Source organism: Cervus canadensis, chromosome 4 (genome assembly GCF_019320065.1).
Source record: "Cervus canadensis isolate Bull #8, Minnesota chromosome 4, ASM1932006v1, whole genome shotgun sequence".
NCBI lineage: Eukaryota > Metazoa > Chordata > Mammalia > Artiodactyla > Cervidae > Cervus > Cervus canadensis.
Window position 1 is genome coordinate 68,352,440 of NC_057389.1, and position 576,716 is coordinate 68,929,155.

The 576,716-nt window shown below is 45.6% G+C and overlaps 8 protein-coding genes, 1 long non-coding RNA gene, 1 other non-coding gene and 1 pseudogene across 33 annotated transcripts; 4 read left to right on the plus strand and 7 right to left on the minus strand.

Moving 5' to 3' along the window:
• The first annotated feature begins 615 nt into the window (after window positions 1-615).
• COL23A1 (collagen type XXIII alpha 1 chain) lies at window positions 616-376,803 on the plus strand. 2 transcript variants are annotated; one of them, XM_043465726.1, is made up of 27 exons: window positions 616-1,108; window positions 28,937-29,003; window positions 307,952-307,996; window positions 329,026-329,033; window positions 330,656-330,682; window positions 350,698-350,724; window positions 352,144-352,170; window positions 353,521-353,547; window positions 357,640-357,756; window positions 358,764-358,799; window positions 359,208-359,234; window positions 360,906-360,950; window positions 361,910-361,954; window positions 363,373-363,450; window positions 365,509-365,562; window positions 366,175-366,219; window positions 367,050-367,139; window positions 367,907-367,969; window positions 368,266-368,322; window positions 368,588-368,614; window positions 369,553-369,615; window positions 369,700-369,753; window positions 369,936-369,962; window positions 372,813-372,866; window positions 373,136-373,222; window positions 375,157-375,195; window positions 375,636-376,803. In XM_043465726.1, exons 1-27 carry the CDS (start codon window positions 812-814, stop codon window positions 375,636-375,638), a joined length of 1,536 nt encoding a protein of 511 aa, XP_043321661.1. In that variant the 5' UTR covers window positions 616-811; the 3' UTR covers window positions 375,639-376,803. The 2 variants fall into 2 exon arrangements, with proteins under 2 accessions (XP_043321661.1, XP_043321662.1); XM_043465727.1 differs by lacking the exon at window positions 360,906-360,950.
• Window positions 376,804-377,093: 290 nt separating this feature from the next.
• Window positions 377,094-377,165, plus strand: TRNAE-UUC. Its single transcript has one exon. It is a non-coding gene; the product is annotated as a tRNA-Glu (tRNA).
• A 4,393-nt stretch (window positions 377,166-381,558) lies between these two features.
• On the plus strand, window positions 381,559-406,980 carry PHYKPL (5-phosphohydroxy-L-lysine phospho-lyase). 8 transcript variants are annotated; one of them, XM_043465722.1, is made up of 14 exons: window positions 381,559-381,788; window positions 381,977-382,081; window positions 382,583-382,701; window positions 384,003-384,162; window positions 386,829-386,903; window positions 387,548-387,635; window positions 387,713-387,829; window positions 389,320-389,402; window positions 389,654-389,879; window positions 402,862-403,016; window positions 403,421-403,510; window positions 405,322-405,371; window positions 405,966-406,044; window positions 406,476-406,712. In XM_043465722.1, exons 1-13 carry the CDS (start codon window positions 381,646-381,648, stop codon window positions 406,013-406,015), a joined length of 1,461 nt encoding a protein of 486 aa, XP_043321657.1. In that variant the 5' UTR covers window positions 381,559-381,645; the 3' UTR covers window positions 406,016-406,044; window positions 406,476-406,712. The 8 variants fall into 8 exon arrangements, with proteins under 8 accessions (XP_043321657.1, XP_043321653.1, XP_043321656.1 ...); XM_043465720.1 differs by having other exon boundaries at window positions 381,576-381,788; window positions 382,586-382,701; window positions 405,241-405,371; window positions 406,476-406,980; XM_043465717.1 differs by having other exon boundaries at window positions 381,577-381,788; window positions 405,241-405,371; window positions 406,476-406,980.
• HNRNPAB (heterogeneous nuclear ribonucleoprotein A/B) lies at window positions 406,823-412,934 on the minus strand. 2 transcript variants are annotated; one of them, XM_043465728.1, is made up of 8 exons: window positions 412,793-412,934; window positions 412,487-412,717; window positions 411,588-411,756; window positions 410,743-410,901; window positions 410,446-410,577; window positions 408,491-408,608; window positions 407,698-407,838; window positions 406,823-407,433 (listed from the first exon to the last, which is right to left on the minus strand). In XM_043465728.1, the coding sequence occupies exons 2-8, from the start codon at window positions 412,693-412,695 to the stop codon at window positions 407,363-407,365; spliced, it is 999 nt and encodes a 332-aa protein (XP_043321663.1). In that variant the 5' UTR covers window positions 412,696-412,717; window positions 412,793-412,934; the 3' UTR covers window positions 406,823-407,362. The 2 variants fall into 2 exon arrangements, with proteins under 2 accessions (XP_043321663.1, XP_043321665.1); XM_043465730.1 differs by lacking the exon at window positions 407,698-407,838.
• Window positions 412,935-429,182: 16,248 nt separating this feature from the next.
• LOC122440021 lies at window positions 429,183-443,516 on the minus strand. Of its 2 annotated transcripts, none has more exons than XR_006269030.1 (3): window positions 443,060-443,516; window positions 435,005-435,155; window positions 429,183-429,613 (listed from the first exon to the last, which is right to left on the minus strand). It is a non-coding gene; the product is annotated as an uncharacterized LOC122440021 (long non-coding RNA). The 2 variants fall into 2 exon arrangements; XR_006269029.1 differs by lacking the exon at window positions 429,183-429,613 and adding an exon at window positions 432,925-433,551.
• Window positions 443,517-443,781: 265 nt separating this feature from the next.
• Window positions 443,782-447,887, plus strand: NHP2 (NHP2 ribonucleoprotein). Of its 2 annotated transcripts, XM_043465740.1 has the most exons (6): window positions 443,852-444,017; window positions 444,101-444,170; window positions 444,436-444,494; window positions 446,653-446,758; window positions 447,380-447,514; window positions 447,645-447,887. In XM_043465740.1, the coding sequence occupies exons 1-5, from the start codon at window positions 444,004-444,006 to the stop codon at window positions 447,503-447,505; spliced, it is 375 nt and encodes a 124-aa protein (XP_043321675.1). In that variant the 5' UTR covers window positions 443,852-444,003; the 3' UTR covers window positions 447,506-447,514; window positions 447,645-447,887. The 2 variants fall into 2 exon arrangements, with proteins under 2 accessions (XP_043321673.1, XP_043321675.1); XM_043465738.1 differs by lacking the exon at window positions 444,436-444,494 and having other exon boundaries at window positions 443,782-444,017.
• An 879-nt stretch (window positions 447,888-448,766) lies between these two features.
• On the minus strand, window positions 448,767-466,064 carry RMND5B (required for meiotic nuclear division 5 homolog B). 7 transcript variants are annotated; one of them, XM_043465732.1, is made up of 11 exons: window positions 465,933-466,064; window positions 465,657-465,777; window positions 461,416-461,563; window positions 454,737-454,882; window positions 454,464-454,604; window positions 452,161-452,261; window positions 451,812-451,978; window positions 451,151-451,316; window positions 449,643-449,745; window positions 449,397-449,551; window positions 448,767-449,309 (listed from the first exon to the last, which is right to left on the minus strand). In XM_043465732.1, exons 3-11 carry the CDS (start codon window positions 461,552-461,554, stop codon window positions 449,246-449,248), a joined length of 1,182 nt encoding a protein of 393 aa, XP_043321667.1. In that variant the 5' UTR covers window positions 461,555-461,563; window positions 465,657-465,777; window positions 465,933-466,064; the 3' UTR covers window positions 448,767-449,245. The 7 variants fall into 7 exon arrangements, with proteins under 7 accessions (XP_043321667.1, XP_043321668.1, XP_043321669.1 ...); XM_043465733.1 differs by lacking the exon at window positions 465,657-465,777 and having other exon boundaries at window positions 465,933-466,050; XM_043465734.1 differs by lacking the exon at window positions 465,657-465,777 and having other exon boundaries at window positions 465,903-465,967.
• On the minus strand, window positions 458,900-461,405 carry LOC122440020 (annotated as a pseudogene).
• A 3,100-nt stretch (window positions 466,065-469,164) lies between the features above and the next one.
• N4BP3 (NEDD4 binding protein 3) lies at window positions 469,165-481,198 on the minus strand. Of its 2 annotated transcripts, none has more exons than XM_043465742.1 (5): window positions 481,060-481,198; window positions 475,284-475,631; window positions 474,542-475,069; window positions 473,841-474,095; window positions 469,165-473,715 (listed from the first exon to the last, which is right to left on the minus strand). In XM_043465742.1, exons 2-5 carry the CDS (start codon window positions 475,602-475,604, stop codon window positions 473,188-473,190), a joined length of 1,632 nt encoding a protein of 543 aa, XP_043321677.1. In that variant the 5' UTR covers window positions 475,605-475,631; window positions 481,060-481,198; the 3' UTR covers window positions 469,165-473,187. The 2 variants fall into 2 exon arrangements, with proteins under 2 accessions (XP_043321677.1, XP_043321676.1); XM_043465741.1 differs by having other exon boundaries at window positions 475,284-475,634.
• A 73,001-nt stretch (window positions 481,199-554,199) lies between these two features.
• B4GALT7 (beta-1,4-galactosyltransferase 7) lies at window positions 554,200-563,005 on the minus strand. Of its 6 annotated transcripts, none has more exons than XM_043465743.1 (7): window positions 562,835-563,001; window positions 560,936-561,091; window positions 558,893-559,255; window positions 557,001-557,244; window positions 555,842-555,925; window positions 555,484-555,588; window positions 554,200-554,893 (listed from the first exon to the last, which is right to left on the minus strand). In XM_043465743.1, the coding sequence occupies exons 1-7, from the start codon at window positions 562,882-562,884 to the stop codon at window positions 554,738-554,740; spliced, it is 1,158 nt and encodes a 385-aa protein (XP_043321678.1). In that variant the 5' UTR covers window positions 562,885-563,001; the 3' UTR covers window positions 554,200-554,737. The 6 variants fall into 6 exon arrangements, with proteins under 6 accessions (XP_043321678.1, XP_043321679.1, XP_043321682.1 ...); XM_043465744.1 differs by having other exon boundaries at window positions 557,001-557,226; window positions 562,835-562,999; XM_043465747.1 differs by lacking the exon at window positions 560,936-561,091 and having other exon boundaries at window positions 557,001-557,226; window positions 562,835-563,004.
• Window positions 563,006-568,132: 5,127 nt separating this feature from the next.
• On the minus strand, window positions 568,133-571,820 carry LOC122440025 (transmembrane emp24 domain-containing protein 9). The gene is made up of 5 exons (XM_043465749.1): window positions 571,606-571,820; window positions 571,332-571,432; window positions 570,431-570,556; window positions 569,928-570,074; window positions 568,133-568,959 (listed from the first exon to the last, which is right to left on the minus strand). The coding sequence occupies exons 1-5, from the start codon at window positions 571,787-571,789 to the stop codon at window positions 568,810-568,812; spliced, it is 708 nt and encodes a 235-aa protein (XP_043321684.1). The 5' UTR covers window positions 571,790-571,820; the 3' UTR covers window positions 568,133-568,809.
• Window positions 571,821-576,716: the final 4,896 nt, after the last annotated feature.

Below are 576,716 nucleotides of genomic sequence, written 5' to 3' on the forward strand. Positions count from 1 at the left end.
GAAAGCCTTTACCTAGGTCAGTAATTGTAAGCCTTATTACAATGGTCTGGCACATAATAAATGGTGAGGGTATTAAAGATTCTTAGACTCACTCCTCCGCCAGACGCAACCCCGATTAACTGCGTCTGTGTGAATGCACAAGAGGTCCCTTTCCGCCACCAAACGGCGCTAGGACACCATCCAGAAACGATTCACCAAGTTAGCCCTAGGGTTTAAAGTTTTGAACTCTTTAAAAAAGTGTCAGATAGGTTAATTCACAAGTTGAGGGGAATCTTCCCAAGAAATTAGTGATGACGCAGCCAGCGGTGGGCTGCTGAAGGCGCTCTCAGCCTCCGGGTGCATCTCAGACCTCTTGGAATTTTGCAGCTGGAACTCGGGCTGGGGAGTCGCAGACGTGCGGGAGCGGCAGTGGGTGCAGCCCGACGGCGAGAGCAGGTAAGGGCAGAGGTGCGTGCTGAGCGCCCTGGGCTCGCCGGGCGCGCTCGGGGGGTGCTCGGAGTAGCGGGCTTCCTTCCCGCCCCCGCCCCCTCGCCGCGCCGGGCCGCCGGGGCCGCTCCTCCCCTGGGTGGGTCCCGGCTCCTTTTCTGGCAGGGTCTATTTGCATAGAGGAAACTGCCCAAAGTGGCCGCTGTGGAGGAGCTGGCAGCGGGGAAGGGGGTGTGCGCCGCGGTCCAGCAGCTGCCCAGAGGCCGCGTCCCGCGCCCGGCCGACCTCGTGCCTCGGGCTCTCCCGACAGTTCCCACACGCTCAGCCCGCGTCCCCGGGCTCTGTGCACCGCCGGTTCCGAGAGCTCACGCCTGACGAACGCGCCATGAGTCCAGGCCGGCGCGCCTGCGAGGACGAGCGGAACGGAGAGCCGGCTGGCGGCGGCGGCGGCGGCGGACCGGTGAGCCCGGCGACTGGAGCGCGGGCCTGGGCGGTGAGCGCGCTGTGCCTGCTGCTCTCCGCGAGTTCGGCGGTCGCCTGCCTGCTGCTGGGCGTCCAGGCGGCCGCGCTGCAGGGCCGGGTGGCGGCCCTCGAGGAAGAGCGGGAGCTGCTGTGGCGCGCGGGGACCCCCGACGCCTTGGCCGCCTGGGCCGAGCCGCGGCTGGAGCGCCTGTTGCGTGAGGTAGGGCGCGGCGTGCCGGCCGGGAGCCGTGGCGCTGGGGAGGGGTCGCCCGCCAGCGGTGAGCGCCCGAGTGCGTCCCGGCAGGCTGCACGGGGAAGGGTCGGAGGCGACCGAGGCTGGGGTGCAGGCGGCCGAGCGATCGGTCCTACAGTTCCCGCCCCAGCCTCAGGGTCGGCTTGCGGGAAAAACAAGCTTAGAAGGACTGTTTCGGGGACAAGCAGGGGGAGGAAGAGGAAAGACTGCGGACTCTGAAGTAACAGATCTAGGGGCGAGTTTCCACGGGTGTGCGCGCTTGGACCGATGGCTTCCCGTCTGCGTTAAGCGCCTGCCCTCTTACCTGTGCCGGGATAATGAAGGTGTCTGGTGACTCTTGTCACTGGTAGCAGCTGCTGTCCCCAGCGCTGATATATTTGCAGAGGTGTGGGGCCTCCAGCAGACCAGAGGTTTCCTGGTGGCGGGAAACCTGTGTCAGACCCGGGCCAGGGTCCTTGGAGGGACATGGTCAATTCAGCCTGCCCTGTCCACCCTCTGACCCGTCAGCAAAGTGTTTCGGAGCAGCTCCATCTTGGGGGTGCTGTGCTGTGCCTGGGGCTCCTTGAGCTCTGTGCGCACTCAGCGCAATGGAGACTTGTGGGGACGCCAGCCTCAGCTTGGCAGGGTGGGAGGAAGGAAAAACAGGGCCAGAAAACCCAGATTCTAGTTTGGGTTGACTCCATCTGGGCGATGCCACCTGGGCATTGTGGACACAGCAGATCTTGAGTTTCCTTGCTAGAAGTATGATATGAGATTCTGTGACACTTCTGTTAGGGTTGCTGCTATACTCTTCAAAGCAGAAGTCACATTTGGGACTTCAAACTTGCACCCATCATGTTGATCAAAACCACCTTCTGTGCAGCGGGGCACCTCCCAACAGAATGGTGGTGATAGACTGGCTGGCGCACCCCTGGCTGTGCTGTCTTCCGTTGCCCGAGCCAGCCTCTACTTCCTAGGAAAGGCAGCTAACCGGATATCCCCAGCATACTCCCCAAAGTGTTAGTTGCTCAGCCCTGTCCCACTCTTTGTGACCCCATGGACTGTAGCCTGCTAGGTTCCTCTGTCCTTGAGATTTCCCAGTCAAGAATACTGAAGTGGGTTGCCATGTCTTTCTCCAGGGCATCTTACCCACCCAGGGATCAAACCCTGGTCTCCCACATTGCAGGCAGATTCTTTACCATCTGAGCCACCGAGGAAGCCCTCAAAGGACATCCTTAACTATAGTGTGAAAAGCACTACAAAGTTTCAAGGTAGAGGAGAGGAAGGGTAGGCTTGTTACTGTGGAGTCCCCTGAATTGTGCTCAGCTGTGATCTTTATTAATGAGCTGTGTATCCATTGTTGAGTTGATTCGAGTTCTTTAAAGAGAGCGGGAGAAGACTGCAGCATGCCTTCTTGATCACCATACCTATTTCTTAGTCATTTTAAGCCAGTATTACATCTCTTCTAGCTTGGTTTTGGACAAAATTGCTCCTTCATGAAATGATTTTCTACGTTTCTCCTGAAAGTGCCTGTAGACTTCAGAAATCTTTCTGGAGCACTGCTGGCAACTCCTGGCGTTGGTTTCATAGTTGCAGCCCATTATCTTTTAGCAAATCCTTAGAGACCAGGGTTTTGAACTGATTTATGGAAGGCTAGTAAAATTTCTACCTGTTAGTGCAATAATCATGGCTGTTCTTTCGAATAGGGGGCCCCTCTCACTTAGTGAAAAATAAACTATTAAGTTTGATTGAGTACATCAGAAATCCCGGTAAAACTTTTTATGAGGAACTTGCAAATTCTGTCCATTCCAACAGGGAGGAGGGTCCTAGGAAAGCAGCCACCGCTGAGAAGTGTGGATTCTTAAGTCCTGAACTACACAGATCATAGGAAAGACTGTAGTTGTTCCATCCTGCTTCCAAGGAGTTATGGGCAGAGTATTCCATCTCTGCCTCTCTCCACCACCACCCCCTTTTCTCTTCTTCAATAGTAAGGTGAAGGAAAAATTTCAAATCCTGGGATTTTCCGTTGAAATTTGCTATTCCATTCTGCAGGCTATGCCTTTAGTATAGGACACATCTCAACTAACCAGACTTGATGTGGAGGAGTCTCTACTTGGAGCATCTGAGATGCCATACTACGAGTGTAGTCGGGGTTGAGCTTCTGGCTGTTTGTGTGTCCCTGTGAAACGGGATCTCTTTCCCAGGGCACCAGGCTGTTCCTTCTAGCCATTCTTCTCACAGATGTCGCTGGATGGGAAATGTACACAGCCTGGACAGTGACCCTGAGAGCCCCTGGCTGAGATGAGGGGACTGTGGGAAGTGCATAGTGGGAGTTGGTAATTGGCTTTAAATAGATCTGAATATAACTTTAAAAAAAAAACTGTTCAATATGAAGGACAAATAAATGATGAACTGAAAAATCTCTTAAAGAAAGCACATTTGTACTTGAATATGTTTTTCAGTTCTAATTGTTCTCAGGAAGCATCCTTTCAGCTTGTGCTGAAGTGGTTGTGTATGTGAGGTGCCTGCAGCTTGTCCTTTTACCAACAAGCTTGTTTCCAGAGAAGAGAAATCCTTGCCAACTATACACAACTTTCATGTCAGAAAAATAGAAATAAGCCGACAAAAGCCACTGTTAACATGGAACCCACTGTCTTTGTTCCCTTGGGAACGGAACCCTGAAATAACTTCTTTGGGACTGATTGATGTGCCTGATAACATAAATACAGAAGCTACAAAAAAGAATATTCATGATAATTCATGATTATTAAAGACCCTTCCCATGGTATGAAATAAATGGTTTTCAGAAAATAAGCAAGACTTTGGAGCAAGAGTGCTTAACAGTGTATCTTCAGTATGACCCCAAAATATAAATGCAAAACAAGCATCTGATATGATGCTTTTTAAGTGCTTTAAATAGCTTGCCTCAGTAATCAAACCGTCCCATTAGTTATACCTAAAGTATTACAAAAGCTTAAATTTTAGAGTAAATAAAACAGCTGCTGCTATACCACAGTAAAAATCTTAATGCAAGGATTAAAGAAACATTTAGTATTACAAGAAACTATTCCCAGCTTACAATGGATTTGTTGTTGGCTCTTGGTCTTCCCTTGTCCAGACCAATCAGTTTGAGAATAAGAAAAACCCAAAGACTCAGGGTAAAATTCAAGCCCTTTCCTTCACTACCCTCAACTATATATATATATATTAGTAAAGTTAGCATAAAACCCAGAATCAAATGGAGCTTTTTGGCCTCTGTGGCAGCTTATCACTTGTCAGGATTGCTCTGTGGTACACACTTAAAAATGCCAGTTTTTAAATCCCATGGGTCAACTGGAAATGGTATATAAATCATAGCTACATTTATTTCCTTGACATTTCCTGGTTTCCAAACCAAAAAAAGTTTCTTTCCACTTACTTCCTGGCATGTTCATTTTATCTCTCCACTTTTTTTTTTCCCCTTTTTGCAACAGTTTAGGAGAGCTTTATAATAACAGCAGCTTGTTTAGAACAAGCCAACTGTCAGGGTATTCCTTTCACAAAAATATTTTGAAATTGTTGAACTGGACTTTTATACATTGGCTTTAAAGATTTACAGCATCACTCCTGAAGTTGGGGATCTATAAGCTGAATGAATTTATACCAGCAGGCCGAGAAGGGTAGATGATAAATGGGATTTCAGTCCCACAATTTACTAGTCCTGGCATCTAACCTCTTCAACTTCCTGAGCTCCAGCTTCCTCTTTCCTAATATGATGGCCACAACTACCTATGCAGTGATGCGCAAATAAGGTAATGTAAAGTGTTGGTCAGTAAGCCTTTTGATGGCAAGTACCAGAATACCCTTGTGGCTCAGCTGGTAAAGAATCCGCCTGCGATGAGGGAGACCTGGGTTTGATCCCTGGGTTGGGAAGATCCCCTGGAGAAGGGAAAGGCTATCCACTACGGTATTCTGGCCTGGAGAATTCCATGGACTGTATAGTCCATGGGGGTCGAAAGGAGCTGGACATGACTGAGCGACTTTCACTTTCACCTTCACCAAAATACCGAAGTGTGATCCCTTAAATAATACAGTTGTTGAATTCGCTTGCATAACCAGAGGAGCCTGAAAGTCAGGCTTCAGACCTTGGGTCAGTTCCATGACCTGGCCATGCCTGGGTCCTAGGTTATTATCTGCCATTCTCTTGGCCTTTCTTCATGGTCACAAGATGGCTGCTGCAGCCCCAAGCATGTGTCTTCACAAAAGAACAGCCAAGGTAGAAGGGAAGAGAGCAAGAAAAAGCCATCTTCTCAAGAGACTTTCTCCTTTATTTGAGTCAGGGAAATTTCCTTATAGCCACCAGCCAGAATCGGGACCAGTGACCACCATCATCCTGTCAAGGGTAATGGGGTTGCCACAGGAGACTTTGGCCAAGTTTGATACATCCTCTGAGTCTGGGCATGTTGCCAGTGGAAGAAAATTGTAGCTTTGTGTGGAAGGGAGCCTAGGACTGGCGATTAGGGAGCAACTAACAGTGGCAGGTGGGTGCTCTAGACTGTTGCCCTAGAGGAGGACAAGAGTGGGGGTAGGGGAGGGGAAAGTCATCAAACTGCGTTCCGCAGTTTTCGTAACCATGTCCTCTTCACTGCTGCACACTTTGGGAACACTCTCCAGCCGCAAAATTTCTGTTTCCTTCAAGGTCCTGCTTTCCAGCTCTGCCTCTAGCCATAGTCAAAGGCAAGGTTGATAGTTTGGGATTCTCTCTGGCACAGTCCTATGCTTTGTAGTTTGTGATCTTGAATCCTCAAGCGCCTGCTGTTCTGATCCCAAAATGACTGGCTGGAGTGGCTGGGGATGGCACTCTAGGGTCCTGCTTTCCAACTCTTTCCACATCATGGCACACACAAAAAATGATGACACCTGCACATTACCGGGCAGTTAGTGGAAGAGGTTCCTCGGGCTGGAGGGAACTGTCCTAGCAGCTCTGAGGACCGAGGAGATCAGTAAACCTGAATCCATATGTGGTGCCTTGTACCCATCAGGTATGCCCAGACAGCTCTGCTTCCCCTCCTCACCCCAACCCCAACTATAGGCCCCCTTAGTTTTTTTCAACATCCATATCTCACCATGACCTCCAGATCCCCTTCTAAAGTGTGTACAGTTACAATCATGGTCCCCAGAGCAGGATGTTTCTTTACCTTCACTGAGCATCATCTCATTAGGTTCCACCTTTCTAGTTGTCTTGGATCCTTATTCTATCAAATGGCAGTGTGACAGGACCCTGACTCTCAATTAAAAAGGGAATTCATTGGCTGGAGTAACTGAAATGTCCAGGAAATGTCTGCTCAGGCACAGTAAGAGGTGCCTTGATTTTGTGTTTCTCTGTGTTGGCTCTGTATTTGTCAGAGATGCCCTTACTCTTCCCATGAAATGGCAGAGCAGCTGTCAGCAGCTCCAAGTCCATGTCCTCAGTGTTAGAGTTTCTCTTTCCCAATAGTTCCCCTGAATCACTCCAGTGGTCAATATGGTTTGCCTGAACTGGTCACTGAGATGAGCCAGGCAGCCTCTCTGATCACAGGGTCTGGGGGTGGGGGGATGGGTTGTGCACCCGTGCACATCTGTGTATACTCCACTGGAGCTGAAAGGACTGGGGGTGGAGGATGGTCCCTAAAGGACAATTTGGAGTGTTGTTATTAGAAGAAGAGGAAGAAGGCATGGGGCCAGTCAGATCAAGTAGATGATCATCCAAGGAATAACAAGAGAGGGGCTTGGGCAACAAGCTGGAGCCACATACTGGAGAAATTCTTCCTCAATTACTTGACATCCAGCTAAAGGATTTTCGATCAAATGGGATAGGCTGTAGGTTGGTAGTTATTTGTTCTGTAGGTGTTTATGTATATTGATAAATTGGGGTTTATCTGTGGTTGTATCAAAATCTGTGTATCTCTGAATATAGTATGCTTACAAAATGTGAGCTTAACAAGTTATAGGATAACTTTAAATCTTAAAACTTCCCCCACAACAGCATCATGAGTTTTGGAAGGCAGAGGTTATTGTCCTTGTTTTACAAGGGAGGAATGTCACTGAGAGGAAGGCCAGGACCTGTTCTGGGCACACCGGCCAGGCCTAGGCTCTCTTAGGGCAGCAGAAGTCTTTGGCAGGAGGAGTGATGAGGGAGGGTGCATCTTCTCCGCCCTTGGTATGAGGTTCATGTCCAGCTGAGGGCAGTCAGGACCACCTGCTCCCAGGGCCCACCTTCCTCAGCCCACTTCCATCCGCTTCCCAGGGAGTGTTCTTCCCATAGGAGTGTACGTGTGAGGAAGGAGGCTGCTCTCTGTCCTGGTTGAGGAGTGTTGGGGTGCCCTGAGTCTCGGTGACCTGGAGCAGTGAGGCCAGGAGGTTGCTCAGCTTTGCCTGGTGCTGTGGGTGATGGTGGCCTTGAGGGGCCTGAGTCTGAAGAGGAGGTACTCTGGACAAGAAATCAGAAGTCCACTGTCTTTCATATGTTCAAGCTGCTGTCACAAAACTGGATGGCTTAAACAACAGATACTTATTTCTCACAGTTGCGGAGGCTAGGAAGTCCAGAATCAAGGTATCAGCAGGTTTGGTGTCTGGTGAGGACCTGCTTCCTGGTTCATAGATAGCTGTCTTCTCACTTTGTCCTCTTAGGGCAGACAGAAGGGCTGAGGGAGCTCTCTAGGGTCTCTTTTTTTGTTGTTTTTCGGTCGATAAGTTGTGTCTGACTCTTTGCAACCCTGTAGACTGTAGCCCTTGCTTGCAAGGTCCGATGCTGTAAAGAGCAATATTGCTTAGGAACCTGAAATGTTAGGTCCATGAATCAAGGCAAATTGGAAGTGATCAAACAGGAGATGGCAAGAGTGAATGTCGACATTCTAGGAATCAGCGAACTAAAATGGACTGGAATGGGTGAATTTAACTCAGATGACCATTATACCTACTACTGTGGGCAGGAATCCCTTAGAAGAAATGGAATAGCCATCATAGTCAACAAAAGAGTCCAAAATGCAGTACTTGGATGCAATCTCAAAAACGACAGAATGATCTCTGTTCGTTTCTAAGGCAAACCATTCAATATCACAGTAATCCAAGCCTATGCCCCAACCAGTAATGCTGAAGAAGCCGAAGTTGAACGGTTCTATGAAGACCTACAAAACCTTTTAGAACTAACACCCAAAAAAGATGTCCTTTTCATTATGGGGGACTGGAATGCAAAAGTAGTATGTCAAGAAACACCTAGAGTAACAGGCAAATTTGGCCTTGGAGTACAGAATGAAGCGGGGCAAAGGCTAATAGAGTTTTGCCAAGAGAACACACTGGTCATAGCAAACACCCTCTTCCAACAACACAAGAGAAGACTCTACACATGGACATCACCAGATGGGCAACACCGAAATCAGATTGATTATATTGTTTGCAGCCAAAGATAGAGAAGCTCTATACAGTCAGCAAAAACAAGGCCAGGAGTTGACTGTGGCTCAGATCATGAACTCCTTATTGCCAAATTCAGACCTAAACTGAAGAGAGTAGGGATAACCACTAGACCATTCAGGTATGACCTAAATCAAATCCCTTATGAATATACAGTGGAAGTGAGAAATAGATTTAAGGGACTAGATCTGATAGACAGAGAGCCTGATGAACTATGGATGGAGGTTTGTGACATTGTACAGGAGACAGGGATCAAGACAATCCCCATGGAAAAGAAATGCAAAAAGGCAAAATGGTTGTCTTAGGAGGCCTTACAAATAGCTGTGAAAAGAAGAGAAGCAAAAAGCAAAGGAGAAAAGGAAAGATATTCCCATTTGAATGCAGAGTTCCAAAGAATAGCCAGGAGAGATAAGAAAGCCTTCCTCAGCGATCAATGCAAAGAAATAGAGGAAAACAACAGAATGGGAAAGACTAGAGATCTCTTTAAGAAAATTAGAGATACCAAGGGAACATTTCATTCAAAAATGGGTTCGATAAAGGACAGAAATGGTATGGACCTAACAGAAGCAGAAGATATTAAGAAGAAGAGGTGGCAAGAATATACAGAAGAACTGTACAAAAAAGATCTTCATGACCCAGATAATCACAATGGTATGATCGCTCACCTAGAGCCAGACATCCTGGAATGTGAAGTCAAGTGGGTCTTAGAAAGCATCACTACGAACAAAGCTAGTGGATGTGATGGAATTCCAGTTGAGCTATTTCAAATCCTGAAAGATGATGCTGTGAAAGTGCTGCACTCAATATGCCAGCAAATTTGAAAAACTTAGCAGTGGCCACAGGACTGAAAAAGGTCCGTTTTCATTCCAATCCCTAAGAAAGGCAATCCCAAAGAATGCTCAGACTACTGCACAATTGCACTTATCTCACACGCTAGTAAAGTAATGCTCAAAATTCTCCAAGCCAGGCTTCAGCAATACATGAACCGAGAACTTCCAGATGTTCAAGCTGGTTTTAGAAAAGGCAGAGGAACCAGAGAGCAAATTGCCAATATCTGCTGGATCATCGAAAAAGCAAAAGAGTTCCAGAAAAATATCTATTTCTGCTTTATTGACTACGCCAAAGCCTTTGACTGTGTGGATCACAATAAACTGTGGAAAATTCTGTAGGAGATGGGAATACCAGATCACCTGACCTGCCTCTTGAGAAACCTGTATGCAGGTCAGGAAGCAACAGTTAGAACAGAACATGGAACAACAGACTGGTTCCAAATAGGAAAAAGAGTACATCAAGGCTGTATATTGTCACCCTGCTTATTTAACTTCTATGCAGAGTACATCATGAGAAACGCTGGGCTGGAAGAAGCACAAGCTGGAATTGAGATTGCTGGGAGAAATATCAATAACCTCAGATATGCAGATGACACCACCCTTATGGCAGAAAGTGAAGAGGAATTAAAAAGCCTCTTGATGAAAGTGAAAGAGGAGAGTTAAAAAGTTGGCTTAAAGCTCAACATTCAGAAAACCAAGATCATGGCATCTGGTCCCATCGCCTCATGGGAAATAGATGGGGAGACAGTGGAAACAGTGTCAGACTTTATTTTTGGGGGCTCCAAAATCACTGCAAATGGTGAGTGCAGCCATGAAATTAAAAGACGCTTACTCCTTGGAAGGAAAGTTATGACCAACCTAGATAGCATTTTAAAAAGCAGAGACATTACTTTGCCAACAAAGGTCCGTCTAGTCAAGGCTATGGTTTTTCCAGTGGTCATGTATGGATGTGAGAGTTGGACTGTGAAGAAAGCTGAGCACCGAAAAATTGATGCTTTTGAACTGTGGTGTTTGGAGAAGACTCTTGAGAGTCCCTTGGACTGCAAGGAGATCCAACCAGTCCGTCCTAAAGGAGATAAGTCCTGGGTGTTCATTGGAAGGACTGATGCTGAAGCTGAAACTCCAATACTTTGGCCACCTGATACGAAGAGTTGACTCATTGGAAAAGACCCTGATGCTGGGAGGGATTGGGGGCAGGAGGAGAAGGGGACGACAGAGGATGAGATGGCTGGATGGCATCACTGACTCGATGGGCATGAGTTTGAGTAAACTCCGGGAGTTTGTGATGGACAGGGAGGCCTGGCATGCTGTGATTCATGGGGTTGCAAAGAGTCGGACATGACTGAGCGACTGAACTGAACTGAACTGAGACTGTAGCCCACCAGGCTCCTCTGTCCATGGGATTCTCCAGGCAAGAATACTGCAGTGGGTGGCCATTTCCTACTCCAGGGGATCCTCCTGACTCAGGAATGGAAGCTGCATCTTCTGTATTGGCAGACTGATTCTTTACCACTGAGACACCTGGGATGCTGGTGTCTCTTTTATAAGCTTACTAATTCCATTTGTAAGGGCTCCACTCCCATGTCCTAACCCCCTCTCAAAGCCCCCATCTCCTAATACCATCATATTGGGGATTAGGTTTCAACACATGAATTGCAGGGAGTGAGGGGCACAAACATTCAGTTTATAGCAGCCTCTACCACCTGCTGGCTGTGTGGCCCAGGCTGCTCCAGAACCTCAGTTCTCTACGCATGAGGTGGGGCTGAGAGCACTGCTCAAACTGTGGGGAGGGGCCATGGTGATTCAGGGAGAGAAGGGAGGGCTGGACAGAATATTTTGTGCAGCCCAGGGTGAGCTCTGAGCCTTGAATCTCACTGTTCTTACATGTCAAGGCCCCACAGAGCTTTGGTGTAATCCTGTACCTTCAGGGGGCCTTCTTTTTCACCACAGATTTCTACACATTTCCCCCTTTTCCCCTATAATTCTGACTCCTGACCCCCACTAGGCATTGTTAGGTATTGGTGGGAGATATGGTTCTTTCATACCCTTTTCTCTTTGCTCAGGAACTTCTCAACTCATCCTCCCTTAGGATGTTAGACCCAGTGTTGGGAATTAGCATGCTTGCTTGGCAACCCTTCCCCTTTCTCCTTTTTAAAAAAATTTAAATAACCAAGGTGTATGCTAGTCTAACATGGTTAATATTATTGATGATCCCACCACCCTAAAACAAGGACTATGTAACCTTTTGCGTGATTTTCTCCAGCCTTGTTTGGATGTACAGATTCATAGATCTCTAAGTGTGCACACCATTTACACCTTGCCTCTGTGTATTTCAACCTTTTTATCAAAAACATTTTTCCAAGTGCTATGCAGTCCTTGTGGTCATGTTTCATGACCACATAGGATTTCATAGGTGGAATCTGCATCCCTCTATTAACACGACATCTAGGGCAGTTCACACCTTTGTTGGTACAGTACGGCTGATGGTTTTGTGGGGAAGACTTCTTACTTCTATTGTTTTTCATGATACAGAGCAACTGCCTAAAAAGGATCATTTTTAGGGCTTTGTATTTTGTCTTGATTTTGGAACATCCAAGTTTGTCCACGACATACATGTTTATCCTCCTATGGAATTCCCAAACTGTTAAATGATTTTGTTATATCAAATTTAAATCAAATTGTTAAATCAGGCTTCGAGTTTTAGGATGGGAAAAGTGGATTCAATCTCTCTTTCGGTTGAGCTTTTATGTCAGTTAGGTCTGTTGTTGAAAGCAAAAGCAAAAAGCAAATGATAAAGAAGTCTGAAAATAAGATTTGGAAGAACTCTGAAGATTTCATTTCAGAATTAGGCTCATTTGTTGATTTGGTGCAGAATCCTCCTTAAGCAGTTTTGTGGAGCCGAGCACTGCACTCCGTCTGCAATGCAATTTCTAGTTCTGTGAACAAATGTAACAGTGTCAACTTCTCCATAGGCCACACAGGACCTCCAGCTCTTCTCCAATAGATTTTCTTTATGTGTAGGATCAGGATTAATCTTTAACTGTTGACACAGGCATTTAGAAAGCAGCCCCTTCATCATTTCTGGAAACATATTTCAGTACTAAGCACCAACCATTGGGAGAAAAAAATAAGTTTGCAGATATAATTTTTAAAAAATACTATGTCTGCCCTACCAGATTTTATTTTATCTTATTATTTATTTTGGTTCCGATGATAAAGAATCCACCTGCAATGTGGAAGACCTAGGTTTGATCCCTGGGTCGGGAAGATCCCCGGAGGAGGGCATGGCAACCCACTCCAGTATTCTTGCCTGGAGAATCCCATGAACAGAGAAGCCTGGTGAGCTACAGTCTATGGGATTGCAAAGAGCTGGACACAACTGAGTGACTAAGCACACATTATTTATTTTTGGCCATACTGCGTGACTTGTGGGATCTTAGTTCCCTGACCAGGATTGAACCCAGACCCTCAGTGATGAAAGCTCAGAGTCCTAACCACTGGACTGCCAGAGAATTCCTTGCAGATATAGTTTTAAAGAAAGGCATGTCTGTGTACTCCTGAGGCTACAGGGGAAATGGTTAAGGGCCTTCCGGTATACACCTTGGACAGAAGTTCACATATCTGTTCTTGTGGTATTTCTTTTTATTTTATTTATTTATTTATTTATTTTTCTTGTGGTATTTCTTAACAACCCCATCCCAACCCCTGCTAGACAGGCTTCACTCTCCCAGAAGGGGCAGTGACCAGCCCGAGGTGGGGCTGGCAGTGTACACCCAAGCCTGGATGACCTGACTGAGTCCCAGCTCTGCAGCCTCACGGCAGCCCCCCATGGAAACAGTACCTTAGCTTTTCCTGTCAGTGTGGACATCCTCTGCAGGTGTTTGATGTGTAGAGCGGCAGGGAATACTTCAGCTTTAAGCAGAACTGGGTTCACATCTGAGTTCTGCCATTTCCCAGCTGTGTTGTTGTTGTTTAGTCTCTGAGTTGTATCCAACTCTTTTGCAACCCCATGGACTGTAGCCCATCTGGCTCCTCTGTCCATGGGATTTCCCAGGCAAGAATATTGGAATGGGTTGCCATTTCCTTCTCCCGGGACTCTTCCTGACCCAAGGATCAAACCAGCATCTCCTGCTTTGGCAGGCAGATACCTTACCACTGAGCCACCAGGGAAGCCCTCCCAGATGTGCAGACTTGGGTAAATGGTTGTTTTTCCAAACCTCAGCTTGCTCATCTACTAAATGGGGATTATTGTATTTGCCTCATAAGGTTTCTGTGGGGATTAAACCAGTTGATATGTCTGAAGAGCTCAACACATCATATACATCCTGAAAATGGTTCTTTTTGTTGGAATACTTTCTTTGACTGAATCCAGAAGGAATGTCTTTGTCTGCTAATTGAACAGGAGGTCCTGTGGTTACAAGCATGATCTTAAGATCTTTTTACCACTGGGGTTCTGCCATCCTGTTAAGGACACACAGAAGAGAAAAAGGTATCAACATGTCCAGTCTCTGAGTCAGTGATGTGAAATGTGACTTGGTTGTTGAAGAAAAGCAGACTGCATTAGTTTCATAGCCCCATTTTTTTTGTCTCTCATTTGAGCAAAATGAGATTTTTCCATTTAAATTAAAAATTTCAGTTTTTATCACAATAAAAATATAATTATTGATGAAAATTATTAGATGGATTTTCATTGTGAAAGGACTCTCAAATAGCCAATAAGTTTGCTTTAATTAATTAGTTAGTTGCTTTAGTTAATAAGTCTGCTTTCATGAATATGCAGTATGGCACAAGTACTCCAAATGCTCATGATTAAACCAATGAGTTAAGAGGCCTCACACATATCTGTTTCAATTCATATTGGTAAATGAGAAAACCTTTATTTTTCTGATGTAGCCACAAAATTGGAGACGCAGGAGTACCATCCAATAGGTAATGTGAACTTTTAAAACAGAATTTGCTTCCAACTTTATGTTGTGAAATAAATCATAAAGTAGTTGGAAAGAATTCTGGTGTTTTCAGAAGACAGTTTAAATACATTGTATCAATACTTAACTAGGGCCTCCAAGGAGGATCATCATGCAAAAACCAGGGTCTGTCCATTTACTTAACTGTGCTTTTTTGTGTGATGTATGGGGTGTTAGCATCTTGTGTTCACACCCATCTTTTGGTTCAGATGAATGAAGGACAAGTTTACGCAGCACTGGGATTAGTGTGTGTGTGTGAGGGTGAGTGTGTGTGTGTGTGTGTGTGTGTGTGAGGGTGAGTGTGTGTGTGTGTGTGAGGGCGAGCCAGTGCAGACTGGGAGAGCCTGAGAGTGTGCATGCGTATGGGTGTGTATGTGTGTATGAGCAAGTATGCACACATGTGAGCATGAGGCCTGTGTGTGTATACATGTGAGTACACATATGTACCTAAGTATGTACATGAATGTGAGTGTGTGCATGTGTGGGGGTATGTATGAGCGTGTGTATACACATATGCAGATGTTATGTTGTCTCACTGATCATGCCTACTACGCCAGTTTTCTTGCGATATCTCACTGTGCACACTGTTCGCTGAACCCAGGGTAGGCAAGGTGAGAACAGGGAAGCTGGAAGAAAACTCGAAGAGCCGTAGGAACTGCAGGCATGTTTATTTTCTCTGGGTTGGCAAAGCAGTCGTAGCAGCAGATATAACATGACCTCTCATAACATAACCTCTTCTAAAACAACATCCCCAGGGCTTTCCAGGTGGAACTTATATATGCTTACAGAACAAAAGTGGCCAAGCAAGTATCTCATATCACACGTGTAGTGCTATAAATCATCTCATCTGTTACATAATCATTATTCACAAAACACGGGGCAAGAGCAAGAGGATGTGGGGCGAGAGAGCCTGACCACGCCATCTTGGCTCATTTGCTTTTTTCCTACATATGTGTGCACGGGAGCTGGGAAGGAAGTGGGAAGGACGAGACCAACTTAACCTCTTGCCTCCCCACAGAAGTCGTCCCACCTGGAAGCCTGGCACAACTCAAGCCATTGCTTCAGAGCTGGGAGACCTGGGTTTGAGCCTGGAGCTACCTCTAAACTGACCACAGTGTCCTGGGACAAATTAGTCAACCTTTCCAAGCCTCAGCTTCCTCCTCTGGAAAAAGGGTGATGGTGTCTGCTTCACTACATTTCTAGGAGAATGCAGTAAGGCCCCTTCCCCGGACTTCCCTGGGTGGCGAGGGGCCAGCCCTGCCCTCCTTACCTACTCCCCGCATGGCTGATCCTGGCCACAGGGCTGCCAGGACTGCTAACATCAGTGTCACATCCTTCTTGGGGACAGTTCCTCCTCCTCCTTCCAGCTCCTGTGATGAAGCTCACACCTTAGTAGTGGCCAGGAATGAGTTGAGCCGGAAGGAGCACCATAGTATCCCTCACTCAGCCCAGCCAATCCAGGTTCTGCTGCGGATGTCTTCGTGGGCTTTTGTTTAATTAGTGCTCCTTGAGTCCATGCTCCAGACGGGTCTGGCTACTGATCATTCTGCCCATTCCTCTTCTTGAATATGCTCAAAGGTGTCTCCCTTCCCTCACCCCCATCAGCCCTCAGTGCCTCTCACGCCTGTGGGCTCATAAGGTGAAAACGTCTCAATCTGCCTGGCAGTCAGTCCCTTTCAGCCTACTCACCGCCTCCTCTCACTGCAGTGCCCTTGGGGACAGTGAGGAAGTGGGGTGGGGTAGGGGCAGGGGTAAGTGAGGGGACCCCATCTGTTTTAGTGTACTGGGCGCTGCCCTAACAAATTACCACAGCCAGGGTGGCTGAAACAACAGATGTTTTTTTCATCATTCTGAAGGCTAGAAGTCTGAGATCCACGTGTCAGCAGGCTGGTTCGTCCTGAGGCCTCTCTCCTTGGATGGCCATCTTCTCCCTGGTCCTCACACGGTCCTCCTTCTGTGTGTATATGTGTCTGAATCTCCTCTTCTTAAGAGGACACCGGTCATATTGGATCAGGGCCCACTATAATAACCTCATTTTAACTTATCTCTTTAAAAACCCCATCACAAATGCAGACACACTCTGAAGGACTGGGGGTTAGGACTGCAGCACATGAATTTTGGCAGGGGACATGATTCAACCCACCATCTAATTAGACTTAACACATCAAGAAATGCCAGATGTTCACTGTGGACAGGATCAAGAGGGCAGGGGTCAGCAAAACAGGTGGAACCCAGTGTGGGGATTAAAGCAGGCCTGACATGGCAGCTGGCCTGTGGTGTGGAGAAGGCTTGGAGGCCCCACATGGGAGCAGCCTGAGTGCTCTCTTCAACATGTCAGAAGCCATGATGGAGGGAATTCCCTGGTTCAGTGGCTAGGACTCCACATTCTCACTGCCAAGGGCCCAGGTTCGTTCCCTGGTTGGGGAACTAAAGACTCCACAAGTCACACAGTGTGGCTAGAAAGAAAAAGAAAAATAAAGCCATGATGGAAATTGTTCATCCCCTTCACATAGCTCACATAGTTGGTGGGATTTCTTTCTGTCACGCTGGTGTAATGAACCTTAGAAGAGGGGTTCTGATGGGAAGTGATGTGTGTGTCTTTGAAAAATATTGAATGGGAACATGAATTAACGACTACTGGAGACTTGCATTTTGTTTGCAGACCACACCTTTCAAAACACACTTACGCATTTTGGGACTGAACAAGGACCCTTAAGGAAATGTTTGCCGATGTGGTTTATAAGAGTCATTCAGCATGCCAATGGAAGTCACCCATTAAACTCACATTCTTTAGAGAAAAGTTTCTGAGCTCCTGCCAAATGCCTGGGTTGGGCTAGATGTTCTCATTTTCTTTACCTGGCTCTGCTGGGATGTTTACCTGGCACTGTGGTGGAAGCTGAGGCTCGGGGTGGTGAATGGATGCCTCCTGAGCCCAGGATTCCTGCCCCGCCAGCCAGCCAAGCCCACGGGAGCCAAGGGCCTGGGCATCCTTGTCCTCTGGCCTTTGTTAGGTTATATGTGACATATAATGAACTTCATATATTTGAAATGTGTAATTTGCTACATTTTGACACATGTGTACACCTGTACATCTCCACAGTCAAGATAGTGAACATGCCCAAGCCCATGACCCTCAAAACTTTTTCCTCTTTCTTCCTTGAATTCTGTCCCTTCCATTCTTTCCCACCTGCCACCCAGGTATTGCTGATTTCTTTTCACAATTGATTAGTTTTCCTTTTTGTAAGATTTTTATATGAATGGAATCATACAGTATGCATTCTTTGGGGGTGGGGAGGGAAATCTGGTTTCTTTCACTCAGTATGATTATTGACTCTTGGATACTTTTGCATACATTGTTTGTTCATTCTTTTCCGTTAACTATTATTATATGGATTTACCACAACTTTTTAATCCTTTCACCTGTGAGTGCATATTTGGATTATTTCAGTTGGAGGCTGTTACAAATAAAGCAGCTATGAACATTCATGTACAGGTCTTTGTATGGAGTATACGTTAATTTCTCTTGGGTATAAATACCTTGGAGTAGAATGGTTCATTGTCTGATAGATGTGTGATTAACTTTTTAAGAAACTACCAAACTCTTGTTCAAAACCATCTTGTCATTTTACATTCCTACCAGCAGTATATGTAAGTTTCATTTGTTCATATAGTATGTCTTTTCTGGGGGGTGCTTTTAAGACTCTTTTTATCCCTGGTTTTAAGGAATCCAATTATGTGATGCCTTAGTGTCGTTTCCTTCATGTCTGTTTTGCCTAAGTTTCATTAAGATTCTTGAATCTGTGAGTTTATAGTTTTCATCAAAATTTGAAAAATTTCTTCGCCATTTCTTCTTCAGATGCTTTTTTCTCCTCTACTTTATGGAACTCCAATTACACACATATAAGGCCACTTGAATCCAAAAGCTCACTGACATACTTTCTTTTTAAAATAATTCTTTCTCTCTGTGTTCACTTTGGATAGTTTCTATTACTGTTTACTAATATTTTCCTCTGCAATGTTTAATCTTCCATTAATCCTTTCTGTCTTCTTTTCCATCTCAGACTTCATAGTGTTCATCTCTAGAATTTCAGTTTAGGTTGTTTATTATCTTTGATGTCTCCACTTAACTTTTTGAACATAGACCACACAGTTCCAATCCTTGTTTTAAGATCTTTGTGTGCTATGGCAGTTGTGGGTCATTCTCAATTAACTGATTTTTTTCTCCTTACTATGGGGCCTGTTTTTCCTGCTGAAAATTTATTATATGCCAGACATTATGAGTTTTACCTCTTTAGGTGCTGGATATTTTTATTTTTCTATCAATATTCATGAGCTTTGTTAGGTCATAATTGTTACTTGAAAATAGTTGAATCTTTGGGGGTTTTGTTTTTAAGATCCATTAGGTGGAGTCAGAGCTATATTTAGTGTAGAGTTGATTATCCCTTACCCCTGAGGCAGGACCCTTCTTGGTACCCTGCTCAATGGCATAACTGGTGCTCTTCCCAGCCCCGTGTGAGAGCTGGGCACTGTTCCCGCTAATCCTTTCCTTGCCTCAGGTTGTTTCTTCACACACATGTGCCCTCTGCTGAATACCCAGTGAAGATGCTTGATGGCTTCCATGGTTTTCTGTATGCAGCTCTCACCTACCAGGCCCTTTGTTCTGCAAACTCTAGCTACCTTGGTATCCCTGGACTCCTAGCTGCCAGCTTCCACCTGTATCTCTTCTTCTTGTGCCACAGCCTAGAAAACTCTTTCCAGGCAGGAAGCCAGAGTAGTTTTTTTTTCCTGTGTCTTTGAGGATCATTCGCCTTCCTTGCTTTATCTTAATACCTTCAAAACCATTGCTTCATTTTTTTGTTTGTGGGATTTTTTTCTATTGTTGTTGTTTGGATTTTTGACATTGGTTTAGGCAGGAAGGTAAATCTAATCATTCCTACTCCATCTTGCCTAGAAGAAGAAAACCGTGATATAGCCTTAAAGATTTTTTAGAATAATTTTAGATTGTGTGTAGAAACATTGTGGGCTTCCCTGATAGCTCAGTTGGTCATCTGCCTGCAATGCAGGAGACCTGGGTTCAACTCCTGGGTCAGGAGGATCCCCTGGAGAAGGAAATAGCAACCCACTCCAGTATTCTTGCCTGGAGAATCCCATGGACAGAGGAACATGGCAGGCTATAGTCCACAGGATTACAAGAGTTGGACACGACTTAGTGACTAAACCACCACCAGAAACATTGTACGTGCATACATAACCACAGTGCATGCATGCTAAGTCACTTTAGTTGTGTCCGACTCTGCAACCCTATGGATTGTAGCCCACCAAGCTCCTCTCTCCATGAGATTCTCCAGGCAAGAATACTGGAGTGGGTTGCCATGCCCTCCTCCAGGGGATCTTCTCAACCCAGAGACTGAACACACATCTTTTATGTCTCCTCCATTGGCAGGTGGTTTCTTTATCACTAGCACTACTTGGAAATCCCACATAACCATAGTACATTTGTCAAAAGTAAAAAATTAAATGTGATGCAATACTCTGGAAGGCAGAATTCTAAGATTGCTCCTAAGATTACCATTCCTTGTTGTACGCACTTTGTATAATTCCCTCCCCAGGAGTGTAGGCAGAACCTGTGATTATGATGATAAAATTGAGTTACTCAACCTATGATTGAGTTACTAATCAGTTAACTGGGTTAATTTAAAAGTTTATCCTTGGTGGGTCTGAGTTAATTTAATTAGGTGAGTCCTTAAAAAAGATTGGACCCTTCCCTAAAGCATGAGAGGGTTTGTGGACAGGACCACATGGCAAGAACTAGCAGCAAGGACTGGAGGCCTCAGATCACAAGGAACCACATGAACTTGAAAGAGGACCCAGAGGTGCAGAAACACTGAGATGGCACATTGATTTTAGCCTTTTGAGACCCTGAGCGGAGAACCAAGTTCATCTGTGTCTAGACTTCTGATCTCATAAACTATTAAGATAGTAAATTTTTGTTGTTTCAAAAACTTCTGATTTGGTGGAAATTTGTTATGCAACCATGGAAAATGAATATGATTGCTATTAACTAAAAAGAACCAGGTCAAATTCATGAGTAACAATAACCTACTATTCATCTAGAAAGATCTCAATAAAAACGAATGTGAAAAATGAAAGACTCATGTGAGGGCCAGCATGAAGCCATGGACCTCTCCCATCACCTCCAGTTGTCAGGGTGCTTGTCACACTCTCATACTGTGGTTCAGTTGGAGATAGAATTCTGATCAAGAATGGATTGATTTTATGAGAATATATTTGCAAATCATATATATGATGAGGATATAGTATCCAAATATGTAAAGAACTCTTATAGCTAAACAATAGACAAACAACCCAATTTAAAAATGGACAAGCAGCTTGAACAGACATTTCTTCAAACAAGATATGCAGATAGTCATCAAGCACATGGAAAGGTGCTCAGCATCATTAGTCATTAGGGAAATGAAAAGTCAAACCCATAATGAGATACCATTTCACATCCATTAGGATCTGTTAGTGAGGATGGATCTTCATACACCGCTGGTGGGAATGTCAATTGGTTCAACCACTGTGGAAAATTTTGGTGGGTCTTCAAATTGTTAAATATGGAGTTACTATATGACCCAGCAATTCCACTCTTAGATATACACCCAAAAGAATTTTAAAGGATTCAAACAGTATATGCACATAAATTTATGTTCAGAGCAGCACTTCTGACAATAGCCAGAAGGTAGAAACAGCCTACATGATCATCACAGAATATGTGGATAAACAAACTGTGGTATGTATATACAAATGTAGTACTATAGTACTATTAAGCTGTAAAAGGAATGAAGTACTGACACATGATACAAAGTGAATGAATCTGAAAAACGTTTTGGTAAGTGAAAGAAGCCAGACACAAGAGGTTATGTGTTGTGTGATTCTGTTTATGTGAAATATCAAAATTAGGTCAGTCCATAGACATGGAAAGCAGATTGGTGACTAACAGGAGGGAGGAAAGGGAAGCTACTGCTTGATGGGTACAGGATTTCCTTTTGGAGTAATGGTAATATGTTGGAACTAGATGGAACTCCATAAAAGGGGTGGTGGCCCAACGTCATGAATTCCCTAAAGGCTACTTAATTTTTCACTTTAAAATGGTTAACTTTATGCTATGTGAGTTTTGTCTTAATTTTTAAAAAAGAATAATCTGTTATAGAAAATAGCAAAGTTATATTCTAATCAGTGGTGAGTGAAAGTCGCTCAGTTGTGTCCAACTCTTTGTGACCCCATGGACTATACAGCCCATGGAGTTCTCCAGGCCAGAATACTGGAGTCGGTAGCCATTCCCTTCTCCAGGGGATCTTCCCAACCCAAGGATTGAACCCAAGTCTCCCACACTGCAGGTGGATTCTTTACCAGCTGAGCCGTAATCAGTGGCAAGTGACTGTAATTCTGCTACCCATTTTTTTAAAAGTCTTTATTGAATTTGTTACAATATTGCTTCTATTGTTAACATTCTGTTTTTTGGCCCTGAGGCATGTGGGATCTTAGAATCTTAGCTCCCCAACCAGGGAGTCAACCTGCACCTCCTGTATTGCAAGATGAAGTCTTAACCACTGGACCACCAAGGATCAGTACCCATTTTTTAAGTGAACCACAGATTGCATTTAGATCTTCTCACCAGTTGTTCTTCTAATGTTCTTTTCCTATTCCAGGATCCCATCCAGGAGACCACGTTGCATTTAGTTGTCTTATCTTTTCTGATCTATGACACCTGCTCAGTCTTTTCTTGCTTTTTATGACTTTGACAATTTGAAGGCATATCGGTCAGGTATTGTGTAGAATGTTGCTCAGTTTGGGCTAGTGTGATGCTTCTCATGATTGGACTGAGTTCTCAGTGTTTGGGGAAATACCAATCGGGTGGATTGCCACTGTCATGACATCATGTCAGTGGCCTGTGATGTCAACATGACCCATCACTGTTGACATTAACCTTGATCACTTGATTAAAGTGGTATATGCTAGATTTCTCCATTATAAAGTTACTGTTTTCCTTTTCCTACTCTACGTTTTGGACGTAAGTTCCTAAGTCCAGGCCATACTCAAGGAGAGGAGAATTTAGCTCTACCTCCTGGGGACAGAAGTATCTACATATATTACTTAGAATTCTTCTGTAAGAAAGATTTGTCTCTTTCCCCTATTTGTTTATTTATCCAGTCATTTATATCAGTATGGACTCATGGGTATTTAATTTTTTATTTAGATTTTAATTCAATACTACGTCATTTATTTTGTGGCTTAACTTGTTCCAGCTTTGGCCATTCTGAATTCTTTCACTTTCTCTTGTTTCTTTGATGTACCTGCCCTACCCACCCTTAAAGCATTTCCTTATTTTTTGATACTACAAGATACTCCAGGCTTATCTTATATTTTTCCTGCCCTGGCTCTAGAAACAGTCTCCAAGGAGACTCCAAGGAGTCATGGTTCTTTTCATTGGAGAATGGTGTTTAGAAACCAAGATCTGGGTGCTGAATGTGCTTATTGCTACTAGGGTGTCATTGGTTGTAGGTCTTCTCTGCAGACAGCAAAGGCACAAAGAATACACGTATACTCTTTTATATTCACATAACTGTAATTATTTCTCTCTGCATCTGTGTGCATAACATAAGCATGACCTCATAGTGATGTCTCTGACTAATCCAGCACCACACTGTTCATTTCAGCTTTCCCCCTTTGCTTATTTATAACTTCTTTCTCGGACAGTGAGAAACCTGACTCTCATTACCCATAGTTTACTTATTTGCTCAACTCCAATATATATGCATAGTGATTTCAAAATTGCCACCCTATACCCCTGTGTGAAACAATTATACCTACCAGAGTATTGCCTTTATGGGCAGTTCCTTTGGTCTTCAGCCCATAGTTCTCAATTGAAACACTGTTTTGCAAAGTGACTTAGGTCAGCTGCACGTTTTTCCCAATGACTTTCAGTGAGGTTATATCATGTAATTTTAATATAGTTACATTAATTTGTCTCAGCCTGCATTCCATCCTGGACTTTTTCAACATCCTAGTCAACTTTTTAAAAATTTGTATCCATTAAAGTTTCCTCTTTGTGATGTATGGTCCAATAGTTTTTGACAAATGCATGGAGTATATCCGTCATCCCAGCACCATACAGAACAGTTCTCTCACCTCACAGCTCCACCATGAGTCTCTTTGTGCTTCATTCCTCCTGCTCCCTCAACCTTTGGCAACTATTGACCTAGTTTCTGTCTCTGTCATTTTGTTTTTGTTTTTGTTTTTTTTTGTCTCTGTCATTTTGTATGGCTTGGATTTTTTATAGAAACTCTTTTTTACTAGACATGAAAAGTGCTTGTAAACAGAGGTTGTCTTACTTTGTGATTGAAGTTAGTTGATACCAGGATTCAAGTCCAGTCCTGACGCCTACATTCCTCTGAGTCTTAATTTTCTCATCTGTAAATGAGTCTAAAACTTGTCCTATCTTCATGGGGTTCTTGGGAGGACTCAGTAAGATAACAGTTGTAGGGCACAGTACCTGGCACATAATAAGTAATCAATAAACTTGATGGTAATAATACTTTATATTTGTTACCTTATCATCACCAAAATCATCATGACCATGGTGGAATGTTAAAAAAGACTGTTAAAGAGGCCAGGATATGCTGCTCTCTTGAGTTGCTGGTGGTTATAAGAATGTACCCATGGGCCCTTCCCTACAGGGGTTGGAAGGAAGGCAGAGAGGATGTGACTATAGCAGGACATTGATCTTCTGCAAGCCTTCCTCTGGTGTTTGTGGTGCCTGTGTGTTTTATCAGGGTTGATCCTGAAATTAGGGCTTCCTGAGAAGACGGAATCATGTCTGTCACTCAAAAATTGCCCTAGGCAAGCAAATTTTAGGGCTTCGTTTTGGCTTTTCTCCTCCCCAGGATTTTTTTTTTTTCCACTTAGAAGATATTACAACGTGGAAAAAACTTTTTAAAAAGTAAATCACCGTGATCCTTACACCCAAGTGGGTAGATGTTTTGGTAGTTGCTGCCGTCCCATGGCTGCATTTTTACACAGATGTAAACATTATTTATTGTATCATGAACATTTTTCTGTGTTGCTACACAGTCTTCCTAATGATTTTTCATGAAGATATGACAGTTTCATGAAGGGGATTCATCATCCTTCACTAAAATATACCCACTGTTTTGCAGTGCAGCAAATCATGAATATAATTTTTTTGCTCCTAATGATTAATTTCCTTGGGATATACTTCCTAGAGTAGGAATTTTCTGTCAAAGGATAGGAATGCCTTTGTGGCTTTATTTGTAGCATTTTGCAGAAATAAATCATGTAATCCCTTTTGTATATTAATCTTTATTTCATCAAAAGGCAGCTGTTCAGGGGTGTGATCAAATAACTGATGAAGTGTTTGAGACTAATGCTTCAATAGATCACCGATAAATTTTACCATCTGAAAATTTGGAAACCATGATTTTCCCTGATTAGTTTTCTCCCAACTCTCACCACCCCTTCCCCCAACGCCAAGTTGTCCTCAGTTCTTTTGGAGGGAACTCCCAAAGTCTTGAGTCTTTTCTCAGAAATTCATTCTTTATTTACTTTTGGAGTTAGGACTTGTTTGCATATGTAAAACCAAGACCATATTGTTGGCAGATGCTGGGGTACATGTAAAAAGTTGAGGCTTTTGAGTCATTTTTACAAAACAGGACACAAAAGATTTTCTCAGGAATTAAAGAAAAGGCATTGAAATAAAGATTATGGGATTGGGTTTCTAATACAGACATTTCACTTTTGTGTTCCTAGTCAGGTTGTTTCAACTCCAGAATTAGGGACTCTAAAATGAGGAAAGAGTAGAGGACTAAGAGATAAAATTTTGCAGATTCATCATCTAATCCAGAAAAACAAATACACAGAAGGAGTTAGAAAAAATAACGAAACAAAAACTCAATCAGTTATTTATGATCCCATCTACTAGCCTTAACAATACATTTTTCCCCCCTCTCTTCAATAGGCTTCTGTTTAGTTTTTGTCTGAAGATAAGAGTAGCTTAAAAGAAATTGTGTTTCCTATCAGCATTTGATAAAGTCTCCTTCCCGTTGGGGAGCTGCCCAGATGTGATGGCACTTGTTGAAAGCAAATTGTGTTTTAGCATTAAATGCTTTTGTTACTGGAAAAAAAAAAGAAACTGGTGTAGTTTCTAGTCTTTCTAGAAATGATAAAAACAGATGAGAGCTTCTGGTTCAAATTGACTAGCTTAAACTAAAAGGCTGGATTATTTATCCAAGTGAATTTTGAAATCTGTAATAGTACCTGCAAGTACAGTGAGGGGAAAGTGAGTTCTGAGGTCCTGATCTTGTGCCTGCATCAGGGCAGCTTCTGTAGCATTCCAGTTCAGTGAGGATGGGCGTGGCCGGGATGCTTCGGAGTCCAGGGCACGTGGTGAGCTGGGGGTGGGAGTGGCATCTGCTCCTGCTGGTGGTGTCGCTTACCTGGTCGGAGACTGTGACAGCCTTGGGGAGACCTCTTTGGGTTCTCCGCCACCCCGGGCTGCTCTTAGGGTGGCTCTGAGCCAGGTGGGCGGTTCTAGGCAGAGGGCCTCAGGTTTGAGCAGGAGTGAGTGACAGGCGGGAGTCTGGAGCTGAGGACCTGGGGCTAAGAGGCCTAGCCAAGTTCCGATTTCTGGGACAAGCCAAGGCCTTTGGTTGGTGGAAGGGAGGGGATGGCACTTAAAAAGGTGTGGGGAGGATAGAGAAGTTTTGTCGTGGTACTGCTTTCACAAACACCTTTATCACGGGGTTCATAATCGTACATCCTCCAGTTCTCTAAAACCTTGACCTTAACTCCAGCTCTTGCCAGTCAGTCTTTGTGGCCCATCTGGAAAGTGAGGGCGAGGCTAGTATGTTAGAGTGGAGGTGGAACTTGAAAAGTGCTTTGTAGCGACCAGAGCCTACCCTGATTATGTTTTTTATCTCAGGCTCCTGGTGCTGGCCTGTTCAGCCCCATTTATTGATTGACTGATGGCTGTGCCACATGGCTTGCAGCATCTTAGTTCCCTAACCAGGGATTGAACCCAAGCCCTCAGCAGTGAAAGTGAGGAGTCCTAACCGCTGGACTTTCAGGGAGTTCCCTGTCTAGCCCCTTCTTATGTGAAATTTCCAGGCCTGGTGGTCAAGGGCTCAAGACTGAGAGTGCCTTTCTTACTTCCTCTAAAACAGTGGTTTAAAAATTACATTTTAGTTTGTGTGCTGTGCTATTTTCCAGGTCTTTGTACTTGCATTTTTTAATTTTTATTGTTGAGAAAAATTACATTTTAAGGTCTGAACCTTCAGTAACCCTTTTAGTGGTGGTATGCATTTTTAACTCAAGTTAACAATTTGGAATTTGCTTTGCTTTATGTTTAGGAAGTTATTTTGTTTTGTTTTGTTTTCTCCCCAAGAAAAAGGTTAATACTTTGTATATTCTTGTCAAGACTCAAGTCTTGGCTAGTTTTGGGATTATGGGTCAATTGCTTAACTCCCCTAAATCCAGATATGGGATTGGGGATTAATTTCTTAATTTTTTCAAGCTTGTGTCACCTGTCTGTGAAGCAGGGACAATAATTCAGTCCTCACACCAGGTGATGATTAAGCCAGGGCTGTACTGTGAGTTGTCATGGTAGCAGAGCTGTGACTTTTGACTACATGTCTATGGTAATTCTTTTCCCTTCAGCCAAATATAGCACAGGGCTGGGCGTGTGTAGAGATTCTTATTAAATTGTACTAAACCAGATTTCCTAGGCCAAGGTAAGAAAGAAGGAAAATATCATCAGGTTGCATTGAGCCTAAGCCAGTGGGTCTGAAGCCTATGGGCTAGAGGGGCTGCAGCCAAGGGGGCTCTGGGGCTCCTTGAGGTTCAATAGGGGTGGTCTCTGGATCAGAGATAGCTATTAGGAGTAAGCTTTTTTAAAATTTATTTATTTTTAGCTGAAGGATAATTGCTTTACAATATTGTATTGGTTTCTGCCATAAAGCAACATGAATCAGTCATGGGTACATATGTCCCCTCACTCATGAAACTCCCTCCCAACCCCTTTCCACCCCCCTAGGGTGTTACAGAGCCTGGTTTGAGTTCCTTGCGTCATACAGCGAATTCCCATTGGCTGTCTCTTTTCCATAGGGTAGTGTATATGTTTCCATACTCTCTCCATTCATCCCACCCTCTCCTTCCTCTCCACGTCCCGCATCCATAAGTCTGTTCTCTATGTTGCGTTTCCACTGCTACCCTGCGAATAGGTTCATCAGTACTATCTTTCTAGATTCCATATATATGCATTAATATACAATATTTGTTTTTCTCTTTCTGACTTACTTCACCCTGTATAATAGGCTATAGGCTCATCCATCTCATTAGAACTGACTCAGATGTGTTCCCTTTAATGGCTGGGTAATATTCCATCATATATATGTATCATAGCTTCTTTATCCATTCATCTGTCGATGGACATCTAGGTTGCTTCCATATCCTAGCTATTGTAAATAGTGCTGCAATGAACATTGGGGTACATGTGTCTTTTTCAATTTTAGTTTCCTCAGCGTATATGCCTAGTAGTGGGATTGCTGGGTCATATGGTAGTTTTATTCGTACTTTTTAAAGGAGTCTTCATATGGTCTTCCATAGTGGCTGTATCAATTTACATTTCCACCAAGAATCAATATTGAAAATGACTCTAATACTAAATGCAATCTACAGATTCAGTGCAATCCCTATCAAATTACCAATGGCATTTTTCACAGAACTAGAACAACAAATTTCACAGTTAGTATGGAAACACAAGAGACCCTGAATTGCCAAAGCAATCTTGAGAAAGAAGAATGGAGCTGGAGGAATCAACCTTCCTGACTTCAGACTATACTACAAAGCTACAGTCATCAAGATAGTATGGTATTAGCACAAAAGCAAAAATATAGGCCAATGGAACAAGATAGAAAGTCCAGAGATAAATCTGTACACCTGTGGGTACCTTATCTTTGATAAAGGAGACAAGAATATACAATGCAGAAAAGATAGTCTCTTCAGTAAGTGGTGCTGGGAGAACTAGACAGCTTTGGTGTAAAAGAATGAAATTAGAACACTTCCTAATACCATACACAAAGATACACTAAAAGTGGATTAATTAAGGTGAATGAATTTAGATTAAGACTTAATGTAAGACCAGAAACTATAAAACTCTTACAGAAGTAAGCTTTGATTGGCCCTACCTGGCCTCCCTCTGCTCTGCCCTCCTGTCTTCATACCAGGGACGGCAGGTCCCTTTGTCATTCCCGGATTTATATTTGAAAATGTTACAAAGCAGAAACCTGCCACTTTCTATTCAAGGACTCCCAAGTAATTGCTCAGTGTTTATTTCTGTTTCTCCTCCCATTCTAAACCTGCCTATAGAATTTAATGATCCTTTAAAAACCGTTCTTGAGAGCACCAGCACCAACATTATAGATCTTTCACATATTGGCTTTTGCTGATTTTTCCACTTCTACCCCATGTCGTCCGAAACTCATCCTTATTTTTCCCCCCTTTTCTTCCTGATTCAGAAGTTGGAGGGACCAGTCAAGCTCCGGACAGTTCGAGAAGCACCAACAGACTGTGTCTGCCCCCCAGGTAAGTGGATGTTCAATCCTTGCTGGCTCCTGACTTCTAGAGACATGGCCTTCTCTCTCCTGTCTGCTCAAAACTGCCAAAGCCATGGTCAAGAGAATCATCTCAGGTTTCAAGCTATCTATGGTACCTTGTGGATCATCCTTTCTTCCTATATCTTCAGTGGCAGGTGTGTCATAAATATTCAGGCAAAATTAACTGACTTGGGTAGATAAGGACAGTGGTATTGGTGGAGGAGCTAAAACTCTTTGAGATGACTAATATTAAAGGCTCAAATGCTGGGAAAGTAGCAGCTATCCCTCTTTAAAGATGGAGGAAAAAAAGATGGAGAAACAAGCATGAACCATCCACACAGTGTTAACGTTGTGTTTTTGGCTCTGTTTCAAACATAAGGGGGAAGACAGATGGAATAATGGTACAGGAAGAGGAAAGGAGCTGTGAACATGATCTGATTTGTTCAAATAATCATGTCTCTTGGATTTTGGTGGTATAGACCAGGGTGGCTGTGACTAGAATTGAGATTTGTTGGTTCTTAGTCCATGTGACTCAAATCCCGATCCATATTGGGTCTTCTGGTTGTCCTCAGTAGAGCTCTGTACATATTATGATTGAGAATTTAGGGTGTAGTCTCAGCCCCGCTGTTTTTAGGGCTTAAACTTACCCTCTCATAGAACAGTGTATAATGCCAGTGAGTGAGTGAAAAATCATAACATTTCCCAGACATCTCACCATGCCGGACAAGGTGAGAGAACACAGGAGCTGAACCCAGGCGCCCTGTTCCTTGCTATCATGCCTTCCATTAGACAAATTGCCAGGCATTTCTGAAGCCATTTCACCTGGTCCAGAAACTAAGCTTACTGATGGTTGTTATCTCCAGGTTGGGAGATGCCCTGAGATTTGTACAAAGGTGGACCTGTGCTGTGGAAATTCAGTCTCTGGGGACCCAGTGGGAGTTGAGCTTGAGCTAGCCTTTGATAGGAACTCTGAGAAGGAAATGGCAATCCACTCCAGTATTCTTGCCTGGAAAATCCCATGGACAGAGGAGCCTTTCAGGCTACAGTCCATGGGGTCTCAAAGAGTCAGACACCACTGAGCGACTTCACTTTCACTTTCTTTCTGTGGTTTTAATAGGATGGAAAAGGACATGATAAGTAATGACATCATGAGCAGATCAGGAAGTCAGAAGTTGCAATTCAGTGGGGGAAAAGACTTCAGTTCCATCAATGAATTTCTGGCTGATCTGCAAAATGTATAAAATAATCCCTTTTGTTCCTTCCCTGTTCTGAGTATTGTATGGATGTGAAATCATGTGAATTATGTAGATGAGATTTTTAAAAACTAGGAGTCACCGGGAATTCCCTGGTGATCCAGTGGTTAAGACTCAGCACTCTTACTGCTAAGGGCCTAGGTTCAATCCCTGTTTGGGGAACTAAAAGCTCACAAGCTGAGCAGTGTGGCCGAAAACAAACAAACAAACCTGGGAGTCACAATGCATTTATGAAACATGAAATCAGTTATGTGGGTTGTAGCCAGTGTTCTGAAATTTTGAACTAGCAGAGATTGGAATAAAAATATTGAAGTTTTTGTTTCAGCTATTTATATTTGCAGTTGCCAATGTTAAATGGGTTCCTTGCTGTGGGTTGCTGACTCAAAGTTTGAAAATCATCGATACAGATGCTAGATGGAGAGGGAGAAGGGAGGCAGTGAGGGGACTTGGAGCGCCCAAATATATCCAAACCAGGTCCAAATCTTGGTCAGCCATTCACTGTTTGTATCAGCAAATGATTCCAATACTGGAGTGGGCTCTGCAGGCTTTTTTGATGTTGTGGAGGAAATACAGGTCAAAGGCCAGGACCTTGAGACAGTCTTGTGTCCTGTCTTGCCTCAGGACTCCTGACCCATCAGGAAGGTCTCTTGTATGAGCATGGAGGCTGAAAGCCTGGTCAGAACCGTGGTGACCTGCCCTCTCCGGTCATCACTGTTCTGTCATTCACTGTCCGAGGGGCTTGTGTCTATAACCAGGCCATCCTGGCCGGTGAGGTCAGCACAGCCCAGGGGGTGTGGCATCACAGCCTGTGTCAGGCCCCAGTGCACACCCATGTCCACATCTGCTTTTTCTCTCCTGTCATCTTGAGCTGGAGGATTGATCTGAGCCCTTCAGAGTAGAACCTTTTATCAGTGTGAAACCCCATAGGCTAGCACATTCTCCTCTGCCATAAGAAGCACAAAGACTGTTTCCTCCAGTACCAGAAGCTTAACTCATTCCCTTTCTCTCTGGCTCTGATCTGCCCTCCAGAATTTTGGCATCTGGACGCGGAGACCACCCTCTGTAACTTGGATCCCCATCTCATTTGAGATGCCCACGGATCCCCCGGGCCCAGTTCCTTCCCACGGCCCAGGGGACAGTGTAGTCTTTTGTCAGATCCTAGGATGCAGCAGGCAGATAAGCCAGACCAGAGAAGGGGGCGGCTCTTCTGTGTGTATTGCCCATTGTGAAGTGGGTGCTCGGGGAGCTCTGAGGCTGAAAGGAGGGGTAGGCTTTGGGCTGGAAGGTCAAGATTCTTCTCTTACTGGAGTCAGTGGTGGGATGAGAGGCTGAACTGTGCTCTGAACTAGCCCTGTGACCTCAGGCAAGTAAGAGGCCCTTGAACTCTTTGTCTATAAAACAATATAGCTAAGGTTGAATTGTGTCCCCCCAGAAGATATGTCCCAATCCTAACCCCTGATCCTTGTAAATGCGACCTTACATGGAAATAGGGTCATTGCAGACCTAATTAAGGATCTTGGGATGAGGTCATCCAGGATTTAGAGTAGGCCCCCAAACCAATGACGCGTGTTCTTATAAGACACAGAGATTTAAGCGATTTGAGACACAGAAACACCCAGAGGAGAAGTCCATGGGAAGATGGAGGCAGAGGCCAGAGTGATGCTTCTGCAAGCCCAGGAAAACCCAGGATTGTCAGCAGCCACAGAAACTGGAGAGAAGCATGGATGCAGTTCTCCCTCAGAGCTTTCAGAAGGAAATAGCCCTGCCAACACCCTGGTTTTAGACTTCTGACCTCCAGACTGTGAGAGAATAGGTTTCTGTCATATTAAGTCACCTCGTTTGTGGTCATTAGTTGCGGCAGCCTCAGGAAACTAAAATAAATGGGACTATTAATCACTCTAATTATGAAGTTGCTGAGATGATCAAAATGTAAGGGACACAGGAGCTTCCTGCACCACCAGGTGTGAATCAGGTGTGTGGGGCTGCATCAGGAGCCCCCTGATGCTGCTGTTTCTCATACACCTGCCCCAGAAGAGACTTCTCTTCCTTCAGCAGAGAGTGCCAAGCTGTAGATTCATGTGGCTTACCCGTGTCCCTGGGGATTCCAGTATCTTCTTTTCTTATATTACTTATGTACTTAAATGTTTTCAAATGTGTTTAAAGTTTTAAAATATTCATTTTTGAATAGGAAAATAATATGTGTACTACAAGTACTACAAAAGATTACATGTGAAAAATAATTCTCCTCCCCCTTTCTGCCCTGTTTCTCCTGCTCCCCTTTCCAGGGACCCATTACCCATTTGCTGAGGTCCTTTTGAGCAGTCCTTTCCAATAGAACTTTCTGTGATGATGGAAATGTTCTTTCTCTCTGCTAATATAGCAGCTACTGCTAGCCACGTGGGGCTATCAAACACCTGAAATGTGGCTACTATAAACGAACTGAATTTAAAATTTTTGTTTTAGAATGGATAAACAAGGTCCTAATGTATAGCATTATAAATAAGCCATGATGGAAAAGAATATAAAAAAAGAATGTATGTGTGTGTGTGACTGAGTCACTTTACTATACAATAGAGATGAGCACAACATTGTAACTCGATTGTACTTAAATTTTACAAAAGCTTGTTTAATCTTAAGTTGCCATGTGTGACTGGTTGCTATAGAGTTGGACAGCTCAGTTTTTGAGGTCATTTAGATCCATTGCCATGAGTAGCTCCCCTCTTGGCTTCACGCAAACATATTGTGTGTTGCCTTCTCGGTTTGCAGCTTCCCTCTGAGATGGTCTGAATCAGTCAGTCCATGGATCAGAGAGCAGTGCTGCCCATGCTGGGTTGAATGAGGAATCCTGTCAGGCTGTTGGGCAGTCCTGTGAGGTACCTGGCCTGTCCTCCACCCCAAGGACATTTGAGTTGTTTCCCATCCTGTGTTCTTACAGACCGCCCTTCAAGGAAGTGTTGGTGGGAAGGAGGCCTGTTGTCTTGCCCTGTCCCCTACCTTCCTCTCGCTCTGTACTGAAAAGCCATCACAAGAGAGGAACTGCTCCAGGGCTTTAGGTCGCGGGGCTGAAAGGACAGGAGCCCTCAGTCTGTTCTGGGAGCTCCCTTCCCAGAGCAGCAATTCTGGAACGTTGCAGGAAGGGCAGTGGCAAGGGGTGGCCCCAGAGTCGGCTCTGTGGGAGACTTGGGCACCACCTGGCCCCCACTGTGCTGTGAACACGTGAGCATCCCAACGGATGGGTCGGGACTGGCACCCTAGAGCCTGAGAGGCCCGGATTTGACCCTAGACTCTGCCACTTGAACGGCTGCCCTGTGGGTATGGCCTGCACCTCCTGGACATATGGGCCATACTGGTGTAAAAGCTCCTTGCATTAACTAACTCTTTTAATTATGTTTAAAATGAAGAAACAAAGAGGAAACATATTAGCTCATACGACTGGAATGGAGAGGTTAGAGATAGAGTAGAGTCAGGTATATCTGGGTTCAGGGGTTTCTCTCCATCTCTCAGCTCTTCCCTGTGTCATTTTCAGACACCATCTCCTTGGGGTGAGAAGGTGGCCACTAGTGGCCCTGGCGGTAGATCAGACCTTCTGAGCAACCCCAGCAGGTAGAGCACTCCCCATTCTCAAAGATGGCAGTGTTGAGGAATGGGAAGTGTTATGGGCTGAATTGTATCCTCCTCAAATTCATATGTTCAAGTGCTTACCCCCCCAACCACCCCCCAACAGTACCTCTTAAAATATGACTGGATTTGAGATGGCGGTCTTTAAAGAAGCAGATAAGATAAAGTGCGGCCATTAGGGTGGGCCCTCATCCACTAGGACTGGTGTCCCTGTAAGAAGAGGTTGGGGCACAGACATTTGCAGAAGGAAGATGACAGGAAGTCAGGGAGAAGATAGCCATCTACAAGCCAAGGAGAGAAGCCTCAGCAGAAACCAACCGTGCTGACTCCTTAATGTCTGACTTAAAACTTTCAGAATTGTGAGAAAATAGATTTCTGTGGTTTAAGTCACCCAAACTGTGGTACTTAGTTTTGATAGCCCAAGCAGACTAATACAGGGAGTTATTGTTGCTGACTGGGCTTCCCAGGTGGAGATAGTGGTAAAGAACCCACGCCTGCCAATGCAGGAGATGGAAGAGTGGCGGGTTCAGTCCCTGGGTCAGGAAGACCCCTGCTGGAGGAGGGCAAAGCAACCCACTCCAGTGTTCTTGCCTGGAGAATCCTATGGACAGAGGAGCTGGTGGGCTATGGTTCATGGGGTCGCAAAGAGTCGGACACGACTGAAGTGACTTAGCATGCATTGTTGCTGGGTATGGAGTTTACATTTGGAAAGATGGAAAAGTTCTGGAAAATGGATAGTGGTGATGGTTATACAACACTGTGAATGCATTAAATGCCATGAAATTGTGCACTTTTAAGTGGTTAAAATAGTTATTTAAACTTTGTCTATACTTTACCATGATTAAAGAAAGAAGTCCCAGAGTTGATCCTGATTTGCTGGCCTGGGGCAGAGGCCTCTCCCTGAACTAATGCTGTGCCTGGAGAATGGGACACATTGATTGGCCAGGTGTGGGTCATGTGACCTTTCTTTGACCTGGGGGCAGACTGGTGTGGGGGAGGGTTGACACTACCACAGTCATGTGGGCGAAACTGGGAAAGGGTGGTTACCTCAAGGAGAATTAGGGTGCTGTTCTCAGAAAAAGAGAAAAGGGGTGTAGCTGGGTAGACACAAGTAATAGATAACCGCATTAGTCCTGCTTCTGGGGGCAGCTGGCCAGACATGTCCAGGAGCTCCTCAGCAGGGACCCTAGGTCTGACAAGGGATTTGCCTCTCCTTCAAGCACGTGAGTCTTGTCCCTCTGTTGAACTGGTCCAACAAACAGTGCGGCTCAGTGATCAAACACTTGAATTTTGGACCCAGACTGCCTGATGTAAATTCTTTGTCCCTTACCAACTCCATGACTTCCTGTTGCTTCAGTTTTTCATTCTGTGAAGTGGGGTTTCTAATAGTACCTACCTCATGGAATCATGCAGGACTGAATGAGCTTGTAGAGAGTTTGTAACAGGGCCTGGCACTGCTTCCTGAAAGTGAGTTGGTGGTTAGGAGCCCAGATCCCTTACCCCCAGGCCAGGCCAGATCCACTGTGTGCAGCCTCTTACCTTCCTGATTTTCACTGAGTCAGGGCTGAAAGATAGGGAGAAGGCGATTCAGAGTTGGCTGTTGGCTGGGAATATTCTAGAGGGAAACAACAAAGGCCTGGCAGACTTTCTTGGCATGTCCTTCTGAGACACAGTGAGAAAATGCTAGTGACAGAGCCCAGAAGTAGGGAACTGGAAAGGAAAAGAAAACCTGTGGCCCATGAACTCTTGTCAGCCACTAATGGCGTATGAAAGACCTCATCGTGCCAAACATGGAGCTCCATACAGTTTGCACTGGTTTTTAACTGGGCTCAACCTGCCCTGGAGAGTGTTAGGAACTTTTCAGAAAAACAGTTAATAGTTTTCATTTCCTTTTTGTGCCTTTTTGTGTCCTTGCATAATATCCCAAAGATATAGCATGTGGTTTCCAAATGACAGGCACTGCGCTTGCAGTGTATGGTGACTTTCCAGAAATTAATAAGCAGATTAATCAGAGTTAGAAATTGGCTGGTCTATGAAAATGTTTGGAAGTTTGAGCAGAGGAATGAAACTACTTAGGAGAGCATGAAGTTCAATGGGGAAGTGATACAAAACCTGATACATTTTATGGCAAATGTCACATAGCGGAACATAAATGGTCAGAGTTACTCTGTTCAGCCTGTTTACTATATTAGTTGCTTTAGGAATTTGCTTATTGTACTTTGAAGCAAAAAGTTGCTATCCCCTTTGAGTTATTTATTATTTGTAGAATTTTAAAAATGATACTTTTTTTAACTTCTTAAATCCTCATTGACTTGTGTTTATGGTAAAACTAAGTAGCTTAATGGCAGTTTATCCCACTATTCACACTGTACAAAGTTGAAGAAGATAATTTGTGTGTCTGATTTTTTTTTTTTCGCCAGAATTCCCTGGAGAATTCATTCATTTGTTCATTCATTCATCTCTCTCTACCCCCAATTTTGTGTTTGTCCTATGGATGATATTGACTGAGATTGTTAGAGGGCTTGCAGACCCAGTTGTTAGAGGAAAAAAGTCCCAGAAAAATTAAAAGAAGGGAGAGATCACCTCAGATCAAGGAGACCTGGGGGAGAGACGACAGTTGGGCAGGGTTTTGAAGACTTGTTGGCATCTTAGCCATCTCGGATTGGGGACACATTCCACAAGGTCTGGCACCTGAGCAGAGGCAGAGGGGAGCTCTGGGAGTGTCAGGGAACTCTGGTTGGAAGGTAGTGAGGGTGGGTCTTGATTATGGAGGGATATGGGCTTCGTTCCATGGGAGACAGTTGAAGGTGTGTCAGTAGAGTCCAACTTTAAGAGGAGGACTATAGAAACAGCATGGTGGATGAACTGGATTGCATCACCCACTGAGAGGGTGCTCAGGATGAGGCTGGTCTTGTCTTGCTGCCTAACGCATCCCCTGAGCCTAGAACAGTGCTGGAGTATGAAAGAGGGATGATAAATATCTGCTGAATGACTCCCCTGGAGGAGAGGTCATGAGAACTTGAATGAGGGCCATGAGAGTTGATGACAGGGAACAGCTGTGAGAGGCACTGGGCCATGTGGTGGACAGAGCTCACAAGCAGGATGGATGGGCACTGGAGGGAACAAAGATACCCAAAGCCTCAAGCCCGGGGGAGGGAGATATCCTGAACAGAAACAGGAAATCCCCAAAGAGGGATTTAGAAGGGAAGATGATAACTGTAGTTTTAGACAGTGATCTTATGAAACCAATTTGTCAACCCACTGATGGATGGAAGAAAATAATTAGAAGTCTTCTCTTAAGGCATTGTCTAGCCACTTTGAACCTATTAATTATAAAATATACTGTGTCCTATAAATAAAGGTCTTGAGGTTTAGCTATGTATTGACCATTGGGATTTGAAGATTTTTCTGTGACCACTAGAGGGAGCCCACTATATTCATTAAATTCTATAGAAATCTAATAGGATTTTTTAGAAGGATAATTAATGTTTTAAAAAATATATTAGAAAGTACACAAAACTCAAACCAAGGACAGTGAAATGCAAAGTTAACCTTTCATTCTGGTGTCTTTTTCCTACTAAAATGGAAGATCGTTGAGAATTTTCCAGATTCCAGAATTGAGTGGTGTGTTGTTGATTTCAGGTGATGTTGATTATGTAAGTGGTAAAATAGCCACTAGCAGACATATTCCTGAAATAGTTGTCCCATTCACCCAACATTTATTGAACACGTCTTGTTTAAACCCAGTAGAGACTTGCTGAAGCTGTGGGAAGATGAGCCTGCACGTGTCTTGGCCATCTTGGTCAACTCCATGCCAACTGTTGGGTGACAGGTGCAACTCTTCACTCTGTGAGGTGTCATATAACTTTGTACATTTGGGATTATTAAATGTCTCACATATCAAGAGCTACACACATGGTGGGACTGCCTTTTCCCAGGGGTAAGTTGAATGCAGTCATAATATTTCATTTCTTAGCTGTCTTCTTATGCCAAAGTATATTCCACATGGATTGAAGACTTAACTGTGAAAAATAAAACCATGGAGGGCAAGACAAAAATACAGTGGGTCACTTTTAAAAATTGTGAAGTGGAACTAGACTTTATAAGCACGGTCCTGAAGTCAGAAACCACAAAGCAGCAGTTTTCAACCAGGGACGACTTAGCCTTTGGAGGATTTTGACAGTGTTTAGAGACATTTTTTTATTTGTCTCAACTTGAAGGGTGTTTCTGGCATCTAGTGGGTAGAGGACAGGGAGGCTGCTGAACATTCTACAATGTACTGGAGAGCCCCCAACACAAAGAATTATCCCACCCAAATGTCAGTGCTTCCAATGTGGAAAAACTCTGCTATAGAATAAATGTTTTCTTAAATGTTTTAAGCTTAAAAGCTTAAATTTTCTGTCTAGAAAGAAGATTCCACCTTAAAGTTTAAAGATAAATGGTAAGTTGAAAAAAAATCAGCGTATATAACAGACACATTGTTACTATTCATGAGCTATAAAGTGCTTTTGCAAAAGAATAAGGAAAAGCCAAATATCTTAGTGGAAAAATGGACAAAGGATATGAGTAGGGAGTTCCTAGTAGGAAAAATACAAATGCTGGCACTTTCCTTCAGTGACTGCTTCTGGAGAACGTGTTCTGCCCTGGGCCCTGGAAAAGATGGTCCACATCATGAATAATTGAGGAAATATATAGTAAAATGAGACGTTAGTTTTCACTGATCAGATTGATAATGTTTATTTGTTTCAATCTTTCTGGAGGACAGTTTGGCATATAAACGACATTTTTAAAAGCACAAACTTTTCCCAAGCATTTCCACTTCTAGTTTCAGTATATAAACTGACCCCTGTGCACAGGTGATGTTTATCAGAGCATCACTTATGGTAGCAAAAATGTAGAGAATAACATACATAGCCCTTTATAGGGGAAAGATACCCACAATATTTCAAGAATGGGGAGAAAACTGATAATATCTCAGTGTGAGCAGTGATGATCATTGAGTGATTAGATTTGAGCATCCATTATAATCATAATCATCCAGCATAATCAGGAACAAAAAGCAAAACAGCTGAAAGGTATTCATTCAAAAAGCAAAAACAGAGTTTGTTTCTGGCCCTGGGCTAGTCACAGGCCTGTCCAAATGTGTTACTGGGTCACACCCATCCTGCCTACCTCATCGTGTGCTGCGGTTGTCTCCTCGACCCAGGGACTGAACTCAGGTCTCCTGCATTGCTGGCGGATTCTTACCAGCTGAGCCACCAGGGAAGCCTAAGAATACTGGAGTGGGTAGCCTATCCCTTCTCCAGGGGATCTTCCCGACCCAGGACTTGAATTGAGGTCTCCTGCATTGCAGGCAGATTCTTTACTGGTTGAGCTACCAGGGAAGCACCCTGGGAGAGCAGCCCCTGTCTTAATTAATGTCTATGGTCCACACAGCAAGATACCTGGAATATCACAGGTGCACCAGTGGTGTTTGTGTTTAATAAATATTATATTACTAAAGGATCTATTAAAGCTGAAAAGTGTGCGTAGACACTGGTTAATATAGACACCCATGGGGAGTGATGCACAGTTCCTCTTCTGGTGTGAGACAGACTTGGAGCTGAGTCCTGGATCTGCCATTTAGTTCTGAATGACCTTGGGCATGTTATTTAAACTCTCTGTGCTTCAGTTAGCCACTTTTTCATATTGATACCATAATCCTAAACTTAGAAGGTCGTTATTTGTTATTTTATTTATTCTTCATTCAAATGTACTTACCATGTTAGATTTTGAGGACACAGCGGTGAGCAAGACAAAGTCTGTGCCACATAAAATTTACATCCCAAGTGTCATGGATGGGGTGGAGGAGACAGACAAATGGAAACAGATAAACTTACAGATGAATGAGATAATTCTGAATTGTGATGAGAGCTATGGAGGCATGGACCAGGTGCTTTAGTAGAGGGTGCAGGTGGGTGCTGGTGTTGAGATTTTCTACTTTAGAAAGGGAGGTCAGGGAGGCCTCTCTGAGGAGGGAACATTGATGCCAAGATCTGCATAAGGAGAAGAAGCCAGGCATCCTAAGATATCCCAAGGCCCTAAGAACAGTGATTTGGTTCTTAAGTATCCAAAAGTTTGGGGTGTCTTCTGGGGATAGGGAGGGGGTCAGTGTTTGAAGCAGGCAGGGATGGGCATGGTGAGATAATGCAGTAGATGTGTCTGACCCTCTTGGCCACAGAGAGTGTATATTTCATCCAAAAAGAGTGGGAAATCATTGCTGGGTTGAAATAGAGAAGGGACATTGTGCAGTTTATGTTTTGAAAAGCTCAGGCTGATACAGAAGGGAGAATGGTCTTGGAGGCGTGCCTGTGAGGAAAGTAGGAGCAGAGGAAGTAGGGAACCTACAGGGAAGTTATTGCAATTGTCCAGACCAGATGAGGGCACAGTGGTGGTGATGGAAAGACACAGATGGAGTTGATGTGGATTTTGGAGACTACACTGACAGGACTCAGTAAGGGGGAGTGATTGGATGACTCCCAGCTTTTGGATGACACCCGAAATTTTTGGTCAACTCAGTGGTGCCATTTGCTTTAAAAGGGGTGATCAGAATGAGGATTCTGTTCAGATCTGTTCACTTTGATGTGACTAGTGGACACCTTAGAGGAGATGCACAGTCAGCTCCTGGATTAAATGACACAACAACGGTGGAGGCAGCAGCAGAGGGCCTCACTTTGAGTGGGCATGTGTCACGGTGTTTTGACTCTGAGCACACATGTATACATGTGAAGATGGCCTGGGCTGCAGTGTTGTCTTGGCCTGAAGTCTGGAAGATGTCTTTATTCCTTACTGTATTAGTCAGGGTTCTCCTAGGAAACAGAACCAATAGGAGATGTATATCTATCTATCTGTTTACTGGCCTGCCTACCTACCTACCTATGTAAAGAGACTTGTGTGTTTTTTTTTTTTTTTTTAATTTATTTTTAATGGAAGGATAATTGCTTTACAATATTGTGTTGGGTTCTGCCATACATCAACATGAGTCAGCCATAAGTATACATGTGTCCCCTCCCTCTTGACCCTCCCTCCCCGCTCCCACCCCTTCTCACCCCTCTAGGTTGTTACAGAGCCCTGGTTTGAGTTCCCTGAGTCATATAGCAAATTCCCATTGACTATCTGTTTTATATAGTGTAGTGTATATGTTACTATGCTCCTCTCTCCATTCGTCCCACCCTCTGCTTCCTCCCCACAGCCCGTGTTCACAAGTCTATTCTCTATGTCTGCAGAGAGACTTAAGTAACTGGTTTATATGATTATAGAGGTTGCCAAGTCCAAAATCTCTAGGGTAAGTTAGCAAGCTGGAGGCTCAGGAGAGCTGATGTTCCAGTTAGAATCCTAAGGATTCTCTCTTCTTTGAGAATTCTCTCTTTTAGTTCCATTCAGACCTTCACCTGGTCAAATGAGACCCACTCACATTATGGAGGGCAATCTGCTTTACTCTAAGTCCTCTTGTTTGAATGTTTATATCATCCAAAACTATCCTCATGGAGAAACACCCAGAATAATGTTTGGTCACATATCTAGGCACTGTGCATTCTTCCTCTTCTCTCTCTCTAGCCAATTAGTTCACTTATCCTGCTTCCCATGCATTTAGGATCAAGTATGCAATCCATAACTTGGCATTTGTGAATCTGATTCTTGCTTCCCTCTCTAGACCCATCTCTCAAATTGTATCACCTTCCTAAGCCTGTCTCTAAATCATGTCATTCACTTGGAACCTGCTTATCATTCCTTTGCTTGAAATGTCTCCCCTCCTAGCTTTTTACTGGAAGAATCCATATTCATTCCTCATGGACCAGCTTTGATCTTCCCTCTTCTGGGAACCTTCTTCATCTTCTAAGCAGAATTAATTGCCCCCTCCTCATGCGAAGTGTTGACTCTTTGGAAAAGACCCTGATGCTGGGAGGGATTGGGGGCAGGAGGAGAAGGGGACAACAGAGGATGAGATGGCTGGATGGCATCACCGACTCGATGGGCTTCAGTTTGAGCAAACTCCGGGAGTTTGTGATGGACAGGGAGGCCTAGCGTGCTGCAATTCATGGGGTCGCAAAGAGTCGGACACGACTGAACGACTGAACTAACTAACTAACTAACTGTGATGTGACCATACTCTGGGGACCCCCTCAAACAATTCCATATTGTAGTTGGGGTCGCTTCACTTACCTGTCACCACTGCTGCCCCAGCCTGTGAAACTCTAAAAGGTGCTATATTCCATCTTCCCCTCACTCCTGCTACCCCCAAGATCATAATAGATCTTCCACTGAGTGTTAGATGGGGGTGGGGGAGGGGAGGAAGGCCAGACGCTGCTTTTACTATGGGAACATACAGAATTCAGCTCATATTATAAATACATTTAGGTGATTTATGGAGTGACAGCAACAAGTCTGTTAGAGAACTGTTACAGAGAAGGGGTAATAAAAATCTATAAATAAAGCTGCCGCAGCCAACAATATCCTTCTTGAATTCCTCACTGTCCAGGAACCAGGCCATCCTGTCTCAATGCCTGTGGGGAAGCCCATTGATGGGATGTCCACCCTCTTCTTATTTGTAGACTTTATCCTGACTCTCTTTCAGTTTTTCTCATGCTTTCACCACGTGACTTTTTATCTTGCTTATCTTAGGCTTAACTCTAGCCAGGGTGCTCTGCTGAGTTCTGAGTTGGCCCCAGGGGCCAATGATTGGATGACTAAAGTTATCTGCATTTTGGTTGGGTGCTGGCCAGTGTCCCTTACCCCTGAGTCAGATCCGGTCCTGCCGGCTTGCCTTGGGTACTTGCCATTCTGTGTCAGAAATCTATTCCCTACAGGGAAAGAGTTCGAGAATCTCCCTGAGAAGCTAACGTTCCTTGTACATTCTGTCCCAATCCCCAGATTGCCTAAATAGAGCAAGCTTTGGAAACTGTGTAGACTCAGGCATTCCCAGCCTCCTCCCAAGGTTGGAAGGCCTAACCTCTGAACACATATGTCTCCATGAATTTCTTCTCTGTCCTTTGGCCACTGAGCCTCTCCCCTTTCCCTCTTGTGGCTTCACCCTAGCTTGGAACCCCACTCCCCCATGTACCATCCTAAAGCTCGGACATACACAGCCTTCTGGAGGTAACACAGGCATGCTCTGCCATGAACCTGGCACCGGTTGGCCTCAGCTTGCCTTCCGTCCTGGTGGGGCTGATTGAAGTGGGTGGCATGGACAGAAAGAACCACCCTTGCTGAATTGTACAAATAGGATTAGCTGTGGCTGAAACCCATGGAAATGTTCCTCTTTCCCTTGGTCTCTTAGTTTGGCTCGCTCTGTCCCACTCTGCTGCTTGCATCCTTATTTCTGTCCCTTTATAAACTTGTCTCAGGAGCTGGGCCCTGGGGTGAGCCCCCAGACCTGACCGACCATGGGAGAGACAGCTTCAGAGGGTAAATAACCAGCCTTGCAGGGTCTGTGCCGTTCTGGGGAATAGAGATGGGGGACGGAGGCTGGATGGGTGGTGAAAGAGATCGTGTTCTCTGATCAGTAGCAACAGAAATCAACACAAACAGATCCAAAAAGAAAGTATCGGAAGAAGGGCAGGAGCTCACAGAAATGAAATGTGTGCTGAGGAAGGAGGCTGGGAAAGGACAGGATTCAGGGCAGCTCTGGGAATCCAGCCAGCGGGAACAGAGGGGCAGGACCCTGGGGAGTAAGAGGTGTCTTGGATGTGTCTGTATCGACTGTCTTTTTGGTTTATCACAATGCCTGAGGTTCAGGGTCTCAGGATAGAGAGCCCTCCTGGGCAGCCCTGACTCCTGTGTCCAGCCCTCTACCTGGGGCTTCCAGATCAGGGTTGAGAGGTGAGGGCACCTCCCCAAAGGTGCCAGCGTGCTGCACAGAGTAGGGGCGGGGAGTCTGGGTTTGATGCAGGTAGACTTGGCTGTGAATGCCAGCTGTGGCCGCCCACTGCCTCTGTGAACTCAGGTAAGTGATCTGATTCTTCAAACTCTCCATCTCCTTGTGTGTAAGATGGGGGAAATCTCAGGTACCTCGGGGGTTTGTGCTGAGGCTATACCGAGACAAGTGTATGTGGGCGTGCTTGGCATACCCTAGGCATCTCGTCATGTCTGTTCATCTATCCCTAGGGAAAGGAGTCTGTGGTCCCCAGGGGGTGAGAGGCAGACACAGACCGTTATTATAGGGCAGGGGGCACTTAGTAAGTAAAGCCAGCTCTTTCCTTTTGTTGTTTCCTCCACAGAAAAGAAAGACATTTTTGCTTAGATTCCTGGTTCATTTAGTGTCAGAATCCTCCAGCAAACCATCTGCTCAAAGATGGAGGAAGAACAACTCCTGGCTCCTCCAGGAGCCCTTGCACTTGGGGTTCCTTCTGTTGCCTTGTAGATGGTCAGCAGGCGTCTTGGTAAAGTCTTTTTCTCTTGGCTGGCCCTAAGTTTCCTTCCCGATCCACCAAAGGCTCTTCTTCCCTGCTCCACTGTTCCTTTTTCTTTTCTTTTTATTCACTGTTCTTTTTCATTTTTGTTTTGTCCTGCTTTTAGAAATAGGATGAAGGCTTCTCACAAGGTGGTGATTTTCTTGACACGATCACACTTGAGGTGCCTGTTGTCTGGTCATTTCTTTAGAAGTAGGCTGTATGGTCCACTAGCAGGGGAGCACAGGAAGGAGTTCAGAGCACTGGAGGCTGAGGCTCTGAAGGCAATGGGGACTCTAAGGAGCAGCCCAGAAAACAAAGGACGGTGTTGAGGAAGGGCTGACTCCCCCATCGGAAGTACACACTCCTCCCTTCGCGGGGCATTGTGAAAAATGTACTTTTAAAATGCAGAGATGAGACCATATGTGTCCTTGGGTGGGTGGGGGCAGTGGATGACCTGTAGGCAGAGCAGAGAACGGGCTGTGCCACCCTCAGAAGGACTGGACGGTGACTTTACCCCTGGGTGTCACCCCCATCCTTGTCACTGCCTGCCCCACAGGTGGGGGTAAAGACGGACTGTGTCTTTACCCAAGTGCTTGCAGAAGGGTCAGCTGTGCCTGGGAGCAGAGGATTTATTAGCTATGACCGTGGGCTCACAGTGCCCTGTGGGAAGGGGGCATGATCTAGCCATGGATCTTGATACTTTCTCTCTGTGTGTGGAAGGGTGGGAGGCTCTAAGAGGACAGGGGACTGCCTCTGAGAAAGGCCAGGAGCAGCTGCCCAAGAGCGACCTCCCCCTCCCCTACATGACCCCCAAGGCAGAACTTGGGCTTAATTTCTAGGAGGTCAAGGTAGTACCTTCAGATCACCCCATGGCTGTTTGCTCCCTAAAGTGCACACCCTCTCCTCTTGCCCCCACCGCCACCCCCTTGGGATCCAGGAGCTCCATCAGGAGCTGGAGGTGGAGGGTCTGTGAGGGTCTAGTTCTGCTACCTTGGGCACTCACCCTTCACTGCTGGGGGTGGTGTGTAAAGAGCAGGGAGGTCTGTGTGTGAAGAGGGTGGGGCTTGGGGGTGAGGTGATAGACTCAGGAGGATTATTGAGAAAAGCTCATTTCCTACCTAGAACATACCATTTTCTTCTTCCTGAAGGTCCTCACCTCCCCAAAGAGGCTGCCTTCTAGGCTTCTTTCATTTTTTAAAAATTATTATTATACAAGCAAGCTACCTTTTTAAAATTTACAAGCAAGCTACCTTTTTAAAATTATCCTATTCTCTCCCTCCCCCAGAAAAGTCTCTCTTGTATCCCCATCTCACTACCCTATCCAATCCCAAGCCCTATATGTATATGTTTGACCAGTTTAGTTTGCATTCTGGAGACCTTTTTCTGTGCTTCAACAAATAACATACATTTAAATTCTTACAGAAATAAAATAATGTGAGGTATTCTGTACATTTTTTAACTTCACGTTATGAGGGTACCATTCCCTATTGGTCCAACCTGAATGGGCTCCAGGGGTCCACAGACCATTCTTCATGGAGACCCATTCAACCAAACACCAGGATGAGACTCAAGGTGCCTGCTGTGGTTCTCAGCCCACTCCTCCCACTCTTCACCTGAGCTCTGATCTTTTTTTTTTTCCCCTCCCTCTGCCTTTCTGGCCTTTTTACACATTTCCTTTCATACCAATTGTTTTCACTCTTTCCTGTGTAAAAGTCTCTCTGTATGTTTCCCGCTGCTCCTGGCCTTTCTGTCGTTTCTCCCGGTCAGTTCACCTGAAGCTATGGTCACAAGCGGGCAAGCGCAGGGGCTTCTGCGGGAGGTGCTAGAAAGGTAGTGAATCCCCTCACATTTAATACTGTGTCCCTGCAACCATTAAGAGCTTTTGTTACTATAACATCAACATGTCTGTACATCTGATGTCTGCCTCATTATTTGTTTTAACTTTTTGTCAAATAGAAGTTACTACAGGCTCGAGCGCATAGCCTGGAGCTTGATGAATTTCCACAGCCAAAACTTATCTGTGTCCAGGTCCACAAATATGATCTGTTCTCCAGAGATCCCCAGCTACCTGTTTCTCACATAATAGACTAGCTTTGCCTACTTTTGAATTTTATGTGGATAGAATCACACGTTGTAGATTCTTTTGTGTCTTTAGTTGAGCGTTATAAGGTTTATCTATGTTGCTGCATGTAGTGGTGGATTGCTCATTTATTTATTCATTGTATTATTGTTGGGCATTTGGGTTTGTTTCCAGTTTGGGGCTATTATGGGCAGTGCTGTTTTGAGCAATAGTGTGTGTGTTTTGGGGGAACATATGTATGCATTTCTGTTGCCTGGCATCTTATAGTGGCATTGCTGGGCATAAAGTATACAGATGTTAAATTTTAGTAACTAGTTCCACGTCATTTTCCAAAGAAGGTGATCGTTCTGCCAAGGGTGTTTGAGAATTCCTGAATTCCAGGTGAGCGACTGAATAGCAATAACCGCTACATCCTTGCCAACACTTAGCATTTTCTGTTTTGTTTCAGCTATCCTGGTGGCTGTGCATGTCTGGATCTGAACTGCCTTTTCTGTTCCATTATCCTGTTTGTCTATCCATGAGTAGTTAACACCTTATTTTAACTACCAGCGTTTTGCTGTTGGTATCAGGTGGTATTTTGTGCAGAACTGCCTTTGCTGTTCTTGTTGCTCAGTCGCTAAATCATGTCCTACTCTTTGTGTCCCCATGGGCTGCAGCACACCAGGCTCCTCTATCCTTCACCATCTCCCAGAGTTTGCTCAAATTCATGTCCATTGAGTCAGTGATGCTATCTAACCATCTCATCCTCTGCCGCCTTCTCCTTTCGCCTTCAATCTTTCCCAGCATCAGGGTTTTTTCAAATGAGCTGGCTCTTCATATCAGGTGCCCAAAGTATTGGAGCTTCAGCATCAGCATTTGTTATTTTTAGGCCTTTGCATTTTCATATAAGTTTTACAACCCGTTTGTGACTTTGTGTTAAAACAATGACAATAAAAACCCCAACCCTGCGGTAGCTTTGAATGAGATTCATTGAATCTTGATAATAATTTAGAAAGAAATGACATCTTCACAATAACAAGGCCTTCAATTTATGAGCATAGTGTATTGTTCTGTGTATTTGGTCTTTAATTTTATTTGACAGTATTTTCAAGTTTTTAGTGTAGAGGTCTTGTACATATTTTATTAGCTTTATTCCTAGGAATTTAATGGTTTTTCTAGATGCTATTTTAAAAAATAATATTTTAAGATTTGCTTTTCATGTTCTCTTATTTTCAGTGTTCTTGCCACTTCAGTTTTTAACTCTGATAGTTTAATAGTCTTTGAGATTTTCTGTGTATTTTCTGTTATTTCATCAATAAGTAGAATTTTATTTTTATTCCTATTCTTATATCTTTATTTACTTTACTCATTGCTTTGGCTAGGACCTTCAGTGTGCTGAAGAGAATTATTATCAATTCCATTGCAGTCATCCTGGTTTTATAACTGAAGTCAGAAGAAGCATTAAGTATGACCATTGCTTTAGGTTTTTGTAGATATTGATCAAATCAAAGAAATTCTCTTAGTTTGCTGAGAGGTTATTTTTTAAACGTTATGATTTGATATTAAGACTTGTCAGGTGGTATTTCTATATTCAGGAGACAATCTTATGATATTTTCTCTCTATTTTCTATCAAAACACTGAATTACAATGATTGATTTTAGAATGTTAACTGCCTTTGCATTCCCAGAATAAACCCCACATAGATGGTCTCTATTATTTTCATATGTTGCTGGATTCAACATTTTGTTTAGAGATTTTTGCATCTGTCTTCATAGAGAGATGGTCTGTGATTTTCCTTTCAGGTTGTCAGGTTTGGCTATCAAGGTTATGCTGGTCTCATAAAATGAGTTAGAAAATGTTACCATATTACCTGAAAGAATTTGTGTAAGATTTAGTGTTGCTTCTCTTTTCAATGTTTAGAAGAAATTACTAGTGAAAAATCCAGACCTAGGATTTTTGTTAGGTTTTAAATAATTTAATTAAATTGTTTTAATAGCTATAGGACTCTGCTTTATTTTTTTTAAAGAACATTCTTTATAAACAATATTTATTTCTTTCTTTGGCTGCATTGGACCTTAGTTGTGGCACGCAGGGTCTTTGTTGTGTCAGGCAAGCTCAGTAGTCATGGTGCACGGGCTTAGGTGCTCCTGTGGCATGTGGAATCTTAGTTCCCTGACCAGGGATCGAACGTGCATCCCTGGCATAGCAAGGGGGATTCTTAACCACTGGACCACCAGGGAAATCCTCTGCTTCATTTTTAATAACAAGTTTACTAAGATATAATTTATATACTGTATGATTTGTGTATTTAAAGTGTACAATTCAGTGATCTTTTTAGTATATGCACAGAATTGTGCAAATATCACCACAATCATTTTTAGAATCATTTTTGGAGCATTACTCCACTTGTAAATCCAGTTTCCTTTAGCCATCATGTTCTAATCCCTCTGTCAGTCCTAGCCCCTGGCAACCTCTCATCTACTTTCTCTCTCTTTCTATTTGCCTACTTTAGGCATTTCGTATAAATGTGGCCTTTTATGTCTGGCTTCTTTCACTTTGCATATTGATTTCCAGGTTTACCCAGTGGCGTGTGTCAGTACTTCGTTACTTTTTATGGCTGAGTAATACTCTGTTGTATGGATATACTGCATTTTGTTTATCCATTCATCTACTGATGGACTTTGGATTACCACTGTTTGGCTATTGCGAATAAAACTGGTATGAACATTTGTGAACAAGATTTTGTGGGTACACATGTTTTCGTTTCTCTTGGTTATATACTTAGGAGTGGAACTGGTGACTCATGTGCTTCATTATATTTTATTGCTAAACCATAATATGGAGATACCAAAGTATATTTAGCAACTACTTTATTGATGGTCATTTAGATGTTTTCATTTTGCTATTAATCAGTGCTTCAGGCAATGTTACTCAAAATGTGGTTTGTGGATGGGTGCCAGCCTTTGAAATGTTAGTTACAGATCTGTAACAAGATTTGGCTAGAAACTGAGAATGTTTGGAAACTTTTATTGTCTTTTAACCAGTAATTTTATGTCAGTTGAATCTAAAAATTTAAAAAATGGCCAATACTTTTATGGGTTTGGTTTTTAAATTTTTATTTTGTACATCATTTTTATCGTATTTCACAAAAGTACTCAGTCAGTTCAGTCACTCAGTTGTGTTCGACTCCTTACAACCCCATGGATTGCAGCACACCAGGCCTCCATGTTCATCACCAACTCCCAGAGTTTACTCAAACTCATGTCCATTGAGTCGGTGATACCATCCAACCATCTCATCCTCTGTCATCCCCTTCTCCTCTCACCTTCAATCTTTCCCAGCATCAGGGTCTTTTCAAATGAGTCAGTTCTTCCCATCAGGTGGCCAAAGTATTGGAATTTCAGCTTCAGCATCAGTCCTTCCAATGAATATTCAGGACTGATTTCCTTTAGGATAGACTGGTTGGATCTCCTTGCTGTCCAAGGGACTCTCAAGTCTTCTCCAACACTACAGTTCCAAAGCATCAATTCTTCAGTGCTCAGCTTTCTTTATAGTCCAACTCTCACATCCATACATGACTACTGGAAAGGTAATAGCTTTCACTAGACAGACCTTTGTTGGCAAAGTAATGTCTCTTCTTTTTAATATACTGTCTAGGTTGGTCATAACTTTTCTTCCAAGAAGCAAGTGTCTTTTAATTTCACGGCTGCGTCACCATCTGCAGTGATTTTGGAGCCGCAAAAAAAAAAAAAAATAGTCTGTCACTGCTTCCACTGGTGTTCCATCTATTTGCCATGAAGTGATGGTAACAGATGCCGTGATCTTAGCTTTCTGAATGTTGAGTTTTAAGCCAACTTTTTCACTTTCCTCTTTCACTTTCATCAAGAGGCTCTTTAGTTCTTCGCTCTCTGCCGTAAGGGTGGTGTCATCTGCATATCTGAGTTTATTGATACTTCTCCCAGCAATCTTGATTCCAGCTTGTGCTTCATCCACCCCAGCGTTTCTCATGATGTACTCTGCATATAAGTTAAATAAGCAGGGTGACAATATACAGCCTTGATGTACTCCTTTCCCTATTTGGAACCAGTCTGTTGTTCCATGTCCAGTTCCAACTGTTTCTTCCTGACCTACATACAGATTTCTCAAGAAGCAGATCAGGTGATCTGGTATTCCTGTCTCTTGAAGAATTTTCGACAGTTTGTTGTGATCCACACAGTCAAAGGCTTTGGCATAGTCAATAAAGCAGAAGTAGATGTTTTTCTGGAACTCTCTTGCTTTTTTCAATGATCCAGTGGATATTGGTAATTTGATATCTGGTTCCTCTGCCTTTTCTAAATCCAGCTTGAACATCTGGAATTTTATGGTTCATGTACTGTTGAAGCCTGGCTTGGAGAATTTTGAGCATTACTTTGCTAGCTTGTGAGATGAGTGCAATTGTGTGGTAGTTTGAGCATTCTTTGGCATTGCCTTTTTTGGGGGGTTGGAATGAAAACTGACCTTTTCCCATCCTGTGACCACTGCTGAGTTTTCCAAATTTGCTGGCATAATGAGTGTAACACTTTCACAGCATCATCTTTTAAAGATTTGAAATAGCTCAGCTGGAATTCCATCACCTCCACTATCTTTGTTCATGGTGATGCTTCCTAAGGCCCACTTGACTTCACATACCAGGATGTTTGGCTCTAAGTGAGTTATACCATCGTGATTATCTGGGTCATGAAGATCTTTTTTGTATAGTTCTTCTGTGTATTCTTGCCACCTCTTCTTAATATCTTCTGCTTCTGTTAGGTCCATACCATTTCTGTCCTTTATTGAGCCCATCTTTGAATGAAATGTTCCCTTGGTATTTCTAATTTTCTTGAAGAGATCTCTAGTCTTTCCTATTCTATTGTTTTTCTTTGTTTCTTTGCATTGGTCACTGAGGAAGTCTTTTATCTCTCCTTGCTATTCTTTGGAACTCTGCATTCAAATGGGCACATCTTTCCTTTTCTCCTTTGCCTTTCACTTCTCTTCTTTTCACAGCTATTTGTAAGGCCCCTTCGGACAACCATTTTGTCTTTTTGCATTTCTTTTTGTCTTGGTGATGGTCTTGATCCCTGCCTCCTGTACAGTGTCACGAACCTCCGTCCGTAGTTCTTCAGGGACTCTATCAGATCTAATCCCTTGAATGTATTTCTCACTTCCACTGTATATTCATAAGGGATTTGATTTAGGTCATACCTGAATGATATGGTTTTCCCTAGTGGTTTCCCTAGTGGTTTTCCCTACTTTCTTCCATTTAAGTCTGAATTTGGCAATAAGGAGTTCATGATCTCAGTATTGGTCCCTGACAAACTGGAAGTTAGAATAAAAAACACAGCTGGCCCTCTACCACAGGTGGAAGGTACACCTGCTTATCCATGTATGTTTCTGTTGGAATGATGGGCTGAGGCTACAATCAGAAGAACAAGCTCTCTGGGATTCATTTGTGAGGAGGAAGGGGAGCTCCTCACCTCAGTTCCTCTGCGTGAGTGAGGATGATAAATTGTAAAAACAGATAAATAGATAAACAAAATGTAGCATATACATGTGATGCAATAGTATTCGAGTTAAAGAGAAAGGAAATTCTGATGTGTGCTACCACGTGGATGAACCTGGAGGACATTACACTAATAAGGTAAGCCAGCCACAATAGGACAAATACTATGACTCCACCTAAATGAGGTCCCTATAGCAGGCAAAGTTATAGAGGCAGAGAGTAGAATGTTGGGTTCCAGGGGTTGGCACAGGGGAGGAGGAGGGAAAATGACAAGTTGTTTAATGCAGCGGTCCCCAACCTTTTTGGCACCAAGGACCAGTTTCATGGAGGAGAGTTTGTCCATAGACCGAGGTGGAGGGTATGGTTTCAGGATGATTCAAGCACATTGCATTTATTGTGCACTTTATTTCTATTATTATTATATCACAACTGTACCTCAGATCATCAGGCGTTAGATCCCAGAGGTTGGGGAACCCCAGTTTAATGGATACAGAGTTTCAGTTTGGGATGATGAAAGAGTTCTGAAGAGGGATGGTGGTGATGGTTACATAACAGTGTAAATGTATGCAATGCCCCTGAAGTATACACTTAAAAATAGTAAGTTTCCCATTACATATATTTTCATACTATGACAAAAAAATGTTTTATTTTTATGGGCTCTGAGCCTCTTAGTTCTTCAATCACCATGATAGTCACTGTAGGATAAGGGAGTTAGAGAAGGTGAGGTTCAGAAAAAGAATGAGACCAGCCTTTACAGGAACAGATCACCTTTAATGTGGCAAGAAGGGGCAGCAGTCAGATTAGTGAGCTGCTGCACTAACCCAAGAAGAGAGTAAGTGTATATAGGCATGTATGTGGAAATCTACTGTCTTAAGGGGGCCTGTTCTTCTCCAAGGTTGTTTGGATTAGTTATCTCTTAAATGGCTGGGGCAAGGAATTCTGGAGATCGGCCAGAGGCTGGCACCAGCTGGGAGCTGGGCGTAATCAACCTTAATGCCCATTTTTTCCTTCCGGTGAGAGCTCTTTGTTTTGCATAGAATGGTGGGGAGGACCCAGAGGGGAGTTTTAACTCCAGGTTATTTTGAACCGTGTAACTTTCCTTCAGTCACAATCTCATTTACCCTTACAACTCCTAATGAGGTGGGAATTTCCCCATTTACAGACAGGAAAAATTAGTTTCAGAGTGGGTAAGTGATTTGCTCCAGTGATGCAGGGGTAAGTGAGAGAGTACCAGAAAGGCTTCTAACCTGTTACCTCATTGTCTTGGTCTGCTCAGGCTGCAGTGACAAAGTACCATAGACTGGGTGGCTTAAAAAACATAAATCTACTTCTCACAGTTCTGAAAGTCCAAAATCAGAGTACCAGTATGGTCGAGTTCTGGTGAAGACCCTCATCCTGGCTTGCAGACAGCTGCCTTGCTATGTGCTCACATGGTGGAGAGAGAGAGAGAGAGAGTTCAGTCCCTTCCTCTTCTTTTAAGGGCACTAATCCCATAATGAGGGTCCCACTCTCTTGAACTCATCTAAAGGTAATCACCTCCCAAAGGCTCCACTTCTGTATACCATCCCACATTGAAGGTTAGGGCTTCAACATATAAATTTGGGAGAGATACAAACATTCAGTCCACAATACCTACTCACTTGTGTGTGGCCCTGGGCAAGTCCCTGCAATGCCTTGAGCCTCAGTTTTCCCATCTGTAAAATGGGGACGGTAGTAGCCAGACCACTCTTATGGGGGTCACCACATGACTCAAGTGAAGTGACAGGTGCAGCTTTGTAAAGTGCAGCCTGAGGAGCTTAGACTTGTCTGAGATCAGCTTGAGTTTGTGTTTCCAGAGCTTTTTTCTCAGAACACCTTGGAGGCCCTGTTAGCTGAATGCATGTGGCACAAGGTGCTCTTGCTTCTCCATCTCTATAAGGCCACTCCTAAAATGGGCCCTTTCCATTCCCATGTTTTTTAGATTAAGGCAGTCACAAAGTAAGCCATCTCCCAGGGCTCCAGACATTGGAGTTTCCTGTTAATGACTGATTATTTTTGAAGAGATAATATTAAATCACAGCCAGGTAAATAGCTTCAGCCAAAAATGTGCCTGCTGTAAAACCCCCAGTCAAAACTCTCAGCTTTTTAATTCCACATGGAGTGATCTCCGGCCTTGACTGGGGCAGGACCTGCAATGGGGGTCTCTCTCTGAGTGAGCCCACCCATGTCAGCAGCCGACTATGTGCATGGTCATGGGTGTGTGGGGTGTGGCAACACTTATTGGGAGCCTCCCTATTCTGTTTGTTAGTTCAGGTCTGTGTAATCTGTCCAGTCACATCTCTGAGGGCTTTGGCAGCCCAGGTCAGTCTGGTGTTGTAGCACAATGACTGCATGACTAAGAAGCAGCAGGCACCTTTTTTTTTTTTAATTCTTCTCTGGCCAGAGGGAGTGTGTAGAATGCCAGGAAAGGCTTGGCTCAGCTTAGAAGGCTGAGGGTGAGTGAGGGCCAGCTTGCTGTGAATAGAGGAGCATTTCTGGCAGCAAGTAGGGTAGTAGGGAGCTCTCTCAACTTAACCCCTTGACTTACAGCTCAGCTACAGAGTTTTTGGCAACAGTAGCAAAATAAGTTGGAAGCACCACAGTAGCAATTTTCAATCCAGTGGAGTTCGAAAGCCAGTGTTATCAGTTAGGCATGCATTTGGCTGCAGATAACAGAAATCCTCACTTAAATGCCTGAGGATTTATTTTCCTTGTGTGATAATTCCGGAGGCAGGCAGTCCAGGGCTAGTGTGGCTCCTCAGGGATGTTTCCGGAACCCAGGCTCGTTTTATCCCTCCATCCCTCCATCCTTCGTGGCAGGCCTTCATCTTCACAGAGAGGTCAGGGAGAGGAGTCGGAATGGGTATTGTGTCAGCCCTGGGCTGACAGTGCAAAGAGCACTCTACTTGCAATCCAGAGAGCTGGGCCCATGTCCTAACCTGGTCACCTTGGGTCTTCTGGGCACTTTCATCTTCTGGACTTTTTCCCCCTTTTAAGATGGACAAGTTGAACTATATTACCTCTAAAGTCTCGTCCATCTTGTTCCAGTTATCTATCTGTGGCTTTTATAAGCCACCTCAAAACCTTACAGCTTACGATGTCTATTTTGCTCATGAATCTTCAGTTTAGGTAGGGCTCAGCAAGGACAGATGACCTCTGCTCCACTCAGTGCTGGCCAGGGGTGTCTGTCAGAAGTACTGAGTATTGTCTGGGACCGCAGCTGGAGCTTGGCCAAATCATCTGCTCCTGGCCTTCCAAGTGGCTGCTTGGCTTCATTACCACATGGTTACTGGATTCTAAGGATGAGTGTCCTGAGAAAGAAGCCAGGAGAGGCTGAGTGGCTTTTTCTAACTGGCCCGGAAAGTCATGGAAAATCACTTCTGCATTCTCTTCTTCAGAGGTAAATCACTAAGGGCAACCCCTGTTCAAGAGATGTAGAAGTAGACAGAAGTCTACAGATTTAAAACCATCATGCACCTGTAGGTTTCAGATTCAGTGTTCCTCTTTTTTTGTGTGTGCTTACTCTCACTATTCTAGAATACAAGAGAGGATGCTTCTCAGTGCAAGGATGGCAGGTAAACTCTCAAAAGGTTTTGCTAGTCTTGGACCACTTTGAAAAGCCCTGGCCTGACCCCACTGGGACCAAGACTTGGACTTCCATCAATCTTAAAAGTAAATGATACCTGGTTCATTTGGAGAGTTCCAAAAAGACCATCCCAGTTGACTCCTGGAAACAGAAGTCTTGAGAATACTTATCCAGCAGCATTTGAAAGTGAATAGTATGATAACAGTTCATCAACTCACTTTCACTGACCATTTCTCAAGTGCCCAGCACTCAGGCCTGAGAGCTAGCCCCATCCCTTGCAAATTTGTAGTTTTGTTGGGGTGACAGACCTCTAGGGACTCCTCCATGTAGCTAAGTCAGCTATATCTGCTTTCAGTTTGTGTCCCCAGTGTCTACCCTGGGCTTACCATAGAGGTGGCATGGGTTACAGTATTGGTCAGTGGCAGAAACCTGACTCAGAATTGTAGTTAAACAACAAAAACAAGAGTTTTGTTTGTTTTTTGGGGGTTTGTATAACTGGAGAGACTAGAGTAGATCTCTGACTTCAGGCATATATGGCTCCCAGGACTACAGTGATGGCGTTAAAAACCTTTCCTCTTAAAACAAAAAACAAAAAACACCTTTCTAACCTGTGTATTAGACAGTTACTCTGGTGGCTCCCAGTGAACCAAGTTTCCTAATATTCATGCTATGTGTAGCTCCCTCCAACACTCAGTCTGAGCTTGGATATGCAGTTTGTTTTGGCCAATTGGACGTTAGCAGGTGTAGTACAAGTAGAAGCTTAATGAACTGCTTGCACACTGGGGCTGAGCTTCTTGGAACCTAGCCACCTAGCTGTGAAGAAGCTCAAGGCTAGACTATTGAAGGATGAAGGGCCACGTGGAAAGAGACCTTGAAGGATGAGGCCATCACAGACATTCTAGCCATCTCAGACAGGCTCTCAACTGAATGCAGCCTCATCAGTGACCTCAGCTGTCACTGTGGTAACAAAACTGCTCATCTCAACCCAGTTAATCCAGAGAATCATGAGAAATAATAAACAATGTATTAGGATACTAAGTTTGGGATCATGTTGTTATGTGGCCATAGGTAAAACTATTACATCCTAAGTGTTGGCAAGACAGCTGCCAACAGCCCCAGGCTCATAAGTCCCAGTGGACCTAGAGTACCTCTTTTCCGTGGGATTGACTTATTTAACTAATAGAAGTTGCTGCTTATCTTGGAACCAGTCACTTTGGCCAGGAGGTGAAGACCAGGCCACAGATATGTACCCATCCTTGTACCAAGTGGAGGGTTGGGTCAGTCCTACCCAACCCATGAGCTGGGATAAGGTAGGGAAGGGAGAAAAGTGAGGCTGTTGTAACTAGAAAGTGGGAGAGTTGAGACTTAATAGTCAGAAACCTCCACAGGGAGTGCATTAAATTGGTGAAGAGGTGAATAAATAATCATGAGTGTGGCTTTAGTTGATGAAGAATTTTAAAAAATTTTTTATTTGGAGGAAGATTGCTTTACATTATTGTGTTGATTTCTGTTGTACAACAACATGAATCAGCCACACATGCATGCATATTAAGTTGCTTCAGTCATGTCCAACTCTTTGCGACCCTGTGGATTGTAGCCCAACAGGCTCCTCTGTCCTTGGGACTTCCCAGGCAAGAACACTGAAGTGGGTTGCCATTTCCTCCTCCATGGGATCTTCCCAACCCAGGGATCAAACCCACATCTCTTTTGTCTCCTGCTTTGGCAAGCAGGTTCTTGGACCACTAGTGCCACCTGGGAAGCCTGAATCAGCCATAAGGATACATATATCCCCTCCCTCTTGAACCTCCCTCCCACCCACCTCCCCCATCCCACCCCTCTAGGTTGTCACAGAGCACTGGGCCGAGCTCTCTGTGTTATACAACAACTTCCCACTAGCTATCTGTTTTACATGCGGTAATATATATTTTCAATGCTACTCTCTCAGTTCATCCTACCCTCTCCTTCCCCTGCTGTGTCCATAAGCCTATTCTCTATGTCTGCATCTCTATTCCTACCCTGCAAACAGGTTCATCAGTACCATTTTTCTAGACTCTGTTTATATGTGTTGTGTTTCTCTTTCTGACTTCACTCTGTATAGCAGGTTCTAGGTTCATCCACCTCAGTTCAACTGACTCGAATTCATTCATTTTTATGGCTGAGTAATATTCCATTATATACATGTACCACATCTTTATCCATTCATCTGTCAATGGACATCTAGCTTGTTTCCATGTCCTGTTGTAAGGACATGGAAATAGTGCTGCAATGAACATTGGGGTACATGTGTCTTTTTGAACTATGGTTTCCTCAGGGTATGTGCCTGTTAGTGGGATTGATGGGTCATATGTTAATTTTATTCCTAGTTTTTTAAGGAATCTCCATACTGTTCTCCATAGTGGCTGTGTCACTTTACATTCCCACCAACAACGCAAAAGGGTTCCCTTTTCTCCACATTCTCTCCAGCATTTATTGTTTGTAGATTTTTTGATGATGGCCATTCTGACTCGTATGAGGCGATACCTCACTGTGGTTTTGATTTATATTTCTCTATTAATGAGCATTATTGAGCAACTTTTCATGTGTTTATTGGCAACCTGTATGTCCTTTTTGGTGAAATATCTATTTAGGTCTTCTGCCCATTTTTTGATTGGGCTGTTTGTTTTTCTGATAATAAGCTGCATGAGCTGCTTGTGTATTTTGGAGATTAATCCTTTGTCAGTTATTTCATTTGCAGTTATTTTCTCCCATTCTGAGAGTTGTCTTTTCATCTTGTTACAGTTTCCTTTGCTTTGAAATTGCTTTTAAGTTTAATTAGGTCTCATTTGTTTATTTTTGTTTTTATTTCCATTACTCTAGGAGGTGGGTCAAAGAATGTTCTGCCTATGTTTTCCTCTAAAAGTTTTATATTTCTGGCCTTACATTTAGGTCTTTAATCCATTTTGAGTTTATCTTTGTGCGTGGTGTTAAGAAGTATTTTAAGTTCACTCTTTTTCATATAAATGTCCAGTTTTCCCAGAACCACTTTTTGAAGAGGCTATCTTTTCTCTATTGTATATTCTTGTCTCTGATAAGGTACCCATAGGTACATGGGTTTACCTCTGGGCTTTCTGTCTTGTTACATTGATCTATATTTCTGTTTTTGTGCCAGTACCATACTGTCTTGGTGACTGTAGCTTTGTAGTATAGTATAAAGTCGAGAAAATTTATTCTTCCAGCTTCATTTTTCTTTCTCAAGATTGCTTTGGCTATTCAGGGTCTTTTGTGTTTCCTTACAAATTTTGCAATCTGTTGTTCTTATTCTGTGAAAAATGCCATTGGTCATTTGATTGGGATTGCATTGAATCTGTAGATTGCTTTGGGTAGTATAGTCATTTTCACAGTATTCATTCTTTCAATCCAAGAACATGGTGTATCTCTCTATCTGCTTGTGTCATCTTTGATTTCTTTCATCAGTGGCCTATAGTTTTCTGCATACAGGTCTTTTTTCTCTTTAGGTAGGTTTATTTCTAGGCATTTTATTCTTTTTGTTGCACTGGTGAAAGGGATTGTTTCCTTAATTTCTCTTTCTGATTTTTTCCTTGTTCATGTATAGATTTGCAAGGGATTTCTCTTTATTCATTATGTAGGGGAGGAATTTTTTTTTTCATTTATTTTTATTAGTTGGAGGCTAATTACTTTACAATATTGTAGTGGTTTTTGCCCTACACTGACATGAATCAGCCATGGATTTACATGTGTTCCCCATCCTGAACCCCCCTCCCACCTCCCTCCCCATCCCATCCCTCTGGGTCATCCCAGTGCACCAGCCCTGAGCACTTGTTTCATGCATCCAGCCTGGACTGGCGATCTGTTTCACACTTGATAATATATATGTTTCGATGCTGTTCTCTCAGATCATCCCACCCTTGCCTTCTCCCATAGAGTCCAAATGTCTGTTCTATACATCTGTGTCTCTTTTTCTGTCTTGCATATAGGGTTATCGTTACCAACTTTCTAAATTCCATATATATGCGTTAGTATACTGTATTGGTGTTTATCTTTCTGGCTTACTTCACTCTGTATAATGGGCTCCAGTTTCATCCATCTCATTAGAACTGATTCAAATGAATTCTTTTTAATGGCTGAGTAATAGTCCATTGGGTATATGTACCACAACTTTCTTATCCATTCGTCTGCCAATGGACATCTAGGTTGCTTCCATGTCCTGGCTATTATAAACAGTGCTGTGATGAACATTGGGGTGCACGTGTCTCTTACAGATCTAGTTTCCTCGGTGTGTATGCCCAGGAGTGGTATTGCTGGGTCATATGGCAGTTCTAATTCCAGTTTTTTAAGAAATCTCCACACTGTTCTCCATAGCGGCTGTACTAGTTTGCATTCCCACCAACAGTGTAAGAGGGTTCCCTTTTCTCCACACCCTCTCCAGCATTTATTGCTTGTAGACTTTTGCATGGCAGCCATTCTGACTGGCGTGTAATGGTACCTCATTGTGGTTTTGATTTGCATTTCTCTGATAATGAGTGATGTTGAGCATCTTTTCATGTGCAAGGGTTTCTAAGTGGTAGGCAAGCTGAGAGGTAGAACAGGAGGTAAAAAAAGGCCCAGAGTAGGAATTAAAGCTCTGGGTAAGTGACAGCTGGATGGATGCCGGACAAATCATGCACTGCCCACTGAGCTGACCGGATGTCTTAGCTGAAAGCTGTTGTGTTTGCTGAGACTTCAAATATGTCATAGACTTTTCCTCCTGAATGGAAACTTCACTTGTATTTTAAGAAAAAAAGTGTCCAGGTGTTTCTGATTTATTTACACTTAAATCATTTGTGTGTGTGTGTGTATGTGTGTGTGTGTGGTGTGAATGTGGGGAGCTATTTAATGTCCAAGAACTCCTAAAAATGTTTAGTTTTGGCACTTGCCATTTCAGACTGTTTATCTGAGGAGTGAGAGGCTACATTTGACTGGGATCAAGCTTCCTTCAGCTGTCCCAGGCTTGTGGCAGGAACCTGCTTGAGTTCTCAGTGTCCAGGCTGCCCAAGAGGCCGAGCAGGGGCTCTGAGCAACAGCTTGCATCTAGCAGGCAGCTGGCCCCAGGAGAGACCTCCGAGAGTGCCCTAAAGCAGGTTGCAGCCTACTGAGGGGACACAGCTGTCTCAGCTCTTCAGAGACTGGGCAACCCCGCCCCCCACCTCAGCCCAGCTGGTCACCAGAGAATGAGGACAGTTTGTACCCAGTGATGTGCCCAGCGTTAAGTTTGTTACATACCATCCGGCCAGGCCAGCCGCCTCCCGGAAATAGAAACGAGCAGGATCTGTTCTTATAGAAGGTAGAGGTGCACCCCAGGGGCCTGTTAGAGCTGGCAGGCACCCAGGAACAGGAGAGGAGGGGTCGGGTACTTATCTCAGGAGAGTTGGACCCATGGAGAGGGCCACGGCTGCTCCTCATAACGGGAGCCAGGAGGATGGGAGAGACCGATGCCAAGAGACACATCTCAGGGCGAGTGACATTCAGATCAGTGCTGGGGCTTCCTCCTGGCTGCTGTTGCTCATCTTGCCCACACACCCCACCACTGTACTTGCCCCCTGTTCCCTGACCCTGCTGTCCATACCCCTCTGGCTGCACCTCTGATGACCAACACCCCCACCTTTTCCAATTTGGCTTTGACCCTGCAACTCTAGAGGCCCTTGGCATGGCTCAGCTTCTGGACCCAGTCCCTCCCTCTCTGCCTGGCCCTCAATGTCCCTAGCAGTCTCTGCATGCTGGGGAACTCAGATGAACAAGGCCAGTTTTCTGGATGACAGCAATGTGAGGATGATTGATGATTTTAATTATTTAATACAATAAATTAAATACATTATTTAATACAATAAACAGAGTCCAGGAAGCAGCAGAACGGAATCTTTCTTGAACTCTCACAGCACCCATTTATCCACCAGGCATCTAGGCAGCAGAGGCATGTGGCTGAGGGAGCACTGGACAGCCGCTCTGAGTCTGAGCCCACATTTTGGGGTTCAAGCCCTTTGTGGCCAGCCTGACACCCCTGTATCAAAGTCCCCCAAGCTCAGCAATGGAAGCACCCCATCGAAGACTCATCAGCTGGTCCCTCACTGTCCCCCAAACCTCCATGCTTGCATCAGGACTCCTTTTGTTGCAGCTGATGGGAGCATAGCTCAAAGTGGCTTAAGCCTCAAAGGAACGGTTGGGAGCTCTAGGGGATTCTGGATTCAGGAGCAGTTGATATCCTTGTGGTGGGTTTGCCTGTCTTTCTGCTCTGTGTTCCCATGTTCGGTTCATTCTCAGGTGGTCTCTTCTCCTGTGAGGGTGGAAACAGCCCCTGCCAGCTCCCGCATCGTACCAGCTCTTCTGCTCCAGTGATGCAAAGGACTTCCCCTGGTCTAGCCACAGCTGTGTGTCCCCCAGATCTGTTACTGTAGTTGAGAGAATGTGGAGATTTTCTTAGTCAGGTCTGGATCATATGCCCACCCTCGAGTCAGGGATAGGATCAGTATCACCTACACCCATGTGGGCTGAGTGCGGCAAAGGGTTGGCTTTCCAGAGGAACTTGGGATGCTAGTAAAAGAATGAGAGGGACACTGGGAAGGCAAAAGCCACAGATGTTGACTCCAATGCCCAAACCCATCTGGGTACCTTTCTTTCCCATCCCCCAGCCCTGAATCTGCCCTCTACCCCTTCTCCTCTAGGTTCTCCCAAGCTCACCCCCTCTAGGAAGTCATCTCTGATTTATAGATTGAATAGGCAGTGTATATGAAAATGATGCCTAGCAGAGTGCTGGACTCACAAACATCAACCAAATATGAGTCAGTGAATGAATGCATGAATGGTCAGTTAGTTCCTGAGCCACACAACTTGTAGGTCTCTAGACAAGGAAATCCTGTGAGAAAAGAAAACCCTATTTCACGGTATGGAGGAAGCCTCAGCATAGACAGCTGGACCAGAGCCAGCCCATGGCTACATGCCCTAGGCTAGGAAGTCTAGAAGGTGGGAAGTTCTGCAAAAGGATCAGCAAGTATGGTCAGCAATCCGCTGATGGTCAGGTAGCCCCATCTTGTGGAGAGGAGAAGTCTGGTAGGGTCTGTGAGCTGATCAGGTCAAGGCCAACCATCATGTTGATGTTTGCCTGTGCTGGGCAGCACCGCATCTGTCCCCTCTTCTTATGGTGAGAGAATCCTGGTTTTCCTGGGGCAAACGCCCTTCTCTAGTCCCAGGCTATGGCTTGAGGGTAGGCTGACCCCACCATCTGGTAATTAGCACATGACCCACTCACCCCCGAAGAGGCAGATTTCAGACTTTTTCTGCACACTTTGACATAGAGAGTGTCTTTTCCTGCTGAGGTTGCATAGGTGGTAGAATGCAGTCCTGGAGCCACAGGGGGCCACAGTATGGATAGCACACACACATGCCTGCCATAAATAAAGCCAACATAAAGAAACTAGAGCTGAGAGATGGGGAAGGAAAGTCCTGTTGAAGTCACTGGAGCACCTGGATCCTGCTGTACCTATATCTTTGTCGATTTTTTCAGTTAAAAAGAAGCAATGTGTTCTTTGTTTTTAAAGTTAATTTGATCCTATTCTGACCTTTGACAATAAAAGTCCTGACCGCTATACTACCCTACTGAAAGAAATTGTTCTGCAGAGATCCCAGCCATATGACACAGAATCAGTTTCCATATTGATACTCACTTCCATGAGTAGTTGTGTTTTGAGGTCCTTGTTGGAGGTCATGCAAAGAAATGGTCATAGAGGGGAAAGTAGGCGAGGTTCTCAGGAAATCGATAATACAGTGAATGAAAGCTGTGTTCAGAGCCCACGTACCAGAAACTGTCTCATTCTCAGTAACAGCACAGTGTCCTGTTGTGGCTCGGTCCCAGCGGCATCGGAATCTGGAACGTGTGTTGACCACATTGAGAAAAGTTTCCTTCCCATTATTCATCATTCAGGGTCTCATTTTGTTTTTTTCTGGGTATGCTCGTGCATATTTCACATGAGCTGTTGGTTCAGTAATGGAAATAATTACATGCACTGATAAAGCATGGCAGCAAATGAAAGAGAATGATATAAAAGCACCGCCCTCGTGCTTCCATGGACCCAGAAGATGAGACTTTCCATCCGTGGTTAAACAGGAACAGAGCTTTGGAGCTGCTCTTCTCAGGCCACTTCCAGGGACACATCTTCAGCTCTGGGTCACATAGATTGCTGGGGACTTGCCCACACCATGCAGTTTTTTTCTAATTCATGTCTGGACCTAGATAGGAAGCTGTCCTAAGGATATTCAATATAGGGCAGGGGTTCACAGCTCATTAAGGAAACTGTGCCAGGATTGTAATGTACTTGTGTCCAAGGGTTCAAGATGGACCTTCTTATTCTCAGAAGAGAGTAGGGGTCGGGGTGGAGGCTGCAGAATAAGAGGAAGGAGGCCGTTTGGCAGAAGTAATCAGTGGTCCCTGTGAACCGACTCTGGTCACCGGACAGTGAGCATGTCTCAGTGTTTAGTGCCTGCCTGGATGCTGCCTTGTGGTGTCCGCGATGTCATCAAAAGCCCCATCCTGCTCTCCAGCACTGCCCCCTTGTCCTCAAATATTAACTCATCACCTCCCTTTGGGTACATTCTTTCTCCAAAGACTCCTGGACACAGCTCATGGCCTGAGATGGCTCAGAGTCATCCATCCCTGCTGGATGACTGAGGTTCGGATTTGTTCAGCCTTCAAACCATCTCTCAGACACCTGGTGAAGGTGGCGAGGGCTTTCTTGGTCCTGGTGTAGACTACTGAGACCAAACTGCTATCCCTGTTACAATACGTCCAACTGGAATTCATGTGGGCTAGATAAATACATCTTAATTTATGATGAGGAAAAACCTATTCCATGTTTGATTGTTTTCCAAAGGCAGTAACTTGCCTGGTTACTTTTTCTCTTTCTCTTCTCTCTTGATCCCAAATTACAGAAAGAAAATATCCAGGTCATGTTTCCAAATTTCATTTCATAACTGGAAACACATTTTAGGTCTCAAAAGGCAAAAGACACCTTCATCTAGTTAACTCTGAGACTTTTAAATGTTTATACAACAGGAAGCCATGTAACTGTTTTCTTTTTTATAAGCAAAGTAGGAGAATTGTTACTTGCCAAGATTTCCTATTCTTTTTTAAAAAAAATTCTTTTACTGAAGTAAAACACATTTTTCACTTTAACAATTTCAAGGTCTACAATTCAGCAGCATTAATTATAATGGTGTGAAACCATCACCACGTTTTATTCCCAAAACTTTCTCATTACGCCAAGCAGAATCTTTGTAACTGTTTAGCAATAACTCTCCATTTCCTTCCATCCCAGGTCCTGGTATAACTACTTTCTTTCTCTGTGAATTTGCCTAGTCTCTCTATTTCATATAAATGGCCTTTTGCATCTGGCTTTTTTCACTTAGTGTTTCCAAGGTTCAGCCATGTTTGAGAATGAGTCAGTACTTCATTCCTTTTTATGACAGAGTAATATTCCATTGTACGTATATACCACATTTTGTATATGCATTCATCAATCAATGGACATTTGAACCTCATCATTCTTAAGTTTTGGTCTTAAACAGTTATGAGGAGTAAATTTAATATCAACATTTTATTACTATAAAGTCTTCATTCATAATACCACTTGGACTGTTGTATAGAATTAAATGGAACTAACATTTGTTGATTGCCTTCTCTAAACCAGTCTCTGTGCAGGGCCATGCACATAGTGTCATCTCATTTAATCCTCACAAACAAGGTATGAAGGAGATGTTATCACCCCATTTTGAAGATGAAAACACTGAAGCCCAGAGATGATAAGGGACTTCTTAAGGTCATGTAGCTAGTGGGTGGCTGAGCTGAACTTTGAGTTGGTTCCCCTCACTCCCTGCTGTTAAAGTGATGCTTTCAATATGCCTGCAAATTTGGAAAACTCAGCAGTGGCCACAGGACTGGAAAAGATCAGTTTTCATTCCAACTCCAAAGAAGGGTAATGCCAAAGAATGTTCAAACTACTGCACAATTGCACTCATCTCACAGACTAGCAAAGTAATGCTCAAAATTCTTCAAGGTAGGCTTCAACAGTACGTGGACTGAGAACTTCCAGATGTTCAAGTTGGATTTAGAAAAGGCAGAGGAACCAGAGATTAAATTGCCAACATCTGCTGGATCATAGAAAAAGCAAGAGAATTCCAGAAAAACATCTACATCTGCTTCATTGAATATGCTAAAGCCTTTGACTATGTGGATCACAACAAACTGTGGAACATTCTTAGAGATATGGGAATACCAGACCATCTTAGTTGCCTCCTGAGAAATCTGTAGGCAGGTCAAGAAGCAATAGTTAGAACCGGACATGGAACAATAGACTGGTTCCAAACCGGGAAAGGAGTATATCAAGGCTGTATATTGTCACCTTGCTTATTTAACTTCTGTGCAGAGTACATCATGCAAAATGCTGGACTAAATGAAGCACAAGCTGGAATCAAGATTGCCGGGAGAAATATCAGTAACCTCAGATATGGAGATGACACCACCCTTATGGCAGAAAGTTAAGAGGAACTAAAGAGACTGTTGATGAAAGTGAAAGAGGAGAGGGAAAAAGTTGGCTTAAAACTCAACATTCAAAAAACTAAGATCATGGCATCCAGTCCTATCACTTCATGGCAAATAGATGGGGAAAAAGTAGAAACAGTGACAGACTTTATTTCCTTGGGCTTCAAAATCACTACAGATGGTGATTGCAGCCATGAAATTAAAAGACACTTGTTCCTTGGATGAAATGCTATGACAAACCTAGACAGCATATTAAAAAACAGAGACATTACTTTACTGACAAAGGTCTGTCTAGTCAAGGCTATGGTTTTTCCAGTAGTCATGTATGGATGTGAGAGCTGGACCACAAAGAAAGCTGAGCACCAAAGAATTGGTGCTTTTGAATTGTGGTGTTGCACAGATGGCTAACAAACACATGAAAAGGTGCTCAACATCACTCATTATTAGAGAAATGCAAATCAAAACCACAATGAGGTACCATTACACACCAGTCAGGATGGCTGCTATCCAAAAGTCTACAAGCAATAAATGCTGGAGAGGGTGTGGAGAAAAGGGAACCCTCTTACACTGTTGGTGGGAATGCAAACTAGTACAGCCACTATGGAGAACAGTGTGGAGATTTCTTAAAAAAAACTGGAAATAGAACTGCCATATGACCCAGCAATCCCACTTCTGGGCATACACACTGAGGAAACCAGATCTGAAAGAGACACGTGCACCCCAATGTTCATCGCAGCACTGTTTATAATAGCCAGGACATGGAAGCAACCTAGATGCCCATCAGCAGACGAATGGATAAGGAAGCTGTGGTACATATACACCATGGAATTTTACTCAGCCCGTAAAAAGAATTCATTTGAACCAGTCTAATGAGATGGATGAACTGGAAGCCCCTTATACAGAGTGAAGTAAGGCAGAAAATTAAAGAACATTAACAGGATAACTAACACATATATATGGATTTAGAAGATGGTAAACTGTAACGCCTAATATGCCAACAGAAAAAAGAGACACGAACAGAAGCAGACTTTTTGAACTCTGTGGAAGAAGGTGAGGGTGGGATGTTTCAAAAGAACAACATGTATACTATCTATGGTGAAACAGATCACCAGCCCAGGTGGGATGCATGAGACAAGTGCTCCGGCCTGGTGCACTGGGAAGACCCAGAGGAATCGGGTGGGAGAGGGAGATGGGAGGGGGGATCGGGATGGGGAATAAGTGTAAATCTATGGCTGATTCATGTCAATGTATGACAAAAACCCACTGAAATGTTGTGAAGTAATTAGCCTCACAACTAATAAAAAAAGTAAAAAAAAAAAAAAAAAAAAAAAAAAAAAAAGAATTGTGGTGTTGGAGAACTCTTGAGAGTCCCTGGGACAACAAGGAGATCCAACCGGTCCATCCTAAAGGAAATCAGTCCTGAATATTCATTGGAAGGACAGATGCTGAAGCTGAAACTCCAATACTTTGGCCACCTGATGTGAAAAGCCTACTTATTGGAAAAGACCCTGATGCTGGGATAGATTGAAGGCAGGAGGAGAAGGGGACGATAGAGGATGAGATGGTTGGATGGCATCACTGATTCAATGGACACGACTTTGAGCAAGCTCTGGGAGTTGGTGATGGACAGGGAAGCCTGGCATGCTGCAGTCCATGAAGTCACAAAGAGTCAGACATGACTGAGCGACTGAACTGAACTGAATTCTTCTCACTCCTAAATCCACATATTCCCATCCTGTCTGTCCTTTTTTATTAACCATGGGTACAAATTGGTTCATGCCATTTTTTCACACTTAGAGATGTGACAAAGGTGCCTTCTTCCCAAATGCATCAACAGAACCTCAAGCCCTGGTCGAAAATGACCCAGATTTTTCCTTTGGCCTTAGAGTTTCCCTTATCAGCTCTTAGTGATGAAGGAGAATATGTAGGAATCACATAAATACTGTTGTTAGGGAGGTGTTGGGGGAGTTTGGAGGGGACCTTTGAGTAACTAATATATCTATTTGCATTGCAATTGGGGAACCAAAGACCAGCTACCTCACTGAGCTCTCTGATCTGGTAGAAAAATCAAGGACTATCCAAGTCAACAAATCAAGGACTTGTTGGTCACACATCAATTCTCTCCCTTTCCTTTTCTCCCTCTCTTCCCATTACCCATCTATCCACCCATCCACCCATCTGTGAATCCATGCATTTATCCATCTACCCATCCACCCACCCCTCCATCCATACATACATCCAGTCATCTATCCATTCATCTCTTCACTTATCCATCCATCTATCCACTTATCCATCCATTCATCTAGATAATATTTGTTGTAGGCCTGATAGATGCTAGCTGCTATTCTAGGTTCTTGGATATAGCAGTGGATAGTACCAATAACCAATGAGATAAACATACTTCAATAGAGGATGGATCCAACTAGTGTATGACAGAAACCAACACAACATTGTAAAGCAATTGTCCTCCAATTAAAAATAAATTTTAAAAAGGTCAGGAAACTTTATTTTAAAATCCCGATTCCTGACTACGCTTGGAAAAAATGCAAGACCAGGCTGCCCTAGGGCCCAATTTGCTATATTGCAAGTGCCGACCAGAGCTATGTAGCCCTGTGTAGAGCATTGACCTCTCGTTCATCACAGCCCTGGCTACTGCCTGTTGCCTTGTACCTGGATAATAGTGCGTGCCTGACCTGAGAGGGCTTTGGGTCTGTGCCCCCAACTAGAACTGGATTTGCAGCAGCCGCTGCCTTGCTTCACAGTCTGCCCTAGCCTGAGACCTGGGCTTTGTTCCAACACATTCTGCCCCTGAACTTGCCATCCCCTCATCTGAAAACTAAGGGTTGAGGGGGGTTGGTGAAGATGATAAAGGATCTGTAGACTGTAACATGCTGTTTAAAAGAATGGGCTGCTGTTGCTGAGAGCCTGAGCCTCTGGAAGAGAGGGAGAGAAAGGAACCTGGTTAACAGGCTGGGTGTTGGACTTAACAGGCTCTCTTGTTAGTTGAGGTAAACCACTGGTTGGCATCCTTCCTGCACATTGCTTATTGCTGTCAGCGGTGGGCACGTGGTCCTGTTGCTCCTTCCAGACCCACGTATGGACAGGCCTCAGGGAGCTTCTCACCCTTCCCACTGAGTCTTTGATTCTGAGATGTTGGCATTTGTCACTCCTTTCCCACTGGCAAAGGGTGCAGGTTTGCTTTTATCCACTCACTCATTCATACTGCAAATCTCTATTAAGCACTTATTCTAGACATAAGAATAAGATGGGCAGTAGTGGAATAAGATTGACAACTATTAAAGGGCTTACCTTTCCCCAGGAAGAAATGACTGTACATCCTGCCATGCCCCGCTGCACTTCTCTAGCTGTTCTTTGGCTGGGGGGTTAGATGGATAGATGGGACAGTGGGGGTGTTGCTGAAGCTCTCCATCAACTGGAATCTCTGCCCCAGGTGGGTCCTGGCCCCAGGCTCAACTGCTTGCCATCACGGCCTCCTTAAGTTATGAGCATTGATGAGGGGACACGCCCACTAGAGCCGTGCCTGGAGGCTCCTCTGTGCACAGTACTAGATTGTTTGCAGATGCACAGCCGGGATGTTTCAGCTTTGTGTACAGGAAGACCCCCCTCATCAATTACACAGCACGTCATAATCCCTCATTCTTCTACTTAATGCTAATATTTAGCACTGGCTTAAGTTTGAAGTGTAGGGACACCTGGAGGGCATGATAGGCATGTCCCTGACCTCATGGAACATTTAGGGAAGACTGGAGGAACATTCAATCCAGGCCTGAGGTGCCAGGGCGCTTTTGAAGGGAAGTGACGCCTAAGTTAAGAAGCATAAGTAGGAATTGGGAAAGTAGACCATAAAAGTATTCTCTAACCTGGAGTGTTCAAGGATATGAGTTCAGTCAGTATGGTTAGAAAGTGGAGTTTGTATATATGAAGGTTGGGGGAGGTGGGGGCAAGAAGACAGGCAGAGCAGTGATGCTTGAAAGGAATGAGACTAGAAAGAGGGTTAATCGGCATTTAGATTATTTAGTGTTTGTACCATGTTCAGGAGGTTTGAACTTATCCTAGAAGCTAGGGAGACCCATGGGAGTTGTCAGTCGGAATGCGTTGAGCTCTTTGGCATTCTAATTGGGTGAGGATGGATTTGAGGGCCCAGACCTTGGGCAGCAGCTGGTGGGTGAGCTGGGAAGCTGCTCAGGAGTATGGGGTGAGAAGAGTAGATAGTAGCTGATTCTTCTCCTGGTGCTTAGGAGTAGAATTGCTTGGGGCTTGAGCTTCATTAGCTGTGAGAGGGGAGGGAGGGAGGAGCATGGGCAGGCTCTTGAGTTGCTGGTCTGGGTGGCTGTAAGGAACAGGAAGTTGGAACAGGTTGGGTGGAGAGAGGCTTGTCCAGGTGGAACATCACAGTGGAGGTGCCCAGGATCTGTTTCTCAGGCTCTGGATTGACAAAAAAAAAAATCAGGGAGGAGGTGGGATCTCTCAAGAGGGCTCTACAGAGAGAGAAGAGGAGAGGGCTTGTCATGCAGCCTGTGGAGTGCACCCAGATGAAGGGAAAGATATAGGAAGAGAGGAGGCAGCAGACAGAAGCAGGGTGGCACCACGCTCCAAAGTGTGGCCACTGGGTTCAGCAACAGAGAGATCATTTTAGAACTTGGTGGGTTATTTTGGGGGGCAGTGGACTGAGGAATGAGTGGGAGGTACAGAGGAGAGGAGGAGGTGAGACCAAATGGGCAGCACCTGGGAGGGGCATGGGGCACTGGGAGGTGCTCCCCGAGGGAAGGGGTGTTAGCGTGGTGGACAGCAGAGCAGCCAGGAGAGCATGGGAGACCAGAGGGTTGAAGCGAGTACAGTATTGAGGACCCTGAAGAGGTAGGAGGAGGTGGGGATCAAGACCAGGAGGAAGGACAGGTGAGGGTTGGAAGACTGAGAATGTTGCCCCTGTGGCTTCTGTTTCCTTGATGAAGGGGGAGGTGTGCTGAATGCCTCAGAATGAGAAAGAGTCACAAAGTTGAGGAGACTGGAGCTGAATGTATGAGGAGAGTGGATTCTAGGCGTTCAAGGGCTGTGGATGATTTGTGGGTCTGGTGTGCCTTCCCTCACCACCGCCTCCTAGTCTGGCTGCTTAGGGCTCCCCACCCCTGAAAAGAAAAGCACTGATTCTGGACCAGAGCTGCTCCTGGGCTGACCCTGCCTAGCAGGGTCACAGCAGGTATTGACTTGAGCGTGGTCCCATCCCCACCCAGGTAGGCAAGCTGCAGAAGGAGCCTGTGTGGGCCTGAAGGCTAGAAACTGGGGGCTGTTGCCGGGCACATAGAGAAGCGGAAGAGGCCATGAGCAATGTGGCTTCCAGAGGAAAGTCCCCTGTAGCAGATGTGCCCAGGAGGGCTGGCTGGGAGCTGAGCCTGGCCGTTCCTCCTCCACATCTGCAGCTCAGCTGCTCCAAGAAGCTTGAGCAGCACATAGCTCTCGGGTATCCATTAGAATAGGCAGCAACTTTCTTCTGCATGGAGAAGTTTTGCTCAAAGAGAATGATTTTATTTTCATTGGACTCTGGGGGGGAATAAATCTAAAAATTAGAACCTTGGCAGAAAACACAAATGGAAATTGGTCCTTTTACTCAGCTTTGTGCCTAATTATTAAGCCATGCTCTGAAAATCCTAAGCAATAATTGAATTTATAGCCAGTGTTATGCATTTGTAGGTGAGAGTAACCTGTGCCCTGTGAGGAACTGGGATTCTGAGGCTGGGAAAATGTGACCAGTCCCTAGAATGTGATGTTTTTCCTCCCATACGTGTCAATGACAAATGTGGATTTTCTGTGTTGGCCCACACCTTGAATTCCCAAAGTGTCCCCTTTGTATGTTGCTGGGAGTAGCAGGCTGCTGTGTCAGCCTCCCCACTGGGCTGAGTCCCAGGTCGTTTCATGTCGTGGCTTCAGGCCTTATGGGCCCAGGATGTGGCACTGAGTGTGGTGGTGGATTTGGGATCAGTGGATCATTGGATGAACTAATGAACATATTAAAAAAAAAATCTCTGGGCCCCTCAAAGAGAACCACAGACTACAGGGTTTGTTTCATGCCGGCTTCCAACCCCTCAGTCTAAGCCGTGTGCTGTCACCAGAATAGTCTTCCCAATGAAACCCTGCCTTCAGAGCTTCTTCCTTTCCTCAGAACCTTCAGTGCCTCCTTGTTTCTTCAGCATCAAGTCGATGGGTCTCAGCCTGGCACACCTCTGGAGCCTCTGGGCCAGCCAGGATGGGTTCCACCCTGCCCTCCAAACACACCTGCTTCCTCTACCTCTGTGTCTTTATCCCCAGGTCCTTGTACCCAGACCACCCTTACTCAGACAGCATGGAATTAAAGGCATAGGCTGTGCGTGAAGAATATCTGCATTCAGAATGTAAAATGGTGCAGCTGCTCTGGAAAACAGTATGGAGGTTCTTCAAAGAATGAAAAACACAACAACCTTATGATCCAGTAATTCCACTTCTGGCAGTTCCATATACCCACAAAAGATTGAAAGCAGAGACATGAAGAGATATTTGTACCCTGGTGTTCAGAGCAGTGTTTTTCACAATAGCCTAAGGGTGAAAGCAACCCAAGTGTCCATGTATGGATGAATGGATATGCAATGGAATACTATTCAGCTTTCAAGAAAGTTCTGAAGATGCCACAATGTGATGAACCTTGAGTACACTATGTTGAGTGAAATAAGCCAGTCACAGAAGGACAAATACTGTGTGATTCCTTTTATATGAGGTTCCTAGAGTAGTCACATTCTTTGAGAAAAAAATGTAGAAAGCTGATTGCCAGGAAGTGGGGAAGAAAAAAATAGAGAGTTATTGTTTGAGTATAGAGTTTCACTTTTGCAAGATGAAAAGAATTCTGGAAACGGGTAGTGGTGCTGGTTTCACAATAGTATGAATGCTACTGAACTGTATACTTTAAACTCGCTAAAATTTTTTGTTATATATATTGTTACCTCGATTTACAAGAATAACTTTTGCAAAAAAAATGGAAGACGATTGAGAAAGGTAAGTCAGAGATGCGCACTATGAAAAGGACTCCACCGCTGGTGCTGGCTTTGAAAATGGAGGAAGGAGACTCTGAGCCCAGGAATGCAGCAGCCTCTGGAGGCTGGGATCCACCCTCGTTTCACATCCAGAGAGAAAGAAATGGAGGACCTCAGTCCTATACCCACTGGAACTCAATTTTGCCAACAACCCGAATGATCAGAAAGGAGATTCTCCTCTAGAGCCTCCAGGAGGGAACCTAGCTTTCTGACATCTTGGGTTTAGTCTGATGAGACCTGTACTTGACTTCTGACCTACAGAACTCTTAGGGTAATTAGTTTGTGTTGTTTTAAGCCAGATAGGGGCAGGGGGAGACTATTTGGGTTGGAATCATGGCTCTATCACTTTCCAGCTGTGTGGTCTTGGTCGTTTCTTAAGCGCTGTGCTTCAGATTCTTTATGGGATAGGGATACCTAAGAGTACTGGGAAATTTAAATGAGTTAATAGAGGTAGTGCTTAGTGCAGTGCCTGGCATCACAGTAAACCAACACATGTTGCTGTTGTTATTGTTGCCACCACAGTCATCAACTCCCTTGGGTTCTGTCAATTGCTTCCATTCTTCATGGTTAACCTATGCCCATCTTGCCCTCTGAAATGAGGGAGTTTACTACATACTGGCATCTTGTCTTCTTTCTTTCTCTCTGTCCCTCTTGGGTATGCAGTTCCTCTCCAGCTTGAACTCCTGAAGCACAGTGTACTCTTTTTCCATCCTCTTTACACTGGATGTGGTGCAGGGCAGTGAGCACTGAGCTCCAAGTACTAACCCAGATCTGCCTTCGACCGGCTATATGGAGGGAAACATGAATCAAGAATGGGGGGAATGGATGAGAAAATTCATGTGATCATGACATGAACAGAGCAGGCACAGGTCAATCAATGTTAGTCCCATCAGATCTGGGTGCAGGTACTCAATGAGTGCTCAGCTATCCCAGCGGAAGCCCCACAGCCTGCTGGAGCTGTGGTGAAGGGGAGAAGGAGGCATCTCCGTGGGGGTTTGCAGCTGCAGCAGAGCTAAGAGTAACCCCTTTGCTCCTCTCCAGTCACAAGACTTCTCATCCTCTCTGAGCTGAGACACTGTGTGAGGGATTGCCACCTCCCCCACCCCCCTGCCCCTAGCAGTTCATTTTAGAGCCTGGGCCAGGCTGCTACACCTTTGGTGCATACTGGCATGTTCCAGGAGTCTTTCTGTTGATCCCTTTCCCCTGCCAGTCTTTGTGCATAGGTCTCTCCCCTCAGGGATAGGAGACGTGTTAATTCGCCATTTATACCCAGGAAGTACTGGGTTAAGAAAAGTCCACAAATAATATTCTCTTTCTCCAACTGGATATCCTATACATGGTACATGCATATCTTTATCTAGCTATATAGTCTTTCCTCACAAAGCAGAATCATACAGTAAATATTATTGCTTAAATATTGATAGCTCAGTATTCCATGACCATATCTTTATGTGATTGAGTATACTTCTACAGCTTTATTATTGCTGAGTAAGATTCCATTGCAAGCCTGTGTGAAAACTTATGTACCAGTCTTCTACCATTGAACACTTAGGCTTTTTCCAGTTTCCCTCTTATAACTCATACCTGAACATCCCTGTACATTCACATTTGCTCTTCTATCTAAATTCCTTTTGACAGATTCCCCCAAATGGATTTGCTGGGTCAAATGATATGCCAATTTTTATAGCTTCTGTTACACAAAATTGAGCTATCACTGGCCATGTCAGTATAGACTCCCACTAGGATATATGAGTGTCCATCTTCATCGATCAATGAATGGCATCAATTTAAATTTGTTCTCGTTTTAAAAATTGGTAGGATAGGGCAGAGTGGAAGGATGTGTGCTCATCTTCTCTTGCAAGAGCACCAAAATTAACTAGCTGTTAAACAATCATTGACAGGAAGACACTGGAACCCACATAAAAAAGATACCCCACATCCAGAGACAAAGAGGAAGCCACAATGAGATGAGAAAGGGCACAAAGATGATAAAATCAAATCCCATACCTTCTGGGTGGGTGATCCACAATCTGGAGAACAATAATACTAAAGAAGTTCTCCCACTGTTGTGAAGGTTCTGAGCCTCATGTCAGGCTTCCCAGGCTGGGGATCTGGCAAAGGGACTGGGAATCCCCAGGGAACTTGACTTTGGAGTCCAGTGGGATTTGATTGCAAGACTTTCACAGGACTAGGGGAAACAGAGACTCCACTCTTGGAGGGCACAAACAAAATCTTCTATGTGCCAAGACCCAGGGGAAAGGATCAGTGGCCCCACAAGAGACTGAGCCAGCCCTACCTGCTAGTGTTGGAGGGTCTCCTGTGGAGGTGAGGGTTGGCAGTGGCTTGCCATGGGTACAAGGTTACTGGGAGCAGTTGTGCTGGTGGGGCCCCTTGGTGTAAGTCCTCTTGGAGGTTACCAGTAACCCTACCATAGAGCCTGTAGACCCCAGGGCTGGGTCACCTCAGGCCAAACAACTAACAGGGAGGGAACACAGCCCCACCTACTGGCAGATAACTGGATTAAAGTGTTGCTGAGCATGGCCTTGCCCACCAGAGGAAGACCCAGTTTTTCTGACCACCAGTCCTTCCAGCAGAAAGCTTATATAGGCCTCTTAGATAGCCTCTTCCACCAGAGGGCAGACAGAAGAAGCAAGAAGAACTACAATCCAACAGTCACCAGTACAAAACCCACAATCACAGAAAGTTAAACACAATGAAAAGGCAAAGGATTACATCCCCGATGAAGGAACAAAATAAAACCCCAGAAAAACAACTAAATGAAGTGGAGATAGGCAACCTTCCAGAAAAAGAATTTAGAATAGTGATAGTGAAGATGATCCAGGATCTTGGAAAAAGAATGGAGGAGATGCAAGAAATGTTTTCCAAGGACCTAGAAGAACTAAAAAACAAAAAGAGATGAACAACACACTAGAAGGTCTCAACAGCAAAATAACTGAGGCAGAAGAACGGATAAGTGATCTGGAGGACAGAATGGTGGAAACCACTGCTGCAGAAGAGAATATAGAAAAAATAATGATTAAAAATGAAGATAACCTAAAAAAAAAAAAAAAATGAAGATAACCTAAGAGACCTCTGGGACAACATTAAATACACCAACATTCACATTATAAGGGTCCCAGAGGAGAAGAGAAGGAGAAATGACCCGAGAAAATATTTGAATAAATAATAGTTGAAAACTTTCCTAACATGGGAAAGGAAATAGTCAACCAAGTTCAGGAAGCACAGAGTCCCAGGCAGGATAAACCCAAGGAGAAACATACTGAGACACATACTAATCAAAATGATGAAAACTAAAGACAAAGATAAAATATTAAAAGCAACAAGGGAAGAATGACAGATGACATACAAGGGAATTCCCGTAAGGTTATCAGCTGATTTCTCAACAGAAACTCTACAAGCCAGAGGAAATGGCACCATATATTTAGAGTGATGAAAGGAAAGAACCTACAACCAAGAATACTCTACCCAGCAAGATTTCCATTCAGACTTCAGAAATCAAAAGTTTTCCAGATAAGCAAAAGTTAAAAGAATTCAGCACCACCAAACCAGCTTTACAATAAATATTAAAGGAATGTCTCTGCAGTAGGTAGGAAACACAATGGAAGGAAAAGACCTACAAAAATAACCCCAAACAGTTAAGAACCGGTAATAGGATCATACATATCAATAATTACCTTAAATGTAAATGGATTAAATGCACCAACCAAAAGACATAGACTGGCTGGGTGGATGAGAACCTGTGCATATATGTACTTCCACTTACCACATCACTCTACTTACTTAACCTCCCAAATTGTATGTAATTATATTGTTAGATTAATCATGTTTCCATTATGGCTTACAATTGTAATTACCTTTTATTTTTTATCTGGTTATTGACTGTGAAAACTGATAAACATCTTTTATGATTGTGATTGTTGTTGTTCAGTCATTCAGTTGTGTCTGACCCTTTGTGACCCCATGGACTGCAGCACACCAGGCTTCCCTATCCTTCACCATCTCCCGGAATTTGCTCAAACTCATGTCCATCAAGTCAGTGTTGCCATCCAACCATCTCATCCTCTGTCGTCCCCTTCTCCTTTTGCCTTCAATCTTTCCCAGCATCAGGGTCTTTTCCAGTGAGTTGGCTCTTCGCATCAGGTGGCCAAAGTATTGGAGCTTCAGCTTTAGCATCAGTTCTTCCAGTGAATATTCAGGACTGATTTCCTTTAGGATGGACTGGTTTGATTTCCTTTCAGGCCAAAGGACTCTCAAGAGTCTTCTCCAACACCACAGTTCAAAAGCACCAATTCTTCAGTGCTCAGACTTCTTTATGGTTCAACTATTGTGATTTTGAAACTATTGTTCACTTAATAACATTGTATCATAATTAGTCAACAGAAAATAACAGAATTCTATATTACTAAAACTATCATTTAATAGAAAAACTTGCAGTCACTTTTTAAAATCCAGATGCGTAACAATTATCTTGGAATTTTTTGAAAAATACAAATGCCCAGGTATTGCTGTTCTTATCCAAAGCTCCAGATATGTTTCTAATGAACAACCATGTTTTAATTTAAAATCAACTGGACTAAATGATGATCTTTTACTTTTATCTAGTTTGTTTCCCTTTTTTATTTCATATTCAGTCCTCCATTTCATTTAGTTTATGTTTTCCAATTTCTCTGTCTCTTATTATTGTTGTTTCTCAGGCCTTTATCAACCATAGTAGAAACTCTTTTCTATACATATGTGTGTGTATGTGTGTATGTGTGTGTGGTGGGGGGGCGGATAGGACTTCTCTGGTGTCTCAGATGGTGAAGAATCTGCCTGCAATGCAGGAGATCCAGGTTCCATCCCTGGGTTGAAAAGATCCCCTGGAGAAGGAGAAAGTGGGGCTACCCACCCCAGTATTCTTGCCTAGAGAATTCCAGACAGAGGAGCCTGGCAGGCTACATTCCAGGGGGTCGCAAAGAGTCAAACATAACTGAGTGACTAACAGTTTCACTTTTATATATATACATATACATACATATATATATATAGAGAGAGAGAATGTATAATAAAATATATATATTTAAGAAAATTTATGAATTCTTGCCTACCCAAAAAAATTATGATATTTTGATCCCACTTGTTGATTTAATATGAATAGAATGTTAGATTTCTAATTTATATTCACTCTAAACTTGATGTAGTTTCATGTATTTTGGCATCTAGTATTACTGCTAAAAGTCTAGAAAATTTATTATCTTAGTGATTTAAAAAAAATTTGAATGAGGTTTGAAACTTCTAATCTAAGTCTGAGGATATAATGAAATACTATGTTATAAAAAAATCAGGCAATTAACAAGTGACTGCAAGGAGATCCAACTAGTCAATCCTGAAGGAAATCAGTCCTGAATATTCATTGGAAGGACTGATGCTGAAGCTGAAACTCCAATACTTCGGCCACCTGAGGCGAAGAACTGAGTCACTGGAAAAGACCCTGATGCTGGGAAAGATTGAAGGTGGGAGGAGAAGGGGACAACAAAGGATAGGATGGTTGGATGGCATCACCGACTCAGTGGACATGAGTTTGAGTAAGCTCCGGAAGTTGGTGATGGACAGGGAAGCCTGGCATGCTGCAGTCCACAGGGTCACAAAGAGTTGGACACGACTGAGTGACTGAACTGACCTGACAGTATTAATTAAAGTACAGATTTTGTTCGAATTGCACAAAATTTTATGCTAGTGTCCATTACTTGTTTTTATATCTTATTCAAGACTCCATATTGTATTTAATTGCATTGAGCAGCTTCAGCTGCATGCAACAAATTCTGGGAAATTGTCTTTTCATTTTTTTCTATTACAAATATTTTCTAATTTTCTTCTTAAATAGACCCAGCATTTAAAACTGGACATTTAACTTCCATAAACATGGGATTTTGTTTAAGTATCTCTAATATTAATTTCTAATTTTGATACTAAACTCTCACTTAAATGCTTTCTTCTCTGCAGTCACCCTCTGTGTTTTTCTCAGTCTAACTTTATTGAGACTTTCAGTGGCTAAGTTGAAGATCTCTCTTGTTAAATGTCACATTGCATTTGAAAATATGTGGGTTATTTTCAAATATCTTTTGATATTGCTTTCTAACACAATTCTGCAGTATAGAACAGACTCTGCATATTTTCAATACTTTTTGACCATGAAATTTTTGCATCTTGTTTTATATCCCTGGGTGTATTCCAGTGTCTCCTGGTTTATGGGAACTTGAATAGAACTTGTATCCTACTGTTGTGTGAAAATTGTATAAGTCTTAATTATGTTGAATTGGTTCACAGTGCTTTTCAGGTCTGTTGTATCCTTCTGCTTCTCTATATATTCATTCTATTAATTTTTGAGTTTGCTATTGAAACTCCTAAAAATCTTAATTTATCTACTTAAAAAATAATTGTAATATATAGTGGAATTATGTGTAACCTTGTTCTGTATTTTCCAAGTCTCCTGTAAATATGTTATCATACTTAAATAATTTTAAAAAATAAAAATTAAAAAATTGATAGGATATAGTCAATGTCTGAGATAACATATTTTTTTAAAACATTTTATTTTGTATTGGAATATAGCCAGTTAGCGATGTTGTGCTAGTTTGAGGTGAACGGCAAAGGGACTCAGCCATACATATACATGTATCCATTCTCCCCCAAACTCATCTCCCATCCAGGCTGCCACATAGCATTGAGCAGAGTTCCAGGTGCAATACAATAGGTCTTAGTTAGTTATCCATTAAAATATAGTAGTGTGTACATGTCCATCCCAAACTCCCTAACCCTCCCTTCCCCACATCCTTCCCCTGGCAACCATAAGTTCATTCTACATAAGTCTGTGAGTCTGTTTCTGCTTTTAGTGGTCTGTTTTAGATCTTTCTTGTCTACTGCTGTGTCCCCGGTGCTTAGGAGAGTGTCCAGCACATAGAAGGTCCCAGTGTTTGTTGTTGTTCAGTCACTGAGTCATGTCTGACTCTTTGTGACCCCATGGACTATACAGTCCATGGAATTCTCCAGGCCAGAATACTGGAGTGGGTAGCCTTTCCCTTCTCCAGGGATCTTTCCAACTCAGGGGTCGAACCCAGGTCTCCCACATTGCAGGCAGACTCTTTACCCACTGAGCCACAGGGGAAGCCCAAGAATACTGGAGTGGGTAGCCTATCCCTTCTCCAGCGGATCTTCCCAACCCTGCATTGCAGATGGACTCTTTACCAACTGAGCTATCAGGGAAGCCCTGTGGACATTTAGGTTGCTTCTAAATCTTGGCTATAAACACTGCTTCAGTGAATGTTGGGGTGCACATATCTTTCAGACCATAGTTTTCTCTGGATATATGCCCAAGAGTGGGATTGCAGGGTCATATGGTAGCACTATATTTAGTTTTTTGAGGAACCTCCATATTATTCTCCGTAGTGGCTGCACCAATTTACATTCCCACCATCAGTGCAGGAGGGTTCCCTTCTCTCCACACCCTCTCTAGTATTTATTGTTTGTGGATTTTTTGATGATGGCCATTCTGACTGTTGTGAGGTGATCTCATTGTAGTTTTGATTTTCATTTCTCTAATTGTTAGTGAGATTTCTCCTAGCGGTCTTGATTCCATCTTGTGCTTCATCCAGCCTGGCATTTCGCCTGATGTACTCTGCATATAAGTTAAATAAGCAGAGTGACAATATACAGCCTTGACTTACTCTTTTCCACATTTTGAACCAGTCCATTAGTCCATGTCTGGTTCTGTTGCTTCCTGACCTGCAAATGATCCTATTAGGTTAGGGTTAGGGTAATGATCCTATTACCATTTTCTTATTTGTTTTGGGTTTATTTTTGTAGGTCTTTTCTTTCTCTTATGTTTCCTGCCCAAAGAAGTTCCTTTAGCATTTGTTATAAAGCTGGTTTGGTGGTGCTGAATCTCTTTTAACTTTTGCTTACCTATAAAGCTTTTGATTTCTCATCAAATCTGAACAAGAGTCTTGCTGGGTAGAGTATTCTTGGTTGTAGGTTCTTCCCTTTCATCACTTTAAATATATCATGGCATTCCCTTCTGACATGTAGCTTCTGTTAAGAAATCAGCTGATAACCTTATGGGAGTTTGCTTGTATGTTATTTGTCATTTTTCCCTTGATGCTTTTGATAGTTTGTCTTTGTCTTTAATTTTTGTCCGTTTGATTACTATGCCTCTCAGTGTGTTCCTCCTTAGGTTTATACTGCCTGGAACTCTCTGTGCTTCCTGGACTTGGTTGACTGTTTCCTTTCCCATGCTGAGAAGGTTTCAATTATTATCTCTTCAAATATTTTCTTGAGTACTTTCTCTCTTCTTTTTCTGGGGCCCCATATTGGGAATGTTGATGTGTTTAATGTTATCCCAGAGGTCTCTTAGGTGATTTTCATTTCTTTTCATTCTTTTTCTATATTCTGTTTTGTGGCAGTGATCTCCATCTGTCTCCCAGGTCACTTACCTGTTCTTCTGTCTCAGTTATTCTGTTAGTTATTCCTCCTAGTGTATTGTTCATCTCTGTTTGTTTGTCATTTAGTTCTTCTAGGTCTTTGGGAAACATTTCTTGCATCTTTTCCTTTCTTTTTCCAAGATCATGGATAGTCTTCACTACCATTATTCTGAATTCTTTTTCTGGAAGGTTACCTGTCCCCATTTCATTTAGTTGTTTTTCTGGGGTTTTATCTTGTTCCTTCATCAGGGATATAATCCTTTGCCTTTTCATTGTGGTTAACTTTCTGTGATTGTGGTTTTTGTACTGGTGGCTGCTGGATTGTAGTTCTTGCTTTTTCTGTCTGCCCTCTGGTGGACGAGGCTAAGAGGTTTGTATAAGCTTGCTGCTGGAAGGGACTGGTGGTCAGAAAAACTGGGTCTTTCTCTGGTGGGCAAGGCTGTGCTTAGTAAAATTTTAATCTGATTGTCTTCTAATAGTGGGACTGCGCTCCCTCCCTGTTAGCTGTTTGGCCTGAGGTGACCCAGCCCTGGAGTTTACAGGCTCTATGATAGGGCTAATGACATCCTTCAGTAGGGCTCATGCCAATGGGCACATCCCAGAACTCCCGGGTGTGCCCTAGACCCTACAATGGACCACTGCCTCTCCAGCCCTCTGCAGGGACCTGCCAACACGAGGAGGTAGGTTTGGTTCAGTCTCTTATGAGGTCACTTCTCCTTTCCCCTACGCCCTGATACACACAAGATTTTTTGTCCGCCTTCTAAAAGTGGAGTCTCTGTTTCCTCCTATCCTGTGGCACTCCTGCAGTCAAATCCTGCTGGCCTTCAAAGTCAGATTCCTTGGGAATCCCTAGTCCCCTTTTGCTGGATCCCCAGCCGGCAAGCCTGATGTGGGACTCAGAACCTTTACAAAACTGGGAGAAGTTCTCTGGTATTATTGTTCTCCTATCTGTGGGTCACCCACCCAGGGAGTATGGGATTTGATTTTATCGTGACTGTACCCCCTCCTACCATCCCATTGTGGTTTCTCCTTTGTATTTGGGTGTGGCACATCTTTGGTGAGTTCCAGCATCCTCCCGTTGGTGGTGGTTCAACAGCAAATTGCAGTTTCTGGTCTGTCACAGGAGATGCGCACATGTCTTTCTACTCTGCCATCTTGAACCAATTCACCAGTGATAACATATATTCATCATTGCCCTATCACAGGAACCTTCAAAAATTTTCTCCCCTCATTTAATTTCTCCCTATGAGGAAAGCATGAATATCCCCATTATAGGCTCAGGGAGGAGGCTCAGGAACCTCTCAGGGAGCATGTAGATTGGGGTCACTGTAGATCAGGGGACAATGGGTCACCAGCCTGGATAACTGGGCCCCAGGACTTACTACTACTATCAGCATATGAGGGAAGTGAACTGGGGCTCCCTATGAGTGAAGTGCCAAAGAAAGGGTTGGTACATGGGCTAAAAAAATTTTTTAATCTTTTCATCCTTTAATGAGTACACATTTCACTGGCAGTGTACAAATAGAGTTTTATTTTAGTGGGGATTGAGGGAAGAATGAATGATAACCTCGTTCAAGATGGTAATTTTCAGCCTTGAGATCTTTTGCTCTGTAGCTACTGAGAATTTCTTGATGCTGAGGCTTTGGTTATTAATTCTGATACACATCACTGTCAGATTCCACATAATGGCATTGTGGATGAACCTGCAAAGAAAAGTTGAGCTTTGATCTATTCCTGAGTGAATCCTTCCAAAGTGATCTTGATGTCACTATAAGAAGCTCATTTTTTTATTTAATGAAAAGTTGCCAGAATGAAAAATTTTGGAAAAAAATGAGTACAGGAAATTAAACCCATTCTCACCATCTTAAAATACCATTTCTAATTTTTTGTTCCTTCCTTTTTCATTCTTATTTGCATATATTAGTTATAATCAATAGCATATGTTATTTTCTATTCCAGTTTTCTTACCTAATATTGAATAAACATTTCCCTATGTTTGAAAACAGCCTTCCTAATTATTTTAAATGGCTCAATGGTAGTTCATCAAATGGAGATATACCAGTTATCTAATGTTTGACTTTTATATATCATGTCCCAGTTTTGCTCTCATTTTTTGCTTTCTTACAAATAAACTCTTGCTTTTGCTTTATTAAAATAAAGGAGTGGGTTTTCTGAAAACATCATTTTGCTCCATAATATATATTGCCAATATGTTTTCTGTAAAGACTGTGTCATTGTAAACTACAAAGTTTACATTGTAGTGTGTGAGTACCAGTTGTAGCACTATCTCTTCACCATTGAGTATTGTTATTTAAAATAAAAAAAAAGTTTCCTTTTTAATATCTCAGAAAAAATATAGGCTTATTTATGCTCATTTTAAAGATTGATAACTATAGTATATTCTCATTACTAATTGTAGGGACTTGAAAGCTATACTTAGAGCACATTCTTGGTGAAAATGATTATGTATTTAAGTCTCTCCTATGTGTAGGGAACCAAATGATGAACAATAAAGCATGTGGAAGTCATGGTCTTTGCTCTCTAGGAACTTTCCAGGAGCTGTCTACATCCTCAGTTTCTGAAAAGATATTCAGTTCAATAAAAAAGTTCAATAAGAATACATGATACATGGTTTAAACAGTGGCCCAAGAAGAAAACAGGCAAGCTGTCACTAAGCCGATGATAAATCATCTTGCTAATGCTCTAGAGATGGGTCATTTAAGGCATTCAGAGGGTGGTTCAGGTTGTAGTGGTCAAAGAAAACAGTATGCTTGGGATGGAGTGGGACATGGTGGGATTGTGCTGCTCCTTAAATAATGGTTAGTATCCTGTGGCCAGAGTAGAAAGGTCAGAGCATTTCAGCAGTGGTCTGAAGGTGGGAAAGTGCAAGATAAGTAAAGTCAGGGCTGACAGTGGGCTTAAAGGTCACCCAGAGCACCACTTCTCAAGCTTCCTTCAGCCATACTCAGCTGAGGGTCTTGTTAAAATGCAGGTTCTGATTCAGTATGTTACAGGGAAGGGCCAATATTGACTGCATGTTGGGTCTGTTTCTTTGACTTTAACCTTTGGTTTTCTTTGTTTTTCTTATTATAATCATTCATAATGGACCTTCCTCAAAGAACCCTGCCCCTCTGCCTGAATGTTAGATGAAAGTGCCTTTGTTCAGCTCTCAGAGAGACAATCTGACCCTACCTACCTGTGAATGGTTGCTGAAAAGAAGAAATTAGCATATCCCCTCCCCAAGGCTAGCCATTCCAGGAGATATTTGCAAAATTTATGACCTTTTTACTTGACTTCTTCACCTTCTCCTCCTCTCTGTTCTATAAAAGAACCTGGTATCCAAAACTGGAAAGATAGTTATTTTTCAGACACTAGTCTGCCATTTTCTCAGTCAACCAGCTTTCCAAATAAAGTTGTATTCCTTGTCTCAACACCTTGTCTCTCAGATTTATTGGCATGTCATGCAACGAGCAGAGTGACCTTGGACTCAGTAACAAGTAAGTTGAGCATGGTGTCGGATTCTGCATTATTCACAAGCTCCCAGGGACTGCTACAGCCCATCCATTGAGCACCAGTGATCTACACCAATCCTTTTCTTTTAAAGATGGAGAAACTGAGTCCAACTGCAACAAGATTATAAACAATTTGAGCTAGAACTCAGGATTTATTTAGGAAATATTAGGATGTAATGTTGGAACTGATTAAGAAAAATAAAGGTTATTTATAGCATATGTTCTCAATGCCATGTACTTGACAGACTTTTATCTCACTTTCTCCTCATGACACTTTTACATAATAAATAGTTTGGTTTTTATTTTCAAGAAAGAAAACTGAGCTTTTAACAGCCAAAACAGTTTGCCCAAAGTCAAATTAGTATCCTTTCAGATCATTCCAGCACTACATCCATGACCTTTTATTAGCACCTTCACTGCCATCAAAGGTATTAAAGTATTTGCATCAGGCACTGTGACTATTTTACTTTGGCTCCACTTTACCATTTGAAACATTATTTATTTATTTATTTATTTATTTTTATTGCTGTATAGTTGATTTACAATGTTGTATTATTTTCTGGTATAAGCAAAGTGACTCATATATTTTTTTCATATCCTTTTCCATTATGGTTTATTACAGGATATTGAATATAGTTTCCTGTGCTATACAGTAAGGTCTTGTTGTTTATCCATTTTGTATGTAATAGTTTGTATCTGCCAACCCCAAACTCCCAATCTATCCCTCCCCTACCTACTTCCCCCTTGGCAACCACAAGTCTGTTCTCTGTGTCTGTGAGACTGTTCTGTGAAACATTTTAAAGTAACTTTCATTTATGGAAAGATGAAGGAGAGATACTTTTTCCTATTCTTCCTGCTAAGAACAACTAAAAGCCATGGACATTAAATAAGAAGCCAACATAAGATGACTGGTATGGTGGCAAGAAGATGGGACCTCAGGACACAATAAATGATAGTGGAGAACTCCCAATAAAAGCCTACTTCTACTAGCCAGAGGAACAGGAAAGTCGCAGCCTTGCAAGAGAGAAAAGTTTAGATGATAACTGCTGGATTCCAGCCAATTGATGTCAGTGGAGGCTCCCTGAGGAGAAGCCCCACCCAGCCAGAATGGGATCAGTAGAAGCTGAATGGGGAGATGAAACTCCCACTCCCAACCCACAAGTACCAAGGAGACTATCCCCGCTTCAGGTCTCAACAGAGGGCAGGTGAGGAACCTGGAGTCTACTCCCTCCTGGCAGTAATGAAAAGGTATCTCTTCTCCTGCTAGAGTGCTATCAGAGGAGTCAGCTGAAACAGAAGATTTACATATCTAACTCATGTAGAATGTTTTGTAAAGAATCTCATTTACATAGGATCTCATAATTCTATGTAAGATTTACATAGAATCTCATAATATAATACTCAAAATATATGGTTTTCAGTGGGCAATGACTCATCATAACAGTGGAGCAGGAAATGGCTACCTACTCCAGTGTTTTTGCCTGTAGAGTCCTGTGGACGGAGGAGCCTGCTGGGCTGCTGTCCATGGGGTCGCATAGAGTCAGACACGACTGAAGCAACTTAGCATGCATGTATGAATTGGAGAAGGAAATGGCAACCCAGTCCAGTATTCTTGCCTGAAGATTCCCAGGGACAGAGAAGCCTGGTGGGCTGCCATCTATGGGGTTGCACAGAGTCAGACATGACTGAAGCGACTTAGAAAGCAGCAGCAGCATAACAAAAGAAGGAAAATTATAACCTAAATAGAAAAAGCCAATCAATGCTCACAAGTATAAAGATGGCAGAGATGTTAGAATTATCTGCAATGACTACTAAAGCAGCCATCATAAAAATGCTTCAGTGAGCAGTTATGCTTGAAACAAAGGGAAAAAAATAGAGTTTCAAAAAAAAAAAAAAATAGAAGAGATAAAGAAAAACAAAATGGAGATTTTAGAACTGAAGATTCAGAAACCAAAATAAAAAACTCAGTAGATGGTATCAACAGCAGGATGGGGCTAACAGAAGAAAGAATCAGTGAACAGGGAGATAGAGTAATAGAAAGTGCACAACCTAAACATCAGAGAAAACAGAGCAAAACAAAAGTGAACAGAGCTTTAGGGACTTGTGAAATTACCACAAAAGATCTATCATTTGTGTTTTTGGAGTCCCTGAAGGAGAAGGGAAAGAGGGCAAGTTGAAAATTACTCAACAAAATAATGCCTGAAAACTTCCAAATTTGGCAAAAGACATAAATCCACAGTTTCAAGAAACTAAGCAAATCCCAAATAGGATAAACCCATAGAAATCCACACCAAGACACAATTTTCTGAAATCTCATGAAAGAAACAATCTTGAAAGCAATCAGGGAGAAGCAATACCTTACCTAAAGGAAGAATACAATTTGAATGATAGTATATTTCTCATCAGAAACCATGGAGGCTAGAAGCAGGTGGCATAATAATTTCCAAGTGCTGAAATAAAAGCATTGTTTTAACCCAGAACCTGTGAAGGGGAATCAAGATGTTCTCAGATGAAATGAAAACTAAGAGAATTTGTCACCAGCAGACCTACCCTAAATGTATAGCTAAAGGAAATTTTCTTAAAGGAAAGAAAGGAAATATTAAAAGAGGAATCTTGGAACATCAGGAAAGAAGACCAACAGAATGAGTAAAAATATTTTTCTTCTCCTCTTGTATTTTCTAAGTGTGATAGTTGAAACAAAAATACTACACTGTTTGATGTGGTTTTAAATGTATGTAGGGGAAATAATTAAGGTAATTATAAGTGGAGGAGGGTAAAGGAACTTAACAGGATGTAAGGTTTCTAACTATATGTCATCAAACTGCTTAATGATAACTGTAATAAGTTATGTTTGTATGATGTCATACCTAGAACAACCACTAAAAAAAAACTATACAAATTGACATATCAAAACCAGTAGAGATATATCAAAATGGAATTCCAAAAAGGTGTTCACAAGAAGACAGGAAAGTAAAACAGAGTGATTAAAATTAAAAAACTATACAAATTGACATATCAAAACCAGTAGAGATATATCAAAATGGAATTCGAGAATCTGTCCTTCTCCACCTCTTAGCTCTGATTTCTTCACATTCTCCCTTGCCATGTATTGGCCCCTGGCAGTTCCAGGCTTACATTCAATGAGATTGACATTCTGGTGGAAACGGAGAGAGCCTCTTTTCTAATAGTTCCTGGTGAGCTCTAGGGCTGACCCTCATTGGTTGTGCTGGGTCTTGTGCCTATTCTTGAGTCAATCATTGAGACCCTGGAAGGTCAGGCCTGGATCATGTGCTAACCTAGGAGACAGGGGTTGTTGCAACTCCATGTGTTGAGAAAGGAAGCCTGGGTTGTGGTTTCCATAGGAAAGGGGTGGGTGGGATGGGCAAACCAGCTATCATGGACAGCCTTTCTGATCTCCACTATTGTCCAGTAACACTTGTTCTTATACCTCTGGTAGCACTCAATGCATTAGGCAGCTAAAAATTTACATTTCTCTATCTTCTTCCAGACAGTGAACTTTTAAAGCCCTAGACTACAAACAATTAAAACAGAATAGAACAAAAGGAACAGCAAACATTTATTGACTGTTCACTATGTGCGAGGCTCTGTGCTGGGTATTTTAAATCATGTTGACTCATTTTGAACTGTGAGCTAGATACTATTATTATTCCCATTTTACAGATGAGGAGCCTGAGGTTTGGAATATTAAGTGACCCTCTCACTGATGAGAGACAGAGGGTTCAAAATTGAGCCTTTTAAAAAGAATGAAGTCATACATGAACAAGGCTATAATTTGCAACACTGTTTGCAAAGCTGAAGGTGGGGAATCTCCCAAGAAGTCACCCAAAGGGAACTGATTGGACCAACTGTGGTACATCTGCACAGAGGTGTAGTGTAGAGCTGTGAGAGGTAATGAGGAGGGTCTGTGTCACTGTGAAGTTATTGTCAGGATACGTTGCTAGCTGACCAGGAAAAGACAGGATATAGAAGTGTGTATATAGTATGCTGCCTTTCATATAAGCAAAAGGGAGATAAATATGTATATGGGCTTCCCTGGTAGCTCACCTGTTAAAGAATCCTTCTGCAATGCAGGAGACCTTGGTTCGATTCCTGGGTCGGGAAGAGAAGGGATAGGCTATTCATCCCAGTATTCTTGGGTTCCCCTGGTGGCTCAGACGGTAAAGAATCCGCCTGCATTACGGGAGACCTGGGTTCAATCCCTGGTTTGGGAAAATCACCTGGAGGAGGGCATGACAACCCACTGCAGTATTCTTGCCTGATCCCCATGGACAGAGGAGCCTGAGGGGATTACAGTCCATGGGGTCGCAACGAGTTGGACATGACTGAGTGACTAAGCACAGTCCGGCACACACACACACACACACACACACACACACATACACACATACATACACATGTATACACACACACATATATACATGTTTGCTTGTATTTTGAAATAGAAGCAATAGAAGAACAACCCACAGTTTTACAAACCAAGCAAGGTACGATGCTTCATAAGTTGGCTTTGGAGCCATGTAAACATTTTACATAACTGAAAACTAAATGAAACCAAAAGAGAATGAAAACCATCCCTTAACATCAAAAACACATTGAGACAAATGATCCTGATAGCATAACTTCACAGAGAATTGTTTCAAGTGACTTTGAAACACAGTAGTTTGTGTATTACAAGTGGGACAAAGAGACAAAAAGAACCACAAACACACACACAAAACCTGCATTCTATGTCTTGCTGTTGGTAATAAAAATGGTATTGTTTTTTGAAGCTATTATATATACAAATATACGTATTTTAACCTTAAGTAATTATATTAATGTCTTGGGGAACCAAGGCTTTTATTGTAAGAGAAGGGATACAAAAATCTTGGAAATTAAGTAAAGCCTTGTCGTCATAATAAGATTTAGAAACAGCAGTGTGAAGTACTTTCTGTATTCCATAAGTAATTGTGTTAATGTCTTCAGGAGCAACTGCAGCCCCACACAAGGCCTCCTGCCTGAATCAGACCTTCCTTGCAGCTGAGCCTCATTTCTCCCACAGGCCTAGGCATTTATCGTCATTCATGATTGTTTGGGCCAATGTTCACTGGATGGACAGGAGTGAGAATTTCCATGGCTTCTGTGGCTCTAAAGTCTGTTTGGAGGACGTGCCGTGGGGCCCTTGGATTTCCTGATGAAGTCCCCTGAGTATAGGCACCAGCTGCCCCTCTTGTGTGGAGGCTGCAGTGGTGTGGGGCACCCAGGAACCTGTGGCCTCAAAGAGCTGTCAGGAAACCACAGGCTGGAAATCACCCTCACCAAGGACTGGAAACACACCCAGGCTTGAGCCTTGACTGCCAGGACAGGTTTCAGTCCTGAGGAGTGGCAGCGTAATTCAGACCTGGTCAAGCAGTTGTTGCTGTTTTCTTTATCTTTCTTTGTTTATTTACTTGTTCAATCTGATTTCTCAAATCCTTCAGCAGATCTGGCTTCCCAGGTGCTTCACCGGCTCTGGGTGCAGTGCTGGTGGGTATGTCCCATCAGAAGCCTCACTCAGGGTCTGAAGGCCCTGGCAGCCATGGATTTGACAGGCTGGCTTACCTGTGGTTACTCAGCACTGTGGAGACTTAGGATAGGGTCACAGCCTGCCAGGCTTCCTGGCCTCTTGTATTCTTCTCTCAGCAGGTGCCCATGCCCTTGTTGGCAAACTCAGTCTGGCACAGATCCTTCTATGGCTCTCGTTCCAATGATTGGACACCCCATCCCTGAGTCCTGGCCCCACCCTGAGCCCCACTCTGGTTGTAGCATGACGCTCCTGGGCCTCAGTCACTGTTTAGATCATCTGCTGATTACCCTAGTGTTATATGTTGACCTGTGTCCTCCTTTGGGATTAACGTGTTGAAATCTTAATCCTCAGACCCATAAATGGGACCTTATTTAGAAATAGGGCCTTTGTAGGTGATCAAGATGAGGTCAATAGGGTGGGCCCTAATGTATGTATGCCTGTGTCCTTATAGAAGGGGAGAAATTTGGACTCACACACACACAGGGAGAACATCATGTGAAGGTGAAGGCAGAGATCAGGGTGACTCATCTACAAGCCGGGAAGCACCAAAGCTCACTGCAGCTGACCACCAGAAGCTGGGAGGGAAGCCCAGGACAGAGTCAACTCACAGAAGGACCCACCCCTGCTAACAGGGTGATCTTGGATTCCAGCCTCCAGGACTCTGAGAGAAGACACTTTTTGTTGTTTAAGCCACCCAGTCAGTGGTACTTTGTTATGACAGCCCAAGAAAGTGAATAAACTTAGTAAGGAGATCACCAAATGGTGGCCATCACATATTCATGAGGCCTGCTTCTTGTTTTAGAAAGCTTTGAGCCAACACTTATAAATCTGTCAATCTCACATAATATTCAGTTTCCCTTGAAAAATCAGAGCAACTCTGGCCATTCTGATTCCAAAAATCAGAAAAAAATCTGTCAAGTCTAGGCCATTCCTGCTTAGTCACAGCTCACTGGACAGAGTCCCCCTTGGTCGGCCACAGATCCTACAGCCAACTCAATGCGTGTTGGCGCACATGTGTAATATAGACAAGGCGTTTCAGCCCCACCCCCTGGATGCGTTTGCTTCACTCAGCAGGTGACTGGCCTGGCCGCATGAAATATCTTGAGTTTCTGATCTTTGCTCCAGTACCTCCAGGACAGGGACTGCACCTCCTCCTTTTCCCACCCCCGCCCCCAGTCCACTTCTCTGTAGGAGAAATGGCAGCTATCACTGCCACCCACTGAGATTCCAGCCTATCGCCTATGCCCGCACCCCCTAACCCTGTACTTTTTGCTCCATCTGTGAGGCAACCCTTCTCCCTGCATGGACCCCACCCAGTGCTGTCCCCATCCCCCCAGCTCCTGTGTCCCTGCTGCTCCTGGGAGCTGCCCCACCACGGGTAGCCTGTTGGCTTACAGGTCAGCGCTCATGGCCCCACACCACTGTGGGTGGTCATGTGGGCCTACTGTGTCCCAGACCCAACAGTTGGTCCTTTCACCAAAGGGAGATTTGTAAACATTCTTTTAAAACTCAAGAGTAGTAAACTGACCTGTCTGTCCAACTTAGCAATTTCTCTTACACTTTTACTCTTCCTGCTCCAACCCAAAACTATCTGAAGGGAGGGATAGGATGGGAAGTTGTAGAATACATAAATCAAAGAAAGATATGAATCGTTTTATCCTTCCAATGAAAAGATTCTAGGTATCAAGTATATATTCAGCACTCCAGTCAGTATCATCCTGAAATGTCTTTGCTGAGATGAGATGTTTTATTTTTTTATCTTTTCAATTGTGATGTTTGATTGCATGCAAATGACAATGCCTGCATTATAAAGCATAGTTATAAAGCGTAATAATATAATTAACACCTGAGAACCTGTTTCCTACATCAAGAGTCAGAGCACAAAGGAACCCCCTTTGTGCTAGCCCATTCCTGCCCAGCCTACCTCAGGCAGTTGTTATCCTGAATTTTACCATTCCCTGTTCCCTTCTTTTTCTGAACTCCTTATTTTGGAAATAATTTCACATTTCCAGAAAATTTAAGAAAGTAAAAAGAGTACAAAGAACACCATTAGCCTATACCCTTGATTCACCTATCATTAACATTTTACCCTGTTTTCTTTATCATTTGATCTCATTCTCTTTCTCCTTACCTGTCCCCCCTCCCAACACACACACACACACACACACACACACACACACACACACACAGTTTTTGCGGGGAACCATTTGAGACTATCACATTATGTCACTCTGAAATACTTCAGTGTGTATTTGTTTTCCAACAGTAAGAATATTCTATTACTTAAACATTGCAGTTTTATTAACCTCATAGCATTTTTCGCCTCCAGTACTAGATGTACAATAGCTGTGTCTCCTCAGCATTGTTTAAACAGGAAACATTTCCTCAGACTTTCTTTTGTTACTGTGGACCATGTTGCTGGGAACATCCCTGGACATCTGTTGGCACATGTGTGAGAATTTCTTTAGAGTTTACCTGGAAGTGGAGTTGCTAGATCATCAACTGTGGAATGTTCAGCTTTTCAAGAAAATTTCAAGCTGTTTTCCAAAGTGGATGTGGTCACTGATGCTGTACTGTCAATGAGTAAGAGTTCCTGTAGACTTTTAATTTTTTGGTCATGTAGTGTATACAGTGTGTGTGAATTTGTTTTAATTAGCACTTTTCTGATTACTAATGGTGTTGAGCATTTTTTCATATTTTTCGAGCATGTGTGTGCCATTTCCTGTGAAATAGCAACAATACCACCACTTGTTTACAACTTTCAAGGAACAACAAAAAGCCCTGGGCCTTGTATATAAAACAATTCTAAAGAAAATTTAAGAGAGACTATTTTAAGCAAACACATAATTTAATCATAAAGCAGCCTAGTGAAATAGGTGCTATTTTCTATAAAAATAGGTATTTAAAATAGGTATTCTCTTTTCTGGGCTTTCCTGGTGGCTCAGTGGTATAGAATCTGCAATGTGGGAGATACAGGAGACACTGGTTCAATTCCTGGGTCAGGAAGATCCCCTGGAGGAGGGAATGGCAACCCACTCCAGTATTCTTGCCTGAAGCAACCCATGGACAGAGGAGCCTGTCGAGCTACAGTCCATGAGGTCGCAAAGAGTCAGACACGACGGAAGCAACTGAACACGCAAGCATTTTCTTTTCTCTTCATGTATTTTTTTCATTTTCCCGTCAGGTTGTTTGTGTTATAATCCTTGATTCCTTTTTCACTTCTGTTTTAGCTGACTTTCTCTGACACCGCCCGGGCCGGGGAAGGGGAGTAAAGTTGGAAGACAGACACCCCTCTCCTCTGCCTCTCTTGACACTCCAGGGGTCTCCCTCTGACTGCTGGGCTCAGTGGGAGTTCCAGTGCCCAATGTGGGCTCCAGCAATACCGCTGGTGGGGCTCGTCACTGATCTGCTCGGGTGAATGTCCTGGTTCCCCTCTTGGCCTTCTCTGCCTCCACGCCTGCAGCGGTGTCAGTGCGTCCTTACACGGAGCCTTTTGAGGCTTGAATCTAGGCTCCGCACTCAGCCCTCAACGGCAGCGGTAAGCGTAGTCAGTTTTTCCTGTGTGGTTTGGCTGAAGTAGAGAGGAGTTATCTAAAAGTCTTGACAGAATGCCCTTTTCCTAGTCCTTTGGCTGCAGAGAGCAGGTTTCTATTTGAGGCTCTTTTGACCTGTGCCCCTTGCTGGCATCTCCAGTTCCAAGTCTGGGATCTATGAGACAAAAAGAAAACTCACCAGCATGTCGTTCCTTGGGTCTTCCTTCTTCTTTTCACTGTTAGAGACGTCTTGTGTTTTCTCTAGAACTGTTTTATACATAAGGCCCAGGGCTTTTTGTTGTTCTTTCTGGAAGAAATAGTAAAAACCATATCCACTCCATCTTCCTAGAAGTGGAATCCTTATTAACTTGCAAGGGTTCTTTATGTATTCTGAATACTGATTCTTAGTTGAGGAGTTTGACACTCCTTCTTTATTGAAAATATTTTCTCAGATTGTGGGCTTTTTAAAACATTTCTTTATGATGCTATTGGCATCTGTTTTGTCAGATGTCCTTGATTTCAGTGTAATTTCACTTATCAATCTTTTCTTTGTTGTTTTTAGGTTAGTATTTTGTTTCTTGTTTAAGAAATAATACTTATCCCAAATTTAGAAAGATAATCTTTCATAGTGCCTTATAAACTTCTTAATGTTTTTATTTCTCATTTAAACTCTTAATCCACCTGGAATTGGTTTTGGTATATGTATGTTTTGGGGTAAGGACCCAATTTCACGTTTTTAAACAGCCTCATTGAAGTATAAACTGATGTACAATAAAGAACGTATATTTAAAGTGTACATTTGAATACGTTTTGATATATATACATGAACACTGTGAAACCATCTCCACAATGGAGAAAATGAACATATCCATCACTCCAGAAGTTTTTTCCTGCCCCTTTATAATCCTTTCTCTCTCTACCTTCCCATCTTTCCTCTAGCCCTAGGCAATTTCTGACTGGCTTTCTTTTACTCTAAATTAGAATGAATTTGTGAGGTTTTTATATAAATGTAGCCATACAGTCCATACTATTTTTGTTTGGTTCGGTTTCTTTCATTCAGTATAATTATCTTCTTATAAGGTATCAATAGTTCTTTTTTTATTGATGAGTACTATTCTATTGTATGTCTGTAACACACTTTGTTTATCCATCCACTTGTTGATGGACATTCTGAGACTGTTTCAAATCTGCTGTGTACATTTGTATACAAGTCTTTATATGGAATATGCTTTCCTTTCTGTAAGGTGTAAGTATCTTGGAGTAGAACAGCTAGTCATATGAAAGACGTATGATTAACTTTTTAAGAAACTACAAAACTGTTTTCCAAAGTTTTGCATTTCTACCAGCAGTGTGTGAAAGTTCCATTTGCTCCACTCTTTTCTCATTTTAGCCATTCTAACAGTGGTGCAGTGATATCCCACTGTTAGTTTAGTTTGCATTTCCCTAATGACTAATGATACTGAACATCTTTCTATGTACTTTTATATAATTTTCACTTAAATCAATATTTAATGTTATTAAATCTGTTCCAGTGTTGTTTATAGTTCAGAATGTGTTCTGGTTTCTTTTTGTTTTGCTTGAAGTTAATATTTGCTTGGGGTTTGTATTTGCTTCATTTGTGTGTGTGTTTATTCCTAATTCTTCCCACATTGTTACCCGATGGCATTCCCTTTTTGTCTTATTCTTTGAGTCTCATGTCTTTTTATTTTTGCTCTTATTTCCTTGCTTTGGTGGAGCATATCCTCCAGGAGTTTCATCAGGTTAAATAGTGGTATGGTGGTGAGAAGCATAACAATGAACACATCTCGTAACACTGTTCCAATCTGGACTGATTGCCCTTTATGTTTGGTAACTCTCATTATCCCAGATGCTTTGTCTTTAATTTGGAGAGTTACTTATTTTTTTCTATGTTACATTTTCTATTTTCTGTATTTCATGTCTATATCCTTCTTAATTTACCCTCTTATTTTGGTGGAGATTAACCTTCATACAGCAGGATCCTCTATGACCCACCTCCCAGAATATTGGAAATAAAAGCAAAAGTAAACAAATGGGACCTAATTAAACTTAAAAGCTTTTGCACAACAAAGGAAACTATAAGCAAGGTGAAAAGACAGCCCTCAGATTGGGAGAAAATAATAGCAAATGAAGCAACAGACAAAGGATTAATCTCAAAAATATACAAGCAACTCCTGAAGCTCAATTCCAGAAAAATAAATGACCTAATCAAAAAATGGGCCAAAGAACTAAACAGACATTTCTCCAAAGAAGACATACAGATGGCTAACAACACATGAAAAGATGCTCAACATCACTCATTATCAGAGAAATGCAAATCAAAACCACAATGAGGTACCATTACACGCCAGTCAGGATGGCTGCTATCCAAAAGTCTACAAGCAATAAATGCTGGAGAGGGTGTGGAGAAAAGGGAACCCTCTTACACTGTTGGTGGGAATGCAAACTAGTACAGCCACTATGGAGAAACAGTGTGGAGATTTTTCTTAAAAAACTGGAAATAGAACTGCCATATGACCCCCAGCAATCCCACTTCTGGGCATACACACTGAGGAAACCAGATCTGAAAGAGACACGTGCACCCCAATGTTCATCGCAGCACTGTTTATAATAGCCAGGACATGGAAGCAACCTAGATGCCCATCAGCAGATGAATGGATAAGGAGCTGTGGTACATATACACCATGGAATATTACTCAGCCATTAAAAAGAATTCATTTGAATCAGTTCTAATGAGATGGATGAAACTGGAGCCCCTTATACAGAGTGAAGTAAGCCAGAAAGATAAAGAACATTACAGCATACTAACACATATATATGGAATTTAGAAAGATGGTAACGATAACCCTATATGCAAAACAGAAAAAGAGACACAGAAATACAGAACAGACTTTTGAACTCTGTGGGAGAAGGCGGAGGGTGGATGTTTTGAGACAACAGCATCGAAACATGTATATTATCTAGGGTGAAACAGATTGCCAGCCCCAGGTTGGATGCATGAGACAAGTGCTCAGGCCTGGTGCACTGGGAAGACCCAGAGGAATCGGGTGGAGAGGGAGGTGGGAGGGGGGATCGGGATGGGGAATACATGTAAATCCATGGCTGATTCATGTCAATGTATGACAGAAACCACTACAATATTGTAATTAGCCTCCAACTAATAAAAATAAATGGGAAAAAAAAGTAAAAATGTTTGACATCTCTTATGTCTGCAAATATTATTTTATTTTGACATTTCATGGGTAATTTGACTGGATATAGAATTCTAGACTAGAAAGCATATGCCTTCAGAATTTTGAATGAATCACTTCATACCTTCTTGCTTTCAGTGTTGTTGAGAAATTTAAACTTGCGTGGTTTTCTCTCTTTCCTCAGTGTTCTAAAAGGGCTTATTATGCTGGGTACTTAGTGGATTGGAAATTTGTGTTTTTTGGTTCTGGGATTTTATTTTATTTTATTTTAGAGGATGACTTCCTCTTCCCCTTGTTTCTCTCTCTCTCTTTTTTCTTGAACTCTTATTATTTGGATGTTAGACTGCCTTCTAAGTTGCTTATCTTTACTATTCTACTTTCAATATCTTTTTATTTTTGCTTTATTTTCAAGGATGTTAACTCTATCTTTCAACACTTTTAATGAGTTTTTTTTTACTGTCAATTTAGATGTCTTAAAATTTTTTTTACTGGAATATAATTGCTTTCCAATATTGTTAGTTTCTGCTGTAGTGTTGTAAATCAGCCATGTGTATACATGCATGCCCCTTTTGAGCCTCCCTCCTTCCCCCCATTCCTCCCATCCAGGTCTCAGGGAGCACTCAGCCGATCTCCCTGTGCTGTGATATGCAGCAGCTTTTCATCATCTGTCTGACACGTGGGAGTGTGTATATGTGTCAGTGCTGCTCTCAGTTTGTCCCCCCGCCCTCTCCTGCTGTGTCCACGGGTCCCTTCTCTACATCCACACCTCTATTCCCGCCCTGCAAATAGGCTTATCAGTACCACTTTTCTAGATTCCACATATATGCAATAACATAGGGTATTTGTTTTTCTTTTTCTGACTTATTTCACTCTGTATGACAGGCTCTAGGTTCATCCACATCAACTGACTCAATTTCATCCCTTTTTATGGCTGAATAATATTCCATGGTACCGTATCTTCTTTATCCACTCATCTGTTGATGACATCTAGGCATCTTCTATGTCCCAGCTATTGTAAACAGTGCTGCTATGAACATTGGGATACATGTGCCTTTTTGAGGTGTGATTTTCTCAGGGTATATGCACAGTAGTGGGATTGCTGGGTCATATGGTAGTTTTATTCCTAGTTTTTAAAGGAATCTCCATACTCTTCTCCATAGTGACTCTACCAATTGACATTCCCACCAACAGTGTAAGAAGGTTCCCTTTTCTCCACACCTTCTCCAGCATTTACTGTAGATTTTTTTTATAATGGCCATTCTGGCCAGTGTGAAGTGATACCTCACTGTAGTTTTGATTTGCATGTCTCTGATAATTAGTGATGTTGAGCATCTTTTCATGTGCCTCTTAGCCCTGTGTATATCTTTTTTGGAGAGATGTCTATCTAGATCTTCTGCCCATTTTTTGATTGGATTATTTGGTTTTTTGAGATTGAGCTCCATAAGCTGCTTGTATATTTTGGAGATTAATCAAAGAGTGTTTTCCTCTAAGAGTTTTACATCCTCTTACATTTAGGTCTTTAATCCATTTTGAGTTTATTTTTGTGTATGGTGTTAGGTAGTGCCCTAATTCATTTGTTTTAATTCTACTTATGCTTTTAATTTTAAAAAGCTCTTTTTATTATAAACATTTTAATTTTCAAATAGATTTTAGCTTACAGAAAAATTGCAAAGATAGTATAGAGAGTTCCCATATACCCCACACATAGTTTACCCTATTTTAACATCTTACATTACAAGGGTACATTTGTTCACTTAATGAACCAATACTGATACATTATTAATTAAATTCCAAACTTTATTTACATTTCCTTAGTTTTTACCTAATGGCCTTTTTCTGTTACAGGATCCCATGCAGGATACCATATTACAGGGGTCTACAACCCCTGAACCAAGGACCGGTACCTATTAGGAACCGGCCACACAGCAGGAGGTGAGCGGGAGGTTACTGAGCAAAGTTTCATCTGTATTTACAGCCACTCCCCATCACTCACATTACATCTGAGCTCTACCTCCTGTCAGGTCAGCGGCAGGATTAGATTCTCTTAGGACTGGGAACTCTGCTATGAACTGCACATGTGAGGGATCTAGGTTGCATGCTCCTAATGAGAATTTAATGCCTGGTCACCTAAGGTAGAGCTAAGGAGATGATGCTTGCACTAGGGAGTGACTACAAATACAGATTATCATTAACAGAGAGGTTTGATTGCACAGAGACCATTATAAATCAGTCACTTGCAGACTCATATCAAAACCTGGTCAGTGAGTGGCAACCTGGTCAGTGAGTGGCAAGTGGAAATTAAGCTGCATCCAGTGGCAGGCTTTGTAGTGGCAAGTGAGTCGATGTACTTCAATTGTACAGGCATCTGGTATAGGTGCATCAGGTGTCAGAATCTGACACTTATTTTGGTCCATGCAAGTTCCACCCATTATTTTATTGACCTCTTCTATCTGTGCCTCTGTCCCGCACCACACACTTGTCTCAGTCACAGTAAGTTAACCTGTGGTAAGCCCACAGGTTAACCCTAGACAAAATGAGTAAGAAATAAATGTCCCTGGGGAGCTTCTTTGGAAAGGGGGTAAGACCCAGTGAGACAGCAGAAGACTCCCCAAGACTGCCAACAAAAAGAAAGCTGCAATGAAAAGAAAATACTGACTCCTGCTTAAACTATGGCTTCACTGCAACAGGTGATTCACATTCTTCTTCATGCCAGTTTTGTATATTATGTGGCAACCAGCTATCCAATGAAGCAATGAAACCTTCAAATTGCTTCGCCACATGGAGACTAAGCACCCTGCATTAAAAGACAAGCCTTTAGAGTTTTTTTTTTTAAAAAAAAAAAAAACCATGAAGAACAGAGCAGTTATTGAAGACCACTACTTCATCAAATATGTATGCACTGAGAGCATTGTTCTTAATGGCTAACCACATTGCTAATGCTAAAAAGCCCTTTCCTATTGGTGAAGAGTTGATCCTGTCTGCTACTTAGAATTTGTCGTGAACTTTTAGGAGAGACTGCAGTTTAAAAGGTGGCACGTATTCCTCTTTGGGCTAGCACCATAACTAGATAAATTGTTGAAATAGCAGAGGATATTGAGGCACGGTTAGGATTAATGAGCCACCACGGTACACAATCCAGGTTGACAAGTCTACCAGTGTTGACAGCAAAGCAACAGTGCTTGTTTTTGTGTGATCTATTTTTCAAGAAGATGTGCATGAGGATGCGTTATGTGCACTTTTATTGCCAACCAGCACTACAGTTGCAGAACTGTTCAAGTCATTGAATGATTACATATCAGGAAAACTGGGCTGGTCATTTTGTGTTGTATTTACATGGACAAAGCAGCTACCATGACTGGACTAATGAGGTCAAAGACATTGCTTCTCTGTTAATATATGATATTTGTTTTTCTCTTCCTGACAAATTGAGAAAGTAGCATTGACATATATATACTATCATATGTAAAATAGATAACTAATGGGAAGCAGGTATATAACACAGGGGGCCCAGCCTGGCACTCTATGATAACCTGGATGCATGGAATGGGGCGGGGGTGGGGGGTGGGGAGGGAGGCTCAGGAAGGAGGGCATATATATGTATAATTGTGACTGATTGAGGTATGAGAGAGACCACCACAACATTGTAAAGCAATTATCCTCCAATTAAAAAATAGAGATCACTTCTGTATGTTAGTCTACACATTATGTCATCCATAAATGTTGGCTAATAAAAAAAAAAATGCCACCTGAACTTAACAACGTTTTGCAGGATGTAATTAAAATTAGCAACTACATTAGTGTACATGCCCTTAACTCACATCTGTTCTCTCAGCTCTGTGAGAAGATGGATGCAGAGCACACATGTCTCCTCTTATACACAGAAGTAAGATGGCCTTCTAAAGTAGATCACTAACCAGAGTTTGAGTTATGAGAGCCACTCCAGAGATTTCTTCTAGAAAAAGTCACCACTAGCAGCACATTTCAGTGACACAGAGTGCATCACAGAACTTGCTTACTTGTGTGACATATTCAACCCCCTCAGTAAACTCAGGGTGTCATTTCAGAGAATGACAGCTATGTACAAGTCAGCAAATAAACTGGCTGCATTCAAAGGCAAACTGGAGTAATGGGGGCTATGAACGAACTTTGGGATTTTTGACATGTTTCAAGCATTAGCAGAGATTTTGAAAGACACTGAGTCATGGCATTCTTTTCCTAGCTGGTGCATGATCACCTATCTAAGCTTTCAAAAGAGTTTGAGCATTACTTGCCAACCACAAAAGACACCCCAACTGGAAAGGAATAGATCGGCAACCCATCTGTGAAGAAGCCAGGTGAATTGACTTTGTCCATGCTGGAAGAGGTCCAACTGCTTGAGATTGCAAATGACAGTGGCCTTAAAAGTGTGTCTGACACGACTTCAAATCTCCATACGTTCTGGAGTACAGTCAAGGTGGAATATCCTGAGATTGCCACAAAAGCACTGAAAAGCCGGCTTCCATTTCCAAAATACTGTCTTTGTGAAGCAGTGACAGTGACCAAAATGAGATTATGAGATTACGGAATAGACTGGACATAAACAGCACACTTTGGCTGTCACTGTCTTCCCATCACCCCCAAATGGGACAGTCTAGTTGGAGGAAAACAAGCTCAGGGCTCCCACTGATTCTGCATTATGGTTAGTTGTATAATTACTTCATTATATATCACAATGTAATGATAATAGAAATAAGGTGCACAGTAAACGTAATGTGCTTGAATCATCCTGAAACCATCCTCCCCAACCGGTCCATGGGAAAACTGTCTTCCATGAAACTGGTCTCTGGTGCCAAAAAGGTTGGGGACAGCTGCTGTGTTATATTCAGCTGTCATGTCACCTCAGGCTCCTCTTGTCTGTGACAGTTTCTTAGACCTTCCTCATTTTTGATGACTTTGAAAGTTTTGAAGAGTAATGGTCATGTATTTTATAGAATGTCCCTCAACTTGGATTTGTTTGTTTTCCTAATGGTTGGACTTGGGTTATGGATTTTTAGAAGGGAGACCACAGAGGTAAAGTTCCATTCTCATCACATTATATCAAGGGTACATGCTATTGATATAACTTCTTTTTGTTAATCTTGATTATTTGTTTGAGGCAATGTGTCTGGCTTACCCACTGCAACGTTATTCTTTTTTCCCCTTTCCATAGAAAGAGCTCTCTTTATTCCCTAATTTTAAAAATAGCATCTTGTCCCTGTTTTGTGGACATTTTTCTTATCTCTCTGAGAGTGTTGATGTTTGTTTTGAAGTGTTTTGTTGTTGTTTTGTTAGTATTTGTCAAATATATCTTTTCCCAGTTTTTTGCTTTTAATGTTTCCATGTCCTTATGTTTTAGGCAATATATGTTTTCTCAGTTTTTTGCTTTTAATATTTCCATGTCCTTATGTTTTCAGCATGTCTCTTATAAACAGAGCATATTAATTAGTTGGATTTTTTTATTATTCAACTATCCATCTGTTTCTTTTAACTAATGAGTTTTGTCTACTTATTTACATGGTGATTTTTTATATAATTGGACTTGTTTCTTTGATCTTCTTAAAAGTTTTCTAATTGTTTCCCTTTTTCTAGACTTTTTTTTTCCTTTTTCTAGATTTTTTTATTTCTCACGTTTTGTTTCATTATTTGTTTTGTTGTCTATATTCTCTTTTTTTATATGTTTCCTTTCTATCAGTCTATAACATGCACACTCTACTACTGTGCTTCTCATTTTTTTTTATCAAAGTAAACTTAATAAGTAGTAAGATTCACAAATTTTAAGTATATGGCTTGATATTTTTACTGAATACACAATTTTAGACCATCATTTTTTTTTTTAACACTTTGAAGATATTTCATTGGCTGGCTTCCAATGTTTGTGTTGAAAAATTTTTCTACTGTCACTCTATTAGTCATTCTTTTAAAGGTGAATTGCCTTTGCTATGCGGATACTTTTGAGATCTTCTCTTTGTCTTTGGTCTTGTGTAGTTTCAACGTACCTAGGTGTGGTTTTCTTTTTATTTGTCTTTACTTGGAATGTGTTTTATATCGTAGTGTTGTGGATTTTTTTTTTTCTATTTGACCCTAGGAAATTCATAGACATTATCTTTTAAAAATATTTTCTCTTCTCCATTTTTTCTGTTCTTTCTTTTGAGGATTCATTCTGTTCTCCACATCTCTTAATTTCTCATTTGTACTCAAAGCCTGTCTTACTCTGTTGCATTCTTGGTGGTGTATTTTGTATGTATTCCAGTTTATTAATTGTCTCTTCAAAAGTATCTTTAACATATCTATTGAATTTTTTTATTACAACCATTATATTTTCATGTATAGAAGCTACACTCCCCCTACAATTTCTGTTAATTCCTCATAGTCTTGATGCCAAAAGCTCAGCTTCTCTGTACACTGATGCTGAACTAAATCTCGGAAACAGAGTTTTGAGGAAAGTAGAAAAGGGTAGCTTTATTACTTTGCCAGGCAGAGGGGGACACAGAGGGCTCCTGCCTTGAAAAACTATATGTCCCCCAACCCAGGAGGATTTGATAAGGAGTTTTATAACAATACTTCCCAAAGGTGAGATTACTGGCAAGATTAGGGTGTGTACAGAGTCTCAGGATCTCCTAATCCTTTTTTTTTTTCTTTTTAATATTTATTATTATTTTTATTTATTTTTTTGCCTATGCCAGGTCTCAGTTGCGGGACACAGGATCTTCAGTCTTTGTTGCAGCATGCTGGATCTTTAGTTGCAGCATGTGGATCCTAGTTCCCTGACTAGGGATTAAACCCAGGCCCCCTGCTTTGGGAGCATGGTGCCTTAGCCAGTGGACTACCAGGGAAGACCCAGGGTCCCCTGATCTTGATGAGCTTCTCTAGTCTTTTTAATCTTGCTTCAAGTGGTTTCTTAACTGCTTCTCTCTTAATTAGCAACTGTTTGAATCTACCCTTTGAACTCAGGGAAGGTCGCGGAGGCTGGAGTATTGCCTACAAGAAAATGGGGGATATAAAAATAGGCCTCCATACCCAGGAACCTCACAGGGCCCCACTTGGTTTCACTGTTTTCCCCCTTTGCCTGGCAAAGTAATGAAGCTATCCTTTTCTACTTCACTCAAAACTCTGTCTCTGAGATTCTGAAACTGTGCAACTCAGATTGGGACTTAAGCCAATGTTTAAATTGATATGACACACATGGTCTCAGGACTTAATGAAGCTCAGGTTCTTGATGGTCTCATTGCAGAAAGAATTCAGTGAGAGACAAAGTGATAGGTAAGAAGTGGATTTATTTAGAGAAGACCACACTCCACAGGCAGAGTGTGGGCCATCCCAGAAGGTGAGAGGAACTGAAATATGGTGTGGTTAGTTTTTATGGTCTGGGTAATTTCATAGGCTCCCTTCGTGGATCATAGCAATGTTGTGGTGAAGGTGCTTGAGTAATTCAATCAAGCTGTTAAAATAAGCCATGCCATGCCGGGCCACCCAAGACAGACAGGATCACGGTGAAGAGTGGTGATGAAACGTGGTCCACTGAAAGAGGAAATGGCGAACCACTGGAGAACCCCATGAACAGTAAGAAAAGACAAAAAATACAACACTGGAAAATGAGCATCCCAGGTCAGAAGGCATCCAATATGCTACTGGGAAAGAGCTGAGGGCAATTACTTATAGCTCCAAGCAGCTGGGCCAAAGCGAAAATGATGCTCAGTTGCGGATGTGTCAGATGGTGAAAGTTAAGTTTGATGCTATAGAACAGTATTGCATAGGAACCTGGAATGTTGGGTCCATGAATCAAGGTAAATTGGACGTAATCAAGCAGGAGATGGCAAAATTGAACAATGATATTTTAGGAATCAGTGAGCTAAAATGGACAGAAATGGGTGAATTTAATTCAGATGACCACTATATCTACTACTGTGGGCAAGAATTCCTTAGAAAAAATGGAGCAGCCCTCATAGTTAACAGAAGAGTCTAAAATGCAATATTAGATGCAACCTCAAAAATGACAGAATGATCTCAATTTGTTTCCAAGGCAAACCACCATTCAACATCACAGTAATCCAAGTCTATGCCCTAACCACTGATGCCACAGAAGCCAAAGTTGACTGGTTCTATGAAGACCTACAAGACCTGCTAGAATTAACACCAAAAAAGATGTCCTTTTCATCATAGGAGATTGAAATGCAGAAGTAGGAAGTCAGGTGATACCTGGGGATAAAAGGCAAGTTTGGCCTTGGAGTACAAAATGAAGCAGGGCAAAGGCTAAACAAGTTGTGTCAAAGGAAAATGCTGGTCAAATCAAACACCCTTTTCTAACAACACAAGCATGGACATCACCAGATGGTCAATACCGAAATCAGATTGATAATATTCTTTGCAGTCAAAGATGGAGAAGCTCTATTCAGTCAGCAAAAAACAAGACCTAGAGCTGACTGTGGCTCAGATCATGAGCTCCTTATTGAAAAATTAAAGTTTAAATTGAAGAAAGTAGGGAAAACCACTAGACCATTCAGGTATGACCTAAATCAAATCCTATATGATTATACAGTGGAGGTGATAAATAGATTCAAGGGATTAGATCAGATAGACAGAGTGCCTGAAGAACTATGGATGGAGGTTTGTAACATTGTACAGAAGGCAGTGAGCAAAACCATCCCAAAGAAAAAGAAATGCAAAAAGACAAAGTGATTGTCTAAGGAGGCTTTACAAATAGCTGAGAAAAGAGGAGATGCAAAAGGCAAAGGAGAAAGGGAAATATATACCCAACTGAGTGCAGAGTTTCAGAGAATAGCAAGGAGAGATAAGATAACTTTCTTAAATTAACAATGTAAAGAAATAGAGGAAATCAATAGAATGGGAAAGACTAGAGTTCTCTTCAAGAAAACTGAAGATATCAAGGGAACATTTCATTTAAATTTGGGCATAATAAAGGACAGAAACGGTATGGACCTAACAGAAGCAGAAGATGTTAAGAAGCGGTGGCAAGAATACACAGAAGAGCTATACAAAAAGTGTTTGAATAACTAAGATAACCACAATAGTGTGGTCACTCACCTAGAGCCAGAATCCTGGAGTGTGAAGTCAAGTGGACCTTAGGAAGCATTACTATGATCAAAGCTGGTGGAAGTGATGAAATTCCAGCCAAGCCATTTAAAATCCTAAAAGATGATGCTGTGAAAGTGCTGCACTCAATATGTCAGCAAATTTGGAAAACTTGGCAGTGGCCATAGGACTGGAAAAAGTCATTTTTCATTCTAATCCCAAACAAGGGCAAAGACAAAGAATGTCCAAACTACTGTACAGTTGCACCCATCTCATATGCTAGCAAGGTAATGCTCAAAATCCTCAAGCTAGGCTTCAGCAATATGTGAATCAAGAACTTCCAGATGTACAAGCTGGAACCAGAGGTCAAATTACCAACATCTGTTGGATCATAGAAAAAGTCAAGAGAATTCCAGAAAAACATCTACTTCTGCTTCATTGACTATGCTAAAGCCTTTGACTGTGTGGATCCCAACAAACTATGGAAAATTCTTAAAAAGATAGGAATACCAGACCATCTTACCTGCCTCCTGAGAAACCTGTATGCAGGTCAAGAAGCAACAGTTAGAACCGGACATGGAACAATGGACTGGTTCAAAATTGGGAAACAAGTACGACAAGGCTGTATATTGTCACCCTGCTGATTTAACTTATATGCAGAGTACATCATGTGAAATGCCCGGCTGGATGAATCATAGCTGAAATCAAGCTGCCCAGAGATATAGCAACAACCTCACATATGCAGATGATACCACTCTAATGACAGAAAGTGGAGAGTAGCTAAGGAGCCTCATGGTGAGGATGAAAGAAGAGAGTGAAAAAACTGGCTTAAAGCTCAACATTCAAAAAACAAAGATCATGGCATCTGGTCCCATCACTTCATGGCTCATAGATGGGGAAAGAATGGGAACAGTGACAGACTTTGTTTTCTTAAAGGGTTCCAAAATCACTGCAGACAGTGACTGCAGCCATGAAATTAAAAGATGCTTGCTCCTTGGAAGGAAAGCTATGACAAACCTAGACAGCATATTAAAAAATAGAGACATCACTTTGCCATATAATCAAAGCCATGATTTTTCCAGTAGTCATGTACAGATTAAGAGTTGGACCATAAAGAAGACTGAGCACTGAAGAATTGATGCTTTTGAGCTGTGGTGCTAAGGAGACTCTTGAGAGTCCCTTGGACTGCAAGGAAATCAAACCAATCGATCCTGAAGGAAATCAATGCTGAATATTCATTGGAAAGACTGTCGCTGAAGCTGAAGCCCAATACTTTGGCCACCTGATATGAAGAGCCAACTCAATGGGCATTAGCTGGAGCAAACTCCAGGAGATAGTGAAGTACAGGGAAGCCTGGCATGCTGCAGTCCATGGGGTTGTAAAGAGTCGGACATGACTTAGCAACTGAACAATGAACAGTAGCAACCAATATGATATTGTTGGAATTTTAGGAATCCATTTTTATATAGTTCAAAACTTTTTTGAAGGTCCAATTACCAGAGGCCTATGGTAAATTCTGTATCACCTGCCAAAGTCCTCTTCACCCATTTCATTTATTTACACATGTCTGTTGGATGTTCATTTGAGCCAACTCATTGGAAAAGACCCTGATGCTGGGAAAGATTGAGGGCAGGAGGAGAAGAGGGCGATGGAGGATGAGATAATTGGATGACATCATCAAAACAATGGACATGAGTTTGAGCAAAGGCAATAGCAAAGGACAGGGAAGGCTGGCTTGCTGCAGTCCATTGGGTCACAGAATGTCAGACACCACTGAGTGACTGAACAACAATTGGTTGCTCACTGTTCTTACTTTGCTAAGGGCTGTGGATCCATGGGGTCAATGTTTGACATCTTAAAGATACCCCATTTATTACAGACTCTTTACAAATACATTCTGTCACCCATTGAAAAGAAATAAAGCATCACTTCTGGCCCCCTGATGCTTGGACTTTGAGAAGCTAGACATATAAGCAGCCATAATGTCACATGGTCATTATTAGTAGTCTCCTGCAAAAGGTCCATGGGATGGGAGGCAAGAAGCTTTGCCTACGTTAGGAAGGACTTCACAGAGAGGAATCCGGAGCTGACCTGGAGTGAGAACTGGTCCTTGTTCCTTTGATAAAGTCCTCTTCTTTTGTTTGGTGTTTTTGCTTTGCTTTAACATAGTTTTCATTATATTAAACAGAATGAAAACAAGCTCCCTTTGAAAATCTCTTACCTAGCACAGGATTGTGCCAGGATATAAAGTGTTCTGTAATACAAGGAAGCAAGTGGGCATTGCTGAGTCTGTAATCTTTTTCCTTTTGTGTGCATACTGACTGCAGTATAAAAGTTTCCTTTTAAAGGCAAGCCCCATTGCTCAGTGCTGCTTACCACTTTGTGGAGTAGATGGTCAAGTTGGAATTGAAACCCACAAACAAATCAAACTGAACCTAATATTGGAAAGAGAGACCCAAACCAAAACAAAATCAGAGGAAAATAAAACAAGCAAGGGAGGGATCTGTATGCATAGAGATAAAAGCTAAACTTTTCTGAATATGCCTTGTGGTTTTTAGATTTGACTTTGGAAACATTTAAATATTTAAACATATAAAAAGCTAAATGATTTTTGAAAACCAGACCTCATACTTCTTATTTTTTCACATGTGTCTTCCCACTTTAAGTGGTAGTCAATCAAGCTACCAGAGGGGGAGATATGAACAGAGAGAATCTACAAGTTCCTTGTCTTGAGATAGTTTATTCCTGTGCAGCCCCTTGTTCCTTGGAGCTGAATTTCAGTTGCATCTCACTGGGGATGCTGTCCAAGCACATGGTCCCACCCTTTGGAGAGTCTTTTTATTAAAAAAAAACAATTTTTGTTTCATGGGACAGTTAATACCTTTGCTAATAAATTCCTATAAAATTATCTCCCTAATAATACATTTTGAAGGAGAATTATGTTAAATAACATGTAAATGAGTAACTCTAAGTGTCTTGATAGCTCAGAATTGATACTTTACAAGCCTTACCAATGTGCCAAAATGGTTATTAGTGACCTGTTTATTGGCCCTATTCACTTTTTTGTGTGTATGGTAGAATGTACATAACACACAAGAGACCTAAGAGATGTGGATTCAACCCCTAGGTCAGGAACATCCTCTGGAGGAGGACATGGCAACTCACTCCAATGTTCTTGCCTGGAGAATCTCATGGATACAGGAGCTTGGTGGGCTACAGTCCATAGGGTTGTGCAGAGTCGGTCACAACTGATGCGACTCAGCATGCATGCACACATGTACATAACATAAAATTTACCTTTTTAACCATTTTTAAGTGTACAGTTCAGTGGCATCAAGTACATGTACATTGTGCAACTATCCCCACTATCCATGTCTAGAACTTTCTCATGTTCCCCAACTGAAACTCTGAATCCACTAAATAATAGCTTCCTCATTCTCTCCCAGGCCCTGACAACCACTATCCTACTTTCTGTGTCTTTGAATTTGACTACTCTATGTACTTCATGTAAGTGGAATCATACAGTATCTGGGTTATTTTGTAAGCACATTAGCATAGTGTCTTCAAGGTTCAATCATATTGTAGATGTATCAGAATTTCGTTCCTTTTTATGGCGATATAATATCCCATTCTATGTACTATAAATTGAATGTTTGTGTCCTCCTAAAATTCTTATGTTGAAATTCTAATCCCCAAGGTGATGGTATTGGAAGTGGAGCTTTTGGGAGGTGATTGGGTCATGAGGGCAGAGCCCTCATGAATGGGATTAGTGCTCTCTCTTGCCTCTTCTACCATATGAGGATATAAGAAGTCAGCAGTCTACAACACAAGGAGGACTCTCACCAGAACCTGATCGTGTAAGCACCTTGATCTGGAACTCTGAGCAGTAAATTTCTGCTAATTATAAGCCACTCAGAATGAACTAAGTGATGTTCATATAGCATCCTAAATGGACTAAAACAACATGTATATACAACATTTTATTTATCCATTCATATTTTGAGATTGTTTCCACCTTTTGACTATTGTGAATAATGCTGCCACGAACATTGGTGTAAATGTGTCTGTCTTGAGTCCCTGTTTCCTTTGCTATATAGCTAAGAATGGAATTTCTGGGTCATGTGGTAATTCTACATTTAACTTTTTGAGTAACTGCCAAACTATTTTCCACAGTAGCTGCATTGCTTTTTACATTCCGAGCAGTTCTGATTTCCCCATATCTACACCAATACTTGTTATTTTCCTTTTTTAAACAAAAAATCATAGCCACACTAACAAGTGTGACATGGTATCTCATTGTGATTTTGATTTGCGTTTCACTAGTGACTAATGATTTTGAGCATCATTTCATGTGCCTAACAGAACATTTGTATATCTTCTTTGGAGAAATACCTATTCAGGTCTTGTGCATTTTACCTTGTGTTTCTTGTTAAGTTTTAGGATTTCTTTATACATTGTGGATATTAATCACTTATCAAATATATTATTTGCAAATATTTTCTCATATTAATAAGGTTGTCTTTTCACTGTATTGACTGTATCCTCTGATGCACAGAAATTTTTCATTTTGATGAAATCTGGTTAATTTTTTCGTTTCTTGCCTCTGCTGTTGGTGTCATATCCAAGAAATCATTACCAAACCCAATGTCATGAAAAATTTCCTGTGCATTCTTCTAAGAGTTTTATACTTTTAACTCTTATTCTTAGGTCTTTGATCCGTATTGAGTTAATTTTTGTATAGCGGTCACATGCACTTTTGATATTAAGAATGTTTATGAATATCCCTGGCATCTTATACAAGATGAAATTACACATTCACATCATTGTTGCTAGACACCAGGATGTTATCTGTGATAAATAGAAACTTTGACTTTTACCTTGGGAATTTCCACTGTGAAATTACCTTTTGCATTTGAATGCATTTGTTGAATGCAAAATAACTGAGACCCTGCTGCTGATTGCATTGCAGAACTGATTGCATTGCAGTACAAAGACGTACCATTCAAAGCAGGAGACTGAAAATCCCTGAAGAGTGTTCACAGTGTTTTTATTTATTTATTTTTTTTTACAGAACAGACTTTTGGACCGGGTGTTTTTAAATGAGTTGCAGTGGTGTGGCAGGGGTCTTGGAATGGAGTGGTGTACATCCAGTTCAGGAGCTCCGGAAACGGGGCTGTGGGCCAGGGTCCAGCTGGTTGAGCATTCCCTCAGCCTCCTGGGGAAACTACAGTGAGGGGCCTGGGGTGGCCAGTGGACCCAGGACAACAGGACTCATTCTGGAACCTGCCCCATCTGAGATAGTGAAAGTCACTCAGTCGTGTCTGACTCTGCGACCCCACGGACTATATAGTTCCTGTAATTCTCCAGGCAAGAATACTGGAGTGGGTAGCCTTTCCTTTTTCCAGGGGATCTTCCCGACCCAGGGATCGAACCCAGGTCTCCCACATTGCAGGCAGATTCTTTACCAGCTGAGCTACAAGGGAAGCCCAAGAATACTGGAGTGGGTAGCCTATCCCTTCTCTAGCAGATCTTCCTGACCCAGGAATCGAACCAGTAAATACAGTTTAATTTGGTTTAGAGAATAATCTTAGAATCCCCTGATCAAGCCACCCCTCTAGCTTCAACAATTATCATCAATTTGATCTGGCTTCATCTATCATCTCTACCTGTTTCTTTCTGGAGTATTTTAAGCAAATCCCAGACACCTTATATTTCACTTGCAGGTACTTCATTGTGCATTTCTCAAGATTGGAATTTTTCCCCCTTATAACCACAATACCATTATCACACCTAAAATTAACATGAATCTTGAATATCATATAATTTCAATCCAAGTTCAGATTTCTCTACTTTTCCTAAGTGATATATCATCAGACTCCCTCTGGATACTTCCTAGGAACTGGTTCCACATCCTCTGGCCTGAAGGAGCCAGAATTCTTCCTGTAGTGTAATAGAGTTGAAAGTGAAAGTGAAAGTCACTTAGTCGTGTCCAACTCTTTGCAGCTCCATGGACTATACAGTCCATGGAATTCTCCAGGCCAGAATACTGGAGTGGGTAGGCTTTCCCATCTCCAGGGGGTCTTCCCAACCCAGGAATTGAACCCAGGTCTCCCACATTGCGGCAGATTCTTTACCAGCTGAGCCACAGGGGAAGACCTATGAGTTGAAGACACCTGTTTTATGTTGTATGAAACATACATATTGTATGTTGTATGAAAACACCTATTATTTGTTGTTGTGTGTTGGGGGGAGATGGCCATGGGGTAAACTGGTGTCCCCAGTGATAGGACAAGTGAGGCTACCTGTAGGGGAACCAAGAAGAAAGGGGAGCCGGCAGCCAGCTGCTGTTGCTGCTAAGTCGCTTCAGTCGTGTCCAACTCTGTGCGACCCCATAGACGGCAGCCCACCAGGCTCCGCCGTCCCTGGGATTCTCCAGGCAAGAACACTGGAGTGGGTTGCCATTGCCTTCTCCAGTGCATGAAAGTGAAAAGTGAAAGTGAAGCCGCTCAGTGGTGTCTGACTCTTCGTGACCCCATGGACTGCAGCCTACCAGGCTCCTCCGTCCATGGTATTCTCCAGGCAAGAACACTGGAGTGGGTTGCCATTGCCTTCTCTGAGCAGCTAGCTAGACGTGTGTATGTCTGTGGTTAGGAGCAAGGGCTTGGGATAAAACAACCTGTGTTCAGGTCCTGGCACCCATCCCCAACACCTGTTTGACCTTGGGCAGGTGGTTTTATCTCTATGAACCTCCATTTCTTCAGTTATAAAATAGGGATAATGAGTACTTGCTTCATCCTAAATAAAGCGCATAAAGGACCTGGACAGTGCTGTTAAAGAATTCAGTGCAGGTTGATTGTTGTCATCAACAGTGCCATCACTGTCATCCTTATTGGGGTGATCATTATTATCCTGGTGAAGATCATGGGCCACTAAAGTTCCCCTACCATGGCCCAGGAAAACCAGGGTTACAAGGAAGCCCAGGGTTTTGAAGAGTGGTCCCTCTTGGAAGACCAGTGGCATTTTGATGCCCAGAATGGTGTCCACATCCAGAAATTCTGGCAGAGTCTCTGTGCCAGCTTGCATTTTGGGACCCTGGCATCTCTATGCTCTTGTTCTCTGGGGGAGGCTCTTAAAGTCTTCTCCACATCAAGGGGACAAAATGGAAGGCACTGATATCTTCAAAGGGTCATGTTACCTTCTTTTGTAGCTATTTCTCTTTCAACCCAAGTATATCTAGCTTCAAAGATAAAACAACTGGCCTTGGCTCTCCTTCCCAAATATTAATTAAAAATATTTATTTGGTTCTTCCAGACAGTCTCTCCATGGACATAGGAAGGGAGGGAATTGGCACAGGAAATATTTGCCACCCAGACAGGACCCATGCTGGGACATCCCACCCAGATACTCCCCTTGCAGTGGGACTTGATGCTGGTATGGAGGATACTAGAAAGAAAGAGCAACTTCCAAGTAAAACGGACCAGAGCTAGGAAAAAACAGATAATAAATAAATAGCATGTAGATTATATAAGAAACAACAGCTATTGTTCTGAATCTGGAAGCCATTCCTCCTGCAGTAGTCAGACACATAGCCCAGGGGAACAATTGTTCCAGTTAGCCTAGAATAATCCTGGTTTGTTTCCCTCATGTCCCAAACCTTCACTGAATTCTCCTGACCCCCTCAGGCACTTGGCAACCACTGGTTCTTCTGGCTAAACCCTGGGATCTTCCCATCTCACATGTACACTTCCTGAACAGGGCTCAGAAATAGCTTTCATCTTTAACGCCCCAGTGTGGTTCAGTGGGGCCTGCCAGGGTGCCCAAGGCACCATCTGGCCCTACTGGGTTGAACCCTACCAGACTCCCAGCCCTGGCTGCTTTCCCGAACCTGCTCCCCCCAAGGCTAGAGCCTCTTCTCTTCAGCTCCATGCCCTGTGTGCCCAGTTATGTCCTTACTCTGAGGCCTCCCAACCAAAATGAGGTGGCTCCCCTCGTAATTGTCACCTACCTTCTTGTGTTTAGTTCTCTCTGGGCCTCAGTTTCCTCATCTGTGAAATGGGGATGGTCATTCCTGTCTCAGAGTACTGCCATGAGCTTCAGCGTGGCAAGCTTCACCCTATAGAATCAATATCCATAACAGTCCTACTGTGTAAAGCAAATTTCTTGTCTTGTTGTACTTCAAAACATTTTTCTCCACCGTATTTTATGTTCTTTTGGGAAGAGATGGAAGAAAGGAGGGATATGTTGACAGTTGTAAACATACATGTTTTCACTTGAAGAGGGTTCAAGCTGTTTTGCATTTCTCAGAGGAGCCTTCAGATGATGCATGTCCTTCAAGGTCTTTGCTTCCCAATTAGGCAACACACACAGTGATTTACCACCCCTCCTTTTGAGGCCAAATTGTCTAAAAGACCCAGTGGCGCCTAATGAGGAGCATAAGAGATACTCCTTTGAGAACAGTTCTGCTTACACTGTCTGCTTTTCATTTAAACAAGTCATTTGTTTGCAGGCAAGATGGATTGCTGGGTTACAGGGGTGACTCAGTACCCTGCGTGAGTATTGGTAACACTGGAAGATTCTACTCATTTGTGTTTGCTTTGAGCTTGCCCAGCCATTCTGCTTCTGCCAAAGAATTGATGCCTTTCCTCAAGCCCCAGTCACTGTTTCTCCTGCTCAGAGCTTTATTATCAAAGATGACTTCATGGTTTGGCTGTTTTCTGAAACTTTGGGTTGCCTAGAAAACAATTTCTTCCAGTAAATGAAAGTAAAAGTGCTTAAAAGTAATGTCAACAGCCACGGTCACTCAGCCTTTTTTGGCCTTTGCTGTTTAGAAGGTGCAGTTGCTTAGAGAATTATTGCTTAGAAAATCCAAACACTAGTCCTGATAGGAAAGAGGCACAGATATTTTGTTAACTTCACTATAGCAAATGAAAGTCACTCAGTTGTGCCCAACTCTTTGTAACCCCATGGACTGTAGCCTGCCAGGTTCCTCTGTCCGTGGAATTCTCCAGGTCAAAATACTGGAGTGGGTTGCCATTCCCTTCTCCAGGGGATCTTCCCAACCCAGGGATCGAACCCAGGTCTCCCACATTGCAGGTGGATTCTTTATTGTCTGAGCCACCAGGGAAGCCTGCTATATGGAAGGGCAGACTGAGACTCAGAGGAGTTGGGTGACACAGATAGAAAGTAATAAAGCTAGAACTAGAATCCTGACTTTTTGATTGGTGGTTTAGTCACTAAGTTGTGTCTATCTAACTCTTGCAATCCCATGTACTGTAGCCCACCAGGCTCCTCTGTCCATGGGATTTTCCAGGCAAGAATACTGGAGTGGTTTGCCATTTCTGGGCTTCCCTGGTGGCTCAGATGGTAAAGAATCCACCTGGAATGTAGGAGACCTGTGTTCAATCCCTGGGTTGGGAAGATCCCCTGAAGAAGGGATAGGCTACCGATTCCAGTATTCTGGCCTGGGGAAAAATGATACAGAAGACTTTTTAATACCTTGAGTTCAAATCCTGGTCCTATCTTGGTATTTAGGACCTTAGAGAAATAGTCATTTGAACTCTAGTTTCCTAATCTGTTTAACAGAGAAATTAATAATGCCAGCATTGAAAGGAGGTTTAGATGTTGTACATACAAAGTTCCTAGAATGGCTGGCACAACCACATGGGCCCTGCCCCTCTGCCTTTTTTCTTGCTAAGTCGGTGGCAAAGAGGCAACCCTGCTCAGCTTGTTGACAGGTGCACACTAGGCACAAACGAAGCATTCTTGCAATTTACTGGTAGTTACAGTACTGGGAGTAGAATATGGGTGGGGCAGGAAGAATCCTAAAATAGCCCCAAGAGTCCCACCTCTGGTGTAAAGCTCTTTATCCTCTGCTGTTGAGTGTGGGCAGAAACTGTAAGTATGATGGGATATTACTCCTGGGATTATGCCACATTAAGATCAGTTCAGTTCAGTTCAGTCCTCAGTCGTGTCCAACTCCTTGCGACCCCATGAATCGCAGCACTCTAGGCCTCCCTGTCCATCACCAGCTCCCGAAGTTTACTCAAACTCATGCCCATCGAGTCGGTGATGCCATCCAGCCATCTCATCCTCTGTTGTCCCCTTCTCCTCCTGCCCCCAATCCCTCCCAGCATCAGGGTCTTTTCCAATGAGTGAACTCTTTGCATGAGGTGGCCAAAGTACTGGAGTTTCAGCTTCAGCATCAGGACTATTGCAGATGTGATTAAGGTTACTAATAAACTGAGTTTGAATTAATCAAAAGGGAGATTATCCAAGTGCATCTGACCTAATCACAGACTTCTTCAATTTGGATCTAGAAGTCAGAGACAGAAGTCAGGGGATTTGAAGTAGGAGAGACTTTCGTAGAGGCCACATGGCTAGGAACTGTGTGTGGCCTCTAGCAACAGCAGTGGATCCTGGCCAACAACAAATGACAAATGAGGACCTCTACCCTACAACTTCAAGGAACTGATATCTGCCAACATCAGCATGAGCTTGAAAGAGGCCCTCAAGCTCCAAAAAGGAACATAACCCTACCAGCACTGTGATGTCAACCCTCCCAGAGCTTGCAGATCCTGAACATAGTGCCCTGAACATATTAATGACCTGCAGAGAGCAGCAATGGAGACAGACATTGAGAACAGACTTTATGGACACAGCTGTGATGGGGAGAAGGAGAGGGTGGGAGGTATGGAGAAAGTACATGGAAACGTGTATTTCCATATGTAAAGTAGATAGCCAAGGGGAATTTGCTATATGCCTCAGAGAACTCAAGCCAGTGCTCTGTGACAACCTAGAAGGGTGGGATGGGGAGGCAGGTGGGAGGGGTGTTCAAGTGGGAGGGGACGTGGGTAAACCTATGGTTAATTCATGTTGATGTTTGGTAGAAACCAGTGCGATACTGTAAAGCAATTATCTTTCAATTAAAAATAAATAAATCAAAAAAGAAAAAAAATGATCTGCAGAAACTGTGAATTAAAGTTTTAAGTTGTCAAGTATGTGGTAATTTGTTTTCAGTAATGGAAAAGTAATACTACAGGCAAGGCTGCTGCAGGGTGACCATATTAGTTATCTGTGGATGCAAACAAATTACCACAAAACTTTAGTGGCTTAAACCACAAACATTTATTATCTCACAGTTTCTGAGAGTTAGGAATGCAGGTTAATTGGGTGTCTCTGCCTCAAGGCCCCAGATGTCTTCTGGCTCCTTCTTTCACTTCATTTATGTCTCTGCTCCAATGACACTTCCTTCAAGAGACCTTCCCCAACTTGCCAGCGCCCGTCACTCTCTGTCTCCCGTATAGTCACGTAACTTTTTTCATGATACTTGTTGTAGGATAAATTGTATTCCCCATATATATGTGTTAGTATATGATAGTTTTTCTCTTTCTTACTTCACTTTGTATAACAGACTCTAGGTTTGTCCACCTCAGTTCCACTGACTCAAATTCAGTCCCTTTTATGGCTGAGTAATAGTCCATTATAAATACGTACCACAACTTCTTTATCCATTCATCTGTCGATGGACATCTAAGTTGCTTCCATGTCCTGGCTGTTGTAAACAGTGCTGCAGTGAACATCAGGGTACATGGCCACCGCAAGGGAAGGAAAGGGTGGGATGAATTGAGAGAGCAGCATTGAAATATATACACTACCATATGTAAAATAGATAGATAGTGGGAAGTTGCTACGTAACACAGGGAGCTCAGCCTGGTGCTCTGTGACAACCTAGAGGAGTGGGACAGAGGATCAAGAGGGAGGGGATATATGTATATTTATATCTGATTCACATTGTTGTGGGCTTTCCTGGTGGCTCAGTGATAAAGAATCGTCTGCACTGTGGGAGCTGCAGGAGATGCAGATTCGATCCCTGGGTTAGGAAGATCCCCTGGAGGAGGGCATGGCAACCCACTGCAGTATTCTTGCCCGGAGAATCCCGTGGACAGACAAGCTTGGCAGGTCAGACCATGGGATCGCAAAGTCAGACACAACTGAAGTGAATTAGCACACACACTCGCATGTTGTTCTATGATAGAAACCGATACAACATTGTAAAGCAACTATCCTCCAATTAAAAGAATTTATGTCCCCCCCTACAAAGATATGTTGGAGCCCTAGCTGAGAATGTGTCCTTATTTGGAAACAGCATCTTTGTGGATGTAAGCAAGTTACGAGGTCATGTTGGATTGCGTTAGGATAGGCCCTAACCTCATGACTGGTGTCCATACAAAAGGAGGGAATTTTAAACACACAAGCACATGAGGAAAACATCATGTGACAAGTGAGGCAGAGATTGAAATGGTACATCAATGCCATTCGCCATCCGTGGTCAAGGAATGCCAAGGATTGTTGGCAACCACCAGATGCAAGGAGGGAGGCGAGGAATGATTCTCCTCTAGGGTTTTCAGAAGGCTCTACTGACCCCTTGATTTTAGGCTTCTGGCCTCCAGAGCCCTGAGACAATAAATCTCTGTTATTTTAGCCATCAAACTGCGGGTATCTGTTACAGCAGCCACAGGATACTAATATAGTGCTCATCATTATTTTCTATCTATCTATCTATCTAGTTTATGGTTTATAGTTTATAGCCTGTATTCCCCACTGGCATGTAGTTTCTTGGGAGCAGTTGACTTTCTTTTGTCCCAGTGGAATCCCTCTGGACCTAAATCAGAACTTAATAAAAATGTGCTGAGTGAACTGATGAATACTTATTTAGTTAAAAAAAAAAATAGTGTCTATGATATAAATCCTCTCTATGCCACATTCTTCTACAGTTAGAAAGATTAAGAAAGATCAGTGGCAAGTTCCATTGATCTGTTTCAATATGAATATTTTATTTTTTACTTCTCACAGGGGAAGAGAAGATACTGAATCTTTAAGAAAAAGAATATTTTCAATAAAAACATCAGACATGAAATCCAATAAAACAATCATTTATTATGAATAAGATAAAGGAATAGAACCATTTAGAATTTATTTTTTGTGTAGTCTACTGTAATATTACCATAAACATTTTATAAACTAAATTTCACTGCCTGCTTTTAGAGCAGGTCATAGTTTCATTGAAAATAAGAAAAAGGAAGAGTAACTCTTAAAGTTAATTAGGAAAGAAATTAAAACAAAATTCTGACTTTTGAGGGGGCTCCTTTGAAAATCTGATGAAAGCTAAGGCCTTAGACAAAAGTGCCCATTCATGTAAAATCTCACATGTAATTTCAGGGTTTGAGGATTTGCTGAAGCCAAGTTCTGAAGAATTTATCAAAGCAAGGTCATGTTCTTGACTGGAACTGACTCCAATCCTTTTGCTGAGGTCCAGTTTCCTTTGGCCGGGGGTGAGATGGGGCTGGGCCTACCCATCAAAGCTGAGCATCATTTCTTTAAGTGCTAGTGAAATAAAAGTGATTAGATCTCATTAAAGGAAATGAAGTTATTTAAATGCAAAATGAATGAGTAACCTTGTGTGGCTGTTCAGCATCTTTCTTTCAAAGCTCTCAAGGCACTTATTTTTTTAAACAATTATAAAACAAAACCCCGTAAGGGATGCTGAATAACACTGTAAGGGTCATGAGAGGGCCACTCCAGTGAGGTTTTGGGACGGGCAAGGGTATTTTTAATCAGTTGCAGGCTTGATCGTTCAGAGGTGAGTGTCAGAAAGCACAGGAAAAACAATACCAGTTTTTGGGTCAGAACTCCAAATCGCAGCTCTCCCATTGACTAGCTGTGTGCCCTCAAATGAGTTATTTAAGCACCCTGAGGCTCCTTTTTTCCATCTATATAAGGTGAGAATAACACTTACTGTAAGGGCTGTGGTGGAAATTAGGAGTTATACATTACAAGCACCTGCTCTGTGAATGGTAGCTATTACTGCTGCTACTGTTATTAATATTGACAAATACCTTACATTTTGTAATGTATATCCCATATCTGGCTGTGTATCAGAAATATCTATGAAGCATTTAGGAAAAATTCCCAGGCCCCGCCCAAGAACTATTGATTGAATGAGACTTTCTTAGGTTAGTGCTCAGGGTAGGCAAGATGAGTAAGTTTAAGATTGCCTGGTTTGAATAATTTTGGCAGGCTCTGCATTTAGGAAAAATTCCCAGGCCCCACCCAAGAACTATTGATTGAATGAGACTTTCTTAGTTTAGTGCTCAGGGTAGGCAAGCTGAGTAAGTTTAAGATTGCCTGGTTTGAATAATTTTGGCAGGCTCTGGGCTAAAGGGATGATCCTGGCCCTCTAGTACCTGGCCCTGAGGTGATTTAGGGCAGGGGAAATATTGGCTTGGTGTGTGAGCCAATAAAAGAGGTGGTAACAGGTATGGCCTTTAGATTGGTTGGTTTGCATATGAGAAGTATGCTGGAGGCAAGCTGTTTGCTATCTTTGGGAATTAGCAAACACTGAGAGGGGTAGTCTCTCCCTATTCAGCAAAGCATCAGATGTCACAGCATCATAAAATATCAAAAAAAAATAAGTAAGTCTATGTGGAAGGAAGATGTGGGGACAGCTGCAGCATGGTGCAGCTGGGAATGAATGGAACTACAGGCTTTGGGGGTGTGAGGAGGGGCTCCTGGGCTTTCCCAGGCATTGACTGCAGACCTCAGACTGGCTTCTCCTAGATGGGTTTTTGGATTGGGCAGCTGCTCCAGGAGGTCCCAGAGCAGAGGCTCAGCTCCTTAGAATGGGGGTGTCTAGGTCCAGTGTTCTGAGGGAAGAACCACTTTCTTTCAGTGAGAATTCTGTGAGAATCCAGATGATTCCAGGCAGTAGGTACCCAGGAACACTGGGGACATTTCTGGATTTTCTGCCAAGTGGGGTGGTTCTGTAGCATGAGCCAGACCTTGTCTTTGATCCACATTGCGGTGTCTATCCTCCTCCCTGTCTTCTTCTCCATGTTCTTTTTTCCCCTCTGGTCTATCAATGAGCTTAGATTTAGACCTTCCCCATCCTTCCCCCAGCGTCCCCTGCTGTTCCATACTCTGGGCTTGCTCTGACTTCCGGATTCTGGCTCTGGGTGGGAAGCTGGAGCCTTGATGGCCTGGGCACAGGGGTGGGGATGGGGGTGGGGCTGCCCAGATCTGTGGTTTTGCATGACTCTTCTAGGCAGGCTCTAGAGTCAGGAAGACAGTACTAATTAATGGGCTGGCTTTGCAGGGATCCATAATCACAGGAGCCCAAGCCCTCTTGGCTGGCCCGTGAACACTGGCTCCTGGCTAAAGAAGAGAGGTGAGGATAGGTAAGAGCTAAGAGGTCCAAAATAGCTGCGCTAGAGGAGGAAGGATTGTGAAAGCCTGGATTGTCAGCTCAAAGCAAGCTATGGTACTGAAGAGAGGACTGAGGAAGGGCTGAGCCAGCAGTTGATCAACCAAGTATGCATGCGTGCTAAGTCACTTCAGTCGTGTCCGACTTATTGCAACCTCATGGACTGTAGCCCACCAGGATCCTCTGTCCATGGGATTCTCCAGGCAAGAATACTGCAGTGGGTACCATGCCCTCTTCTGAGGGATCTTCCCTACCCAGGGATCAAACCTGCACCTTTTACATCTGCATTGGCGGGCAGGTTCTTTACCACTAGGACCACCTGGGAAGCCCTGATCAACCAAGACTTCCTGTTAATTTATGAGTGTGGCCTGACAACTGCTGTGTGTTTGTCAGGCAGATGTCCCATGCCAAACCTCCAGTCTCTTGAAGTGGAGGGGTTGAAGTCTTTGGCATGTGAAGGGTAAGTTTCAGAGTGGTTCAGCTGCTTGGAGTAACCACTTGCCCTATTACACAAACTGGGCGAGGTGGGGGGGCACATTTTTAAATGAATGGCCCTTATTGTGGTGATTGCTATCAGAAAGGCCAGTGAGAGGAGATACCTAAGAAAAATAAAACCATGTTAGTGTGATGAAAGCCCCATTTGGACCTCTGCATAAGGGGCTGGGAGGACGAAATGCTGGTGGCCCATCCTTGCTTTTAGGACTAGAAGGCCCTGTCCATCCTAGGACTTTCAGGAGGGGACATGCCCTCTCTTCCGTGACCCAGTCTGCTTATCACCAGTTTCCACCAGTGTGGCTAGGAGACTCCTTGACTGGGCATCTTGACTGCTATGTTGACAAGCAGGGGCTCTCTGAAGAGGGCAGCAGATGACAGGATACTCCAGGTCTATTAGAGATGCTGACAGACACAATCGTGAGTCCCAGCTACCTGCCTCACACTCTCCTCCCTCAGGGGCATGGAGCTAACTGGAGCCTTTCTCCAGGATCTGGAGTACCGAGTGTCCCATTTCCTATTCCTGGAACTGATGCTCCTTCAGAATGTATGTATAGAATGTATTCAATGTGTAGAATGTGATAGGGCTTGTGAAACAAGATCTCAGAGAAAGGCATGAATACTGCCCAGGCAGACTAGGCTGGGATCAAAGAGGGATGGGCAGAATGGAGGGAGCCTGCTCCTGAGCAGTGTCCCAAAGATAAGGGCCTTTCTGATCATGTTTAAGCTGAGAATGTATCCGCTTCTGGGCATACGCTCAAAGGACTTAAAAGCAGGAACTCAAACAGATGCTTGTACACCCATACTCACAGCAGCGTTATTCACAACAGCCAAAAGGTGGAAACAACCCGTGTCCATCGAGGGATGAGTGGATAAACAAAAGGTGATCTATTCATACAATGTAAAATATTTAACCTTAAAACAGGAAGGAAACTTCAGCATATGCCACAACATGGATAAACCTTGAAGACATTACCTTAAGTTAAATAAGCTGGTCACAAAAGGACAAGCATTGTATGAGTCCACTTATATGAGGTCCCTGGAGTAGTCAAATTAATAGAGACAGAAAGTAGAATGAGGTTGCCAGGAGTGGGAGTGGAGAGGGAAAGGGGAGTTACTGTTTAATGGGGACAGAGTTTCAGTTTTGCAAGATGAAAAGATTCAAGATGCTGGTGATAGTTGCCCAACAATGTAAATATACTTAACATCATCAAACTGCGCTTAATAATGGTTAGAATGGTAACTTTTATGTTCTGTATATTTTTACCATGATAACAATGTTTTTTAAGTGGGAATTTATAAATTAAACATCAGGTCCTGTCCCCAGGCACACCTTGAATGGGTACTGTAGGCTCCACTACCCCTGCCCTTCCCTCTGAGCTGCCTCCCAGGCAGAGGGGTCAGGTCTGTCTGGGCTGCAGAGGAGCCTGGAGACCTGAGGAAGGTTGAGCATGGGCGCTGATAAGCTCTTACCTCTGCGCCCAGCCCCACAGTCAGCATCTCCGCCTCATCTGGTCCTGCTGGCCACCCCAGCTGCCCAACTCAGGGGGTCAGCGGTGGTAGGGGTATGGTGCATGAGGTGAATCAAGTTCAAGGACAGTTTTGGAGGCTTTCACAGAGGAGGGGGGCAGCGTGGGAAACAGTCTTTGAAGCTTGAGGCCAAGAACTACAAGGTCTCTCACAGTCAGGTAATACTATTCCTCTCCCACCTTGTCTCTTGCTGTTGAGGCCAGGAAAGGATTCAAGTGAGATGATGCTCTCAAGTCCTGAGGGCAGTGCCTGACCCCCAGGAAGCCTTCGGTAAAGGGGAGTTGCGGTTGTCTTTGGTATCCTTGCACTCACCATCCTCTGCACCGGTTTCCCCCTCACCCCTTGAGCTCTGTCCATTTCCTCCACAAACACACAGTCACTCCTGCAGGCCCCCACCTTTGCCAGCTATAGCAACTTCTCCCAAAACAAGGGTTGTGCACTCCCGGGAGAGGATGTGATGGGATGCACACACAGGGCATTAGGTAACATCATCTCACTTTGGAGAATGTTGCCCTGCTCTGCTTCTTTCTAGAGGATGTTGAGGAGAAAGGCTCATGCTGGTGCTGGTGCACCCTCGACACCTCACGAGCTCTCACTGGTTCCCTTTTGTCCCAAATGAAGAGCGTGGGCCTCAGACTCTGAGACTCCAGCAAGCTGCAGTGTCTGGTTATAATTTAATAACTTCCTTTCCTTGTATTTACTTTTAGGGTTTCTCTCTTATTTTGGCAAATGGAACTGGTTTTCTATTTACTGTAGTATATAACATTTACTTTTAAAATATTTTTGAGTGGGGAAAAAAAAGCATGTATCAGATTAAAGAGAAATATTAAATCAGTAATAGAAGAAGCTTGTAACTCTGGCAGGAATGGGGGGTTGCAGAGCGGGGGGCACCCTAGGGAGTTTCTATATCTCCTCCCAGTGCTTGCTCAAAGGTAACCGCTTTCCTCTGTAGTTTTCCCTGATGTTCTACCCTCCCTACAAGTAAGACAGTGCAAATAGCAGCCGATGTTCATGGCACATGCCACACTATATGGAACTTGAGTCTTTGCAGGTGTAAAGAATACACTTCCTAAGACAGGGAACATGGCAGGGCCATCACTGGGTCCTCAGCCTCCAGCTCAGAGCCGGCCCAGAGCAGACGTAAGAGAGTGTTTGTCACTTCAAGACTCCCGGCTGACAGGGGTGGAAGGGTCTCCTTGTAGGAACAGGGACCTGTCAGACCCCTGTGTTTCTGTAAGGTGAGATCAGCATTCCCAGACCTCTCTCTTTTTCCCAAAGACTCTCTTGGTCCAGGCAACAGAAATCCCTGTTCATGACTCTAAAGACATCAGTTTAAGAAGGGAACAAGGAGTTCCCTGTGAGAGTGAGGTAACTGAAACTCAAGGAAAGGACTCCAACTCAGTCTCCAAATCAGGATTACTTTAGTCCTTTAGTCCTTGTGTCTCAACTCACCTTTTTGTGCACTTCTTCTACTTGATCTTATAGTAACAACAGTAGTATGATCCTATGCCATTTTCTGTTTTATAGATATATTTTGCATGTATTTTTAAATTTTTCTTCCAAATAAGCCCCTGATGGAGGGAATGTTATCCCCATTTTACAGCTGGGAAAGCTGAGGCTAGCTTGCCACACTGTCGTGCAGCTAGAAAAGGGACCCACTCTGCCTTCCTCCAATTCCCACCCTTGTTCATCCTGCTCCCCGGCCTCCAGGAGCTATGTTATCAGCTAACCTTCCAACAACGCTGCACCATACCTGGCCTCGGCTAGTGGGGTTACAGTTGTTCTGGCGGCCCCTCTCAGGTAGCAGAAATTGTTATGGACTCCATACAGACACACACTCAGTTCCAAATGAATGATGGTGGTGGCTCTGACTTTTTCCAGTGTGGCCAAGAGGCAGCAGGTGCAGGGTCACCACTCCCAGCTGCAAGGACCCAGGAAACAGCAAAGTGCCCTTGGACTGTGGCAGGATCCAGAACGAGGGGCCCCTGACATCTGGGCCAGGGACAAGGGTGTGGCTTCATCATGCCAGAGGCCCCTGGAAAGCACGAAGCCTGGCACACCCCGGCCAGTCTTGGTTTTCCGCAGCTGTGTTTGAAAGTACTGGGATGCTCAGAGTGATCATACAAAGAAAGGTCAGCTCTTTCTTTTGTGGAAGCTATAGAAAAAGAAAAAAACTCAGCTTTAAAAAGCAAGCTACTGCAACAGCTGCTCCTCCTCCCACTAACAGCCAGCATACTGACATGTCCGCTCATCTCACCTCCACAGCAGCCCACGTGTCCTATTCATATTCTATTTAGTTGCTCAATCATGTCTGACTCTTTGCAAGCCCATGGACTATAGCCCTCCAGGCTCCTCTGTCCATGGAATTCTCTAGGCAAGAATACTGAAGTGGGCTTCCATTCTCTTCTTCAGGGCATCTTCCCAATCTGGGATTGAACCCAGGTCTTCTGCATTACAGGCAAGCTCTTTACCATTTGAACCACCAGGGAAGCCATTCATGTTGTATTTTAGAAATGTGGACACAGGCAAAGCAAGAGAAGAGATGGAGAGGAGTTTAGAAGGAGGGCCAGGCAGCCCTTGGGGACAGTTGATGATGGTAGTGACTTCATGGCTTGAAACTCGTCGCTTGGAAGGCAGATGAGTTTCATCTTTGAGATAGGGGCCACAGTGGAGCAACTGGGAGGCCTGAGAAGTGGGTTGGTGTGGACTTGTAAGAGCCTTTCTCCAAGATTTTCTGGTGTTTTGTTTTTTGAAGTGTGCATCGCACATGAAGGTCTGTCTGGAGTTGATCAGGAAGCTGGACTGTTTCCAAGGTCACCACGGTACCCATGTTAGTCACTGGTTAATATTTAATATCACACAGGGGGACAAATCCTACGTGATCCCATTTGTATTAGGAATCTAAAATAGTCAAACTCATCAAAGCACAGAGTGGTTGGCAGGAGCTAGAAGGAGGGGGAAATGAGGAGGTGATGGCTGAAAAGTGTGAAGTTACAGTTATGCAAGGTAACTTACAGTTATGCAAGCTAAGTAAGTTCTGGAGATCTACTACCCCACACAGTGCCTGTAGCTCAGTACCATGTGGTATACTGTAATTGTGCTAGGTAGGTAGATCATGTGTTCAGTGTTCTTATCTCTCACACACTAATAATAAAGAGAGCAAGAGGAGACTTTTGGAGGTGTCGCATCTTCTTTTGGCATAGTTGTCGTGGTTTCACAGATGTTAAGTGATAGTCACTCAGTCGTGTCTGACTCTTTGCGACCCCATGGACTGTAGCCCACCAGGCTCCTCTGTCCATGGAGATTCTCCAGGCAAGAATACTGAAGTGGGTTGTCATTCCCTTCTCCAGAGGATCTTCCCGACCCAGGGATCGAACCTGAGTCTCCTGCCCTGAAGGCAGATTCTTTACTGTCTGAGCTACCAGGAAAGCCCTACGTATGCTCACCTCCAAAATCAATTTACACGTTAAATATACACAGCTTTTTGTATATCATTTATATCTACAAAATGTGGCTTTAAAAATATATTTACTATCACAGGTCTCCCTACTTTCAACACTCCAAATCCCCCATAACACTCCCTAGATAAATGTTCGATGTTATCACATTGCCCTCTTCCACCCATTTCCTGTGAGAATGTGGACTCCAGGAGGGCAAGACTCCCTGCGGTTTTGTTCACTGCTGTGTCCCCAGCACGAAGGGGCTCAGAACCTGTGAGAATATGCTACAGGGTCCAGAAGGCGCACCCAGGCCAAAGCAGGCCTCTTCTCCAGCCCCAGGTGGACTGTGTGGAGCCGTACCCACAGGCCGGGCTCGGCCCTGGAGCACAGCAGGCTTGCTAGGAGCCCGGTGTCGGGGGTTATCTGCAGCTGTGTGAAGAATGCTTTTAAACCTGTGCCTGGGTTCCTGACCTTTTAAGAGAGAAAACAGATGCATTGTTTAACCCCTTCTTGCACGTGAAGGGCCCTATCATCTGGGGTTTTAGGAAGTGGGGTCAAGCTAGAGAATTTCTGGCCTCTGGGCCCCAAGGATTAATGAGAGCCTGGTGTTCCCAGGACCTGAATCGGGTGAGTCTCAGCGCTCTCAGCAGGGTTTCTGAGGCCAGTCTCCTCAGAAGCCTGCGGCCTATCAGGGTCCTGATTAACAGAAGGCAATGCTTGTTTCCTGATGGATTCAAGGTACACATTGTGCAAGGTCGTAAAGGTGGGAGTAGTGTTTTCTTTTCATTTTTATTGGAGTGTAGTTGATTTACAATGTTGTGTTAGTTTCAGGTGGAAAGCTAAGTGAATCAGTTATGTGTTTATATATATTCACTTTTTTTTAAAGATACTTTCCCCATATAGGCCATTACAGAATATTGAGTAGAGTTCCCTGTGCTATACAGTAGGTTCTTATTAGTTATCTGTTTTATACAGAGTAATATATATATATATGGGCTTTCCAGGTGGCATTAATTGGTAAAGAATCCACCTGCCAATGCAGGCAGAGACCCAAGAGACGTGGGTTCAATCCCTGGGTCAGGAAGATCCTCTGAAGGAGGAAATGGCAATCTACTCCAGTATTCTTGCCTGGAGAATTCCATGGACAGAGGAGCCTGGCAGGCGACAGTCCATGGAGTCACAAAGAGTCGGACACAGCTGAGTGACTGAGCACATTGTACTTAAGTCAATCCCAGTCTCACAGTTTATTCTGTCCCTCTTTCTTATACCTGGTGACCTTAGGTTTGTTTTCTACATCCATGACTGTACTTCTGTTTTGTAAATAAGTTCATTTGTACCCTATTTTTAGATTCAAAATATAAGCTATATCACATGATATTTGTGTTTCTGTGTCTGACGTTTCACTCAGTATGAAGGTCTCTAGGCCCATCCCTGTTGCTGCAAATGGTGTTATTTTGTTCTTTCTTATGGCTAAGTAATATTCCATTGTATATATGCACCACATCGTCTTTGTCCATTCCTCATGTTGATGGGCATTTCCATGTCCTGGCTATTGGAAAGAAGCGATGTTTTCTTTTGCCACCAGGAGGTCAGATGCACTCCATACCACCTGTGTCCGGGCTTTGGATATGCTTTCCAAATCTCATTAACATTTAGGACTCTATTCAGAGTCACTTCTTCACTCATGTTAACAATAATGCATTAAATATGTGGCCCACACTGTCATTTATGAAGCATTTTCACAGGGGAAATGCAACACATGGTGTTTTGGAAGGAGATTGAGGTTAGAGCTGAAGACTTTTCCTCAAATACTGGTGCTGCTGTGTGACCTTGGTCTGTTCTCTTAACCTCTCTGAGCTATGCTTCCTCGTCTATAAAACTTGCTGCACAGAGTTGCTATAATGTCTTGGTCACATGGGGGATCTCCAGGACATGGTGTTTTAAAGCATTGGAAGTAACAGTTTAAAAATATGGGAGATTTCCCTTAAAAATCCCATTTGCCATGTCCTTCAATAAGTGGGAGGCTCTAGCAGCACAGCCGATACTCCCACTTTTCCACAGTTAAGGCTGAGTGACAACCAAAGCCCTCACATATAACCCAGGAGGAACAGTGCCTTGTAACTGGTGATGTGGTGTAATCACACATTACACTGAGAAGATACTAGTTCTGAAAAGGATACATGAACATGGAAGCAACCCAGTGTTCCTCGGTGGATGAATGGATAAACAAAATACGGTCTGTGCAGACAACGGAGGGTTGTGTGTGTGTGCTCACTCGTGTCTGACTCTTTGTGACCCCGTGGACTGTAGCCTGCTAGGCTCCTCTGTCCATGGAATTTCCCAGGCAAGAATACAGGAGTGGGTTGCCATTGCCTCCTCTATGGATTTTCCCCACCCAGGGATCAAACTCATGTCTCCTGCGTTTCCTGCATTGCAGGCAGATTCTTTACTGCTGAGCCATCGGGGAAGCCCACAATGGAATATTGTTCAGCCTTAAAAAGAAGGAAATTCTAACACATTCTACAACACAGATGAACCTACAGGACAGCGTGTTAAGTGAAATAAACCAGTCACAAAAAAACTGGTATCATGTAATCCCACTTATATGAGGTACCTGGTTGTCAAACTCATGGAGACAAAAAATAGAATGGTGGTTCCCAGGGGCTAGGGGAGGGGCAAAAGGGAGTTATTGCTTAATGGGTAAGGAGTTTCACTTTGAGATGATGAAAAAGTTCTGGAGATGGATGGTGGTGAGGGTTGCAGAACAGTGTAAATGTACCCAGTGCCGCTGAGCTGTGCACTTAAAATGGTTAAGATGGTCAATTTTATGTTATGTGTATGTTCCCACAATAGAAGATGGGGGGATACTTGAACATGATTTGTTAGTTGATGCCCTTAGACTGGGATGTCACTTTCAGCTCCTCAGCCTGCAGCCTTGCCCAGGCCAGTTGTTGGAAACCCTGTGCAACTACAGACATGCTTCTCTCCCTGACCTCTCCATAACCAGGCTGGTTTCCCAACGAGCGAGGCCTCCTGCTATTTATGCCACGTGGCCCAGGCAGGCCAAAGGGCCCGTACCTGCACAGTGTCCAAGGCCGCATGGGAAGGACCAGATGTTTGAGCTCTTCCTTGTTTATAAACGAAATGTCTGTTCTCATCCAGACCCTCTGTGTTTACACGACAGTAGGGGTTGGGGGTAGCTGTGTGCGTTTGGGAAGCATCTCTGGGCAAGTGCTCCAAGGCACTCACCGCTCACTGTTTAGCCGTGGAACCTTATAGGAATTCATCCCGTAGAGAAGGGAATGGCTACCCACTCCAGTATTCTTTTTTTTTTTTTCTTTCATTTATTTTAATTAGTTGGAGGCTAATTACTTTACAATATTGTAGTGGTTTTTGTCATACACTGACATGAATCAGCCATGGATTTACATGTATTCCCCATCCCAATCCCCCCTCCCACCTCCCTCTCCATCCCATCCCCAGTGCATCAGACCCAAGCACTTGTCTCATGCATCCAACCTGGGCTGGTGATCTGTTTCACCCTAGATAATATACATGTTTCGATGCTGTTCTCTCGAAACATCCCACCCTCGCCTTCTCCCACAGAGTCCAAAAGTCTGTTCTGTACATCTGTGTCTCTTTTTCTGTTTTGCATATAGGGTTATCGTTACCATCTTTCTAAATTCCATATATATGCGTTAGTATGCTGTATTGGTCTTTATCTTTCTGGCTTACTATTCTTGCATAGAGAATCCCCATGGACAGAGAAGCCTGGCGGGCTGCAGCCCATGGGGTCACAAAGAGTCAGACATGACTGAGCGACTAACGCACAGAGGAGTTCATGTCTTCTCTTACCTGCTTCTTCATCTGTGAAACAGAGAAACTGACCTCAGAGGGCACTGTCTCAGGGAACGTTTGCAAAGCACTGATAACAGCAGGCAGCAGCAAGCTCTCAGGACATGTTCATTAGTGTTTTTCCTCCCCCTCTTTTCCTGACTTTTTTCCCTTCTTGTTTCTGCTGCCTCTTTCCAAACACAATAGCAGTTTTACTCAGCCTCCGGCAACAGTTCAGGAAAAGAAAGCCAAATCCATGGACATCTTGGGCTCTGTGAGAAAATAAACTCATCTGTACACATTTAATGAATAGCAGAGTTTTTAAAAACACTTAGAATTCAGAATGTTTGTTTATTCTTCGGTGGTACAGAAAGAAATCTGTCTTTCCCTCACATATTACCTAGCCTGCTGTAAAAAAAATCCTTGTCGTGACTAAAAGGTGTGTGGCTCTCAAAATCACTGGAATCCCCACAGCAAAACAGCCCATCAGAGCGGCTAAAGTTCAATTACACTTAAAAAAATATTTCCCTTTATTTAGCTGTGCAGTGAGGCATGAAATTGCACCTAACCATTCACTTGCTAGGCCTTTTGAACATTTCATTCTTCCTAGCATTTGGGCAAGGTATTTGGGACTAGCCTTCAGCTGGTTCTGCTTTGCTAGTTATTCCAAATAAATAGCAAATGCTCCTTCCTTTTTCTCTCCTTTTTCTGCAGTTGTCTACTGTTCATAAATGTTCACTAATTTTCACACCAATTTCCATTTTGGCTCTAGTTATGAAGAGGGATCCATGGGGATGTTTGTTAATGAAAAATCTGGGAAATTTGATTTGGGAACCATTCTTTTTATATAAGCATTTAATTGTTGAAAGGATCTGACGTGTAATTTGTAGTTAAATTTGTTAAATCCTGCAAGGTTTTGATTTTTGTTTTTGCTGTTCCAGTAAGGCAGAGTCAAAATTAAGTTAAAAAATTTTCCAACTTTGTGTTTGGCTTGGTTTTATGTTTTCATCAGCTGTTATGGATGGGGGATATTGAATAGCACAACAATAGTAATTTAGGGATTTCAGAGCTCGATGGGGATGATTTATAGAAACCTAAAGTTCTTAACATAATATTTTGTTAAAAATGTTTCCTCTTATTGTGCCTGATTTAATACAGATTCTTCTCTTTTGTTCTCTATGTCTTTAAATGGCTGAAATAAGTTAAATGCATACAGGTTTATCTTACCCTCAAATGCAAAGATAAAAGGAATCAATATGAAAAACTCCCTGTAAGTTATATCAATGACAGAAGAATGTTGAATTTTCATTACTGACCCGGGTAAATGCCTCAGCTGCTTTTGTTTAAAAGCTTTGCTGGGGATTGGACCTGATTGCTGCGGGGGAAACCTCTGACTTAACCTCCTGGAGACCCAATGCCATCTGTGAAATGGTAGTAATAAAAGGAGAGTTGAATTATGTGGAAATGTTTACCGTGCCTGGCAGAGAGCAAGTGTTGGATAGATGACTGCTTTTATCATAATTCCTTCCATAATGTTGAATAAGCTCCTACTATGTTCCTGGAGCTACGCTAGGTGCCAGGAATATAGTGCTGAGCAAACTCACCCATTCAAAACTCAATTTGTAGGACTGTGTCTGATTGCTTAGGCAGGAACTTTTGGAGCAACTTCTTCTTTCTTTTTAACTGGAGGATAATTGCATTACAATATTGTGTTAGTTTCCGCTGTTCAACAACCTGAATCATGTAAATGTATCCCCTCTCTGTTGAGCCTCCCGCAGCGCTAGGTCATCACAAAGCACCGAAAGTTTCTTTCAAATATAACTTGTCCATATCTCCCCCTGAGGTTTCTCCTGAAGTCCTGCCTTGACTGGTTTAGAATTCTCTCTGTGTGTTTTCTAGTTTGCATTCCTGCTATCCTGAATAGGAAAAAAAAGGACAACAAATATCCTAGTGCTTATTGAGACCACGCAGTGTGGTGGTTGCGGAGACTGCTTCACACTCATACCCTTATTGCTTCCTCTCACAAACTGCCTATGAGGAAAATACCATTGTCTTCCTCAAGTTACCAAAGTGGTGAAGCGATTGCCCGAGCTTGAAGGAATTTCTGGATGGGGCACCTCTGTATAAACTTTTGCAGGTGGCTACTCAGGTGTCTCCAAAGTAGAGAAATGGTTTAAAATATCCCAAAGCATTCCCACAGTTGTCCGAGCTAGTAAAAGTTGGTTCATGTTTTTCCGGAGAACAGTACTCATTCACCTTGCCACCAAACAGCCCCTTCCCTGGGTGGAATCCAGGCCCAGTGCCTGCTAGAGCCCGGCTGGGGAAAGCAAGAGGCACAGAGTTGTGGCTTGCCCTTTGGCCCCTTCCACCCAGACCCTCTTCTCTGCTCTGGGAGCTTTGCCACTGCTGCCCCTTGTGGTGTAAAGTCATTACAGTCAGGAGAGGTGACCAGGAGATGGCCTGCCCATTTCTCAACAGTGACCAGCCTGAAAACACACGCTGCACCTACCTCTCTGGAGGGTCCTTTTGGCTGTCGTGTCAGGGAAAGTGACCGGCCCCCTAGGGGCAAGGCAGCACCAGGAATTCATCTCTGGGCAGCAGCCAGTTCCCACCCTGCACAGTCACACAGAAGGTACCCGGCCCTGCTGCCAAGACGGTGAAGTGGCTTGTTTCTGCTTGCCAGCCTTCATTAAAGAAGGGCTCTCTTAAAGGTGATACCATTCGGACTTTCCCATGAGAATTTCTCCTGTTTATTTCCTGAAGTTTAAAAAAAAAGTGCTGGTATGAACGGAGATGTCCCACCCACAGGCCCCCAAAAACTCAAATATCCCAAAATAGAGGGAAGGATTCCAGGAGCTCTTGTGTATCTGTCTCCAGTGCCAGTGGACTGCAAACATACCCACAAGGTCTGGGATTTACTTTTCATCCCCCATAGGTCCTAAACACATATGGCTGGTAAAGCTGATAAGACCTTTTTTAAAATATGAAGGACAAAAAAATTTTTCCCAGGCGAGCAAAAGTATAAGGCCAGAAAAAGAAAATGGGTTTTATGGATATGTCTATTTCCATTGGAACACAAGGCAGCTAGGTAGGGGGTAGATATTTGTTAGACTAGATGGCAGAGCATTTTGGAAACTAGGCTTTTGCAACATTTTGAATCTTCAAGTGGGGAGATCAGCCACACACAATGAACATCCTTTACTGTGTCACCCTCTCACAGAGCCTCTTCTGATGCCTCAAATTATGTTTTCTCCTTGGAATTAGCAGGTTATTAGAGTTGGTTTTTTTCATTGAACAGAACTTTCCTTACAGGTTTTGTGCGTGTTAGCATGGACCTACTGCCTGGTGCTGTTCTGTCCCCGTGGGTGGCAGGCCCCTGCTGGGCCCCGGGCTGGGGCCAGCTCTCCCCTGCTGGGAGGGGCACTGCTATGCTCATCTTTGTAAAGGATTTTTTTCTGCTTGGCTAGTTTTCCCTTGATGTAAAAAATTGTGGGCTCTGTAAAACCTTCTCAGCCTGAGAAAGGTGCTTCTGTATTAGGTCTGCTGTACAATGTTTATGTTATTAAGTCTGGGATTCTGTCTCTGCACAGAAAAAAATCTCTGGGTTCATGGCAGTTCCAGAGACTGTTGGAATTGGTTAGGCCAAAGCAGAAATAAACACCCTATGAACATAATAAATTTGCTTTCCCAGATAAATTCCAAGTTAAATGCTTTTAAAAATATATTTCTATAATTATAAAGGAAGGCCTCCTGACTGCAGAAAACTGAAAATATAAGGAAGTAAAAACCACCCATTACATCACTATAAAGAGAGAAGACTTGTTATTAACTTTATGTTGAATTTTTTTCTTCTTGCTTCCGAATTCTTTATGTGTGACAACACTGTTAGTTCTGTGGGTTTGTCCATCATATCATGAGCATTTCTCCATGTCACTAAATCATTCTGAGAAAAATCTCATTTAAAATGTTTCTTAAATCTTTTATTTTAGAAAATTTCAAACATTTTACATATGTAGAGAAACTAGTATGAACCCCCAGGTGCCAATCAGCTGGTTTCGGCAATTATAAAATCATAATCAGTCTTGTTTCATCTAGACCTATGAACCACTTGGGATGTTTGGAAGCAAATTGCAGGCATCATATCATTTTCTGGGTATCTTGGTATAAATATTTAAAAGTCAAGGGCATTTTTAAAAAACAGAACCAAAATACTATTCATTATACCTAAAAATTTCTTAAGTTAAAAGTGCTTAAAACCAATTAAATATCCAATTGGTGTTGAAGTTTCCACAATTGTTTCATAGTTTTTTAATAGTTTGACTCGGGATCCAAATAAGTTTCATCTATTGTGAGTGGTTAATGACTCTAAGTCTCTTTTAGTCTATAGGATCTGCCTTCTCTTTCATTTATTCCTTTCAATTTATTATTGAAGGAATTGGTCATTTGTCCTGTAGTTTCCCACTGTCAGGATTTTGATGGTTGCATTCCTGCAGTATCATTTAAAATGTTCCTTTGCCCCTGTATTTCCTGTAAATTGATGAGTAGATCTAGAGGCTCGATAGGATTCCGGTTTGTTTTGGGGTAAGAATACTAAGTGGTGCTGTGTGCTCCCACCAAGAAGCATTGGGTGAATGTGTTTCTTTTGTGATGTGAATAGTCATTGGTGATTATTGCCTAGATCTATTATTTTATTAGGGACGTATAAAATGGTAATATTCTAATTCTGCTATTTTTCTTTATTATCCAGAATACTTCTATGAAGACAAACTGCTTGATTACACTGTGGTACAGTTCACTTAACAACAGGATGTTTTATTTTTTCCCAGTTGCTTACCAGTTTTCATAATATTGAGTTGGTTCCCTAGCGCCCTCCAAAGGTGACCACTGAATTTTATTTTCAGTCCAATATGACCACATGCACTTAAGCATAATTGGTGTATTTTAATCCATTGCACTTTTTTTTCTTGCACTAAAAAACTCAGCCTATTATTCTATTCTTTTTTTTTTTTATATTGTAGCAGTTTTTGCCATATATTGACATGAATCAGCCATGGATTTACATGTATTCCCCATCCCGATCCCCCCCTCCCACCTCCCTCTCCACCCAATTCCTCTGGGTCTTCCCAGTGCACCAGGCCCGAGCACTTGTCTCATGCATCCAGCCTGGGCTGGTGATCTGTTTCACCCTAGATAATATACATGTTTCGATGCTGTTCTCTCAAAACATCCCACCCTCTCCTTCCCCACAGAGTCCAAAAGTCTGTTCTGTACATCTGTGTCTCTTTTTCTGTTTTGCATTATAGGGTTATCGTTACCATCTTTCTAATTCCATATATATGTGTTAGTATACTGTATATGTCTTTATTTTCTGGCTTACTTCATTCTGTATAAGTGGGCTCCAGTTTCATCCATCTCATTAGAACTGATTCAAATGAATTCTTTTTAATGGCTGAGTAATATTCCATGGTGTATATGTACCACAGCTTCCTTATCCATTCATCTGCTGATGGGCATCTAGGTTGCTTCCATGTCCTGGCTATTATAAACAGTGCTGCGATGAACATTGGGGTGCATGTGTCTCTTTCAGATCTGGTTTCCTCAGTGTGTATGCCCAGAAGTGGGATTGCTGGGTCATATGGCAGTTCTATTTCCAGTTTTTTAAGGAATCTCCACACTGTTTTCCATAGTGGCTGTACTAGTTTGCATTCCCACCAACAGTGTAAGAGGGTTCCCTTTTCTCCACACCCTCTCCAGCATTTATTGCTTGTAGACTTTTGGATAGCAGCCATCCTGACTGGCGTGTAATGGTACCTCATTGTGGTTTTGATTTGCATTTCTCTGATAATGAGTGATGTTGAGCATCTTTTCATGTGTTTGTTAGCCATCTGTATGTCTTCTTTGGAGAAATGTCTGTTTAGTTCTTTGGCCCATTTTTTGATTGGGTCATTTAATTTTTCTGGAATTGAGCTGCAGGAGTTGCTTGTATATTTTTGAGATTAATCCTTTGTCTGTTGCTTCATTTGCTATTATTTTCTCCCATTCTGAAGGCTGTCTTTTCACCTTGCTTATAGTTTCCTTTGTTGTGCAAAAGCTTTTAAGTTTCATTAGGTCCCATTTGTTTATTTTTGCTTTTATTTCCAATATTCTGGGAGGTGAGTCATAGAGGATCCTGCTGTGATTTATGTCGGAGAGTATTTTGCCTATGTTCTCCTCTAGGAGTTTTATAGTCTCTGGTCTTACATTTAGATCTTTAATCCATTTTGAGTTTATTTTTGTGTATGGTGTTAGAAAGTGTTTTAGTTTCATTCTTTTACAAGTGGTTGACCAGTTTTCCCAGCACCACTTGTTAAAGAGGTTGTCTTTTCTCCATTGTATATCCTTGCCTCCTTTGTCAAAGATAAGGTGTCCATAGGTTCGTGGATTTATCTCTGGGTTTTCTATTCTGTTCCATTGATCTGTATTTCTGTCTTTGTGCCAATACCATACTGTCTTGATGACTACATTGGACTTATTTTTATTGATGCCTGATGGGACCCTATCTTTAGTCAAAGGGAAGCTCTTCAAGTTGAGTCATGAATCCTTTTGTTATGACCCTTATAGTTTCTGATAGTTTATTTGCTCTTACTGTGACCGTGCCCAGACTCATCTTATATATTCCTTTAATTAGGAAATATATAGAGATCATAATCTGGGTGTTGTGAGTAGCTATTGATTAGTCGTTTCTTTTTAGGCCTTGTCAGTGGAAAGAGCTAGAAAATGTTTATCTGTTTCTAAGATAAAATGTACCCTGAGCACATGTTGCTAATTCCAGTTTAAATTCAGGGCTAAAAGTTTGTATTTATTTAAATTTATTTTTTATTGAGGTAACATTGATTTACAACATTACATAAATTTTCTTGTGCATTATATTTCTACTTCTGTATACACTACAGTGTGCTCACCACCAAAAATTCAGTCACCATTGTCACCATACAATTGATCTCTTTTCCCATTTTGCCCTCCTCCTTCCCTTACCCTGTGGTAGCCACTGCTCTCTTCTCTGTATCTACATGGTTTGTTTTTGTTTGGTTTGGTTTGTTCATTCATTTGGGTTTTGTTTGTTTATTTATTAAATATGATCTTCTTCTTATGCTGAAAAATCTGCCTCTCAACAACACACACCAAATTCACTTGTTTATCCTATGATACACATACCAATATACATACAATACATACACATAGAACAGTCTCAGAATTACAATGTCACACTGCCTCCAACAATAGGATTACTAAACACATTTTTTAGCATCTCTTTTGGACCTTAAGGAAAATCTTTCTGATGGGGGCATGGTAGTTCGTATTTGATGTAGAAATTTCTCTCCTTGTGGACATTAGGCTTGCCTTCAAATTTTTGCTACTATAAAGAATGCTGTGATAAACATCCTTGCCTTTGTCTTTTATTTCTAATCAGTTCTTTAGGCCAGACTTTAAGGAGTGACATGAGACAGTCAAGGGTAGTGGACATGTCTAAGCGCCCCCTGCCCTGCCCTCCACCTCCCTGGCCACATAGTTCCCAGAGCCTTTTTCAAAACCATCTGTGCTTGGAAGAACCTGCATCCCTGCACCCTGATCAACATTTTTCATTACTATTAATAACTAATGTTATTATTATTTACCAAACAGATCAAAAACAGGGTACCTTGTGGTTAATGGTTTTTTTACTATTATCAGTCATATATTTATTTCACAGCTATAGTTCTATTTTGATTTGTCTTTGGGGTGAGAAGTCCAGTTTAAGTGTTTTTTTCCCTATTGATTTGCAACATTTTGGGGGGGCCCACACCACATGGCATGTGGTATCTTAGTTCCCCGGCCAGGAACTGAACCCTCACCCCTGCATCGGAAGCACAGGGTCAACCACTGGACCTCCAGGGAAGTCCCAATTTGCAAGGTATTTTTAATATCTTAAGGACAACTATCCTTTGCTGTTTGTGACAAATATTCTTCTCACTTGACATTTGACTTTCAATTTTACGGGGAGGGTTGATGTTATAAAATTTGAAAATCTTAAAAAAAAAAAAATTTGAAAATCTTAAGTAACCAAATTTGTTGATCTGTTTCTTCCACTGCTTTTATACTTAGAGAGTCCCACCTGATATTAGTTAACTATTTACCTCTTTTTCCTTCAAGTTTATGTAATACTTCATGTATTTTTCCACCTTTATTGTTTCTTTCCCCTTATTTTAAAAGGAATACTTGTTTACTATAAAGGACGGGGTGGGATGGGAGGGAGGCCCCTCAAAGAGGGAGGGGATAATATATATATCCCTGTGGGTGAGTCACTTCATTATACAGCAGAAACTAACACACTATTGTAAAGCAGTTATATCCCAGTAAATTTTTTTTTTAATTTTTAAAAAAGGAAATAAAGAAGGTGTGGTCTCTGCACCTGAAAAAAAAGCTTATGGGAAATATGGAAGTCTTATTTATTTTTATTCTTAACTACTTTTTAAATCTGTAATTTATTATGGTACACAATGTGAGGAGAAGATCTACCTTGAGGATCTTCCCAATAACTAGTTATCTCAAAGCCATTTGCTGAGCAGCCTGTTTTTCTCTTGAATTGTACAAGAAATTATTTGGTACATGAACACCTTTTTTTCCAAAATATGTACCCCTTCCAATTTGTTTTAATTCCTATGGTTAGGTAATATTCCTTAACAGTTCATATCACTTTATTGTTATTTTTCTTTTTCAAAAACACTTTAGCCAATTCTTGTCTGTTTATTCTTTTAAATACACATGAAATTATTTTTGTCAAGTTATACCAATGACAAACTGATTGGAATGGCTTTAAATGGGGTTTGGGCTTTCTTCTGATGGGTGTGCTGAACTGGGGTGAGTTTCAGACAAGGGAGTGATGTTGGGGTCTGTTTCCCATGGCTCCTCTGATCTGACACTCTGTGGGGCATGGGCAGGAGGTGCCACAGCTTTCCAGGAGAAAGATGCTAGTCTGGAATGACACAGAGGAAGTACCTTAAAGAGATAATAAGGAGCGGGATGACATTGTGCTTGGGTGTGAAGACTGGAGCAGAAGGAAACCTAGGATTATCCCTTAATCTCCCATTTGGTCAACTGGGTAAATCATGGTGCTTTTTACCAAGACAGAATTAATGGCTCTAAGTTTCTGCACTTTTGCTACTTGAGAAAAAATGGACTACGTGCTCTGGGCATGTGTATGTGTCGGTGTTTATCCAGATAGTGAAGTGATATTATTCTTTTCACTTAGGAGGAACTGAGGCTCACGTTGGTAAATGACGTACTCTTGGTCAGACAGGGTGTACGTGGTGGTCCTGAGATTCACACCCTATTGGATCTGCCAAAGTTGAGGCTGATCCTCATACACAGAGTAAACATTGTCTGGCCCCTCCCAGCATCTCTCTGTGCCAGACTCTCTTTTACCCAAAGAGACACTAAGCAGAAAAGGTCTAGAGCAAGCGCTTGGTCTTCTTTGTCACCCTTACATCGATGGACTCAATAAAGGATTGCTCAGTCTGGATTGTGCATCCCCAACAGATTTCTTAAAGTCCTAACCCTCCCTACTTCAGAATGTGACCTTATTTGGAAATAGAGCCATTGTTGATGTACTGTAATTGGTTAAGATGAGGTCATAATGAAGTAGGTGGACCTTTAGTCCACTATGACTGATGTCCTTCTAATAAGAGAGATGACAGCCAGGGAGAATGCCTTGTGATGACAGAGGCAGATACCGGAGTGATTCCTGCCTTCATAGGAGGGAGGATGTGTTGTCTGTAGTTATCCTGTGAGTTGGGAAGAAGGGAATTCTGATGCTGAGTCCCTGCTGGGAGCCAGCTTCTTAGTCCTTAGCAAGTTTGCTCATCTGAGCCTCACCATTCTGTAAAAAGGGTATTATTATCTCCATTTTACAGATGAGGAAACTGAGGCCTACAGACATTAAATGTCTCACCCAAAGGCCAGCCTTCTACTTCTTCCTGGCTACACTCAGCTGAGTACCTCTGCCCATCTGTCATTGCTGGGGGGCTGTGGGGATCCAGCTGTCACACAGGTGTGTTTCAGCTGACAACGTGCAGGCCTATGGGCTAGATTATTAGTACATTTGATAATCATAAAGAAAGTGGTCATTTTGTTCACTTTTTGATCTGAGCTGCTTTTTATAGGCTTTTAAATTTAGAAATTGGTTTGAATGAAGTACTATCATGAGCTTTTTAATTTCATGTCAGTAATTCTCAAACATTGCCTGAGTTTGTTAACCCAGTATTTGAGGTGGGATGGGTGTGGGGGGAGAGGAGAGGAAGGGGGGAGGGCTGTGTGTAGAAAAAAAAAAAAGCCCTTTCAACTTCATCTGTGATCACTTTTCAGGGCTGCTACTTAACTACCCAAATGTTGAGTCTGAATGTAATAATTACTGTGCTCCATTTTGTGAAGAGAGAAAGAAAGCTTGCAAAAGCAAAAATAAATGTCTCCTTATTCTGAGAGTGTGATACTTGAACTCTATGAAATGACTTTATTCTGTATTTACCTGGGCACAAATAGTTACTATACCCCCATTCCTAAACAGAAGCTCCTGAAATATTGGGGGTGATTTTTTCTTTTATTTTAATATCTTTCATTCAACACACGCATGACAGGGAGTGGCCTCCGAGCGTCAGTATGGAATCATGGTGAGAGACAAGACAGACTCCTTGGATCTAAATCCCTACTCTGGCACTACCAGAGGAAAAGAAAGTGGCTGTGGGCAAATCATTTCCCTTCACTGTGCCTCAGTTTCATCATCTGTGAAATGGGAATAAAATCAGTCAGCAGCAGCATCTTGAGGCTGAACTTTCATCTTCATCATGGCCAACTGGTTGAAAAAATGAACTGGTCTCTAATAAATATATTGTGGACCACTCTTAAGAATCCTCTTAGCTCTGTGCTCTGGGATTCTATCAAAGTTGAAATTTTTTAATTAAGGAGCGGATTTTACATCCAACTAGAACTTGGGTGCCTGAGGATGAATATTGCAATTAACAAACAATTGGAAAAAGATTCCAGATCCACATTGCAGTTACCCCATAGCACTTATAACAGTACCATGTACATAAAAAGTACCCAGAAAGTGAGTGGTTCAGTGAGATAAGAAAAGAAGTGCTACAGTATGTTTGTTTTTTAATGGCTGAAAAAATTTAGTAGGTCAAAAAATGTTGAGGTATGTAGGATGTACTGTGTATGGTGTTGTCCAGGTGTGTGGTTATCTTCCCCACAGAACACTGGTGCTTTAGTTTTATTGTATATGCCTCCAGAGATATTTTACACATATAAAAGCATATATTAGTATGTATCTCTTTTCCCACTTTTCTGCAACATGGGAACACATAGCTCATGCTGCTCTGCACCTGTTTCCTTCATTTAACAATATTGGAGATATTTCTCTACTAGTATGTAAAGAGCTTCCTCATTCAGTTTTCTAACTGTATAGTATTTCTTTGCATGGATGTGCCCTACTAGCTTTAGCCAGTCCCCTATTTATAGATGTTTAAGTGTGTCTGCTTGCTTGCTTTTACAAAAAATACCTTGAAATAAATTCATGTATCCATCGTTTCCCATTCATAATATATGCATCTGAGTAATTTTAGTGGATATCAGGGGTCAAGGACACACACATATTACTGATCTTGCTGGATGTTAATAAGTTGCCTATTATCAAGGATGCACCATTTTACACTCCTTGTTTTACCCTTGCTTCAGTGTATTATCAGTGTGCTATGAATCTGGGCCATTCTCAAGAGTTAAAACTAGTATCTCAGGGAAGTTTTAATTTGCAGCACTCTTATTTTGGGTGAAGTTGAACATCATTTCCTTTCTGTAAATTGTGTCATTGTAGCTTTTGTTTCTATTAGATTATTGGGCTTTTTCCTAACAATTTGTGGGAGGTCTTTGTGGATGAGGGAAATAAGCTCTTTGTTAAATGAGTTGAATATATTTCTTCTCTGTGTGTCATTACTATTTTGATTTTGCTTATGTTAGTATTTTGGTCTCTAAACATTCTTATTTTTATAAACAGTCATCCTACTTTATCCCCAGGTTCTCTTTACATGGTTTCAGTTACCTGAGGACTTCCAAAGTCTGAAATATTAAATGGAAACTTCCACAAATAAACAATTTATAAGTTTTATGTTGTGTGCTGTTGTGAACAGCATGATGAAATCACACTGTCCCATTCCATCCCATCCAGGACGTGAATCATCCTTCTGTCCAGCATATCCCACCTATTAGTCACTCAGTAGCCACTTATCAGATCAGATCTCACTATCACAGTGCATGAGTTCAACTAACCCTTATTTTACTTATTAATAGCCCCAAAGTACAAGAGTTGTGATGCTGATAATTTAGATATACCAAAGAATAGTTGTAAAGTACTTCCTTTGAGTGAAAGGTGAAAACTTCTCAATTTAAGAAGGAAAGCAAAAAATGTATGATTGTATCCTGAGATTGCTGAGATCTACAGTAAGAATGAATCTTTTATCCATGAAATTGTGAAGAAGAAAAAAGAAATTTGTGCTAGTTTTGCTTTCGCACCTCATACTACAAAAGTTATGACCACTGTGTCTGCTAAATGCCTCGTTTAAGATGGAAAAGGCATTAAATTTGTACATGAAGATATTTGGGGAGAGAAAGAGACCATATTCACATAACTTTCATTCCAGTAATTATTGTAATTGTTCTATTTTATTATAAGTTATTGTTGTTAGCTTCTTATTATGCCTAATTCATCAAGTAGACTTTATTGTAGATATGCATATATAGGGAAAAATATGGATACACAGTTTGGTACCATCCTAGGTTTCAGGCACCCACTGTGGGTCTTGAAATTTATCCTGCACGGAAATAACAAGGGGAAAACTATAGTCCATTTTATAAATTCTATTTTTTATATTTTTTATTGTATTCCATTGATCTTTCGTGTGTCAATGCTAGATTTAATTATCATGATTTTATTATACATTTTAATATATGATGGGATGGTGCTCATGTGCTTAGTTGCTCAGTATTCTCTGACTCTTTGCAACCCCATGAGCTACAGCCCACCAGGCTCCTCTGTCCGTGGGGCTTCTGCAGTGGTTCAAGTCTTCTTTTGTATCTCTTAGAAGATTTAAGATTCTTCATGTACATATTGTAAATTTCTTATTAAATCTATTCCTAGGTATCTTGTATTTTCAAATAGGATGGGATAGAATAGAATAGAATTAAGATCTTTTCTGTCATTATCTCTTCTAACTTGGTTATTTTAACATAGGAAAGCTATTTCAGTTCAGTTCAGTTCAGTCGCTCAGTCGTGTCCGACTCTTTGCGACCCCATGAATCTCAGCACACCAGGCCTCCCTGTCCATCACAAACTCCTGGAGTTTACTCAAACTCATGCCCATCGAGTCAGTGATGCCTTCCAGCCATCTCATCCTCTGTCGTCCCCTTCTCCTCCTGCCCCCAATCCCTCCCAGCATCAGGGTCTTTTCCAATGAGTCAACTCTTAGCATGAGGTGGCCAAAGTATTGGAGTTTCAGCTTCAGCATCAGTCCCTCCAATGAACACCAGGACTGATCTCCTTAAGGATGGACTGGTTGGATCTCCTCGCAGTTTTATATTAAATTTCTATGTCACCATATTATTGGATTCTTTCATTGTTTCTGATTCTCTTGGGATTTCTAAATAAGCAATTATATTGAGAATCAGAGTTTTGAACTAAAACTTGGATAGTGAAGGAAAATAGATACGAATTATACTGATTTAACAAGAAAATTGGAATTTGGGAATTACGTGAACTGATGTTTCTCCTTTGGGAGAGTGTATTTTGAAAACACCAATTCTTAAAACATAAATAGCCATTCAATAGATTTAAAGGTTTCCCTTTTTTCTTCTTTTTAGTAGAAAACCTTGGTTTGAAAATGAAGTCAATGTAGAAGTTGAAATTTCAGTTCTGATAGGATTTAGTTTTAATCAAATAGAGATCTATAATTCCTTATACTATTTGTGGCTCAGAAATTCTGACCTTGAAGTGGTATGCTCTTAAAAATAACCAGGTAGAGAGAAAAAATAACTCACTTAGAGCAAGTGAGTACCCAGCACAGGGTAATAGGAAGAGCCCAAAATTGAAAGTTTAAACACTTGAGTTCACGCCATGGCTCTGTCAACAGTTCATTGCAGTGTTGTCCACCTCGTTGGGCGTCAGTTTCCTAATCTATTAAATAGGACTGATGATAACTGTCTAATAGAGTTATTGTGAAAGATCAGATGAAATCATGTATATTGAGAGCATCTAGCACACTGCATGGCATATGTCTTATATACAACAAATGGTGGCTATTATTAATAATACATATATTAAAGTCATCCTTGGTGTGTTAAAGATACAGATCAGGCTGCTACAACATAGACTACTAAATACTATAGTTATGAAAATGTGTTTTCTGCTTGTGTAACAACACGAGCAGTGGTACATTGGCACCAAGGTACTGTGCACCCAGGTTCTCATTGTACTGAGCCTCTACCACTCTCCACACATGGTGTCATCCCACGGTCCCAGAAGACTGCTGCAGCTCTCATCATGCCTGATCACTCAGCCTGCAGGAAGTGAGAACGAGAAGGCCGGGTGCACACACTTCCTCTTTAAGATCATGCCCAGGGAACTGCTCACGTGACTTCTGCTCACATGCCATTGGCCATACACTAGTCACATGGCCACTCCTAACTGCAAGGGAAACTGGGAAATGTAGGGTTTATGCCCTTCTAAAATAAACACTGGGGACAACTAGCAATTGGAGCCATACTTGGTATATGAAAATGACACTTCCCACATATCACCAGATATCCCTGTGTCTGAGCCCATTTGTGACCTACTTTGGTGTTGGGGTGGGGGCTGGTAACAGGTGCGAAAAGGCTCAGGATCTGGTGTCATGCCTTATTTAACTGTAGGGTCATGAAGGTATATAACTACCATATCCAAATCAGCCTTGCCTATTCTCTGGGACTTGCTTTGGGACGTTGCCTTTTCATGGTAAGTGGATCTTATAGTGATGAGGCAAAACCTAGACTCAGCATCTTTTTTTTAAATAAACTTTATTTTGTTTGGTTTCTTTGGTTGTGCTGGGTCTTCATCACTGTGCAGGGCTTTCTCTTGTTGCAGAGAGCAGGGGCTACTCTCTAGTTGCGGTGCGCAGGCTTCTCATTGCAGTGGCTCCCCTTGTTGCAGAGCACAGGCTCTAGGGCCCGAGGGCTTCAGTAGTTGCAGCTCCTGGGCTGTTGAGCACAGGCTCAATAGTTGTGGCTCACCAGCTTAGTTGCTTCACAGCATGTGGGATCTTCCTGGACCAGAGATCGAACCCATGTCTCCTGCATTGGCAGGTGGATTCTTTACCACTGAGCCACCAGGAAAGTGCTCAGTCATCTTCATATTTGCTAAGATGTGGTAGACACTATTGGTAGAGGTTGAACCTTGATTGTTTTTGCTACCATCTCAGTGCATGGACAGTGCCAGACACACAGTAGAGGCCTGTACATGTTGATTGATGACAACTAGGCTGATTCTAATGAAAGGATCATTTGGACACAAACAATGCACCTCGGTTCACATCATTTGCTTAATAGCTCTGGATGTGATCATGTGCCAATGCTTTTATCTCAGGAGTTGTAGAAGAGAGTGCTTTATGTATCAATTTTCTTATTAAGACCAGACAACAAAACCTTCCCTGTCTCTCAGACCACTTCTCTAATTAGGAAAAGTAGTAACTAAAAAGATGAGGAGGAGTGGGGGAGGTACGGCATCTTTCCACTTTGAAAGCTGTATTTAGACTGGGACCGTTGTGCCTGTAATTATCCTGTCTGAGCTGACTTTAATAAGCATTATTTTTAATGCTTTCCTCTCAAAGGGAAAAAAGTGATTTTTGCATCCAAGTATATAAAACAGCTTTATTCACTAAGCTTGAAAGACATAGTCATCACTGTTCGATCTGTAGAGACTCTGAGCCAGAAACCTCGTATCAGAGCCTTGGCCAGAAGGTAAGAGTTGATTGCTTTCAAGGAATCACAGGATTCAGGCTGGCTCAGGTCCTCCTCCTCTTCCCATGACCATCTCCCAGTGGTAGACATGTGGGAAAACAGTGCTGGGTTCAAGGCAGGCAGGATCAGCCTCTTGAGAACCTGACATATAAACCATGTCCTCTTTCTGGGTTTAAGGCATCACCATCTGCTCACTGCCCCAGCTAGAAACCTGGGTCAATCCCTTTAACCCTGCATTCCAAGGGTCCCTACCAGGCTAATCAACACCCTCCCTACCTTACTTCAGACCCTTCACATTCTCCTGCTTCCATCACATTTTCTATCTTGCCACCTAACTTACCTCTTCTTTTTCTTCTCTTCAATAAACAGTTTTGTAAAAAGAATAAAAGTAATATGACTACATTTGAAAAACAGAGAAAAGTAAGAAACAATCTTGTATAATACTACATCATAAAAGCTATCATCAACTTTTATAACATTTCCTTGTAGTATTTTATTTATTTATTTAAACCACACTGTGACATGTAGGATCTTAGTTCCCCACCCAGGGATCAAACCCACACCGTCCTGCATTGGAAGCAGAGTCTTAACCACTGGACCACCATGGAAGTCCCTATTTCTAGTATTTTTTAATCATAAGCATAATTATTCTTATAATTTTAATTATAGTTTATAAACAGCCTTTTATCTCAATGGGTTCCAAAGCCTTTTCCACAAACTTCTAGCCAATTCTCTAGACATATCATTTTTTATTTTATGACTCTCCTATTATGAGATACTTTGGTGGGCTTCTAATTTTTCATATTTACAAATAGCTCTGCAGTGAACATTTTTATTTGCATATGCATAACCTTTTCAGTGTTTGAATTATTTATTTGTGATAGATTCACCAGTTCAAAGGAAATGAAGTTTTTAACATTGCAGAATTGATGTTCAGAAGTTGTACACCAATTTGTAATGCCATAAACAGTGTTTAAAAACTTTTAATACCTATGAGTATCATGATTTTCTGAATTTTTGTTGTTGTAAAAAAAGGTAAAATTATCCATGGAAAAAATTTGTTTTATTCTTATTGGAAAAAGTAATACATAGTTGTATAAAATGAGAGAAGCCAAAAGAAAACTAAACTCAGCTATAATTTTTCCCTCAGTGAACCATAAACACTGGTAATATTATGGTCTGTATTCTATCTGAAGTTTTAAGCAAATGTGTATATGATTTCTTTTGCTTTCATTCTTTCTTTTCATTTCCCTTTTTTTACATTAACTAGAAATATTTTCCACATAACAGTTTTATGCTCTGTTAACTTTTTAGGACATTAAATATTGTTTTCACACAATTCCCCATTTTTGGAAATGTATATTATTTTCAATTTTCTGCCATCTTAAATAATATTGTATGACCATATTTATAACTAAATCTTTACACATTTTAAACAAATGAATAGATAAAGAAGTTGTGGGCATTTATACAATGGAATATTACTCGGCCATAAAAAGGAACAAATTTGAGTCAGGTTGCAGTGAGGTGGATGAACCTAGAGCCTCTTATACAGAGTGAAGTAAGTCAGAAAGAGAAAAGCAAGTATCATATATTCATGCATATATGTGGAATCTAGAAAAGTAGTATCGATGAACATAGTAGAGAATGGACTTGTGGACACAGTTGTGGAAGCTGAGGGTGGGACGAATTAAAGTACCATTGACATATACACACTATCATATGTAAAACAGATAGTGGGGAGTTGCTAAATAACACAGGAAGCCCAGCCTGTGATGACCTAGAGGGGTGGGATGCGGGGGGAAGGGAGGGAGGTTCAGGAGGAAAGGACTATATACATATATACATACATATATATATATGTAATATATTTATAAATATATAATTATGACTGATTTCTGTTGTTGTACAGCAGAAACAAACATAAAATTGTAAAGCGCTTTTCCACCAATTAAAAAATAAATAATTTTTTTTTTAATGGAAAAAAAGACTCTTGTTTGTAAGTACTCTGTCTGACTTGTGTCTTCTGCACTGGATATTTATTACAATGTTAACAAAGATATACACTGGAAAACTTTTAGGTAAAAACCTGTCTTGTTTGACTTGTAATTCATGTAATTAAAGAGGCAAAGTCTTTTTCATATGTTTATTAGACAGTTGTACTTCCTTTGGAATTGTTTATTTGTTACTTTCTTAAATTTTCCACTGGATATTTTAACTCTTTCCTATTTTGCAAAATAATTTTCAATTTTTAAACCGCCTTCCATTTTTATTTATTCTGGTTTAACTTTTTTGTTTATTTGTGGGGTTTTTTTAATTTTAAATCTTGTTCTTCATGACACCTAAGTTTATTGTCATATCCTGGAAAGGTCTTTTGCCTCTCAACATCACAAATATTTTCTTCTAGTACTTCAAAATTTTAATTTTTTACACTTAAATCTTTAAACTCTCTATACTTCATCTAGCCAGATGCTGAATGTGGATTATAATCTTTTCTTCTCCAAATAGGTAGTGAGGCGTTCCAAATGGTAATGTCATAGAGGTCAATAGCTGGTTACTTTAAATGTCATCTCTTTTCAAATTAATATGTACATTTTGTATAATTTCCATCAATCTTAATGAGATATTTTGGGAATTTGACAAAATGAGTCTAAATTTTATCTAGGAGAATAAATATTTTAAGAACAACCAAGAAAATTTTAAAAGGAAAAAGTTTCAAAAGGAGGGATTTTAGGTTATCAGATAGTAATTTATATTATAAAGATATAATAATGAAAATGAAAGTGTGTAATCAGTATAAGAACAGTCAAATCAATGAAACAATAGAAATTTCAGAAACTCAAGAACATAGAATTTAGTATAATTTAGTATAGCGTATCATTAAGAGTGGGACATCCCTGATGGATCAGATGGTAAAGAATCTATCTGCAATGTAGGAGACCTGGATTCGATACCTGGGTTGGAAAAATCCCCTGTAGAAGGGAATGGCTACCTACTCCAGTATTCTTGCCCAGAGAATTCCACGGACTGGCAGGACTACAGCCCATGGAGTTGCAAAGAGTCAGACATGACTTAGCAAGTAACATTTTCACTTTTCACTTTAATCATTAGAGTAAAATAGTTCAGATCAGCGAGAAAAGAAAGGATTGCTTTCATATTGAAACTTCATCCTTACAATTCTAGAATGAATAAGATTTGGACACCATGTATTATTCTTTTAGTCTGTGTTTAAATTGGATAGTCGATGTTTTATTTAGGACATTAGGTGCCACTAATAAGTGACACTGATCCATATAGCTATAAAGTTTGGGTGTCAGAACTGAACCTGATATTGCTAATCATCCTCCTCCCTCCCCCACTTGCCAGGAATCCAGAATCATTATATCTCCTGCATTTCACAAAGCTATCTGTGCCCTCATTTTCCACTGCACTTCCCTGGGCTCCCCACTTCCACTTAGACTTCTGCCCCACCTATTGTCCTAATAGCCACATGGACTTTTTTTTACATAAAATGTCTATTGAGTTTTAGAATCAGAAGTGTAAGTTGCTTAATTAGCTTTTAAAATATTAATATTGAGGTGAAATACACACAAAAGCTACCGCTGTAACTGTTTTAAAGTGTACGATTCAGTGGCATTAAGTATATTCACAATATTGTGCAACCATCACCATTATCTAGTTCCAGAACTTTTTTAATACCCCAAATGGAGATTGCATGCTTATGAAGCAGTCACTTCCCATTCTCCCCTACCTCCAGCCTCTGTAACCACTCATCTGCTCTTTGTCCCTATGGATCTGATCCACTCTGGATAGTTCATATAAATGGAATCATACAGTACACAGTCTTGTGTGACTAGCTGATTATTTAGCATAATGTTTGCAAGATTCATCCATGTTATAGCATATATCTGTACTTCATTCTTTTATGACTGAATAATATCCCATTGTATGCATATATCACATTTTCTTTATCCATTCATCCATCAGTGAATGTTTGGGTTAATTCTACTTTTTGGCTATTGTGATAAAGCTGCTATGGACATTTGTGTACAAGTATTTGCTTGAGTATCTGTTTTCAAACAGTGGATCTGTTTTTGATGGAAGAATGGAGTTGCTGAGTCATTGGTAATTTTATATTTAGCTTAGTGAGGAACTGCCAAACTATTTTTCAAAGCAGCGGATTCATTTTACATTCCTACCATCAATGTGTGTATGAATGTTCCAGTTGACTCTACATCTTTTTCAACACTTACTATTTTCCTTTTAAAAAAATTATGGTCACCCCAGTGGTTTTGAAGTGATATCTCATTCTTTGGATTTGTATTTCACTGATGACTAATAATGTTGAGCAGTTTTTCATGTTTTTTTTGACAATTTGTATATCTTCTTTGGAGATAATCAAATTCTTTGCCTATCTTTTAATTGGGTTATTTTTCTTTTTTTGTTGAGTTGTGAAAGTTTTTTATACATTCTGAATACTACACTCTTACAAGACAAATGATTTACAAATATTCTCTCTGATTCTGTGGGTTGTGTTTTCACTCTCTTGACAGTATCCTTTGATGCACAAAAGTCTTAATTTTGATGAAGTCTAATTCATCTATTTTTTTCTTTGGTTACTCATTCTTTAGATGTCATATTTAAGAAGCCACTGCCAGATTCAAATAGTTACTGTTTAGAGGAGTGACGGAATGCAGAAACAATGAAAAGGTAGTCAAGAAACAATGGTGCAATGATGGGAAGGGTCCTGGTTCCTCCTCAAGGGATATACATAACAATCTGATACAAATTTCTGAGTTCTTCTACAGGACCTAAGGCCCCCACTTAGGTGGAGGATGGTAACTTCAGGCTGAGCACAAGCACTTGGACGCCAGACTATTTGGTACCACAGGCTGATGATTGAGATTCCTGTTATTTCCCTACCAACCAATCAGAGGAAGGTCACACACCCTGCAGACCTCACCTCAGATTTTGCCTATAAAACTCATTCCCTGAAAATGATCAGAGAGTTTGGGTTTTTTGAACATTAGCTGCCCTGGCCTCCTTGTCTGGTGCCTTACAATAAACACTGCACATTCCTTCAAAAAAAAAAGAAACCTTTGCCAAATCCAAGGTTTAAAAAATCTCCCCTGTTTTCTGCTAAATTTAGCTCTTAAATTTAAATCTTTGATCCTTTTTGAGTTAATTTTTGCATATGATGTGAGGTAAGGGTGCAGAAGGAAATGACAACCCACTTCAGTATTCTTGCCTGGGAAATCCCATGGACAGAGGAGCCTGGCGGTCTGCAGTCCATGGGTCCACAAAGAGTCAGACATGATTGAAGTGACTAAGCATGCATATGTGAGGTAAGAGTCCAGCTTCATTCTTTTGCTTGTGTATATCCAGTTCATCTGCTCCATAGGCAGAATGTGGTCCATCTCAAAAAGTGAGAGCAGCCCTAAAATATGGGGTGGTTAGTTTTTATGAGCTCAGTAATTTTATAGGCTAATACATGGAAGGATTATTCTAGCTATTTTGGAGAAGGGGCAAGGATTTCCATGATTTGGGCTACCACACACTTTTTGACCTTTTATAGTTAGCCTCAGAACTGTCATGGTACCTATGGGATGTCATTTAGCTTATTAATGTATTAAAATGAGCTTATAATAAGGCTCGAAGTCTGCTGAAAGTCTAATCTTCTACCATCTTGGGTGTAATCAGTTGTGTTTTATCCACAGTGGTTCTACCATTCTTCTAAAGGTTGTGCCCTACCCATTTCCTTCCTGTTTCAACTTGAGGTCTCCTCAAGCCCATAGAACTCTTTATTGCCCCAGGGCCTTTGCACATGCTCTTCCCTCCACCTTCCATATCTCTTCTTGTTGCATGTCAGCTAGTTAAGTGTGACTCATCTGTTGGGGAGCCTTACCTAAATCATCAACCTACATATAGTAGTTAGGTTTCCTCTGGTTATTCTCTTTCATAGTTCTTTGAAGTTTCTTGATAGAAGTGACCTCTGTTGTAACTAATTATTGATGTGGAGCCCAGCTGGCTCCTACCGGGGCCTTGGGGAGGAGTAGCCTGGTGTGCTGCAGTCCATGGGGTTGCAAAGAGTCAGACACGACGGAGAGACTGAACAACAACAAGGGTGTTGTAACTAATTATTGATATGACTTTTGGTTTATTCTTGCTTTTCCCATGGACTTTTGGTATCATGATGGTAGGTGCCATGTCTGTCTTTAGTTCACCACTAAAACCTCTGCCTGGCCAGGTGTCTTTCACATGATAGACATTTGGTCAATATTTACCAAAAGTATGAAGGATGATAGTAGCTAGTACATAGAACTGGGAAGATTTCTATATTTCTTAAGATGTAAAAAAGGTTAGAGTAATTTAAAATTGTCTATTCCTTAAATGGCTTAAGCAACATGCTTAAAACCTTAATTGAACCCCAGACTGGCCAATTTTCATAATACTTATTTTTCTTTTAAAAATGTTTTTTAAATGCTGGAGAGGGTATGGAGAAAAGGGAATGTTTATGGGAATGTAAGTTGGTGCAGTCACTGTGGAAAACAGTATGGAGGTTCCTCAGGAAACGAAAAATAGAATTACCATATGATCTAGCAATCCCGTATCCAGACAAAACTGTAAGTCAAAGATACATGCACCCCTGTATTCATAGCAGCACTATTCATGATAGCCAAGATAGGAAACAACCTAAATGCCCATTGACGGATGAAATGGATAAAGAAGACGTGGTACATATATACAGTGAAGCTTTACTCAGCCATAAAAAGTAACGGAATAATGCCATTTGCAGCAACATGAATAAAACTAGAGATGATCATACTAAGTGAAGTAAATCAGAAAGAGAAAGACAAATATCACATGGTATCACTTATATGTGGAATGTAAAATATGACACAAATGAACCTATCTATGGAACAGAAACAGAATCAGGGACATAGAAAATAGACTGGTGGTTACCGAGAAGGAGGGAGTTGGATTGGGAGAGGGTTGGACTGGGAGTTTGGAATTCGCAGATGCAAGGTGTTGTATAAAGGATGGATAAACAACAACGTCCTACTGTATAGCACAGGGAGCTATATTTAGTATCCTGTGATAAACCATAATGGAAAGGAATATGAAAAAGAATGTGTGTGTATATATATATAACTGAGTCACTTTGCTGTACAGTTGTAATTAACACAACATTGTAATTCAGTTATACTTTAATAAAAAATAAATTTTAAAAAATGGTTTTTGAGTTGTATGTGGTATTCTACATTGTCCTGTCTCTCATACCTCTAACTTTCACTGTTAAGTATAGTGATTTTACTCTGTTTATTCTTAAATAGGCTTTCCAAATATATATATGGTTTATTTATGTGCAATTGAAGCTTTGATTTTTCTTTTGGACCTAAGCATTTTAACAGGTTTTCTTTAAATTATAAACTCTTTTTACATTTAAACTTTTACTATTTACTCTTAGTTATAGAGCCTAATGGTCAGCCTATATCCTTTCTGATATTGGAGCTATATTGTAACTTAATATATGGCCACCTATAAAAAATATATTATGTTCAGATAAGAAGAAATATCAATTCAATGATTTTCTGAAAATATGAAGATAGATCTCGTCTTATTAATTTTACCTGGTTCTCAGTGAGACTTTTTGAGCTTAAGACTCAATTTCTTTCATAGTTATTTTCCTATGTTCTTTCCTGAAATTTCTATTTTGAATCTGTGTAGGTAATACATTTTCTCTCCATGTCTCTTTTTTTTTTAAATAAGAGGCAAATAAGATGAGGCAGTAAGACATTACAGTTTACTGAACGTAAGGCAAATTATTTAAGCTCTCTGCCCAATTCTCCATCTGTAACATCGGGATAGAAGAGTACCTACATCATGTGAGGATTAAAGGAGATAAAGTATCATTTGTGGTTTGTCTCCGAGAAGCAGCCATACTTGGCTGGTGCTTGTATCTCCAATTCAAAGCAAGAGTCATATGGGCCTGGGACCCAGAGTGGAGACCAACATTTCATGAAACTGAAATATCTTCATGTCCTCTCTGACTAAACTGAGTTCAGCTGGTGAAGAAGGTGGGATGGAGATATGGTTGTTGGGTAGATGTTTGAACTTGGTTGGCAGTCTTTTTCAGAAGGCACCTTATATATCTAGTATATATGGGTATCATGAGAGACTTTTTCACCTGACTATTAATTCATCATCAGTCCAGATGTGATAAATAAGGGACATTCTGCTTATACTACGCCCATGACATTCACCTCACTGTTGAGAAACAAGACATGGGTAGTTTGTAATGATTTGTCCTTAAGGATGCACAGCACTTCCAGGACTCACCACTGTCTGGCTTCAGGAGTTTTGTGTCTGCTGGGTTTGTTCACTTTGCAACCCACCCAGCCATCTCTAGCTGTATATCCTCCTTCCTCAGCATCACCTATGAGTCAAGAGTAGAGATAAATGATGAAGCCTGTGAGTGGAGTTGCTCTTTTCTTAGAGACCCAATAGGTAAAAAACTTGCTACTCTCATGTTCTTGTTCTGGGGCTAGGTCACTGGAAGTTAGTTTTAGTGGTAAGTTTCCTGGATGATGTATAAGAAAGCCCATGACTACGCTGAAACCTGGCAAGAGGAATTTTTTACAACTGGTGCACATGCAGAGAAGCACGATCATTTGTTTGACTGATTCATTGTTGGCTTTTTGCTGTGTGCCATCACCATGCTGAACTTGGTGTGGGTTAAAAGATAAATTAGAGACTGCTACTGAAGCAGGGGGAATACTGGATATGAAGTTAGGAGACCTAGGTGGGAGGAAGATAAGCCTCTTAATTTTTCTACCCTCTAGTTTTCTTTACTGTAAAATGAGAATAATAATATCTACTTTCTCATGCTGTTGTGAAAATTAGATAAGATGATGTATATGAACTTGAATGGTGCCTGGAATTTAGTGGGCATTCAGAACACCTGAGTTGATTGAATAAAAAGAAACCCAAACCCTCATGGGGAGATAGCACACATTTGGACAACTTTATTACATGGTAGAAAGTAGATGCTGTGCTTAAAAATTTCTGACCATGTAAGATTGGTTCAGTGTGCTAAAATCAATCAATGAAATCCACTATGTTAACAACTAAATAAGAAAAATCACAATTTTATCAATGGATGCAGAAACAGAATTTTATAAAATTCAACATTCATTCACAATAAAAACTCTTAACAAACTAGAAGAGAAGTAGAAAGAGACTCTCAGAAATAGAAATGCCTTTAACCTGAAACCAGAGGTAGATCTCAAAAGCTGTTATTCCATTTGCATGTCATTCTGGAAAAGGCAAAACTTGTAATGATAGATCAGTGGTCTTCAGGGTTAGGGATCAGGGGCTAGAATAACTGATAAAGAGCATCTGCCAAAATCTGCAACTAACATCATACCACATGGTGAAAAGTTGAATGCTTTCTCCTATAATCAGACAGAGAGCATTCCTATTCATTATTGTACTGAAAGTCCTAGCAAGTGCAATAAAGTAAGAAAGAGTAATTGGAAGCATTCAAGCTGGAAAGGAGGAAATAAATTTATCTATACTCATATAAGACATGATTGGCTACGTAGAAAATCTAAAAGAACTATCAATAAAAAGCTCTTGGAACTAATAAATGAGCTGTACTATGGGATATAAGGTAAACACTAAAAAAAAATTGGAAACTGAAATTTAACATGCGGCCCACTTATAATACTGTCTCCTATTTTAGACATAAATATAACAAAATATCTGCTGAAAACTATAAAATGTTAATGAAATAAGTCAAAGAAAGACTAAATAAGTGGGGAGACTTACCTGATTCATAAACTGAAAGATTCAGTATTCGCTATCAATTCTCCCCCAATTGATCTATAGATATAATGTAATCCCGATCAAAATCCAATTAAGATTCCTTATAGATATCAAAAACTGTATTCTAAAATTCATATGGGAAGGCAAAGGAACTAGAATAGTGAAAACAGTTTTGAAAAAGAAGGACAAATTTGGAGGAAACCAATCACGACAAGGTAATATTGGCAAAAGGATAGTCACATTGATCAATGGAAGAGCATAGAGAACCCAGAGACAGACTCAGGCAAATAGAGGTAACAAATTTTTGGCAAAAGGACAAAGGCAATTCTTTGAAGCAAGGACAGTGGTTTCAATAGTGGTTCTGGAATAGTTGAACTTACATATGCAAAAAAAGTGCCTCCCATACTAAACCTCAGACCATATCCAAATATTAAAATGGATCAGAGGTATAAATACCAAGCGTAAAACTTAAAACTCTGAGAAGAAACCATCAGAGAAAATCTTCACGATCTTGGATTAGGCAGAGAGCTCTTAGAGATGACAAAAGTGCAATCCGTTTTTTAAAAAACAGTAAATTGAACATAAGCCAAATGTAAAACTTCTGTTCTGCGAAAATGAAAGTCGCTCCGTCGTGTCTGACTCTTTGTGACCCCCTGGACTATACAGTCCATGGAATTCTCCAGGCCAGAATACTGGAGTGGATAGCCTTTCCCTTCTCCAGGGGATCTTCCCAACCCAGGGATCAAACCCAGTCTCCTGCACTGCAGGCAGATTCCTTTCCAGCTGAGCCACCAGGGAAGCCCTCTGTTCTGTGAAGAACTTCCTAAATAGAATGAGAGGACAGCCCAAACACTGGGAGAAAATACCTGCAAATCATATAATGAACAAAGGCGTTGTATCCAGACTATTCAAAGTACTCTCAAAATTCAACAATAAGAGAACAAAGAACCTGATTAAAAATAGGCAAAAGTTGTTAATCCCTGGAAGTCCAGTAGTTGAGACTCTGAGCTCTCACTGCTGAGGGCCTGGGTTCAATCTCTGGTTGGGGAACTAAAATCCCACAAGCCTCATGGAGCAGTCAATAAATAAATAAGCAAAAGTTATATGGAAGACAAATAAACCCATGGAAAGATGCTTGACATCATAAGTCATAAGGAAAATTCAAATTAAGACCACATTAGATACCACTATACACCTATTAGAGTAGCTAGAAAAATACCAACAACGCCAAGTGGACAAGGATGTACAGCACCTAGAATTCTCCTGCTTTGCTAATGAGAATGATAATGGTTGAAAGTTTCTTAGGGAGGTAAACTTATTCTTGGCAAATGATTTAGCAATACTACTCCCGGGCATTTATCCCAAAGAAATGAAAACATATGCTTACACAAAATCCTACATATGAATATGTACAATAGCATTATCTATAATCACCAAAAATTGGGAAAAAACTCAAATGTCCTTCAGTGGGTGAATGGATTAAAAAAAAACAAAAAACTTGTACATTCAAATAATGGTATATTACTCAGCAATGAAAAAGGAACAAACTATTAATGCATGTAATAACTTGGATGAATCTTAAATATACTAAGTGAAGGAAACTAGTTTCAAAAGGTTATATACTGTATGATTTCATTTATTAATATGTCACATCCGGCAAAAGGAAAATGGTAGTAATGGGGAACAGACCAGTGGTCACCAGGAGTTAGGGGTAAGGGATGGTCTGACTGCAAAAGAATTGCGTGAGGGAATTTTGGGGTTTTGATGGAAATGATCGTCCTTTGTCCTATGTGTTAGTCGCTCAGTCATGTCCAACTCTGCAACCCCATGGACTGTAGCCCACCACGCTCCTCTGTCCATGGAATTCTCCAGGCAAGAATACTAGAGTGAGTAGCCATTCCCTTCTCCAGGGGATCTTTCTGACCCAGGAGTCGAACTCGGGTCTCCTGCATTGCAGGCAGATTCTTTACCACTGAGCCACCTGGGAAGCCCTCCTTTATCCTAGAGTGAAGTCACTCAGTCATGTCCGATTCTTTGCAACCCTATTGCCTGTAGCCTGCCAGGCTCCTCCACCCATGAGATTTTCCAGGCAAGAATACTGGAGTGGGTTGCCATTTCCTTCTGCAGGGGATCTTCCCAACCCAGGGATCGAACCCACACTGCAGGCAGCCTCTTTACCGTCTGAGCCACCAGGGAAGCCCCCCTTTATCCTATAAGCAGTAGCAATTACTTACAAGAATTACAAGAATCAATGCATGTCTTAAAATTCATAGAACTGTACAGTCAAAAGTTTTTATTGTGTTTTAACTTTTTAAAACTCTGGCCAGAATCTGAACAAAGAGAAGGCAGGTGGCCATAGAGCATTGGCCCCTACGTGTCTGGTGTTGAATCACCTTCCTTAGGAAGGGGGTTCAAGTTTGGTAGCATGCTCAAGACTCTCAAATTTCAGCTCCCTTTAAATGCAGGGTTCGTTTGCTACCTCGAACCAAAATGGCTCATGGTAAGTGTTTTCACATGGGTACCATTTCTGTGCCTCTAATGGGTTTCAGGGAAACGCTGTAGGTGGGTTGGGGTGCAGACATGCAGATGAGCTTTCTCTGACTGAGGACTGCAGGCCACACAGGCCTGAGTGAATGCAGTGGCACAGATGGGACTGCACTGGGACCACACAGATGCACAACCTGCTTCAAATCTTTCAGAGCCAGAAATTCCCGGCAACTAAGAGGAAACAGAGAGGCAGCCTGGGGTGCTGGAAATATCACTGGCCTAGAGACAAGGGAAGGTTTGGTGAGACAGTGGGCTGGGTAACGAAAGGGATGCAGGAAGTCAGGCCTAGGTTCCCTGTGCCCAGTAACAGCCAGAGCTGTTGCACTCTGATTCTTTTATAGACTAGACCTCTGCAAGATGTCTTCTATTTAAAGAGCAGCTCTCTACTGCTTTAAACAAGGTTTAATCACTACAGAAGGCTTCCGTGGTAGCTCAGCTGGTAAAGAATCTGCCTGCAGTGCAGGAGACCCTGGTTTGATTCCTGGGTCAGGAAGTTCCCCTGGAGAAGGGATAGTCTACCCACTCCAGTATTCTTGGGCTTCCCTGGTGGCTCAGATGGTAAAGAATCCACCTGCAATGCAGGAGACCTGGGTTCGATCCCCAGGTTGGGAAGATCTCCTGGAGGAGGACATGGCAACCCACTCCAGTATTCTTGCCTGGAGAATCCCCATGGGCAGAGGAGCCTGGTGGCTACAGTAGGACATGACTGAGTGACTAAGCACAATCACTACAGGACCAAATGATCTCTAAGATTCCTTAGTCGACTGAGTGACTAAGCACAATCACTACAGGACCAGATGATCTCTAAGATTCCTTAGTCGACTGAGTGACTAAGCACAATCACTAAGGACCAGATGATCTCTAAGATTCCTTAGTCGACTGAGTGACTAAGCACAATCACTAAGGACCAGATGATCTCTAAGATTCCTTAGGTGCCTTATGATTCCCTGTGCCAGCAAGAAGTGAGCTGTGGCTCCCCCCACTGTGGGCGGTGGCCCCAGCTCCTAATGAGGGAGAGATACAGGCCTAGGAATTCCAGATTCATGAGAGCTTCACTCTGGAAAATTGCTTTTGATGTGCCTGGGGGTAGGAAGTATCTCGAATGAAGCTCCAAATAATTTAAATGTGATGACATTTTAAGTTGTGTGGAGGGGAGGGTAATCTTAAAGAATGTTCCCATCCAAGTTTGCAAACCTGTTGTACAAACAAGTCAAATGCAATTTTCTTCATGGAATTACCAGCACATAGTACCTTATACTTTTGTGCTTGAGATAAGCTTCTTCCTCTTTTCTGACCACACACAGCCCCCAGGCTTTCATAAGACAAAGACAGACTGAGTTCAGACTCTTTTCCCATTAATTTTGGGGGTTTGGGCCAAGGAGAAGAGAGAAAGCAAGGGCCAACCTGGGTGGATGGATGAGGCTGCAGGACTTGCCATCAGTTGGATGACCCTGAAGACAGGCCAATAGGTGGGGTGGTGGGGGCGAGGGAGTCAGGTTGAAAGTCAAAGACCTGGCCAAACAGGTGGGGATTCAGGACAGAGAAACTGAGGCATGAGCTTATTGATGGACCCTCTGCCTAGTCATGCTCTGGCTACAAAGTCCACTTTCTTTTGTGAAGCCCAAATCCTTCCATTATGGATGATTTGGGGCCCCTGTCAAACATTTGATGGGTTTCCTTTGTCACTGCCATGCACTGGGGCAGGTTGACGCCCAAAATCTGGGCAAAGAGTGTCACATGTTAAACCTAAGGACAGGGAAGAAGACTTTGTGACAATGCTGAATCTGCCAGCCCTGTATTATCAGTTAGAGGTTCCTTGGCAATTTTTTGGTTTGTTTCTAAAGCATTTTTGAACCCTCTATACATCAGGAGTTAAATGAGATCTTCTGTGCCCCACACCATTAAGACCAAGAGGAAGCACTTATAAACTCCCCCTCACCCCAGGTCTCATGAGGTCTTTGTGAGCTAGGGTCAGAGCTAACTTTCATGGGTGAGACCTTGTGACCCTGCTCTCAGAGGGCCCCCTCTTTGGTGTAATGCTCTGTTATCATTAAATTCATAAGAGTTTTTGAATGAGGGGACCCAAATTTTCATTTTGCACCAGACTCTGCAAATTAGGTAGCCAGTGTTGCCAGGCGTTTTAGGTCTGAATTATTGCTATTACATTTTAATTTTTATGTTGTATGTCTTAACTGTCAAAAGTGTACTTGAAAATTATAGTCAGTCTTACAACTCAGATGTACAGTGATTATTTGAACTTCTTACCTAACTTGCTGCCTAACTATAGGAGAAGGTGTACTGTGAGCTAACAAATAACTTTTTAAAATCCATGTGTGGGTTGTGGTCATGGAAAAAAATATAAGACACAAATGGATATATAATTGAGTTTGGGGGAGATTTTTACATTCACACGAAACCACTCTTTCGTTGAGCAGACACTAGATTGGGTGACTTTTGGGTTCCAACCCCGTGCTGAAGAAGGGACTACAGAGAGACATAGCGCAACGCCTGCCCTCAAGGAACTCCCTGTCTAATTAAGCATTTTTCAGACTTTTTAAACATCAACAGAGAGTATGGAAAAGCCAGGTAGTCCACATTCAGAAAAGGTGAAACAATAGTTTCATAGGGCTTACTACTCACAGTGCATTCTATTTTTTATTCTGTTTCATTTTTTTTTTAAATGCTGGTTGTACCACATGAAGTTGATTTCACAACCCATTAGCCTAAGTTTTAAAAGCATTGCTGTGGGACTTCGCTGGTGGTCCAGTAGTTAAGACTCCATGCTTCAGATGCAGGGGGTGTGGAGAACTAAGATCCGCATGCCATGTGGTGCGGCAAAAAAGTTCTTTAATTTTTAATAAAAATAAAAAATAAAAGCACTGCCATAATGGGAAAGATTAATGTGTAAGCAAATATTTTGATAATAGGTAAGGGTGATGTGGACTTCTCAAATGAGTGTTATTTGCTCTGAGTCCTGAAGGATAAGGAGTTTTCCAGGGTGAGAAGGTGGCTGTGGAAATGAGAAATTCCAGACCCAGGGGCCATGTCTGTGACTGAAGAAAGGTAAGCATTCCACGGGGCGTGAGTACCTGGGAGTTGTCCTGGAAAGGAGCGTATAGGGAGGCTCAGCATGCCAGGCAAGGAGCTCCTCCACTATCCTGTGTAAGCTATCGGAAGACTTTTAAAAACAGTTTTATTTGAAGTATCATTTATACATCATAAAATTCACCCATTCTAAGTGTACAGTTTCTTGATTTTTAGTAAATTTATACAGCTGTGCAGCCACCTCCATGATCCAGTTTTAAGACCTTTCCATCAGTCCAGAGATTTCCCTTGCTCCCATTTCCAGTCAATCCCCAATCCTACCTCCAACCCCAGGCACCACTGATCTGCTTTTTGTCTCTATAGATCTATCTTTTCTAGAAATTTCATACAAATTCATACATTACATGATGTTTTGTGTCTAGTTTCTTTCCCATGACATCATGTTTCTGAGATTTATCTGTGTTGTTGTATGTATTAGCATTCCACTGATGGGATATACCGCAGTTTATCCATCGGCCAACTGATGGACATTCGGATTGCTTCCAGTTTGGGGCACTGTGAGCCTTTGCATCCAAGTCTTTGTGTGGACATTTATTTTCATTTCTCTGGGGCAATCCTAGGAGTTGAATTATTGCCACAATGGCTTCTGCAGTGGCTGCACCATTTCACATTCCCATCAGCAACCTCCAAGGGTTCCAAGAGTCTCCATGTCTGCTGGGGGTTGTGAGCAGAGAAGAGAAAGGATGGGGATTGCATTTAAAGAGATTGCTCCAGCTGCAGGGTGGTGGTTAACTGGGAGGGAGAGGGAGGGGGCTGAGGCAGAGGCAAAGGGAGAAATCAAGGACTTGGGCTCAAACTAAGGCTGTGGGTGCTTAGAGAGGAGAGATGCACCTGATGGGGCCAGGAGTCAAAAGGACAGGAGCCACAGAGCACTTCTCCTACTGGCTCCATGTCACACAGTTAATAAGAGGGAGAGAGAAGGTAGTGACCTGAAAGCGAAATTTGCAACTAGACTGAAACGATGGTGCTGAAGCCCATCTCAGGTTCCATCAAGAAAGTTGGGCTCAGCAGTCACATCCCTCAGGACTGTTCACAAATCCTTTGAAGGAAGTGGTTTCCAGCCCTGGATTCCATCTGAATCACCTGGGAAACTCTAAAATCTGCTGACTGGTCCTGGTGATCGTCATGGGTGCAGCCAGGACATAGAAAAGTTTAAAGATCCCAGGTGAGCGCAGTGTGGACCTGAGTGAGCACCACCCTCCAAGGCAAGTTCACCGACTCTGGTACACATGCTGTTAACCCCGGGGAGTTTCACAAGCTGCAGATGCCTGGGTCTTATCCAGAACTTTTGGTATAATTGGCAAAAGGTGACCACCAGAACTTAAAAATCTCCACAGGTGATCATATTGTGAGGCCACGTTTGAGAACCGCTGCTCAAGGCAGTTTGTTTGAGAACCTCTGCTCAAGGCAGTTTGTTTGGAACCAAGAGTCAATTCCGAGCAGATGCTTCAATGCCAGCATTTCCTATGTGTGTTCTTGATTCTCTTGGATTTCAGAAGTAGATCAAGAAATCTTTTTTTTTTTCTTTTGAAATGCACAGATCATTTTTCCAAAGCAATTTTATAGTACATGTTGTTAAAAAAATAAAATCAGATTCCAGTGTACATGTTCTATAAATCCATCTGGTTTACATATTATAGTTACAAATACAGTTACCAAAAGAATTTAAAGATGTCTGTGGGTAAGGAACCATCATGTTAGCTATGTATTGCCTGCTCTGTGCTCTATACAGCACATGTATACATAAACACACATCAGACGCTTATGATGAACTGAGTAACTATAGGTAAAACAGTTTATTTTGCCAGGATCCCAGATCATAATGGAAAGCTCATTTTTGCATACTTTTCTGGCCTAAGTATTTTCAGACAGTAAATTAAATAAACAAAAATGATGGCTTGTACCTTTTAGTTCCTCCAGGTGTTTGGCACTTGTGCATTTCTACCCATGAAACTCAAGTATCTTTTAACTCTTAACAGCAGTAACTTAATAAAGAGGCTGGTTTTATTTTTTTAAGCTGGGGTGTTTTACCAAATGCCCTGCATATCAAGTTCTCTGGGTACTGTTTGCAGTCTTCAAACTTAATGCCTTAATCCCTTGGTGTGGTCCAGAGCAGAGTCTCAGGGGAGGCAAGTGCCACAGAGGAGCCTTGCCTCTGCTTCTTTTCGGCCCTGGGATTATGACACACAGGCTAAGGTTTTTTGAGTCCTGACAAGAAGCCTTGGGTCAATTTTAGGTCAGCTTCAGTGTTTATTCCCTGTGGCCATCAGGGACCTCTAAGCCTATAGTGGGCACATAGACCTGTTCCCCCAGGCATAAGCGGAGGCCTACCCCACCATTCTCCCTCTCCCTGGGTCCACTTTCTCTGTGACCTCAGGTCTAGGTCAGTTTCTTGACTTCTGCATCTTGAACAATGGAAATGATCCTGAGCCTGGCCTCAGAGGGGGCTGATGAGTAATGGAGAGCACAGGGTCTCTGCTAGGGGGACCCAAATGGGACAGTGGCATCCTCAGGGCCTGTTTCCTTGGAACTCAGAGCAGCACCAGGGCTATAGGCTCAGAGGATGGATTCCCTAATCAGGGGCTGGCCCCCACCGCCACCCTACCACACCTTTACTCCTCCACTAGGCAGTCTCACGGGTGGGGCCTGTACCGGATCCAGGCTGACATGGATGAGGACCAGCTGATGGTGCCCTCCAGCTCCTGTGCTCCTTTCCTCTCACCGCTCCCCTCTGCCCAGGCCTGTTTCACCCAAAGTAGAGCATAAAAAGTCAGAAGGTGATTCTGATCACACCACCACCCCACCTCCTACCAGGAATGAGATGAAAGACCAAGAGTGTGGTCCACTGACGTGGAGGCGATTGTACTGTCTCAACATTGTACCTGGAGACAAACATCCCAGGTTCAAGTACCCTTTCTATCACTTCAGAGCTCTGTGATTCTTGGGGGGCAGACAGCTGGGAAAAATTGGAGTTTTCATGGCGATGAGGCTCCAAGAGTACTGTCAACTGCATAGGCTAGACTGACCCTGATTCTACTACCTTCTGCTATGCAGCTTTGACTGACAAAGTGTATACTTCCTTTGCAAAATGGGGGTATCTCCCCTCAAATAGTAAATGAGTGGAACCCATCAGGAGTTTAGCACACTTTCCAGATAGTTAAGCACCTAATCAATGTGAGCTGTTGGTTCTGTGCCCTATACAGTGCCCTGTGAGGTGAGCAGGGCTCATCTCTGGGTTCCCACCCTCTTAGCTCAGTATGGACGGCTTAACTGTGTCACCAGAGGCCACACAATGACACCATGAGAAAAGCAGCAGCTCATCCACCATCCTGATGCTTTTGTTCTGAGGCATTCCTGGTGAAACCTTGATTGTGGTACAATTTGGGGAAAGCACATGGGGCGTTTCCAGGTGGTTTTCAGCAGAGATGGTGTTCTGTGCATCCTGTGAAACAGCATCACCACCCCGCCTGCCCCTCTGCCCCTGCTCTTCCTGTCCTTCCAGCCACCCTGATCCCCTCGGTCTTCTGTCCTCAGTCTCCCTGCCTCAGCCTTGGCCTCGGGCGTCTCTGGCAGACTCCCAGTTTACCACCCTGCCTCTGTCTCCGTCTCTCCACACTGTCGACACGGCTAAACACCGGGCACGTGAGTTTGGGACTCAGAATCCCCCTCCTGAGATGGCATTCAAGGCCATTGGCTTCCTTACCTGGTTTCTTTGCTGGATGCTCTTCGTGCCCTCTCTTTCCACTCTTGCCAACCTCTGAATGCCCTGCCCTGAGCCCTGGTGTGTCCACTGAGGCTCAGTTAAAATGTTACCAGTTACCAGCTCTGTGAAGTCAACCCTGGATGCCCAGGAAGAATTAAACTGGCCCTCTCTGCCCTCTCATAATGCTTGGCACATTGTGATGCTGTGATAATGGCCAGTATGGCTGCCTCTCCCGCTGTTTTGTGAACCTACCCAGTATCCTGTTATTAACAAATACAACAATAAAAAGAATGACAGTCAGCATATTCCATGCTAACTAGGTGGCAGACATTGTGCTAAGCGATTCTCATACAAGATCTGATGCATTCCCCTGAAGCAAGGCCAGGAAGTTGCGGGAGGCTAAGGGGAGCCTTTTCTATGGCCACCCCCAAAACATACCATCTAAGTAAAAACAGTGCCCTTCCATGCAACTGAGACTTCAAAAACAGCTCCCACCTCACCACCCTGAAACCAGATTGCCTCCCTTCCCTATACTTTTCCTAATGAGAAATTCTGGAATGCCAGGGCCTAGGCGATAGGTCCTATTATTGTCCAGTCTTAGAGATGAGGAAACTGAGTCTTAGAGAGCTGAAATCCCCGCCCTCAGGTCACAAGGCAGAGCCAGAACTGGAATCCCACGTGTCAGCCACCATAAACCTGTAGTTAAAATCAGGGGCCTCAACTGCCTTTCTGTGTGCCCAGCTCTGGGCTCGGCTCCAGGCATAGCTTTGCTAAGTTGAGGTTTGAACTTGGGACTCCTGAACCATCTCACATACAGTTGAAGGTCACTTCTGGTCCCAGTGGAGACCCTCTGTTCCCTGGGCTCCATGTATGCAAATGACCGATTCAGAGTGAACTTTGGCCAAGGAGGTAATTCAGCTCCAATCTCTTGCCCTTACCCCTTTCCACTTCATCTGCTGATTAAAAGGGAAGAGGAAAAAAATATAATACATGCCTCCCCTAGGGGTCCAGAGCTGCAGGATCTGGTTCCAGAAAGAGAAAGTTTATTAGCTGTCAAAGAAATTTCTCTGTGACCCCAAAGTAATTTCCCCAGAGAGACACAAATCTCCAGAAGCCAAGAAGAGATGAAAAGATTATCGCTCATCCTGCTGGGCTAGCGGCCCCTGATTCCGGCGCCATTCAGAGTCTGGATTGGTGCCTACCCCTTCCCTCAACCTCAGAGGCTCCTGGGAAACTTGGGTTCTACAGAGCCAGCTGCAGGGTCAGTTGTGGGGTGCCCTGTGTGAGCCTTACTTTGAGCGCAGAGACAGACATGACAGGTCGGGCAGGGCACTCTGCACTTCAGAAGGGAATCATGGCCTCTCAGGAAGGGCTTGGAGCTTCAAATTCAGACTGGGTTTGATTCCACCTCTATTAAATTCTAACTCCGTGGTCCTGAGAAAATTATATCCACTCTCCACCATCAGCCCAGGCCTCAGTTTCCTGGGCTGTGAAATGGACATGTGGGAGAGGTGCCCGGTCTCTCTGGGAGCACAATTCTCCTTCTCAACAGCACCGTCACCGAAGTCCCCTGCCCAGAACTGCCCACATGATGGACAAGGTGAGGTCACCAGACTGAGGTCCTGGGACATGTCCCCAGAGGGAGCAGTTACTCCAGGCTGAGGCTCAGCCCAGGCTGGTCTCTGGGCTTGGCAGCCTCCGCTACCCTTGGCCAGCCTCACCATTTTACAGATGAGGAGTGAAGTTCCATTCCCACCAGACACACAGCCACGACATGTTCCAAGTCAGGTCCAATCATTTCTCCCAACCCCACTGCGGGGTCTATCTTGGTGGGACCACGTGTGGCCACAGCATCTGTCTAGAGAGGAGCCACTTGGGGCCACTGAGAGTGTGTTGAGGAGATGCCAGAAAAGCAGCAGAGTAGGCAGATCATGTTCCACCACTTTTCTGTGGTGTAGCTTAGAGCATGAGTGCTTGACCTTGGGCACAGTGCTTAGCCTCTGTCAACCTTGATTTCCCCATCTGTAAAGTTTCCCTGGTGGCTCAGATGGTAAAGAATCCGCCTGCAATGTGGGACACCTGGGTTTAATCACTGGGTTGGGAAGATACCCTGGAGAAAGGAATAGCAACCCACTCCAGTATTCTTGCCAGAAGAATCCCATGGACAGAGGAGCCTGGCAGGCTACATACAGTCCAGGGGGTCGCAAAGAGTCGGACACAACTGAGCAACTAACACTTTCTTTTCACTTTCAAAGCAGAGATAATAATATTACCTGCCTCCTGGGGGTGTTGGGAGGGTGTATTTGTATACTCGGGCTGCCGTAACAAAATAGCACAGACTGGGTGGCTCAAACAACATAAATTTATTATATCGCAGCTCTAGAGGCTGGGCAGCCAAGATCAAGGTGTTAGCAGGTTCAGTTCCTTCTGAGGCCTCTCTCTTTGCCTGAAGATGGCCACCTTCTCCCTGTGATTTCACATGGTGTTCCCTCTGTGATTGTCTGTGTCCTGATCTCCACTTCTTATAAGAACAACAGTCATTGGATGAAGGACCACCTTAATAACCTCATTTTAACGATTGCCTCTTGATTGGCCCTATCTCCGAATACAGTCAAATTCTGAAGTTCTAAGGGGTGGGATTATCACTGTATGAATTTGGGGCAACACAGTTCAGCCCATAACAAAGGGTTAAAAGAGGGACAGTATGGTATGTGAAAAATAAATAGGTGGTCTTTGTCCCTGGTTCCTGGTACACAGCTCTTAAAACCCTTGGAATATCCAGTGTTAAAAGTCTTTTGTGGGACTTCCCTGAAGTTCAAAGGGTGAAGAATCTGCCTGCAATGCAGGAGACCAGGGTTCAATCCCTGAGTTGAAAGATCCCCTGGAGAAGGGAATGGCAATCCACTCCAGTATTCTTGCCTGGAGAATCCCATGGACAGAGAAGCCTGGCAGGCTACAGTATGTGAGGTCACAAAGAGACACGACTGAGTGATTAACGTGTGCACACACACTCGTGCACACACACACACATACACGTCTTCTATATGCTAATAAGATGATTGGTGGATGAGGGGGCCCTTCCCTAGCTTTGGGATGGAGACCGGTAGCTCCAAAGCCCAAACCAGGATTACAGGTTTGGAATTTCAACTTAGCACTTCCTTCACCTCTGGGGAGGGGAGAGGGGGCCGGAAGTTGTGTGCAGTCAACTTGATCAATCTGGCCTGTGTAATGAAACCTAAACTACAAACCAAGGCTGTTTCAGGTTCAGAGAGCCTCTGGATTGGTGAACGTATCTACGTGCCAGGAGAGTGGTACACCCCAACTGCATGGGACAGAAGCTCCTGCACTCAGGCCTTCCCAGACCCTTCCACATGTATAACCTCTTCATCTGGCTATTCATGCAGACCCTTATGGTAAACCAGTGAGCATAAGTAAAGTGGCTTCCTGAATTCTGTAAGCCACTCTAGCAAATCATCAAAGCTTGAGGGTGGGTCATGGGGACCCCCAGTTTATAGCCAGTCAGTCAGAAGTACGGGTGGCCCAGTACTTATGACTGGTGTCTGAAGAGGGGGCAGTCTTGTGGATCAGAGCCTTTGAACCTGTGGGGTCTGTGTGCTAACTGCAGTTCAAGTTCATGTCTGAATTTGATTGAGTTGAATTGTGGTACACCCAGTTGATGTTGGAAAGTTAGAGAAGAATTAGAAAAGACACCATAGTTTTGGTGTCAGAAGGGCAAAAACCTCTCAGTAAAAGAAAAACCAGTAAGCTTGAGTTTTGATGGTCTCAGCAGTTCAGAGCTCTAGTGGGGGTTGGAGGGTGATGGTCCTTAAGGTTTGAGTTGGCTGGTGAAGGTGAGGGGAGCTCTGAGGGGCACTCGCAACCAGTGCAAAGAGGGTAAGGGCCCTAAACAGAGCAACTGAGTAGCTGCAATGGGAGTCTGTGCCTGGGACAGAGCTGGCAGAGCAGGAGAGAAGCTAGGTGCACACAGCCAGGAGAGTTGCTCAGGCCTCAGATCTGCCAGTGGGATGGAGGCACTTGCTGTCCCCTGTCCACAAGACTTGCCTGCTCTCTTCTTGCTGCTTCTGCCCAGCATCCCTCCTTCCCGGCATGAATCTCTTTAGTGGGAGGGTGACACGGGCATCACTGGGTCCAAATCTATGGACCCAGCTCTGGGTGTTGGAGACTCAGTACATGACTGTGCCTGTTTACAGTCAGCCTGTTCCTTCTCTGCTCTGATCGTAGAATGACTGGGCCCTGAAGACTGTGTTCCCCTGCCTCTGGGGTCTTCTGAATTCCTGCTAGGCTTGGCCAAAGAGAGTGCAGGAAGAAGGTTAGAGGATGGGAGAAGAGAAACCGCCTGCCTCCCTCCCCGCCATGGGCTGCACTGCCTGCTGCAGCTCCAGCTTTTGTTGGCGACCTCAGTCCCTGGGCTCCAGTAACACACACCCCTCTCATTTGTCATGCTCATTTAGGGGTGCTAGTAGCTTCCCGCTGTAAACTTTGGGTTATTTTAAATGTCGTCTCTTTGGCTTCTCCACTTCTCTAACACCTGTGTAACTGGCTCCGTGCATTGTATTCCCTCTGTTGTAAATACTTGTACTGGGTTTCACTTTTCTTCATTAGATCCTGTCTACATAAGTATCAGAACTTTGTTCTGAAGCCTTCAGAATAAAAGGAAAGTGTTCTAGAAGTTGCTTTGAACGTATTAACAGTGATTAATGGCAACCGGAGTCCTAAACACTCAAGGAAATGCCAGTTTTTTATTCCGTGACCTTAAAAGCACATTGTAAAAACCCCTTTCTTTTTCAGCAGGACTTTTAACTTCTTATGTTTCTAATCAGAATTTGTAAATCATTTCTTATTTCTTATGGATTCCTGATTGATTTCTGTTCTCTCCCTAGAGAAAGTTTAGGTAAAAGATTTTTCTCCCCATCCCATGTTTATTTTACTTAGCTGAGGTTATCACAGACAACTTTGATATAATCCTTCTCAAAGTGAGATGTTTTCATGGCTGGCAACTTGCAGCAATTCAAGAAGGGTCTGTATAAGTTTTCTGTGGTTGCTGTCATGAATTACCACAAACTTGGTGGCTTCAAACATCATACATTTATTCTCTTAAAGTTGTGGAGGCCAGAAGTTCAAAATGAGTCTTACCCTAAAATCAAGGGTCAGAAGAACTGGTTCCTTCTACAAGGGACAATCTGTTCCTTGTTTATCCTAGCTTCTGGGGGCCACCAGCATTCCCTGGCTTGTGACCACATTAGTTCGGTCTCTGCTCTGTGGTCATATCGCCTTCTCCTCTTCCAAGTCTAATTTCTCTTTGCTCCCTTCTTATAAGCACACTTGTAGCTCATGTGTGTGTGACCCACAACCTGGATCTCACAGCCTGGCACAGAGCAGACAGTCGGGGAACATGAATTGTTTTGACTCAACCAAGCAGATAACCTTGTTCTCATTTCATCAGAATACCCTAGTTCCCAAGTTGCCATTCAAAAGAATCATGTAAATTATGTTGGTTTTCTTTCTCAACATCATACCTGGTGGTTGAGAATGAGCCCCAGTATTCCCTGCACACTCACATGTGTGTGTGTTTATTACATGTGTACACACATGGACCTTTCCTACCAGGTGGACTAGTCAGGGGGTTGACAGCTCCCAGGAATAAAGTTTACCTTTTTAAACTTCTAATATTTATTTATCTATTGGCCACACAATGAAGCTTTCAGGGTCTGAGTTCCTGAACCAGGGGTTGAACCGGGACCCAGCACTGGAAGCTTGGAGTCCTAACCACTGGACCACCAGGGAACTCCCAAGTTCACCTTTTGAGAAAACAAAACTACTCTTCTTTCCCTCATCTTCCCAGGGCCATTTTGTCCTTTCCAGGGAACAACCATTCACATCCTTGGGAAATCAGAACCCACTTCTGGAATTCTTGGCAACCGGTGGCAGAATTCCAGTGGGTGGAGGTCATGAAACTTTGGCCCGTGGGGATATCACCTGTGTGATATCACCTGTGTCTTTGTTAACAGCTTGCAAGGAAGAAATTCCTCATGGGGTGTGATTACTTATTCCCAGCAGGAGGAGAATTAAGACACAAGCTCTCAGGAGATAGGAAATGAATGTACAGTTGAGATAATGCAGTACACTTTGGATTAAGCAACCTACATTCAGACTTCAGGATTCAAAGTGACCGTTCTACCAATGAATATTTAACTCTTTTAAAATTCAGCATGGTGGCAAACCATTGCACACATGTCTTTCTGGGTAGAGGTCTAACCTTTCTGTGGAGAGGCCTGACCTCTGGCTGACCTCCCTGACTGAACAACACCTAGGAGAGGACACAAGGTATGAAAGCTGACTCTCTAGCCTACCTGGACAAGGAATGTGGAAGGGCAATACCAGCAGAAGGAAGGGCATGGCCAGTGGGGACAGACTGAACCTGAGCTCTTGCTGTGCCTTGGAAGGGCCAAGCGGGTAGTAGTGTTAGAGCCAGGCCACAGGCCACAAGGAAGAAGTAGAACCACCCCTCCCAGTGAAACCCTCTCACAAGAGGCTGAGACACTTAGCTCCCAGAAGGAGCCATGGGGAGCCATGGCAGATAGAGTAGGGAGGAAGGGACAAGGTCAGGGTCCCAAGCTCAAAAAGTCCCTCTGTCATCAGTTTAGAAACATGCTGGGGGAGACAGTTAGGGGTCTTTGCAGGGTCCAGTCAAGAGACCATATGGCCTCACCAAGAAGATGGAGCCTTAGATAGGAACTCTGGGTCACCCCTCACATAAGTGCCCCATGGGCCTGGATTACCATGAAACTCAGATCAAGGGGGGCTTCACTGGTGGCTCAGTGATAAAGAATCCGCCTGTCAATTCTAGAGACACAGGTTCAGTTCCTGGGTCAGGAAGATCCCCTGGAGAAGGAAACAGCAACTAACTCCAGTATTCTTACCTGGGAAATCCCCTGGACAGAGGAGCCTGACAGGCTACAGTTCATGGAACTGCAAAGAGTCCAATATGAATGAACGACAACAACAGATCAAGGGAGCAGAGGAAAAGAGAGAAAAAGAGAGGAAAGGCACTGTACTCTTGGGGTGTTGAAGTGGGGAGCTGTGGTGTGGTGGCAGGAGTGTGGGCCTAAGACAAGCAGACCTAGTCACCCAGCTGCCCTTTGTTTTCTGAGATGCATCACTATGCCTTCCTTATCTTCCCTGGTGGCTCAGATGCTAAAGAATCTGCCTGCAATGTGGGAGACCCAGGTTCGATCTCTAGGTTGGGAAGATCCCCTGGAGAAGGAAATGGCAACCCACTCCAGTATTCTTGCCTGGAAAATCCCATTGACAAAGGAGCCTGGTGAGCTACAATCCGTGGGGTCACAAAGAGTCAGACACAACTGAGCAACTAACACACACACGTGCGCGTGCACACATACACACACTCTGCCTTCTGGCGGGGCTTAGACCCACCCACCTACCCACCCCCCACCGTCTCTAGAGTGGGGATGACACCCACCTCCCAAGGCTGTAATTGGCAGGTGTCCGGTCCAGGCCAATGCTCCTGCATATTTGCTTGTTCCTCTCAGTCTCCCTCCCACACCAGGGTCAGGAAGCAAGGTTGTGCACCTCGACAAATACCAGTGAGAAGGATGCTGGCCTGTGTGGGAGTAGGGTGCAGCAGGGTCTCAGGAAGCCAACCAAGGGGCTGCTGCACATACATGCTGGCCCTCGAGAGCCCTGGATGAGGGAAAGGAGTTGGTTGGGCAGCGACGCAGATGCAGCAGCAACCCCCTCCCTCACCAGAACACCTGAGGCCTGGAGCTGATGGGCTTATGGCTTCTGCTTCCACAGCCCCCATCTTGGCAGCAGAAGGGTTAAAATCCAGATGCTGGGCCTTGTTTAGGAACAAAAATGTGGCACTGAAGTGAACTGCTGCAGGCACAGAGAGTGACAGTGTCCTGGAGGAACAAGAGACAGCCTGTCCTCAGCCCAGCTCAGCCCTCACACACAATCCGGGTGCTGACATAAGGAGATCAGGAGAAATAGCTGCTGTCCTGGTTCAAGGCCTGCTGCCAGCCTCGAGAAACCATCCAGTAGGCCAGGCTGTGGTGTTCAGCTGTAGGTCCAGTTTTGTGTTCAGCTTTTATATTATTGCTCCATGTAATTAGGTTTGATTGCTTTATGTTTTGGAAAAATAATGAGAAACATGCAGTCTTACGAGACTCATCTCGTCCTGGTCCCACAGTGTCCGACTGGTTAAAGTGGTTTTTGTTTTATAATTTTATTTATTTATTTCTGGCTATGCCGGATTTTCTCTAGTTGTGGCAAGTGAGAGCTACTCTCTAGTTGTGGTACACGGGCTTCTTTTTGCCATGGCTTCTCTTGTTGCAGAGTACAGACTCTAGGGTGCATGGGCCTCAGTAGTTGGGGCTCCCAGGCTCTAGAGCACAGACTCAATAGTTGCGGCACACGGGTTTCATTGCTCTGTGGTTTGTGGGATCTTCCTGGATCAGGGATCAAACCTGTGTCTACTGCATTGGCAGACGGATTCTTTACCACTGAGCAACCAGGAAAGCCATGGTTGAGATTTTTAAGAAAAGTATTTTAAATGTTTTTGGTTGAGGATGGCTTCTTAACATTCTTCTTCTTTCAATTTAAAAAGCAGAAGAGTTGGCGCAGGTTCCCTCAGCTTTTGGCAGAGGTAGCCAGCCTTGGCAGCTGCCCAGGCACCTTCTTGCTTGGATGGAAGTTGGGTTGGGCAGTCAGAGGCCTCCCTCCCAGCAATGCCTCAAGGAGCCAGGAGTGGAAGACTTGGTCACTTTGCCAGCTCAGCGTTGTTCACTTGAAGATCTGGTTGTGCCTTCCTGAAAGGTTTGCAGTGACACTTCCCCTCCTCACCAAAATCATTCCTCTGAGCCTTGAGGCTGCAGGGCCTTCTTCAGCCTTGCTTGCTCTGATGTCTGGTTCTGATGAGGACAGTACTTCCCTCTCTCCTGTGATGGGGTCAAGAGGAAAGGGCCCTGGATTGGAGTCACAATGTCTGAGTTCAGTTCTCTTATTAATCAGTTGTGTTATTAATCAGTTGTGATGCAGATCACTACCTGGAGTGATCCAGGTAGTGATCCAACTACCCCTGCCCTTAGTCTCTTTTTTGGGCTTCCCTGGTGGCTCGGATGGTAAAGAATCTACCTGCAATGCGGGAGACCCAGGTTCAATCTGTGAGTTGGGAAGAGCCCCTGGAGTAGGAAATGACAACCCACTCCAGTATTCTTGCCTGGAGAATTCCCTGGGGCAGAGTAGCCTGGCAGGCTACAGTCTGTAGGGTCACAAAAAGTCGAACACGACCAAGCGTCTAACACTTTTACTTTTTAGTCTGTTTACCAGAAAAATGAACTCAATGGCACAACTCCATGGGGCACCTAGAGGATGCAAATAATTTAGTGAAAACATAGGTAGGGACCTCCCTCCATGCTGGCCCCTCTGCCGGTGGTCCCTCATCCCCCTAGCACGATGGGACTCGATTGCACTGTGCAGGGGTACCACATCCTGTCTTTGGTCCCGGTGGTTCTGGGGCAAACTCCAGAGGAAAGGGGGCTTGAGGAGGCCGCAGGAAGGTCTTGGAGCAGACTCACCTGTGTGGTTACTGATACAGTGGGACTTTGGGATGTTCAGCTCCCAGCATACAGCAAGGGTGGCCGTGTAAATGTTAGCACAGTGTTGGTGGTGGTCTGGATTTCAGCCATTCTAATAGGTGTGCAATCATTTCTCATTTTAATTTGCATTCCCCTGCTGATATATGATGTGGAACATCATTTTGTGTGCTTATTTGTCATTTAGTGCATCTTCCTTGAAGTGTCTATTAAGGTCTTTACCTGCTTGCTTAGTCAGTCGTGTTCGACTCGGCGACCCTTCAGAACGTAGCCCACCAGGCTCCTCTGCCCGTGAGATTTTACAGGCAAGAATACTGGAATGGGTTGCCATATCCTTCTCCAGTTAAGATCTTTACCCATCTTTTAATTGGATTGTTTGTTTTCTTACTGTTGAGTTTTAAAAGGGGTTTGTAGATTTGGGGTAACAGTGTTGTTTTTTTTTTTAATTTTTTTTGTCTTCACTCTGTCATCATTGCTTTTGCTTGGGCTTCCCCTAGTTTCAGTAAGTGGGGACTGCTCTTCCTTGCAATGCATGGGCTTCTCATTGTAGTGGCTTCTGTTGCAGATCGCAGGCTCTAGGTACATGGGCTTTAAGAGTTGCAGCATGCGAGCTTAGTAGCTTTGGCACTCAAGCTTAGTTGCTCGGCAGCATGTGGTATCTTCCTGGACCAGGGATCAAGCCAATGTCCCCTGCATTGGCAGGTGGATTCTTATCCGCTGTGCCACCGGGGAAGTCTGGTAACAGTGTTTTATCCGATGTGTCTTGCAAATATTTTCTCCCAGTTTGTGGCTTGTCTGACAGTCTAAATGGTTGTTTTTTAGATCCTGCCCAGTAGAGAAACTGACAGAGTCACATGCTGACCGCTTTTGACAGTGGGCAAAAGTAAGGGATGTGTCCGAGCAAGACCAGGATCTGTGCCCTGATTTCAGCACTGAGTGTGACAGGAAATGCAAGCCAGGTCAGTGCTCAACAGAGTGTTCTTAGGGTGGGCACATGAGAACACCACGGCCCCAGGCATTTCTCACAGGGAAGCTATTAAAACTGGTATTTATGAAGATGAGGACACAATGTGGGAAAATGTGAGTCACCAGATAATGTAGCAGAGAACACAGGCCCCAGAAAGGCATGAGCTGCAATGAAAACTCCAGGAGTTATGTGCGTGAGATCATAGACTAGAAGGGAAAGCACCAAGAGTTCTGTTGGGTCCATGGACTTGAAGGTGAATTTTTCTCTTTTCCATTTTCCAAAGGAAGGATAATGGTCTAATATCATTGTTTATAACAATAACTTTTAATGAATATCTATTTATTTTTAATTGGAAGATAATTGCTTTACAATGTTGTGTTACTTCTGCCATATAATAAATAACATGAATCAGCCATAAGTATACATATTTTTCCTCCCTCTTGAGCCTCCCTCACAGCCACCCCAACCCCCATCCCACACCTCTAGGTCATCACAGAGCACAAGGCTGAGCTCCCTGTGTTATACAGAAACTTCTCACTAGCTATCTGATTTACACATGGTAGTGTATATATGTCAATGCTACACTCTTGATTTGTTCCCCCCTCTTCCCCAGCTATGTCCACAAGTCCATTCTCTAAGCTGCATCTCTATTCTTGCCCTGCAAATAGGTTCATCAGTACCATTTTTCTAGATTCCATATATATATATGTATATGTATATATATACACACACATATATATCTGTGTGTTAATATATGATATTTATTTTTCCCTTTTTGACTTACTTCACTCTGTATAACAGGTTCTGGGTTCATCCACCTCAGGTCCTCTTTGGAGAAATGTCTCTTTAGGTCTTTCAACCATTTTTTGATTGGCTTGTTTGTTTTTCTGATATTGAGCTGTATGAGCTGCTTATACAGTTTGGAGATTAATCCTTTGTCAATTGTTTCATTTGCAATTATTTTATCACATTCTGAAGGTTATATTTTCATCTTGTTTATTGTTTCCTTTGCTATGCAAAATCTTTTAAGTTTAATTAGGTTGCATTTGTTTATTTTTATTTCCATTATTCTAGAGATGGTCAAAGAGGATCTTGCTGTGATTTATGTCAAGAGTGTTCTGCCTGTGTTTTCCTCTAAGAGGTTTATAGTTTCTGGCCTTATATTTAGGTCTTTAATCCATTTTGAGTTTATTTTTGTGTATGGTGTTAGGAAGTATTCTAATTTCATTCTTTTATACATAACTGTCTACTTTTCCCAGCACCACTTACTAAAGAGGCTGTCTTTTCTCTCCATTGTATATTCTTGCCTCCTTTGTCAAAGAAAAGCTGCCCATAGGTGTGTGGGTTTATTTCTGGGCTTTCTTTCTTGTTCCATTGATTTATATTTCTGTTTTTGTGCAAGTGCTATACTGACTTGATTACCGTAGTTTTATAGTATAGTCTGAAGTCAGGAAGGTTGATTTCTCCAGCTCTGTTTTTCTTTCTCAAGATTGCTTTGGCTAGTCAGAGTCTTTTGTGTTTCCATACAAATTATAAAATTTTTTGTTCTAGTTCTGTGAAAAATGCCATTAGTTATTTGACAGGGATTGCACTGAATCTGTAGATTGCTTTGGGTAGAATAGTCATTTTCCCAATATTGACTCTTCAAATCCAAGAACATGGTATATTTCTCCATCTATATGTGTTGTCTTTGATTTCTTTCATCAGTGTCTTATTGTTTTCTGCATACAGGTCTTTTGTCTCCTTAGATAGGTTTATTCTAGATATTTTATTCTTTTTGTTGCAATGGTGAATAGATTTGTTTTCTTAATTTCACTTTCTGATTTTTCATTGTTACTGTATAGGAATGCAAGGGATTTCTGTTTATTAATTTTCTATCCTGCAACTTTACTAAATTCATTAATTAGCTCTAGAAATTTTCTGGTGATATCTTTAGGGTTTTCTATGTATAAGATTATCTGCAAACAGTGAGGTTTTACTTCTTTTCCAAACTGGATTACTTTTATTTCTTTTTCTTCTCAGATTGCCATGGCTAGGACTTCCAAAAGTATGTTGAATAATAGTGGTGAGTATGGGCACTTTGTCTTGTTCCTGATCTCAGAGGAGATGCTTTCAGTCTTTACCATTGAGAATAACGTTTGCTGTGAATTTGCTGTATATGGCCTTTATTATGTTGAGGTAGGTTCCTTCTGTGCCCATTTTCTGGAGAGGTTTTGGGTTTTTTTTTAATATCATAAATGAGTGTTGAATTTTGTCAAAAGATTTTCTGCATCTATTGAGTATATCATATAGTTTCTAACTTTCAATTTGTTAATATGGTGCATCACATTAATTCGAATGTTGGTACATTTACTATGGTCCCAGAGGTCTCTTGAGACTGGCCTCAACTCTTTTCATCCTTTTTTCTTTATTGTGCTCTTCAGCAGTTATCTTCCAGCTCAATTATCCATTTTCTGCCTCAGTTATTCTGCTATTGATTTCTTCTGGATTATTTTTAATTTCAGTAATTGTGTTGTTTGTCACTGCTTGTTTATTCTGTATTTCTTCTAGGTCCTTGTTAAATGTTTTAAATGATGTTTGCATTTTCCCCTTACTATTTTCAAGATTTGGGATCATTTTTAACATAATTACTCTGAATTCTCTTTCAGGTAGCTTGCCTATTTTCTCTTTGTTTATTCGGTCTTGTGGTTTTTACCTTGTTCCTTTGTCTGCATGATATTTCTCTGACATTTCATTTTTGTCTAACTTACTGTGTTTGAGGTTTCCTTTCACCAGGCTGTAGGGTTGCAGTTCTTGCTTCTGGTCTCTGCCCCTAGTGGGTGAGGCTGGTCTTGTGACTTGTGTAGGCTTCATGTTGGGAGGGGCTAGTGCCTGCATTCTGGTGGGAGAAAGTGAGTTTTTTTCCTTCTGGTGGCCAAGGCCGTGTAAGGTGGTGTATTTTGTGGTGTCTGTGGGCAGCCTGACTGCAGATGGTTGGGTCTGTGTTCCTGTCTGGCTTGTTGGGTGGTGTATCCAGCACTGGGTGCTGTAGACAGTTGGGTGATGCTGGGTCCTGGATTTGGGTGGACGCCTTTGTGGGAGTTCACATTGATTAATACTCTCCCAGGGTCAGGAGTTCTCTGGCGGTCTAGCATCTGGACTCTGTGCTCCCATTCCAGAGGCTCAGGCCCAACTTCTGGTTGGGGAACCAAGACCCGCCCTCTGAAGCCATTTGTCATGGCAATAAAGAGGGATTAAAACAAACACACACATGCACACACAAAAAAATGAAACCCAGACAAATGGTAAAAGCAAAATCAGGCAAGCAGAAACAAAACAAAGGAACATACATACACATTCATACAAACACACTAAAGAAACCAGAACAGACTAAAGAAAACAAAGTACAAGAGTGACCCAGTGAACAAAAGAAACCAAAAAAATGATATCAACCAGTTAAAGCAAACTAACTAAAAGAGAAAACAAAACCAAAGGAGAGTGCTGAGGAATAAAGCAATGAAAACAAAACAAACAAAAATGGTGGAAAAGTTAGAAAAGTAAAGTTAAAATAGAAGTACATTAAAAAGATCTATATATATTGAAAAACAACAAAAAAGAACCAAAAATTTTTAAAAAAACAAAACAAAGGATAAAAAACACAAACCAGCAGAAAGTCAAATAAAAGTATTAATAGAAATATATAAAAAATTAAAAAGTGTGATTTTAAAAATCCCCAATGCCTAAATAGAAATTTATGATAATAAATACAATAACTACAACTGAGAAAAAAAGAGAAAAGGAAAAGAAAAAAACAGAACAAAACAAACATAAAAAAATAATAACAAATATTTTCCTGCAGTATCAACTGTCAGTGTCCTTGCCCCCACTGTGAGCTACAGTCCACCTCCACCTGCCTCGGAGGCCCTCCAGTGCTGGGGAGGGCTGGTGTCGGGACCTGCTGTAGGGACAGCTCAGACTCTAATCTGGCCCTACTCCTGCATGTGCTTACCTCCCATGTCCACAACTTCCAGAGCTAAAGTGTTTTCATTTGTGGGTACATTGATAGTCCTTTTATACATTCCATAGACCCAGAGCCTACCTAGTTGATCATGTGGACTTAATCTGCAGCTTGTGCAGCTGATGGAAGATTTTCGATCCTCTTCCTTAGTTGCTGTGACCCTGGAGCTTAACTGTGGTTTTATTCCCACCTCTGTGTAGGGGCCTTCCACAGGAGTCTCCTCTGGAGGCTGCCCTGGAGGACGTGGGTCTGCCTCAGTAAGGACAGGACATGGAGGTGGCAGGGCTGCTTGGATCATGGGGACGCTGGTGGCACGTGGTGCACAGGGAAGCCGGTGGCCACGAGCCGGGAAATATGGCTCTATTAGAGTCTTTTCTAGCCTCTGGCGGTTGGCACTCAAAGGGCCACCCTGGCTGGTCCTTCTCTATTATGTATCTGCCAGTCCCAGCACGTGAGGAGAGAAAGGCTACGATGGTGAGTCCATCCCCTGTATGTGACTCAGCAGTAGCACCCCGCTTCCTTGGCTGCTGAGTTTTCCTCCAAAGGCATTCCCTGCTGTGAATTTCCTCACTCCTGTTCCCTCGAGCCGTCTCCTGCAGTCAACAGCAGTCTTTCCCCAGAATTGCTCTCCAGTCTCCACGCTCCATGGAGAAGGAAATGGTAACCCACTCCAGTATTCTTGGCTGGAGAATGCCATGGATGGAGGAGCCTGGTGGGCTGCCATCTATGGGGTCACACAGAGTCGTACATGACTGAAGCGACTTAGCAGCAGCAACAGCAGCTCCACGCTCCTGCTCCCAGCTACCCTGCACATCAGTGGACACGTATCACTGTCCAGGGTATGTAGGGCCTTGGCACGGATTGTCTGTGTGGTTCTCACTCTATTCAGACTATCACAGATCAGCTGCCTCACCCTCCGACAGCCTCAGATGCTTCCCTTCCATCCCAACCAATTTCACCAGATGCAGGAATCTCTCCCCTCCTCCAGCCCCCCAACACCTGGGCACAGGTCTGGTCCTGCTGGCTCTCCTCCTCCTTCTCCCTTCCTTCTTTCGTCCTACCCAATTACGCGTGGATTCATATAATCCTTTCCAGTGGTCAGGGACTTCTGCCAGTATTTAGCCGGTGTTCTGTGAGAGCTGTTGTATCTGTACATGTATTCTTGATGCATTTGTGGGGAGAGATATGCTCCACATCCGCCTACTTTTCCACCACCTTGTCTGAAGTCACATCAGTCCTGTCCGACTCTCTGCAACCTTCTGAACCATAGCTCTCCAAGCTCTTCTGTCCATGGGATTTTCCAGGCAAAAATACTGGAGTGGGTTGCCATTTCCTTCTCCAGGGGATCTTCCCAACCCAGGGATCAAACCTGCATCTCTTAAGTCTTGGGCATTGGTGGGCAGATTCTTTACCACTAGCACCACCTGGAAAGCCCCCGGGACAACTATTTATTTAAAACAACTGATTCCTGAAGCTTCTGCTGCCATTCTTGACCACGCTAACCATGAGTTCTACAGTGGCATTGAGGGAAGAGCCAGGAATGGGAGCTCCCCCTAGCTGTAACCCCATGCTCTGGAAAGAATAGAGAAAGGAATTCCTGCCCTTGAACTGTGGGGCCTCCCTGGGGGTGTATTCAGGGAAACAGGAAGTAGGTGGGGGGAGCTGGTTTCTTGCCCTCTGTCACCTGTGACCACTGTGACACTGTGCTTTCAGGGCAGAAATGTCTCATGCTTTCTCAGTTGGCTGATATCAAAGCATCTTTCCAAATAAAAGCTGAGGCCAGATAACAAACCAGTAATTGGAGGCATGCACTGATGGTGGCTCCTGTGTTTTTTAAAATTGAAGATGACCCCCCCCCCCACGCCATAATTCAGTGTGTTTCATCTCAGCTCCTCCAAGGCTGCCTACAGACCCACACTCTACATTAATTGAGCACCCATTGCATGCCAGACACATGCTAACTGTTTCCACGGCTGTCATATCATTTGATTTCCACCCATCTCAAAACAGCCTGTGGTGTCAATGTGAATATCGCTATTTTACAAATGAGGAAATTGAAACAAGCAGTAAGACTGGAAAAGACTACCCCTTTGCACAGCTTTAAACTTTACAGAGAGCTTCATTTTTTTCTCTCCTGGTTTTCTCAATGATCCTGCCAGAAATTCATTGGAATCCCTACTCTACAAAGGAGGAAACTGAGGATTAGAAAGAAGGGGCCCCAAGGCAAATAAGTAGTAAGTAAAGATAGACTCCAGAGAAGGGCATGGCAACTCACCCCAGTATTCTTGCCGGGAGAATCGCATGGACAGAGGAGCCTGGCAGGCTGCAGTCCATGGGGTCACAAAGAGTCAGACACGACTGAAGTGACTTAGCACACACACACGAAGACAGACTCACACCGCCCCAGTTGGTTTCCATTTCTGCTTCTTTCTACCCTGACACTACTTCCTGAGAAGGAAGTAAAGGCAGGACCCCTCTTTGGTTTCCTCAAATGAGAAGGGTACCTTAGGTTGTTTGCTGAAGCCTTCGCACTGTACATTTTTACACCTCAGTTCTCATTGAATCCTCGAGATGACCTGTGAGAGTGGACCAGGGAAGAGACTACAATCTGTGTTTTACAGATGTTGTGTCTGAAACTCAGAGGATACATAACTTGCATCTAGCTGGCAGTATTAGAACCAGACCCATAACTATAACCACTCAGATTTAACTGAGGAATTATTATTTTAAGGAAGAAACTCAAGGACCCTTAATCCTGACCTGTAGAACACCAAGTGACTACAACCACCTAGATAGTTCAGTTCCGAGAGTTATTAGAATGTCTTGTCCTTGCCCTAACACTGACTCCAGAGAAGAACATTAAATGTTCTCTCTCCAATTGATGTGTACTGCCTCTTCCAAGGCAGTGACAAAGCAGAGAACACAACTGGGACCTGGATCAAAGGGTTTTCCCTGAAGCCTCGCTGTTCTGTCTGTGTCCAGTGGAACAAGCACTCACCATGGGCGAGCGGGCCAGATTTTAGATTCACAGGACATTTCCTGCCCAGTGCAGTGAAGCTGCTTTAACAAGCAGTTTCATAGCCTTTGTCTTGGAGAGGATTGTAGAATTGCTTTGGCATGTAACACAGGGGAAGCCACTGTGAGTGAATCAATGAATGCACGATGCTGAAACTAACATTTGTTTGCCTGCAGTGAGGCTGCGTGATTTAGTTCCAGGCCACCACCTTGCAGCAGAGAGTGAGCAGGACATTCCTCCAACTATGATGTCATCACTGCTGCAGACAGGAGAAGGCTGTGGTTTCTGATATTTAGCTGTGTGATGGGTTAAGGAAGCCACTGAGCTCTGCCAAGCCTCAGTGCTGCTGCTGCTGCTAAGTCGCTTCAGTCGTGTCCAATTCTGTGCGACCCCATAGATGGCAGCCCACCAGGCTCCCCTGTCCCTGGGATTCTCCAGGCAAGAACACTGGAGTGGGTTGCCATTGCCCTCTCCGGCCAAGCCTCAGTGTCCTCATGTAAAATGGGCTTTTCCCACCTCTTGGTCCTCAGCCCTCCTAATTATCTGCTCGATCAGGAGGGTGGGAGCGCCAGCTACACCCTTCCCTGAATCTCAGTCTCTGCCGTTCACAGACATCTCTGCTCGGAAGGAACGAGCATCCTGACCTTAATATCCTGAGCGTGATCGTGATACATAGAGCCAGGTGCCCACCCTGCTGGCAGCCTTCACTGCCCCAGTCTCTTTGTGGTACAATAAGGACAGTAAATGTCCCTAAAGGATCACTGTACTAGGTGAGCACCAAATGAAGGGAGGGAACATGCTAGGGCTTTCATGTGTTTATGGTTGCATTTTTATGTAGAATCATCATTTAATTATAAATACTACAAGTGCTGTTTCATGTCATGATGACATACTCAGGCAAGGGCTGAAGGACAAAGAGCAAACACACCTAGAAATGCAGAAAGTCCATATTCCCAGCATCTTGGTAACCATTAGGGTGATGACAAGACACACAAGCTTGTCAGGGATGAGTTAGCGGGATTTGCGGGGGGTGTTAACACGTCCTGCTCAACCACCTCCCAGGAGCTGTGACTTGGTATGCCTACCAGGTGGGCCACACTTGGGCACAGCCAGCCTCTGAATGGTCCATGTGGCCACTGCCTGCTGGCTATTCTGTCCCTAGGTTCCCAGAGCTGAATGTCTCCTCCAACTTGATTTTTGCCTCTAGTTGCTTAGGAGACTGTTGCTCTCAAGCCTGTTTTTTTGTTTGTTTGTTTGTTTGCTTGTTTTTGTTTTTGTTCTTTCGGCCTTTTTTTAGCAAAAGTTGATACCGCTTTGGAGCAAGTGCAGCTGGGAAGTAATGTTTCCATGGGGGAGGGGAGACCTTTGTACCTGGAAGATGTCTAGTGTTTGACAGTCCCTTCAGACAGCGCTGTTCTTCACAGAGCTGGGAACTGTCCCCCCCTTGGAGCACCAGCAGCTCACATGTTACACAAATGCTGTATGCTTCTAAATCTTGGTGGAGACGTGGGGATGGGGTTAGCTAGCTTTTTATACAAACTTAGGACTGGGGAGCGTGGAGAGCCCTGAGATCAAGCCCAGGTCCTTATTGTACAAGAGAGACAGACCTGGAGGGAAGGGGTGAGTCCACAGTCACCTACAAGGAGCTGTCTGCTCAAGACAAGCCCCTGGCAGCCCCTGCACCATCTTTGTGCTGTCTCTCCACTGTCCTCAGCTTCAGACTTGCCCCCAGTCTGTCCCACTAATGCAGTGAGCCTCACATCCTACTAACCAAGGGCAGCTGGGGGGGGCCTCTGCAGAAGCCTGTGACACCAGGGGAGGGGTCATCTCATGCTGAGACTTTAATTCATCATCAAATTCAGCTCCCAGAGCAGATGTAACTATCTGCATTTTATAGAGGAGGAAGCAAAGCTCAGAAAGACTGAGTGATCTAAGCTAGACCACACAGCTAGTAAAGGCTTGGGAATCCAGACCCTTCCAATGTCCATTCAGCCGACTCTCCAACATGTTTATTCTTCTATAGAAAAACATTTTCCTCATGGAACATACTCATTAGTCAGGCAGTATCTGTAAGATCATGACTGTTGTTACTGAACACTGTGGAAATTTTTAACACTTACAGAACCTTTTTCTCAGCCTAAACTACTTATTCAGCAGATAGTGTTTTCAGCTTCCCAGTAAACAAAGAACACTAGTTATCGTCTCCTGGGTTGAGAGTCTGTGACTGCCCTCTGGGGGAGGGGAATTCTGTTTTTATTTCTGCTTCCATGGGGCTTTTTCCTTGAGACTGGAATTCTGTCTCATGTCCTAAAAATAAAGTGAAAACAGCGAGGGCCCTCTGAGTTCAGCCCTCCCCACAGGGGGCATGACAACCCCCAGAAGAGCCCAGTGTTTCCCATTTTGGGGGACGTTCTTTGCCCTTTTGAGGCCCAGAGCCCACGTTCCCCTTGTGCTGTAGCCAAACAGGAAGTAACATCTCACAGCAGGAAAGAAGGAATTAGGACCTGTTCTGTACGAAGCTGTATGCTTCTTGTTTAATCTGCACCACAGCCCCATATACATACATACATACATACATTCTGTCACTTCAGTCATGTCCGACTCTTGCAACCCCATGGACTGTAGCCCACCAGGCTCCTCTGTCCATGGGATTCTCCAGACAAGAACACTGGAGTGGGTAGCCATGCCCTTCTCCAGGGGATCCTCCCAACCCAGGGATCTAACTCACATCTCTTATGCCTCTGAATTGGCAGGCAGGTACTTTACCAGTAGCGCCACCTGGGACAGCCCCACAGAAGTGCTTTATTATCCCTGTTTCACAGAGAAGGAAACTGAGAAATATGACATTATTCCCCTCCAGTAGAGCGGCTGTAAGTGATGGACTGGGACATACACTCAACCTTGCTGACAGTTGGACTCTTTGTTGAGCCCTTCCCTGAGTCTGCAAGCAAGGCAGGGAGAAAGGGCTGAGACCCTCCAACCCCGGGGATCCGGCCGGTGCATTGAGGGAGGCAGCAGAGCACCAGAGGCAGTGCTGAGTCTGGGTCCTGCTGCCTGGGTTCAAATCTAGCTCTGCAATTTACAGCCCTGTTCTTGGCCTGTTGCTTATCTCCTGATACTTTCCTTCTCAACCTACAAAATAATAGTAATAATAATACTTACCTCATAGATTAAAAGAGATAACTCAGGTTAATGGTGCCTAGCACAGTGCCTGGCACAGAACAGATTTTCAGTAATTATTTATGTGTTAGGATCAATGACTTAAAGAGATGAGAATACCAGACCACCTTACCTGCCTCCTTCAAAACCTGTATGCAGGTCAAGAAGCAACAGTTAGAACTGGACATGGAACAATGGACTGGTTCCAAATTGGGAAAGGAGTACAGCAAGGCTGTATATTGTCACCTTGCTTATATAACTTATATGCAGAGTACATCATGCGAAATGCCAGACTGGATGAAGCACAAGCTGGAATCAAGATTGCCGGGAGAAATATCAATAACCTCAGATATACAGATGACACCACCCTTATGGCAGAAAGTGAACAGGAACTAAAGAGCCTCTTAATGAAGGTGAGAAAGGAAAGTGAAAAAACTAGCTTAAAACTCAGCATTCAAAAAACGAAGATCATGGCATCAGGTCCCATCACTTCATGGCAAATAGATGGGGAATCAATGAAACGGTGAGAGACTTTATTTTCTTGGGCTCCAAAATCACTGCAGATAGTGACTGCAGCCATGAAATTAAAAGACGCTTGCTCGTTGGAAGAAAAGATATGACAAACCTAGGCAGCATATTAAAGAGCAGAGACTTTAACTTTGCCAAGAAAGGTCCATCTAGTCAAAGCTATGGTTTTTTCACTAGTCATGTACAGATGTGAGAGTTGGACCATAAAGAAAGCTGAGTGCTGAAGAATTGATGCTTTTGAACTGTGGTGTTGGAGAAGACTCTTGAGAGTCCCTTGGCCTGCAAGGAGATCAAACCAGTCAATTCTAAAGGAAATCAGTCCTGAATATTCATTGGAGGGTCTGCTGCTGAGACTGAAGCATACTTCGGCCACCTGATGTGAAGAGCCGACTCACTGGAAAAGACCCTGATGCTGGGAAAGATTGTAGGCAGGAGGAGAAGGAGACGACAGTGGATGAGACGGTTGGATGGCATCACCGACTCAATGGACATGAGTTTGAGCAAGCTCTGGGAGATGGTGAAGGACAGGGAAGCCTGGCATGCTACAAAAAGTCGGACATGACTGAGTGAGTGAACAGCAACAACGAATCAGTGACTTCAGCCTTGGCATTGAATGGTTGGAAACTTGCCTCACTCAGCTCTGCTGGTCTCCCCTTGTCCTGGGGCAGTGGCCCATGGTGTGGCCTTGGCCAAGTTGAACACCACAGGCATTGCCACTCACTTTAAAAACTAATGCTGAGACCTGGATGGAAGGAGTCAAAGATCACGCAGTGTGGGGGCAACTGTGTTCTCTTCTGTCCTTTTACATTTTCTTGAGCATCTACTATGGGTCAGACATCATTCTGACCACTAAGTAGTAAATGAGGCAACAGGGTCTTTGCTCTCCTGGGCTTACATCCTAGAGAGAAGAGGCAGGGTATAAATCTACAGTTTCATGATCTAGTCTTTGCAGAATACCTGGGTCTCTACAGTCCTGCTAAAACTGAAGCCGTGTGGTTTCCTATCTCTGACCAAAGATTCAGGGCCTGGCTGCCTCCAGACCCAGATAAGAAAAGACTGATAAATGTGTCTGAGGCTTGTTTTCCGATTCTTTCTCTGATTTTCTCATCTCCATCCTACTGCCCCCAGAAGGCCTGAGTGGGACATGAGGTTAGAATCAGCATTAAAAGTGAGTCTTTGTGGGGCTGGGGGACTGGCTGAAGAGTTAGCCAGCTGACCAGTATCCCAGCCGCAGTGGGTTTAAGTAGAGTTAAGGGTTGAAGTAGGAGGCCTTGCCTAGGGGCAGCAGGTTGGACCAGGCAACCAGGGGCAAGACCACTCAGACTGGAGGCGTATGGCTGAAATGTGCACAGGGGCTAATTCCAGTTTCTCGTTAAAGGGGCCACAAGGTCAGTCTGACCAGGAGGGCAAAATTTAGGTAAGGGCTCTAGTCCATGGAGGAACTTTAACAGGGCAAGAAAGTTAAGACTGGAGCTCAGACAAGAAAATTGAGCTAACTTAATAATTATCATGATCATGATGTTAGTAATAATAATAGCCAACCCTTACTAAATGCATAAGACCCTCGTACTTTATGTGTTCTAGCTCATCTAGTCGTCACAACCCTCTGAGTACATGCTATCATTGTTCACAGTTTTCAAAGTATGACATAAAGACACAGAGAAGTTAAGTAACTTAACCGAGTCACACAGCTTCCTGACTGACAGAGCTAAGACTCTAACCCAGTGAGGACATGGGGGCCAGGCCCTCCAGACACTGGGTCCTCCACACAGGACTGACTTCCTGCAGTCCTACTTGCTGGCAGCCTAAGGCTGTTTCCCTGGGGCTGATTCTAGTATTAGAGAGCAGCCTTGACAGAGAAACCCAAGACTGAAACATGAAGCCAAATAAATAACAGGACCTGAATAAATGTTTGTTAATTGAACTGGAAGGGGAAAATGCCATTTTCTTTGGGCCCCAGTCAGATGTTGTTGCTGCAGCCCAGGTTCAGAATGTCCTTGTTTCTGCGGGTAGTTTGTTATCTTTATCCTTAGGGTAGAGAAAAGCCACATCTGTTCCGCTAATGAACCCAGTCTCCTTGGCCTGGATGAGGGGGGCAGCAAAGGGGCAGGGGCCTAACTCCCTATAAAAACCATCTAATCAAAAAAAAAAAGAAACCATCTAATCAGATGCTGGTGTTTCTGGGCATCCTTTCAAATGTCCCTTTATCATCGAGGCTTCGATTTCCCTCTGATACAGACCCCATGGTTTTCTGCTGTATAAGGATATCTCACTGGGGGAATGTAGGGTAGAGTGAGGGAGCAGTGCTATGGTTTTCTCCCAGATGAAGAATCCAGAAAGTTGCGTGCCTGGTTTGAAAGTGCTAGTCACTCAGCCATGTCTTGATTCTTTGCAACCCTATGAACTGTAACCTACCAGACTCCTCTGTTCATGGCATTCTCCAGGCAAGAATACTGGAGTGGGTAGCCATTTCCTTCTCCAACAGATCTTCCTGACCCAGGGATCGAAGCTGGGTCTCCTGCATTGCAGGCAGATTCTTTATCGACTGAGCCACCAGGGAAACCCATAAAAATATTGGCAGTAACTAAAAGGTTTTCATAGCAAGGAGACAGAATTTCTCAGCATTGATCCAAAGGCAACAGTTAGTAGGATCAAGCCCTCATAGTTAGATTGTGCATGTGTATGTGTGTGTCTTTGTGTTGTGTGCATCTGTGTATATGTGTCTGTCTGCACTCTCTTATGGGCTTCCCAGGTGGTGCTAGTGGTAAAGAACCCACCTGCCAATGCAGGAGAAATGAGAGATGCAAGTTCGCTCGCTGGGTCAGGAAGATCCCCTGGAGGAGGGCATGGCAACTCATTCCCGTGTTCTTGCCTGGAGAATCCCATGGACAGAGGAGCCTGGTGGGCTACAGTCCATAGGGTCACAAAGAGTCAGACGTGACTGAGCACGCACACACATACTCTGTTATGGTGTACAGGTGCCATGGGTATGATTGTATTTAGGCTGTTTGTGTGCATCCATGTCTTATGAACCACTGAGCAACTGAACAACAACAATTTATATTCAGTGAGCGAATGAATGCATGAATGAGTAAATGGGGGGGGGGGTCTAGACTGAGTCGGGAGAATGGCATCAAGGCACCTGATGCTTAATTCCATGACCTGGCAAATTGCCTCTGAACCTCTATTCACAGTCCACAGCTGAGGGACCTTGGTATACCCTGTTTCCTTGCCACCCTTCCACCCACCTGTTGGCTGTGACATCCCCCACTCCCTGAAATTTCACTCTGGCCCTGTCTAGCACCCTTGTCTCTGCAGCAGGGCCCTCCTCTTGCAGTCCTGCCTTTGAGGAGCTCACAGTCTAATTGTCCCTCAGAAGTTTTGGCACAGATGTGGCATCATGGCGTCTGCTGACTGGCCACCTCACTGACCACCCACAAGGCCCCTCTCTCTTTGTGGAGACAGAGATGGGTTCAGAATGGAACTATCTTTAAATTTTCACCCCAAGACCTTCCCAGCAGCAGTGAACACACCTCATGCAAGCAGTGGATTTGTTTACAGTGTGTCTGAGAGGAATATGCATCCTCCTGGCTGTAGAGACTTTAGCTGAGAGTAGAGATGTTTTTGGAGGTAAGATCTAAACAGAGCAGGTGCCTCATGGAAGGAGGGGGAAGGCAGGACAGGTGGTGATCCAGAAGAGATTGGCCCTGAGCGGGGCAGAGCTGAGTAAGCCTGCAGCCTGAACGCTGAGTCTGTGGGACACATGACTGCTTGTAGACATGCACCTCATTTGGAACCCTGAATATTCATTGGAAGGACTGATGTTGAAGCTCCAATACTCTGGTCACCTGATGCCAAGTGCCTACTCACTGGAAAAGACTCTGATGCTGGGAAAGATTGAAAGGCAGGAGGAGAAGGGGATGACAGAGGTTGAGATGGTTGGATGGCACCACTGACTCAATGGACATGAATGTGAGCAAACTCCAGGAGATGGTGAAGGACAGGGAAGCCTGGCATGCTGCAGTCCATGGGGTCGCAAAGAGTTGGACATCACTGAGCAACTAAACAATAGCAACTGGTTCAGCACCATGGACTTGGGGTCTTCAGCCCCCCACTGCCGACACAAACCACGTCACTCACCCTGCAAGGAAAGCTCATACTCCCCGCCCCGACCTACATACCACATAACCAACTAAATGAGGACCTCAATCAGGGAAAAGTGTGTATAACTGTTCCAAGCAGATGTCAGCATCACTGACCGGATTTTAACTTCTTCCGAGAGGGTCAGAGGCTGAATCCAAGTAGCTCTGCTCCCTGCGGGGGAGCAGAGAAAGTGGGCAGATTCTTCAACCACCAGCCCTCATCTTTTCTTGGGAGCCAAGAAACAAATCAGCCACATCTGAATTTTGGATTCCAGAAGGCTGACCCTCCCCTCACACACCACGCCACGTGGGTGGGCTCAGTAATGTTGTTTGTCTTCAGGCAGGGTCGTGGGCTATGGATTGCAGCTGCCTTAGCTGTGTTGGGGGTGTCTGAGAAGTGGACCCAAAACAGGGGGTTCTGTGTTTCTGATTCCCTGTTTCCACGTAGACATTTACCTGCCATTTGAGGAAGCAGGAAGTTGGAAGGGAAATTGTCTAGTTCTGCTTCTTCTTTTTTTTAAGAGTGTGTGTGTGTGTGTGTGTGTGTGTGTCTGTGTGTGTGTTATTCGTTCAGTCATGTCTGACTCTCTGCAGTCCCTTGGGCTGTAACCCACCAGGCTCCTCTGTCCACGGGATTCTCCAGGCAAGAATACTGGAGTGAGTTGCCATTCATTCCCTTCTCCAAGGGATCTTCCCGACCCAGGGATAGTTAGTAGTTAATGTCAGAGTCTGAGCACTCTCCCAGGCCCCCTCCTGGGTGGTGGTGTTGCAGAGCATAGTTCCTGCCCTCGGAGAGCTCACGCTCCCGTAGATAAATCACATGGTCGATGCTCATCTGATAGCAGTGCTGTGGCTGTGGGGGTAGCCAAAGCCACGTGATGCTGGCCCAGCACAGGAAGGTTGTCTCCACACATGAAATCCACAGAGACATCCGTGTGGCAGCCGGAGGCCCAGGACCCCTACCTCAGTACAAGTGGTGTCTTCCCATTATCTGGCCCAGGCCCGCATGTTCAGTGCCCTCCTAGTTACCCCAGTTTGAACTCCAGGCTCAGAGCAGACATAGAAAAGCTGTCACAAATACAAGTGGAATAGGATGGGATCTAAGGAGTTCCTACACATATTGTCTGTTGGTGGAAACAACCTAGATCAACTAAAGAGGAAATCCCCACCCCAACCCCCATAATAAAGCAATAGTATAGAGTTTATACAACAACAGGGCTTCCCAGGTGGCACTAGTGATAAAGAACTCACCTGCCAAATGCAGGAGACATAAGGGACATGAGTTCGATCCCTGGGTCGGGAAGATCCCCCGGAAGAGGGCTTGGTAACCCACTCCAATATTCTTGCCTGGAAAATCCCCTGGACAGAGGAGCCTGGCGAGCTACAGTCCATGGGGTCACAAAGAGTCGGACACAACTGAAGCCACTTAGCTTGCTCGCACACTTAACATGCTTTAAATTTCTTGTTGGGCTACGGTTGACTCATTACTCATCTTTTTCAGAATTATCAAAGCTATTTTATGTGTTTTCTCCACACAAACCCTAATATTATTTTAAGTTACAAAGTAAGATTATAGATATGGTTGCTGATACCTTATCAATTTTATAGATTAATTTAAGGAGCATAAGCATCTTTCCATATTGAGTATCTGTTTAGCTCTCTAAGTCCAAGAATGCTTTCCATCATGCTTGCATTGTCAATATCCCTCAGTAGAGTCATTTTAGGTTTTCTTCCTATAGATCCTTTGAGTTCTTGTTGAGTTTAGTCTCCAGTGTTTTATCCTTTTCTTGTAGCTGTTATATAAATGGAACACTTTTCCATTATGCCTTCTAACTGGCTATTATTTGTATATGGGAATGCCATTCATTTTTTCAATATATTCTATTTATTTTTATGAAGTATAGTTGATTTACAGTGTCATGTTAGTTTCTGAGGTATAGCACAGTGATTCAATTTTACATATATATTATATATCTATTTATATATATATAATTTTTTAGATTATTTTCTCATGAGTTATTTTAAGATACTGGATATAGTTCCCTGTGCTATACAGTAGGTCCTCATTGGTTATCTGTTTTATATACAGCAGTGTGTAATAGTTAATCCCAACCTCCTAATTTATCCCTAGCCCTGCCTTCCCCTTTGGTAACCATAAGCTTATTTTCTATGTCTATGAGTCTATTTCTGTTTTGTAGATAAGTTCATTTGTATCTTTTCTTTTTAGATTTCACATATAAGTGATATCGTAAGATTTGTCTTTCTCTGCCATTCATTTTTATGTATTAAACATATATCCATCTACTTTAGTATACTCTATCAGTATTTCTAGCGGTTTTTAGTTTGTTGTCATGCACCTGAGGTATCAAAGCATACCATGTGTAAATAATTGTATTTTTCGTGCTCTACTCCAACATAGCATCCCTTCCTTTCTTGTGGCCTTCCAGAAAGCTGTTCAGTACAAGTGGAGGTGGCGTGTCCTCGCCTCGTTCCTCACTTTAATGGGGGTGCCTTGAGTGTTTCAGCATTAGGTGTGGTAGCATGGTGGACTGTAGTTTGTGACACTATTTTTTTTTAATATCACAGGGGAAAGGACTCATCTGTTTCTATCTTTATCACAATGTAATAAGCCAGGCATGAATAACAAAAGTGTTTAGACATATAAAAACTTTGCCATCTGGAGATGTTAAAACACTCTCTTAAATAACTATTGGGTCAGAAAGAAAATACAAAAATTGAATCACAGTGTGTTTAGAGAGTAATCTAAACAAGAATGGAGCTGTATTAATCAGAAGTCTTAGAACATGTAACAACTTAAACTAGCTTGAGTAAAAGGGGGAATTTACTGACTCACAAAACCAAGTAGCAGGAACATCAGGGTGCAGGTGGCTTCAGAGTATGGCTGTGATTCATCCGTCATGATTTTCCAGAACAAACACAGAACCGAATATGCCGCAGACCATACAAGCCCTTCTGGCCCCAGGGCTGCTGGTGGCCTGCGGTGCCTGTGAGGGAGGTCGAGACAGGCTCTCAGGGATGCTCGAGTGTTGAGCTGTGAGCGGGACCGCTGAGACAGAGGTATCTGGTGCAGGAGCAGCGTGGGGGATGTGGTATCAGTCAATAGTGGAAGGACCAGGCTTTGTGAATGATTTCCTTTTCTTTTCTAAACGAAAGCAAAATCAAGGGTAGCAGCATAGTGGCCTCATTCTCACACCCGCCTCGTCCTTCTATGTTTTCCTGAGTAGGAGAGGGAGGAGAGAGTTATAGCCGGTGCCCGCAGGGGAATGCAGAGGGTGTGGGCCCAGGTCGGCATGTGAACCCCGAGAGCCTCCCCGCCCTCAATGTCATGTGAGCATCTGCCTCTCTGTGGGACAGAGGAAGCCAAGGGTCTTGTTCCCAGTGATCTCCGTGTCCCTTGTAGCATCAATTTATTAAGTGCTTACTGTGTGCAGTAGGGATCAGGGATCACGGGAGTCAATGGAGGGGCCAGTCTGGGCTCACTTCATGGCCCTTCCTTTACCCCATACTCCCACCATAAATAATGACTTGTATTTCCCCAAACAATTCTTGTTATTTCATACCTCAGTGCCTTTGTATATGTTGTTCTTTCTACCTGAAATGACCTTTTCTTCCTGGCAAACCCCTCCTCCTCACAGACTAAGCTGAAGAGTCTCTTCTTCCATGAAGTGTACCATATCTCCCAAAGCTGATTTCTCTCTCCTGCGGCCACCACGGACCTGGTGCCCATCTCTACTCACTGCCCACACTGCAGCCACCTCCATGTCCCTTACTGGACCATGGCCCTTCCTTGTTAAGTGGAATAAATGAATGAATGATGATGGTGATCATTATGACCTAGCTCATTACGAAGGTGCCAACACCCAGCAGTGTGGCCACTCCTTCTGATGGGCATGGTATCCCAGGGGGTGTCTGGGAGAGAACCCCAGAACTGGAGGTGGACCTTGCTTGGCACACAGTAGGCTCTCAGTGAATGACTGCTATATCTTTCAGTTCTGACTGCTTAGCAAGCGAATGGTGGCAAGGTGAGTAGAGGGCCTTGAGAAGACACAGTACAGACACCCCAATCTGAGCCTCTGTCTTCTTTGCCTTTCTGTCTCCTGGAATCTCACCAAAGGCAAGAAAAGACCCTTTGAATTTCCCTTTAGGAAATTCTCTTGTTCTTTGAGACTTTCATTGTGAGAAGTAGCACAAGCCTGTGGTTTCAAGGCCTCAGTGGCAGCCTCCCACATCTGTCACTTTCTGAGTTGCCCCAAAAGGCTGGAAGGCACCTTCAGATCTGTGCATTTTTCCACAGAAGTGTTTGTTCTTTTCTTTCCCTCGCCCTCACATTGTCTTTCCTGGAAAATGTTGCAGATGTTGGGCAAAGTTGGCACAAGGAAGGATCTTCAAACAATGACTGCACATTTCAGAGGCATCCCAGCCAGGAATCAGAGGGACCACTAGGGCCCTAAGGCTTCTCTGTCTTGGCTTTTGTTTCCAGTGGGCATACCTGATGCTCAGGCCTTGTGTCTGAAAGTAGCATTTTGCTCACTGTGAATATGGCGTACTGTGAAAAGCTGTTGGGCCTCTGGAAGCAGATGACCCAGACTCCAGGGCCTGTGCCTCTCACTGGTGAGTGAACCTCACCTATAAAATGGGAAGGATAATCCTACTCTCAAAGGGATGTTGCAAATGGGGACAGTGCATTTAAACTCTCCAAGGGGAGGAGGGAGAAGCTATATTTGTTAGCACCCATCTGTATATAAGGGAGGCACATGACGTGGTAGGTCAGAGCCTGGGTTCAGTGTGGCTCAGCCATTACTAGCTGAGAGACCTTGGGCAAGTGATTTCTCCACTCTGGGTATAAGTGTCCTCCTCACTATGTTGGGGGTAACATAAGGATTAAGTGAGATAATACTTAAAAAGCTGTGAAGACCATGTCTGGCACACAGTAATAGTTTGATGTGTCTCTGATTTATAGAAGATCTAAGTTATAGTTTTCATTCATTCACTCACTTCCTACTATTGTAATTATTCTATTACTTAGGACTGGCAATTAGTGGATACTTAATGGATTTAAAAAACAAAGGCAACTGACAATTGCAAGTTTAGCAAGGATGTGGACCACCTAGAACTCTCATAGACTGCCAGTGGGGATGCACAATATTTGGGGGATGCAAAATAGTTCAGCTACTTTGGAAAAGAGTTTTGGAAGGCAGTGTCTCACAAAGATAAACTTCCACTTCTCATATGACTCCACAATCCTACACTTAAGTATTTACCCAAGAAGAATAAAAGTTTATGTTCACACAGAAATCTGTATGAAAACATTTGTAGCATATTACTCATAATCATCCAAAATTAGAAATGACCCAAATGCCCCTCAAATGAAAACTGGAAAAACAAACTGTGGTATATCCATATAATGGAATCTCATCCAGCAATAAAAAAGGAACACACTATTGGTACATGCAATATTATCAGTTTAGTTCAGTCACTCAGTTGTGTCCGACTCTTTGTGACCCCATGGACTGCATCACACCAGGCCTCCCTGTCCATCACCAATTCCCGGAGTTTACTCAAACTCATGTCCATCGAGTCGGTGATGCCATCCAACCATTTCATCCTCTATCGTCCCCTTCTCTTCCTACCTTCAATCTTTCCCATTAGGGTCTTTTCTAATGAGTCAGTTCTTCCCATCACATGACCAAAGTATTGGAGTTTCAGCTTCTGCATCAGTCCTTCCAATATTCAGGACTGATTTCCTTTAGGAAGGACTGGTTGGATCTCCTTGCAGTCCAAGGGACTCTCCAAGAGTCTTCTCCAACACCACAGTTCAAAAGCATCAATTCTTCAGCACTCAGCTTTCTTTATAGTCCAACTCTCACATCCATACATGACTACTGAGAAAACCATAGCCTTGACTAGATGGACATTTGTTGGCAAAGTAATGTCTCTGTTTTTTAATATGCTGTCTAGGTTGGTCATAAGTTTTCTTCCAAGAAGAAAGTGTCTTTTAATTTCATGGCTGTAGTCACCATCTGCAGTGATTTTGGAGCCCAGAAAAATAAAGTCTGCCACTGTTTCCACTGTTCCTCCATCTATTTGCCATGAAGTGATGGAACCAGATGCCATGATCTTTGTTTTCTGAATGTTGAGCTTTAAGCCAACTTCTTCACTCTCCTCTTTCACTTTCATCAAGAGGCTCTTTAGTTCTTCTTCACTTCTGCCATAAAGGTTGTGTCATCTGCATATCTGAGGTTACTGATATTTCTCCCAGCCATCTTGATTCCAGCTTGTGCTTCCTCCAGCCCAGCATTTCTCATGATGTACTCTGCATATAAGTTAAATCAGCACGGTGACAATATACAGCCTTGATGTACTCCTTTCCTATTTGGAACCAGTCTGTTGTTCCATGTCCAGTTCTAACTGTTCTAATGCAACATTATGGCTAATCTCAAATACACTATGCTAAAATAAGGAAGCTGGACTCAGGAAGGAGAGGATGGAATGTATGGAGAGAGTAACATGGAAACTTACATTACCATATGAATAATAGATAGCCAATGGGAATTTGTTCTATGACTCAGGGAATGCAAACCAGGGCTATGTAACAATGTAGAGGGGTGGGATGGGGAGGGACGTGGGAGGGAGGTTCAAGAGGAAGAGGACATGTGTATACCTATGGCTGATTCATGTTGATATTAAGCAGAAACCAACACACACAATTCTGTAAAGCAATTATCATGCAATTTAAAAATAAGTAAATGTTTAAAAAATAAAATAAAATCCTACAGACTATGTCCTGTATGCTTCCATTTATATGACATTCTATAAAAGGCAGATGGTAGGGACATAATTGAAAGTAGGGACTCAAACAGATACTTGTTCACCCATGTTCATAGCAGCATGACTTATAATATTGAAAAGGTGGAAACAATCCAGATGTCCACCAATAAATGAATGGATTGACAAAATGTGGTCTATCATTACAACAGAATATTAGTCAGCCTTTAAAAGGAAGGAAATTCTGACACATGCTACAACATGGATGAACCTTAATGATATTCTATGAAACAAGCCAGACACAAAAAGACAATCACTGTATGACTCCACTTGATGAAGGTGAAAGAGGAGAGTGAAAAAGCTGGCTTAAAACTCAACATTCAAAAAATGAAGATCACGGCATCCAGTCCCATCACTTCATGGCAAATAGATAGGGAAGCAATGGAAACAGTGACAGGCTTTCTTTTCTTGGGCTCCAAAATCACTACAGATGGTGACTGAAACCACAAAATTAAAAGACGCTTGCTCCTTGGAAGAAAAGATATGCCCAAGCTACACAGCATATTAAAAACAGAGACATTACTTTGCCGACAAAGTTGTGTCTAGTCAAAACTATGGTTTTTCCAGTAGTCATGTATGAACATGAGAGTTGGACCACGAAGAAGGCTGAATGTGGAAGAATTGATGCTTTTGAACTGTGGTGTTGGAAAAGACTTTTGAGAGTCCCTTGGACTGCAAGGAGATCAAACCAGTCCATCCTAAAGGAAATCAGTCCTGAATATTCACTGGAAGGACTGATGCTGAAGCTGAAACTCCAATACTTCGGCTACTTGATGCAAAGAACTAATTCATTGGAAAAGACCTTACTGCTGGGAAAGATTGAAGACGGGAGGAGAAGGGGATGACATAGGATGAGATGGTTGGATGGCATCACCAACTCAATGGACATGAGTTTAAGCAAGCTCCAGGAGTTGGTGATGGACAGGGAAGCCTGGTGTGCTGCAGTCCATGGGATCACAAAGTGTCAGACACGACTGAGCAGCTGAACTGAACTGTATGATTCTACTTATATAAAGTTCCTAGAAGAGTCAAATTCATAGAGACAATTCCTGGCGGTTGCCAGAAGCTGAAGAGTAGGAATGAGGAGTTATTGTTTAATAGGAACAGAATTTCTGTGTGGGTTGATGAAAATGTTCTGGAAATAGGCTATAGTAATGGTTACACAGCATTATGAATATACTTAATGCCATTGAATTATACACTTAAAAACAGTTAAAATGGTAAGTTCTATGTTATGCATATTTTACCAGTTTAAAAAAAAAAAAAGGGATGGAGAGGGAGGTGGGAGGGGGGATCGGGATGGGGAACACATGTAAATCCATGGCTGATTCATGTCAATGTATGGCAAAAACCACTACAATATTGTAAAGTAATTAGCCTCCAACTGATAAAAATAAATGGAAAAAAAGAAAAATTTTTAAAAAGAAAAAAAAAAAACTAGGGACAGAGAACACTGGTGATTGCCAGGGATTAAGGGCGAGAGGTAGGGTAGGATAAGGGAATTTGGGGGATGATGGAGGTATTTTGTGCCTTTACTGTCATTGTGGTCATGTGACTGTTCATTAGTCAAGAGAACTGTACACCAAAAGAATGAATTTTACTCCATGTAAATTTAAAATTAAATTTTAAAGAAGACCAGAGTCCTGCCAACTGAGCTCTGGCTCTTCATGCTGGTTCATTCAGCAAGCAAACATTTAGTAACTCCACCTGTGCCTTGGCAGAGCGCTAGGAACATGTGTCCCCTGAACCCCAGGGATGGGCGTGGAGCCCTACCCCTAGGGGTAGATCCTGAGACAGCTGAGCAGGAAGAGATGAGAACAATGCATCTTAGTATCATTTTGATAAAAATCACACCACTAAGTTTTCCCCTGGAGGCCAGTTCTGAAATCTGGTGGCCCTGCATGTTTTACTATCATTTTTTAGATAAGTATGTTTATACAGCCGCCCTTCACATCTGCCTCCTTTTGACGCTCTAGTTTTAAAAACCATCTCTGGCTTTTGTTTGGATTTGTTTTTTTAAAACTAGGAAAACAGCCCATGTTTTGGGGGCTTTCCATGAGCCTCCTGGACCTTTCCCAAGGCAAAGGCTGAGGTTTTGTCCCCCAGGCCACTGTGTTCAGCCTGCTGTCAGCTGCTCCCTCCCATGTTCCCAGAGATCAGATAAAAGAGAGAGTTCAATTACAAGTGAGGGAGGCTGGCTTCAACAAAACAGAGAAAGTGCTGACTCATGAAACTTAAAGGCCCAGGCTGGGCTAGCTTCAGTCATGGCTGGATCCAGTAGATAATTAGTGTCTTTAGGATTCTCTGTCTCTGTCTTTTCCTCCTTCTCTCTCCCAGAGTCCTGGCCCTTCCTTTAACTCCCAGCCTCTTTCCTCTGTACCGACCACTCACAGCCACAGCTCCTCAGTTAGGCTCTAGGGAAACTGACCGCACTCCCTGTGGTCATTTTCCTTTCATGATTTTCCTCATAAGAAGCGATTTGTCAGGGTCTGTTTGGATGTCGGCATCCATGCACATAACAAGGGAACATGTCCGCCTGCTTATGCCTAGTGTGTGTCCATCACTTGCACAAGGACCTCCCTTCCTCTTCAAAGTCTCAGCCCAGCATAGCACTAAATTAAATCCACAAGCACCAGAGCCCCCATGCCACCCTGTGGAGACCGTCCAAGCCCACTTCTTCAGATCCTGAACAACATTCCAGAGAGTGACACAGAAATTGTGTCTCCATTTCTTTTTCATCCATCTATTTAACAGACCTTGCAGGAATGTCCACTATATTCCAGGCTGCGTGGGACCCAGGAGTGAAGGTGAAAAGGTTACTCCCTGCCCTGAGACCATGGTCTAAAGAGAGACAGATCTGCAGAAAAAAGCATGTTCAGGAGATCCTATTATGTAAGGACACTGGGGCCCAGAAAAAGGCCTTTTATTTCCATAGAAAAAAGTGAAATAGAAAGCCGAAATAAATTCATTTTTATAATATCTCATATTTAACTATGTTGAAGTTATAATTTCAACTGTTTGAGAATTTTTTAATGAGAAAAGAATTTTTTCTTTTTGGTTGAGTTTTACCAAAAAAGTTACATGAAAGCACAGTAAGTTTTTTTTGCAATTGAATGTCACAGCATGTCAATAAAGAGAATCACTCCCAAATCAGTCTTCAAGGGCTGCTATAATCAGTTTTCCCATAAGTCTTTCTCAATTTTCTTTTTACCTGAATCTCCCTCTTTTGAAGCGGCCATCATGTCCTTTTCCTTGGCTTGTTTCTCTGCTTCGGTCATTACCAGGCTGACTTGTCCAGAGCCAGCCCCGTCTGTGGACGTGTGATCCCAGCAGTCCTCCAACATCATGGCCATCAACTCCATGAAAGTCTGCACCTTTTAACAAGGTTTGCATTTCCTCTTGCAATGTACTTACATCGTATGATTTACAGTCACAGATAACCACTTCAAACAGCAGGTACATTTACAACAAATAGACATCGCCCAGACACAGCCTAACAAAGACAGAGACAGAATGAGTGGGCCCAGGAGCTGGTGCTACCAGGCAGGTGTGCCTGACAGGGGATGAGCTTATAAGTGATCTGCACGGTTCTCACTGTTCCTGTGTTGTGGTATTTCGGCTTCTGTCTGTGAAGCCGCAGATATTGGATGGTCATGTGAGGACCTGCACAGTGCCTGAGAATGTTTTTTCTCCTGCAACATAAATCTGATCCACTGCAGCCTTTAGCTACTTACACCCCTGCCCAATCTCAATTCTCTAAGACCCGTTCAGTGAGGCCCCAAGGCAAGTGTGAGCCCCTAGCACAGCCCACAAGCCTTCCATAAGCTGCCCAACTTGGCCAGTCCTGTTTCTTACTGTTTCCCCATTTGGTTTATGCTGGTTCACATCTCAGTGATTTCAGTCACACGTTCCCCTCTCCTTGAACACCGCCCCCCTTGACTCCTTTGACAGTCTTCTCCTCCTTCCAGATCCCCCCACCAAGGATCTCTTCCTCTATGAATCCTCCCTGCCCACCCTGGCAGGGCTGATTCTTCCTTCCTGTGGTTCCCACAGGCCTGGTTGTCACCACTGCCCTTGAAGGACATCTTCCTCCTTCACCAGACTCCTTGTGCCCAGGGCAAAATGCAGAATATTTATTCAATTAAAATGAAAACAGGGAGAAGTAAAAATATTCATATTTTGTACCCATGAATAGGTTTAGCATTTGAGCCTTAAAGTCTTTCCCAGGGGCCAGAGCAATAAGGGTCAGTGGGTCCCCTCTTCCCCCATGGGGTGTTGTGGTCTCCAGCCTAGGGTGCCCATACCTATGTGAACATCAGCGTCACCAGGAGCCAGTAAAACGCAGGTCCCTGGACACCTCTCCTAAAGGTTGTCCTTCAACCTGTCTGGGGTGGGGCTTAGGAGTCTGCATTTCTTGTTTTCTTTTTCTTAAATTAAGGTATAGTTGATAATGTACATGTTTCATTGCTATTCTCTCAAATCATCCCACCCTCGCCTTCTCCCACTGAGTCCAAAAATCTGTGTCTCCTATGCTGCCCTGAATGTGGGATCATCAATATCATCTTTCTAAATTCTATATGTATTTTTCTTTCTTTCTGATTTATTTCACTCTGTATAATAGACTCCAGGTTCAGCCACCTCATTAGAACTGACTCAAACATGTTCCTGTTTCTAACAGAGTAATATCCCATTGAAATATGTACATTACCATATGTAAAGTAGATGACCAGTGCAAGTTCAGTGTGTGAAGCAGGGCGCCCAAGCCAGTGCTCGGGGACAACCCAGAGAGGGAGGTGGGAGTGGGGTTCATGATGTGGGGGACACATGTATACCTATGGCCAATTCATGTTGATGTGTTGCAAAAACCATCAGAATACTGTAAAGTAATTATTCTCCAATTAAAATAAATTAATTAAAAATACTTTTTAAAAGATATAGTAGATTTTTCAGTATTATGTAAGTTTCAAGTGTACAACATAATTGATTCACAATTTTTAAAGGTTATACTCCATTTATAGTTATTATAAAATATATTGGCTGTATCCCCTGTGCTATTCAGTATATCCTTGTAGCTTATTTATTTTACACATAGTAGTTTATACCTTTTAATCCTCCATCCCTGTCTTGCCTCTCCCCGCTTCCCTTTCCCTACTGGTTAACACTAGTTTGCTTTCTATATCTGTGAGTCTGTTTCTTTTTTTTTATATTCACTAGTTGTTTTATTTTTTAGATTCCACGTGTAAGTGATAACATACAGTATTTATCTTTCTCTGTGTGACTTATTTCACTAGGATAATATCGTCCAGGCCCATCCATGTTGTTGCAAATGGCAAAATTTCATTCTTTTTATAGCTGAGTAATATTCAAAATATTCCAAAACAAATTAGAAATTAGCATTTCATATACCACATCTTCTTTATCCATTTGTCTATTGGATACTTAGTTTGCTTCCATATCTTTACTATTGTAAATAATTCTGCTATGAACATTGGGATGCATGTATCTTTTTGAACTAGGGTTTCTATTTTTTTCTGCTGTATACTCAGGAGTGAAATTGCTGGATCATATGGTAGTTCTATTTTTAGTTTTTAAGAAACCTCCACACTTTTCCACATTGGCTGTGTCAAATTACATTCCTACAAGCACCATGGAAGGGTTCCCTTTTCTTCCACATCCTCCCCAAATTTGTTATTTGTGGTCTCTTTGATGATAGCCATTCTAACAGGTGTGAGGTGATATCTCATTGTGGTTTTTATTTGCGTTTCTTTGATGATTAGCAATGTGGAGCATTTTTCATGTGCCTGTTGGCCATCTTCTATGGAAAAATATCTGTTCAGATCTTCTACCCATTTTTAATCAGTTTTTTTAAAATATTGAGTTGTATGAGCTATTTATGTAATTTGGATATTAATCCCTTAATCAGTCATGTCATTTGCAATATTTTCTCCCATTCAGTGGGTTGTCTCTTCATTTGGTTGATGGTTTCCTTTGCCTTGCAAAGCTTTTAAGTTTGATTAGATCCAATTTGTTCATTTTTGCTTTTGTTTCCTATGCCATAGAAGACAGATGCAAAAAAATACTGTTCAATTTATATCAAAGAATGTTCCACCTATGTTCTCTTCTAGGGGGTTTTATGGTTTCCATTCTTACATTTAGGTCTTTAATCCATTTTGAGTTTATTTTTGTATATGTTATAAGGAAATATTCTAATTTCATTCTTTTATATGAAACCCCTCACAAGGGTTTCCCTTGTGGTTTCCCTTGTTGGTAAAGAATCTGCCTGCAATGCGGGAGACCGGAGTTCGATCCCTGGGTTGGGAAGATCCCCTGGAGAAGGGAAAGGCTACCCACTCCATTATTCTGGCCTGGAGTTCTTACATTTAGGTCTTTAATCCATTTTGAGTTTATTTTTGTATATGTCATAAGGAAATGTTCTAATTTCATCCTTTTATATTTAGCTATTCAGTTTACCCAACACGTATTAAAGAGACTATCATTCCTCATGGTATATTCTTGCCTCTTTTGTCATGATTAATTAACCATAAATGTGTAGGTTTATCTCTGGGTTCACTGTGCTGTTCCATTGGTCTATGGGTCTGTTTTTGTGCCAGTACCATGCTGTTTTGATGACTGTAGCTTTGTAATACAGTCTAGGAGTCTGCACTTCTTAATAAACCATGCCAAGAGGTGAAGCAACTTAATCTGGTTTAGACCTATCAGGGTGAGTCAGTGGCCTCCAGTGTACGCTAGTACTGTCGAGTGACTTAACTGTGCTCATTTCCTGGAGCTGCTGAAACAAATTGCCATAAACTTGATGGCTTAAAACAAGGCAAATTTATTCTCTTGCAGTTCTAAAGGGTTAGACAGGCCTTGAGGGGTTAAAATCAAGGTGTCAGCAGGACTGGTTCCTTCTGGGGGCTCTAGAGGAGAATTTTAGAAGCTGCCTGCATTCCTTGGCCTATGGCTTCATCACCTCAGTCTTGACTCTGTCCTCATATCACCTTCTCCTTTCTGACCTCCTGCTTCCTTCTCATAAGGACCCTTGTGATTACATTGGGTCCACTTGGATAATCCAGCATATATTGGTGGATCATGGTGTCATGATATTTAATTTAATCACACCTGCAAAGTCCCTGTAGGTATTTTTGTAGGTATTCCTTTCTCAGTACTGCCACAACAAAGTACCACAAACTTGGTGGCTCAAAACAGCAAAAAGGTGTTTTCTCCACTCTTGAGACCAGAAGTCTGAAATCAAGCTATAGGCAGGGCCATGTTCCCTCCAAAGGCTCCTGGGAAGAATCCTCCCTGGCCTCTTCCTAGCTTCTAGTAGTTGCTAGCAATCTTTAGCTTTCCTGGTTTGTCACTCTTCACGTGAAAAACTGAGATTCAGAGATAGTCCTTGATCTGCCCAGGGTCATGTTCTATGAATGGCCAAACCCTGTCTTGAACTGGGTCTTGAGTCCCTAGGTGGTCCTGCCAGCGGGACCATGTGCTGCAGAAGCTCTGCCCACTCCTTCCTGGTGCCTGCGTGTGCAGCTGGCTGGGGCAGGGCGGGCTGGTCTCACAAATTCTCCACTCATGTGACAGGTGGCCCCAAGGGCTGTTCGCTGAGTGAACACCAGAGAAACCCCAGATGCTCAGCTGTCCTGGTTCTTTGAAATCCACGCCAAACCACATTGAGGGGAGAGAGCCTCGCAGGGGAGCCTGGGAGGTGGAGCTGAGAGCTCAGCGCAGCCTGGTGGGCTTCAGTCCTGCTGACTCGCTCAGCCCTTGCCCAGCACCCAGGGGCTTGAAATTCAAGCCCTACTGCTGTGCAGCTTGCAATGCAGGGAATCCCTTCTTCTCTCCAGGTTGTAGCCTGAGAGAGTAATGCTGCCAACACTCCCCTCTTCTTGTCAAGATGGGCACAGGAAACTGGAGCTGACCTTTGAGCAAGAAACTCTAGTTCAGGTTCATTTCTGGTTTCCCTAAAGATGTGACCCTTCAGGCCACATGGACACCTGTGGCCTTGAACAACCTGGACACCACATTCAGGACAGCACACCAAGGCTTTGGAAATGAATTAATTTATTGGGGTATAATATCAACCAGTCTTTTAAATAGTTTTATTAGCTGGAGATCTTTGGGAACTGGAGCTAGGAGAGGGTGAGTAGAAGCCAGCCTTGGCCTTCCCAGGGGCAGAGAAGCATGCAACAGAATACAGATTTGCTATAGGCAGTTGACTCAGCAGCATGTGCCAGGTGCCTGTTCTGTGCCAGCCCTGAGCTAAGCACAGGGCACAGGGTGAACCCTGCACAGGGCCTGTCTCTGGGCATCTCCGAGCCTCGCAGTTCAGAAGACATGGCCAGGTAGTGGTTGTAGACTCTTGCGGGCGTCAGAAGGCTTGGGCCACCTCCCTGTCTGTCTCAGCCCTGGGGATATCCTTGTCCTCAAGCAGATCCTACCCCTTCTCTGTTCCAACCTTGGAGTCCCCACTCCTACCTTCCAAGACTTGGATGTCTTTCACTCCAAGTGTTAATGAGCTGTGGCCATACCATGCACCTGCTGCCTTGGAATAAAGGGGTTATGTTCTGTCCCTCCTTCCTCACTGACCATAGTGGGCAGGATGATGATGGGTCCTCCCCACTCCTCAGTGCCCGGGAGACAGTGGTTAAAAAAAGGAAGAAAGTCTTAATTGATAATTGTTATCAATTCACTTCCCCACACATTGCACTTCATCATTGGTTGGTGCCAGGACTTCTTTTGAGCCAAATGTTTTATGCACATCCAGCAAGTCATTGAACAATATCGTTTGAATTAGAGGACCATGAATTTGAGCTGTTTTCCATCATATGCCTACTGTGGGTGGGTGCTCAGGCTCCTCTCCTCTCTGAGCCTTGATTTCCTCTGTAAAACACAGATGCCTCAGCAGATGATTTCAAGCATCTCATGCCACGAGAGGATGGAGGACAAGGCACTGGAAAACCTTCTGGATGGCCTACCAGGAGGAGGTGGGGGTGGGGTGGGGGACTGTTACACTTGTAGCATGGTGCCCAGACTCTCTGGAAGTGGTTTTCTTGTGTTCAGACACTGCTGGCACTCACTTAACCCACATCTGCATTTCCTTTCTTGCATGAACACATGGTTGTTCTCCCGGGGCCTCTTCATCAGAGATGGCATCTTCTACTGAACCATCCATGCAGCTGTGTGTGAGAGGTCGCTCACTAACATGCAGATGCAAATATAAAAAGCTGCAGGTGGGTGACCTGGCCTGGGAGCTGCTGTTGGGCTGAGATGGCTGCAGGTGAGAATGCCCTGGCATGCTGCTATCCTGGGTGTGCACACTCTTTACCCCTCTGTGGTCCAGTTCACTTTGCACCAGCTCACCCTGGGCTCCTGTGCTTATCGACAGCTTCTCCATGCAGCTTCTTATCAGCCGTATTATTCCGTTAGAAGCTATCTTGACTTCTGATCTGGAGTGTGCTGAGGCCACACTGCTTTGAGCCAGGCCATGCTTCCATTAGAACTTCCCTCATAGCTCAGTTGGTAAAGAGTCTGCCTGCAATGCAGGAGACCTGGGTTCAATTCCTGGGTGAGGAAGATCCTCTGGAGAAGAAAATGGCAATCCACTCCAGTATTCTTGCCTGGAAAATCCCATGGACAGAGGAGCCTAGCAGGCTGCAGTCCATGGGATCACAAGAGTCAGACATGACTTCGCAACTAAACCACCACCATTGAAGCTGAAACTCCAATACTTTGGCCACCTGATGCGAAGAACTGACTCCTTGGAAAAGTCCCTGATGCTGGGAAAGATTGAAGGCAGGAGGAGAAGGGGACAACAGAGGATGAGATGGTTGGATGGCATCACTGACTCTATGGACATGAGTTTGAGTAAGCTCCAGGAGTTGGTGATGGACAGGGAGGCCTGGCGTGCTGCAGTCCATGGGGTCGCAAAGAGTCAGACACGACTAAGTGACTGAACTGAACTGATGCTTCCTTTGCCAAATTGGTATCACTTTAGTTCTCTGAGACTAAAGCTCTCCAAATACAACTTTTTCTCCAAACCTTACTCATTTGCAGCAGGAAACCTTTTTCAAAAAAGTATCTAGGTCCAGGATGGCCTTCCTGAAATAAATGAAAAGCCAAATAATCAGGCACAGGACCTCAGTCCTCTGTCCCAGTACAGACAGGCAGATCCCCATGGATCACCCTGTCTCATGAGGACAGTGGTTCCTTAGTCCTGCCCGGGGCCATATCTTGGCAGTCATCCTCTTATGGGCTAAGTGATCTGGTTCCAGGGACAGGTGGGAGAAGCAGGTGATCTGCTTCTTAAATGCATGGGGATCAGGGATGGAGGTCCTGAATGGGGTGATTTGGCTTCTCCCCACTTTTTTCAGGAAGGCCAGCCAGAACTGCTCTGACTGTGCTAGTATCAGCTGTGCTGTCTGACCCGTGCTCCATCATCCTATGCTCATGTATCACAGTAAGAAGGCAGAGAACATGTAGTTTCCATTCCTTTGTGCTTCTGCCTGTATTTGTTTATGTTCTGACAATCATCGATGGCCTCTGCCTGTGAGCAATCCCGTCTGGGGTTTGTTTGTTTGCTGTAAGATGTGTCCCATAGATGTAGTTTCTTCCATATTTTACAATAAGGATGGAAATGCAGGAGGTTTGCTCTTGGAAATATAGAAGATGAATGTGCCTTGAGACTCCTGAGGGGCAGAGCATGATGCCATCTCCATGCTGGCCTAGCGTTTCGGGCAGGTTTTGTCGTGTGACAACCTTATAGAGATTTATTTTACTTACTATAAAATTCACCACTGAAAGTATACACTTTAGTGGTTTTTAGTATATTCAGAGAGTTGTGTATCCATCACCACAATAAATTTTAGAACAGCTCATCAATTTGAGGGAAAATCCCCTGGAAGAGGGCATGGCAATTCACTCCAGTATTCTTGCCTAGAGAATCCCATGGACAGAGGAGCCTGGCGGGCTACAGTCCATGGGGTCGCAAAGAGTCAGACGTGATTGAAGCAACTTAGCATCAACTTGAAAAGAAAGCCCATACCCATTAGTTGTCACCCACCATTTTCCCAGAAACCCCTTAGCCGTAGGCAATCACTGTTCTTTATAGATCTCTCTGCTCTGAACTTTCATGTGAATGGAATCATATCATCAAAGGTCTTTGTGACTGGCTCCTTTCCCTTAGTGTGTTTTCAGAGATAATCCATGTTATAGTGTGTATCAGTACTTATTCCTTTTTATTTCCAAATAATAATCCATTGTATGGGTAGACCACCTTTTATTTATCCATTCATCATTTGATGGACATTTGGCTTGATCCTACATTTTGACTATTATGAGTAATGTTGCTTTTTGTGTACAGGTTTTTGTAAGTACATATGTTTCATTTCTCTTGGGTAATTACCTAGGAGTGGAATTGCTGGATCATGTAGCAGTCTATTTTTAACCATTTGAGAAATTACCATACTGTTCTGAGAAGTTGCTGCACCATTTTACATTCTCACAAGCAGTATCTGAGGGCTCCAATTTCTCGCCAACATTTGTTATTATCTTTCTTTTTGATTCTAGCCATCCTGGTGGTTTTGAAGTGGTGTCCTTTGATTTGCATTTTCCTGATGACTGATAATTTGAACATCTTTAATATGCTTATTGGCCATTTGTTTATCTTCTTTAGAGAAATGTCTGTTCAGGTCTTTTGCCCATTTTTTAATTGAGCTATTTGTGTTTTTACTGAGTTGTATGGGTTCTTTATATATAATCAATATAGGTTAGTGTGTTGCTTTTTCACTTTCTTGATGCTATTTTTTTTTAATAACACCAAAAACATTTTGTCTTGGGGCATAGCCAATTAACAATATTGTGATAGTTTCAGATGAACAGTGAAGGGACTCAGCCGTACATATACATGCATGCATTCTCCCCCACACCCCACCTCCCATCCAGGCTGGCACATAACATTGAACAGGGTTCCATGTGCTATACAATAGATATTCATTGGTTATCCATTTTAAATATAGCAGTGGGTACATGACCTTTCCAAAGTCCATAACTATTCTTTCCCTACTGGCAACTATGAGTTCGTTTTCTAATTGCCTAATCCAAGGTCATAAAAAATTATGCCTGTTTTATAATAGGATTTGTATACTTTTAGCTCTCATATTTAGGTCTCTGATCCATTATGAGTTACTATTCTGCATGTTTTGTGAGGTGGGTGTCTTTTGCATTTGGATATCTGGTTGTACCAGGCTCGTTTGTTGAAAAAATGGCTTTTCCCCATTTGATTTTCTTGGCACACTTCTCAGAACAAACAGGTTTTAAGAGCCTTATTGAGTGTAGAATGGCAGCCACCACGACATGGCCCGTGGGCAGCCTGGTGTCCGCGTAGCACTGGGAGACCTTACAGGGCCCTCTGATGAGCTGTCTCTGCCTCATTAAGACCTTTACACTTCGGGGTGGGAGCAGAGTGGGGTCTGGGCTGGAGGAAGACCCTTGGGAGGGGAGTTAGTTAGAATGGATGGTGTCATGTTGTCTCTGACATGGCTACACCTTTGTGCCTGGAAAGGACACACTTGGTGACCAGGGAATGCCGCACCATGCCTAAAGAGCACCAACAGGTGGCCTGCTGCAGAGCTGGTGCCTCATTGCTCCTCACCACCCTCCTTAAGCTGGTCATAGCTAAAATGACCATGTGCTATATATATATATACACACTATACTGGGACAGTCCCAATTTATGCCTATTCTTCCCAAATAATGATTAATCACTCTTTTTCTCTTAAAATACCTTGGTTTGAATGATAAACTATACAGTCACCCTAGTCATAGAGCAAGGGCTTCTAGTGCAAATGCCTTTGTGATTAACCCAGATAGACAGCTTACCGGTGTCCTGGCCCAGGCTGTTGGCTCTGCTTCAGAAAGTATGTACCTGGAACCCAAGATTGGCCTTTGTATCCTCTAGTAGCACCAACAGGGAGAACTGTGAGCTTGCACCTCAAAGTCTGCAAAGTCTCAGCAGATGTGGTCTGGATCCCACATATCTACCCATGAGTACAAAGGCTAGCAGGACTGACAGCCTCTGCAGGCTCCTGCAGCTGAGAAGCCTTCTCTGGGAGCGTTCAAGATTAACCCAGATGCAGAGCTTACCGATGTCCTGATCCAGGCTGCTGGCTTGGCATCAGAAAGCATCAGAAGGGCCAAATATGGCTGTCCCTGCCCACGCCACCTGTGTGTGCCCGACCCATCCTTGCAGGTGTGGTTTGCTTTGTTTATTCACACCTTCCTTGGGTTCCCCATGGCTTCAAGGAGAAGACACATGTCTTGAAGCTCTGTGTCACTCACCTGTCCCTAAATGATGAATAAGACACCTTGGGAGGAACCCTCAGACTAAGATGGGAAGGACACTTGCACATAGGAGGGAATGTGGTTTTTGTTTGTTTGCTTTTTCACTAGGTCGACTCTTTTATTTTACTTTATTTTCATTTTCTTAATGAATTTTTTAATTGATATATAGTTGACATATAGCATTGTACTAGTTTTAGTGTATAGCATGATTTGATATGTGTATATATTGTGAAGTGATTTCTACAGTAAGTTTAGTTAATATCACCACACACAGTTACAAAAAAATTTTCGTGTGTGTGATGAGAACTTTTAAGATCTACTCTCTTAAAACTTTCAAATAGCCAATACAGTATGGTTAACTATAGTCACCATGCACATTACTTGTACATTACATCCCTAGGATTTATTTATTTTATAACTGGAAGTTTGTACCTTTTGAAACCTTTTACCCATTTTGCCCACTCCCCACCCCCCAGAATACTGTTGTATACACACACTTAACTGATGCAAACTCAGATATAACTAAGCAAAAAGGAAAAAAGTGCAGATGGAGTAGGGAAAAAATAGAGGCAAGTAATTTAAGCACTGCTAGCAGGTCCCTTTTGTGGGGAAGGATGAGAATCTACAGTCCACACAAGGGACATCAGCTCCTTGGACCCCATGTGAACATCTGACCATCTGAATGAACGCTAAAGTTGTCATACAGCTTGTCCTTTAAATGCAGATTAAAGAGTCACTGTGACTGCAAGCAAATGTCACTGCGAGCCCTGACTCTGTGTAACTGTCACACTGGGAGAAAGTGTAGCAAAATCCCAATACAGAAAGGGAGTGGGGAAGGGCTTCCTGAAGGACATGACCAGGGAGCTCTGTTGGGAGGAGGAGTGGAAAGGAGGAGGGAGGGAGCCTGGTGGAGCTTTCAGGCAGCAGAAATATCCTAAAGCAAGTACTGCAGTTGTGCAGGAGTGGGGGGGGGGGGGTTGGGAAAGGTGAGACCAGGCTATGCAGACTTCAATTGCCTTTATAAGAAATGTGAGTTTTAGCCTTTATTAGTTAGTGATTCCCAAATCAGTGTCCTTGGAACACATATGCTGCTGGGACAAAGGATTCCACTGTCACACACGTTTGGGAAATCTCACATACAACCCCCCCCACCTACCCAAATCCCCACCTTGGAGAGTTGCAAGGAATGTTAGCGTACTAAAGAACCTGAGAAGTCTTGCAGTAAACACTCTTTTTGACTGATTACTCAGGACTTCCTTTAAACCATCCTGTAGCCTTTGTGCTCCAAAGGAAGTACAGCTCAGGCAGTAGGGAGCCAGTGCAGATTTCAGCGCAAGGGCGTGACAAGATCAGATGCCAGTGACGGGGGTGGATGGCTGGTTTGTGCTGTAGGCAGAGAGAACCCTGGGCGCTAGTCGCTGGTTAAGTCAGAGGTTCATCTCAGTAGCTACCTCAGTGTCTGGGAAAGACCCAGAAAGAGTCAACCACAGAGAGCGGCAGAGACAAACAAGAAGGCAGAAGCCACCTTCCAGGCACTGCTGATGCCTCCCTCCTCATGCAGCTTCAGCGGCCACAGCCCCCTGCAATCTTCGGAGGACGTGGAAAGAACAGTTGAAGACTTTCTACAGCCGATGTGTGTTTATGTTCCACAAGTGCAGGTCATGTATCCTGAGCTCTTCTCCTGAAGTTTCCAGGGAACACCTGTTCCCAACAGGGCGCATCTGCCTTTCTTCACTTTTCAAGAATAGGGAAAACATAGGATCAAAAGTGATACATACCCGTGCCACCCCAAGTCCTAAAAATTCTTTTTTTTTAATGTATTTTTTAATTGGAGGAAAATTGCCTTACAGTGTTGTGTTAGTGTTTGCCATCCAACAATGCAAATCAGCCATAATTATACATCTATCACCTCCTTCTTGGGCCTCCATCCCCTCCCCACATCCCACCCCTCTGGATCATCAGAGTGCCAGGTTAGACTCCCTGTGTTATATAGCAACTTCTAACCAGCTGTCTATCTAACACATAGAAGTGGATATATGTCGATATTACTTTCTCCATTCGTCCCAATCTTTCCTTCCCCTACAAGTCGATTCTGTATGTCTGCATCTCCATTCCTCTCCTGCAAATAAATTCATCAATACCATTTTTCTACATTCCATATATAAGGTTAACGTACTATATTTGTTTTTCTGTTTCTGAATTACTTCACTCTGTATAACAGGCTTTAGGTTCATCCATTTCACTACAACTGGCTCAGACTCGTTCTTTTTTATGGCTGAGTAATATTCCATTGTATATATGTACCACATCTTCTTTATCCATTCATCTGTTAATGGACATCTAGGTTGCTTTCATGTCCTAGCAATTGTAAATAGTACTGCTATGAATGTTGGGGTGCATTGTGCTAAGTCACTTCAGTCATGTCTGACTCTCTGCAACCCTGTGGATTGTAGCCTGCCAGGCTCCTCTGTCCATGGGATTCTCCAGGCACGAATACTGAAGTGGATTGCCATGCCATCCTCAGTGATCAAACCCATGATGCTTCAGTCTCCTGCATTGGCAAGGGGTTTCTTTTCAACTAACACCACCTGGAAAGCCAAATATTGGGGTACACATGTCTTTTTCAATTATGGTTTTCTCAGGGTATATGCCCAGTAGTGGGATTGTTGGGTCATATGATAGTTTTAGAAGCTTCCCAGGTGGTGCTAGTGGTAAAGAACCCACCTGCCAGTGCAGAAGATGGGGAGATGTGGGTTCGATCCCTGGGTTGGGAAGATCCCTGGAGAAGGGTATGGCAACCCACTCTAGTATTCTTGCCTGGAGAATCCCATGGACAGAGGAGCCTTGTGGGCTACAGTTCATAGCATCACAAAAAATTGAACATGACTGGAGTGACTTAGCACACACGCATGTACACATGATAGTTTTATTCCTAGTTTGGTTTTTTTTTTTGATTCCTAGTTTTTTAAGGAATCTCCATACTGTTCTCCATAGTAGCTGTATAAATTTACATTCCCACCCACAATGCAACCTTTCTCCACAGACTCTCCAGCATTTATTGTTTGTAGATTTTTTTGATGATGACCATTCTGACTGGTGTAAGGCGTTACCTCATTGTAGTTTTAATTTGCATTTCTCTAATAATGAGCAATGTTGAGCATCTTTTCATGTGTTTATTAGCCATCTCTATGTCTTCTTTGGAGAAATATTGTTTAGGTCTTCTGCCTATTTTTTGATTGGGTTGTTTGTTTTTCTGATATTGAGCTATATGAGCTGCTTATACACTTTGGAGATTAATTCTTTGTCAGTTGTTTCATTTGCAATTATTTTCTCCTATTCTGAAGGTTGTCTTTTCATCTTTATTGCTTCCTTTGCTGTGCAAAATTATTTAAGTTTAATTAGGTCCCATTTGTTTGTTTTTATTTCCATTACTCTAGGAGATGAGTCAAAGAGGATCCTGCTGTCATTTATGTCAAAGAGTATACTGTTTATATTTTCCTCTAAAAGTTTTATAGTTTCTGGCTTTACATTTAGGTCTTTAATCTGTTTTGAGTTTATTTTTGTGTATGGTGTTAGGAAGTGTTCTAGTTTCATTCTTTTACATGTTGCTGTCCAGTTTTCCCAGCACCACTTATTGAAGAGGCTGTCTTTTCTCCATTGTATATTCTTGCCTCATTTGTCAAAGATAAGGTACCTATAAGTGCGTGGGTTTATCTCTGGGCTTTCTATCTTGTTCCATTGGTCTGTATTTCTGTTTTTGTGCCAGTACCATACTATCTCAATGACTGTAGCTTTGTAGTATATATAGTCTGAAGTCAGAAGGGTTGATTCCTCCAACTCCATTTTTCTTTCTCAAGATTGCTTTGGCTATTTGGGGTCTTTTGTGTTTTGATATAAATTTTGAAATTTGTTGTTCTAGTTCTGTGAAAAATACCATTGGTAGTTTAATAGGGATTGCATTAAATCTGTAGATTGCTTTGAGTAGTATAGTCGTTTTCACAATATTGATTCTTCCAACCCAAGAACATGATATATCTCTCCATCTGTTTGTGTTGTCTTTGATCTCTTTCATCAGTGTCTTATAGTTTTCTGCATATAGGTCTTTTGTCTCCTTAGATAGGTTTATTCCCAGACATTTTAAATGTCTTTTTTTGCAATGGTGAATGGGATTGTTTTCTTAACCTCTCTTTCTGATTTTTCATTGTTAGTGTATAGGGATGCAAGGAATTTCTATTAATTTTATATCCTGTGACTTTACTATGCTCATTGATTAACTCTAGTAATTTTCTGCTGGCATTTTTAAGGTTTTCTATATATAGTATCATGTCATCTGCAAACAATGAGAGTTTTACTTCTTCTTTTCCAATCTGGATTCTCTTTTATGTCTTTTTCTTCTCTGATTGCTGTGGCTAGGACTTCCAAAACTATGTTGAATAACACTAGTGATTACCATGTTAACAAACTGAAAGATTAAAAAAAAAAAATGATCATCTCGATAGATACATCAAAAGCTTTTGACAAAATTCAACACCCATTTATGATTTTTTAAAAAACTCTCCAGAAAGTAGACCTAGAAGGAACATACCTCAAAATAATAAACCCATATATGATAAACCCACAGCAAACATTATTCTCAACAATGAAAAACTGAAAACATTTCCTCTAAGATCAGGAACGAGACAAGGGTGCCCACTCTAGCCCTTAAATTCTTATGTGGAGTGGAGAACTGAACTTCCCATGGGATTATCAGAACACTAAAAATACTTCTTGCATTTTAACTAGACATGCCTGTTGGCAGGCGACTCACATTTCAGAAATAATTGCCCATAAGACATGTTTCAAGCCAGGGAACATGTGAGCCTTTGAGACAGGGAATGGAATATTCAGTTGTAACTTACAGATCCTCACAAGCTGCCTCATAGAGGTTGGTACCATGCAGAGAAGTGGGTTTGGTAGGAGGGTGGGAGTGCGCAGAATAAAGGTGTGGGTGGGGGTGGGTGAGACCACGAAGAGGCTTTATACATTATTCTGCTTCCATTTAATGTTTTCTGTTCACAATCATGGCAATTTTTGTCAATGCTGCTCTGGCTCTGAAATCCCAGGAGAAATCCTTAAAGGCAGTTTGCTTACAGCTCATTGTTTTCTATTTTTCTGTTTCTACAAGGCCTCCAAGGGTCTCCACAGATCTGCTTTCTTCCCTGGGTGTGAAAACAGGGAGAGAGAGGGGCAGGACACTCAGCTGGAATGCCACAGGGCTGGGATGGTTCCACATGGCCGGCAGGGAGAACTCAGACTCACTCCCCCATTCAGTCATTCACCACGTGTGTATCGAATGTGACATTTGGCCTGAATTTTGTATTTATGTTTGTGATAAAAGAACAGTGATGGGCCTCTGGGAGTCCTTGGTCCAGGAGGGGAGTCTGATGAGTAAGCCTCAAGATACAGTCCATGCGAGGAGCTGCACGACAGGACTGTGTGCCCAGGGCACTGAGCATAGCAGGCGATTCCTGATCCCACCTGGGGAGGTCGTGGGCAATAGGCAGAGCAGGGCTGATTCTGGAACTGAGATTTGAGGAGAGAGGTAGGAGTGTGCGTGGGCAGGCTTTGATGGGAGTGTTCGAGGTAGAGGAATCTGGGTGTGCAAATGCATGCAAATTTAGATGAGCACAGTGTCTAGGGGTGCTGTGAGTGGTTTGGTTTGACCAGAGCTTGAAATGTGAAGGTTATGTGAAAGATGATTTGGGGAGTCTGGGCCCAGGGAGTTGGGGGCTTGATGACCAGACTAAGGAGTGTGGCTTTTGTCCAGGAGGCTGTCTATGGAGAGCCATTAAAGGTTTTTGAGTGGGGTGGTCATGACTATCAGTGTCAAGCTGGATAAAACGAAAGAGAAAAGAGGAACTAGGGTGATGCCGGCTCCAAAAAGGGAAAGGGGAAGCCTCCACTATAAGCGGAGGAATCAGGATAATGTGGAAGCCTTGGCAGCAGGAGGTTCAGAGCAGAGATGGGCACCAGAGCTAAAGTTTAAGGGCAAAACCAAGGTCACATGGGAACATTTTGATGGTGTAATAATGAAAGCTACTTCGATGTCTGAAGGGGGAATGGCCAAGTAAATTATAAGGGGAAGTATGGAGCTGTTAAATGTTATGCAAAAGAAGGCTGTCTCAAAAAAATTTTTTTTAATAAACTTAAATTTTTGGTGGTGTGCACACTGTAGTGCATACAGTACAAATTAAAATTAAAGAGAAAAAAAAAACCACAATCCTACATGCAGGACAGCAAAGAAGACACAGATGTAAAGAAAGACTTTTGGACTCAGTGGGGGAAGGCAAAGGTGGGACAATTTGACAGAATAGCATTGAAACATGTGCATTACCATATGTAAAACAGACGACCAGTACAAGTTCCATTCATGAAGCAGGGGACCCAAAGCCAGTGCTCTGGAACAACCCAGAGGGATAGGACGGAGAGGGAGATGGAAAGGGGTTCAGGATGGGGGGGACACATATACCTATGGCCGATTCATGTTAATGTATGGCTAAAACCATCACAATATTGTAAAGTAATTATTCTCCAATTAAAATAATTAATTTTAAAACATTAAAATAAAACAAACAAGAACAAGGCTGTCTCATTCACAGCCGTATGGACTGTGGGTCTCACTGTCTCCTGGGCTGTCCCCACCCAGGAACTGAGCCACAGCCCCTCCTTCTCCTGGAGCCCATGGTTTCCTCCCAGAGTCTTCTGATGGCTCAGGAGTTGGGGGAGATGGCACAGTCTTCTGCCCCACTGATGCTTTCCTTCCCTGGGGCATGGGTGCCCCAGGCCTCAGTGAACTGTGAAGGCAGGAATTTCAGGACAGGAATCAGATCCCCACTTTATCAAACATCATTCCTCCATGCATGCCCATAGGTCTTCATGTCAACAGGCTGGAAACAGATATCCAAAAATGGAAATATTTATGCTAGGTTGATGGGATTGTGGGTAGGTCTTATTTTTAAAATTTCCTGGAATTGATGAGATTGTGGGTAGGTCTTATTCTTAAAATTTCCTGGAATAGTATATTGCCTTTTCAATAATAGTATTGAAAAAAAATTCACATATACAAAAAGTCCTGGATGGGTACAAATGCAGATTTGTACAAATTACATACCCACCCACACAAGCTTTCATTTTTCCAGCTGTCATTAATGTAGCTATGAAGTTGTAAATAATGCATGTCTTGCTTTGATACTAGATGGTCAGGACACATGGATTTTCATTTCCCAAGAAAAGTCAGGTTTATTATGAATGTAGGAGAAATTGATAAGATATTATATGCAATCCAGGCTGAAATGGACTGAGTACATCTCTTAAAAATCTTGGCAGCTGACGCAGACATTCTGAGCCTGCATTCCCAGTTTTATCATCCATACCATTGAAGGCGGGTGTGGTGAGCCAGGCTCTGGCCTCTGGGAAGTGGTCACATTGGGTTTGCTGTTCCCTCCATCAGTTTACTCTGGGAACACAGGTGTGAACCAAGAAGTTACAGCAGATTCTTTGTGTAGAGTCCACAGATAGCAGACCACCCATCTGTGGAAAGCTTCAAAGGAAGGGCCAAAGAGTAACTTCCCAGTTGGAATGCTGTGGAGTGGGCCCATACTGCTCTCAAAAGGGCAGGAAGAACGTGGCCATCCAGGCTTTGTGACCACCGTTAGGGTGGAGGCAGGCAAGCCTCCTGGAGGCCCAAGAGCCTGGGACTCATGCCCCTCAGAGGAGTAACTGAGGCAGAACTAGCACAAATATTTCCATTTTTGATCATCTGCTTCCAGCCTGTTGACATGAAGATGTATGGGCATGGGCAGAGGGATGATGGTTGATGATGTGGGGGTCTGCTTCTCACCCTGATCTTGCTGCGCTCTCTAGGTCACCAAGACCTGAAGCACCTATGCCCCAGGGAAGGGAGGCTTCAGCAGCGCAGATGGGTCCCCCATCACCTCCCACCCAGTTCTTGGGTAGGGAAACCCTTGGGAGAGTGGGACCCACACTCCGTAAGGTCGTGGGTGAAACAGGAGCTGCTGCTGTGAAGGTCTTCAGGGAAGACCCCCGCCCCATCTCGACCAGTTGTTGCCAAGCTATGGGCACATGTCCAGCCACCAGCAGACTGTCCCAGAGGTCCCACCCCTGTCAGAACCTGCTTTAGTCTCTAGGGGTGGAACCTCTGTCAGAGGATGAGGTGGACACGTCAGTCATCCTGGTTTCATTTGGGGCTCAGAGCCATCCATGTGGCCTCCATTAGGCTGAGGGCTTAGGGGACCAAGAGAGGTTGAAATTGGTCTTTGAAAAGCTGTGGCCTTGTTTATGACCTGGACAAACATCTCTAGGATTTCCTGAGGCTTCATCTCATGTCAAGATGGAGGAGCCACAAGCTCATGAAAGTTGTTTTATGAGAGAACAGCCAGGTCAGGCGGAGGTAGTAAGGGGGCTGAGTTTGAAGACACATGAAATGGTTAACATGGTAGGTCTGCAATCATGAGCTTGGTGTCTTTGATGTGTCCAAGTTGACACCCCTCTCGTCACTAATAATGACTGTTATTTCTAAAAAAATAAACACCTTCCTCTCAACCCTGGCCTCTGGGTCTTCTCACTGGTCAGCCTCATTTTATGAATCACTCCCTTTTGGAAATGAAGAGCATCTGCAGAGAGGTGAGATCTTCCCCTGGGGACATCTTAAAGTGGCATTTAATACATTCACAGAGTTGTACAACCATCACCACTACATTGTTCCAGACCTTTTTCATCTCCCTGAAGGGAAATTCAGCTCTTACTTCCCATGCCCACCCCCACCCCCCAGCCCCCGGGAGCCACTACTGTGCCTTTGTCTCTGTGGATTTATCTATTCTGGACATTTAATATAAATGGATTCATACAATACATGACCCTTCGTGTCTGTCTCCTTTCACCTAGCATAATGTTTTGGAGGTTCATCCATGGTATAGCCTGAATGAACACCTCATTCCTTTTTATAGCTGAACAATATTCTACTGGATGAACAGACCACATTTTGTTTGTCCACTCATCAATTGAGAGACATTGGGTTATTTCTACTTCTTGGCTCTTGTGAGTAATGCTGCAGTGATCATTCATCTACAATGTTTTTTGTTCTCGGTTTGTTTTTCAAAGATAACAGTTTATGAAGCAGTAAATGGATTTACAAGGTTTCCTTGGTGGCTCAGTGGTAGACTCTGCCTGCCAATATAGGAGACGTGGGTTCGATCCCTGGGTCGGGAAGAATCCCCTGGAGAAGGAAATGGCAAGCCACTCCAGTGTTCTTGCCTGAGAAATCCAGCCTGGTGGGCTACAGTCCATGGGGTCACAAAAGAGTCAGACACAACTTAGCAACTACACAACAACAACAAAAATGGATTTACACAGATGATTTCATTTAACCTCAGGGAACCCTACCAGGTAGGTCCCATAATGATCTCCATTGTACAATGAGAAAACTAAAGTACAAAGAAATTAAATTAAGTTGTCCAAGATCACATGGCTGACGGGCAAGACATCAGTACTGAAGTGAGGTTGGTCCCAGCGCCTCCTACCACTGAGGCCTTTAATTCATGGCTCCAATGCGCCAACAGTTTGGGGGTTGCCCCCACGTCACATGTACAGCATGCCTCAGCCTGAGAGTGGTCCAAACTGACCTCTCCTCTGACCCAGAAGAGCAACCAGGAGATGTGAAAGACTCTACCAAATCCTTCCTCGAGAAGTCAGGGGTGGATTCATGTGGCCACTCACCCTCACCCAAGCTGTGAGGAGAAAGCCTTGTTCTACCTCCAGGCTGAAGGCCCAGGTTTCCACAGAAAGTCCTGGGGCCCAAGGTCACAGCTGAGTGAGAACTTCTGAAATCCCCAGCCCACCTCCCAAGAAAGAACAGGAGCTGACAGAGTCCCTGGAGGACAAGGTAGCCACCAGCCCATGCAGAGTCTTGGGCCTGCAGAGACAGGGCAGGGAGCAGCTGAAGCTAGGGAACAAACCAGGCTTGAGCCCTCTATGTGACTTTGTCCTGGGTTTACTGACACAGACAAAAATGAGGTTAGGACTGGGCCCTTGTTTGGGAAATTCTAATCGGATGGGACAGGGGTGAGGCATGACCGGTCCCTATGGGACAAGCTGGTTCCAGCTGGAGCAGAGCATCAGGCCTAGAGCATGCGTGTGTGCTAAGTCGCTTCAGTCACGTCCGACTCTGTGCGACCCTATGGACTGTAGCCTGCCAGGCTTCTCTGTCCATGGAGTTCTAGAGCAGTAGTTCTCAGTGTGGTCCTCAGGCCAATGGCAGCAGCAACATTGCCTGGGAAGGTTCCAAAAATTAGAAATGGAAATTATCAGGCTCCATCCAGACGTAGCTTGGAGGTGGGGGTTGGGTTGAGGGAGCAGCAATGTGTCTGTGAACAAGCTGCCACGTGACGCTGCTGACACGTCTCAAGTCTGAGAACCCTGCACCAGAGGCCAATGGTCCTGATGACAGAGACCCTCCCTGCCCCTGCCAGTTTTTCAGGGGCCAGGCCAGAGACTGAGGCCAGCTGTCTGCTCTCAGCTCACCACTTCCCACGTCTGCACTTAGGGGTGCCTCTATCTCCTCCCCTTCAGCTTCCCTCCCCCACTCCTTGCAGACCCTAATTGCTGACTGGATTCACTTTACTTCCCAACCAGCAGAAGAGTAAGGCTGTCCTAAATCATAGCTGGACTGGAGTAGCTACGGGTTAGGGGGGCTTTTAGAAGGGGTCAGTGGGAAGAGTGTGGTCACAACAGCAGAAGCCAGGCTGGACTTCTCCATCTGCAGTCCCACCTGAGTCCTTGGGTCTGGGCTCTGGTTTCCACATCCCTGTGGCTTAAGAACACGCTGGTACCTTGGATGGGGGTAGTTCCCTTGAACTCAGTGAAGCCCAGAGAATACTGGCAAAGCCCCTCCCCACAGTCTCCCTTCCTATAGTCACCAGTGGAGCATCTGTGCCCCTGCCTCCCCCAGAGGTCAGGTCCTCCTCAGGGTCAGGTCTTCCCCAACCCTCTGCTCCTGTTAGGCCCTATCATGTGAGAGGAGGCAGAAGATGGGTTCCCAACTCTACCCTTGTTCTACTGGTATGACATAAACTTGAGGCCTGTACAGGATTCCCAAAAGAACCAATTTGAAAACAAACCTGGAAGTTGACCTTTTTTTTTTCCTGAGCTTTTCATCCCCACCCTAATAACCTGACTTTCCCTCTAGACAATGTAGATGCCTTTGATCAGGAGGCAGGGTGCTCTCTGGCCCCAAACGGCTGATGCTGTGGCTCTGTCCCTGCCAGCTCTGTGACTTTGAGCAGACAGCCCAGTCTCTCTGGGCTTCAGCCTCTCACTTTAGAAATCACAGTCCCACAGGGACTGTGCCAGAACCATCTTCTCCAGAAAGACTCCAGGGTAGTGTGAAGCCCCAAAATAGGCATTTCTATGTTGGTCAGACCATGTCACGAGGAGAGTCAGGGTCAAGACTGCTGCTCTTAGGAAGTCCCTGGTTTCTTTATAGGAGAGAATATGCCAATTTAATCAAAGCAATCCAGGCCAGGGCACCCTTCTTTTGGTTAGTGCTGGACAGATGTAATACCATGGTCATTGCACTTTCTGGGCAGTATAAGGAACTTTCCAGGTAATTATTAACCCAGCCACTCCCTTCATATACCCCTTTAGGTGCTAATTTCCCAGTAGGAGGGCCTTCACCATGTCTTTCTGGGGGCAGCCAGGGGAGCCTGCTGGGTGCCCTTCCTGCCTACCTAGAGGAGGTGGGGACAGAGTGAGCTGGCAGCTCCCACTTCATGCAGCCTCCATACTTCCCTAAGTCCTGGCGAGAGCTGAGTGTTGACTTTACTGTCTTCTCCCTGGAGATGAAAGGAGCCTGTGAAAGCCACTTGCTATTTCTTCTGCTTCATGGATCACAGCTTTGTCGTGGTGAAGGGGCTTGTGTAACTCAATGAAGCTATGAGCCATGCCATGCAGGGTAATCCAAGATGGACAGGTCATAGTGAAGAGTTCTGACAAAAAGTGGTCCACTGGAGTAGCAGATAGAAACCCACTCCAGTATTGTTGCCTGGAGAATCCCATGGACAGAGGAGCCTGGTGGGCTACAGTTCATGGGGTTGCAAAGAGTCAGTCATGACTGAGCATGCATGCACACATATACATATTATTTTATATTTTATACACATAGACACATAAATATACACATATATACATTTTATTCAATACACTTTGGCAATGAATGTCAAAGTCCACCTTTATGCTTCCGTGATCTCTGTCCCCTCAGGTTCCACTATTACCAGATTTGTGTGGGTGCAATGCAGGCCTTTTCCTATACATTTATATACACATGTGTGCACAGTGCGTGTAGAGAGCTTTATTTAGTATTTTTCCACTTTTTTCACTTTTCTAATGTCAGTGCCTAGAAAAGTGCCTAACTTACTAGATACTTTGCAATTTTTTGTTACACAATTAAATTATTTTTTTTTAACTTACCTCTATGTCTTTGAGATCTTTCTGTGTTTTGTTTTTGACTGCCAGACAGATGTACAGTAATTTAATCAAACTTACCCTAGTACAGTTCACAATCTGTTATCGCACCCCTTGGGACTTGATGTGTCAGAATTCAAAACCGTTCTACAATAGAAGGTGGTGTCAGACATGTTCGAGGCAGTCCCCGTAACCAGATACATTAACATTTCTGCAATGAAATGAATAAATATGCCCCCAAAGTGGAATAAATTAAGTCTCTAAACAGCCTCACATAAAGTCAGACTTAGCTCTAGATCAGTCTGCAACTGACGATAGTCCCTCTGCTTAAAGCTTCTGGGACTCAAAGTAGGACAAGGAGTGTGGGCTTTGGCACGGAGGCCCTTGTTGGGCAAACACAGCTGAGACAGGATGCCACTCACCTCCCACTCCTTGGTCTCACGGTCTCTGTTCTCCCGGCCTCTGGGAGCTGGCAGTGAGGGGAGGGCAGGGAGGGGAGTGCAGTGTGGGGGCTGGAGAGGACAGCTACTGCAGGCCTCTCCCAGCCCCACCCCGCCCCAAGACAGATTTGCTTACTCTCATCTTCTACACAGGGACTTCTCCATCTCCATGACTGCCTTTTCCCTCCTGGATTGCCATTAACTTCAGCTTTAACCCTTTCTTTGGCACTGTTCTTACCACTTGGATCTGGCAGGAATTTACCAAAAACCTTTGCGTTATCACAGGGTGTTTCCCAGACCCCCACTTCTTGTGCTCTGCCTCTGCTCAGCCATCTTCCACATGCTTCTCAGACACAGGTACAAAGGTGGTCTTTTCCTACTCGATGAGACTCACTTACCATGGGGCAGCAACAGCGCCATTCAGGGGCAGATGAATACCCTGAAACTGGAGCAGATAGGCTGTTTGGATACAGGTACGCATTCTGGGAGAGGGGATGCTCCATGGAATTAGTTAACCCCTTGGAGGGTTAACATCGAGGATACTGGGTAAAGCCCTTCTCACTTGATCCTAGCCTGCCTCTCCAGTGTCTTCTCTGGCCCCGTGTGATGGGCCCCGTGTGATGGGCCCGGGACTCCTGCTACGTGCACAGCATCGCTCACCATCCCCTAGAACCATCCTCTCCTCTCTGCAGTGTGCTCAGTCGCTCAGTCATGTCCGACTCTTTGAAACCCCGTGGACTGTAGCCCACCAGGCTCCTTTGTCCATGGAATTTTCCAGACAAGACACTGGAGTGGGTTGCCACACCCTCCTCCAGAGCTCTTCCTGTCCCAGGGATTGAACCAGCGTCTCCTGTGTCTCCTACATTGGCAAGCAAATTCTTTACCACTGTGCCACCTGGGAAGCCCCCTCTCCCCTCCACCTTTGCATAGATGATTTCCTCAGCTCTGGCTGCCCTTCCTCCTGTTCTGCCCGCCTGCCCTCCGTCCATCCCTACCATAGCTGCATCAGAGTCTCTCTCCCATCACAGGATGGGATCTGCTGCCAGTGGGAGATGAACAGCATGGGGACTGCTGTCTCCAGGAGACTGGTGGCCTGGCCTTGGAGAATGTAAGGCCGCTGTGGAGGTGGGGTGTGTTGGGGAAATGTACTCCGGGAAGTAAAGGTGGTAGAATCCTAGGCCCAGATGGTGGGTTTCAGGTGAAGGAGAGGAGGGTATCTAAGAACCGGGATTTCTGGCTTCACTGTGACTTGCCTTGAGCAAGTGTGGTTAAACCGACTTCAAGACTGCCCAGTGGGTGCTTTGGGGTTCCTTCTCAGCAACTATGGGGTAAGTCATTTGGAGATAGGGCAGGACAGAATTTGGCTTCTTAAACACCATGAGGTCCATCCCCTCCACGCTAGAAGCTAACCGGGCCAAGTGTTGAGTCTGGCAGATATAAAACAGTAGCCCGTTACAGGACACTGTTTATTCACATTACAGTGATAGCAACTCTACTGTAGGACCGATACACCATCGTCCTGCCCTGCCCAATGCTGACGCAGACGTCACCCTGGGAAGGCGCCCGCGTCTTACCATCAGTCCTGTTCAGCTTCCTTCCAGATCCCATAAAATAGGCTTTGGGACAGTTGAGTGTGTCCTTGAGCCATCCCCCCTCGAGTGACCCCCATCCGAGGACTGATTAGATAGTCAGGTTACTGCAACTCTTGGCCTGCCAGATGGAGCAAGGGCCCTTTCCACAGCGTGATGGCTTCTACAGGGAAGATAAAAGTGGCGGGTTTGCTTTGAGGATGTCCTGAGAGAGTGCCCGTTGATGTTTCCCTACCACTCCCCATCCTGGGAAGTCCTAATTTAGCTTCCTGCGCACTCTTTTCATCCATGGGTGCTTATCTCGTAGAAGTAAACAGGACGTGACTTATACATTGGGAGGAGGGGAGGGGCTCAGTTGCATCTATAAGGCTGGAAACCCCTTTCTATAAATAAACATTCACTAGCCACAGGCCCTTGAGCAAGTCCCACAACCTTTCTGAGCCTCCATCTCCTTTCTATTAAGTGGAAATAAAAGGCCAAACATGCAGAATCACTTCAAAGTAGTGAAGGGGTAATGAAAGTATGTAATGAAAGCATCTAACTCAATGCCTGTTTCATAAAGAGCAGCTGTCATCTCGTCTCTGCTTTTAGGAGTCCAGTGGCACCTCTGCAACATAGAGGGGGGTCAGTCCTTGCACAGGCAGCCCTGGACTCCTCCCCAATGCCCTTTGCCAGCTGGGAGGGTGGGGTGGGACTGGGGGGGGGGGGCCTAGGGAGGTTATTTCACCTCTTCCAGCCTTTGTTTCCTCATCTGAGAAGTGGGAATAATAAAACCTACTTCTTGGAGATGTCGTGAAAACAAAACTCTCTGCTTTTCACCAAATGTTTATCAAGTGCCTGCCAATTCAGCAAGAGGATACATAAATTAACAAAACAAATAAAAATCCCTGACCTGGTGGAGCTCCCATTTAGCAGGAAAGTGAAAATGTAGTCACTCAGTCGTGTCCAACTCTTTGTGACCCTCATGGACTATGGCCCTCCAGGCTCCTCTGTTCATGGAATTCTCCAGGCAAGAATACTGGAGTGGGTAGCCATTCCCTTCTCCAGAGGATCTTCCCGACCCAGAGATCGAACCCAGGTCACCCACATGGCAGGCAGCTTCTTTACAATCTGAGCCACCAGGGAAGCCCATGCAGACAATAAATAAGCACTAGAATGAGTTCATTGCATAGTATTTTAGAAGATGACATGTGCTATGGAAAAGAGCAGATAGAGGAAGGCAAGCGGGACGTGGAACATACATTTCCCACCAACAGGGTGTGTCGTCCATTTCTCCGCAAGCCACCAATGCTTGTTATTATCTGACGTCTTGGTTCTAGCCACCCTAGGGCTGGGGGTGGTACCCACTGTGGGTTCACCTAACAGGTTTTCAGTGCTTGCTAAGGCCAGAGGCTGTCAACACCTTCAGTGCCTTCACCCACCCAGCCCTGCAAGGAGATGCTTCTCCCAGCCCCACCTTCCAGATGAGGAAACTGAGGCATAGATCAGTCACAGGGGGAAGAGCTGGGATGCAAACCCAGGAGGTCTGGTTCTGGCCATGCCCAGAAACCTCACAGTGCAGTGGGAGGCATGTCACGAACTGCTGGCCACAGGGTAACTCCATAGGTGCCCTGGCACAGGAATGCAGGAAAACCTGAGCGGACAATGAGACATCAAGGGAGAAAAGGGGTGATAGTGGAAGTGGGCCTGGAAGGGCGAGTAAGAGTGTGTCCAGTGGAGAGAGGTGACTGGAAGAAGACTGCAGGAGCAGAGGGGTGTGCAGAGACTGGGAAGAGCAGAGGTCTGGTTCAGGTGATCAGGTGGCGAGACCCTGGCCACCTCCTCCTTACAGCCCTTACTAGTCTGTCCTCCACTTCAGCAGAATATCTTTAGATCAAATATTTCAGTTCTGGTAGAAGCCAGTGTGTGCTGGAAAATTACAGCCTCCAGGGCCCACTTGATTAAAGTTAAGTGAACAAATTATTTGAAGACCTCCTGGCATGTGGCATAACAGCTACCATGGTGGCTCAGGTGGTAAAGAGTCTGCCTGCCGTGTGGGAGACCTGGGTTCGATCCCTGGATCGGGAAGATCCCCTGGAGAGGGGAATGGCAACCCACTCCAGTATTCTTGCCTGGAGAATCCCCATGGACAGAGGAAGCTGGCAGGCTACAGTCCGTGGGATCACAGAGAGTCTGGCATGACTTAGCGACTGCACTTGAATTGACTTGGCATATGGAGGGCTCAAACATGCAAATCCAACCTAAGCTAACCCCTCCGTATTGCAACCAACAGAAAATCAAGACAGATGGTATCTAGCGCTGGCATTCTAACCACCCTCCTGCCCCAAAGTGCTTCCGTAGTCCCTGGAGTGAGTGAGGGCGAGAAGGAGGGGATTCACCCCTACGTGAGCAACAGATCAGCCCCGAGCAGGCCATGCCTCTTCCCAGCTGAGCGTGCTGCTCGGGCATGTTTGAAGGTAACTCTGACTGCTCTGCTTTTACCCCAAGTGGTGACTTTAGTACTCGCCCATCCTGTGGGAGGGCCCCCAGCAGAACAAGGTAAGAAATATTTGTGGGGATTGTGCCTTGAAATGGATTTTGTCCCAATTGATCTCATATGACCAAACTATGGAGCTTAATACCTACAGGGCTACCTCCAGTGGGTGGCAGTTGTGTTGGGACTCGCAGACTCAGGTCTACCACACCCAGGTGCAGAGTGAGGGTCCCGCCCCTGAGAAGTGGCCTGAGTCCTACTGCTCAGGTGCAGGCAGGCTTTCATCTCATCCCCACAGCAACCCCATGCATTCATCTCATGCCAACAGCATCCCCTGTCTAGTTGTTGTTGCTGTGCTCATTTTATAACTGAGAAAACCAAGACTAGGAGAGATGCCCAACCCACCCCATCTCCACCCCTGGGGGTGGTGGTGCCTGAGAGTACAAAGCCAGCTGATGAGTGGTAGCCCTGATGTTCCAATTGAGACAGAAGTTTAGAGGATCTTTAAAGCCTTCATTTCTTTCCAAGGAGGTTGATTTCTTGCTGCTACGGTAGTCTTCAGTTCTCCTAAGAAATCCGAAGTTCCTTGCAGTCCTCGTAGCTCCTGTTTCCCATCCCATCCTCTCCACCAGCCCACCCCCCACCAAACTCACCACTGATCTTTTACTCCTGTAGATGCTGCTCTGCTTTCTTAGTCACATTTTCCCCCTTTGGCATCATTTGTCCTTCCTCCTTCATTTCCTCTTGGCTGTATATTTCTGTTTAATAAGGCCAGGGCTAACTCTGGCACCAGAATCAGCAACTAAACCCTTTGCCTAAAAGCTTTAATTAGAAACAGAAAACTGGAGGAAATCGCTCTCCTGCCAAGTCTGTAAATTACACCAGGGCTCACAGCCAAATCAGGTTTGTGCTGGGAACTTGGAATGTTCAGCGCTACTTCTCTCGGGAGCCACACTCACCCTCAATGCTTCCTGGGCCTGGTGGAGCCACCCCTCCTCCCCAGTACCCACCTTCACCCTCCTGAATCAGTCCCCATCCTCAGAGGGTTAGCCTCTGCTGCCTCATCAACTTATTTCTTAAAGAGGAACCAGAAATCCTGAGCTGTATGCAAAATTGCCTTTTAACTCTGGTCAATGAATTCACATGTTTTTAAAACTCTCTGCAGGCCAGACAAAAATATGTCTGTGTGCTATCACTGCACAACTTCTAATCAAAAAATTTTACTGGATTTCCTAGTGTAAAGTTGGTCAGATTTATGTTTGTTTTTTTCCCCAAAATCCTTCCTAACCAACATATTAGATCTTCAAAACTATAGTTATAGAGTTTAAGCTAAATCAGAAGGATTTAACCCTGGTTAATAATAGCTATAAAATTAACACTTAGAAGTATTTTCGGGCTCAGACTCACAGTTGGATATAATGGTGTGAGACTCCATGGTGTGCTGGGGTGGAGTGGGAGCTGGCTTTGTGTGGAGAGGACATTAGAGGTTCAGCTGGGGGCCAGGAGATGGGCTCAGAGATGAGAGGCAGGGAAGATGTTTCCACTTTGGTAGAAAATCGACCACCCAAAAGGGACCCCGGAATTCGGGCTCTCCCTTGAGAGGCAAGTGGGTAACAGAGCACTGAGTCCGGCCAAGGTGGGGATGCCAGGGTCAGCCCATCCTGAAAGCCAGGGATGGTGCCTCAGTAGGAGGCTTGAGCTACTCGTGTAGCCCAGGGTCAGCCTGGTCAGGCTGATGTCACCGAACTCAGCCAAGGAGCTGGGCAGCTGAATCCCTGGAGACCCACCTGCAGGTAGAAAAATAAGGCCCACAACTCATGTCTCTTTCACCTGTCCTCCCTGCTCGGCATCCCTTAATATAAAGGTCTTAGAGTACATGGACCGGTGATGCAGACTTGGGCACATAATTTTGCCCATCTCAGCCTATAAACAGGAGATGTGGCACCTGTCTTGGTTTGGGGGCTGCTGGCTGGTGATGCTGCTTCAACCCACTTAGGATAAGGAAGTACAGACACTGGGATATGTGTTTCAGGTTCTGACTCCTCCTCATTAAGTCTGCACAGAGCATTGCCTTTGAGACTTTAAACATGAAGAGAAAAAAATCATGCTCAGGGTCTAAAGCCTGCTTCTACACACTCCTGTGGGGCGGGTGGGGTGGGGGTGGTGGTGATGGGGTTGTCTTTTTAGCATTTTCCTGTGCACCCTTCATGATTCCTTTAGCTCAGCGCTGCCCAACAGATGAGAACTGTGCCCAAGGGTCACTGTGTTCATCACAGGGATGTCGATACAGGATCCTACTGTGGGGACAGTTGGCTTCAATTTGGTCCCGGCCTCAGGGCTAGGACTAGCTGTGCTAGGTTGCTGGCTGGTTTTTCTGCTATGTATGTTGTAAATGGTTTCAACAGCTGGGTCTCCATATCGACTTCACTCTGTAAATTGGGACCCGTGTCTCAAAAGGGTAATCCTTACAGAACCACAGCACATGAGCAGTCCTTCGTTTCCCTTTCTTCTCCCCACTCCCACCCATCTGTGTTACCACTCCCAACGCCAGGTTGTACCAGTCTGGGTTTGCTGCAGTGAAGAGAAGTCCCTGTGTGCCGGGGGGAACGTGTGTCTGCCAGCACGAATCTGTTAGCAGGCAAGGCCACGTCAGAGGAGAAGCATGTTCATGACCTTACAGCCCAGGAACAATAAAAAAGAATCTAGTATCCAAATAAACAGGTCCAATGCACCAGGTCTCCCTGGAGGAACTTCATCACCTCCGTGATGCTTGCTGGTTGCACTCCTTCAGAGGAGTATGGCTTCTGACGGCCCAGCCTGGTCCTGCTGCTCCCCTGCGCAAAACACTAGACCCTCTCTGCCCAGCCTGTGGGATTACCCCTCCTTAGCCTGCTATCCTGGCAAGGTACATTTGATTTCCCATCCTGCCTTTTTCACACCACAAGTTATAGACAAAAATGAGTTGATCCAGCCTTACCTGCTTCTGTGTGTGTGTGTGTGCTCAGTCATGTCCAGCTCATTGCAATCCCACCAGCTGAAGCCCACCACGCTCCTGTGTCCATGGGATTTTCCAGGCAAGAATACTGAAGTGGCTTGCCGTCTCCTCCTCCAGGGGATCTTCCCAACCCAGGGATCAAACTGGTATCTCCTGTGTCTCCTGCACTGCAGGCAGATTCTTTACCACCAAGCCACCAGGGAAGCCCCACCTGCTTCCATATCTTGTCTCCAACTGTCTCTATGGCTGCTCTTTGCCTACCCTCTCAGCAAATCTAAGACTTTCTCACCCTCAAAGCCCTGCTCCAGTATTGTCTTCTTGATAAAGCCTTCCCTGAGCCCCTCTGTGCAAAAACAAAGCCCGCTGACCCCATGAATTTCCTTGGCACATTGTGGCATCTCCCTCAGAGCAGTTCTCCTACATGCACAGCCCGCCGCCTGGCCTGGCCCTGAGCTCCTCGGGGCTGGGAGTGCCTGGCTCTCGTCCATCTCACTCCCTGCAGTGCCCAGGTCAGCTGAGGCCCCAGGAGGGTGGTGAGTGTACCCCTGAGAAGCCCTGAAGCCCTGAAGACTAGCATTCAGGTGTACCTCTACCTGCAGGTGCCCCAGAATGGCTTCTAAATTGGGGAACAAGAAGTCCCCCAAAGTGGGAAAAGGAGGCATTTGGATAAGGCGAAAGAAAGGAAAGACATGGTTGTGTGATGACAGCCTGCATTTGTTCAGAGCCAGGATAGGATGAGTCCTCTGGAGCCTGCTGGGCCCCCAACCCCCCAACACTTGGGGGCTTCCAGCTTGTGTTATACAGAAAGATCTCATATCCAGCTCTGAGTCTCCTCCCTTCCACGTGGTGGTGAGACCAGGTGCACTAGCCCACAAAGGAGCACACCTCATCTACAGTGGGCTCAGAGCTCAATGTGCGTGTGCAGAAAACTTGATTTCAAAGTATAGACTGCTTCAGGAAAATGGGGGTCAGCTCATGTTTTCTGTGATCTGGCTGATAAGCCCGCCATGCCCCCTCCCTGCTACAGAGGAGAAGCAAGGCACACAGAGGGGTGACCTGCTCAAGGCCAAGCGCCCCTGTGAGACTCGGAGCTCCTGTCAGCTCAGTTACAGAAAATGCACTGCAGTGCCGCAGCCCACATCTGGACATCATCAAGCAACTTGGAGCCAATGCCATCGGTCGTTTCCAAGCAGATGGAGATAGTGCTGATTTATATTCCAGCGGTACCCTCGGATAATGATTTGGCCATAGGAAAAAATTTGACCTGACCACAACTGAATTTTGTCTAATAGCAAATGGCCAGTTCAACAGTCAGACTGGGCTTCCCTGGTGGCTCAGCGGTAAAACAATCTGCCTAAAAAAAAAATAAAATAAAACAATAATTAAAACAATCTGCCTACAATGCAGGAGATGCAGGTTTGATCCCTGGGTTGAGAAGATCCCCTAGTGCAGGGCATAGCAACCCACTCCAATATTCTTGCCTGGCGAATCCCATGGACAGAGGAGCCTGGCGGGCTGCAATCCCTCGGGTCACAAAGAGTCAGACTTGACTGAAGTGACTTAACACGCACATATGCACAGCAGTCAGACTAAAACTATTCTGAGAAGGGTCTTAAACACACACTGTGTAAAATTCAGTTTCAGCAAACAGTCGCCAAGTGCCCATTCCATTCCAGACCTGGATGAGATGCTTTCTGGTCTGGAAAGCATGGCTCAGCTTTGGCCAGGAAAGCTGACACACAAAGTATGGATGCAAATTGGATCTCCTAGGCTGTGGAGGAGGGTGAGATCTGCTCCCTAGTTGGAGGAGAGAGCCAGAAAAGTCTTTATGGAAGGCATGATTTCTGCTCTGAGCCTAAACAATAGATATGATGTTGACAAGTACAGAGATGGGCAAGGAGGAGGGAAGTGCTTCCAGGAAGGTGGGAGCAGCTCTGAGTGGCCACACTGTGGATCAGGGCAGGATGCTGTTCAGTTCTAGGTGAAGCTGAAGTGGTTGGGGGTCAGCTAGAGAGATATGGGCACTTGTTCTAGTTGCAGTGTTGGGTTTTTGAGGAGGGGTGCTCTGAAAGCACTCTCCTGAGGGCAGGGTGGAAAGTGGCTGAAGGGTTCAGATGGGTTGCGAGTACAGAGGAGGCTGTGGACAAAAGTATATGTGACAAAAGATGGGGCCAAGTGGGGCCAACTCAGTAGGTGAGGAGGAGGGCCAGCAGAGGGGTGGAAGCTGGATGGAGCTGAATGAGCTCAGAGTAGAGGTGACCTCGTGCCTTAGAGGATGGAGGAGGTGATATCAGTCTGTCACAAGGTGCAGAGGAAACCCTGGGCACAGGCAGGAACTTCCCTCTTCTCCAGACAGTTGGGCTGGGTTGGGAGCAGCCCCTGCAGCCAGCAGAGCCCCTGAGTGACCATCTGGGCCCAGATGGGAAGGAAGAGATAAATCAGGCCCAGCTCTGTTGTGGGGACTCACAGGGAAGATGAGTCTTCAACAGATGGGCTACCCACTCTGGGGCTTCCCAAGTGGCCCAGTGATAAAGAATCCACCTGCCAAGGCAGGAGACAAAAGAGACATGGGTTCTACCCCTGCTTCAGGAAGACCCCCTGGAGAAGGGGTAGGCTACCCATTCCGGTATTCTTGGCCTTCCGTGGTGGTTCAGATGGTAAAGAATCTGCCTGCAATGTGGAAGACCTGTGTTCGATCCCTGAGTTGGAAAGATCCCCTGGAGGAGAACATAGCAACTCTCCAGTATTCTTGCCTGGAGAATCCCCGTGGACTGGTAGGTTACAGTCCATGGGATCACAAAGAGTCAGACACAACTGAGTGACTAAGCATGCACACACGTACCCGGTATTTTCCAGTATTCTTGCCTGGAAAATTCCACAGAGGAGCCTGGTGGTCTGTGATCTCAAAGAGTCAGTCACAACTGAGTGACTGAGCATGGGTGCACACACAAACACACACACCACACACACACACTGATGGAAGGAGGGAAAACAGTGCCAGATGATGCCTGTCACTGAAAGGATCATCTTGCAGGCTTTAAGGAATGACCCAGCTGGTGAGAGTGTGGGCAGGGTTTGAACCCAGTGCGTCTGCCTCCAAAGCTCTTGCTGCCCTGACCACTGCCCTTCTTGCCTCGGTCCTTGACCCAGCCTGAGAGGACCCAGGCTCTGCCCTCAGTGAGCTCCCAGTGTGGCAGGAAGACCATTACCAGGCAGAGTGGGGAGAAGGTGATGTCAGAGCTGGGCTCAGAGAATAAGGAAGAGAAAGGGTCAGGAAACAGAAGGGTCTATTGCTGTCAGGCAGGGAAAAGATCACCAAATACTCCGGTGGGCCGAACTCAGGTCATGTGGTAGAGTCTGGGAAGCAGTTAGGTGGGCCCAAGACAGTCCTTAATACCTCCCAAGAGACATGTATGGGCTTTCCTGGTAGCTCAACTGGTAAAGAATCTGCCTGCAATGCAGGAGACCTTGGTTCAGTTCCTGGGCTGGGAAGATCCCCCGGAGAAGGGGTAGGTTCCCACCCCAGTATTCTGGGGCTTCCCTGGCGGTTCAGACAGGAAAGAGGCTGAAATGCCGGAGACCTGGGTACCATTCAGATGGTAAAGAGCCTGCAGTGAGGGAGACCTGGGTTCAATCCCTTGGTCAGGAAGATCCCCTGGAGAAGGGCATGGCAACCCACTCCGGTATTCTTACCTGGAGAATCCCCATGGACAGAGGAGCCTGGCGGGCTGCCATCCATACAAGTCACAAAAAGAGTCAGACGTGACTCTTAGACACGACTAAGAGCCTAAGACACGTGCTTAGACATGACTGAGCGACTAAGCACAGCACAGCACAAGAGGCATGTATGTGGTCAAGAGGACACAGGAGGGCTTGGGTGAAGAGGAAGGCACCATGTGAGTATGAGGGGAAGAAGGGGGCCAGTGGGAAGCTAAGCCAGAGATGGTGAAGCCTGGGCCTCTCAGGAAGGCCCCCAGGATGCCCCCACACTACACATCAAAGTATAGCCTCCTTCGCCCACACTCTCTGCTTGCACAGGGTTTCCTGTGAGCAGCTGGGGCTGGATCTTGGATGAAGTCCCAAGAAAACAATTTTGCTTATTGAAACAACAACACAGTAACATTGCAAAGCCCACCCCCAAAGAGAAATTGTAAAAAGATCATTATGGCCCCTACTGTTTATTGCTTCATTGATTTATCTGTTTATACATATGTTTATTGGCCTGACTGGATGGTCCCTGTTGCTTAATAAGCCCAGGCTGTATTTACGAGGGTTGTGGAAGTAAAGCAGCCCCTAGCTCAGGCTCCCAAGCCCTTAGTCAGCACAAGGTAATGGAAATACTAGGCTGGGCCCCTGGGCACGCTCTATGAGCTTACCCTGGAACCCTAGCGGTTGGTGCCTTGTGCCAGGTGCCAACTACCCTGTGGGGGTGGGGGGCTCCCAATGAGGCTCATCATCAGAATCTTAGCACCTGGGGGTTCTTTTTATAGATACAAGTGCCTGAGATCCACCCCAAACCTCATGGCTCAGTCTCTGGGATGGAGACAGGAAAAGCCCTCCAAGTGATGCTGCCAGTTAAGGTGCAACCGCTGGACTGGGTGATTTCCAAGGCTCCCCTTTCTAGAACCAGAATCTAGCATTTCTCAGTGTTGGAGATGGAAGGGCTGGATGAAGGAGACATAGACTGTGAGGAACCACCCTGACCCTTAGCACTGCCAGGTGAAGGGGCCCTTGCATTTCAGGGGCAAGGCTGTGGTCTCTCCACACAGGGAGCGCCCTTGTGAGCTTCCTTCACCGTTAGCTCACCATCCTGGGGACCTGGAGCTGCTGTCCCACAAACCAAAAGATTCATATCCTGCAAATTAGGAAAGTCGATGTCAAGATGTTTGAAGGAGAAAAAAAAAGAGCTTCTCCCACGGGATGGAGGATGCACGAACTTACTTCTCAGACTTAGAAAGGGTGTGTGTGTATAGACAGGAGGAAGAGGAGCAGGGCCAGGGCCCAGGAAAAAACAGGCTCAGGGATGGCAAAAATGTGCAGAAGAGCACGCTTGGCTTTTTAAAATCTGTTCGGCATAAGGAGAAGAAAGGGGAGCCAGACATGTGGCCAGAACGCCACGATGTGGCTTTAACAGGCAGCAGTGAGAGCAAATGATGGCTCGGGTCCTGTGTTCCTGCTTCTACTCCAGGTAGAGTGAGGGCGGCAGTTGTACGAAGCTCTGTCACATATCACATGCCAAAAGCATTTGCTGGGTCTCATTGCATGAATTTGAGTCTCTAGATCCAGGCGAATTGTGCCTGGAGCACAGGCAGAACTTGCCAGTGTGATTGTAGAAATATGGCCTTGGCTTTAAGGGAGAATAGAGGACAGGATGTAACATCAGAACTGTCCTGTTTTCAGAAGGGGGATTTCTAGAAAGCCCAGGTGGCTGAGCCAGACAGGGACCTGGGGCTGCTGTCTCAAGCAGATGAGGAAGCAAAGGGCCCATGAGCCCTGTGGCCAGTGGACAGTGAGCCTCAGTGCCCACCAGGTACAAGCCATTCACCGAGCTAGTCTTCTGCACGACCTCAGGTCAGGGGAGTGTTTAATTTCGGTGCCTTTGGACTTCAGATGGGTTGACAAAATGCCCAGTCTTTTTATCTGAGAACTAGTCATTCGGATTAGAGTCAAGCTAGGAGTGTAGCTGGTTGGTTAATAGTCACAGTAGTCTAATCAGAACATGAGTTGTCCATAAGAGGACTCAATAAATGCTGAATGAATGAGTGGGCCACTGTCAACCAGGAGGCAGTTTTCTTCTTTTGGACTATAGCTTCATACTTAGGCCTAAACTGTTCACGGTTTTTGATAACTTGGAAACATAAAATGTGTCCAGTGACCACATTTGCAGATGACAGGAGAATGATAGTAACTATAGCAGAGGACAGAATTAAAATTTACTAAAGCCTTGATAAACTATAAATGGTAGTTCAGTTCAGTCATGTACAACTCTTTGCGATCCCATGGACTACAGCATGCCAGGCTTCACTGACCATCACCAACTCCCAGAGTTTGCTCAAACTCATGTCCATCAAGTCGATGATGCCATCCAACCATCTCATCCTCTTGACACCCCCTTCTCCTCCTGCCTTCAATCTTTCCCAGCATCACGATCTTTTCTAAAGAGTCAGTTCGTCTCATCAGGTGGCCAAAGTATTAGAGCTTCAGCTTCAGCATCAGTCCTTCCAGTGAATATTCAGGACTGATTTACTTTAGGATTGACTGGTTTGATCTCCTTGCAGGCCAAAGGACTCTCAAAGAGTTTTCTCCAACACCACAGCTCAAAACATCAATTCTTCGACACTCAACTTTCTTTATGGCCCAACTCTCACATCCAAACATGACTACTGGGAAAACCATAGCTTTGACTAGACACACCTTTGTCGGCAAAGTAATGTCTCTGCTTTTTAATATGCTGTCTAGGTTGGTCATAGCTTTTCTTCCAAGGAGCAAGTGTCTATTAATTTCATGGCTGCAGTCACCATCTGCAGTGATTTTGGAGCCCAAGAAAATAAAGTCTGTCACTGTTTCCATTGTTTCCCCATCTATTTGCCATGAAGTGATGGGACTGGATCTTAGTTTTCTGAATGTTGAGTTTTAAGCCAACTTTTCCGCTATTCTCTTTCACTTTCATCAAGAGGCTCTTTAGTTCCTCTTCACTTTCTGCCATAAGGGTGGTCATCTGCATATCTGAAGTTATTGATATTTCTCTAGCTTGTGCTTCATCCAGCCCAGCATTTCTCATGAAGTACTCTGCATAGAAGTTAAATAAGCTGAGTGACAATATACAGCCTTGACATACTCCTTTCCCAATTTGGAACCAGTCTGTTGTTCCATGTCCAGTTCTAACTGTTGCTTCTTGACCTGCATACAGGTTTCTCAGAAGGCAGGTATGATGGTCTGGTATTCTCATCTCTTTAAGAATTTTCCACAGTTTGTTGTGATCCACACAGTCAAAGGCTTTAGCACAGTCAGTGAAGCAGAAGATGTTTTTCCGGAATTCTCTACCTTTTTATATGATCCAGTGAATGTTGGCAATTTGATCTCTGGTTCCTCTGCCTTTACTAAAACCAGCTTGAACATCTGGAAGTTCTCAGTTCATGTACTGTTGAAGCATAGCTTGGAAAATTTTGAGCATTACTTTGCTAGCATGAGCATTACTTTGCTAGAGATGAGTGCAATCATGCAATGGTTTGAACATAATGGTTTGTATCATAATGGTAGGTAATGGACTAATTTTGTTTATGAATGTGAGACAGTTGTGCCATGTGGGCCCCCCTAAAACTCCACCTACCTATTAGGATATGTTTTGTGGCCTGTCACAATAAATCTGACTCAAACTGGTTTAAGCCAAGAGAGAAAAAGAAGATGCATCACTGGTTTGACTTCAGTAGGATGGATCTGGGTGCTCCCCTCGTGACATCAGAATGCCTTTGTCTCCAGTGCTTGGGTCGGTTTTGCTCTGTGCTGGCTTCTTCTTCAGAAAGTGGGGCCCTCAAAGCTCACTCCTCACTCCTTTCTTGTAGCTCAACCAAAGAGAGTCTCTTTCCCAACAGCAGAAGTCCCATGACTAAGTCTCCTTGGTGGCAAGTCCATCTCTGAGTCAATCACTGCGGCCAGAAAGACAAGAATGTGCTGATAGACCAAGCCACAGTTACATACCAGAAGCCAGGGTACCTGTTGGGGGTCAAGACTTACCAAACCCACTGAACTGAGAGGAGGGAAGAGGGATGGTTCTCCAAGGAAAATTGAGATGCTAAAGGCAAAAGAAGAGAGAAAAGCAGACCAGGCAGCCCCTTGTGAGGTTATCCAGGGCTTAACCTGGATTCTGTGGGCTCAGGTTTCAGTGGGTACTCCCACCTCAGGTTTACCTTCAGGTTGGGACCCCATCACTGAGGCTTCCTATCCTCTTTCTGGCCCTGGGTCGATGGTTAAGCTGGGATTCAAGCCCTTATCCATCTGTCTCCAAATTCAGGTTCCCTCCATTCCCTTAGTCTCTGGATAGGAAAGGGACAGGTGTGTTCCCACCTGCTGGCCCCCAGTCGGGGACAGGGGGATCAGCTCTGAGGCTCGCCCAGAGACTCCTGGCTGGCAGGTGTAGAAGGGGCACTCAGGCATGCTTCCTGCCACATGTCCCTGCAAACCTGCCATGTGTCAACCGGAAGAAGCTGGACCTAGGAGCTTCCTCACTGTCAGTAATAATGGCCTCACATCCTAAGGGAGGAAGAGAGAAACCTTTGTGTAAATATCAAAACTCCTTTATCTCCCACTCAGTATTTTCTAGGCAGTGCCTGTGGCCCTCTGTCTTATTTCAGCCTGTGGTTTGCAGAGAGAGGTCCAGAGTGATGCAGGGGGAAGACTTCAGAGGGAGGGCAGGAGTCAGGATATGGCACCTGCCTGGCTGTCAGCCAGCTGTGGGACCCATACCGGTCAGCTAGTCTCTCTGGACCTCACTGTCCTCATCTGTAGAAGGGGACAGTAAGAGCTTGTGCATAAGCGTGAACATACATACATATGTGAAAGCATCTGTCTTTGAGGTGACTGTGTGCCTGAAGAGGATGAAGGTCCCGCACAGAATGGGTGACCCTAGGAACGGAGAGAGGAGCAGCTTGGAGAGATAGCAGAAACAGGCATGCTCAGCGTGGAGTTTCCAGAGGAGGCTGCAGGAAGAAATAGGCCTTGCAGGCAGGTGTGTGAGGGAGACGAGGATGAGGGGCCAAGGTTTGGGTTGAGGGCGGAGATGGGGAGAAGAGCCTCAGAGGAGGGAGACAGAACCTGTAGAGGAGTGGCAAGGAGATGTAAGATGAATGAGAAACCAAGGATATTTGTTTATACATCCCTCAGGCCATGTGCTGTGCTGTGCTTAGTCACTCAGTCACGTCCAACTCTTACAACCCCATGGACTGGAGCCCGCTAGTGCCATCTGGGCTTCCCAGGTGGCGCTAGTGGTAAAGAAACCACCTGCCGATACAGGAGACGTAACAGATACAGGTTCTATCCCTGTGTTGGGAAGATCTCCTGCCCACTCCAGTATTCTTGCCTGGAGAGTTCCCGTGGACAGAGGAGCCTGGTGGGCTACAGTCCATGAGGTCACAAAGAGTTGGACACGACTGAAACGACTGATCACATGGGCCATGTGTGCCCAGGTTTACACCAGGGCATTTTCAGGGCAAGTTTTGCTGAGCAGGGGCACAAGAGCATTATTAATTCAGTATCAAAGGCACCAACTCTGTATCAGAAAGCCCTTCTTCAAATCTTGCAGTCCTTCCAGTTGGCCCAAGAGTTTGGTCAGTTTGGTCCTACTGTATCTTTAACATCCCTTTAACACTTGTTAATCTCCCTTTTTGCAGAGAACAGACTTCAGGCTAAGTGCTTTCAGGCAAGGGTTTTGGCTAAAATGTGTTGCACTGTGTAGCTTTCATTGTAATTTTTTTTTAACTGTAACCATTCTATGGCATGGGAGACTGGTTTTCCTTTTGTGGAAGAGATAGAATTTCATTTCCAAATCTACTTGCTTAAATAAGAATAATTAGTGTAAAAAATAAGGTAAAAAAGATGGCGCAAGAATGATGAAAGATCTAGAAACAGTCTCTCACAGAAGCTCGCAGCAGTCTTTGCTTGGATATGGCAAAAATGGGACCAAATTATGTCCTGGAGAGGTGCAGTGCCAGTCTTGTTTACGGACTCTGAAGCTGAATGTCAGAAACTCATTCCATTGTCCTTGACTAGCTTGTTGACCTAATAAAGACCATAGAACTTGTTCTTGCTCAAGCCCCCAAGTGCATGTTTTTTCTCTCATCATATTTGTTCTGGTGGCCAATTTCCAGCCCACGGACCTAGAACATCTGTAGCGCTTTGAGGTTACTGGTTCCCCCAAAGGATTTCACTGCAGAAACCCAGCAGTCAATGGAAACACCTACCCTCAGTATGACGAGGACACCATTTCCTGAACAGCTCCATGGATCGGGCACTGAGTGCCAATTTCTAATATGTTTCTCATTTGATCCTCTCGACAACCCAGCTAGGTAGGTATTATCATTATGCCCATTTTTAGGGTCGGAAAACTGAAGCTCAGAGAGGTGCTTATCTGGAGTTACAGAGCTAGCACACTGTGTGAGGGATTCCGGTTTTGCAGGCATCCTCACGCTCTTTGCCTGGCGGTGTGTAGCCTTTGCCCAAGGCTCACTCCACGCAGGACCTCAGCCCTGCTAAGTGAGGCCCAGCCAGGCTCCGTAGGAGGGCATGTTTTCACAGGTGGAAGAATCTGTGTGTTGTCATCCCTTCGTAACTGCCAGCACTTTAAACTGACCTGTCCCCACTGAGGAAGATTTTGCAACCTGATAAAGAAATGTATAGTAGTAATGTTAGTTGCTCAGTTGTCTTGGACTCTTTGGGACCCCAAGAACTGTAACCTGCCAGGCTCCTCTGTCCATGGGATTCTCCTGGCAAGAGTACTGGAGTGGGTTGCCATTTCCCCCTCCAGAGGATCTTCCCCACCCAGGGATCAAACCCAGGTCTCCTGCACTGCAGGCAGATGCTTCCCTGAGCCACCAGGGGAAGTGGCAACCCGCTCCAGTGCTCTTGCCTGGAGAATCCCAGGGACGGGGGAGCCTGGTGGGCTGCCGTCTATGGGGTCGCACAGAGTCGGACACGACTGAAGCGACTTAGCAGCAGCAGCAGCATCCTTGTTCCACCGTCCATGAAGTCCACAATGATTGACACTTCCTAACCAGAAATACCTACTCTTGGTCTAACAAAGAATTTGAGGCCATTTTTGGCAGAATGGGGGCTTCTCTGGTGGCTCAGACAGTAAAGCGTCTGCCTGCAATGCAGGAGACCTGGGTTCGATCCCTGGGTTGGAGAAGGAAATGGCAACCCACTCCAGTACTCTTGCCTGGAAAATTCTGTGGATGGAGGAGCCTGACAGTCACAAAGACTCATGACTGAGCGACTTCACTTTCTTTCTTTCTGGCAGGATGGGCTCTCAGGGAGTCGTGATTTGCATGTCAGAGGGCTGGCATCCCAGGGCATTTGGGCAGTTTATGAGGACCACCAAAGAGAACTGTGGAACTGGAGCTGTCGCCGTAGCCCTGTGATCTTGAAGGCATGCCTGCATGTCTCACAGGAGGCCCCAGTCTCACAAAAAGCTCTTCTGCTTCCATAACTTCACCCTTAACCCCACCCCTGCTCCCTGAGATCCTTCTCTTCAGCCCACCTCTTCCTCCAGCTCCCCTGCTCCCGCTCCCTCCACCCCTTGAGGAAAAAGCTTCATTTCTGCAAAGCATTCTAGCCCTGTTCCGTGTTCTCTCCAGAAATCAGCTGAGCCACTGGTGGAAGCTGAGGCTTACAGAGGTTAAGTGGTTACCCAAGGTCACACTAATAATTACTGCAGTGTCAGCATCAAAGCCAGGTCTGACCTAGAAAACCCACACTTCTCTACCTGCCCACAGCTACACCCTCTGCACCATCTGTCCCTTCAGTCTTCCAGACCAGATCAGAAGTCTTTATTAGAACGATATGACATCTCTCCTGGAACAAAACACAGTGAATTTTAAACATAGTTATATAAAGATAATGAAATCATAAATTATTTTCTCCCTTTATTTAAAATTTTTTTTTACTGGAATTTTATAAAGAAGCATTTTAAAATATATCATACATGTAGCTCTTTTATGTGTGTGTGGGTTTTTACACATATATTAAGTTTGACATGGGTGTGTCATGTTTCAACATACACACATTCACATATTTTAAACTTGACGTGGTATTTAGCAAAATAAAAACTAAGAATTTCAGCGGATGGGTAGATTATTTTATGTTGGGGGCTAACATTTTGAAACTGAGGGGAATATTTACCATTAGCAGAACTCTAGCCTAAAGTCAAGGGCGGCCTCTGAAAGGTGCCTGCCCTTGTGGTATCATTCAGAGAAAATTCCAAAATATATCTTCCTTTAAAGAACTCGCTAAAGAGTTTCCTCAGCAGACAGTTAAAACCTCAAAGGCACACAGTTCCTCAGAGTGTGGGATTCCCAGCAAGACCACCATCTCTCCCTGGCCTGAGCCTGCCTGACCTCGTTTCATTGTAAATGCTCTCAGAGACAGTCTGCAGCCACACTGCCCAGCGCCTGGGGGCACGGGCCTGCTTCTGCCCCCTCCAAGCTCAGAAGTGGTCAATCTTTTATAAAAAGCATAGACAAGGCATTCTTCCAAGGGCCAGGCCGGGCCAGATGAGGAAGCCTGTGAGAAGGGAAGGTCACATCAGAGGGGACATGTCACCTGGGACTTCAGAGAGTGGATTTCTCCGCAGGCAGACCTCCCAACCAGGGAGGGAACTCGAGCTTAATGCAATCAGGGACTGGAATAGCAAAAGGGAACGGGCAGTGTCTTGAAAAGGGAATTAAATCATTTCCTTCATTCAGACAATAATTTGATTCAAAGCATTAAAAAAAAATTAACAAACCCAACCTGTTTTATCAAGCACTTACTAGCGTCAAGTTCAATGCTAGTTTTTTAAATTATTTTATTTATTTTTGGTTATGCTGGGTTTCTGTTGCTATGCAGGCTTTTCTGTAGTTACAGCAACCAGGGGCTACTCTCCATTTGTGGTGCGCAGGCTTCTCATTGCAGTGGCTTCTCTTGTTGCGAAGCACAGGCTCTAGGACATGCGGGCTTCAGTTGCAGCATGTGGGCTGAGTAGTTGTGGCTCATGGGCTTAGCTTCTCCATGGCAAGTGGCATTTTCCTGGATCAGGGATCAAACCCGAGTCCCCTGCATTGGCAGGCTGATTATTCACCACTGAGCCACCAGGGAAGCCCTAGATTGTTTTCTATACACAGTATCTCGGATTAGCTGAAGAAGCAAGCACAAGTATCCTGGTTTGGCCAGAACTGAAAGAGATACACATACCCCAATGTTCATCGCAGCACTGTTTACAACAGCTAGGACGTGGAAGCAACCTAGATGTCCATCGGCAGATGAATGGATAAGGAAGTTGTGTACATATACACAGTGGAATATTACTTAGCCACAAAAAGGAACGTTTTGAGTCAGTTCTAATGAGGTGGATACAGAGTGAAGTAAGTCAGAAAAAGAAAGACAAATACTGTATATTAACACATATATATGAAATTTAGAAAGACAGTACCAATGATCCTACAGGCAGGGCAGCAAAGGAGATACAGATGTAAAGAACAGACTTTTGGAGAAGGCAAGGGTGGAGTGATTTGAGAGAATAGCACTGAAAAATGTGCATCACCATGTGTAAAATAGATGACCAGTGCAAGTTCCATGCATGTAACAGGGCACCCAAAGCCAGTGCTCTAGGACAACCCAGAGGGATAGGGTGGGGAGGAAGGTGAGGGGGGAGTTCAGGATGGTGGGCCACATGTATACCTGTGGCCGATTCATGTTGATGTGTGGCAAAAAGATTCACAATATTGTAAAGTAATTATCCTCCAATTAAAATAAATTAATTTTTTAAAATAAAATTTTTTTAAAGTATCCTGGTTTGAAAACGGAGGCTCAGAGAGGCTAGGTGGACAGAGGACTGGGCCTTAGCCAGCACCAGAACCTGAGGCTGGAAGCCCAAGCTCTTTCTCCTGCTCTGTAGCCAGTCCACAGGCCAGGCACAGTTCTGGAGGCTGAGATCACAAGGTGAGGGAGGTGAGTTCCTGATTTACTACAGACCTTTCTCCATAAGAAGACAAAAAGAAACATTTTTTAAAAAATTGTTTTTAACAAAAAGAGAAATTGGTTTTGTCTGACTTTGGACTTAAACAGTCAGCTGTCAGTACCCTGTGTGAAAGGCTAAATAGAAGTTTGGGTCAGCAAAGTAAACTTCTTGAGTGTCTCAAACAGACCCTGAAGGCAGTATACCACTCTCTCAGCTCTAAGCTGAAGGAAACAGCCTTAAGGCAAGTGTCCAACTCTGACTGGATGTGCAGTGTGAGCTCAGCCATGTCATTTCTCTTTCTAGACCTCTGTTTCCCCAACTAGAAAATGAAGGGAGCAAATAGTCCAAATGTTCCATTAGGTGGAATGTGATTTCTAGCCAGGTGGTGAGTTCCCCAGCATAAGAAGTAAGCAAAAATAGGCTGAAGAGCCATGATGGAAAGGAAGTTGTATTAGACTCCATTAAACTGGCCTCATGAATGGGGCCAATTCTGAAGTGTATCTCTGCCACAAAGTCTGCTGTTTGACAACATGTGTGTATGTGTTAGTCGCTCAGTCGTGTCCGACTCTTTGCAACCCCATGGACACAAAGTCTCCTCTGTCCATGGAATTCTCCAGGCAGGAACTCGGAAGTGGGTTGCCATTCCTTTCTCCAGGGGATCTTCCTGACCAAGAGATCGAACACAGATCTCGAACTGCAGACAGTTTCTTTACCATCTGAGCTACAAGGGAAGCCTGACAACATAATAGATGCTAAGTAAATGTTGGATGAATAGACACACTTCCTGCTTAGTGGGAGGTTGACACTAGATGGCCATGAAGGTCCTTCCCGCCTGAGATCGCTGACTTCCTTGCCATTCTCCCAGAAGTCCTGACTCACACAGCTTCTCCCTAATATCTTAAAGTGGAGGCTTGGACTGGAAACACTGGGCTCCATGTGAGATGTTCCCAAGACTTGTCATGAAGGCTTGGAGGTGAACTTCCTGAAGATTAAACAAGGCAGTGGGTACCAAGTGTCAGGCATGTAGTAATCACTGGGGAGTTTTAGCTGCCACTGCTTATGTTGCAGGAGGTAGAGGGAAGTGGGGGAGGTGAAGGTGATGATGGGGAGGGAGGAAGAAGATGATGGTGGGGACCATGGCTCACGCACGCTCTGATGGGAGGCAGGTAGCCCAGTTCTCTTTCTGGTGGTCTCCATGTCAGGGCCTGTACCTGAAGGAGCAGGGCATGTACTTGTTACTGAATTGCTCCTCTGCACCCTGTGAATGCCTGCAAACTTGAAGGGCAGCTTCAGTGGAATGGACACTTGAGCTCTGAGTCTGTAGATTTGTGTTGCATGCTGGGTCAGCACTGACTTTTTGGTGTGACTCGAGCAAAGTCATCTAACCTCCCTGACCTTCTATTGTCTGCACCCAGTTATTATCAGCTTTATTGCAGGAGCCTAGAGGGGAGGCCTGCAACTCTAGACTATACACTATACCATGCCTGAGACAGCAAATAAAGCCCCATCTTTAACACTGCTGGAAAAGGCCCTCATCATTTGGAACCTTAACTGGGCACACCTTTCCTCCATGGTTCGTATCACTGCAGTCCGTCTCTAGACTCAGTGGGGCTCACAGAGCCTGTGGAAAGTGGCCGCCTTCTCTGCTACAGGATCACCCACTCATGTATTTCCTACATGCACACCAAACCACACAGAAAAATGCCCCTCTTTCAGAAAAGCTATGTGTGCTTTACATACTGTTCTGCACCTGGACTTTTAAAAAAATGGCTTTATTAAGACATAATTCACATACCATACAATCCACTCAAAATGTACCATCAACTCAAAGTGCATGGTTTTTAGTCTATTCACACAATTGTGCAACACATAACCACAGTCAATTTTAGAACTTTTCATCACCCCAAAAAGAAGGCCTGGACCCATTAGTCACTGCCCACCCCCACCTTTAGGAAACCCCTAATCCACTTTCTATCTCTATAGATTTGCTAGTTCTGGATACTTCATATAATCATAATCACACAATATGTAGAGTTTTGTGCTGCTCCTTTCATCCAGCATGTTTTCAAAGTTAATCCATGTTGTAGTATGTTCAGGTACCTTGCTGTTAATACTTCAGGGTAAGTTGGAAACATCCCTTATCAGAACATATAAATCTGCCTCATTCTTTTGATTTTATTGTAGTAATTTTAGTAGGCAAGATATTTATAATTCAAGATTCCAATGGTATAAAAAGGTATTCAGGGAGGAAAGTCCTTATACCTCTGTCCTATAGCAACCCTTCCCTACTCATTTCTCATGTATTCTGTTAAAGGTGTTTTTGACCCATCTAAACAAACACATGTATAAATACAGTCTTTTCCAGGTCTTTTTTAACTCAGTGGTAATAACAAAACACACATTGTTTTGTCCTTTGTTTCTACTTAATAGAATATCTGAGATGTTTTTGTCTCTTAGAGCTTCCTCATTCTTGGTTGATTATTTCCTTTCCCATGTTAGGGATGGCTCAGTGACCTTCCCAGGTGGTTCAATGCATAAAGAATCAGTCTGCAAATGCAAGAGACTCAAGAGATGTGGGTTCAGTCCCTGGAACAGGAAGATCCTCTGGAGGAGGAAATCGCAACCCATTCCAGTATTCTTGCCTGGAGACTCCCATGGACTGAGGAGCCTGGCAGGCTGTGGCCCATAGGGTCTCAAAGAGGCAGACAACTGAGCATGCATGCCTGTTAGGGAAGTTTTCAGCTATTATCTCTTCCAATATTTCCTCAGGTCCTTTCTCTCTCTATTCTCTTTCTGGGACCCCAATAATGTGACTATTCATGCATTTAATGTCCCAGAGGTCTCTTAGGCTGTCTTCAGTTCTTTTCATTCTTTTTTCTATATTCTATTCTGTGACCGTGATTTCCACTATTCTGTCTCCAGGTCGTTTATCCATGCTTCTGCATCAGTTATTCTGCTGTGGATTCCTTCTAGTGTACTATTCATCTCTGTTTGTTTGTTCCTTAGTTCTTGTAGGTCTTTGGTAAACATTTCTTGCAATCTACTCAGTCTTTGCCTCCATTCTGTTTCCGAGATCCTTAATTATATTTACTATCATTATTCTGAATTCGTTTTCTGGAAAGTTGCCTATCTCCACATCATTTAGTTGTTTTTCTGGGATTTTTATCTTGTTCCTTCATCTGGGACTTAACTTTGTGCTTTTTCACGCTGATTAACTTTCTGTAACATGGTTTTGTTTTATTCACTGTGGGACTGTGGTTCTTTTTGCTTCTTCTGTCTGCCCTCTAATGGAGGAGGCTAAGAGGCTTGTGTAAGCTTTCTGATGAGAGGGACTGGTGGTGGGAAAAACTGGGTCTTCCTCTGGTGGGTAGAGCCTTGCTCACTAAAACTTTAATTCAATTATCTGCTGATGGTTGAACTCCCTCCCTGGTAGTTTTTTGGCTTGAGGCGACCCAGCCCTACAAGATCTCTATGGTCTACAAGGGCTCTATGGTCTGGTTAATGGCGACCTCCAAGAGGGTTTATGCCAAAGGGAATGTTCTCAGACAACTGCTGCCAAACCCCCATCCCTGTGGTGAGACTCTGCTGACCCACACCTCCAAGGAGACCCTCCAACACTAGCAGGTAGTTTTGGTTCAGTTTCCTGTGCAGTCAACTTCTCCTATCATCTGAGTCAAGGTTTTGTTTGTGCTCTCCAAGACTGGAGTCTGTTCCCCTAGTCCTGTGGAAATCTTGTAATCAAATTCTGGCCTTGAAGGTCAGATTCCCCGGGGATTTCTTGTCCCTTTGTCCGGCTCCCAGTCCCTTTTCCCAGGCTGGGAAGCCTGATATGGGGTCCCAAACCTTCACAACAATGGGAGGACTGCTTTGGTTTTATTGTTTCCAGTTCATGGGTCACCCATCCAGCAGTTAAGGGATTTGATTTTATTGTGATTGTGTCCCTCCTGCTGAAACCATTTACCACAACAGATTGGGACTTGAACCCATGTGCTGGGACTCAAAACTAGCCAAAACCCAGTTTGGGACTTGAACCCATGTAGCTGAGACTCGAACCCAGCCAAAACCCTGCTTGTTACTTGAACCCACGTGGCTGGGACTCAAACCCAGCCAAAACCCATGGTGCCTGGTTTCATGAACTAGTGAAGCTCAGGTTCTTGATGTCTCATCACAGAAAAACTACAGTGAGACAAAGTGATAGGTAAAAAGTGGATTTATTCAGATTCAGAGAGAAGCGCACTCCACAGAGTGTGGGCCATTGCAGAGGGCAAGTGCGGCTGCAGAATGTGGCGTGGTGAGTTGTTATAGGCTGGGTAATTTCATATGCTAATGAGTGGGAGGATTACTCCAACTATTTGGGGGAGTGAAAGTGACGGTGAAAATCACTCAGTTATGTCCAACTCTTTGCGAACCCATAGACTATATGGTCCATGGAATTCTCCATTTTCTCCATAGTGGAGTGGGTAGCCTTTCCCTTCTCCAGGGAGTATTCCCAACCCAGGAATCGAACCCAGGTCTCCCACATTGCAGGCGGATTCTTTACCAGCTGAGCCACAAGGGAAGCCCAAGAATACTGGAGTGGGTAGCCTATCCCTTCTCCAGGGGATCTTCCTGACCCAGGAATTGAACCACAGTCTCCTGCATTGCAGATAGATTCTTTACCAACTGAGCTATCAGGAAAGCCCTGATTTTGGGGAAGGGGTGGAGATTTCCAGGATTTGGGCCACCACCCACCCCTTGGTCTTTTGACAGTGCTTTGGAACTGTCATGGCACCTCTGGGTGTGTCATTTCACTTGCTGATTGAAGATCAAGGTCTAGTCTTGTCTGCCATCTTGGTCCCATTTGATTCTAATCAGCTTATGTTGTGTCCTCGGGCTATGTCATTCTTTCAGAAGTTGTGCCTTGCCTCTTTCCCTTCTGTTACACTACCATCTCACTGTGGCTTCTTCTTTGTCTTTGGATGTAGGGTATCTTTTTTTGATAGGTTGATGGTTATTTGACAGCTAGTTAGGATTTTGGTGCTCTCACAGGAGGAGATGAGTGACCATCCTTCTACTCCGCCATCTTGAACCCACAGAGCTTCCTCATTCTTTTGAATGCCTGCATTCAACAGTGTGCATGCTGGTGACTATATTTGAGCAATTAATTCCTAGAAGTGGGATTGCTGGATTAAAATGTTTTGAAGAGAGTGCTGATCCACTTCAACATCCACCCCCTTCTTTCTCATTGCTTCTCCAGGCCCTACCAGCCTGCTACTGTTTCACTGTATGTCATTCTAAGAGATGAGAAACAACATCCCAATAGAGTTTTAATATGCAATTCTCTTTGAGGGTTGAGCATTTTTTTCATATGTTTCAAAGAAACTTCTGTTTCATTCTCAATGAATGGCCTGATCCTATCCTGGATCCATTTTTCTGTTGAGTTGGTTCATCTTATTGATTAGCTTTAAGGAAATTTTCATATGAGTTGGAAATATTTTCTCAGTTTTATACTATTTCTTTGTGTTTGTTTTTTCATTTTCCTTTTGTGTCATGAAAAAAAATTTTAATGTAGTCAAATTTATCAGCTTTCTATTGTATGGCTTCTAAAGATTGTGTCGTATGCAAGAGTCTTCTCAAATCAGAGAAGATAAAAGAAATTTATGGCTCCTTTTAGTACTTCTATGGCTTCATTTCACTTCATTCTTTTTAAAGGCTACATGGAGTTTCAGTGTATGAGTATGTCATAATTTACTTCACCATTCTTCTGTTATTGGGCATGTGGCTTGTTTCCAATCTTTTCCTATTAAACGTGATGCTGCTGTGAATCCCCTCCTACATCATACTCTGGTGCACATGTGGAATATCTGAGGAGGCATTCCTAAAAGTAGAATTGCTAGATCAAAGAGTATATGCATTTTAGATTTTGAAACATATTGCCAAATTACTTTCCAAAGAGACTGTCCTGTATTCCTTCTTTCAGTTGTTTAGGAGAGGGACTTGCCGCTCTTTTTCTTAATGGGAAACATCTTCGTTTATTTTCTTCTCAAAATATTCAGTGCAGGGATGATGGACAAGGAGACATGCTGGAATGTTCAGAGACCTTCCTCAGCAGGCTGCACTAGTGAGTGTGTTTGTCTTATCCTGATGCCTGCTGGGCAGCCTGTGGCTCAAAAAAAAAAAAAAGCCAAATATATACATGTCTTAAAACAATTATCCTTCGATTAAAAATACGTAAATTTAAAAGAAGAAGAAAAAATAGTCTTTAAAAGATTTTAGCATAAATTGTCTATTTTTGGGGGGGGGGTGGTTCAGGATGGGGAACACATGTAAATCCATGGCTGATTCATGTCAATGTATGGCAAAAACCACTACAATATTGTAAAGTAATTAGCCTCCAACTAATAAAAATAAATGGAAAAAAATAAAAAATTGTCTATTGGGCCACAAGAAACTCCATGCTCCTTCTCTCTTAGCTGGATGCTGCCTTCCTGTCTTTCTGGAAGAGAAAGTTAAGAGGTTTATCTTCATACTGTATTGAAGACAGAAGTTTGAAAGAGTTGCGCATCCATGTTTTAACTTTAATTAAAAGCCTTCTTGGTATCGAATTAGTATTCATTATTTACATTTTAAGAACAATCATTCTAAATACTTGAGGCCATTAGGGTTTTGTCTCATCCCCTCCTCCTTCATCTTCAGTCTCTTTAGCATAACCTGTTGTGTCATTTCAGTTCAGTTCAGTTCAGTTCAGTTGCTCAGTCATGTCCGACTCTTTGCGACCCCGTGAATCGCAGCATGCCAGGCCTCTCTGTCCATCACCAACTCCCAGAGTTTACCCAAACTCATGTCCATCGAGTCAGTGATGCCATCCAGCCATCTCATCCTCTGTCATCCCCTTCTCCTCCTGCCCCCAATCCCTCCCAGCATCAGGGTCTTTTCCAATGAGTCAACTCTTCGCATGAGGTGGCCAAAGTGTTGGAGTTTCAGCTTCAGCATCAGTCCTTCCAATGAACACCCAGGACTGATCTCCTTTAGGATGGACTGGTTGGATCTCCTTGCAGTCCAAGGGACTCTCAAGAGTCTTCTCCAACACCACAGTTCAAAAGCATCAATTCTTCAGTGCTCAGCTTTCTTCATTGTCCAACTCTCACATCCATACATGACCACTGGAAAAACCATAGCCTTGACTAGATGGACCTTTGTTGGCAAAGTAATGTCTCTGCTTTTTAATATGCTATCTAGGTTGGTCATAACTTTCCTTCCAAGGAGTGAGCATCTTTTAATTTCATTAAAAGAAATGTTGGGTTATTAGCTGATGTCTATTTTTATTTGTTAAATTTGAATAATAGCATTTCCATCTTGCTAATTGAAAAGGTAGCCACTGTCTCTCTTTTCATTTAAGAGAGAAACAACCCAAAGCAAGAAGATGTTTTTACAGCTGTGCTCCTAGCTCTGCAAACTTGATCAAGTCATCAAAGTCCTTTGGCTTCTTTGCTCAGAGTGAGGATGGTGAAGATGATGGGCTGCCTGGAAAGTGAGAGGGAAAGCGTGGGTGAAAGTATCTAACTTAGGGCCCACGTTATCAGTCTGCTCAGGCTGCCATTCCAAAATACCACAGACTGAGGGCTTAAATGCAGAAATTTATTTTTTCACATTCTAGAGGCTAGAAATCCAAGAACAAGATGTCATCAGAGTTGGGGCCTGCTGAGAGCACCTTCTTGCTGGGTCCTCATGTGATGGAGAAAGAGAGAGAGATCTGTTATCTCTGTCTCTTTTTATATGCACACCAGTTTTATCAGATTAGGGTCCCACCTTTATGACCTCCAGTAACCTTAATTTGGGCTTCCCTGGTGGCTCAGTAGGTAAAGAATCTGCCTGTAATGCAGGAGACCAGGGTTCAGTCCCTGGGTCGGAAAAATCCCCTGGGGGAAGAAATGGGAACCCACTCCAGTATTCTTGCCTGGAGAATCCCATGGACAGAGGAGCCTGTCCATAGGGTCGCAAAGAGTCAGACACGACTCAGTGACTAACACTTTGAACCTTAATTACCTCCCTGAAGGCCCACTGGGGTAAGGCTTCAATATATGAATTGGGGGATGGAGTAGGGGACACAATTTTTTCCCTAACATCCTGGGACACAAAACGCAGCCCACAGGCTGAGCATCATGAAATCAGCATCTCCCCCACTGAGATAAAATCCACAGTCCCCATAGTGAGCCCAAGTCTGGCTCCTGACTGTGCTGCCAGCCTCATGCCTCCCCTACGCTGTGAATACACCACTTTCTCTCAGATGCACCCTCAGACCACGTGCTCCCCTGCTTTGGGCTCCTACATGTATCCCTCACCTCCATATCCTCTCATCATCCAAACCCTACACAGTCTTCCTGACCCCCGAGACCTGGTCAGGCCCCAGGCTACCCACCTTGAGAGCCCCATGCACGTCCTCCTGAGCCCCACTTGAATCATCTGGAATGGCTTTCCACTGAGCTAAGTTCCCTGAGCAGAAGCCTGCTAAGATGTCTCCAGCAATCCACAGAGGCTGGCGCAAAGTAGACACTCAGGCTGTGCTTGCTGTCAGACCACCTGCTCTGTATACAGACGTTATTGCTCATTTAAAGACTCACTTCGCTGATGGCAGAAATCGTAGTTCTTCCCCCCTCGTCTTAAACTGCTGGTTAACTGTTGGCACCAGAGCTGAGAGCTGTCCTTCCTCAGTCCTTATCACACTTTGTTTCTCCTCCCCTCCTTCTTTGCCTGGAGTCAGACGCCTCCTTGTCCCACCTCTGCAGCCGACTGTGTGGCTCTCTCTTGGTTTGTTACTAAGCAATACAACGCCACACAGGCAGCTGGTTCCCGAGACTCCAGCCTGGTGAGACAAGAGGTCACTTCTACACCAAACCGTCAGACAGGTGATGGAGTGTCAAAGCACCTTGGTCCTCTTGGCACCCCAGAGGACATCCCCAGCTGGCTTTGTCACAGTCTGGAGAGGAGGCTCCTGCCCCTGTGGTGTGATTGTGAAAGGGGCTACTGTGGCCACTCACATGTTTTTAAAAAATGCAGGATGGACACAACTGAGCCCATGGCCAAGGAGTACAGCTTGAGTGCCGGAGGAAAGGCCTGAGCCCTGGGCAGGTGCCCTCGGACAAGAAATGAGCCACCCTCGGTCAAAGTCACAGAGCCAGAGCGGGCAGGCTATGCACAGGCCAAGGGAGAAAGGGATGGCAGGTGGCCCACCCAGCTCTCCCTCTCTACATCCAGTCATGTTTTCTGCCTGTTCCATCCCACCCCATGCTGGGTGCTAGGACACTGTGCTGGCCACGATCCTCTTTCACACATCAGCCCAGCAAATCTGTGAGTACTTGCTGTGTGCCAGATACTGTGATGGTTCTGAGCTCCCAGGAGCTCTCCCTGGGGGAGCCAGTGATATCCAAACATCAAGGACTGTGATGGAGAAATAGCCTTCAGAGCAAGGTCGGTCCAGGAACAAGGAGGAACAGAGGGGCAGGACCAGGAAGGCTTCCTGGAGGAGGTGACATGAGCACTCTGCCCTGAGGCATGGGTCAAAGCCAGCTAAGTGAGGAAGTTCTCATGGTCACTGTAGGCAGGGGAATAATGGGGCCCAGACCTAGTCTCTGGGGGTTCAGCCAGCTCTGCTTATGGAGAGCTTAAGTTAGCTCTGCTAACCTGATCGTGGAGGTGCCTGGGGAGGAGGATCAGAGAGCCTGAGGACCAAGAAGGCCAAGAGACGAGCTTAGAACCATGTCCCTGTGTACGCATACTTCACTGGGCTGTGGAAGCCTTTCCCAACTTACACTCTCTCCAGCTCTGAAAGAGAGAAAAACCCAGGGGGAAGTGGAGGCTTACCCCCATCAGGGCCCCTGCAAGGGGCTTGTCTCCACCACGCCACACCCACTAGTGAGACACCCCAACCAAAGAGGAGGAACCAGGTGTCCAGGTTGGGGCTGGAAAGGCAGGAGAAGGACTCAGTCACTCATTCATTCATGCATGCAGTCAACAATCCCGCATCCCTGTGAGGCTTGCCTGCTACAGCAGAGAGATTGAAATAAAAAAAAACAGCCTCTAGTGACATCTGATGCCCATGGTGCTGGGGAGAAAAATAAGGGCAAGAGAGAGAGAGGAAATGGCAGACCAGGCGTGGAGTGAGAGGTTGGGGTGATAAGGGCTGCTAGGTACCACTTTTTTTTTTGCTGCCAGTTCCATCATGACCTTAATAAAGTGAGAAAGGAAGCCAGTCCCAGCATCTCCATCATCACTGGTTAGTCGCCTACTGGGCCTTTGTCTCCCACTAGCTCAGCTGGTAAAGAATCTGCTTGCAATGCGGGAGACCTGGGTTCGATTTCTGGGTTGGGAAGATCTCCTGGAGGAAGGGCATGACAACCTACTCCAGTATTCCTGCCTGGAGAATCCCACGGACAGAGAAGCCTGGTGGGCTATGGTCCATGGGGTCGCAAAGAGTCGGACACGACTGCATGACTAAGCACAGCACAGTCCCAAAGAGTGAGAGACTTCCCTCCACCCCAGCCCGTCTTTTGGTCTGGTTGCCCCCAGCTCCCCCCAGCCCCACCACCACCCAACTGCCTGTCCCCTCTGCTGTTTCTCTGCTCCCAACTCATCATGGATTTTTACCTTGGGAAAAAAAAAAAAAAAACCCAAGCATGGAAATCTCTTAATACAAACCAGATGAAGGGAGCTGGTAAAAATGTTTTTCTCCGCATCAATCACTCTGGCCCTTGCTGTGCTGAGAATTTGGTAAACCCTCATCAGAGCTCCTACCAAGAATCCCTTCCAGACTTTGCCTGACGAGACACCAGAAACAATGCCGCCTTCTGTGAGTTCAGGGCAGCACCTTTGCACGCGTGCTCACCCCCACTCCCACTTGGATCCAGGTAGGATTTGGGGGTCAGCCTGTCCTACTGGTGATGTCACGAGGGGGAGCTGACCCTCTGCAGAGGAGAGCTGCAGCGTGGAGTTGGGCCTCCCTCCCACCCGCAGTTGGTGACCCCATGGTCGCTCCCCTCACCCTCAAGCCCTATGCAGTGCCTGATAAGGGGTCAGAGATATGAAAGGCTGGGTTTAGGGCAGGTGGCCAGCAGGTCCTGGGATCTCTAGGAAGCCCTTCCTCAGTTAAGCCTAGGAGTGCAGGAGCCGTCAAGCATCCACAAGGGCTGGTCCTGGAAGGGGAGCCTGCAGACCTTCTCCCACTGTTCTCTCCTAGGGCAGAGAGCTCAGCCCAGAAGCCAAGAAGCCATATTTTTTAAAATGAGATATAATTCACACAACATAAAATTCACCATTTTAAAGTGTTACGATTCAGTGGGTTTCAGTGTACTTACAGTGCTTGCTACCATCTCCAGCCTGATTCTAGAACATGTCCATCACCACAAATAGAAACCCTAGCAGTCACTTCCAACCCCTCTTCCTATGACTCCCAGCAACCACTGTTTCTGTCTTTGTAAATCCAGAGTCCTATTCTGGACATTTCATATAGATGGAATCATGCAATGTGTGGCCTTTTATGCCTGGTTTCTTTCACTTAGCTTAATGTTTCCAAGTCTCATCCATGGCTACTTTAATTAAAGTTCAATGAAATTTAAAGTGTAGTTCTTTAGCTGAGTTGGCCACAGTTCAAGTGCTAAATAGCCAACATGTGGCTTTTGGCTTCCACATGGGGCAAACATGTTTGGCAAACGTGTCCGTCATCACAGAAAGTTCTCTGGGGCCGCGCTGCTCCATGGTGCCCTCAGCAGACAGTGAAGACAGTGAGGAGCAACCGGGGATGTGAACAAGATCCACCTCTCAGGTCCCTAAAGGTCACAGTGGGATCCACCAATGAATTTTGCTTTATTTCAAAAACTGATGAAAATCATGCCTTACAGGGAAGCAGCTCTCAAGCCAATCCAACACTATTTTTCTTGGCTTTCTGCCAGAGTTCTATCAGCCCAATGTGGGAGTCTGCCTATCTGAAGCCATCAGAGGCTCTGACTGGCCGCTGCAAATGACTCTGATTAATAATGATGGGAAAACAAGTTAACTGTTACTATGTAAACGCAACTTGGGACACATGATCTTTTGGAGGGGAAGGAGAATAATAAAAAGGACCCTTGTGTGATTTTACCATCTAGAGGCAAACATTATTAGCATTCTAGTTAATGGTCTCAAGATTCAGATTTAGGGGAGCATGTGAGGGTATACACATAGACATATGCATAAATGTATGATATTAAAATGTGTATATATTTGTGTTTCATTTTAAAAGGTCAATTTGTATACACAATTTAAACACACAAAACACTCCTGCCAACTTACAATGATCTTTCTAAGTAGAAATTTAGGGCATTTCCAGATGCAATACTATATCATTACCCAATAAAACCAATTCCTCCAAGTTCATTTCTATTTAACCATTTCTGAAAGCTCAAGTGATGACACAGGGCAAATAAAAGCAATTCATAGCTGTTTTGAACTTTTGGAGAAGAGAGAAATCTTGGTCAAAAACATGCTTTTTAAAAAAAAAAAAAAAAAGCATTTTGTAATGGAAAAACTCAAATGTTTGCAAAAGTAGACAGGAATAGCATAATGAACTCCCACGGACCAAATCCAGCTCCAATGAATTTCAGATCTACCCCATCCATCCCCTTCTCTTCATTACTTCAATTTATGGCTTAACTGTCTGTCTTGTAAAAAGCCTTAGCTGGATTTTGTATTTTATCCAATCAGCTGTCTGCCATTTTTACTGAGAAGTTTATGGTTTCAGCTTGCCTCTGCTTTTTCTATGCTTCTTTGTTAATCCTTTCTTTTTCCTAAATAAAAATTGTAATCCATATGTGCCTCTGTCAAGACAAAAACTTTCCTGCACCCTCATGTCCCCGATGTCCCCTCCACCTAATTCCCATCATGTTGTGATTCCTCTGTTTTTGTTCTTGGTCTTAGCTAATTAGGTAGCAGGGTGGGGGGACCAGCAGACTTTAGGGGATCTGACCACCCCTTAGTCACCTTCCTTGGGTTTGTCTCTTGTCTGAGTTCTTCCTCCAGTATGTTTTCCCATGAGGGCCTTTGTGTGACAGACCATCTAGGGCCTTCTGTGTTTGAGACTGCCCTGGTCATCTTCTCAAACTTGGATGCTAGTTTGACTGGATGTAAAATTTCCAGGTTCAAAGTTCAGTACTTAGAGCTTCGATACTCATGGTGATTCCCAAAACCATTGATCCTTTATCATCTTACCGGCAATGCCGCTCTCGGAAAACAGGGTGCCAGTCTCTGTTTTGTCCCTTTATCACTCGCTCCGCTCTCTCTGGAGAATTTTAGGCCTCTCTCTGTCTCTAATAGTCTCCAGTTTCTGGAGACTGCCACAAGTTGAAGCATGAATTTTCTCTTAACTCTATTTAGTGTTCTGTGGACTTTTGCAATTCGAGCGCTTTCATCTTTAATTCTGGAAATCTATCTCTATTACTTCCCCTCTGTTTTAATCATTTCCTCCTACAGCTACTATTGGTGGTCTATATATTATATATTAATAAAAATTGATTTCTTATTTAATAAGAGTACATATAAATGGAAAGGGGCTTGCAAAGAAAGGGTCGAGAAATGTTGGTATATCACAGCCATCTTCTCTTTTTAAAATAAATAAATGTTCCCAAGAGCTTGGTCTATCCTCACCTTGTGCTGGCTCTGTGTGGGGCTTTTCTCATTATCACTCTCATGAGCCTCTCACAGTAGGTCCTGCTTTGCAGACAAAGAGAATGCAACACTAGGAGGTGAAGGGCCTGTCTAAGGTCACACAGTTGGACATGGGCAGTGTTGGGGAAATACCTCTATCTCTGACTCCATCAGCAGAGCTCTTTGATCGGCAGGGGACTGTCAGAGTTGCTGAACTGCTTCTGCTGAAGGCTGCTGGGTATCATTCTGGTTCCCCCATGACCCAAAATGAAGGGACATTTGCAAGAGAGCAGTGACTCTCACCTGGAGCTCTGTGGCAGGTCTGGGATGAGGCATACTCTCTCTCTAACCAGGTTACAGCTCACTTTGTGAAATCTCTAACAGCAAGGACCCTTCTCCTTGGGCCACACGACCTCTCCAATATTTGTCCCCCTGAGCCTGTTTCTCCTGGTCTCACCATCCTTGTCCCAACTGGTGAGCAGGTGGCCTCCCAGGATGACATGCATCTCTGCCGCATTTCTGATCATGCCAGCCCAGGCCCATTCAGCCTGGCAGGGCATGCAGGCCTCCTTGTATGTCTGCAAGTGCCCTGGGCAGAGGCACAGATTGCTGCTCTAGGTTGAGTGATGCTGCCTTGCCCGTGTGCCACTGGCTGGAGAATCTGAGGCTACCTGCTGGGCTTGTCCACTTACTCTACCCAAGCTTTTGCAAGTAAAGACACAATGCAATGAAACTGAACATTAAACTTTTAATGTGGGAACTACCACCCCCTCCCCAGACCTCTTCTGTCCCAGATCAGCTGCTCCTGTTGGACATACTTGGCACCACACCACACGTGTTGCATGGGGCACATTACGTGCTCACACCCTCTGGCTCATATATCTGGTTCATAAACCTCAGCTCCCAGAGGCAACCATGTGGGCATCATAGGCCAGTGTTGGTTTTTGGGTCTTTTTTTTTTTCAATTTATTTATTTTTAATTGGAGGATAATCACTTTACAATATTGTATTGGTCTCCGCCATACATCAGCAAGAATCAGCCATAGGTATACATGTGTCCCCTCCCTCCTGAACCTTCTTGCCACCTCACACCCCATCCCACCCCTCTAGGTTGTCACAGAGCCCCTGATTGTAACTCCCTGCATCACACAGGAGATTTCCACTGCCTATCTATTTTACATATGGTAATGTATATGTTTCCATGCTACTCCCTCAATTCATCCATCTGTTTTCTGTGTCTATGTCTTCTTTCCTTTCCTGCAAATAGGTTTATCAGTACCATCTTTCTAGATTCCCTATATATGCATTAATATATTTGTTTTCTCTTTCTAACTTACTTCACTCTGTACAACAGGCTCTAGGTTCCTCCCCCTCATTAGGACTGACTCAAATGTGTTCTTTTTTATAGCTGAGCGATATTCTTTTGTGTATATGTACCACAATTTCTTTATCCATTCATCTGTCAACGGACATCTATTAATAGGTTGCTTCCATGTCCCAGCTGTTGTAAATAGTGCTGCAACGAACATGGGTTACATGTGTCTCTTTCAATTATGGTTTTCCTCAGGGTATATGCCAACAAATGGGATTGTTGAATCATATGGAGATTAATCCTTTGTCAGTTGTTTCATTTGCAATTATTTTCTTCCATTCTGAGGATTGTCTTTTCATCTTGTTTATTGTTTCCTTTGCTGTGCAAAAACTTTTATGTTAAATTAAGTCCCATTTATTTTTGTTTTTATTTCCATTACTTTAGGAGGGAGGTAAGTCAAAGAAGACCTTGCTGTGATGTACGTCAAATAGTGTACAGCCTATGTTTTCTTCTAAGAGCTTTATAGTTTCTGGTCTTACATTTAAGTATTTTATCCATTTTGAGTTTATTTTGTGTATGGTGTTAAGAAGTGTTCTAGTTTCATTTTTTATATATAACTGTCCAGTTTTCCCAGCACCACTTAGTGAAGAGGCTGTCTTTTCTCCACTGTCTATACTTGCCTCATTTGTCACAGATAAGATGCCCATGGGTGTGTGGGTTTATCTCTGAACTTTCTATCTTGTTCCATTGGTCTATATTTCTGTTTTAGTGCCAGAACTGTACTGTCTTGAGGACTGTAGCTTTGCAGTATAATCTGAAGTCAGGAAGGTTGATTCCTCCAGCTCAATTTTTCCTTCTCAAGACTGCTTTGGCTATTCCAGGTCTTTTGTGTTTCCATGCAAATTATGAAATTTTTTGTTCTAGTTCTGTGAAAAATACCATTAGTAGTGTAATAGGGATTGCATTGAATCTGTAGATTCCTTTGGTTATATAGTCATTTTCACAGTATTGATTCTTCCAACCCAAGAACTTGGTCTATCTCTCCATCTGTTTGTGTCATCTTTGATTTCCTTCATCAGTGTCTTACAGTTTTCTGCATACAGGTCTTTTGTCTCTTTAGGTAGGTTTATTCCTAGGTATTTTATTCTTTTTGTTGCAGTGGTGAATGGGATTGTTTCATTAACTTCTCTCTGATTTTTCATTGTTAGTATATAGGAATGCCAGGGATTTCTGTGTATTAATTTTATATCCTGCAACTTTACTGTATTCACTGATTAGCTCTAGTAATTTTCTGGTGGCATCTTTAAGGTTTTCTGTGTTTATTATCATGTCATCTGCAAACAGTGAGAGTTTTACTTCCTCTTTTCTAATCTAGATTCTTTTTATTTCTTTTTCTTCTCTGCTTGCCGTGACTAGGACTTTGAAAACTATGTTGAATAATAATGGTGAGCACCCTTGGCTGCTTCTTGATCTTAGAGGAAATGCTTTCAGTTTTTCACTGTTGAGGATAATGTTTGCTGTGGGTTATCATGAAGTGAAGTGAAGTCACTCAGTTGTGTCCGACTCTTTGTGACCCCGTGGACTGTAGCCCACCAGGCTCCTCCATCCATGGGATTCTCCAGGTGAGAATACTGGAGTGGATTGCCATTTCCTTCTCCGGATCTTCCCGACCCAGGGATTGAACCCAGGTCTCCCGCATTGCAAGCAGATGCTTTAACCTCTGAGCCACCAGGGAAGCCCGTGGATTGTCATATATGGCCTTTATTATGCTGAAGTAGGTCCTTCTGTGTCAGGCCTGTATTGTTAACCAATACTGATTAGGCGCCTACTGTGTGCTGGGCACAGGTCTGAGCCCTGGGGAAATAATAACAAAACAGATAGCAATCCTTGCAGTATTCTGTTGGGGAAGATAGGCAGTCAAGAAGATTTCAATATGCCAGAAAGTTGGTGCGTTATAAAAAAAAAAAAGAAAGAAAGAAAGAGCAGCCTGGAGTGTTGGGGTGGCAGAGTAAGGAAGATGTGACAGTTTTCAATGAGAAGAGTGACATTTGAGAAAAGAAGTGAAGGAAGTGATGGAGTTTTCCAGGTGGCCGTCTAGAAGAAAAATATTCCAGGCAGCAGGAGCACTGAGTGCAGAGATCATGAGGTAGAAGATGATGCCTTGTTTGGAAGAGCCGCACAGAAACTAATGTGCTAGAGGTGAGTGAGACAGGAAGCAAATGGTGGCAGATGACGTCAGGGGATAACAGAGGCCCAGACCACTCAGGAGTTCAAATGGAGAGGGATTGGCCTGTGGTCACTCAGGCAAGCCACACGTGGGGACCCAGCATCAATACTCCTGATCTCCCCCAGCCTCCACTACCAAGAGCCTGGAGCAAAGCCCAAGGCACAGCTTTGCATGAAAAAACTTGTCTTTGTCAGCTGTCTTGTGTTTACGTGCAGATTTTGAAAACCAAATGCGGGCTCTGTGGCACAGGAAGGCAGAGGCTTGTAAGTGCTCTATAGCACTGATTCAAACAGGAGCCTGGGAGAGGGGTCAATGGTCCTTGAGCAACTGCAAGAGCCCGCAGGAGGTCTCGACTCAGGGCAGATAAGGGCTGTTTTCAGGGGGAAGCAGGAATTGTCTTCTGTCCTTTCTGGAAAGATCAGCATGGAACAAGGAGTAGAGAGATGGGATCGGCCCTGCGCACCATCCATGTGGCCTGAGGGAGCACAGCCCAAGTGTCTCAGCACAAGGGACTTAGCTTCCTTGTCATCAGAATGAAGGAAAAGAGCTGTTTGGTGTTTGGTGAGAGGTCTAGTGTGACCTGAATCCAGACTTTCATCTCAGCTCCCCTGACCAGTGCACATTAACTCTGGGTGCTTTATTTCACAGTCCTTTTCCAAAAAAAGAACAATGATGGTGTGACTTTTTAAACAGAAGATGGGAGCATCATGTAGGAAAAGCTGGGCCTGTCCACCTCTGTCCTGGAGACCAGACTCACTCCACTCACCTGGGTGAGACTCACAATTATACCATGTTGTTTGTCAGGCCAGGAACCTTGTAGGTAGTCCCTGTGCTCTTGGCCACGCACATCAGCTCCTCCTAGGAGAATCTGCAGCCTTGCCCCAGATCTCTGCCCCTAGACCTGTATTATAACAAGATCCCCAGGTGAGTTTGAGAAGCCATGACCTAAAGGATGGGGAAGGGGAGGGGGAGCAACCCTGACTACAGCCAAAAGCTGACCTATTGCTAGAGTTGGATGTATTGAGTGGGCTTCTTCCTGCCTCCAAGCCAAAAGTGGGAGTGAAAGTTAACTGCCCAGATGACCAGCTTTCATTACCTTTTGTATTACTTCCGCTCTAGAGACACCAATAAGGCTGTTCTGACACACACACACCTTTTGGAAAGCTGTCTGTTATTCTCATGTGGGTGTATTTTGGTGATGCTGGTCAGAGAGGTGTCCTAATTCTCAACCAGGCCCATCCTCGCCTCAAGCTCCAATCCCATCTTCTCCCACCCATCCATTCATCTTGCATCCATGCAGCCAGGCCTTCTCCTGAGACATCCCAGTGACTAGACTGTGCCCTAGGGATATGAGTAACCAAAATATATGACCTCTGCCTTCCCAGGGGGCAGGTACAAAGTAAGTCATTGTTACAAAGTCATGTTTTAGGTGGGATCTTTATTCTAAAGTCATTACAGAAGGCAAAAATTATGCATAGTCCAAATTCTTCTGAAAATCCCTCAGGCTACCCATAAGAAGCTAGAATGCACCTCTCTCCGAAACTCTACAGAGCCAAGTGTTCGCTCCAGTGCTAGGGGAAAAAAATGATAAAAACTTTTTAAAAAAAGAACAGCTTGAACTTGCATTCAGGAGCCCTTGAGTACTAGAAAGTCCTTAGCCACCAAACTCAGGACCTCAGGGCTGGAGCACATACCTCACCCCACACAAGGCCCACAAAGGAGCAGGCAGACTCACATCCCCAGCTTGTGTTGACTCCAGGGCATAAGTGAAGCTTTGGTATTTAAATCATTACATCTCTTGTCTATCCCCAAACATGCCTAGTTGGCTGTGAATCAGTGAGAATGCTGTCCGTGGCACAACCAGGGACACCGAGCCAGGGACATCATTCACATAGCCTGCACCTTCCATTCTTACCTCCGTACCAGATCAGCTGGACAGACTAGGTAGACCTGTGCACACTTTACATATGTGGGAGCTGAGGCCCAGAGAGGGCAACATCAAGGCTTGGCTGAGAAACTCGTCATGGCATTGACCGCCTATGTGTCAGGGCAGGATCTGAGACTGTATTAACAGGAGCATAATACCTTCAACAAGGAAGGGGGTTATTCTGCTCCCCTGTGAAGCTTGCCCTGAGGACTCAATTCTGGGAGCCATGGTGTAGAGGGAAGGATGCTATTCGATGGGGCAGGGCTAGAAGAAGGCTTCCAGGATGGCAGAGGGTTAAGGAACGCACATCTCCTAGAGTTGCAGAACTAGGGTTGTGGCTTTGCATGTCAATTCGCAGCCTTTGCGAGGGGTGGTTGAGTTCGTTCTGGATGATCCCTAGGGATCATCTAGGATTTAAATGCATGGTTTCCACTAGACACAAGCGACTGTTTCATCTGGTGTTGGTGCACACTCCGGAGCAACCGGCTCTGGGAGGAGCAAGCCTATTGCTCTGTCTCCTTAAGGGGTTGAATGCTGCTTCAAGCAGTACATCTTCCTCAGGCTTTCCAAGAGGATTTCAGCCCTGGCTGGTTTGGCCTGACTCGCTACCTCTGGACCTAGGCCACTGCACTGCGCCGTTCAGGGAAGCCCACCCTTGGTGTGAGTTACAGGCTGGAGGTGGGAGGACAGTGCCTCTGTGTCTGAGGCACATCTGGATGCTGGATTCACCTTTCTTATCTCCCTGCACCTCCCAGTGTCATAGAAATTCAGCTCAAAGTGACCAGCTGAGGTCTCACTGACCCCTGGGGTGAGTCTGACTTTCTCCCTGTGTTCTCTGTACTATCCAGCTGCCTCCAGGGTGGGGTGCAAAGAAGCTTTGGGAGTACTGAGGGTTCAGGGTGTAGAAAGTCATAGTTAAGAGCATGGCCCCTGGAGAGAGACTGCCTGGGTGGAACCCCATCCCTCCCCTGTTCACCTCTACCTGGAATAGCCAGACATACACCTGGACCACACACCTGCAGACTTTGAGCCCAAGGTACAGGACCCCGAGTACTTCATTCAATCTCCCCAACCCTCAGTTTCCTCGATGATAACAGGGGGATAATGGTTCCTACTTGGAATTGTCTCGAAGCCTGCATGCAGTGATCCACACAAAGCACCTAGCATGATGCCCGCCATGTGGTATCTGCTCAATGAATACCAGGTACCCTAATTATCATTGTTATTATTTTGACCCCTCCACGACCCCATGAACCTCTTTTCATCACGGAAAACTAATGGTCAACAGTGAATGATGCTTTTGTCCCCAGAGGAAGCAGGTTGGTGAAGCAGCCCCCCCCTGCTCAGAGAAGGCACCTCCAATTCTCGGGTGCTGCAGATAGCCCTGCAGTGCCCCCTACCCCAGAACACCCCCACACCCCAGTGCCATTCCCACCCTACAGAGCCCACGTATCTCAGAGTGGAGACTCGTGGTTCTGGAAGGAGGCAACTCCACTCCCTCTCATTCTGGAGCTTGGAGAGCCTGGCAGCCAGCCCAGCTTGTGGAAGGGTCTCACATGTTTGAATTCACTTCGTTTTATGGAACTAATTTTAAAAATGGGGAGAGCTGATGTCTGGACTTTGCCATTAGAGCCTGCCTCCAGTTTGAAAAAGTGGGAGAAACCTGTTCACATACAAAACACGCCTCCTGGGGGCTGGCAGGGAGTCAGGTGGTCAGGGAGCCCTTTTCCCCACACACCCATCTCTCCACACTCAGACCCCTCTGAGAAGGGCAGCCCCCCACAGGCTGCACCCAGCAAGCTGCTGATTTCCCGATGTTCTCTGAGCCTCCCTCCCTGGAAAATCAAGCTCCTCTCTGTCTGAACCAGGACAGAGGGAAGAGATCTGAGTTCTTCCTGTATCTGCTGTTCTGAGCCACTGGCTTTCCTAGAGAAGCATTTTTATTCTTTACAAGTGAAAACCATCCCTCAGGAAAACAGAGGGATTGGAAAACCAGCTGCACCAAAGCTGCACTTGTTTTGACTTTGCTTTTTTTCCCCTTCTACCCTCTTAGCCTAACCAGTTCCCCACTTCTCCCTGTTTAATTCTGGTTTATTTTTAAAAGCATCATTAGAGATGAAACAGAGGCTGTACTGCCAGAAGCAAGATGATCTATTAGCTGGATTCTCTCTTTTTAACATTAAAGTGAAATTCACCTAACCCAGAATCAGCCAATTTAAGTGAATAATTCAGTAGGATTTAGTAAAATCAATGTCATGTAACTATCATTCCTATTCAGTTCAAAAACATTTCAGCACTCCAAAAGGAAATCCTGTACCTGTTAACAATCGCTCCTCACCCCCCATTCCCACTCTCTGGCCAATACTAATCTACTTTCCATCTTTAGATTTGCCTATTCTGGGTATTTCATGTAAGGGAAATCATACAATATGTGGCCATTTGTGTCTGGCTTCAGCAAGCTCTTTTCAAGGTTCATCCACATTGTACTATGTATTGGTACTTCATTCCTATAGCTGAATAATATCCCATTGTGGATTTGTAACATTTTATCCATTCATCCATTGATAGACATTTGGATTTTTTTCACCTTTTGGCTATTGTGAATAATACTGCTATGAACATTCGTGTAGAAACAGTTATTTGAATGCTAGTTTTAAGTTATTTCAGCTTCCCTGGTGGCTCAGAGGTTAAAGTATCTGCCTGCAATGTGGGAGACCTGGGTTCGATCCCTGGGTCGGGAAGATCCCCTGGAGAAGGAAATGGCAACCCACTCCAGTACTCTTGCCTGGAGAATCCCATGGATGGAGGAGCCTGGAGAGCTACATTAGTCCATGGGTTTGCAAAGAGTCGGACATGACTGAGCAACTTCACTTCGCTTTCACTTTCACTTTCAGTTATTTGGTCTATATACCTAGGAATGAAATTGCTGGGTTTTATGGTTACTCTATGTTTAACTTTTTAAGGAACAGCTGGATTATTTTAGATGTTACTGAACACCTAGTGTGCATTCTAGCCTGCTGTTGGCTGAATGTATTATGTCCCCTCAAAATTCATATGTTGAAATCCTAACCTCCAAAGTAATGGTATTAGAATGTGGGGCCTTTGGGAAGCAATTAGGTGGTGGGGGTGACGCCCTCATAAGTGGGATTAGTGCCCTTATAGGAGAGCCTAGAGAGCTTCCTCACCCCTTCTGTCTGCCCTGTGAAGACACAGCAGAAGACAGCTGTCTGTGAACCAGGAAGGAAGCTCTCACCAACACTCAATCTGCTAGCACTTTGGTCCTGAACTTCCCAGCCTTCAGACCATGAGAAACAAATTTCTGTTGTTTATGAGCCACCTAATCTATGATATCTTTCTTATAACAGTTCAAACAGACTAAAACACAGCCTGTATCAAGCCCTGACTTCCCCTTCCCCTCCTCAGAGCACCAAGACTCTGTGCCTCTCTGTTTATCCTACTCATGTCACAGAGCGCTTTTTTCCTCATTAACCTACCAGCTCATATAGGGCAACACAAAACCCGAAACCAGGCGCCAGGCACAGCCACCTAAGAAGCTAGCAATAGATCAAAGTTAGTTGCACACCCTGAATCATTTGGAATTCTTTGCAAAGACATGGTGGATTAATTATAACTCACATATGATGTGCAAACTAGCATTTTGCAATAACTTTGCAAATTACCACAGTGTCCAAACATTGATTCTAAGCCCTCTTTGCTTCTTGCAGACCCTCCCTCCTGATTTGTCAGTCTGTACTGACAACAGGCTGAGCAGAAACTCCTTTTTGAGCTTACTTCTTCCCTCTAGGGAGATACTGAAGCTGCCATTTCATATATGGCTGGAAGCTTTGGCAAATTCTGGCATGAGGGCCTCTATACGTTAAATGTAGACCTTACCATTTGTCCTGGCTCAGAGGTTCAGGAGGGCATAACCAGTGTGTGCTCAAGTATATCCAGTTCATGCAATAAGCACAAGTCATGATCAGCAGCTGCTGCTGCCTTTATTTTTGTCTTCCTTGGTCCTTACATCTGCTCAAGGGGAACGTTCTCCCCCAGGCACTGGATGAAACCTCCATTATGCCCCCACAAAATTCCTAGTCACCAAGGGGTAGCAGAAAGTTCTTCCGTCGCTTTAAGTCTAACAGCACAGTTTTGATTTGGAAATTATGCTATCTCTTTAAAATAATTATGAATTTTATTCAAAGGTCTGAGTGGGTAAGAGGTTCAAAATGGGGCATTCCTATGAAATCCGACCTTGTGTTTAATTAGAAAACTTTTTGCTTCTGGAAGCCCCTTTTGGTTGGTGCACAGTGGCTGGCCTTCAACAATCAGAAACCTTGCCTTTTCATCTCACTCCATCTGTCTTTAGTCGTGACCATCTCTAGGTTTGGCACAGGGCCTTCCCACCAGCCAAGTCCCCTTGCCTTAGGGGCCACCATCTCCATCTATTGAGGGAACAATTTTTGCCTTGAAGAAAATTGGGACTGTGCCCAGGCTGATCCAGGCCCAGGGTGTGGGGAAGGAAGTCCACTGCCCTGGGAGTCCCAGCACCATCTCTTACTACATGTGTGACCTCAAGACAGCCTCGTCTTTGGGCTCCATCTCCTTATCTGAAAATGAATAATAAATTAGTGATAGTATCTGCACCTCCTAAGAGTTTGAAAGACCACAGGAGACAGCATATGAAATACCAGCACTGCCATAGATGCTCGGTTCCTGTCATCCATGAGGTTCATTGTTGTCCAAGTATAGAGGAGGGTTAAGGTCGAGGGCCAGTAGTGCTTTTCTAGGGCAGTTCCCCCCCGCCCCTACCTTCAGATTTCCCACTTTCAAGAGAAAGCTCAACATAGGAAAAGCACTCCCAGGGCGCCATGTATGTAGTGCTCCCCAGCTATAGGCTCTCGTGTGCGGGTGGCGATCACGAAGCCACATCCCATGAAATGCTGAGCTGGACGTGCTCCCAGGAGCTTGACTCTATTCAGGGCAGGATATGTGGAAAGTGGGCCAGTCCTCCTGATGGCTACCCTCTGGCCCCACAGCCAAGAGTCATTTCTCTTGGAAAGAGGGCAGGACAGGCATCAGGGCCATGGCCAAGCACACACCTTAGGGAGGTCACTTCACCACTCTGAGCCTGGGTTTCTGTAAAATGGGCATGAGACCAACATCAGGCATCATTGTGAGGCTTCCCTGAGATATGGGCACACCCTGCACTCTTCCAGGCAAAAAGCTGGAGCTTCGTAACTGTGAGGTGAACCTAGTTAGAGTTGGATGAACTGAAATGCATCGCCCCACTCAGGAGGACAGGAGGAAGGCAAATCTGCAGTTAGAGAGGGAGGCGAGGGATGGAACAAGGCCACCCATACTGCAGCCTGAAGGCGTGCAGTGGAGGACAGGCACAGGCCATGTGCTTGCCCAGCTCCTCCCCAGAGGAGAAAGGGAAACTCTCTCCTCAAAGTGTGCATATGTTTCCAAGCTCTGGAAGGAGGGCTGGCCAGGGGCTCACTCATTGGACAGTGAAGCCAGTTGAACCCCACACACCCCATTTCACTAGGATGGAGACGCCCTGAGACCTGAGAATCAGCCCATCTCCTTAGGGGACCACACAGGCTTCCTCTAAAGGTGGACAAGCTCCTGGCACTGGTCTAGGGACACAGAGGCCCTGGTGACTCTCTTGGAGTGAGAAACTTCAGTATGAAAGGACATAGAAGCCTTTCATCATCTGAAAGCTCCCACTTTCAGAAGTGGGAGCCCCAAGACTGAATATCTGGGATTCAAGAGATGGGAATACATTTCACAAAGGATTGACCATTCGGATGATCTTAGAGGATATGTAGGTGTTTTGTCAGGTGGGAGAATAAGGAAAGAAATGAGGCATAGGGTAAGGGGTCTGTGCATGCAGCTGTGGGGGAGGGCAGGAAAGGAGTGGGTGGGAGGAAATGAGGTTGGATTTATGTAAAATGCCATAATAAAGAGCTGAAGCTTGATCCCATGGTCACAAAGGGGCAACCACAGGCCAAACTCACATTGAAAGGTGTTGTTTCTGTGGCTTTTTTGTTTTTGACTCTCATTGTGTTTGCAAAATGATTAAAGATATGGGACGTCCTAATTGCAGCCTTCTCTTAGAAAATGGAAGGATCTAGAAACAGTCTGTTGTGACTACATAGTAGTCACCCCCTTAGAGAATACTTTCTCCCGTGTGCCCCAGTCCCCACTACCTCTTCTTGAGCTCAGGCCCTGCAGTTGACTGTCAGTCCCCACTTATTCTGTAGCTTGCACTTTCTTTTCTCGTAGTAAAGAAAGCCTTCTTTGAATCAAACATAAACCAAAATGGCAGCCTTGTGATATTTGCTACATGAGTTCTATTTAATCTGTATAACCTGCTTATTCTGTAGGCAGAAGATTTTGAAACTCTGCCAGGGAGTCCTTGGAGGAGTTTGTCAGGATTCGTGGTTGCAGACAACAGAATCCACTCCCAGCTAATTTAAGAAGAAAGGAAAAAGATTTATTAAGGGATACAAAGCCCTAGGTGCAGGAGCTTCTGAGAATGGGTCCCTGCATCACTTCTCTGAACCAGCCTACCAGGAGCACTCCCAGCAGATCAGGAAGCTTCCTCAAGGCTGCTGGCTTAGAATCACACTACTTCTACCTGAAGATTGGAAGCCCTGATCCCTGCTTCCATCTTCACCTAACTCAGCTCTGAGTCAAGTGGATCTGAGTGTAGAATGTAGATGTCACCTACCCTTAGCCCTAAGAAAGCAGAGAAGTTTCCGATCAATGTTGGAAAGTTGGGTTTATGTTCTGGAAAAGCATCTAAATATGAGGAGGTAACCAGAAGGTTTAGAGCAGCCACAAATGACCATTGACCACTCCAGGCTCTGGGGAAGGGGGTAGCTTTGGTGTCTGGGAGGTCACCCAACTGGGACCTAGCCAACCCACCCCTCTTGCATCATGGGGTGGTCTTGGAACTTCACACCACTTTGGCTCCTGGGTTCCCAAACACAAAGGCACTCTTCAAAGAGATGACTCCTTCCAGCCTTCTGACGTTCCAGAGCCCAGGGTGGTCCCTGGCAGGCCAACTGGTTAGCCTCCTGGCAGCTGTACCCACCCTCCTGGCCAAGTGCCTTTGCCTGGCTTTCACATGCCTTCTTCTAGCCTAGTCCTGCCCCTGCCCGTCAGGCAACTGTGTCACCCTCTCAGAACTCTTTGTTCTCTTCATGGATTCAGAGAAGGATTCTGACAGCTTGGAGCCTGGCTCTGCTCTTCCTAGCAGCTGATAACAGATGAGATTAAAAGATGAAAAACCATGCAAATGTCTGAAATTGCAAAACCAAGTGTATTTGTCCACACTTCTGAGCCTGTGGCATTTGTGCCCACATGCCCTCCTGCTGGCAGCTGTCTCTGTCCTCAGAGCCCTGCCTTGATGATCCTGCCCAATGTGGTGGCACCATAACCTGCTCCAGAAGACGCTGATTCCTGCAGGCTGCTTGTAGAGCCCGGGGGGCACATTGAGCTCCACATCTCAGCCCCTGGCAGGCAGAGCAACATTTTCACTTTCATCACCAAGTGCCAGGCCTGTGCTCAGTGTACAGTACTCCAGGTCTTGCACAAGCTTCACAAGTTAAGAAGGTAGGTGCCATGTAATCCCGGGTTTACAGACGGGAAACTGAGCCTCAGGGAGAATAGGTGACCTACCCAGGGCCACTCAGCTTGTGAGTGGCAGAACTAGGATTCAGTCCAGGTTTGCTTGGCTTCAAAGTCTCCACCCACAACTACTGCACTTTGTTCTACAACCACTATCTCTGCAAGATAAGCCCAGAAGCAGCATTTCTGCCTTTCACAAGGTTCTTTTGACCAGGAAACATTCATCAGAGTTCTTAGCCACACAGAGTTACCCCAAGCTGGCCAAGCCAGTACCAGACCTGTATCCAGGCCTGATAGGCCTCTGTCAGCTTGTGATGTGGGGCGAGTTACTTCTCTGCAGGCTTCCATTTTCTTATTTCATTCACACAACTAATGTTTCTGAATTCTACTCTATGCCAAGCACTAGGAAATAAGAGAGACAAGATCTGTCCTGTGGAGGAACTTACATTCTGGCAGGAAGAAGGTCTGTGTGGTTAATTGGGGGTAGGGGGATTTGAAATGAGGTCAAAGATGTGGTGACCACCAGCAGATCTGACAGTGTGCTTAGGCCAGGGCAGGGTGGCGGGTTTTGACCCCAGTGCAGAGGAGGACTTGGGGCACTTGAGCAGGAGAAGAACATGCCCTAAGTGACGCAAAAGGCGTGAATAACACTGCACAAGGTGGCTCTGAGGATTGAAGAAATAGAAGATCAAAGCTCTCAGAAATACACAGGGGGTGGGTGGGGGAGGTCAATGCTTCATAAATGAGAGGTGGGCCTTTAAAAATGGGCAGGAAGTCAGGAGTCCCTAGGCCCTTCTCCCACAGGCCCTGCTGAAAGAGGACAGCTGTACTTGGGTCCCAGAGTCTCTGCAATGCTTGCAGGAACCATATCTCCCATCAAACACTTGCCTTCCTGGAACTAACCAGCAGGAGGAATTGCACAGGCCTCAAGTTCCTGGAACTCACCATGTCACATGTGGGCAGCCTTTCATTTGAGCCTCAAAAGTGTTAATTGTTCAGTCATATCCGACTCTTTGCAACCCTAGGGACTGTAGCCCACCAGGCTCCTCCGTCCATGGGATTCTCCAGGTAAAAATACTAAAGTGGGTTGCCATGCCCTCCTCCATGGGATCTTCTGACCCAGGGATCAAACCCGGGGTCTCCTACATTGCAAGCAGATTCTTTACCATTCGAGTTACCAGGGAAGCCAAGCCCCATTTGAGCCTCATCCTGTGTCCAAATGTGAGTGGACTAAGATTGAAAGGGACAGGGAAGGTCTCCGGGGGCAGGCATGACTCAGGGTCAATGAAGGCCTCATGTGGTGCCTTTTTGGACTTTTGTTGGCTCTTATCATGGCCACAAAATAGCAGCCTCTCCCAGTAGGGAACTGGGGAGGCTTGGCTGCTTTGCAGGGTACGCTGTTGACTCCCTCCTTGCTGTCAGGAGGAGCCTAAAGCCTGGAGGGGCCAAGGCTGGCTCGCTCCATCTGTTGAGATTCAGCTGGAATTGAGGCTTCGTTCAGTTGTCTTAGAAATGGAAGCTGACTCTGATGGATTCTAAAGTCAGACACAGCAGATTTCCATCTTGGCTGAGTCATCCACAGAAGAAATCAAATAGAGTAGTTTTCACCTGGGAATAAATTTATTTCACAAAATTCAGAAATCATCTTGGCAGTGAACCTTCAGGCAGGTTTGAGGAGACTAGGAACAGAAAATCCAACTGACACTTAAAACCTGAAATTGGCCACCTGGAGGAGGGCTTTCCAACTGACGAAAAAGCTGACAGTGCTTGTTGGCTGGGAAGCCTGAAATCTGATCCGGGACCCCCAAGACCAGAGTCTCCAGGCTCCTACATACTCTTTGGCTCTTGTTGTCCTCAAGCCATATTCAGGCCCACCTGTCTGCCTTGCAAAACCATCCTGCTCTTTCCAACTGAGTCTCTTACCAGGGTTAGTGAGGCCCCATCCTCTACCCACTGCTTTGCTGCAGGAGGTGCCTGCCTATCCCCCTGCTCCCAGCCCTCTAGTGGCCTCTGAACATGAGCATCCAAGTCAATACTCATTGTCAGGCCCTGCACAGCCCAAGGTGGGTGAGCACCTGGAAGTTTGTAAGCTCAGCCAGTGCCCAGATGATTCTCCCATTTGAGAACCACTAGCCTGAAGAATCGTAGAAGGCAATGGCACCCCGCTCCAGTACTCTTGCCTGGAAAATCCCCTGGATGGAGGAGCCTGGTGGGCTGTAGTCCATGAGGTCGCCAAGAGTCGGACACGACTGAGCGACTTCACTTTCACTTTTCACTTTCATGCACTGGAGAAGGAAATGGCAACCCACTCCAGTGTTCTTGCCTGGAAAATCCCAGGGACGGGGGAGCCTGCTGGGCTGCCATCTATGGGGTCGCATAGAGTCGGACACGACTGAAGCGACTTAGCAGCAGCAGCAGCAGAAGCAGCCTGAAAAATAAAATACAGATTCCTTCTGATTGGGCTCTGCAGATATTTACATCAGTGCTTCTCAGACTGTGGTTTTAGAACAACAGCATCAGCATCACCTGGGAATTTTTAGAATTTCAAATTCTCAAACTTACTAAATCAGAGATTCTGAGGGTAAGACCCAGCCATCTGTTATAAGATCTCTTAAGGTGATTCCAATGGGGGTGCAGAGTTGAGGCCCTGTTACCTCCCCTCACTGCAGACCCTTTGTACCTGCTGTTCCTCCAGCCTGAAATGTTCTCCACTCTGCCCAGTCAACTCTGAGCATCCCTCTGACCTTATCTCAAGGAGAGGTTTCTCAAAGAAGCCCAGACCTTCCAGACCAGATCGTGTTCTCTTATCATGTACTGTAAGAGGTCCCTGTACTTTTCCTGCATAGCAATTGTTGTTCAATAGCTAACTCGTATCCGACTCTTTGTGACCCCATGGACTGCAGCATGCCAGGCTTCCCTGTCCTTCACTATCTCCCTGAGTTTGCTCAAACTCACGTCCATTGAGTCAGTGATACCATCCAACAATCTCATCTTCTGTTGTCCCCTTCTCCTGCCCTCAATCTTTTCCAGGATCAGGGTCTTTTCCAATCAGTCTGCTCTTCACATCAGGTGGCCAAAGTATTGGAGCTTCAGCTTCAGCATCAGTCCTTCCAGTGAATATTCAGGGTTTATTTCCTTTAGGATTGACTGGTTTGATCTCCTTCCAGTCCAAGGGACTGTCAAGAGTCTTCTCATAGCACTTACCAGTTTGTAATTTTGTATATTATTTGACCAGTGCCTGTCTCTCTTACTAGTCTAATGATGGTAGAGACTGTGCTATCTTATTTCCATTTTATGCCCAGTTCCTGGCATAGCACCTGGCCAATAGTGGGGTTCTGTTGGTAATTATCACCTTCCTCTAAATAACTTGAGTATCCTGCAACTTCTTGATATTTCAGTTTTAGGCATTATCTATTAGAAATCCAAAGTTTTCCTCTTTTTTCAGTCCTTTCTGTGAAACCTGCTATTTCTCTCCCAGTATTTTCAGAATCATCTGTTGAACCTCAGAGTTTTGAAATTTCCTTTGTATGAAACCTGCTATTTCTCTGTGGGCGTTTTCAGAATCATCTGTTGAATCTCAGAGTTTTGACATTTCAAGATGAAGTACCTTAGCAAGGTCTATTTTCTTTTTTATTATTAATAATTTTATTGGACTATAATTGTTTTACAATGTTGTGTTGGAGTCAGTGATGCTGTTTAATCATCTCACTGTGCCCCCTTCTCCTCCTGCCTTCAATCTTTCCCAGCATCAGGGTCTTTTCCAGTGAACTGGCTCTTCACATCAGGTGGCCAAAATATTGGAGCTTCAGCTTCAGCATCAGTCCTTCCAATGAATATTCAGGGTTGATTTCCTTTAAGACTAACAGGTTTGATCTCCTTGCAGTCCAAGGGACTCTCAAAAGCACAATTCAAAATTATCAATTCTTCAGCTCTCAGCCTTCTTTATGATCCAACTCTCACATCTGTACATGACTATAGCTTTGACTATATGGACCTTTGTTGGCAAAGTGATGTCTCTGCTTTTTAATACACTGTCTAGGTTTGTCATAGCTTTCCTTCCAAAGAGCAAGCATCCTTTCATTTCATGGCTGCAATCACTGTCCACAGTGATTTTGGAGCCCAAGAAAATAAAATCTGTCACTGCCTCCACTTTTTCCCCTTCTATTTGCCATGAAGTGATGGGCCCAGATGCCATGATCTTAATTTTTTGAATGCTGAGTTTTAAGCCAGCTTTTTCACTCTCTCCTTTCACCCTCAACAGGAGGCTCTTGGTTCCTCTTCCCTTTTTGCCATTAGAGTTTCCACTGTACAGCAGAGTGAATCAGCTGTATGTTTACATATATCCCCTTTTTTGGATTTCCTTCCCGTTTAGCTCACCGCGGAGCATTGAGTTCCCTATGCTATACAGTAGGTTCTCATTAGTTATCTATTTTATGTATCATATCAACAGTGTATATATGTCAGTCCCAATCTCCCAATTCATCCCACCCTCCCCTTCCCCTGCCCCTGGATCCATTTATTTGTTCTCTATGTCTGTCTTTCTATTTCTGCTTTGCAAATAAGATCATCTATATCATTTTTCTAGATTCTCCATATATGATTTAATATGCAATATTCGTTTTTCTCTTTCTGTTTTACTTCACTCTGTGTGACAGTATCTCTAGGTCCATGCACGTCTCTACAAATGGCATGATTTTGTTCCTTTTTTGGCTGAGTATCAGTCCATTGTATATAGGTACCACATCTTCTTATCCATTTCTCTGTTGATGAACATTTAGGTTGCTTCCATGTCCTGGCTGGGCTTCCCAGGTGGCTCAGTGATAAAGAATCCACCTGTCAATGCAGCAGCTACAGGAGACTCACGTTTGATCCCTGGGTTGAGAAGATCCCCTGGAGTAGGCAATAGCAACACTCCAGCATTTTTGTCTGGAGAATCCCGTGGACAGAGGAGCCTGGCGGGCTACAGTCCTTGGGTCGCAAAGAGTCAGACAGACACCACTGAGCATGCATGCCATGTCCTGTCTATTGTAAATAGTGCTGCAGTAAACACAGGAGCACAGGTATCTTTCAGAATTATGATTTTTTTCAGGGTATATGCCCAAGAGTGGGATTGCTGGGTCATATGATAGTTCTATTTTTAGTTTTTTAAGGAACCTCCAAACTCTTCTCCATAGTGGCTATAACAATTTACACCAAGAGTGTAAAAGTGTTCTCTTTTTCCACACCCTCTCCAGCATTTATTGTTTGTAGATTTTTTGATATTGGCCATTCTGACTGGTTTAAGGTGATACCTCATTGCAGTTTGGATTCACATTTCTCTAATAATTAGTGATGTTGATCATCTTTTCATGTGTTTCTTGGTCATCTGTAGATCTTCTTTGGAAAAATGACTATTAGGTCTTCCGCCCATTTTTTGATTGGGTTGTTGTATATATATATATAGTATATATATATATGTATATATATGTTCTGCATATATATATGTTGTGTATATATATTGTTCTGCATATATATATGTTGTGTATATATATGTTCTGCATATATATATGTTGTGTATATATATTGTATATATATATAGAGAGAGAGAGAGTACACACATAGAGAGAGCTGCATGAGCTATTTATATATGTTGGAGATTATTCCCTTATCAGTTGCTTTGTTTGCAATTATTTTCTCACATTCTGAGGTTTGTCTTTTTAAGGTTTCCTTTGCTATGCAAAATGTTTTAAGTTTACAGGTCCCATTTGTTTATTTTTGTTTTTGTTTTCATTTGTATAGGAAGTCAGTCAAAAAAGATCCTGCTATGATTTATGTAAAAGAATGTTTTCCTCTAAAAGTCTGGCCTTACATTTAAGTCATTAATCAATTTTGAGTTTATTTTTGTGTATAGTATTAGGAAGTGTTCTAGTTTCATTATTTTACATGTATCTGTCCAGTTTCCCCAGCACCACTTATTGAAGAGACTGTCTTTTCTCCATTATATATTCTTGCTTCATTTGTCATAGATTAGGTGAGCATAGGTGGGTTTATTTCTGGGCTTTCTATTCTATTCCAATGATCTACATTTATGTTTTTGTGCCAGTACTATACTGTCTTGATTACTGTTGCTTTGTAGTAGAGTCTGAAGTCAGGGAGCCTAATCCCTCCAGCTCTGTTATTTTTTAAGATTGCTTTGGCTATTCAGAGTTTTTAGTGTTTCCATACAACTTGTAAAAATTCTTAATCCTAATTCTTTGGAAAATGCCATTGGTAATTCAATAGGGATTGCATTGAATTTGTAGATTGCTTTGGGTGGTATATTTTCACAGTATTGATTCTTCCAATCCAAGAACATGGTATATCTCTCCATTTGTTTATGTCATCTTTGATTTCTTTCATCATTATCTTATAGTTTTCTGTATACAAATCTTTTGTCTCCTTGGAAAAAAAAAAGTGTTAATCAGTCAGTTGTGTCCATCTCTTTGTGACACCATGGACTGTAGCCCCCCAGGCTCCTCTGTCCATGGAATTCTCCAGGCAAGAATACTGGAGTGAGTAGCCATCCCTTTCTCCAGGGGATCTTCCCAACCCAGGGATCCAACCCAGGCCTCCTGCTTTGCAGGCAAATTCTTTACCATCTGAACCACCAGGGAAGCCCTTTGTCTTCTTAGATAGGTTTATTCCTCAGTATTTTATTCTTTTTGATGCAATGGTAAATGAGACTGTTTCCTTAATTTCTCTTTCTGATCTTTTGTTGTTAGTATATAGGAATGCAAGAGATTTCTGTGTTAATTTTACAACCTGCAGCTTTAATAAATTCATTGATTAGCTCTAGTAGTGTCCTGGTGGAATCTTTAGTATTTTCTATGTATAATATCATGCCATGTGCAAACAGGGACAGTTTTACTTCTGCTTTTCTAATTAAGATTTCTTTTTCTTCTCTGATTGCTATGGCTAGAACTTCCAAAACTATGTTGAATAATAGTGGCAAGAGTGGACACCCTTGTTTTGTTCCCTATCTTAGAGGAAATGCTTTCAGTTTTCCACTATCCAGAATGATGTTTACTGTGGGTTTTTTATGTATAGCTTTTTTGTATGGTTCTAATTTATTTATTTTTTAATTGAAGGATAATTACTTTACAGAATTTTGTTGTTTTCTGCCAACCATCAACAAGAATCAGTCATAGGTATACATATGTCCCCTCCCTCCTGAACCTCCCTCCCATCTCCCTCCCCATCCATCCCAACCCTCTAGGTTGTTACAGAGCCCGTGTTCCAGTTCCCTGAGCCATACAGCAAATTCCCATTGGCTATCTATTTTACATATGGTATTGTAAGTTTCCATGTTACTCTCTCCATACACCTCGCCCTCTCCTCCCCTCTCCCCATGTGTCTGTTTTTCCATTGCTACCCTTCAAATAAATTCATCAGTACCATCTTTCTAGATCCATATATGTGTTAGTATACGATATTTACATTTCTCTTTCTGTCTTACTTCACTCCATGTAATAGGCTCTAGGTTCGTCCACCTCATTAGAACTGACTCAAATGCATTCCTTTTTAGGTAATGTTTCTTTGTATACATGTACCACAGCTTCTTTATCCATTCATCTGTCGATGGATGTCTAGGTTGCTTCCAAGTTCTATCTATTGTAAATAGTGCTGTAATGAACAATGGGGTACATGTGCCTTTTTCCATTTTGGTTTCCTCAGGGTATATGCCTAGTAGTGGGATTGCTGGGCCATATTGTGGCTTTATTCCTAGTTTTTTAAGGAATCTTCATACCATCTTCCATGGTGGCTGTATCAATTTACCTTCCCATCAGCAATGCAAGAGAGTTCCCTTTTCTCCACACCCTCTTCAGCATTTATTGTTTGTAGACTTTTTGATGATGGCCATTCTGACTGGTGTGAGGTGGTATCTCATTATAGTTTTGATTTGCATTTCTCTAATTATGAGCGATGTTGAGCATCTTTTCATGTGTTTGTTAACCATCTATTGTCTTCTTTGGAGAAATGTCTGTTTAGGTCTTTTTCCCACTTTTTGATTGGGCTGTTTGCTTTTCTGGTATAGAATTGTATGAGCTGCTTATATGTTTTAGAAATTAATTCTTTGTCAGTGTTTCCTTTGCTATTATTTTCTCCCATTCTGGAGGTAGTCTTTTTACCTTGTTTATTGTTTCCTTTGCTGGGCAAAGGCTTTTAAGTTTAATTAGGTCCCATTTGTTTATTTTTGTTTTTATTTCCATTATCTAGGAGGTGGGTCATAGAGGATCTTGCTTTGATTTATGTCATCGAGTGTTCTGCCTATGTTTTCCTCTAAGAGTTTTATTGTTTCTAGTCTTACATTTAGGTCTTTAATCCATTTTGAGTTTATCTTTGTGTATGCTGTTAAGAAGTGTTCTAATTTCATTCTTTAACATGTATCTGTCCAGTTTTTCACAGCACCACTTATTGAAAAGGCTATCTTTGCCTCATTGTATGATTCTTGCCTTGTTTATCAAAAATAAGGTACCCATAAGTGTGTGGGTTTATCTCTGGGCTCTCTATCTTGTTCCATTGATATACATAGTTTTATTATGTTGAGGTAGGTTTCTTGTGTCCCCATTTTCTGGAGCATTATCATCATAAATTGATGTTGAATTTTGCCAGAAGCTTTTTCCTGCATCTATTGAGATTTTCTATTGAGATTTTCCTGCATCTATTGAGATACAGTTTTTATTCTTCAGTTTGTTAATATGGTATATCACATTGATTGATTTCTGTTTATTAAAGAATCCTTGCATCCCTAGGACAAACCCACTTGATCATGGTGTATGATCCTTTTAATATGTTGTTGAATTCTGTTTGCTAGTATTTTGTTGATGATTTTTGCATCTTTGTGCATCAACGATATTGGCCTGTAATTTTCCTTTTCTGTGATATCTTTGTCTGGTTTTGGTATCAGGGTGATGATGGCCTCTTAGAATGCATTTGGGAGTGTTCCTCCCTCTGCGATTTTTTGAAGAGTTTGAGAAGGATAAGTGTTAGCTCTTCTCTAAATATTTGATAAAATTCACCTGTGAAGCCATCAATCTGGTCCTGGACATTTATTTATTGGAAGATTTCTAATCACAGTTTTAATTTCATTGCTTGTGATTGGTCAGTTCGTATTTTCTATTTCTTCCTGGTTCAGTCTTGGAAGTTTGTACTTTTCTAAGAATTTTCCCATTTCTTCCAGGTTTTCCATTTTATTGGCATATAGTTGCTTATAGTAGTCTCTTATGATTCTTTGTTGAGATGGTTGGATGGCATCACCGACTCTATGGACATGAGTTTGAGTAGACTCCGGGAGTTGGTGATGGACAGGGAGGCCTGGTGTGGGGTCTCAAACAGTCGGACTTCACTGAGCAACTGAACTGACTGATGATCCTTTGTATTCTGCGATGTCTGTTGTAACTTCCTATTTTTCATTTACAATTTTATTGATTTGAGTCCTCACCCTTTCCTTCTTGATGAGTCTGGCTAATCATTTAACTATTTTGTCTATCTTCTCAAAGAACCAGCTTTTAGTTTCATTGACCTTTGCTATTGTTTTCTTTGTTTCTATTTCATTTATTTCTGCTCTGACATTTATGATTTCTTTCCTTCTACTGACTTCTTTCTCTAGTTTGCTTGTTCTTTTTTCTCTAGTTGCTTTAGGTGTAAGATTAGGTTATTTGATGTTTTTCCCATTCTTGAGGTAGGATTGTATTGCAATAAATTGCTCTTAGAACTAATTTTGCTGCATCCCATAGGTTTTTGAGTTGTCACATTTTTGCTGTAATTTGTTTCTAGGTATTTTTTTATTTCCTCTTTGATTTCTTCACTGATCTCTTGCTTATTTAGTAGCATGTTGTTTAGCCTATATGTGTTTGTATTTTTTACAGGTTCTTTTTCCCCTGTTATTGATTTCTAATCTCATAGCATTGTGGTTGGAAAAGATGCTCGATATGGTTTTAGTTTTCTTAAATTTATCAAGGCTTGATTTGTGACCCAAGATGTGATCTGTTCTGGAGAATGTTCCATGTGCACTTAAGAAGAAAGTATCTTCTGCTGCTTTTGGATGGAATGTCCTATAAATATCAATTAAGTCTATCTGGTCTAACGTGTAATTTAAGGTTTGTGTTTTCTTATTAATTTTCTGTCTGGATGATCTATCTATTGGTATAAGTGAAGTGTTAAAGTCCCCACTATTATTGTGTTACTTTCAATTTCCCCATTTATGGCTGTTAACATTTTTTTTTCATTTATCTTTATTAGTTGGAGGCTAATTACTTTACAATATTGTAGTGGTTTTTGCCATACATTGACATGAATCAGCCATGGATTTACATGTGTTCCCCATCCTGAACCCCCCTCCCACCTCCCTCCCCATCCCATCCCTCTGGGTCATCCCAGTGCACCAGCCCTGAGTGCTTGTCTCATGCATCCAACCTGGACTGGCGATCTGTTTCACACTTGATAATATACATGTTTCAATGCTGTTCTCTCAGATCATCCCACCCTCGCCTTCTCCCACAGAGTCCAAAAGTCTGTTCTATACATCTGTGTCTCTTTTTCTGTCTTGCATATAGGGTTATCATTACCATCTTTCTTAATTCCATATATATGCATTAGTATACTGTATTGGTCTTTATCTTTCTGGCTTACTTCACTCTGTATAATGGGCTCCAGTTTCATCCATCCCATTAGAACTGATTCAAATGTATTCTTTTTAATGGCTGAGTAATATTCCATTGTGTACATGTACCACAGCTTCCTTATCCATTCGTCTGCTGGTGGGCATCTAGGTTGCTTCCATGTCCTGGCTATTAGAAACAGTGCTGTGATGAACATTGGGGTACACGTGTCTCTTTCAGTTCTGGTTTCCTCGGTGTGTATGCCCAGGAGTGTGGCTGTTAACGTTTGCCTTTTGTAGTGATGTGCTCCTGTGTTTGGTGCATGAATACCTACAGTTGTTACATCTTCTTCTTGGATTGATCCCTTGGTCATTATTACTGAGCCTTGTCTCCAGTAATTATCTTTATCTTAAAGTCCTTTTTGTCCCATATGAGTATTACTACTCTGGCTTTCTTTTGATTTCCAGTCTCATGAAGTATGTTTTTTTCCATATCCTCTCTTTCAATGTATACGTGTCCCTAGGTGTGAAATGGGTCTCGTATAGACAACATATATAGGGCCTTATTTTGGTATCAGCCAGTCTGTGTCTTTTGGATGGAACACTTAACCCGTTTATATTTAAGGTAATTATTCATATGTATGTTCCTATTAACCATTTTTTTAATTGTTTTGGGTTTGTTTTTGTACATCCTTTTCTTCTCTTGTGTTTCCCATCTAGAGAAGTACCTTTTTTGTTGTTCTGTTGTTCCGTTGCTAAGTCATGTCTGATGCTTTGTGACCCCATAGACTACAGCACACCAGGCTCTTCTGTCCTTCACTGTCTCCCAGAATTTGCTCAAATTCATGGCCACTGAGTCAGTGATGCTATCTAACCATCTCATCCTCTGCCACCCCCTTCTCCTTTTGCCTTCAGTCTTTCCCAGCATCAGGGTGTTTTCCAAAGAATCAGCTCTTTGCATCAGGGATCCAAGTATTGTAGCTCAGCTTCAGCCATCAGTCCTTCCAGTGAATATTCAGAATTGATTTCCTTTAGAACTGACTGGTTCTATCTCCTTGCAGTCCAAGGGACTCTCAAGAGTCTTCTCCAGCACCACAATTCAAAAGCATCAATTCTTCAGCACTCAGCCTTCTTTATGGTCGAATGCTCACATCCATAAATGACTACCATAGCTTTGACTATACAGACTTTTGTCAGCAACATGATGTCTCTGCTTTTTAATACACTGCCTAGGTTTGTCATAGCTTTCCTTCCAAAGATTGTGTCTTTAATTTTGTAGCTACAGTCACTGTCCACAGTGATTTTTGGAGGCCAAGAAAATAAAATCTGTCCCTGCTTCTACTTTTTCCCCTTTTATTTGCCATGAAGTTGTGGGACTGGATGCCATGATCTTAGTTTTTTGAATGTTGAGTTTCAAGCCAGCTTTTTCACTCTTCTCTTTTACTCTCATCAAGAGGCTCTTTAGTTCCTCTTCAGTTTCTGGCATTAGCGTGTTATCAACTGCATATCTGAGGTTGTTGATATTTCTCCTGGCAATCTTGATTCCAGCTTATGATTCATCCAGCATTTCACATGATGTACTCTGCGTGGAAGCTAAACAAGCAGGGTGACAACATACAGCCTTCTACTCCTTTCCCGAGTGAACTTTCCCAGGCCTGTGGCCATTGCTGAGTTTTCCAAATACAGGAAAAACCTAAGGAGAAACATGCCAAGACACATATTAATCAAACTAACAAAAATTAAACACAAAGATGTAGAAGAACTAAAGAACCAACAAACGGTGATTAACAACACAATAACTGAAATTAAAAATACACTCGAAGGAATCAGGGAGTTTTTTACTTTGCTCCTTCATCTGTAACATATTTCTCTGTTGTCTCATCCTGTCTAACTTAGTTTTGTTTGCTTGTTTTGGATTCTCTTGTCTAATTTCTTGTTTATGGTCTCCTTTCTGCCAGCTACACTGTAGTAGTTTTTCTTGCTTCTGTTGTCTGCCCCCTGGTGGTTGAGGTTGGTCCCAGGGCTTGTGTAGGCTTTCTGGTGGGAGACTGGTGCCTGCCCTCTTCTGGGTGGGGCTCAGCCTTTTCCCTCTGATGAGCAGGGTTGCATCAGGCGGTGTGTTTTATGGTGGTATCTCTGAGCTTAGTATGACTTTAGGCAACCTGTCTGCTGATGGGTAAGGCTGTCTGTGTTCCTACCTTGTTGGTTGTTTGGCTTGAGATGTCCAGCACTGGAGCCTGCAGGCAGCTGGGCAGAGCCAAGTCTTGATGTCAAGATAGATACTTTGTGGTACCTTCCACAGACCATCTGCTGTGTTCTCCTTTGATCCCCCAAAGTTCCCTTTCTGCCTCAGCTAGTTTACCCACTCTAGATGTTAAAAAAAAAAAAAAAAGGCAGGGGGTGGTTTCTGAGTGCAGGAAACTCTCCTCATGTCCAGCTTCCTGCCAGGGTTCAGTCAGTCAGTCAGTTCAGTCATTCAGTCATGTCTGACTCTTTGCGACCCTGTGGACTGCAGCACACCAGGCTTCCCTGTCCATCACCAACTCCCGGAACTTACTCAAACTCATGTCTATCGAGTCAGTGATGCCATCCAACCATCTCATCCTCTGTTGTCCCCTTCTCCTCCTGCCTTCAATCTTTCCCAGCATCAGGGTCTTTTCAAACGAGTCATTTCTTCGCATCAGGTGGCCAAAGTATTGGAGTTTGAGCTTCAGCATCAATCCTTCCAATGAGTATTCAGGACTGAGTTCCTTTAGGATTGACTGCAGTTTAAGATTGGATCTCCTTGCAGTCCAAGGGACTCTCAAGAGTCTTCTCCAACACCACAATTCAAAAGCATCAATTCTTTGGCACTCAGCTTTCTTTATAGTCCAATTCTCACATCCATACATGACTACTGGATAAACTATAGCTTTGACAAGATGGACCTTTGATGGCAAGGTAATGTCTCTGCTTTTTAATATGCTATCTAGGTTGGTCATAACTTTTCTTCCAAGGAGTAAGCATCTTTTAATTCCATGGCTGCAGTCACCATCTGCAGTGATTTTGGAGCCCCCAAAACTAAAATCTGTCACTGTTTCCATTATTTCCCCATCTATTTGCAATGAAGTGATGGGACCGGATGCCATGATCTTAGTTTTCTGAATGTTGAGTTTTAAGCCAACTTTTTCACTCTCCTCTTTCACTTTCATCAAGAGGCTCTTTAGTTCTTCTTCACTTTCTGCCATAAGTGTGGTGTCATCTGCATATCTGAGGTTATTGATATTTCTCCCAGCAATCTTCATTCCAGTTTGTGCTTCATCCAGCCCAGCATTTCTCATGATGTACTCTGCATGTAAGTTAGATAAGCAGGGTGACAATATACAGCCTTGACATACTCCTTTCTCAATTTGGAACCAGTGTATTGTTCCTTGTCCAGTTCTAACTCTTGCTTCTTGACGTGCATACAGATTTCTTAGGAGGCAGGTCAGGTGGTCTGGTATTCACATCTCTTGGAGAATTTTCCACAGTTTGTTGTGATCCAAACAGTCAAAGGCTTTGGCGTAGTCAATAAGACAGAAGTAGATGCTTTTCTGGAACTCTTTTGCTTTTTCGATGATCCTATGGATGTTGGCAATTTGATCTCTGGTTCCTTCTCCTCATGTCCAGCTTCCTCCCAGGGTTGCTGGACCCTCTTTTGATTCCTCTTTTCTCTTTTTCTTTCTTCTTTATACCTTGTTGTGAGGGAATTTTTCTTGCCCTTTCAGGTGTCTGAAGTCTTCTGTTAAGGTACAGCAGTTTTTCTCTGAGAATTGTTCCATTTGTAGATGTATTCTTGATGTACTCATGAGGAGAGAAAAATTCTTCATCCTACATTTCCACTATCTTGACTCGCTCCCCCACCCTCCCCCCGCCACGGCCAACAAGGTCTGCTGTCTTTTACTGAGCTGGGCTCTCAGAAAACCAAATTTCTTGAATTTTTTTAACAATTTCTTCTCCATATTTCTCAGTTCCCTCTTTCTGAAGTTTTTTGTTTGTTTGACTCAGTGGTTGGATGGGAGTCTGTTTTTGTATTTTTGCTTTGTAAGATTGTTTTTTATTGAGGGGCAAAGAAACAGGGGGCAGTCCGTTGTCAAATCATGATTTCCTGGACTGATTTTCTTATCTCCTCTTTCCAATTATCTGCATCTGTTTGTCTTGTTCTCCTTTCTTGATGACTTCCCCCAACCTTTCTCTCACAACTCTTTCTCATGGAATTTCAATCTTTGCTGTCATGTTTTTAATTTGAAAGAATTTGTGTGCAAATGTTCTCTGAGTATTCCTTTTTAATAGCATCCTGATCTTGTTTCATGTAAATTATATCCACTATTATCTCTGAGCTTATTATTTATGGATTTTTTAAGTTTTATGTTTTTGAAAGCCAGTTTCCTCTGAGTTACTTTCTCCATTTGTTTTGCCCTCTGTAAGAGGTGTCCAGTACCTTAGACTTGTTTTTCAGCCTAAACAGCTGGCTGGCAGCTCCACTGACCCAGATGGAACTGCTTATTATGGCTCCACAGGAGCATGAGGTGGTTGAGTCTTTCTCCTGGGTTGATCACATTCCCAAGGAAGAGCCTTCCCACCTCCCACCTGGCAGCAAAGGAAGGGATCTGTGTCGAGAAGGAGAGATATGTGGGTCTCCATATTCCGTGTGTAAATATTCACTTAATGGTAACCCTCCCTTGTTTGTGCCTGGTTTCCTGAATGTGCTATAGCCTTTCCTCTTTCCTCTGTCTGGAAAATAAACCCCCAAGCTTCTGCACAGTTTGAAGAATGGCATCTGCCAGATCAGAGACTAATACAATCTCCATCGCAACTACTTAACTCTACCTTTGTAGCATAAAAACAGCCATGCTACTGCTGCTGCTAAGTCGCTTCACTTGTGTCCAGGCTCCCCCATCCCTGGGATTCTCCAGGCAAGAACACTGAAGTGGGTTGCCACTTCCTTCTCCAGTGCATGAAAATGAAAAGTGAGAGTGAAGTTGCTCAGTCTTGTCCTACTCTTAGAGACCCCATGGACTGCAGCCTACCAAGCTCCTCCATCCGTGGGATTTTCCAGGCAAGAGTAATAGAGTGGGGTGCCATTGCTTCTCCAAAAAACAGCCATTGGTAGTTCATTAAAAAAAAAAAAAATGAACATGGCTATGTCCTAATAAAGTTTTATTTACAAATATAGAGGGTGAGCAAAATTTGGCCTGTGAGCCATGGCTTGAGACTCCTGGTCTAGATTCTAGCTCATCAGCTGTACGGTGCTTCCAGTTTCTGGGCTTTGGGTATTTGTTTTGGTTGCTTTTGAGGTGTCCTGAATCCTGGCTTAAAATACTGGTTGTCCCATTTCTGCATTTCTCTCATTTGTCTACTCCCCAGCTTCCTAAATATTGTTGCTTGTGTTTCCTCTCCTGACCTATTTTGTCCTTGGAACTCAGGTTTCTGGAAGTAGTAGAAATAAATTCCATCTCCCATCCTTAAATTCCTGGATTCTTTTATTTTTTTTAAATAGATACCTAGGGTTACCTCTTTAAGCATCTAGAAAGAAAGTGAAAGTGGTAGTTGCTCAGTCGTGTCCAACTCTTTGAGACCCCATGGACTGTAGCCCGCCAGAATCTTCTTTCCGTGGGATACTGGAATGAATACTCCAAACAAGAATACTGGAGTGGGTTGCCATTCCCTTCTCCAGGATCTTCCCCATCCGGAGATCGAACCCAGGTCTCCTTCATTGCAGGCAGATTCCTTACATTCTGAGCCACCAGGGAAGCCTCTAGAACTAATGTTAATTAGGAATGGTTTAGGTTGTGTGTTTTTACCAAATGGTATTTTGTTGCTATTTTTTAAATAAACTAATTGGGCATATACCACATGAAACAAAAGGCTTCTCTAAAGACTTGAATATAAAATGACTCCTTCCTTTCTGAGGCATTGTTTTGGGAAAAAGCTTTCCTCTATATTGCAGCCATAATTCTAACAAAAACTGCTTTGTGGGAAAGGTATTAATATGCCCACTTTATAGATGGGGAAAATGAGGCCCAGACTTACCTGAGCTTGCTGGACAGAGCAGAATTTGAACACATAACTCTTTTAATGATCCTACTTCTATGTTAAGGAAGTGGCCATGGGCTTTGATGTTCTCCTAAGGAGGAGTGACATGGCTAGATTTAGAAAGGTGCCTTGGATGGGGAAATCAGGGAAGACACTGGATAGGAGAAACAAGCCTGGGGAAAGGGAGGTCCATGAGGAGGCTGCTATAGATGGTTGAAAGCAGTGAGGCTGAGAGGGCCCATTTGACAGGGATTACAGAGACCATGGGCAGGGCTTATAACTGAACCAGGGTATGTGGACAAGGGAGGCATGGAAGATGACCCTGTGATGAAGGGGATACACTCAACCAGAGAAGGCAGGGGGACTGCCTTACGCAGTGGAGGGAACACCCTGCCATCCTCACACAGGCAAGGCAATGTTGGTCAGTCCAGCACCCACAATGCTTGTTGAACCATAGCCATTCTCTGCAGGTTCCAGAGCCTAAGGCTTGGCCAGAGCCTAGAGTTTGAGAGGCATGGTCCCTGCTCTGCAAGCAAGATCCTTGTTGTCAGCCCTTGGCATGGGGCCAGGAGAAGGGAGGCGCTGAAATGTCAGGATTTGAGGGGTCCTTTGAGCACTCTGCTTCCCAGAGAGGGACCACAACTTACCTGCCAGGAATTTCTAGTTAGCTCTGGGACAAATGGGGTACAGAGAGAGCCCGGATCCCAAGCAACAGGGCCCGAGTCCCAAGCACTCTGGAAGTTTTCAAATTGGGAGTATATAAGCCAGAGGTTGGTGTTGTCCTGAGGGCTAACCACTGGCCGATGGCTGCAGCAGTCTGCAGGGGCTCACCACCTGTCCTCAGACTCTGATATGAAGGTTCTGCTGATTGTTTCTGCCTATCCCTCCTCCTGAGCCCTGGTTTGTCCTCTGCAGAATGGGAATGCAGGATCACTAGAGAGGACATCTGAGTGGGCCCCATCAAGAAGTGTGTTTCTGACAGTAAATGTCTGCAAGGCAGAAGTGGAATGGCTTTGGAGAGACTGTTGACTCCATTCACCCCAAGTTGCCACCCCATTAGTTCTAGGAGATAGGGAAGGCGGGCTCTATATCCCCTTCTGTACTGGAACTGCTCCCAGGCATCCACGCCCCTTCCCCAGGCCTCCCCCCAGCACCTGCACATCTAAGATCACTTCCCACGCTGTGCTGTAATTGACTGTTTGCATATCATACCCCAGAAACTTGTGAGCTGCTTAAGAACAGAACCAGATGTATTTCTTTGAGTATCCCCAGAGCCTGGCACAGAGTGGGTTAATGTTGGATGGATGGAAAGACAGACGAATGATTGAATGGATGGATGGGTGGATGGGTGATCAACAGGAAGAATAAGCAGGGATTAATAACTTAACAGCTGGATGAATAGATGAACAAATATTTAGGTGGATATTTGATTGTCTAGATGAACAGAGTCTTTCATTCATTCAGAACTATGTAGTGAGTAGTTTTTCTACAGCGGGATATATGGATGAGCACATGACTAGAAGGAAGGAAAGGGAAATTAGGATGGAGGGAGAAATAGCATAGCAGGTGAATAAACTGAGGAGGAACTAGAGAAATGCCTGGGCAAAGAGATGGCCCATGTTCACCCGTTCCCATTCTCCTCTGAGGGTGTCAGTGTCTGTGAGCCGAAGGAGTTGTTCCCAAGGTCTCAAAGGGGAGGGGTTAGGAGAAAGAATTCACAAACACTCTCTTTCTGTCTACTAAAAATTTTTTTTTTCTAAATAAACTTTGAGTCCACTTCCAAGTATGTTTAGAAAGACCAGTGGTGGCTTTCATGAAGGATGAATTATAAGTGCTTCATTCGGAGCTATGTTTAGGGACCCTCAGAAATACATATAGTCACCAAAGCGAGTGCTAAAATGCGTATGAGACAAGAAACATATGCCGGGTGTGATGATGTCAGGCAGGCTTACTGCAAGCATATGTGCTGTACTGTTGATGGAATACTCAGCAAGTGTTCCAGAAAGAGGCCTTTCCTGAAAGGGAGGTCAATGAGAATACTCCTTCTTCTCATAAATCTTTGGGGGAAAAACAGGCCTGTCTCCCACACACATGCAGCTAATTATCTGGGGGCTCAAGGATTTCCCCAGAGAGTGGTTTACCAGGGCTAAATCTGCCCCAAGTGATTTCCAACAGCCCCGGCTAAAAGACCATGGCAGCTGGCCGTTGGTTCATCACTGGGCATCTTCCTACCCCAGTGGACAGAATGGGTCAAGCCCAGGTGCTCAATAATTAAAGAGAAAAACTTACATCTTTTCCTTTTCCAACCCCCAGCAAAGATCAGACCCTGAGACAAGCTGCTGATGGACACCCTAAAGTCCAGAGCATTTTTGCATGGCTGCTGGTGACCATCCACCTTAGTCCAGTTTAACTGGATTTGACCTGAGCCAGGGCCAGGCTCTTGGAGGACCAAGGCAAATTGAATGTGGCCTCCACTTTGTGAGGCTCACAGTCTAGCAGACAGACAGAGAGCGAGCTGGGCAGACAGCCTCATCCCAGTGCAATAAGTGTTGAATATCCCTGGCCCAAGAGTGGCAGCCAGGAAGGCTTCCCAGGGAAGGGTCCATGTCTTAGCTGGGTCTTGAAGGATGAATAGGAATTATTCTGGCTGGTATTTGAGAAAGGACATGCAGCTCAGGGGCCTTGGTGTGTTCTGGGCCAGGAGTAATATATGGAGGACAAGTAGGAGATGGGCCGCGCAGGCCAAAGTCTGGCTCAACATGGAAGGACCTTGGCCAAAGCTCAGGCTATGGCCCAAGGTCAGAGGGGAGCCTGTGAAAGGCTTTAAAGGAAGCGGCATGATCAGGTTTGTGGTTTAGAAGGACTGTACTGACTGTGGGACAGAGAATGAAAGCAAACATGGGAGCCAGGGACGAGGCTGTGACCATTGACCCAGGGAGAGATGCTGGTACCAGACTCAGTAGGAACAGAGAGGGGCAGACTCTGGTTCTTTCTCTTCTGACTCTGTCATCTGGTGCATGTTCTTTAACCTCTTGGTGCTATAAAATTGGCATAATAGCCCCCACCACATGGAGTTGTTGTGTGGTTCACAGTAATACACATAAAATTCCAGGACAAGGCCAAGACCTGGTCAGCTGCTCAGGAAGTGTGAGTGGGATGGATCCACCCACATTCCTGAGGGCTCCTGGGTAAATGGTAATACTGTTCACAGAGACTGGGAATTCAGATAGAGAATTGGGGTGGGGTTGGGGTAAGAACTTTGATTTAGGCCATTCCACCAGCTTCCACGAGGATTCATAAGGGGCTTCTGCCCCACCTCACCTAATCCTGAAACAGAATAGCCTGTGGCTCAGAGCATGATCTCTGGCACCAGACCACCTGGTCAAGTCCTGACCTTGCCACTGATAGTGACCTCAAGCCAGTGACTTGTTCTCTCTGGGTCCAGTTTTCTCCTCAGTAGAATGAGGTTTAGGGTTCAGTTCCATTCAGTTGCTCAGTCATGTCTGACTCTTTGCAACCCCATGGACTGTAGCACGCCAGGCTTCCCTGTCCATCACCAACTCCCAGAGTTTACTCAAACTCATTTCCATTGAGTCGGTGATACCATCCAACCATCTTATCCTCTATCTTCCCCTTCTCCTCCCACCTTCAATCTTTCCCAGCATCAGGGTCTTTTCAAATGAGTCGGTTTTAGCATCAGGTGGCCAGAGTATTGGAGTTTCAGCTTCAGCATCAGTCCTTCCAATGAATATTCAGGACTGATTTCCTTTAGGATTGACTGGTTGGATCTCCTTGCAGTCCAAGGGACTCTCAAAAGAGTCTTCTCCAACTCCACAGTTCAAAAGCATCAATTCTTTGATGCTCAGCTTTCTTTATAGTCCAACTCTTACATCCATAGAGTGGCTATGAAAATTACAGGAAGACTGATATGACAGAGCTCAGAACAGTACCCAGGACACAGTAAATTCTGAGTGTACACTGCAGTAATCCTGGTGGTGGTGGTTGTAGAAATAATGGCTGGTGGTTTATGAACCCAGAACTGGTGTCCCTTGGGTATTATAAACTCAAAACTTGGTTCCAACCTCCCCATCCCCTGAGCACTAAAAAAGAAATGAATAAGCCAGGTAGAGGTAAGTGACTGTAAGAAAATAAAACAAGAAAACATGCCAGAGATGGTGACCAGTGAAGGTGTCCAGGAAGCTCAACAAAGAGTCAACCATGCAGAGATACCCCAGCCATGTGAGGAGAGCCCCAGACAGACGGAACACAGGCCCTGAGAAAGGACAAGGCCTGGCTGGCTTGAGAAGCAGAAGCAAGACCACATAGCAGGAGGTGTAGGTGTGGAGTGAAGGGAGACAGTGGGAGATGGGACTGTGTGGAGAGCCTAATTCCTCACAGGCTGCCCGCTGAAGTGACCAACCATCTGGTTTGCCTGGGCCTGTCCCACTTTTAAAACTGAAAGGCCCAGAAAACTTCTTAGTCCTGAGCACACTGGGGTGGCTGGTCGCTTGATTGCTCACTTGCTGCCCTCACTTCCTGGATGTGGACGTTAAAGCACCCCAGGCCTTTCTGGGGGCTGGCATGCCCTTCCCTCAGGAGAACTCTGTTCTCCTGTCCCCAGGAGTGGGAGGCCTAGGTCCAAGGCCATTTAGAGTCAAATTACCTCAGAGCAGGGTGGGGCAAGCTGAGTGGCCAGCTTTTTCCTGTGGGTCGCTTCCTAAGTCCATGACCACCAGCATGTTGGCCATGCTCTGAAGGCCTCACTTGCTCTTTTCTAGGACTTTCTGACTGGACTTTTAACATGTAGGTTAGGAGGAATTCTCTTGGAAATCAAAGCTCACATGGGTGGCTTTTAAGTTTAAAAAAAACAATAAAAGCTTTTCATTCTCTGAAAGCAATAAATCCTGGCCTTCATTAAGTTTGAGGGGATACACTGGCCCATGTGTCAGTGATTAAGGCTTTGGGGTGAATGGAGAACTGAGGAATTTGGTGTCTTTGGGGTGTGCTTGTTTCTGTGTTGCTTCTCTGGAGTCTGTTTTCCAACTGGAAACAGAATCCCAGGAGATGATAGGCTCTGGGAAGAAGCCAATTCTCACTAGCACAGATCTGGGTCTGACTGAGCCTCAGAGACCTGCCCTCGGCTCTCCCACTCACTGCTGACCTCCCAACACCGACCCCTCACAGCCAATGGCCCGGACACCCTCGCCGCCTGCACAAGAACCAGCAGTCAGGAGCCACAGTTTCTTTACATGCCTTTCTTAGCCTGGGCACCAGCTCTTTCCACATTCAGGTTAACCTGACTCTACCTTCACCCTTGAGGAGCTCAAGAAAGTCCTTCTCCCTTTCCTGGAACTTCCCACTTAGCCCTTCCAGTCCAAGTCAACTGGCCAATCAGGGCCTCTCTAGTCCTGGAGATGTACTCATGGCCTTGAGCCCAAGAGAAAAGATGGGCCATTATCTCTCTCTTTCCCTCTGAGGGGCTTCTCACTCTTCATGCAAGTTTACTTAGCCCTCCCTTCAGCTGCCTGAGCCAAGGGTTGTGACTTACCCATCTGTCACTTAAAAGAACCCCTTCAAATAGTCCCTTGAAATCTCCACTCTAAGGCACAGAGGCCCTTTCCTGAAAGCCCTTCCATGATCCCTGTTGCTCTGACCCAGAAACCAGGTACTAATACCTCATCCCCTCCACTTGTATTCTGCTTCTCTCCGGATCCTCTGGGTGAGGCAGTCCATTTCTTTAGCTCTGGTGCCTATACCATGGTCCATTTTCCCAAAAAGGAGACACTTAGGAGTGTCGTGCTAGTGGCAACAAGAGCTCTGGTCCAGCTCCTGGCTCCTGACCAGCCCTGACTTGAACAGGTCACCTCACCTTGGGCCTCGGTTTCTTTGCTGTGAGCAAACCCATTACATCCACATCTCAGAGTTGCCAGCAGAATTAAAGAGACAGTAAAATCACCCAGGATATAGCCTGCATTGGCTCAGCATGTGTCAGCCGCCCCACTGCCCCGCCCAGGCCTGCTGCACCCCGTCTTCTGAGTCCCCTCCCACCGGGACCCTGGGGACCCTCAGGAGTTGGCTCTTGGGTCTGGGGTGCTGCCAGCGTAAGTAATGGGCCTGGACTCCTTGATCCCATTTTAAATGCCTTTTTATGATGTATGGCAGGAACCAACACCACATGGGAAAGCAATTCTCCTCCAATTTAATTTTTTTTTAAAAGAGAGGAAAAAAATAAAAAACAAAATGCCTTATTAAAGTTGCTCCTGACTTGGGAGAGAAACCAGCCTGGAAACAATAGATATTTCTGATGGGCATGCCAAAAGCAGGCCAGAGTCTGCTTCAGTGTTGGCAGCATGTGGTCTTTTATTTCAGTATTTAATTCACAGACTTCTAAGAACCACCTCTGGGCCCCTTCCATTTTGTGTGGTTCACAGTATATTTTTTAAAAAATAATAACAACAAATGCCAAGAACTGGGTATAAAAACTGTGACCCCACTCTACCTGCCCACCTTCCACAAGCATCTTCTGCAAGAGGCCAGTGGCAGGGTTGGGATGCCAGGGCTCAGGATCTCAATGCTCAGCAGCCCCGTCCACACCAGCTGTCTAACCTCAGAGCTCAGTTAATCTCTCTGTGCCTCAGTTTCTCCAACTATGAGATACAGATCATAATAGTAGCTTTCCTCCAAGGTTAGATGTGAAGAATATGAGTTAGTACCATGGAATGGAGGTTAGTGCCACGTGTAAACAATGGTACCACCTGTCTCTAGTTTTTCTTTTTTTTTTTTTAAATTTTAGATATAATTTTATTTTAACTATGTTGATATTTATTCTATATGAATTTATTTTGGAGATATTTTCCCAAATATTTTCTTTTTTTTTTTTTTTATTAGTTGGAGGCTAATTACTTCACAACATTTCAGTGGGTTTTGTCATACATTGATATGAATCAGCCATAGATTTACACGTATTCCCCATCCCGATCCCCCCTCCCACCTCCCTCTCCACCCGATTCCTCTGGGTCTTCCAGTGCACCAGGCCCGAGCACTTGTCTCATGCATTCCCACCTGGCTGGTGATCTGTTTCACCATAGATAGTATACATGCTGTTCTTTTGAAATATCCCACCCTCACATTCTCCCACAGAGTTCAAAAGTCTGTTCTGTATTTCTGTGTCTCTTTTCTGTTTTGCATATAGGGTTGTCGTTACCATCTTTCTAAATTCCATATATATGTGTTAGTATGCTGTAATGTTCTTTATCTTTCTGGCTTACTTCACTCTGTATAAGGGGCTCCAGTTTTCATCCATCTCATTAGGACTGATTCAAATGAATTCTTTTTTTTTAACAGCTGAGTAATATTCCATGGTGTATATGTACCACAGCTTCCTTATCCATTTCGTCTGCTGATGGGCATCTAGGTTGCTTCCATGTCCTGGCTATTATAAAACAGTGCTGGTGATGAAACATTGGGGTGCAGTGTCTCTTTCAGATCTGATTTCCTCGGGTGTATGCCCAGAAGTGGGATTGCTGGGTCATATGGCAGTTCTATTTCCAGTTTTTTAAGAAATCTCCACACTGTTTTCCATAGCGGCTGTACTAGTTTGCATTCCCACCAACAGTGTAAGAGGGTTCCCTTTTCTCCACACCCTCTCCAGCATTTATTGCTTGTAGACTTTTGGATAGCAGCCATCCTGACTGGCGTGTAATGGTACCTCATTGTGGTTTTGATTTGCATTTCTCTGATAATGAGTGATGTTGAGCATCTTTTCATGTGTTTGTTAGCCATCTGTATGTCTTCTTTGGAGAAATGTCTGTTTAGTTCTTTGGCCCATTTTTTGATTGGGTCATTTATTTTTCTGGAATTGAGCTGCAGGAGTTGCTTGTATATTTTTGAGATTAATCCTTTGTCTGTTTCTTCATTTGCTATTATTTTCTCCCAATCTGAGGGCTGTCTTTTCACCTTGCTTATAGTTTCCTTTGTAGTGCAAAAGCTTTTAAGTTTCATTAGGTCCCATTTGTTTAGTTTTGCTTTTATTTCCAATATTCTGGGAGGTGGGTCATAGAGGATCTTGCTGTGATTTATGTCGGAGAGTGTTTTGCCTATGTTCTCCTCTAGGAGTTTTATAGTTTCTGGTCTTACATTTAGATCTTTAATCCATTTTGAGTTTATTTTTGTGTATGGTGTTAGAAAGTGTTCTAGTTTCATTCTTTCACAAGTGGTTGACCAGTTTTCCCAGCACCACTTGTTAAAGAGGTTGTCTTTTTTCCATTGTATATCCTTGCCTCCTTTGTCAAAGATAAGGTGTCCATAGGTTCGTGGATTTATCTCTGGGCTTTCTATTCTGCTCCATTGATCTATATTTCTGTCTTTGTGCCAGTACCATACTGTCTTGATGACTGTGGCTTTGTAGTAGAGTCTGAAGTCAGGCAGGTTGATTCCTCCAGTTCCATTCTTCTTTCTCAAGATTACTTTGGCTATTCGAGGTTTTTTGTATTTTTTTCTTGAACAGAGTGTCTGTCCAAAACTGTCCACTCCTTTGGAGGAAGCATCAGCATTCATATCTGAGGCCCTTGGTGAATGTGAGTTTGGGGCCATCCACCAGCCCTAGCCCAGCCCCCCACCCAAGGTGGCCTCTGCTACTTTGACATGATGTTCAAGCAGGCTAACCAGGTCTGATCACTGGGGCAGTAGGGGTCTTCATTCACCTGGACAACCATCATAGTTCCAAACAAACCTTTGCCTTACAGCCCCAGCAGCCTGAGGCATTGCTTCTCCAAACTGCTTTGGGACCTTACAACAAGCCGTTGGGCTTACAAGTGTGATGGATGGTGAAGGATGAGCCTGCAGGACCTAAATGCCTTGAAGTGAGCTGTACTTGCTGAGCAAGAGACTGTGATTTTAATTCCTGGAGGACAGCGTGACCTCTGGAACCCAAACAGCCTGCCAGCTAGCCAGCCTCTCCCAGGGTCAGTGTCCCCTCCCAGAGTGCAGTGTCCCCCAGGCCATCCCAGAGGCATTCACAGGGTACACTGCCTCCCTCCTCCGAGGGACAGAGGGCCCTGTGAGGCCAAGCTGGAGACGAGCATGGTGGAAGTTTCCAGCTCCGAGGTTGGTCTGAAACTTGTAAAACAAATGATCTAGGGAGATGTTTTAATGATGTGGTCATAGAAGCTCAAATCCAGGAATTCCCCCTGCCTTCTACCCCCACAATGGCCCTGGGGCCCTGGGCAATCTTAGGGAACTCCAGGCTGAATGTCTAGGGGATTCAGAACCACTCTCTTCCTGGAGTCCTGGGAAGAAGGTCAGATAAAGGGGCCTCCAATGCCAGAGGACCGGGTCTGAAGACCTCGGAGGAGGTGGACACATTTGGGGACAGCCTTAATCACAGTAGCCAAGGAGTTTGGAGGACGGGCCCTGGAGTCACACAGACCTGCCACCTCCTTGCTATGTACCCTGGGGGACAACACCACTGTCCCGCATGACCACACAGTTCCAGGCTCTCAGCAGATGCTCAGTGGTATCGTGATAACTGTGCTGCCAGCAGCATTACCATGGTCTCCACTAGGCTGACCTGAGTTCACATTTCACTCTGGCCCTTGGTGCCTGAGAACCCAGGGAGCATTTCTTTTCTTTTGTTTTTAATTGTGGTAAAATACACATAATTTAAAATTTACAATTTTTAAGTATATAATTTAAGGGTATAAGGTACATTCGCATCATTGGGCAACCATCCATCTACAGAACTTGTTTCATCTTCCAAACCAAAACTCTGTCCCCATTAAACACTAATTCCCCATTCTCCTCACCCCACCCCTCCAGCCCCTGGCAATCACCGTTCTTTCTGTCTCTATGAATCTGACTACTCCAGATAACTCACATAAGTGGAATCATACAGTATTTTTCCTTTCGTGATTGGTTTATTTCACTCAGTATAATGTCATCAAAGTCCATCCATGTTGCAGTATGTGCAGGAATTTCGTTCCTTTTTAAGACTGAATAAAATTCCATCACACATATATATTGTAATAAATTTTGTTTATTCATTCACCCATGGATGGGCATTTAAGCTGCTTCCACCTTTTGCTGTTGCATCTGGGAAACTTTCTTGATTTCTCTGAGCCTCGGTTTTCCCAATATTTAGAGAAGAAAGAGTGGAGAGGATTTAAAACATTTTCAAAACTGAGTATAGATTCAATTAGATAAGTTACACAACAGCTCCTACCCTTAGGGACTTGCAGGTGGGAAGAGTGGGGGCTGGGTGGGGGAGGGTGGCTTAGTAACCGTTGGATCCAGGGGAAGCAAGAGAGGGAGAGGCCTGGGCAGGCTGGCCCTGGGTTGGCCCCAGGGTTGTGAGAGGACAGCAATAAGGCAGGCATTGCTGGAGGAGGCGTGCTCAGCGGAGGGAGGTGCCCAGAAGGATTGAGGGAGACCAGCAGGTCCTCAGTGCTCAGGCCTCCCTGGAGCCTGTCAGGGTTCAGGCCCCCTTTGAAGTGGGTCAGTGACACGAGTTCTCAAGTCCAACCAGAGGTCAGATTTTTATCAGTTAGAAACGATTCCACTTTGGCCTCAAAGGGTGCTTGAGAAAAGCATCATCCTCCCTGGAGTTACTTAACATGCAGACGGTTGTCACAAGCAGAGCCCTCACTAACCCATGCTATGCCTGAAACCTCAGGATTTGTTTCAGAAATCTCGTTTCCAGACCATTCTACCCATGCATCCTGATCCCCGGGTCCGCAGACCCACTGTAATCAGGTACATGGAAAGGCTCCAGACTGGCCCTGCTCTTGTGGGCTCAAGATCAGGGTGTAATTGAGGGTTCAGCCAGCCTCTGGACTCAAACCCTGCCCACTACCCCATACTTGAGCTAAACTGAAATATAGCTACCCTGTCTCAGGCTTTACGCACCTTGGGAAGCATGTAATCCAGTTACATCAAATACCCAGATGCTAATGCACCAGAGGCCCCTGTGTTATTTCTTTCAATCCCAAATAAGTCCCTCTTTTGTGCCCCCATGCTGGTGTGTCTGCTATCAACTCATCTGTTGAATAGTTCTGCAAGGCAGGCGTGGTTGCCATCACCCCTAAACTTTTATCCTTGTGGATTGGGAACCCAAAGCGCAGAGAGGTTAAACAGCTTCTTGTCAGTCATGTTTTTTCCCTTTCTGCACCAGCATCACCTGTGGGTGTCTGTTGCGCAAAGCCTCTGGAAAGAAGCTTTGCAGATGCCACCACAGCAGCACCCACTGTGAAACACCAGGGTCCCCACGACCACCAGCCCCTGATCCAGAGCTGTGTGGGTCACACAGAGGTGAGGACAGACTGAGTTGGTCTTCATCACCTGGAGACTCTCCAGCCAGGACTATTCTTACAAAAGCATCCTTGGGCAAGACCTTATATTCTCCATCTGTACATCAACAAGTTGATCAAGACAGATTCCCAGGTGCCTTCCAGGGCAGCCTGAGTGTCTGAGTCTGTGCCAGCAGAGGGAAACATTGTCCTACTGTGGAAATGAAGGAACAGAGGAAAACCAACAAGTGGAAACTCTGGGGCACACTGCTGGGCCGGAAGCCTGGTTTTGCTTGTTTGGAGAACATCTGAGCTGCAACCAGCTGGCCCAGCTTTCCCTGGGAGCCCAGGACAACATGCTGTAGGCCTGCCCAGATGCCGGGGGGTGGCCTATCTGCCCTGTTGCTCACCCCAGGGTGGCCACCCCTTCTGTTGCCAAGGCTGCCTGCCTGGGGGGTTGACATATCTGGCACAACTGCCCTTATACCTTAGGAATCACAGACTGATGATGAAGGGCTCCCCAAAGCACCAGCTGCGTGGCCTTGTATGCAGGCATATGTGCCAAGTCGCTTCAGTTGTGTCCAACTCTTTGTGACCCCATGGCCTATAGCCCACCAGGCTTTTCCATCCATGAGATTCTCCAGGCAAGAATACTGGAATGGGTTGCCATGCCATACTCCTCCAGAGTATCTTCCCGACCCAGGGATCGAACTCACGTCTCTTACATCCCCTGCATTGGCAGGTCATTCTTTACCACTAGCGCCACTTGGGAAGCCCATGTGGCCTTAGGTAGGCAAGTCCTTTAGCCTCACTTAGCCTCAGAGTTCCCCTCTGTACAAGGCATACGAGAGGGATGAGCAGGGAATAGTTGAGCTCCTTGGATGAGCCACAGGAGACCCCGAGCACAAAGGGTTCCAAGTTTATGTTTGCTAGATAAGTAACTGGAGTGGTGCCTAGTAGATGCTGAACCAGGACTTCTGCCCCTGACCAGCCCTCAGCACCTGACAATCCAGAAATTCATGAAGGGCCGTGCTTCCTGCCGTTCCACCCCACCACTGCCCCCACAACTGCAGGTTTCACCATGCAAGCTTCTTGTGTGCAAGGCCTGTCTGTTTGCAAAAGAAGCAGATCGGGAGACTAGTAGTCAGCATGAGGCTCAGCTCTGGCACTCCCCGCTCCCAGGGCCTCTATTTATCAAGCATGGCAGGCCTTAGCACCTGCATCTCCTGCCATGGGAAGAAAGGAGGAGGAAAAAGTATCCCTCATCTCAACAACCCTGGACATCAAATTAGGTCATCTTGCATCTCTTCTAAGCCATGGATCTCATTGGATTTGACAGTCTTTTAAAGAGAATGCCAAGAAATTGTGAGGAGGCAACTTAGGCTACACACAATGCAGACTGCAGGCTGCAGTGGACTATCTTCTGTTAGGGGGAGAACAAGCAAGGTATGGCAGGAAGGGTAGGTGGGAGAGGCTAGGTGTGGGGGCAGCCTTTGCCTGATGCCAATGAGGAAGAGGTCTCAGGTGTGGGGAAAGGAGGATGCTACAGACGGCTTCCATGTGATTTTTGGCTTGGCTTCATGGATACTGGTGATCCCCACACTTAGGTGAGAAGAGAACCCTGTCAGGGAGCACATGGAGAATTGGGAGGTGATTTTGGCTTTGGACATGTTGCCTTTCAATAGAATTATCCCGGAGGCAGTTGAAGGTTTGAGTGTGAATTTCAGAAGAGAGGGTCAACCAGCTGTCTATTTGTGAGCTGTTCACACAGAGGCTGCCGGGATCTGATTCGGACTGGCTGCAGAGGGTTCACAAGCAGCAGCCTCAGTCTCCTTCTTCACTTAGGCCATTTCAGTTGGGAGTCCTTTCCAGCCTGTCAGGCCTACAGCCCCACAGGCCACGTGCACTCATCAGTACCCACGTTCCTCACCCACTCCAGGCCTGCTGGGAGCTTCCCCCAAAGGCCCTGGGAAGCGGAGGCACCCCACCATGCCTGGACAGCTGCCTACCCACTTAACATCCTCCTTATTGGGCCTTCTGCCTAACTATGCCACCCAGAAGAACCACCCAGAAAAATCCGTTAGTTCAGCTCCCTCAGCAACAACAAATGTCTTCTTCATCTGGCTTGAGTTACCAGACAGAGAATATTGCAGTCATACCCCATAATGACCATCAGAAAACCATGGTGCTGCTTTAGCTTTCAGATCCAGGAAGAGCATGGCTTACTCTCCTACTCTTGGGCCCCTTTCCTGCTATGCCCCACACCTCAGTCTGAGGCCCAGGAGAGCCAAGCAGCCTTGTGGAGCCAATCACAGGCCAGCTATATTCTGGTGAGAGCAGAGAATCCGGGGGTCAGTTTGCTGGGCCTCTTCCCTCATACAGCCAGGGGAGCATGACCCCAGGTGTGCTGGTGGAGTTCCTGTTCCCACACCCTCACTCACCCTCCAGCACAGAGGATGCCCGGAAAGAACAGGCTAAACACCGACCAGCCTCACAGAGTTCCCAGGCACTGTCAGCCCCACAAAGGAGCTGGGAGGAGAGCAGGATGTATGTTCAGCCATGAGAGGTCTGAGGTGTTGGTGAGACACCCGCGTATAGGTGTTGGAGGCGGTTGGACGTGCAGTGTGATGTTCCAGGCCTTGGCTGAGATCATGGACCTGGAGGCTGCTTACACTGTTTACACTGCTGTGAGGGGCTGTTGTCAGTTATGGGGTGCCAGAATCTTAGCCTTGACGGTCAATACAGTCCTGGGCCATTCCAGCAAGAAACTCAAGGTCTCTGTCTGGTATCAGGAAAGCTCAAGGGCCTCAAGGGCTGTGTAACTGGTATGAATCTCTACTCTCCAAACTCAGGGGTGGGACTTCCCTGATGGTCCAGTGGTTAAAGAATCTGCCTGCCAGTGCAGAGGACACAGGTTCAGTCCCTGGTCTGGGAAGATTCCATATGCCTTGAGGCAGCTAAGCCCATATACCACAGCTACTTAGAGTCCCATGCTCCAGAGTCCAAGAGCTGCAACTACTAAAGCCTGTATACCCTAGAGCCTGTGCTCTGCCACAAGACAGTAGTAGCCCCCACTCACTGCAACTAGAGAAAGTCCATGCACATCAATTAAGACCCAGCGCAGCCAAAAATAAATAAATAAATCTTTATTTAAAAAAAAAAAACTCAGGGTTGCATCATTTTTATGGTCAGATGGTTTTAGACAAAGGTGCCAAGGCTACACAATGGGGAAAAGATAATCTCTTCAACAAATGCTATCAAGAAAAACTGGATATCCACATGCAAAAGAATGAAGTTGGGCCCTTACCGTATATTATACATAAAAATTAGCACAAAAGGTTAAAAGTTAAAATTAACTTAATGGTCAAATAGGTAAAAATGGACAAATTGGGCTACATCAAACTTTGAAACTTCTGGGACTTCCCTGGTGGTCCAGTGATTAAGAATTCACCTGACAATGCAAGGGACATGGGTTCAATCCCTGGTCTAGGAAGATTCCACATGCCGAGAGACAACTAAACCCATGCACCACAGCTGCTGAACCCACACTCTAGAGCCCATGGTCTGCAAGAAAAGAAGCCACCACAATGAGAAGCCCATGTGCCACAACTGGAGAAAGCCCAAGCACAGCAACAAAAACCCAGTTCAGCCAAAAATAAAATGAAATACATAAGTAAAATTTTAAGGAAACTTAAAACAGCAAAGGAAATTATCAACAGAGACAAAAGGCAACCTACAGAATGGGTGAAAATATTTGCAAACTCTATACCTAAAAATGGGTTAAAATCCAGAATATATATAAAGAACCCCAAAACAGCAATAGAGACTGAGACATAGAGAACAGACTTATGGACACAGTGGGCGAAGGAGAGGGTGGAGAAAATTGAGAGAGTAGCATTGAAATATACGTATTACCATATGTAAAATAAATAGCCTGTGGAAATTTGCTGTATGATGCAGGGAGCTCAATCCAGCGCTCCGTGACAATCTACTGGAGTGGGATGGGGTGGGAGGTGGGAGGAAGGTTGAAGAGGGAGGGAACATAGGTATACCTATGGCCGATTCATATTGATGTGTGGCAGAACCCAACACAACATTTTAAAGCAATTATCCTTCAACTGAAAATAAATAAATAGAAAACCCCTACAACTCAGCAACAAAAGAACAATTCAATTTAAAACTGGGCAAAAGATCTGAATAGACATTTCTTCAAAGAAGATATACAAATGGCTAACAGGTACACAACATCACTAATTATTAGAGAAATGCAAGTCAAAACTACAAGATATCACCTCATACCCATTAGGATGGCCACTATCAAAAAAAAAAAACAAGACAGAAAGTAACAAGTGTTGGCAAGGATGTAGAGAAATAACAAAACACATGTGCACTGTTGGTGGGGGATATAAAATAGTGTAGCCACTATAGAAAACAGAATAGCATTTCCTCAAAAAATTAAAAATAGAATTACCATATGATCCAGCAATTCTACTTGTGGGTGTGTATCCCAACCAGTTGAAAAAGGATCTTGAAGAGATACTTGCACACCCATGTTATTGCAGCGTTGTTCACAAGAGGTAGAAGAAACCCAAGTTCCATCAACTGATAAGATGAATGGTTGAAGACAGGACTTCCCTGGTGGTCCAGTGTTTAAAAATCTACCTTCTAATGCGGGGGATGAGGGTTCAATCTCTGGTCAGGGATCTAAGATCCCATATGCCCATGGGGCAACTGAGCCTACACACCACAGTTAGAGAGCCCATGTACCACAGTGAAGACCCAGAAAAGCAAAAAAAAAGATGAATGGATGAAGAAAATATGGCAGACACATACAACGGGCTATTGTTCAGTCGCTCTGTCCTGTCTGACTCTTGGCGATCCCATGGACTGCAGCATGCCAGGCTTCCCCGTCCTTCACTATTTCCCAGAGTTTGCTCAAATTCATCTCCATTGAGTTGAAGATGTCATCCAACCATCTCATCCTCTGTGGCCCCTTCACCTCCTGCCCTCAGTATTTCCCAGCCTCAGGGTCTTTTCCATCGAGTCAGCTCTTCACATCAGGTGACCAAAGTATTGGGGCTTCAGCTTCAGCATTAGTTCTTCCAAAGAATACCCAGGGTTGATTTCCTTTAGGACTGACTGGTTTGATCTCCTTGCTGTCCAAGGGACATTCAAGAGTCTTCTCCAACACCACAGTTCAAAAGCATCAATTCTTCAGCGCTTAGCCTTCTTTATAGTCCAACTCTCACATCCATACATGACTACTAGAAAAACCATAGCTTTGACTATACCAACCATTATTCAGCCTTAAAAAGGAAGAAGGACTTCCCTGGTGGTACAGTGGAGAAGAATCTGTCTGCCAATACAGGGGACACGTATTCGATCCTGTTCCAGGAAGATCCCACGTGCCACAGAGTAACGAAGCCTGTGCCGCACACCTCCTGATCCCACACTCTGGATCCCCATGCTCTGCAGCAACAGAAGCCACCGCAATGAGAAGCCCACACACCACAGCTGGAGAGTAGCCTCCCCTCACTGCAGCTAGAGAAAGCCCACGCGCCACAATGAAGACTCAGCGCAGGCAAAGATAAATAAAGTGTTGGTTGCTCAGTAGTGGCTGCCTCTTTGTGATCCTATGGACTGTAGCCCACCAGGCTCCTCTGTCCACGGGATTCTCCAGGCAAGAATACTGGAGTGGATTGCCATTCTCTTCTCCAGGGGATCTTCCTGACCCAGGGATCAAACCCGGGTCTCCTGCATTGCAGACAGATGCTTTACCATTTGAGCTATCCAGGAAGCCCACAAATGGGAGCGACTACCTGCTTAAAAATGAAGAGAACAGTAAAGGGAAACACACACAGGCACGCTAATTTCTCAGGGAGCCCTCCTACCGCAGACCTGCTTCATGGCTAGTCTCTGCCTCTGCTCTGGTTGTTCCAGGAATTTTTGAGGGGGTTTAAAGTTGGCTTTTTTTTTTTAAGTATTTTTTTGATGGGGACCATTTCTAAAGTTTATTGAATTTGTTATAATATTGCGTCTGTTCTATGTTTTAGTTTTTTGGCCCTGAGGCATGTGGGATCTTAGCTCCCCTACGAGGGATCAAACCTAAAACCCCTGCATTGGAAAGCAAAGTCCTGACCACTGGAACATCAGGGAAATCCCCTTAAAGTTTTACAGGAACGTGAAGTTGCGCAGTCGTGTCCGACTCTTTGTGACCTCATGGACTGTAGCCCGACCAGGCGCCTCTGTCCATGGGGATTTCCCAGCAAGAATACTGGAGTGGGTTGCCATGCCCTCCTCCAGGTTTACAGGAAAGGACAGTGCTTATGACACAGGCTGTTCCTCAGTTGCCTCCGGGCCCAGCCCAGAGCTGGGGGCGCAGTGGGGGGCAGGAGGAAGAGAGGTATAAATTACAATCTAGTGCCTGCGTCTTCATTTCTGCACACCTTCTCCAGCACCTGAGAAAACAGGAGAAAGAACCAGGGGGAGTTAGACTAACGAGGAGTGAAAACAGACAGGGAGGGGAAGGCAAGGAGGCATGAGTCCCGCCCTCCACTCCAAGGCCAGCTGAGCTATTCTCTGAGCCCTGCCGCCTGTTCCGGTACCCAGAGCCCTCTTCCTCTTCAGCATCTCGGTCACTCTGGTCTTGGGGGCTGATGTAGGCCCAGGGACAGAAGGCGAAGGCAGGATGGTCTACATCAGATTCGGAAAGTGCAAAAACATGTGGATGAGACTGGATACCAAAAAGCACATGCATCAGTGTGCACATTATGTGCAATAAATCACAAGAACTTTATGTGTCTCCTTAGAGCTGTGAGGAAGGGCAGGGAGGTGCCAAAGCATTTAGCGAACAGAGGAAGGAGGTAGGTGGATAGGATAGAGCCTGTTATCACTGAGTTTAAGCATCTGAGATGCCATGATAGTGTCTTTTGGAGAAGAGCATCAGATGGTAAAGAATCACCTGCAATGCGGAAGACCTGGGTTTGATCCCTGGGTTGGGAAGATCCCCTGGAGGAAGGCAAGGCAACCCACTCCAGTATTCTTGCCTGGAGAATGTCATGGACAGAGAAGCCTGGTGGGCTACAGTCCATGAGGTTGCAAAGAGTCAGACATGACAGAAGCAACTGAGCATGTACACTTGATAGTGTTTTTATGTGGTGTGCTGTCTCTGTTGTTTTATTTTAGTGAATATTAAAAAGCATTTGTCCAGGCTTTCGTAAGATAACTGCCATCCTCAGCCTTATTTTTCTTGTAAGTCTGAAGTTTCTCAGTGGCAGTCTCCTGCCTCAAGGGTTTCTAGGCAGTGTACATTTTTTAATGGGAAAGAACTTGTGAATGAAATAATAAACAGATAATTGAATAACTAAATGAATGAGTGGGGGATGAGAATGCAACCAGTAAGGACAATCCAGGGAGCAGAGTAAGGGAGGGGCAGGAGACAGAGCTTTCTTCACACTCCTCTCCACTCTCCCAGCCAGCAAGGTGGTGGGCAGGCTGTCCCCATGGCTGCTGCAATGCGTGTGAGTTGGGGGCAGCTGGCAGCAGGCAGGCTGTACCCAAGCCCACTGGCTTCCCATCTTAAAGAGTCCATCCTTGTTTTCCTGTCTAGGCCCCCCTGGACGGCGTGGCAAGCCCGGAAGAAGAGGTGATCCCGGTGAGTCCCAGGTTTTCTAGTTCCCAAACCTTGACCTGGAAGTCTGCCCTTGACCTGGAACCTGGCTGGAGGTGCCAGTCCCTGCACCAGCCCATAACTAAGGACCAGGTCTCTGTCTCCCCCTCCAATTCCAGCCACTGTCCCCAGAGCCTCAGTGGCCAGTGCTGCCTTCTTGGCTTCTTGACATCATTCCAGTGTTCCAATTCCAGTGACAGTCCCCTCTATGCTCTTGGCCACTCCCTGAAGCTCATTATCAGCCTCAGAAATTGTAATCCCCCATCTCCCACTCTGAAACGACCTCCTGTCTTTGTGGGAATAGATGGTGATCCCACACCCAGGGTGGCTACCCTGGGTTCTTTGACATAAGATGATTCTCCTCTGTGTCCCCATCCCTCCCCAGACCTGGCCGGTCCTTCCCTTGGCAGAGCCACCAGGAGAAGACCCCTTCACTTTCCTGCCATACAACCTGCAGACTCTCCTGCACTTGCTGCCAGCCTCCCTCCTGCCATCTTCCTTCCACCCAAAATGCACTCTCTGCTCATACCCTTTTCCCGACTCACCATGAAGCTTCCCTCGGAGGCTGCGCACCCCTGTCGGGCTCCCATCTCCTCCACCTTGCCTCTTCTCACTGCCACTCCACTCACATCATTTTGGCCAAAGGTTACCACTGACCTCCAGGTGGCCACACGGGCAGACGCAAGTGCACTGCTGTCTCTCTTTCTGAGCCTCATGTTGGCTGTTCCCCCGGGCCCCCCGCTGACTCTTGCCTGTGTTTTCTCCCACATCTCTGACCCCTTCTCATATACCTTTCCTATGGGACCCCACTTGCCTCTTAAATGGATTTAGCCTTCTTTCTCTCCCACCCCTTGGCTCTGGCACCCCCATAATGCTGATAATGCCCCTCTTCCTTCCTCTTGCCAAGTCATCCTCTCTGGACCCAGAGGTTGAACCTGGCCCCACTGAACGCAGCACCTCCCCTAGCCTGCTCTCATCCAGCTCCCCATTGCAGGGAGGGGATCTCCAGCCACCTGCTTCCCTATGCAGACATCCCTATGCAGACAAGGGGCATCCTCTGTGATCCCTCCCTCCCCACTCCCACACCAGACCTCCCATCTGTCCTCCTCAGTCTGTCTCAGCACAGTTCTCACCACTACTCCTCCCATGCCCCCTGCCTCCGGCTATGTCCAGGGTCCTCCCCTTCTGAACCTACACGCATATCCTCCTCCATCCAGATCTCTCCTCCTGTACGTGGACTGTTACCCCAAGTTCACTATTCTTTGTCCTTTTGGCCTAGCTCAAGCATCTCCTCCAAAAAGTCTTATCTAATCCCTCTGGCTGGGGATAACACCCCAAGTCTACAGCATGCAGTTAACAGCCTGGTGCAGAGGAGGCTCCAGGGAATGGAAATGCACAGAACAGTGAATGAATGAATGCACACGTGCTCAGCCCCTAGGCACCTTCATAAGGAGAGCATGGTGGTAACCATGCTCCACCATCAGGAGGACCCCAGGCAGACTGAATCTGGGAGAAACAAGGCAGGCTCTCTGTGAAGCTCAGATTCTTCTTCCTGGCCCTGGGCGTGGGCCTCTTGTCCCCTCCATTTGCTGCATGCTTACACCCGATCTAGTTCCTTACTAGATAAACTCCCCAGAGTTCACTGGCAGGAAATGCCTTTCATGGTACTCTGTTTGCTTTGACTTCCAGAAGCTGGAGACTATTTTGCATTTGATTACAATGGATTTTCTGTGTAATCACCCCCCCTGCACCACTGCCTGCCAAATACACACTTCATCACTCAGTTCTCATTGCTGCCCTCATAAAAGATTTTATTGCCTTTTATTGTAAGCTCCTGATGTCCCTTTTGGAAGAAAAAGAGGAATAGATAGTGACTTTTTTTAGGACAAAGCATATTACTCAACTTAAAAACTCATTAGAATTATGACTCCAGTTCATAACTGATCTAAAAGTCAAGGGAAAATCAAGGACTCAATGGACCCCTGACCCCGTGCTGTGTCCTCTCAAGTCCTTCATCTCATGTGATCCACACAGAGCTCTGCAAAAGATAAGAATTTGTTATTATCCCCATTTTGTTGATAAGGAAACTGATGCTTCAAGGGAAGAAAAGTCTTGTCTAAGGTCAGCTGCTGGGCAAGGGGTGGGCAGCAGCTCCTCCCCTTCACTGCCCTTTCCCACGCGATGCCCTGATGGTCTGCCTGTCATAGAATGGTGTGAGTAGCACAGAGCAGATGTCCCTCTCTGATTAACTTTGGCTGGGCCTCGTGTTTATTTCTAGATAGTTTCACATACATGCAGCTCTTGGCTTTGGGTCCTTCCCCTGTACAAACCAGGCTTTTCTTGAGCCCCAGGGAGATAGGTTTTTGTTTGTTTGTTTGTTTGCCTGGTGGGACAATATCTGGTTGAGAGGGTTTTTCGCTGCTGCTGCAGACAGAACTGACCCAACCCACCTGTGGAGATGGGGCCTCTCCATCTCCCAGTGGGAGCCTTTGCCTGGAATATACTTCACAGGTCCTTCAGTGTTTTTGTATGTTTATCATAATAGAACGGATTTTTCGTCTCCCCAGTAGCCTATTTCTCAGCTGGGAAAGCCCAGCAGTATCCTTGGGATCCTCTTTCTAGGGAACTTAAGCAGGATTTTTTTCTCCTTCCGGATTCCCCTTTCTCCATGAGCATCGATCAGTCTTTTCCTGGCTCCCCCAGCCCTAGATCCCTCCCTCGGTCCCAGAACTCCCTGAAGTGCTGGTGGTCTGCTCTGCAAACATGTCCTTCTCCACCAAAGTATGGGCTCCTCAGAGCAGGAGTTTGACCCCAGGCACTAAAGAGATGGCCAATAAATGCTTATTGACAGGAAATAGGGAGGAAAGGGAGGAGAGAGAGAGACAAAGAGGGACTGATGGGCAAATGAAGGAAAAAGGGTTAGGAGGCAGGAAGGGACAAGGATGAAATTTTGCTTGGCTGTGCTAAACCTACAGAGACAGATGGAGCCACTCACCAGATCTCTGCAGGTGCCAGCCTTAGATCAGCAGTTTTAGTGTTAGGGTTTTCTATCCACCCTGGTCCTAAGAAACCCTTTCTAAAAATACAGCAGAAGCACTGCCGGAATGGTAGAGTAAGGACCTCTGAAAATCAAGTCCTCCATAAAAGCCGCAAGAACTCTAGGAAGAAAGTGACCTTTTCCGAATTCTGAAAATCAATGTCTGGTAACAACCTAAGAAATGTTAATTTTATAAAAAAAGGTCTGAACCTTGCTGAGAGCAGTGAGGTTTGTAGCTTTTTAATTTACCCATCTCCCCAGCCCCATGGTAACCCTAAAACCATCACCGCCTCACAGTCACAGTACCTGTGAAAACGAGCAGCCACTGGAGGTGGCAGAACAAGTTTGAAGCTCCTCAAATGCTCATTCTCCAAAAATTGTCACTGTCAGCTCCCTGGAAAAGCCCATACACATGACTTATCTTTTTTTTGAACTGATGCAGAGCTCACTCACTGGGAAAAGCCATAGCCTAAGAGTGTTTGCCAGAAACACTCAGCAACAATCGTTTAACATTGCAGCTGCCTAAGGTGGCAATACCAGTTGGAGCAAACAAGAAGCTGACACAGCAACTTAAATGAAAATCAAAGGGATGAACTGTCCAAAGAAGCTTTAAAATGCTCCAACATATACCTGGGGATCTAGAATACACATGCCTGTGTAGGGAAAGACCTAAAAGAACCCCAGTCTCTCATCTCTCGCTGACCTTGAGGCTCCATTCAAGCAAAAAGTGAAGGCAAAGGCAGAATTGTAACCTGATAGAGTGTTGAAATTATGCTCAACACACACAAAGAGTCCCTTGGCACAAAATGGGAGATCTACCAGTTCAAGGCATTAAAGAAAACCTCTGTCTTAAGCTGACAATTAAGCAAACCAAGCAGAGAATTCAGTAACTGCCATGACAAAGAGTACACATTTCAGAGAATTAGCTCAGAAAAGCCCCTGAACAAACAACAACAACAAACTCTGGAAAGCAGAAGGAGTATCTAGTTTCTAGAGTGGCCATATCAGACTATTTGAAGTGCTGTTTTTAACAAAAATTATGAGACACACAAAGATATAAGAAAGTGTGGCAAGGAGGGGGAAAAGGGGAAAAAAGCAGTTAAACTGTCAGTGAGTAAGCCCAGATGAACTTACTAGACAAAGATTTTATAATGGCTATTACAAATATTTTCAAAGAACTAAATGAAATCATGTCTAAATAATTAAAAGAAACTATAAAAAGTATGTACTGCCAAATTTATCAATATAAAGAAAGTATTTTTAAAGGAACAAAATAGAAATTCTGAAGCTGTAAAGTACAATACTAAAATGATTAATTCACTAATGGGGCTCAAAAGTAGATTTGGGCTGGCAGAAGAACCAGCAAACTTGAAGATACATCAATTGAGATGATCCTGTCTAAGGAAGAGTGCTTTCTCCATACACACATGAAAGAAAGAATCTTAAAAGCAGTGAAAGAACAATGACTCATCACAGAAACGGAATCCTTGATAAGATTAATAGCTGATTTCTTATCAGAAACCACAAAAGTCAAAAGGTAGTTGGTATGACATAATCGAAGTGATGGGAAAAAAGAAAAAATTGTCAACAAAGAGCTCTATAACAAGAAAAGCTATTCTTGTAAAGTGAAAGAGAAAATAAGACATGCCCAGGAAAGCAAAAATGAAGAGAATTCATCACTAGCAGTCTGCTGTACAAGAAATATTAAAGGGATTCCTTAAGTCTAAAATTAAGGGACATTAGACAGTAATTTAAATCCACACACAGAATTAAAGAGTTTCAATGTGATAACAGATAAATATGAAAGACAATATAATTTTTTTTTTCATTTTTCACTGCACTGTGTGGCATATGGGATCTTAGTTCCTCAACCAGGGATCAAACCCACACCCCCTGCAGCGGACCCAGGTTCAATCCCTTGCGAAAAATTAAGACCCCACATGCTGCATCATGCAGGCAAAAAAAAAGATATAAGACATATAGAAATTAAGTAGTAAATTGATACACATAAGTCCTACCTTCTAAGAAATTATACTAAACATAAATAGATTTTTCTGTAGATCTAAGAAACAGACCCAGACATATTACAGCAAAATACTGAAGGTCAAAGAGGGAGTCTTGAAAGCAGCAAGAGAGAAATGACTCATCCATACAAGAGAACTTCAATAACATTAAAACCCTGACTTCCCACCAGAAATAGTAGAGGCTAGAAGGCAATGGGATGACCTGACCTATTCAAATGACTAAAAAAAAACCCATCAACCTAGAAGCTTATGTCCAGCAAAACTGTCTTTCAAAAATGAAAGGTAGGGCTTCCCCAGTGGCTCAGCAGGAAGAATCATTCTGCCAATGCAGGAGACTTGGGTGTGATCCCTGATCCAGGAAGATCCCACATGCCACAGAGCAACTAAGCCTGTGCACCACAACTATTGGGCCTGTGTCTAAAGCCTGGGAGCCACAACTGCTGAACCCCATTCGCGCTAGAGCCTGTGCTCCACCTCAATGAGAAGCCCACACACCACAACTAGAGAGTAGCCCCTGCTTGCTGCATCTAGAGAAAACTCCTCAGAGCAATGAAGACCCAGCACAACCAAAAATAAAAATAAATACATACATACATAAAATTATTTTTAAAAGACACATTCTGCCAGTCAGAATGGTTGCTATCCAAAAGTCTACAAGCAATAAATGCTGGGGAGAGTGTGGCGGAAAGGGAACCCTCTTACACTGTTGGTGGGAATGAAAACTAGTACAGCCACTATGGAGAACAGTTTGGAGATTCCTTAAAAAACTGGAAATAGAACTGCCATATGGCCCAGCAATCCCACTCCTGCACATACACGCCAAGGAAACCAGAACTGAAAGAGACACATGTAGCCCAGTGTTCATCACAGCACTGTTTATAATAGCCAGGACATGGAAGCAACCTAGATGCCCATCAGCAGACGAATGGATAAGAAAGCTGTGGTACATATACACAATGGAATATTACTCAGCCATTAAAAGGAATACATTTGAATCAGTTCTAATGAGATGGATGAAACTGGAGCTCATTATACAGAGTGAAGTAAGCCAGAAAGATAAAGACCAATACAGAATACTAATGCATATATACGGGATTTAGAAAGATGATAATGATAACCCTATATGCAAGACAGAAAAAGAGACACAGATGTATAGAACAGACTTTTGGACACTATGGGAGAAGGCGAGGGTGGGATGACCTGAGAGAACAGCATTGAAACATGTATATTATCAAGTGTGAAACAGATCGCCAGTCCAGGTTGGATGCATGAGACAAGTGCTCGGGGCTGGTGCACTGGGATGACCCAGAGGGATGGGATGGGGAGGGTGGTGGGAGGGGGGTTCAGGATGGGGAACACATGTAAATCCATGGCTGATTCATGTCAATGTATGGCAAAAACCACTACAATATTGTAAATTAATTAGCCTCCAACTAATAAAAATAAATGAAAAAAAAAAAGACACATTCTGTTTTTTTAAAATATGAAGGATAAGGAAAATTTTGCTTTATTGACTACACCAAAGCCTTTGACTGTGTAGATCACAACAAACTGTGGAAAATTCTTAAAGAGATGGGAATACCAGACCACCTGATCTGCTTCCTGAGAAATCTATATGCAGGTCAAGAAGCAACAGTTAGAACTGGACATGGAACAATGGACTGGTTCCAAATTGGGAAAGGAGTACATCAAGGCTGTATATTGTCACCCTGCTTATTTAACTTATATGCAGAGTACATCATGTGAAATGCTGGGCTGGATGAAGCACAAGCTGGAATCAAGACTGCTGGCAGATATATCAATAACCTCAGATATGCAGATGGCACCACCCTTATGGCAGAAAGCGAAGAACTAAAGAGCCTCTTGATGAAAGTGAAAGAGGAGAGTGAAAAAGTTGGCTTAAAACTCAACATTCAGAAAACAAAGATCATGGCATCCAGTCCCATCACTTCATGGCAAATAGATGGGGAAACAATATGACAAACTTTATGTTTTGTCACATTTTATGTTTTATATAAATATAAACTTTATATTTTATATAAATGGGGAAATAAAGTGACAAACTTTATATTTTGAAGCTCCAAAATCACTGCAGATGGTGACTGCAGCCATGAAATTCAGACGCTTGCTCCTTGGAAGAAAAGTTATGACCAACCTAGACAGCATATTAAAAAGCAGTATCATTACTTTACCAGCAAAGGTCCATCTAGTCATAGCTATGGTTTTCTAGTAGTCATGTATGGATGTGAGAGTTGGACTATAAAAAAAGCTGAGTGCCAAAGAATTGATGCTTTTGAACTGTGGTGTTGGAGAAGACTCTTGAGAGTCCCTTGGACTGCAAGGAGATCCAACCAGTCATTCCTAAAGGAACTGAGTCCTGAATATTCATTGGAAGGACTGATGCTAAAGCTGAAACTCCAATACTTTGGCCACCTGATGTGAAGAACCAACTCATTGGAAAATACCCTGATGCTGGGAAAGATTGAAGGCGGGAGGAGAAGGGGACGACAGAGGATGAGATGGTTGGATGGCATCACTGACTCGATGGACCTGAGTTTGATTAAGCTCTAGGAGTTGGTGATGGACAGGGAAGCCTGGTGTGCTGCAGTCCATGGGGTTGCAAAGAGTCAGACATGACTGAGCGACTGAACTGAACTGAAGACTAGTTTCTTTTTTTCTTTAATCCGATGAGTTTACTTTTCACTTAGACTTCTAATTCGCATGACTGCCTTTCCTGCACAGAGTCTGAATAGGGTGATTGCCAGAGCAAACCTCCATGCCAAAATGCTGGAGACCCATCTCAGGTGCCGTTTCAAAACGAGACTCTTCAAACCTGTTGTGCAGTCAGTGTTTGTTCGGCAACATGAGCCAAACAATGGAAAACCACCATCTGTGTTTCTCTTCTTTCTGTGTGTCTGCGTGTGTGTCTTCATAGAATGCCTATGTGTGTTAGAAAGAGAAAGAATGCGGTAATGTAATTGCAGCCAGCATTGGGTTTTGGTGCCTCCTCTGTGCCACTGTTGTCCTGGGTACTTTATGTACACACAGTATCTTACTCAGTCCTCCTAGCAGTCCAGAGAAGCAGGAATTGTTACTCCCCATGTTTCTCCCAAGCAGACTTGGTTCAAGGTCTAGAGCTCATGAGCTGGAGAGCCAAGTTCTAAGGCCTCCACACTCCCTGGCAGTAGTGGCCTGATTAAATCCAGGGCCTGAGGCCTGACCTAAGTGCTTGGCTTGCTGACTCAGTACTGGCTCTGGATTTGCCAGTGTCCAAGCCTCATTTCATCTACCTGCAAACTCGGTTCAAAAGCCTTGGACCACTCTGCTCCCCTGGGGAAAGCCCCAGAGAAGCATGGCTGAAGGTCATTTCCTCATGGGTCAGTGGGCTTCCAAGAGTAAAGAGCCAGGCCCTGTAACCCGAGCTTCTGAGTGGGAAGAGGCAGAGGGCTGGATAGGAGCCAGAGCCTGTTGGGCAGAGTGGGAGTCAGTAGTCCAGGCACAGGCCAGAGGGGCAGGTGTGGGTTGTGAGCAGGGACAGTGACCCCAGCAGCCTTATGCACTAAGGCCAGCCCCACCTCCAAGTGTGCAGGCCACGTACGTGCCAGACTGTGGGAATTCTTCCCAGTTTGCTTTTCTGGAAATACAGCCTTTGGGTAACACTCAGGAAATAATCATCCCCAGAAGGGCTAAGAGCTCTAGGTAGGTAGGCATTGTAGGCCCCAAGCCCTCTGCCCACCTCTGCTTGGCTGTTAAAGAGCAGTTCCTGAACCCTTCTAACCCCAAGGTATGAGAAGACTTGGCTCCCCCTCTGGGAAACCTTGTCCCTGTCCGGCTGTATTGGTTCAGTTAAAGAGGCTCCAAAACCATTGAACCCTCTGCTCCCTCAGACCCATTTTATTCCCCACATTATCTGGCTCCCGTTAATTGCTCCCACATTCCCAGTAGCAAATAAAGCGTTCAGCCAATGCCTGAAACACATACTTGAAAACTGTGTGCAGAGTGGGGCCAGGCCCTGGCCGGACCACCTCATGGCCTCCTGGAGACCCTGCAGCCAGCCTCACTTTCTAAGCAGGGAAGCCCCTGGACAGCCCGAGCCAAGCCTTCCACCCCACATGTGACTCTTGACTGGCCAGCAAGTCCATCTCCAGAGGCTGCTGGCAGCCACTGCACAAATCCTGTACAGTTTGCCCTCCATGGAGTTAACCAACCACGTATCAGAATTTTAATTTCCAGAAGGTTTCAAAAGGCAAAACTTGAATTTCCTGTGCGTCAGCAACTATTTACATAGTATTTACACTGTGTTTACATTGTGTGAGGTTTGACAAGTAATCTAGAAATGCTGTCAAATATACAAGAGGATTGCGTAGGTTATATGCAACTATAACTATTTTATACAAGGGATTTGAGCATCCTTGGATTTGGGTATCTTGGGGAGTCATGGAACCATTCCCAACCTTAGATATCACGATTGACTATACAATGAAGTCAGGAGTCGAGGGCTCAGCTCTCCTGACCTTCTCCCCTCTCATCCATTCAGCATGTATTTACAAAGTGCTTGTGTCTGCCAGGCCCTGTTCTAGGCCTCAGGGAAATGGTGGGAAGCCAGATACACAGAGTCCCAGCTCTCAGGGAGCTGCCTTGCTGGTGGGGCTGACAGACAATAAACAAAACAAACATAAGTGGATTTCAGGAGTAAAGACTGTGATAAGGGCTTGGAAGAAAATAGCAGGCAGCTGTGATGGAAACACGAGCCAAAGGTGAGGAGATGTCTTCAGTTTCACGGTTGTGAAGGCAGGCGTGAATGTCCTGGGGCTGAAGAGAGCTGGGTCCTCGGTGAACTGAGAGACAAGTGAGACCCAGTGCGTAGCTAAGCGTGATAGAGCAAGTGCCAGGGCCGCACCGGCGTGCTGAGTCTCCTGAGAGTCTAACTGTTGTTATTCCATGTGAATGGGAAGCCCTGGGAAGGGGTGAGCATTTTTAAAAGCCCCTCTGGGTTTCCCTGGTGGCTCAGATGGTAAAGAATCTGCCTGCAATGCAGGAGGCCTGGGTTCAGTCCCTGGATGGGGACGATTCCCTGGAGGAGGACATGGCAACCCACTCCAGTATTCTTGCCTGGAGAATTCCATGGACAGAGGAGTCTGGTGGGCTACAGTCCATGGGGTCAAAGAGAGTCAGACACAACTGAGCGACTACGCGCTGGTTGGTGGGATTGAGGTGCCCAGAAGAATGAGGTTGTAATGCTAGTGCCAGTGCTGAGTGATGGTGACTGGTGATGTGGTGCCAGAAGGGCTCATGAGAGGTGATGGTGTGTTTAAAGTCTCTCAGCTGGCTAGAGGGTTTCCCTGATAATTCAGATGGTAAAGAATCCTTCTGCAATGCAGGAGACCCAGTTAGATTCCTGGGTCAAGAAGATCCCTTGGAGACGGGATGGGCTGCCCACTCCAGTATTTCTGGGCTTCCCTTGTGGCTCAGCTGGTAAAGAATCCGCCTGCAGTGCAGGAGACCTGGGTTCGATCCCTGGGTTGGGAAGATCCCCTGGAGAAGGGAAAAGCTACCCACTCCAGTATTCTGGCCTGGAGAATTCCATGGACTGTATAGTCCATGGGGTCACAAAGAGCGGGACACCACTGAGTGGCTTTCACTTCACTTCACTTCAGCTGGGCTAGATGTGTCCTGTCCCACCAGTGATGGGACCGGTCTCTGGAATGCTGCCATTTCCACCCTGGCCACTCTTCTGGGGATGGTGGGAGGTGCTGTGGGTTTGGGGTCCCACAGCTCTGCTTCCAGCCTGAACTGCTCCGCACTAGCTAAGTGACTTCAGACATGCCACACACCCTCTCAGGGACCTCAGGGGACATTCGGTGAATGTAAGAGCTCTTTCTGCTGAAATAGTTTGCCCTTTGTTAGACTTGAAGTCAGGCTGCCTGGATCATGCTGGGTTCCAGCAGGCCATGACCAAGGTATAATAACCTTTCTGAGCCTCAGTTTTTTCACCTGTAAAATGTGCAAGTGTAGTGGCAGCAGGGGTTAAATGAGATGTTTGAGGAAAGGAGATAGTGGAGTTCTCAGAGCATGATAAGCCCTAAGTGACTGATGGATACTTTTTCTTTTTTTTTCTTATTTTTGAGAGAATTCATTTTTAAGCTTTTGTTTTATATCAAAGTATAGCCAATTAACAATGTGGTGATAGTTTCGGGTGGGCAGCATAGAGACTCAGCCATGCATATACATGTATCCATTCTCTCCCAAACTCCCCTCCCATCCAGCCTGCCACATAACATTGCACAGAGCGCCCTGTGCTACCCAGCAGGACCCTGCTGGTCATCCATCCTAAATATAGCAGTGTGTGCATGTTATCCCAAACTCCCTGACCATCCCTTCCCCCATTCTTCCCACTTAGCAAGTTTGTTCTCTAAGTCTGTGAGTATTTCTGTTTTAAGGATAAGTTCATCTGTATCATTTCTTTATAGATTCCACATATAAAGGATAGCATACGATATTTCTCCGTCCCTGTCTGACTTACTTCACTCAATATGACAGTCTCTAGGTTCATCCATGTTGCTACAAATGGCATTGTCTCATTCTTTATAATGGCTGAGTAATATTCAGTTGTATATATCTTCTTTATCCATTCCTCTGTTGATGGACATTTAGGTTCCCTCCATGTCTTGTGCTGTGCTTAGTCGCTCAGTCATGTCCGATTCTTTGTGACCCCATGGACTGTAGCCTTCCAGGCTCCTCTGTCCATGGGGATTCGCCAGACAAGAGTACTGGAGTGGGTTGCCATGCCCTCCTCCAGAGGATCTTCCCAACCCAGGGATCGAACCCAGGTCTCCCGCACTATAGGCAGATTCTTTACCATCTAAGCCACCAGGGAAGCCCATTGTAAACTGTGCTGCAATAAACATTAGGGTGCATGTATCCTTTTGGACCGTGGCCTTTTCTGTATGTATGCCCAGAAGTGGGATTGCTGGATCTTATGGTAGCTCTAGCTTTTAGGAGCCTCCACACTGTTCTCCATAGTGACTATACCAAATTACATCTCCACCAAGCAGTGTGGGAGGGTTCCCTTCTCTCCACACCCTCTCCAGCATTTATTGTTTGTGGATTTTTTTTTTATTTTATCATAGCTATTCTGACCAGTGTGAGGTGATATCTCATTGTAGTTTTGATTTGCATTTCTCTAATAACTAGAGAAATGTTGAACTTCTTTTATATGCATATTGGCCATCTGTATGTCTTCTTTGGAGAAATGTCTATTTAGGTCTTCTGCCTATTTTTGATTGGGTTGTTTGTTTTGATGATGAGCTGTTTGTAAATTCTGGAGACTAATCCCTTGTCAGCTGCATCATTTGCAAATATTTTCTCCCAGCCTGTGTGTTGTCTTTTCATTTTGTTTATTATTTCCTTTGCTGAGCAAAAGCTTTTGAGTTTAAGTAGGTCCTATTTGTTTATTTTTTTCTCTTATTTCCATTTTTCTGGGAGATGAATTGAAAAAGATCTTGCTGCGATTAATGTCAGAGAGTGTTCTGCCTATGTTTTCCTCTGAGAGTTTTATAGTCTCCAGCCTGTGTAGTTGGATACAAAAGTATTCTTACAAATCAACTCTGAAAACATCAATAATCTAATAGAAAAATGGTCAAAAGACATGAAGAGAGAATACACAGAAAATACAGCCCTTAAGTATGCAAAGAGCTGTTGAGGTCTTTAATAGTGATGGTCACTCTTGCAGCTCCTCCTTCATCTCCTGAGCTGCACCTTACGCCAGGCCACAGGCTCCGATCTCAGGCGCCCAGGCCCTCAGAATGATCATCACAGTCTGAGCTTCATTGAAGGTTGCTTAGGAGTGAGTGTGAGGAAAGGCAGCAAAAGCTGGAGAACCAGACAAAAACACAAGAGCTGAATCCAGCCATTTTTAAGTTAAAGTTATTGCTTTGTGTGACTTGGGAGCTACACATGTATATCCAATGGCATCAGAGAGTCCGTGGTGAAAAGATGTCTCTCGCCGCCTCTCCTTTTCTCCCAACTATTCCCCTACCCGGAAGCAACTTGATGACCAAATTCTCCTGACCACATGGAGATGTTCCACATTTACACAAACAAAAGTCTACCAATTTTTTTAGTATAAATGGCTACCTATTAATATAATGTTACATGCCGTTTTAAAAAAATGTAACAATATACCATGTCAGAACATACAGAATTACTTTAGTCTTTTTCAAAGCTGCTTAGTATCCCACTTTCATAATCATCCTATCATTTCTTTTTTTTTATTTATTTTTATTAGTTGGAGGCTAATTACTTTCCATCATTTCTTTAAGCCATTCCACTTGTGCTGTTTCTCATGTCTTTACTATCTCAACCACTTCTGCAGTGAGTATTCTTATACACCTATCATCTTATACATATGTTTATATATTTATGGAATTCATTTCTAGGAGGATCATTGTAGCAACTGGTACAAAAATTTTACATCTTAATTAGTACTGCCAACTCATTCTCTGCAGTTCAGTTCAGTTCAGTCGCTCAGTCGTGTCTGAGTCTTTGAGACTCCATGAACCACAGCACATCAGGCCGCCCTGTCCATCACCAACTCCCAGAGTCCACCCAAACCCATGTCCATTGAGTCGATGATGCCATCCAACCATCTCATCCTCTGTCGTCCCCTCCTCCTGCCCTCAATCTTTCCCAGCATCAGGGTATTTTCCAATGAGTCAGCTCTTCGCATCAGGTAGCCAAAGTATTGGAGTTTCAGCTTCAGCATCAGTCCTTCCAATGAACACCCAGGACCTATCTCCTTTAGGATGGACTGGTTGGATCTCCTTGCAGTCCAAGGGACTCTCAAGAGTCTTCTCCAACACTGCAGTTCAAAAGCATCAATTCTTCAGCACTCACCTTTCTTTATAGTCCAACTCTCACATCCATACATGACTACTGGAAAAACCATAGCTTTGACTAGATGGACCTTTGTTGGTGAAGTAATGTCTCTGCTTTTTAATATGCTGTCTATGTTGGTCATAACTTTTCTTCCAAGGAGTAGGTGTCTTTTAATTTCAAGGCTGCAGTCACCATCTGCAGAGAATGTACCAATTTATCCTCTCAACCAATGTGTGAGGTGGCTGTCCTCATTTCCCTTGACATAATAAGCCATCAGATTTTTTCACTTTTTCTCATCTGATATGATATAGTTTTAACTTTCATTTCTTTTATTGAGAATAAAGATTTCTTGTTTCATATACTTAAGGGCTGTATTTTCTGTGTACTCTCTGTTCATATCTTTTGACCATTTTTCTGTTAGGTTATTGATATTTTTAGAGTTGATTTTTAGGAATACTTTTATACCCAACTATCCAGCCTTTGTGACATGAGTTGGAAATGTTTCCACTCTGGCTTTTGACTTTCTGCCTTGTAGACATTTTTGCTTTTATATGGTTGGATCTGACTTTATGGCATAGCTTCTAAATTATGAACTGTACTTGGGAAAGCTTGCTCCTCTCCGTGGTTAGAAAGAAATTTCCCCACATTTTTCTTTAGGATTTTTATGATTTTTTTTTTGAAGCTTGTAAATCTTTGATCCTTTTGGAATTTATCCTGATTCATGCAGCAGTATGAATCCAACTTGACTTAGTCCCAATAACCACTAGCCTGCCCACCACCTTCTATTAATAACAGCTCTCATGCCAGTAGTTCGACGGGCTCAGGTGAAGAGGCATGGGCAGCCCCCAGCGAGGACAGGGCTTTGGATTTGAGCCTCTGTCTTAAGGACAATGGGAAAGTGAGGAGTGGAGGGACGGGCCCTGATCAGATTTGCATCTAGCCTCTGAATGGAGACTGGAGAACATGAGGTCTACATATTTGAGGCTGCCTCTGATCCCAGGCACATCACTTTCACAGCTACTGGATTTCAGGTCCTGGGTCTCCAGTCCTCTTTCCAACACCACTTCTAGGTGAACTCCTGGGCATCTTGATAACCTCATAGAAGCCCCTCACACCCTCAGCCACTTAATCCTCACTCGTGACTCACGGCCTCAGTTCCTCCTTCACTGGCACAGTTGGGGCAGTTGGGAGAGAACTTCCACAAATCCCACCTGCACGGCCACACACATGCACGCTCTCCCCCCCTGCCCATCTCCACAGGTGGACTGTCCAGGCTGCCACCACAGCTGTGCCAGTCCCAGTCCCTCTTGCCTCCTCAAGGGCATCGTTCCAGGAATCCCCCTTTCTCCAACACGTCAGGTCTTCCCTTCCTGCTGAGGACTTCCATTGTGCAAACGTGCTGCTGTACTTCTCTTCCTGGAGAAATACCCTGTCCCACTGCTTTTCTCTTTCCATGACACTGTCCTCTTCCAGGTGATGTACCATTGATTATTGTATCTCAGCTGTCCCCTCACTAGCAGGGATGCTCCTTAGGACAGGGATGCTTGTCACTTTCACTGCTGTATCCCACTTTACCAGAGGAGTGTCTGAAACGGTGGGCACTCAGTGAATGTCTGTGGGATGAGTGAAGTGGGAGGTGGGAGAAGAAGCTATTGCAACAGTCAGGAGATGCTGGTAACATGGATGAGGTTGTGGTACTGGGGAGAGACCCAAGTGGATGAGCTCCAGAGCAACAAACAGGCAATGTACCAAATAGATCATGTCAAGGAGGACTCCTCATTTTCCTGTTCACCAGCTGGGAAGGAAGGGATGACATCCGCTGAGTTCAGGAGCTGGAGAGGACCATGTTTGAGGGCAGAAAATCATGAGCATGACTGCGCATTCTGGTTTAAGGAATCATGGGATTATCCAAGGGGAAATCAAGCAAGCAGCTCAAAAAGGGAGCCTGGACTTTGAGGTATGGTCAGCACTGGAGATATACACTTGGTAGACTTCCATCTAGTGTAGCCATGAGTGTGAAAGAGCTGTTTGGGGAAGATGGAGAGAGGAGACTGATGAGCAGAGAACTGAAGAAAAGAAAGCTTAGCCTTGAACCTTGAGGAGCCTCAGCATGTTGGCTGGGAGAGGAGACTGAGTCAGCTGAACAGTCAAGGAGGTGGAAGGACATGTCATCTTGGAAGCCAAAGAAGGAGAGCGCTTCTAGAAGGAGGTAGAAGATAAGTTCAAGGAGAAGAAATCCTTGTCAGGATTATTGATTGGAGGAGGTTCTTGGAAATTTGGTGAATGCCATTTTGATGGAGAAATAGGAATGAAATCCAAATCGGAGGGTTACAAGGTGAATGGAAGGTGAGTGAGAGGAGACCCCTCTTTCTAGCAGTGCATCTGTGAGGGAGAGAGGAGCTGGGGCAGGAACAAAGGCGGACATGCAGTGAAGGGTGGTTTCTCATGTTCAGATCTGTGGGGAAGGATGTGCTTGAAAGTCAGGCTTGACAGTGACTGGGGGAGCGTGGGGGCAGCAGGGTCCCAGGAAAGAGGAGATGGGTCAGCTCCTCTGAGTTGTCCACAAAAATAATCAGTAAACAAGTCTATAAAAGGAATAGAAAAGAGTTTATTTGAGCCAAAGTGAGGACGGTAGCCTGGAAGCCAGCCTCCCAGATAATTCTGAGAGACTACCTCAGAGAAGCATGGTTTTCAGCACACTTTTCTGTCATGTCTGAACAAAGAACCTCCATTAAAAGAACAATTGTAATGAGAGCTTATTTGTAGCCACTGAGCTACCAGGGAAGTCCCAAGATGATTTTTTCAATTGTCATTTTTGTACAAATGTCAACTAAATGTATGCATTGAGGTGTGTCCATATGCCTCGGGTTTTTTAGTTTGCAATATTAGTGGTTACTATTCCTGAAGAATGTGTTTATTCTAACCTGATAATAGAGTTAAGTAATGCTAACTCATTAGTGTTAACTATAATGGTGATTATTTTAGTATTCTTTTAAAAATTTTTGCACATGCATAAGTAAAATACTAATGCATTGTTTATATATTTGTCTATTGCTACATGACAATCTAAAAATGCAAATGTGAATTATTGAATAGAAAGTTGTCTGGAAAAACATAGCAAAATTTTACTGTTTATTAATAGATCAGAAAAGAAGGGACTGCTGCTATTTTCTGCCTTTAGAATTTTTAAAGCAACATATAAACAACAGTGGGTGTTTTAAAGATACAATCATTTTGTGTGCCTGTCTTCTTCATTACCTATTGACATCTTGGAAGTGTTGGGCTATTGTATCCAACTCTGTACTCCCAGTGACTGTTATGAATAGTTTTTGAGTGATCCTGAAGAGCCTGTGACTTAGATACTAGTGCAGCAGAGAATTGTACACGGTGAAACAAGAGTACTTGATTATCCACAGAAAGAAGGGAGAAGATGGGATTTGAGGTGAACATGGTGAAAGAAAGACCTAAATAACTTGAGGATATCTGTCATCATCAGGAACATTCTTCTCCCTTTGGAGTTCCTTAATGTATAAAGCTCAACTGTAAACCACAGGGAGATGACAGTTCCAAGAAAATATGCTTTTGTCTTCTTTGTTTCTAATCTCAGCAATTGGTACCACCAGACCTGATGCAGTATTCCTCATTCCAAGTGTTCTTCACTCCCACCTCTGGGCCCAGGAGAACCCACTTGGTGATAATGATTGTTTTGACTAAATAGGAAAGCTGATGCCATTGCTTCTACCACCATATTCAGTAAAGCCAAAGACAGTCTTCATAAAGTATGGAGATTCCTCATCAATGTGTTGCAATAGACACTCCCTGTAGATCAGAAAAACAGGCTGAGAAGGCTCAAGTTTGAAAGTGACCTAAAGGGTGATACTGGAGAGAATAGTAACCAGGCAAGCTGACTGTTTTATTGCTGCCATTGGACTATATCTCAGGAGCTTGAATGATGGAGATATTGTTATACTGCTCAGGATGGTGTAATTTCTAGGCTTCATTTCAATGCTCCTGTAACTGCATATATTTAAATTTTTAACTCATCACAGGGAAATTAAAAATTAATTCATAAAAAATCATCTTTTTCAAGCTTTCAAAGGATATGGCAATTTGTGAAGTGTAATATTTTACTTATTAAATGGCTTTTTTCCTCCTCTAATTCTGCCACCTCTATCTGTGTTATCTACTATTAATGAAATCTTGTGCACATCCTTTTGGATTTATTGATAAATTAATATGCATGTCATTTTGGGGGTATGTATATTAGCTACAAATTTTCTATGTGGTAAACATGGTTTATATAGATTAAATTTATCTGACTAATTTGTAGAAATAATTTCAATAAATTGAAACTGCTAGGACTAAGGATACCCAAATTTTATAATTTTGAGTGCACACTCAGAATTTGGACTGAGTTTGAACTTAGAATTATAAATTATATAATTAAATTATAATATATTTTTCCCTACTATATATATATAGTTGGGACTTCATCAGTCTTATCCCCCAGTGTTTATATAGGTATGTTTCCTGAAACTGCACAAATGTCATATTTTTAATCTTTGGCAATGTGATATTACAAAGAAATTGCTTTTCTTCTGTTTTCATTCAGCTCAGTAATCTTCATATGTGCTTAATCCTTACTAGTCACTTGTGTTATTTCATTTTCTTCTTTTATTTTTTTTTTTTCATTTTCCTTGGTATATCAGTGTCTTTGTTACTGGTTTCTAAGAACTCATAACTAGGGATGTTAGCTATTTTCATGCAATGCATTTCCATCGGTTTACTATAGTGTTTTGTATTTTGGTTGTATATTCAAATATAATCATGTTGTGTTTTTAAAAAAAGAACAAAGAACTTCAAACAAATCAGGGATACATTCTTTCAATGTTTAAAAATAAAACAATTCATCAGGTACCTGATGAGTCAGTATGGCCTTGGCACCTGGGAAGCTGTCTTATCAAAAGAGTACCAGCATTGGCATTCCAGGAAGGGATGCATTTGCTCTTTATTTTTAACATGAACAGTCTTTACTTCTGGTCAATGCATCCTTTTCTTTAATAATTAAAGCAGAGGTACAGTGTACTTTGATTGGCCATAAATAGGATGTTTTAGTTAGCAGAAAATCCAGGTTAACTCACATATAAGCCAGAATGATGTCCCCATACCTCACCATGTGAACATGTCTTCTATCAGAGTTAACCGAACATGGAGTGGGCCAGGTGCAGGTGAAGGTGCGGGCAGGTGTGTGCGTGTGGCATCAGAAGGTGATAGTGAGTCCATCTGGTGGCTTTTCTCTTTGTGGTAAAACGGGGTGGGGCAGTTGTCTGAAAGTGAGATACCAGCAGTACAGATGTCCACATGGCCAACAACCACCCTGCCCCTAGTCTAGACTTAGGGTATGCACAGAACGCACCCCCATCAGGTTACATTCTCAGACATTAGCACCTCATGCATCAATTTTTGAAGCAAAAAATCTTCATCTCATCTCTCTCCTTCCTCTATCCCATCACCTCTTCACTCACCCTCCACCATTAAATCCATGACCAAGTTCTGTCTGTCCTCACTGGCAAGTCCATCGACTCACTTTTCTTCATCTCCTCTGCCAGTCCCCAAGTCCAGGCCACTGTCACCTACAGGGGGACAACTGCAACACATCCTCAAGCCCACTTTCACCCCTGGAATCACTCCTCTGTGCAGAAGCCTTCAGTGGCCCCACTGTCCTCAGATCACGCCCCCCACCCCCAGATGATGACATGGGAACAAGACACTGTGGTCTGGCTGACTTGCCTCTCCCCAGGTCTCCGCCTCCCGCAGCCTGCTCGGCTTCGCCTGAACCCTCGATGCCCAATGACTTGGTGTGTTTGGAGCTTTTTGCTCCCTCTTCCTCTGCCAGATAACCATGCCTCACCCTCTGGACTCAGCCTCGCCTCCCGTCCCAAGTCAGCCCAATCTGGCTCTGGTCTCTCATGATGTGCTGGGAACTTCTTGTGCTTCCTTCCTGTATCGTTGTTTTCTCAAGTATCAATCCATCCGAGGAAAATTCTGTGAGTCAGAGATCTTGGCCTCTTTCACCCCTGGTCCCACTACCTGCACCCAACGCTGATCCATCAAAATGTGGGGGTGGCTGACTGCCGAGGGCCGCCTCTGTGTTCTGGCCTCACCCTCCAGGCTGAGGTCTGGGCTTGGAGAGGAGCAAGCAGACGAGTGACTGGTTTGGCAGCACTGTGGTTTTTAGTGGAATATGTGTAGGATCTCAGAGTCGGGAGACTTCCTCCAGGCGTAAGTTCCATCCCTAACCAACAATGTGTCCTTAGACAAGTCACTTCTTTCTCTCTGAGCCTCTGTGTTGTCATCTGCCACATGGGCATGTTTGTCATACCTCAAAGATTACTGAGTAGGTCAAATGCTGTCATGGATGTGCAATGTGGTTTGTACACTCTAAGGTGAGGAACACCTGCATGTTCTCCATGGGGCAAGTCTCAGCTTGCTGCACCAGCCTTACTGAAGCTGCCACCTGTGCTTCTAGACTGGCCACCTTCAAATTTCCATACACACAGCCAGGCTCAGCACCGCTAACCTCAGAGCTGGGCTATGGGCCCCCTCTACCTCCTTACACATCCGCTCAGCCACACAAGCACATGTCCAATGCCTCTTAGGAGTATTCTCCCCTCTGCCCAAAATGTTTCCTTTCTCAAGTATTTCCCTTTCCACAGAAATGAACCAACCCCCATTGAGCTCCAAAATGTATTCTTCAAGAAGGAACAGATCTGATTCCTACCCTGCCTGCCAAAGCCCAACATGGGTGTGCCCCAAGCAGGAAGCAACAGCAGCCTCATGTCATGAATGCACGAACCAAAACTTCCTGGATTGTCATAACCACACACATGCCCATCCAGTCCCTCCAAGGACAGAGGTGCTCCCTCTGCCCTGACACTTGACTTTGGGGCTGACGACAACATCAGAGCCTTGCAAAGAGGGGTGACCAGGAGCTGTGCAAGGAAGGGGCTGGCCGGGATGAGGGGACCCTCTCTCCCTTTGATACTTACTGTGGCTTCTCTGCTTGTGTTTTGCAGGTCCTCCTGTAAGTGTCCTGGATTATGTTCTCTGCTCCTGAAAGATAAGATATTTTGTTTTCCCTGTTGTTTCTCTGTTGTAGCACTTCTATGAAAAGAATATTTGATTAGAGAGGTGTATTCTTAAAAAAAATATTCAGTCTCAGCCAGAGGACATGTTCTTTTGGCATTTGTAGATGAATGCAAGCACAGGATTCCATGTGCTTGACTTGCCCAGTGAAGGATCCTGTGACCATTTTCCTTCCAAGAGAGCTGGCACGAGCCTGGCTGCTCCTCATCAAAATCTCTGGCTCAAATTTTTTAACTTGATACACAGAAGCGCAAGCACCATGCCTTGTATTTCCTAACCCTTCTGCAGCAGTTGATCTGCGTAAATATTTTCATCTCACGTGCTTTGGCAGAAAGGACTCTGGAGTCAGGCAATTATGTCAAGAATAAGTGGGGCTTAACCACTAGATTCTGGGGTCTGTTTTCCTTCTTTGCCAAAATATTTGACTCTCTTGGCTAGGCAGCAGAGACCTCGAGAGTACAGCTGGCCAGTAAGGGCGCTGAGTTGAAGAAGGGTGTGAGGGAGGGGGTGGCTACTGGATCCACAGCAGCCCCAGAAATCCCATTCCTTCTCCAAGACCCATGACAAGTCCACCTTTGATTCATCTTGGCAGTTTTTCAGAGCCTGATAAATCCCAATGAATTCATTCAAGAAACACAATGACGGTCTGCTTGAGCCAAAATTAACCTTCTAAAGGAATTCCTTTCAGATGAGCAGCTTCATTTTTACTTCCACTTAACCATGATTCATTTCCCAATCCGCACCCTTCAGAATCTGAACGTCTTGGTGCATGTAGCAGCACCCCGATGAGAAAGAAAGCTGGAATGTGTAGATTTATGGGCCAGAAGCAGTTTTACACAGTTGAGTCATTCCTGTCATGTGGAGGCTAGCCTGTGTGAACTCGCCAAAGTGCAGAACGCAGAGGGCTATGGAGCGAATTTGTCTTGTTGTGTGTATGTTTGTGTTTTGTAACTTGGCTGTAAAATGACTAAGTGAATTAAACAAATGCAGAATTCTCAAACTGCACATGGCAAAGACCCCATGGGATTCTGGAAGGTGGCTCCGTAGCTCCCACGGCGACCTGAAGTGGAGGCCGATGTGTGGTCCAGTGTCTGGGCAGCCACTACTGCAAGCACATGGGGTCAGAGAAGCATCCGATAGCAGTCAACGTGTCCCCATACCTCTGACTTCCAAAGGCTGTCTTCCTCGGGTCACCCCATTCCCAGGAACAGACAGGAAACCTGTGAGGCCCATGAAGGAGCATTGTCCGTGGTAGCTAGGACGCCACCCCCTAGAACTCCACAAGGTCCTTGCCATGTGCCTTGGCTGACGTGAGGAAGACACTGTGGTGTGTGCCCCGGCGACCCCTCCAGCCAGGTCAATGAGGTGGGGACTAGGTGCTCCATCCCCCAGGCCCGCTGCAGCCTTGCATTCCCCCTTGAAGGAGTCCATCAGCAGCCTCTGCTGCAAACTCCGCAGACACAGGGGTGGCGGGATCTGGGGCCCTGATTGAGTTCTAAGTGTTGCCATATGGTTTTTCTACTGAAGGCCTAATTATTAACGACATATTAATTACCACAGGGGCAATCGGGACGAGATGGCTACCCGGTAATTTGCCATTTATTTTTTTCTCTCTCTTTGCCCTTTACTCTCTAGCCAATCTTCTTCCTCTGTGCCTTTATTTAACTGTCTGCACCCCCTCCTCCCCACCTCCACCTCTGCTCCTCAGAGGCCGCAGTCTGTCTGTGGATGGATTAGCGTTAGTTCTGTGGAGATACAAAATGTGCAGGTCTGCAAGGCCCTGGCCTGGCAGGAACCGTCTGCCCCTCCAGCGGCCCTGCAGACATATCAAATAGCCTTCAAGAGTCTCATGGGCATGCTGAGACCACCCAACACTGCTCTTCCCAGCCAGAGTGTCAGCCCTGAGCCCAGGGTCCAGGCCTTGACCGTGGAGTGAGTGCTCCCCCACAGGCTTGGATGTCGTCCTCTTCCCAGGGAACAGGAGACTCCCTGTCCCAGCTCCCCATCTGCTGTCACAACTCCAAACCGGAGACTGATTGGTTCCCATTTGGCCTCTTTGGTGTATTACTTCTCAGATCTTTTACAGTTAAACCTAAAAGCTAGATTATACCTGGAACGGACGACCCCAGCCTGGGCCGAGTGAGCGCCACAGCAGAAGCATGGTGACATGAGGCTGTGCCGCTGTCTGGTCCGGCCCGTGACAGCAGCTTCCAGAAGTCCTGATAAAGAAAGAGCAGGGGGTGAGCCCAGTGAAGGGGAGTACAACAGGACCATCCTGTCGGGAGACGCTTTTGTTCTGTGCCTCAGGCCAGGAGGATGCAGGAAGGGTAAATGTCCATAGATTCAGGGGCAGAAGGTGGATCCCCCAGTCTTGCAGGAGTCACCTTTCAAGGAGGCTGTGGAGGGCACTCCAGCCCCAGGCATCAGGGAGACCTGAGCATGGGTTCCAACACTGCTGTCTCATATATGGATGACCTTGGGGAAGACTCTGGCCCTCTGTGAGCTTCAGTTTCCTGCTGTGTGACCCGGGGTGATTCAAAGCCTCCCTTACAGCATTGGAGCTGGGATTAATTAAGACAGAGGAGGTGATAGCTGCAAAAATGTGTCACAAACCTAGCCTACAAACTTGGTGGAAATTTAGGGGGCATTTCCCTCATGTCTGGAGTGGTCCATTCGAAGTCTGGAGTGGAGTTTGGAACCTCCTGGCTGGCCAGGGCAGCTCCCCCAGCAGCAAGCAGCCTGGACCCTCAGATTAGAAACACCCAGCTCTACGTGGGTTAAGAATGAAATGTGAAGCCAGCCATGATCCACCCTCATCCCACTGGAGCACACAGCGGGTCAGGGCGCCACCACCTCCCCAGCAGCTTTTCTTGACGAGGGAGGAAGGAGTCAGGCCTCACATTCCCAGACATGGCAGCTAGGGTCTTGGGGAACTAGAAGCTTTTGCTAGAATGTTTCCCCTTCATGTCTTGGGCCTACCCACTTCGCTAGCCCAGGAGCTCTGGAAAGTGTCCAACAGAACCACTCCTGGCATGACCTTGTTACGTTTTACACTCCAGGGTTACTTCTCTTTTCCTTTTTTTTTTTTTTTTTGGCTGTGCTGGATCTTCGTTGCTTCGCGGGCTTTTCTCTGGTTGTGAAGAGCGGGGGCTACTCTTTGTTGACATGTGCAGGCTTCTCACTGTGGTGACCTCTCTTGTTAAGGAGCACAGGCTCTAGGGCCTGCGGGTTTCAGTAGCTGCTGCACGCAGGCTCAATCGTTGTGGTTCCCGGAGTCTAGAGCACAGACTCAGTAATGTGGCACATGGGCTTAAGTGCTCCGAGGCATGTGGGACCTTCCCGGACCAGGGATCAAACCCATGTCTCCTGCATTGGCAGGCAGATTCTTTACCACTGAGCCACCAGGGAAGCTCCAGGGGAGTGAGTGGTGGCGCTTCCCCCATTACTGTCTCCTCTGAGCGCATGACACCCAGAGGTTCTTTCTCCCTGGCTGTGAGCATCAGAGAGGCTGCTGGCTGACTGTGGGAGTCATTTAGCCCGGGTAAGGGGCAGTGAGCTCTACACCAGCTGCCAGAGGGTCCAGTCTACCCCCCATAGAGCCTCAATTCCCTCTGCCACCATCCCTGCCCTTCCTCCCAGGATGGAGCAGGCTGTGGGGGTGGTCAGCAGGCTCTGTGGGTGACGGGCCAGAGTCCCCCTACAGAGTTCGGCAGCTGGGAATTGAATCCCACTCACTACTGTGAAGCAGGGGCAAGCCCCCCAGCAGCACTAAGAATCTGTTTCCTTCCATGTGAAGAAGAGAGCTGGGATTAGGTAAAGTGAGATCACAATAAACGGTGGCCAAGTGAGTGGGGCTGTTATAGGGCTGGCAGGAAATTAAGCCTGGGGTCTGGGGCTTCCCTGGAAGCTCAGCTGGTAAAGAATCTGCCTGCAATGGAGGAGACCTGGGTTTGATTCCTGGGTTGGGAAGATCCCCCGGAGGAAGGCATGGTAACCCACTCCAGTATTCTTGCCTGGAGAATCCCCATGAACAGAGGAGTCTGCCGGGCTACTGTCTATGGGGTGCCAGAATTGGACACGACTGAGCAACTAAGTATATAGTGTGTGAGGTTTTTGGTGCTGAGCCCAGGTCAGAGATAGGGTCTGTGAATTTCAGATGGGGAGGCCAAAGGAGGGATGTGTTCACCCGGTATGAAGTTGGGAACTTTCTGGAAAGGAAGCAGGTTAGAGCCCAGCAAGCCTTCCCCACTGCCTGTTTGCAGGCAATGCTGGCAGCCTGTGCCCTTGGCCCCTTAGGTTCCTTGTCTCTGGGCAGCGCCGAGCAGACTGGGCCGGGTGAGAAGCTGGTATCACACCCATGGTTACCCCAGGGCTGCGTTGCTTCTTTTCCTGAGGTCACCCAGCCCCAGTTTGCATGCACCTCCTCCCTTCGGACTTCCCATGTGGCACTAGTGATAAAGAACCCGCCTGCCAATACAGGAAACATGAGAGACACAGGTTGGATCCCTGGGTCAGGAAGATCCCCTGGAGGAGGAAATGGCAACCCACTCCGGTATTCTTGCCTGAAGGATCCCATGGACAGAGGAGCCTGGCAGGCTGCAGTTCACGCGATCACAAAGAGTCGGACAAGCTGAAGTGACTTAGCATGCATGCACCATTCCACACAGATCTGGGCATCTTCCCTGGGTGGGCTGGCCTTGCTTGCTGCTGAGTTCAAGGTGTTCATGCCTCCAGCGCAGGGAGCCAGTCAGCTCACCCAGCTGTGTGCTTCTGAGCACCCTTGTTCCAGCAGGCCTCAGAGGCTGTCCCTTTGGTGGGCCCCCAGGGTGAAGGTGACACCCTGCCTGGCTTCCCCCCATAGGAGGGAAGCAGACCCATGTGGGCGGGGGGAGGTTGGAAGGGAATTCTGCAGGCTCAGGGGTCCATGTGTTTTAGGCTGAAATTCGGACCTCTCAGCTGATAGAGGCCCTGGCTCCCAGCCTGGGCTCTGCTTACAGATGGTTCCATGTGGTCACCCAGGGGTAAGGTGACCTCTGCAGCGCAAGGGGCCTGTCTGCCCGAGAGGCACCTCATGTGCTGACTATTCACAGGCTTTGAATCTGTCTGACCCAAGTCCCATCCTGGCTCAGCTGGGCGAACTGGGGTACTTGGAACCTGGGAAAATCACATCAACAGAGTTAAAGGTTTAAATGGGAGAATACACACGGAGCCCAAGTGTAGGATGTCAGGTGGCTGCCCCTCAATAATACCTCTATCTTCCTCACCTCACACATCCTTGATGCAAAGAAAGACAGGCTTAGGAAATTTATCCACCAACACACATTGGCAGCATTTAGAAAGGAAAATGGCTTTGAGAGCAGTCAGTTTTCTTTCTTTATTTCTTTTTTTTCTTTTTTTTTTTTTTGCAGTGAGGAAGTTTACTGGAAGGAAACAGAAAAGGCTTCTGACATAGACATCGGAAGAGAGGAAAGGAGATTACCCCCATCGTTACCTTGAGCAGAGCTTTATATACCTTCTAGCGGGCTACCAACAATAGGTTAAATAAGCATTTCAGAGTTGTAAAAGTTTTACCGAGACCCTGAAAATGGTCAGTTTTAGAAAAAGTTTTAGGGGCTTTTTCCTGCAATTTAGTAAACTTCAAGACCAGCCTCAGGGAGGTTTTTCTTTTCCTTTGTGCTAAAAACATGTCACTTCCTAAAGGGAAGTAAGCGCAGGAAAAGAGTTAAGCAGGGTGGCTGCGCTGCAGATTGCGCCAACTGCGTGTTCTGGGTTAATCCAGGGGGCCCCTCCCCACCCCGTGAGGAGAGCAGCTGAAACCAAGTCCATATGTGGACCCAACAGGGGCAGCAGAGGGACAGGGGCATAGAAGCTAAGTATGTGCATGGGGCAGGCTGTGGGCCGAAAAGGGCCTGAGGTCACCATGTCCACAGTCTCCCTAACAGAGGCCAGCCTGTCCTTTTCTACTGCAAAGATTCATGAGTAGCTCTCTGCTGATGACGAAAGAAGCATGTTTTTTATAAAAACCTTCCCAAAATAGAAAAAAGCACAGAAAGAAAAAAGCAATTATCTGTAATCCTACCACCCACAGATAAGTCCTCTCAATATTTTGGTGTTTGTTCTTCCCATACTTTTTGTGTACAAGTTTGTTTTTATTTTTATTATTATAAAAATGAGATTACAGTGGACATACTTTTTTGTGACCTATTTTTTTCACTTAATATAGAATGAGACTTTCCTACATCATTAAGAAATTTTTATAGAAAGTAAATAGCTGCATAGCATTTTGCCATATATGTAATTGATTTAACCAATCTCCAAGTCATATTATTTATTTTGACAATCTTTCACTCTTGTAGTCAACATCATGGGAATAAATCTAGGCTTATTTGCATAATTATCTCCTTAAAATAAAAGTCTAGAAGTTGACTTTCTGGCCCAAAGGGTTTGCACATGTTTAAGGCTTTTGATGTGTACTGCCAAATTGCCCTCCCGGAGACTGTGCTAATTTATATTCCCACCAACAGCACATGAATGCTACATGTTTCCCAAAGCCCTGGACAATCAAGGGTATTATACTTTTAAATCTATGCCAATATGATAAGTAAAAATTTATGGATGTATGTGTAAGTATGTATCTTGTTTTAATTTCGGGTATATTTTCATTAGAAGCAATCACAGATGAAAGTAGTTTTGATAAAATTTCTGTAATCCTAACTGCCATCTGGTGGTAGAACTTGAAATTGCAGGTATAGAATTTCAAGAGGTCACCAGGCATTTAAGAATTTTCAAATTTCAATTGATCCAGGGACAGCAGACATCATGAAATGAGCAGCACAGGGGGAATTTTAAACTCAGGACATTGTCATTCCAAGGTGGGACCTGCAGAGGAGCCCTTGACATAGCACTCTTACATTTAGGAGGAGTAGTCAGCATTGATGTTGATAAAGTGAGTTTGTCATCTCATAAATAGCAGAATTGGCCCTGCTCAACAAATCCAAGAGGTGTGTTGTATATGAGGGTAGCATGAAGAGAATCAGACCCAGTTGCAGTTTTTGGGGAACTATGGGGAGGGTAGCCAACAGCCAGTTTACCATCGGATAGATAGAGAGGACGGGACAACTAGGGGTCACTGTGGCCTTCCTGGAGGTTTCTTATCACAAACTCTCCTCTTTCCTCTCCAAACTGTAGCTTCTCTCTAGGACAAAAAGATTTGTTCCTCATGCAAGGCTCAGTAGTGTCTACACCTTGACTTTGGCATAGAAAAATTCTCACCATCTATTATTTACAACATCAAAATCCTCACATTTCCTCTTTTTTTTTTTTTTTAGTATTTGGACTTTTAGACTCTTAACATTGAGCTTTAATGACTTTTGGGTTTGTTTTACGCCTTCAGAACACAATTTAAATAGTTCTTGAAAATGTGTATTTAGTAAATTTTCCAGAGCTTAAGATTTGTGTATTTGAATGTATGAGGAGAGTGATAGGCTGTGGGGCCAGAGACACATAGAAATGATGAAGCCCATTGAGGGCCAGTGGCGCAGAGTCCCTGGAATAGGGGAGCGTGCCCACTTCAGAAACACCATCGGCCGTCGTCTCTACGCCAGTTTCCTGGGCCTTTGGACTAGCTCCCAACAGGAGTGCCAAGGCCCCTCCCTGCAGTGATGAGGGGAGAAACAAAGTGAAGAAGCCAACAAAGCAGTAAAAGGTCCTAGACAGAGAATAAAGCAGGGAGCATGATGAGAGCGCTGACTGGGTGGGATAATGTGGATTAAGTAATCCAAAAGCTCTCGGGGAAGATGACATTTGAACTGAAAAGATGTCACAGTTTGGGGAGGTGGTGAGAAATGCTCCTGGCAGCGGAACAAGCGCACAGGTCATGAGGCTGGAACAAGTGTCGTGTGTCCAGAGTATATGTAAGGCCAATACGGCTGGAGTGAGTGCGCAAGGGCCAGGAAATGGTAGAAGGGGGAGTTGGAAGGGTCTCCAGGGCTGCATGGAGTAGAATCTTGTAGGTCACAGCAAGAGGCTGACCCAGGCAGGAGGCCAAGAAAACTTGGCTCTATGTTTACTGAAACCACCTGTCCACAGGGGCAGGCTGCTTTGACAAGCTGGAAGACACTCTCCTTCCAGTGCTTAGTCGCTCAGTCATGACCAACTGTTTGTGACCCTTCGGACTATAGCCTGCCAGGCTCCTCTGTCCATAGGATTTTTCAGCAAGAATACTGGAGAGGGTTGCCATTTCCTCTTCCGGGGGATCTTCCCAACCCAGGGATGGAACCTGCATCTCCTGGGTCTTCTGCACTGGCAGGTGTGTTCTTTACCGGCTGAGCTATAGGACTGTCCACTCCCATCCCCCCAGAGGCTTTTCCAACATGCCAGGGACTGTAAGGACTGTAAGTGCATGGGCTGAGTGTTTGCTGGAGGCATGCTGGCCCGTGTTCACACCCTGAGAGATTGATGGTCTTGGCCTTGCTGCACAGAGGAGGAAGCTGGGCTCAGTCCATGATAGGACTTGGCTGAGACACCAGGCCCACCCTCATGGCAAAGCCTGAATTAGCACAAAGCCTGCAGACTCTCCGTCACACCAGCCACCCTATCAGTAAACTGGCTACGGCAGCAAATCAGGGTTCAGACTGTCTGTGCACTGGCAGAAGGGTCTTTCTCCTCTCATCACCCAGAGAAACAGATATTTAGAGTGAATGTTCTCCTTCTCATCCCTGTTTCTATCCGGCCCTGGGATTCTTACCCCATTCCACACCACCACCACCGCCCCCCATTATCAAATTGTTAGGACCCTTTCCTGCTTTCCATTAAAAAAAAACAAAACAGAAAACCAGGTCTAACTTAAAGAAGAAAATTTCTTCATTCCATCTTCTCTCCTATTCCTCATCCATATGTCTGTCAAACCCCTACTCATCCCTCAAAACAGGCCCCAATTTTTAGAAATTGGTGGTGGCAAGAGGGGGGAAATCTTCCTCATGGTGAAATGTCTAATTCCATTTCCCTGGCCAGGAGCAGCTGAGGGAAGCAGGGAGACCACAGCCATCATTGACCCCCTCCCCACCCCTGCCCCTAGGCATGCACTTAGCCCTTCTGTCCACATTTGCAGTGTGAGACTCGGCCTGGATGAAACCAGGAGGGATCGGATCTGTGCAGCACTTCACAGTTTCGGAGTACATCCTATCCCTGGACACCACGACTTGTGCCCATTTTGTGGACTGAAAAAACTGAAGCTTAGAGTGGCCGTGCCACTTTGCCAGATCTCACAGTGGCAAGCACGAGGGGCCCGGCTTCCCCCTGAAGGCTCTCTAGACCTTCCCACACAGTGATCTTTATGGCACAGTGGGTAAGGCTGCAATGCAGCCAGACAAAGCCCTGGACCTCACAGAGGAAGGAGGAGCGAACTCCTCCTGGGACAGGGGAGGCCTCACAGAAGAGGGACAGTTGGAGCCTGTTTTGAGGGATGAGTAGGAGTTTGATAGGGGGACAAGGTAGGTAGGCATTCCATGCAGCATCAACACAGGCACAATGAAAATGGCAGGGGCCAAAGTGTGGTCCGTGTGCCAGTGGACAGTGACTCTGTGGAAGGGCAGGAAAAGGCAGGAGGATGACACTGAATGAAGGCCCCCATTCACCCAGAGGGATGAAGACAGATGTATATATTGGAAGGGCTTCCCTGGCTACAGGGCAGAGACAGGGGCAGGGTGTGTGTGGGGGTGGGGGGTGGTATCCAGACAGAAGGTGGCTATCAATATCAAGCAGCTGAAACAAGTCCCAGTAAGGATGAAATGAAAGAGGGAAGACTGGAGAAGAGAGGGCTGGCAGGAGTTGCAGCCTGACTCTGACAGGTGAGAGACCAAAACCAGAGCTCCTCATGCTTGGCAGCAGCCAGTTCCCCAAGCATCCTCTAACCGGGGCAGGGGTGAAGGGCAGGCAGAGCTGCCCATCGCATGCAGAGTCAGTCATGGAGGGCATCGACAGCCTAGGCCCCAGGAGACCAGCACAAGCCCTGAGCTGAAATGTAGGATAGAAGACAGGGCCTCTGCCTGGGACCAATTTTGAAACGAATAACTCAGTTAGACTGTTTGGGATTAATCAAGTGAACAAAAAAAGGACCACGAGGCACCATGCATGCATGGGCTTCTTTGCACCCTCATAGTTCAAAAACAGCTTTGATTGTAAAAATGTAATTAGTTAAATGATTCATCTGTAATATCCCAAATTCATCTGTTTTTAGACTTCAGCATCCTACATCTCATTTTCATCTGACCCCTGCAGGGCTTCTCCCCAGTTCTCCAGATTCCAGGTGGAGCAAATGAAAGCAGATTTCCTGAGCAGCCCCTGCTAATGGTCCCCAGATTGAAACCTTGGGGAGCCACAGTTGGGCCCCAGGGAAAAGGCCACCATGCTGACTTTCCCTTCCTCTTCCCCAAGGTCGCCTCAAAAGCCCAGTACAAAAAAAAAAAAAAAGCCCAGTACAGGCGCTCCTGGACCTGGGCTCCTTGCCTTGGGCCCATGTCCCTCAAGTATCACATGTGGAGCAACCAAAAGAACAGAGGGTTGAGCTGCTGCTCCTGCCCCTGGTCTCTAGAAGCCCTACTTACTGGGAAGCATTTTGCGTCTTCCCAGCAGTGGCCCAGGAGCCCTCTGCTACTATTACAAACCTCCAGGGGAGGTACCATCTTCCCATCTTGTCTAGTTCTGGGATTAGGCAGGGGCAGCCCATGGGAGGCCAGCAGAGATTTGTCCGGCTCTTTGCAGCACCTTTGCAGAGTGATGCCCTCCAGGCTGGTCTCTGACCCCCTTTCCCCCCAGGCAGCGAGGCACGCTCACCCCATTGCCGGGAAGAGCATGTTCACAGACCTGCACTAGGTCACTGGGGCAAACTCAGGTCTTCCAAGTAAGTAGACTTGAAAGAAAGCAGTTATTTGGAGTATGAAGCTGGTCCACACAGTATCCTCCTGAAATCAAGGACTGGCCCTCTGTCCTGCCCATGCAGTGGAGAGAGAGTGGGCTTTGGGGCTCCACAGACCATGTGACCCCTCTTCAGGCATTTGGGGAGCCAGTTAACTCACCCCATGAGAGCCCTAGCACTGGACATACAAATTGGGTTCAGTGAGTGCCAGTTCCTGCAACCACAGTGATCACCGGCCCCAGCAGGGGGAGCCCTTGAGGCTGAAGGAGCCCCTCCCAAGCCAGTGTCCCCAGCCCCCAAGATGTGGCCCAGAAGGGCAGGCGTCAGCTGGTGCCCATGACAGCCTTTGACAGGTCAGGAGCGCCCTCTGGTGCTCCCAGGCCAAGCACTGGTGCCAGTAGGGAACTTTATAGAAGAATTCACTTGGCAATTGGTTCACTCAACAAATAATTATTGTGTCCTCACTTTGTTTGATATTTGGGATACAACTAGTGAGACATACATCCAGGGCCCCTCCCCTCATGGAGGCTGGGATTGAGTGGGAGAGAGAATCAAACGTCAGGGCTGAGAAGGTGCAGGTTGCTACAAGTGTCTGTGACCCAGACCGGGCGTGGTGGGGGTCAGGGCAGGAAGAGAGGTGTGAGCCGAGTTTGGAAAGCCAAGGAGGGGCTGACAGATGGGATCTTCAAGGATAATGTCCAGGGAGAGGGTGCACCCAAGACAGGCCAGGCTGGGAGGGAACAGGAGAGGAGGGTCAAGGCCAGCAGGCCTGGAGCACTCAGCTTCATTGACAAGTCGGTTGCCTCCGTAAAGGGGGCACAAGGTGGAGAGAACTTGCAATAGCATCCAACCTGGGAAGGTCCAGGCTTAACAGAAACCTTGCAAATCCATCAGGTTGCCCAGGAAGCAGTGAGTTCCTTGTCACTGGAGGTATGCAAGCCTGTGCTATATAACCACCCTTCAGGAGGGGCTTCTAGGGAGAGATTGGCCCCAGTGGGTCATCTCCCTACAAAGGCAGGTCCTTCTACTCATGTGAGTGCTAAGTCGCTTCAGTCGTGTCCGACTCTTTACAAAGTAGCCCGTGAGACTCCTCTGTCCGTGGGATTCTCCAGGCAAGAACACTGGAGTGGGTTGCCATTTCCTCCTTCAGGGGGATCTTCCCGACCCAGAGATCGAACCCACATCTCTTAGATCTTCTGCATTGGTGGGCAGGTTCTTTACCACTAGTACCACCTGGGAAGCCTTTTTGGGCTACTCAGGCCCAAACTCGGTGGGACAGGATGGAGCAAGCCCATCTGGAGAAGGGAGCCCTTCAAATAGTCACAGACACCCTTCAGAGGCAGGCCTCTGGTGGGCACTGGATCCTCAGGGGGAGTCACAGTGGGGAGGGGAGGTGGCGGGAAGACAGTGCAGTGGGTCAGTTACTGAGGAACTGTGTGGACTGAGGAAAAGGAGAGGAGACTTCTCAGAGGTGGCATGTGGGTCTGGAAGGAGGATCGTGGGGGCAGACAGGGGGTCCTTGAATGTCAGGGCAAGGGGAGCTGCAGCTCTGCCCTGAGGGTGGGGGTGAGGCCATACCACGTGCAGCCAGAGAGATGGTGAGGTGGGAAGCATACAGGGTTTAAGCAGGAAATTCAGGCTTGGGTCCCAGGCCAAACTGGCTATGCCTGGCCTCACCAAGCTTCAGTTTCTTCATCGGCAGAATGGAGGTACTAACGGTACCTGCCCAACAGGGCTATGCTTAGGGTCAATGACTTCCAGGTGAGAAGGCAAAGGTGTGTGTGTGTCTTTTAGCTCTGCCCCATTTCCTGGATTTGTACACTGAAACTGGCCCAGCACATTACAGTCACACTCGTTCAACCCCCTGGGTGCCCAGCTCTAGTCTGGACACTGTCACCTATAGGAAATCATTCCATCCACACCACACCTACTTTACAGAAGAGGAAACAAGCTCCAGGGAAGTTAAGCAGCTCACTCCAAGGCCTGCAGGGTAAAAGCAGAACAATGGGGATGACTCCCCGCTGCTTCACTGTAGGAAGAATGGGCACTGGGGATAGGAGGCAGGGAGGCTGGTGGAGACCGTTCCAGGAGAGAGGCCAAGTCCTAGGCAGGGTAAGTGGAGGACTGGACATATACGTGGTTCGGAGAGACAGTTCAGAGCTAGAATTGCAAGCTTACAAGCTTGCAAGCTCATTGGTGCATTCCAGGGGCCAGCCAGGTGACAAAATAGGGGAGACCGGCTGGGTACAAGGGAGTGGAGGGAACAGTGGGCCTTGACTGAACTGGGAGGACACATGCCCCATCTAAGGGGGTCATGTAGCTCAGCCCAAGCAGGTTGATCATTACCACATCTTCTAACATTTCAAGAGAAGCTGGAAGTACAGGTTTTTATATGAAATCTTTGGATTCTTAAGGATTCCAACCAACTTGTTAATTCTTGTGACTCTTTGCAACCCCATGGACTGTATCCCACCAGGCTCCTATGTCTATGGAATTCTCCAAGCAAGAATACTGGATGGGTTGCCATGCCCTTCTCAGGAAATCTTCCCAACCCAGGGATCAAACCCAGGTCTCTTGCATTGCAGGCAGACTCTTTACCATCTGGGCCACCAGGGAAGCCCAATCAACAGTGGGTGACAACTGTGTAACCCATGGAAACCAGGGAGGGCTTACCTCAAAGCCCAAGGTCTCAGAGAGGCTGAGGGTTCAAGTAGGGCTTACCTCAAAGCCCAAGGTTTCAGAGAGGCTGGGGGTTCAAACATGAGTGAGGATGGGAGGAAGCAGGCAAGTGGCCCTGCAGACTACGGCTCAGGGCAACAGGGCAGATCAGGTGTGTAGCCTAGGCTGTTGGGGTCCCTGCAGCCTCAGCGTCTGCTGTGAGCACTGTCAGTCACTCTTGTCCCCTGGTGTCCTGGAGATGCTGTGTCTCAGACCTGCCAGCTGAGCTGTGCTGTTCTAGGCAGGCCACTACCCATCGTATAGTTTCAGCCACACTGGGACCATCACCCTCTGATCTTCACCCCCTCTGCTAGGTCTTCATCGCACCACCAAATGGGTGCCTCAGCTGGCCTGCCATCCCCACTGCCTTCCATCAGACCAGCCCCACGTGCCTGAGCTGGAAACACCAGGCTAGAGGCAGCTCTCAGCAGATAAGCTCAGTTCACTGATCCAGCTTCCATCCTTCCCTACCCAGTGGGAGTCAGGTCTGTCACTCCCCTTCACCCCACCCTGAAACAATTTTTCCTGATATCTGACAGGGTAATGATGTAACAGGCAAATGTGTAATTTAGGCAGGTATTTTGGGATCTGTTCAAAGGCATAGCACCCCTTCTTCTAGCCCTGATGTGTAATGGACATACATGTAATTGCTTCCAGGGCACACAGCGTGTTCACTGATCATGTCTTCTCCCCAAAATAGAAGCCAGCTGGCTTTCCGGCCTCACAGAATCACAGAGCTAAAGGGACCAATGGGTTTTCTAGGCCAAGGGTCACAAAGCCAGATGCCCCTACAGAGCTGGCAGGTCACTTCAGCAGGACAGTAGGCCAGTGGTGAGGCACTGGGAACTGCCCTGGACCCAGCAGCCACTGCCAGGCACAAGTGAACCCAGGGTGCCAGGTCTTCAGGTTTTCAGTAAAAGTCCACACTCCAGATATTTATGTGAAATGTTGCAACTAATTTGGTTATGTTTTACTTTTTTTTTTTAACTGCATGGACTAAACCAAACCTGGCTCCAGGCCAGCCCTACCCTCCCTTGCCCAGACAAGGAGTGAGAGGGGGCAGCATGGGAGGGCCAAGGAGCAAGTGAAGGGCAGGGCTCCGACCTTGACAGGCTCCGAGGTCCCCACACAGCTGGAGTCCCCACAGCTCACTCTGAGTTAGGTGTAGTAGGTGACTGCAGAGACCACTTTACAAAGGGCCCGAGGTCCCAGGAAGGGGTTCCCCAGAAGAAGCCACATGCCACCACCAAGACACAAGCTGCAGCCAGCCTGGATGTAAGAATGGGGGTCCTTTCTTCCCTTACCCTACAGTGGAATTCAAGTCTGGGAAATCGCTAAGCCCGGACAGTCGTGCTGTGGCCCGTGTGTATGCAAACAGCCTGACCTGAGAAATCAGAACCACATGGTGCTGACCTGCCCGAGGGCGCTGCCCATCCACCGCCTTGCCCACTGGACAGCCCTAATGAGAGAGCCTTTGCACAGGAAAGCATGCGTCCCAGGCTGGGACTCTGGGCCCCAACAGCCTTGTAATTTGATGAATTGTCAACATCTGGGCCATAATTACTGGACTCTGGACTGATAATCCTGGTAAGCCCCCCATCCAGGGGCCCTGTTCTGGTGCATTTGGGGGGCCTCCATTCCCCGACAGGAGCTGTCAGCATTAATTACAACCAGAAAGCAAGATAGTCACCCAGCTCCGGCTGGTCTGAGCATTTACTCCTGTCTCCGTCTAAACACAGCCAGTGTATTGATTCAATTCCGTACAACAGATACTCTGGCCAGTTGGGAGGCCTGAGCCACAGCTAACAGGGAGGAACAGAGCCAGCCTCACACAGAGGAAACAGTCTGCACAATTTCTTTGCCTCGGGGTCCCTCCAAGGCTTTGTTCCCTGGCCACATTGAGAAGCTCCAGTGATAGAGTTGGCATACTCCATGGCCCAAACTTACTTCACCAAGAAACCTCCTCTCTTTTGCCATACTTGCTAGTATTTTTTTTGAAAGATGGCTCCATGGAACCCTGCTTAGGAAATACCCAAGGGATGAGGGCAGGAGCAAACCCCCAAAGGTAAGAGATGTCAGCAGTGGCACAGCCTGCATCTCACTGCCAGCCACTCGGAAGCCACACAAATGTCCCTCCCCAGCACTGCCCACCCCAGGGCCAGTGCAGGCTCCACTCCATGTCTGCTTGCCTATAGGTCTCACAACTTGGGTTGATCTGAAAGAGGAGACCAAGGAGACTATCTTGGGACCCATGTTGAACTTGTCATTTAAGAGAACAGCGTGACCTCCATTTTACAGATAAGGAAACTGAGGTTCCAGGCTGCTCAGGTTGTTGAGCGAGGCAAGGGGATGGGCCAGCACAGGGGCTCTGTCCTCCTGGCCCGAGATTCAGCACAGCACAAGTTTCTGTTTGCTTCTACACATCCAGGATCGCCCTGGAGCTCAGCTGATCTGCACCAGGGAGGAATGATTTAAAGCATAACCCAGGCTTGTAAACAGCTGTCTAGCTTCATGGAGGGCAGAAAGAGTTGAAAACCTCTGGTGAATTCCACGGCTTTGATCAGGCAGGGGAAGGAGCCAGCAGGGACTGAGCACCTCCAGGCACAGTGCTGTGGCATCTGACCCTCAGGATCACCCGTTCTGTGGAAGCTGAGGCTCAGAGAGGGGATCTGAACCCAGGGAAGGCCCAAGTCCTGCCTTCACTCTGTCGGCTGCCCAGTGTCATTCCTTCGGCTCTTCTGGTGGGAGATGCAGGGAGAGAAGCAGCCGGAACTGCCGATAGTCGGGGAAGGGAGGGCTGTCTGGATAGGATAAGACCCCCTGCCACCAAGGTCCTGCCACCACCCCATCTGGGGCTCTGCTCTTCCAGATGGCCTGGCTTCCCAGTACATTCCCCTCCTGCTCAAAATCAGCTTGTCAGCAGCTGGGGCACTCAGCCTGGACTTGGTCCAACCTTGGTCCAGCCCACCTACTAGATCTACCCTTCCCCAGAATGTTTACCTCCTCACAGAGCACTCAGGGCCAGGCTTGGACCTCCCTCCAACTCATGGAAACACCAGGTTCATCCACACAGACTGCCATCAGAGTTGCTTTGCACAGATCCAGCCAGGCCCTGAAACAAGGGATCCAGTGAGGCTGGGAACATTGCCTTCTGGGAGACCCACAAGCAGAATGATGGCTCAGACAAGTCTTGCAGGAAAGAAACCTATTTCACAGGGTATAACTCCTTACTTCACTGCAGATGGTGACTGCAGTCATGAAGTTAGAAAACGATTGCTTCTTGGCAGGATAGCTATGACAAACCTAGACAGTGTATTAAAAAAGCAAAGAAATCACTTTACCAACAAAGGTCCGTATATTCAAGGCTATGGTCTTTCCAGTAGTTGTGTACAAATACGAGAGTTGGACAGTAAAGAAGGCAGAACGCTGAAGAATTGATGCTTTCTAACTATGGTTCAAAAAAGTCTTCTATGGAGAAGACTCTTAAGAGTCCCTTGGAAAGTAAGGAGATCAAACCAGTCAATCTTAAAGGAAATCAACTCTGAATACTCTTTGGAAGGACTGATGCTGAAACTGAAGCTCCAATACTTTGGCCACCTGAAGCAAACAGTTGACTCATTGGAAAAGACCCTGATGCTGGAAAAGATTGAAGACAGGAGAAGAGGGCCACAGAGGATGAGATGGTTGGATGGCATCACCGGTTCAATGGACATGAACTTAGACAAACTCCAAGAGACAGTGAGGGACAGGGAAGCCTGGAGTGCTGCAGTCCCTGGAGTCTCAAAGAGTTGGACACAACTTGGTAACTCACCAACAACTCCTTACTTGACCATAGAATTCCTTACCACCAGGCAAACCCTGCAAGACACCAGTGTTCCATGGACACCAGTTTGGTAAAAGCAGTATTAGGGTGACTGTGGGCAGGGCCCATCCTCTAAGGGTCACAGCCCAGGCCGCAGCCTCTCCCAGGATAAGAGGGGTCAGAATCATGCCCCAAAGCTGAGCAAGTCCATCTGACTCCAAAGCCAAGCTGTTTCCTCCTCCACCCCACCCTTCTGTGAGTTCCCTCAGTGACTTCCAGTGACCCATGGTCACCGAGCAGCCTCTCCAAGCACCAGCTATTTCCCCAGACAGAGAATTCAAGGGCCTTGGCATAACGTTCCTGCCTTGGTGTCATCAGAGATGAGCCCAGAGCCACCTCCACAGACCAAAGCCATGGCTGTGGGTCAGCTGCATCCCCGAAGTCAGGCCAGCATCCTCTGGTCTCTAAATATCTGCACATCACCATTCTATGTTTGCCTAGGGAATCTTCTTGGCATCATATATAACCACGTGCATGCTACGTCATTTCACTCATGTCCGACTTTGTGACCCAATGAACTGTAGCCTGCCAGGCTCCTCTGTCCAAGGGATTCTCCACATACAGCTCCAGTTTTGAGTCCCTGAGGAACTCGAAACTTTCCTTCAGCCTCACCGTGGGCATTTCCAAGGTTGCTGCTCTTCGTGCCCTCTCTGCCATTATTCTGAAACTACAAACTCTATCAAGTCCCAGGAGCCAAAGGCCCTGTGACCCCAAATACAGGCAGGACCCCAGATTGAAAACTTGGTTTTCTGCCACGTAGGGGGCTTCTCACAAACTAGTAAGCTGGGAACCAAGGCTGCACTGTCAGTGACCCACTGGGACAGTCTTAGAGGTGGCTGGGGGGAGCATCCTGCCTAGAAGGCAAGAGGTCGCTGGTCCCTCTTAGGAGGGGCTGCTGAGGTCTGGCCTTCAGAATGCTCTCAGAGACAGGTGGTGGCACTGAGCTTTCCCCTCTGCGGTCGAAGCCAAGGGAACATCCCCAGGCTCCCTTCTGTAGCAGGCATTTCTAGAAAAGCAGGGCACCATGGCACTGCATGCCTCACGCCAACTGGGACAGGGCCTGGCAGAGGCTCAAAGTGAAAGAGGGTCCAGAGAGCCCTTCCCCAGGGACAGTCTCCTCACTCAGGGAGTCAGAGGTACCAGAAATCCTGGCAGGAAGGCAAAGCCTATGAGCCTTCTCCCCAGATTCCCTGGATAGCCATCTGTCACTCCTGCTACCCTGTGCTGCCGGAGAGAGAGAGCGTTCCATAGAGAGTAGGGCCTATTTCAAGCCCTTGGACAATCCCACTGGTTCAGCTTCTTCATCTGTAGGAAGGGACATGGCACCAGTCTCCCAGAGCTGTGGCAAGGGCAGATCCTGTGAAGGAAATGGAGTCAAGTCCCAAAGCAAGCCCTGCTCTGTGTCCTGGCCTTTATCAGGAGTGTCTTGAACTCATCATGCAATCTAGTTCCAAGGCCCGCTCATGTCACCAGCTGCTGCTGGTGACTTAGCAGTGAGGTCTGCTGTGTTCTGCCCCTGGCATTTGAAGAAAAGAGCTTCATTTAGTTCTAAGCTATACCTTAGTCTCTGTTTTGTTTTGTTTCTTGTGATGAAGACTTTGGAGATCCACCCTCTTAGTAACTTTCAAGTATACAATACAGTATTGTTAACTAGAGTCATCATTGCTGTATGTTACATTCCTAGAGCTTATTTATCTTGTAACTTGAAGGTTGTACCTTTTGACCCTTTCTTCCATTTCACCCACCCCCCTACTTCTGGCAACCGTCAGTCTGTTCTATCTATAAGCTTGTTTTTTGGGTTGTTGTTTGGTGTTAGACTCCACACATAAAAAGAGGGCTTCCCTCATAGCTCAGTTGGTAAAGAATCTGCCTGCAATGCAGGAGACCCCAGTTCAATTCCTGGGTTGGGAAGATCCCCCAGAGAAGGGAAAGGCTACCCATTCTAGTATCATGGCCTGGAGAATTCCATCGACTATAGTCCATGGGTTCGCAAAGAGTCAGACACAACTGAGTGACTTCCACTCACTCACTCACTCATAAATGAGATCATGTGGTATTTGTCTTTTTCTGCCTGACTTTTTCACTAACATAATGCATTTCACAGTCCAGCCATGTTGTTGAAAAGGCAAGCTCCTCTCATTCTTTTTATAGTTGAATAGTATTTCTGTGTGTGTGTGTGTGTGTGTGTGTGTGTGTGTGTTTGTGTGTGTGTACCACATCTTCCTTATCAATTTATCCATCAGTGGACACTTAGGTTGTTCCTCTGTTCATTATTGTGAAAAATGCTGCAGTGGAGGTGCAGGTATCTTTTTGAGTTATTGTTTTCATTTTTTTTGGATAAATACCCTGACGTGGAATTGCCAGATCATAAGGTGGTTCTGTTTTTTATTATTTAAGGAACCTGCATACTGTTTTCCCTAGTGGCTACACAATTTACTCCCATCAATAACACACAGGGCTTCCTTTTTCTCTACATCCTCGCCTTCTTATATCTTGAAAAGGAAAGAATGTTACTTAGTTCTAAGCTGCATCTTCATCTCTTTTTAATTTCCATCTGCATTATGACTTTTTAAAACCATGCAGAATAAAGAGGGGCAACGGGTGCACTATGTTTGGGCTCAGGTCGGCAGGATGGACAGACACACTCAGGGCCTGGGCACAGAGTCTGCCCTGGCAACCACTCTGGACAAGGTGACTGGGGGTCCAGGGACAGGCAAGATCCAATGGGCAATGGGATAGAGCAAGGGAGGTTTGAACAGAGGAATACAAGGGCAGACAAGAGGGGGAGAGAGTGGCCAGAGGCCAGGTGAGACCACTGCCAGGGCTTGAGTGCAGTATGGGCTTCTGTGTCCACACAGAATTGAAGTCCCTGCCATCTGGGCACCAGTCCCCACTTCTTCTGGCTGCCTGGCCTGGGGCAATGCCTTCCCCTCACTGGGCCTCAGCTTCCTCCTCTGTAAGATGGGAATGATAACACCTGCCTTACACAGGGCTTCTGTTACGATTCAGGCAGAGCATGGAGGCCACTGATAGCCCCCGAAGAGACCCAGGATGGGACTGGGCCCTCTGTGTTATGGCAGCTGAGAAGCCAGGCCAGGGTGAGGGGTCTCAGGTAGAGATGCCCAGAAGGACATGGCCCTATGAGGGCCAGAGCCCATGGTGGGTAGATGCAGGCGAGGCCCACTCTTAGTGCACTGCTGAAGAGAAGAGCCCTTTCATACAGATCCAGGTCAAGATGGGCAGGAGCTGGCCCGAGGAGACAGGCCAGCTCGTGCAGCTCCTGCCGAGCTGCAGATGGCAGGGACTGAAATTGCACCTCACCAGGAGACCCCAGGGCCTGGGCCCTTGAAATGGCCCCATTCCCCCTGCTCCTGGGACCCCAGCTGCCCCCAGGCCATTGCCCTGACATCCAGACCCTTGACTGAATGTGAAGCGAGTGGCCGGAAGCACTTAGGGGACCAGCTTTAAGAACTGCCCTGATTTCCTTCCTGGAGTGAGGCCCTTCAGCAAGGGCGCCAAGAGGTAGCTATTGTCGCCGCACCTGGGGAACTGGCGGATGACTGTCTGCCAGGGCAGTCTGGAGACCCAGCCGGGGAAACTGACTGTTTACAGCTAGACCCCGCGGGCAAGGGCTGGTCAAGACCAGGCAGACCCAGTCCATGGCACCCCCATTGGATTCCTCTGTTCCCCCACAAGGAGGCGGAGCTCAGCAAGGCTTTGTCAGATGTGTAGACAGGTGACGGGGAGGTAGTGGAGGCCTCTGTGCAGTGGGCACTGGCCATCTGCAGACACCACAAAGCTAAAGCTCCACCATTCAGAGTCTCAGGCGTGACACTCACTCCTGAGCCACTCAGCCTGGCGGAGGGAATGTGGTCACATGCCCAGATCCTGTGGGGTGATGGAGGTGGGTGGCTTTGAAGGAGAAATGGGCTCTGTTTTCGGAGGAGGGGGTTCTGGGCAACAAACCCAGAGAGTCCGTGCGAAATGTACCCAAGACCATGAACTCAGGGCAGGCTTTGGTCTCTCGTCACTCAGTGCCTCTGGGTCATAAAACACAGAAGAGATATAACCTCTGTGCTCTCTCTGTCTCTCTTTCTCGTTTTCCAGGGGCCACTGGGTCTGGATGGAAAGCCTGTAAGTGATAACAGGGCAGTTGTAGGTGTCCTGGGGTGGGGCTGCCCCTGGGGTTGGGAATGACCATGGACGCCAGAGGGAGGAGCCACTGAGAATGTGGTTCAACATGGAGAGAAGCCATTTGACTGTCAGAGTTGAGTTCAAATCCAGCCCCACCCCCTACTGACTGCAACCTTGTGGAGGCCTTTTCACCTCCCAAGCCTGAGGCTTCTTTTTTTGTCAAACAGTCATATTACCTCTCTCCATAGGGATGCTGGGAGTGCAAAAAACTGTCAACAACACTGTCCCTGATGTCCAGTCAGCCCTCAAAATGCCTGCCCTCCCAGTAGGCCCTCAGCACATAGCATCCCCTCACGTACAGTCTCAGGAGTTGGATGGCGGACACCACACTGAAGAGTGTTCCACACCTGGGTCAGAGGTGGTCCATGGGCGCCCTTAGCAGAATAAATAAGATACACACAGATAGCCTAATTAAATTAATAGTTGGATATGGATGGAAGAAAGGAAGGACAGATGGACGGATGAGTGGATGGATGAGTGGGTGGATGGAAGGACAGTCAAGTGAGGTGATGAATCAAACACTGTACAGACAGTTGGATGCAAGCAAGAGTAGATGAGTTTGTGGATGTATACATGCATGATGGTTGGGCAGACAATTGAGTGAAAAATGAATGGATTAACAAATGATTGGAGAGCTGACTGATGCTGGGTGCATTATTGAAGGATGGGAGGAAAGAACCCAGTACCTAGATAGATGAGTTGTTGAAAGAGTGAATGGGCGAATCCATTACTAGCTGAAGAGAACATGATTTGGGATGGAGTGATCCATCCCAGGGATCGAGGCCCCTGACCTAGAGTGTGAACGCCCAACTGGCCCCACTGCAGCCTAGCCCCCACCTCAGGGTCTCTGAGCCCCACAGCCAGTGCCTTGTGTGTGACCTGACCCGCTTCCCTAGAAGTCCTGGTGTTAATAACTTGGCAAGACTGAAACAGACATATTTCCTGCAGCCAGAGGGTGATGGCAACCACTGTGGCCTGCCAGGAGCCACCTCCAGCTTCTCACACCTCCAGACCCAGAAGTCAGTGACTCCTCACTGGTGTCTGGGCCCAGCAAGGGCTGAGCGGGGAGAGCTCTGTTCTCTGGGGGGAGTGACTAGCACATTTGCCCCCGTTCAGAGAGGACGCCAGTGACTGCCCCAGTGCCCTGTCTTCCTCATGGTGAGGACTGAGGTGCAGAGCTTCCTTGGGGCCAGCACGGGCAGCTCAAGGCTGATAGGTTCCCATGTCTTTTCACTCAGCCACTCACAGCTCTGCTCAGCCTCACAGGCCTTTCTGCCCTCAGAGCCTCAGGGAAACCAGAAGGGGGTCAGCCTAGTCCTCTTTACTCACCCATGTTCTTTCTCTGTCTCCCTTCTCCAGGGACTTCCAGGCCCCAAAGGGGAAAAGGTAAGTGATGCTGGAGGCTGTCCAGATGTGGTAGGCTGAAAAAGGAGGCCAGAAACCTGCCTTCAAACCCCAGTCCCAGGGTGTGATCTTGGGCAAGGCACATCCCCTCCCGGAGCCTCAGTTTCTTCATCTGTGAAGTGGGGTTAGTGGTGCCTACCTCCTAAAATGGTTACAAGGCTTACATGTGACAAGTTAAAGTACCTGGAGGGTTGAATCTGAGTTCTTCTGGCACCAGAGTGTAACAAAAGTCAAAGCATAGTCTGTCCAAAATGACGGGTTTCCAAAATTATCAAACCTGAAAAGAGGAAGGTACCAGAAAAGCCCAGGGAATTGAACACTGTTGATGGCATTCTTTGTGGGGAGAACACCTCCCAGGAAAACAAATGATAGAGAGCTAGCCCCAGGATATTTGTAGCCCTTTGTGAGAAGGACTTCCCTGGCATTTGGGCACTAAATGTCACAGTCAGACTCCTGGAGGGCTGGGACTCCAGGTGCCTTGTAGGGGAGCAAGAGAGAGGAGAGACCTGTGTGTCCCACAGTGGAGTCAGGAGCCAGAACAGCCCTGGGTGTGGTAGAACGAACAGACACTTCTTAAGCAGGACAGGGCCAGGCTGTGCTGCGCCACCCACAACGCCCACTGCCATATGCCCTGTGTGGGTCAGAATAGCCAGGGTTCCCATCCACCATCGGGGCTGAGCAAGGCACAGGATCTGGTGTTTGGAGCCTCAGGTGTGCATTCCAGCTCCACTGCAACTGTGTCATCTTTGGCAAGTTACTCCATCTGTAAATTAAAACCAACTTCTCATGCAGAAGACTACGCAAGGTAACAGACTAAGTGTTCTTTGTAGATGAACAAAGAATAGGCACCAGCTGGTAGGTGGAGTGGTTACCTTCATGCCAGTTCTGGCTAATGCCACTGAGTCGTAGAAATGAGGAAGGCAGGGAGACCTCTCTCTTGAAATCAGAGAGAAATTGTTGTCTTGGCATCTACCGCTACATAGCACACTGCTCCAAAGCTTGGTGACTTCAAGCGGTGAATCAGTTATCATCCATCATTATCTGGAAGTTCGAGGGTTCTATTCCGCTGTGTCCAGAGGCTGGCAATAGATAGAGGACCGCCTCACTCCAAGCCCCGGCTCTGCTAGCTGTGTGACCTTGGGCAAGTTACTTAGCCTTTCTGTGCCTCAGTTTCCTCAATGGAAATGGAGATAACATAGAGCATGTCTGTTATATTTGTTGGAATTGGAGTGAGACCATGTATGTGAATCACTGAGCACAGAGCAGATCCTCCACACATGTGTAGAAGTAACAGAAGTAGTGGTGATGTATCATCCTGTTTTTTGTTCCTAGGGTGCACCAGGAGACTTTGGCCCCCAGGTAAGAACCAAGCAAGACCCTCCCCTGGCCCCACGTGGTTTGTTTTATATCATAATAAGTGTTTCTTCTGGGTCCCTTTGCTTATCACAGAAAGAAGTGAGTGACAGCCCCCTCCCCACCCGTGATCTATCTTGCTGCCTGTTTTTATTTAAGCAGCCATCGGGTAGAAGCCCGAAGCACCTTGATTTGGCCAAAGCTTCCATTCTCTGCACAGACAAGCAGACATCCTGGTCACCCTTATCACCATAGATAGGCAGAAAGTGGGGCTGGCACCGGGCCCAGACTAGAGACTGATCTTCCTGAGAGCAGCCTGCACCCAGGAAGAGGGAAGGCTGTGGTTGGAGCCAGATGCCCTGAGCCCAGAGTTCAATTCTGTCGCTTACCAGCCGAGTGACATGAAGTGAATCACCTCCTCCTCTGAGACTCAGTTTCTCCCACTGTGAGTGGGGGTGACGTCCTATATCCCAAGCCCCTGAAATGAAGGTTCATGGCAATCAGGAAAGTGGGTACCCAGCTAAGTGGGAACAGTAGATCAGAGTCTCCTCTAGCCCTCCATGCCCCCTGGGCCCGGGTACCCAGAAGTGCCTCCTGCCAAACCAGGGGTCTCCTCAACAGAGTCTGAAGCAGAGTGAGGACTCCCGCTGGATGGGCTCCATGGACTCCACAAAACATGTCTTGGCAATTCATGTGGCTATTGGTGGGGAGCTCAGCCGGAGATGCCCGCTCATGGATCTCTGTGTGGCTCAGGCCTCTCCCAGCCTGGTGGGAGAAGGGCCGTCCCAAGAGCAGCATTCCAAGAGGCGGGAGGCCAGTTAAGAGCCACCTCCAGAAGGGACACGGCATCGTGTCCACAGCTTTCTGTTGGTCACAGAAGTGACAGGACCCATCCAAGTCAAGAGGGTGAAGAAATGGACTCCAGCTCTTAGGGGAGGGCGAGGTCCCTTTGCAGAAGAACCCGAGGGATGGGATCAAGCATAGCAGCCCTCTTTGGAGACTCTTAAAAGGTTGTTGCTGAACCATGAAAGATGCAGGGGTTCTTGGCCTCTGGAGGAGAAGAATTCAATCGGGGGCCAGTGAAGGGGCTTGATCACTCAGAGCTTTTGTGTAATAAAGTTTTATTAAACTATAAAAGTGATAGAGAAAGCTTCTGACATAGACATCAGAAGGGGGCAGAAAGAGTGCCCCCCTGCTAGCCTTTAGCAGTATGTTATATCCCTATCAGCGAGCTGTTAATTAGAGAAAGGAGGTGTCTCAAAACTCAGAATGGCACCAGGCCCCTCAGCTACAACATGCATTTTGAGATAACATTGGCACCAGGTGAGTCATCCCAGACCATAAGAGGACTGACATGAATCTTGAAGAAAGGGAAGTTTCCAAGTAAATATATAGTTTCATTAACACAGATTAGAACAATGTATGAGTAAAACAGGTTTGTTGAGCCCTTATTGGTTCTCAGTCTTAAGCAGAACCAACTTGAAGAAAGACAGAGCCTAGGGTAAATACATAGTTCATTAACATAGCTGAAGACAAACATGTCCATTAGAAAAACACCTCGGTTAGCTCAAGGTTTGAGAAAAGTTAAGTTCAGGTGGAGCCAGGTGTCATCATCGCAACACAAAATTTTAAGAGAAACCTCTTTTTAAATTTGTATAGAGAAGGAAAAAAATCTGACACTTGTTTGTTTCCTCCTGACGCTTAAGAGAAAGATAAAAAATGTCTGACACTTGCAGCCTATTTCCTCCATTTGGAGACCCCTGGCCTTCCTGCCTGTAACCCTCTCACTGTGGACCGTCACTTCCAATGCCCTTCCTCTCTCCAGGCTGGGTTAAGTGGTTTTGCCTCCAGAAATAGCCTGGTGGTTTCCAAATCACCCTCCTGCCTTTCTCATCAAACACCTGTTTGCTGACTAGATGGTCTTCCCGAGGCTCAGTCCGGACTTTATAAGTAGAGACCATCACGTGTACGGTCGCCGCATCCTCAAGGTAGACTGGCCGAGTCTGGGCTGCTGATGTGCACGCTCCCCTCGACTCATCCCGCGTTCCTAGGGGGAGACCTCAGCCATCCGATCCTGGGGGGAGAAGGGTGTCCAGCCTCATTCCAAGTACCTCACAAGTTAAACACCCTCTAGAACATGCTCGAGTGTCGACATTCATTTTCTGCCTTGATAAGGAGAGTCCAGATCAATGGTTCCCACCCTGAGCCTTTGAATTGTTTAGCAACTGATCCCTAACACAGGGTAAAATGAGACAGGAATCACCCACCACCACTGCCCCTCTCATTGGGTAACATTTTCAAACTCTGTTGTCTTTTGGCTGGAGTTCTATTCTCTTGGTGAGGACCCTGGCTAACTCAGACTGGTCAGAAGATCTGTGTGGTGGACATTGAGAACTTCAGTTAATTTTTTAATTGGGAAGACAAGTGAGCTATGTCATATGTGCTCTGGTCTAGAGAGGCAAATTTTCTCATATCGTGGGGTCCACAGATTGAAAAAAACTGTCTAAAAGAGACTCTCGCCTCAGTGGCCAGAAGAGACACTCCCTTTCCTAACTCTGTAACCCTGGGTAAATTATTACATTCTCTGACCCCTGGCTTCCTCATCTGTTAAAAAAGTAGCAGTGCCCTGGCCAGGTGGTCACAGGGTTGGGTGAGACAACCTCACCCCTCGGCGCTGGACACGCAGCAGGGGCCGGATCTACAAAAGCCTTCTTCCTTTCTTGGCAAGAGGTGGGTTGGGAGTTGTTGGCGCTGTGAGCCAGGGATGCCCCATTACTGTGCCCTGAGCCAGTACTGGGCAGGCGCCCCCAAGAGCGGCAGAAAGTGCCAGGGGCTCTGCAGTCTCCTCCTCGCGGGGACCTGCCACAAGGTGAGGGCTCTGGCTGCCTGAGGTCTAACCCGTTACTAACATAGCCGAGAGTCAGAGATTGGGTGCTGCGAGAGAGACATGGTGTGGCCCTTTGTCGCTTTTTTGTTTTTTTAAGATAATTATAGATTCACATGCAGTTGTAATAAATAATACCCCCTGTACCCATCATCCAGCTTCCCTCAATGGTGACATCTTACATTGCTATAGTACAATCCCATGACCAGGAAACTGACATAGATGTAATACACCAACCTTATTCCAATTTCACCCATTTTACTTATTTGTGCATCTGTGTATTTCCATGCAATTTTATCACTCTTGAGATTTGTGCAACCACCACACCAAAAGCCTTCCTGCTCTCCATCCATAGCTGTAATTATCTCCTTTCCAGCCCCCATCCCTAACCCCTGGCAACTGCTGATCGGTGCTCCGTCTCCATAAATTTGCATTCCAAGAGTCTCGCGTAGATGCAGTCATCTAGTAGCCATCTTTAAGGCTGGCTTTTTTCACTCCGCATGAATCTCCTGAGACGCATCCATGCTGTTGCGTGTGTCAGTGCTCTGGTTCTTTTTATTTATTGCTGAGCAGTGTTCCGTGATATGGATGGACCCCAGCTGGTTAACCATTAACCATTGAAGGACATCTGGATTGTTTCTCGTGAGGCGCTATTGTGAATAAAGCTGCTGTGAACGTTCACGTATGGGTTTTTGTGTGGACATGTTTCTAATTTTCAATATTTTCAGTGTTTCTCTGGGACCAATGCCCGAGAGTGTGCCTCTAGCACTTAATAAAGCAGGAGCTGAGCGACCAGGAAGGTCTTTCAGGAGGCAAACAGTCCCCTCCCTTCCAAGAGGAAGGGAGCTGTTTGGGCACATGTGTTTTGTCCCACACCTGATATGTCTCATCTCTCACCTAAACTCCATAGCTGGGCTTCAGGCACTGACAGCTGGAGCAATGATGCATACCGTGGAGGGTACGAGATCCTATTGGCCTCTTATGCAGAGGTGTAGGTCATGTCCCTTTATATACCAAGGGACCTGTCCTGTCCCTTTGTATACCAAGAAGTAGCAAGAGGCCCAGTAACAAGGCCCTTCCCTCCAAGCTGGCCACACGCTGGGAAGGCGAAGGCATCTGGCCGCCCCTATGAGGAGGCCTCTCTCTCTCCTCTCTCTGGAGGCCAGAACTCCCTCCGCCCACCCTCAGAGTCATGCTGGCCCCATCTCTTTCAGGGAGATCCTGGGCAAGATGGAGCTGCTGGGCCTCCAGGGCCCCCAGGACCGCCTGGGGCCCGGGGCCCTCCTGGCGACACTGGGAAAGATGGCCCCAGGGGAGCACCAGGCCCAGTGGTAAGAGCGAGCGTGGAGCTGGACCACACGGGATGTGGTTACCAAACCTCCCAACCCTGATCCCAGAACCAACCCCCACCCTATCCTGTCCCCAGCCCCAGCCCAGACTCCTACTCCAATCACACGTTAATCTAACACAAGCCAGGTCCTTGACCCCAACGTAGGCCTTGATCCCAAGTGAAAGAGAAAGTGTTAGTTGCTCAGTCATGTCAGATTCTTTGTGACCCCATGGACTGTAGCCCTCTAGGCTCCTCTCCTCTGTCCATGGGATTTCCCAGCCAAGAATACTGGAGTGGGTTGCCATTTCCTTCTCCAGGAGATCTTCCCAACCCAGGAATCAAACCCAGGTCTGACCCCAAACTCATTTCCAAATCCAGATCCACACCCCCAGTTCAGACTGTTATCCAAACCCTAACTCACGCCTACAGACTCTGATCCAACTCTTAACCCCACTCTCTAACTGCACATAGATTCTGACCTTGGTTATAATCTCAGTCCCAATCCTGACCCTGAGATCCTGTCTCTGCAGCTCTCTACCAACCTCTTCTCCCTCTCTCTCTCTTTTCTTTCCATCTCTCTCTGTCTTTCTCCCTAGTATGAAGCCACTGTTGTCCTCCCTTAGTCCTAACCCAAACAGCGGGGTCAGACCCCATTGTGCCGCCCCCTTTCCTTCCCCCAGGGGCTCAGGTTGGACCATGCTTCCCCTCCAGTGCAGAGCTGGCACCTCCCCTAGACTGCCTCCAGGGTTCCCTATCAGGGCAACTACTCAACGGGCTCACCGATTCCTTGTCGTGCTGGGCACATAACTCCCTGGGCCTCAGCTTTCTCATCTGTGAGGTGAGGACAGTGACACCCACTTTTCAGAGGTTTGGTGAGGACGAAAATGTACTTGCATGAGAGAATGTACTTGCAGCCCCAGCCCAGGGTCTGGCAGGAGATGCAGGCTCAGGCAACTGTGACACCCCCACCCCACGCCACCTCAGTGCTCTTCTCTTATGCCTCCTCAGGGTCCCAAAGGAGAAGCTGGACAAGATGGTGCAACGGTCAGTATCCAGGGCATTTCAGAGGCCTGGACAGGCAGGACCGTGGTTCAAGGCCCGGAAGCTCCTCTCCCCTGCACACCCACAGCGGGACTGGGCATGCAGCCCAGCATGCAACCTGGGCTCCTGCCCCCCCCACCACTGGGGAGCAGATGGGCCAGGACCCCAACCCCAGCAAAATTCTCACAACCCCACACCCCTGGGAGAGAGCCTGCAGTCCACTCATCACGGCTTGGGGTCTAATGCAGATTTCTGTCCAAGATACGAACAGGTGGCTCAGCTGGGTTCCAGAGACAGCTCTGCCACCCTCTGGGACTTGATGTCACCCTTTATAAAACAAGGATGTTAAGGAAGACAACCCAGGTGCAGCCTCTGGGATGATGTCTAACACCCCTTCTTCTCTTGTTCCAGGGCCCAAGTGGACCCCCAGGGCCCAAGGTAAGTGCCTCTCACTCCTGTCTCAGGCCTGGGCATAGGGGACTCCTTCAGCCCACCACTTTCTCCTCCTCCTCCCCCACTGAAGCCAAAGCAGCAGGGTTAGAAGACCAAGTTCTATAACCTTGAACAAGTAACTTCATCTCCTCTCTGGGCCTCAGTTTACTTCTCTGTCAAATGAGGTTATGATAGATTTTTCCTACCTTACCTTCACAGCAGGTTGTGAGGATTGAATAATAAAACCCATTAGCTTATCAGCTGTCTTTTCTTCCTTCCTTGAGCAGCACCTGCCAGGGTGGAAGGCAGGCTATGGTCCTCCTCCAGGAGCCAGGGCCCCTGGACTGGGCAGGAGAGAAAGTGGGGGGGAAGGAGCTATCTTTAGTGAGCATCTTCTGGGAGCTGAGGGCCTTCAATGCATTCCCTCTAATCTCGCAACCACCTTCTGAGACTGGGGGCATCACAGCCCCCATGAGCATTAACTTGCCCAGGATCACTCAGCTTGGGAAGGACCAGGTCAGGGTCAGAGTGGAGTCCAGGACTATCAGCCCCATCACCTGTGTGAATCTCTCCGAGGAGCTCAGGGTCTATGGGCTATGCTGGGTGGAGGTCATCAGAGCCACTTCTACCAGTGGAGGAGGAGCCTGGTGTCCAGGTGGATCTGACCAGGGTGAGCCCAGTGTTTCTGGGAAGAAGATGGGGGCGGCTGTGGAGGGCCTTCTTGGCAGGGATGTGGGAAGTGGCTGGAGATAAAAGCAGGGGCTGGGCACAGCGGGACCAAACCCAAGTCCTCACTGTGGGTGGCTGCTCTTACCTATCTCAGAAGTCAGGATCACATTCATTTGTTCATTCATTCATTCACTCATTCTTAGAGAAATACATCAAACACATAGAATTACTCAGGCACATCATTCGTTCCCACATCAAATTGGTTCTCAAAGTGTGATCCCTGGACCAGCAGTATCATCATCATCATTGGGCCTCATTAGACCCGCGTGTTTGGGGCCCAAAGGCACTGAGTCAGAGACACTAGACGTGGGCATGCTCTGTTCAAGCAGCCCTCAGGTGCTAACGTGCACTCGGGTTTGGGAACCACTGACCCTGATTGATATTCCCCCATTGTTTCCCATGGACGGGCCTCCTCCTCCTCATACTGTTCTCAGCAAAGCTGTGCCCTCCTCCGAAGGGCCATCCCCAGCCATCTACTGAAGCCCACACTCCCCCTGAGTCCCTCTCTATCCCGCCATTCCTTTATATTCTCTTCCTGGCACATCCACTACCCAACATGAGGCTATGAATTTATCTGGATATTTCCTGGCCCTTGGTCTCCTCTGACCCACTGAGCAGGAATATTGTCTGCCTGGCCTGCAGAGGGTGCTCAGAGATGTTTGTTGACGGAGGGAATGAATTACCTCTCCTTCAGCCAATCCATTCCTTTTGCACACACCTACTCAGCTTGTGGGGACAGGGGACAGAAGCAGGTCTTACCCCACCCCTGCCCTCGAGGGACAAGGAGGGGAGGGAGCACTGCCCTGCTGACCCAGTGTGATCAGTGCCACTACCAGGAGTGGACTGGTGTGCTAGGAAGTGCAGAGCGGGGATGGCCAGCTGACTGCCAGAGGACCCAGCCAATGCATCCAAGTCTGAAGGCTGCAACCTCCACTGTTCTCTCTTCAGGGGGATGACGGCCAACCAGGGCTCTCCGGACCCCCAGGGCCCAAGGTAGGTACACATCCCTCCTCCAGTGGTCCCCCTGCCTCCCATCTCCCCAGTTCCCACCTGCCTGGTGAAGCGCCTACCCAACCCTTTTACATCACAGGCACGTGGGCTGATGACTAGGGCAGGCCAGAGGGAGGCCAGCAGGAAGGCCAGGGTCCCACTCACCAACAGGCCTGGCAAATCATCCAGACCACTGGCCTCCCCTTATGCCCTCAAGTCCTCTGGCTCCCATCTCAAGTGGCCCCACTCTGCCCTTCCCCCGAGCCAGGAACTGGCTGTGTTCCCTGGTCCCTCATCCCCTTAAGACAACAGCCAAATCCTGGCCAGGCTTCTTCTAACCTGACTGAGCCCCTGAGCTTCTCCAACCAAACCAGAGGGGGCCTGGGGCCTGAGTCCATGGGGCTGTACTGGATTCACCACCCCCACCCCAGGGCGGGCTCGGGCAGGTTCTCAGGACCTCCTCTGGAAGCCTGCAGAGCCTGGAAGCTCCACAGCAGACGCCTCTGTTGCAGGGCCAGTCAGGGAGCAAGGGGACCTCAGGTAGAGAATGGCACAGACAGAGCCCTGGGGCCCAAGGAGACATCATGTGAGCTGCTCTGGTTCCCGAAGGCCCATCCTGGGGGAGACTGGTTTCACCTCCAATCTACCCTTTTAAGCTGGGAGTCCAGAAGGTCCCTGGCCCAAGGGTCTGGGCCCTGGCAATCAGAGGCTGGCCTGGAGTCAGGTGGTCTCAAGTAGTGACAAGGCCTTCACCGTGTAGCCTTGGGCCCCTGGGCCTCAGTGGCCCATCTTGTCTACACAACAAGGGGTCAGAGGAGGGTCCCACAGTTCCTCCCTCAACTTGGGAGATGCCAGTCACAGCCATTCAGCCCTGTGCTCTTTGGGGAAGAGGGGACTGGAGGGGGCAGGGGAACTTTTAGCTTCAGCCATACACACCTGGCTGCAGCCACGTGTCTCCACAGGGGGAGCCCGGCCACCCAGGCACTGATGGAGCCGCGGGGCAGCGGGTAAGCAGTCCCCCACCCCAGCCACACCAGTGAGATCCAGGGACCTGATTCCTTCCGAAGTCCCCGTCCCCAGATACCCCAGAGGAGCACTGGTGCTCCAAGAACTTGGAGTCTTTTTTTTTTTAATACTAATATTTCATTAGTGGATTGGGTTGGTTTTTTTTTTTTTTTTTTTTTGCTGTTTAATCCTTAATACATGCTTTGGGTAAAATGTTCAGTTGTGGATGTGAAAAGAAGAGTCCCATCCTCCTCCCTCTTCTCCTCCTCCCCAGGCAAGTGTCTGCCCTCCTAGACTCTTTTCCTTGGCACATTCAACATAGACTTCAATATGTCATGGATGGCGTTATCCTACATGACGTATGGGGGCCTTGCCTTTCCCCCACCCCACTTCACAGTTCACCTCTGTCGCTGGAGCACAGCCACCACAACTGGTCCCAGATCTTTCGTGATGAGCCCCTATCAGCACACCTTGTTCTTGGCCCTGTGATCTCGAGCAATCACATCCCCCTCATGCTCCCACAGGCTGCCTCCCTCCTCCAAGACAAAGGTCTAAGCTGGCAGCCTGGTGGTGCAGATGGCCAGGGAGTTGGGTTAAACACTGAGGGTGGCAGTTCAGTGTACACCTTACGGTTCCATACAGGCCATGACTATGGAGGCAGCTGGCAAATGAGGCCCTGGCCAGGTCTCTTCTCTGGTGCAGCCGGCCTCAAGCCTGACCAGAGTGCTCACGTCCCCTGCTGCTCTAGCAGAGAAGAGTCCAGGGGCGAGGGGAGGTTCAGAGGGGAAAGGTGAGGCCGACAGCAGGGCACACGTCTGTGCCTGTGTCGACAAGTGCGTGTGCAGACACATACGTGTGGACATGCGCGTGGGTGGGTGTGGACTCAGAACTGGGAGTGAATGGGAGTGTCAGCGCCTAATGCGTGCAGCCTCCCCCCGAGGTTAAGAAACTGAGGTACGAGGGCAGCCTCCAGCTGCAGGTCTGTAGTTGGCCTGCACGGTGTTTGGGAGGGTTTGGGTGTTTTTGTTTGCCAACATTTAAAAATCTGAAGCACTTCACATCAAAGTCAGGCTCTCCGTTTTCTCTCAAGGACGAGCCTCAGTGGGCTTCGGTTCTCACGCAAAGGCAAATCACAGCCACCTCCAGACGTGGTGGAGGTGTGCTCCTCAGCCGGCCCCAGGCCTCCCCTCTCCCTCATGTAACCCCCTGCCTGGCCCGCAGAATGCTCACTCAGTGAGCCAGGGTGCCAGTTCCTGAGAGAATTCGAGAAGACACCATGCTGGGGGCTGCCCAGGGTCTAGCTGAGACCTGGCCCACAGTTCACAGGCCTGTATGCAGCCCCAGTTACTAGGTTCTCGGGGCAAAACAAAAATGCCCACCATGCTCTTCCCTGAAATTCTTCCTCTTCTTCCTGCCTCAGGGTCCCCCAGGCCTCAAGGGTGAACAAGGAGACACAGTGGTAATTGACTACGATGGCAGGATCTTGGACGCGCTTAAGGTAGCGTTCGTGGTGGACACCTAGCGTTCCTTTCTTGGGGGAATAGCCACTCACTTTGCACACTTTTTTACACAAGGGACCAGGGGTAGCTTAACACAGAGACTTAACACATATTACGTAACCTCACCAGGTACCTAATATGGAAATCAGTACTGTGTGGAGTCCCACACAGTGCTGAGAGAGCCACTGTAAATGGGCCCATGTGGCCCTGGGCTCCTCAGAGGCCGAGGCAAAAAAGGGCAGCCCGCCCTTCAGAAGCAAGAGGCAGGCCTCTCGGGGCCTTTCTAGGAACCAGAGGCTGGAAGGCTGGATCTCCTAACAACCCCTGGGTGAGAAAGAAGAGTGTGGCAAGGCCTGCTCCAGGAGACTCGGGAGTTGTGTGGCCTCAGCCCTGTCCCAGCACTAGGCAAACCCGGGACCCATCACCAGTTGGAGAGAAGGGTAGGGGGCCAGCTGCTCAGAGGTACTGGAGAGAGGAGCTGGGGTGGGGAGAGGTGGTCCTCAAAGACTGGGGGTCAGCACCGAATCCCACCTGGGCTTCAATTTCAGCTATCTCCCACAGGCCTCAGGGATGCCCAGGCTGATGGTAGTGGTGCCCACCCCAGGCCTGCACGGCGTGGTGTGGTGTGACATGGCCCAGGGGTGTGCCTGTGCGTGGTTGTGCCAGAGCCGCAAGGAGAAGCCCTAAGAGTGCAGAGAAGGGGGGAGGTGGGTTGTGGATGCCAGGCTGGGAGGATGACTGGATTCGTTGGGCAGACATAGAGGGGTGAAGTCGAAAAACACACTGAGGGGCAGGCTAGCTGGGGAATGGTGCAGAAGGTGGAGTCACTGGAGGCAGAGAGGCCACCGGGAAAGCAGGTGCTGGGCCTGAATCTGGAGGAGGGTGGGTGGAATGGAGGAAGGAGTGAGACCAGGGCATCTCAATGGAGGCACCGACAGGAAGGGGCAGGTCGCAAGTTATGGAAGAACCTTAGTGTCCATCAACAGATGAATGGATAAAGATGTGTACACACACACACACACACACACTGGAATACTACTCAGCTATTAAAAAAATTGCCATTTGCAGCAGTATGGATGGATTTGGAGAGATTTATGCTAAGTGAAATAAATCAGACAAAGACAAATACTATATGATATCACTTATATGTGAAATCTAAAAAAATACAACAAACTAGTGAATATAACAAAAAAAAAAAGATAAGCAGATGCACAGATATGGAGAACAAACTAGTGAGGACCAGTGGGGAGAGGGAAGGGGGAAGGGATGATAGAGGGAAGGGATTAAGAGGTACAAACTATTATGTATAAAATAAGCTATGAGAATATGTTGAACAACACAGGGAATATAACCAATATTTTATAATAACTATAAATGAGTATAACCTTGGACAGTGATTTGAAGCACTATATTATAGTGATTATAATATTGTATGTCATATATAATATTGCATATCAACTATACTTCAATTTTTTAAAAGGAGGAGGCGGGTAGGTGAGAGGAGGTGAAGGGAAGAGGCCTGGGGCTTGCCGGACTGGGAGCTGGGTGACAGCAGCCTTTGTTGAGGGGGCATGGGGGCGGGTGGGGGCGATGATGGGCAGGTGGCCTGAGGGAAGCCTGGGCAGGAACAGGAGCTCGGGAGTGAAGATACGGTCCCCTCCCCGTGAAACCAAGGGATGCCCGGGAGCAGCGCACAGCACCAGAGTTCACAGGAGAGGCAGAGAGCACAGTGCTGGGCCTCTGCTGGGATATGATTTGGGGCTGGCTTTGAGTGCCAGCAGGGGTTGGATTTACATTTGCTTCTAGAGGCAGTGCAGAGCTATCATGGGGTTGAGCAGGAGTGTATTGTGATGAAATGTATACTGAGGGCAGAGGGGTAGACACTGTGCTGTCTTACCTGATACCTGGTGCCATCTGCCTGGCCTCCCCCAAGACATAGGCCTGACCTGACTAGGTGGGAAGGGGGCTATATGATCTGCGGCCTCAAGATGGAGAGGTGGGTGGGCAGTGATGGGGAGGCCCCACCTAAACACTGACCCCTTGACTTTCACACACAGGGTCCTCCTGGGCCACAGGGGCCCCCAGGGCCACCAGGGATCCCCGGAGCCAAGGTCAGTGCAGACGTAACTGTGTGGTCCCCCCAGGTCTCTGTCTCCAGGGCCCGCCTCCAGGGTCTCCTCTCTGCCTCTGCCTCTCTCCCAGCACCTTGGCCTGGCCTCTAGGGCTCAGAGGAAGTGGCCCTGCTCCTTCCTAACCAAGCAGGGTACCTTCTTCCTGGCCCTGGCTTCTCCCTGCAATGCCTCATCCACACATATAATCCATAAATGGGCCCCTGTGATGTTACAAAGTCCTGAGGTTACAGAGCCATTCCTATGGCCTGTGTGTGTCGTTCACACCTGCCCACTTGGCTCAGGAGAAGGAGCCCAACTTTAAAATCAGGCAGGATCTGGTCCCGGCCATTATCCCTGGGCTATGTGGCCTGGACCCTCGGCTTCCACCTACTACAGCCATGGCCACACCTGCCCATAGGGACTGAGGAAATGGAGAAGGGGGTGGCTTGTGCCTGGCACTGTGCTAAGCACGCAGTGAGCTTCTTCCTGAAGGTTCAACCTCAGGGACCCAACCCAGGGCCAGTGTGCTGGTCAGAGGAGGCAGGTTGGCCACAAATCCCTGCCACGGGCCGGGGCACCATAACCCCCGCCTTGCTGTCTGTTCCCTTCCAGGGCGAACTCGGATTGCCTGGTGCTCCTGGAATCGATGGAGAGAAGGTCTCTGGGCCTTTCGTTTCCTTGGTGATGCTGTGCCTGATGGTGTGTCGCTGAGTGTGTGCGTGTGTGTGTGTCTGCACGCGTGCGTGCAGAGTTCTAGAAAACAGAACATTTGCTCTGGAGCCTGTGTGCAAATCCCGGTTCTGCCCATGGACCTCAGGCAAGCTACTCACTTTCTGGCAGCCCCGGTTCCTTGGTCCCTCCATTCCTGAAGATGGTAAAAGGGCTGAGGGTTAAATAACGGCACACGGAACACACTCGAGAGTAGTGCCTGGCATATAATAGCAAAGAGTCATCTCACTGTCATTATTAGTATTAGTGTAAGTACACACGCATGTGTATGATAATGCCTAGACAGGACAGTGTCCGTGGGTATCACTTAACATTCGTGGATCTGCCTTTAGCGCTGGGTCCCTGGTGTGTGGCATAGAGTGGACATTATACAATCAGTTGAATGAAGGACTGCAGCAGCAGCAGCAGCTGGTTGGGTGACTGAGGGATGGTTGTTTGTATATGGGGTTGGGGGCTCTCACCATTGGCTCCTGAGATGTGAGCACAGGGTTGGCCCTGACCCCATATGCACCCCCTCAGTAGCTACCCAGTCCTACCTGCTCCACCCCCTCTGCCCCCTACCCCACCCTGCAGCCCTGCTTGCAGTAAGACAGGCGGGGACTGCCCCTCTGTGTTGCCAGCCAGGCCCCTCTGTTCATCCATCACTTGGTCTGCAGGAGAGGACCCACAAGGAAGAAGGGAGGGTCTGGCCTGGCTTAGAATAAGCTCTGCATGGGGGGAGGGAAAGTGCCTATTGTATCTTGTTCTGTGATTTTCAGGGTCTCAAAGGACAGAAAGGAGACCCAGGAGAAGCTGGACCAGCAGGACCCAAAGGGGAAGCAGGAGAAATGGGCTTGTCAGGCCTCCCGGTAGGTAGCTGGGTAATCCCCACTGCTACTTGCCCGATGTGAGGGTCCCAAGGTGAATGCATGCCCCCCACGGTGGCTGCCAGGGGCTGGGACTCTGCAATCCTAGTCTCAGCCCAGTCTCAGCCCCAGCCCACTGGGCCTTTGAAGAGAAGCGCTGGGATGCCCTGACTCGGAGCCCCCAGTTCCTCCCCTGCAGACAGACCTACCACTTACATCGAGAGGCCTCCTTAAGGTGAAATAAGGAGGCCCCGCTTAATGGCAGATGACTAGACGGGGAGCTCTGACAGCCCAAGTTTGCATCCTGCTCCATCTCACTGACTCTGGAACCCAGCACAAGTGACCTAACCTCCCTGGGCCTCAGTTTCCTCAGCTCTAAAATGGGAGCAATACCCTCCCCCTCCCACAAAGGGACACACAGCCAGGGCTGAGAATAGCGACCCACTGTCATCATCATTTTTATCATTGCTTTTGTCACGCGTGGCCAGATGCGAAGAGCTGCCACCACATCACGTCCATTGTCCATCCACGAGGCTCACTCGGCTAGAGAGCTGGTGCCAGGATTTGAACCCCGGGTCTTTGCTCCTAGAGCTCCTGGCTGCCCCACAGGAAGCAACTTATACTGCTGTTAAGATGCTGTCTGAATGCCCACTGATTTAGGGAAAGCTCCTGAAGATGCACTACTTGATGGAGGAAGGAAGGGGAGGTGCTGAGCCCAGTGGGTGGCAATTTTGGTGACAGAAAGGGCTCAAGGCCATCCTGTCCTGCAGGGTGCCAACGGCCCCAAGGGAGAGAAGGGAGAGTCGGCATCTGACAAGCTACAGGAGAGCCTGGTAAGGGGGCTGCTGAAGGTCTCTGCTGAGGGCTGGCTGGGGCCCTGAGCCTTGGGTCACAGGGCCACCTGGCCTGACCAAGCTCAGGGCAGTGGGGGAGGGGGAGGGGAGGCCTCAGGCCCATCTTGGGACCCAAGGCCAGCACTGGGCCTCCCACCACAGTGCCTCCTGGGGGCAGTGTGGAGCTCAGGGCCCAGCACCCAGGGAGTGCTCCTCCAATGTCCGATGAGCTCAAGTGTGGGTGAGTGAGGGGTGGTGGGGCAATGGACAACTAATCCACCTCTGACCCTTCCTAGGCCCAGATCATAGCAGAACCAGGGCCCCCAGGCCCTCCTGGTCCCCCAGGCCCCATGGTAAGAAAGTTTGGCTTGAAGCAGCTGGGATGTGGAGAGGGTGGCGGGCTTAGGCCCAGAGGACAACAGGATACCCCAGGGGGGAGGAGACACATCAAGGCAAGCCGAGCAGAGTCCAGGTCTGGGCTTGGGAGGCCAGAGTTCAGGGCTACAGGGCCAGTGAGTGGCCTGGAAGCTTCCGTGGCTGCTGCAAGAGGGCCTGGCTGGGAGGTCTGGACCCAGCCTCATGGCGTTTCTAATCTGGGGCTTTCTCGTCCTCCTCCAGGGCCTTCAGGGGATGCAGGGTCCCAAGGTGAGTTCTGAAACATGGATGAGAGCCCAGCCCCCTGCTTGCTGCAGGCTCACAGCCTGGCTGGTTCCCCCAAATTCTTGCTCATAGGCAAAGTGAAGGCCCTACACTCGGCCCCGGACCAGCCCCGCGTCTTCCCATGGCCTGGCCATTCCCAAGCCCCTGCCAGCGTCTTCAGAGCTGGTGCTCCCCAGCCCACACTCAGCCTCTCTGTTCCCTGCCCCCTCCCCTCTTCACCCCTCAAGCGCACATCTGTCTCTCAACTGCCCACAGCCTGGATACAAAGTCCTGGCTTTGGTGTATATTACATAACGTTGTGTCCTCTGCTCTCCAATTAAAACTGTGAGTGTGGTCTGCCCGTGTCCCTCACCCAGGGAGGCCAGCTGGCCTCACTGCATCTCCCTCGTTTACCCTGGGGGAGCCCACATCTCCGTACCCCCAGCTCAGAGGCCAAGCGGGGCCTCAGAGTCATGAAATCCCAGAGCTGAGTGGGGCCGAGCATGTAGCTTGAGCAGATGTGTGGCTTCTGGTTCTGTTTTATTCCGAGGCCTCCCCAGATCATGTTTAGAATAAACAGCTGCTGTCAGGGATGAGGTCCAAGACGGGGACTCAGAAACCCAGTGGCTGCTCAGCCCTGCCACTTCCTGCCTGTGCAAGTGGGCCTGTCCCTGCCCATCTCTGTACCTCTCTTTCCTCATCTGTGAAATGCATGTGACCATAACCCACCATCCAGGATTACTGAAAAAGCCCATGTGTAAGAAAAGATAAAACATGCACACCCACATTCTGATATTTGCACAAGAAGGAAGTCGGGGCTAGGCCTGTCAGAGCCTGGAGTCTGTCCCTCTGCCCTGCACACCTCACCTCCCGGTCAGGCCCCAGGCTTTCCTGTCCTGCCATCTCTCTGGCCCCCTTAACTGGTATTTCCCCTTTGCTTCCAGGGCTTGGATGGAGCAAAGGGAGAGAAGGGCTCGTCGGGTGAGAGAGGACCCAGCGGCCTGCCTGTGAGTGTCATGAGCCTTGATCATCCTTAGCGGGGCTAACTTCTGTAACAATCATGACTCTTGACACATTCCTTTTCCACCCAGGGGCCAGCTGGCCCACCAGGCCTTATTGGGCTGCCAGGAACCAAAGGAGAGAAGGTAACCACCTTCCTTTAATGCCCCCCAACTATGGTATCACTCAGTCCTGGGGGCTCAACCCCTGCGCTTCACTGGTCCCTGGGGCCAGAGTTCAGGTTCTGTGGACAATTCGCAGGACTGTGAATTGTGTTCCCAACACCTCCTTCTCAGCCTCCTCACATCTCCTCTTTGTCTCTTCTCAGGGCAGACCCGGGGAGCCAGGACTAGATGTAAGTAGCTCACCACCCACTGTGGCTGGGTCTCTCCCATGTGTAACTTTTGCCCTCATGCTGCCCATACAGAAACTTGATCTGGATGGCTTGGATGTGTCCCCATTCCCCATGGCTGGGACTACAACTGACTGGTTCCACCCATGTCCACAGTGCCAAATCCAATACATAGCCCAGAGTAGGTGCCTTCTTGATGGATGGATGGGTGGTTGAGTGGATGGTGGATGACGGATAGAGTAGGGAGGATGGGTGGGTGGAGGGATGGGTAGAGGAAGGATGGGTGGATGGTATGTAAATGAGTGATGGATGTAAGCGAATGATGGATGATGGATGGTGGATGGATGGATGATAGCTGGACAGATGACAGATCGAGGATGATCGAGGATGGAGAGTGGATCCATTGGAGTAGGGAGGTAGGAAGAGCAATGAGGAGCATGTTGCAATATCCTGGTGAGAGATGATAAGGCTTCAGCTATGGCAGTACTGCGAGAAGGAGGGGAGGAGAAGTATTAATCCAGTGTTGATTGGATCAAGTATCTTTTGGTTGCAAGAGACGGGAAACACAAGTTAAACTGGTTTAAACTAACTCATAACTGAAAAACCCATATGTGTGACGTATAGATCCAGGGCTCAAGTATGTCAACACACCCCAACCTCTATCCTCTCTTGTCTCTTCTTCCTCTTGAATCATTCGAATTTCCACCTGATGATGAGATGGAGCCAAGGACTCCAAACTTGCATCCCTCTAAGTCCAAATCCTGGAGAAAGGCATTTGCCTCACTCTCTACTCTTTGAGAAAAAAATCTCATCAACGGTCATCAGCCCCAGCTGGGCCAATGCTGAAGTGTCACTTGGCCATAAGAATGCGGTTCCCTAACTGGCCAGACCTGCTCATAATGCTCCATCCTGGATCTGGGGGTAGAGTTGGTGAATTGTGAGAAGGGAGAGTGGTTCCCAGGAAAATCAGATAGCTATTTCAAGGGAAATGGTGACCAGATGCAGGTAGGGCTGCAAGGACTCTGGTGCCTACCCTAAACTTTAGGGAGAAAGTGTCACCCTACACTCACCTGTTCTTCCTATTACAGACAGGAAGAGGAAGAACTCTAGGCTGAGTTTCTGACTGGAGGGTTCCATTGATGTTCCAGGAGAAGAAGACACTACTGAATCCAGCTCAGGCTGTGGACCCAGAGAGGCAGTAGTGGTGGAGAAAAGGGACTCTATGCCCCCAATACTGTGGCCACTGTGGTCCAGTGGTTAAGACTGCATACTTCAATCAGGGGGCAGGGGTTTGATCCTGATCCCTGGTCAGGGAACTAAGATCTCACATGCCACATGGTGAGGCCAGAGTAAAAAGTCAACCCACTCCAATGGGCCCAGCTGAAATGGGGAGTCTGCTTGGAAGCCTTTCCTGACCTCACACCTGGACAGAAGAGCCCCTCTTCCTGATACCCCATGGTGTCTGGTTCAGATCTCTATCACTGAGTATTGATCATCATCTTCTGCACCCCACTGCCCGTCATGTTAAGCTCTGTACCTTTGTACCTGCGGGGTTCTAACTTATGGAAGTGACTTAGTGATGACACAGGTCAAATGCCTTTGAAAGAAGAGCTTATTGCTTACAGTTCTCAAGGAAAGGGCATGCCCCACATGGGACCACATGGAGACATAGTAGTTTTGGTTGACAGGCGGAAAGGAGTGGGGGAGAAACTTAGGGCAGGGATTTTACTGGCATTTCTCTAGGGATAGCAAGGCAAAGCAGAGTCAACAGTTTAGGATTGGCTTGTTTGAATAATCCTGGCAGGCTTTGGGCTCTAAGGGTGGTCTCTAGTTGCCTGCTACCTGGCCCTGGGATGATTTGGGGCAGGGAAAATATTGACTTGGTATGTAAGTTAGATGGAGGAGGTTGTTCCAGGATTGGTTGGTTTACATCTGAAAAGCATGCTCCCTGCCTAGCTCTTTGCTATATCTAAGGGTTGGCTACCTCTAGGAGAGGCAGCCTCTCCCCAGCCAGCAAGATTTTGATGATATCAATACATCAGAAGATACAGAAAATAAACAGCATAATAAATATAAGAGTGTGCATGCTAAAGTTGCTTCAATCATGTCTGACTATTTGCGACCCCAGGGACTGTAACCCACCAGGCTTCTCTGTCCATGGGATTCTCTAGGCAAGAATACTGAAATAGGTTGCCATGCCCTTCTCCAGGGGATCTTCCCAATCCAGGGATCGAACCCAGGTCTCTTATGTCTCCTGTATTAGCAGACGGGTTCTTTACCACTAGTGCCGCCTAAGAGGGAACTCATCAAATCTGGTTTTCTGCCCTCAGCAGTCAGCCTAAAGCCCAATTCCTAGTGGATGCTTAGAAATGTTGACTGGGAAGAGGGAGAGATGAACAAATGAATGGATGGGTAGGTCGGTGCATAAGAGTTTCAGCCAAGCGCAGAGAACAGAGAGCACCATCTCTTGGCCTGCTAAAGATGGTGATATAAACTTCCATGGGCTTCCTGTGTCTCAGTCCCCAGCCGAGCCTGGGCTAGTGTCTGCTGCACCTGACTTGACCTAAAACAAAGCTCTTTGCTAGCAGTTCTGCCTGAGGGCTTCCACCCGGAAACAGCAGTGGTGTTCTACTTTGGAGGAAGCCGTGCCAGTGTCCTGAAACCAGGCTTTTCTCTGCATCATCCTCGTACCCAGCATCTGTGTCCCCTAGGAGCCAGGGATGGTCCAGCTTGTACCATGGATATGTGTGGAGGGAAGGGGCAGAGGTGGGTGAGAGAGGTAGAGAGATGAAGAGATAACCAGAGCACACCTCAAACTTCATTGTCAGGTTTAACCTTTAATCTTTTTGACAGGGTTTCCCTGGACCTCGAGGAGAAAAAGGAGACCGGAGTGAGCGTGGAGAGAAGGTGGGGGAGGTGGAGAGAAAGTGAGGGGCAGGAGGAGAGAAGGAGGGAGGCAAGCAAAGAGAAGGAGGGAGCAGGTGGAAAGGAAAGGACATGGAGGCAGGAAGCCAGCAGAGAGAAGGCGGGGGTGGGTGGGGAGAGGAAGGCTGGAGAGGCTGGTCTGTGGGCAGCAGGGCAGGGGGCTGCCGGCCCGAGGCCCATCTCTCTGAGGGACATTGGAGGCGCCCTGGGCCTGGCAGCCGCCATCACACCCCATCTTCCTTCTTGCCCAGGGGGATCGCGGTGTCCCGGGTCGGAAAGGAATGAAAGGCCAGAAGGGCGAGCCGGGACCCCCAGGCCTGGACCAGCCATGTCCTGTGGTACGTGTTGGTGAGACATAGGAGGCCCCAACCCAGGTCTTTGCAGTCCTCGGAGCTCAGCTGCAAGTCCCAGAGGCCCCGTGGGCCCTGCTCTGGGGTGTCCACACTGCTGGGGCTACCCTCTAATCTCTACCATCCCTCTCGCTCTGGTCGTAACCCCTCCATGGGCAAGGCCCAGGGACCCACCCCGTCTAGAAGATGGAAGCCCGGTCAAGGATGGAGTCTGATTGCCACGTCACTGCTCCTCTTTACTCAGCTTCCTTGGACCTAAAGGGAGAGGGAACCACCCTTCCCTCTCTGAGGGTCTGTCCTGTCCCAGAGGAGGCTTGTGCTGGTCTGGGTAGCTGCACATTCACCCGTTGCATCTCCTCCGCGTGTTCCAAAGCCCTTTCCCCTCACAGCCTTTCTCCTTTCCTGCTTTTTTACCACAGCTTCTTGTGGCCCCCCAGACCTGATATCTGAGATAACCAAAGTTTAGTCCTCCTCTTCTAGAAGGCAGGGAAGGTTTCCATGTCAAACTCTTCCAGTGGAACTCAGAAAAGACAGGAAAAACAACTGAGTTTCCATATTGAACCTCACCAGTTACTCACATCCCCCCATCTCTGCTGGGGTTGTGGGGAGGGGGGAGGAGCCATGTTGTGTATCCCCTTCCAGAGGGGCAGGGCCAGGGACCCCCAAAGTCCAATCTTCTGACCTCAAATGGGTCATTTAGCCCTCTGTTCCTTAGTCTCCTTATCCATGCAACGGGGGTTCTAATCCCTACCTCCAGATGGCTTGGAGGAGGCAATGGGAAAAAACAGGAAGAGCAGGGGGGAGGCAAGCGCACACTAAAAGGACCAGGGACAGCAGGGGGACAGGGCGGCCCAGGCCCCAAGCCCCAGGCCCTGGGTCAAGACTTCCCTCCAAGTCATTAAGCCTTTGTCTCTGAAACAGGAGAATCTTAAATGCCGAGGCAGGCGAGGGGCGCCAGGTTCCAGGGGCCTGGCCAGGGGCGGTGGAGCCTGCCCTGCGGTACGCAGCCTGGCCTGCTGTGTGCTGTGTGTTCTGCTGTGCTGGGCCTTCTTTGCTGCCTGTGCCCGCGGCCCTGCCCTGCCTTCCTTTCCATTCTGTCCCTCCTCCCCACTTCCCCTTGGGTCCCAGCCTCAGCCCCCAGGGATGCATGAGAGTGCTGGGGCGGGGCGGGGGGTGGTGGGCGTGCTCCCCCGTGTCCATGGTCTGCCTCTGTGCTTCAGAACAGAGTGAAGTCTTGTCCACTATGGCGTCCACCAGGGATGCTAGGCTGACTGACGGGTCAGCCTTGGTCCATCACCAGCTCTCCACCTCCAGGCCACCTGCTTGTGTCTGATGCCTCCAGACTATCCGCACTCCAACCACCCCCACACACACACACACCTCCCCACCCTACCCCAGTGTCCACCCTGACCTCAGCCCATCCTGTCTGCTACTCAGATCCAAACACAGGGACCAGGACAGGCCAAAAGGCAATCCCATTTCCTGGACTGTCCTTCAGATATTCTTGGACACATGTCTGAAAGCTCTCAGGACCACAGGGTGAGCTGCCAGAACCACCATCACAGCTGCCAGACAAAAAGACATACAGGTGCTCAGTGAGGCCAGGGCCAGGCCTGCTTCTGGCCTGGGGATGTCTAGCACGATGCCCTATACTCCGTGGTGTCCTGGTTCCGTCCACAGCTACTCGTGTCCCAGCAAAGTCCATGGGGGCATGCTTAGAAGAAGCACCAAGGGGGGCTATCATGTCCCATGACCTGACTACCCCGGTGGACAGGGCAGGCATTTAGGCCCTGCTTCAGTGGGGTCCAGTGGCCTCAGCTCCCTGGGCTGCAGCCAGCTCCTCCCGGGGCAGGAGTGTGTGGAGCACAGGGAGGTGCCGACCAGCCCTGCCTCCTTGTCACTGAAACCTTCTTCCTTTCCAGGGCCCCGATGGACTGCCTGTGCCTGGCTGCTGGCATAAGGTAACTTTCAGGGACGAGTCTCCAGGGCAAGCTAGGAGGAGTGGGGGAGCCAAGGGAACCCTGGGGCTGTGTGCCTGCCGCTCCCTACATCGTGAGGGAACAGCCAGGTCTCCCCGAGTGACCCTAGATTTGACTCTTCCATCGTGTGCCCCAAGGCCCGGGGTTGTGATCCTGGTGGTGAGCAAACCACCCTCTTGGTCATACAGGGCTCACTCAAGCCCTGGCCCAGCCAGGGCAAAGCCATCAGCCCCTGGGACTTTGTCCATACTGTCCCTCCCCCGCCCCAAGAGAGGGTGGAATTCAGGAGGTTGGGATGAGAGGACTGGGGGGCCATACCTCTTCCGGAGGAAATAGGCAGGACAGGGATACCCAGATCAGAGGCAGGGCTTCTGGGGCCCCCCAGTTCCCTCCTCACCTTTAGTCTTTCTCCCTTTTTCTAGTGATCCTGAGCACGCAGTTTACAACCTGTATAGATCCATATGGACATTTTTAATTTTTGTAAAAACAAAACAGTAATATATTGATCTTTTTTCACGGGATGCATCACCGATACCTTTTAACATCGGAGCCTTTTAACATCGGAGAGTGTGCCCAGCCTAGCCCCAGGACAATCAGTGTGTGAAGCTGGCAGGAAAGCGGACAGGCCCCCTGGGGGCGCTGTGTACTTCCGGGGCTCCCTCGGGGCTTGGCTTTCCCAGGAAGGAGATGAGATGAAGGTAAATTGCCTGGCTCAGGAGAGGCTGCAGAGAGGCCAGGTTGGGCTTTCGACCGAAAGCAGAGACTGAGAGCAGAGACTCCGGGTGTTTTGCTGCCCTGCAACAGCCTGCCCTCTGAAGCTCTGGAGACCCGGAGCCATGCCATCCACAAAGGCTCGTGGCATGAATAGCAGACACAACTGATCTTGGCCTCTCTGGCCTCTGCACTCAGCCACAGCCAGCTGCCCACCACTCTGGGCCCCCTTGGGCCCTGGCTTCACCAGGGCAGGACTCCCACCCAACACTCATAGCTGGAGCTGTGGGAAGCAACCTAAGCGGGCTGAGCTCCCATCGAGTGTCGCAGGCCTCAGGAACCAGCCTGCCTGCTGTGAGAACAGGTGTCCTCTGGCCAGGAGTGAAGGCCAGGCTCTGTGATCAGCACCACGTGGACCCGGCAGCAGGGAGCCCTGTGATCCTCGAAGGCGGAGGTCCCAGGCTGGAATGTCTACTGTTTCCTGTTTTTCACCGCACCCCCACCACATGAGGGACGTGATGGGATTGCCAGCCTGAGCAGATGGACCGCCAACTCAGAGTCTGGGCCTCGATGACCCCAAGTCTCCCCACCCAGGGGATCTCTGGTCAGCCTGCCAAAAATGGGTCCTCTGAGTGAGCTATGCAAATGAAAAGAGCCTCAGGGCTTCTTCCACGCCTGTCTGAGTAGGCAGCCTGTGCCCTCAGCCGGTGACGCTCTGAGAAGAGGTTCCCCCCCCTCTGACAAGGGGCCCCAGCCACCAGCTCCAGACCAACTAGTTGCCTCCCCTCTCTGTGTAGATGGATGTTGTTGTATGTAATAAATCACAAATGTGTGTCTGGGTATGTCTGTCCTTGCAGACTGCCCCTAGGGCCATCCCTAGGTGAGGTTTCAGCTTGGTCATTGCTGTGTGGGGAGGGATAAGAGAACTCTCCCTGGGCCAGAGCCACCTCCAGAAACCAGAATAAGTATTTCAGGCTCAAGGCAAAGATGGGGTTTGGAGTGAGGAAGACACAGACTCAAGGCCCAGCCCTGCTAACATACCAGCTGAGCCCTCTGTCCAGTCACCCATGTCACTGAGCCCCTGTGTGTTCTCTGATCTGATGAGCCATGACTACTGCATAACAAATCACCCCAAAATCTGTTGCCTTAAAATAATGATCCTTGGGAATTCCCTGGTGGTCCAGTGGTGAGGACTTGGCACTTTCACTGCTGAGGCCTGGGTTCAATTCCTGGTTGGGGATCTAAGATCCCGTAAGTCACGTAGCATGGCCAAAAACAAACAAACAAACCAAGAAAAAAAAAAAGATTCTTTCTATTTCCGTCTTATAGTTCTGGGAGTAATGGGCTCAATTCAGCAGCTGTCACTCAGGCTCTCCCACATCTGGTAGTTGATGTTGGCTGGCCTCTGATGGCCAGCACACCTCTGTGTGTTCTGGGCTTCCTCACCATAAGGCTGTTGGATTCCCAAGGTGAATGTCCCAGGCGGGCCAGATGGAGTCTGTGTCACCTTTTGCAACCAAGCCTCAGAAGTCATACGGTATTACTTCCTGCCAGAATCAGAGGTTCACCCTAATTCAAGGGAAAACTGTCGATGTCATATTTTAAAGAGAAAATGTGGGATAGGAGATCTTGTTTCAGCCATCTTAGAAAATTCTACATCCCAATTGGTCCTTAATCCTGAGAGAGGGGTCCAGCAAGTGTACCCATTTCTCAAGTGGCAAAACCAGGCACATGACGGGGCCTGCCATGATGGTATCCCAGCCTTCTCCCTCCAAGAACTGAGGCCTAAGGAGGCCATGGTATGAGCAGTACCCTCAGGCCCCACCATGTAGCCTCCTAACTAACAAAACAGGTCCAACCACATGCTGGCTGAGGAGAAGGAATAAGTCAAATCTCTGCCCCTGCTTCCCTCAGTTGCTGGGAATAAATGGCAGGCCATGCTGCTCAGCCAGTCGTGTGGGTCACCAGGGAAGTCAGTAACATGAAAACACAGAGGGGCTGTGATGACTGACGGAGACCATTGGACATCCAGGTGTCCTTTGGAGCTCCAGCATCACTGCACACATCTCTGTCAGTCATCCCTCCAGTATTCTTGGGCTTCCCTGGTGGCTCAGACAGTAAAAAAATCTGCCTACAATGAGGGAGACCTGGATTCGATCCCTGAGTTGAGAAGATCCCCTGGAGGAAAGCATGGCAACCCACTCCAGTGTTCTTGCCTGGAGAATCCCATGGACAGAGGAGCCTGGCTGGCTACAGTCCATGGGGTCACAAAGAGTTGGACACGACTAAGCGATTAAACACAGTATAGCACACCACCCAGGTAACTCACTGGATCCCCTCACCAACCTGTAAAGGGCGTATGTGGTTGGTATCACTATTTCTGCCTTACATGTGGGGAAAGTGGGGTTCCAAGGAGTTAGTCCCCTACCCAGGGATGCACAGTCAGGACGCGGTAGCAGGCTTGGGGCATCAAACCAAGGTTCTTGGATGTCTTCCAGTTTCTTTCCAAAACTGTTTGGCAGAGCATGGAGTCTATGGGGAGCACCATGATGCTGGGTGGGCAGAACCTCATGAGAGTAGAAGCCACATGTTCCCCCTTCCCCACATACCTGGCGGGTGGGGGGGGTGGGGGGCCGGAGGTGGGGGGTCTTTCCTGCTCTTTTGGGCAGGACAGGGCCATTCATGGTCCATTGCTGCCCTCTTCTGGCCTTGTGCTGTATATTCTCAGGTTTTGCAAACTTCAAAATGGAGAGGCTGCAGAGTCCTCCAAGAGCTTGGGGTAGGGGCAACAGACTATACAAGAGTGATTGACTTGCTGCGGTCCCAGCAGAGACACAAGGAGCATGCTGCCTTAAAACTGAGGCTTTAGGACTGGGGACCTCATGTTCCCCTGCCAAGAAGGGCAGCTGTGCCTCCAACTACCCCTTCCAAAAGCAAAAGAACACATTTTTGGAGCCCCACTGTGTGCCATAGCATATAAACTAGTCACAAAAACGACTTCCCCCTTTTGCAGATGAAGCTGAGGCCAGAGAGGAGTGGGCTTACCCCAGTCTCCGTCCTCCTGATCCCTAGAATACTACCAGAAATGCATGGTTTGCTTTTGGTTACCACAATGATTGGGGGACACTCCTGGCATTAGTGGGTAGGGCCAGGCACATCAAACATCTGAAATGCAAGGGACAGTCCGGCCCATTGATGAACCATCTCAGTGAGAATGCCAATGCTGCCTGCGTTGAGAAACACATGCCCTAGCTTCAAATCTTAACCCAGCTACTTCCTCTCTTTCCCTGCCCCACTGGCCTCCAATGCCACCTCAAAGGTCGGACATGAGAGAATGGGCACAGGAGTGCTTAGTATGGGGCCAGAGGAAGAAAAGAGTGGGCTTTTCTGAGCAGGAAGAGGGGAGGCTTCCTGGTGTTGTCCTGCCCCTCTTGTAGATACTTTCAGCCCAGGAAATGGCCAGTCCTGGTCTGACTTCCACCCTCCTGATTCTGGACATCCCAGGAGTGGGTGAGATGTGAGCTGGGCCTGATTGTGGCCTTCTCGCCCTCTTCCTCAAAGCTGGAAAAGTTCCTGAGGTAACCTGACTTCTCTGAGCTGTCCTGAGTCACAAGACAGGCTTATGTTTGGGCTCAAGACAGGGCCAAAGACAGGCCCTCACAAGACTCTCAGACTCCCTCTGCCACACAAACACGTACACACTAGCATACTCCTGCCAACCCGCTAAGTCGCTTCAGTTGTGTCTCTGCAACCCCATGGACTGTAGCCCACAGGCTCCTCTATCCATGGGATTCTCCAGGGAAGAATACTGGAGTAGGTTCTCATGCCCTCTTCCAGGGACATCTTCCCAACCCAGGGATCAAACCCACTTCTTTTATGTCTCCTGTATCAGCAGGTGGGTTCTTTACCACTAGCACCACTTGGGAAGCCCACAAGCATACACATTACATATACAAAGCTGGAACTGCATGATGTACAGACATCTATGGGTCTCTCTACCAAAGAAGAGGATCAGATCCATTGAGAAAACCAGTGACCACATTTCACATACAGGGAGGGGGGTTTGGCCCTCAGAAAAAAAGTACACGCCATAAGCAAACTTCCTTGGTTAATCTGGGAGGAATTTTTTTCAAGAATCATACCTAAAGTTTAATTCAGCTTTACATTTAAAAGTAAGAAACTTCATTCTGTGTGTGAATATGAAAAAGTTCTGGAGATGGATGGTGGTCCTGGATGCACCTGAGTGTATGCCGTTAATGCCATTGAACTTGTACACTTAAAAATGTTAAAATGGGGACTTCTCTGGTGGCCGAATGGTTAGAATCTACCTTCCACCACAAGAGATGCGGGTTCGATCCCTGGTGGGAGAACTAAGATCCTGCATGCCACAGGGCAACTAAGCCCTCACGCCTCAACTAGAGAGCCTGTGTGCTGCAACTAAGACCCAACATAGCCAAAAATAAAATATTTTTTAAATGTTAAAATGGTAAATTTTGTTGTGTATATGTTACCACAATAATGAAACTCCAAATATTCTTTAATAAATGCTTTAAGTAGGAATTCCTTGGCAGTCCACTGGTTAGGACTCAGCACTTCACTGCTGGGACCCAAGTTCAAGCTCTGGTTGGGGAAATAAGATCCCACAAGCTGCACAGTTCAGCCAAAAAAAAAAAAAAAAGCTTTAAGTCTTGGAGAAGAAATGAAGAAATCAGCAATGAGGGGGTGAAGCAGAAGGCTGAGACTTGTGAAGAGGTGACAAGAAGGACAGCAGGAGCCTCCCCTTTCTCCAGCCTGCTCAGGCCACCCAGCTCAGGCTGCAGCCTCCTGCCCTGGTTCTAGGCTTCACCAGGGCAGAAAGTTCCCGGAGGGGATATCTCTCTGTATCCTGCTTTCCAGTATCTTAGGGGCGTTCTCCTCTCACTCCCTGGAGTTGGGAGTCCAGCCTCCGCTTCACTCTTGCTAAGTGTTTAAGAACAGCCGTTTCCCTGTCTGAGCCTGCGTGTCCTGGCCGTGCATAAGGCTCAAGAGGCCTCCTACCTCTCCTTCCACCTAAACACTGTAAGATTCTCACAGTGGTTCTATAGCTCGGGTTCACCCTGCCTGGATTCCAGCAGGAGCCCCAGAGGTCACACCCAGGACCTCCTCGGCCAGCCCCAGCAAGTGGCCCTGTGCTCTCCTTCTGCCCTTTCTGCTGCTCCTTCACAGGGCTGTTCAGTGGCGCCCTTTCCGCTGCTCCTTCACAGGGCTGTTCAGCGGCGCCCTTTCCGCTGCTCCTGGACTTCGCCTGCCTTGAGACCCGAACCAGGCCGGGTGCCTGTCACACGTTCCCAGGGCAAGCTTACGGCGCATCCCATTTTATGCTCGGGGAGGGAAGGCAACTCAAGGACTGAGCCTGAGGCCCCAGGTGAGGCCTCTCGAAGCGCAGAGCCCCCTCGGGTGCAGGCGCAGCGGCGGGATCACCGAGGTACACTTCCCGAGGAAGGAAACCACAGCGGTCGGGAGGGCGAGGTCAGTGATTTGGTGATTTGTCCGGAAACCAAAGCTGGGGCAGCACTAGGCAAGGCGAGCACAAACCCGGCTTCCGCTCGGCACTGTCTATGGAACTTCGCTGGGGTGAGGAGCCCACCAGACTCTAGCCTAATTAATTAAGGAACAAACGCCTAATAGACCGCCTGGGGGCGGGTCCGTGGGGCAAACCGAAGCCCTGAGTCGCGCTTTACAATGGGCGGGGCCTCTGCTGGGCGTGGCTTTGGGCGGAGCCCGGGCGCTCCGCCCCGCGTCCCCCAGCGACTGCTCGCGAGCGCTATGGCGGAGGATCAGCGTGGGAAGGCCGCGACTCTGGCCCTGAGGCGGCGGCTGCTCAGGTACAGAGACAGCGACGTGGGGGCGGCGCGTACGATGTACGCACGTCCGGCGCGGAGCCTGCAGGGCTCCCCTCCGCCCGGCCTCGTCCGGCTCCCGAGCCTACGGCCCCTGAGACCCTGCGGCGTTCAGCCTGTGGCAGGCGGTCGCTTCCTGCGCCTCCCCCGCAGCGTCTTATCCACCCCCGCAGCTGCAGCCGGGCGCCTGGGAAGACCTCGCCCAGTGGTGGCCCGCTCTCCGGACCTGGGGCCGGCCAGACAGTGACCCAGGAAGGGACTGAAAGTCCAGACGAAAGGTGGGGGTGGGGGCAGTCGGCTCACAGGCAGCCTTAGAGAAAGTCTACCCCTGACCTGTGTCTGAGGGGCTCTTGGTGGGACGTGGAGTGTGAGGCAGCCTTGGGCTAGAGCTTGGGCCTGCAAGCAAGGACCACTAGGGCCGAGAGTCAGCCCTCTTCACACTCCCAGCAAAGAGACACTGCTCTAGGGAGCCCGTGGGTCTGGAGCAGCCCCCTTTTGCCAGGACCCAAGGGACTCTGGGCACATTCATTCAGATATGTATGAAGCCACATAGTCTTCAAATGACTTAAACAATTTAAGTTTTAGCAACTTCTTAACCCATCCTTCACCTTTCCAGCCCCCTGTGGAGTGGGGGAACTGGAGGCAGGGACACAGCACCTTGCCCTTCAAGCTTTTGTCCTTTCCAGAAACTGGGAAGATGTTGGGGGAGGCCTGTGATGGGTGGATTTCTTCCTTCACATCTTCAGACATGGCTGTCCATTTGTTGCCTGTCCCTACAGCAGTTCCTGCAGACTCTTTTTTCCTGAGGATCCTATTAAGATTGTCCGGGGCCAAGGGCAGTACATGTATGATGAACAGGGGGCAGAATACATCGATTGCATCAACAATGTGGCTCACGGTCAGTATCATACTTCAAGATGGGGCAGGAGAGGATGCCAAGACAGAACCTAGTTCAGGGGTAATCTTCAGGTTGCAGAAAGGTGCAGGGAACTCAGGTTCAACTTAGCCAGCATCCATGTGCAGAGGAGGCCCAGTCTTTCTATGGAAACTGTGGAAACATCCAAACACTAGCTGTGCTAAAATGCTTCCCTGGTGGCTCAGATGGTAAAATGTCTGTTTGCAGTGCAGGAGACCCGGGTTCAATCCCTGGGTTGGGAGGACCCCCTAAAAGAGGAAATAGCAACCTACTCCAGTATCCTTGCCTGGGAAATCCCATGGATGGAGGAGCCTGGTGGGCCACAGTCCATGGGGTCACAAAGAGTAAGACATGACTGAGTGACTTAACACCACTAAAGCTGTACTAAACCAGCAGGAGTCAAAGACCTAAGTCTAGCAGTTCAGTTCCACTTGGATCTGATGGTGAGCTCAGAGAACAGCAATCAGCCTAGCCATGATCAGCAACCCAACAGGACCCTGGCCAGGCCCTGGCAGTCACAGCAAGGCTTTAGCCCTGGTAACCATTTCAGGTCCTGGACGAGGAAACTTAAGTAGGAATCCAGTTAACTAGATGAGGCCACCAGAGCTGATGGAAGGAAAGGGAGTCCAGTGACGCAGTAGGGAAATTGGAAGTTAGTAGAGCTGAAAGCAGGGGCTTTGGTTTCGGGCTTCCTGCGTTCATATCCCTGTCCTCCACTTACTCCCTTTGTGGTCTTGGGCAAGCTTCAGTCTCTGTTCGGTTTGCTCATTTGCAGAATGGACATGATGATCCTAGATACACACTTCCAGACATTTGGAGGGATTGAGTTAATTCATGTAACTTGCTTTGAGTGTGCCTGACACTTGGTGAGCCACCAGTAATCTTCATTCTCTGGTTATAAGCCTTGGCTGTTGGCAATCATTACCTCCAGCCTCCCTAACTGGTAAAGTCAAGCAGACACCCCGATGCCATCTTCATCCCCGAAATCCCACCCCACCCCCATCTTTGTCAAGAAGAAGACCTCAAGAAGCTTCCTTAAGAACATGAGTTTTCTAGATCAGGTTTCTGCCAGAGAACTTTGCCTTCTGCCAGAATCTCAGGGACTCCTTTCTAGGGCTTCCTTTCCAGACTGGCACCTCTGTCTTCAGACTCCCCTCTTTCCTCTGTACCTCTCCCTCCATAACTGCATCTCCTCTAGTTGGGTTTACAGATTGGGGCTGGGGGTGGCCTGGAGGGATTGGCTGAGCAGAGCCAGCCGTATGATAGAGGTGGCCCTCTTGCAGTTGGGCACTGCCACCCTCTCGTGGTCCAAGCAGCACACGAACAGAACCAGTTGCTCAACACCAACAGCCGATACCTGCACGACAACATTGTGGATTACGCACAGAGGCTGTCAAAGACCCTGCCAGAGAAGCTCTGTGTGTTTTATTTCCTGAATTCTGGGTAAGTGCACTATGGTATGGCCAGCCCCCAGCAAAAGGATGAGGCAGCGATTTGCTCACATGGGCAAAGCATAGTGTAACTGACTGAGTTGGGGGAGAGGCAGACCTCAGTGTGTTGGGCACTCCCAGCTGCAGGCCCTGCTGCTTCTCTGTCAGATCCAGTTTCCTGTTCTCTTTGTAAGGGGTGTCATTACCTCCCTTCTAGGATTGTTGTTGGGGCTTACCAAGGTAATATGTTCCTTTGTCTGCTCTAAGAATATAGGGGCATGGTGCTGGGAGCTACAGCCAAAATTGGCTCCATAAGCTCCATAAGAAACAGAAACATCCAAGGTTCTTCAAAGAAATACAAAATGCCAAAGAGGAGTCTTGGTCTAGAGGAAAAATACAGAGAATAGTGAGGCATAGAAGCAGTTGGGGGGCCTGGCCTCCTCTGAGAGGGTTGGGGAAGACCTCCCTGAAGAAGTGATGTTAGGCTAAGCGTTGACTGGGGGCTAGATGCATGATGAGGAAGAAAGGTTGCTGCCAGCTCCTTTTGCAGTATTCTTGTCAAGGTTGGTTACCACACATAACAGCCTGTGCAAAGGTCCTGTGGCAGGACAAGTATTTGCACCCCAGCACAGTTGAACTGAAAGGCAGCCATTGAGGGAGGGCAGAGGGTGGGAGGAGACACTGGGGAGGGAGGCAGGGCCCATCACTCAGGGTTTCTTTAGTCAAGTAAGGTACTTGTTTATCCTAAGAGCATTGGGAAGCCATCAGAGGGCTTTAATCAGGTAAGTGATGTCATCAGGGCTGGAGGAGAGCAAGAATGGACACCATTAGGCACCAGTTTAGTGACTGAGTGACAGAAGATGCTACGCTGGGAGTAGCGGTGGCAGCCGAAATGGCAGGTGAAGGCATGTACACAGAACCTACCCAGTGTGCCCTGGAGAGAAGAGTACAGAGAATAATGAGGCATAGGAGTGGGGAGACCTGGTCTCTTTGCTGCCCTTGTCTTCCTATGTCTCAGTAATATTGATAGTTACCACTCTCTGGAAATGCTTTCTGGTCTTGCTTCCAGAACATTTCACGCTTCTGGTTTTCTGCCAACTTCTGGCCACTTCTCTGTCTCCTTTGCCGATTCCTCCCCTTCCATTCCTCAGGACTGGTCTTCTCTGAGCCCCTCTCCCTTCCTGACCTCATCCATTCCCGTGTATTATATATTGTCCACATGCTGCTGACTCCCACATTTGTATCTTAGACCCAGATGTCCCCATGTGTTTCTGCCTCAAGGTTCTAACCACCCACCGTGTCTAACATCACCTGTCCAAAAGAAACAAGAGTTAATCGACTTCACTAACACCTGTCATGGGACCGTGGCATTGGCTCTTCCTGACATTCTCAGGCAGCCTCCCCAGACCTTCCCAAGAAGACCGGCTGTCCCTCACCACCACCACCACCCTATCTCTCCTGGCAAATGACAGTGGCATGTGCACCTCTGCTCAAGTTAGAAACGCGCCCTCCTTCCAGTCCTGCATTAAGCCTATCACATCTGTCTCCATGTTGTCTCCTAACTCCATCCGTCTCTCTCCATCTACATGGCCACCACCTGCTCTCATCTTTGTGTCCTTCTAGTTCTCCTCACTTGCACCTTAATTGCTTTCTACTCCATTAGATACACAGAGAGGCTTCCTCCTCATATGGGCGCTGAATCATGTCCCTTCTCTGATTAAAACTTTACAGTGGCTTCCTCTGGCACTGAGAAGAAAATCCAGGCCCCTTCTGCAGCCCTACCTGTCTTCCCCACTTCCTCACTCAGGTTTCTCCTGGCCTTCTTTGTCGTCTTGTGGTTTCCTGAGCTCTTTTCCTTCACAAGGTCTTTGTGTGCTGCTCACTCTGCATAGGAACTTTACCCTCAAGACTCTACAGGTATGGCCTTAGTCAGCTCTGGCTGCCATAGTAAAAACACTGCGTACAAGGTGGCTTAAACAAATGTATTGTCTCATAGTTCTGGAAGTCATAATCCAAGATCAAGGTGCTGGCAGGTTTGGTTTCTTTGAGGCCTCTCACCTTGATTTCAGCTGGCAACCTTCTCACTGTCTTCACATGGCCTTTTTCCAATCATGCACAATCTTTGATGTCTCTCTGTATGTCCAAATGTCTTCTTACAAAGACACCAGTCATATTGGTTTAGGGCCACACAGATGGCCTCATATTAAGTTAATCGCCTCTTGAAAGGCCCTGTCTCCAAATACAATCACTTTCTGAGATATTAGGAGTTAGGGCTTCAACACATGAATTTTGGGGGACATGATTCAAGCCCCTAACACCCCTTATCAAAGGTAGAGCCCCTTCTAGTTCTTGACACCCTGAGTCCATTGTAGCACTTACCAAGTGATCATTCTGTCTTCGTTTTTGGGCTTTTGTGACACATACTAGAACGTAAGTTCCAAGAGGGCCAGGGCCTGCCTGTCTTACTTAATATTTTTGCCCCCAGCTCCTAGCACATTGAAGGCATTGATATATATTTATTGAATGAATAAGTGAATGACTAATGAATGGTGTCCTAAGAATCTTCTTGCTGCTAGAAGGGTTCCTCCTTTCCCCTCCAGGTTTCTCTGTAGGAAGCAGTTATCCAGGAGGGAAAGCCCTGGACAGCTGTTCAAGAAGTACCCGCCTTTTCTGTCATAGGTCAGAAGCCAATGACCTGGCCCTGAGGCTGGCACGCCAGTACACGGGACACTGGGATGTGGTGGTATTAGATCAGTAAGTGCCATTTCCAGGAGCGTGGGCCTGCCACTTTTTGGGAATCAGTGAGGCTCTGACTTTAGGTGCCTTGGGCAGGAAAGATGAGAGGCCTGGGCCTGGAGAGGATCATGAGGACCTGGCCACAAAGACAGTCCCCATGCGGATACCCAGTGTCTTTTCCCCCCGGCATCTCTTCCATAATGGCAGCTTCTGGGGAGCAGAGAATGCTTTATAAGGTGATGAGAGCTGGTCCCACATTTTAGGTATTAAAACTGTAACTCCCAGTGTATTGATTATCTGCTATGTGCAGGACCCAGGCCCAGGGTTAGAGCATTATCACATTTAAAATCACAACCACAAGAGAGAAAGAGCACCTCGCCCCAAAAAAAATAAAAAATAAAAAAAAGAGCACCTTGCCCCAACTTTACAGAGGAGAGAACTGAACCCAAAGATTTTAACAGTTAGCTACTGTTACATAGCTAAATAGTGGCCTTGCAGGAAGGCTTGCTGACTCCAAGACCTGTGTTCATTCCTGGCCCCAGGACTTGGGGGCTGTGTCAGAAAGCTTGGTCTTGCCTGACTGTTTCCTGAGATGGATGGACAGTTGTCAAGGCCAGGCCAGGAAGTACGAGCCTAAGTCCTCTCTCCTTTCTCCTCCCCAGTGCTTATCACGGTCATCTGAGCTCCCTGATCGACATCAGCCCCTACAAGTTCCGGGACCTGGATGGCCAGAAGGAGTGGGTCCACGTGGTATGCACTGCTCAAGTGGGCGACAGGTCGGTGCTTGCGCTCCAGCCTGGATGACGTGGCGCTGTCACTCCCCACAGGCACCTCTTCCAGATACCTACCGGGGCCCCTACCGGGAAGACCACCCCAATCCAGCTGTGGCCTACGCCAGTGAGGTGAAACGTGTGGTCAGCAGCGCACAGGAGAAGGGCAGGAAGGTAACCACATCCATGCAGGTCTGGTCCAGCAAGCCCCAAATGTTGCTTGCCCTGGACTGGATCTTAGGAACCCTGAGAGAAATTGGAACCAGGGCCTGCCCTTTGGGAATCTAGGAGGGGGGTTAATTGTTCAACTGAGAGTTTAGGTAGAGATATATCCTAGACATTACTGGGGTCCAGGGGTCCAGGCTGGACTGGTGTGGGTGTGAAGGTGGGCCTGTCAGGGGAGAAGCGGGTACTGACTAATTTTAGTAACAGAAGGTAAGTAGGCATTAGCCACTCAGGCAGGGTAGGAGGTACACAAGGAAAGACATCTTCAACAGACCAGTGGCCTGTGCAGAAACCATGTGACTGCAGGGTCAGGCTGTGCAGGCAGAAGATAAACCTAGAGAGGCAGGTGGGACCATAGGTCAGAGGACTGCAGGTGCCCTTCTAGCTGAGGGGCTAGAGGCTATGAGGTACCTTTACAGAGTTTTAAGAGAGAAGGTAATGGGACCAGGGGATGGGACCAGACACTATTCAAGGGTGTCAGTCTGACATGGTGCCCTGCAAAGGCCCTGTTGGCCTGAGCAGTGGGGAGACAAGAGATTGTCTTACCCTGGAAGAGCAGCAGCCACAGCAACAGTAGAAGGGAGGCAGCTAGCAACTGGTGTGAAGGCTCTCTAGAAGACTTGCTGAAAGAGTGGCAACTGAACACAGATTATACAGAAAAGACAGGCCAAAAAGGTTGGCAGAATCAGAGCTGGGAAGCTTGGCTTATGCATTTCAGATGCTCTGCACCTCCTTCTGTTAAATCAAAAAAGAGATTGCTCTGAAGGTTAGCATGGGTGGGTGGCCAGTTTCCCACCCCACTGGTCCTTTCTTTATCCCAGCAGTAGTCTCTGAAACGGCTCCAAGGCAGAGCAGAGTTTGGAAGTCGTTGTCATAAGCAAAAGGGTCGGTGATGGGTTTTAAATAGGACATTGAGGAGCTCAGTGTCTGGGTTGAGGCTTTACCCTGGTGGCCAGTGAAGGATGGACTGGAAGAGATGTCCAGTTAGAAAGCAGCTGCAGGAGGGCAAGGTAGAAACTAGCAGATCTGCCCAGGAGCGGAAAGGAGGGTACAAAGATGTTACAGGGATAAGAGTCAGAGGCTGTGCCATCTGATGGGTGAAGGAGGAGGCTGGATCAAGGATGGGCCCAGATTTCTGTCTTAATTAGGAGGAATGGGATTCACCATATGGGGGGAGGGAAGGAACAGGTTTATGGGGGAGAAGTCAGTGAATTTCACCTGGAACACACTAAGTACAGGGGTCTTACCTCCAGGTGGTAAGAATTGATTTGAGGCCTGAAAAATCTACATTGCAGATACTCAAATACGATGTGGACCCCAAAATGGGGGCATGGTGATAATAGTAACTCATGTTTGGAGCCAGCACTGAGCCAGCATCAGCAGGATGCACCAGCTTGCCACTCAGCCCCACCACAGTGCCATTCCCTTCTCCTCCACAGATTGCAGCATTCTTTGCTGAATCCCTGCCCAGTGTGGGAGGGCAGATCATTCCCCCTGCTGGCTACTTCCCAGAAGTGGCAGGGTGAGTAGGTGGGAGAGGCTGCCTGAGGGTGGGGTCTCCCAGCCTTGCTTCCAAATTCCAACCTCAGCCTGGCCTATTGCCAGAGTTGTCAAAGTCCCTGAAGAAATAGTGGCTCCCAAAAGGCCAGATAACTGCCTCGGGACTCCACCTTATTTTTGGCAACACCAGGATTCAGAGTCCCAGGACATCTCAGCTCCTGGTTTGCTCCCTCTCACCACAGTCTCCCATCAGCCATGTGTCCTCTGCCACAGGCACATCCGCAGGGCCGGAGGGGTCTTTGTTGCAGACGAGATTCAAGTGGGCTTTGGCCGAGTAGGCAAGCACTTCTGGGCCTTCCAGCTGCAGGGGGAAGACTTCGTCCCCGACATTGTCACCATGGGCAAGTCCATAGGCAATGGCCACCCTGTAGCCTGTGTGGCCACAACACAAGCTGTGGCCAGGGCATTTGAAGCCACCGGCGTCGAGTACTTCAACACGGTGAGTAAAACCTCCAGACCAGGAAGCACCATGGTAGCTTCTGTGCACACAAACTCACTGCTGCTCACTAATTTTTTTGTAAATATAATTATTTTTTCATCAATATTAATAGATATAACCCATATAAACAAAACCTTTTCAGCTTCCTCACAAATTTGGGGGCGTATAGAAGGTTCTAAGACCAAAAGTGTGAGAACCACTGCATTATCATTCAATTCTAGTTTTTTCAAATCTTTTTATTAACTTCTGACTTGTTGCCGCTTTTTCTTTTGATACTTTTTCTGTAAAATATTGTGAGGTGATCTGGTATTTGATTGTTCTACATGTCCTTAGGAAATTGTGGGTTCTCTAAGTGTTGTTTGTCAGACTCTCTGAATGTCTTTTGAGTCACACTTGTTAATTATGTTCTTTGAATCATCTATATTCTTGCTGGATTTTTTTTTCTACTTAATCTATTAATAATTAAGGACTGTTTAAATATCACACTATGATGAAAAATGATCAACTTTTTCTCATAATACTATTAATGTTTACTTCAGATATTATGAACCTATTAAGTGTGTGTGTGGGTGTGTATATTTTTAGGGGATGTCATGCCACTTGGCTTGAGGGATCTTAGTTCCTCTGCCAAGGATTGAACCTGTGCCCTTAGCAGTGAGAGCACAGAGCCCTAACCACTGGACTGCCAGGGAATTCCCAGTATATGTATATTTTTGTTTTTGTATGTTCAGTGGGTTTTGAATCTTTTTCTTGATTGAGTTATAATTGACATTTGTTTCAGATGTACAACATATTGATTCAGTACTTGTATGAAAGTAGTGAAAGTGTTAGTCACTGATGTCTGACTCTTTGCAACCCCTTGGACTGTAGCCTGCCAGGCTCTTCTGTCCATGGAATTCTCCAGGCAAGAATACTGGATTGGGTAGCCATTCCCTTCTCCAGGGGATCTTCCCGACCCAGGAATCAAACTAGGGTCTCCTGCATTGCAGACAGATTCTTTACCAGCTGAGCTACCAGGGAAGTCCATTGTACAGGCATGACCACTGTCTTAGTTTTCGTTATTATACATTTTCAATCACCCCCCAAAGCATCCCCATACCCATTAGCAGTCACTTCCTGTTGCTTTCTTTCTGCAAGTCCTAGCAATCACTAGCTTACTTTCTGTCTCCGTAGATTTGCCTGTTCTTGACATTTCACATAAGTGGAATCACACAATATGTGCCTTTTTCTGTCTGACTTCTGTCACATAGCACAATATTTTCAAGGTTCATCCATTGTCATAGCATGAGTCAGTTCTTCATTCCTTTTTATGAGTGAATAATGTTTCATTGTATGAGCATATCTTGTTTCGTTTATCTGTTCTTCAGTTAACATTTTAGCTATTTTCCTTCCTTGGTTATTATGAATAATACTTCAGTTGACCATTCAGTGTGAATGTTTTGGCATGGACATACGCTTTCAATTCTTTTGAGCATATACCTATGAATGAAATTGCTGGGTAACATGGCAACTCTAAGTTTAACTTTGCAAGGAATGAAAGACTTTTTCCAAGCGGCTATACCACTTTACATGCAATGTATGAGGGTTCCAATTTTGCTGTATACTCTCCAGCATTTATTTTCTATCTTTTATCATAGCCATACTAGTGAGTGTGAAGTGAGTGTGATTTGCATTTGCCTGATGGCCAGTGGTGTTGAGAATCTTATGTGCTTATTGACCATACACACACACACACACACACACACACATATTCCAATGTATATGACATATATATTCCAATATGATGTTGTCTTGTTCAGTTGCTAAGTTGTGTCCAACTCTTTGCGACCCCATGGACTGCAGCATGCCAGGCTCTTCTGTCCTCTACTCTCTCCTAGAGTTTGCTCAGATTCATTTCCATTGAGTTGATGATGCTACCTAACCATCTCATTCTCTGCCACTCACTTTTCCTTTGGCCTACTGTCTCTCCCAGCATCAGGTCTTTCCCAATAAGTAGACTCTTCACATGAAGAGTCTAAAGTATTGGAGCTTAAGTTTCAGCATCAGTCCTTCCAGTGAGTATTCAGGGTTGATTTCCTTTAGGATTGACTGGTTTGATCTCCTTGCAGTCCAGAGGACTCTCAAGAGTCTTCTTCAGCACCACAATTCAGAAGCATCAGTTCCTCAGCACTCAGCCTTCTTTATGGTCCCAACTCTCACATCCATACATGACTGCTAGAAAAACCGTAGCTTTGACTATACAGATCTTTGTCAGCCAAGTGATGTCTCTGGTTTTTAATATGCTGTCTAGGTTTGTCATAGCTTTCCTTCCAAGGAGCAAGTATCTTTTATTTCATGGCTGTGGTCACAGTCTGCAGTGATTTTGGAGCCCAAGAAAATAAATCTGTTGCTGCTTCCACTTTTTCCCTTCTATTTGCCATGAAGTGATGGGACCACATGTCATGATCTTAGTTTTTTAAATGTTGAGTTTCAAGCCAGCTTTTTCACTCTTCTTTTTCACCCTCATCAAGAGGTTGTTTAGTTCCTCTTCACTTTCTCCAATTAGAGTGGTATCATCTTCATATCTGAGGTTGTTGATATTTCCCCTGGCAATCTTGATTCCATCTTGTGATTCATCCAACCCAGCATTTCTCTGATGTACTCTGCATATAAGTTAAATAAACAAGGTGACAATATACAGCCTTGACGTACTCCTTTCCCACTTTTGAACCAGTCTGTTGTTCCATGTGTGGCTTTAATTGTTGCTTCTTGACCTGTATACAGGTTTCTCAGGAGACAAGTCAGGTGCTCTGATATTCCCATTTCTTTTAAGAATTTTCCACAGTTTGTTGTGGGCTACACAGTCAAAGCCTTTAGAATAGACAATGAAGCAGAAGTAGATGTTTTTCTGGAATTCCCTTGCTTTCTCTATGATCCAACAAATACAGGCAGTTTGATCTCTGGTTCTTCTGCCTCTTTGAAACCTAGCTTGTATATCTGGAGGTTCTCGGTTCACATACTGCTGAAGCCTAGCCTTGAAACTTCCCTGGTAGCTCAGGCTGTAAAGCTTTCCACATACTGCTGAAGCCTAGCCTAAAAGATTCTGAGCATAAGTTTGCTAGCATGTGAAATGAGCACAGTTGTTTAGTAATTTGAACGTTCTTTTGTATTGCCTTTCTTTGGGATTAGAATGAAAAGTGACCTTTTCCAGTCCTGTGGCCACTGCTGAGTTTCTCAAATTTGCTGACATATTGAATGCAGCACTTGAACAACTTTGTCTTTTAGGATTTGAAATAGCCCAGCTGGAGTTCTGTCACCTCCACCAGTTTTTCTCATAGTAATACTTCCTAAGGCCCACTTGACTTCACACTCCAAAATGTCCAGCTCTAGGTGAGTGACCACACCATCATGATTATCTGGGCCATTAAGACCTATTTTGTATTTTGTACCTATTACTGTACAAAATAGTAAATTCTTGCCACCTCTTCTTAATCTTGTCTGCTTCTGTTAGATCCTTACTGTTTCTGTCCTTTATAATGCCTGTCCTTGCGTGAATGTTCCCTTGATGTCTCCAGGTTTCTTGAAGAGATCCCTAGTCTTTCCCATTCTATTGTTTTCCTCTGTTTCTTTGCATTGTTCATTTAAGAAGGCCTTCTATTTTTTTTCCTAAGAAGGCCTTCTTATCTCTCCTTGCTATTCTCTGCAACTCTGCATTCAGTTGGGTGTTTCTTTCCCTTTTTCCCTTGCCTTTCACTTCTCTTCTTTCCTCAGCTATGTGTAAAACCTCCTCAGACAACCACTTTGCCTTCTTGCATTTATTTTTCTTGGAATGGTTTTGGTCACTGCCTCCTGTTCAGTGTTACAAACCTCCATCCATAGTTCTTCAGGCAGTTTGTCTACCAGATCTAATCCCTTGAATTTATTCATTACCTCCACTGTATAATCATACGGAATTTCTTTTTTTTTTAGGTCATACCTGAATGGCCTAGTGGTTTTCCCTACATCCTCCAACTTAAACCTGAATTTTGCAATAAGGAGTTGATGATCTGAGCTACAGTTAGCTTCAGGTCTTGTTTTTGCTGCCTGTATAGAGCTTCTCCATCTTTGGCTGCAAAGAACATAATCAGTCTGATTTCAGAGACTGAGTCATCTCTTGGATTGTTCGAAAAGGGTGTTTCCTATGACCAGCATGTTCTTTTGACAAAACTCTGTTAGCCTTTGCCCAGCTTCATTTTGTACTCCAAGGCCAAACTTGCCTGTTATTCCAGGTATCTCTTGACTTCCTACTTTAGCATTCCAATCTCTTATGATGAAAAGGACATCTTTTTTTGGTGTTAGTGCTAGAAGGTGTTGTAGGTCAACTGGTCAACTTCTTTGGCATCAGTGGTTGGGCACAGACTTGGATTACTGTGATGTTGAATGATTTGCCTTGGAAACAAACCAGGATCATTCTCTTGTTTTTGAATTTACACTCAAGTGCTACATTTCAGACTCTTTGGTTGACTATGAGGGCTACTCCATTTCTTCTAAGGGATTCTTGCCCGTAGTAGTAGATATAATGGTCATCTGAATTAAATTTGCCCATTCTCATCCATTTTAGCTCATTGATTCCTAAGATGTCAGCATTCATTCTTCCCATCTCCTTCTTGACCATGTCCAATTTACCTTGATTCATGGACCTAACATTCCAGGTTCCTGTGCAATCATTCTTTATAGCATCAGACTTTACTTTCACCACCAGAAACATCCATGACTGAGTGTCGTTTCCACTTTGGTGCAGCTGCTTCATTCCTTCTGGAACTATTAGTAATTAGTAAATTTGTAATTAGTAAAGAGCCCTCTGCTCTTCCCAGTAGCATATTGGACACCTTCCAGCCTGGGGGCCTCATCTTCCAGTGTCATATCTTTTTGCCTTTTCATGCTGTTCATGAGGTTCTCATGACAAGAATACTGGAGTGGGTTGCCATTTCCTCCTCCAGTGGACCACGTTTTGTCAGAACTGTTCACTATGACCTGTCTCTCTTGGGTGGCCTTACAAGGTGTGGGGCCATAGCTTTATTGAGTTACACAAGCCCCTTTGCCATGACAAGGATGTGATTCATGAAGGAGATTCCAATATATGTGACATATATATTTGAAAAAATATATCCTTTGCACATTTTTCAATTGGATTACTTATCTCTTTTTTTTTGGCTGAGTTTAAGAGTTCTTTATGTATCCTAAATACTGGATTCTTATCAAACATAAAATATTTCTCCCTTTGAGTTGTCTTCTTTTGAACCACAAAAGTTTTTAATTTTGATGAAGTCCAGTTTATTTTTTCTGATTGCTTGTACTTTGGAGTCATAGCTAACAAACCATTACCTAATCAAAGATCAAGAGGATTTACACCTATATTTTCCTCTAAGAATTTTCTAGTTTTAGTTCTTATATTTAGGTCTTGGATCCACTTTGAACTAATTTTCAGATGGTATGAGCTGGAGTTACTTGACTTTGCATCCAGTTGTCCCAGTACCTTTTTACTGAAAAGACTATTCTCTGTTATATTTTACCCCATTAAGTGGTCTTAGCACCCTTGTCAGGAGTCAATCAATCATAAATATATGGATTTAATGGTTTCTTTAGGAACTTTCAGTTCTGTTCTGTTGATCTGTATATCTACCCTCTTGCCAGTTGCACACAGTCTAGACTACTATACTTTATAGTATGTTTTAAAATCAAGAACTGTTAGTCCTCCAGTCTTTGTTCTTTTTGAAGATTGTTTTGTCTATTCTGGGTCCCTTGCATTTCATTGTGCATTTTCAGAATCAGCCTGTCAATTTCCACTAAAAAAAGCAGCTTGAAGTTTGATAAGCGATTGCATTGAAGCTGTAGACCAATTTGGAGAGTATTGCCATCTTAGCAGTATTAAGTCTTCTAATCTATAAACATATCTGTCCATTTATGTAGGTCTTTGATTTTTTTTCAGTTATGTTCATAATTTTCTTCATAAAATGATGAAAAAAAATTTTTGGCCGCACTACACAGCATGCAGGATCTTAGTTCCCTGACCTGATATCAAACTCGCACCTCCTGTAGTGGAAGCATGGAGTCTTAACCATTGGATTGCAGGGAACTCCCTGTAAAAGCCTTGAACTACTTTCATTAAATTTACTCCTATTATTTTTCATGGCTTTATAAATGGAATTGTTTTCTTCATCTTACTTTAAGATTCTTCATTTATGGTATATAGAAATATAGATGATTTTTGGATATCAGTCTTATATCATGCAAACTTACTGAATGCATTTATTAGCTCTAATAGTTTTTTACAGATTCTTTAGAATTTTCTATGTACAAAGTCATGTCATCTGTGAATAGAAATAGTTTACTTGTACCTTTCCATTCTGAATGCCTTTAATTTCTTTTTCTTCCCTAATTGCCCTAGAATCTCCAGTATAATGTTGACTAGAAATAGCAAGGGTAGACATCTTGTCTTGTTCCTAATCTTAGGGAAATACATTCAGTCTTTCACCATCAGGTATAATATCAGCTGTGAGTTTTTCATAGAAGCCTTTTATCAGGTTGAAGAAGTTCCTTTTTTTTTTCCTTTTTTCCCTAATTTGTTGAGAGCTTTTATAATGAAAGGCTGGGTTTTTTGTTGTTTTTTGTTTTTTTTTTTGGCTATATTGGATCTTAGTTGTGATCCACAGGTTTTTCTAGGGCACAGGCTTCTCTATAGTTGTAGAGTGCAGGCTCCAGAGCATACAGGCTTAGTAGTTGTAGCACACATGCTTAGTTGCCCCACAGCATGTGAGATCTTAGTTCCCCAACCAGGAAGCAAACCCATGCTCCCTGCTTTGGAGGGCAAATTCTTAACCCCTGGACCACCAGGGAAATCTGGAAAAACTGTTGTTTTGTCAAATTCTCTTTCTTCATTTATTGTAATGATACATGTGATTTTTTTTGTCCTTCATCCTATTAATATGGTTAATATTTACATTTCTGAGATTAAGCCCACATGATCATGATGTATAATCCTTTTTATATGTTGCCAGATTCAGTTTGTTATTATACTTTTGGAGGATTTTACATCAAGTTCTTAAGAGATATTGATCTATAGTTTTCTTGGGATGTCTTTGTCTGGTTTTGGTATCAGAGTAATACTGGTTTCAAAAAATGAGGCAAGAAGTGGTCATGCCTCGTCTCTCTTCTGGAAGACTTTCTGAAAGATTGGTGGTAATTCTTTAAACATTTTGGTAGAATTCACCAGTGAAACCATCTGGTTCTAGGCTTTGCTTTGTGGGATTTTTTAAATTACTAATTAGTTGCTTTTACTTGCTTCATGTCTTTTCAGATTTTCTATTTCTTCTCAAAGCAGTGTTAATACTTTTTATCTTTCTGGGAATTTGTCTATTTCATTGAAGTTATCTAGCTTGTTGACATATGTTCATATTATTCCCTATACTCCTTTTTACTTGTATAAGATTGGCAGTGATATGTCCTCGTTCATTCCTGATCTTCATAATTTGACTCATTTTTATCTTGGTCAGTCTAACTGATGTCTGTCAATTTTGTTGATTTTCTCAAGGAATCAGTTTTTGGTTTTGTTGATTTTTTTTTCTGTTGTTTTTCTGTATTTCTGTTTATTTCCACTATATAGTCTTTATGATTTCCTTTCTTTTTGCTTTGGGTTTAGTTTGCTCTTCTCTTTTGTACTTTCTTAAAGTGGAAGTGTTCATTTGAGTTTTTTTAAGAAAAGTATTTACAGATACCAAGTTTTCTGTAAGCAGTACTTTTATTGCATCCCATGAGTTTAGGTATGTTGTGCTTTTTTCCTTTATCTCTAAATATTTCCTAATCTTCCTATGACTTCTTTGACCCATTGCTTAAGTTAATTTCTACATATTTTTTAGTTTTTCAGTGTTCTTTGTTTCTAGTTTCATTCTGCTGTGGTGAGAAAAGATGCATTCTAGGATTTCAGACTTTTAAAATATATTAACACTTGTTTTATGGCCTAATATATATAGTCTATCATGGAGAATGTTCCATGTGCACTTGAGAAGAGTATTTATGCTGCTTTTTTGAAGTGGAGTGGTCTATATATATCTGTTAGATCTAATTGGCTTATAGTGTTGTTCAGGCTTATTTCCTGGTTGATCTTCTGTCTAGTTTATTATTGAAAATGAGAGATTGAACTCCAGCTATTTTTGTTGAGTTCTGTATTTCTCCTTTCAGTTCAGTTTTTGTTTTATGTATTTGGGGGCTCTTTTATCATTATAAAATGTTTTTCTATGTTGCTAATAGCAGTTTTAATCTTGCAAGTCTTTTATGTCTGATATTACTATAACCACCCCAACTCTCTTGGTTTCTGTTTGCATGGCATACATTCACTCTCACTTTAAACCTACTTGTGGATTTGAGTTACTGTCTGATGTCCTTACACTGAAGAAATACTGTTAGTATTTCATGTAAAGTAGATCTGCTGCTGACAATCTTTTTCAGTTTTTTACTTATCTAGAATTATCTTAGTTTCTCCTTTATCTGTTTTGAAATTTTTTTCCCACACCATGAGGCTTGCGGGATGTAGGCTGTTAGTTTCCCTACAGGGATTGAACTCAGGCCCTTGGCAGTGAGAACACAGAACTTCTAACCACGTGAGAACTCCTAACCATGGGACCGCCAGGGAGTTCCCATCTCCTTTATATTTGATGGATACTTTTACTTTATATAGAATTCTGGACTGAATATTTTTCTTTCATCACTTTGAATAGGTCATCCCACTGTCTTCTGGCCTTTAGGGTTTCCAAAGGGCTTCCCTGGTAGCTCGGTAGTAAAGAATCTGCTTGCCAATGCAGGAGACGCAAGTTTGATCCCTGGGTTGAGAAGATCCCCTGGAGAAGGAAATGGCAACCCACTCCAGTATTCTTGCCTGAGAAATCCCATGGACAGAGGAACCTGGCGGGCTACAGTCCATGGAATCACAAAATTTTGAGTCGGACATGACTTTGTGACTAAAAAACAACGGTGAGGAATCAGCTATTAATCTTGTTGAGGATCTCTTGTACGAGATGAGTTGCTTCTCTCTTGATAATTTCAATATTCTTTTTTTTTTTGAGGTATAATTGACATACATCATATTAGTTTCAGGTGTACCATATTATGATTCAACATTTGTGTATGTTGCAAGATGATAACCACAGTAAGTCTACTTAACATCCCTCACCAAAAAGTTAGTGTTTTTTCCTTGTAATGAGAACTCTTAAGGTCTGTTCTCTTAGCAGCTTTCAAGTATACAGTACAGTATATTACTTATTTGTCTGCCTGTTTGCTTGTTTTGGCCACACCCCGGGCATGTGTGATCTTAGTTCCCCAACCAGGGGAACTGCAGTGAAAGTGCAGTCTTAACCACTAGACTGCCAGGAAAGTCCCCAGTATTGTTAACTATAGTCGCCATGCTGTACGTTACATCCCTGTGATTTATGTATTTTATAACCCATTTCACCCATCCTCTTTGTTTTTGTCTTTCAGTAGTTTGGTTATGTTGTGTCCAGGTATGGAATATTCTACTTGGAGTTCATCGAGTTCCTTGGATGTTTAAATAGTTGTTGGGGTTTGGTTTTTTTTTAAGTCAAATTTAGTAAGTTTTTTACCATTGTTTCTTCAAATAATCTTTTCGCTCCTTTCTCTCCCTCTCCTTTCCTTCTGGGATTCTCCTTTGCATATGTTAGAATGTTTGTGTCCCACGGGTCTCTGAGGCTCTGTTCATTTTCTTGTCATTCTTTTTTCTGATTTTTAGACCTGACATATCTTCAAGTTTACTGATTCTTTCATCTGCCTGATCATATCTGCTGTTGACCTCTTAGTGAATTTTTCATTTCAGCTACTATGCTTTTCTATTGAGTTTCTTTATAAATTGTTTCTTTATTGATATTCTAAATTTGGCAGGACACTATATTCATGCTTAGCTTTTTAGTTCTTTAGACATGATTTCCTCTAGTGTTTAAGCATATTTTTAACATCTGATTTAAAGTCTTTGTCTAAAAAAAGAAAAAAAGTCTTTGTCTAATGAGGCCATCATTGAGCTTCCTCTAGAACAGTTTCTATTGATTCTACCTGCCCCACCACTACCACTGCCCCATATATGGGCCATGCTTTCATGATTCACAAGTTTCTATTGAAAATTAGACACTTAAAATAATATAATGTAGGAAATCATTTTTCCTCCTCATGGTTTGTTGTTGTTTGTATATTGCCTTTTCTGAATTAGTTCTGTAAGTCTGTGTTGTCGTGCATCATCACTATAGTTTCTGCTTGGTTAGATTTGTGATCATCGAATGACTAGACAGACGGAGAAGGCAATGGCACCCCACTCCAGTACTCTTGCCTGGAAAATCACATGGATGGAGGAGCCTGGTAGGCTGCAGTCCATGGGGTCGCTAAGAGTCGGACACAACTGAGCGACTTCACTTTCATTTTTCACTTTCATGCATTGGAGAAGGAAATGGCAACCCACTCCAGTGTTCTTGCCTGGAGAATCCCAGGGACGGTGAAGCCTGGTGGGCTGCCGTCTATGGGGTCGCACAGAGTCGGACACGACTGAAGTGACTTAGCAGCAGCAATGACTAGACAGACATCTCCTTAGATTCCTGAAACCAAGAGTTGTGTCAGTCTTTGACAAGGGGCCCTATGTGTGTGTTGGTACATGCCTTCAACACTCAGCCAAGCAGTTGACAACTCTGCCTTAGCCTTTTATTTCCTTCTGTAAACCCTCAAGTTAGCTGGTGGTGAGAGCTTAGAGATTTTCCAGGCTGCCTGAACATACACGTAGCATGGGGTATGAACATATCCCTGCACATCTGCATGGCTTTTTAAATGCCCAGGACTATGGGCATTTAGGAAAAAGCCCAGGGCTTTTTTCATTTTCCTTCTGTTGTTCCTCTGTGGTGATCTTGTGGAAAAGACCCATCTGTTATGCTAGTTCAGCATGTTGACCAGGCCACAATTCTAAACCAAAGATGCTGTGGGTCTAGTGCTTAAGACTTCACCTTACAATGCTCTCTGGTCAGGGAGCTAAGATATCCCGCATTCTTCTAAGCGAGAAAACCAAAACATAAAACAGAAGCAGTACCGTAACAAATTCAGTAAAGACTTTAAAATTGCCCACATCAAAAAAAAACAACAACACCACTATGAGTGGAACATACCACCTTGTAATGAGTTCACAGTTGGTAATAATATACAATTAGTAACCTCAATTCATCCCCTGTGTCTATTCCACATATAACTTGTTGTGACATTATCAGTAAGCTGCTTCATAGCAGAATCACCTAGGAAGGTGTTTATGATCTCAGGTATGAGATTCTGCATACAAATTTCCAAGGTGGTCTACAGGATACCACTACATACCCATTAGAATGGCTGCAATTAAAAATGCCACAATTCCAAATGTTTTTGAGGATGTGGAGCTACTGGGATTTCATAGACTAATGGTACAAGTGTAATATGGTAACAACCACTTTGGAAAACAGTTTCACATTTTTTATAAAGTTAAATATACATTTATCAAGCAGTCTAGCAGTGCCATTCCTAGGTATTTACCTAAGAGAAATGAAACCATATGTTAACAAAAAGACTTTATTATAAATTCATAACAGTTTTATTCATAAATAGACAGAAATCAAAATAAGCCGAGTCTATCAATAGGAATTTGGATAAACAAATTGTAGTATGTCTGTACAATGGAATACTATACAGCCATAAAATGAACAAACTACCAATACACACATTATGGATAAGTTTTTAAAAACATTGAGCAAAAGCTAAGCACAAAAGTGTTCATATTTTGTGATTCTATTCATATAACATTCCAGAAAAGGCAAAACTGTGGTGAGAAAGCAGGTCAGTGGTTACCTGGGCCAGTAGTGGAGGGACCACAAGGAAGTTTGGGGAATGGTGGAAAGGTTTTGTATCTTCATGGTAGTGGAGTTTCTACAAGTATATACACTTGTCATATGAGTCAGACACAACTGAGCAACTAAGCATAGATTTGTCAAGTCACACTGAACTATATACACTTAAAATATATGCAGTTTATTGTATGTACATGCTAAGTTGCTTCAGCCATGTCCAGCTCTTTGCGACCCTGTGGACTCTAGCCCACCAGGCCCTTCTGTTACGGAATTCTCCAGGCAAGAATACTGGAGTGCGTTGCCAGGCCCTCCTCCAGGGGATCTCCCTAACCCAGGGCTCTCATGTCTCCTGCATTGGCAGGTGGGTCCTTTACCAATAGCACCATCTGGGTATGTATACTATACCTCAGTAAAGGTTTTAAGATACACTTTAAAAAAAAAAAAGGTCTGTAGGAGGTCCCCTAGCCAGATAGGCTAGGTTTGTTTTAAGTCAGACATAACATATTTTTATGTGAAGTCCCTTCTTTTAAGACATTAGTACCTAATTCAAAACCTTTAATTATGTCACACAAGCTGAACAGAATGAACCCTCAGGCTCCATGCGGCTCACAGGCAGCCGGCTTGTGGCCTGCGCCCTAAAATCTGCCTTGAGCTCAGCCAGTAAAGCTGTGAGCTGAAATTACACAGAGTGACTTTTCCTGGATGTGGCTCTGGCATGTTGCTCTTCATTCTCCTTGAAAGAGGTAAAATGAAGTGGGTCTGGGTCCAGTCCACGAGATGGGACCCGGAAACCTTTTGACAAAAACCAGCTCTTTGGGAATGCCCAGAACACCCTCTGTTCTGATTTTTGCATCTTCCTGGGGATCCTACTGCATCCCTGGCTTTCTTACTGGATCCCTGCTAATGCATCTCCATCGTCCTAGAAAGGCAGGACGATCCATGGGGGCCTCAAGAGAACTCCATATACTGCCCAGAACACTTGAGTCCTTATGGGTTCATACCTGTCCTCATCTGTCTTTGGAATGTGTGTGGCAGTTTTGCTGCCCTTCACGCTCCCTGGGGCATGGCCCACTCTGCTGGGCACCTGAACTGCCCTTTGTCCCCTGGCTCAGTTTGGGGGCAGCCCAGTGTCCTGTGCTGTGGGGCTGGCCGTCCTGGATGTCTTGGAGAAGGAGCAACTGCAGGCTCACGCAGCCTGTGTGGGCAGCTTCCTGATGGAGCTCCTCGGACAGCAGAAAGCCAAACATCCCATTCTTGGGGACGTCAGGTGAGGCTAAGAACAGCAGTCGTTATCTGCCAGGGGCCTGGTATGGTTCCTTCATTCACCTTGTCACCCCCACCTGGGATGGTGGCAACTTTTATCTCCACAGAGAAGGAACTGAAGCACCTGTAGGTGCTGTTGCCCAAGATGGCACCTGGCGGGAGGTGGGGTGGTGAAGCCAGAATCAAACTTTACTCTGTCCACACTGAGGGTTCCTCCCTATCAGTTAGCTCCTGGAACTGTTTCACCACCCTCCGAGAGTTCCTGCAACTCTCAGCCTCCCTGGGAGGTAGAGGTGTGGGCCCTGGTCAGCTTTCTGACAGGGGCTTGGCTGAGACCCAGGCAGAGGGTGAAAGCAAGGACCTTGGTCCCTCAAGCCCTGTCTCCTGAGATGTCACCTTCTGCTCCAGGGGTGTTGGGCTCTTCATTGGTGTGGATCTGATAAAAGATGAGGCCACAAGAATGCCAGCAACCGAAGAGGCTGACTACGTGGTGTCCAGGTATTTTTTCCTTGAAACAAGTTGCCTTTGTAGTGTCTACTGCTCTGACTAGGAAAGAGCTCCCCCCTTGCCTCTCCTTTCTGACCCTTGCCCCCAGACATGCTGGGCCCACAGAGTGCAGGCCATTCCCAGCCTGAGCAGCCACTTCAAACAAGACAACGCCAAGCTGCTGGAGCTCTCAAACCCAGGGAGCCACAACCCTGCGTTTCACAGCCCCAGGCTGCCTGAGAGAAGCAGCTTCTCCAGAGCCATAGCTGGGACTGTGGCAGAACCAGACTCCCTGTTACTAGAGGTTTTCAGGTAGACTCCTGCTCCTCATCTGGGTGGGGGGTGTCTAGAGGACTCGGCATCTCAAGACTCAGAAGCCCTCACTCCCAGCCCTGGTTTGCATGTTCACTTGAGCCCCAGGACCCTTTCCTTCTTGTTTAGTTATCCCCTTTTTTCTTCCATTCTTCACTCCTACCCACTTCCCCCAACCTTGGAAAATCCATCTACTGTTTGATGTGTATTCTTATTCAAGTTGTAAAATGTGCATCCTTCTGTTTTCAATTCATACAAACTGTATGGATGTAAAAATCTCTCCACATGGTTTTGGAGGCTGACCCCTCCTGCATGGCCACCCAGCCCCTGCCTTCTTTCTGCTGGTGAGCACATCCACCAGCTTGCCCATCGATTCTCTCAGGGAGCCTCAGGACTCAGGAATTCAGAATGATCTCTGGGAAGGAAAGAGCCAGCTCTTCAGCCAAGCCTAACTGCCTCCATCTTACAACCACCCCTCTCTGCATCCCACCCCAGCCCAGCCCAGCCCAATGTAGTTTCTCCAGCTGAGTGAGTGAAAGCAGTGCCAGTGTTTCACTGGCAGTCACCCTGCTAGTAGGAGCCAGAGCTGGATTTGAAGTCAGAACCTCATCTTTCAAGCATGGCTGTTGTCAGTGCCAGGAAGACTGGGATGGGATAAGGGAGCCAGAGGCAGGCTGAGGACACTGCTCCTAACAAGACTTACATAAAAGTAATAAATTTAAAAAATGAGCAGGGGTCAGAGAATGTAAATCCAGTCATACCACACCCCTTCTCTGAGAGGCCAAAATACTTTCCTGGGTTAAAAGTATAAATGTGGACTATTAAAAGTTATTACTAGGTACCAGTGATAATGCTGAACAGTAAAGCCATCTTCTAAAAAGAACTGGAAATTAAAACTGAATAGTCCAGTCTGGAGTTAGAAGATAATCTGGGGGCAGGGTAGAGAAGGGGTTGGCAGGAGTTAATGAAGCTCGGCTACGTGAATTCACTGCACTCTTCTATTTGTGAATGCTGGACCCTTCCTATAAAAAAAGGTAAAACCATGCATGACAAACCATATATCAAAATGGAAAAAGCAGGGGATCTTGACATCCACATTGTAGTCCCGTGGCCGTTCTGTTTGGCTTACAGTGGGCCTCTAGGGATGATGAAGCAAGCCCCCTCCTGCTCTGGGTGGGGGTGGCAGCAGGCTCAGGGCCAGGTACAGGGCACCTCAGATGGGGGTGCTGTGCTTGTCTTTGATGCTGGGCCATAAAGTTGGGTAGGAATCTGGGTGGGTGTTGGCCAGTGCTGTTATTTTGGTGGGAACTGGCTTATGGTGGGTTCTGAGAGCAGCATGGCTGCCAATACCAGGCTGAGAAGTCTGGAAGACCTGTATGACGTGCCCTTGGCCGGTGGGCAGCAGGTCCTGCTGTGTCCTACCTTTACAGGCTTAAGGAAAACTACATTTTGTTGAGCACCGACGGGCCTGGGAGGAATGTCCTAAAGTTTAAGCCCCCGATGTGTTTCAGCTTGGACAACGCACGACACGTGGTAGCAAAGCTAGATGCCATCCTGACAGGTGAGCCTGGAGCCAAGGGGCAGCTGATAATGCTCTAGAATCTAGCCTGGAGTCACATCTTCCCAGTATGCCCAGGGACAGGGGTCTAATAGCTGAACCAGATGTTTTCTGAGCAGTGCAAGGAGTGGGGAGCTGGAGTTGAAGTGGAGGCCTATCCCTGCCTGTGCCCGGGCAGGCACCCCGTGTGGCATGCAGGACAAGGGAAAGCAGGGCTGGACCCATCAGAACCACAGTGAGAGGTTTCCATTATATCTTAGAGCTTCTTAGACCATCATAGCTTCCCTGAGACAGGTGGCAGCAGCTTTGTTTTTCAGCTAAGTGGCTAAAATGAGATATGTGCTCAGGACTGATTCAATGCGAAATCCCTTTCCACATTGCTAATCATTTAGGAAAATAAAGGTCTCCCCTGTAGACTCCCCTACAGCCCAGGGACAACCACCCCACCATCCCTGACCAGATTACTTTACTACTGTACTGCCTGCCCCAGCCAGGTCTCCCTAGTAGAGACATTTGGAGGTGGAACAGGACCTGCTGGGTGAAGGGAATGTATTTTTGAAGGTGGACCATTTTGAGTGGTCCTGTGTTATTTTTCAGACATGGAAGAGAAAGTGAGAAGTTGTGAGACCCTGAGGCTCCACTCCTGAGGCAGCCCTGCTGAGGTGTCTTTCTCTAGGTAAGTGGCCTTGCTTCTTGTTCCCAGAAGACCCAGAACTGGCTTCCTTATCATCCATCAGCAGCTCCTAAGTTTGTTCCAAGTGGTGTACCTTTCCCACAGGTTAATTGCAACACTGGGAGGCTCTGGGTGCCTTGAGCTCCATATCCCTCACCCCTGAAAATCTTGAGTCCTTAAGTTTGCATTTGATACCTCTTTCCTTCCCCAGCCAGTTCCTCTCTAAGATACAGAATTTCTGCGAGGCTTTATCCAGCTGGCCCCAGACAAGTGCTGCATCTTAAAACCAGCTCTTAGGTCTCAAGTCACTAGACTCGGGGTGCTCCAGCCAAGCCAGCAAATACCACTGCCAGATGGGGCTGTTACAGGACAACCAGGAGGGACACTGTTGCCCAGATCCAGCTGGTCCTTTGTGTATCCCCTCTTGTTTTTAGGTTTCACAACTTTGCTGGGAGAGAATCCCATTTTCAATGGCAAGTCAAGACAGGTGTTCCAGGGTGCTCCAGACTCCAACTGGCCTGGGCCAGCATCCCCACTGAAGGTGGTAACCCTCACTGTACTGTCTTCACCTCTTTGAACAACTGCCTCAAACTTCTGCCACTCCACTTTCTTTAAAGCTACCCAAGTCCTAAGCAGGGCCAAGTCATTAAAGGAAACTAATCGAAGATGTAGACAGTGTGTGGTTATGCCTGACAGGATGCTTTAGGAGGTCGTGGAGGATACTGGAGCTCTGGAGCACCTGCCCCCCCCCCCCTTCAGTGTACCCCACACTCACCCAGGCTTGGGGGTTTTTAAATTTTTATTTCAAAAGCTTGGATAGCTTCAATATCCAGGTCGTGGCAAAATCAGGACACGTGTAAAATACCTTACAATACATTAGATTCCCGAAAGGTACCAAAAAGTACAGTAAAATTAACACTTCCATTATAGGAAATGTATGACACAAATAATATAAAACTAAAAGGTGAAAAAAAGGTGACACTGGTTTTCTAAAGTACAATTTACTCTTTACAACCAGGGTCCACAGGTCCAGGCTGCAGAGCGGCAGCAGGAAGCAGACCCTCCAATCTGGTTCTGGGTAACCCGGTAATAAAAATCAGCCCATAATGCCGCTCTGGCCTCTTGAGAAACCACACGCTGCCTAAACAACTAGAGCTCTGGAAATATTAAACAAGAGAGTGATTTCCAGGGGGGAAATTTTAAATAAGATGCACATGGGACAGGCCATAGAAAGTTTGCCAAGTTAAATTTGGTACATAATTGTGTTCACTCGATATCCAAACAAAGCGTGTGTGGTCAGTCAGGCACTCCTGCTGAAGCCTCAGTATGGCTTGTAGTTATTCTGATGGCCACCGCGTCGCTGGCTCTTCCCGTAATTTGTACTACCCTGACCTAGGGACAAGAACAACAATGAAAGTAGCTACAACTTGCTGAACATTTACCCCTGTGCCAGGCGCTTGATATGCATCCTCACCAGAACCAACAACTCTGTTGGTAGGATGTCACCCCACCTTCCTGAAACCCAAAAGCTCAAAATCCACTCAGACAAAAGCCCAGCCTGTCCGACTCCAAAGCCCCTGCTGCCAATGGCCCCTGCACTGTCTTTCCTGCCTCCCGGGGTGGGCGAGTGGATGGGGGCCTCCCTCTCCTACTTACTGTAGTCGTAGCCGGGGCCGTAGCCGTAATAGCCATAGGGCGAGTAGTCGTAGCCGCCATAGCCGGGCCCGTAGCCCTGCTGGTAGCCGTAGCCCTGGTTCCAGTAGCTGCCGTAGCCCTGATTCCAACTCTGACTCTGACCTGTGGGGGGAGCAGGGCACAGGGGCCCATGGACCATTTAGCACACGCAGGAGCTAGGATAGAGGAAATCCTGCCCTTTGGGTGGCGAGGTTACTATGGCAACTCAGAAAAGCCAAGGGGCTGCTGTCCTGGTGTAGAGGGCCTGAGAGACCCAAGCTAGAGCTAAGAAGGCCAGGCCAGAACACTAACTTCACTGGGGCAACCAAGGCAGCTCACTTTCATTCACATCACCCACTGATCACCCCCACCCTTCCTGGCAGCTTGGCCTTAAAAAGGATGGAGTTCAGGCTTTGGAGTCAGAGGGGCCTGGGATGAATGGAGGATAAGCGCCTGGCACAGCATTGCCCTATCCTTCAGCCCGCCCACCCACGGGTGTACCAAGACTCAGGACAGCCACAGAGCTGAGCACACTCCCACCTTGCCCCCTCAAAACTTGTGGAGTGTGATGCAGAGGCCCCCTCTGCCCTGGGGCCCCAGGCCACATGAGAAAGATGGGCTCTTCCAATCCAAGCCAGCAGCATAGCATCAACTCAGGAGCCATCCCGGGTCGCACCCACCCTGCTGCAACGAGCACCAGAGAACCCCCAAGACAAACACAGAAGCTCCATGCAGGCAGGGAAACAGGACCCATCTTCATCTGGGTTCTACTCACCTCCACTTCCGCCACCGCCACCACTGCCTCGGTTCCCTCGATTGCGATTCCCACGGCCCCCAGAGCCATACTGCTGCTGTTGATAAACCTCTTTGGGCTGAGCCACCTTGATTTCACACTAAAAGTCAAGAAAACAGTGGGTCATGCCAATAGGACAAGCCCTAAACAGGGAGTGTACACAAAAGCCTTCAATGACAAACATTAAGGTGGTAGATCTTGTCTATCTGCTCAAGACATGCTGGAGTAGGAAACCATACTTGGACTAGCTCAGAACTTCCAACTAAAACTCAGACCAAGATTCACACTGGCCTTTTTTGCTCAAACCTTTTCCCAGACTGCTTGAAAAACAATGAGACACACCCGCAGGTCTGCTGATGGTCACCCTTGGCCACTCTATACCTTAATAAGTGGGAGGAGAGGGACAGCTGAGCCAGTGCCAGTCCAGTGTAGCAAGATACCACCTTGAGCAAGTCAGAGAAGGCTTCCCAGGTAAGGGAGCCTAGAGAAAGCAGGTTCCTTCCCACCCCCTCCCCACCCCAAGAAGAAATAAAACATTCCACTCAAATACACAATTGAGGTGGCAACCCTGACCTCCATCCTACAGAGGAAAAAAGCCACTGGGGCTCAGGACAGCATTCCTTAAGGCCATCCCGCTGCGCCTTCCTCCTCCAAACACTCATTTACAATTGGGATGGGCCAGGTGTATCTCCCCTGCTAGGACATAAAAGTCAATTTCCTTTTTGCTCAAAACTCTGCCTACTGTGAGTGGAAACGCCAAGGACTTTCCTGTGCTCCTGATTCCAAGTTTATTTTTAAAATAAACTTCAACATTGGTCTCCCATTAAGACCAATTAAAAAACCATTCTATAAGACATCCTCATCCAAGCATAGTCAAAATTTGGCAGGTTACCACCAAGTGATGCAATCTCATGTTTTCTATCCTACTAGGTTAAAGCTGAATACAACCACCTAAATTACACTTATTTCACAACCAACCATCAGCAGTCTGACTAACAGCACCGTAAAACGGGCACTTCATGCCCATTTCACATCATGGCACAGAGAAAAAGGCCTCTTTCCATGTCAGTGTCCACTAGGGTAACAATGGCTCTCACCCAACAGCCCCCTGTGATCCTCTCTTACATAAAATTTAAGGGCCCAATCCCAAGTCCAATCTTTCAAATTCCCAGCCAGGATTGAGACTTCCAGGAGCCCCACCCTACCTGTCCCAGCTTATCTGGCTGCCACTCCTGCTCAGGCAAAGCCTACCACACCCTGCCAGTGGGTCACACCCTCAACTCCCAACTGCCTCAACACTTAAAGCATGAACTACCTACCCTTTCTCTTGTCCAGAGTTCAGGAGAAAGAGTTGCCCCTCACTGCAAAGGACTCTGCTCTTTTGAAGTCAAAACTGGCCTTGGGTTTAAGGTGGCCAGGACCCTGGAAGCTCTTTGGAAAGGATCTTTGGACCAGGGGTTAATTTAGCCAGCGACCAAAGGGGATGGAAATGAAGAGATGTGGTTGTGGCTGGAAACAGATAAGAGAAAAGCTCTGCAACAATGTCCATAGCAGGAGAGACTTCACCACAGAAATCACTAAACAGCAATTTTAGATTCTTCTGAGACCTTAACTGCAGGACTTATACACACTGCATTCTAGGTCCAAAACACCTTGACTTCTAACTTTAGGTCAGGAATTGAAGAGACTACTCAGCACACTACCTATCCCATGGGAGCCTCCCATCCTCCAGTATTCTGCCTCCCTCACATCCTGTCCTACCAGCCTAGGAGCTCTGAAGGACAGAACCACTTGTCCCTATCAGGACAGCAGACACTGCACAGAAACAGTAACGTCCACCCTGGAGAACTCTTGGAGGTAGTTCAACCCGTAGTCCACACCTGCAAAGGCCAGTTCCAGCAGAAGGCTAAGTGCACACACAGCTGGGGGCACCTTACCTTACTTCCACTGATAGTATGGAACTTTTTCTCCAGCACTTTCTTCACAGGTTCTTCTTCTTTAAAGGTGATGAAAACAAAGCCTCGTCTTTTGTTCGACTTTGGATCCATTGGAAGCTCAATGGCTTCAATCTGCAAACATAGGCAAAGCTCTACCTCAGAGCCTATAGGGAACTCATAGGAAAAGGCCCACAAACACCACAGTGGAAAAAAGTTCCAATGAGCCAAGGTGTCAAGAACCAGTAAGAAGGCAACATCACTGCAGCTGGCAGACCATTGTGGGGGCCACACACTCACCTCCCCAAACTCGCCAAAGTACTCCCTTATCTTCTCCTCAGTGGCTTCAGGATTTAGACCCCCTACAAAAATTTTCTTTACTGGGTCTTTCTTCATGGCCATGGCTTTTTTGGGGTCAATGACACGGCCATCCAGCCTGTGCTCCTTCTGGTCTAGAACCTGTTCCAACAGAAGGGAGTTGGGTTCTAACTCAGCAGCATGACCCAAGACAAGGACCTTCTTTCTCTCAGCCATAAGATTCCCAACACAGGCACACAAAATTGCTTCATCTCCTCCAAACTCTACCCCCAACCTGACTTCCCAACCCAATCTCCAAACTTCACCTGGTTTACCTAAACACTTATAAATCTATCCTCAACCCATCCCCAAGTCTTTTGACCATGCCCTGCACCCCTCTTCTTGCCCAGCCAGTCCCAATTTAAGGCAGTAAAGCAACAGAAACTTAAAAGCACAAGCTTAAAGCACTGCTAGGGCTGGAATCCTCACAATCCACCCTTTACTGGCTATCTGATCTCTTCTCCTTAACCTTCTGCTTTTTCGCAAAATGAAGTTAAAGTAACACCTATCTCCTAGCAACTGTGGGCTCTCTTCTAATGTGCTCAGTGAAATGTTTGCTTTAGCAAGGTCCAGAATAGGCACAAGATAATAAATAGTCCACGATAAACCTTCCTTGATCACCCTAGCCCATACTCACTCCTCCACTTAATCTCTACTTTTAATCCCTTGGAAAAGGATAGGATAAATTCTCAACCTCTCTGCTCTTCCCAAACCCATTCGCCAATCATGGTCTGAGAATGGTGTCTTAGAACATACTGAGACTCCCGACTGTGAACTACCCAGCTTACCTTCTCCACACTGGCTGCATCTTTGAAGAGGATAAATCCAAACCCTCTTGACCGGCCAGTGTTGGGATCCATTTTTATTGTACAGTCAACGACCTCTCCAAATTTGGTAAAATAATCTTTTAGATCCTTTTTGCTGGTATCCCAGCTCAGGCCACCAACGAACATTTTTCTGAAAGAGTGGGGTGAAACATACGGCAACAAGCCTTATAACCAAGCTGTGATTTTGGAAGGATAGACCCTGACAAAGCTCTCACCAAAAGGATTATAAATAAAGCCACCATTCGGAACAGGGCTCTACCTCTGGAAAAGGATAACGAGTCTCCCGTACCCCTCCAAACTCAACCTTGACCCTAATAAAGCCTCAGGTGTCTCCGTACCCTAAGTTGGTTGAGGAAAGAAAGCACAACCTGGCCGGGGAGCTAGGACCTGAGGTCTCACAACCGGAAGAAATCTAATTTGTCTTATCAATTATGTATCAAAACACTACGGTCCCTGCCACCTCCTATCACTTCAAGGAACTCGAGGCTTCCGGGGCCGAGTCAGAGTTCAGACCGAGACTCCGCCCTCGGCAGGAGCCGGAGGAGGGAGGCCCGGGTGCGCGCCAACTCCGCCCACGCAGCCTAGGCAGCCCGCGACCCGCCAGGCTTCTGCTCCGAGCTCACTCCCCTTCCGGGCCGCTTGCCGCACGTCCCCGCGCCAGCGGCCCCGGGGCGGCGCCAAAGTCGACCCAACAAACTCTTGCAAACTCCAGCGCGCGCCGTAAGCGGGCGGCACGGAGTTGCCGGTCTGCGGGCCGCGAGCAGGCCCCGGCCGCCCGCCCCTCCCCCCGCCGCGTGGCGCCAACAAAAGGCGGCCCCGGAACAAAGGCGGCGCCCCCATCGGCCCGCAGCAGCACTTACCCCGCGTCCTCCTCATTCTTGCTGGCGTTGATCTGGTCGCCCTCGGCGCCGTTCTGGTTGCCGGCCTGGGGCGCCGCGCTCCCGCCTCCGGCCCCCGCCGCAACGCCGGTACCAGTCCCGGCCGGCGACTCGCCTTCGGGGGCAGCCTCATGTCCGTTCTCGGTGGCTCCCGTCGTCTCCATGGGCTGCTCTTCACCCGCTTCCGACATACTGGGCCGAGGCGCGCGGCTCCTGCAAGAGCAGCCACAGCGCGTCAGGCCGGCGCCACTCCCGCCCAGGCTCCCGCCCGCGGGCCCAGCCGCTCACCTCGCCGCCGATGACGCCGCGGGGCCCGCTCGTCCCCACCCGCCGAGAAGACACCGCGGGCTCGGCCGCGCTCACGCTCGCGCTGCCGGGCCTCTCCCCTGTCTACCGACGGAACCGCTACGACCTCGCGCTCTCCTATTCCGCCTCCGCAGCCACACGAACCACCGACTCAAAAGCTCGCCCCGGCCGCGCGGTGCCGCCGCCTGACAATGCCGACTCGTGGCGCTCTTTATAATGCCGGAGCCGAGGGCACCTCGCAACAAGGTGCATGCTCATTGGCTTCGCCGGTCTGTCACTCAGCCCCGTGCCGGCTTCCCATTGGCCGCAGCGGCGCGCGCACGGTAGTTCCGGGCGGGCTTTGTCCTCATCTTAGAATCCGCGCGAGCTGGGGCCTTGCGGAGGTTCGCCGGCTCTGTTGGCTTGCCAGCCCTGTCCCGATCGGCCGGCGGTCTGAGCCCAGCACCTCAGAGGCGCAAGACTGACCCTTCGCCTTCTGAGGCCGTAGACCCTGGTCCCCATGCGCCCTAAACCAGCACTGGCAGCCTTGGCCATTCCATTTCCCAAAGAGGAAACTGGACTCCAGGAAGTCTCGGAAACCAAGGTCGCCCGGCTGGAAGTGCAGAACCCGGCCTTCGGAGATTGGGCGCGTAGTGTCCTCCAAGCCCCAAGAAAATGGGACGAGACCCGCTGTCCCCCTTGACCTTGGTGCCGTCAAAGCCACTCGCTCCAGTCCCTTCTGCCGCCTCCCCCCGACGCGAGAAGCGAGGAGGGGGCGGAGTTCGCCGGGTGGCCAATGGTGCTCCACGCGGGAGAAACGGTGGGACTGCGGGGTTCCCCACTCTTAGGTCGCTTGGCACCACCTTGACGATTAGCATCACATTTTTACTTTTGATTACTTAATATCTTCAATTCGTTTATTTTTGCTGAAATTATTTTTTAAAAGAATACACCATTTCTTTAAAATCATGCAGTTTTGGGGAAGGGAAGAATAGTTCTCTTTTTCTAATGTACAAAACCCCTTAATACTTATTTATCTTTTTGACCAAGCTTGAAAGGCCTGTATAGTCATGATTCCTTTTAACCATATGGGTGAGAAATACCAAATGAAGGAGGATTAAAACTTCTGAAGCTTGGGGATTGCAAAATAACAGCAGAACACAAGTAACTGACATCTCCCACTGGAATTCTGTGGCCAGGCCCAGTGTGGTGGGCTGGGCATTCTGTTTTCTCATCTGGTCTCTTAACAACCCTATGGAAGTTGACAACCAGTTTATAAATGAGGAAACAACCCCAGAGCCCTGGTCTCGCTTCCTAAGCCATCCTGCTCAGTCGTGCCGGCAACCCGATGGTCCCAAAGAGCCTGACTGTGGTCACTTACAGTCTCCTCTGTCCATGGAATTCACCAGGCAAGAATACTGGAGTGGGTAGCCAATCCTTTCTCCACGGGATCTTCCCAACCCAGGGATCGAACTCAGGTCTCCTGCATTGCTAGCAGATTCTTTACCATCTGAGCCACCAGGGAAGCCCAGTGAAGTTGCCGTGAGAATGTAAAATGTCACAATTTCACATTTGGAAAAAAATAAATTTAAAAAAATCTTAAGGTTTAGCCACACAATGCTGCATCTCCCCCAAGGTATCAACCACCTAGAGCTGGGACACCCACCCCCAAGTGAGCAAATGGTTCATCCCAAGGCTCACCTGACCATTTCACTTTCAGGCTAGATTCACATATCTCTATAAAACCTTGGTCACTCCATAAAACCTTGGTGGTAAGGCTTGCAGGGAAGTCCCTAACAAGCTCTCCAACCCAGTCTTTGCTCACCTACAGAAATAAGAACCGGGGTTTTTGGTCACAAGCAATGATGGGCACAACTGACCAAGCAGTGAAGAAAATTCAGGTAATCAAGATCAAGTGTAGCTGCAGGACGTAACCACTGAGGGCATGTGTGTGTTAGTCACTCAGTTGTGTCCAACTCTGCAGACCCATGGACTGTAGCCCACCAGGCTACTCTGTCCATGGGATTTTCCAGGCAAGAATACTGGAATGGGTTGCCAGTTCTTTCTCTAGGGCATTTTCCCGACCCAGGGATCGAACCCGGGTCTCCCACATTGCAGGCAGATTCTTTACCGTCTGAACCACTAGGGAAATCGGCTCTTGTCCAGTTGGATTCCATTAGCACAATTTGGGAAACGCTTTCAATGGCATGTCAAGCCTGAAGGATGACAACATTTGGATGGTGCTTCACAGTTTGCAAAATACCTTCACCGACCTTGTTTTTTTAGAGCTTCAAAATAACTTTGTATGCAATTATCCATAGTTTATACACAAAAACACTGAAATGACACAGCTAAAATCTTAGCCACAAAGTCAAGACTTCCAACTCTACATTGTTTCCAATGCTCCTAACTACTGCAGGACAAGGGGGCTCTGAGCTTCTGAGTTCTTTGGTCTAAATTAGATCTCCGATTCGCAGAAGGCAATGGCACCCCTCTCCGGTACTCTTGCCTGGAAAATCCCATGGATGGAGGAGCCTGGCAGGCTGCAGTCCATGAGGTCACTGAGAATCGGACACGACTGAGCGACTTCACTTTCACTTTTCACTTTCATGCATTGGAGAAGGAAATGGCAACCCACTCCAATATGCTTGCCTGCAGAATCCCAGGGATGGGGGAGCCTGGTGGTCTGCCGTCTATGGGGTCGCACGGAGTCGGACACAACTGAAGGGACCTAGCAGCAGCAGCAGATCTCAAATTAAGTGATTTTGAGGCTCAAAGGAAACATACTTTACAAAGAACTGCAGACAAATGGGGGTCAGTCTCAATACAGAATGTTTTTATATTCTACTCAAGAGTGCTTCTGACAAAGGCAGGTCACCAGGCTGTTTGGAACCAGCAGGAAGTCCCTTTGACACAAGAGACTCTTGTTATTTGGTCTGAATTACAGACCTGAGTTGAGGGCATCTTCTAAAACAATGAGGTTCTCAAATCAGCAAGGAGCCCAGTAACAACAGCGTAAAATAGAGACGATAGACACAAAGTGAATTTTGAAAGTTGTTTAAATCGCATGAATTTTTCTATTTATTTATTGCGTCTGGGCCTACAAGGTGGAAACTGCAAAAGTTAATTGCAAATATGTTGACTGTTGTGGCTGACTCCCGTATGGGCCACTTCCTTCACCACAGCTCCATGGGCTGCAGCTCCTTTGCTTCTGGGTTGACTCTGGATCCAGCTGGAGAAGACTTCCTAAAACACCAGTCAGATCTTGTCACACTCTGCATGAAAACTCTGGCTGACTCCCCAGTACTCTAAGGATGAAGTCTTAACCCTGAAAACGGGTAAGAGAGACAGCTGAGGCTCACAGAAATCCTTGCCCTCCTCCCTCCAACCTCTCTTCATCTTGAGTAGAAGAGTCAGCTGAGACATCTCCTGTCAGTTGGGCACCTCCCCCAGGCCTCTCTTTTCCTGGACACCGTGTGTTCTGCATGGTAGAGCTACATTATAGAGAAGAGCTGTTTAACCCACGTCAGACTTGATGTAAGAAATGAACCTGTACTGGGTCAAGCCAGTGAGATCTCTAATTGCAGCCTAGTCACACCTGACCATTCCACATGGCTTGAGCCACCCCAGTCACATCTCATGCTCACCTCTCCATGCTAGCCGGTGCTGATTTCTTTTATTTCCTGGAACTCATCTGCACTCTTCTCTTTCCACATGCTGTTCCCTCTACCTGAAATACTCTTCCACAGATTTCACCTGCCTACCCTGCATATCTGTTTTGGGTTGAATTGTATCACCACAAAAAATCTGTTCAGTTCCCATCCTGTCGTACCTGTGCCTGTGACCTTATTTGGCACTAGGGTTTTGCAGATGTAATCCAGTTAAGATGAGGTCAGACTGAAGTAGGTGGCCCCTTAATTCAATAAGACTGGTGCCTTATAAGAAGAGAAGACACAAAAACAGACACAAGGAAAACACTGTGTGACAACGGAGACAGAGACTGGAGTGATAAGTCTACAAACCAAGTGCCTTGGTCAATTTAGGCTGCTATAACAAAATACTATGGTCTGGGTGCCTTAAACAACAAACTTATTTCTCACAGTTCTAGAAGCTGAGAAGTCCAAGATCAAGATGTCTGATGAGGACCTGCTTCCTAGTTTGCAAATGGCTATCTTCTTCTTGTACCTTCACAAGGCAGAAAGCACAGAGAGAAGCAAGCTCTTTCATACCTCTTCTTAAAAGGGCGCTACTTACATCATGAGGACCCCACCGTCATGACCTCATCTAAACCTAATTGCCTCCCAAAGGCCCCACTTCCAAATATGATCACAATGGGAATTAGGATCTCTGCATATGAATTTGGAGGAACACAAACATTCAGTCCATAACACAAAGGGATACCAAGGATTACTAGCAGCACCAGAAGCTAGGAGAGGGGCATGAAGCAGATTCCCCCCTAGAGCCTTCAGAGCAAGTGTGGCTCTGCCAACACCTTGATTTTGATCTTCTAGCCTCAGAACTGTGAGTCAATAAATTTCTATTGTTGATACATCCCTCAGCCTGTAGTGCTTTGTTATAGCAGCCCTAACCGACTAATCCAACATACATCAGAATTCAGCTTCCTCCAGAAAGTGCTCTGTCAGGCCCCAAGGAAGGGAGCCTCTCAGAACACAGACCACATGGTATTGACACTGAGCATGAGCTCAATGAGATCCTGCCCCAGGGCTGTCTCCTTCACCTTGACACCTGCAGTGGGTACCACAATACTTGCAGAATGAATAAAAGAATCTCCTAACCCAAATTGACACATGGATTCCTAATGGGCTGAATCTGACTGTCAGTTGTGCTTGCTTGCCTATACAATGTCTTGAATCTTGTAAAAAATATATATATTTGCCAACATTTATAAAGCATATTTCTACAAAATGTTACATTTCCAGGTACTTTGGAAAAGTTTTAGATGAAGTCACACTGGGCCACAGTCTCACATGTCCACACTCAGCAGGAGCTGAGTCATACTGCCCCTCAGCAGGTGGAGCAGGTGCTGTCCAGCTCATTCCAGCCCCTACAAGGGCCCGGTGTCTTGCTCCTGGGCCCTCTAAACTCATCTCATCAACTGAAACCATTAGGGGTGCCAATCCCTAGCTAGGCCTCCATGAAACTCATCTTCTTCATCTGTAAAACAAGGATGACAACACCTGCCTCTCAGCACTCCTGCAGGGATCAGGGACTGTCTGCCAAGAGTTTAGTATAGTGCCAGTAGGTATAACTGTCATTGTTAGTTCTAGGACTGCTGACAATAATAATATTAGCTCTCAGGGACAACTCCTTCACTTGAGGAGCTCCCCATCACAATAGAATCTTCAAAACAGGAGTGGAAGACCTGGAGAAGCTCTACTAGCCAGCATCCCCCACCTGCTAAGATCACATTCTTGCAACAGCCACCTGTGCCTAGTTCGTGTCTCAGAGGCAGCCTCTGACTAGCAGAGACCAATCAGAATTGCCTAGGACACCCTTCTGGAGTCAGAACTTAATGGAATATGTGGTTCACGTACAGACCTAACCCTCCCTATCTCCTCTGAGCTCGCAAGGCTGCATTAGTGACTACAGCATGCAGAGGGGCCCAGCCTGGCTTCATGTCACAGATCTCCTGTGTAGCTTCTAAGACTACTGCTATTTAGAGCCATAAGGTGGAAGGGGTGTGGGTCACTAAATGACCCTGTGGAAGAGCACCGCTTCTCTAGCCTGAATACCACCTGGGACTGTTATCTCTAAGAAAGGGAACCACGTCCCTTCCATCTTGTGGCCCTAAATCCAGGCCCCTGTGGCTAGATTCTCACTTTTTACAATATTCTGGGCACAGACCACTGGACAGGGATGGATTCAGGACACAGTGCTGCTGACCAGGTCAGGAAAAACCTTATGAAACCAGGAAATGCCCATCTCCGCTCTGAAAGGCAGCAACACCTACTCATCAGAGCAGCCTTGGAGGCTCTTGTGTGTGTGTGTGTGTGTGTGTGGTTTATCCCTGCCACTAATTCAGGGTGGCCCCAGGGGTCTCTCCATTTGAACTTTAGTATCTGATTACACAACAATTCATATATTCATTCATTTACTAACAGCTCGGGCTTCAACTGCCATCAACGTGCCCCTCAGGACAGATCTGTGTTTTGAAGCTGTAAACCCACATGAGTCACTATCCCTCAACATCTCTCCTGAAATGTCCCCAAGGGCCCTCCATTTCAGCGTGTCTAAAAGAGAATACATGGCGCTCCCCTGAGCCCAGACCCTCTGCCAGTGCTCTTGGCCGCAAAGAATGCCTCTGCCACCCACCTGTGCAGGCCAGGAACCTGGCTGGACCAGCCTTGATGCCCCTTTCCCCACTCCTCCCCTATCCAATCCATCACCTAGACCCCAGTGTGCCTTTATGACTGTCACCTGCACTAAGGTTTGCATATGGGAATATCAGTCAGGGCAGGATACCCTGTGTACCAAATACATCTAAAAGCCATGGAAGATTTTCTTACAGATAACAGTCCCAGGTGGTATTCAAACTAGAGAAGCGGCTCTCTTCCACAGGGTCACTGAGGGACCCATGCCCCTTCCATCTTATGGCTCCACCAGCCCCTCAGGCCTTGTCTTCGCAAGCAGCTGGCAGAAGGAAACTCACAGAGAGGAACTGGTGTGAAGCTTGATGGCCCAGGCCTGGAAGTGGCACATGTGGCTCTCACTCACTCTCCACTGGCTGGAACTGTTTGTGGCCTTGCGTTACCGCAAAGGGCACTGAGAAATAAGTGCAGGGGAGGCAAGGATAGAATGGGTGCCCGGTTTTTCACACTAGGCTTCAACAGCTGCATGTTAGTGACAGTGAACGGAGACTAGAGGAAAGCTTTCCGTCAGTCAGCCTGCCTTTCAGGGACCGTCATCAAGTGTCACAACTATGAGAGGCCACCCCTGCCCTTGTCCTGGGAGCAGGTCTACTTTCTACATGGTAAGATGAACACCGTATCGGGGAAGCACAGGAGGACAGGGACACACAGGAGACATGAACCAAGCCCTGGAAGTGGGCAGGAAGGACACGGCTTTTCACAGGAGCAGATGCTGGGCTGTGCCATGGAGACTGAATGGTGTTTCTTCAGACAGGGATCGGGGAGAAGGGGTGCAAGGCAGAGGAGACCAACTGAGCAAAGGCTCAGCATTCGAGAAAGGAGACTGTTTAGAGAACTGCAAGTAGCCCTACATGACAGAGAGGAGTTGAGACTGTGTTACTGGGCAGTTTTACAAGCCATGACAAAGGGTTTCATTTATCTACAGGAAACAGGAAGTCAGTGAGTTCTGTGATGGCAATGGTCCATGGAAGGAGGGGGTGATGAGAGACATTAAGGAGGGTATGTGGCTACAATCCTGACTCCATGCATAGGGGTGAGATGGGAAGTAAGGATGGAAAGTTGGACCAGAACCACCAGGTGGAGGGCCTTGAATGCCAGGCCTGATAAGGAAGGCAGAGGGCAAGCACTGTCTGCCTCTCTCAAGGAGAAAACCATCCCACCATAGGTGATGACCCCCTCGCTTCCTTCCTACGCCAGCCTCCAGCAGCACAGTCTATTTGTCCATTTCTTCTAGTACATCAGTCCCTAATGGCTAGGAAAGGATCAAGAGATGACCCATTTCAAAGATCAAGTTCAAATCACTCATTACCAGAGAAGAAAACCAAAGGTCAGGGAAGGGAGTCTCTCAGTCCATTCAAGCTGCTATAGCAAACTGGTTCAAAATTGGGAAAGGAGTATGTCAAGGCTGTATATTGTCACCCTGCTTATTTAACTTATATGCAGAGTATATCATGTGAAGTGCTGGGCTGGATGAAGCATAAGCTGGAATCAAGATTGCCGAGAGAAATAGCAATAATCTCAGACATGCAGATGACACTACCCTAATAGCAAAAAGTGAAGAGAAACTAAAGAGCCTCTTGATGAAGGTGAAAGAGGAAAGTGAAAAAGCTAGCTTAAACTCAACATTCAAAAAATGAAGATCATGGCATCTGGTCCCATCACTTCATGGCAAACAGATGGGGAAACAATGGAAACAGTGAGAGAGTTTATTTTCTTGGGCTCCAAAATCACTGTGGATGGTGACTGCAGCCATGCAATTAAAAGGCACTTATTCCTTGAAAGATAAGCTATGACAAACCTAGACAGTGTATTAAAAAGCAGAGATAGCACGTTGCCAACAAAAGTCTGTATAGTCAAAGCTATAGTTTTTCCAGTAGTCATGTACGGATGTGAGAATTAGACCATGAAGAAGGCTGAGCACCAAAGAGCTGATGCTTTTGAACTGTGGTATTGGAGAAGATTCTTGAGAGTCCCTTGGACTGCAAGGAGATCAAACCAGTCAAAATTAAATCAACCCTAAATATTCACTGGAAGGACTGATGCTGAAGCTGAAGCTCCAATACTTGGAACACCTAATGCAAAGAGCTGACTCGTTGGAAAAGACCCTGATGCTGGGAAAGATTGAAGGCAGGAGAAGGGGACGACAGAGGATGAGATGGTTGGGTGGCATCATCAGCTCAATGGACATGAGTTTGAGCAAGCTCCAGGAAATGGTGAAGGACAGGGAAGCTGGTGAGCTGCAGTCCATGGGATTGCAAAGAGTTGGACACAACTGAGCAACTGAAGAACAATAGACTACATGACCTATAAATAACAGAAATTTATTTCTTATGGTTCTGGAGGCTGAGAAGTCCAAGATGAAGCACCAACAGACTGGATGTCTGGCAAAACCCACTTCCTGGCTCTCAGATGGCTGTCTTCTCCCTCTTACTCCTTTCTCAACTGGCAGAAAGGGTAAGAGAGCCCTGCGGAGTCTCTTTTATAAGGGCAGTAATCCCATTCTAGATAGTTCTACCCTCATGATCTAATAACCTCCCAGGCCCTACCTCTTACCACCATCACCTTGGGGAGGGGCTGTGTTAGGGTTTCAAGATATCAGTTGGTGGGGAGCACAAACATTCAGTCTATAGCAGGGAGTAACATGTCCAGTGGCACCAGGCCTAGAAGCCAGGCCTCCGTGTGGCGTGTTCTCTCAGCTTCTCTAGCACCCTCCCAAGCTCCAAGCACTTGAGAAACAAGATACCAGAGGCATGCTGAGGATTTCATCCTGTCACTTCAAGTGCTGAGTGTAAGAGACCACAGATATGAACAGAGAAACCCCACCTTTCTCCTACAAGCTAAGAAACAGGAAATCCACAGACGGGTACCATCTCCTTGGTACCTCCCACCCTCTTTCCTTCCAGAGGACATGGCCAAGCTAGCTCCTGGGTGTGAACACCAGGTGAATAGAGCCATATTTCTGACAGTCATGTCTGCTCCCAGCACAAGGCCAGCGTAGGCAGGACTGCCAATGCTGGGCAGAGCGGCTGAGGAAAGAGGAATGATCTCTAGCCATGAGACTCTCCTGATGTGAAAAGCAAGGATTTGGGGGTAGATGCTGCCACTTAACATCCTGTTTCCACATTCTGCCAGTGAACTGGCCAAACCACTTCTCCAAATAGGGGACACCATCTAGGCTCAGAACAGAAGATAAGAGCATGCTGTCTCCTGATCCAGGGGATTTGAGGGATGGAAGCTCCTCAAGGGGGGGTCTTCATTCCGCACTCCCTCTCCTGGCTGACTGCTCTGGAACCTCTTGCATCTCAGAAGCTGTCTTGCCCTCTAACTGCTCATGGCTGCCCCCTAAACAACTCAATCCCACTGCTCAATCCCACTGCAGCCCCCTGACCACCACCAACCTAGGCCCACAGAAGCCTCCTAGGTCTGCATATCCATTTCACCCTGGCCTTCCACCTCTCCTTAATGAAATCCATGTCCCCACATAGCCCCACACACCACTCCTGAATGCCTCCTCTCACTTCCCTCAACATGTGGAGGAAGGGGCCACCTCACCCTCCACTCCCCAGTCTCATTCCTTGAGCAGCACTACAGTACAGAAATACGATGCACACCACAAATGCAAAAGCATGGATAATTTAACACTTTCTAATAGCCACATTAAAAGACTATTACAAAATTAGTAAGATAGTAAAAAAGCAAGAGGTGAAATTAATTTTTAATAATATATTTAATGTAGACTAATGTACACAAAATATTATAATTTCAATATGTAATCAGCATAAAAAATTATTGAGATATTTTGCTTGTTTTTTTAGATTGCCTGAAATCCAGTGTGTATTTTACACTTACAGTGCACCTTAGTTCAGACTACATACTTTTCAGGTGTTCAGTAGACACATGGGGCCAGGGGCCACTATACTAGACAGCATAGATCTAGACCAGGGGTTGGCAAACCAAGGCCCACAGCCTAGATCCAGCTGGCTTACTGTCTGATTTTGTATGACTCTTGAACAAAAAGTGATTTTTGGTGCGGGGAGGGCACACCTCAAATCTTGTAGAATCTTAGTTCCCTGACCAGGGATAGAACCTAGGTCCCCTGCAATGGAAGCATGGAGTTCTAAGCACTGGATTGCCAGAGAATTCTCAAGAGTGATTTTTTTAATATTTTTAAATGAATGAAAAAAATCAAAAGAATAATACTTCATGACACAAATTCTATGAAACCCAAAGTTAGTATTTATAAGTAATGTTTTAAATTCTGTCAACAAAAATGTATGGAAGTATGCTTCATCTCTTCTTATATATTTTACTTATCTACATAATATCCTTTAAATTTTCCTCTTGGCCCACATAGCAGAAAATATTTACTATCTGATCCTATACAGAGAAATGCTTTCCCAATTCTATCCTAGGCCATTCTCCTACTCCCTAGACTCCAATACAGGAGCTACAGATCTGGCTTTGAAATCAAAAGGCCCAGCTCAAATCCCAGCTCCCCTGTATCCCAACTCTGGGATTTAGAACAAGTCATTTCCCCTTTTGGGGCCTCCATTTTCTTCATTTGAAAGTCAGGTCAGCACTCAAGTGGGTATAAAGAGGGTGAAAACAAACCCATCGCCAGCCACAGAGCAGGTCACTCATTCACTTGTTTCCGGTCCTCCAGTCTCTTCCAGTTTCCAGTCTTCACACCTGTCTACCAAGGCCCCCCTCACTACACTCAGTACCTCATCCAGGTGACAACTGCACCAGTCACCTTCTCCCAGCATCCTCAGCAATCTCTGCCTCCACTGGCAAAAGCCCCATTTTGTTGGCTTTTGAATCATTCTGGTGGCACCAACCTCTGTCTACCAAAGAGCCTCCCATCTCCCTCACCAAATTCTGTTTCCTCCTAGGTAACACCCCCGACACCCCAGCAGTGCCCTTTGGCTCACAGCTCTGCCCCTCTGTGGGCTTTACTTCACCATGCCTGAGAGGTGATCTGGCTTGCACACAGCTGTGTTCTTCCAGGTGAGGACCAATTCCGGGCCCAACCCAGGCCAGCCCTCGGCACACACAAGGGTCTCAACAAATGCTTTAGACTGGCCTAGTGAGGCATGGGTCGGATTTCCAGGGCCATGTCCTTCCTTTCCCCTCTAGCTCCATGACAAAAATCTCATCAACTCTGACATCCGACATGATAATCCTGGCTGCTCCCTGTTTCAACAGAGCTTCCTCCCAGGGACACCCTTACCAATCTTGCCCAGTCCTAACGGCTTCTGCTTTTCTAGAACCAGCTCCAGTTATGCTCTCTCGCCAACCAATGTCAGTCTGATCACCAGCTTGTGTTAGGCTAGTGTGGGCTCTAGCTCAGGGCCCACCAGTCCTCCTTTGTCAAATCCTGCCAGTAAATCTTTTCCTGCTAGGGATGTGTTTCTTCTAAAACTGACTCTCCCTTTAACTGTTAGGTCAGAACTCCTTCTAGCAATAAAGAACAATGGCCTAGAATTGAACTTATTGCCAACAAGTACTCTTGGCCCCAATTAATGTTCCTCCATTTGGCCAAAAAGGTAAGAACTAGCCTCCCACTGGTGGGGCTTTGAGCCCTGACCCATGATGGGATCAGCTTCCTCATGCCAATCACCAGATTTTCCTTCTACCGCTAGCCACCTCTCAGTTTCCTTTTCTCCCCTACATTTTTCATTGAGATATAATTACATATCATAAAGTCCACCCACTGACAGTGTACAAGTCACTGGTTTTAGCATATTCCGAGTGGGGCGGGCAATGGTCACTATACTCTCAGCTTAGCATGCTTTCATCACCTAGAAAAGAAACCCTTTACGGGTCTTCACCCTTTACCCTTTAACTCTTTACCCTTACCATCCTCTCTCTCCCCTAGCCCTCACAACCACTAACCTACTTTCTGTCTTTATAGATTTGCATATTCTGGACATTTTATATAAATGGAATCACATAATATGTGGCTTTTTGCGTCCGGTCTCTTTCATTTAGCATAATCTTTTCAATGTTCATCCATATGATAGTGTGTGTCAGTACCTCATTCCTCTTTATTGCCAAATAATTTTCCACTTCTTTTGCCAGTTCCCTGGCAGAGGCTGAGTCTCAAAATGCTGAAGCACCCCAAGGCTCAATCCTCTTCCCCTCTTTGTCCCTATCTCCTCAGTTCCTGGCTGATCTCATTCAATCTCTTGACACAAAATAACACCTATGTGCAAATGACTCACAAATCTCTCTATCCAGCCCTTTTCCATGAGTTCCAGACACACAGGTCCCACAGCCTCTTTCATATCTCCACTTGGTCATCCCAGGCATGAGGTTTGACACAACCAATTCAAGAAAACTACAGTCTGAGGTCAGTTTTGAGTGGTGATGGAAAAATGCTAGTAAGGTTTAGATGATAAAGAATTCGCCTGCAATGCAGGAGACTTGGGTTTGATCCCTGGGTCGGGAGGATCCCCTGAAGAAGGGAATGTCTACCCACTCCAATATTCTTGCCAGGAGAGTTCCATGGACAGGGGAGGCTGGAGGGCTACAGTCCATGGGGTCGCAAAGAGTCAGACATGACTGAACGACTAACACTTTCATTTCCACACTTCATTTCATAAGCAAACATGCTCTAACAGCACATTAACAATATTCAACGAAGGTTTACTCCAAAAAGACAAGGATTATTTAATATTAGGAACTCTGTTAATGTAAACTACCATGTTATTAGATAAAATAAGAAAGAAGTCTCAATACATGTTAACAAGGCAATTGATAAAATTCAACATATACTTTTAGAAAACATTCTTGATAAAAATATTGATAGAATAAGGTAAGTATTTATAAAAAAAACAACCCAAACAATCATCTTCCAGAAGCACTTTCATTAAACTAAGAAGAAACACAAGTTGTCTTCTTCTGTTCATTATTTAACCTTTTTGGGGGATACAACAAAAGCAGTTCAATAAGAGAAAGAAACTAGAGGTATAAAAACAGGAAAAGAGTAGATAACCCCATCATCATTTGCAGATAATATGAAAACATAGAAAACCCAAAACCCAGGACACTATTCCAAACTATAAAAGAAGTCAATATGGTGGCTTTTATATACGCCAACAACACTCGAAGCTATAAAAGAAGGACCTAAAACACCTAGGAATACACTTAACAAGATAAAGATGAAGAAAATTTGAAATACTGAGCACACAAAAGATCTGAGCAAATAGGAAGATTCAACATTAGGAAGATGTCAACCTCTTGTAAACATTTGATGAAGTAATCTGCTAATGCTATCCTGATAAAAAATACCAAAATGTAATAGGAACAATCTCCTACTGAAAACAGCAAGATGCAAAATGCTATGCATAGCATGCTATCATTTCTATAAAAAGGGGACAGCATTTGTATATAGATAAGATATGGAGTATCTATAGAAGGTGAAGAAGGAAATGGGTCTCATTGGTTGCTTTTGGTTAGTAAAATGGGTAACTGAAATAGGGGTAGGAGGGACACTTTTCACTGTATACCTTTCAGGTAAAATTTTGAACAATGTGAATATATTACTTATTCAAATTTTTTAAAAACTGAAAACAATATTGCTACTTTTTTTTTAATATTTTAATGGCTTTGTGTTGCCAGCAAGTGATTTAGGTATCTAAAACCTTCCATTATTGGACTCATGGAGTCATGGAGTTACAGATGATAACGAGGAGGTGAGGATAGGAGAAGCCACCACCACCATCATCATCCAAATCAAGAAACTACAGTGAGCTACAGCCCATGTACCAAATGTAGCCCACTGTCTTTTTTTCATAAATAAAGTTTTATTATAAACTCTACATCCATTTGTTTACATACTGTCCATGCTGCTTTCATCCTGTAACGGCAGAGTTGAACACTTGCAACAGAGATTGTGTAGCCTGCAGAGCTTTAACAGAAACATTTGCTGACTCCTCATCTAAATCAAAAAGACTCTGACACCCAAGGTCTCCCTATCAAGCCCCAAACACTCTTAACCCAGTTTCTTCCCCAGTCTGCTCCACTTCAGCCTATCTTCCCTCCTCTCGTGAAGAAAGAAAAAAATAGATTTCTCCATCCACGTGCAGAAAAGGAAGGCCTGGACAGAAACTGAGTCTGGTCGGGTTTCTGTTCCTCCTCAGTGATACTTGGGGCTGAGGAATAGGAACACAGGACTAGGAAGGGGACCACCTGCTGCTCTCTGAATCCCACCTCTCTCCAATCCCAGCTAAAGACTGACTGAGGAAGGAAGGGAAGCCTGGCCCCTGGTTTGCTCTGTGGTCTGGGGAAAGTCCCTTCCTCCTCAAGCCTCATCAAGCCTCAAGCCTCATCAAGCCTCTGTTACTGAAGGAGAGGGAATAGATAAGTCCCAAAGATGCTTCCAGTTTTCACATTCTAGCAGTAAGACCATGACCTCCATGTCCCCCTCCAAAGGCAAAGTAAGAAACCAGCTCTCAGCGGAGCACAGGAATATAAAGCTCATAAGCCAGAGACAGCCACAACCAATCTTGGTAATTCCTCACTGCTTTACAGGATAGGTGTAAACTCAAAGGAGAGGAGGTGTGAGCCCAGTCAGAGAGGACTGGGATCAGCCCACTTGACAGACCCCAAGCGCAGGGGATGCAGCAGAGCTTGTCCCCTGCTTTCTCCATCCTATCTCATGGAATCAACGACTCTGAGATAGGCTTGGTCTCTGAAAGCAGCAGCCCTTCTCCTGCAACTCCCAGATCTCCACCTACATCTAGGACCCAGGTCTCCCTGCAGTTCCAGCCACACCTCCGGTGGCCAACATGTATCCAGCACTTACTTTCTGTGCATTTGATCCTTTCCACAACCTGATGAGGTGGGGGTGATTATTGTCAACTCCAAGTCCTCCTGGGCCTCTTTTATCTGCTGGCCTGTCCTGACCTGCCCCTTCACGTGTGTGAATGTACCCAGCAGTTGGTGTGTTCACTTTCCACTGTTATTGTAACATCAGACCACTTGGGCTTCCCTCCTGGCTCAGCTGGTAAAGACTCTGCCTGCAGTGCAGGAGACCTGGGTTTGATCCCTGGTTTGGGAAGATACTCTGGTGAAGGGAAAGGCTACCCACTTCAGCATTCTGGCCTGACGAACCCCATAGACTGTATAGTCCATGGGGTCACAAAGAGTTGGACACGACTGAGCAACTTTCACTGCATGACCACTTAGTGTCTTAAAACAATATCCTTTTATTCTCTCCCAGGTCTGCAGGTTAGAAGTCCAGGATAGCATGATTGGGTTCTTTGAGCAATGCTTACAAGAGTAAAATCAAAGTTTCCAGCTGTTGTGATCTCCTCTGGCATTTGGGATCCTCTTCCTAGTTCATTACTGCTGTTGGCAGGTTTCAGCTCCTTGTGGTTGTAGGGCTGGGATCCTCATTTCCTGTTGGCCAGGGATCCTTCTCAGCTCCTTGCGGCTACTCTTTGTTCCTTCAAGGTGGCCTCCTCCATCTTCAGGTGCCAGGTTCAAATCTGAATCCCCTTCAGTCACCAGCAGAGGAAGCTCCTCAGACATACTGTCCATTCTCCTGTTTTCCCACAGTTGCCTAAATGATCTTCCAAAAGCATAAAACTAACCAGGTTAGCCTCCACTGAAACTCAAGTCCCCAGTAGCATCAAGATCTAAACAAAATTCTGTAAATTTCATTCACTCAAATGTTTTCTAAGCACTGACTCCCTGCCACATGCCAGATCCACAGACAGTCTCTGGCCTCTTGGAATTTTGAGTGCTGTGAGACAGAGGGACCCCAACAATGAATATGGCTGTGGTAAGTGTTAGTGGGCCCACCAGGCTGTCTTCACCCTTGCCCTCCCCTTTCCATACCTCCAGGCTTTCCCAGCACCACCCCCACCCATTCCATAAATCTCAGTAGGAAGGAGCTTTTCCCCAGATCCCTTCCTAGGTTCCAGTTCAATACTCTTAGAGTTCCTGATGCTTCCCCATCATGGAACACAGTAGTGGAGTTCATATGGAACCTCTGGGGAGGCAAGGACTTTCTCCAGCTCACTAGTACTTCCTCCAATGCCTGGCACAGTGTTTGACACATACCAAATGCTCAGTGCGTTTTTTGGAATGAATGAAGAGTCTGATAGGCAAATGGTGGAGATGCAAAGCTCCTCAGCATCCTCTCTACTCCTGATGGTTTGTCAACTCCACAGAAAATGCTGGCAACAAAAACTCTAGCCACTCAGCTCTAGTCCATGGGTGCCTATGCTGGCATCCTCCGTCCTACCTGTAAATTGCAGCTGGAATCCCAGTTGGGATCAACTATTTAAGGACCAGAGCTCATTCCATGGCATGAAATCTGGCAGGCATACCAGTGTTGATTCCAAAGAGGCCAAGGGAAGAGGATGAGATTTTCTGGGCCCATCAAGCTCAAGGATCTTGTTAAGCAGTGGGAGGCAGGATGGTGCTGTGAAGACAGGGCAGGTTTTACATGCACGGACTTGCACACAGAAATACACACAGACATCAACACACCGCCAGCTTCTATCAAAACAGCAAAGAAAACAGCAGAGTCTCTAATAGAGGGGAAATTTCCCTGATTTTTGAGAGCATGCAAAGCCAATGGAAGAGGATAACAGATGAAGCAGGTGGTGAGAGCTGCAGCCCAGGGGAGTCTTCAGGGGGGTGGCAGGGATACTGCAGAGGAAACTTGCCTCAAGTGGCACCCACAGGCTTCAGGATGGTGTGAATAGGAGTCAGACATGAACAGTAGTAGCATAAGCACCCACTGCCTCCTCCTCCTTCCAGGCAGCCCCAGAAGAAATTCCATCTGGAAAAGCACGGGCTTTCAGCAGGTGTTGGTGGTCTTTAGTAGCATTTGCCTGAGGTTGCAACTGGGGGTCCAGGGTCAGGTGGACTCAGCGGCCACCCTCTCCCTCTCTCCACCACCAGCTGGAGCCACAGTCCATGCCCCATGGCAGCTGCATTGGCACAAAGAGCCTGACCAGAACACCAAGCATCTCGCTGGACTGCCTCAGCTCCCATCTATTAAATGTCCAGATGAGGTGGTCCCTAGGGCCCCTTGGATTTCTAAAAATATCATCCTCCCCACTAATTTTATCTCTGTCAGAAATCAAAGCCACATGCTACTGCCCACTCCAGGTCACTGGCTGGAAAAGCAGGAGGAGAGGGAGAGAAGTGCTGATGCCTTGCATTAACCCTAACCCTAACCCTACTAAGAGGCAGTGTTACCCGTGTTATGAGTGAAACTGTGTCCCCCCAAACGATCTGTTCAATTGCTAACCCTGGTACCTATGCACGTAACCTTATTTGGAAAGAGGATTTTATAGATGTAATCAAGTAAAGATGAGCTCTTTAAGGGTGGGCCCTAATACAATAGGGCTGGTGTCCTTATAAGAAGGGGAAAATGGGGAGGGGGGATCAGGATGGGGAACACATGTAAATCCATGGCTGATTCATGTCAATGTATGGCAAAAACCACTACAATACTGTAAAGTAATTAGCCTCCAACTAATAAAAATAAATGGAAAAAAAAAAAGAAAGGGAAAATGCCATGTGATGACAGAGGCAGAGATTAGAACAATATGTCTCCAAGCCAAGGAACACCAGGGAAGGCAGTGACACCAGAAGCTAAGAGAAAGGCACAGAAGAGATTCTCCCCTAGAACCTGCAGAAAAAGCACAGCCCTGTGGATATCTTGATTTTGGACTTCTAGCCTCCAGGATGGAGAAGGAAATGGCACCCCACTCCAGTACTCTTGCCTGGAAAATCCCATGGACGGAGGAGCCTGGTAGGCTGCAGTCCATGGGGTCACTAAGAGTCGGACACGACTGAGCGACTTCGCTTTCACTTTTCACTTTCATGCATTGGAGAAGGAAATGGCAACCCACTCCAGTGTTCTTGCCTGCAGAATCCCAGGGATGGGGGAGCCTGGTGGTCTGCCGTCTATGGGGTCACACAGAGTCGGACACGACTGAAGCAACTTAGCAGCAGCAGCAGCAGCAGCCTCCAGGATTGTGAGACAATAAATTTATGTTGTTTTAAGCCACCCAGCTTGCAGTACTTTATTAGTGCACCCCTTGGAAACTAATACACCCAGCCAGTCCCCAGGACCTGCTTACTGAACATGTGAATACATCTCCTCCCCAACCCACCCCAGGCTATCCTCATGAGGGAAAGGAGAGGAAGCAGGCCCAACCTTCACATGGGAAGGATTCAGGGCAAGAGTATAGATGGAGTTCCAGTCCCTCCTTTTCTATTTCCACCCATCCCACTCTGTTCTGTATAGTGAGGGGACCATAGGCACATATGTGGACACCCCAAGGCAAACGCCCACACTCTGTCCACACGCCACCCACACACATCTTGGCCACCCTTCAGTGACACTTCTCTCTGAAGAACAGATCAAGGGAGAGGGCTGGGCAGTCTGTAGTAATGGACTCAGGGCCGACTGGGTAGGGAATTACTGCACTCGGAGGACTCACATCCCCTTGATCTTGCACATGTCTCACCCCTGCTCAGGCCCTGGCAGTGCCTGGTGGCCCAGAAGGCAACAGCCTGGCATCCAGCATGTGCCTAAGAGAACCAGGAGGTACTTCCCCAGCAGCATCTCATCTCAACCCTCATTCTATTTTAAAGGTGAACATAACTGAAGCACAGTAAAGTTGAAGAATTTGTCCATGGCTAAAAAGCTGACAAAGTACATTTCTGGGATCAAATCATGATCTGTTTGACTCCCAATTTTTTTTCTTCATATAACCTGCTTTTCCCTAGACATGACTTAATTGGTAAACTGCCAAAACCATATAAAATAGATTAATAACAAACAGATTTCTAAAAAACAAGCAGTACAGCCATCAAAGTAACTTAATACTAGAGAAGAATAGAGAGGCTGGAAATAGACCCGAACACATATTAGAATCTGGTATATCACAAAGGCATTTAAAATGAATGGATAGAAAGAGAAAGAATTCAATAAACGGTATCAGGACAATGGCAAGCCATCTGGAAGAAAGCAAAGCTGGAGCCCTGCCTTGTTCCTCACACAGTAAAACCGATGATCAAAAATTTTCCTGTAAACAGTAAAACCACAAAAGCACTAGAAAATTTCCTTAAAATACAAAAAGCTTTTCTAAAGCACTAAGAGACAATTCTATAGAAAAACTGGACCAGAGAAGAACAGAAAATTCACAGAAAAGAAACATAAATGACCTATAAAAATATAAGATATCAGTCTCTTTCTGAACTAAAGAAATGTAAATGAAAATAGACATTATTTCTCCCTATTAGATCATCACCAGTGCTCTTTTCTCTGAAAAAAAAAAGAAAGTTTGCAAAAACCCAGTCTTCCAAAAGAGACACTATTAGGACAACTTTAAACCACACCTCTTTAGAAGGCAATTGAACCACACTGCATCCATCAAAACATAAAAGTTATGGATTTATCCTTGAAGAGACTTACAAAAGTACCAAAGATAGAGCACAAGAGTCATTGCAAACTTATTCAAAATCGTAAAAACACTAACAACAAACTAAAGTATTTCAGTAAGGGTTGGTTAAATATACAACATGATATGGCAATGTATTAAAAGAATAAGACTTATCTTTATGATGAAAATAGAAAAATTTCCCAAGATATATTGAGAAGTGGAAACAAATTGTCAGAACAATGTATTATATTATTTAATGTATGTAAACGAATACATGGTATATATTTGCATATATACACACACAAATTTAATAGTGAATATTTCTGGAGAACATTTAAATGAGGGGATAGGTGTTAGGGGAGAAGGATGTTTAACTTTTGCTTTATACTCTTCTGTATTATCTGAAAATGTTTTTAACATAAATATCATCACAATGCTACATTTTAAATTCCAAAGCCAAAATCCTGACCTTAAAGAAACCTAGCGTTCTGAAGTGTCAACCTGATTTTTCTAAGCTCTGAGCTTACACTGAGTCAGGTGTGTCCTAAGCAGCTGTGTCTGAGGAAGGCTCCATCCTCTGGAATCCCACCTGATGGTCCCTCTCCCCTTAGCCTCTGTTCCAAAATCTCAGGCTTCACTTCTGGGGAGACACTAATTGCCACTAAGGCAACTGAACTTCTAATTGAACTTCAGCTCCTAGAGTAAGCATCTAGCTCGACAAATAAAAAGTCAATTAAAACCTCATCCTTAATTTTAAATGGTAAAAGAGTTCATATTTCATATTAAATGGAGAAGAGTTCATATTTCAGGCCAGAAGCTGTGCATCCCAAGTTTCGGGGCTGAAAGATGGAGGACAAGATGTGCTCATTTCCGACAGGAAGCTCTGTGCCCCATGTTTCCAGGTTGATATACTGACGAGTTCATATTTTGGGCCAGAAACTCTGTGGACTGAAAGCTGGAAAAAAATCCATTTGACATTATACTATTCCTGAAAGTTATACTCTTTTCAGGAAAATGTATTTACATATTCTCATTAGGCAAGGTTGTCAGAAACACAGAGAAAACTGCCATAGGAAATCACATTTAATTTCCATCTAAAATAAAACTCAAATTCACCTATCTACGAAGCAGAAAACTGAAAGTGAAAGTGAAGTAGCTCAGTCGTGTCCGACTCTTTGTGACCCCATGGACTGTAGCCTAACAGGCTCCTCCATCCATGGAATTTTCCAGGCAAGAATACTGGAGACTCACAAATCCAGAAACTAATGGATACCTGTGGGGATTTTGTTGTGGGTGTTGCCAGACTGAAGTAGAAATTAAGAGATAAAAATCACTATGTATAATGTAAGAAAAATAATAGGATGTAGCATGCAAAGAGAGAAATATAACCATGATTTTGAAATATCTTTAAATGGTGTATATTCCATTAAAATGTTGAATCACTATGTTGTATCCTAAAGCAAATAGAGTAATGTGAATCAACTATACCTCAACTGAAAAAGAAAGAGTAGATGGATAGCTACAAACACAAGAAATAATCAATAATGAGGGTTAGCAAAATAAAAATGGGAAAAGTTGAGGAATAGAAGCTCCCATCAAGAAATTAATTTGGATGGGATTACTAAAAATCTCCATTTGTTCATCCACTGGAGAGAACAGTATGGAGGATCTTTAGAAAATGGAACATGGGAGTGTGTGAGGAAACAGCAATCACGTGCCTGGGATTAATCTAAAATAATCACGTGCCTGTAATAATCTATACGTCAGGGAAAAGGGACACTTTAGAAGACAAGGGTGCCCATGCCATCCCTGCCGGCCCAACTTCCAAAGGAAAGACAGTGCTGCAACCTGAGTGTACAAGGACATGGAAATGAGTAAAGAAAATGGGTTCTATACATACAATGGTATATGACTCAGCCATAAGGAAGAATGAAAAATGACATGTTCAGGCATAGGCAAGAAGGTAGAGATGATGGTAGCAAGTGATAGAATACGATGTCACTTCTAGGTGGAATCTAAAAATGGATACATAGGAGCTCTTTGAGCCAAGATAAACAGTTCACAGACTTAGGAAAAAACTCTTCTCACTTACTATTAGCAGAGAAGAAAGGTGTTGCACACATAGAAATAAGCTACTTGACTAACATGTGCACACTATTTAGAAAATAAGCCACAAGGACCTACTGAGTAACACTAGGAATGATACTCCACTTTCTGTAATAATCTATATAGGGACAGTCCCTGAAATATAACATATACACATCTATGTGTGAGTAAATCAAGTGACTGAATTAAAAACAAAAAACAAAAAACACCCACTGCCTTGTAGTTCAAAGTTCAAAGAAGTGAATAAACACAATAAATATAGAAACATATGCTGACTCTATTCCCCCTCATCCCATGGTTACCTTGGCTGGTATCACATCTCTGAAGACTGGGCAGGCTAGGGTCCCAAGGCTGGGTTGTTTTGGGGCTCAGGGTCCTGGGAGGGTGTGACAGGCAGTGTGATCCCACGATGTTCCTGGAGTGCCTCTTGCCCTCTGCAAGAGCCCTCAATCTCTAGGTACAGGTGAAGTAAATTAAGAGATTTGAATTAATGTAAACACACATATATGTATCCAGTAGATGATCCAAAACGACCTACTGAATAGCAGGTGGAAGTTTACTGAACACACCGTAATCACCTAGGTGAGAATGAGGACCTGAAAGAAAATAGATAAATGGTCATCCATTAATGTGTCAAGTTCCTGTACATCTGAAACACACATAAAATCAGAAATCACCTCTATTCCAAGATCACATCACACAGAAATGATGGGGGGTGTGGGTAGGGAATGTGTGGGCTGAATAATGCTGCTGTCTTGTGGCCATTTTCTGTAACAACAGCTTGAAAAGCTGTGCTGATGGGCATTGAGCAGTCTGAAGGCCAAAGGGTCTCCAAGTCAAAAACAGCTGATCTCAACAAACGTCCTAGGGGTGTTCGTCAGAAAAGAATTCAAAACAGGGCCAAGTTATAGGAAGCTGAATCATGAGGTAACGGGAACTCACCTTTGAAAAGAAATCGCATGAAAAGAGGTCAATTTCACTAAACATTAGAAATGCAAATCAAAACCACAGGAAGGAATCACCTCAGCATTCAGAATGGCCATTGTCAGAAACTTGACAAAGACTAACTGATGGAGGTGTGGAGGAAAGGGAATATTCCTCCCCTGATTCTGGGAATATACACTGGTAAGGGACACTATGAAGGATCGTGCGAGGCTTATTAAAACAAAGAAAATGAGAATGAGGTTAGAACACTCTCTAACCCCATACATGAGATTAACTCCAAATCATTAATATCTAAAGGTCAGGAGGGATTCTATGAAAGTCTTAAGGAAAACATAGGAAGGAGACGTGATGATATAAACTACAACATCTTTTTGGATTTGGATGACATCATTGCAAGGTCTTTTGGAATCCATCTCCTAGAGCAATGAGAAATAAACCAAAACCAGGGAAATGTGATCTACTTCAATTTCAAAGCAGGTGCCCAAAAAAGGAAATCTTAAGGAATGAAGAAGGCAACCCAGAATGCAAAGAAATATTTGCAAACCAAACAAAAAAAAAGTTTGCAAAGCAAGATACCCAAAAGCAATTCATCTCCAAAACTAACAAACAGCTCACAGTTTGGTAATATTTAAATAAAGTCGATTCCATAAAAATATTGCATTACTATGTTGTATCACAACACAAATATAGTTATGTTAATCAAATGTACTTCAATTACCAAAAAAATGGGATATATAGCTACAAACACAAAAGAAAACAAGAAAAAAGGAACAAAATGAAAATGGGAAATTTTGTACAATAGAAAAACCAATTGAGACATTCCTTTGGATGAGATTATTAAAAATCACACAAACGAGATTTACCATTTCAATCTTTGCTTCAAAAACAACTGATTAGTCAAAGGAGGCCAATGAACCTACAAGCGAGAGAGATACAGACAAGAAAGCCATGCAAAAGTCACATTTTACCAGGCCCATGTTCTGACAACAAGTACCATCAAATAATACGTAAAAGTTCTGATGATTTTTTCAAAAACTATTCAAAAGGTGTTAGCTCTGAAGATGTGTTTCCCATATTTTCATCTGTGCCCAAGTTTCCGTGCTGAAATATGGAGAAGTTTAGATTTTAGGCTGGAAGCTATGCACCCCAAATTTCCGGGCTGAAATATGGAAAAGAGTCAACATGTTCCCAAAGGTATGCAAAAAGCCATTAAGCACATGAAAAATTGTTCAGCATCATTAGTCATCAGGAAAACACAAATCAAAACCACAGTGAGATACTACTTCATACACACTTGGATCACTATAGTGAAAAAGTCAGATAACAGCAAGTATTGATGAGAATGAGGAGAAATTGCAACACTTACACACTGCTGATAGAAATGTGAAATGGTATAGCCACTTTGGAAAACAGCCAGGCATTTCCCCCAAAAGTTAGAGCTATCACTGACACAGCAATTCTATTTCTAGGTGCATACCCAAGAGAAGAATCAAAAACATATACCCACAAGAAAACTTGTACATATATGTCCACAGTAGCACAATAGCCAAAAGGTGGTAACAACCCTGTCCATCAATTTATAAATGGATAAAATGCAGTATATCCATACAATGGAATGTTATTTAATAATGGAACACTGACTTATGCTACAATATAGACAAACCTTGAAAACATGCTAAGTGAAAGGAGCCAGACACAAGAGGCCACATATTTTATGATTCCATTTCTGTGTAATGTCTATAACAGGGACATCTATAGAGACAAAGCGTAGATTAGTGGTTACTTAGGTCCAAGGAGGATAAGGGGGTAAGATGTGATAGCTAAAGTGTGCAAGGGCTCTCTTTGAAGTTAATAAAAATGTCCTAATTAATTTTGATGATAGCTGCACAACTCAGTGAATACGCTAAAGCCACTGAATCGTACACTGTAAATGGGTGAATTGTATGATATGGGAATTATGTCTCAATTTGTTAATTTAAAAAAATACTTAAAAAAAAAACTTTATTTATTTATCTGGCTGCACTGGGTTGTAGCTGCAGCATGCAGGATCTTTTTTCGTTTTAGTTGCAGTGTGTGGGATCTTACTTTCCCAACCAGGAATCAAACCCAGGCCCTTGAATGCAGGCCCCCTGCACTGGGAACGCAGAATTTTAGCCACTGGACCACCAGGGAAGTCCCATGTCTCCAACTGAAAAAAAATCATCCTCCCAGGTTTTTTTAAAAAAACAGATCTTTAGTCCATCAAGGTCTAACTTTCTCATTTTCTAGATGAGGCACTGAAGCCCAGAGAGGTTTAAATGACTTGCCCAAAGTCTTTTGCCATTTAAAATCCTGATGGCCTGACTACCCATTAGCAGTTATGTCCTCACCCATTTTACCCTACTTCAAGTGCACATGAGTGGCACATGAGTGGCACACAAAAAATCAGTGAAGTCACAGAAACCACCTTAGGTCTAGCACAGAGCTCCAGACTGGTGTTAGAAATATATACAGAGTTGTTTACACAGAGTTGTTTACTGAGGACAGGTTTGTTCTTGGCATTTCATTGTCTTAGAGCTCAAAAAGATGACACTTGTGACCTAGACAAGCCAAGATGCACACACTTTCATTATCCAGCCATGTTTCATCACCTTTGAACTAAAGTTGAATATCAAGTCCACAGGAAATGAGCAGAGCATGAGTTTGGACACTAGTGGACAGGATTCAAACTCAGCTTTGTGTGAACTGTATGAAGCTATTACCTTTATGAGCTTAAGGAAATTGTGAATAATAGAGGTATTCTTTGTGAGCTATTACATATAATGTGCTTGGCACATGCACTTTAATTCCTCTTTCCACATAAGAACTGAGAGGTCTTCATACCTGAGACCTTGGTGAGGTCAGTCAAGCACATTTGCTTGAATTGGGTTTCGGTGGGGATGAAATTCTCTGCTGAGTTAATCATGCCCAGTGCACACATCTGGGAACACCTTTCCCCTTTGCAACCCTGATACATTGTCACCCAACGAACAAGTTTGAAAGAGGAATAGAAAACCACTTGGGGAGCCAGCCAGCTGTGAGCTCAGAGGAGCACTGCTTTCATGGTCTCATGTGCCATTTGGGGAGGGCTCTCCAGGGAAGGCCAGAACTTCTACTGCAAGACCTATAGGGAGGAAGGCAGGGGAGGGTTTGGGGTGAGAAATGGTGTAGCAAAGTGGTAGACAGTAAGGCAAATCTGACAGTAGCCACCAGTCCTAAAGCTCAGGACAGGTTATCTTTACTCAAGAAATTACACAGTAAAAACATTTGAAAGATCAATTTTTTATTACATTGTGCATACAAACTTTATTTTCAAATTATATTTTTCAATTGATATATTTTTCTTTTTTCTTTTTTTTTTTTTACCCGCCCCCTCCCAATATATTTTCCTATTTGTGAAATTATTTGGGGTCTAAGGTTGGAATGGATTACATCCTACTTTTCCTATTAAAATACTAAGTTTCAAAAAACTACTTGTTTTGGGATAGTATAGTCATTTTGTTAATATTGATTCTTTCAATCCACAAACATGGTACACCTTTCCATCTGTTTATGTTTTGATTTCTTTCTTAAGCAGCTTATAGTGTTCAGAGTACAGTTCTTTTGTCTCCTTAGGTAGGCTCATTCCTAGGTTCTTTTTTTATGTGATGGTAAATGGAGTTGCTTCTTGAATTTCTCTTTCTGATCTTTTATTGTTAAGTGTATAGAAATGCAACAGATTTCCATGTATTAATTTTGTAACCTGTGACTTTGCCAAATTCATTGCCAAGTCCTAGTATTTTTCTGGTAGTATCTTTAGGATCTTCTATGTATAGTATCATGTCATCTGCAAACAGTGACAGTTCAATTTCTTCTTTTCCAATTTGGATTCCCTTTATTTCTTTTTCTCTGATTGTTGTAGCTAGGACTTTCAAAACTATGTTGAATAAAGTGGTGAGAATGGACATCCTTGTCTTATCCCTAATCTGAGAGGGAATGCTTTCAACTTTTCACCATATGATGCCAGCTGTAGGTTTGTCATATATGGCCTTTATTATGCTGAGATATGTACCCTCTATGCCCACTTTCTGGAGAGTTTTTTTTTTAATCATAAATAGGTGCTGAATTTTGAATTTTGTCAAAAGGTTTTTCTGCATCTATTTAGATGATCATATGGTTTATATTCTTCAATATGTTGATGTGGTGTATCACATTGATTTGCAGATGTTGAAAAGTCCTTGCATCCCTGGGATGAATCCCTCTTGATCATCAGAGAGGTTTACTAATGACAGATTTATTCTTGGCATTTCATTGTCTTATGACTCAAAAAGCTGACAGTTTGTATGATTTTTTTAATGTATTGTTGGATATGGATTGCTAGTATTTTGCTGAGGACTATTTGCATCTATATTCATCAGTGATATTAGCCTGTAATTTTCTTTTTTGTGCGTGTGATATCTTTGTCTGGTTTTGGTATTAGAGTGATGGTGGCCTCATAAAATGAGTTTAGAAGCTTCCTTCCTCTGTAACTTTTTGGAATAGTTTCAGAAAGATAGGCAATCTACAGATTCAATGCAACACCTATCAAATTACCAATGGCATTTTTTGCAGAATTGGAATTTAAAATCTCAATATTTAAAATGTATGGAGACCCAAGACTCCAAATAGCCAAAGCAATCTTTAAAAAGAAAAACAGAGCTGGAGGAATCAGGCTCTCTGACTTCAGACTATATTACAAAGCTACGGTCATCAAAACAGTATAGTACTGGCACAAAAATAGAAACATACATCAATGGAACAGTATAGAAAACCCAGAAATAAGTGCAAGCACCTATGGTCAATTAATCTATGATAAAGGAGGCAAGACTACACAATGTTGGAAAGACAGCCTCTTCAACAAAAGGTGCTGGGAAAACTCAACAGCCACCTGTAGAAAAAAATGAAATTAGATCATTCCTTAACTCTACTCACAAAAATAAACTCAAAATGGATTAGAGACCTAAATGTGACACCAGACACTATAAAACTTATAGAGGAAAACATAGGCAGAACACTCTCTCATAAAAATCACAGCAACAACAACAAAAAAAACAGCAAAAGTCAAAATCTTTTTTGACTCATCTCTCTGAATAATGGAAATAAAAACAAAAATAAACAAATGGAACCTACTTAAACTCAAAAGTTTTTGCACAGCAAAGGAAACAATAAACAAAATGAAAAGACAATTCAGATTGGGAGAAAATATTTGCAAATGACATTACTGATAAGGGCTTAGTCTCCAAAATTTACAAATAGCTTATGACACTTAACAGCATAAACAAACAACCCATTCAAAAAATGCGCAGAGGACCTGAATAGGCATTTCTCCAAAGAGGACATACAGATGGCCAATAATAGGTACATGAAAAGATGTTCAACATCGCTAGTTATTAGAGAAATGCACATCAAAACTATAATGAGACATCACCTCATACTGGTCAGGATGGCTATCATCAAAAAACCTACAAACAACAAATGCTGGAAAGGGTGTGGAGAGAAGGGAACCCTCCTACACTGTTGGTGGGAATGTAAATTGGTATAGCCACTATGGAGAACAGTAGGGAGGTTCCTTAAAAAACTAAAAATAGAGCTATCCTATGACTCGGCAATCCCACTTGTGGGCATATATCTGGAAAAAAAACATGATTTGGAAGGACAGATGCACTCCAGTGTTCATTACAGCACTGTTCACAATAGCCAAGACATGGAAGCAACCTAAATGTCCATCAACAGAGGAACGGATAAAGAAGATATGATAATATATATGATGGAATATTACTCAGCCATTGAAAAGAATGAAATAATGCCATTTGTAGCAACATGGATGGACCAAAAGAGTGTAATACTGAGTGAAGTAAGTCAGACAGAGAAGGAGAAATATCATATGACATCCCTTATATGTGGATTCAAAAAAGAAACTATACAAATAAACTTACAAAACAGAAAGACACTCACAAACTCAGAAAACGACTTATGGTTGCCAGAGGGAAGGGATAGTTAGGGATTTCGGGAAGGTCAGGTACACATTGCTATATTTAAAATGGATAACCAACAAGGAACTATTGTGTAGCACAAGGAACTCTGTTCAATGTTATGTGACAGCCTGGACGGGAGGGGGGGGGGGTTAGGGGAGAATGGATTCCATGTGTATGTATGGCTGAGTTCCTTCCCTGTTCACCAGAAACTACCACAACATTTTTAACCAGCTATATCCCAATACAAAATAAAATGTTTAAAGTCTGAAAACAAGAGTACTTGTTTTTTATGTAACGGCTGCACTTGGTTACAGGGTTAAAAGTTCAGGTTTTCAGTTGTCCCCTGCTGTCAAGGCCACCTGCAGACTTTTAAAGTTCCATTTTATGGCCTGTTCCACTACCACAAAAATGGCCCGCCTACCACCACATAATCAAAGGCAATTGATTTATAGCAATGATTTGCTTCCCTGGTGGCTCAGTGGTAAAGAATCTGCCTGCTAATACAGGAGACGCCTGTTTGATCCCTGGGTTGGGAAGATTCCCTAGAGAAAGAAAGGGCAATTCAATCCAGTATTCTTGCCTGGGAAATCCCATGGACAGAGCAGGCTGGTGGGCTACATCCATGGGGTCACAAAAGAGTCAGACACGACTTAGCAACTAAATAACAACAAATATTCATCCAACGTTCCAAGACAGAGTGCAAGAAATAAGTCAGAGGTACACGATCCACCCCGGTCTAGGCCTGCTCACCTCCCCAGCATTGTTATGTGTGTGTTAGTCGCTCAGTTGTGTCCGCCTCTTTGCTATCTCCATTGACTGTAGCCTTCCAGGCTCCTCTGTCCATGGGATTCACCAGGCAAGAATACTGGAGTGGAGCGGGTTGCTATTTCCTTCTTCAAGGGATCTTCCCAACTCAGGGATCGAACCCGGGTCTCTCTCATTGCCTGCAGATTCTTTACCATCTGAGCCACCAGGGTAGCCCAATTAATCCTCTAGAGTTAACTGCAAACGCGCCGCCTACTCAGCGCACTTCCCCACCCTCAAGTCTCAGCCCGTGTTCACATTGTCTTCCCTCAGCTCCCACCAGCGGTCTCCGTCATGCCTTCTGTGGGTGTGATGCCAGGCGGCGGCGGGAACTACGAAGACAACAAGAGGGTTAGAGGATGCCGGCGGGAGGTCGGCAGAGAACTTTAATTTTAGGTACGTTGGTCAGGAGAATCTTTCCCGTGATTAACAGCTGAGCAGATTTCTGCGGGAAGGGTGGTACCCAGTTCTCCGAAGAAAAGCGGTCTAGACCGAAGCGCTTAGTGAGTGAATGGTTCCATCCCTCGCCAGGAAAGAGAAAGCAGAGTGTGAGAACCGTGATAGAACGAAGAAATCGCAAGTAGTGGCAGGCTTTACCTTAACCTTGGCACCTAGGGTACACCACCCAGGAGCAACTCAGGACCTGGGACCAGATGGGACTGGGCAGATCGGAACTGCCCAAGTGAGGGATCAGATTCTAAGGAGGTTTGGAATCACACTTAAGACTTCCATTCCACAACCCTGGTCGCAGACCCCGCCCTTTAGGCAAGGCTCCGGTCCACTTAGATGCGGCCATGCCCCTACAGGTACGGCTTCCTCCTCGCATCGCCTACACTTGTGACACTGAACTCTCACACAAACCCAAGCTGGGGTCTTAGCCCCTCTTCGCCTCCTCCAGGGCCCGCCTCCCTCCGGCCTTCGCCCCTCGCCTCATAGGCCCTCCGTTGTTGTTGTTCAGTCGCGAAGTTGTGTGCGATTCTTTGCGACTCAATGGACTGTAGCACGCTAGGCTCCTCTATCCTTCACTATCTCCCCGAGTTTGCCCAAATTCACAGCTTGCCTTTCTTTCTTTTTTTTTTTCCACTTTACCACAGTATTATTTCAATTTCCCTTGGGGTCTATGTATCACAGCTTGCCTTTCAACTCCTGCCCTAAACCGCTTCCGCCCCGCCTGCGTTTTGGGAGTGGCCCCGCCCCTACGTCCAAGACTCCACCCCTCGGCGCTCCGTGTTTGAAGACCTGAGCTTCAAGGATTGGCCAGTGGCGGAGACATGGGTTCCTAATTGGTTATGTCGTGCAGCCTCTTCCCGCAGAGCAGCATGACCCGGAAGTGATTTCTGAAGTGCCGGCCGCGTGGATTTGTGCCTTGCGTGCTGGATTGCCACAGTCGCTGCCATGACCAAAATAAAGGCAGATCCAGACGGGCCGGAGGCTCAGGCGGACGCGTGCTGCGCGGAGCGCACTTACCATGAACTGCTAGTGAATCTGAACCCCATCGCGCAGCCTCTGGCGTCTCGCCGCCTCACGCGGAAGCTCTACAAATGCATCAAGAAAGGTGCGGTGGACGCCGGGCGGGGCCGGGGCGGGACGCGGGTGGCAGGCCGAGGGCCCCCCTGACTGACTGTTCTGTCGTTGTAGCCGTGAAGCAGAAGCAGATTCGGCGCGGGGTGAAGGAGGTTCAGAAATTTATCAACAAAGGCGAGAAAGGGTAAGAATCCCCCCTACCCCCCGCCGGCTTTCGGGGATGGTATCCTGCTACTTAACAGGTAGTTGGTAAAAGTGCTCCGACTTGGGTCGTATGCAGAAGGTACATTCCCTTCCGTACAGATGTCGATACCACGTACAAGAGCTCAAAGGGACACCTTGGGGAAGGTGAATTCCAGGGGAACCAAATCGTATAAGCCAACTTACTTAGGGTTGATCCCAGCTTCATTCACTTAGCGACTATTTACCGAGTGTCTACTGTTTTTCAGGCACTGTGCTATGGGGAGACAATGGCAGTAATCAAATACAAAATTACAAGTTGTCATGGGTAAGCATGAAGGAAGAGTACAGGGTGCAGTGAGAATGACTTCATTATCCTAAAGCTTTCCTTTTTTGGCATTTTTCAGAATCTGAAAATTATTTGCGTTTTTATTCCCTGTCTCTCTCACTCAGGCCAGAAAGTAAGCTCTTTGAGAACAGAATAAAGCCTCTCACTGCTTTATTTTCATAAGTGCCTGGTACATTGTAGGTGCTCAAGAGCTAAATAATGCTGGGAGGATTTGGTGCTCTATGGAGTCTGACCTAGGTGGGGTAGCTGAGGTCTGAAGATATAGGATTCATTTGTGGCTTCCAGGTTTGGGGGGCATTCTGCCAGAAGAAAGTAGATTCCAGGGCAGGAGAGGGTAGTAGTGGATAGAAGTGCTACCTTCTCATGGGACTCTATAAGCCATTGTAAGTTTACTTTTTGTACTCCGGAATTTTGGAAGCCAATGAGTGTTAAAGTGAGGGGGTGACATAATTAGACTTCCCATTCCACACCTTTAGAAGGTTTTTCTGGCAACTTTGGAAAAGATCAGAGATGGAAGAATAGATGGAGAAATTGAGATAGGTGGCTACTCTGGTGCAGAAGAGATGAGAACAATTTTGACTGGGTTATTGATGGCAGAGATGGAGAGAATTAAAGTGGATGGATGAGAGGACTTTTGCATACAGAGTGAGGCAGTGTGGGCTCCAGGCAGATGAACAGAGGGCCCATTCACTGAGACAGTGAACAGTGAGGGAGCCAGGTTTGTATGAGATCACGAGTCTGGTTTTAGACAAGTTTTCAAGGTGCCTTTTAAACATGGGATCCCGCTCCCTAGCAGAACTGTCAAATAGGCAGGTGACTATATGGGTGTTCAGTTTGGGAGAGGGTTGGGTTGGAGAGAATAGATTTGGGAGTTGTCAGTAGAGAGTTGGCACTTGAAGCCTTGGTTACAGATGGGGTCAGCTGAGAGAACGTACTGACAGAGCAGAAAGACCAGGCTGTGGGAATACCAGCATTGAAAGGCTTCTCAGGAATTTCCTGGCAGTCCAGCGGTTAGGACTCCATGCTTCCACTGCAGGCGGGCCAGGGTTCCATCCTTGGTTGGGGAACTAACATCCCACAAGCTGCACAGCACGGCCAAACACAATAGAGGCTACTCAAAGGAAGCGGAGCCTGCAGAGGAGGAGAGTCTATGAGCCAAAGGAAAACTAAGGAGTGTGGATGTAGTGCTTTGAACCCAAGAGCTCTTTCCTTGTGTTTTCCTCTCCCCAGAACAGGCTCTTCCTTCTGTCATCAGGGCTCCTGAGGCCCTTGTTGCAGAACCCCATCACCTTGCCAGCTAGAACAGTTATAGATTCTCTGGCAAGCTTTCCTTGGTTCCCTATCACTCTTAGGAATGAGCCTTGAAGCACTCAAGACCCTTACACGTGACTAGTTTTTCTAGCCTTCTTATCAGCCTCATCTCCCCATCCTGGACTCCAAAGCCATCCCTGGCTCCCAACAACAGCCATCCCCTGTGTATCTGGTATCTTTCTGATTCTCTCAACCTTAAATGCTTTCCCTGCCCCCAGCCCCTCTATGGGCTTCCCTGGTAGTTCAGTGGTAAACAATCTGCCTGCCAAGGCAGGAGATGCAGGTTCAATCCCTGATCTGGGAAGATCCCCTGGAGAAGGAAATGGCAACCCATTCCAGTATTCTTGCCTGGAAAAACCCCATGGACAGAGGAGCCTGGCAGGCTACCATCCATGGGATCACAAAGAGTAGGACATGATTTAGTGACTGACAGCAACAAAGCCCCTCCATGGGCACCTGACAGATGTTCATCATTCAGCTTTCCTCTCGTGTTGCTTCCTGATTCCTTTCTTGACTGTCCAAGGAGAGCTGAGCTCTTACTCCTTGGCATCTCTCATACTTCATCTGTCCCAGTACAGTACCTTTTGTCACACTTGGTGGCATTTACTTCTTGCCAGGCAACAGAGATCACCTCCCCAGAGGAATGCACTCACCAAACAAATCTTAATGCGTTTCTTGAGTTTGGGAGACATACATGATGGGGCTCCTTGAGGGCAGGGGCCAGTTTACCCATCTCTATATCCCCCAAGACCCAGCTCAGTGGCCTCCCGTATGACTGAAAAGGGAACCAGCAAGCTGGGAATGACATTGGTTTCTCTTATTTCAGGATTATGGTTTTGGCAGGAGACACGTTACCCATTGAGGTATACTGCCATCTCCCAGTTATGTGTGAAGATCGGAATTTGCCATATGTCTATATCCCCTCTAAGACGGTAAGGAGCACCTGAGCCCCTGATCTTGGTCAGCACAGAAGAGGGTCTGGGATCAGGTTGGTGGCAGCAGGCCATAGTGGCAAGCAGCATGAGCTTTGGAGCTAAAGACAGGGCTGGATGGATTCTTGGCTCTGCTGCTTCCCAGATGAGGGAATGCAGATAAATCACCTCTCTGTATTATTACTTTCTTGTAAAATGGGACTGTGGGAATGAAACAGGTGAACTTGAATGTGTCAGTCCTGTTAGGTGGGTGCAGTGTTCAGAAGGGATGTTCTAGGGACCTGCAGCTGTCCTTACCCTTACATAGCAGAGGCCAGGTCTGGGCTCCAAGGGGTGGGGAATAGCAGGGTCCTGGAAAGCATAGGCCCTGCTTAAGGGGACAGCCCCTACTGAGCTGGAGCCCTTTCACAGTTGCCACAAGGAACTGTAGGCCCAGTGTCACTGGACCACAGCTTGAAAGTCTGCTAAGTTTAAATGGTGGCAACCAATTCAAAATATTAACAGTGATTGACTAGCTCATGTCTGTGGGCTGGATTAGGCTGGTGGATCATCAGTGCGTGACTCCTTGGTGCACAGGTTCTGTGGCCTTTGTTCCAAACAGCCTTTTTCCCTTCTGTGCAGGACCTGGGTGCAGCCGCTGGCTCTAAGCGCCCCACCTGTGTGATAATGGTCAAGCCCCACGAGGAATACCAGGAGGCCTATGACGAGTGCCTGGAGGAGGTGCAAGCCCTGCCCCCACCCATGTGAAGGACTTAGGCACAACCCCGCTGGCTCTAAGCGCCCCACCTGTGTGATAATGGTCAAGCCCCACGAGGAATACCAGGAGGCCTATGACGAGTGCCTGGAGGAGGTGCAAGCCCTGCCCCCACCCATGTGAAGGACTTAGGCACAACCTGGGCACCTGCTCCAAAAACAGTTGGCTTGGTGGCAGGCCAGTTGGCTGCCCTCCTGCTGCCCACATTCAGGCATCTCCGTGGTCCCCTGAGGCACGTATTCTTCCTAAGCAGCTCCAACAGTGACTTCACAACGGCAGAGCCAGCATCTTCTCCATCAGCGCTGTTTCCTGCTGAACTTCAGTGAAGATAGTTCCAAGAATGTGATGTGGGGGAAGTAAATCCTAAAACTAAAATGTGGTGAGTCTGTGGGTGTTTTTTTTAAGCAGCAACTACTGGTGGGGCCCAAGTTGGTGGTGGGAAGGAAAGAGCAAAAGTAACCTTTCTCACCAGATGACCCCAGGACTTCAATAATGCTCAGTGTGAATGTTTGGCCACCTGGGTTAGTGCTGGACTCAAGCTGAGAACGGACCCTGCTACCACCCTCAGCTTTCCACTCTACTTCTAGAGTAGCTGGGAGCTGCAGGCAAGCCAGCTGAGCCCAGAGCCCACTTCATGGAGCCTGTAGTTCCTATGTTGGGGACACCCCCATTCCTCTTTTCTTTTTCCCCCAAGAGCCTTAAATGCCACTGGGAAGCTGACAGACACAATTTACCCACCCACACAGTAAATTTTAAGTAGGTACATGAAAGTTAAATGCAGAATCCCAGGCCATCTCTCCTACTTTGCCATTATGGCCCTGGTAACCTCATCTCTTCAAACATTTTAGACTTACAGTGCCTTCCTGCTCTCAGAGGCCCAGCACAGACTCAGTACACACAGCAGCCAAGCTTCAGGAACCCTGCAATAAACTGGAAGGACCTTGGGCTTGAGGGTTGGAACTGGTTTAAACTCCAAGCTCTCTTCCTGATAAGTTGTGAGCCCTTCTGGGCAAGTCATTTTATCTTTCTACATCCCTTCACACTCGTTTCTAACAAGGAGGTAATACAATTATGTGTATGTAAAAGCATCTTGCCCAGGGTTTGCCAGCTTCTAGTGTTTTCTCCCAATCACATGCAGGTTGGGTTCCTTCCAACTGCACTCTGTGGCTGCCATGCTCCCAGCCGGCATGCCCAGAACCTGTGCACAGGGGGCACATGGTAATTCTTTGCCAGTGAAGCTAAAGGCAGGCAAAGTAAGGAGAAGGCCTGTGCATATATTTGCTCAGTTATAAAACAACGGCATTCAGTTCTATCCCAGACTACAGTGGGGAATCGACACATAGAGCTGTAAGGCTATACAATGGGAGGAGTGGACACAAGCCTTGATGGGGCAGGAAGAGACCTGGCTTGAGGGCAGGGATGGAAGACATCTGCTGTGCCCACCAAGTCCTTTGCTATTCTGTCAGTTGCCACTTAAGTCAACCGCAAATATAAAGAGCAGGAGTACAAGACGCCAGAGTTTCCCTGCCGTTACAGTCAAGAAGCCAGTTGCCTGCTGTAGGCTGTCTCATCTCCCTCCTTGGCCTCTGCCAGAGGGCCAGCCCTGCTTGTGGTGGCAGTTCTCAGCTGCTCTGAAATGAACCACAGTTCATGGAAGCCAACCACCCCCACCGAGACGGACCAAGGCTTGTGGGTGAAAAACCTCTTGCAACAAAGTTCCTCCCCAGCAGGAATCAGAATATGATGCGTTTCCCATCTGCTGGGTTCTGCTCCATGGGACAGTAGGGACACTTCAGCCTACAAAGGGAGAAAAACCGAGAATGTCTCAGGTGGCCAGCCAGCAGAACAATCAGCCTAAGGTGGAACAGAACACCAGGAACTTACTTTCCTCCGTTAATGAGCTTGTTGAGTGCATCTCGGGAGATGACATGGCCACAGATGAGCTTGATGGGAGGGTTGGAATCCGATGTCTGCTGGCGGAGGATGGGGCAGGCGAACACTGAGTGGTACCAGCACTTCATGCCGAGTTCAATCTCAATCTGGGGAGGCCAACAGTGGGGTGAGTCCCACTTCCTGTGGCGGCTGTCCTCCCCAGTGCTTCATGCTGTACCTCCCCCTGCTGGGCCTCACCGGTAACTCGTCCTTGTGACTCCAGACCCCAGAGCACTGCCTCTGCTCCATCACAGCTTTGATATTCATCAGCACAGGCAGCGCCACACAGCCAGAGGCAAAGCTGCAGAACAGAGAGCAGAGGCTGGAGTGACCAGCCTGACCAAGAGCCCAGCAGACAGACAAAAGGACCAGCACACTGTGAGTGCATGACTCAGGACAGGGTTTCAAAGTGGCACTTGATCAAACCAGTCCTTAAAAATCTCTCAGGTCACGCGTAAAGCTACATATGTGGTTCTGTGTCTTAACTCTAGAAAGTTATTCTAATGCACCCCAAAATTTGGACAAAAGGAATATCCAGGGGACAGATCCCTGCTCATCCAGTGACAAGTCCTTGGTGTGACAGGGACACTCATGTCTGGAAGGGCCTCCTCCTGCCTGTGTCCCCTTCTGTCATCACAGCGCACCTCTGTAACGGGTTATCACCCAGGGCACTTAGAAATGAGAAACAGTAGATTCAGTTTTCACTAGGATTGGGGCGGGGATGGAGAACCAACTGACTGGAGCCTGGGGTGCCAAACCCCTACAATACGCAGAGCAGGTGTGCAAACCAAACTGTCCTAAGGTGCCCGTGTTCGTGCTGGGGAAGACTGTTCTGTAACCAGAGTCCATGGGAACAAACTGGAGGATGGAGCCTCTCACGACCAGGCAGGCAAATGTGCCCCATGCGATTCCACAGCCAGCCTAAGTAAAATACACCACTGTGGTGCAATATGTGGTGGGGTCAGATCCAGGTGACCTTCATTCCCTGTGAGGCCCTAGGAGCCTCTGTTTCTTCCTGGAAAATGAGGGTAACAGTACCTGTAACTCTTCGGTTGGTCTGAAGCCATGAGGAGAATATTACTGTAAAGAAGCCTTCCAAGTGAAAGCTCTCAGCACCTGTGACTCAGCTACTCAGTCTCCCTGAGGGAAGTGGTGTTTGAGACATGAGGTGGCCAGAAGGCTGGGCTGTCAGAGGGTCCTGTGATTACCCAGAGGTGAGATGCAGGAGGCACAGACTTCATTCAAGAGACCTTACAAAATGGGAACCTTGACTCTGCCGCTGACCTTGTGGTGACCCCAGGCCACAACTCAATCTGGTCTCCAACTGTAGTGTGTGCTGAGTCACCTCAGCCATGTCCGACTCTTTGTGACCCCATGGGCTGTAACCCACCAGGCTCCTTTGTCCATGAGAATCTCCAGGCAAGAATACTGGAGTGGGTTGCCATTTCCTCCTCCAAGAGATCTTGCCTACCCAGGGACTGAACCCACGTCCCTTATGTCTCCTGCATAGCAGGCAGGTTTTTTACCACTAGCACCACCTGGGAGGGGTGCTAGAAAGAAAGGTGATTCCTATTTAGAAGAGTGACTGAGCAGCCAGTTTAGGTCTGTGAAGGCACCGAACACCATCCCTGGACAGGGCAGGGCCTTGACAAGTTGGGTTTCCCTCAGCCCTCCCACTTGGACTGCCCCCACAGGGCTGACTATACCTGACACTGAGGGGTGACTCCACAGAAAGGCCCAACAGGGAACAAGCATCACGTGTAAAGGTCTCACAGATCTCGGCCCAATGGCTGTTGTCCAGGAGATGGCAGTAGGGTGACTTCTCCAAACCCAGCTGCAGGTACACTAGACTGCCCATCATCACCTGGATCTCTACAAGGCAAAGGGGAATCAGGGTGCAGGAGGCAGCCTTTCTTCCAGCTCTGCCTCCAGCTCTCGGGTGGCAGGGCTGCAGAGACAGTATTGGGAGCAGGCTGTGCCCCATAGCTCCCAGGCCCATGACCTGGCCAATCGAGGATTAAAATGTCCTCTGGCTGTAATTAGCCTCCAACTAATAAAAATAAATGAAAAAAATAAAAAATAAAATGCCCTCTGGCAAAGCCAGTTTTCCCTAAAATCCAGTGAGGAAGTAAGGTCTCGGGGCTGTTTCTGTGGCAAGCATGACCCCACAACATGAAGTAGGGAGGGGTTTCAGTTTCTTCCCCATCCTTCCAGCTGCATCAAGGAGCGGGTCTCAGGCTCCTGTCCCTCTGTTCCAGTACTAGCTAATCTTTTTTTTGGGGGGGGGGGGGGCATGCCATATAGCATGTGAGGCAGCAGCTAAGGGCATGCATGTTGTAGGGGCCACCCCAGCACCCGGGCACGTACCCCGCTGGTGCACGTGAGCAAAGGGCTGGAAGTGCCGGGCGTAGCTGAGGGCCTCCAGCTGCTTCTCAGGGCCACCTGCCAGGAGACGGATGAACTGCAGTCGGTGCAGCTTGAACTCCAGGGAGCTATTGAGCTCCAGCAGGCGCTGCCTGTGGGAGACAGCCCATCTGGGAAGAAAGGGGCCAGCTGAGTGGGAGCTAGTAAGGCAAGCGAAGGGGGGCCTGGCAGGGCCTCCAAAATCTTATGTGAGGCCCGTGAGACAGGGCTGGAGGTGTGTGAAGTATGCTGGGTGATGTGAAGAGCACAGACAAGCCCTGTCCCCTGTGGGACCACCCAAAGGCCAACGTACTCCAATGCTGGCCCCAGGTCTTGTTCATGCAGAGCTTCCAGGATACGATTCAACTCCAGGAAAGGCTGCTTGAAATCCAAGTCCACATTCAGTGTTGATTCCTAGAGGGAGAGAGAGCCATCTACCACTGGAGGACTATGTTTCCAAACTTCTCTGCTCCACACCTAGTAAAGCCTCATCCACCAAAGACAAGCTAGAGAGGGGCCATGGTCTCTTGCCAGTCCCTTGGACTCCTCTTTTTCCCAGTTCAGGTTCTGGGAGGCTGAGTGCTACATGCTGAGTAGCATGGAGAGAAAATTACTCTTTTTCAATCCCCCTAATTACATTAAGGGAAAGCATCCTTTACTTTCACTGCCAGGGTGTCGTTTAACACCTAACAAGTGCAACTCTGTCATTTTACTAGTCTTCCCTTTTAAGATTACCAGGCACTGAGAACTCTGGTGGACAACCAAATCTAGCTAAAAATTAATAATTTCACTTTTTATTGTATATATTTTGTAGCTACTTTCCATTGATGGCAGGGGCACTGATTTCTAAAATAAATTTATTTTAAGAAGTAACAAAAGCAAAACAAACAAGTAGGACTACATCAAACTAAATTTAAAGCTTCTGCAACAGTAAAGGAAACCATCAACAAAATGAAAAGGCAACCTACAGAATAGGAAAAAATATCTGCAGATTGTGTTATCTAAGGGACTAATATCCAAAATATATAAAAACTCAGTAGCAAAAAAAAAAAAATTCTTATAAAAAATGGAGCGAATATCTGAAGAGACATTTTTTCAAAGAAGACATCAAAATGGCCAACAGGCACATGAAAAGATGCTCTACCTCATTAATCATCAGGGCAATGCAAATCAACACCACAACGAGCCATCACCTCACTCCTGTCAGAATGGCTGTTATCAAAAAAGACAAGCAATAACTGCTGGCAAGCATGTGGAGAAAGGGGAACCCTCATGCACCTTTGGTGGGAATGTAAACTGGTGCCGCCACTATGGATAACACTATGGAAGTTCCTCAGAAAATTAAAATATAGCTACCATATGATCTAGCAATCCCACTTTTCCCAAAGAAAAATGAAAGCACTAACTTGAAGATATCTGCACCCCACCCCGATATTCACCGCAGCATTATTTACAGTAGCCAAGATAAGGAAACAACCTAAGTGTCCGTTTGTGGATGAACAGATAAAGAAAATGTGGTGTGTATGTATGTGTATGTATATATATATATACATATATATATATATGTATATATATAAAATAAATACACAGTCGCTCAGTCATGTCTGACTCTGCAACCCAGTCAACTGTATCCCACTGTCCTTGTGTCCATGGCTCCTCTGTCCATGGAATTCTCCAGAAGAGAATACCGGAATGGGTAGCCATTCCCTTCCCAGGCATCAAACCCGGGTCTCCTGCATTGCAGGCAGATTCTTTACCATCTAAATATATATATGTATATATATAATGAAATATTGTTTCCCAGATGGCACTGGCGGTAAAGAACCTGCCTGCCAATGCAGGAGACATAAGACACTTGGGTTCAATCCCTGGGTCAGAAAATCCCCTAGAGTAAGAAATGGCAACCCACTCCAATATTCTTGCCTGGAAAATCCCACGCACAGAGAAGCCTGGTGGGCTCCAGTCCGTGGGGGTGCAAGAGTCAGACACGACGCGACTGAGCACGCACGCATTCAGCCATTAAGAAAAGTGGGGGGAGAAAAAAAAAAGAAAAGTGGGAAAATCCTGTCATTTGCGATAATATGGATGGGAGCATTATGCTAAATGAAATGTTCCAGACAAAGACAGCTACTGTATGATCTCACTTATATGTGGAATCTAAAAAGTTTTTAAGAAAACCAAGCTCATAAATACAAAGAACAGATTGGTGTTTAAAAGAAGTGGAGGGTAGGGTGTGGGAGCAATGGATGAACTATTTTCGTTGTTTTTCATTTTAATAAATTAAATGCAATTTTCAAAATAGAGATTAAGTCATTTAAGGAAAGACTGCATCAGTGGAAACAGGTAAAGGCAGGCAGTCTTGAAGGACACCTTGGACTTCCCATGTGCAGTCCAGAGGGGAGGATGCCCTGCAGGCCAACTGTCCACGGGAAACGGGTCTCTGGGAACAGGCATTCCCATCAGACAATCAGAGACTGATGACACACACGTCTGAGTCATGTAAATAAACTGACCTGTCTGGATATAAAAAAATAATAATGGGGTCCTAATGTAAAGAACGCTACCAAGCAGAAAGCAGAACAGGCAGGCCCAGCACCTCCCCGGTGAGCCCGTTACCTGACACAACTCCTCAGCGACGCTGAGCATGCCCTGCTGATACAAGTGCTCCAGGATGGCCATCTGCAGGGTCTGCTGCTGCTTTTCCCGCGAGTCCCACACTGCGTCGGAGACCACACCGCAAATCTCAGAGTCAAAGTTCTGACAAGGATGGGAGACAGGGCCCTGTGACTCAGGCCTGCCCTTCTCACACGGGCTTCCCGAGGAGCCCTGCTACATACGCGCCGGCCACAGGTATTCCCGCCCCCAGTCTGGAGCTGCCCACATGCTCACCCTGTCAATGGCTTTGCCCACTCGGGAAACACTGCTGTGAATGTCCTTGTGGTCCGAAGCCAGTTTCTGCACGGTGTCTTTTATCTTCCGGCAGCATTGTGACATAACCAGGGAGAGGGTGGCTGACAGAGGGGTTCCCTGGACGGCTGCAGAGAAACAATGGTAATGCATCAGGACTTGGACACAGAGGAGCAGACCTTGTCTCAGCTTCCCTATTCTAAATGCCAGCATGGAGGCCTGGGAAGCAGCCCTAAACTCCAGAGTGAAAGACTCAGCTTCTATTCCGGGTCCCGCCACTTTTTAACTGTATGACTTGGAATTAGCCAAGTGGGACAAGCCAATTCATTGCCTGGAGTCTTCATTTCATCATCTATAAAACAGAGGTGATAGCACTGGCCGTGGAGGCTGCTGTGAAATGAAGACGTTCTGGCACTTACTGTGGGTCAGCACTTGGTTTCAGCTCATTTAATCCTCACTACCATTCTGTGCAGGGCACTGTTAGCAGCCTATACTCCAGCTGAGGAAGCTGAGGCAGTAACTTGCCAGAGCTCACAGCAGTGCCAGATCTGAAGCCCTGGCTCCTCACCACCACACCAGAAGGTTCCTTAACATCTCAAGGGAGACACTGTGTGGGAAGGCTTTGAATTGTAAAGTATTATCCCCACATTAATGCCTCTAACCCAGAGGACAGCAGGCAGGCCAGGGTCCATCAGGGAAGCACAAGGACATTTCTGTCTCACAATACAGTGCTTTCCACCCCCATGGCTGGGTGAACCGCATGAACTACCAGAAGCGTGTGGGGCTTGGAATAGGGAAGAGCAGACAGGTCCCTTCTTCCAGCCAGCATCTCTGCCCCTTCTTTAGATGGTAGCCTCTGGGTTCAGGGAGGAAAATATGACCCAGGGAAGATAACATGACCCATGAGGACCAGGGAGTGTCTCAGCTCCGAGACCAGAAGCCCTGGAAGAGAAATGCATTCTGCCAGCTTGCTAAGCAAACAAAATGTGAAACTCCTGGAGTTGCTGGAGCACCATGGCCACCTCCAGAGAGCACTACTCTAAAAATGAAGTCAGTGTAGATTGAAGGCATCACATGAGCACCCAGATCCAACTGGGCTGGACCTTTCAGTTACTTGAGACTATAAATCCAGCAGCCCAACCCCCCACTTTGTGTTTGTTTAAGCTAGTCTGACCTAGGTGGCTGTCACATTTAACTGAATGAATCCTGACAAATACAAACAGAAGGTGGTGGCTGGGCCTACTCCTACTAGGATGGCTATAACAAAAAAAAAAAAAAAACACCAGGTAAAAACAAGTGTTGGTGAGGATGTGGGAAAATTGGAACTCTCATACATTGTTGATGGGAATACAAAAAGTTGCAGTTACTTTGGAAAACAGTGTGCCAGCTCTTCAAAAAGTTGAACAGAGAGTTACCATATGACCCAGCACATAAAAAAGAATGAAGTAATGATTCATGGTACAATAGGGATGGACCCTGAAAACACACTACGTGAAAGAATATAAAAGGTCACATATTACATGATTCCATTTATATGAAGTATCCAGAACAGTCCACAGAAAGTAGGTTAGTGGTTGCCAGGGGCTGGAGGAGAAGCAGAAATGGAGTTATAAGGTAGGAAGTTAGACATGAGCAACCAGGGGAGGCCCGGCTGAAAGGGATGCAAGCTGATCTCTAAACTTCATCCCAGATACACCCAGAAGAGCTCACAGATGTGCTACAAAAATAGCCAGAGATGTTTCCAACTCCTGCACATGCATCCCAGACACACAGTGGATATAAACTAACCACAGGGGCTTCTCCAAGTAACCTCAGGTAGCTAGGAGCCCATTAAGGGTTCATAAATAGTCTGTCTATATATATATAATTATATACATATATGATTATATGCATATATGATTATATGCATGTATGATTATAAATATGATTATAACATGTATATATGTATGTATGTCTACATGATTATCATCAGAGTGAATTATGGGAAGACATAAACAACAGAGCCTGCTTTTATATAACTTGCAATTGTCAATCAGCCTTGAGCATACACTGAAGGATCTTCCCAACCCAGGGATCGAACCCAGGTCTCCCTCACTGCAGGCAGATTCTTTACCAGCTAAGCCACAGGAAGCCCAAGAATACTGGAGTGGGTAGCCTATCTCTTCTCCAGTGGATCTTCCTGACCCAGGAATTTAACTGGGGTCTCCTGCATTGCAGGTGGATTCTTTACCAACTGAGCTATCAGAGAAGCCCCTATATATATATATTATAACATGTATATATGATTATGACAGACTGAATTATGGGAAGACATAAACAACAGGGCCTGCTGTTATAGAACTTGCAATTGTCAATCGGCCTTAAGCATACACCCATTTGCATTCCCTTTCATTGATTATTGGTGGGTACAAGCCCTATTCTGCACAGGGCATAACCAATAGGAGGCGACAGGAAATATAAAACGGGGGAAGCCAAGAGGGAAGGGGAGGACAACTCCTTTGGGGTCGGCCTGCTCCCATGTCTTTTGAGTGTCTGTCTTATAAAAGATCTGCTGCTTGAGCTGAACTGAGCTCTTAACTTGTCTGTTGTTTTAAACCCTTTAGTTCATTGTTCTAAATTTTTATTGTGACAGACAAGAACTGAGGAAGAGAGATAAACCGACCTGACAGAGTGTTTATTAATGGGTGGGGGATTCTTTTTAGAGAAATGAAAATGTTCTGTAATTAGTGGTAACGATTGTACAATTCTGGAAATATACTAAAATCCACTGAATTGTATACTTTAAAAGGGTAAGTTTTAATGTGAGTTATAGCTCAATAAAAAAAAAAAAAAAAAGACATAGGAAATAGGGGTTACCTCTGGTCAAATCTTAGACAACTTGATGGTAACAGTAATGGATTGTAACCCATTGAATAAACTAAGAATTTATGAGCATGAACTTAAGTAAAGAAGATGGGCAAGCTTCTTTCTTATGTTAAATGTCTATTAACAAGTGTATAGGAAATGATAGAGCAGGAAAAACCACCTACGTTGAAACTAACTCTGTAATGATTTGTTCAGGGAAGAATTGTCAAGCGATGTGAAAACCAATGAGGCAGAGCCTGAAGAAGCACAGCAAATGTATATAGTCTCAAAGTATCTCCCCACAAATTACTTATTAACTCTAAAGAAAGAAATATTAACATTATTAGGGTGTAGGAACCCTGCAGACACCATCTTAACCAAGTGATCAAAGTTAACATCACCCATAATGGAACAAGCTGATACCTTGTACCTCCTGATGTGATGCACTGAGAAACACATCAGTTCTGAAGTAATCCTGCCCAAAATGCAAAAAAAAAAAAAAAAAGATGAGGAAACAGCAAACAAATTCAAATTAAGAGACATTCTGCAAAATCACTGACCTTACTGTTCCCCAAATGTCAATGTCCTGAAAGACAAAAGCACGTGGTAGAAATGTCCCAGACTAAAAAAACTGAAGATTAGACACAAGAAACTATGTGCAGTGCTTGATCTTAGATCAGAGCCTGGACTGGGAAATAAAATGCTTTATGAAAATTACTAGGTAATGGCAAATTGAAATATGAGCTATATTCATTAGCTATATTCACTTAATTTTTTATCTTAACATTTACTTCTCTCATAAAGAAGTTACTTTTTAAAAAACTACAATGTAGAGGGGATGAAGGTGAAAAAAGGAGTTTTTGAAATAACTATGAATGTTCTTCTACTTCAAAAACTGTCTGACATCTGCATCAGAAGACTTTCTGCATCTATCAGATGCATCTGTCTACATTTGTCTTTCTGCGTCTTCCTCTTCATGTGCCACAGAAAGAGTTTACAAAATCCATTACATTGAAGACCATTTCCCATGTCTGCTACCATAAACCAAGAAATCCATTTATTCCAGGTTACTTATGGAGAATTAGTCACATGGAAAAATTTAACACTTCTTTTTCAAAAATTAAAGTACTTTACTGTACTTGGCATTCCTATACATAATGATGTGAACTCAAAGACTGAAAGCATTGGGACTTCCCTAGTGGTTCAGTGGCTAAGACTCTGCACTCCTAATGCAGGGGGTGTGGATTTGATCCCTGGTCCGGGAACCAGATTCCACATGCCACAACTAAAAACGTCCTACAAGCTGAAACTAAGACCCAGTGCTGCCAAATACATAAATTTTAAAAAAAGAAAAAAAAAGACTGAAAGCATTAATGATATATAATTAAAGTTCATGGGCTTAGTTAGATATTTTTAAAGTTTTAATATTTAGAATACTCTAACAAATATTGCAGAACAATAAATCAGAATATAAACACAATGTACTCTCCTTTGGGTTTCTCCTCTGCTTAACTGGTGGCAGTATATAACATACAAAGTTGTTCCAAAATAATTGTACATACTTGCTGTAGCCTCAGAAACAAATAAAAAGAAATCTGAAAAAGTAAGGCCAAAAGAATAATGGGCATGACGCATAAGGACGACCAAAAACTCATGAATTCCTCCATTTCTAAGGGTTTCTGAAACCTACCTTCCTAATTTCAAGGGAAATTTTACTCAAAAGAGAAAAATAAAAAACACATCCCACACATTTACAGCTTTACTGATAGGGTATAGCCATTATGTCAAATTCAGCCATCAATGTACAACCTCATTTCCCATTTAAATTTAACAAGAATATATTTTATTTTAAATGGGACACAGTGGCAAAGTTGGAGAAGGAAATGGCAACCCACTCCGGTAATCTTGCCTGGAAAGTTCCATGGACAGAGGAGCCTGGTGGGCCACAGTCCATGTTGTCGCAGAGTTGAACACGACTGAGTGACTAGCAAGTGGCAAACTGCCGTGACTTGAAGAATAACCTTAAAGTTCATGTACACTCTGATTCTCTCCAATTCCTGCTTTTCATACTTCAAATATCACAAAAATCATTAATTCCTCAAATCATGAAAGCACAATGAAATAACGGCACAGAAAAAAATGGACATTTAAGTCATTTCATTCTTTCTTAATACTATATAGTGAAAACATGTATTTATAACTTCAGCATACTTCATAAAATCATTATTCATCAAAAATAGACAAAATGTTTACAAAGAACATTTAACATAAATTTCATAATTGCTTATAAAATGACACTTGAAAGAGTGATCTAATAACATAAGTCTGATCAAGAGACAGTAAACTATAAATACAAAATATACCACAATGTTGTTTGGGGTACACGTGTATACATTGCTATATTTAAAAAGCATAACCAACAAGGACCTACGGTATACCACGTGGAACTCTGCTCAGTACCATGTGGCAGCCTGGATGGGAGGGGAGCCCTGGGGAGAACGGGATACATGCACATGTATGGCTGAGTCCCTTCACTGCTCACAGGAAACCATCGCAACACTGTTAATCGGCTATACCCCAATACAAAATAAAAAGCTCAAAAATATATATATACCACAATGTTAAAAACCTCATAGTGTTCTATAAGAAAATCAATAAAGGCAGCAATCTTACTGAGGAAAAAAGTATTCAGCATTACACATTTAAAATGCAAGTTTTATACATGAATTCAATAAAGGATACATTTAAACCTTACAATACCACATAATCATCATCTATTTTGTGGAAAACAATAAAAATTATGTACTTTTTAATAAGTGTACATCAAAACCGAAAGGTTAATTTTTACTTTTTCCTTTATTGGCAACTTTGGATGCATTATTAGGTTTTGGATCCCAGAGGGTATTTTTTTACAAATCTTAAAGCTGCACCGCTGTCCAACTTGCTAGTCTTTTTCTTGCCTGTTATTTCTTTGACTCTGTTCATGTACACTCTGATTCTCTCCAATTCCTGCTTTACTGGATGTTCCTTAGGACTGACTCCACAAGTTGCCAAATAAACCCCAAACATTGAATTTAATATGTAAGCCAGAGACTAAATCCACTTTACCTGTTCCAGTGGGTTCAACTTCTGCAACATCTCATTTCTAGAAACAGACATCTTGGTCTTCAGCATCTCATCCACACCACCAATTGAGTTCTCAAAGGTTGATAAATATTCATGAATTTCTACTGGATAGTCCTCATTAATTTCCTCACCTGCCATTACCATCAATTGGCAGACCGTCTACTGCTGCCTCCCAGAAAGTAGTCAGTGGCTTGTTTAACTTCTTGATTTTAATAATTACACTGAACTTATGTAAAAGAATGCCCTTGACCTTTATGTCATACCTAGCTGTATAATATCTGCAGCTTACTTTCTAGTGGTTTAAAAAGTAATAAGAATATGTGAGAAAACTGATAAAAGAAATACGGCAACATATTAGCAGCTGGTGAATCTAGGTAAAGGGGTAAATATGAGCTCTTTATACTGTTCTTAGAACTTTTCTGTAAATTTGAAATCATCTTAAAATGTCTTAAACATTCAAAATAGAAAAGTAAATCGAAAACTAAACGTAACTGATCTCAGGTAAATTAACAATTTCTGTTGGGTTTTCTGAAATAGCTCAGAGACTTCCATTGTCCCCCGCTGAAGAGGCCTAAGGACCCATGTTATCCATGCCCTAACCACCATCCTTCCAGAACTGTCATCAAGCAGCCTTGGGGCCTCCGGGGCCCCTGGGGAGGCAGACGTGGGACTCCCATGAGGGGACACCCACCTGTGCTGGCCAGCTCGGCCCGCAGCTGGCCCACGTGATGCAGTAGCTCCTCCAGGCTCTGCTCACAGCGCTGCCCGTAGGTCAGGAACCTCTGCAGGACCCTGTCCACCTCTCTCTCCACGCTTGCACACTGCTCCATGGCCGCCACCTGGGTCAGAGGGGCAGTGAAGAGGGCTTCCAGACCCCACCCCACCATGCCCATAGCACATGTCAATGCTCAGAAATCCCCAGCCTAACATATATGTGCACAGCTTCCATAACCCCCAGCCAGGGTGCCCACTGGAGGGTGCAGGGAGACACGAGGACAGGGGTTTTCTGGATCATGGTAAGAAAATTACTCCTGTTTTCATTGTTTTCAGCTCTTCATCAGAATCTTCATTCCTCTCTCTTCCTTTTTTTGGCTGATCCCAGCATGCAGGGATCTTAGTTCCCCGACCAGGGATCGAACCTGTGACCCCTGTAGTGGAATCATGAAGTCTTAACCACTGTACCACCAGGGGATTCCCTTCATCTCTTTTTTAAATCAAAATGGAGAGCAGGCCTTGCAGAGCCCTCAGTAGGCAATACTATCTAAACTCCATCACAGCTCCATGCCTTGGTATGGTCTTTATCACCCTTCACCTCCTCAACTGCTGGAGAAGATGGCCCATCAGAGGTCATCTTCTGCAGCTATCCCTAGGCTGCTCCCACCTGGCTCCCTCCACTCTCACTTGGCACCCTTCTATTTCAGTTTTGATCACTGGGTAATGATCTGTTTGAGGGCCCGCCTCCCCCACTAGACTAGAAAATCTCTTGTTGTAACACAGCTTTCCTTCTCATTATACCACTGAAAGAGAGTTGACTTTTCTTGTCCTACCTTTCCTACCACTGAGGTCCCACTGCTAAACCCCTTCAACACTGGGCCACCGCTCCCTTCCATTTCAGAGCAGCCTGTGATACTGAACACACAGACAATCCTTAAAATGTTAGTGACAGAGTTGATTTCACTCCTCATCCCTCCATCTACAGGATTTAAAGTGAAAGTCATTCAGTTGTGTCCAACTCTTTGCGACCCCATGGACTGCAGCCTGCCAGGCCCCTCTGTCCATGGAATTCTCCAGGCCAGAATACTGGAGTGGGTAGCCATTCCTTTTTCCAGGGGATCTTCCCAACCCAGGGATTGAACCCACGTCTCCCACATTGCAGGCGGATTCTTTACTGTCTGAGCCGCCAGGGAAGCCCTCCCCCCAAACAAGTGAGAGGGTTCTGTCAAATGCACCTCTCAAATGATCAAATCTAGCCAGTTGTTCTCTCTCTCAAAGAAGGATACAGAGTAACACCACAAAGAGAGTTCTGTGTCCGAAGTGACCATTGGGATTCTCCCAGTTTCACCAGACTCTGTTCCCATTCCCACCAGCACTGTTAGTTCTGGCCCCATCATCTCAGCCCAACCTGCAACCAATGTCACCTTATCAAACAGGTGATGAGTGATGGAGAAACAGTACGCAGGGCCTTGAGATGTATTCATGTCCTCCCTCCTTATGGTTGACACTATCACACTAGAATTTGTTCATCATTGTGTCTAGAAAATGTGCCCCCGTTTTCATGCTCCCTGAAGAAATACCCTATAACTGGATATGAACCATTACAAGCGAAATATAATAGGGATACCTGTTGGAAATAATATACTATAATTATTACTATTAATAGTTAATATTTCATAGGGGCTTATTATGTGATAGGAACTATTCTAATGACTTGGCATTAATTAATTTACTTAATTCTTACAATTGCGCTATGAGGCAGGTACAATTATGAGACCCACTTTACAGAACACAAAATAAAATTCAGATTAAATAAACTGCTCAAGGTCACATAGCTGCAAAGTAGAGGATCTCGAACTAAAGCTGGGCAGTCTGGCTCCAGAGCCCCTCTCTGAAGCATTCTGCATCACAGTCCTCTCTGGACCAGCTTAACAGGCCACCATCTCACCAGGAAAGGAACAAAGCCAATATTTGTGGTTGGAATGAGTATACAGCAATGATTCATGATGACAAGAAACCGGAAAGTAACCTTACAGCCTATGAGATGATCAACTACGAAAGACGGCAGTACAAAAGAGTATTTGCCAAAAGCGTCTGGGAACCAGAATCACAATTTACCAAAAATAAACACAGCTCAAGAAAGGTTAGGACCTCACCAACATCAAAGAGTATGACCCTGTCAGACAGCAACTAATACCAGGATTATTAAAGGGAAGCCCAAGTCAGCAACTTGAAACTGAATTAAAAAGCTAAGGAAGGAGATGGAATTTTTATCCCAGGGCTGTGTGTTGTGGCAGGGAGCTTGAGACAGCTCAAGAGCCTAGAGGAAGTTGTAAGTCAAGGAAGTAAAATCTGGGAGATGCATCTGTGGAAACTGGGGTAGCACTGAGAAACCACAGCAACATCAGTAAGATCCCAAAACATGGTACTGAAAGAAAAAAAGAAACAAAATTAAGTCCAGGCAGAATACCATTTATGCACTTTTAAAATATAGGTATACAACCAAGGGCACACACAAATAAAAGGATATGTACCAAACACATGAGAGTGGCTTTCTGCAGTCAGGGCAGAGGTGAAGGGAATGGAAGGAGGAATAGGGATAAAAGGGAAATATGTAAACAAATGCCAAGGAGAAAAATGGCCTGTGTGGACCAGTTAAATGTACCATGAACTGACAAGTGTGATTACCTCAATAAAAATTTTTTTAATGAATGAGATGGGAAAATAGAACTGCATGCAGGTATTCCGTCTGAAAAGCCCAAGAGGCCAATTCAGTGTGTCCAGGGTAAGCCACTCTGTCTTAGTCACAGTCGGTCATCTTCACCAGGCACAAGGATGGATGAGTGGGAGTCTGTCTTCAGAATCAATCCAGGGAATTTCACTTCCATTGTCCTAAGCCCTCCTCCCCAAGGTCTCCATGGACAGAAATTATCTACCGGGGTATTTACCCCAAAACATCAGATCCTGTCACCCCTTTACTCATCACTGCCATTGTTTGACACAAAAGCCCTTTGCGACTGTACATGCATTCACTTCCTTTGCATGAGCTGTTCCTACTTCTAGAGTGCCACTCTTCCTATGTCTAGAGTGTTCTCTGCAAGAACACAAGATGACATTTAATCGTCAGCTCCCCCATGAAGCCCTCAATGAAATCTCCCTGCCTCCTCCCCTGCTTCACAAACCAAACCTCTATCAAGGGTGCCCCATACCACAGACATCTGAGTTCTCAGCACTTTAGCACAGTAACTGCCCATTCACACGTCTGTCTCCCCACACTAGACTGTGAGCTGCTCAGGGCTGGAGTCCAATCTCGTCTTCTCTCCCCAGGCCTACAGCCTGGTCTACAGTGGGTACATGCACTTCCTAATTAGGGGACCAGGACTCAAACTTGTCCTGTTTGGGCAGGAAGAGACATGAGTGGAATAATGAAATCCCCACCAAGGCGTGTGCACAGGGGTCTTGTCCTCAGTCTTCAGTATCCCAACACAAGAGGGGCACCTTCTAGGGTGAGCGGGTAAGGGGAGAAGTTTGTGCAAATCAGAGAAAGTCCCCTTCGCTTGACGCAGAACTGAACAGCCTCCGCTGGCCCAACACTTAACCTTTTTTTTTTTTAACACTTAACCTTTTACACCCCCCCACCTCTATCCATTCTTCACCTTATACATCACTCCTCTGCTTAAAACCCAATAGAGTGGACTTTCCTGGGAGTACAGTGGATTAAAATCTGCCTGCCAATGCAGGGTTCAATCCCTGATCTGGGAAGATTCCACATGCTGTGGAGCAACTAAAGCCCATGTGCCACAACTGAGTCTGTGCCCCAGCTAAGGAAGCCTGCATGCCTAGAGCTCAGGCTCTACAAGAGAAGCCTTTGCAATGAGAAACCTGTGCACCACAATGAAAAGTAGCCCCTGCTTGCTCCAACTAGAGGAAGCCAATGAGCAGCCACAAAGACCTAGCTCAACAACAAAAAGATAAAGAATTAAAAAAAAAAAAAACAATAGATTTACATGTACTTAAAAACCACCCTTGTTTTTATGGTCTACAAGGTTCTATGTGACTCCAAACCACCTCTCCCACCTCATCGCCTACCACTGTCCCTCTCAATGGCCATATTCCAATCACACTAGTTTTCTGTTTCTCGAACATCAGCTTATTTCTACCTCAGGGTTTTTCCCACTGCCTAGAACACTTCTCCCAGGTCTCCCTATGACGGGTTACCTCCAACTCGGCCGGGTCGCAATTGGATGGGACGTGTCGGCTCGAGGGACTTCCCCAGTAGGGGCGGCTCCTCAAATTTCTCTGAGAATGCAAGGGTCCAACTCCCTGCCCGGGCCGAGCTCTACGGAGAAAACAAACCCGAGGGAGGACTGGAGAAGGGCGCTTAGTCCCGAAGCTTGGAAGACGATCCGCGGCCTGGGAGCCTGGCGGAGCAGCCGCCCACCTCGCCACGCCCTTGAGCCTCACCTCCCCGCCCGGAGGCCGGCGGGATCTCACCTGGTCCTGCAGCCGGGTCTCTGGTTTCCGGTGCAGCTGTCAACGGAACCGGAAGCCGCGGCAGTTGCTCAGCAGCTCCGGACTCGCCCACTCACGGCTTCGCGGAGGGGTGGCCGAGCCTCCCCCTCCCGCGCACTAAGAATGAAGTCGGCCACAGGATCTGGGCGGCGGCTAGAAATTACACCTTAGATGTTTGCTGCGGCTGTGATGGGCCTCCCCTGGGCAGCCCGTGGGGGAAGGGGCTCCAGCCGCCGACGCCGCCGGCTGGGCCCCGACTTTCCACGTGTGCGGGAAGGAATCGGAGAGCAACCCACTCACTGGCCAGCAAGGGTACGCGGGGCGGCTCAGCAGTAAGAAGCTCTAGACTAGAAATGACTGTGCCGCCCCAGCTCCCAGCCCTCCACTCTCATTCAAAGTAAAGAGAATAGCACACAATACGATGCACGTAAGGTCCGACAGTTAGGCTTTCCCGCGATGGCGCCTGACACTGGGCAATTAAATTCAGCTGTGAGGGACTCAGCCCTGCCCTGTTGCCCTCCATTGGTCGCCCTCTTTGCAGAATGAAGACACAGGGGTTGCACAACCGCCCTGAGGCGGAACGGTAAGAGTTAGGAAGGAGCAGAGAGTAGGCGGTGACCCTAAAGACTGAATTCATAACCCTCCCAGGCACTCTTGCTTTGCAGGGAAGGGGTAGAGAAGCCCCTCCCGACCCACCCCCTCCAAAGGCTTCGGGGACTTGGACTAGAAACATCTCGAGAGAAAAGACTCGGTCTCTTTTTCCCTGACTTCCTGCTTCCTTTCAGGGCCAGTCTCATTCTAAGGCCTCTTGCCTTCCAACCTTCCGTACCTCTTACCCATCCCAACAGAACACCCTTGCACAATCTTGGTTTGTTTTCTCTATAGCACTTGCACAATCCAGTCCTGTTTTCTTTATAATCTTTGACTTTTAAATTGTCTTGAGCGTTTATTTGTTCATTCTGGTTTCCTGCCCCTAACTCTCCCCACCCTTCCTTTCAGGATAAAAGCTCCACTGGGGCCAGCAGTTGGTACTCATCGCTGTTGTATCCCCAACACCCTGTGCTTGGATCAGTGGAGGTGCTCAGAAATAGTCTAAAGTAGCCAATATCCTGTTTATGAATGAGGAAACCTCGGCTACAAACCTGATGAAACTTGCAGGGAAGAGGGCGGTCAACAGCCCCTCCAGGAACCTACAGAGGTGTCAGAGAAGCTTATCTGCACCAGGAGCCTGGGTGGTCCTGGCCCAGGTGGGAGTTGTAGGGGTCAGAGGGTTGAGTGAACCTTGCCTGGGGCCACTGATCTGAAGCTGAGTTCACTCCAGCAGGACCTCACAGGCTTTCGCAAACACACGCCCCAGGCTTCCCCACTTTGGAGGAACCTGCTTCTCATCCACACTGGAGTGTGAGCAAAGCCTACCTTCTGCCAGTACTTAGAATGCCCAGCTCACGTGTCAGGCTCCTTCACCTCTCTGTCATGATGGTTTTGTCACTTTTCGGGGCTCAACATGTCTTCTTACCTAGCTAATTTTGTCAATCTTTCCTCGTTGGGACTGTGTGATTTTATTTCGTTTTATTGGAGCATGGCTGCTTCAAAGCAGAAAAACTTAGCTGTTCTCCACTAACTCATTAACAGTCTGTTTCACCTTTTGCTTGTTTCCTAGGATTTTATTTTTAAAATGTAATTCCATTTTATTTTGCAGGGAATGGTGCAAAGTATGACTTATTTTCCCCCACACTTCTGTCTAGTTATCCCAGAACTGCTTATAAAATAATCCTTCCTTCCCTTCTCATTTTGGAAGCCCATTACCATAATACCAAGATTTTTCTTCAAAATGAAGTCTATTTCTAGTTCTTCATTCTTTCCACTGAGGTGTAGTTTTATTTTTACACCAATGTCATATTGTTTTGGGCTTCCCAGGTGGCTCAGTGGGTAAAGAATCCACCTGCAATGCAAGAGACACAGGAAATGCGTGTTTGATCCCTGGTCAGGAAAATCCCCTGGAGGAGGACATGGCAACCCACTCCAGTATTCTTGCCTAGAAAATCCCATGGACAGAGGAGCCTGGTGGGGTCATAAAGAGCTTGAAGAGACTGAGCATGCACGCACCCTTGCATATTGTTTTACGCACTACTTTGAAATCGGGATTAAACACTGCTCACAAAAAGAAAAACACAAGGTTATTGAGAAAGCAGATCACTGGGTGCCTGAGGGTGCAGCAGAAGGGTAAAGGGACCCAGGAGGGGGGTGGGATTTGGGAGGATGATGAAACCATATTGTATCTTGGCTTAGGGCTGGTTGTACAATCCTCTGTATTGTCAAAACACTGAATTTTTCTCTCTGTAAATTATACTTTTAATATGGCAAGGGGCAGGGAGACCACTACACAAAAAGCACACCAGATAAATCTTTAAGAAGAAAGAAAGGTTGGTCCTTGACAGGGAGCACAAGCCTTGGAATTCTGTCCTGAAAACACAGTCTTCCTTGCCTCCCAGAGTGTGTCCAGGAAGGCCAGGTTAGAAAAAGATGAACCTGCCCCTGATAGCTGATGGGCTAGTGGGCAACAGCAGGTGGGACCACCACTGCCTGCTCTCTGCAGAACCTGGGAGCATCAGGGCTCAGCCTATGGAGCTCAAGTTGCCTGCTCAGGCCCTGTTCTTCCTTCCACCCTTCAGGTGGCTCCCAACCAGTCTCCTGTTTCTCCCTGTCCCTGCCCTTCCTTGCAAAGCTTTGGTTCAGGCCAGAAGCAGCTGTGTCATTTGCAGGCCCCAGAACAAAATGAAAATGTGACACCCCTTGTTCAAACATCATTAAGTTCCAGATAGTGTCAGTAGGGCACTGCACCAAGCCTAGACCCTTCTGAGTGTGAGGCCTTGGTGACTGACTGCACAGGTCACACACACAAAGTTGGTCCCAATTCTGGCCCTTTCCTTCGGCTACCTAAGGGATCCACCCAGAGTCCCAGGACGTGAAGTTATGTGCCAGCTTGCCAGGCTGCCCAGTTATCTGTCTTGCCTCCTCTCATCCCTTTCCAGACAAGACCCTCTGCAGACCTGCCCCACATTTCCCCATGCCGAAATCCAGGCCCATCCTGGAATGCCCTCATCCCACCCTACTCCACAGGAAATATCCCCCCACCCCTCCACCCGCAGCAACTTCTCCTCCTCAGGGAAGCTTGCCTCTGTTAAAGAAAAAAGAAAAAAAAATCTCCATGACGTGTGTTGAAGAGTGGTAAGGAAGACTTTATTCAGTGGGGGCTACTGGAATGGGATTTTATGTAAGGGTCAGAGAGTGGCCTCAATTCCAAATACAAGGAAAAGTATATTTCATAGTCAAGGTGCAGGGTGGAGGTCAGTGGATGAAAAATTACTAAGAGGAAAAATCAGGGGGCAGGGGGAACTGGCTAAACGACCGCAGAGAATTCTCAATGAAGGCAAGCCAGAGTGACCAGACATAATGTGGGAGATGGTGGAGGTGGAGGAACCAGATTGGAATATGGAGGGTGTTTAGACATAGAAGATGGGAGACTCTGGCTAACCTAACTTAGCAGGATTCTTGCTAGAACTGGGCTGCACAAGGAAGCACACAGAAAGGCACAGTCAGAAAGCTTGGATGTGCCTGCCCAAAGTTTGGTCAACCTTTATCCCCTCGCCCCACCCCACCACCTGGAGTGATAAGTGAGCCAGCTCTCCTCTGAACTCCCATGGCATTCAAACTTCACCTCTCATAACATATTTCACTTTTTGTTTTTGCTGCATTATTTCATATTTCTTGTTTTTTCTACAAGAAAGAGCACGTTATCTTTTCTGAATCCAATATAGAGGGCTCAGCCTCCACCTACTAGAATGGTGGGTTATTGCCATCTGAATTGTCACTGTGGGGCCTACACCCTCCTTGGGAAAGGTTTCCCTAATACCCACAGCCAACCAGTCTCAAAGAAATCTACTCTCAGTCCCCCAGATGGACTCCCTCTGCCTTCTGCGTGCTCTGCTGACCTCCTCACCACTGTGCAGGTGCCTTTGTTGTCCTCACCTCTGTAATGTTGGCACTCTTCTGGCCCAGTCACTGTTGTGGACCCATATGTGTTGTCTCCTTCCCTCTCCTCTGGAAAGGACCACAGGGGCAAAGGCCTTGACCACCTCAGCTTCCTCCCCGAAGTTGGCACTCAATACATCACTGTGCAGTGAATGGTGGTGCTTGACACAGACCTGGTCGGACCAGGTGGCATGAACGGTGAATGAACGCTTGGCATTTGAGCCTTTGCCACCACCCCCTACCACCTCTAGCTTGAACCCATGCCAGTCAGGGAAGGGGTCTGGTCTCTCTTGACTCCAAAGCCCCCCCAGTGCTTTCTGGGCCAGAACCACAGCAGGCGCTGGGGATGAAAACAGAAGATGTGGCCCACAGCCCAGTGGGAAACAAAGGCGAACTGACCATTCCAACAGAACAGATAGAGCTGGTGGAGAGAAACAGGGGCTGCAGGCATAGGGAGAAAGGAATTGCCTGGATAGGGTGTGAGTTCAGCGAGGGCTTCCCTAAGGAGGGAAAATCTGAGCATCATGGTCGGGGAGTGGCGGGGAGACTGCCTGGAGAACGAGGGCCCAGAGGGCTGTTGGGATTAGGAGGGGTGCCACCATCAGTGATCCTGGAGGCAAGACTGTTGGAAGCCTCAAGTGACAGGCTAAGGGACCCAAGGAGCCACTGGAGGACGCACACTATCGAGTTGAGAACAAGAGGGACCAAAAGAGGGAGTCCAGTGCAGGGAGCTAGTCTCAGTTCTGGAAAGAATCAGCTCTTGGGCCTAGTCTGCTGGGAAAGGGGGTCAGAGGACAGCTGGGGTGCTGAGGGATCCACTGGGGGCAGGATGGAGGGGCTGCCCCAAGGGGTAGCCACTACAGTGGCACCTGTGATCAGCTGGCCCCAGAGCTGCCCAGCCGGCTTGGGGACAGGGAACTGGTTTTCCTGGCAGCGATGAGCTAACAGGAGCCGGTTCCCTCTGTGCCGCCCCAGCTTCAGCTCTCTCGCACCCTCCCCTACGTTTGGGCCTGGCCCTGGTTTCTGGCACAGATGCCAAGTTTTGGTACCGCCCACCCACTCCCTGCTGGCTGTGCTGGCCGGCCCGGCTCCCTAATTGCTGGGTGGGGAGCTCTTCTGCAGAGCTGGGACACCACCAAGTAGACCCCAGCCACCGTGGACCACATGGGTAGCCAGCCTGACCAGCTCCAGCCCATGGGGTGAGCCAGGCTTCAGGCTAGCACTGAACTCTGGAGGGACCTTTGGAGGAACCATTGACCCAGAAAGCTTGATTGGGTGGGGTGTGTACAATGGGTATCAAGGCCTGTGAAGAATAGGCCTGCCTAACCCAGGTGTCCCTACTTTCCCTCCCCAGGCAGAGGGCCTGGCTCAGGGGTGAGCCCAGATAGCTCTCAGCAAGGCCCAGGGGTCTGACCTGGCCACAAGCTCTAGTCAAGCCTGGCCAGGACTAAAAGGGGCTGAGAAGGGTGGGAAAGAATGGAACAGAGGGAGGAGCCCCAACCTAGCCTCCAACCCAGGAGGCCCAAACACACCCCCTTAGACACACCCACCACCCACAGCACATCTCTGCTGAACACACCTGCCACTCACACAGACATAAACACATTATCCCCACAGCAGACAGCACACACACCCCACTCTCCGCCCTAAAAAGGCGGGGCCCACTGGCTCACACTCCACAGCTGTGTCCATACCCCTGCACACCACTCCACCATCAGGGCCCACCTGAGGGGGCTGCCAGGTGTGGCCAGGGAAGGAGCAGAGCACAGCCACAGGGAGCAAACTGGGGGTGTCTGCAGAGATCTGAGGTGGCCCCTGCCCCATCAGGCAGCCTTGGAGGGAGATGTCTGTGTATTGATTCCCCTGCAGCAGGAAGCACATCTCATTCAACCCTGAGCCCCCAGGCCCCAGACAGCCTAATGCAGCACCAGGCAGACAGGAAGTGCTCCATGTGTGGCAGAAGATACACTAATGCATCTGTAAGGACACCAAGCTTCACAGCAAGGGCTGGGGAGATGCCACTTGCATAGCCTGACTGGTTCTGTGCTCTAGGTAACCCACCAGGAGGGAGCAAGGGTCCAGGGAGGATGGGAGTGGGTTTTAGGGGCAAGGACCAGCAAGCCTTGGCTAAGAGCAAGGATCAGGCAATGCAGGGCCAGGTACAGAGGTGCTTCCTCCCAGGATAGAACTTTCCAGAAAACAGATCACACCTCACACTCCTGCTCAAGAATACCCCATGGCCCCATATCCCTATGGGGAAATGTCCGCATTCCCTGCTGCGGTTCTAGTCCTTTATCGAACTTTCTCTGCCTCATTTCCTGCATCTTTCCTGGCTCTCATCCCAATGGAGGGAGGGGTACACCAGCCAGAGAGAAAGGTGGGAGGCAAGTTCTGGGAGGGGCAGACTACTGGAGGCATAAGGCTCTCCAGCAGAAGCTGTCTTAGGCTGGCCCCACATCCAGCCGGGCCTGGGACCTGGGAGCCCAGACTTTTTACCAAGAGGACATTTCATATTCTAGCAATGGCTTGGTTGACTTGTCCCTTTGTTTTCTTGGGTTCCCTGGCATTGTTCCCTATTAAAAGTCTCACTGATGCTAAAGAAAGGAATTTCAGCTCACATGGCAGCTAAGAAACTTTGTGGTGCCAGGGCAAGGATCCCTCCACTCCCGAACGTGCCTGTCCAGCAGCTGCACACAGAGGTGCCGGATACACCCTGCCCACCGATCATGGACATGGCGGAGCTACAGTCCAGGCCAACAGCCCCAACCCGGACCTTCCACAGTCCTCTGCACTCAGGCCAGGGACAGGCCTGACGTTATCACCTAGTAATTCCTCGTAGAAAATGTGATTTTATTCTGGGGAGGCCAAAGTTCCCATCCCAGCCTCCCCTCCTCACGCTGGCCCTTTTTGCCTCACAGGGCTCTTCACTTGCAAACCTCCTTTCCTGGGCCACCCCTACTCCAGGGCTGGGCTCTGCCTGGAGACTCCTCAGCCAGGGGGATCTTGCCCTGGCTCCTCCTGCTACTGACACCCCATCCAGCCCACAGCCCCACTGGATCCCTCCTCTCGGCCAGCCTCTCCATCCCTGGCTGGTCTCAGCAGCTTCCATCCCAGACCAATGTAAGCAAGGAGCTGGCCGTCTCAGGGTGGGCTTGTCCAAGCCATCTTCTGACAGTGCCTCTGCTGTCAGCTTGCTCCGAGGGCCTCAGATCTTGGAGGACTCAAGTCGAGGGCTCCAGGGCTCCGGGGGCTCGCGCAGCGCCCGCAGCTCCTGTTCCAACACCTGGTTGCGGCGATACATGTCCATGTAGCCGCCCTGGATCTCCCGCTGGTAGCGCAGCACCCGCTCCTTTTCCTCCTGCCACGTCCGCCGCTCCTGCTCAAAGCGCAGCGCCTGCTCCTGGCCTCGGAGCCGCTCCTGCAGGAGCTCGGCCCGCAGCTGCTCAGCCCCATCTCTGGCCTCAGCGCCTCCCGCCTCCCCCAGCAGCCCCCTGCTCTTGCAGTCATCGGTCTCACAGCTGCCCGGGGCCTCCTCCCGAGGGGCCTGCTCCTGCAGGCTCCGCACGGCCTCCCGCAGCCGGGCCAGCTCTGCATCCTGGGCCTGGGCCTGTGCCCGGCTGCCCCGAAGTTGTGTCTTCAGGCTGAAGATCTCAGCTAGCTTCTGAGCCAGTTCCGCCTGGGCTTCCCGCAGCTGCTGCTTCAGGAGGCTGATCTCTGCTGTTTTCTGGCACACCTGAAGGGGGACAGGGACGGGCAAGAGCCAAGCCAAGCAGGTTAAGGGGGGGAGCGGTCAGAGGGCAGGCAGAGGATGGCACGACAGCAGTGGGGGCAGGAGTCTCTGAATGCCGGGTCGCTCACCTCCCAGCGGGCTTCCTCCTCTGCTCGGGCACTAGGATCGGCCTCTGGGAGGCTGCCTGGTGGCCGGGGCTCCGGGCCCAGGCCCCGCTGTGCTAGCAGCTCCTTGCGTAGGCGCCGCTGCTCCTGCTGGGCCATGAACAGCTGCAGCTGGAGGTTGCGCTCACTACGCTCGGCCTTCTGGGTCACCTCGTGCAGTCGCTCCAGGTAGAGGCGCTTCAGCTCAGACAGCCACAGCCGCTGGCGCTCTTCCAGCACCTGCCCAGGGGAAAGAGCACTTGCCAGGGCCCAAGATTCACACACCGCCCTGCCACCCCTGGATGCCAACGGCCTGCACTCCCATGGCTGGCCTGCTGCTCCAATTCTCCAGCTGCTTCTGATATCCTGTCTCAATACCACGGGGTCCAGGGTGCAATGCTTTGGGCACACATGTGCCCCAACCCAGGATGTGTCCTCTGGAGGTGAAGTGTCCCTAGCACGCGGCCCTCCCAGGGAGTCTCCCTCCCTCACAGCTTCCTGCAAGGACCACCAATGACATGACATCCCCACCATGTGGGGCGTGGGGAGAGATGCAAACTCATCTCTCTCTTCCTTACCCTCCTATACCCGGAGCCCTGCAGGAGAGCTGGCAGGTGACCCTCTGCCTGCCCTGTACACTAATGCCAGGGGTCAGAACAGGTGGCCAAGGCAACAGCTGCTCTCACCTGTGTGAAGGGACTGGCGCCATCCTCCTCACCCAGGCCCCTCTTGAGTTCCTCACAGGTGTCCGGCAACACAGCCACCATGTCCTCGGCGGCGGGGCAGGAGAATTCGTAGGGGGGCGGTGGTTCAGGCAGGCAGTTCAGCAGAGCCAGTGGCCCAACCTCCTTGGAACCCCGTGAGGCCCGGTCCAGGGAGCCCCCAAGATGGTTAATGTGGCCCAGGGAGGAGCTGAAGGGGCCGGGGCCAGTGCTGGGACTGTGGCCAAAGCTGCCCCCGCTGGAGGAATCGGACAGACTGGGCTCGGGCTCGGGGCCGCCCTCATCCAGGCTGAGGGCGTGCAGCAGCTGGGCACGGGCCTGGGCCTGGCTGGCCCGGGGCCCAGGGCTCAGGGGCGGGTGGCAGGCCAGGGTGTGCAGGCTGCCATTGCTGCGCCACAGCTTCTGGCCCTTGTGGGCCGCCAGGCTCTGCATGGACAGGAAGCCTTTCCCGGTGCCCGAGGCCGGCTTGAATACTGATGGGCGAATGCGACACTGCCAGAAAGAGAGGGCAGGGATGAGGCTCTGGGCTGACTGCTCTCTGGTGCTCCCTCCCGAAGCCCCTGGGAATCCTCTTTGAGAACAGGGGGTACATGTCACCAGGCCAGCCCACAGCAAGACTTCCATGTCCTATCCCAGCCTCGGGGTCTTCAAGGAGGGCCCCCCTCCCTGCCCTGCCACAGTGGGGAGGGGAGGAGCCGAGGCACACCTTGTCAAAACGCCCCCGTTCAGGCAGCGAGGTCTTGCTGAAGTCACCAGCCCGAGGGTGCTCCCGGTAGTAGAAGCTGGCATAGTCGGCAGGCTCATTCCGAGGGGCCCGCTTGGTGGTCTTGCCATCCTTCTTGGGAAGGTGCAGGTAGCTGAGGAGCTCGCGCTGGCCCAAGCCTTTCCGGAGGAGCCCATCAGGCTGCCGGGAGCCCCGAGACCCTGCGAGTGCCGCCCGTAGCTCTTCAGGGGAAAAGTCCTGCCGTTCCAACAGGCTGCCCACGCTGCCCATGGCAATGCCAGCAGGGCCTGGGGCTGTGGCCATGAAGCTTCACCAGGGCACAGGCAGCTGCTTCTGGGGGTTGGGAGGCTCCATCAGGGGCAGGCATGCACGTGCTGCCCAGCTCCCCACCCCAGCCCACCCAGGAGTGGCAGATGTGGGTTCCAGAGAGAATCCGGAACAGGACCCCTAGAGAAAGCAGTAGACGTCCCAAGGCTACCTGTCTAGCGCCCTAGTTCCGACGAGGGGCCAGTGTGTGACTGGGGTCACAGGGGTCCGGGACCTGAAGCAGTAGGATAGGGGCCCCTCCCAGGACTGAGCTGGCAGAATCCATCTCTGACTCTAACTTTGTTCATTCTCCTGCCAGGCACCCAACATGGTGGGTGGGCGGAGGGCACAGGGAACCAAGACCAGTGGCCTCAGAAGCTCCAATCCTTCTTCTTCCCTTGGGAGGGGGGAAAAAACCTCATTCAACCCCTCTTCCTGCAGAGGGTCAGAGTTTTCCCAAGGGAAGCACCTGGCACGGGTGGGGTCAGGGGCTCCAGCGGGACGGATACAAACAGGAAGGGCCCAGGGGAAGGAAGGATGGCAGGAACAATGGCCACAGTTTCCGGAACAGGTGCTCATGTTGGGGCAGTGGTAGGAGGCAGGGAGACGGGGCAGCCAGAGCCCCTGCCAGTCCCTCTAATATGCTGCCACTTCAAAGCCCACCGCCAGGCATCAGGGCCCCATTCCTGACCCAATGTGTGGAACCAATCAGCGTGTGGGCCCTGGCTTCCTCATCTGGACAATGACTATGTCAACTCTTATCACTCATGGATGCTGGGAGGGCTGGCTAAGATTAGAGGATAAAATGCCCAGTCCATGGCCTGGCCCACAGCCAGGGTCAACACAGGCTAGCTGAAGCTGAGCTTAGCTGGTAGACACACTAACACCACCGGCAAGTGCCCGAGTGACGGGGTTATGGGTTACCTCCCACCTGTGCAGGACCACACTGTGACCACACCTGTCCCCAGTGCCCCGCTGGATCCCCTGTGTCCATCCCAGCACTTCGCACACAGTAAGTGCTCAGAAAGGAGCTGCCAAATGAACGAATGCCACCTTCTCTGCCTGTGTGCTACGCTTAGACACAGTCATGTCCGACTCTTTGTGACTCCATGGACTGTAGCCGCCAGGCTCCTTTGTCCAGGGGGATTCTCCAGCAAGAATACTGGAGTGGGCTGCCATGCCCTCCTCCAGGGAATCTTCCCAACCCAGGGATCGTAGCAGGGTCTCCCGCACTGCAGGTGGATTCTTTACCATCTGAGCCACCAGGGAAGCCCAAGACTACTGGAGTGGGTATCCTCTCCAAAGGATCTTCCCGACCCAGGAATCGAACCAGGCTCTCCTGCATTGCAGGTGGATTCTTTACCAGCTGAGCCACCAGAGAAGCCCCCTTCTCTGCCTCCTACCCGCTAGTCCCATTCCTGAACAGACACCCAGCAGGCACGATGCAGCTACAAGTCTGACGTGCCCCGCCCCAACTGCCCCAATCCAATATCCTTCCGGGACACAGACTGCCCCAAACAATGGTTAGGAGGTTCCATCTTCCTCAACCATTTCCAGGTTTTGTGTTTGTAGAAGACAAAGCTCTCAGCGAGGAGGGAGGGAGAGGGGTGGAAGGCACGGCCCTGCTCCTACACCCTGCGATCCTCAACCTTACCTTGGGCAAAAGAAACCTTCCCAAGCTTCCCTTTCCAGTCCCCAGACAGCTCAACCCCTCTGGGGGTGCCACAAGCCACACAGGTTAGGGGAGTCATCTAGATAAGGGATGACAGGTGCTGGGCACCTACAGTGATGCGGCCCTGCGTAGGGGTCTCACAGAGTCCTGGCACATGGTTAACTGTGTTTTTTAGGTAAGGGCAGTGGGGCTCCAAAAGGTGAAGTGGCCTGCCCAAGGTCACAGAGCTGGTCAGAGTGAGGTGCTGGGCTGTGATTACAGTACAATGACTCGAAATGTCTAGTAGGAACCGACAATGTCACCCACAACCCAAGAGTTGGAATCGAAGCATCTTGCCTCCCACTCTGACACCCCTTCACCATGACAAGCCCACCGAGCAAAAGACAAGCCCACTGAACTCCTGTGACTGCTTCCTGGGGAGGTAGACAGCAGAGAATCTGGTCTCCAGTCCACCCTTACATTATCTCTCCATGGGACACCTCCCTTGACCATGCCTCAGTTTCCCCCAAATGGGAAAGACTCTACTTTCTCTGCCTTCCTGTAGGGTTGCCGTTGACAGCCAGCACAGGGATAGGGAGGTGAAAGGGCTCCTGAGCTGCAAGCCTGGTGAGAGCCTGGGGGCAGGGATGGTGGCAGGGGGAGCCAAACAAGCCCACTTCATCCCAAACACACACTGCTTCACGTTCCCCTGGCCACAGCCTCATTTCCTGTCTCAGGGAGCAATAATCAACACCCCATAACCCCCACAGAGGGTCTCAGATCCAGGGGAGAAGCAGTCATGGGCCGAAACACACACACCACGTACATACTGCAGTCCGGTCGGTGCCACCAGCGGCCCAGAAGCTCCTCCGTGAGAGGATACAGTGAGGCTCACAAACACTCAAGGTCATCCACGCAGCACTGAGCACCTTCCACACACAAATACCCAGCTGTCCTTCCTAGCCCCGAGACTGCTAGATGTAGGCAAGTGTGTGTGTGTGTGTGTGTGTGTGTGTGTGTGTGTGGCAAGGAGAGCATGGGATCGGCTTCTCTTCACACTTGAGTTGAGCAATTTGAAATAATTCCGGAGCGACACAGAGGGGCACCAACAGCGCTTCCCTTTGTCTTTATCTAAGGCCCCCACCCTCCCCCCTCCTCTCTCCACCCCTCCTAGATAACTTCTCAAGCTGTATTATTAGCTCCTCCCCCTTGGGCCAAGACCCCTGGCTTTCAGGAGGCTCTACCCTGACCAGGTCTCAATCTGGGGACAGTCCTTTTTCCTAAGACTCCATCCACCTCCCCTGCCTTCCCCACATCCCCCAATACACACATTCCTTCTCGTTGCTTGGAAGCCCAGGGACTGGCCCAGGGCAGCTGTGCAGGAGAGGATGTGGTGGGGGAGGAGAGAGGGAGAGACAGCAAGTGCCTTGCAGCCCCACTGGGGAAAACAGGGCCTCCTCCTCCAAGTGCCTGGGCTTCTCTACCCAGAACTCATGACGTGCCTGGGGCCCAGAGTTCTGCACAGAGCAGAATCTCGCTGCCGCCACCCCACTGCTCTGCCAGCAAGCTTTCAGCTGGTCACGTAGGCCCTATTCTGCACAGGTCCTGGTTGGTCCCAACAGGGTCCTTTTACTCCTGCTTCCACCTTCCCCTCCACCCACTCCAAGATCAGACAGCCTGGACACTGGGAGCATCTCTCTGGACCAATTCTTGGTGGAGACCAGAGAATGGGGCTGGAATAAGGCCCTGGCTGTGAAGTAGAAAAAGACAGGACACTCAGGGAGGCATCCTGGTGTCCCTTAGTGGGTGCTTCGCTGGGTCACCCTGATGCTGGGCCTGGCTCATGCTCACAACACACATGGGAGGGGAAGAGTGTCATCCCCCACTTCCGAGGAGAAAACTGAGGCCCAGGAGGTAAAATAAGGTGCCTAAGGTCATGTTCAGCTGCACAGGAAAAAGTCCATAGGCTCTATACATTTAGAAGCCTGCCATGACCCCATTGTGCCATCTCCTCTGGAGTGCACCCAAAGCACTTGGGTAGGTAGCTCCCAGTCCCACCTCGACTGCCTTTAGCCCCTCGTGAGCCCTGGCCCCAGGGAGGGTCCCACCACCTGCTGGAGGATCAGCTTTGCTGAGGGGAGTGACTGCAGCTGCTGCCCCTGAGGAATGGGACTGGAATGTCCCAGCTCCAAACGAGGGGGCAGTGGGTAAGAGGGGCCCAGGGAGGAGACGGGAGAGGCTGGCATTCCATAGCCCCATTTCAACTCATGAAGAGGCAGAGTCCTGCTGGAGTGATTCTTAGCATCACTAAGTCACTTGCACTCTACAGTTTTTATCAACCCTTTCATCATCTGATCTCCGCGACAGCTTCGTGGAGGCAGGCAAGACAGTAGTTACCCTTACCCCATCCTTCAGCTAGGTAAACTGAGGTCCAAAAAGAAGTGAGCTGCCCATGATTTCACATGGCCAGCAATCCCAACTCCCCAGGCAAGGCCCTCTCTTCTGCCCCAGGTTGTCCCAGCCAGGAGTTACCAGCTGCCCTCCCTGGGTTCACACACTGCTGTGGATTATGTCTGCTCAGCTCCCCACACCTGTTTCTCCCAAGGGTACCTGCAACCAGGTTGGTTTGGATCCCAATCCCCTCAGCCTGGAATACCCACTGCCTGCCCCTGGGTCAGGTAGAAATAGTGGAAACACCGCTGCATGGGCACTGTGAGACCTGGAAGCTGCTAGTTCCATAGTCGCTGGCGTGAGCAGACTGGCCGCTCTCTTTCAGTCTGGCACATACACACCCACACACAGCCAGTCGGCAGGAGAGGAGCCCTGCCCAGGAGGGCTCTGGGAGGAGGCAGATCACCGGTTCCAGGACAGCCTCCTGCCTCTCTCCTTCCCGGGGCCGGCCAGGGAGAGAGCACCACGGCCGCGGGACAGGCCAAGACCCCGGTGCAAGCCAGGAGAGACCCGGTCTGCTCGTGGAGGCGGGAGGGAGGGGATTGCCGCGTCGGAGATGACAGGTCCCGGTCCTTTTTTCCGGACGCAGTCACGGCCCCGATTTCCGCCCGGCTCCAGACGGGCCCTCACTTTGGCCGAAGGTAGTGGCCATACGGGGATGGTGCTCAGGATCTGGGAGCGTCCGCTCTTCACGGGACCCCTGACAGCAGGCTGGCAGCTGCCGTTCATACAGGGCTCATATAGTGGAGAAAGGGGTATCCCGGAGGGGGCAGGAGAAGACAGGAAGCTGTCTCTTGGGGAAGGTGGAGGTTGGTATCTCCATGGAATTTCCTCGCGGAAGGATGTGGCAGAGGCGAGGGCTCCCCCAGAAGTGGGGGAGGTCCCCAAGCTACCTGAGGGTTGGGAGGGGATGTCTCTCCCAGGCTTCTCTCTAAGACTTACCCCAAACGGATGGGCTGTGGGCGCGGAAGTCGAGGTCAGACTCCCGCGCCAAGGGCACCTGCCCCACCCCAGTGGTGGTTCAGGGGTCCCAGGAACTCCTCCAAGGAAAGCGCGTTTTGCATGGGTTACGGAGAGCGTAACCAGTCGCCTGCCCTTTCAGCACAGCTTCCCTGCCCGCGGACGGTCCCCAATCCCGCACCTCGGTGCTTCGGTGTCTGGAAGTAAGGGGTACCTGGGCGCACACCTCACCTTGCCACCCCTGCCCACTTCTCAGACGGGAACCTCGCCCGCGCAGGGCTGCGGGCTTGGCCAAGGTCGCCGGGAAAGCTAGACCTCGGCGGCGGCCAGCCCCACCCCCCGAGGCCAGCCCCGGGCCGCAGCTCCAGCCCTCCGGTGCGCCCTACTCACCATGCTGGCGCCCATCCGCACCCCTCGCGCGCTGCAGCTCCCTTGCGCGCGGATTTGAACCCTTCCTCCAGGGCGCCAGCTCCGGCCGAGACTGCGAACCAGGCTGGAGCGGCCAGGCGGCAGGCGCCGGGAAAACGCGGGCGGGCGGGCTCCGGAGCCGGATTGGCGAGGGAGGGACGCGTTCGGCCGCGCTCGCTAGCCTGCCCCAGAGGCGGAGGGAAAACCCGGCCTGACTCACCGGCGTGCGGCCGACCCACAGCCCGGCCCGGGCCCCCGGATGTGGGGGGCGGGGACGGGGGCCACCCCCCCGCCCACCGCGTGCCAACCTGCGCCCCGCCCGGGCTAGCGACTCCAGCCTAGCCCAGCCCGCCGAGACGTCGCGAGCCGGTGGCGCCCAAGCCCCCTGCCGGTTGCGCACTGTGCGGCGGACGCCCGGACGCGCCGGCTCGGACCCGGGCCGGTCTGCAACCCGAAGTGCGGCCTATGCTCCCAGAGGGCGTCCAGCCCGCCCCGCTCCTCCGCCGCCTCCTCCTGTTCTAGCCTAGCCCGTCCGGCTCGGTTTCCAGAACCCGGCAGCTTCCGAAGAGGCGCATTCCGTCCATCATCTCCCTGATTCTTGCCGCCTCCTCTTAGGTAAGCAGCATTATTCCCTGGCGAGGCTGAGCTAAATAGTACTCCGAGAGGTGTGGAGAGATTTGCCCAAGATCTCGGGCTCCTTAGTAGTTGAATTGGGCGCTATGTTTTTGTGGAGGTTTTTTGGTGCCAAAGACTTATAAGGGGAGCAAATTCAGATGTCTTTAGTTCAGTTCAGTCGCTCAGTCGTGTCGGACTCTTTGTTACCCCATGAACTGCAGCACGCCAGGCTTCCCTGTCCATCACCAACTCCCAGAGCTTACTCAAACTCGTGTCCATCTAGTCGGTGATGCCATCCAACCATCTCATCCTCTGTCGTCCCCTTCTCCTCCCGCCTTCAATTTTTCCCAGCATCAGGGTCTTTTCTAGTGAGTCAGTTCTTCTCAGCCTGTGGCCAAAGTATTGGGAGTTTCATCTTCAGCATCCGTTCTTCCAGTGAATATTCAGGACTTATTTCCTTCAGGATAGACTGGTTGGATCTCCTTGCAGTCCAAGGGACTCTCAAGAGTCTTCTCCAGTAACACAGTTCAGAAGCATCAGTTCTTCGGTGCTCAGCTTTCTTCACCGTCCAACTCTCACATCCATACATGAATACTGGAAAAACCATGGCTTTGACTATACGGATCTTTGTTGGCAAAGTAATGTCTCTGCTTTTTAATATGCTGTCTAGATTGATCATAGCTTTCCTTCCAAGGAGCAAGCATCTTTTAATTTCATGGTTGCAGTCACTGTCTGCAGATGTCTTCAGGGGCCAGACAAATAGTGTGAGTCAGACTGGCAGGTGTAAGACAATAGAAGAGATGGAAACCGAGACAGAGGTGGACACCCAGAGGCATTCAGGTTCAAATATGAAAACAACTCGTCTTCCAAAAAAGGTTATAAATATATAGTGAGGTATGATCCAGCAATTCCGCTCCTAGATATATACTCTGAAGAATTGAAAACAGGAATTCAAACAGACACTAGTGCACGGATGTTTGTAGCAAGACTAGTCACAGTAGCCCAAAGAGGGAAACAACCCACTTGTCCATCGACAGATGAATGGCCACACAGAATGCGGTGTGTCCAGAGATGGAATATTATTCAACCATAAAAGGGCGGTTTGGATGATCCGCCAGTTTTGCTGAACCAGACACTAAAGACTGCATGTGGTATGGTTCCACTTACATGAAGCAGATAAATCCGGCAGAAGGCAGATTAGGTCTAGATGCTGTGGGGAGGGAAGAATGAAGAGTGACTGCTTGATGGTGTAAAATGGACTGATTCCTGCCATATCAGTAAATAAGGATGTCAGCGATTTCAAGGCCTCCGAGAGTGAATTTCTGAGCCCGGAGGGGCCCGAAAGGGAGAACAATGCCTGCGATCCAGCAGCTGTCAGCTGCCATCTTTCCCTATGTCACTCCCAGCAGTGAACAGGGAACTAAGGATGTAAAAAAAAAAACAAGAAGCAAGATGCTGGCCCCAGATAGCTGAGATGTGTATGAAAGGAAAGATTCCAGTGAGCCCAGAGCTTGCATCTTCCTATACATAGAAAAGGGCTAGATTCTTTAACTTGAGATATCTGGTTTTCCTTAATTAACAATAATCTTTGATGTTCAGTCTACCTGCTCCCTTTATTGCAAACTTCTGTATAACCTGACTCCTTCCCCTGCTGCCTCGGAACAGTTCTTTCAAAGTTACTTGAGATGCCGTCCTCTGGGCTTGAAGTCCTAAACATTCCCACCAAATAAAACAACTTTTCACTTTCAGGTTATGACTATATTTTTTAAGTCGACAACAGATGTGGGGTTTCCTTTTGCGATGAGGAAAATGTTTCGGCACCACATAGGAATGGTGGTTGCACGATTTAAAAATGGTTTGTTTTATATGATGTGAATTTTACCTCAATTTAAAATAAGAGAGACATCAGGACTTCCCTGGTGGCACAGTGGATAAGAATCTGCCTGCCAATGCAGGGGACATGAATTCAATCCCTGGTCTGGAAAGATTCCACACTCCACGGAGCAGCTAACCCCCCATACCACAACTACTGAGTCTGTGCTCTAGAGCCCACATGTTAAAACTCCTGAGCCCACGTGCTGCAAGAGCTTGTGTTCCGCTACGAGAGAAGCCACCATAATGAGAAGCCAGCTCACCACAGCTAGAGAGTAGCCCCCGCTCCCCACAATTAAAGAAAGCCCGCTCAAAGCAACGAAGACCCAGTGCAGCCAAAAATAAATAAATAATTAAACAAACAAAAAGACATCATGTTACCCTTGAATCAGATTTGGCCCACAGGCCACCAGTTTGCAACCCCTGTCTTCTATGCTGTCCTTACCAGTCTTCTAACAGTGGAAGTGCTAGAATTCAGAGGACTTGTCTAATTAAGAAAACTCATTAATAAGTATTTGGGGTTTCAGCTCTTGGGGAGCCCCTAGTCTGATAGGGTTACATATGAAGCTTTAGCACAAGTACACACTTTACCTTTGGGGGGACCTGAAAGAAGGCCTCATTGGGAAGTGGCTTTTGAGATGGTACTTGAAGGGTGGGAGGCATTTCCATGGAGGAGGGTGCTTATGATGAAACGAGAGCCTGTGGCTGGAGAAAGCAGCACGTGGTCAGTGAAGGCAGAGCCTTCACCTTACTAGTGAACCCAGAAAGCTTACTAGTGAGCCCAGTGCCAAGGGGTAGGAAAGGTCAGTGTGGGAAATGGAGCACAGGTGGCACATTTGAGCAGACTCAGAAAGGCCAGATGATGGGAGCCTCAGAGGTGTTGAGAGAGGGGAGTGGGAGGACCAAGCTGGACTTCGGGGCATGTACACAGGTCCTGTGAGGTGATTGAGGAAGGCAGGATGGATTAGAGGAGTGTTAAGGAATAGAAACAGGGCTACGGAGGGAAAGGGAAGTGAGGAGAGGAAGAGAGGAAGGATGTTCATGAGATGGTCTGAGAGAATTGACTTGTCTTGGCAAGAAATTCCGTGGGGAGGAGAGGGAAGGGATCAATGGTAAGTGACTTATCCAAAATCTTCTGATCATCCCCCTAACCCCCAGTCTGTTTTTTCCCAGCCAGAGGGAGGTAGGAGGGGAAGGGTGTTCAATATCTTAGAACATTCCAGGAGGAGGAAAAGAAATCAGATGATATTCTGGAGCCCAGAGATATAAAAACAGGGCAGGGAGGAGAGAGGGGCGAGAGAGTCTCCACTGAATGGAATACCAGGAAAGTGGCTGCAACCAGAGACAGCAGCTGGTGGTGGGAGGCTGGCGGACCCTTGGCTGCTGGGCACCACGATGCAGAGTGCAGTGGGTTGGGGCAGGAGTAGAGAGCAGCCTGACTCCGTCTCTCCAGCAGAGCTGTCATGAACCAAAACAGAGCTCAGGTCTGTGGCCCCATGTAGCCTGGACTGGGCTACTGGTCCCAATCTGCACAGGCTCTGGTCTCTATACTGCTAAGAGCACCCCATCACTTCCCCTCAGAAGTTGAGGAGCTGGCCTCGCAGATGTTCCTTCCTGCCTGGCTTCTTGGAGCCCTCTGATGATGTCCGTGTCACCTGGATGGGGAGTGCAAGGCTAAGGGGACCAGCTGTCTTCAGCACTAATCTAGAAAGTGCCTCCTCCTCCTCCTCCTCCATAGCCATTCACCCTTACATCTCCCCATGCATATTCAGAAGCTTAACGGTTGTTCAGTTGCTACATCGTGCCCAACTCTTTGTGACCCTAGGGACCACAACACACCAGGCTTCCCTGTCCTTCACTATCACCATCCTGGAGTTTGCTCAAATTCATGTCCGTTGAATTGGTGATGCTATCTAACCGCCTCATCCACTGCTCCCCTCTTCTCCTTTTGCCTTCAGTCTTTCCCACCATCAGGGTCTTTTCCAGTGAGTTGGCTGTCAGCATGAGGTGGGCCAAAATATTGGGGCTTCCAGCATCAGTCCTTCCAATGAATATTTAGGCTTGATTTCCTTTAGGATTGACTGGTTTGATCCCATTGCAGTCCAAGGGACTCCCAAGAGACTTCTCCAGCACTACAATTCTAACGCATCAGTTCTTTGGTGCTCAGTCCATCTCTCACATCCGTACATGACTACTGGGAAAACCGTAGCATTGACTATATGGACTTCTGTTGGCAAAATGATGTCTTTGCTTTTTAATATGCTGTCTAGGTTTGTCATAGCTTTCCTTCCAAGGAGCAAACATCTTTTAATTTCATGGCTGCAGTCACCATCCACAGAGATTTTGGAGCCCAAGAAAATGAAATCTGTCACTGCTTCCACTTTTCTGCCTTCTATTTGCCATGAAATGATGGGACCAGATGCCGTGATCTTAGTTTTTGAATGTTGAGTTTCAAGCCAGTTTTTTCACTCTCTTTCACCCTTATCAAGAGGCTCTTTAGTTCCTCTTCACTTTCTGCTGTTAAAGTGGTATTATCTTCATATCTGAGGTAGCTGATATTTTTCCCAGCAATCTTTTCTTGTTCTCTCTTTTTCTCCCAGCAGTCTTGATTCCAGCTTGTGATTCATCCAGCTTGGCATTTTTCATAATGTACTCTGCCTAGAAGTTAAATAAGCAGGGTGACAATATACAGTCTTGTCATACTTCTTTCCCCATTTTGAACCAGTCAGTTTTTCCATGTCCGGTCCTAACTGTTACTTCTTGACCTGCATACAGGTTTCTCAGGAGACAAGTAAGGTGGTCTGGTATTCCCATCTCTTTAAAAATTTTCCACAGTTTGTTGTGATTCACACAGTGAAAGGCTTTCGCATAGTTAATGAAGCAGAAGTGGATGTTGGGGAGGGAAATCCCTTGCTTTTTCTATGAGCCAATGGATGTTGGCAATTTGATCTTTGGTTCCTCTGTCTTTTCTAAACCCAGCTTGTACATCTGGAAGTTCTTGGTTCACGTACTGCTGAAGTCTAGCTTGAAGGATTTTGAGCATAACTTTACTGACATGGGAAATGAGCACGATTGTTTAGTAGTTTGAACATTCTTTGGTACTACCCTTCTTTGGGATTGGAATTAAAACTGACATTTTCCAGTTCTGTGGCCACTGCTGAGTTTTCCAAATTTGCTGACATTGAGTACAGCACTTTAGCAGCATCATCTTTTAGGATTTTAAATAACTCACCTGGAATTCCATCACTTCCACTAACTTTGCTTGTAGTAATGCTTTCAAAGACCCACTTGACTTCACACTCCAGGATGTCAGGCTGTATGTGAATGACTACACCATCGTGGTTATCCTGGACATTAAGACCTTTTTTATATAGTTTTTCTGTGTATTCTTGCCACCTCTTCTACCGCTGTTGGGTTCTTACCATTTCTGTCCTTTATCATGCCCATCCTTGCATGAAATGTTCCCTTCATCTCTCCAATTTTCTTGAAGAGATCTCTAGTCTTTCCCATTCTATTGTTTTCCTCTACTTCTTTGCATTGTTCATTGAAGAAGGCCTTCTTCCCTTAGGGCATTAACCTGAGAGCATGACAATGAACCCTTTGGGTGACCGCATTCCAGCCACCTCTGATGGAAAAACTAAGGTCCAGAGAAGTCACATGACTTACTCCCCAAAATATGTTTCAGAGCTAGCTCCTGAGAGCTGGACATGAAAGCTGGAAGTCTAGCCACCTAACAGTTCAACTATTCTCCTTCCCTGATGCAGACTGCCTCTTGTTCTTACCTCTGTCCCCTTGGCCTTTAACCTCTGATCTGCCTTTCTGAGGCCTTTAAGAAGGTGGGCTGGCAAAGTGTTATTTCATTCCAAGTGAATGAAATACAGGATAATACAATGAAATCCAAGAAAATACACCTTGGGGTATTATCTACTCTAATAAGTAAATAAGGAGGAATTATAATTAAGATAGAAGTTCCTCATAGATTAATATACTTCATTTCTATAATGTCTAATGGTTTTTGGAAACTGAAAAATAGTTAAAGTATTTTCCTTTTAAATATATTAGAATTAACATTAGTAATAGTATATTCACTGTATAAAGCTTTCATTCCTTGGTGGCTCAGATGGTAAAGAATCTGCCTGCAATGAGGCAGACCCAGGTTTAATCCCTGGGTCAGGAAAATCCCCTGGAGAAGGAAATGACAAACCACTCCAGTATTCTTGCCTGGAGAATTTCATGGACAGAGGAGCCTGGCAGGCTGCAATCCATAGATCACAGAGAATCAGACACGACTGAGCGACTAACACTTTCTATAAAGTAATGGACTGTTTCTGTTATATTTGTATTATAAAAAGGCAAATCAACTTAATTTTGACTATTGTTTAATAGTCAAATGTAATTTTATTATTTGTTTAATATTTGGCCGTGCTAGGTCTGTGTTGTGGCACGTGAGATCTAGTTCCCTGACCAGGGATCAAACCCAGCCCCCTTGTTTTGGGGGTGCAGAGTCTTAGCCCCTGGATCACCAGGGAAGTCCCTAGGCATGGATTCTTTTTTTTTTTTTTTTCCATTTATTTTTATTAGTTGGAGGCTAATTACTTTACAATATTGTAGTGGTTTTTGTCATACATTGACATGAATCAGCCATGGATTTACATGTGTTCCCCATCCCGATCCCCTCTCCCACCTCCCTCTCCACCTGATTCCTCTGGGTCTTCCCAGTGCACCAGGCCCGAGGATTCTTAAAAACAGGCATGGATTCTTAAAAACAATTATCTCAGTTTCTCATATAAAGCTTCCTGAAAATTGCCTCATAAAAATTTAGACATGGAGGGCTTCCCTGGTGGCTCAGTGGTAAAGAATTTGCCTGCCAGTGCAGGAGATATGGGTTTGATCCCTGATCCAGGAAGATCCCACATGCTGCAGAGCAACAAAGCCTGTGCGCCACAACTGTTGGGCCTGTGCTGCAGCGCCCGGGAGCCACAGCTGCTGAAGCCACGTCCTCTAGAGCCCGTGCTCCACGGCCGGAGAAGACACTGCAGCGAGACCTCTGTGCGCCACAGCTGGAGTGGGCCCTGCTCCCCACAGCTAGAGAAAATCCCAGGTAGCAACGAAGACCCAGCAGAGTCAAAAACAAAAATAAATAAAATTATAAAATAATTTAGACAAGGATATGTTGGCAAATCCGAGGATACTGATTCTTTAAAATTAGAGAATATAATAATATAACCCCAAATGACATGAAGCAAAAATGCATATAATTGAACAGAGAAATAGAAAGTTGAACAATAGTCGGAGATTTCAATACCCCACTTTCCATAGCGGATATAACAGCTAGTCAAAGAAAACAAGGAAATATAAGACTTGAACAACACTATAACCCAAGCATTCCAAACCTAACATTCCATCTAAAAGCAGCAGAAGGTGCCTTTTTCTCAAGTGCACGTGGAGCATTCTCCAGGATAGGCCATGTGCTAGGCCATACGACAAGCCTCAATAAGTTGAAAAGGATTGAAATCATACAAGTTATGTTCTCTGGCAATGGAATGAAATTAGATATCAACAACAAAATTAATTTGGGGAATTCACAAATATGTGCAAATTAAACAGTACTCTTCTACGTAACCAGTGGGTCAAAGAAGAATCACAAAGAAAATCAGAATATACATTGAGATGCATTAAAATGACAGAAGTTTATTGGATGCAGCTAAAACAGTCCTTAGAGGGAAGTTTTTAGCTATAAATATTATTTGACTGTAAAAAGGAATGAAGTACTGATACCTATTACAACATGAATAAATGTTAAAACCACTGTGCCGAGGGAAAGAGACCAGTCTCAAAAGGCCACATATTATATGATTCCATTTATATAAAATGTCTAGAATAGGCAAATCAATAGACAGTTGATTAATGGTTTCCTAGGGTTGGGGATTTGGGAGAAATGGGGAGTTACTGCTAACAGTCATGAGGTTTCTTTTTTGGATGATTAAAGTATTCTAAAATTGATAGAGGTGACAGCACCACTAGAAATCACTAAATTATACATTTAAATGAATTAATTAAATGGTATGTGAATTATATTTCAGTAAAGCTATATTTCCAAAACAAGTTAAATTTGAAAGTTGAAAATATCCTTGAAATACAGCACAAAAGTGAAATTCTTTATGTTAATTTGATGTTCTTCTTTATTTTAACCTAACTGGGGTCACCTTCAGTTTTGTAAAATATTCTACTTATTGTGTTTGCTTTTCCACCTTCTTTCTCCTGTACATTCCATGAATTATCACATTCTCAGACACAACAACCACCACATTTAGTCAAATTTGTGTATCATAGAGTTGATGTGGTTTCAATCATAAACAATAAATGCCAACAGCTTCAGAGAATGAAATAAAAAAAAAAAAAGAAGGGCTGAGCAGAAACCAGGCCTCTGTCCCCCTCCACATGCTTACCTGGACAGCATGGGAGAGGCCAGACTGGGCAGCGGTGGGGGTTGAATGCAGTGAACTCTGCTCAGCCTCCTGGGCTCACCAGGCAGACACCCTTGCCTGGGCACCTGCCCCCAGATTTGGCATCCCTGTGGAGTTGACTCAGGAGCCACACAATGCCCAGATGCCAAGGGGCGAGGCACAGAGGACCTGGGGCCAGGGGAATGGAAAGGGGCTCCCTGGATGCACCTGCTTCCTGAATTGTCTGGCCTTGGACAATTTCATTTCTTTCTCTACACCTTGGTTTTCTTTTTTTTTTTTTTCACCTTGGTTTTCTTTTCTCAAAAAGGGGATCATAATTTGGCTGGGAGGATTAAATGAAGTATCATCTGTGAAGCATGTGCCCACCACCGTATCTGGCAAATAATAGACATCTGTAAATGTCAGTTTGTCCTTTTCCTGCTCCTTATGGGGAAAGTTTATCAGAAGGTCAAAATGCTTGCCAAAGAGTCTATCTTGAGGCAGCTGGACTCCCACCTAGCATGCACTCACGTTGTCTTGGGTCAGTTTCTCTGGGCTGGGTGGTACATGCATCCATGCTGCTTGCAAGTGAAACCCTGGAGCCACCCATGGAGACTTGGGGTTTTTGCTTTCTCTCTGGCTGCCACCTCTGCCCTCATCACTTTTCTCCTTGACTGTTGCATCAGCCTGCTTGGGCTCCCTGCTGCCTACCCTTGGCCTTTGCCCACTCTGCCCCAGAGGGCACTTTCCAGCCTACGCATTGTGAATCTACCGTCCTCTTTTTGAGAGATGGCATCCCATCTTCAGGACTGGTCCCATAGCTCCTCCAGGCCCAGCTCTGGCCCCTGCCTCCCCCGCCTCTGCGCTGGGGACCGCGTCCATGTCCTCATCTGTAAGTGCTTGTTGTTGGGAGAATCCACTTAAGGCACCCACCGTGCCCATGGCCCCTCCTCTTACCCCCAAGGCAAAACTGCTCCCCCATTCTCTGCCACTGGGGCAGCACTTGATGCAGTACATTGGCACCTGTGGTTCATTTGGCTGGAGACATCTGATGAGTTCTGAGCCCCCAGTCCACATCCCCCGGTGCCTCCCCAAACCTGATGGTTGGCCGTGCTCAGCTCCAACCCACCACCTGCAAAAAAAGCCTCTTCATGACTGCTTTCTAACCAGTAGGAGGAGGATGAAGAAAGGTGGCCCTGGCTGTAATCCCCAGTCTAAAACTTCCTGGTGACCTCTCTGAGCCTTCATTTCTTCATTTGTCAACAGGCAGAACAGGTCATGGGCTTCAGCCATGGGAAGGAACTGGCACATACAGGGACTTGAGAGCTGTGTGTCCCCCACCTGCTCTTCACTCCTTGTCCTCTTTTGTCCCTTCTCGTCCTCTGGGGCCAGGCCCTAGCCTGAAGGAGGAAGGAAGAGGGAGAAGTACTGGGCGTTCCCAGAGAGGCAGCAACTGAGAATTTCAGACCACGGCAAGAGCAGGCTAACAGGTAACTCTTGGTACCCACTCTAGTTGCTGCCAGCTCCAAGATTATTCTAAATGCAAGAGCTGTGTCACGGCCGGGGCATTGTGGCTGTCAGGGTAGAGACAGAAGGACCCCGCTCACCCTCCCGCACACCACACCCTGGGATGAAAGTGGACTCCTGAGATCTGGACTGCCCTCCTTGAGTCACCGTGCTGGGGAGGAGCCTGAGTCCACCTCTGCTACCGTCCCTGTGACCAGCCTCCTCTGGTGACCTTGACCCGGGGCAACCTCAGGCCGCAGGTGGAGGGGGAAGCTGAGGGCTGCCTGAACTTGTTCAGTTGCCTGCCCAGGGGCAGAGAGCTCAGCTCTGCAGGAGCCAGCAGGACTGCATTGTGAAAGTTGCCCAGAAGTCCGGGCCACTTGGCCAGCCCACTGGCGCCACAGCCAGGCTGGGCCCAGCTGCCAGCCAGGGTGGTAGCAGGGAACCTGCCCTGAAACCAGCGAGACCTGGGCTCTGGCCCTTGGCTGTAGTGACTTATGGGCAGTGGGCAGTTGGGGAGGCTGGGTGTGGGGGTGAGGGAAGATTGAGAGGAGTCTGGGAAGTCTATGGCAAGATGAAAGGGTTGTGGACATTGGAGGCCTGATAGGTGGCTCAGGCAGTAAAGAATCTGCCTGCGATGCAGGAGACCTGGGTTCAATCCATGGGTTGGGACCATCCCCTGGAGGAGGGCATGGCAACCCACTCCAGTATTCTTGTCTGGACAATTTCCATGGACAGAGGAGCCTGGTGGGCTGCAGTCCATGGAGTCGCAAAGAGTTGGACATGACTAGGTGACTAAGCACAGCACAATACTTGAAGATGGTAAATTGTGTGACGTGTATTTTACCACAATTAGAAATTTTTTAACAGAAAAAAACTACACTGAAGTGAACTTGGATTCACATATTCCAGTGTTCACTAAAAGGTGCTATTAAGGGTATTTTTTTAAAAACAAAGATTTACCTAGATTACTTTCAAAGCTTAATCATGGATGTTTCCCAGCATGCACAAAGGTAAAGAGAAGAGTAAAAAACTTCTCAGGTACCCATCACCCCATCATCTGATTTTATTCATCTCTATATAAACCCTCCCCCACGCCCTCAGCTCCTCCTCCACTCCAGGTTATTTTAAAGCAAATTCCAGACATGGTATTTCATCCGTCAATACTTCAGTGTCGACAAGCATTTAAAGTTATAATACGCATTTATTCTAGGCTGATTAATTTCACAGGTATGAAGGGTTCGGACTCCTCAGGGTCTGCCGGGTAGGGCCGTCTGGTGGTCTCTTTGCCCTCTACCCCCACCGGGGTGACCTGCTCACTGACACTGCTTTCCTGAGACAGAACGAGGAAGCTCATTCCTCTCTCTTGCCCTCTAAAGAGGACCAGGGGGAAAGACCTTGAGGTCACCCGTAGGACCCCTGCATGTGTCTAAAAGATGGCTGATGTGCTCAGGTGCAGGCTGGAGTGCTGAGACAAAGATGCTTCCTACAGTGAGTGGGAGCCATAGGCCTGACCAGTTAGGTCCTGGTCTTGGAGCTTGGCTACCTGGCCACCCTGGTCCCCTCGCTCACATATCTACCCTGTGAGCACCTCACCTGCCCTTCCATTTATCCATGCCCCAGGCCCTGGCACATGAAAGGCCACAGGCCTTGGGGGTCTAGAAGTCAGCCCTCTCCCCTGTGGCTTCTGCTCAGGCCCCTGGTTTGTTCCCCTTCCTCAGCCCACTGAGTAGATATGCCCGACACAGCCTATCTGGCTTCCATCCCCAACTCATGGCAGGCTTGACTCAGGCTAAGAGGCTTGTGTCGGCTGCTGCCCATTCCCAAACAATCATCTGACCCCACCCAGAAGAGCCAGACAGGCTGACTCACACCCTTGCCCGCCTGCCTGTCACGCCCCCACCCCACCCTCCAACCAAACCTCCCCAGGGAAGACATTCTCCACCCACTGCTCCACCTCCTCTGAAATCCAGGCCACATGTAGATATTCACGTGGTCCTCAAGGTCTTTCAAGCAGGAGTTGGTGGCACCCCATCCGGTCCGATGGCAGGACGGGCACAGGATTGTGTGTGGGTATGGACATCAGGGAGGTGGGGCCAGCCCCGTACCCTGCACACAGCTGTCAGTTTCCGGGGGCTTACCAGGCTGACAGGGACAAACACCACCTCACCCTCTGTCCCTGGGTTAGTTCACCCGCAGGAGCCAGTGGGAAGGTCCACAGACGTACTGAACAGTCTATTGCAGGTCCATCCTCTGGGCAGCAGATGCTGAGATGGAAAGGCAGAAGGGGAGAGTTTGTTGGGGGAACATCTATGAAAGAAAAGGGAGCAGGATTGGGTAGAGGGCACCATGAGGCAAGACAGACTCCAACAACTCTGCCCAGTGAGGGGCTCCAGACCTAACTGCCTGTTGGAGAATCCCTCATCTGTTAAGTATAAGGTCCTTCTACCACCACCATGCTGGCTTCCGGAGAAGAGTGTGACCTCCATCTGAAAGCCTAGCTGGACTCAGAAGATGCTGATAGCCGGGCTCTGTCATCCAGGCACACTCTTTGCAGCTGAGCAACGAGTCCTTCCTTGAAGGGACATGTCACCTTGTCCTACCCAGTCATAGGACAGGCTGTGTGACTGGAGGCCCGGGGCTGCAGGCGTAAAACCTTTAGCGGGGAAGCAGTTTAATGGTGGGATCATGGTCTTCTAGACTGTCTCCACCTCCAGGAGGTGCAGGGTGTGGTTGAACACATGTGTAAACAAGTAGATGAACATACTCCTCAAGAATCAGATTTTAGTGCAATTCTGGAATTCAGCATCAGGAAACCTGCGCTCACCTTCAGTCTGTGCCTTTATTAGCTATACGACCTTTAACCTGTTCTAGACCTTGATTTCTTTATTTGTAAAATGAGAGTGATGATGCCTGTTGTAAGACTTAAACATGGTAACATCTCTGAAAGCCTGGTGTAGAATAAAATCATATGTCTGACGTGATCGATCTTATATGAAGCATAAAACATCACCCCGTAAGATAAGGAACAGGCAGAAAATACACCAGAAATGTTAACACTCGGTGTTTCTGGGTGACTTTTTTTAAGATTTAATTTTGAAATAGTTTTAGTCTTAGAGAAAAATTACAAAAATAGTGGAGTTTTCTTACACCCTTGCCTCGGCTTCCACCCATGTTAATATCAACCATAATCAAGCACAGTAATGACAACTGAGAAGTTAACAGTGGTTCAATACTGTAAATTGTGGACTTCATTTGCATTCAACCAGTTTTTCTACTAACACCCCCTGTCTGGTTCAGCACCAGACAGCACCCCACAAGGCATTTAGTTGTCATGTCTTCTTAGTCCCCTCCACTCTGACATTTCTTCAGTCCTTCCCCATCTTTCATGACTTCACTCTCTGAAGAGCACTGGTATTGTAAAATACCCTCAACTTATGTTTGTCTGAGGCTGGGCAGCATGGGGAAGGGAACTACGGAGATGTGTGCCATCTCAGCACACACCAGGGGCCAGGATATGAGTGTATTTCCTCTCTGGTGCTAAGATCTTACAAAACTTAAATTCCAGTCACTACCCTTTGATTTCTGAGATACTGTTGTCTGTATAACTTTAAAGACTTTATTATTGTTCTTTCATGCAGCCAATCTTTAGCTCGATTGACCCACGTATATAACAGGATTTTTGTCCATTCCTTCCTGCATCCATGATCTGCAATATCAGATAATTTTCCTTCTCTGCAAAACAGTCTTTAGAATTCCTTTAATGTATTATTGTTTCCTGGTGGCATATTCTCTCAGTTTTTTGTGACAGTGTGTTTATTTAGCATTTCTCCTTAAAGGATAATGTCTCTGTGTATAGAAGTCTAAGTTGGCACTAATTTTCTTTTAGTACATTGATGCTATTGTTCAACCATCCATTTCCATTTTTGCTGTTGAGGATCCAGATATAGTTGAATTTTGTGATTCAGTCACGTTTTGCTAGAGTATGCTGCAGTAACAAACAGCCCCCGAGTCTCCTTGGTTTGTAACAACAAAGGTTTGTAACAACAAAGGTTTGTTTCTAGCTTTCTTTCCATGTGCTGCATGAGTTGGCTGCAGCTCCTGCCTGAGACATGCTAATCTCCTAGCAGAGGGAAAAGAACCATGGCAAAATCATGTGATGGTTTGTAAAGCTTTTGCTGAGAAGTGGTGGTAGATATCACTTATGCACACATGTTATTGGCCAAAGCCTGACAGTAGGTTGGAAAATTAGCCTCCCATGAAGACTGGTGGCAAATACAATTGGCCTTCCATATCCAAGGATTTTGCATCTGTGGATTCAACCAACCATGATATTTCAATCAAAAATATTTGAAAAAAATTCCAGGAAGTTCCCACAAGCCAAACTTGAATCTGCTTTGCACCCAGCTAACTATTTTTTTTCATTTACATTGTATTAAGTACTATAAGTAATCTAGAGATGATTTAAAGTATATGGGAGGATGTGTGTAGGTTATATGCAAATATGACACCAATTTACATAAGGGACTTGAGCATCCTAGCATCGATCAATGCCCTGTGGATCCTGAGGGATGACTAATTGGGAACAATAGTGCTATCACACTGTGGCTCCTTTGAAGAGTTCTATAGCACTTAGGTGTGTTGTTGTTCAGCCACTAAGTCCTGTCTGACTCTCTGCGACCCCATGGACTGCAACACACCAGGCCTCCCTGTCCTTCACTGTCTCCTAGAGTTTGCTCAAAATCATGTCCATTGAATCAGTGGTGTCATCCAACCATCTCATCCTCTGTCGCCCCCTTCTCCTTCTGCCCTCAATTTTTCCCAGCATCAGGGTCTTTTATAGTGAGTCGGCTCTTGGCATCAGATGGCCAAAGTATTGGAGCTTCAGCTTCAGCATCAGTCCTTCCAATGAATATTTAGGGTTGATTTCCTTTATGATTGATGAATTTGATTTCCTTTCATTCCAAGGGACTCTCAAGAGTCTTCTCCAGCACCACACTTTGAAAGCATAAGTTCTTCAACGGTCAGCCTTCTTTATGGTTTGTAAAGCTTTTGCTGCAGACAGTGACTGCAGCCATGAAATTAAAAGACCGCTACTTCTCAATAAAAGTTTTACAAACAATCACATGATTTTGCCATGGTTCTTTTTCCCTCTGCTAGGAGATTAGCATGTCTCAGGCAGGAGCTGCAGCCAACTCATGCAGCACATGGAAAGAAAGCTAGAAATAAACCTTTGTTGTTACAAACCAAAGATATTCAGGGGCTGTTTGTTACTGCAGCATACTCTAGCAAAACCTGACTGATTCACAGAATTCAACTATATCTGGCTCCTCAACAGCAAAATCGAGAACTCTCACATCTGTACATGACTATTGGAAAAAACCATAGCTTTGAGTATACAGACCTTAGTCAACAAAGTGATGTCTCTACTTTTCAGTATGCTGTCTAGGTTTGTCATAGCTTTTCTTCCAAGAAGCAAGCATCTTTTAGTTTCATGACTGAAGTCACCGTCTACAGTGATTTTGGAGTCCAAGGAAATAAAATCTGCCACTGTTTCCATTTTTTTCTGCATCTATTTGCCACAAAGTGGTGGGACCAGATACCATGATCTTAGTTTTTTTAATGTTGAATTACAAGCCAGCTTTTTCACTCTCCTCTTCCACCTTCATCAAGAGGCTCTTTAGTTCCTCTTCACTAGGGTACACTTTGCGTACACCCAGAAAAATATAAATTATGTTAGTTTTATCAAACAAAGGAGATATAATATACAAGATGAGTTGTTTACACATACTTTTGAAGGCGGCAAGAGCAAAAGAGGATGCTGAGTTCACCCAGATATCAGTAATTACAGGAAGCAGCTGCCATCCCTTGGCCTAGAAGGATAAAAGGGAAGAGATAGGGTAGCAGGACCTAGGGGCTTGCAGAAGGACCTGCAGCAGCTGGATGGACCATAGGAAGGGCCCTGCTGGCTTGCGCTATTACCTGGGAGTGGGTTTTGTGTGACTTGTCCTGGGAGCATTGAAAGGAGCTAGAGGCTCCTAAAGTGAAGTGGACAGGAAGGAATCACCTTCTCCCACATGTTGATCTCCTTTTTAGTGCCTCCCATTGGCAGAACTGTATAGAAAGTCAGCTGGCAAGGGGGCCTGGGAAATATGGCTTTCAACCCCTCGCCCCTAACATCACAGAGCTCGTTATGGAAGGGTGGGCTAAGACCTGAGAGAAAAGAAGTAAATAACCAGCATTATTACCTATTTTCCTCTGGATGTGTTTACCATTTTTCTCTTTGATATTCTACAGTTTCACTATGATGGATCGAGGCATGGGTTTCTTTTTATTTGCTCTGGTGGGATCAGTTTGAGTTCTCAAATCTGTAGATTAATGTCTTCTATCCGTTCTGGAATGTTCTCAACCCATCTTTTGAATGTTGATTCTGTTCTGGTCTCTCTTTCTTCTTTCCTTCTGGAACTACAATTAGAAATATGTCAGATCTTATTATAACTTTCTTAGCTTCTGTATTTTCCATCCTTTTGTCTTTCCATACTTCTTTCTGGTTCATTTCTTCTGACCAACCTTCCTGTTCAGCGATGCATTCTTCAGTCATGTCAAATATGCTGTTAAGCCATCCATTCAGTTTGTAATTTGAGCTTTGAGTTTTTATTTATTCTGTTTTTGCATATGCTATATAATTTTATGGAGTTCCTAGTTCCTTGCTGAAGTTTCCAGTTTTAGTATTTAATTTCTTAAACATAGTAAATGTAATTTGTTTTATAGACTGGAGTTCCTCGGGTTCTGTTTCTATTGATTATTATTTCGAAGGGTTTTGCTCAAGGAATCTTACTTCCTCCTGTGTCTGGTTATTTTTGTATGTTGAATATTGTGTTTGTGAAATTATTTGTAGAGAATAATTTGATATGAGGTGATTTTGTCATTCACCAAGGAGGATTTTCTGTTGCTCTTGCCAGGTGCCTGGAGGGATTAGCGAACTGAGATCATGTTAGTTCATACTTAGGGCATGATGTTTTCTGGGGCACCTGAATGACTCAGAGCTTGACTACCATTCAGGGAAGGGCAGTTTTGCTTTCAGTTCATTTTTACTTCTGGGGTGCAGTTCTTTGGGGCTGAGCCCAATGTTGAGCTGGTTTGCCAGTCCACTACCCTTGGTAGGCCCCTGACTGATTTTTTAAACTTTTTATAAACTGGGTCTTCATTGCTATGCAGTCTTTTCTCTAGTTTCAGTGAGCAGCAGGGCTACTGTCTAATTGTGGTGAATGGGCTTCTCAATGCAGTGGCTTCTTTTGTTGCAGAGTGTGGACTCTAGGGCCTGCAGGCTTCAGTGATTGTGGCTTGCCTTGCTGGCTCTAGAGCACAGGCTCAGTAGTTGTGATGCATGGGCTTAGTTACTCCAAAGCATGTGGGATCTTCCTGGACCAGGGATCGAACACTTGTCTCCCTTGACAGGTGGATTCTTTACCACTGAGCCACCAGGGAAGCCCCCTGACTCTGATTTTTGTTTCCAGCCATGCAAGGCCACTAGAAGTGAGCTTGGCCTCTCAGCCACTTCTTTGCACTTGGCAAAAGCTTCTGAGGACAACCATAGCATCAAGTATCAGGATCATCTCACCATAGCATCAAGTATCAGTATCACCTCTTTGGAATCCTGTCCTCTCCAGGACCTTGGCACAGCAGTTCCTCACTGTCTTGTTAGCTCCTCGATGTTTTTAAGAGTGAGTGAGTGTGTGTGTGTGTGTGTGTGTGTGTGTGTGCGTGTCTGTGTCTGTGTGTGAATTCTCTGGCTGTCTAGTGTTAGGATTCCAGGCTTTCACTGCCTGGGGCCAGGGATCTATCCCGGGTCAGAGAACTAAGATCTTGCAAGCCATACTGCGCTCCCCCCACCCCCCGCCAAAAAAAGGTGTGTGTGTGAATTTTATGAACATTTGGCCATCTCTTTTAGCTGTCTTCAGCAGGAGGTCGTGCCCAAAGTATCTAGACTGCCTTTACTGTAAGAAAGGTCCTGGTTTGCCTCTCTCTTTTTTTGGCCTTGCTGCAAGATTTGCAAGATCTTAGTCTTCCAACCAGGGATTGAACCCCACCCCAGCAGCGAAAGTGCTGAGTCCTAACCACTGGACTGCCAGGGAATTCCCCTGGTTGCCTTTTAAACTAATAAACTACCAATGTGGAGGATACATCAGAGAGTACAAGAGTGGTTTTGGGGAGGCCAGTTATGTTCATCTATGTGGAAGATGCTGTAAGCTTTGATAGGGCATTGGAAGTAGAGCTGGAAAGAGGACAGATTTTGAGAGCTACTCTGGATATTGACATGATGGATTTTGTTTTTTAATGTGTTTGGCATGAGTAACTGAATGGGTAATAGATTCCCAGTCTCAGAGATAGTTGTCTGAGAGGAAGAACAATTTGGGAACAGAAGATCAGCAGTTTGGTTTTGGGTGTATATATTTGATGAGGCTTTGGGCTATCCAAGAGAAAGAATGTTCCATGGGCAATGGCATATTTGAGTCTGGAGTTCAGGCAGTGATAGATAAAATTGCGAGTCTTCAATAGAAAGACTTGACCTTTGACCCTGTGGTTTTCTTGAATGGAAATATTTTAACTATAATTTTTGTCAACACTGATGATTTTTTCTTGGGTTGATAAAGCATTTTTTTTTTAAAACAAATTGCATTAAAGCAAATAATTTTGCTGAAAAAGTTTAAATATGGCACAGTCAAACTGTTTATCTTTTGCATTTAAAATTTATTTTGCAAAAATTATTTTATCACTGCTTTTCAATTTAACTTTATTCAATCTAATTTTAAAATAAAATCAGTTTCTCCATGAGTCAGTTTGCATTTCCTCTTGCAACTGTTATTTCTGTGAAGTCCAGTTTTCTGGATCAGGTTTTGCAGATCTAAGTTATGTCAAGAAGATTTGAATTTTTCTACCTTTTAAAGCCAAACAGGTTCAGCTGCTGTCAGTTTTATTTGGTGGTATTCAGTGGAAGGGGCTTCCCTGGTAGCTCAGTTCGTCAAGAATCCGCCTGCAATGCAGGAGACCTGGGTTCAGTCCCTGGGTTGGGAAGATCCCGTGGAGGAGGGCATGGCAACCCACTCCAGTATTCTTGCCTGGAGAATCCCCATGGACAGAGGAGCTTGGCGGGCTCCTACAGTCCCTGGGGTCCCAAAAAGTCGGACACCACTGATGGACTAAGCACAGCACATATTCAGTGGACGAGTGATAGTTTGTCTGTTTCTTAGGGAGTCCAGGAGACATTTTTGAGCAGTTTTGTGATCAAGACAAATGGAGAGCAAGAGAACAGAATAGTTGAGGATTATCGGGAGGTGGGGAGAGAGGGAAAGAAGACAGGAGAAAGGACAGAGTGGGGGCAGAAAGAGACAGGGGAGGCAGAGATGGAGAAGGGAGGGGGATGCGGGGAGAGGATGCAGGGTACAGCAGATCAGAATACCCTTGGGGTTTAAACAGGGAAGGTGAAAAATGCCACCCTGTCACTCTCTGCATATTACTGAAGCTCTGAGGTTCAGATCCTCTGGAGAGAGAACTAGGTTCAAAGTCAAGGCTGGTGGGACTGATAGGTGTGAAGGCAGGTCCAGGAGGATGAGGAGCGGGCAAGACCCGCAGAGAGAAAGCTGGGGGAAAGCTGGCGCGGACCCCGCCTGTCCGCTGGGTTCAGCGAAGAGCAGGTCCTGCCAGGGCCTGGCTGCGCCCAGGTACGCATGCGCTGCCCTGCCCGCCAGAGCAGCGGGTCTGGGAGGTGCGGTGATCGGTGATGGTGGAGAGGCTCAGTGATAGGGAACCCCGCTCAGCTGACCTGATGGAAAGACGTGGGGCGGGGAGTGCTTTGTTGTGCTGCAGGGAGAGACCCCTGGGAGAACGGGGTCTGCCTGTTCCTCCTCAACTCCAGGGGCTTCGGATCTCCTGACTGTTCCTGAGCCCAGCCTAAGGGTCAGCCTGCAGAGACTGGACAGAGCAAGGAAACAGGAGCGCACGCCTCTGGGATTCTACCAGCTCTTTGATCCAGTCTGGTGGCGCGGGTCTGGGTTCATAAGGCCGAGCTGTTCTCACCAGGCCCCTAGCTGCCCTGCCCTGAGCCACCTAGGACGCTCCCCAGGTTGGTTAGTACTTTATCTAATGTTCTCAGCTCCATAGCCCATAATCTGCAAGATGATCAGGTTTAGCAAATAAAAACACAGCACTCCTAGGCAAATTGAAAATTTAGGTAAACAGTGAGTTATCTGTTATACCACTTTTTAATATGAAAAAAATAATTTGTTACTCCGAAACATTGAAATTTAACTGGGGGTTTCAGTGTTTTGTCTGGCAACCTTACCCTGCCCCAGCTCTCCTCTCCTTTCCGTCCTCACTCCTCACTCAAGCCCACCTGAACTACTGTAGCCTGCTCCAATCCTCTGCAGCCGCTTCTACTCCTGGCCCTCCCTGGGCCTTGTTCCACACCAGTCTCCAGCTTACGAGGCCAACACACATCTCTGATCTTGCCACCTAAAATTCTGCCCCAGAGACCGCAAACTCAAGACCCATAAACAGGTTTGGTGGCGGTGGTGGTGGTGTTTTCCATCAGAACATTTCACTATAAAGACTGGATTTCTGGCTTCTCTTTTTTTAAAAGGTGGCTACAGCAGCCTGAGCCCAGATTTCAACCTTTGGGTCCATCACAGGGAGCCAAGAGTGCCTCCCCCTTTAGGAAGGCCCTGGTCTGCACTCCCCTGTGTCTTCTGGGCCACATTCGTCTCCTTAATCTGCCCTTGTTCCATCGAGCTTTTGACCCCTGGCCTGCTAAGTTCAGATACCCCAGCTTGACATTCAAGACTTTTCCAACTCAGGGGACATGTCCTCTCTCCCACCTTCTTTCTCTGTCCATTCCTTTTCTTGCCTTATTCTCCCCATGGAACACTGGATGGCTCCTTAGCATGTCCCATGATTCTGGCCATACTGTGCCTGCATCTGTCTGCCTAACAGGTGGTCCTCCTTCCTGTGGTCACATCCTGCTCATTCATCCAGGCCCAGGCCACAGGGACAGCCTCCCTGAGACTCTCTGTCATCTCAGCATTGAAGGGTGCTCTCTGCTTTTCTTCTCTGGCCATCTGTGAAACCATTTATGTTCATTACAAGCTTCTTTCTCAACACACACACAAACAGATCCCCATGGTTGAGCATCCATTCTGTAGATGTCAGGGAAACGAAAGAAAAATGACCTTCGAGAGCTCCCAGGTGAGTGTGGCAAAGCTCATGGGCAGGGCTGAGAACAGATTCTCCTATAGATGAAACATTCAGCTGCCTCTAACTTGAAAGGGGAATTTCCCAGCCTGAAGAAACAACCAGGAAATTCAGGAAACTAAGTCTAAGGGGGTGGCCTATCTGGAGCCCTTCGGAACACCTTCCTGTGAAAGTGGGGAGGTGCTGGAAGGGAGTGGAGCCAGCTGTGAGCTCAAAAACCAAGCTCAAGATTTGACTCTAGCATAAGTTATTGAAGACCAATGAGCTTTTAAAGCAAATAAATTAGGTAATGGGTTACTAGAGTTATTAGAATAATAATCCCATGAGGGGCAGGGATTCTGGTCTGTTTCACTTTTTAGAAGGCTGGTAATTACTGAATAAATATTATAATGCATGAATGAGTGAATGAATGAATGTGTTGCACAAAGGTTATTCCGGCAGCAGTGAGAGGACTGACAGGAGTGGGTGGAGCCTGGAAGAGAAGTCAGGAGGTATGGGAATACAGGGTCCCAGGTGAGGGTGGAGGGCCAGTGAGGCCACCTCTAAGGTGACTTAAACCTTTACTCTGATGGTTGGGTCCTCATATTTGCAGTAACTCTGCATGGTGTCTGGCCCAGAGTGGCTGCTAAAGAACCATTTGTTGAACTTTCTTAGGTCTACCCAAAGATGGGACCACCTGCCCTTCATTCCAGCAGTATTGTGGCTGGTCTGGAATTTCATCCTCCAGAAACTGGTCATTCTTACAGCGTTTCTTCCCAGTTTACTTAGAGCATTTGCAGACATTGCCTCATTTGATCCTTATCACAATCCTGAGAAGTAGGAGCCATTAGCTCCATTTCACAGATGCAGAGACAGAGGCCAAGAGAGGTTGTGTGACTTCACCAGGGTAAAATGTGGGAGAGATGGAATTTAGTCCCAGGTCAGCCAGTGTGCACGTCCAGGCTTCTTTCATCATTTAGGTAGAAAGATGTGAGCAGCAAATGTGAAAAAGCACAAGACAGCCTGTGAATTCAGTGCTAGGCTTAACTTGCTCAGTGATGTCTGACTCTTTGCAACCCTATGGACAGTAGCCTGCCAGGCTCTTCTGTCCACTGATTCTCCAGGCAAGAATACTGGAGTGGGTAGCCATTTCCTTCTCCAGGGGATCTTCCTGGCTCAGGGGGTGAACCCGAGTCTCCTGCATTAGAGGCAAATTCTTTACCATCTGAGCCACCAGGAAAGCCCCTATGGATTCGATGGTAAGTGGGTATTAATAGTCACAGTTCGTGTTCATTGAATGCTTCCTGTGTGCCTGGTACTGCTCCAAGCAGGTGACATGTGTCACTCATTTATTCCTCAAACACTCTTTGAATTGGGTCTGTCATTCTCCCCATATTACAGATGTGACAAAGTATAAGAGGCAGAGAAGGGCTCACACTGCCAGGAAAGACCTTAGGAAGAGATAAGCCTGTGGGTCGGGGAGGAGGAAGGCATTCTTGGAGGGAGGCCTGGTTTGAATAAACATGTGGAGGATTGGGCAAAAGAGGGGGGACTTCTATCAGAAGAGGAGGGGGAGGCTGAGGGAGCATGTCAACATGCTCTCCAGAAGGAAGCAGACCTGGCTGATTGAGGTCTGGCCACAGTAGGTCCTAGGACAGGGACCGGGGTGATGGGCATGCCCTCCACAGTGGTGAGGAGGACGCAGGAGAGGGAGAGATGGCTGCTGGTCAGGATACTACAGACCCGGTCCTGATGAGAGATGTTGAAATAGTAGACATTGAGAGAGAGGGAAAACGCTTTTCCAAGGAAGGAGGGATGGGATAGGTCAGTGGCCATCTCTGAGTGTCACATTCAGTTTTAGGTGGCACATTTTTAGATGCCTGTAGACCAAACGTTGGCCTTCCCTGGTGGTGCAGTGGTAAAGAACCTGCCTGCTAATGCAGGAGACACAGTTTCAATCCCCAGGTCAGGAAGATTCCCTAGAGAAGGAAATGGCAACCCACTCCAGGATTCTTGCCTGGGGAATCCCATGGACAGAGGAGCCTCACGGGCTACAGTCCATGGGGTCGCAAAAGTGTTAAGACATGACTTGGCAACTACAGACAGAAATTGCATACTGGTGCCCATGGGTTTTTGTTTTGCTGCACAGTATTGACACATACAGTGTTTTGTTTCATTTAATTACCAATTTAAAAAAATCAGGACATTTCAAATAAAATCCAGATTTCCTGTTTCTATTGGAAAGTGAGAGATCTGGCAAAACTGGGGCCCCACTTCCGAGTGGTGACAACTGGCTGAAACGGAAATGATTGTTTCCAGTAACCAGGGCAACCACTCTCTTTGCTGCAGTCCCTGCCACTCCCTATTGTGCTCCACCCATCTTACCCACTGATGTCACTGGCTTTTGGCGCCCGTAAGCACTGCCTGCAACACCTGATTTGGATAAATTGGAGCATGTCTGGAGGAGAGGCCAGACCAGTTAGTGACTTGAAATATGTTATAGGAAGACTAGCTGGAGTGATGGAGGATATTTACCCTCTGGAGTCGTGATCATAGCCTTAATGCTCATAGGACTAAGATACAGGCAGAGGAGGGAGGTCTGTCCTGTGAAAACCCAGAAAAAAGTTAGGAACAGTGAAAACGTATGTGTGGGAAGCAATGGGGAGGCAATTTTCAGCTCAACCTAAGTCCGCTTTTCAACATCATAACTGTTTCAAGATGTAACAGGCAATGTTAGGAAGTGACCAACTCCCTGGTGTGGAGGTAGGTCAGCCTGAGCCTGGGCAACAGTTTTGCCCCGGCCATTCAGGGGGAATCCAAGTGTTGCGTGGGCAGCTGAATTGCATGCACTTCATGGTTTCTTCAGCCCTTCAGGGCTGGATTCTGTGCCCATAGGCTGGATGCCAGGGTGAGGGAGAGGGAAGAGCTAAACTGGCTCCTGTGTGGCTGGTCTGGAAGCCTGAATGCTGCTGCGGCTGCTGCTGCTGGGAGAAGTGGGGAACTTAAGATGCAGCTGAGTGGCAGGAGAGGCAGGATAGTATGTTTTCTGTGGTGCAGCATGAAAATCTTTGGGTCAGACCAGTTGGATCCGTAAGAGAGGCATGTTGGATGACCTCCAGGGACCCTGCCTGCTGAGGCCACCCAATGCCCTAATGGGAATCTGGACAGCCAGGCTCTGTCCAAGAGGGACAGGGTAGGGGTTGGAATACCTGGTGTGGGGGGCTCCTGGAGACAGCTGCTGTAAATATACTTCCTAAATGGGAAAGGGGGCAGTAATGTAGTGATTTAAAAATGATAAATATATATTTAGTCTTCTTGTTTCGGCACAGAGCTCCTTGGAAAACCCTTGAAATTTCCTCAGTGATAAGAGCAACCTAAGGTGTCTTTTATTATGTTAATGAGGTGACTTTTGGACCCACTTAAGAATAAAGACTATGGTGCTGGAGAAGACTCTTGAGAGTCCCTTGGACTGCAAGGAGATCAAACCAATGATTCCTAAATGAAATCAACCCTATTCACTGGAAGGACTGATACTGAAGCTGAAACTCCAGTACTTTGGCCACCTGATGCAAAGAGCTGACTCATTGGAAAAGACCCTGATGCTGGGAAAGATTGAGGGCAGGAGGAGAAGGGGATGACAGAGGACAAAATGGTTGGACAGCATCACTGACTCAATGGACGTGACTTTGAGCAGGCTCTGGGAGATAGTGAAGGACAGGGAAGCCTGGTGTGCTGCAGTCCATGGGGTTGCAAAGAGTCTTACATGACCGAGCGACTGAAAACAAAAGGATGAGGACTGTTTGCCTGGAGAATCAACCAGATGATTAGAGGCTTGGAACTTTCAGTCTCACCCCCTTCCTCTGGAAGGGGGAGAGGGACTGGAGGTTCAATCAGTTGCACTCGTCAGTGATTTCCTCCATCATGCCTTGATAGTGAAGCCTCCATAAAAACCCTAAAGGATGGGGTTTGGAGAGCTCCTGAGTTGGTGAACACCTGGAGATTGGGGAGCGTGTCCTGCTCAGAAAGGATGGGAAAGCCCCAAGCTCCTTCCCCATACTTTGCTCTGTGCGTCTCTTCCATCTGGCTGTTCCTGAGTTAAATCCTTTTCAAACCTACGTAAATGTTTCCTCTGAGTTCTGTGAGCCACAATCAAACCCAAGGAGAAGATCTTGGGAATCTCTGATATAGCCAGCAGTGAAACCAAGCACCTCCAAAACCAAATTCTCCTGCTGAGTTTATGATTAACTTTTCTCTCCAAAACTTGATTCCCATTCTTGTCCCACCCCTGATTCTGATGGTGAAAGCTCAACTTCTCTGTGCACAGGTGCCAAATCCAATCTCAGAGACAGAGTTTTGGGTGAAGTAGAAAAGGATAGCTTTACTGCTTTGCCTAGCAGAGGGGGACATAGCGGGCTAATGCCCTCAAGACCAAGTGTCCCAACTTGGGGAAGATAGTTTTATAGTAAAAGTAGGGGGTGATCAGCTCGCGAACATTCTTCTGATGGGCTGGATGGTGAGATAAGTAGGAGTCAGCATCATCAACTTTCAGGTCCAACTGTCTGGGGTCCACATACTTGTGGGCAGCGTACCATCATTAATCATTAACTTCTCCCACCTGGAGGGGGTTTCAGTATCTGCAAAATAGTTCAAAGATATTATGTATCCATTGATGGGGAATCAGGACCTTGCCCAAAGGCTGCTCTTGACTGTTTGTCCCTGGTCTCCCATTCCCTCCCTTCCCTAATTAAAAACTGCTTAAATCTGCTCATTGGAACTCAGAGAAGGTCATGAAGGCTGAACGAAGACCCTTTCCTATAATCAAAGAAATGGGGGATACGGAAAGGCCTTGTGCCCAGGAGCCACTGGGACCTGCACGGTATCATTGCCTTCAGGATTGAGTAGGATCAAAGAATAGGTAGGATCAAAACCAAGCAGGACCCTACAGGGCCCTCCAGGGTACAAAAATCACTCTTTGTTCCCCTGTTTCTTATTTGTAGGGAAAGGCTTTAGTCTCCTAGGTTTCCCTGAGTTCCAAAGAGCAGACTCAGTTACTAATTAGGGAAGTGAGGGAATGCGGAAACAAAGCAAAAACTGTCAAACAAGAAAAGTAAACATAGCTAAAACAATTGTTCAGCCCCAAAGCATAGTCCTAGCTCCTCTTCAAGGGATATACATAACAAACTGACACATATCTTTGAGCCATTCTGCAGAAACTAAGATCACCACCAGCACCCCACACACACACCCAGGTGGACGGATGGCGACCATCTGCTGACCCCAAACTGGTTGGAACCAGAAGACTGATGATTAAGATTCTGGAACCGTCACCCTGTTACCTCATCACCAGCCAATCAGAAGAAAGTCCGTGAGCTGACACCTTCTTCAGTGCAACTTTACATCTTGTCAGAAAACTAAATAAGTCAGGTGTACATTTCTTCAAGGTTTTTTTAAAAAGCCAGACCAGCACATACACAAGAAGTCAGTATATCCTTAGCATCTGGAAAGGAAGTCTTATCATTAAAGGAGTACGAGAATTGGCATCCCAGAATGGGAGGCACTTAATCTTTATTTTTAACGTGAACAATTCTTTATTTCTGGTCAATGTGCCCTTTTCTTTAATAGTTAAAGCAGATGTACAATGTGTGTTTGATAGGCCACAAACAGGTTGTTCCAGTTAGCATAAAATTCAAGTTAATTCATGTATAATCCAGCATGACTTCCTCATACCTCAGTATGTGAGCATTTCTTTTGTCAATTGCATGGTGATGTGGGGGGGCGCGGGGAAACCCACATGTTAGAATCAGGGTGCAGAATCAAAGGAGCATATACTTCTGTGAGTTCACCTGTATGTTACAGGAAGGGGGACCCCTTCCAGGGCCTGAGAGTGGGCTCTTGTCTAACACTTGTAAATGAATTGTCTGAGAAGACACGCACGTTGACAAAGCAAGAGACTTTATTGTGAAGGAGCGCCTGGGAGACAGCAGCAGGGTAAGTGAGCCCAGGAGCACTGCTCTGCCATGCGACTCACAGTCTTGGGTTTTATGATGGGGTTAGTTTCCGGGTTGTCTCTGGCCAGATGTTTTGCCTTAGGGTCCTTCCTGGTGGCACATGCAGAACAGAATCAGAATTCCCCATATCCCAAGGCAGAATGGCCATCACAAGTCACAGCACAGAACACAAAGTATAAAACAAATAGGCAAAGCTGTCCTAATCAGACACTCCCTTAAAGACAAGATTGCAGTCTCTCAGAAAATCTTCTACTTCCACAGAGACATAGGACTTCAGATCCAAACACTGACAGAGTAAAGTGAAATATCTCGGGTCTTCAAAGATTTCAAAGGAAGGAAAGGAGGCCAGGTTGAACTAAGAGGGGAAGGACAAGGGGCCAAAGGGTGGCCTTGCAGACATCTGCTGCCTGAAGATGCTCAGGCATTATGGAACTTTTCCCTGGGCTTCCAGAAAGGACAGGAACTTGGCCCAACCAGAAACTAGAAACCAGGTGCCAAACACTAGATGGGAATTCGAGTTTTCTGCCCTGTGGAAGAGATCAGGCTCCAACCCTCAGATCAGGCTGAGGCCCTTCAACCAGACTCCTGTGTCCAGAACCAGACTAGAAGGAAAGTGGGTAGGATAGGAGGGGTTGAAAAGAGGAAAGGGAGAGGGAAGAAGCGGAAAGAGATCAACAAAGTCTCTTGTTCCTTACTCAGTCACGTCAATCTGGCCAGCTGTCTGTGCAAGGAGGAGAACAGAGACAAAAGGATCCCAGTTGTGGCTGCTGGACCTAGTCCGTCTGCAGGTGAACTGGTCCCCAAGCACCCCGGGTGGTCAGGATGTCAGTCATAACAAAGAGGAGGTCCCACTTGAGTTGACATTTGTTGCAGGAAGGGGCCTTGAGTGGACTCTTGTCCAACACTTGGAAATGAATTGTCTGAGGAGACACACGTGCTGACAAAGCAAGAGACTTTACCAAGACAAGACATCTGGATGGAGAGGAGGAAGGTAAAGGAACTGAGGAGAACTGCTTGCCATCTCAGGTTTTATGGTAATGGGGTTAGTTTCCAGGTTGTCTCTGACCAATTGTTCTTACTCAGGGTCCTTCCTGGTGATGCGTGTGTTACTCAACCAAGATGGATTTCAGTGAGAATTCTGGGAGGTTGGTAGGACACATGGACTGGCATCTCCTCTCTCGTTTTTTTCCTCCCTCCTTTTGACCTTCCCTGAGTTCTTCCAGTCGGTGGTAGTTTGTTAGTTCCGCGTCCAACCTCCTAAGATAACTCATGCAAGTGGTTACTATCAGGCCTGGCTGGGGCAGGCAGTTTTGATCAGTGTTTGCCTAACATTTTAATATAGTTTTGGTTTCTGAATCATGGAAATATTTTACATATTCAAAAAGCAAAGTTTAACAGAAAAAAACATTTTTTAAGGAAGCACACCTTAAACAGAAAGCAGAGAGAAATTATAGCCAATTACATATAACATAACAAACCACACTCGCTTATGTAACTTTGAATCCAATAATGGGACATTTTCCAAGATTAAAAAGAAGTGACCAGAAACCCTGACCTTTGCTTGGGAGTCTTGCTGAAAGCGGGGATTGGGGGTGGTATTTCTGAAAGGTATTTCTGTCTGTGTAGGATACAGATATCTGGGTAGATATTATCTTGTGATTTTAAAGGAGTGTTATTTGTTTGAGCTCTCTGGGACTGTTTACAGCAAAGCACACATTTTAATAAGTGGATGCACACCAAATGACATAGCATCTAGGGTTGCCTCAGGTTGTGAAAACAGCGCCTTCCCCACCTCCACCCCCAAGGCAGTTGCAGGTCCCCGAGTGGAAAGCACCCCCTGCAGGACAATATTTGCCGAGCTCTTGTCGCCCCAACACCCTCTTGTGTGTATTATTTAGATTGGTGCAAAAGTAATTGTGTTTTTGCATCATTGAAATTTGCCGTCTGATATTGGAATATGTTATTTTTAAAAGTTTATTTTTTTATTGAAGGATAATTGCTTGACAGATTTTTGTTTTTTCTATCAAACCTCAATGTGAATCAGCCATAGGTATACATATATCCCCTCCCTCCTGGACCCCCCTCTCCTCTCCCTCCCCATCCCACCTCTCCAGGTTTACGCAGAGCCCCTCTTTGAGTTTCCTGAGCCCTACAGCAAATTCCTGTCAGCCATCGATTTTACACATGGTAATGTAAGTTTCCATGTTACTCTTTCCATACATCTCACCCTCTTGTCCCCTCTCCCCATGTCCTTAAGTCTATTCTCTATGTCTGTTTCTCCATTGCTGCCCTGTAAATAAATTCTTCAGTACCATTCTTCTAGATTCCGTATATATGCAGGAGAATACGATCTTATCTTTCTCTTTCTGACTTACTTCACTCTGTATAATAGGTTCTAGGTTCATCCACTTCATTAGAACTGACTCAAAGGCGTTCCTTTTTAAGGCTGAGTAATATTCCATTGTGTATATGTACCACAACTTCTTTATCCATCCATCTGTTGATGGGCATTTAGGTTGCTTTCATGTCCTAGCTATTGTAAATAGTGCTGCAGTGAACAATGGGATACATGTGTCTTTTTCAATTTTGGTTTCCTCAGCGTGGGAAATACCTAAGAGTGGGATTGCTGGGTCATATGGTGGTTTTATTCCTAGTTTTTTAAGGAATCTCCATACCATCTTCCATTGTGGCTGTATCAATTTACATTCCCACCAACAGTGCAAGAGTGTTCCCTTTTCTCCACACCCTCTCCAGCATTTATTGTTTGTAGACTTCTTGATGATGGCCATTCTGACCAGTGTGAGGTGATATCTCATTGTAGTTTTGATTTGCATTTTTCTAATAATGAGCAGTGTTGAGCATCTTTTCATGTGTTTGTTAGCCATCTGTATGTCTTCTTTGGAGAAATGTCTATTTAGGTCTTTTTCCCAGTTTTTGATTGGGTTGTTTGTTTTTCTGGTATTGAGTTGTATGAGCTACTTGAATATTTTGGAAATTAATCCTTTGTCAGTTGTTTCATTTGCTATTGTTTTCTCCCGTTCTGAGGGTTGTCTTTTCACCTTGCTTATAGTTTCCTTTGCTGTGCAAAAGCTTTTAAGTTTAATCAGGTCCCACTTGTTTACTTTTGCTTTTATTTCCATTACTCTAGGAAGTGGGTCATAGAGGATCTTGCTTTGATTTATGTCATTGAGTATTCTGCCTATGTTTTCCTCTAAGAGATTTATAGTTTTATAGTTTCTGGTCTTACATTTAGGTCTTTAATCCATTTTGAGTTTATCTTTGTGTATGGTGTTAGGAAGTGCTCTGATTTCATTCTTTTACATGTAACTGTCCAGTTTTCCCAGCACCACTTATTGTCTTTGCCCCATTGTATATTTTTGCCTCCTTTGTCAAAAATAAGGTACCCATAGGTGCATGGGTTTATTTCTGGGCTTTCTATCTTGTAGCACTGGTCTGTATTTCTGTTTTTGTGCCAGTACCATACTGTCTTGATGACCGTAGTTTTGTAGTATAATCTGAAGTCAGGAAGGTGGATTCCTCCAGCTCCATTCTTCTTTCTCAAGACTGCTTTGGCTATTTGGGGTCTTTTGTGTTTCCATATGAACTGTGAAGTTTTTTGTTCTAGTTCTGTGAAAAATGTCATTGGCAATTTGATAGGGATCACACTGAATATACTTTTCCATCCTCTCACTTTCAGTCTATATGTGTCTTTAGGTCTGAAGTGGGTTTCTTGTAGACAGCATATATATAGGTCTTGTTTTTGTATCCATTCAGCCAGTCTGTGTCTTTTGGTTGGGGCATTTAATCCATTTACATTTAAAGTAATTATTGATATATATGTTCCTATTGCCATTTTCTTAATTGTTTGGGGTTGATTTTGTAGATCTTTTTCCTTCTCTTGTATTTCTTGATTATGTAAGTCCCTTTAACATTTGTTGTAAAGCTAGTTTGGTGGTACAGAATTCTCTTAACTTCTGCTTGTCTGAAAAGCTTTTTATTTCTCCGTCAATTGTGAATGAGATCCTTGTTAGGTACAGTAATCTTGGTTGTAGATTTTTCCTTTTCAGTACTTAAAATATATCCTGCCATTCCCTTCTGGCCTGCAGAGCTTCTGCTGAAAAGTTAGCTGTTAAACATATGGGGTTTCTCTTGTATGTTACTTGTTGCTTTTCCCTTGATGCTTTTAATATTCTTTCTTTGTGTTTAGTCTTTATTAGTTTGATTAGTATGTGTTTTGGCTTGTTTCTCCTTGTGTTTATCCTGTGTGGAACTCTTTGTGCCTCTTGGACTGGATTGACTATTTTCTTTTCCATGTTGGGGAAGTTTTCAACTATAATCTCTTCAAAACATTTCTCATACCCTTTCTTTTTCTCTTCCTCTTCTGGGGCCCCTATAATTCAAGTGTTAGTGTGTTTGATATGGTCCCAGAGGTCTCTGAGACGATCCTCAGTTTTTTTCATTCTTTTTACTTTATTCTGCCCTTCAGAAGTTATTTTCACCATTTATCTTCCAGCTCACTGATTCGTTCTTCTGCTTCAGATATTCTGCTTTTGATTCCTTTCAGAGTATTTTTAATTCAGTAATTGTGTTGTTTGTCTGTGTATGTTTATTCTTTAATTCTTTAGGTCTTTGTTCATTGGTTCTTGCATTTTCTCCATTTTGTTTTCAAGGTTTTTAATGATCTTTACTATCATTATTCTGAATTCTTTTTCAGGTAGTTTGCCCATTTCCTCTTCATTTATTTGGACTTCTGTGTTTCTAATTTGTTCCTTCATTTGTGTAGTATTTCTCCACCTTTTCATTATTTTTTTTTTAACTTATTGTATTTGAGGTCTCCTTTTCCCAGGCTTCAAGGTTGAATTCTTTCTTCCTTTTGGTTTCTGCCCTCCTAAGTTTGGTCCAGTGGTTTGTGTAAACTTAATATAGGGTGAGATTTGTGCTGAGTTTTTTGTTTGTTTCTCCTCTGATGGGCAAGGCTGAGTGAGGTGGTAATCCTGTCTGCTGATGATTGGGTTTGTATTTTTGTTTTGTTTGTTGTTTAGATGAGGTGTCCTACACAGGGTGCTACTGGTGGTTGGGTGATGCCAGGTCTTGTATTCAAGTGATTTCCTTTGTGTGAGTTCTCACTATTTTATACTCCCTAGGGTTAGTTTATCCAAAGAATGCTCAAACTACCGCACAATTGCACTCATGTCACACGCTAGTAAAGTAATGCTCAAAATTCTCCAAGCCAGGCTTCAGCAATATGTGAATCGAGAACTTCCAGATGTTGAAGCTGGTTTTAGAAAAGGCAGAGGAACCAGAGATCAAATTGCCAATATCTGCTGGATCATCGAAAAAGCAAGAGAGTTCCAGAAAAACATCTATTTCTGCTTTATTGACTATGCCAAAGCCTTCGACTGTGTGGATCACAATAAACTGGAAAATTCTTAATGAGATGGGAATACCAGACCACCTGACCTGCCTCTTAAGAAACCTGTATGCAGGTCAGGAAGCAACAGTTAGAACTGGACATGGAACAACAGACTGGTTCCGAATAGGAAAAAGAGTACGTCAAGGCTGTATATTGTCACCCTGCTTATTTAACTTATATGCAGAGTACATCATGAGAAATGCTGGGCTGGAAGAAGCACAAGCTGGAATCAAGATTGCCGGGAGAAATATCAATAACCTCAGATATGCAGATGACACCACCCTTATGGCAGAAAGTGAAGAGGAACTAAAAAGCCTCTCGATGAAAGTGAAAGAGGAGAGTGAAAAAGTTGGCTTAAAACTTAACATTCAGAAAACTAAGATCATAGCATCTGGTCCCATCACCTCATGGGAAATAGATGGGGAAACAGTGTCAGACTTTATTTTGGGGGGCTCCAAAATCACTGCAGATGGTGATTGCAGCCATGAAATTAAAAGACTCTTACTCCTTGGAAGGAAAGTTATGACCAACCTAGACAGCATATTAAAAAGCAGAGACATTACTTTGCCAACAAAGGCCCATCTGGTCAAGGCTATGGTTTTTCCAGTGGTCATGTATGGATGTGAGAGTTGGACTGTGAACAAAGCTGAGCACCAAAGAATTGATGCTTTTGAACTATGGTGTTGGAGAAGACTTTTGAGAGTCCCTTGGACTGCAAGGAGATCCAACCAGTCCATCCTGAAGGAGATCAGTCCTAGGTGTTCATTGGAAGGACTGATGCTGAAGCTGAAACTCCAGTACTTTGGCCACCTCATGCAAAGAGTTGACTGATTGGAAAAGACCCTGATGCTGGGAGGGATTGGGGGCAGGAGGAGAAGGGGACGACAGAGGATGAAATGTCTGGATGGCGTCACCGACTCGATGGGCATGAGTTTGAATAAACTCCGGGAGTTTGTGATGGACAGAGAGGCCTGGTGTGCTGCGATTCATGGGGTCGCAAAGAGTTGGACACGACTGAGTGACTGAACTGAACTGAGGGTTAGTTCTCTGGAAGTCTAGGGTCTTGGAGTCAGTGCTCCCACTCCAAAGGCTCAGGGCTTGATCTCTTGTCAGGAGCAATGATTCCACAAGTGGTTTGTTATGGCATTAAGTGAGCTTAAAATAAATACCCAAAAGTGAGAACCCAAAGATGAACCCCAGACAAATGCAGGTTACAAAATCAGGCAAATAATAATTAAAATACTGTAATATACACATATGCATATACACCCATAAGCAAAGTCAAAACAGTCCAACCAAAATAAAGTACAACAGATTGACTTGGTGAACAAAGGAAACCAAAACTTATATCTACCAGTTAAGAATAAAACTAACTAAAGCACAAACTGGAAAACAAAACTAAAGCAAGGTGCCAACTGGGGAATAAAGCAATGAAAATAAAACTCACAAATATGTTGAGAGGAAAGGAAAGAAAGACTAGATATGCTAGGTTAAATAGAGGTAGATAAAGAAAATTTATATACAGTAAAGATTAACTGCGAGGGGAAAAGAACTGTAGGAAAAGCAAACAAAGGAATAAAAGAAAAAAAAAATAATGGGTTTAAAAAATTAAAAAGAAAAAAAAGGAAAACTCCACAGAACTTCAAAGCCCAACATAGAGGCAGAGGTTTATAACAACAATAAAAAATATGACAAGAAGAAGAAAGCTCAAAAGCTTAATTAGATTTCATAGTGCCAATAAAATTGACAACTACAACGCGGGGGGAAGGGGGGGAAATCCAAAAGAATCTACAGAACAAGTCAAAACATAGGAATAATAAATGCTTTTCTTGAGTCATTGCTGTCAGAGTCCTTTCCCTCGCTGGGAGTCACAGTCCACCTCACCTCCCTAGGATGCCCTCCAACACTGTGCTGGTCTCTGGACCTGCTGTGGGGGCAGCTCAGATTCTATTCTGGTCCTACTCCTGTGTGTTCTTGCTTTCAACATCCATAGCTATCAGAACTAGTGCATTTTCTTTTGTGGGAGCTCTCAGTGGCCTTTTATATATTCCATAGACACAGAGTCTGCCTAGTAGTTGATCCTGTGGATTTAATCTGCAGCTTGTAAGGCTGTTGGGAAGGTTTTGGGTCTTCTTCCTTAGCCACACCGCCCCTGGGTTTCAATTGTGGTTTTATGTCCACCTCTGCATGTGGGTCATCCACTGGGGTTTGTTCCTGAGGCTGCCCTGGAGGACTTGGGTTTGGTCCAGGTTTGCCCTGGAGGACTTGGCCCCTCTGAGGGCCAGGTGTGGAAGTGGTGCAGTTGCTTGGGTCGCAGGGGTTCTGGCAACACCAGGTACTCAAGGGAGTTGGCGGCTAGGGCAGCAGGAAATACAAGGCTCTAGAAGGGTATGGCAACCAGTATTGGCCAATACACTCCAGCGTTCCTGCCTGGAGAATCCCCCCGACAGAGGAGCCTGGCAGGCCACAGTCTACAGGGTTGGAAGGAGTTGGACAGGACTGAAGCGACCCCGCGTGCATAGACACAAGATATTTTTTTTTGCCTGTGGCAGCTCTGCCCCAGTGAGAGTTGAGCATGGAGGTGGTGCAGCTGCTTGGCTTCTGGGGACCCTGGGGGCACTGAGCGGGCAGGGACACAGACTGCCTCTGCGCCTGCAGACACAGACTGCAGGAGTTATGGTCCTCTCAGTCTTTTTTCGAGCCTTCTTTAGCTGGCCATCAGAAGGCCTCTTTGGCCAGTCTTTCTCCGTAGTTCCACCTGTTCAGGCACTTAGGGGGCTCCCTTGCCTGGGGTCCTTCTCTGCTGTTCGGCACATCAGGCACTTAGCGGGGCTCCCCCTGGCTGGGGGCCTACTCTAGATCAGTGCAGCAGGCACTTAAAGGGGCACCCTGGGTGGGGTCCAACTCTGTGGTTCAGCGCATCAGACGTTTGATGGGCCAGCCTCTCTATTGTTCAGCTGCTGATCCTGGCATTTGGGGCGAGAGAGGCTATGGTGATGGCTCCACCCTCTATGCATGACTCAGCAGTATCGCCTTGCTTCCATCCCTGCCCAGCTTTCCTTCACAGGCATTTCCCACCACAATCTCCTCCCTCACATCCCTTCAATCCGTCTCTCTGCAGTCAACAGCAGCCTTCACCCTGGGATTGCTCCTCAATTGCTAAACTCCAGCTCCCAGCCACTGTCCCTTCCAGAGGACCCTCATCCCTGTCCAGGGTATGTATGGCTGTGGCAAGGACTGTCTGATTCTCATTCCATTTAGGCTGCCACAGATCAGCTGTTTCACTCTCAGCCTTAAATGTTTCTCCTCTGACTCAGACAATTGCCCTGACGTGGGGATCAAACCGCTGCTTCAGTTCCCCCACCTGCCAAGGGCAGGTCCAGTCCTACTAACACTCCTGTTTTTCCCCCCAGCTCCTTCCTCCTACTGAGTTTTGCGTGGTTCTATATACTCTTTTCTGCTGGTCAGGCACTCCTGTCCGCTCTCAGCTGGTGTTCTGCATGCACTTCTGTGTCTGAAGGTGTATTCCTGATGTATCCGTGGAGAGAGATGTACTCCACGTCCACCTACTCGTCTGCCATCTTTAAATCTCCCCTGGAATGCATTCTTAAGTAAATGTGGTTATATTATGCATCATTTTAATTCACATTTCTTGCTTTATGTTTTTTTGCTAATGACATTACTTGCTGTTTATTTTGTTTATTTTAGACTATAGGAATGATGTTAGACAAGAAGCAAATTTGAGTGATTTTTAAATTCAAGTTCAAAAATGGGTCATAAAGCAGAGGAGACAACTCACAACAACAACAATGCATTTGGCCGAAGAACTGCTAACGAAACATACAGTGCAGTGGTGGCCCAAGAAGTTCTGCAAAGGAGACGAGAGCCTCCAAGATGAGGAGCGCAGTAGCTGGCCATTGGAAGTTGACAATGACCAGCTAAGACTAACATTGAAGCTGATCATCTTACAACTACATAAAAAGTTGCGGAAGAACTCAACATCGACCATTCTACGGTCTTTGGCATTTGAAGCAAATTAGAAAGGTGAAAAAGCTCGATAAGTGAAGGCCTCATGAGCTGACCACAAATCAAAAAAAATCATCATTTTGAAGTGTCATCTCTTATTCTATGCAACAATGAACCATTTCTCAATGGGTTTGGGCCATTGAAACAAAAAGTAAATTTGCACAATCAGCTCAGTGGTTGGACCGAGAAGAACCTCCAAAGCACTTCCCAAAGCCAAACTTGCACCAATTTTGGTGATCTGCTGCCTGTCTGATCCATTACAGCTTTCTGAGTCCCAGCATAACCATTACATCTGAGAAGTATGCTAAGCAAATTGATGAGATGTACCAAAAACTGCAACATCTGCAACCAGCAGTGATCAATAGAAAGGGCCCAATTCTCCACAACCAATGCTTCAAAAGTTGAATAAATTGGGTTATGAAGTTTTGCCTCATCTGTCATAGTCAACTGATCTCTCACCAACTGATTACCACTTCTTCAAGCATCTTGACAACTTTTTGCAGGGAAAACGCTTCCACAACCAGCTGCTGCTGCTGCTAAGTCGCATCAGTCGTGTCTGACTCTGTGCGACCCCATAGGCGGCAGCCCACCAGGCTCCTCCTTTAGTTTATTTTGTAAACTAATAAGTTTTACATTGCTGTACCTGACTCAGGGCTGAAATTTTGAAATGGGAGCTATGAGGCCACAGTATTTGTGTGTTCCTATGTATCTGTATATGTGTTGTAGTTGTATAGCGTTGGCAAAAATTAATTTGTAAAAGAACTCAATCGTTCTGGTTCAAGATGGTGAAGTAGAAAGACATGACTCATCTCCTCCTGCAAGAACACCAAAATTGCAACTAGCTATTGAATAACCATTGACAGGAGGACACTGGAGCCCACCAAAAAAAGATACCCTATGTCCAAAGACAAAGAAGAAGCCGATGCGAGATGGTAGGAGGGGCCTAAAATCAAATAAAATCAAATCCCATACCCTTCTGGTGGGTGACCCACAAACTGAAGAAGAATAATACCAAAGAAATTCCACTTTTGTGAAGGTTCTGAACCACACATCAGGCTTCCCAGCTGGGGGATCTGACAAAGGAACTGGGAATACCGAGGGAATCTGGCCTTGAAGGCCAGCAGGATTTGATTACAGAACATCCACAGGACTGGGGGAAACAGAGACTTAGTCTTGGAGGGCACAAGCAAATTCTTGTATGCACCAAGATCCAGGGAAAAGGCGCAATGACCCTATAGGCAATTGAACCAAAACTACCTGCTCGTGTTAGAGGGTCTCCTGTGGAGTGTGGGTCAGCAGGGGCTCACCACAGGGACGGGGGCACTGGCAGCACCAGGTCCGAAAGGTGCCCTTTGGCATAAGCCCTCTTGGAGGTCACCATTAATCCTACCATAGAGCCTGTACACCCCAGGGCTGGGTCACCTCAGGCCAAACAACTACCAGGGAGGGAGTGCAACCCCACCCATCAGCAGATAATTAGGTTAAAGATTTACTGGGCAAGGCCTTGCCCACCAGAGCAAGACCAAGTTTTTCCCATGCCAGTCCCTCCCACCAGGAAGCTTACACAAGGCTCTTAGCCTCATCCATCAGAGGGCAGACAGAAGAAGCAAGAAGAAGCACATCCCACAGTCCTAAAACAAAAATGTATTACCAAAATTTAATCATGATGAGAAAGCAGAAAGTTATATCCCAGATGAAGGGACAAGATAAAACCCCAGAAAAACAACTAAATGAAGTGGAGATAGGCAAACTTCCAGAAAAAAAAGAGTGCAGAAAAATGATAGTGAAGATGATCCAGGATCTCAGGAAAACAATGGAGAAGATGTAAGAAAAGGCTACCTAACACCTGGAAGAATTGAACTAATGAACAGAGATGTATAATACACTGATGATGGTGCTTTAGACGCTAAATTGTTTCTGACTCTTGTGACCCCATGGACTGGGAACCTACCAGGCTCCTCTATCCATGGGATTCTTCAGGCAAGAATACGGGAGTGAGTTGCCATTTCCTTCTCCAGAGGATCTTCCCAACCCAGGAATCAAACCCAGGTCTCCTGCATTGCAGGCAGATTCTTTACTGACTGAGCTACAAGGGAAGCCCGTATAATACACTAGAAGGAATCAATAGCACAATAACTGAGGCAGAAGCACAGATAAATGATCTGGAGGACAGAATGGTGGAAATCACTGCCACAGAACAGAATATAGAAAAAAGAATGAAGAGAAGTGAAGACAGTCTAAGAGACCTCTGGGACAACATTAAAGGCACTAACATTAGCATTATAGGGGTCCCAGAAAGAGAAGAGAGAGAGAAAGAATCTGAGAAGATATTTGAAGAGCCAGTAGCTGAAAACTCCCATGATATAGGAATGGAAATAGTCAACCAAGTCCAGGAAGCACAGAGTCCCAGGCAGGATGAACCCAAGGAGGAACACACTGAGACACATAGTAATCAAACTGACAAAAATTAAAGACAGAGATAAAATATTAAAAACAACAAGGGACAAACAACAAATAACATACAAGTGATCTCCCATCAGGCTATCTGCTGATTTCTCAACAGAAGCTCTACAAACCAGAAGGGAATGGCATGATATAGTTAAAGTGATGAAAGGTAAGAACCTACAACCAAGAACACTCTACCTCTCCTTCAGATTTGATGAGAAATCAAAAGCTTTCCAGACAAACAAAAGTTAAGAGAATTTAACACCACCAAACCAGCTTTACAACAAATGCTAAAGGAATTTCTCTAGGTAGGAAACACAAGAGAAGGAAAAGACCTACAGAAAATAATCCCAAAACAATTTAGAAAATGGTAATAGGATCATACATATCAATAATTACCTTAAATACAAATGGATTAAATGCACCAACCAAAAGACATAGACTGGCTGGGTGGATGAAAACATGTGCATGTATGCACTTCCACTTACCACATCACTTTGCTTGACCTCCCCAATTGCATGTAATTATTTTATATCATTAAATTAATCATGTTTCCATTATGACTTGCAATTGTAATTATCTTTTATTTTTTGTCTGGCTATTGATCGTGAAAACTGATAAACATCTTTCACTATTGGGATTATGTAACTATTACTTGCTTAACACCATTATATTATGATTGGTTAATGGAAAAATAATAAAATTCTTTATTACCAAAACTGCCACTTAATAGAAAAACCTGTAATCGCTTTTTAAAATCCAGATGCATATCAGAATTATCTTGGTATTTTTTGAAAAATACAAATGCCCAGATACTGCTTTTTTCCTCCAAAGTTCCAGATATGTTTCTAATGAGCAGCCATGTTTAAAAACAACTGGACTACGTGATTATCTTTTACTTTTATCTAGTTTGTTTCACTTTTTCTATTTCATATTCAGTGTTTCCATTTCATTTACTTTATGTTTTCCAATTTCCCAACCTCTTTTTTTTTATGTTCTTTCTCAAGCCTCTATCAAGCATAGTAGAAAACTTTTTGTATACATAGATATAAATACTATGTATGTATTTCAGAAAAATTATGAGCTTCTGCCTAACTATAATTTTTTAATAATATGAATAGACTGCTAGATTTCTAATTAAAAATTTCTAATTAAAAAAATCTCTAATTTGATTTAGTATGAATAGAGTGCTAGATTTCTAATTAAAAATAGATATGCAACAAGCAACAAAGGCTTACTGTATAGCACAGGGAACTGTAGTCAGTATCTCATAATAACCTATAATGGCAAATAATCTGAATAATAACATGTGTATATGTATAACTGAATCACCTTTTTGTGCATCTGAAACATTGTTAAGTCAACTATGAAAGTGAAAAGTGAAAGTGAAGTCGCTCAGTCGTGTCTGACTCTTTGCGACTCCACGGGCTGACTATAGCCTACCCGGCTCCTCCATCCTTGGGATTTTCCAGGCAAGAATACTGGAGTGGGTTGCCATTCCCTTCTCCAGGAGATCTTCCCGACCCAGGGATTGAACCCGGGTCTCCCGCATTGTAGGCAGACGCTTTACCGTCTGAGCCACCGGGGAAGTCAACTATATTTCAATAAAATATATTTAAGCAAAAAAAAAAGAACTCTAGTTGACTTAAAGGAAATTAAGTGCTTATATAAATACTCAGAAATAGAAAATAATCTGCCAAAATGAATTTCAAGTTCATGTCATCTGAAAAATATTCAGTGCTAAACTGATAGGACTTCCCTACTGGCTCAGATAGTAAAGAAACTGCCTGCAATGTAGGAGACCCAGGTTTGATCCCTAGGTCAGGAAGATCCCCCGGAGAAGGGAATGGCAACCCACTCCTGTATTCTTGCCTGGAGAATTCCATAGACAGAAGAGCTTGGCGGGCTATATCCCAACCTGATGGGGTCACAAAGAGTTGGACACAACAAGTGACTAACACTTTCAGTTTCAAACTGATATCTGATATTTAAGATGACTTAAGCTTGTTGGTTTGATTAATACAGACATTTCTTTAGACTCATCAATGTTAAGTATAGTACTTCTGTCGTACCTAGGTTTCAGTTCAGTTCAGTCGCTCTTTGTGACCCTATGGACTGCAGCACGCTAGACGTCCCAGTCCATCACCAACTCCCAGAGCTTGCTCAAACTCATGTCCCTCAAGTCAGTGATGCCATCCAACCATCTCATCCTCTGTTGTCCCCTTCTCCTCCTGCCTTCAATCTTTCCCAGCATCAGGCTCTTTTCCAATGAGTCAGTTCTTCAAAACAGATGGCCAAAGTATTGGAGTTCCAGCATCAGTCCTTCCAATGAATATTCAGGACTGATTTCCTTTAGGATTGACTGGTTTGATCTCCTTGCAGTCCAAAGGACTCTCAAGAGTCTTCTCCAACACCACAGTTCAAAAGCATCAATTCTTTGGTGCTCAGCTTTCTTTATATTCCAACTCTCACATCCATACATGACTGCTGGAAAAAACATAGCTTTGACTAGATGGACCTTTACCTAGGTTTACTAGATGTACCTAAAAAATAAGGTGTGAGGAAGAAAAAAATACTGAGAAGAGTTATCCATGATCAGGATTTTCTAAGATTGCATTAAATCTAGTTGGGTGAATGGATTTTGTTCCTAATGGGCTAGGAAAAGACTGGATTTGGTTTCTCCCTCCAAAATATTCCTGAAATGCTGCTTTTGACAATAGATTGTGTGTGTTTGTTTGCCTTTAAGTGATTTGTATTTGCTTTTGAGATCTCTGGTAACTTTGGTTGAGAAATAAGTATTGTCAGTGATCTATGATCTTACTTGACTAAATGTTTCAGAACTTCTCATATATAAAATTTTAATTAAAGTTCTTTTGATTTCCAGCTAATTTGGGGATACTTTAGGTGGCTCCTGAGTCTTCTCAGAGAAATATTTAGCTAGAATTATTTGATATGTTGAGTTGAAAGTAATCATTTGTAATTCTAGTTATTGTAACTAAGTTTCTTTATAGATTACACTGTAATCAGATGTTTAACCTTGCTTTTTAAGTCTTTTGTTATTTATAGATAGTTATTTTTGTACTTGGATGCTTTTACAAAAAGTGCTTCATTATCAAGGAGATTCATAGAAAAGCTATGGAAGCAGTTACAACAGTTCCACATCAAGATGATGGCTGTACAAGGATTTCCAGCCCATATTGACTTAAAACAAGGAGCTGTCCTCCCCTGGGGCCCCTAGATCAGGCATCCAGAGATTTCTACTCCCTGACAGGCAGAGTCAACACCCCTACTCAGACTTGAAGCAGTTACAGAAGACAGACTATCAAGGGCTGCTTCCCATACGAATATGGAAGTAAAGTCTCTAAGGGGGAAATGAAACAGGAGGGAAGGGGGCAGGGCACAAACTTTAAAAAAATGACATAGCCTGAGGACACAACATAAACTGATTAGAACCAAATAGGTCCAAAATGGTAGTTAACTTCCACTATATCTTGAGCCTCATCATATGCTCATTAAACATATCAGCAAGCTAATTGACACACCCACCATGACAGTGACCTACCAGGAAAGATAAAAAAGTGGATGGTGGACCAATTTCTGGAAATCTCCACTCCTTCCCCAAAGCAGCTGGAATACACCTCCCACTCATAAGCCTATGAAATTACCCATCCCTATAAAAGCTTGACAGCTCCCTACCCTGGGGCCTTTCACCTTCTCAGATGGCCCACATTCTGTGGAGTGTGTTTCTCTCTAAATAAATCCACTTCTTACCTGTCACTTTGTCTCTCACTGAATTCTTTCTGCAATGAGACATCAAGAAATTGAGCTTCATTAAGTCCTAAGACTAGATGTGATCTCAGTTAAAAAGATCATGTGTTCAAGTCCCAATCTGAGTTACATGGTTTCATCTGGAGGGGCATCATTTTTTACAGGAATTACTGAGCTTCCTTTACCCACATAGAGGCAGGGAATACTTTCCTGATCCCCTTTCCCTATAGCCATCTCATGAAGTTTCTTATTTATTTTTTAGGCTGTGCTGGTCTTTGTTGCTATGCGTGGGCTTTCTGTAGTTGCAGCGAGTGGGGACTACGCTTCATTGCAGTGCACCAGCTTCTCTTAACTGAACTTACTGAACTGAACTCTTGTTGCCGAGCAGGGGCTCTAGGCGCATGGGCTTCGGTAGTTGCAGCACGTGGGCTCAAGAGTTGTGGTACACAGGCTTAGTTACTCTGTGGCATGTGGGATCTTCCCAGACCAGGGATCAAACCCATATACCCTGCAGTCGCGGGTGGATTCTTAACCACTGGACCCACCAGGGAAATCCTCATGAAGTTTCTGTCTCCCCCAATTTTTGTTTTAAACATTTTCAACCAGTAAAGGTTTTAAAAAGCAAAGAGTGAATTCCCTGGCAGTCCAGTTAAGACTTGGTGCTTTCACTGTCATGGGCCCAGGTTCGATCCCGAGTCAGGGAACTAAGATCCCAGAAACAGCAGGGCATGGTCAAAGAAAAAGAAGAAGAAAAGAAATGGTCTGGAAGACACTCATGTTCCTATTTGCTTTGGAAGAAAGTTTTCTCACTACTAAACGAAATATCTGTCCCTTAGTGAAGATAAACCCAATGCAAGGTTTGCAGGGAATTGACTTGCCAGTGTGGATGGGAAACCTATATTTCAAGGTTGCAGGATTGCGTGCTAAGTTGCTTCAATTTTGTCCAACTCTGCGACCGCAAGACTGTAGCCCGCCAGGCTCCTCTGTCTGTGGGATTTCCCAGGCAAGAATACTGGAATGGGTTGCCATTTCCTCCTCCAGGGGATCTTTCCGACCAGGGATTGAACCAGCATCTCTTTTGTCTCCTGCGTTGGCAGGCGGTTCTTTACCACTAGCGCCACCTGGAAAACTGGGATTGTCTACAGTAAGCAAATGACCACAAGGGGGCGGTAAAAACCAGTGGATGAATGGCGAGCTCTTTCTGGGAGTGGGAATGAACAGCCCCCGTTCAGCGCCTGGAGTTTCCCTTTAAGTTTCCCTTTGCTTATAACACAGGGACCCACCCTCTTAACGTTTATCATGGCATTTCTATAGTGAGATGTCTCCTTGTCTATATTGGTTGGGCAAGTAGAACAGGGGGTGAACAGGAACTAATCAGCAAAGATTATCCCTACCCAGTCTTTGCCCTTTCCAGGAGGAGGCAGAGGCCTAGGGTGGGCATGGGGTGCTGCCAGGCTCTTGTTAAATCTGAGCTCCTTCTCAAGGGCTGTCAGGCTGTGCCAGAAGGAGTGAAATTAAAATGTTTGCTCTTTTTCAAGAGGATCTGAGGGAGGAGATAGATGGGCCCCAGGCTGAGCAGCTAGAATCTGTCCACTGTGGACAGATACTCCAAAATGAAGATAATAGCAGGAGCGAGAGAGGAGCTGCGCCAGATGAATGATACTGAGACCACATATTTCTCACTCTCGAGGTCAAGGAGACCTTCCCAACTACACATGAGGCTCCTTGGGAGCCAAAATGGAGGGGTGCCATCCCATAGTAGGTAATGTCAACCTACCCATAGGCCTCTTCACTAGAATCCATCTTGGCTAAGAGATGTGCGCACACTTAAGGGAAAACCCCGAGATAAACCGATTATGGACTCAGAATCAAGCAAAGCAAGATGACTGACCAGAGGAAACCTGGAAGAAATGCTCCATGTAAGTGATTCAAACTACCACCAGGGCATGACTCTTCCCCTGAGCCCACACATGTGTCTACCCACACGTACCCTTTTCCCTCCTAATAAACACTTTACCTATTTCACTACTTCCCATTTTTTGTAGAAATGGGAATTCATTTCTACAAAGACGGTGGGCCTGTGCCTCATCACTGGCCACTGGCCCTGCTGGTCTGGTGGCTAGTATTCAGTGCTCTTGGCCTGACTTTAGTCTCGGGGGTACCTGACTTTAGGCTCTGGTACCAGAATCCTGCTTCTAGGCACTGCAGGCCGAGGCCAACTAAACTCAGAACTGCTGTGGTATTTCAGGAGGTTAAAAAAAGGGAAGTGGCTCACTTCTTGTGCATGGCTTCCCGGGACTGAGAAGGGCCAAAGTCGTGAAACCCACGAGGGTTGGCCACCTGGGCCTGCTCAGACCATGCATTCTGACACAGCAGCCCCAGCAGAAAAGTGAAATGGCACAGAGTGCAAGACTGTCCTCCTCTGAGGCTCTCTGTGGCCAGTGATGTTATCTCCTGCAGGGGGGCAGCAGAAACCATCCACCGAGCTGGGCTCTTGCTCTGAGAGATACAAGGCATTGTTCAGAGGCTCTCCCTTCCTACTTTCTCCCTCCCTCTTCCTCTCCCATCTTTCCCTTCTCCATGGAAAATTTAGCACAGACATGAGAAGGACAAAGAGATCCAGGTACCCTTGTACCTACCAGTCAGCTACAGTGAGCATCTCATAACCACTCTTATTTCATCTTTATCCCTCCCCCTCCACTCCCACCACTGGATTATTTCACAGCAAATTCTAGCTATTATAACATTTTCCCCAGATGTTTTAGGCTTCATCTCTAAAGGGTAAAAGTTGTTTTTTAAATCCAAGCACAGTTCCATTATCATACCTTGATATCTTTTAATACCCAATCCCTACTCACATTTTCCTTATTTTATCAAGAATATACTTTTATAGTTGATTGGTTCAATTCAGAAGTGAAAGAAAGGAGTAATCACTCAGTTGTGTCCAACTCTTTGCAACCCCATGGACTGTAGCCCCCCCAAGCTCTTCTCCATGGAATTCTTCAGGCAGGAATACTGGAGTGGGTTACCATTCCCTTCTCCAGGGGATCTTCCCAACCCAGGGATTGAACCTGGGTCTCCCTTTACTCTCTGAGACACCACCAAAGGATCCACCTAAAATCCACACTTCACATTTGGTGGATGGGTCTCGTAGGTCTCTCTCTCTTTTTAAAAAGTATTTTACTATTTTAATATAATTTTATTATTTTAATATTTAAAGTGTTTCCAAAGACTTGTTCTTTTTAAAAAATTTAATATAGCTGGACAACTCAGTCATTTGTCACATTTAGCTCTCCAACTACCATACAAGATACTTGGTTGAGGTCAAAGTGCAAATTTTTTTGATCATCTTTTTGTATTTCTTGTCTATCTAGAAAGAAGGTGAGTAAAGATTTGTTTATAGTTAATCTCTATTTTAATGTTCACCATTCAAATATTTGAATTCAATTGATTCATTTTGATTCCCTTTAAGTAATAAAAAATTGATAGTGTCCTAGCTAAGCTTCGGAGAAGGCAATGACACCCCACTCCAGTACTCTTGCCTGGAAAATCCCATGGATGGAGGAGCCTGGTAGGTTGCAGTCCATGGGGTCACTAAGAGTCGGACACGACTGAGGGACTTCACTTTCATTTTTCACTTTCATGCATTGGAGAAGGAAATGGCAACCCACTCCAGTATTCTTGCCTGGAGAATCCCAGGGACGGTGAAGCCTGGTGGGCTGTCGTCTATGGGGTCGCACAGAGTCGGACACGACTGAAGTGACTTAGCAGGAGCAGTAGCTAAGCTTGTTGTTCATTTCTGTTTATCTTGGGACAAGCAGTGGTGACAGCAGCCATCCCTGAGAGCACAGGATCCTTTTGTTAATAGATCCCATCAGCAAAACTTCCGAGAGCGAAAAGAGGGTGCATACGAGGATGCTGAGACCAAAGTCATAAATTGCATGTGTGCTTACCCTGGCTCTCACAGAGCATTGACAAAAGTGTCTTCGTTGCTTATAACTACTATAGATATCAATAGTCTTATTTCTCTTTTGATTAAAATTTTTATTGGAAGATTATATATTTCATCAGTACAAAACATACATATGTTTAAATGTGTATATAAGGTATAAAAATAGTAAAGTGAGCCCTTATGTGCCCAACATCCAGCTTAAGAAATGGAACTCAGGAGGGAAGTTCAAGAGGGAGGAGACACATGTATACCTATGGCTGACTCATGTTGACGTATGGCAGAAACCAACACAATATTGTAAAGCAATTACCCTCCAATAAAACTAAGTTAAAAAACAGAAATGGAGCTCTAAGAGTATCCTTGAAGCTTCTCCCTCCTCACCCACCATGGTAAACCTGCCTTGAATTTTTATCAATCCTTGCTTTCCTTTATATTTTACCACATATGTATGTATGTGTGTTGTCACAGACCATATTGTTTTTTCTTTTTGTGGGTGTGTGTGTTGTTTTTTTCTTTTATCTATAATTTCACTTGTTTATTTTGCTAGGTCTTCATTGCTGTGCAGAGTTCTCTAGTTGTGGTGAGCGAGGGCTGCTGCAGTTGGGGCTTCGCATTGTGGTGGCTTCTCTCTCTGCGGAGCGTGGGCTCTCGGGCACAGAGGCTTCAGTAGTCGTGGCCTGTGTGCCCAGAAGCTGTGGTTCCTGGGCGCCAGAGCACAGGCTCAAGAGTTCTGGTGCATGGGCTTTAGTTGCTCCACAGCATGTGGGATCTTCCCAGACCAGGGATTGAACCCGTGTCTCCTGCATTGGCAGACAGATTCTTTACCACTGAGCCACCAGGGAAGCCCGAATATAGAGTTTACTTCTGCTTGTTTTTGAACTTTTCAAAAGGTATTATTTTATTTTTTGTATTTTTCTGTGATTTGCCTTTTTCACTCAACCTTATGTTTGCAGGATTCATTTATATTGATGCAAATAGTACATTTGCACAGCTAATGTCATCTCATTGTCTATCACAATTACTAATCCATTGCTCCATCAGACATTTGGCTTATTTCCAGTTTTTGTTTTAGTTTTTTTAAATTACAGGCAAGTTTACCTTCAGTCTTCTTACTCCCTGCTCTGGTGTGCACGAATAAGAGTTTATACTTGGCTAAATGGTGCCAGAACAATTGATGAATTTACACTCTTACAAGCAGTGCTTGAGACTTAGCAACACAGCTTTTAATTTGTGTCAATCTGATAAAGATAAACTAGTATCTAATTGTGTTTTTTTTCTTTTCTATTTAGTTTTATTTATTTATCTGACTGCTCCAAGTCTTAGTTGTGGCATGTGGAATCTAGTTCCCTGACCAGGAATTGAACCCAGGCACCCTGCATTGGAAAGACAGAGTCTTAGCCACTGGACCACCATGGAAGTCCCTAACTGTGCTTTTGATTTGCATTTTTCTGACTACTATAAGTCAGAAATTTTTTTCAGATTTTTTTGGTCTTATATTTCCTTCTCCAGGAAGCAGATTATTTGTCTATTGTTGACACGGAGGTTTTTGTTTCCTTTAAATATATGTTACAGTTTCTTTTTTTAAAAGATATATATGTGTATATATATATATATATATATATATAGTTCATTCATTCATTTATGTTTGCTGTGCCTGGTCTTAGTTGCATGTGGAGTCTAGTTCCCTGACCTGGGATTGAACCCAGGCTCCTTGCATTCAGATATCTGAGTCTTAGCCACTGGACCACCAGGGAAGTCCTGTGTTATAGATTCAAATCCTGCATCACTTATATGCATAGCACAATTCTTCTACAGATTTGTAGCTTATCTCTTCATTTTCATTGTGGTGTGTGTGTGTTTACACTGAAAAATGCTTATTATGGAGGATTTTGGATGTACAAAAACGTAAACTAATACAGCCCAGTGTACCCATCATAAAGACGCACCAAACTTCCCACCCTTGGCTCATCCTGCCTTGCCACACATCTATTTCTTCCTGTGTTATTTGGAGACAAATCTTGGACATCATATATATTCATGCGCACATTTGTACATTTGGAAGGACGTGCATCCTGTCTGGATGCTCCCCCACTTCCTCTGTGCTCTAACACCCTCTTCAGGCTGCTGCCCCTGTACCGCTTCCCTGCGCATGCTCTCTGGCCTCTGATACGTCTCCTCTGCAGCTGCCTCCATTCTCCTTGGCCTCTGATGCTCCCTCTGAGCCACCCTTGTTCTCCCTTCACCCTCCAATGTGACAAAATACTTGACTTGTCCTCACCTAATTTTTCAGTACTGAATGTTTCAGGAAGGGAAGGGAAGGGAAGGAGGGAATGGGAGGAAGTGGGAAGAAGGAGAAAAGGAAGAAAATGAAAACATATGGCACCTTTTGATGAATTAGATATTTCTAATTTTAATATAACCAAATTTATCAAACTTTCCGTTTGCAGTTTTCACTTTTTGTATCTTGCTTACTGAATCATGTCCTACCTTAAGATCTTAAAGATATTCCTCCATATTGGCTTTTAAAATTTGCCTTTCCCTTTAAATCTTTAAGCTAGCTGTAATTTATTTTTATATAGTATGTGAGATACAGATCCAGTTTCATTAATTCCATATGAAACCAAACAATTTTATTTATTTATTATGTTGGTTTCTGCCATATACCAACATGAACAGCTGTAGGTGTATATATATCCGCTCCCTCTTGAATCTCCCTCCCACCTTCCACACCATCCCACCCCTCTAGGTTGTCACAGAGCCCCAGTTTGAGTTCCCTGAGTCAAATAGCAAATTCCCACTGGCTATCTATTTTACATATGATAGTGTGTGTGATTCCATGCTACTCTTTCCATTTGTCCCACTGTCTCCTTCCTTCCCCTGTGTCCTCAAGTCTATTCTCTACGTCTGTGTCTCCATTGCTGCCCTGCAAACAGGTTCATGAGTAGTATCTTTCTAGATCCCATGTATATGCATTAATATACAATATTTGTCCTTCTCTTTCTGACTTACTTCACTCTCTATAATAAGCTCTAGGTTCATCCATCTCATTAGAACTCACTCAAATGTGTTCCTTTTTATCACTGAGTAATAGTCCATCGTATGTATGTACCACAGCTTCTCTATCCATTCATCTGTGGATGGACATCTAGATTGCTTTCATGTTTAGCTATTGTCAATAGTGCTGCAATGATCATTGGGATATATGTGTCTTTTTAAACTATGGTTTCCTCAGGATATATGCCCAGTAGTGGGATTATTGAGTCATATGGTAGGGTTTTTTTTTTTAATATGGTAGTTTTATTTGTAGTTTTTAAAGGAAGCTCTATAATGGCTGTATCAATTTACATTCACTAATTTACACTAATAGTGCAAGAGGTTTCCTTTTTCTCCACATCCTCTCCAGCATTTATTATTTGTAGATGTTTTGATGATGGCCGTTCTGACTAGTGTGAGGTGATATCTCATTGTAGTTTTGATTTGCATCTCTCTAATAATGAGTGTTGTCGAGCATCTTTTCATGTGTTTATTAGCTATCTGTATGTCTTCTTTGGAGAAATGTCTGTTTAGGTCTTCTGCCCACTCTTTGATTGGGTTGTTTCTTTTCTGGTATTGAGTTGCATAAGTTGCTTGTATATTTGTATATTTGTTTTGTTTGCTTGTATATTTTGGAAATTAATCCTTTGTCAGTTATTTCATTTGCTGTTATTTTCTCCCATTCTGAGGGTTGTCTTTTCACCTTGTTTATAATTTCCTTTGCTGTGCAAAAGCTGTTAGGTTTAATTAGGCCCTATTTGTTTATTTTTGCTTTTATTTCTATTACTGTAACAGGTGGGTCATAGAGGATCTTGTGATTTATGTCAAAGAGTGTTCTGCCTATGTTTTCCTCTAAGACTTTTATAGTTTCTGGTCTTACATTTATATCTTTAATCCGTTTTGAGTTTATTTTTGTATATGGTGTTAGAAAGTATTCTAATTTTGTTATTTTACATGTGGCTTTTCCCAGCACCACTTATTGAAGAGACTATCTTTTCTGCATTATATATTCTTGCCTCTTTTGTTAGAGATAAGATGCTGATAGGTGCATGGGTTTATGACTGGGCTTTCTATCTTGTTTCATTCATCTGTATTCCTGTTTTTGTGACAGTATGGTGCTATCTTGATGACTGTAGCTTTGTAGTATAGTCTGAAGTCAGGAAGGTTGAATCCTCTAGCTCCATTCTTCTTTTTCAAGACTGCTTTGGCTTTTTGGGTCTTTGTGTTTCCATACGAATTGTGAAATTTTTTGTTCTAGTTCTGTGAAAAATGCCATTGGCAATTTGATAGGGATTGCACTGAATCAGTAGGTTGCATTTGGTAGTATAGTCATTTTCACACTATTGATTCTTCCAACCCTGGAACATGGAATATCTCTCCGTATGTTTATGTCATCTTTGATTTCTTTCATCAGTGCCTTATAATTTTCTGTATACAGCTATTTTGTCACCTTAGGTAAGCTTGTTCCTAGCTATTTTATTCTTTTTGTTGCAATGGTAAATGGGAATAATTCTGTAACTTCTCTTTCTGATTTTTTGTTGTTAGTGTATAGGAATGCAAGTGATTTCTGTGTATTGATTTTTGTATCCTGATACTTTACCAAATTCACTGATTAGCTCTAGTAATTTTCTGATAGTATCTTTAGGATTTTCTATGTATTGTATCATGTCGTCTGCAAACAGTGAGTTTTACTTCTTTTCCAGTCTGGATTCCTTTTCTTTTTCTTCTCTGATTGCCATAGATAAGACTTTGAAAACTATGTTGAATAATATTGGCAAGAGTGGGCACCCTTGTCTTGTTCCTGATCTTGGAGGAAATGCTTTCAGCTTTTCACCACTGAGAATAATGTCTGCTGTGGGTTTATCATGTTGCTGTTTTTCAGTTGCCCGGTCATGTCCAACTCATTGAGACCCCATGGACTGCAGCACACCAGGCCTCTCTTTCCCTCACCATCTCCAGGAGTTTGGCCAAGATCATGTTCACTGCATCAGTGATGCCATCCAACCATCTCATCCTCTGATGCCCTCTTCTCCTTCTGCCTCTGATCTTTTCCAGTGTCAGAGACTTTTCCAATGAGTTATCTGTTCACATCAGATGACCAAAATAATGGGAGTTTCAGCTTCAACGTCAGCCCTTACAGTGAATATTCAGGGCTGCTCTCCCTTAAGATTGACTGGTTTGATCTCCTTGGTGTCCAAGGGACTTTCAGGAGTCTGCTCCAGCACCACAGTTCAAAGGCATCAATTCTTTGGTGTTCTGCCTTTTTTATGGTCCAGGTCTCACAACCATACGTGACCACTGGAAAGACCATAGCCTTGACTACATGAACCTTTGTCAGCAGAGTAATGTCTCTGCTTTTCAACCCACTGTCTAGGTTTGTCATCGCTTTCCTGCTAAGAAACAATCATCTTCTGATTTCATGGCTGCAATCACCATCTGCAGTGATTTTGGAGCCCAAGAAAAGGAAATCTGTCACTACTTCCACCTTTTCCCATCTATTTGTCATGCAGAAAGGGGCTGGATGCCATGCTCTTAGTTTTTTGTTTTTTAGTTTTTTTTAATATTTAGTCTTAAACCAGCTCTTTCACTCTCCTCCTTCACCTTCATCAAGAAGCTCTTTAGTTCCTCTTTGCTTTCTGCCATTAGAGTGGTATCATCTGCATATCTGAGGTTGTTGATGTTTCTCCTGCCTAACTAGATTCCAGCTGGTAACTTATCCAGCCCAGAATTTCTCATGATGTGCTCAGCATATAGCTTAAGCAAACAGGGTGACAGCAGACACCCCTGTCATACCCCTTTCTCAATCTTGAACCAATCAGTTGTTCCATACAGGGTTCTAACTGTTGCTTCTTGACCTGCATACAGGTTTCTCAGGAGACAGGTGAGATAGTCTGGTATTCCCATCTCTCTAAGAGCTTTTCACAATCTGTCATGATCCACACAGTCAAAGGCTTTATCATAGTCGATGAAACAGAAATAAATGCTTTTCTGAAATTCCCTTGCTTTCTCTATAATTCAGCGAATGTTAGCAATTTGATCTCTAGTTCTCTTCCTTTTCTAAACCCAGCTTGGACATCTGGAAGTTCTTGGTTCACCATTATCCTGAAGCCTAGCATGCAAGATTTTAAGCATGACCTTACGAGCATGGGAGATGAGTGGAGTTGTCTGATGGTTAGCACATTCTTTGGTACTACCCGTTTTGAGAATTGGGATGAGGATTGACCTTTCCCAGTCTTGTGGCTATTGCTGGGTCTTCCAGATTTGCTGACATAATGAATGCAAAACCTTATGGCATCATCCTTTAGGAATTTGAATAGTTCTTCTGGAATTTTATTGCATCCACTAGCTTTATTAACAGCAGTGCTTCTTAAGGCCCGCTTGACTTTGCACTCCAGAATGACTGGCTCTTGGTTGACTAACCACACCATCATAGTAATCCAGTTCATTTGGATCTTTTCTGTACAGTTCTTCTATGTATTCTTTCCATCTCCTCTTGATCTCTTCTGAGTCTACTAACATGTGAAAGTCACTCAGTCATGTCTGACCCTTTGAGACCCCATGGACTATACAGTCAGTCTATGGAATTCTCCAGGCCAGAATACTAAAGTGGGTAGTCGTTCCCTTCTCCAGGGTATCTTCCCAACCCAGGGACAGAACCCAGGTCTCCCACATTGCAGGTGGATTCTCTACCATCTGAGCCACCGGGGAAGCCCTCAGAGTCTACTAGGTCTCTACACTTTTTATCCTTTATTGTGCCCATCTTTGGGCAGAATGCTCCCTTGATGTTTGCAATTTTCCGGAACAGATCTCTAATCTTTCCCCTTTTGTTGTTTTCTTCTATTATTAAGCACTGTTCATTGAAGAGGGCCTTCTAGTTATTTCTAGTTATAGTCTCTTCTAGTTATTTTTTGCAACTCTGCATTTAATTGGATGTACTTTTCCCTCTCTTCCTCGCTTTCCACTTCTCTTCGTTTACCATATATGGCCTTTATTATGTTGAGGTAAGTTCTGTCTATGCCCATTTTTGGAAAAGTTTTTACCATAAATGACTGCTGAATTTTGTCAAAAGCTTTTCCTGCATCTATCGAGATTATCATATGGTTTTTATCTTCCAATTTGTTAATATGCTGTATTATTACACATTGACTGATTTGTGTGTACTGAGGAATCCTTGTATCCCTGGGATAAACTTGACTTGATCATGGTGTGCATGCATGCATGCTCAGTTACTTCAGTCATGTCCAACTCTTTGTGACCGTATGGACTATAGCCTCCCAGGCTCCTCTGTCCATAGGATTCTCCAGGCCAGAATACTAGAGTGGGTTGCCATGCCCTCCTCTAGGGGATCTTCCCAACCCAGGGATCGAACCTGTGTCCTGCAGCTACTGCACTGCAGGTGGATTCTTTACTGCTGAGCCACCAGGAAGGCCCTGATCATGGTGTATGGTCTTTTCAATGTGTTCTTGAATTCTGTTTCATAGAATTTTGTTGAAGATTTTTGCATCTATGTTCATCAGTGATATTGGCCTGTAATTTTCTTTTTTATGCTGTCTTTATCTGTTTTTAACTTCCCTAGTAGCTCAGATGGTCAAGAATGTGCCTGCAATGCGGGAGACCTGGATTCAATTTCTGAGTCAGGAAGATCCCCTGGAGAAGGGCATGGCAACCCACTCCAGTATTCTTGCCTGGAGAATCCCATGGACAGAGGAGCCTGGGGGTGTCTACAGTCCATGGGATTGCAAAGAGCCGGACACAATGGAGCAGCTAACACTTTACTATCTGGTTTTGGTATCAGGGTGATGGTGGCCTTGTAGAATGAGTTTCTAAGTGTTCCTTCCTCTGAAGTTTTTTGAAAGAGTTTCAGATGGATTGGCATTAGCTCTTCTCTAAATGTTTGATAGAATTCACCTGTGAAGCTATCTGGCCCTGGGGTTTTGAGGTTTTTTTTTTCTTTTGGAGATTTTTGATCACAGTTTTAATTTCAATGCTTGTGATTGGCTTGTTCATAACTTCTAGTTCTTCCTGATTCAGCCTAGAAATACTGAACTTTTCTAAGAATCTGTCCATTTCTTCCAGGTTGTCCATTTTATTGGCATATAGTTACTCATAATAGTCTCTTCTGATCCTTTGTATTTCTGCATTGTCTGTTGTAACCTCTCCTTTTTCATTTCTAATTTTATTGATTTGATTCTTCTCCCTTTTTTCTTGGCAAATCTGGCTAATAGCTTGTCAATTTTATCTTCTCAAAGAACCAGCTTTTAATTTTATTAATCTTTACTATTGTTTCCTTCATTTCTTTTTCATTTATTTCTGCTCTGATATTTGTGATTTCTTTCCTTCTACTAACTTTGGGTGTTTTTTTGTTGCTGTTCTTGTTGTTGTTCTTTTTTTCTAATTGTTTTAGTTGTAAAGTTAGGTTGTCTATTCTGTTTTTCTTGTTTCTTGAAGTGGAATTGTATTGCTATAAACTTCTCTCTTAGAACCAGTTTTGCTGCATCCCATAGGTTTTGGGTTATCATATTTTCATAGTCATTTGTTTCTAGGAATTTTTTAAATTTCCATTTTTATTTCTTTAGTAATTTGTGTGTTTTAGAAATGTATTGTTTAATCTCCATGTGTTTGTGTTCTTTATAGTCTTTTTCCTGTAATTGATGTCATTCTATTGCACTTATACATCTTATAGCACTGTGGTCAGAAAAGATGCATGATATAATTTCAGTTTTCTTACATTCACTGAGGCTTGATTTGTGACCCAAATCCTGGAGAATGTTCCATGTACTCTTGAGAAGAAAGTGTGTTCTTCTGCATTTGGTTAGAATATCCTGAAAATATCAATTAGATATATCTGGTCTAATGTGTCATTTAAGGCTTATATTACTTATTAATTTTCTGTTTTGATGATCTGTCCATTGGTGTAAGTGGGGTGTTAAAGTCCCCTACTATTATTGTGTTGCCATCAATTTCCCCTTTTATGTCTGTTAGTGTTCGCCTTATGTATTGAAGTGCTTCTATGTTGGGTACATAAATATTCACAGTTGTTATGTCTTCCTCTTGGATTGATCCCTTGATCATTATGTAGTGTCCTTCCTTGTCTCTTGTAATATTTTTTATTTTAACATCTATTTTGTCTGATATGGAAATTGTTACTCTGGCTTTCTTTTGATTTCCACTTGCATGGAATATATTTTTCCATCCTCTCACTTTCAGTCTATATGTTTCTCTAGGTCTGAAGTGGGTCTCTTGTAAAGAGCATATATATGGGTCTTGTGTTTGTATCTATTCAGCCAATCTGTGTCTTTTGGTTGGAGCATTTAATCCATTCACTTAAAGTAATTGTTGATCTGTATGTTCCTATTGACATTTTCTTAACTGTTTTGGGTTTGTTTTTGTGGGTCTTTTCCTTCTCTTATGTTTCCTGCCCATAGAAGTCCCTTTAATATTTGTTTTAAATCTGGTTTGGTGGTGCTAAATTCTCTTAGTTTTGCTTGTCTGTAAAGCTTTTGACTTCTCCATCAATTTTGAATGAGATCCTTGCAGGTAAAATAATCTTGGTTGTAAAATGACATCCTTCAGATACTTGGTGGCTTTTCAGATATATACTCCCCTTAATGGCCTAGGGATTTTCAGGACTGTTGTCCATATGCTAGATTCTCAAGCAATTCTCTGGTAGTTGTATCCGAATACACAAATCCTTAGTCAAAGTGCTCACTATATCTCTTAGGTGCTTGCTCAGTTGTACCCAACTCTTTGTGACTCCATGGACTGTGGCCCGCCAGGATCCTCTGTCTGTGGGATTTTCCAGGCAAGAATACTGAAGTGGCTTGCCATTGCCTTCTCCAAGGGATCTTCCCATCCCAGGGATCGAACCCAAGTCTCTTGCATCTCCTGCATTGGCAGGCAGATTCTTTACTACTTTGCCATGACTCAGCAGGTATAGAATCCACCTGCAAAACAGGAGACATGGGATTGATCCCTGGGTCAGGAAGACTCCTAGAGAAGGAGGTGGCAGCCACTCCAGTATTCTTGCCTGGAAAATCTTATGGACAGAGGAGCCTGGTGGGCTACAGTCCATAGGGCTGCAAAGAGTTGGACACGATTTAGCAACTGACCACCCACGCACAAGCACCACCTGGGAAGCTCCCTATATACTTTGGTCATCAGACTAAAAGGCAGCTGCTCAGAATCTATCTTCACAAATGGCAGTGAATTTTTAATGTTAATTTAAAAACTGAAGCAATGTACTGTTTTGGTAGGACTACATTTCACCCTAGCATTGCATTCTATTAGATATTGTTGTATAGTGGTGCATGTGCTGGGTATATGTGTCATTTCCAATACTGCACTAATGAAAATGTATGCATTGATTTATATTGAAATGCTGTATCTTGGACATACCAAGTTATGTAAGACATATTATTAAAATGAGTTTCAACTGTGCCTTTATATACTTTTCAATGTGACTACTAAATTTTTTTAATTACATAAGTGTCTCATTTTATGTTTATTATGAGAGCATACTGACATACATTTTAAGAATTCAGTCCAGAATGTTTGAGATTTTCTAAGCAATAGAAGCACTTTCTTACTTAAAAAAAAAGTGTAGTGATCATTTAACGATCATTATGTCCACAATCATTTCCCCCAGAATGGTTGATAACATCAGTAGAAGCTTCCACAGGAAGTAAATACAAACCAAACACTACAATGAAAATTTCTTCTTTTTAATATTGCAGTTGAGAGAATATCCTCATTTTGGATTCAGGGCCAAATTTATTCTATATGTTTCTGTGCCAACAATCTGTTGACCCTTTTCCCATTCATTCTCAGCACCGGTAAAGCAGCCCCCCTTTCATTAATTGTCGGCAATTTGGAGATTACCACCTGTCCTTTGGGGGCTTCCCTTTTGGCCCAGTGGCTAAGAATCCACTTGCAATGCAGGAGATACACAGGAGATGCAGGTTTTGATCCCTGGGTGAGAAGATCCCCTGGAGAAGGTAAAGGCTACCCACTCCAGTATTCTTGCATGGAGAATCCCATGGACAGAGGAGCCTGGCAGGACACAGTCCATTGAGTCACAAAGAGTTGGACATGCACTCACGCATCTATCCTTTGGGAAGGCCATTTTAATCTACCATTTTTGACTTCTACGAGTTGCAGCTGTTGCTGCTCATTTTTTTCTTGTCACAGTAGAAAAAGAGTAACTGGAAACAAATCAGCTTGTCTCTATGGCCCCCTTCAATCCAAATTATTAGCTCTTAGTGAGTGCATTGGCCAGATCTGACTACTGATCATTTCTTGAGCTTTTATGAGATCTTTGTTCTAGTCCAGTCCACTGACTTCTGACTTGAATATTTTTCCTTTTTTTTCTAACCAGTCAGCATCATAGAGGATTCTGAAAGAAATACTGGAACACCAAAGAAGAACTTCTTGGACTTCCAGCATCCCACCCAAGCAACATTCCAAGACACCCTGACGACTTCTGCCAGACAGCTCGCCCGCATTTCAAAGTCCAACCCAACCTTCCCTCCTTCCCTTGCCCTGCCAACTCCCGTGGAACCCCCAGACTTGGTGAGGGGAGTGATCCCATCTCCTAAAAAGGCCCTAAAGTGTTCAAGGGAGAGGGAAGCCCAGGACTGGAGCTTTTCTGAGACCAAGGCAACAAAGCAGTCCAGGAGAACATGCTGCCCAGTGCCCCTCCAGGGCCCTTCCTCCCTGGGCGCCCCTTCTCCAGGGCCCCTCTGGATGTACAGCGGGGCATGAACGCCACTAAGCTATGCCATGGCCCTCCACGATTGCTACCAGTCTTGCCTTCACTGTTTAGGCTTTTTGTCTGGAGCCATGACATTTCCTACTTTAACTAAACTTGGTCACTTCCATTCCTGGGTAAAGACTGGCCCTTATACACATGTTACCAAAAGGTATGTGTGGGAGGGTCTGGCTGCTTGCCGCCCCAAAGCCAATAAACAGGCCAGGTTGGTGGAAAGGAAAGTTTGCTTTATTTCAGATGCCAGCAACTGGGGGGAGAGGATGGCAGACATCTGTCCAAAGGCTGATTTCCCACCCCCAACAAGCAGGGGGTGAGAGCTTTTATAGACAGACGGTGGGGGGATCACATGCAGAAACAGCACAGTCATCTCCAACAGTCATCTTCAAATTGGTCATCAGTGGTCTGACCAGCATCTCTTGATTGTTTTAGGGACAGTTAATCTTCAGTTCCAGAGTCTACTCGTTCCTATTTCTTTGCAGTCAACTCTCAGAATTGTGGCAGCTCAAGTCCTGGGTACAGTCTGATCATCATGTAGCTAACTTCTCCACCTGGGGTTTTGGTATCTATAAGACAGCTCACAGGATGTGGCTCAGAATATTATCTACAGCCCTTGAGAAAGAACTAAAGGTCCTTGACTATGCTTAATGACTGCATTATTATTATTTAGTCTCCTTTGTTTCCACATTTCTCACTTCTCTAATTTTCTTTTGTTTCCACATTTCTCACTTCTCTAATTAAACTTATTCTTTGATTAAAGTTTTCCACAGACAAAAGGCAGGCAGAAGACATGGGGGGAAGGATCACAGGTCCTGCTGTTTCACACACAACTAACCTGTCTTCTGAAATGTGCACTATTTCCCTAGAGGAGGAAGCTCGTCCTTGCCCTGTCCCACCTGCTACAAACCTTTGTAAATTTGCTCCTGGACCAAAGAAACTGAGCCCTAGAATACCCTAGACCTGGGATTCTCAACTATGGCTGCTCATTGGAATTACCTGGGGAGATTTTAAATCCTGGAGACCCAGGTACTATGCCAACCAACTCAGTCAGAAGCCCTGGAGGTGGTCCCAGGCACCATCATTTAGTGTTCCATAGGTGCTTCTAGTGGGTGGCCAGGGTGAGGGTCGTTGCTCTAGTTTGGGAATCTAGAATGTGTTCTAGATCATTCTCCTTAGACAGTTTACTTTCTTAATGCAATACTTAAGTCTAAGCCCTACATTTTTCTTGCCATCAACTTTCCTTTGCACCAGAAAGCCACCTCCATGTCAACTCCCAGATAGAGACGACATAGGAGGAGACACACTCTGAAACCTATAAGGTTGGGACACAGCCCCCGTTCTCTGTGCCACATTCTCAGAGCCCTGAAAACACATTTCTTTCTTTGTTGTTGTGGAGGGTTTGCTTTTGTTTTGCTTTTTAATCTAGACCAATACAAATGTTATATGGAGGACAGTCTAGCTAATAGCATTTAGTTTAAAAAGTCAGTGAGTTCCTGATTTCCCTGGTGGTCCAGTGGTTAAGAATCTGCCTTGCAATTCAGGAGACATGAGTTCAATCTTTGGTCAGGAAACTAATATCCCACATGCCACAGGGCAGCAAAGCCTGAACACCACAAATAGTGAGAAGCCCACATACTGCAACTAAAACCCCATGCAGCCCAAAATAGGTAAATACTAGAAACTTTGTTTTTAAAAAAAGTCAGTGAGTTCAAGGTCTGAGGCCAAGTCCCTCTTGTGTAGTTGTGGAAATGGCCTGTATCTCTCTACAAGGCCTATCTGTGAGGTCCTCCCAATCCTCAGCGAGTTCCAGTAAACTTTTAGGTTAGAATTGTTGACATAATGAGGTAATGTGATGCTCTCTGAACTAAGATAAAAGTGGTCTCCAATCCAAAAAGAAAGCAAAAAGTTTACTTTAAAAGTTTTAATATTTTGTCTTTCATCACTCTAATGTGTCATCCAAATGCATGTTAGTAGTAGATTTATTGACATATATTTCACCCATCACATCAGTTCAGTTCAGTCGCTCAGTCGTGTCCTACTCTTTGCGACCCCATGGACTGCAGCACGCCAGGCTTCCATGTCCATCACCAACTCCCAGAGCTTACTTGAACTCATGTCCATTGAGTCGGGATGCCATCCAACCATCTCATCCTCTGTCATCCCTTTCTCCTCACACCCCCAATCTTTCCCAGCACCAGAGTCTTTTCAAATGAGTCAGTTCTTCGCATCAAGTGGCCAAAGTAATTCACCTACTTAATGGATATAATTCAATGACTTTTAAGCATATCCACGGAGTTATGATATCATCACTACAATCAGATTTACAACATTTTCATCATCCCCAAGAGAAACTATATCCATCAGCAATCACCCTCCATTCCCTCTCCCCGCTGTTGCTGGCCACCACTTTCTGTCTCTGTAGATGTACCTATTCTGGGGATTTCACATAGTCACATAATTAAAAAAAAAGATAAAGGTGACCTCATTCACTGTTTCGAAGCCTTTCAATGGTAATGAAAGCTACTATTTATTGGGTACTCCTTATGTATCAAATACCATGTACTATACCAGATACTGATGTTATCGCGTTTACTCTCAGCAGCCAGGTATTAAAGGTTCTACTTTAGAAATGTGCAAACCAAGGCTCCAAGAGATTCAGCGACTTGCCTGTGGTTGCAGCGAATTAAGGGTGGAGGTGGGACTCAGACCCCATCTCGCTGAGGCCAGAGTTCGTGCTATGACCCTGGCTGACCCAGCCCCAGGAATTGCGCCTCTTCCAGGTGAGTCTCCTGGGCCCTTTTGCTTCTGCCTCCCCCACTTCCTGCTTTGGTTTCATTTCTGTGAAAACCAAGAGGAATTAAATGTGCCAATGAGTTTTCTGCAGCACAAAAGTGAGAGGAGGATGTGAAAATGTGCTTAGCAGAGTCTGGTCTCCTCATGCTGAGATGAGATTCTAGAACACTACACAAAAGGGTAGTTCTGGTTGGGCAAAAATTCATGTCGTTGAGGCCTTCTGGTTTTGCCTGCTGTTAGGGTGAAATGAAAATATTCCCTGGGGCAAGGACACTGCTCCCAAACTTCCTTCTCACTTCAATTTCCCCTCATCCTGGGTTGTAGCCCTCAGGACAGTCTGAGGTCTAAAGCCCCTGCAGTGAGGACATGGGGTGTGTCCTAGCTGTGAGGGAGGAAAGCTCACCTCAGGGGGCAGGTCAGCTCCTACAGCACTTTGGACTTCCCATCTTCTTAAATTCAGAATTTTCACAGAATGTTCTACCAACCACAAGCCCGGTAGGATCTGAGCATATCTGAGTCTCTCTAGGCTTGCTCCTGTCCTGCAGAGGGCTTCCCGGGAAATACCTGCTGTTGGGCCTGGGAACGGGGCTCTGCTCCAGCTAGTTCCCAGAGGGGAGAAAACTGCCATTTCAGGGGTGCCTCCTCTACAAGGCTCCGGGCTAATTAGGAAAAGGGAACTGGGCCTCCCAGAACAGGTGCTGCTCTTCAGGGGAGTGCTTTAAAAGGAAATTGGTACAAATGAGCTTAAATGAAGCAGAATTAAGGCTGGCAAGGAGCACGGCAGCTGCTGGTAGACAGGTGGAAAGAGCCAGTGAACAAAGAGGGAGCCCAGGTTTGGGGGAAGAGTGGTGCTAGGTCTTCAGGGCAGGACAGGAGAACAAGACACCAGCCTTCAGGGCAGAGGAGGCCCCCCAAAAACAGTGGCTGAACCTGGGGGCTGGAACCCACACCAGGAAACTTCAATTCCATAAAAACTACAAGGCAGCAGGCACCGTCCTGGGCACTGAGGCTGTAACAGTGCCACCTCAGCTCTGAACCCAGGAGGATGGTGTTCTAGAGGGATGGGGGGAGGGGAGAGACAATAAACAGGGCTTCAGCGTAGGTGTCCGTACACATGCCTGTGAACTTTAGAAAAGGAGTCAGGGAGGCCTCTATGACGCAGGGACACTGGGGGCAGTTATCAAGGACAAACTTCTTCCTCCCTTCCTAGGTGAGCAAATGCTCAGTGCTGAACTATCAGACAACCAAATAGTGACCTTTCTATTAAATAAAACAATACCTCTTTCTTTCCAATATCACAGCTTGGGGAGTCCACAACCAAACCTTATTTGTGGGTGAGGGGCCATGGCTCAGGCAGATGCAGTAGCCAGAGGCAGTTCTCAGTTCTGTCCGCCTCAATGGTAGGGCAGGATTCTGTCACTTATGGAGCAACTACTACATCACTCATTTGTAACATCTTTAATTTTTTTCCCTTTGGGAATATTGTAGATTTTTAGGAAAATTATAAAGATATTATAGAAAGTTTCTATAGACTCCTTGCCCACCTCCCCCTGAGGTTAATGTCTTACACAATCATGGTGCCTTTATCAAAATTAAGTTGACAACAGTAGTACAGCACTTGTAGCTAAATCTATAGGCTGAGTTTGTGTCCCCCTCCTCCAAAATTCGTATATTGAAATCCTAACCCCCCATGTGATGGTACTAGGAGACGGTGGCCTTTGGGAGGTGATTAGGTTATGAGAGTGGAACCCTGAATAATGGGATTAGTGCCCATATAAAAGAGGGCCCAGTGAGCTCCCTTGTCCCTCTGACATGTGAGGGCACAGCCAGAAGATAACAACCTATGAACCAGGAAGAGGGCCCTCACCAGAAAGCAAATCTGCTGACACCTTGATCTTGATCTTTCCAGCCTCTAGAACTGTGAGAAATAAATGTTTGTTGGTTAAGCTTTACTACGTATTAAAGCTTTTGACTGCATGGATCACAGCAAACTGAAAAATTCTTAAAGAAATGGAAATGCCAGACCACCTCCTCTGTCTCCTGAGAAACCTGTATGCAGGTCAAGAAGCAACTGTTAGAACTGGACATGGAACAATGGACTGATTCAAAATTGGGAAAGGAGTACATCAAGACTGTATATTGTCACCCTGCTTATTTAACTTATATGCAGGGTACATCATGTGAAGTGCCAGGCTGGATGAATCCCAAGCTAGAATCAAGCTTGCCAAGAGAAATATCAACAACCTCAGATATGCAGATGATACCACCCTAATGGCAGAAAAGTGAAGAGGAACTAAAGAGTCTTGATGAAAGTGAAAGAGGAGAGTGAAAAAGCTGGCTTAAAACTCAACATTCAAAAAACGAAGATCCCATCAGTTCATGGCAAATAGATGAGGAAATGATGGAAACAGTGACAGACTTTATTTTCTTGGGCTCCAAAATCACTACAAATGGTGACTGCCACCATGAAATTAAAAGATGCTTGCTCCTTGGAAGAAACGCCATGAGAAACCTAGATAGCATATTAAAAATCAGATACCCCTTTGCCAACAAAGGTCCGTCTAGTCAAAGCTATGGTTTTTCCAGTAGTGATGTACGGATGTGAGAGTTGGACCATAAAGAAGACTGAGTGCTGAAGAATTGATGCTTTTGAACTGTGGTGCTGGAGAAGATTCTTGAGAGTCCCTTGGACTGCAAGGAGATCAAACCAGTCAATCCTAAAGGACATTAACCCTGTATATTCACTGAAAGGGCTGATGCTGAAGCTGAAGCTCCAATACTTTGGCCACCTAATGGGAAGAGCCGACTGGTTAGAAAAGACCCTGATGCTGGGAAAGACTGAGGGCAGGAGGAGAAGAGGGCGAGAGAGGATGAGATGGTTGGATGACATCACTGACTCAATGAACATGAGTTTGAGCAAACCCTGGGAGATGGTGAAGGACAGGGAAACCCAGTGTGCTGCAGTCCATGGGGTCACAAGAAGTCAGACAGGACTTAGCGACTGAACAACAAAAAAATTATGATCTTTTTGTTATTGCAGCCCAAATAGACTAAGATATTAAATTACAGAAGGAAATTGGGATTTCAAGTTTCTTATCTTTTAATATCTTATTTAATCATTCAACAACTCTGGCCAAACTGAAGTTCAGAGACGTTGTGACTGAAATAAGATGATACACAGCAAGTAAGTGGGGGAAGTTCAGGTTGCAATCCAGGTCTGTCTGACGGTCTAGATCCTTGGACAAGTGGACACTAAGAGATGATTAACTGCACAATTATTTTATTGGGGGAACTGCCTGAAATAGGGAGGGAGCCAGAAGAGGTAGGGAGAGTTGTCATATTTCCACGAAAGTCTGACCACAAGTGAGAGGGAGAGAGATGTTTGGGTGCCAAAAAAGGGGTCCTTTCTGAGTGGAGGACTAGAGCAACCCACAGGAGGTGTGCTCTCAGTAAAGCATATGATGGGTTTTAAGTGTGGCAGCTGGGGCCTTCAGTCAGTTAAGGACTCTGATAGTAGGAATTTGAGCAAAGTACAATATCATGGCTGCCAGAGTCAAAAGTGCAGAGAAACTTTGTATTTCCTTTCAGGTCTGCTCAAGCAAGAGAGATTGCTGATGAGTAGGGTGAGGTCCAAGGAGGTGGACAAGGCACCTTGCCTTACTAGATCCACCAGTTCTCTGGCAGAGCTGGTAGCTCAGGAATCCCAAAGTGACAGTTAATTTTATGGGTTGACCTGATCTAGGCCATAGGGAGCCCAGACATTCTGGTCAAACATCATTCTGGGTGTGTTTGTGAGAGTGTTTTTAGATGAGATTAATATTTATATTGGTAGACTGATCAAGCGGGAGAAGGTAATGGCAACCCACTCCAGAATTCTTGCCTGGAGAATCCCAGGGACGGAGGAGCCTGGTGGGCTGCCGTCTGTGGGGTCACACAGAGTAGGACATGACTGAAGTGACTTAGCAGCAGTAGCAGCAGACTGATCAAGCAGATTGCCCTCCCTAATATGGGTGAGCTGCATCCAATCAGTTGAAGGCCTGAATCTAACAGAAAGTTCTCCCCCTAGTAAGGGAGAATTCCTCTTGCTTGACTACTTTTGAATTGGGACACCTGTTTTTCCTGCCTGCAGACTTGAACTGAAACACTGGCTCTTCCTGTATCTTGAGCCTGCCAGCCTTTGGACTGGAACTCCAACACTGGCTCGCTGGTTCTCAGGCCTTGGAACTCAGAACGAAATAAAAACATCAGCTCTCCTGGGTCTCCAGCTTGCTGACTCACCCTTCAGATCTTGGGACTTGCCTGCCTCCAGAATTACATGAGTCAATTTCACATATATATAATATATCTCCTACTAGTTCTGTTTCTCTGGCTTAACCCAGACATTGCACCTGGTTGTTACACCTGATATACTCAATGTCAGGGCTGACCACAGTGTCTCATATGGTTCCTTTTCCTCTTCTGCCATCAAACTCCACTACGCACTTGAATTGCATGCTGGATGGAGAAAGTTTCCCAGAAGAGCATGGGAAGGTCCAGAAGAACAGTTCAATCCAGGGCTAAGCCTCCAACCTCCTTCTGGGTGCATAGGAGACCTGCTCTCTCACAGCCATGGCCTGAGGTGATGGGACTTGTGACGTGGCCTCAAGGAGTCCCTGCAGCTGGCAACTGGCTCTCTAGTGAAAGTAACAAACCCAACAGATACTCAAGAACAGACCCACCATCTCATCTCTATGGTTTGTGGATCCTGGGAGATTCTGCCATCTCAAACTTGCCTGGCTGCTCTTCCTAAAGAGTCCTTAACCTCTGGCAGGACTGGTACTGGCCCTGCTCCAGACCCAAAGTAACAAGATTTCTTCTCAAAGTGGAGTAGTCCTGTCCTGTAGCCCTTGGATGCTCTGCCAGTGTCCACAGGTTAGCCATTTCTGCTGGCCCCCAGTACTCCTTGCTTTGTGTCTTGTCTGAAGCTTCTGGGCTCTCCTGTTGCAGCTTATTCCTAGAAGCCTCCTGTGCTTCATCCTGAAATTCTGGAACCAAACATCACCCATGTGAGTAATCCAATTAGATAGTCTCACTTAAATGGAGGAAAAAAAATGATAGTCTCTCTTTTTTTACTTAGCCGCTGTCCCTTCTACCCTAAGGCCAGGGAGGACCCCTCTGATTTGGAAGTATCTGCACTGAGGAAGCCCAGCATCCATACAGGACTACTGGAAAAACCATAACTTTGACTAGATGGACCTTTGTTGGCAAAGTGATGTCTCTGATTTTTAATATGCTGTCTAGGTTTCTCATGGCATTTCTTCCAAGGAGCAAGCGTCTTTTAATTTCATGGCGGCAGTCACCATTTGCAGTGATTTTGGAGCTCAAGAAAATAAAATCTGTCACTGTTTCCATTGTTTCCTCATCTATTTGCCATGAAGTGATGGGATCTTCGTTTTTTGAACGTTGAGTTTTAAGCCAGCTTTTTCACTCTCCTATTTCACTTTCATCAAGACTCTTTAGTTCCTCTTCACTTTCTGCCATTAGGGTGGTATCATCTAGATATCTGAGGTTGTTATTTCTCTTGGCAAGCTTGATTCCAGTTTGGGATTCATCCAGCCTAGCATTTCACATGATGTACTCTGTATATAAATTAAATAAGCAAGGTGACAATATACAGCCTTGACATACTCCTTTTCCAATTTTGAACCAGTCCATTGTTCCATGTCCAGTTCTAACTGTTGCTTTTTGTCCTGCAAACAGGTTTCTCAGAAGACAGGTAAACTGGTCTGGTACTCCCATCTCTCATAGAACTTGAGGCTGGGTAATTATTTGTTGGGGGTGGGGTTGTCCTGTAGGATGTTGGACAACATTGATGGCCTCTTACTAACTACATGCCTGTTATCATCTCAGTTGTGACAACCGAAAATGTCTTTAGATGCCAAACATCTCCCGCCCCAACCTGAAGCCTCTCTGTTTGAACTCTAGAGTCACAGGAGAACCTGGGCTGGAACTGAGGACTAGACAGGCAAGTAGAGGAAACCAGTAGGAGGAAAGCATGTGCCTTCGAAACTACCCCTGCTCAACTTCCATGAACCAGGGTTACTTAGACTTCAGCTTTTCAAAAGCTGCCTCCTCTTGGCTCCCCCCACATAGCTTTGTTTCCCCTTTTTTGAAAAAAGACTATTTTAAAGAACATTTTTAGATTTACAGAAAAATTGCAAAGATATTATTGTGTGCCCATCTACCTGCACCTATTATCAACAACTTCGATTAGTATGGTATGTTTATTACACTGCAATTCCTGAACCAATACTAATACATTATTTTTAACTAAAATAAAACTATTTTATTCAGATTTCTGTTTTTACCTAATGTCCTCTTTCTGCTCCAAGACCTCACTGAAGATACCATATTACATTTATAGTCATGTTTCTTAGGCTCCCCTTGGTTGTGACAGTTTCTCCAACTTTTCTTGTATGTGATGACCTCACAAATTTGAGAAGCACTGGTCAGGTGTTTTCTAAGATACACTCTATTGGAATTTGCTATTTAAAAAAATTTTTTATAAAATATATCAGCTATGTGTTGGTTACTTCTTTCTTCCTCTCTTTCTCTCTTACTTTTTTTTGGCTGTGCTGGGTCTTTTCTGCTTTTTGTGGGCTTTCTCTAGTTGCGGCAAGCTCAGGGCTACTCTCTAGTTGTGGTGTATGGGCTTCTTATTGCGGTGGCTTCTCTTGTTAAAGCGCACAGGTTCTAGAGTGATTGGGTTTCAGCAACTATGCCACATGGGCCTAGTTGCTCTGTGGCATGTGGAATCTTATTGGACCAGGGTTCAAACCTGTGTGCCCTGCATTGGCAGGCAGATTTCCAACTACTGGACCACCAGGGAAGTCCCGCTGATTTCCTTATGCCTAGACTCGGATTATGGATTTGGGGAAGGAAGACCACTGACATAAAGTATCATTTTCCTTACAATATATCAAGGGTAATACTTGATAAGTGATCAAGATCACTTATCACTCTCAGTGGTGTCCTTGATCACCTGGCTGGGGTAGTGTTTGTCATGTTTTTCCATTCTAGAGTTATTCTCCCACATACACTCATTTCCACACTGGACTCTTTGGAAGTCACTATCAGCAGTCAACAGCTTAAAGAATGGGTAGTCATGCTCCCTTTCCTTGAGGGCAGAACATCTACATAACTTACCTGGAATAATTCTGCGTAAGATGCTTCTCTCTTCTCCCATTTATCGGTATATGTATTTTATACATTGGGTCATAACCCCATATTCCTTTTTTTTTTTTTTTGGCTTCAGTTGTCCCAGTTTGTGCCATTGAGAGCCCTCTAAGTTGGCTCTAAGCCCTCTAAGTTGTGTTCCTTTGACAATACCCTGAATTAAAAAAAAAAATTTTTATTTTAGAATTTTTATGTGGACCATTTATGAAGTCTTTATTGAATTTGTTACAATATTGCTTCTGTTTTATGTTTTGGTTTTTTGGCCATGAGGCATGTGGTTTCTTAGCTCCCTGATGAGGGATTGAACCTGCACCCCCTCCATTGGAAGGTGAAATCTTAACCATGGATCACCAGGGAAGCAACCACTCACCCCCATCAATTTAAAAAAAAAACATTTCCTTACTCTCTGAAACTAAAAGATGCTCCAGGCTCATCTTATAGGTTTTCCACCCTAGCCTTTGACTCAACCATTTATCCAAGCAGCCGTGGTTCCTTTTCACTGGAGAATGAAACCATGATGTGAGCGCTAGTTGTGTGCTCATTTCTACTGGAGTGCCATTGCTTCCAGGTCCTCTCAGCTGACAGAACAAGGAAATTTACGTGTGTGATACCTGTGTATACACAGACATCTATAGATATTTCTATGTATAATTAAGCTTAATGCAAATTCATACTGATTTATTCAACTCTAATCCATCATCACATGAATCATTCTAGCATTCTGCTCTTTGCTAAAAACTTCCTACTCCAAGGTAAAAAAACTGGCTCCCACCATCCATTTACTTAATTCTCCAACCCTAATTTGCAGAATTGTTATACCATACCCCAAACCTCCAGGGCTTCTCAGGTGGCACTCGTGGTAAAGAACCCACCCAACAGTGCAGGAGACATGAGACACAGATTTGATCCCTGAGTTGGGAAGAGTCCCTGGAGGAAGGCATGCCAACCCACTCTCCAGTATTCTTGCCTGGAGAATCCCATGGACAGAGGAGCCTGGTGGGCTACAGTCCATAGGATCACAGAGTCAAGTCATGACTGAAGCGACTTAGCAAGCGTACCATGTCCCTGTGGGAAACCACCAGAGGCTCCTGCACACACGCACTTCTTGACTTTAGTCTTACAGATCGCGTATTTCCAGTGTTACTCAGGTCAGCACCCTCTCCCCTATCCTCTTCAGTGAGGCTGTTTTGTAATGTAAGGCAGTTGGATTTTCTTGCCATAGTGTGCATTTCTTCCTGCGATCCTCTTACCTCCTAAATTTTTTTAAAATTTGCACACATTAAGGCTTTTTTTTTCCTTATTGCGCCACAAAAGGGCTTGTAGGATCTTAGTTCCCAAATCGGAGATCATATCTATGCCCCCTGCAGTGGAAGCCCAGAGTCCTAACCACTGGACCACCAGGGAATTCTCTATATACCTTTCCTAGACTGGTTTCTTTCACTCAGCCACATTTATGGTTCTTCCGTGTCTTTTTGTGACTTGGTAGCTCATTTCTTTTCAGTGCTGCATAATACTCCATTGTATAAATGTGCCACTAGTTTTTTATCCATTCACATATTGAAGGAAATCTTGGTCATTTTTTGTACTTAGTGATTACAAATAAATCTGCCATAAAGCATTCACATGTAGGTTTTTGTGAGGACACAACTTTTCAGTCAGTTGGGAGAGTACCTAGCAGTGAGCTCACTGAATCATATGGTAAGATTATGCTCAGCTTTGTATGAAGCTACCATACCATCTTCCAGAGTGAGCTTATCATTTTGCATTCTCACCTGCAACAGTGAGAATGTTTCCCATTGCTCCAAATCCTCACCAGCATTTGATAGTCAGTTTTTTGGGTTTTAGGCATTCTAACAGGTAATGTCTCATGGTTTTTTTTTTTTTCTTCATTGTTGTTTTAAATTTGCAATTCCCTAGTGACAAATTATGTTGAGCATCTTTTCATATGCTTATTTTCCATTGTATATCTGTCGATAAAGTGTCTGTTTAGATCTTTTGCGTTTTTCACTTGGGTTTTTCTTATCTTACTGCTGAATTTTAAAACTCATTGTATATTTTGGGTACAAGTCCTTTATCAGGTGTTTTACAACTTTTTTTTCTAGTTTATGGCTTGTACTTTCATTCTCTTAACAGTTGCTTTCACAGAGCAGAAGTCTAACATCCACTATTTCTTTCATGGGTCATATTTTTGGTATTGTATCTAAAAATTCACTGCCAAACCAAAATCACCTAGATCTTCTCCAGTTTTTTTCCTGCTCAGAAGACAGGTTCCAGGGATCCGAATCCCAAGCTCCACTACTTACCAGCCTTGCGACCCTGGGCAAGTTTCTTACCTCTCTGTGCTCCACCATCCTCATCTATAAAACAAGTTAACAAAACAGGGCCTGGCTCCTAGGTGAAGACCTACGTGAAATAACTCAGCGTACTAAATTTTGTATATGAGAATGCTCAGTAAGTGCCGGCTGTCATTAGAATCACAGTGGCGAAGCACGTGCCAGGTGCTCCTACATCCTGGGTTCACATCATTCACATACTGACCAGCAAGACTGGGACATCTGTTCCACTCGAGAGAGGAGCTGCCAAGGTGCTGAGGAGGCCGAAGAGCTCTCTGCTTCTTCTCATTACTGACCACCTCTTAGCCTTCTCCCACTCTCCCAGAAAGGTTTAGGGGAGGCCCAGGTTGGGGAGTGAGGGTGAGGGCTGAAGATTAGAGCTGCATCAGGCCTGGCCCAGGGTGCCTTCTGGTGTCTGCATCATGGAGGTGGTAGTGGTGGTCGTGAGTGTGGGAGTGCAGGGTTAGAGATGCACCCAGCCCAGGCTGAGCTGGCTGATCCTGCTTTTCTCCTGCTCATCCCACCTGTCAGGGCAGGTGGGAAGCAAGGAGTCCCCTATCTTTTTTTGTCTTATCTGCCAGGTGAGTACAGAGCTGGGGGCACTGTCACACCTACTCCCACCAACTCCAAAAGGCTTCGTGTTACACAAGTCCAAGATGACATAGTCAGGGTTGTCCAGGGGACCAGCATACAGAAAGTGCACCATTCCCCTCCCCTGGGCCTCAAGTCGAGAAAGTCCCTTGACTACCCTTGCGCTGTCATCAAGGTCTGTTTGCCCTTCACTGTAGTAAGTAAAGCTGAATTGCTGGCTGAGGTCAATTTAGAATCCCAAGGACCCTCTCTTTTATGTCTCAACGGTTACACGGAACCTGAAGTTCCTCACTCCCTCCTCTTTGCTTAAATCTCTTGGTTCATGCTCAGGTTGTACAGTGCACAACCCACACAACTGCACAAAATAACCCTAAGATCACCCTTGGAGGAGGAGCCTTTTTGGAGCAGAGATGCTGAATCTACCCTCCTGTATTTGGAGACCTCAATCTTTCCTCTTGCACTTCAGGTGTCCTGTTTATTGTTAAACAAACTAACCTTAACTGGTCCCAGTCTCTTCCAACTTCTGCCCCAAATCTTTTGCAGTCAAATGCCCTGAAGGAGTAATTTACCTTTCAGGGTCCCTCATTTTCCTCTCATTGGCCCTGGGCTTCCCTCCAGATGGTTCCACCATCTCCCTTGGCTCCCCTCCCTCCCTCTTGTTGCTTTTGATGACCATCACTAATCTCTCCTCACATTGTGGGAACACTCCAGGGATTCTCCTACTTCTCATCTTCCTCCCGCCTCAGGAACATGGTCCTCCCTTCCCAAGCCATGACCGAGTGAGTCTCCACAATGTAGCCTGACTACCCTCAGTCCAGTCTTGTGATCTACTTCTGTCCATTTTCGTGAGACAGGATGAAGCACCCTTGGGCTGAGGGAGGGAACAGGGACCTTGTGCCTTGGGCCTCTCTCCCACCTGAGCATCCTCTGGCCTCATCGTCCCCAGCCCTGCCCCAGCTCCTTGCCAGCTTTTAACTAAGAAAAATGTCTTCTTTTGCCCCATTCCCTTCCCCCTCAGCCACAGGTTTGGCCTGCCATACTTTTTAAAAGTTTGAATTAGTTGCTATCATTTAAAAATTAACCAATTTTAAAAAATTAACCAATTTCACTCAAGAATCCAGAATTCTAGTTTCTTTTGAAAAATCAGAAGACCTGGTAACACTAGGCCCACACTCCTGCATGGTGACAACCAGCCAGAGCTGGGCTCAGCTGCTCCCTCTGTAGGGCTTGCACACTGATCTCTGCAGTTTTAACCCTCCTGATGGCCCTAGCCACCCACATCAGTGGCCTGGCTTCTGAACTGTATCTCTGCATGAGGCAGTCCAAAGGGAGGAGCTTGCAGATCTCAGCACACAGAAGAGGGCAGGGCAGGGCAGGGCAAGCAGTAAGGCAGGGTGGAGAGTCCCAGTTGGGAGCCATGTCCCAGCCTCTCTCCATCACTGTTTATTGCTGGTAGCATCCCAGGCACCCTGTGTGTGTCCTGTCCTGGCTCAAGCCTGCCTTTGGGAGCCAGGCTGCTGCAAACGTGTGGCTGGCTGGCCACTGCTTCAGGCCACTCCATGTCCTACTGGAGCTGGGCCTGGGCCAAGGCTTTGTCCTGGGCTTGAGTAGCAGCGTGGCCTATAGGCACAAGCCTCCTTACTGTCCAGCCAACTCAGCTGAACGTGCACCACGGAGTGGCGGCCTTGTCACAGTCCAACAGGATGTTGAGCACAGTGCAGGGGGCCCCGCCCACAGACAGGGCTGTACGGGAATCCACGCGGTACTTCACAGTGCTCAGGCCTCCTTCCCGGTCCACCTTGAACTGCTCCTGAGAAGGAAGGGGGGAGAGAGCATGTACTCAGGGTTTGGTAGGTGCCAACTGTCCACTGATCCCCCATGATCTCGTCATCAGAGGTCCTATGATCCCCACAGAGGGGAAAGGGAAGCTGAGAGACAGAAAGTCTACTGCCCATGGCTCCACATCCCCATCAGCAGGAGAGCAGGGGTTTTCTAGTTCAACTAATCTGGCTCTGAGAGAAGAGGCTATGGGAGAGATGCTGACTCCTGTGTCCCAGGTCTGCCTGGGATTCTGGCACCTTCAGTTGAGTCTTGTCCCCGCCTCACCTGACACACATAGCCCAAATGGCCTCTGATGTCTTGGCTGACCCACAAGGCCCGGGGCCATGGCAGCCACCAGAGAAGGGCCCTGTGCCCAAGCAGCATGCCCACAATGACCTGGGCCACGCAGGGGAGGATGGGACCATTTGGGCACGATGAGAACTTGCTGAAAAGCCTGGGCCCGCTGGTTCCCTATATACCACATACCTACCCTGATCAAGGGACTGGCCAGCACCTGTCCACCCCTGATCAATGGACCGACCAGCACCTGTCCACTCTGATCAAGAGATCAGCCATCACCTGTTTTTGAGCCGCAATGCGCTTCTGGTCTCTCTTCCTCCAGGCTGGGTCGTGCAGGTGGCGGAATGTCTTGTACCCAGTTGTGATACCCGAAGGGCGGAAAAGCTAAGGAGGCCAAAGGAAGCTGGATCAGGCTGCCTCTCCTGGAGCCCTGGCCCTCACCATGAGGCGACAGCCCATAGGCAGGGGCCTGTATTTCCATTCTTTAAGAGGTGTGTGCTAGTCGGGGGCAGGGCTGGGATTGGAACCAGGGGTGCCATCTCCCAGTCCCAGGAACTTCATCTGAGGGCAGAGAGGAACCTCAAGACTGCCATGATGGCCGAGGAAGTGGCGGGTTGGGGGGTGGGGGGAGCATTACCTGGAGTCCAGCTCCTTTGATGCGCCGGTAGAACTCGTCGTCTTCTCGGCCCCAGCCCCAGAAGCGGTTGGACATTCCGTTGCACTGACGCAAAGACAGGTAGTGTCATTTGCCCCATCCTCCCAGGGATGCTCTTTGGTCTTCTACTTGGGGGTCCCAAGTCCAAGTGGGGCCAGGACAGGCCCCCTTTCCTCCTCCTCCCCCAAAGCTATGAATGGACACTCAGATGCTTTTGGTTCTTACAACCTCTGTGGTACCAGTGGGAAACAGTCAGCATACCCCAGTTCCTCTGCCTGTTCTAATGGGGCCTTGGATTTGTGTGAGATGAACAGTTTCTCAAAAATGTCTGACTGCTGGGAGGGGACCTCTGAAGAGCTGATGATGGGCACAGTGCCAGCTCCTGCTCTATTTCTGCCTGGTCCCCTACTCCCATTTCTCCTGAGCGTCTCTCTGCCCTTGTCTCTTCCTCTGTATGGGAGAGAGACGGTGTCTGAAGTCAGAGGGCAGACATTTATTTTTGCCATGACTTCTGGCTTCATTCACATTAAGCTGGCTTCAGCCACAGATTGAACAGAGGAGCAAGAGATGGGGGTCTAAGCCACTCAGTTCTTCCCACCCCACCATCCCACTCCCACCCCTACCACAGTGACGGATTCAGGGATTAGCCATGACCCAAGGCAGGACAATCAAGAGCCAGCGTGCAGCTGCTGTGGGACTGCTGTCTGGGCTGTTGGAAAAGGGAGCTCCATTTTCCACTGGACTTGGGCCTAGACAGATGCAGGTTGCAGCGACAGCCACTACATTGCATCCCAAATGTCTGAAAGTAAATCCAGTCTAGAGAAGGCAGAGCTGAGAGATGGAAAGTGAAATGGTGTTCTGTCTGATAGGCTGAGCAGACTTTTCCATTTTGAGAAGCAAAGAACAGGGCTTCTGAAGCTAGTTCACATGGAGGGGTTCTGTTACTGAGGCAGAAACCCTCCCTAACTGGCTTGCTTGGTCCTGCTCCTCTTTCATGCCTCTGGCTAGCCCTGGGCTCCCCTGCTGGCCCTAGGAAAGATACTCCATCTACTGGGCCCCAGAAGTGCCACTCCTCTGGCCAAAGCCCCCATCCAGGTAGGTGTTGCCTGACTCTGAGCAGAGCAGGCATGCCAGGCCTCACCAGCTGGTAGTGCTGCTTGGAAAGCAGCAGGATGCCACCAACGTAGGTCTTGTAGTGGTAGAGTGGGTGGAGCTCCGGGGAGGCCACGTGGAAGGGCCCAGCCTCTGGGAAGCCATAGTCCAGTTCCTCATTGAGAGGGAGCAGGTCCACATCGTGCATGGCAATGTAGTCTGTGCTGTTGCCGCTTTCCAGGAAGCCCACGTTGATGAGTGCTGCCCGGTTGAACCTGTGCAGGGCGCCAAAGCTGGGCATGGGGGCAGTGAGCTTGCTCTCCCCCAGCTTCTACGTGAGAGCCTGTCCTCCACAGCAACCAGCCCCAGTACTCATGCTGCCCTCCAGCCCGAGGCCAACTTCACTACAGGGCTGCCCAGCTGCCCCTGCACTCATCTAACGAATGTTTACTGAGCACCTACTATGTCCCAGAAACTGTTCAGAGCACGTGAGAAATCAAAGCCCTGCCCTCAAGGCGCTGACATTCTAATAAGACAAAAAAGAAAACTTGAGTAAACATGCAACAAGCCAGTGACTGGTAAATGTTGAGAAGAATAGTAAAGCAATGTGAGAAGAATAAAACACACTGGCAGGCAGGGGCTGTCCTTTTAGAAGAAGTGGTCAAGGAGAGCCAGTGTAACAGAGTGATATGTGAGCAGAAGCCTGAAGGCCTGAGGGAATGAGCCCTGTGGAAATCAGGGGAATGGGGCTCTAAGCAGAGGGGAAAATGACTCCCAAGGCTGGAGGCTGGAGCAGTCAGCAATGTGGTCAAGCAGAGTGAGCAAGGTTTTAGGGAATGAGGTCAGAGGGTGACAGGTCTCTGAAGGACATGGGCTTGGCCCTAGATGAGATGGTGAACCACTGAAGGGCTAAGAGTGAAGGCATCATGTGCAGTGGCTCAGTGTTTAATAGGCTCACTCTAGCTGGTATGATGAGAAGAGCCTGGAAGGTGAGGGGTGGAAGCAGGGAGACAGGTTAAGAGGCTGCTCTAGTAATTTAGGCATGAACTGATGATGCCTTAACTCAGGTAGCAGTGGGGATGACAGGAGGGCAGATGCTAGCCGCACTGTGCTGGTGGACTAGACGTGTTGTGTGAGGGAGCAGGAGTGGAGCCAGCACCTTCTGGCCTGAGCAGCTGGGAGTGTGGAGTTTCCATCTCCTAAAATGAGGAAGAGGGCAGGAGAAGCAGATCAGGGGTGGGTGGGAAATCAGGGATTCAGCTGTAGTCAAGTCAGGTCAGGAGAAAGGAGAGGTCAGGTCAGGAGGAAGGCAGAGAACACTGGGAGGATCGTGGACTAAAGGACCTGGCGGGTTCCAAGAACTGCTGGAGTGTGTTCCCCAGTGGGAGCAAGCTGGAGGAAAAGGAGGTGGGGGTGGGCTGTGCAATGCATGGATTGTGATCATAGAGGGGAGCAGTTTTTGGTGAGGGCAAGGATTTTAAACTAATGCCAGATTTTGAACAACCTTAAAGCCATGCCCTTGACCCTTCTCTTTCCCTAATCCCTGCAGCTAATCCACCAGCAAGCCCTGTCTGCACTTCCTCCACAATGCTTCTCTCCACCGTGTCTGCCACGATGGCAGTGAGGGCAACGCCTGCCCAACAGGTCTCTCGCTCCCCTTCTTGTCCTGCTATGGCCTAGTACACAAATAGCAGCCACAGGGACCTTTGTAAAATGGAAACCAGATCCAATGCCTCCCCAGTCCCAAACTCTCCCCCCAAATTCCCATCACACCCAGTGAGAGGGGTCGAGCACCTCCCACCCTTCCACTGCTGCCCGGGTGGCCTTTCACGGGCCTGGGCTACCTGGTACTGGACTGCTGTCGGGAAAGGGAGCAGGCAAGGGAGACCAGGGCGAGGTGAGGCCCAGGTGAGCGGGTGCCAGCCTGGAGGTGGTCCCTACCTGAAATGATCCACCTGGTTGAGCACGTAGATGTGGTGCTGGATCTTCTTCCTGCTCAAGAAGCGGTGCATGTGGGGCACAAAGACCAGGAGCTCCTCGAAGCGTTCTCGAAAGGGCACCAGCACTGCCAGGCGGTGGGGGCCCCACGACTCATCTTCTTCCCAGTGCTCACGAGGTGGCTCTGGCGGGCAGGCCCGGGATGGGCCTGGGGTCTCCTGTCCTTGTCCCCTGGCTGCCCAGGCTACGTCCCCAGAGCAGCTGAGCTGCAGCCAGAGCAGGGAGAGGAAGCCCAGTAAGAGACAGCCAACAAAGAGGTGGAAGACGGAACATTTCCGGGGGAGGCCACTGGGAATCAACCTGGACCTGGGACAAGAACAAGAAGCGGGTCAGAAGGGCAAGGTGAGCCAAGGTCCTTTAACACACCCTTCTCTGGCTTCCCCCAAGTAAGGCACATGTGACTGGTCGGCCCCAAGCGCTTCGGAGTTAGTGCAGAAGCAACTTTAGTGCTTTTGTTTGTGCTGCTACCATACATCAGAATCCTGCTTACAGCTCTAGGTTCAGCCTGAGTCACCCCACCTCCAGGAGGCCCTCCAAACACTCGCAGGTCTCGGAGCTGCCCCACCTGCCTGATGCTCTCTTACTTTTTGTGCCTGAGTCCAGATAAGACCAAGAGCTGCTCGAGGACAGGGAAGAGACTCCTTGTCCCTTGCACTTGCCCCTCCCCAAGACAACATTTCATGTTCAGAGCCGAAGGTGGAAGCCCACCTTAGAGACCCTACGCACTGCCTTCTACCTGTTTCCCTGCAGGTTCACCCTCATCAGAAAGCTTGGCTTCATCCTACTTCTCAGACCAGAAAGCTCCCCCAAAGAAAGAAGCTGTCAGTGAAAAGACCACTGTTTACTCTGGGAAGAACAGGTCTGTCCTCAAACCAACGTGAGGCCCAAACCAGCAAAGGCAATTCACAGAATGCATCTCAAAGCTTCAGTCCAGGGCAGCTCATGTGACAAAAGATGAGAAACAGAAGAGGGAAAGAAAACTGAGGGCCGGGAACAGCACCCAGGCACCTTTTAGAAGCTGGAAGACCAGCAGAATGTCTTACACTCTGAGGTAGTGCTGGGAAAAACAAAGAAATGAATGGAATTCATCTGGTTTCTTTGCTCCTCTCTCTGGAAGTTCCTGAGGGCAGTGAAGGAACTAAGGAATCCAAGAAAATCGCAGCTTCCTGTCTTCTGAAATAATCAGCAAAGCAATTTACTTTATAACCTCTGAGAATTATCAATTAGCTACCAGAGCATATAGATTCTACCTCCTAAGTACCCTTCGTTCTTCCCTCACACACTGCCTATCTTTTAGTTCAAGTTTCACCTGGTCCTTGCCCTGTTCAGACCCCTTCAAATCTCATGGATGATCTTCCTGTTTACAAGATAATGGGCAAACTCTGTGATCTGACAGTCAAATCCCTCTGTAACCTGGCCCCATCTCCAGTTGCTCCCTGCCACTCACCCAGTGCTACACACTGAGCAATTCAGCTTCTCCACTCACCGTATTCCTTCCGGCTCTAGCCCTCACAGAGTCTGCTGCTTCTGCCTAAAATGACTTTCCTTATTTCATCTGCCTGGAAGCACCCCATTGATCCTTCAAGGCCAAACTCCAATGCCATGGCCAGCACTGTCCCCCCTACTCCCACATACACAACAGACTGAGATACATACTCCCTCCTTTGTGTTCCTGGAGTACCTGGTACTGCCCTCCTTGAAGCAATTAAGAGTTTTGAAATCACCTGTGTCCCTGCCTGTCTTCACAGGTAATCAGATTCATAGCCGTGTACTTAGCACAATTCATACAGCAGAGGGCTTGCTAAGTGAGTTACAGGAAGGGATCAAGCATTCAGGGCATGCTGGTCACACACTAAAGCCAGACCAACTCCTGTCTCTCTCCAGAGGCACAACTGCCAACTGGAAGCAACCCTGAAGCCAGGCCCAGGTCCCACACACAGCAGAGAGGGAGTGTGGCAAGACAACCTTGCAGGACTTCTGACTTACCCCCCATTGTCATGTGGTGGGGGTTTCCGCTGGGGAGGAGCAGAGGCCAATCCTGCTATTGGCCTGGGAAGGCTGGAACCTCTATAGATTCTCCCTCTGGGCTCTTGCTGGGGGCGGGGTAGAGACCGGGGAGATGGACATGAGGAAATATCCCACCTTGGGGAGAAGAAGCAGTGACCGTTATCCAGGGGTGTGGCATGGATTGGGCCCTCCATGCACTTTCACCTTCTGTCCCCTCGGTCCAGCTTTCCCTTCCTACTAGGATCACATTCCCACAGACACTCTCTTCCTGTGCTGCAAGGGCCCAAATCACTGAACAACTGAATTCAGAACTGAATCCCATTTCCTCAGGACAGTGAACACTGACAATTGCTCCTGGTGACACCTGGTGGTAAGTTCCAGATCTGCAGTCTCAGCAGCTACCAGGCCCAGGGCACCCTGTTTCTGGTGGTGGGGAGGCAGAGTAGATGAGGTTTTGTCTCCTTCACCAATATGTGTCCAAGGCTAATAAGAGGGTGATTCAAACCCAGACAGGCTGCTTCCAGAGCCAACACTCTTAATTGCTACCTCAGTATGCATCTGTTGCATGGATCTTTGTACCCCTGTGTCAAAAGCATGAAGTGATACCAGTGAAGTTTTGTGGAATATGGCTGTCTTCCTAAAATTCTTAGGAAGAAATTAGGAAATGGAAATTCTCCATAACCTTTCCTTTCTTCCCTCACACAAACCTTAGTGACAGGTTTGAATACTCAGCTGCTCTGATTACAGCACCTCCAAACTGCAAAAGTAACTGGAAGATAACTGGCACCTTCTCTGTGCCAAGCATAGTGTCAAGATGTCAATATATGTGTAATCTCCTTTATATCTTCATATAGACCTGCAGAATAGATATGATGATCCCTGTTTCAGAGATGGAAGAGCTGAGGAGGAAGATTAATTTGGCTCTGGTCACAAGGCTATTAAAGAGGATCCCATCCAGGCCTAAATCCAGAGTCTAGGCTTTCTACTATATTCCTGTCTTCTTACTTCAACACCAAGTCTGAAAAATTCCCAAAGATAAAAGAGTTGTGCCCACTATATACCAGTCTTTGGGCACCTTTGGGCAAACTTGACAGACATACAGGGAAAGAGGTGTCATTCACCAGGTGTAGAGCCACTACCATGTGTTCTGAGAAGACTTGAGGGTACACCTCAAGACTGAAGTCTGGGCGTCCCTTCCAATCTTAATGGCCAAACAGCTCATCCCCATTCTGCTTTAGTGACAACCACTAACTAAGGTCTGGGTCAACCCCACACCTAACACACGGGGCAGGCCACATTCAAGTACAGCTGCACCGGAAATGAACTAATGCTAAGTCTGAGGAGAACTCAGTCCCAGTCAGGCAGTGGGCAGCAAGGCAGAGCACAGAGCTTCTGTCTGGTGTATTCTTCTGGGGGGTCAGCAAAGAATGGGGAAGCACAAGTGTAGGGTCTGAGTCTACAGGCATGTGATGGGGGAGGCAGAGGCCAGAGAAACGAAACACAGACCTTCTGAAACCAGGGACAGACAAGAGATCCACTGAGAAAGGTCAACGGACTCTAAGACCCGCATAACAACTGAAGTCAGTGGAAAAACACAGAGACTCATAACGAGAGAGACTCGCACTGAGGGACAGAAACTCACAAAGGGAAATCAAAGGAGAAATACAGACCTGCTGAGTGACGGAGACTGGTAGAACCAGAGACGCAGAGAGAAACAGAAACCCAAATACAGAGAGAGACCCCCAAGGAGAAACACAGACCCTCAAAGAGCCCCGCAGAAACGGAGTCACAACGGCCTCGGGCTCCTAGATTCCTCGCGGTGGCCCGGAAAGAACTGGCACCCGGGAGGACGAGGACCGGGCCAGCCGCCGAGCTCACCTGCCGTCCTCCCAGGGCAGTTGCGCCGCTTTCCTCCGGGAGGGGAACATCGTTGGAGGCGGCGGCGGCACATGGGGACAGAGCTCCCAAGCCGGGCCAGCCCGGCCTCCCTGGCCTACGCGGCGCCTCCGCCTCCCGCCCCGCCTAAGCCCGTCCGCCCCGCCCCTTGGTCCGTTGAGTCCGTTGCTCCGTCTACGCCGTCTGCTCCCCGAAGCTGTGGTGTCAAAGGTTCCGCATCCGAAGGAAGACGTGAACGCGCAACCGCCTGAACTGGTAACTTCCTTCCGGGGATCGCTGGAGGTCTCAAGAGGTTGAGGCCCCGGAGAGCGCTCAAGTCAACAGGCTGGGACTGGATTTAAACTCCAGACTTCCAAACCAGCGCCCTGGGATAATCCGCATCTTCCTCCTCTTCCCAAGGGAAGGCGGGGAGCGCGTCTGAGTAGTCCTGCCGTCACCCCAAGTGCATTCTTTGTCCGCAACAAGCTTGGAGGTGGGCAGGGCCAAGCTCCAGGCTGTCTTGCGTTCAGCCTACTACCCCAAGTAGTAGTTTGGAGACTGGTATTAAAGACAGATTGGCTGGATTTGAAACCTGACTCTCCTAGTTTGGTTGTGTTTTGGGGCAAGACACAATCAGCTTATGTTTCCTCACCTGAGTATATCAATGGTTCCTGATATATATGATTGCTGTGAGGATTAAATGGGAAATGCACACACTTGGTACAGTGATGGACACAATAATCAATGCTATATAAATGACAGCTGTCATCCAGGGGAGGAGTATTCGTGGAGCTGAGTTGAGAACTGAAGAAGGGAGTAAAATTGATCTTCCCATATTGGCCTTATCAACAGTGGGATCTTAGCCCCTGCCTGGGCCAGCTTTCCACCTAGGAAAAGAGAATGGGAAAGTTATTAGACTTGATCTCCTCTGTTCTTCCAGGCAAACGTTAAGGTTTCTAATAAATAGCTAATAACATCCATTGAGTTCTTACTATGTGCCAGTCATTTTTCCAAATTCTTTACTACTGCTATCTCTGTCTTTATGTGTATTGTACTTATTCCCTCTTTAACAAGTGAACTAAGGCATGAAGAGGTAGTTCAGAATATAAGACCAGATAGTTTGGTTGCACAGTCTTTGATCTCAACTACTATTTCTGAGAGGACTTCACTATGTGTAGGAAATTAATCGTTCCCAGCAGCCCCTTTTCTCCCTTTAACCTAGCATACAACCCACTGGTCCCTCCCTTCTGAGCTCGCCCAGCTCACCATCAGTTCACTCAGTCGTGTCCGACTCTTTGCAACCCCATGAATCGCAGCATGCCAAGCCTCCCTGTCCATCACAAACTCCCGGAGTTTACTCAAACTCATGCCCATCGAGTTGGTGATGCCGTTCAGCCATCTCATCCTCTGTCATCCCCTTCTCCTCCTGCCCCTAACCCCTCCCAGCATCAGGATCTTTTCCAACGAGTCAGCTCATTGCATGAGGTGGCTAAAGTATTGGAGTTTCAGCTTCAGCATCAGTCCTTCCAATGAACACCCAGGACTTATCTCCTTCAGGATGGACTGGTTGGATCTCCTTGCAGTCCAAGGGACTCTCAAGAGTCTTCTCCAACACCATAGTTCAAAAGCATCAATTTTTCGGCACTCAGCTTTCTTCACAGTCCAATTCTCACATCCATACATGACCACTGGAAAAACCATAGCCTTGACCAGATGGACCTTTGTTGGCAAAGTAATGTCTCTGCTTTTTAATATGCTATCTAGGTTGGTCATAACTTTCCTTCCAGGGAGTAAGCATCTTTTAATTTCATGGCTGCAATCACCATCTGCAGTGATTTTGGAGCCCCAAAAAATAAAGTCTGACACTGTTTCCACTGTCTCTCCATCTATTTCCCATGAGGTAATGGGACCAGATGCCATGATCTTAGTTTTCTGAATGTTAAGCTTTAAGCCAACTTTTTCACTCTCCTCTTTCACGTTCACCAAGAGGCTTTTTAGTTCCTCTTCTCTTTCTGCCATAAGGGTGGTGTCATCTGCATATCTGAAGTTACTGATATTTCTCCCAACAATCTTGATTCCAGCTTGTGCTTCTTCCAGCCCAGCATTTCTCATGATGTACTCTGCATATAAGTTAAATAAGCAGGGTGACAATATATAGCCTTGACCTACTCCTTTTCCTATTTGGAACTAGTCTGTTGTTCCATGTCCAGTTCTAACTGTTGCTTCCTGACCTGCATACAGGTTTCTCAAGAGGCAGGTCAGGTGGTCTGGTATTCCCATCTCTTTCAGAATTTTCCACAGTTTATTGTGATCCACACAGTCAAAGGCTTTGGCATAGTCAATAAAGCAGAAATAGATGTTTTTCTGGAACTCTCTTGCTTTTTCGATGATCCAGCGGATATTGGCAATTTGATCTCTGGTTCCTCTGCCTTTTCTAAAACCAGCTTGAACATCTGGAAGTTCATGGTTCACGTATTGCTGAAGCCTGGCTTGGAGAATTTTGAGCATTACTTTACTAGCGTGTGAGATGAATGCAATTGTGCGGTAGTTTGAGCATTCTTTGGGCATTGCCTTCTTTAGGATTGGAATGAAAACTGACCTTTTCCAGTCCTGTGGCCACTGCTGAGTTTTCCAAATTTGCTGGCATATTGAGTGCAGCACTTTCACAGCATCATCTTTCAGGATTTGAAATAGCTCAACTGGAATTCCATCATCTCCACTAGCTTTGTTCGTAGTGAAGCTTTCTAAGGCCCACTTGACTTCACATTCCAGGACGTCTGGCTCTAGGTGAGTGATCACACCATGGTGATTATCTGGGTCGTGAAAATCTTTTTTGTACAGTTCTTCTGTGTATTCTTGCCACCTCTTCTTAATATCTTCTGCTTCTGTTAAGTCCATACCATTTCTGTCCTTTATTGAGCCCATTTTTGCATGAAATGTTCCCTTGGTATCTCTAATTTTCTTGAAGAGATCTCTAGTCTTTCCCATTCTGTTGTTTTCCTCTATTTCTTTGCATTGATCACTGAGGAAGGCTTTCTTATCTCTCCTGGCTATTCTTTGGAACTCTGCATTCAAATGGGAATATCTTTCCTTTTCTCCTTTGCTTTTCACTTCTCTTCGTTTCACAGCTATTTGTAAGGCCTGCTCAGACAACCATTTTGCCTTTTTGCATTTCTTTTCCATGGGGATGGTCTTGATCCCTGTCTCCTGTACAATGTCACGAACCTCTGTAAAACCTTGACAAATCCAGCCTTGATTTAGCTGATGACAAAGGCAAGGGTGACCCCTGCAGAAACCAATCAGGTAAGGCCAATGATGGAAACTGGGAGATGGGACCGGCTTGGAAAGCACAAGCTCACCTTAAGGGGACTGTTCAATCCAGCTAATTGTTGTCATCTCAGAATGAAGGCCCTCTAGTATTAGATGTACCTCAAGAAATCAGATTTCATGTAAAAATCCAAATTAATAATTTTTTAAATAATTTTATTTTTTGACTGTGTTGGGCCTTTGTTGTTCTTTGACCTGTCATCTGGTTGCTATAATAAGCGGGAGCTACTCTAGCTCTCATTGCAGTGGCCTCTCTTGTTCTGAGCACAGGCTCTAGGGCTCCTGGGCTCTAGGGTACAGGCTGAATAGTTGTAGCACGTGGGGTTAGTTGCTCCTTGGCAAGTGGAACCTTCCCAGATCAGGGGTCAAACCCATGTTTCTTGTATTGACAGGCAAATTCTTCACCACTGAGCCACAGGGAAGCCCCTTAACTAATTTTAAACTATGACATCCAGTCATGTTGATAATTAGGACCCTTAATATGATGGGATGAGAATGACACTTTCTTTCTGTGCTCTCTTAAAAACCCAGGGCCCCAGTCTAATCATGAGAAAAACATCAGAGCAATTGCAATTCAGAGAAATTCTACAAAATACCTGACCAGTACTCCTGAAAACTGTGAGGTCAATAAACAAGGAAAGTCTGAGAAACTGTCACAGCCAAGAATGACCCAAGGAGAAAAGACAACTAAATGTAACAATGGTATCTCCTGAGTTCTTGGAACAAAAAAGACACAAGTTAACAACTAAGGAAATCTGCATGAAGCATGGACTATCCCTATTGGTTCACCCTAGAGAAATGGCAACCCACTCCAGTATTCTTGCCTGGGAAATCCCTGGTGGTCTTATATAACTGTAATGACTGAGCACACCCCTTTTGGTTACTTCATTTTTAACAAACATACCATACTACTGCATGATGTTAATAAAAAGGTTAACTATCATCACAGTTTTTCAGTCATTTAAAACTGTTCTTAAATTTTTTTTCCCCTAAATGTGGTCTAGGTGGCAGTATGTGTTCAGACTACATTCTCCTGGCAGTTCTAGTCCCCAAACTTGCCTTCCCACCCGTCTCATTACACACTGTTAAGATTGTTGTCATTTAGTCACTAAGTCATGTCTGACTCTGCAAACCCATGGACTGTACCCTGCCAGGCTCCTCTGTTCATGGGATTTCCCAGCCAAAAAGTGGGTGCCATTTCCTTCTCCAGGGGATTTGCCCAACCAAGGGATCGAACTCAGGTCTCCTGCATTGGCAGGATTCTTTATGGCTGAGCCACAAGGAAATTAACCTTCCTCATATTTATTTTCACAGGGTTCTAATACTCAAAACTTTGTTGAACACTTGGCAATGTCCAAACCTCTTACCTGGGAATCAACTTTCTAATACTAACCAACTTTCCTTCCCAGCTTTCTCATTGGCCCCTCAACTCTAGCTGAAACAATGCCCATCTATCTCTACACCAGCTGTTTGCCTCTGTTCCCTTCAATTACCCCTGTCCGCCTTCTTTTATCAGAATCCTTCCTCTCCTTCAAGGTCTTTGTTGAAATGCCATGCTATCAGTTAAGCCCATCAGTACCTTCCTCTTGACCCCAGCCCAGGGCTTCCTGTTCCTCCCACACGTGTTGCACTCCTCTGATCAATGCACACTACCTTCACTAACTGGGCACTTTTTTGAAGCACCAAACAATTCTGTCCACCTGCTTTGGACAGGCAAGTGAGACGGCAAATGCATAGAAGAAATGGTGTGGATCTTAGCACCAACGGCACAACTTACTTGTTGCATGATTTTGGGCAAAATGACCACCCACTTCCACTAGAAGGTATGGAGAGGATGAAAGCAATGAAGTCCACAGGTGGGTACTTGTCTTAGAACGTGAAGTGCTTTCCCCACTGGAAAAACTTGACATTCCCTCAAGCACCCTACAGTGCTACGCCCACTGGCAGTAGAATAACTTTACACTGGACAAGAAGTCAATTTTTTTTTTTTATTGGGAAACCAATGTAACAAACCTAGACTTATTGAAAATGAAATCAGTAACTAAGACTCTGCAGGCCCCATCCCCAACCAGCACCAAGGCCTCTGCTTGGCCTGACCCCAGCTTCTTTAGTCCCCAAAAGAACAACCACGTGAAGAACCTGGGGTCAACCTCAGGGCTACTTTCCCACACTGCAACTCCCCATACCCCACCCTCAATTGACACACCCCAGATCAGCAGGCTGGGTCTAGGCCCAAGGAGGGAATAGTGAGGTTTCCTGGGTAGCAGGGAATCACAGCTAAGCCCCAACCTGGTCAAAATTCCAAGTTAGCAAAGGAAGACAGAAGGAAGACTGGCTTGCCCACCCGCTCCCCTCCCCCCAGTCATCCCAGACAACAGGCTCACATCCCTGATCAGTAACACTGTGATTCTGAGGTGTCAGTAGGGCTCCCAGTGGCTTCACCAGATTACTGCAAAGGGTCCAGGGGAGGAGGCAGGCATTTATCCAACCATCTGCTCAGTATTAGCCAGCCAAGCTGCTGCCCTCGCCTTGGGCTGTGGCCCCTCTCCCCTCCAAATACCCATGGCTAGGAACCAGTTCTCCTGCCAGAGAGAAGTCAGTCCAGGAGGCCCTTTCTTCCCCAGCCAGGGAGGAAGGCTGGCCTGGGATGGCTACACCAGCTTCTTGGCTTCAAAGAAGCTCTTGAGGTGCCTCATCTGCCAGACACCGATGGCTACGAGGATGAGGGTCTGCAGGATGGACCACCACAGCACCCTTTGGTTGGTGCTCTCGCTGGTCTGCCGGAAGCGTTCCTCTCGCCACTGTGGGGAGGGAAAACAGACGAGAAGCCTGAGTTGCCTGGGCCTCATCTGGGCCACTGGAACCACTGGGTTCCCTCCCCAGAGGATGCCCCAGGACCAACTAACTGCCCAGGTTCCATTTGCAAGTGTCTGAAAAGAACCACCCCACCTGGGAATGAACTGTCTTCATCCTCACCAGCCATATGCCCCTGGGTAACCCACTCATTTCTCCCAGGTTCACTGGCTCATCTGTCAGGTACAGCCCTCACCTGGTCCTACCCTGATGCCTGGAGGAGTGGTAAAGCGGCCGTAGCATTACTCTATCAGACAGAGCTATCCTGGGATGCTCAGAAATGGATTTGCTCTGAGCCCTCTGCCTGGGTCTCCCAAACTGCTCCTTGCATACTGTGTGCACAGGTTGCAAACTAGTGGTCCAGGGGCTGAATTGAGCCCACACATGTATTTTATAGACTCACACAATGTTTAGACAACATTTAAAACTCAGAATTTTTTACATAAAAAAAAAGCCAAAAACCCAGACCTCTAAGTATCTCTCAAAACCCTGGGTGAGCAAGTCTGCAATGCTGTCCTCAGTTGACAACAGCAGCTGTTCCCATTTAGATAGGTTGCTATTATACCAGTCCTTATGGTCACAGATCCATTCACGGTACAGGCCTGGCTCTGGGACACAAGTGAGTTTGAAACCCCTAATCCTGGGAGCACTGGGAACCATGGAAAGAACACCCAAGGTGTTGGTATCAATTCCTTCTCTGTCACTTTGTGTGGCTCCTCATAAGACAATGACAGCCTCTTAAGAGACTGTCTTCTCAATTACAAAGTAGAGTTAGTAATACCCATCCCACCTTTTAGGCTGGCAGTGCAGCACAGACACAGAAGTCCCTTGGATTCATAATGAATCTGATGTGCAACTCCCGGCTAAGACAGTGGGCAGCCTCTGGGAAGAGGCCCACTGCTCCTCAGCCACTCACCCGCTGGTAGTTCTGCTCTTTCTGGATCTGCTCCACTTGCTCAACCAGCTGTCGCACTCGTAGCTGCAGCTCACTTAACTTGTCTTTGGCAGCAATTTCTGCATAGTCGTTGGCATGTTCACCTACCTGGATGTCCAGGTGAACTCTCTGGAGACAGACAAGACCAGGAAGGTTGAAAGAATCAGGTAGCCCTGCTCTGTCTTCCTGCCAGGGCCTAACAGCTGGTCCTCCCACCTTTCTTCATTTGTTCATTTAGCCAACACTGACTGAGGCGTCCTCAGTGTCTGGCCCTATGGGGCTCTAGGCCCAAAGGCAAGAATAAGCCTTGGCTGATGCTCTCACCAATGCATATACAAAAAGTTTTTCAATCACCCGCTTAATGTTCTCTGGAAACCCAGTTGTACTAAAGACACAAAATCTGACATAGTCACCTACAGTACCACCAGTTAGTTCCTAGTCTTGATGAGCTATAGGTTGAAAGAATCCAGCATGGGTCCACTTACCAGCATGCCTCCAGCAAAGAGAGAGAACTTGGTGGAATTGGAGTGAAGACAGATCTGATGCTCACCAGGGGTATGGGAGGTGAAGGTGAATCTGCCTTCAGAGCCATACTGCCGGGCCAGGATAACCTGGAGAGCAGAGACTTCAATGAGCATTACAGTAAGGATAAGGCTGAATGGTGCTTAAGGCTCTAAGTGCCTTAAAAGTTGACAAGCAGAGACATCCCACAACACTAAAAGTTCCAATGCTGCTTAGTAGCAGTTGCCAAAAACTTGCCTTTGAGCTATCTGGAGAAAGGGTGAAGAGACTGATATGAAGTTGGCATGTGGCCACTCTTGGAAAAGTCTTTACTTAATTCATAACTCATGCCCTTTCAACTCTTTCACTGTGATTCTTATAAGTGAAAGGTGACAGGGAAACGGTTTTGTTTGGTTGGTTTGGGATGTGGTTTAATATCCTTATTTGTCAAATTAAAAGCTGCTCATTCTTTTTGGAAACTACCCTGTTCCCTGATACCCTAAAGTCTATATGCCACAGCTTTAGAGTCAACAAAACTCTTTGGTTTCCAGTACCACAATTAATCCACCCATCACATCTGTTAAGATGGATGAATTTCTATTTCACAGACCTAGAAAAATGGCTCAGGAAAAGCAACTGACTTGAATTTCACAGTGAGATCAGTAACAAGTTGACAGAAGCAGCTAGCACTGAAACAGCCCAAGGTTAAACTGGAGTAAAAACGCAGGTTCTTCCCATAGTACCAACTGCTTTTTTTTTTTTTTTTTTTTTTTTTTTACCAGTTTAGCAGATGCGGAAACTATGAGAGGAAGTACCAGCGCCTGCTTGATCTGGCGCCCAAGTGCAGAGCGGGGTGGGGGGTGCGAGGCTGAGGGGCCGACTCACTTTATCCTCTGGGTCTTTAACCTCCACGAACATGCCAAGTCCAGGGGTGGCCGGCTGGTACTCCTCTCGCTGCTTGTCATACAGCTGCGTCCGGTAGTTTCCTGGAGGGAAGCGGGGCGAGCCCAGTCTGAGGAGTGCGAGGTGGCGCCGGGTCCACGGTGGCCAGGGCACTGCGAGGCAGCCTGCTCCCGGCTCTGAAGACATGACCCTTCCGCACTCCCCCCACCCCCACCCCAAGACCGCGGTCTTGAAAACTCTCTCCCTTCCCCCGTACCTATAACCATGGTCTCGTCCGGAATCTCCTCAATAAAGCACTTTTTTTCCGTCTCCCCAATGTGGAAGTATAGCGCGCCTCCGCGGGCCGCAAACCACAGCAGTAGGAGGAGGACCCGAACGACCCTACCCAACCGGGAGCCAGGGCAGAGCCCGACGACCCACAAGCTCCGCTCAGCAGCCATCTTGCCCCACCTGCCCGCGCAGGCGCAGCGTGCCGCGCCACGTAGCCCTGCCGCCGCCGCGGAACCTGCCGGGACAGCGAGTTCCGCCGGCTGGACTACAAGTCCCAGAAGCTCCGAGGCCGCGGCGCGGCAGTACCTGATTGGGGCGTCGCTTCTATCTAGGGCCGAATTAGAGCTGCAGAATTGGATTTTTTTCCCCTTTAACTCTCATCGCCGCCCAGTGACTGGTGTTGATTATCAGTTTGTTTTGTTTTGTTGTACAGATGGTGAAACTAACGTACTTGGAGTTGGCAAGCGAATTATAAGGGACAGGAGACTAACCTAGGATGCTTGACTTCCCTGGGCATAGGCTCTGCCGCTCTGGGCTTGCTTCTGCTTGTGTTTTCCTCTGTGGTGTTTTAAGTACAGGCTATATCACTGCTGTTGTAACCACCACTTAGAATTAACAAATAATTACAGAATTAACAAATGATAACATTTTATGATAATACTTTCAGGTATTTTTAAAGTTAAACTTTTTAGAGACATCCCGATCTTCCCTGATAGCTCAGCTGGTAAAGAATCCGCCTGCAATGCAAGAGGTGGGGAGGAGCTGCTGGAAAAGGGATAGGCTACCCACTCCAGAGTTCTGGCCTGGAGAATTCCATGGACTCTATGGTCCATTGAGATATATATATATATATACCATGGACACGTATATCCTATGGGGGTCACAAGGAGTCGAACACAACTGAGTGACTTTCGCTGAGGTATCAACATTTGATATAAGTTCCCATCAGGAAGCTTCCATAAGACTCTATCCTTGTCCATCAGAGGGCAGACAGACTGGAAACCACAATCACAGAAAACTAGCCAAACTGATCACATGCATGACGGCCTTGTCTAATTTAGTGAAGCTATGAGGCATGCCATCTAGGGCCACCCAGGATGGACAGGTCATGGTGGAGAGTTCTGACAAAATGTGGCCCACTGGAGAAGGGAATGGCAAACCACTTCAGTATTCTTGCCTTGAGAACCCCATGAACAGTATGAAAAGGCAAAAAGAACACTGAAAGATGAACTCCCAGGTCGGTAGGTGCCCAATATGCTACTGGAGATCAGTGGAGAAATAACTCCAGAAAGAATGCAGAGATGGAGCCAAAGCAAAAACAACGCCCAGTTGTGGATGTGACTGGTGATGGAAGTAAAGTCTAATGTTGTAAAGAGCAATATTGCATAGGAACCTGGAATGTTAGGTCCATGAGTCAAAGCAAATTTGAAGAGGTCAAACAGGAGATGGCAAGAGTGAACATCGACATTTTCGAAATCAGTGAACTAAAATGGACTGGAATGGGTGAATTTAACTCAGATGACAATTATATCTACTACTATGGGCAAGAATACTTTGGCTACCTGATGCAAAGAACTGACTCTTTTGAAAAGACCCTGATGCTGGGAAAGATTCAGGGTGGGAGGAGAAGGGGACAGAGGATGAGATGGTTGGATGGTGTCACCGACTCAATGGTCATGAGTTTGGGTAAAATCTCAGAGTTGGTGATGGACAGGGAGGCCTGGCGTGCTGCAGTTCATGGGGTCACAAAGAATTGGACAAGACTGAGCAACTGAACTGAACTGAACTGTGGGCAAGAATCCCTTAGAAGAAATGGAGTAGCCATGATGGTCAACAAAAGAGTCTGAAATGCAGTACTTGGATGCAATCTCAAGCACAACGGAATGATTTCTGCTCGTTTCCAAGGCAAACCATTCAATATCACAGTAATCCAAGTCTATGCCCCGACAAGTAATGCTGAAGAAGCTGAAGTTGAACAGTTCTGTGAAGAACTACAAGAACTTCTAGAACTAGCACCCAAAGAAGATGTCCTTTTCATTATAGGGGACTGGAATGCAAAAGTAGGAAGTCAAGAAATACTTGGAGTAGCAGGCAAATTTGACCTTGGGGTACAAAATGAAGCAGGTCAAAGGCTCATAGAGCTTTGACAAGAGAACGCATTGGTCATAGCAAACACCCTCTTACAACAACACACAAGAAGACTCTACACATGGACGTCACCAGATGGTCAACACCAAAATCAGATTGATTATATTCTTTGCAGCGAAAGATGAAGAAGCTCTATACAGTCAGCAAAAACAAGACCAGGAGCTGAATGTGGCTCAGATCATGGACTCCTTATTGCCAAATTCAGACTTAAATTGAAGAAAGTAGGGAAAACCACTAGACCATTCAGGTATGACCTAAATCAAATCCCTTATGATTATACAGTGGAAGTGACAAATAGATTCAAGGGATTAGATCTGATAGACAGAGTCCCTGAAGAACTATGGATGGAGGTTTGTGATATTGTACAAGAGGCAGTGATCAATACCATCCCCAAGAAAAAGAAATGCAAAAAGGCAAAATGGTTGTCTGAGCAGGCCTTACAAATAGCTGAGAAAAGAAGAGAAGCTAAAGGCAAAGGAGAAAAGGAAAGATATACCCATCTGAGTGCAGAGTTCCAAAGAATAGCAAGGAGAGATAAGAAAGCCTTCCTCAGTGATCAATGCAAAGACATAGAGGAAAACAATAGAATGAGAAAGACTAGAAATCTTTTCAAGAAAATTAGAGATACCAAGGGAATATTTCATGCAAAAATGGGCTCAATAAAGGACAGAAATGTTATGGACCTGACAGAAGAAGAAGATGGACCTAACAGAGCAGAACAGATGCAGAAGAAGAGGAGCCAAGAATACACAGAAGAACTGTACAAAAAAGATCTTCATGACCCAGGTAATCACGATGGTGTGATCACTCACCTAGAGCCAGACATCCTGGATTGTGATGTCAAGTGGGCCTTAGGAAGCATAACTATGAACAAAGCTAGTGTAGGTGATGGAATTCCAGTTGAGTTATTTCAAATCCTGAAAGATGGATGATGCTGTGAAAGTGCTGCACTCAATATGCCAGCAAATTTGGAAAACTCAGCAATGGCCACAGGACTGGAAAAGGTCAGTTTTCATTCCAATCCCAAAGAAAGGCAATGCTAAAGAATGGTCAAATTACTGCACAGTGGCACTCATCTCACATGCTAGCAAAGTAATGCTCAAAATTCTCCTAGCCAGGCTTCAACAGTATGTTATCCGTGAACTTCCAGATGTTCAAGCTGGATTTAGAAAAGGCAGAGGAACTAGAGATCAAATTGCCAACATCCGTTAGATCATCGAAAAAGCAAGAGAGTTCCAGAAAAACATCTATTCTGCTTCATTGACTACGCCAAAGTCTTTGACTCTGTGGATTACAACAAACTGTGGAAAGTTCTTAAAGAGATGGGAATACCAGACCACCTGACCTGCCTCCTGAGAAATCTGTATGCAGGTCAAGAAACAACAGTTACAACTGGACATGGAACAACAGACTGATTCCAAATCGAGAAAGGAGTATGTCAAGGCTGTATATTGTCACCCTGCTTATTTAACTTATATGGAGAGTACATCATGCGAAATGCCAGGCCAGATGAAGCACAAGCTGGAATCAAGACTGCTGGGAGAAATATCAATAACCTCAGATATGCAGATGACACCACCCTTATGGCAGAAAGTGAAGAAGAACTAAAGAGCCTCTTCATGATAGTGAAAGAGGAGAGTGAAAAAGTTGGCTTGAAACTCAACATTCAGAAAACTAAGATCATGGCATCTTGTCCCATCACCTCTTGGCAAATAGATGGGGAAGCAGTGGAAACAGTGACAAACTTTATTTTCTTGGGCTCCAAAATCACTGCAGATGGTGACTGCAGCTATGAAATTAAAAGACGCTTGCTCCTTGGAAGAAAAGCTATGACAAACCTAGACAGAATATTAAAAAGCAAAGACATTAATTTGCCAACAAAGGTCTGTCTAGTCAAAGCTATGGTTTTTCCATAGTCATGTATGGATGTGAGAGTTGGACTATAAAGAAAGTTGAGCACCGAAGAATTGATACTTTTGAACTGTGGTGTTGGAGAAGACTCTTGAGAGTCCCTTGGACTGCAAGGAGATCCAACCAGTCCATCCTAAAGGAACTGAGTCCTGAATATTCATTGGAAGGACTGATGCTGAAGCTGAAACTCCAACACTTTGGCTGCCTGATGTGAAGAACTGACTCATTGGAAAAGACCCTGATGCTGGGAAAGATTGAAGGTGGGAGGAGAAGGGGATGACAGAGGATGAGATGGCTGGATTTCATCACCAACTCGATGGGCATGAGTTTGAGTAAACTCCAGGAGTTTGTGATGGACAGGGAGGCTTGGCATGCTTCGATTCATGGGGTTGCAAAGAGTTGGACACGACTGAGCTACTGAACTGAGGGACATCCCTGGTGGTACAGTGGCTGGGAATCTGCCTGCCAATGCAGGAGATGTAAGTTGGATCCCTAATCTGGGAAGATTCCACTTGCCAGGGAACAACTAAGCCTGTTCTGCCCGTAGTCCGAGTCCCCGGTCGGGAAAGAAGACTCTTCGAAACAATGCAACTCGCAATAGGGGAATTTATTACTGACTCGAGCCAGGGCCTCCCGCCCTCACCAGGTGTGTGAGGACGAAAGGCCCCGAGCCCCAGTTCTCTCGGGTATTTATTAGGTCAAAATAAGCAGCAGGTAGTTGGCGCAATCGGATTGATGCCACAGTGGGTAGTTGGCGTAAATGGATTGGTTACACAGTTGCAAGGTAATTTTTGTTGGCCCAACGTGGGGCTTTCAGCTTTCCCCTGATAGGTTCCCTTTTTTCTGGCTAGGCATATGTTGATTGGCTGGCTCCAGGAGGCCTGATAATTATGTTACCCGGGGAAAACAGGCCTACTCCTAATCTAGGCTGCCCGCCATGGTGTTAGCCGTGACAGCCTCACAAGCCTCTGCATGCTGCAACTAGTGAGTAGGATGTCACAAGTACTGGAGCCCATGTGGGGTAACTACATAAGCCCG

Coding starts and splice junctions, on each gene's coding strand:
- COL23A1 (XM_043465726.1), top strand. CDS start 812: ATGAGTCCAGGCCGGCGCGCCTGCGAGGACGAGCGGAACGGAGAGCCG. Junction 330,683..350,697: donor CGGGACGAGATGGCTACCCG/GTAATTTGCCAT, acceptor CTCGTTTTCCAG/GGGCCACTGGGTCTGGATGG. Junction 369,963..372,812: donor CCGGGGAGCCAGGACTAGAT/GTAAGTAGCTCA, acceptor TCTTTTTGACAG/GGTTTCCCTGGACCTCGAGG.
- PHYKPL (XM_043465718.1), top strand. CDS start 381,646: ATGGGCGGGGCCTCTGCTGGGCGTGGCTTTGGGCGGAGCCCGGGCGCT. Junction 382,702..384,002: donor CATCAACAATGTGGCTCACG/GTCAGTATCATA, acceptor GCCCTCTTGCAG/TTGGGCACTGCCACCCTCTC. Junction 403,511..405,240: donor GCTGACTACGTGGTGTCCAG/GTATTTTTTCCT, acceptor CTACCTTTACAG/GCTTAAGGAAAACTACATTT.
- HNRNPAB (XM_043465728.1), bottom strand. CDS start 412,695: ATGTCGGAAGCGGGTGAAGAGCAGCCCATGGAGACGACGGGAGCCACC. Junction 407,839..408,490: donor TGGCGGTGGCGGAAGTGGAG/GTGAGTAGAACC, acceptor CTCCCCCCACAG/GTCAGAGTCAGAGTTGGAAT. Junction 407,434..407,697: donor CGGCCCCGGCTACGACTACA/GTAAGTAGGAGA, acceptor TCTTGTCCCTAG/GTCAGGGTAGTACAAATTAC.
- NHP2 (XM_043465738.1), top strand. CDS start 443,858: ATGACCAAAATAAAGGCAGATCCAGACGGGCCGGAGGCTCAGGCGGAC. Junction 444,018..444,100: donor CTACAAATGCATCAAGAAAG/GTGCGGTGGACG, acceptor CTGTCGTTGTAG/CCGTGAAGCAGAAGCAGATT. Junction 446,759..447,379: donor TCTATATCCCCTCTAAGACG/GTAAGGAGCACC, acceptor CCTTCTGTGCAG/GACCTGGGTGCAGCCGCTGG.
- RMND5B (XM_043465732.1), bottom strand. CDS start 461,554: ATGGAGCAGTGTGCAAGCGTGGAGAGAGAGGTGGACAGGGTCCTGCAG. Junction 454,605..454,736: donor TGGGCAAAGCCATTGACAGG/GTGAGCATGTGG, acceptor CATCCTTGTCAG/AACTTTGACTCTGAGATTTG. Junction 451,317..451,811: donor TGCTCACGTGCACCAGCGGG/GTACGTGCCCGG, acceptor TTTGCCTTGTAG/AGATCCAGGTGATGATGGGC.
- N4BP3 (XM_043465742.1), bottom strand. CDS start 475,604: ATGGCCACAGCCCCAGGCCCTGCTGGCATTGCCATGGGCAGCGTGGGC. Junction 474,096..474,541: donor GCGCCAGTCCCTTCACACAG/GTGAGAGCAGCT, acceptor TCCCCTGGGCAG/GTGCTGGAAGAGCGCCAGCG. Junction 473,716..473,840: donor AGGAGGAAGCCCGCTGGGAG/GTGAGCGACCCG, acceptor GTCCCCCTTCAG/GTGTGCCAGAAAACAGCAGA.
- B4GALT7 (XM_043465743.1), bottom strand. CDS start 562,884: ATGTTCCCCTCCCGGAGGAAAGCGGCGCAACTGCCCTGGGAGGACGGC. Junction 555,589..555,841: donor TCAAAGGAGCTGGACTCCAG/GTAATGCTCCCC, acceptor TGGCCTCCTTAG/CTTTTCCGCCCTTCGGGTAT. Junction 554,894..555,483: donor GCATTGCGGCTCAAAAACAG/GTGATGGCTGAT, acceptor CTTCCTTCTCAG/GAGCAGTTCAAGGTGGACCG.
- LOC122440025 (XM_043465749.1), bottom strand. CDS start 571,789: ATGGCTGCTGAGCGGAGCTTGTGGGTCGTCGGGCTCTGCCCTGGCTCC. Junction 570,557..571,331: donor TTAAAGACCCAGAGGATAAA/GTGAGTCGGCCC, acceptor TCTGCTCTCCAG/GTTATCCTGGCCCGGCAGTA. Junction 568,960..569,927: donor AAGAGCAGAACTACCAGCGG/GTGAGTGGCTGA, acceptor CCCTCCCCACAG/TGGCGAGAGGAACGCTTCCG.